The sequence below is a fragment of the Hyperolius riggenbachi genome, chromosome 5 (genome assembly GCF_040937935.1).
Source record: "Hyperolius riggenbachi isolate aHypRig1 chromosome 5, aHypRig1.pri, whole genome shotgun sequence".
Lineage (NCBI taxonomy): Eukaryota > Metazoa > Chordata > Amphibia > Anura > Hyperoliidae > Hyperolius > Hyperolius riggenbachi.
Window position 1 is genome coordinate 196,772,383 of NC_090650.1, and position 576,716 is coordinate 197,349,098.

General features: G+C 43.3%; 1 protein-coding gene across 1 annotated transcript; it reads left to right on the forward strand.

Moving 5' to 3' along the window:
• Positions 1–122,628: 122,628 nt before the first annotated feature.
• On the forward strand, positions 122,629–464,115 carry STAC (SH3 and cysteine rich domain). The gene is made up of 11 exons (XM_068236530.1): positions 122,629–123,064; positions 256,098–256,374; positions 376,328–376,428; positions 378,064–378,145; positions 384,761–384,876; positions 419,268–419,346; positions 421,634–421,704; positions 435,098–435,180; positions 450,406–450,457; positions 461,671–461,808; positions 463,424–464,115. Exons 1-11 carry the CDS (start codon positions 122,957–122,959, stop codon positions 463,520–463,522), a joined length of 1,206 nt encoding a protein of 401 aa, XP_068092631.1. The 5' UTR covers positions 122,629–122,956; the 3' UTR covers positions 463,523–464,115.
• Positions 464,116–576,716: the final 112,601 nt, after the last annotated feature.

Below are 576,716 nucleotides of genomic sequence, written 5' to 3' on the forward strand. Positions count from 1 at the left end.
CCGGAGAGCCTCTTTGGATCTTATAGGTAATGCCAGGGGAGAGGCTAGGATGGTCTCAGCCAGCGATGAGGGTAGCGTATTGTGGGGATTCCTTGAATTCGAACCACCAGAACCAGGTTTTCCAGAATTGCTCTGACCTTTCGTATATAGAGGCTGTCAGTTCTTCCAGCCGACAAATTCTGTCCACCTCCCTCAACCATTCTCTGATGTCAGGAGGGTCTTGAGACTTCCAACGTCTAGCAATCAGTGCTTTGGCAGCATTGACAAGATGCCTGGTGAGAGATTTTTTATATTTTTTGATAGACCATGAGTTGTGGTGGAGAAGGAAGAATGCTGGGGAGTCTGGAGGTAGGAAGTCTGTCAGGGCATGTATCTGTGTGCGTATGGTATGCCAGTAACTGGTAAGACGGGAACAGGACCAGAAAGTATGCAACAGTGTACCAGGCTCTTGTCCACACCTCCAGCAACTTGGAGAAATAGATGGGTACATTGCATGAAGTCTCGTTGGTGTGAGGTACCATCGTGTGAAGATTTTATATCCCGCTTCCTGGCTACTTGACGATATCGATGATTTGTGAGCAAAGAGTAATATCTTTCCCCATTGTTTTGTTGAGAAGGAGATGTCCAGGTCAGCTTCCCATCTCGATCTCAATTCTGCGGATGGTTCATCCGTATCGTTAAGTAGCGAATACATAAGAGAGACAGTCCCCCTGATTGACCCTGTGCCCCTACATGTTTGCTCGAATGGAGTAAATGATCTTCCCAACTCAGCCCTGGTACCCTGTTGCAATAGAAAGTGTTTAAACTGAGTCCAGCTCCAATGGTCCAGGGCCTGGGATGACAATGCATTCTGTATACTGGCCAGGGGAGTCCATTCCCCCTCATGAATGAAATGGTGAGCACATAGCGGATGGGTAGTGCGCCAGGTAGGGTAGCTCCGTGGGTGCATACCCAGAGGAAAAGCTGGGTTGTTAAGGATGGTCAGAAGAGGCGACGGCCAGGGGGATATTAATTTCCTACCTCTATATTTAGCTAGAAGCTTAAGGGTATGATTAATTAGTGCAGCGGCGGGATTTGGTATTTGCTTAAATTTAGTTTGCCAGGGGATCCGGCTAAGGTTATTTTCCGCTAACTCTTCTTCTAACTCTACCCACCTTTTCTGGGAAGAGTGTCTATGCCAGTCGATAATTCTTATTAGGACTGCTGAGGCATAGTACAGCGAGGGATTCGGGATTGCCATGCCCCCTGATTCTTTAGGTGCAGTTTGCAGCGCATATCTCAGTCTAGATTTTTGACCTTTCCAGATAAATTTAGAGAGCTCCCGGGTTAGTTGCTTAAGATATGTAGGCGGAATGTGTATGGGGAGGGCCTGAAATAGGTAAAGCAAACGAGGCATGATTGTCATCTTGATTATGCACGTCCTCCCGAACCAAGAAAAATGGGGCCTATCCCACTTTTGTAGATCTAGCTTAATTCTTTCTAAAGCAGGCATAAAGTTACAAGCCACCAAGTCTCTTGGGTGGGGGGTGATATGTGTTCCCAGATATTTAAGGGCTTTAGGCGGCCACCTAAATGGAAAATTGGCCCGTAGGGTATCTTTTAGCGTATCCGGTAGGAGAACCCCCAGTGCTTCACTTTTGTCATAATTAATTGAGAGATTGGAGAGTCGGCCATACTTCCGAAATTCTCGTAGCAAATTGGGTAAAGAGATATGCGGGTTTGTGAGAAAAAACAGCATATCGTCCGCATATGCTGCGACTTTATGAGAGGATGCCTTGAGGGTGACCCCTTGTATATCCGGGTTAGACCTGACTGTGCATAAGAAGGGTTCAAGCGAGAGAGCAAATATCAACGGGGATAAGGGGCAACCCTGCCTCGTTCCGTTGCGTATATCAAACTTTTCAGATAATACTCCATTTGCTTTTACTTTGGCGTTAGGTGAGGAGTAAAGAGACATTATTCGTCTGCACATCTTAGTTGATAGACCGATGTGTTTCAGGACGCCCTCTATGAAGTCCCAGTCCACCCTATCAAAAGCTTTTTCCGCATCAGTGGAGAGAAGGAGAGTAGGGGTGGACTGGGACCTCACCCAGTGTATGATGTCCAAAGTGCGGATGGTGTTGTCCCGCGCCTCTCGGCCCGGAACAAATCCAACCTGATCTGGGTAAATTAGGTTAGGAAGAATGGGCGACAGCCTATTCGCGAGCATTTTTGAATAAATTTTTAAATCTACATTAAGCAACGAGATAGGTCGATAGCTCTGGCATAGTGAAGGGTCTTTCCCCTCCTTGTGTAGTACTGAGACATGCGCTGCAAGCATTGTGGAAGGGAAGTCTAAGTTTTCCTCCTGATTCTCCGAGATGGCATTAAATGCTTGAAGCATATACGGGGTTAAAATGCTTTTAAACTTCTTGTAATACTCAGGGGTGAACCCGTCGGGGCCCGGGGCTTTTCCTACTGGAAGCTGAGACATTGCTATAAGCAGTTCATCCTCTGTGAATGGTTCTTCTAAGGCTTCGGCATCCTCTGTAGAGAGTGAGGGCATGCCTGATTTTGTCAAGTAGTCAGTTATTTTGGTCTGTTTAATTTCAGAAGGGAGCGAGCCACAGGAAGAGGGAAGGTTATAGAGATCAGCATAGTAATTTTTAAATGCTCGTGAGATGTCGTCATATTTGTGCGCCATATGAGAGTTTTTATCCTTGATACATGGTATATAGTTAGAGGTTTGTTGATCTTTCAGAGCTCTCGCTAACATTGAGCCACATTTGTTACCGTATTCATAGAACGAGCGACGGCATCTAAATGCCGCGTATTTAACCTTATGAAATAGCAACCCGCGGAGTGATTCTCTTTTTCTCGTCAATTCTGACAAAAGCGTTGGAGATTTACTCTGCTTATGTCTAGTTTCCAATTCTGCTATGGAGGATAAAATATCCTCGATCTCTTTCTCTCGTTCCCTCTTCCTTCTAGCTCCCTCCCTGATCAGCAGGCCTCTAACATAGCATTTGTGTGTTTCCCACAAGAGTAATGGGGAAGTGTCCTCCCGGGCATTGATATGGAAAAATTCCTCCATTTCCGCCTTGAGTTTCTCAGTTATCTGTTTATCCTCTATCAGGGATCCATTCAACCTCCAGGAGGCAGGGCCACGTCTGCACTCTCCTAGCGAGACCTCCACTGTGACAGGGGCATGGTCCGAAAGGGTCATGCTACCTATCCCAGGGGCGGCCGATACCGAGAGGAGATTATGTGAGAGGAAGATGTAGTCAATCCTCGAGTATGTGTTATGTGGATGGGAGAAAAACGTGTAATCTTTTACAGTAGGGTTATGCAGTCGCCAAACATCGACTAGTTGCATGGAGTGGAGGAGAGAGTGGCATTTTTGCAGTAGCCTCTGAGACGCTGGGCCTTTCCCTGAGGAGGAATCGATCGCCGGGTTCAAGGAGAGATTGAGATCTCCGCCCAGGAGGACACTGCCCTCCGCGAACGTGCGGAGGCGAGACAAGAAGGACTGAAGAAAGGAGACCTGATTCGTATTAGGGGCATAATATGAGCCTATCGTGATCTTTTGATTATATATGGTGCCTTTGATCAGGTTGAATCTACCCTGTGGGTCTCCATATTCCTCAATCAGAGTAAATGGGGTGTCCCTGGAGAGGAGTATCGCCGTTCCTTTAACCTTGGACTCTTGGAGAGGGCTATAATATAATGCACTGTAATATTTATTGTACAATTTGGGTACTTTAGGCTGTTTAAAGTGTGTCTCTTGTAGGCATACAATATTGGCATGCTCCTTATGGCATAAATTAAGTATCGCCGACCTTTTTTCTGGAACATTCAGTCCCCTGGCATTTAGAGATAGCAGTTTAAGTGACCGCTGGAATGTTGGTCACTATCAGAGGCTCCCCAGGATCCACGCCCACAACCGACCCACTTATTAACCGGTAGACAGAAAGGCAAGACAAAGAGGGACATAACAGAAAAGAGAGAAACAAAAACAAAGTACACATAGGAATGTGTATTGAGCATATGAGGAGCAGTAAAGGTGGAAAAGTGCTCACCCATATAGCTCGCCAGAATACCAGATCCTGACATTGGATAGCATTGCCTAGGGGCCTTTTAGGCACCATTTTGTGACCGGCAAATCCTACTGGGGTAGAGGATTTTGATGAAAGAATTACAGTCACGAGTCCCGGCTCCGGCCAGGCACACACTACCGATAACATGTTGAAATATTAACCTTTTATCCCTTCAAAACAGAAAACGAAATCCTCAAACTAGTATGCATAGTAATTTTTAACAAACTCTATTTCTAGTTTTAGAAAGATAAGCAAGTAGTATAAGAAATGGAGGATAAGACAATGAGAGCCCATCACCCTCTGCCACCCTCCGCTTTAAACCTCTTTAAGTATAACATTTATATCTTAGGGTGAGAGCCCGTGGCACTACCCCCTCCCACCACTCAGTGAGTTTACGTTGCTCCTTTCCCCATAGAAGTGGCCAGTTTCCCATACTGTAAACAGTCCCAGTACCCCCACCCCCACCCCCCACTGCATTCAATATCACAACGTACAACGTACCGGTTTCCCAAATCTCCTTCAAGGATAACTAGCTCCAAAACGGAGGGCCCTTACATGCATTATACATTTATTACATTTAGAAAGGAGTCAGCACTCCAAGGTGCTCAGAGTCTCCCGATGTGCGGGAGAAAGGGCGCCGGATCCCATCGTTGCATAGTCAAAAAGGGGGGGGGGGGCAGGCAACAAGGCCCATCCCCCCCTGCCCCCCATGCTAGGGCCCATTGGCGCCCCCCCAAAGCCACACACCAGGTTCAAGCGTACCGTGGGTATGATGCCCATGTCCTGATACATTATCCCAAAGCAAAGCGATCAGCTGTAGGCCGCAAAATCTCTTATCACGGCCCCCTCGGGTCAGGGAAGTTAATGTCCCGCTCATGTTGCAGACCGATGTAGGCCTCAGCGCCCGTCAGCAAAACACAGATACACAAGGCGGGCATGAGGGGACAGTTCAGCGCATTCCAGGCGTATGATCACTGGAGGCCACAGTTCAACAAACACCATGCGGGCAGAGGGGGCCGCCAAGGGAGGAGTGAGAGGGGGACCCGGCGGTCAATAGAGGCCACAGTTCATGAGGCAACGTGTGGGTAGGTGTCTATAAGGTGAAGGGGGGCACAGTACTTACGGGCCCGCTCTCCGCTCAGCGTTGTTTGCGCGGTTTCTGTGGTCCAGCAAAGTCCATAGTGTCCGGATTCCATTCAGGGACAGCCACCGTGGGTATGTCCATTACTCGGAAGAACTCAGGTAGATCTTTGGGATGCCGGATCGCATAGGACTGGGTTCCCTTCTTCACAATGAGCTGAAATGGAAAGCCCCATTTGTATGTAACTTCCTCCGCAGAAAAAGATTGCAGTAGAGGCTTCAGCGCTCGCCGTTGTGCCAGTGTGGATGGCGCCAGATCCTGAAAGAGGGAAACCGTCGCCCCCTTCCACTGCAGGTTGTTCTCTCTTCTTGCTGCAATCATGATCTGCTCCTTCTCCTGATAGTTATGCAGCCTGCAGATAATGTCACGAGGCTGCTCCTCTCTTCCTGGGGCCGCTCTAAGGGCTCTGTGGGCTCTGTCGAATTTAAGCTTTTGATCCGCAGGCCTATTGAGGAGACCATTGAAAAGAGTGCGCAACGTGGGGATGATATTGTCCGCATTTACTTGCTCTGGTATACCTCTTACGCGAACGTTGTTCCTGCGTCCCCTATTTTGCATGTCTTCCATTTGGGTGCGCATAGAGCGTGTGAAGGCAGACTGCCTCTCGCTTTCTTCTCGCAGCTTTGCCACTTCTACTCTCAGCGAGGCCACATCATTCTCCACCGTCGTGACCTGCTCTGCCAGGCCGCTGACGTCTGCATGGATGGCGGCAATCTCCGACCTCGTGGAGGACACTATGCGTTCGGTCTGTTCCTCCATGTCCTGCTTGGTGGGGAGCCCCTTTAGAAATCTCCATATGTCCTCCAGGTTAGTGAGGGCAGATGGGCCCGATTTCATAGTGCTTGGGCCTGTGGCAGCTGGTGGCAGAGATGTCGGGTCCGCCATATTGGGGATCGTCGGCGTCTCACTCAGGGCCTGGAAGTACCTGGTCAGAGGTCTCTGCAGAGAGGAGTTAGGACACTGCTGGGCCGCGTCACCCTTCTTGGACCTTTTCATGCCACTTGGGGGAGAAAGTGAAGGGATGTTGGGTCGAATTCAGCTAGAATAGTGTGCACATGGCCAGGAGCTGCACAGGAGCACGTCTTCACCCTTCCATCGCAGGCTCCGCCCCCCAGCTTGTAATGGCTTTTAAAGGCTTTTAATGGCTTTCAGGAGAGCGTTGCATGTTCTGGGCTTTTGGAGGCTTTTGCCGGAAGTATAGGAAAAGGCTGGGCTTTTAAGGGCTTTCAGTGGCGTTTGCTGGCTTTCAAACACCGTCCAGAAGCTGCATGTTGCTTTTGAGACAAGACGAGACACCGGGATCAACTGTCAGGCTTTCATGAAAGCCTTCAAAAGCTTGTACTAAACACTCCCATTCACTTGTATGGGTTGGCAAGGCAGTATATCACTAAAACCGCTACTTTTAAAACTCTGCGTTTAGTGCCAGCAAAACATCCATGTGTTCCAACACTAAGGTGTAGTGATATGTTTTGACAGTGAGGCCCTTATTCAATTCACTTTTTCTCCTAAGTTTTCTCCTAGGAGATAATTTTTCATCTTTAATTTATAATTACTTTTTAGCACTTTTCATTGGAAAAAGTACAAAAAAGTAGGTGAAAAAGTACTATCAAAATTATTATTTGTTTGCTTGCTGGTGGTTTAAAAAGCACTCTATTGACAAGTTTGAAAATTTCACCTAGGAGAAAACTTAGGTGAAAAAATGAATTGCATATGGCCCTGAGAGTGTTATCTTATCACTCCAGTCCTTAAAGAGACCCAGAGACGAGATGATACTAAATTTATACATACCTGGGGCTTCCTCCAGCCCCATAAGCCTGGATCGCTCCCACGGTGCCGTCCTCCGCTGCCTCTGTCCGCCGGTACTGGGTCCCGTAATTTCGCCAAGTCGAGCCAGTCGACGCAAGCGCAGTGTGCTCCCTCCGTACTGCGCAGGCGCATGCATACAAAGCCGGAGGGAGCCCTGTGCATGCATACAACTGGTCTGGTCCGGCGGAAGTGACGGGACCCGGTACCAGCGATAGAGGCAGCAGAGGATGGCGGCGTGGGAGCGATCCAGGCTTATGGGGCTGAAGGAAGCCCCAGGTATGTATAACATCTTTTTCATTTTTCAACTAGCCATAGTCTCTGGTTCCCTTTTACCACTTGAGGACCCAGCCTTTACCCCCCCTTAAGGACCAGCGCTGATTTTGCTGATCTGTGCTGGGTGGGCTCTACAGCCCCCAGCACAGATCAAACAACAGGCAGAGCGACCAGATCGCCCCCCTTTTTTCCCCACTAGGGGGATGATGTGCTGGGGGGGTCTGATCGCTCCTGCCTGCGTGTGGCTGGCGGGGGGGCACCTCAAAGCCCCCTCCACCCCAGGATTCCCCCTCTCCCTCTCCTCCCTCCCTGCCCCAGAGATCTGAGGCTGCACAGGAACGGATCTGTCCTGTGCAGCCTCTAACAGGCTCCTGCCTGTCATGTGACAGCGATCCCCGGCCGCTGATTGGCCGGGGATCGCTGATCTAGTACTGTACTGTTAGCAGCGTTGTACAAATGTAAACAAAGCGGATTATTTCCGCTTGTGATTACATTTAGCCTGCGAGCCGCGATCGGCGGCCCGCAGGCTATTCACGGAGCCCCCCGCCGTGAATTGACAGGAAGCAGCTGCTCGCGCAAGCAGCTGTTTCCTGATTAATTAGCCTGCAGCCGGCGACGCAGATGTGCGTCGCTGGTACTGCAGCTGCCACTTTGCCGACGCGCGTTATGAGTGCGCGGTCGGCAAGTGGTTAAGTTATCACCTCTGTAGTTATTCTTACATACAGAAAATAGGGAGGGGAGGAGCACTTGCAGGAAGGCAATAATGGCCTCAATTCACTAAGCTCATCTCCTGTCTTTAATAACTCTTCTGGGCTGTTTCTACAGTTATCACTATGGTGATAAGTGTAGAAACAGCTCAGAATAGTTATTAAAGACAGGAGATACGCTTAGTGAATTGAGACCAATCTCTGCCAGCATGATTGCTGTTACCATGCAGGTGGATCCTGTGTATGACAGCCAGGGTAGAAAGGAGAGAGAAATAGTAGCTTTGTTTGTGTGTATGGGCACAGATTGTATTGAAGCAGGATCAGGGTGCTTTAATCTGGTAAGGGAAAATAGTTATTATAAGGCCAATGCCGTCGCTGACTAGGAATGTGCTCGGATTAGACACAGAACATTGGCTATCATAAAGTTGATGCTGTTGGTTGACTCTAGTGCAGCAGCAGTGAGGGTTATTTTGTTTGTCACAGGGACTCCTTAATCCTATTAACACCCCATCATTTTGTTAAATGTAGCCCTAGTTTGGTCACTGGGATCAGGTATATGCCCAAAATAAGGATTTGCTTTTTTGATTAACACGCTGCAAAGAGACCTTAAAGGCTATCATTCATAAAGCATTTCCGCATGCGGAAATGCTTAAAACAGCTGTCTTTACCGCACATGTAGCAAAATCTGCATTCATAAAGGCTCCTTCCGCATCAAAAGCTGACATTACCGGGCACAGCGATAAATCACCGCCTTGCGCGGTGATTATTGTAAAAAATGTAGCAAAATGTTAATTCATAAAGAACACCGCAAGCGGTGTGAGGTCGGGAAGTACCATTCCCTCTGATGTGATGATAACAATGTAAGTGAATGGAGACACACAGACCTCCCAGGCAGCTGCAGTAGAGCGGAACACGGAGAAATGTATCAACTCAGCTGCTTCCGTGTCTCCGCAAGCCTACCGCCTGCCTACCGACAGCCTAGTTCGGGGAAACTCCGCACTGCTATCGCAACTGGATACATTTTTATGAATGCCCACCCAGAAGTCTAAAATCCCGACAGCAGTGTTTTCCCGCACAGATTCTCTTTACCGACAACCTTTTTATGAATGATAGCTTTTATGTTCACTGCATGTAATGGGTGAACAGTGTGCATTTTTTAAATGTGCATGTTCATAACCCCTTACCGATTTCCACAAAGGGTTATATACCTATACTTGGAAAACACCTGAAAAAAGATTGACTCTTGGGTGCATGCTGTGATTCTAGAAAATGACTTTTATCATATCAAAAATACAGACAAAGAATGATACAAACAACAATGAACTAAGTACCCCAAATATCCCTCTAAAAACAATCAACAATGTAAACTAGGTGGCTCTAGCACTGCATTAACTGATCGAAAGTTCCAGGATTTGTAACAGTTCAACTTGCAATTATAATCGTTTGCTCAAGAGCACTTGACCAGATATAGAACAGCACAATTGTTTATCTAATAGATACAGTGCTGCCAATAATTATTCACACCCCTGGCAAATTTCGACTTAAAGCTACTTTTATTCAACCAGCAAATAGTTTTTTACGGGAAATGACATAAGTGTCTCCCAAAAGATAATAAGACTATGTACAAGAGGTATTATTGTGGAGAAAAAAACATTTCTCAGCTTTTATTTACATCAGCCATCACCCTGATCTTTAGCTCCCTCCACAGATTCTAAATTGGATTAAAGTCAGGACTCTGGCTGGGCCACTCCAAAACGGTAATGTTGTTGTCTGCTAACCATTTCTTGTTTTTGGTCATTGGCATGCTGAAATATCCACTGGTGTCCAAGGCCAATTTTCTCTGCAGACTGCCTGATGTTGTCAGTGAGAATCCTCATGTATTGCTCTTTTTTTATAGTGCCGTTTACCGTGCCACGGACCCGTCACCACCATGGCGTCTGCGCTGCAGTGGCGTGAAATTACGCCTGAGGCAAAACTCATCAAGAGGGTGTGTACTAGTGGATCACCGTTTCCATGGTAAAAGGCCAGGCCATGGTAGGGGTAAAGGAGAGGACCAGAGCCCACCCACAACATATGAAAGGGCAGCATGATCACCCATAAATACGTGCATATCGCAGTAGACTGAATACATACAGTCAACAGCCCATAAATTAACAGCATGTAAATTGCAAGGGGGCGATTCCTATGGACGGGCTACTTAAATTCACCCAGTCATCATTTTTTTTTCACTTTTAAACATATACCTATACTTTTTTCAGCTGGAGGATTGTAAAAATCTATGGTTCTCCTCAATAGTAAAGACAGCTTCCAAATTTTAACATTAACCTTCAGAGACTCCTACTACATGCGTGGTGATTGATACCCTCACCTCCCTAAGCCTAAAGTAGGGATGTGCTATTTGCCTATAACATAGACAGGTTCTCTGAAATGTGGGAAGGCTTGGTTACTTAATCAATCAGCAGCCAGAGCCCCAACCATACAGCCTACTATTAACTGCCAGGACCTCTCATCTACATTATGCATCACAATTTTTAGGACTTTATTGATGCCTACATTTAATTTGTGCTTAAAAACTACAAAAAACAGACTAACAACAAGAACTGACAACCAACTCATATATACTGCACAGGAGGCTTTCATAAATTTTAATTGGGAAAAAAAAAGGATTTACATTTGCACTTCGGGCCTTTTCTTGAGTAATTATCTGTCAAATTAATTTTGATGTATTAAAGCCAGTCTGAAGGAAGTGATTCCTTTTTATATTGTACAAAACATAGATAGATACACCTCCATAAGTAAATTGCTTTGCATAACAAGTGCTTCTAGATCCCCAGAGAGCAGACAATGGTATGCATTCTAAAAATAAGAACAATGCAGAATGGTTCCAGTTCATTCAGTAATGTATAATTGAGAAGACTGCATTCAGTTGAAATGAAATGCTTAAATGAGCTCCTGGTTTATAAATAGCATTTGACTGCATTTATGTAAAGATCCTCCCTTGCAATTAATATGTGTCAAAGGACTGCATGCGCTTTAAAAAAATCTTCTATACAATTACCTTGGTACATTACAGTATTTTGAAATGTATAATTAGCGTCAGGGTTTCAGTTTCTGGAATAGAATTAAATAGAAATTTCGGGATAATGATATTTAAACAAACTCATTGCAAAAAGTAGTTCTTGATTTGTGTAGTTTGTAAATACTAAGGTGATATTTCCATTATTAGAGGAAGGTTAAAAGAGATCAACAGAAACATTTGTTTTTGTAGTGTGCTTTCCATTTATAAACAAGGCCTGCTGGTATCTGTAGTTTCAGGCATGTATGACCACTGTAAATCATTTAATCTGCTTCATGTAGGTGGTGCAGTCTTTGCTTTGTCCTGAAATTAGCAAAGTACCATAGCGGCTTAAAATGTGCCCACCTAAAAGACAATAAATTATATATATGTAAAGAACAGAAGGTTCTTTTTAAAGCAATACTTAAAAAAAACACGAATATTTTAAGTGAAATAAACTTTGTTTTCTGGAAAAGATCTGCAAACATTCAAAATTAACCTGTCAAACTAAACAGTAGTACTGACTAACCACCAAGCTCATGGTGAACCAGAACTCATTGGAGTGTGTAAGGGGCTACAATGGTCCTAAAAGCCACCTTACTAAAATGCTATGGAAAACAAAAGTTTGCTTTCCTAAAACAGAAATAATTTGCGATAATTCAGGTTGGAGTGAGCTCCAAGATGTCTCCCAGGCCATCACTGCTGAATATATGCAAATTAACCATTGTTGTTGTAGAAGCTAAACACACCTCCAGATCCCCTGGAGTGCAATGATATGTCACCTTGTTTATTTGTACAGAGCCATAATAATCCAACATGCATACACACTGTTTCGGATTGGTTGATCCTCCACAGTACATGGCATGGATTAATTTGGCTCTATGGAGTAGGGCTTGAAACACCCAGTGGTACAGACTAACCAGCAAGCTCATGGTGAACCGAACTCATTGGAGTGTGTAAATTAATCCATGTCATGCACTGATGAGGATCAACCAATCCAAAACAGTCTGTATGCATGTTGGATTATTATAGCTCTGTACAAATTAACAAGGTGACACATCATTGCATTTCAGCGGATCTGGAGGTGTGTTTAGCTTCTAAGGGCAACAATGGTTAATTTGCATATATTCAGCAGTGATGCACTGGGAGACATCTCAGAGCTCACTCCAACCTGAATTATCGCACATTCTTTCTGTTTTAAGAAAGCAAACTTTTGTTTTTTAAACTAAACACAAAGGGAGTTTTGGCAGGAGTCTCTGTTTTTAGTACTACCTAGTACTGTAATCCAGTCACAGTACTGAACGTACGGTAGCTACACATTTCACCCTCTAGCCCATGCATGTCAAACAGGCCAAGTCTGGCCCACAAAGCAATCAAATGTGGCCCCCAAATGGTTTTGCCACTTTGCATTGTGTTTGGCTCGCTCTAGACCACCAGGTGTAAAGCCCTAGATCACCAGCGAAGCCAAATGAGGGAGGTAGGGTGAAAGCACCAGACAACAGGGAACTGTACATGAGGTGAGCGGGGAGGCAATAGACTCCAGGGAACTGTATAGAAGAGGGCAACCACTAGACACCAGTGAACTATATGGGGGAAGGAGGAGGCATTAAAGACCAGGAACTGAATAGGAGAGAGATGAGGGCAACTAGTCATTAGGGAACTGTATAGGGGAGGCGGGCAACTGCTACACCAGGGAGCCATATAGAGGAGGGAGGGGAGGCCATTAGACACCAGGACACTTTATAAGGGAGTGGATGGCCACTAGAGATTGAGGTTGGCCCGCAACGTGGTCCCAGTGTTCAATTTCATCCCGCTTTGTTATTGAACACTCTGCTCTAGCCTGAAAAGAGAGTATATCAGATCTGGAGCAGAGGCTATGGTCATGTAGGGTGAAATGGAACATAGCCACACCCCATGGAGTTTAATACCTTCTGCCCATCTGACTCTAAGGCTGGGCTCACACTAGACCGTAATCACAATATGGAACATCACAGCAAATCTGATGTATGATATACTATGTTTGTCCACTTCTGTTCTCCATTGGCGCCCATTATAAAAGAGACCACAATATGGTCTGGGACTGATTCTGGAGAAATGAAGCCTGGCGGGGGGAAATGGAGGCAGTGATCATGGTGTGGGCTACCTTAAATGAGATATGCATAGACTAATTTTTTGAATACATTTTCAACTTCGATATCTTTAAAGGGAACCTAAATGGAATTGGAAAAAAAACGACACTTACCTGGGGCTTCAACCAGCCCTCTGCAGCTGTCCTGTTCCTGTGGCATCACAGATGGAGTCTCCAGTCCCCTGCTGCTTATGATTCTTATTTGGGTCTAGTGCACTCCAGTGGTCCATTCTAGATGATCCTGTGCACTGTTTCTCTCTACAAGTACTCCAGTCTCCCGCTGCCACTAAGTTTCGTTCTTGCTGCTTCAGCCATGAGGATGGCCACTGCGCCTGCACAGCCCTGGCTGTGCGCATCCTTGATCACACTCCCAGTGGCAGCATGATCGAGGACGCGCGTGGCCAGGGTTGCACAGGCACAATGGGTATCGACTGGCCAGTCGGCAAGAATGAAAGTAAGTGGCAGTGGGGGACCGGAGGATCGGTGAGTAGCAGCGTGGGCACAGGGTGGCTGCAAGGGGCTGGTAGAAGTTCCATGTAAGTGAAACTGTTTTTTTCCGATTCGGTTTAAGTTCCACTTAAAGGGAACCTGAAGCAAGTAACATTATTTAAAATAAACACATGACGTAGCTGCAAATGAATATTACATACTAACCTCACCGTCAGTTCCTCTCAGAAGCTCACCATTTTTTTCTTCTTACAGTGATCCCTTCCAGTTCTGACAAGATTTTGTCAGAACTGAAATATACCAGTTGCTGTCAGTTATATATCAACAGTTGTCAGTTACACGGCACCTGAATGTGCAAGGTAATGTCCATGTTATCCTATGGTTCAAGTGGGTGATATTACAGTTTAACAGTGTGCTGACCAGGAAGCTGTTATGGGGTTATGGCCATTTTTAAAATGGAGGACGGAGAATTCCGTTGATTACAGTGGACAAATGGGATGCAGGAGGGGAGAAAGAGATTGAGGAGTAGACTACACAGGAGGTAAGTATGACCTGTGTATGGTTATTTTGACTTTTTATTTTCAGTTCAGGTTCTCTTTAAGGACTTTATTGTAAGACTTAATTTTAAACAGCAGCCATGACAAATCTGCCTTGCTGAGCTGTGGCATGTACACAGTGATTTGTATCCTTATAGGCTGTAATAATTGTTTCCTTAAAGGGGCACTATGACGAAAAAAAATTACATTTTAAATAAGTGCAAACATAGACAAATAAGAAGTACATTTTTTCCAGAGTAAAATGAGCCATACATTACTTTTCTCCTATATTGCTGTCACTTACAGTAGGTAGTAGAAATCTGACAGAAGCGACAGGTTTTGGACTAGTCCATCTCTTCATAGGGGATTCTCAGCAAGGCTTTTATTCTTTATAAAGATATTCCCTAAAAGGATTTAAACAATTATGCTGGCCAGCTTCCCTGCTCGGTACACATTTTTTGGGCAGTTGGACAGAGCAACTGCCATTCACTAAGTGCTTTTGAAAATAAATAAATACCTGAGAATCCCGCATGCAGAGATGGAGTAGTCCAAAACCTCGTAGCTGTGTGGCGTAAAGAGTTATGCAAATCTTACGATGGGTTTCTTTGAATAACTACAAATAGAACACAGTAATCCCTTCAGTACCAAAATTGTCTACTACCGCAGATACATAGACGATCTTATTTTCATCTGAAATGGAGACACAGCATCAATATCCGATTTTGTCCACTACATGAACAACAACAACTGGGGCCTGTCTTTTACCTCAAAACAGGACGAAAAAGAAATAGAATACCTGGATGTCGTTTTATACAACAAGGGAGAAGAAATCAAATCCAAAAATCACTTTAAACCAGTGGATTCCAACGCTTATATAGATTATAAGAGTAGTCATTATAGACCTTGGAGGAACAACATTCCGTACGGTCAATTCCTGAGGATACGGAAAAACTGCTCGGACATCAGCTCATTTGACACACGAGCTAAAATTCTGACCAAGAAATTCAAAGAAAAGAATTTCCCTACCAAACTCATCACAGCGGCCCGGAAGAGGGCTAGAAAAATTGACAGATCCACGATATTGACCACAAAAACGGAACCTGTGGAACCAGCAAGATGCTCAAATCAGACCAATTTTATCACCCGATTCTCAAGTAACCATATGTCTATAAGAAAAATACTATCCAAACACTGGTCCATACTCCAGAGTGACCCGTATCTGAAAAACGAGATCCAGGAAAAACCGCACTGCACTTTCAGAAGAGCAAAAACACTAAAAAACGAACTCGCCCTAAGCAAACTAAAAAAACTCAAAACAGGGACACGATCAAAACAACCGGAAGTAGGAGGAGCCAAGAGGTGTAAACAGAAGAAGTGCCTTTGCTGCGAAAAGATCACAAACAGCCAAAACACTTTTAGATCTGCCACCACGGGAGACTCCTTTAATATATCCCAGTACATGAATTGCTCTACCACCTTCGTCATTTACCTATTGACCTGTGGATGTGGTCTCCAATATGTGGGCCGTACCACACAACAACTTAGAGAGAGATGGGGACAACACAGACGGAACATCATCAAAGGCTATAGCAAACATGGCCTATCAAGACATTGTTCAGAAAAACACAACCAAGAACACACCGCAATAAAAATCTGACCCATAGAACATATATCCATTGATGTACAGAATAGGAAGGATAAACTTAAAGCCAGTGAAATGTATTGGGTCTTTAAATTAAGGACCATCCAACCAGAAGGTCTGAATATTTGTTTGGAACACAACCTGTGAGGGGGCTCTTCGGAGCCCTGTCCCGCACAATTCCAAACTGTTCCTATATATCGCCAGCACACCATCCTCAAGATACCAATCGGTTCCTAACAATATCATTATTTCAGCTCTTATAAAGATTTATGTGGTCTTTTGTAATGTACCCCATATATGGATAATTATACATACATAGGCCACGAGACTATGAAACCTTTGTTTCATCCATTTAATCTGTATACCAAACCGAGGCCGTACTCTGCTCTATATATCTTCATCTGAGCTATTACCCACTTTCAGCATCACATTAGAAAGTTCTGTTCTAGAATTAAACTGATTGTACTTATTCAGGGAATAGAAGTAGTCATCTATACTATACATGTATGCATACCACGAGATTGTAATGTTACGTGGTTTTTATTTAATAACATGATCTATGTTATATTTGCAACCAAACTGTACTGATATTATACAGCCTTGTACTTCAGCTTATACCTGGCCCTCCTCACTCCATCTTGCTACCACTGATTATAGGTACAAGGGGGGACTGACACATGAGTGTTACACACATACACACCCACATCCAGGGCAGGAACTTGCACCTACATATGCACCTCCCACCCAGTCTCCACTCTGCCGAGTTGCTGTCAGCACATCGCTGACTCTACCCACAGCGTCCAGTCTCCATAGCTACGAGTCCTGTGAGCCACACTATAAGGCGCACATCGTTCCACACTAGCCACTTAGGCATTGACTCCCTCCTCTTCCCAGCCTCCCGCCCCTCGCCTGTACACGGCGCTGCGACGCTACCATAGTAACGCCGCATATGCCCACAGAAGCCACGAGTCCATCTTCTACAACGGAGCTCTCGGGTGTGCTTCGGCGCAACAACTCCACCCCTTGGCTCCACCTCCACCCCGGCAACCTATTCACATTACTATCAGGAAGTCCCCGCCCCCGGCCGTGCCGGTCTCCGCCCTCTGTACGCTTGCTGTGTATGGAAGAGTACTTCAGCGCGTCCACACCACACTGCTCCTAATTGGCGCCCAGAAACGTTGCCTGTCTGAGAAAGGTAAGCGACCGGATTACCTCCACCTTTCCCCGCTTATTGTATCTCCCAGTCTGACTACACTCGCCACATGCCGGCACCTCTCTTGCTGATCCTGCAGCCAGCCGTATCACCCTTACTCTCACCTGCAACCCAGGGGCCCCCTCCTAGAGCGCATATCTGGAGCCATAGGTCCACACAGGGACGCTCTCCAGCCACATATCTCTGCATAATCACCACACAGGGACGCCCTCCAGCCACATGTCTCTGCATACTCACCACCCACACCCCTCGTTCTCCTATCTGTACTGACACATCACACTTTGGCAGCATAGATGTCCCACACCGGGCACCACTTTTGCCTCAATCATATCTTCTCTCATGAACCCTTGGTATTGGTCCAAATGTCTTCAGATAAAATATATACAGCAAATTGAATTTTAGATACCAAGGTTGTTTTATTTTTCTAGGCATATTGAACTTTTTATGGTTATAATTATCTCTATGCATTTTTTTTTTATTATATTTGTTGATCCATTTTTAAGAATATTTTTATCTAACCAAACCATGCTAACTATTTTATGTTATTCTGTATTATGTTATGTTACGAGTGTGAGATTCTGAAAGCCAATGCTTGTTTATTTTTCAAGCACCCCATTTGACCTGAGGAAGTGGTGTGAGCCGCAAAACGCGTTGTCTACAGTGCTTGTTACTACTAAAATAAATATACCCTTACAAAAGTGGAAGTCTCCTTAACTAAGGTAGGCGAATAACATGAATTATATGTACATGTACCCAATTACAAAACAAATTAAAATATAAAGGTCGCCTCCTACTGTTACCACAATCTAGTCCAAAACCTGTTGCTTCTGTCAGATTTCTACTACTACTTCTTATTTGTATATGTTTGCACATATTTTAAAGGTTACAATTTTTCGCCATAGTGCCCCTTTAAATAAAAAGTCCTCACGGCCCAGAGCTTTTTATTTTCAGTTATCAGTTGTGATCACTGTGGCTGGCTCACCATGATCACAAGGTCAGGAGCCAATGAAATTGGCTCCCGACTGGTGCACAAACCTCAGCTATCATTAGACAACTGAGTTTAGCAGCGAGGGAGTGGCAATAGCGGTGGAAGAGTGTGGCAATGGGAGATGGAAATCTGCACCCTGGCAGGGATAAGAGGCTTCAAACAGGGCATAGATTTCAACTGTGTGTGTCTGAAAGAGGTTAAACTAGAGTTTGGAATATTTTGAGTCTGTAAAATGTTAGCTTCTTACCTGAGAGTAATTTTTCCTTTAAAAGGCAAATGAGCTGGTATAATATAAAGTTAAAGTCCCACCCTCTGAGTATAGTGGAGGCTCAGTAATGGTTTTGGTATGTGTTTGTTTCTCCTCTGATACAGTTTTGTGATCCAATAGAGCAGGATAAACCTGCATTTGTAGTTGAAAGGATAGAACTACTCTTAATAAATATGTTTGCGAAGTCCCACCCCCTAAAAACGATCAACCAAGTTAAAACTTAGTTTTTATTAGAATCATTATTTTATTTAACTAATTAATTGTCATTGTTAAGTTACATGAACCTATATCATACATATTACAATATGTGCAAATAATTTGCACAGTTACACTGTATAATAATGTACAGTTGTAACTAGAATCCCAGCGCAAGTGTGCAGGTTCCAATGAATCATTACGCTAGCAGACCTTCACACACTGGCCTAGTTTATTTTACATTCATGGTGACACAAATACCGATATAGAACCATCAATGTTTTGTAGTCACAGTTCATACAGAAAAAAAGGTTTACTAGTAATAAGGTGTAATCTGTAGCCTGGCATGCATTTTGCAGCCAAAAATGTGCTTTTTCAGAAAAGAATAGCAATATAGTGCTGCCAGGGCTGTAACTAGAAATCGCTGAGACACCCAGTGAATCTTTGGATGTGCCTCCAAAGAAAAAAACTATATAAGACATATTAAAATATTGTATGTACTGTTGTCCCTAACAACCACTTCAAATTTAGACAATAATTAAGCCGGCTTATACCCCAAATAATGATTAGGCAGCATAATAGCCCCAAACAACAAATTTAGGCAGCATATCCCCCACAAATGACATATTTAGACATAGCCTTCCTAAACGTTATTAGGCATGTAAACCACCCAGACAACATGGTTAGGCAGCATGTCCCCGAATACAACAACGAGGAAGCATATCCACAAATTACATAATGAGGTAGCATATTTCTCCAAACTAGCTATGCACGCAAGTCACCCAAAATAACATGATTAGGCATGCAGATAGGGGGAACTCTGCACAGGGGTGAGACACTGGAATGTAAAGAGGGGAAACTCTGCTTAGGGTTCAGACTCTGGATGCCTCTGCCACTAGGGTTGGCACTCATGATGATATGTGGAACTGGCAGGGCAATGGCCCCTGTGTATTCCAGCCCCCTTTTGGTCATAGGGGCTACTGTTAAGCCCCAAGTTCTGATATGTATTACTCATGTTACTTGAACCATAATAATATTGTCAAAATGACAGACAACTATTTGATTTCTCTATGGTTTCTCTTTGAGGAGAAATTTCTGTATTTTAATCATCCCTTACACATAATAATGGGCTACAAGAGTAATTGAAATGGGTAGGGCAGATGTTTGCTAAAGATAGGGTCTAGGGAGCTCCGTTGACAACTTGATGTACAGTATATGTCTTTTTTTCAATTAATCTATCTAACATTGCGCTATTATAGCAGAAGGCTCACACGCACACACACACACACACCCTATGGAGTTTGACTTGAGTGTGCTGATTAAACATAATTAGATTATTTAACAGTCCTTCATCAGCTGTTGACATTTTCTTTCCTCACAGGCACAGTGGTCTTGATTGCCTGAAAGGAGAGAGAATGTCAGTGTGGTTGAGGTAGTATCATTAGGGTAAGCAATTAGGTTTAACCATAATGTTCCTATACTAAACTCTGTGGGGACTCTGGGGAGTGAAAAACATGTTAATGCCACTCAGTCACCCCCAACCTTAGTGTGGAATACAGTGCTGCTGCAGAATACATCTGGTTGTTGTAGCATTAAATACGCCAATTGATTTATTACCATAACTATCATCCTTGTATATTTGCTGTCTAAGACTCTGTGAATACCTCTATTACGTTCCCTAATGAGTTTGCAGACACCAATAACAAATGATGGAGGCTCTGACCCACCCCTTTTCAGGGTTTAGGCTTTAAAATATTAGATTTTACTAAATAAGCATAGTGTAAAGAATTATTTCCCAGACACTGACTGACATCAGCATTTACAATATTTGGTACTTATCCGTTAGCCGGGCGCATCCTCTAGGTGGCGATAATTACTATTCCCCCTCCAGGCCGCCATGGATAGTAGGGAAAGATGTAACTCTGCTGGAGTTCTATCGCCACCTAGAGGATGCGCCTGGCTAACGGAAAAAAAAACAATATTTACTCATGTCTGTGTACTCGAGGAACTGCTACTATGTAGTCCTGTGAAGAGCATGTTGCTTAGAAACTGCAGCTTGGTACAGGGATTTAGGTTAGCAGCAGCGTGCCAGGAAAGAGGGCATTCTATCATGACCGTTTTATTTTAATTTTACCTTATGTTAGAAGAAATTTACAGTCCATATTTGTCTGAAAGAAAATGCTATTGTCTGCAAGCTGCATACTAGTTCCAAGGCAGCCCCTTCACTTACAGTCATGCTAAACAGGTGCTTTCAGTAGCCTGCAGCTTGTGAGTCAGACATTGACAGCTTCCATCAGACAGGTATTTAGTTTAATGGCAGATTCCCTCTAAGTATTGCACGCCGAAGTAAAACATTCTGCAGCCGTGTCCTAATTTTCTCCCTATGACACATCATTAATGTGTTCCACTTTTAAAATGAATGGTACCTAAGGAAAGCAATTACTTATTATGCTCAATAGAATGTACTGCAGTGTAGGCTTTTTAGCCCACAGGTTATGAAAACGAATACAGTCCTAAATAAAGTTCACGTCTCAGGAACTGCTGTGCAGAAATAGACTAATCCTGTGGGAGCAATGAGCAGTGTTTTATATCTTCTTAGTTTTTCTGTTGATGGATGAAATCTGGGGCAGGTTGGAAGGTTTAAATGAAGCCTTTGCCCTTCTTTAAATGTGTCATTCCTGTCTGTGCCAAAGGGAATGCTAACTTTGCTGAACAATATAGTTAGGAATACCTGTTTTAAAGAAAACCTGAAACTAAAATAAACGTACAAGACGATTAATTGTACTGTATGTGTAGTATGGATAATAATAAATACACAGTAGTAGCAAGCCGGTTTTACACCTGGATGGTGCATTTGCCCCACCCTCGTCGCATCGCACCGCAATGCACAAAATGTTGCGGCTGAGTGCCCTGACTGGGTCATATGCATAGTGCTGCCCCCCCCCCCCCCCACACACACACACGCCCCTCAACCAGTGACGTACACAATGCTGGACTGGGTTTATCCCCCGTTTCCCCATCATTCCTTTCATGCGGCAACTTGGAGGCCTACCAGGCACTTCAGACAGGGTAAGTGTGATAGGCCCAATTGCCTTGCATTGCTGTTGCATTACCCTGCGGTAAAACAGGGTAACACAACACAGATTTCAAATGCAAGTGTAAAAGGGGCCACAAAGAAACAAGTTGTTAGCTATGCAAAAGAGCTTATCTGACCTAGTCAACAATTTTGGTTGAACTCCTGTTGAGTCCTGTTTTATGAAAAGATTAAACAGCCTAGAAACAGTTAAAAAAAGGAGGGGGAAAAGGCTGCGCGTCCCTAGACACATGTTGCAATTGAATGGTTAATCGCACAGGCATACACCGCCTCTGTCAGATTGAAAAATGCATGCCCTGCATCCTAGACAAGTACTAACATTTATTAAACTAGGAGGAACTTCAGCTTCCAGTATGGTTTGCATGCAAAGTATATTATACTAGACACTTGCGCCACGGTGAGGCAAAGCTCCAGGCAAGTGACCTAACCTAAATTTAAAACCTTAGGAGCAGCTAAGCAAAAAAAATGTCTAACTTACATTTTGTTGAACAGCGAGGAGAACGCCACCGCATACCACTAAGGCTGCATCTGAAATGACCACCAGCTCAGTGTGCAGCACCTAAATAGATTTTATGCACACTTTGCATTCAATTCAGATGCAAATCATATGCAAATCTGCTACTGCTTATTATGCAAACAGGAAACTCAGGAGGAGGGGCTGGGAGCAGCTAACCTGACAGTTACATAGTTACAAAGTTAAAAAAAAGGTGGGGGGGGGGGAAGACAAGTGCTAACATTTATTAAACTCCCAGCCCCTCCTCCTGAGTTTCCTGTTTGCATAATAAGTAGTAGCAGATTTGCATATGATTTGCATCTGAATTGAATGCAAAGTGTGCATAAAATCTATTTAGGTGCTGCACACTGAGCTGGTGGTCATTTCAGATGCAGCCTTAGTGGTATGCGCTGGCGTTCTCCTCGCTGTTCAACAAAATGTAAGTTACACATTTTTTTTTTGCTTAGCTGCTCCCAAGGTTTTAAATTTAGGTTAGGTCACTTGCCCGGAGGTTTGCCTCACCGTGGCGCAAGTGTCTAGTATAATATACTTTGCATGCAAACCACATTGGAAGCTAAAGTTCCTCCTAGTTTAATAAATGTTAGCACTTGTCTAGGATGCAGGGCATGCATTTTTCTGTCTGACAGAGGCGGTGTATGCCTGTGCAATTAACCATTCAATTGCAACATGTGTCTAGGGGCGCGCAGCCTTTCCCCCCAACTTTTTTTAACTTTGGAACTATGTCACTGTCAGGTTAGCTGCTCCCAGACCCTCCTCCTGAGTTTCCTGTTTGCATAATAAGTAGTAGCAGATTTGCATACGATTTGCATCTGAATTGAATGCAAAGTGTGCATAAAATCTATTTAGGTGCTGCACACTGAGCTGGTGGTCATTTCAAGTGCAGCCTTAGTAGCCTAGAAACAGTGACTGAGAGAACAGCTTGAGATAAGGTTTCGCTGCAGGAAAGTTGAAAGGGTCATTAGTTAAAAGACAGTGTGGATTCTAAACTGCAACTGTAACAATATCATACAATGATATAAATAATACTTTGTACCGGTAACTGAAAATATAAATATGAGACTCTTTTCTTTGCTACTAATGTTCAATTTATCCTCTGTACTACACATAGAGTTCATTATCTCATAAGTTTATTTTCGCTTCAGGTTTGCATTAAACAGAGCATTTTCATTGGTTTTATTTAAAGAGACTGTTTGAATTATTGCACTTTTCTTGTATCCTTTCTCATATTATCTGTAGATAGTAATTTAGACTTTTTAGCATCTAGCAAGCCAAAAAAAAAAAGAAAAAGTTCCTAAAAAATTCAAATTCGATACTACTTTTTCAGCTTATTTTAGCTTTTTTGTAAAAAATGTGTTTAAAGGCAGTTGAGAAGCAGGGGCGGACTGGCCAGGGGGGAAGGGGGGCCATCTCCCCCCAGGCCGCCTTTCATTCAGTGATTTAGGGCTGGTCCAGTGTCTGGTGTATTCAGGTTTGTTGTTGTAAGGCAATGTGAAAAACTGGGCTAGCTGATAAAAGTGCAATTAGAGGGCAGGCAAGCTTGATGCAGAGCTTGCCTGGAGGGTCCCTGGGCAAACATCTGTCTTGTCTCTCCCCATTGTTATAATGACTGCATGTGTGGATAAGGTGTTAAACAAGTTGAAAAGCTTTTGACAGTCCCTAGACTCCAGGAGGGCTGCTTTCTGACTTGTGTGAGAGACTGGCAGGGACAGGAGTCCTATTACAGGCAAGTAGCCTCTGTGTGATGTGGGACTGCAATACAGATAAGCTCTCTGCTCCATCTCAGGCTATTCTCAAATTCTCTCCACTCCTCCTCTCTCTGGGCTAGTGCATGCCAAAATCACAATAGCAAACTCTAGCAATTTGCGAGTGTGATTTAGTGAAACGATTTTCAGAGCTATTTTTGAATGAATCGCTCCAAAAAATGCTACATGCAGCGTGTTTGCAATTTTGAAAAAAATCACAATACTGCTTTGAGAGCACTGTCATAGGGTAACATTAGCCAAGCGCTTTTCTAATTAACTTATCTGTATGTTTTGGGATGTGGGAGGAAACCAGAGGGTCCGGAGGAAACCCGTACAGATACAGGGAGACCATACAACCTCCTTTCAGATGTTGACCGGGCTGGAATTCGAACCCGGGACCCAGCACTACAAGGCTAGAGCACTAACCAATATGCCACCATGCTGCCCATCTAGCTACCTACAGTATACTATAAATGGGTGGCTCATCTGACTACCTGTACTATAAATGGGGGTTCATCTGGTTACCTATACTAAAGGGGGGGGGGAATTTGGCTACCTATGATAAAGGGGTGGGCTACCTGGCTACCTAATTGCTGCCACAATGTGTGTATTTTGTGGGCAAACGCTGTGCTAGTGCATGCGCAATAGCAGTAGCAGGCAGCTTGCTGAAAGAGACCTTTCGTGGAATCCCCCCCTTGAAAATCCTGGGTTTGCCCATTGCATGGAAAGCTGAAATTAATGAGCAGTGAGGTAAATTACCTACTTGTGCGGTAAATACTTCAACACATCAGTAAATGTCAGTAAATGGTAATTCATAAAGACTAGAACATGCGGTAAAGCCCAGAAACATCACCCGCAGCTCTGGGGTGTCGAAAACAGCATGGAGACTGTGCGGAGCCATGACTCACAGAAGCAGAGAGGTATAACCTATGACTGACAGGAGAAGAGAGCCAATAGAAACAGCCCCTGTCTCCTGTAAGTCTTGCTGATCAGATACTGATAGGATGCAATGTCTTCTTGGGAGGACCAAGCTTTTCTACCCCCCAGGCAGCGGAAGTGAGTAGAACAAAAGAGGTTTCCCCTGTAGCCCTTCAGACATTGTACCATTTAGGTTCCTGTTTGAAGATGCAGAGGAGCTAGTGGGACAAATCACCTAAGCATGGCATGTTTAATGTTTCTCGAAGTTCATGTAAGCTGTGGCAATAAAATAAAATATTAAGAAAAATTAATGAACAGATTCAGAGGGAGCAGAGGCAGTATAACAAACATGTACATTTCAAAGGGATGTGAGGGATGCCTCTTACTATTGTATTTCTTTCACTGCACAACTGCGTCAACTGAAGCCTATTTTTTGGTGTAAATTATCAAACTTCTACTGCACCTGTGAACATTTTTATGAATTAGCAAACAAAAGTGTCAAATACCAAATGCGGTATTTTAACGCCCTGATTTTTTTTTATCGCACAGCCCTTTATGAATCGAGGCCATTGCATTGCCACTGCTTGAATAAGACAACGAGTGGCACCAATATTTTACTATACATTTTACCAATAATTTGCTATACAGTTTACTATAGACTAAACCAGTGCCTATTCTCACATTAATCCCCCACTCCCCCTTTACTGATGCCTAACACTAGCCCCAACCTCCCCATGCTAGTGCCTAACAATATTATCCCCTCATATTTCCTAACTCCGGGCACCCAAATGACCGAATCTAAGGTAGTCAATTAGGGGCTTACCAACTTGTAAACAATTGTCTACAAATAGACTATCAGCTACTAAAAGAGCTCCTCATGTAATCTGCATTATTATTACCAATTGACTCCTAATAGCCTATCAGCTATATAGTATATCACCAACTCTATGAGATGCCTGCAGCAGCAGGCGCTAAAATGAGCTGTTCTGATTTTTTATGCACTTTTTTTGCTCATACTAGAAGTACTGGCAGGTTTGCAATATTTCTGCTAAACTTCCAGTTGGATTCTTCTTAACCTCCTTAGCGGTAACCCCGAGTCAGGCTCGGGGCGGAAATCCACAGCACAGAGCGGTAACCCCGAGCTGGATCCGTGGGAGGTGTGTAATGTGAAGGGTTGGCGCAGATCTATCTAGCAGTATGATTTTTAGGGTCAAAAAATTGCACCGCCTTTAACTGCTTGCCGACCATGTCACGCCGATGGGTGTTGCCGCATGGCAGCCCCAGGAATGCCTAAACGATCAGCATAAAGTCCTGGGCTTTGTTTTGCAGGAAGTCGCATGCACGCTGCACGCGCATCTCCTGCTTGGTAGGCGAAGCTCCGCTCTGCCTTCAGTCTCCCAGCGGCGATCGCCGCTTGGAGACTATTAGATGGTGAAACCGCTGTCTATTTACCGAGTACAGCGCAGCGATCTACAACAGCACTGTACTGGGGACAGCTACTGGGGACAGCCGTGTGACATGGCTGTCCCCTCCAGAGTCTCGGCAGTGATCCGCTGTCATAGGCTGAAGTCTATGATAGCCGATCACAGTGATTGGCTGCGGGAGGAGGGAGGGCGGGATGGGATAAAATAATAAAAAAAAAAAAAGTAAAAATATTACAGAATAAAACAAATAAATATTTATGAAAAAAATAGAGATAAACACTGGGAGGGCGATCAGACCCCACCAACACAGAGCTCTGTTGGTGGGGAGAAAGGGGGGGGGGGATCACTTGTGTGCTGTGTTGTGCTGCCCTGCAGCTTGGCCTTAAAGCTGCAGTGGCCTATTTTACAAAAAATGGCCTGGTCTTTGGGGGGGGGGGGGGGTCGAGCCTGTGGTCTTGAAGTAGTTACAGAAATAATCATACCGCCAGGGAGGTTAAACAGTTCCAACCAGCCAGGGCCGGCACTCCCATAGAGGCAAAGGGGGCATTTACCCCGGGGCCCCCGAACTCTGCAGAGGCCCCATGCCACCGACACTGCTAAATATTGCCTGCTCTCCCGCTCGCTCTGCTCCTCGGGGCCTTTGCTAACAAGCTGCAGGAGCAATTACTAACCTCTTCCAGTGGACGGCACAGTTCGGGCACTCTTGCCATGTTGTCCTTCACCTCCTCTATGACCCAACGTGTGTTTACAAATAACGCGTGCCAGATCATAGAGTAGGTAAAGGACAACATGACGACTACCCAGACTGTGCTGTATGCCAGAAGAGGTGAGTAATTGCTCCTGCAGCTTGTTAGCAAGGGCCCCGGGGAGCAGAGGTGATCGCCGGAGGGGGGGGGGGATATTCCGGCAGGGGTCCCCCCATTCAATTTGCCCCAGGGCCCCGGAGCCCCTTAAGCCGGCCCTGCAACCAGCAGAGGTAACTGTGCTGTATGATAATAACAAAATTCTTCAAACCTACTTAACCTCCTTGGCGGTAATGACGAGCTCAGCTCATCCATTACCGCCAGAGGGCGCCGCTCAGGCCCTGGTGGGCCGATTTTCTTCATTTTTTTTTAAAAACACCTGCGTGTTTAGGACGACCGCTGCCGCTATTCGCCGATGCGCCGCTACCCGCCGTGTTACAGGGCCATCCCGAGACCCTGTGCACAGCCTGGCCAATCAGTGCCAGACAGCACTGAGGGGTGGATCGGGACTCCCGATGATGTCACGACGTCGATGACGTCATCACGATCATCGCCATGGCGATGGGGGAAGCCCTAGAGGAAATCCCATTCAGAGCGGGATTTCCTTATGGGCATACGTGCCGGCGACGATCGGAGGGGTGGGAGGGACGCCGCAGGGAATCATGTAGCTAGCGCTAGGCTAGCTACATGATTTAAAAAAAAAAAAATACTGCTGCGCTGCCACCCTGGCACATTTAATAGAACGCCAGGGTGGTTAATAGCGACAGTTTAGCGTGAATTTTTAGGACTGTACAACAGTTAAGAAAAATGCAAATCCATTCCTAAACTGCAGCAGATTAAGAAGTGCTTAGCACTTCTACAGCTTGTGCAGTGCAGACTAGACATGATTTGTGAAGTGCTCCTCCCCCCTGCTGAATCCTGTGAAGCTGTTCTGTTCTTACCCCTTCCAGTGCTAGGCATTGATTCCTAGATTTTTTTTTCCAGCTCTAATACATTTAAATTATATATATATATATATATATATACATTACATCATGTCAGTTAACCTAAAATAATCTACCGTAAATAATATATTTATGCTATCATAACTTCTCTTTTCTGTACCAATACAGCAGATGTATTAGTTACCTCAGCAACAGCAATTTCTCTCACACACTGCACTGTCTGAGAAACCTCCCTAACAACTCCTATTTAAAGTGAACCTACGGACTAAAAATATACTCAGCAGAACTGAAAAGGCTTGGTGTTTCTTTAACAGTTTCACAGCATCAGAACTTTGTTTTTCTTACCAAAGCATCCTTTTTAGCTGCATTTTTAGCTAAGCTCCACCCATCAAAGAAAACTGCCCGGGCTCTTTTTTCCCTGATGCTGTGCAAAGCATGATGGGATTTCCTATGTTGTTATTCACGTTGCCTAGCAACTGGGAGGGGTGATCAGCACACAGGACAGTTGGAACTGTGTCTCATGCTCCCTGTCACCTCCTTTCAACCAACAAGATGGCTGCCCTCATGAAATCAAACATTTGCCTGTTCTTTTAAAACAGAGTGGGTAAGAGATTATATTACTTATCTATTTTAATTAACATAACTAATGTAACTTAATGACAGTATGTTTGTTTAGGCTGAAGTTTCTCTTTAAGAACAATTTAAGAAGCAAACTGGACTATCTAGTGATTTCTTAAGATGTCTGAGACATTTCTGCACAGATTTCTAAAATCCTTCCAATATTTGTTCTCAGACACTCTTGATAAATGTCCCCCTGAGAATCTTGTGAATCAGCTTAGCGAAACTGGCATTATAATGGCACCAATGTTGCTCCAATAGTATGAGTACATAGTGCTGTATATGTCATAATCAGGGCCGGATTTACTATAAGGCACTGTAGGCACATGCCTACAGGTGCCTGATGATAGAAAGGCGGCTCACTCTGCTCCTCAAGTGCCTTTCACCCTCCTTCCCTATGCAACTTTATACTAAGGGTACCTCTGTCTACCTAATACTAAGGGGCACCTGTAGCTACCTATGACGGACAAGGGAAGTAAGGGAGCAGTGACAGCTAGGCCAGCCAGCACACTTGTGGTGCGGTTCAGCTGAGGTTTGCAGGCTTATGGAGTGTGAAGTCTAAAGGGAAACAGGAAAAAAGGGTGCATATGCTAATACAATGCAAAATATCAGCTATTGGGTGCCAGAGAAGAAATTAGGGTGCCTGATAAATAGCGGTTACCGGGACCGTGGCAAATATCGTTTACAAATTCGTTTTGACTTTCGGTTTAACTTATTTTATCGTTTTTAAAATTAGTTTTCAGAAGTATAATGAGTACATTTTAATTTTCACTTATTTTATCGTTTTACAATTCATTTTCAGATTTATAATGCGTAAATTATAGTTTTCAAGCTTATTGTATTACAAATATAGCGCTATTTGTATTAACCATGTTTTTAGAATTATTATGCGTAAATTATAGTTTTCAGATTTATTAACTTACAAATGTTTTGCTTTTAATATTAATGTTATTTTAAGATTTTTTTAATGCGTAAGTGATTGTAAAGCTATTTATTCTATTGTAAATATATAACTTTCTATTCATAACATTTTTAATGCGTACATGATTGTAATGATATTTATTCTATAACAAATATATAACTTTTTTCGATTCATCATGTTATTTGTAGTGAAGTATTTTACATTATCAATATTATTGTGGTTAGGTTTAGGCAACACCAGGGGGGTGTTTAGGGTTTGGCACCACCAGGGTGATGGTTTGGCACCACCAGGGTGATGGTTAGGGTTAGGCACCACAATGGGGTGTTTAGGGTTAGGCACCACCAGGGAGGGTGGTTAGGGTCAGGCACCACCGGGGGGTGGTTAGTGTTAGGCACCACCTGGGGTGGTGGTTAGGGTTAGGCACCACCAGGGGGTTTTAAGGTTAGGCACCACCAGGAGGGTTTTAGGGTAAGGCACCACCTGGGGGATCTAGGGGTTAGGGATGGGTACAGGGAGTTCTGTGTGAAAGTACGGTTTGGTATAGTTGCAGTAAAATATCTGTAATATCTACAATTGTATTACTCCACTTAATACCACCAGGGGGTTCTTAGGGTTAGGCATCACCATGGGGTTTTTAGGGTTCGACACCATCAGGGTGGGTCTACAGGCTAGGGATAGGTACAGGGAGGGTTCTGTGTGAGAGTTGGGTTAGGTATAGTTGCAGTAAAATATATGTAGTATCTACCATTTTTTTTTACTATGCCTAATACTACTGGGGGGGGGGGGGGGGGGGGGGGCTAGTGGTTAGGGATAGGTACAGGGAGAGTTGTGTGTGAGGGTACAGTTAGGTATAGTTACAGTAAAATATTTGTAATACCTACAATTTTATAACTGTGCTTAAAGCAAGTGTAAATATCATTTTTTTATTATAGACTGTATTTTGCCTCATCCACAGCAGGAGTCTCCCATGCTGCCAGGGCTGCCCTGTCTGTGAATTGTTTGGCCGCTGCTGCCGCCCCATCACTCACACACAGACTTAAGATCATCAACAACGAGAACAGAAGGGAGAGCGGCACAGTAACCATGGAGTACAGTTCAAATGTGGAAGTGATATTGTTTATTTCCTGCATTTAAAATGTGCTGCATGGTTACTGTGTGCTAATTTCCTCTCTTTTGGTTGCCGCTGATCTGCATGTCTGTGAATGTTGGGAATGTGAAGGCAGCAGCCACAGACACCAATGTCCTATCTGGGAGGACCTTTTGCTACCTATACTGGGGGTAGCTATCTATACTGGGGGGGACACTTTGGCAAACTATACTGGGGGTGGCTACCTATACTAGGGGAACACCTTGCTTTCCTATACTGGGGGTGGCGACCTATAATGGGGGAACACCTTGGTACCTATACTGGGGTGGCTACTTATACTGGGGGGTGCAAATCCATTGCCATGCATTGGTTACAGTGCAGCCACGGTACAATGCAGCTTTGTAGCCACATCGCGTACAGTGGAAACGGACCCTAAAAAGAGTTGTCCAAGACCCAAGGTACACTCAAAGAGATTCAGAAAAACCTGGAATTTGCAGGTATGGGTTTTTTAACTAGTTGCCGATGGGCGTGGCTGCGGCGGCAGCCCCAGGACCGCCTAACGCCGATCGGCGTAAAGTCCTGGGGCTTTGTTTTTCAGGAGATTGCGCGCAGGTTGCACGCCCATCTCCTGCTTGGTAGGCGGAGCAGTTCCTTTCCTTCTCCATACTCTTCTTTTCCCACCACTCTGGTACAAGTTGATCTTAGTCTCATCTCTCCATAGGATGTTGTTCCAGAACTGTGAAGGTTTTTTTAGGTGTCGTTTGGAAAACTCTAATCTGGCCTTCCTGTTTTTGAGGCTCACCAATGGTTTATATCTTGTCTGTATTCACTCTGGTGAAGTCTTCTCTTGATTGTTGACTTTGACGCACATACACCTACCTCCCGGAGAGTATTCTTGATCTGGCCAACTGTTGTGAAGGGTGTTTTCTTCATCAGGGAAATAATTCTTCGGTTGTTTTCTGTGGTCTTCTGAGTCTTTTGGTGTTGCTGAGCTCACCGGTGCGTTCCTTCTTTTTAAGAATGTTCTAAACAGTTGTTTTGACCATGCCTAATGTTTTTGCTATCTCTGTGATGGGTTTGTTTTGTTTTTTCATCTGTATGATGGCTTGATTCACTGATAGTGACAGTTCTTTTGATCTTATCCGGAGAGATGACAGCAACAGATTCCAATTGCAAATAGCACACTTGAAATGAACTGTGGACGTTTTATCTCTCATTGTAATTGTGATAATGAGGGGAAAACACACACCTGGCCATGGAACAGCTGAGAAGCAAATTGACCCATTACTTTTGCCCTCATAACAAGTGGCAGGTACATATGCAAACTTTACAATCAAAAATGTTAGCATTGTGTCAATGTCCCAATATTTATGGACCTGATTGTAAGTAGGAACAACTTTGCTGAGAAGTTTCTTACTCAGCTGAGTCCTCCTCTTCCACTGAGCCCTCCTTCTCAAGTTGTGCTCCCCAAGTTCCACATAATCTATTTCACCATGGAAGTACAACATTCTTTTCTGTGTTGCAGATTTTGTGCCTGGAAGTAAAAAGCCACACCGGGCCTGCACTGCTTTCCACTCAGCAGACACAGATCGTTGAGTGGCTAATCCCACACAAGCTCACTGTTGGAAAAGATGTCTGGAACAATGGTACCAATCTGGTGTCTTCAGGGCTAGATTTTTATTTTTTACTGCCCAAGGCCCACTATCTCCAGCCACCCCATGACAACAGCAGGGTAAGCATAGGGGTATCAGACATGGGGAAGGGGGTGGTTAGGCATACTGATAGATCAGGAGACCAGGGTTAGGCATTTTTGGTAAAAGGAATTAAAGACAAAAGTAACATAGGGTTACTGATCACAGTTGCTGACATAATTATAAAGCTCTGGGGAAGGCATCAATGCTACATACAGTAGATTAAAGGAAACCTAAACTGAGAGGTATATGGATGTTTCTTTTTAAACAATACCAGTTGCCTGGCAGTCCTGTTGAGCTCTTTGGATGCAGTAGTGGCTGAATCACACACCTGAAACAAGCATGCAGCTAATCCAGTCTGACTTCAGTCAGAGCACCTGATCCGCATGCTTGTTGAGGGGCTGTGGCTGAAAGTATTAGAGACACATGATCAGCAGGAGAGTCAGGCAACTGGTATTATTTTAAAAGGAAAAATGTATATCCTTCTCAGTTTAGGTTCCCTTTAATAATATGTTTTTTCCCTTTCTTTTTATTTTGGGATAACTAATCGAAATAAATGGTTGGGGGGCTTGGGAGCGAAGCAGAAAGGGGGAGGTTAAGAGTGAGAAGTATGGGAAACATAAGAGGGGACAAGAAAATAGAGAAAGAGGGGGGGGGGGGGAGTATAGGAAAGAGGGGGAAAGGGTGAAGTAAAGTCGTAGAGGAAGGGAGACAGGCAGGAGGGAAATGGAGCAAGAGGAAATAACTTACCCATCCTATTTGGCAGGGACATGTTGAGTCTGAGAAAGCTTGCTGCCACCCTCTACTGCCTGAAGATGCAGAGCCGTCAGAGAGAGGAGACCACATGGCGCTAGGGGAAATTGTGCAGCTAGCAAGTAATCTCCTGATTTAAATTGTTTGTGGGGGGGAGGGGGGGGGGTCTCACACAGTGCCTGTTTCTGCTTGTGATCACTACAGACATCGGCTACCAGCATGTTATGAGCATCACTGACCTCTGTAACACTGAACTGCCTGCACTATTGATTAATCATGGAAATCATCATATACGCTGATCAGAATAGTTAATTAATACAAGGCATTGGGTGTCACAGGAGTCAGTGCATATACATGCATGCTTCAAAGCCGACGCATATATTTCCGGGAGAGTGAAGTACTGTGCAGCTGTTCAACTTACTTATCCACAGCTTCATCATGCCAATAGCTAAAACAGGAAGGAGAGGGGTGAGGTGAGTGAGGATGGCAGGGCTGCAAACTCCATGGTTACACTTTATAGAGATAAGAAACAGTGGGGGAAAGGCTGCGCATCCCTATACACATGCTGCAATTGAATGGTTAATCGCACAGGCATACACCGCCTCTGCTAGACTGAAAAATGCATGCCCTGCATCCAAAACAAGTGCTAACATTTATTACGCTAGGAGGAACTTTAGCTTCCAATATGGTTTGCATGCAAAGTATAATGTACTAGACACTTGCGCCACGGTGAGGCAAACCTCCGGGCAAGTGACCTAAGCTAAATTTAAAACCTTGGGAGCAGCTAAGCAAAAAAAATGTGTAACTTACATTTTGTTGAACAGCGAGGAGAACGCCAGCGCATACCACTAAGGCTGTATCTGAAATGACCACCAGCTCATGTGTGCAGCACTTAAATAGACTCTCTGCACACTTTGCATTCAATTCAGATGCAAATCATATACAAATCTACTACTACTTATCATGCAAACAGGTCAGCTAACCTGATAGTTACATTTTAATGGATAGCGGAGATACGGCCGCAACAGCAAGCGGCATGGTGGCTATCTCCGCGTCGCAGCCGGCGGTCTCCACTGTGCGGTTACACACTGGTGCTTTGCCTGGTCCTTCTATTGCTCATAGACTAAGGGCTACACGCGCGTGCGCCAGGCGACAGGGCCTTTATGCAACTAGAAGGGGAGTCAGCTGATCAGGCGATCAGCTGACTCCAGCTATGCTCCGGATTGGCTGAGTGGCTGGGGCGGCCCTGTGGAGCGCTTGCAGTATATATAGGACAGGTCATTCAGTTGCTCCGCGTCTGCTGTTGCAAATGCTACGTGTTAGCACTCAGACCTAGTCAGATCTCAAAGTGTACTAGAACCAGCAGGAGCTGGGGATCCACACTTAGCCAGATTCTGTTGATAGCTTAAAGTACTAATTGAATTGTATTATTTGTTATGACCTTCTGCTAGATTGACTACTCTTCTGTTTTCTGATCCTGTACCTTTGCCTATCTGATATAGTTGCCGACTCTGCCTGAAACACTACTCTGATCTAGCTTTCTGTCTATGTACCGTACCTGTCGCTCGTTGCCAAATCTGCTTGTCTGACTCTCCTGTCCTCACCAGTGAGCCTAGTCACTGGTGGGGGATCCTCTGCTAGCATCACCTGCTTCACAGGTGAATACTAGCTGCAGTACTATCTGAATCACCTGTTCCTCAGGTGGTCAGTAGCTGCAGTACAGTCTGAATCACCTGCTCCTCAGGTGCTCAGTTGCTGCAGTACAGTCTTTATCACCTGCTCCTCAGGTGAATAGTCACTACGGTACTATCCTTTCTACCTGCCCCTCAGGTGATAGTGGCTACAATACAGTCTGAATCACCCGCTCCTCGGGTGATCAGTACGCTTGTTTAAACATAATTCTACCCGTTCCTCGGGTGAACTATCTCACTACTGTATGTATCTCCAGCTTGCTGGAGTTTGCATTCCTGTGTTATATAGAGATATTCCTATCTCCCAGCTCCTCTGGGAAAGCGAGTATCTCTATCATTACTGTTGCACCAAACACCTACCTTACATTGGTTGTTCTGTTTCTGGCTATACCAGTATTATTGGTGATTCTGCAGATCACACATAATCAGGTATAGCATCTGTATTATTGGTGATGCTGCACATCACCAAGGATCAGAGATATCTGTTCTCGCTGACACCAATTGTTACAGAACAGCAGACCAAAACATTATGGACGCACTGCGTGACCAAGTTGAAGTCCTGACCACCGCGGTAAACAATCTTACCGGGGTGATTAATACTCAACAGTCTCAGATTACACAACTGTCTGGGACTGTACAGGTACTTCAAACAGCCGTTGATGCAGTGCGATCCCCTCCAGTCACGGACCTTCGTATGTCCGTACCTGAAAAGTTTTCTGGACATAGATCTGACTTTCAGAATTTCAGGAATCGTGTGTTGTCTTATTTTGAGTTGAGGCCCAATCTGTCAGGATCTGTGAACCAGAGGGTACCATTTATAAAGACCCTTCTGTCAGGAGATTCACAAACATGGGCATATAGTCTGCAGGCTGAGCATAAGGCCTTATCTTCAGTTCAGGAGTTTTTTAAGGCCATGGCCGTTATATACGATGATCCGGATATTGCTATCACCGCTGAGAGGAAACTAAAGACTCTCAGGCAGGGTCGTAATCCGGTGGAGGTTTATGCAGCAGAGTTTAGGAGGTGGGCTGTATCAGCTAGATGGGGAACGTATGCATTGTTAGACTGTTTCCTGTCAGGATTATCTGATGCAGTTTCTGATTTGATGTTAGGGCATCCGGAACCTAAATCCCTAGACGAAGCGATTTCGTTGGAGGTACGGGTTGATCGCCGCCTTCGTTATCAGAGACAGACCCGTGGGAGAAACGCTGTAAGATCTTTTTTGCTACGCCTCTTCTCCACCCTCGTCACCTCAAGACGAACCGATGCAGATCGGTCACTCTTGGTTAATGCAAGTGGAAAAGAATCGCAGAGGGTCAGAAAGACTCTGTCTATACTGTGCTGAGGAGGGTCATATTGTTCAGAATTCAGGAAACGCTGCCGCTTAGGTGTAGTCAGAGGTAATACCCTAGGCGAGCCGTTTCTACCTCTAAACAATAACCGTTTGCTCCTCCCTTGCTCCATTACCTGGAAGGGTCGGGCCACGGCCACAGAGGCATTCGTGGACTCAGGTTCTGCAGCAAATTTTATAGACTATGACTTTGTGAAAAAATTGGGTATCCCTTTACTCCCTAATATACAAATAGAGGCTAGGGTTCATGATACATTTTTGTCAGATAGTAGAAAATGTATTATCAAAAACACCAATGACACAACATATAGCTTGATTGCATGCTAAAATACCAGTAAAAACTCGCTGAAAGTCCAAATGTCATAAATTCATGCTCAATGCTTTAATCATATTCCTATCTGATCTAAGCCGGCATCATTCGTCCAGCCACGCATACACACAATAGCGCCCATGCACTCCAAAGCGTTGCCTTAATCCTCTGGATACAGTGATACTTGAAGGTACACTCCCCATAGGGGGCAATGAGTCCACCTGCACAGCAGCGATGTGAATGCGCTAAAAAATCACCTCAGGAATAGAAAAAATATTCTCAGCAGAGGAGAGTCACTCTTACCACCTCCGTTGCAACGTATTGAGTGGGTACCCACTTTGATGCCTGTGCCAGGCGGAATCCCGATATGGGGGAAAGCAGTCCAGCTTCCGGAATGAAACTCAGGTTGTGCTCACCAGATCTCTCTCAGCTCACTGTTACAGCAATATTGGCTGCACCCTGCCGGATCAGCATCTCAGCGCTGCGCTGCGCACAACACCCGGTTCCTGCTGGCCTCGTAGTTCAAACTGTTCAACCAGTAATGGTGGCACAACGCCGGAGCAGCAATTCTAGAGCTCCAAAGGCTGTTTCATTGGTTAGCGCGGGTATGACGTGGCCATGACACTTGTACTCCGCCCATCGACGCGTTTCCCACCCCCCACAGGTGATTCGTCAGGATGTGAAACTGGGCGTGTTTACTCTCCCTTATGTACAGTGCCCCTGTTTCTGCTCCGCCTCCCGCTTAGCAACTGTTGCCACTATAGACAAAGTTCCGAGGAGTTACAGCGAGAAGAACACAGCCACGTAATATTATTGTTATTATTAGCTCACACATGAGGATGATCATGAGGGTGGGATTTCTTACAGCTCTTTCCTGATCAGTCCATCTATATTCTTATGTATCATGTTGATAATTATTTCTCAAAGGATGCATCACCGTGCAGAACACAGGAAACAAGCGGGCATCCATTCAAAGGTAACGTAAAAGTCATAGTAAACACATTGGATTCCTCTCCTTATTTGCAATGTTGAATATGCTTATTATCCACCATACACTCAATTACATCCATTCAGGAGTGAACAGATTCATTCTCCTATTACTAGCTGGAAATTCCCAGTATCTTCAATACATCTTTTTCCTTCTGGTGTAAATCTGTTAACCAATGTCGTATCCATATTTCCATTCACGATATTGCACATATGCTCAAGAATACGGACTTTCAAGGCTCTCTCAGTCATCCCTATGTACATAAGGCCGCATGGGCAAGATATCATATATACAACACCTTCAGTATCACAGTTAATGAAAGATCTTATTTGAAATTCATTAGCACCTCCACTATCCCAAAATGTTTTGGCCTTATGTACATAGGGGCATGCCTTGCATTTCCCGCATCTATACATCCCCTGAATTGGGGTTTTATTTAACCATGTTGTTGGGGGTGGGCTTTTCCTATACTCACTGCTGACTAGAATGTCTTTCAAATTATTGGCCCTCCGAGCAACAATTTTTGGAAATGGATCTATCATCTCTGCGATCTCTGCTGAGCCTGTAAGTATATGCCAATGTCGACTTAATAATTGGTGTAATTTATCCCAATGGGCTCCATAGGTGGTGATCAACCTAACCCTGCTCTCAGACAATTTATCACTTCCTCCATCTGGTACGGTATCCCCACACTGAATCTCTCCCCTTCCATTGGACAGCAAATCTCCTCTATTCCTATCCCAAGCCTTTTTTAATGCTCTTCTAAGAATTTTGTGTGGGTATCCTCGCTTGCGAAACCTCTCATACATCTCTCTAGACTCACTTCGGAAACTTGCATCAGTAGAGCAGTTCTCTCCTGACTAAAGTTATAAGTGAGTTTTATATTGCGCTCGTCATTGTTAATACGTCTCACAAATTGATCAAGTTCCTCAACGCCTTTCCTCCATACCACCAGCACATCATCTATATACCTTATCCACAGTGCCACTCCATCAAGGAATGCTGGATCAAGGTATACCACTTGTCGTTCCCAGAGACCAAGATGGAGGCAGGCATACATTGGAGCGCATGCCGCCCCCATCGAGGTCCCGCGTATTTGTCTGTAGTATTGCCCAGAGAAGTAAAAACAATTATTACCCAAAATGAGGTGCCTAGCCTCCACCACAAATGCATTGTGAGTATATGCTTGGGGATAGTGTTGATATGTATAGAACTCAAGTGCCCTTAGTCCCTCCCGGTGAGGAATAGACGTATACAACAATTCAATATCAATACTCACCAGGAGGGACCCATCTGGAACCCTAAAGCTCGACAATGTGCGGAGAAAGTCTCCAGTGTCCAGTACAAAGGAGGGGATTGACATAACGATTGGTTTTAATCTAATATCGATGTATTGTCCCAATCGCTCAGTTGGACCACTGTTCCCAGAAACAATTAGGCGACCTGGGGGACTTTTTCTTTGTTTGTGGACTTTTGGTATAAAATAAATGGTTGGTTCATTATATTCCACCACCCTCAAATACTCCCACTCTTTATGATCGATTACTCCTGTATAAAGAGCTTAATCGAGTAGATCATTCACTTTATGTTTTATCCGTGGGAAAGGGTCCCCTTCTATTTTCTGACATGTCTCCAGATCGTCCAACTGTCTATGGGCTTCTTTAACATAGTCCTCTTCATTTAGTAGAACTATGTTCCCGCCCTTATCACTGGGTTTTATGATAATCCCAGGGATGTTCTTTAATTCTTCCAGGGCTTTAAATTCATTGGGTTTCAAATTACCTTGAAACTTGGAGGTGGACCAATTTCCCTCACGTAACTCCCTCTCCACTGATTCCAGGAAGACTGACAGATATTTATTGTGGGGATGTAGGTGGATTTGACTTTTAAGTTTGTATTAGGGGGTGGTTGTCTTTGACATTATCAGGGGCTTGGGGCAATAGATCTTCTGGAATATTACCGGCTCCATCCCATAGTGACTCCAGTGCCGCTAGGGCCTCTCTCTCACTTAGCGTGAGTCCAGTGTAGACTGGTGCGGCTCGCGTTTCCTCCTTCCCATCTCCATATGTCAGTTTCAACATAATTTTCCTCACAAACATACAGATGTCCTTATAAATATCGAACGCGTCACCCCTAGACACGGGTGCGAAGGAGAGGCCTCTCTCCAACACTTGCACATGGGAGTCACTTAGGTTGAAGCTCGACAGGTTGATCACCACCCTTGATCCATTTGCCTGCACTGTTACTTCTGTCTCTGTGCTTGCCCCCTGCAAGTTACTACTCCCACCTCCTCCTCCTCCTCCTCCCCCTCCGAACTGTCTAATCTCTCCTCCTTTTTTGAATTTTTAGATTTACCCGATTTTTCTGTTGATGTTTTTTAATCCTTTTACTTTTATTTTGATTCTTCCGTCGGTGCGTGTCTTCAATAATAATATCACTTCCCGAGAAAGTAACTGACCTTTTACTGGACGCAGACTCAACTGACGTATCTGAAAAGTCATTTCCACCACTCTCCCCTGTGTTTCTCCTTCTCCTCCTGCGCCTTTGTTTGTTTTTCATGCGCTTTCTTGGGTCTAATGCTTCATCAGAGTCCCAGGCCTGGAGATCCTTTTGAAATGTTTTACTTTTTTGTCGTTTTATAACTACCTGTTTTCTTTCAATCGATGTCCTGAGAGAGTCATTAAGACCACTAAATGCCTCATGGTTACTAAATTCATCAAGTGTGGCTGCACTCTCACTTATTTCTTCTGATACTTCCTCTAATTGTAATTTATCTTCCTCCACAATCATTTTAAGTACCTCCAGGCCTCTGGCAAGTGACCTTTCCTTCCATTTGGTTACAAACCGATCTGTTAGTAAGTTTTCTGCTGGCATAATCCGGTCTAATAGACCATCCGGGACTACGCCAGCTTTGTAATATGATTCCAACAGTGACACATTCCATTTTCGTTTCAGCTGTCTGTGACGTAGAGCACCATGTTTTTTGAAAAGATTTTTCAAATCAAATACATCATTGCTTTCCGAGATCTGTGAATTACGGGAGAATGTTGCCTCAATCTCCTCATCCACTTCTCTAGAAATCATATACGCCATGGTGCTACAATTCACACGCAGCAGTTTTAGAATATGTTTTGGAAGGGGGTTACATCCAGTATACCTGGGCTCAAATGGGAGGGTACAGAAAGCACAATGGAAGCTAACAAGGACAATGCACCTATAGAGAGTAAAAACCTTTTAAAAATTCAGATGTAAGCGATCTATGCTACATGCATATTCCAGTCGTTAGATTCTGTTCACAGCGGTAGATGATTCTCCGTTACAGTGTAGACAGCCTCTTTCCCAGACTCCCTCATTGTTATGTACTATAGGGGTGCCACATAAGGAAAAACTACAGTTCTTTGTCCTGCAAATGGCAACTTCTACCATTATCCTCGGTATGCCCTGGTTGCAACTACACTCCCCTCAGATTGACTGGGCTTCCGGTCAGCTACAGAGCTGGTCAACCCATTGTCATCATCATTGTTTGGAGAGAGTTGCTGTTTGTGCCACCAAAGTTCAGGTGAAAGGGGTGCCAGTGCAGTGCGCAGAGTTTTCTGACGTGTTTTGTCCCAAATCAGCAGACAAACTCCCACCTCATTGAAGTTTCGATTGTCCCATTGAGTTAAGATCAGGTTGTATGCCTCCTAGAGGTCATCTCTATAATTTGTCTGGGCCTGAGAAGCTGGCTATGCAGGAATACATTAAGGAAAATGTGGCCAAGGGTTTCATCCGTCCTTCGAGATCCCCAGCGTGGGCTGGGTTCTTTTTTGTGCAGAAGAAGGACGGTGGGCTCAGACCTTGTATTGACTATCGGGGGTTAAATAAGATCACAGTGAAAAATCGCTATCCACTGCCTTTGATAGATGATCTGTTTGCTCAGGTGACCAATCCCAGTATTTTCTCTAAACTGGACCTTCGAGGGACATACAACCTGGTACGCATTAGGGATGGTGATGAATGGAAGACGGCGTTCAACACGCCCGACGGGCACTACGAGTATCTGGTCATGCCCTTCGGGTTGTGTAATGCGCCTGCCGTCTTCCAAGAATTGATTAATGAAGTTAGAGAAGTGTCTCTTCGAGGTCACTCAAGTCCCTTTTCTGGGATATATTATTTCCACTTCAGGCCTTTCCATGGATCCTGAAAAAGTATCTGCTGTGTTGGAGTGGTCGCAACCTGTAGGTTTGAAGACACTCCAGAGATTTCTTGGCTTCACCAATTACTACAGGAAGTTCATCAAAGGGTTTTCCTCTGTAGTATCACCCCTAACCAACCTTACCAAAAAAGGGGCTGACACTTACCATTGGTCGGCAGAGGCACAGGCTGCCTTTGCTACGCTTAAAAAGCTATTTTGTTCTGCTCCCATTCTGAGAAACGTGGATGTCACTTTCCCCTTCATCGTTGAGGTGGATGCATCAGAGATTGGGGTTGGGGCTGTACTGTTTCAGCGCTCTGGCTTACAAGGCAAACTCCATCCCTGTGCCTTCTTTTCTCTTAGGTTCTCTCCAGCTGAGAGGAACTACGATATTGGCAATCGGGAGCTTCTGGCCATTAAGTTAGCCTTTGAAGAGTGGCGCCATTGGCTTGAAGGGGCAGAACATACAATTACAGTTTATACTGATCATAAAAACTTGGAGTACATTGAAGGGGACAAAAGACTCAGTCCCCGACAGGCCCGCTGGTCCCTGTTCTTTTCAAGGTTCAGATTCGTGATAACGTACACCCCAGGAAGTAAGAATGTCAAAGCAGATGCATTGTCTAGGTGCTTTGAGCCTGAGACAGTTCAGCCTGCAACCCCTGAGACCATCTTACCTCAGAAACTTGTGGTAGCAGCCACGGAAACCTGGGAGGATTGGGCGGTTACCTTAGGGCCTTACCAACAGGATATCCCAGAAGGGAAGCCCGAGGGGGTTCTCTTTGTGCCACTTCCCTTTCGCTTACAACTCTTGCAACTATTCCATACCCATAAGAATGCAGGGCATCCCGGAGCTGCTCGAACTCAAGACCTATTGGCTAGATGTGTATGGTGGCCATCATTGGCACTTGATTGCAAGGAGTTTGTAAGGGAATGCTCTGTGTGTGCCAGAAGTAAGCCACTTCGTCAGGCACCGGTGGGTACACTTCAGTCTCTACCAGTGCCAAATGAACCCTGGACTCACTTGTCTATGGACTTTGTGGGAAAACTCCCCAGCTCTGAGGGCAAGACGGTCATCTGGGTGGTAGTTGATAGGTTCAGTAAAATGTCTCATTTCGTACCTCTGATAGGACTCCCCTCGGCCCAGGAATTGGCTGATCTCTTCATCCGGCACATTTTTCGGCTGCATGGCATTCCGGAGAATGTAGTGTCAGATAGGGGAGTCCAGTTTGTGTCAAAATTCTGGAGAGCCTTTTGCCATCAGCTCAATATGAACCTTTCATTTTCATCAGGCTACCACCCACAGACTAATGGACAGACCGAAAGGGTTAACCAGTCACTGGAACAATTTCTTAGATGTTATGTGGCAGATGCGCAATCAGATTGGGTAAAGTTTCTGCCATTTGCGGAGTTTGCACATAATAATCTGAAGAGTTCTTCAGGATTTTCTCCATTTCAAGTGGTCTCGGGGAGATCTCCTAAGTTTTCTCCTTTGCCAGTGGCATCTTCTCCCTTTCTGGCCCTAGAAGATTGGCAAAGGGCTTTAACCACTTCCCGACCGCCTAACGCACAGCGGCGGCCGGGAAGTGGAGCCCTGAAGGACCGGCTCACCCACAGAGGCGGCGGTCCTTCTAAGGGCATGGGCGGAGCGATCGCGTCATCCGTGACGCGATCCTCCGCCGGCGCCTGTCACCGCTCGCCCGCCGCAACATCCCGCCGGCTATACGGAAGCGCCGGCGGGATGTTAACCCCGCGATCGCCGCATACAAAGTGTATAATACACTTTGTAATGTTTACAAAGTGTATTATACAGGCTGCCTCCTGCCCTGGTGGTCCCAGTGTCCGAGGGACCACCAGGGCAGGCTGCAGCCACCCTAGTCTGCACCCAAGCACACTGATTTCTCCCCCCCTGCCCCAGATCGCCCACAGCACCCATCAGACCCCCCCCCCCCTGCCCACCCCCCAGACCCCTGTTTGCACCCAATCACCCCCCTAATCACCCATCAATCACTCCCTGTCACTATCTGTCAACGCTATTTTTTTTTATCCCCCCCCCTGCTCCCTGCCCCCTCCTGATCACCCCCACCCCTCAGATTCTCCCCAGACCCCCCCCCCCCCAGACCACCCCCCCTGTTTACTGTATGCATCTATTCCCCTGATCACCTGTCAATCACCTGTCAATCACCCGTCAATCACCCCCTGTCACTGCCACCCATCAATCAGCCCCTAACCTGCCCCTTGCGGGCAATCTGATCACCCCCCACACCAATAGATCGCCCACAGATCCGACATCAGATCACCTCCCAAATCCATTGTTTACATCTATTCTCTCCTCTAAACATCCACTAATTACCCATCAATCACCCCCTATCACCACCATTGCCCTCTGACCCCCCCCTTATCAATTCACCAGTGCATTAATTACATCTGTTCTTCCCTGTAATAACCCACTGATCACCTGTCAATCACCTGCCAATCACCTATCACCCATCAATCACCCCCTGTCACCCCCTGTCACTGCCACCCATCAATCAGCCCCTAACCTGCCCCTTGCGGGCAATCTGATCACCCACCCACACCATTAGATCGCCCGCAAACCCGCCGTCAGATTACCTCCCAAATGTATCGTTTACATCTGTTATCTTCTCTAAACACCCACTAATTACCCATCAATCACCCATCAATCACCCCCTATCACCACCTGTCACTGTTACCTATCAGATCAGACCCTAATCTGCCCCTTGCGGGCACCCAATCACCCGCCCACACGCTCAGATTGCCCTCAGACCCCCCCCCCCCCGCCTTATCAATTCGCCAGTGCATTAATTACATCTGTCCTTCCCTGTAATAACCCACTGATCACCTGTCAATCACCTGCCAATCACCTATCACCCATCAATCACCCCCTGTCACTGCCACCCAACAATCAGCCCCTAACCTGCCCCTTGCGGGCAATCTGATCACCAATAGATCGCCCGCAGATCCGACATCAGATCACCACCCAAGCGCAGCGTTTACATCTATTCTCTCCTCTAAACACCCACTAATTACCCATCAATCACCCCCTATCACCACCTGTCACTGTTACCCATCAGATCAGACCCTAATCTGCCCCTTGCGGGCACCCAATCACCCGCCTACACGCTCAGATTGCCCTCAGACCCCCCCCTTATCAATTCGCCAGTGCAATATTTACATCTGTCCTTCCCTGTAATAACCCACTGATCACCTGTCAATCACCTGCCAATCACCTATCACCCATCAATCACCCCCTGTCACTGCCACCCATCAATCACCCCCTGTCACTGCCACCCATCAATCACCCGCTGTCACTGCCACCCATCAATCAGCCCCTAACCTGCCCCTTGCGGGCAAACTGATCACCCACCCACACCAATAGATCGCCCGCAGATCCGACATCAGATCACCACCCAAGCGCAGTGTTTCCATCTATTCTCTACCCTAAACACCCACTAATTACCCATCAATCACCCCCTGTCACTGCTACCTATCAGATTAGACCCCTATCTGCCCCTAGGGCACTCAATCACCCGCCCACACCCTCAGAATGCCCTCAGACCCCAGCCCTGATCACCTCGCCAGTACATTGCTTGCATCTATTCCCCCCTCTAATCACACCTTGAGACACCCATCAATCACCTCCTGTCACCCCCTAGCACACCTACCCATCAGATCAGGCCCCAATTTGCCCCGTGTGGGCTCCTGATCACTCGGCCAAACCCTCAGATCCCCCTCAGACCCCCTTCCGATCACCTCCCCAGTGCATTGATTGCATCTATTTTCCCCTCTAACCACCCCCTGAGACACCCATCAATCACCTCCTGTCACCCCCCTAGCACTCCTATCCATCAGATCAGGCCCAATACAACCTGTCATCTAAAAGGCCACCCTGCTTATGACCGGTTCCACAAAATTCGCCCCCTCATAGACCACCTGTCATCAAAATTTGCAGATGCTTATACCCCTGAACAGTCATTTTGAGACATTTGGTTTCCAGACTACTCACGGTTTTGGGCCTGTAAAATGCCAGGGCGGTATAGGAACCCCACAAGTGACCCCATTTTAGAAAAAAAGACACCCCAAGGTATTCTGTTAGGTGTATGACGAGTTCATAGAAGATTTTATTTTTCGTCAAACGTTAGCGGAAATTAATTTTTATTGTTTTTTTTTCACAAAGTGTCATTTTTCACTAACTTGTGACAAAAAATAAAATCTTCTATGAACTCGCCCTACACCTAACGGAATACCTTGGGGTGTCTTCTTTCTAAAATGGGGTCACTTGTGGGGTTCCTATACTGCCCTGGCATTTTAGGGGCCCTAAACCGCGAAGAGTAGTCTAGAAAACAAATGCTTCAAAATGATCTGTGAATAGGACGTTGGGCCCCTTAGCGCACCTAGGCTGCAAAAAAGTGTCACACATGTGGTACCGCCGTACTCAGGAAAAGTAGTATAATGTGTTTTGGGGTGTATTTTTTACACATACCCATGCTGGGTGGGAGAAATTTCTATGTAAATGGACAATTGTGTGTAAAAAAATCAAACAATTGTCATTTACAGAGATATTTCTCCCACTTAGCATGGGTATGTGTAAAAATACACCCCAAAACGCATTATACTACTTCTCCTGAGTACGGCGGTACCACATGTGTGGCACTTTTTTACACCCTAAGTACGCTAAGGGGCCCAAAGTCCAATGAGTACCTTTAGGATTTCACAGGTCATTTTGCGACATTTGGTTTCAAGACTACTCCTCACGGTTTAGGGCCCCTAAAATGCCAGGGCAGTATAGGAACCCCACAAATGACCCCATTCTAGAAAGAAGACACCCAAAGGTATTCCGTACGGAGTATGGTGAGTTCATAGAAGATTTTATTTTTTGTCACAAGTTAGCGGAAAATGACACTTTGTGAAAAAAAACTATTAAAATCAATTTCCGCTAACTTGTGACAAAAAAATAAAAACTTCTATGAACTCACCATACTCCTAACGGAATACCTTGGGGTGTCTTCTTTCTAAAATGGGGTCATTAGTGGGGTTCCTATACTGCCCTGACATTTTAGGGGCCCTAAACCGCGAGGAGTAGTCTTGAAACAAAAATGACCTGTGAAATCCTAAAGGTACTCATTGGACTTTGGGCCCCTTAGTGCAGTTAGGGTGCAAAAAAGTGCCACACATGTGGTATCGCCGTACTCGGGAGAAGTAGTATAATGTGTTTTGGGGTGTATTTTTACACATACCCATGCTGGGTGGGAGAAATACCTCTGTAAATGACAATCTTTTGATTTTTTTACACACAATTGTCCATTTACAGAGGTATTTCTCCCACCCAGCATGGGTATGTGTAAAAATACACCCCAAAACACATTGTACTACTTCTCCCGAGTATGGCGATACCACATGTGTGGCACTTTTTTGCACCCTAACTGCGCTAAAGGGCCCAAAGTCCAATGAGTACCTTTAGGATTTCACAGGTCATTTTGAGAAATTTCGTTTCAAGACTACTCCTCACGGTTTAGGGGCCCTAAAATGCCAGGGCAGTATAGGAACCCCACAAATGACCCCATTTTAGAAAGAAGACACCCCAAGGTATTCCGTTAGTAGTATGGCGAGTTCATAGAAGATTTTATTTTTTGTCACAAGTTAGCGGAAATTGATTTTAATTGTGTTTTTTCACAAAGTGTCATTTTCCGCTAACTTTTGACAAAAAATAAAATCTTCTATGAACTCACCATACTCCTAACGGAATACCTTGGGGTGTCTTCTTTCTAAAATGGGGTCATTTGTGGGGTTCCTATACTGCCCTGGCATTTTAGGGGCCCTAAACCGTGAGGAGTAGTCTTGAAACAAAATTTCTCAAAATGACCTGTGAAATCCTAAAGGTACTCATTGGACTTTGGGCTCTTTAGCGCAGTTAGGATGCAAAAAAAGTGCCACACATGTGATATCGCCGTACTCAGGAGAAGTAGTATAATGTGTTTTGTGGTGTATTTTTACACATACCCATGCTGAGTGGGAGAAAGATCTCTGTAAATGGACAATTGTGTGTAAAAAAAATTAACAAATTGTCATTTACAGAGATATTTCTCCCACCCAGCATGGGTATGTGTAAAAATACACCCCAAAACACATTATACTACTTCTCCTGAGTACGGCAATACCACATGTGTGGCACTTTTTTGCAGCCTAACTGCGTTAAGGGGTCCAAAGTCCAATGAGCACCTTTAGGCTTTACAGGGGTGCTTACAATTTAGCACCCCCCAAAATGTCAGGACAGTAAACACACCCCACAAATGACCCCATTTTGGAAAGTAGACCCTTCAAGGTATTCAGAGAGGGGCATGGTGAGTCCGTGGCAGATTTCATTTTTTTTTGTCGCAAGTTAGAAGAAATGGAAACTTTTTTTTTTTTTTTTTTTCCTCACAAAGTGTCATTTTCCGCTTACTTGTGACAAAAAATAATATCTTCTATGAACTCACTATGCCTCTCAGTGAATACTTTGGGATGTCTTCTTTCCAAAATGGGGTCATTTGGGGGGTATTTATACTATCCTGGAATTCTAGCCCCTCATGAAACATGACAGGGGGTCAGAAAAGTCATAGATGCTTGAAAATGGGAAAATTCACTTTTTGCACCATAGTTTGTAAACGCTATAACTTTTACCCAAACCAATAAATATACACTGAATGGGTTTTTTTTAATCAAAAACATGTTTGTCCACATTTTTCGCGCTGCATGTATACAGAAATTTTACTTTATTTGAAAAATAATTTTTTGCCAAAATTCATGTCTTTTTTGATGAATATAATAAAAAGTAAAAATCGCAGGAGCAATCAAATAGCACCAAAAGAAAGCTTTATTAGTGACAAGAAAAGGAGCCAAAATTAATTTAGGTGGTAGGTTGTATGAGCGAGCAATAAACCGTGAAAGCTGCAGTGGTCTGAATGGAAAAAAAGTGGCCGGTTCTTAAGGGGTAGAAAGCCCTAGGTCCTCAAGTGGTTAAGGGAGATTTGGGTCTTAGTAAAGAGAAATCTGGGGAAAGCCTTCCAGACTCAGAAAAAAAAGGCAGATAAGAGACGGTCTGAAGAGTTGAAGTTTTCCCCAGGAGATAAAGTGTGGGTGTCTACTCGACATCTAGCGTTGAAACAACCATCAGCCAAGTTAGGGCCCAGATTCATAGGCCCATACCCTATGTCCAAAAAAATTAATGATGTGACATATGCGATTGATCTCCCAGCCAGCATGAGAGGTGTGAGATCATTCCATGTTTCCTTGCTTAAGCCTGCTGTGCATGTGGATTCCACACCCCCCCCCCCCCCTGTGATGATTGACGACCAACCTGAGTATGAGATCGAGAAGATTTTGGATTCTCGATTGGTGCAGAATTCTGTACAGTACCTGGTCCATTGGAAGGGGTATGGCCTAGAGGAGAGAACTTGGGTGCCGGATTGTCACATGCATGCGGAGGAGTTAAAGAAAGAGTTTCATGAGTTACACCCGGAGAAACCGGGTAGGAAGTGTCTGGGGTCCACTCCTCGGGGAGGAGGGGGTACTGTAATGGATAGCGGAGAAACGGCCGCAACAGCAAGCGGCATGGCGGCTATCTCCGCGTCGCAGCCGGTGGTCTCTGCCGCACGGTTACACGCAGGTGCTTTGCCTGGTCCTTCTATTGCTCATAGACTAAGGGCTACGCGCACCAGGCGACAGGATGCAACTAAAAGGGGAGTCAGCTGATCAGGCGATCAGCTGACTCCAGCTATGCTCCGGATTAGCTGAGTGACTGGGGCGGCGCTGTGGAGCGCTTGCAGTATATATAGGACAGGTCATTCAGTTGCTCCGAGTCTGCTGTTGCAAATGCTACGTGTTAGCACTCAGACCTAGTCAGATCTTAAAGTGTGCTAGAACCAGCAGGAGCTGGGGATCCATGCTTAGCCAGATTCTGTTGATAGCTTAACCTCCTTAGCGGTAGACCCATGCTGGACACTGGGTAAGCCGCCGCGGAGAATTCCTCAGGCACTGCTGGGCCGATTTGCATATTTTTTTTTTCAAACACACAGCTTGCACTTTGCTAGCTGCGTGTTTGTTGCGATCGCCGCCACCGCCCGCCGCCAATGCGCCGCTACCCGCCGTGATACAGGGCCCCCCCCCGCATACCCCTTGCGCAGCCTGGTCAATCGGCGCCAGGCTGCGCTATGGGGTGGATCGGGATTCCCTGTGACGTCACAACGTCGCCATGGCGACGGGGGAAGCCCTCAAGGAAATCCCATTCAGAACGGGATTTCCATATGGGCAAGCGGCGCCGGCGGTGATCTAACGATACGTGGGGACGCCGCAGGGAGGGGGGAAGCATGTAGCTAGCGCTAGGCTAGCTACATGCTAAAAAAAAAAAAAAAAAGGTGAGAAAAACCCTCCCGAGGCCACGCAGCTGCAATATTCATACCGCCAGGGAGGTTAAAGTAATAATTTAATTGTATTATTTGTTATGACCTTCTGCTAGCTTGACTACTCTTCTGTTTTCTGATCCTGTACCTTTGCCTATATAATATAGTTGCCGACTCTGCCTGAAACACTACTCTGATCTAGCTTTCTGTCTCTGTACCGTATCTGTCCGCTCATTGCCAAATCTGCTTGTCTGACTCTCCTGTCCTCACCAGTGAGCCTAGTCACTGGTGGGGGATCCTCTGCTTGCATCACCTGCTTCACAGGTGAATACTAGCTGCAGTACTATCTGAATCACCTGTTCCTCAGGTGGTCAGTAGCTGCAGTACAGCCTGAATCACCTGCTCCTCAGGAGATTACTAGCTGCAGTACTATCTGAATCACCTGCTCCTCAGGTGGTCAGTAGCTGCAGTACAGTCTGAATCACCTGCTCCTCAGGTGGTCAGTAGCTGCAGTACAGTCTGAATCACCTGCTCCTCAGGTGGTCAGTTGCTGCAGTACAGTCTTTATCACCTGCTCCTCAGGTGAATAGTCACTACAGTACTATCCTTTCTACCTGCCCCTCAGGTGATAGTGGCTACAATACAGTCTGAATCACCAGCTCCTCGGGTGATCAGTATGCTTGTTTAAACATAATTCTACCCGCTCCTTGGGTGAACTATCTCACTACTGTCTGTATCTCTAGCTTGCTGGAGTTTGCATTCCTATGTTATATAGAGATATTCCTATCTCCCAGCTCCTCTGGGAAAGTGAGTATCTCTATCATTACTGTTGCACCAAACACCTACCTTACATTGGTTGTCCTGTTTCTGGCTATACCAGTATTATTGGTGATTCTGCAGATCACACATAATCAGGTATAGTATCTGTATTATTGGTAATACTGCAGATCACCAATGATCAGAGATATCTGTTCTCGCTGACACCAATCGTTACATACACACTTACAGAGTTAAGAAACAGCGGGGGAAAGGCTGCGCATCCCTAAACACATGCTGCAATGGAATGGTTAATCGCACAGGCATACACCGCCTCTGCTAGACTGAAAAATGCATGCCCTGCATCCAAAACAAGTGCTAACATTTATTACGCTAGGAGGAACTTTAGCTTCCAATATGGTTTGCATGCAAAGTATAATGTACTAGACAATTGCGCCACGGTGAGGCAAACCTCCGGGCAAGTGTTCTAACCTAAATTTAATAGATGCAGCCTTAGTGGTATGCGCTGGCGTTCTCCTCGCTGTTCAACAAAATGTAAGTTACACATTTTTTTTGCTTAGCTGCTTTTAAATGTAGGTTAGGTCACTTGCCCGGAGGTTTGCCTCACCGTGGCGCAAGTGTCTAGTACATTATACTTTGCATGCAAACGTTATTGGAAGCTAAAGTTCCTCCTAGCGTAATAAATGTTAGCACTTGTTTTGGATGCAGGGCATGCATTTTTCAGTCTAGCAGAGGCGGTGTATGCCTGTGCGATTAACCATTCAATTGCAGCATGTGTTTAGGTATGCGCAGCCTTTCCCCCACTGTTTCTTAACTCTGTAAGTATGTAACTATCAGGTTAGCTGCTCCCAGCCCCTCCTCCTGAGTTTCCTGTTTGCATAATAAGTAGTAGTAGATTTGCATATGATTTGCATCTGAATTGAATGTGAAGTGTGCAGAGAGTCTATTTAGGTGCTGCACGCATGAGCTGGTGGTCATTTCAGATGCAGCCTTAGTGGTATGCGCTGGCATTCTCCTCGCTGTTCAACAAAATGTAAGTTACACATTTTTTTTTGCTTAGCTACTCCCAAGGTTTTAAATTTAGGTTATGTCACTTGCCCGGAGGTTTACCTCACCGTGGCGCAAGTGTCTAGTTCTAGTACATTATACTTTGCATGCAAACCATATTTGAAGCTAAAGTTCTTCCTAGCGTAATAAATGTTAGCACTTGTTTTGGAAGCAGGGCATGCATTTTTCAGTCTAGCAGAGGCAGTGTATGCCTGTGCGATTAACCATTCAATTGCAGCATGTGTTTAGGGATGCGCAGCCTTTCCCCCACTGTTTCTTAACTCTGTAATGTAAGTATGTAACTATCAGGTTAGCTGCTCCCAGCCCCTCCTCCTGAGTTTCCTGTTTGCATAATAAGTGGTAGTAGATTTACATATGATTTGCATCTGAATTGAATGCGATTTGTGCAGAGAGTCTTTTTAGGTGCTGCACACATGAGCTGGTGGTCATTTCAGATGCAGCCTTAGTGGTATGCGCTGGCGTTCTCCTCGTTGTTCAACAAAATGTAAGTTACACATTTTTTTTGCTTAGCTGCTCCCAAGGTTTTAAATTTAGGTTTGGTCACTTGCCCGGAGGTTTACCTCACCGTGGCACAAGTGTCTAGTTCTAGTACATTATACTTTTCATGCAAACCATATTGGAAGCTAAAGTTCCTCCTAGCGTAATAAATGTTAGCACTTGTTTCGGAAGCAGGGCATGCATTTTTCAGTCTAGCAGAGGCGGTGTATGCCTGTGCGATTAACCATTTATTTGCAGCATTTGTTTAGGAATGCGCAGCCTTTCGCCCACTGTTTCTTAACTCTGTAAGTATGTAACTATCAGGTTAGCTGCTCCCAGCCCCTCCTCCTGAGTTTCCTGTTTGAATAATAAGTAGTAGTAGATTTGCATATGATTTGCATCTGAATTGAATGCGAAGTGTGCAGAGAGTCTATTTAGGTGCTGCACACATGAGCTGGTGGTCATTTCAGATGCAGCCTTAGTGGTATGCGCTGGCCTTCTCCTCACACTTTATAGAGAATGTATGTGTGCATTAAACCAAGTAACACCTGACAAATCTGGCTTTGCAAATCTGGCCTAATTGGCTACTCATGACACATGTCTCATGCAAATATGCATTTGCTTTCGCATGCTAAAGTTTGCAGGGTTAAAACCAATACCGCAAAGCGGTTGCTCTGTGGGAATTAGTTCATGCTACATTAGCACTATCCAGGAGCGCCACAGGGAGACTTCCAAAGGGGGCATTGGGAAGCCTCCCCGTGGCGCTTCTGGATAGTGCTAATGTAGCATGAACTAATTCCCGCAGGGCAACCGCTTTGTGGTATTGGTTTTAACCCTGCAATCTTTGGCATGCCAAAGCAAATGCATATTTGCATGAGCCATGTCTCGTGAGTAGCCAATTAGGCCAAATTTGCAAAGTCAGATTTGTCAGGTGTTACTTGGTTTGATGCACACATAAATTCTCTATAAAGTGTAGTGTTTCATTTCTATCCCCCTTTGGAGGCAGGTGATGGATGGCTTGTTCTAGGAGGTGAGAGCCCTGGAGCAAGCTGTCTGCGCCTGCCCTCCCCCCCCTGGAGTGTTGTGTGAAAGCTAGCTCTGAGCTCCAAAGCTTGGTGTGGCCCATGCTTCACTCCTTTCTCATGTGTTCGCTCCCAAGTCGTGCTCATGTAGCAAAACTCAATGGACATTAAGTTAAGTGCCTGTTTTTAAATTTTGGGAGGTAGGTGCGGGCGGCTCTTCCCAGTGCTGGCCACGCTTGGGGGCGGGGGGGGTCACCTGCACCTTCCAGTCTTCCCCTCTGGGATGCCTCTGTGGTTTCCAGGCAGTGAGAGAGCTTGGGGCCCCGCGGCACCCCGGGTTGTATGGGGGCATTGGGAAGCCTCCCTGTGGCGCTACTGGATAGTGCTAATGTAGCATGAATTAATTCCCGCAGAACAACCGCTTTGCGGTATTTGTTTTAACCCTGCAAACTTTGGCATGCGAAAGCAAATGCATATTTGCATGAGCCATGTCTTGTGAGTAGCCAATTAGGCCAAATTTGCAAAGTCAGATTTGTCAGGTGTTACTTGGTTTGATGCACACATAAATTCTCTATAAAGTGTAAACTCCATGGTTATGTTGTGTCTGCAAGAGACTGAGAGACGAGCAGCTCTACCTCTTCTTCAGTGCACGGCGGCAGTTTGCAGATCATATGCAAAGCTGTGCGTGTGGCAGCCATGGGTGTTACATGGGGATTGTTAAGTTGGGAGCCAGGTAAGCTGTCCGTGGCGGGCTCCATGGACTTAAATGGCAGGCGAATGGCCACCGATTCAATGCCTGTAGACTGATTTTTTTTAGGAGATCATCAGTGACATCATGGGGTATATCTTTTTTCTTTATTAATCATTAATAATTTTAAAATAATATTATACCTAATTCATACAAATATAGTGCATTCACACAATGTATGCGCTCACCAACACCATACTCATCACTTCATGCATAAAAACAGGCATTTTCTACCCTTCTTCTATATTGATCTAAACCCTCTGGTTGTCAAAGTCCAATAAGAGAAGCAGTTCCTCATGAAATCCTAGCCAGAGGCTACATATACAAAAGCATGTATGATTCAGCAACATAATCCAGTGTTACCAGTTGGCATGTATATGCAATCCACTATTGTAAATTGTGTTTTGCTACACAGAGTTTGGTACAAAACAAATAGCACTATTGGTGGTCCTACAGGTGGGCTTTCACAATGCCCAGTAGCAGAGACCCCAGCTCGCTGTCCTCACTGTTGAGAATTCTAAGACCTAATTGCAGCCTTGTCCACTGTAGTTAAAGAACTATCAAATGTGCTATAGTTCCAGATCAAACATCTGCATATGCATTGCATGTAAAAATTAAACAAAACAAACCAGGAGGTTCAAAGGATAGGGTCCTATTCTTATCTGTGTTGTCCCACACAGCTGATTTGACGAGGTACAGAAAACTCCCTATAACTGTAAAATTCATAATTGTTTTCATATTTAATGGTTTTTCTAAGCATTACGAAATACTAGGCAACCCATCTTTACAGAAGTTGTTAAACTCAATCTAAGACACGAAATTGCCAGGCAGATCGGACCTCCAACAGCTGAGCAATATAAGCTTTCAACCGAACAATACAGTTCAATACTGATGTTTGATATATGTGAATTTGTAATGCCTTACTGAATGCAAATATGCAGTTCATTTCTTGCAAGGACTTGGAGAAATTGTTAACCTCTAAGGGCTAGTCCACAGTGCTCAGTTGTGTTGCAGAATAATTCTGCATGCCACTTTGCCGTCCATGACATTTTATGGGCCTGTTCACAGTACTGCATTGTAACTAATTGCTTTATTCTAATGCTGCAAGCATGATTTGTATTTAAGTCTATGTCCAGGCTCTATTGCAGTTCACATTCAATATAACGCATGTGTTATGCAATGGACCACTGTGAATCCAGTATTTCAGGGCCGTTCATATAATAAACTATGCTCCCATACTGCTTATGGATGAGTGAAGCAAACCAGACATCACAGCCAAGTGTAACACACACATACATTATTGCAGGAATAACCTAAAAAAATGTAGGCCTGGGACTTACTAGCAGCACTTTTCTGAGCTTTTGTGATTGGAAAAGCTCTTGCTAATGTAGTGCTATGTGTGTGATCCCACTTCAGGGATGTCATTTTCTAAAAATCACCAATAGCATTACATTAGCAAGAGTTTTAAAAATTACAAACGCTTAGAAAAGCGCTGCTAGTGGCTTCCAGGCTTTCTTCTGTGTGCTGTGTCACTTTTAAAATATCACTACTGAAACAGCTAATGAAACTTATTTATTCTGATAAGTTAGCTGAAAGTGAAGGTAAGGCACAACAGGCATATAGAAATCTAAGGAATGGGGATACAGAACAGCTTCTTAAACTGTAAACTCAGGTAGATTTCCCATTAGCTATGCCATTTACTGATGGCAATGACATCTGGCACTGCCTTATGTTAATATCAGAATATTGCTATAACTCGGGGCAAAACATTAACTTACAAGCACACTGAACCTTAAAACCAGATGCCATATGTAAGGCAGTTTCTTAATATGTCACGACATTCTGATTACAGGATATATTGTCATTGGAAGAGTCAAAATTAATTTCTGTGTATAAGAAAAAGCTAGAAATAATTTTACCCTGACATTCAGCTATCAGGCTTAATTAAGAGTATCTGTAGTCAGACAAGAAAGTAATAACATGGTTTAAACCTTATTTACCTTCTCAGTTGTGTTGCTTTTTTTAGCTGAAACAAATAAGTTGTGTTGCTTTATTTAAAGTGGAATTAAAGTCTGACATGACATACCCTCATCTGCATTTGTTTCATGGTAATGACATCTATGTTCAAAAATTATAAGTCCTCCCAACTTAGAGTTCAGCATGGCTAGGAGTTTTCATTACATGGATATTGTCTTCAGGGCCAGTCTTAGGTTTAATAGCGCCCTGAGCGTAACCAGATTTTGGTGCCCTCCCCCCTATTCATTCTCTTCGTGCGCACACACACACGTCCATGTGCAAGATCCCCTATAGTGTATAATTGCAGATCCCCCCCCCCTTTGGTGTATATAGGCAGATTCCCCCTTTAGTGTATATAGGCAGATCCCCCTCCCCTTTTAGTGTATATAGGCATATCCCCTGTAATGAATAGTGACATGCCAGCTGCGGTGGATAGCAGTACCACTGCAGCTGCTTCTGGTTCTCTGCCTGCCAGTCTCCCTGCACCTCGGGCGTCTAGCACGCCGAGGACGGGTGTGGGGAGTAATCGCATGTCGGCTGCGGAGGACGGTGGATCCACCGCGGTCATTGCTGGGTCCCTGCCTGCTGATTTTTCCGCGTCCTAGGCGTCTAGTGCGCCGAGGACGCGTGTCTCTGCTGGACTCGGGGGTACATTGGCGTGTGCGCGCGCTCACCGTCAGGATCTTTATGCCAGGAGGAGGCGCGTCAGCTGACCGGCTGGTCAGCTGATGTCAGAGGGCACGCTCGCCGCTCCTGATTGGCCGTGGCTGGTGGACATGCCTTGGGGGTCTCCTCCGCTTCTTAAGCCTCTCGGCTTCACTTGCAAGTTGTCAGCTGTCGTGAATACTTCGTGTTAGCGCTCAGACCTTAGATAGTTCCGGTGTGCTTTGATCTGGGAGGAAACCAGGGATTTTACACAAGACTAGGAATTATTATTACTACTGTTATTATTGCTTGATTATCTGTGTATGACTCTGGCTAGTTCTGACCAATCTTACTCTCAGCGATTCTGTACCTGATCCTGTTGCCAAACCTAGCCTGATTACCGTTCTGTCTCTCTCCTGATGTTGTACCTCTGCCCATCTGATCCTGTTGCCAAACCTTGCCTGATACTCGTTCTGTCTCTGTCTGTCGATTCTGTATCTGACCTGTCTGTCTGTTTCCGATCTGATCTGTCTGACCATTCTACTCTCACCAGGTACCCCCGTCTCTGGTGAGAGGTTCAGTACGGGTAGTGCCCACCAGCTCCTGTTATGATTACTTTTGCAACATGTACTGCTGGCTGCAGTTTTACTGAAGACAAGCAGTTTTTGATTTCTTTGCGTGCATTTGCTCGCATAGTTTTGCATGCGCTTACACTGAGCATTGATTCCATCTGCAGTCGCTCTGAAGTTAATGACAGGTTAATATGCTTTTGTGAAAACAAATATTGTCTGTTGCAATGAAGCTGCAATCCCTTTCTTGCAGGCTGCATATCATTGTCTGCTCTTTCCTGCTGTCAGCCTGTGATTGATTACCATTCACCTGTGTGGGAATCTGCATATCTGCTTCCATTGGATGACCTCAGTATAAAGGACTGCTTCCTGCAGTGCTCCATGGGCTATCATAGTCTCAGATTCAGTCTGTTACTCTGTCCGAGGCCCCCCGTTCCTAGATCTCGTGTGGACTGCACTGACTCCTGCGAAGGGGTCAGTGAGTCCTTCCAGTTCAGCTCTTGTTATCCGTATTTGCTTCTTTGCTAGTCTTGCATCATATATCGGTTCATCGCCAATATATACGCATACTAGCGCGTTTGTTATTTTCCTTGTATTCATGTTACGTTAATACATCAGTGTCGCTGATATATACGTACACAAACTGTTTATATCCTGTGTTCAGTCAGTCAGCTTCCAGCATGTTTCGGTAGGTTGCGCGTATCGTGATCACCCGTGCTTAGTTAGATCCGTTCTGCTCCTGTTACCTAGTGTGGATTGCGCTCACTTCTGCGTAGAAGTAGCGAATCCCTCCTAGTCCTGTTCCTGTTGCCTTGTGTGGATTGCGCTCACTTCTGCGTAGAGGTAGCGAATCCCTCCTAGTCCTGTTCCTGTTACATTGTGGGGATTGCGCTCACTTCTGCGTAGAAGTAGCGAATCCTTCTGAGTCCTGTTTCTTGTATTATTTCCAGTTCCTAGCTAGCGTTCCTTGCTTATGTTATATATCTGTTCATCGCCGATATATACATATGTTAGTCAGCCATTTGTAGCTTCATTGATAGCTGTAATTGTAAATATGGTAGAAATATCCTATCCATTGTATTTAAGTATTGTTTGTGGTTGCTCGGATCTACGCCTGCCCTGTGTGCCACATCTCCTATGGGAGTCAGTCCTCTCCTCCACTAAACTGGGGATACCCTGGTCCCTTGTGCTAGCGTGTGTACCTCCTTCACGTCAGAATCCGCATTGTGTGCTGACTGTGAAAAATATACCACCAAGCGTAACAGCTCCTCTGGTGAGGTAGGGCAAATACTGCCAGTACTACTGTTACGCAGTGTCTTCGCAGTGGGAGGGACAAGTACTTAATAGGTTGCATGCAAGCTGTTAATGGAAACCAACATCACATATACATAGGTTAGGATTTAGTTAGTGTTAGGCCCCTCCCATGGAGGATTGACTTCTTCGCAGTGGGAGGGACAAGTACTTAATAGGTTGCATGCAAGCTGTTAATGGAAACCAACATCACATATACATAGGTTAGGATTTAGTTAGTGTTAGGCCCCTCCCATGGAGGATTGACTTCTTCGCAGTGGGAGGGACAAGTACTTAATAGGTTGCATGCAAGCTGTTAATGGAAACCAACATCCTCCTCTAGTGGTAGACAGGTCATGTGTATGCTCGGTGTGTATTCGACCCTACAAGTGGGGCTTGCACTCTTTTGCAGGTAGGCACTAGTCTGTTTTTAAGTAGCGCTGCTCATTTCCTTGCTATGTACTACTGTTACACCAATCACTACACTTAGTGCATTAAAGTATGATTAGGTTACGTCACTTCTTAGTGGCATGTTAACATTGCTCAGCTAACACATCTGTATCTATATATCTGTATTATTGGTGATTCTGCAGATCATCGTATAATCAGGTATATATCTGTATTATAGGTGATACTGCAGATCACCTGATAATCAGAAACTTTGTTCTTGCTAACACCAATCGTTACTGAACAGCAGACCAAAATGTCTATGGATGCACTGTGCAACCAGGATAAACTGTTAACCACGGCCGTTAACGGCTTAACCAACACGGTTAACGCTCAACAGACACAGATCAATCAGTTATCTGAAGTGGTACTGACCCTTCAGGCAGCTAATGCACCAGTGCCATCCCCTGTGGTTATGGAACCAAGAATACCTCTCCCTGAAAGATTTTCAGGGCATAGGTCGGATTTTCAGAATTTTAGGAACCGCTGCCTGTCCTATTTTGAGTTACGACCTACATCTTTAGGGTCAGAAAGCCAGAGAGTGACATTTATCAAAACTCTGTTATCTGGGGATTCGCAGACATGGGCTTACAGTCTTCCCACTGGTCATGAGGCCCTGACCTCCGTACAACAATTCCCGATCCCGATATAGCGGTGACCGCAGAAAGGAAACTTAAAACCCTCCGACAGGGGCATAACACTGTCGAGGCATACGCTGCTGAGTTTAGAAGATGGGCTGTGTCGGCTAGGTGGGGACAGTTTGCTTTACTAGACTGTTTTTTGACAGGGTGCTTTACTAGACTGTTTTTTGACAGACTGATGCAGTGGCGGACCTTATGTTAAGTCATCCTGAGGCCAAAACCATTGAGGACGCGATCTCATTGGCGGTTAAGATAGATCGCCAGGTCCGTTATCAGAGACAAACCCGAGGTAGACTCTCGGGGAGATTAATACCTGTTGCCAGGTCCTCACCGTCTCCTTCTCTTCCCCGGGATGAGCCGATGCAGATCGGACATTCGAAATTGTCGGTGGTAGAGCGGAGGCGGAGATTAACTGAGGGACTTTGTCTGTGCAGAGAAGGGCCATGTGGTACAGAATTGTCACAAGAAGGCGGAAAACTCTGCCGCCTAGGTGTAGCTAGAGGTACTACCCTAGGCGAGCCTGTCTTACCTCTAAAAGAAAATCGTCTGCTGCTCCCGTGTTCTATTACCTTGGAGAATCGAGTCTTATCTACACAGGCATTCATAGACTCGGGCTCCGCAGCTAATTTCATAGACTCTGATTTTGCTATGAAATTGGGAGTTCCCATCGTTTCCCTAGACAGACAGATTTTTGTAACTGCAGTGGATGACTCTCCACTTCAGGGGAAACAACCTCTGTCACAGACTCCTGTATTATTATGCCAAGTGGGGGTACTTCATTAAGAACATATACAGTTCTTTGTGCTCAAAATGGCTACTTCTACAGTGATTCTTGGTATGCCATGGCTACAACAACATTCCCCTCAGATTGACTTGAGTTCTGGTCAGCTATTAAGCTGGTCATCTCACGGTCATCATCATTGTCTGGAGAAAGTTGCTGTTTGTGCCACTAAGGTTCAGATGAAAGGGTCGCCCGCACATTATAATGATTTCCTTGACGTCTTTTGTCCCAAAGCTGCAGATAAACTTCCGCCACATAGAAGTTTTGACTGTGCTATTGAGTTGAGGTCAGGTTGTATGCCCCCTAGAGGCCATTTGTATAACCTGTCTGGCCCTGAGAAACTTGCTATGCAGGAGTATATTAACCCTCCTGGCGGTAACCCCGACCTGAGCTCGGGGTAGGAAAAATCAGCTGTTATAGGTAAGCCCGAGCTCAGGTTGGGGCAGAGAAAAAACTGCTGCGCCTGCGTACTGGAGTCCCGCGCGCCGATCGGTGCTGCTCAGCGGGACTCCTACACCTCTCCCCCAAAGTTTGCTACAATTATCTGGCCGCCGGGATCCCCATATCCCCGGTAATCTTGCGGGGACCCGGCGGCCATGTGACCAGAGCAGCAGCGGCGGTGGCGGCGGCACATATACCCTTGGAGCAGTAGTCCCTGTGCGATCGGCGCTCTCCAGGGACTCCTGCCTCTCTCCCCCAGCAGCAGCGTTGTTTGTCCGGCCGCCGGGATCCCCATATCCCCGGTAATCTTGCGGGGACCCGGCGGCCATATGATCAGAGCGGCGGCACATTTACCTTTGGAGCAGGAGTCCCTGTGCGATCGGTGCTCTCCAGGGACTCCTGCCTCTCTCCCCCAGCAGCAGCGATGTTTGTCCGGCCGCCGGGACCCCCATATCTTGTTATTCTCTTGGGGACCTGGCGGCCAATCAGAGGAGCGGAGGGTGGCGTGACGTCATGGGGGTGGGGCGGGAAATTTGAAAAATTGTGTTCATTGGCTGCAAAGTGCATTGTATTGGATACACATGAATCAAATTCATGTGTATCCAATACACTGTTGCCATTTGGTTGTGAGCTGTGCTGTGAGCTGTGAGCTGTGCTGTGAGCTGTGAGCTGTGCTGTGATCTGTGCTGTGATCTGATCTTCCTACCGATTTGTGTACCGACCTCTGCCTGGATTTTGACCTACGTTTTCCGCCTGCTGATTCTGCCTGTTATTGGATTTCTGTGTACCGACCTCTGCCTGGATTTTGACCTACGTTTTCCGCCTGCTGATTCTGCCTGTTATTGGATTTCTGTGTACCGACCTCTGCCTGGATTTTTACTACGCTCTTTTCCTGTCACCTGCTATGGCGTCATCCTCGAAGCGTCTCACAGCGGAAGCGCTGATGCAGTTCGAGGACAGCGATCCGGATTTGCAGTCACTGGAGGACTCCAGTGACAGTGATGCGCCTGGCAACCTGTCGTCTGATTCTGACAGCGACTCCATCACCAGCGACACGGAGGAGGTTAGTGACGCACGTGTTTGGTGCCCAGTCAACACCACTCAGGCCCCACCACCGCCCCCCGTTTCCCTTTTACTGGAGAGCCCGGCTTGAAGGTTGAATGTGATCACTGCCCCCTGGCCTACCTGCAGCTGTTCTTCAGTGACGCTGTTATTGATAAAATCGTGGTGGAGACGAACCGCTACGCCGCGCAAGAAATTGCTGCTCCACGAGGTCCCTTTTCCAGGAGCAGGATGTGGGAGCCTATCACCAAGGAAGACTTGTGGCTGTTCCTTGGACTAATTATTCTGCAGGGGGTGGTGGGGAAGCCCCTGCAGAAATGGTACTGGTCGACGAACAAAATAATCGCTACCCCCTTCTTTGGCACGGTAATGTCGGAGTACCGTTTTGGACTCATCATGAAGTTTCTACACTTCGCAGACAACTCCGGCTTCGATGAGTCAACCCACCCAGCGCCAAAGTTGAAAAAGATCTGGGAAGTTTTTCAGCTGGTGATGGAAAACTTCCGCAACACTTATGTGCCCCAGAGGGACATAAGTGTGGATGAAAGCTTGATGGCGTACAAAGGCCGACTGTCCTGGATACAATACATCGCGTCCAAGAGGGCCCGGTTTGGAGTGAAGTCCTACATGTTATGCGAGGCATCAACGGGCTACATCTGGAACAGCATACTGTACACCGGGAAAGGGACACAATTTAACCCTGCTTTCAGCAGCTACGGGGTGGCGACTTCATCCGTGCTATCTTTGGTGGAGCCCTTGTTGAATAAGGGGTACTGTGTCATCACAGATAATTTTTACAGTTCAAAAAGGAAAAACGGAGCGCTCCGATGGTGCGTTACCACTTTTAATGAATTAACACGCTTAAAATCAATGCACTTACAGTGTATGTGCAAGAGTTGCACATTTAAGAGGCCACCAGCGAGTCCCCTCTGCGTCCTGTGCCTGGCCAGGGCTAACAGGGTCCGTGCGGATGGTAGGCAGGTGTGGAGGAGGACAAACGCCGGCTCACGATCCTCTCGGCAAACCGTCTGACGTCACTACGCGTTTCGGCGCTTAACCACGCCTTCTTCGGGTGACGCAGAGGGGACTCGCTGGTGGCCTCTTAAATGTGCAACTCTTGCACATACACTGTAAGTGCATTGATTTTAAGCGTGTTAATTCATTAAAAGTGGTAACGCACCATCGGAGCGCTCCGTTTTTCCTTTTTGTGTTTCCCATATTAGCATACTGGCACCACCCAGTTCAAAGAGCAGCGCCGAGGTGAAAACCACTTAAAGGGCCATACCCATCTCTAGCTAGCGCCGGTACTAACACTTTGCAATTTTTACAGTTCACCTGAACTTTTTGAAATACTCATCAGGAACAAAACTGATGCCTACGGCACCGTTCGTCCTAACCGGCGAGAAATGCCTACTGCCTTCGCCAAGCAAAAGCTAAAATCTGGGGACATTGTGGCTTGGCAGAAGGGAAAAATGTTGGCACTCCTCTGGCGTGACAAGAAGGACGTGTGTACGCTCAGCACTGTCCATGATGCTTCATCTGCCACCACCACAACGCGAGGAGGGAAAGTCCTGGACAAGCCGCAAGTCATCCTGGACTACAACCATACAATGGGTGGGGTGGACCGAGCTGACCAGGCGATGACATACTACCCCGCAGTCCGCAAACAACAAAAAAAATACTACAAAATTTGTTTTCGCCATCTGCTGGAACAATCTCTGTGGAATGCGTTCATTTTGTATAAGCAACGCAGTGACAGGCCAGGAACACATTCCGACTTTATATGGAAAATGTGCGAAAGCATATGTCTGAAGTACCAGACTTCATCAGCAGATGTGCGAATTGGGCGCCGTGCATCATATGTTGTCAACCCTGAGCGCCTCACTGGCCGCCACTTTTCAGACTATATTCCACCCACTCCAAAAAAAGCTGCTCCAACTAGGATGTGCGTTGTTTGCTGCAGCAAGACGGATAGCAAGGGTAAGAAAGTCCGCAAAGAAACCCGTCTCTACTGCCCGGACTGTAATGTCGCCCTGTGTGCTGTTCCATGTTTTAAAATCTACCACACACGGGAGGTGTATTAGTTATACACTGTACTGCATGTACATACTGTATATATAATCTGCTGCTTCTTTGTACAGTTTTGCTATTTCAGTTTATTGATAAATTTAATTTTTTCAGCAAATTTGTGTTACAGTCTTTTATTTATATGCAGGATATCTTACAGGCCTTTATTCTGATATATTTTGGTGAGTTAAGACTTAATAATTGGATGCCTAAAATCTTGAAAAAAATGAAACAGAAATGAACCGCCAGGAGGGTTAAAGAAAATTTGGCTAAAGGGTTCATCCGTCCTTCACAGTCTCTGGCCGGAGAGGGGTTCTTTTTTGTGCAAAAGAAGGACGGTGGCCTTCGGCCATGTATTGATTACAGGCGATTAAACAAAATTACTGTAAATAATCGTTATCCACTCCCTCTGATAGATTATTTGTTTTCCCAGGTTACTAATGCCAGTATCTTCTCCAAACTTGATCTCAGAGGGGCATACAACCTGGTCCGCATAAGGGAGGGTGACAAATGGAAGACGGCGTTCAACGCGCCCGACGGGCACTACAAATATTTGGTCATGCCCTTCGGGTTATGTAACGCCCCAGCCGTCTTCCAAGAATTGATCAATGAGGTGTTCTGGGAGGTTTTACGGTGGTTTGTCCTCGTTTACTTGGACGGCATACTCATTTTTTCACCCAGTTTAGCTGAACACAGGGAACACGTGAAGTATGTGTTAAGAAAACTGAGACAGAACTCTCTATATGCAAAACTAGAGAAATGACTCTTCGAAGTCTCTGAAGTCCCTTTTTTTGGGTTATGTCATTTCTACTGCTGGTCTCACCATGGACCCCAGTAAAGTATCTGCTGTACTGGAGTGGCCACAACCTTTGGGGTTGAAGGCACTCCAGAGGTTCCTTGGATTCGCCAACTATTATAGGAAGTTTATTAAAGGATTTTCCTTTGTGGTGTCACCCCTCACAGAACTTACCAAAAAGGGGGCAGACACTTACAATTGGTCGGTGGAAGCACATGCTGCTTTCACAACATTGAAGGAATTGTTCTGTTCCGCTCCCATTTTGCTGCATGTTAATATCAGTCTTACCTTTATCGTGGAGGTGGATGCATCTGAAGTTGGGGTAGGGGCTGTGCTGTCTCAACACTCAGATCTTCAAGGCAGATTGCATCCGTGTGCTTTTTTTTCTCGGAAATTCTCTCTAGCCGAGAGAAATTACGATATTGGGAACCGCGAGCTCTTGGCGGTCAAACTCGCGTTTGAGGAATGGTGCCATTGGCTCAAAGGAGCAGAGCATACGATCACGGTCTATACAGACCATAAGAATTTAGAATATATCGAGGGGGCCAAGAGACTTAGTCCCCGACAAGCCCGTTGGTCCTTATTCTTCTCGAGGTTCAGGTTTGTCATTACCTACAAACCAAGAAGTAAAAACATCAAGGCAGACACTCTGTCGAGATGTTTTGAACCTGAGACAGTACAGCCACCAGCCCGGAAGAATATCCTGCCCGAAAAAGTTGTCATAGCAGCCACCGACACATGGGAGGATTGGTTGTCTGCTTTGCGTCCGTATCAAAGAGATATTCCAGAAGGGAAACCAGATGGGGCACTGTTCGCCCCTATGCCGGTTGCAGTTGTTTCATGCACATAAGAATGCAGGACATCCTGGAGTGGCTGGAACGCAGGACTTGCTCACTAGGTGTGTGTGGTGGCCGTCCCTGGTAACAGATTGTAAGGAGTTCGTCAGAGATCGTTCAGTTTGTGCCAGGAGCAAGCCATTCAGACAGGCGCCGGTGGGCACACTTCAGTCTTTGCCAATGCCTGAGCAACCGTGGACCCATTTGTCCATGGATTTCGTGGGTGAGCTTCCTAGATCAGAGGGTAAGACTGTCATCTGGGTGGTAGTTGACATATTCAGCAAAATGGCCCAGTTTATTCCATTGGATGGACTCTGGCGGATCTCTTCATCCATCACATTTTTAGGTTACATGGGATACCGGAAATTGTGGTGTCTGATAGGGGAGTCCAATTCATGTCCAAGTTTTGGAAGGCAATTTGTCATCATCTAGGAATGAATTTGTCATTTTCCTCAGGCTACCACCCACAGACCAACGGGCAAACCGAGAGAGTCAATCAGTCACTTGAGCAGTTCCTCAGATGCTATGTGGCTGATGCTCAGCTGGAATGGGCGAAATTCTTGCCATATACGGAATTCACACATAATAATCTGAAGAGTGCCTCTTCCGGTTTTTCCCCTTTCAGGTGGTCTCAGGGAGATCGCCTAAGTTCTCTCCGTTACCTGTGGTATCCTCTTCTCTCCCTGCTATGGAAGATTGGCAGAGGTCTTTGAAGGACATCTGGGCTATGGTGAAAAGAAATTTGGAGAAGGCTTTTGTGACCCAGAAAAGACATGCTGAAAAGAAGCGGTCTGCAGAATGGGAATTTGTTCCTGGGGATATGGTGTGGGTTTCTACACGGCACTTGGCCTTGAAACAACTCTCAGCCAAGGTAGGTCCTAGGTTAATAGGCCCATATCCAGTATCCAAGAAAGTTAACAATGTGACATATGTGATCGCTTTGCCTTCCAGTATGAGATGTGGGAAGTCTTTTCATGTGTCTCTTTTGAAGCCTGCAGTGCATGTGGATTCCTTCCCCCCCCCCCCCGTGGTGATAGATGGAGAACCCGAGTATGAGGTTGAGCAGATATTAGATTCTCGTAGGGTGCGCAACTTTATTCAGTATCTGGTGCACGGGAAGGGGTATGGGCCTGAGGAGAGATCTTGGGTGCCAGCTCTTCGCATGCATGCTGAGGAATTAAGGCAACGTTTTCTTTAACTACATCCTGAGAAACCGTGTGGTACGTGTCCGGAGTCCACGCCTCAAGGGGGGGGGGGGGGGGGGTACTGTAATGAATAGTGACATGCCAGCTGCGGTGGATAGCAGTACCACCACAGCTGCTTCTGGTTCTCTGCCTGCCAGTCTCCCTGTGCCTCGGGCGTCTAGCACACCAAGGACGGGTGTGGGGAGTAATCGCATGTCGGCTGCGGTGGACAGTGGATCCACCGCGGTCATTGCTGGGTCCCTGCCTGCTGATTTTTCCATGGCCCAGGCGTCTAGTGCGCCGAGGACTCGTGTCTCTGCTGCACTCGGGGGTACATTGGCGCGTGCGCGCGCTCACCGTCAGGATCTTTATGCTAGGAGGAGGCGCGTCAGCTGACCGGCTGGTCGGCTGATGTCAGAGGGCACGCTCGCCGCTCCTGATTGGCCGTGGCTGGTGGGCGTGCCTTGGGGGTCTCCTCCGCTTCTTAAGCCTCTCGGCTTCACTTGCAAGTTGTCTGCTGTCGTGAATACTTCGTGTCAGCGCTCAGACCTTAGATAGTTCCGGTGTGCTTTGATCTGGGAGGAAACCAGGGATTTCACACAAGACTAGGAATTATTATTACTACTGTTATTATTGATTATCTGTGTATGACTCTGGCTAGTTCTGACCAATCTTACTCTCAGTGATTCTGTACCTCTGCCCATCTGATCCTGTTGCCAAACCTTGTCTGATACTCGTTCTGTCTCTGTCTGTCGATTCTGTACTTGAACTGGCTGTCTGTTTCCGATCTGATCTGTCTGACCATTCTACTCTCACCAAGGTCTCTGGTCAGAGGTTCAGTACGGGTAGTGCCCACCAGCTCCTCTGGTGAGATAGTGCAAATACTGCCAGTACTACTGTTACACCAATCACTACACTTAGTGCATTAAAGTATGATTAGGTTACGTCACTTCTTAGTGGCATATTAACATTGCTCAGCTAACACATCTGTATCTATATATCTGTATTATTGGTGATTCTGCAGATAATCATGTAATCAGGTATATATCTGTATTATAGGTGATACTGCAGATCACCTGATAATCAGAAACTTTATTCTTGCTAACAACAATTGTTACATCCCCCATTTAGTGTATATAGGCAGATAGGCAGATCCCCCTTTAGTGTATATAGGCAGATCTCCCTCCCCCTTTAGTGTATATAGGCAGATCCCCCTTTAGTATATATGAACAGATCCCTTTTAGTGTACATAGCTAGGCAGATAAATAGTGTATAGTATACAAGCAGATCCCCCTTTAGCGTATATAGGCATCCCCCCACATACTTCCTCAGCCGGGAGGCAGTTGAGGAATCTTACTTTTCTGCTTGTAGCTGGGGTCAGAAGATGTCCAGGAGTCAGGAGAGACAAGCAGGTATCTCTGATTAGTGTGCAGCGCAGACATCGCCTGTGAGCTAGGGGTGGCGCTATTGGCTCGCATGCAAGAGGCAGCAGTAGGTTCCTGGAGTCTTCGCCCCATCACCCCCCCCCCCCCCCCCTCGGCACCAGGGGGCAGAACTACCACTCACAGCAGCCACAGATGGACCCGGAACCTGTAGCCAGCAGGTAGAAATGCGGCCAGGGCCAGTTGAATGCACATCATGTGCGCCTCCCTGGAAGCCGGCGCCCTGAGCGACCGCTCCGTTCGCTCAGGCCAAAGGCAGGCCATATGTCTTTTTGGTGTTGAGTCTGTCTATCATGCTTACAAAGCTACTTACAGTAATCGAATCATGCAAAAAAAACTAAAAACCTCTGTATTGTGTTTTCTCTGTTTTCATCAACTGTAATTAGTGTTTGAACAACAATCTGGGGAGCTAAAATAGCAGAGATAAACCTTCAGAACATGACATTCAGTTGACATTCAGAGTTATGACATGTCATTGATAATCTTCCCAGAAAAGTAAAGCAGTCTATTACCCTTTGAGTAACTTTATAATGTTATTGTTTGTCCTTTTAGGTCTAGTTGTGTTAAAGAATAACTCTGAATGTCAACTCACTGCCCAAACAATTCTATGGGCTTGTTCACAGTACTGCATTGTTACTGATTAGGTTATTCTAACTCCCTGCATGCAGGCTTTGTATTAAAGTCTATGTCCAGTCTCCATTGCAGTTCACACTCATTATAACGTGTGCATTATACAACTGACAACTGTGAACCTAGCCACAGGTTAGGGGTAATTAGTTTACTACACCTGTGCATAGGTGAGGTTGCCTTCAAAACATGCACCGTTGGAGAGTCACAAAGACAGATTTGAGAAACACTGTCCTAGGAGATAATAGTTTATCTTCTGTTTAAAATAACTTTTCAGCACTCTGCAATTGAAAATGTGCAAAAAAGTTGTTGAAAAACTGTTTTCGGTTGCCACGGGGGCAGAATAACTAAAAAGAGATTTAATTACCAAATTCACCAACTATCTACAAGTTTTCTCCCTGGACATAATTTTTCATCCTTACTAAAAATAACTATTCAGCACTTAGCAATAGAAAAAGTACCAACAATGATGTACAAAAACTAATATTAAACTTATTTTGAATATTTTATTGCATGCTAGGATCTTTAAATGTATTTTATAAGTAAGGTTTGGAGAAATCTCAGGAAAAAAGTTAATAGGACATGGCCCACAGTGTCTTCTCCGCATGTCTCTAACCAAGACAGGAACCAACAACCCACAACAGTATATATTATATTATGCAGTAAACAACTAGAACAGCAACATCTAGAGGCCAGATATAAGAACATCACAAAATGTACTTTGAAAATTAATTTTGCTTGCAGGTTGCTTAAAAGGCTTTTTATTAATATGGAGTGAAAGTAACACCTAGGAACAAACTCAAAAGGAAAAGTGAATTGAAAAAGGGTGAATTACTCTGTTAGTGAAGAGTACAATGATTTCCTATGGGGATCAGAGGGCAACTTTCAGTAAAACACAAAAACAGACAAGTCAATTTGGATTTTATTATTAATAATAATAATAATAATAATAATAATAATAGTAATGTGAACATAACGAAAACTCTGAGGATTCCCCATGAGGAGATGAAGAGAATTGTCAGATTTTTACTACTTACTATAAGAGACAATAACACAGGAGAAAAATAATTTATAATTTTACTCTGGGATGCGCCAATGTACATCTTTGATGTACATATTTTAAAATTGTTATGATACTGCTTCTTTAAGGTTCATTTTTCTGTCTTGTCTGATTTATGGAGAATCTTACAGTGAAAAGCTGCAGTTATATTATAAGCATTGACAGGGCCGGTCCTGCACTTTCTGCAGCCTGAGGCAAAGATCGTGAAGGCGCCCTCCCCCGGTCGACAACCCCCCCTCCCCCTGCAGAGGCGTAGCTAGGGTTTTCAGCGCCTGGGGACAAAGGCTATTAATGCACCCCCTAAGGTGAAGGGGCGTGGCCAAATGTGGGTGTGGTTATGGGTGGAGCCAAATGTACATGGAGGTTAGCAGGCTCACGCTCACCCACCCTCCCTCAGTATGTACCTTCCAGCATGTTCCAAGACAAATTCAGCAATCATGAGCCCCCCCATCAAGACAAATTCCGCAATCATGAGCAAACATGAGGCCCCCAACATGACCAACTCAGCAATCATGAGGCCCCCAACAAGACAAATTCAGCAATCATGAGGCCCCCAACAAGACAAATTCAGCAATCATGAGGCCCCTAACAAGACAAATTCAGCGATCTTGAGGCCCCCAACAAATCATGAGGCCCCCAACAAGACAAATTCAGTAACCATGAGGCCCCCAACAAGACAAATTCAGCAGTCATGAGGCACATAAATAGACAGCATTTCACATAAATAGGCAGAATGCCCTCTTAATATGGTAGACACCTCTCACCTGGCAGCAGTTCCCCAAAATACACTCAATCTGACAGCAGTGGTTCACCAAAAATAGGTAGCCCCAGGTCTATAGGTGTCCCCAGAATAGGTGGCCAGCAGTATAGATGTCCCCAGAACAGGTAGCCAGGGGTAGAGATGTCCACAGAACAGGTAGCCAGGGGTATATGTGCCCAGTATATGTAGGCAGGGTTATATGTCCCCAGTATATGTAGCCAGGGGTATATGTGCCCAGTATATGTAGCCAGAGGTATATGTGCCCAGTATATGTAGCCAGAGGTATATGTGCCCAGTATATGTAGCCAGGGGTATATGTGCCCAGTATATGTAGCCAGGGGTATATGTGCCCAGTATATGTAGCCAGGGGTATATGTGCCCAGTATATGTAGCCAGGGGTATATGTGCCCAGTATATGTAGCCAGGGGTATATGTGCCCAGTATATGTAGCCAGGGGTATATGTGCCCAGTATATGTAGCCAGGGGTATATGTGCCCAGTATATGTAGCCAGGGGTATATGTGCCCAGTATATGTAGCCAGGGGTATATGTGCCCAGTATATGTAGCCAGGGGTATATGTGCCCAGTATATGTAGCCAGGGGTATATGTGCCCAGTATATGTAGGCAGGGGTATATGTTCTCAGTGTATATAGCCAGGGGTATATGTCCCCAGTATATATAGCCAGGGGCATATGTCCCCAGTATATATAGCCAGGGGTATATGTCCCCAGTACATGTAGTCAGGGGTATATGTCCCCAGTATATGTAGTCGGGGGTATATGTGCCCAGTATATGTAGCCAGGGGTATATGTGCCGAGTATATGTAACCAGGGGTATAATATGTGCCCAGTATATATAGTCAGGGGATATATGTGCCCAGTATATGTAGCCAGGGGTATATGTGCCTAGTATATGTAGCCAGGGGTATATGTGCCCAGTATATGTAGTCAAGGGATATATGTGCCCAGTATATGTAGCCAGGGGTATTTGTGCCCAGTATATGTAGCCCAGGGGTATGTGTGCCCAGTATATGTAGTCAAGGGATATATGTGCCCAGTATATGTAGCCAGGGGTATATGTGCCCAGTATATGTAGGCAGAGGTATATGTGCCCAGTATATGTAGCCAGGGGTATATGTGCCCAGTATATGTAGCCAGAGGTATATGTGCCCAGTATATGTAGCCAGGAGTATATGTGCCCAGTATATGTAGGCAGGGGTATATGTTCTCAGTGTATATAGCCAGGGGTATATGTCCCCAGTATATATAGCCAGGGGCATATGTCCCCAGTATATATAGCCAGGGGTATATGTCCCCAGTATATGTAGTCAGGGGTATATGTCCCCAGTATATGTAGTCGGGGGTATATGTGCCCAGTATATGTAGCCAGGGTATATGTGCCGAGTATATGTAACCAGGGGTATAATATGTGCCCAGTATATATAGTCAGGGGTATATGTGCCCAGTATATGTAGTCAAGGGATATATGTGCCCAGTATATGTAGCCAGGGGTATTTGTGCCCAGTATATGTAGCCAGGGGTATGTGTGCCCAGTATATGTAGTCAAGGGATATATGTGCCCAGTATATGTAGCCAGGGGTATATGTGCCCAGTATATGTAGCCAGAGGTATATGTGCCCAGTATATGTAGCCAGGGGTATATGTGCCCAGTATATGTAGTCAGGAGTATATGTCCCCAGTATATGTAGGCAGGGGTATATGTGCTCAGTATATGTAGCCAGGGGTATGTGTGCCCAGTATATGTAGTCAAGGGATATATGTGCCCAGTATATGTAGTCAGGGGTATTTGTGCCCAGTATATGTAGCCAGGGGTATGTGTGCCCAGTAGTCAAGGGATATATGTGCCCAGTATATGTAGCCAGGGGTATATGTGCCCAGTATATGTAGCTAGGGGTATATGTGCCCAGTATATGTAGTCAGGGGTATATGTGCCCAGTATATGTAGGCAGGGGTATATGTGCCCAGTATATATAGTGAGGGGTATATGTGCCCAGTATATGTAGCCAGGGGTATATATGCCCAGTATATGTAGTCAGGGGTATATGTGCCCAGTATATGTAGGCAGGGGTATATGTGCCCAGTATATATAGTCAGGGGTATATATGCCCAGTATATGTAGGCAGGGGTATATGTCCCCAGAGTAGGTAGCTAGGTGTCCCCCCCAGCAGGAGGGGAACAGCGCAGAGATGAGGGAGAGCTGTGCGGACGGCGGGGAAGGGGGCAATCTCCCCCCTCCTTCCCTCACCTTAGGTGCTCTCCCTCCCTCGCTGTCCCCTCCATTACTGTCCGGGTGGCTGGCAGCGGCGGGCGGAACTTACCTCCGTCTCGTCGCAGCGCCGGATGGATCTGCCGCTACTCCGGTCTGGTCCAGACCAGAGCAGCGGCTGCGCACCCGAACTTCCGGCGCTGGAGCAAGTCGGAGGTCTCCCTCATCTCCGCGCTGTTCCCCTTCTGCTGGGACCGTCCGTGTCCGTGACAATCAGGCAGGGCCAGGGCAGCAGAGCGGGCGGCAGCCGCCGCCATCAGCAGGCTTAGGCAGCGCTGCGTCACAGCTTTGGAGGAGACAGGAGAGGCCGCAGAGCTCGGAGTCGTCGGACTCGGAGGCCGGGCCCGGCGGCATCATGGGTGGCACGTGGCAGCAGAACTGGCAGCCTAATGGGTGGCGGCCGCGGGTCCCAGAACACAGTCCGGGCAGACTCGGTCTCAGCGGAGGGCCACTCACCGTCTGTGCAGTGCAGGCACGGGTCGGAGGCGGGGTCGGGCACCACAGGAGCAGCCGGACTTCACTGCAGAGTCTGCACTGCAGCCTGCACTCTCTCTCCTCTCCACAGTCACACTTCCTTTTTATGTCTGGTGCCGCCCCTCCACTTCCTGCCGCCTGAGGTACCCGCCTCACCCCGCCTCATGGGCGGGCCGGCCCTGAGCATTGATCTCTGCTGTAAATTCCAAGTGAAAATGAATGGCACTTACTATGACTGTTCCCCCTCTTTTTTACCCAATGCAGCAGGATTTTATCTTTACACTGGAGGTTCACTTTCAGGCATGCACCCTTCCCATCAACTTATGCTGCAGAGGAACCTTTTGTGTCAAACATCTCTAGATACATTACCACCTTTTGTAATAGTTTACCTTCTATGTATCATATATGTAACATGGATTACACCAAACAGTATGGTAAGAGCAAACAAGAAATTATGTTGCCGATTTGGCTGACACAGAGATTCACAGTTAGGACATTGGACCATCACTCAGGTTGGAGAAGTGTGGTTGGATGACAGGAAAAAGATGGAAGGTACAAAAGACTGATGAAGTGGAGCTGGGAGCAGGGAACATAGCATTCATACAGACCAGCTATATTGTGGTAGTGCACAAGTAACCAAAAGACTTCAATTGTGATAGATGCAGCAATGCCCAGGGATAGAAATGTAAGAAAGAAGTCTCAAAAGCTGGAGAAAGTACCAGGGCCAGAAAGTGAGGCAAGAGTTATGATTTCCAAAGACTAGAGGGTAAATCAGAACAGGAGTCTCCTTTTTTCTAGACCGTATAACAATATCACAGCTAAAATAAATGAATTCTTGCTCCATTTGTTATATGTCACTCCTTTTATTAGGCTAAATATTTTCTGTAAAATCCAAATATATGAAATTAGACTGCATCCTGTGTTTGCTTTTTTACAGTGTGTGTATGTCACAGTACGTGCTGCAATGCAGCTTCAAACTCTGATGTTTTAATATAAGAAAACTGAGTTCACATTTAAAATGTGTGACTTTAAATCTACTACAGTGATAATTACTCTCAAGGAGACAGATAAGAAAATCTCACTAATTGTTGCAGTTATGAACTGTGAATTGTGCTTCAGGGGTTTGGAAAATGAGCGAGGCATTTGTCCTGGTTTCCTCTAGCTAGACACAGTGTTCAGTCTCCAGAGAGTAATCATTTATAATCTTATAAGGAGACTATTTTCCACAGAATTGTACTAGGGCATAAGGTCATACAATTTAGAATTCCTACCCTGTGTTCCTACTTACTTCTTATATTTTTTCATTTATTATTTCTTAGCCATTAGGCTGCCAAGGTAACCCGGCCAACCCCTGGTAGTGTTTTCCCACAAAATTTTATAATGGACAAGTGTAAACAAAAATCATGTTTTCTTGTATTGCTGAATCTTGCTTATGTGGCAGTGTTGAAACACTTAATAATAAGTGTTTATTATTTATTGACCTTTTAGTGATCACAAACTAAAATGTACATTGCCTGCCTGTCCTGTGGATCCTCTTCTTCTAAAATGTTAAGCCATAGACCCTGAACAATCATGCAGATCAGATTTTCTGACTGATGTCTGGATTAGCTGCATGCTTTTTTTTTCAGGTGATTGATTCAGGCAAAACTGATGCCAGAAAGATCAGCAGGGCTGACAGGCAACTTGTATTGTTCAAAATGAAATAAATCCACCTTATCCCTCACACTGAGCACTTTGACCTTAGGCAGATTTATCACTTCTTATGCTCCCTCCCTAAACCACCTGAGGCCCTAAAATCCACTCAGAGTCCACCTGTGCTTTTGACCCTCTTCAGAAAGGTGTGCTTTCTCAACTCACCTAAGTGTATCTATATACACTTAAGTGGGTTAGTGATAAAGAATCAGGTAGGGGGAGGATAGAGTTAATGCTGGGCATATACGGCTCAGTTTTGCAGATCGATTTTGCACCCAATCGTTTTCCGCACTTGATTCTTCAGGAGATTCTCTTATCTTCCGCTCGTTTTTCTTATCTTTTCCCATTGTCCTCCATGCAGAATCGAGCACGGAAACGATCGGGCGAGAGATCAGACACGTCGGAAATTATCTATCAAGCCATCTAAATGGCTCAAAATCGAGCCATATATTCCCAGCATAAGATCTGTCAGACTTATGCTACCTACTGTAAAGGTGGACACACACGATACAATAAAATGATCCAATTTTACGGTGATTCGGTAGAAACAGTTGTAAACAAAGCAGAGGGAAGAGGCACCCAGGAAGAATAAAATACATTAAAATCCTAAAATCTACATTAGTAGGTGGCTAACCTCAAGGATGACACAGGTATAGTACGAACTGAAATCTATTTGCACTACAGCAATGCATTTCATGAGCATACACCACTTACTTCATTAGGCCAAGTACCAGTGCCTAGAAAATTAACACGAGAGGTACTCAATACCAGAAATGTAAGACCAAATTTATATTTATATTTCCACCAATTGTTTTATACACGATGCATATGAATATTATATGTACCGTATGTAAAATACAGAATACATAAATAAACAAACAAACCAACAATATAGCTTTGTAATACAGCAGCGTCTAACATGTGCCTGCTGATATCTGATAAATAGATGTAGTAATAATAATCTGACCTAATTTATAATAATCTTATTAAAACACTTACATATATAAGGAGTTCCACATCACAAAGAAGTACCAGAATCCAGTAAAAAATTATATATAAGGGTAAAAATGTACAATTAAAATGTATTGGTGTATGATTGTAGAAAAACCTAAAAAAAACATAGTCTAGCTCCACAGATAAATACTGACCTTCATAGACTACTATTCAAGTGATGATAAGCTACAGGACTACATAACAAGATCAAGAAACAAGTTCCAAAGAAAACCTCTTGTGCTCAGAAGTGTCAATGAAGGTGAATTTACTGAAACAGAGTACAGAGTTACCTGAAACAGCTCAGCATAGAACTTTGAATAAAAGTACTCTACACACTAGAACAGAATAGGGTAGCTGAAAGGAAAAATAGAACACTGACAGAAATGATCAGATGAATGCTGACCGACTCCAGACTTTCTGAAAAATATTGGGGTGAAGCAGCAATGACAGCAAATTATCTACAAAACAGATTGTTCTCTAAGACAGTTACAAGAACGCCATATGAAATGTGGAATGGGGAAAAATCAGGTATGAAACACAGAGTATTCGGATGTAAATCCTTTGTCTACATTTCAGGAGAGAAACACAGTAAGCCCCAAAACGAGGAGACATCCTTGTTGGTTATGCAGAGAACTCCAAGGGATACAGAATCCTGGATCCAAAGACTGAGAAGGTGACAGTCAACAAGAGTGTAACCTTTGTTGAAGACATTAGAAACAGTGTGATGATTTCTCCCGAACCCAATAGAAACAAACAATGGCACAAGTGGTTAACCAGTACACCGACAGAACAGGGAATTGAAGTTGTAGAAGCACACATAATTCCAGACACTGAACCAAGGTGTTTAATGAAAGAAAATAGAGGCAAACCACCCAAATCAGGTTATTTTGGCGTGCAAAGCCGAACCTGGGTGCCATCATAGCAACAATGCTATGCTGTGCGCCCCGCTAATTCGGGGCTCTGACGGCTGTCAGACCCTGAATTAAATATTCCTCCGAGTTGTGACAACTCGGAGGGGGAATAGTATTTAACGCTGCCTCGGAGTTTAGCGGCAGCAGGGAGAGCCGTCATTAGGCTCTCCCTGTGCCGAACTGCCTAGCGCTGAGTCGCCATGCACTCAAACCACTTGTCAGACATTCATACAAGGCAAATATAACCCACAAGCATGAACCAATATCCTGGGATGCCATATCTCATCTCCCAGAAAAGGAAACCAACAAGTGGATAAAGGCAGCTGAAAAAGAAATGACTTCTCTGGTTAATAACCAAGCCTTGAAACTAACAGAGTTACCAGCAAACAAAAGAGTCAATCCAAGAATGAAACATATAGATGTGAAGCAACATTTCGTTATAGACTTAGAAGAACAAGGGCAAGTTGAATTGGAGTATTGTCCAACTGAAGACATGATAGCTGGCATGTATACCTATGAAATGACATGCAACATCTTTCTTTATCAGAACTGATAAAATAAATGCATTATTATAAGAGGGAAAATAAATGCATTATTATAAGAGGGAAAATAAATGCATTATTATAAATTCATTTTGTAATGTAATTAAATTCATAGTCTAGCCCTCTAGTTTTTCAATCCATATGATAAATTTGATACATTTTCATTATGTTTAAAATACACAAAGCTTTGTGGATTGCATATCTACATTTTCTGCAGTAAATGAATTTACTGGAAGGAAAAAAAAAAAAGAAATAGTTCCTACCTGGCAGAATTTAGCAGCTCCTTTTAACCAATACAGTGTGAATTCCTTCAACAGCACAAAGCAGTTCACCTGGCCCCACCCACCTCCTCAAACGGCTGATAGACGGTGGCATAACAATGGGAAATAAAGAGGTTGTGAGAAATAGTGACCAACTATGGGCCCTGCTTCAACTGCTATAGTAGCTCTTCATTGGTCCTATGCTGGAAATGATCATGTCTATATATGCTTTGAATAATGGTAAACCTTAAAGCAGACCCAAACTTGCACAGCATACAATGAAAGCATATATAGTTGGTTAGAAATTTACTCTGTGTGTGTTTAGAGTGAGCAGCCTGTTTAATTAGCCGTTATCAGGAAGTGTGAATCAGGACAGTGAGCTGTGTCCGAGCTGTGCCACTGTGTACTGAGGTTCTGTGATACTGTAATATGTAAACACTGAATTTTTACCATTTCTGTGTTTCCAGGAATGTCCAGGAAGTTAACACTGCAGGTTTTTCTTTAGGATTTCAATAAGTTGTAATGAAGAAATATATTTCTTTGAAGGTTATTGTGCTGTGGTTTATCTTTTAGAGCAGAGAAAGTTCTAAGTTTAGGTCCATGTTAAGTATCTCTTCCCAGAGCTGGATTTCTGGCAAGGCCACCTAGGCCATGGTCTAGGGCACCAGAAATCTAGCATTGTTTTGGGGCGGCTGAGGTCCGGTAAAGTGTGTGCTGGCATGCACTGCAGTACAGAGGCAAACATAGTCAAAGCATCCGACCTCGCTATGTTTACATAGTTACATAGTTATTTGGGTTGAAAAAAGACATACTTCCATCGAGTTCAACCAGAAAATAAAGTACAACACCAGCCTGCTCCCTCACATATCCCTGTTGATCCAGAGGAAGGTGAAAAACTCTTACAACGCATGGTCCAATTAGCCCCAAAAGGGAAAAAAATCCTTCCCGACTCCAGATGGCAATCAGATACAATCCCTGGATCAACACCACTGGGCATTACCCACTAATTATAGCCATTGATGTCTTTCAATGCAAGGAAAGCATCTAAGCCCCGTTTAAATGCAGATATAGAATTTGCCATAACTGCTTCCTGTGGCAATGCATTCCACATCTTAATCACTCTTACTGTAAAGAACCTTTTCCTAAATAAATGTCTAAAATGTTTTTCCTCCATGCGCAGATCATGTCCTGTAGTCCTATGTGAAAGCCTATGGACAAAAAGCTCATCCACCAAGCTTTTATATTGCCCACTGACGTATTTATACATGTTAATTAGATCCCCTCTAAGGCGTCTTTTCTCCAGACTAAATAAACCCAGTTTATCTAATCTTTCTTGGTAAGTGAGACCTTCCATCCCTCGTATCAATTTTTCCAAATGTGGCCTTACTAGAGAGTTAAACAGGGGCAATATTATGCTAGCATCTCGAGTTTTTATTTCCCTTTTAATGCAACCCAAAATATTATTAGCTTTAGCTGCAGCGGCTTGGCATTGTATACGATTATTTAACTTGTTGTCGAGTAAGTCCTTTTCCAAGTTTGATGTCCCCATCTGTATCCCGTTTATTTTTTATGGTGCTAGACCATTGGTACCACCAAAATGCTTGACTTTACATTTTTCAACATTGCATTTCATCTGCCATTTATATGCCCACATAGCCATCCTATCCAGATCCTGTTGCAACATGTCACTATCTTCCTGAGAGTTGATGATTCTGCACAATTTTGTATCATCTGCAAAAATAGCAACATTGCTTTCTACTGCATCTACTAGATCATTAATAAATAAATTGAAGAGTACTGGACCCAGTACTGACCCCTGTGGGACCCCACTGCTAACAGTCACCAATTTTGAATAAGATCCATTGACCACAACTCTTTGTTTTCTGTCCACTAGCCAGTTCCCTATCCATGCACACCTTCTGCACCAAACTTTTGTGGGGAACAGTGTGGAGGGCCTATGCAAAGTCCAAGTATATCACATCTACAGTGCAGGCAGCCTGCACTCTCCTCCGATACGAATCCTCTACACACAGCACATGACTGAGCCGTCCACGGCCACCCTGTATTACAGTATGCAGATAGCAGTGTGCGGCCGTGAGCAGGCTGGATGGCCAAGTTTGCTGGCATGTGACTCACAGTGTCCCACAGTGGTGGGGGATAGAGATGGCTCGCACCTCCAATTTTCGGTTCGCGAATCTCGAACTCGAAGTTTCGAAAAAGTTTGTGAACCTGCAAACTTTTCGAACCACAATAGACTTCAATGGGTAGGCAAACTTGAAAAACTACAAACACTGTTTCTGGCCACAAAAGTGATGGAAAAGATGTTTCAAGGGGTCCAACACCTGGAGGGGGGCATGGCGGAGTGGGATACACACCAAAAGTCCAGGGGAAAATTACAGATTTGCCGCACAGCAGGGTTATAATCCCTAAACGGCAGAAATCACATTGCATTGCTAAATTGGAGGTCTATAGTGCTTGAAAACATCTTGCGTGTGTATACATGGATCAGCAGTTAGTGTAAGTAGTGTACTGCTTCACACTGATCGACCAAACTCACTGTGTAATGCACCGCAAACAGCTGTTTGTGTAGTGATGGCCGTGCTGGACTGCAACCGGCGAGAGTGCAGGCGATGGCGGTTTTCAAGCCCATATGGTCAGGCTGAGGTAGCTCAATGACAGAAAAACTGTCCACAATGAAGCAACAACCTTATTATCTTGGGTCAGGTGTGCCCCCCAACACACTCATATAGCCGGTCATTGCTTTATTGTGATAAGCAAGCCCCTTCACCGCGGCAAGGTAACGATCACGAAGGGGAATTGACACATGTACATGCCTTTTGTTTTGTTGTTGCAGCTGCAGTGCAGCCAGAAAAATTAGGCAGGCATGTAAACACAACAGAAAAAATTATTATTGTTTTTGTAAGCAAAATTCAGGAATCCACCTGGAGTTCTGGTCTGGACCCTGTTGGTGGTGGAGGAGAAGGCAGTCAAGTGGCCGGCAGGCAGAGATGCTGTGTGGGGACTGACTTAGTTTTGGGGCAGGCAGTCTCATCGTATGCAGGCAAAGATGCTGTGTGTGGGGACTGACTTCGGGCAGGCATTAGCCCTCCAGGATCCATACCTCATTCATTTTGATAAAGGTGAGGTACTGAACACTTTTTTGACCTGACTGCTGGTGGTATAATACAAAGTGCAGTCGAACAGAGGCAGTGAAAGGCATGCACTGAATGTGCTGGGCCTGGCACAATACAGCAATTAGCAAGGGCCAGCTGCGAAAGACAGGGCTGTATATGCAGTGTCAGTGGCACAAACACAAAAAAAAACACATCAGAAGAACATTAGCTCTCAAAAGAGCAGTTTTGGGGTGCTTTTCATCAACAAATTTCAGCAAGAAGCAACCTAACAGACCTCCTAACTATCGCTTTTTCTATCTCTCCAATGTCTCTCCCTTCTCTCACTAATACAGCAGCACACAGAGTGAGAACATTGCCGACGCTGCTGCCTTTTATAAGGGGGAGGTGGGCTCCAGGAGGGAGTGCAGCCTGATTGGCTGCCATGTGTCTGCTGACTGTAAAGTAGAGGGTCAAAGTTTAGTCCAATGATGTAGTATAGGGGGCGGGTCGAACTCATTTAGTGTTCGCGGTTAACCGCGAACTCGAACCAGTTAAGTTCGCGCGAACAAGTTTTCTGGTGAACCGTTCGGGCCATCTCTAGTGGGGGATGATCCCGATAAACTGTAGTGTGGAAAGAATCAATAGAGGTTTTATAATTAATTGTGTGTATACCGTTTATATTCTTTGCTGCTTTAAGAATAGCGCTGATATAATCAAACTAGTGTGCTAGGGTGATACTTTAAGAATATGATTATAGTATTGTTTTAAGAATTATCATAATGTAACCAAATGAATATGAATATGGAGCTCAGTTATTGTGCCTAGTTTTCTTATATCCTTACAGGGACATTCCACTTTCCAGAGGACAAAAGGAGAATCCAGTAAGGAGGCAGTCTGAACCAGATTCCAGGGCTGGCTTTCTCTCAGGTCATACTGAGGAATAGAAAGTTATCCAAAGTCAGCCATAGCCTGAGGGTGAAACGAAACTTATTCTACAAGGAATCAAACTCAGGTCATCTTGAAAGACATAGTGGACACACCCAATCAGGAGGTGCAAGCTGCCACTTGCTAGTGATGATTGGACTGGCAGAAAAAGACTGTCTAAAAGGAGGAATATATTAACCGGAGTATAAAAGGCGACTGTAGGGAAAGGACTTTCGCTTTACTGCGCTGGTGAGGTTGAGTTCAGAACTCTCCCTTGGTAAGCTAGCACGGGGACGCCCTTGATCAAGTATAATAAAAGATTCCACTGTTTCATTGGAACAAAGAAGAGAGCCTCGGAGTGAGTTTATTTTTCCTTTTACAAGATGGTCCTCCGAGCCGGAAACCTATAGCCAAAGGACCTTGCCCTGGATGAGCGTGTGAGACCGGCAACATCCACCAGGCCCAGTAAAAGACCTCCAGAGCAAAGTTCTCTTCAAACAGGGGGCCAGACGCAGAACCAGGCCTTGTTTCCTTGGCATATGGTTTTCCTTCGAACCACGGGACTCTCTTCAGCCCAAGGTGCGGTGGAGTCGACTGGCTAGGGTTCCTAAAGCTCCAGGTGTCCTGAAAACTACTTAATTGTAAGTACTTATTTTTATTTCTGCAACTTCTCATGCACAGGGCTGTGCAAAAATAGAGCATAAGTTTTGATGTGTTGTTGTGTTGTTTTGCATGTAACAATCTGTGGTCTAGTTCCTAAGCTACCGTGTGCCTCAGCGGAGTTGTAAGTCCCTAGTGACAGAATACAGCCGCATAACAGGCAGTAACATCAGAGTGGAACTAAATCAGGGATTGTGTCTGTACTTTAGAAAGAAGTACCCTAATGCAGAGGTTCATCACACTGAGTATTGTTAGGTCTCAGCTGCAGCCCCCGACGGGTAGATACGTAGTTCTACCGGGTAGAGACGTAGTTCTACAATTCCATATTTCCGGGAGGGGACCGGGTGACATTGTAGATCTTAAAAAAATGTGTGAACGGGGGAGGTTGAGAATGGGTCAAGGTACAGACAAGATTAAAGCTACTGATGATGAGTATGATTAAACAAAAACTGGGTAAAGTATCGCAGCCTGTGGAGAAGTAAGTATGGGTTTTCAGGTCATCTGCATCCCGAGAGTTGTAAGAAACTTGTATTACAAATTAAGTGTGATGCTCAGGGTGATGAGACGTTAGAAAGTCAATATGGTTTAAAAGAAGCTCAAAGATGGCTACTAGAGGCACATACAAGGCAGAACCAAGTCAAAACATATTGGTTAGGAAAGGAGAACAAAGACTTGGAGGTGGTAACATGCACCCCATGTCAGAATCCTCAGAACCCTCCCCAAGTCCAAGACCAGGCCGTGCCCCTCCCACAAAAGGTTGATGGGGCCTCCCAAACAGATGAAATGAAAGATGAGGCAAAAAGAATGGATATAGATGAGTTAGTAGCTAGAATGGTGGAGGTTTTCAATAAACATAGTGGTATGACTCCCCCTGCTAACAGAACAGCAGATTCCCCATATGAACGACAACTTAAAATTGCCATACATAGGGTCTTGACAAAAGAAACAGGCAAGTGTGTGACAATGCATATGGTTAATCCTAGAACTTACAGCCTGGCTGACTTTCCAGAGTATGCCCGACATGCTGAATGTGTGATCAAAGAGAAGCGAAAGAAGGGGGAAAAAGGGAAGAAAGTTGTCATGTATGTTTATGATTGCAGTGATGATGAAAATGATTGTTATGTGAATAGCGGTGGGTGCCACACACGCCCACAAAAGCGCAGATTCAAGGAATATGAAGGTCACAAAGAACGTGGAGAATGTTTTGTATGTGGCTTGGAAGGTGATCTGGTCCGACAGTGTCCTAACAAACACCAAGGTGCTGAGTGACGAGGTTTGGGTAAGGGTACCGAAATTGTGGAGAACGGTTATGTGGATCACTGCAAGCCTGAGGTCACCCTGGTTGTGGGCAATGTAAGTGAGATTTTTGGTGGACACAGGAATGTGAAAATACAAGGGAGGGAAGGGTTCTCACAGGAGGGTTCCCTTACCAGTAAGAATTGTAATTTGCTGTTTGTTTGTTGTATGGTAAAAAAATGTTTTGCCTCAGGTGGCAAAAAGTCTAGGGCCGGCCCTGGCCACACTTGCTGCTGCTACAGTTCCCTCTACTGACTTACAGTCTAAGGCCTAGGTTCTCAACATGTGGTACGCGTACCCCAGGGTACTTCTGATGGTCCCAGGGGGTACTCGGACTAGACATACTTGCCTAAGAACAACAAATTTAGAGTTTTAGAAGTTGATAAATGTTATTTAAATAGCACCACATTAGCATTTTAGTTAATTAAAAGCAATAGTAAATGCTTGAAATTGTTTAAAACCAATTATCATGTACTATGATTAAATATATATTTGTCGAGGGGTACTTGCGATAATGTTTACTACACTAGGGGGTACTTGGTGAGTACAGGGTTTTAAAAGGGGTACATACCAATGAAATGTTGAGAAACACTGGTCTAAGGCACAGCTTAAACAACACTTTACATTCCACTGACCTACTAACTTCCCAAGACCAACTTCCCCAACAAAAGATCGATAAATGGGTGGGGGGAAGGAACTCTACAGACAAAGCCTGATTTGTGGGTGGTGGGCACAAGACTCTGTATATTCTGTATTTTGTTCAGATTACTTGTAATTATGACACATGGGTTTTTACATGTGTCAACAGGAGGGATGGTAGCTAAATTAGACAGAGGAATAACACCAGATGAAAAGAAACTGTTATCTTGTAAGATATTGATTGTTAAACAATCAATATCTTCCTGATTTTGATACACAGGAACAGCCCCCAGGGGGCAGGAACTGGCAGATTACCTGAGGCACACCCACAAGCACCAAACACGTTACCCAGGCCCAATACCCACAGCAAAGGCAGTACGAGGGGAATGAACTAGCCCTTGGAGATTGGATTTGGATCAAGGTAATCAAGAGGAAGCAGTGGTTTTCCCCAGGGTGGGAGGGTCCCTACCAAGTACTTGTCAGTACCTCTACTGCTGTCAGAATAGCTGAAAGATCAACCTGGATTTACATAAGTTATTATAAGAGGGCACATCCTGTCACGGGCACCTATATAAAGCTTCAGTTAGCCAGGGCGGAGACAGGAACGACTGGTGGAATACTAAGGCTCAGGGCGACAGGAACATTTGCTTGAGCCCTGGTCAAGAAAGTGCTTAGCGTTGGAGGTAAAAGTCAGTCATTTCCCTCCAACAACAGTAGCCGGATCAATCCTGCTCTGGTAGGTAGGGACAAGCAATGACAGACAGGGAAATAGGGGAGCCCCGAGGGACAGGCACCTGAAAGGCTGAAACCGCCACCTAGGAGAATCCACTTTCTTGAACCAGGTTGGTCTAACACCATAGAAGGACGAGTATTTTGGATAGTAATGACAGCAGCCATGTTTGCATTGGTTTGTTTCTGGTGTATAACAGTGGGGATGAACTACATGAAAATTCAGTCGCAATCCAATGTACAGGAACAGGCCCTAACAGAACACTCATCAAACACAGAAAGTCCAGATATACTAACCACGGGTATGGGACAGGGGTGATTGACCTAAATGCAACCATCTCACCAGGGGCGCCGCAAGGCACCAAGCAGACCAAGCGGCCGCTCGAGGCCTCAAGGTCTTAGGGGCCTTGGCGGCTCTGTGATGTCAGTTACTGTTTTCCCGCAGCCCCGCGGGGCTCGCAGAGCAGGGCTACGGGAAGATGGCCGCCGCCGAAGCCCTGCTCTGGAGACTATTTATGTCTCCAGTACAGGGCTTCGGGTGGCCATCTTCCCGTAGCCCTGCATTCAATCAGTGCGGGACATTGGAGGAGGGAGGGAGCTCCGTGGGAACTGCGCGCCTGAGCAGCTGGCCGGGAGACGGGGAGAGAAGACTTCTGTCAGTGCCAGGTGAGTAAATTCTTTTCTTTTTGCAGCCCTAATTGCGCTTGATATCTGCTGAAAATGTGCCCTAATTGCGTTTGATATCTGCTGAAAATGTGCCCTAATTGCGTTTGATTTCTGCTGAAAATGTGCCCTAATTGCGTTTGATTTCTGCTGGAAATGTGCCCTAATTGCGTTTGATTTCTGCTGAACTGTGCCCTAATTGCATTTGATTTCTGCTGAAAATGTGCCCTAATTGCTTTTGATTTCTGCTGAAAATGTGCCCTAATTGCTTTTGATTTCTGCTAAAAATGTGCCCTAATTGCATTTGATTTCTACTGAAATGTGGCCCAAATTGCGTTTGATTTCTGCTGAAATGTGGGCCAAATTGCATTTAATTTCTGCTGAAATGTGGCACAAATTGCATTTGTTTTCTGCTGAAATGTTGCACAAATTGCGTTTTTATTTTCTGGTGTCTGGGGTAACTGTTGCTGCATTTATTATTTAATGGTCATAGTTGGCTATATTTGCTGTGCTACGGTTAAGCTCCGCCCATACAATGTCATGGCCATGCCCATCTTTCGGCTCGTGCGCCGCAATCACTCCCACATCCATTTTTCCCCGCAAACAGCCCCGCCCCAATCTGCCCTCCAGCTCCACCCACATGTCATCACCTCGCCCACTTATACTGAATAGCCACACCCATTTCTTGCCGCGGCGCAGGATAGGGCCACCTCCTACACTCCGCTTGGGGCCACAAAAACCTTAGCTGCACCCCTGCATCTCACCTGGAATAGATAAAGTAGTTTTTAGGTTAAAACCCACTGAGATATTTATAGATGGGTATAGAGTGGATTATAATTTTTATTTGGGAGCAAGAGGCAAAGTACCTATACTGGGTTGGAAAGATGTGTGGAATACTACTGATCCATCTGGGTGGGAGGCATTTAGTACACAGTTAGATCCCAAAGACATAAAGCTATATGACAGAATAAGAATCCAAAAAGTTAGAAATGAAATCTGGATAATAATACAAAAACCTGAGGTGACAGACTCTGGCATATATGTACTCAGGGTCACGGTTCCAGGAACAGATCCCTATGTTATCATGATAATGACAATAACTGCCCTACCCAGACCACTGAGCAACCCCCATTGAACAGAAATGACAAGACAGACAAACAGACCACTGATCCATCCCCATTGAACAGTAATAATAAGATGGATATGACTAGTAATAAGGTCTCAGTAAGAGGAGAACAGCTACCCCCTAGATTACTTCATTTATTAAAGGAGGTAGAATACAGGGGGAAACTTTGGACCACTTTGGCAACCTTTACTGCAACCCAAATCAATGTGTCTGATTGTATTGTATGTGCAGCAGCTAGACCGCAGATTGCTCTGGTACCGATAGTAGCAAGTGGGATTAGAGTGTATGATACAGAGTATGACTAGTGTGAACCTACCATGAAATTGCACCACAAAGAGAACCCGTGTGAAAGTGTCGGGTGCACCACATGCATTTGCTACAGCCAGCAATCTTACGTGCTATAATAAGTCTGCCCCCAGTGACCATCCAATAAGTATTGTGGCGAGATATTGGAGGTAACAAGTGATGAAAGGTTGAGTTTAGGAACTAAGTGGCAGTTAGAAGATACTTGGTGGACTTGTGAACCTAACAAAGCAGAATCATTATTACCATCTGAATGGAAGGGGTTGTATGCCCCTGTCTGGATGATAGAACATGTAACTATACTGTCCTATGAATCTTTTAAAACTTTAGTGGGTAAAAAGGCATACTGGAATAAAAGCGATGCACCAAAAGGGTGTTTGGACCCACATGTGTATATTGATGCGATAGGGGTCCCAAGAGGTGTGCCAGATGAGTTCAAGGCCAGGAACCAAATTGCTGCAGGGTTTGAATCCATTTTTCTTTGGCCGTCAATTAACAAAAATGTGGATTGGATTAATTATATTTACTATAATCAGCAAAGATTTGTTAATTATACTAGAGATGCTATTGAAGGTTTAGCAGAACAACTGAAAGCAACATCACTCACAGCTTTGCAGAATATAATTGCATTAGATATGTTATTAGCAGAAAAAGGTGGTGTGTGTAATTGTTTTGGGGGAACAGTGTTGTACCTATATTCCAGATAACACATCCCCTGATGGGAAGGTGACAGTAGCTCTTCAGCAGTTAAAAGATCTATCTGGAGAACTGAAACGAAACTCAGGTGTCTCAAACCCAATAACAGATTGGTCGCAGAACTGGTTTGGGAGCTGGGCCTCATTTTTCCAGGGTTCTGGTATCTCATTCCTAACTGTCCTCATAGTTTTGTTTTTATTAGCCTGCTGTATTTTTCCAATGTTGAGAAATTTTTTTGCACGATTAATGGATAAGCATTTGAGTACTGCTATGTATACAGCCTTGACGCAGCATGATGAAGGATCATAAGGTGATCATGGAGGAGATTGTGATAGCATGGTTGAAAGGGTTGACCAGGCCAACGTGTGAGGCAATTGCTTCAGCTCACAGCCATTTTATAAAAATGTTCTTTTGTTTTTATATATATACTCAAGCTATGACCCACAGTATTAATTATAAACAGGAGGGAAATGTGGAAAGAATCAATAGAGGTTTTATAATTAATTGTGTGTATACCTTTTATATTCTTTGCTGCTTTGAGAATAGCGCTGATATAATCACTCAAACTAGTGTGCTAGGGTGATACTTTAACCACTTGCCGACCGCCCACTGCACAGGGGCGGCCGGAAAGTGGATCCCGCAAGGACCGCCGCATGCACAGAGGCGGCGGTCCTTGTACGAGCATGGGCGGCGCGATTGCGTCATTCATGACGCGATCGGCCGCCGGGAACTGGCTCCGCCCACCTTGCACTGTAACCCGCCGGCCGTTCGGAGGCGCCGGCGGGTTACTAGCACCCGGATCGCCGCATACAAAGTGTATAATACACTTTGTAATGTATACAAAGTGTATTATACAGGCTGCCTCCTGCCCTGGTGGTCCCAGTGTCCGAGGGACCACCAGGGCAGGCTGCAGCCACCCTAGTCTGCACCCAAGCACACTGATTTCCCCCCCCTGCCCCCTGATCGCCTACAGCACCCCTCAGACCCCCCCCTGCCCACCCCCTAGACCACTGTTTGCACCCAATCACCCCCCTAATCACCCATCAATCACTCCCTGTCACTATCTGTCAACGCTATTTTTTTATGCCCTAAACTGCCCCCTGCTCCCTCCTGATCACCCCCCACCCCTCAGATTCTCCCCAGACCCCCCTCCCCTGTGTACTGTATGCATCTATCCCCCTGATCACCTGTCAATCACCTATCAATCACCTGTCAATCACCCATCAATCATCCATCAATTACCCCCTGTCACTGCCACCCATCAATCAGCCCCTAACCTGCCCCTTGCGGGCAATCTGATCACCCACCCACACCAATAGATCGCCTGTAGATCGTCAGATCACCTCCCAAGTGTGGTGTTTACATCTGTTCTCTACCCTAAACACCCACTAATTACCCATTAGTCACCCATCAATCACCCCCTATCACCACCTGTCACTGTTACCCATCAGATCAGACCCTAATCTGCCCCTTGCGGGCACCCAATCACCCGCCTACACGCTCAGATTTCCCTCAGACCCCCCCCCCCCCTTATCAATTCGCCAGTGCAATATTTACATCTGTTCTTCCCTGTAATAACCCACTGATCACCTGTCAATCACCCATCAATCACCCCCTGTCACTGCCACCCATCAATCACCCCCTGTCACTGCCACCCATTAATCAGCCCCTAACCTGCCCCTTGCGGGCAATCTGATCACCCACCCACACCAATAGATCGCCCGCAGATCCGACGTCAGATCACCTCCCAAGTGCAGTGTTTACTTCTGTTCTCTGCCCTAAACACCCACTAATTACCCATCAATCACCCATCAATCACCTCCTATCACCACCTGTCACTGTTACCCATCAGATTAGACCCCTATCTGCCCCTAGGGCACTCAATCACCCGCCCACACCCTCAGAACGCCCTCAGACCCCAGCCCTGATCACCTCGCCAGTGCATTGCTTGCATCTATTCCCCCCTCTAATCACACCTTGAGACACCCATCAATCACCTCCTGTCACCCCCTAGCACACCTACCCATCAGATCAGGCCCTAATTTGCCCCGTGTGGGCTCCTGATCACTCGGCCAAACCCTCAGATCCCCCTCAGACCCCCTTCCAATCACCTCCCCAGTGCATTGATTGCATGTATTTTCCCCTCTAACCACCCCCTGAGACACCCATCAATCACCTCCTGTCACCCCCCTAGCACTCCTATCCATCAGATCAGGCCCAATACAACCTGTCATCTAAAAGGCCACCCTGCTTATGACCGGTTCCACAAAATTCGCCCCCTCATAGACCACCTGTCATCAAAATTTGCAGATGCTTATACCCCTGAACAGTCATTTTGAGACATTTGGTTTCCAGACTACTCACGGTTTTGGGCCCGTAAAATGCCAGGGCGGTATAGGAACCCCACAAGTGACCCCATTTTAGAAAAAAAGGTATTCTGTTAGGTGTATGACAAGTTCATAGAAGATTTTATTTTTTGTCAAAAGTTAGCGGAAATTGATTTTTATTGTTTTTTTTTTTCACAAAGTGTCATTTTTCACTAACTTGTGACAAAAAATAAAATCTTCTATGAACTCGCCATACACCTAACGGAATACCTTGGGGTGTCTTCTTTCTAAAATGGGGTCACTTGTGGGGTTCCTATACTGCCCTGGCATTTTAGGGGCCCTAAACCGTGAGGAGTAGTCTAGAAAACAAATGCCTCAAAATGACCTGTGAATAGGACGTTGGGCCCCTTAGCGCACCTACGCTGCAAAAAAGTGTCACACATGTGGTACCGCCGTACTCAGGAAAAGTAGTATAATGTGTTTTGGGGTGTATTTTTACACATACCCATGCTGGGTGGGAGAAATGGACAATTGTGTGTAAAAAAAATCAAACAAGTGTCATTTACAGAGAAATTTCTCCCAACCAGCATGGGTATGTGTAAAAATACACCCCAAAACACATTATATTACTTCTCCTGAGTACGGCGGTACCACATGTGTGGCACTTTTTTACACCCTAAGTACGCTAAGGGGCCCAAAGTCCAATGAGTACCTTTAGGATTTCACAGGTCATTTTGCGACATTTGGTTTCAAGACTACTCCTCACAGTTTAGGGCCCCTAAAATGCCAGGGCAGTATAGGAACCCCACAAATGACCCCATTCTAAATAGAAGACACCCAAAGGTATTCCGTTAGGAGTATGGTGAGTTCATAGAAGATTTTATTTTTTGTCACAAGTTAGCGGAAAATGACACTTTGTGAAAAAAACAATTAAAATCAATTTTCGCTAACTTGTGACAAAAAAATAAAATCTTCTATGAACTCGCCATACTCCTAACGGAATACCTTGGGGTGTCTTATTTCTAAAATGGGGTAATTAGTGGGGTTCCTATACTGCCCTGGCATTTTAGGGGCCCTAAACCGTGAGGAGTAGTCTTGAAACAAAAATGACCTGTGAAATCCTAAAGGTCACTGCACAGAGAATTAAATGTGTGCATTAAACACCAAGTGAACACCTGACATAACTGGCTGAGCAAATTTGGCCTGATTGGCTATTCACGAGGCAATGCTCATGCAAATATGCATTTGCTTTCGCATGCCAACTAATGCAGGGTCCATTGAACCAATGCCGCAAAGCGGTTGCCCTGCGGGAATTAGTTCATGCTTCAATAGCACTATCCAGGAGCGCCACGAGGGGGCTTCCCAATGCCCCCATACAGCCGAGGGACCACGGGGTCCCGGGCGCTCTCACCGCCTGGGAACCACAGCAGCACCCAGGAGGGGGAGGCCGGGCGGCGCAGGCGACCCCCCCAAGCGTGGCCAGCGCCGGGGAGAGCCATCCGCACCTTTCACCTCCCAATATTTAAAAACAGGCACTTACCTTAACGCCATTGCGTTCTGCTGCTGAGCATGGCTTGGGTGCAACACATTTGAAAAGGAAAGGAATGAGGCATGGGTCGCACAGAGCTTTGGAGCTCAGGGCTGGCTCACACACTGCACTCCAAGGGGGGTGGAGGACAGGCACTGACAGCCCACTCCAGGGCTCACACTACCTAGAATGAGCCATCCGCCACCCGCCTCCAAGGGAAAGACATTCACAAATGACTGCACAGAGAATTAAATGTGTGCAACACCTGACATAACTGGCTGAGCAAATTTGGCCTGATTGGCTATTCATGAGGCAATGCTCATGCAAATATGCATTTGCAGGCCAAATTTGCTCAGCCAGTTATGTCAGGTGTTCACTTGGTGTTTAATGCACACATTTAATTCTCTGTGCAGTGATTTGGAAATCCTAAAGGTACTCATTGGACTTTGGGCCCCTTAGCGCAGTTAGGGTGCAAAAAAGTGCCACACATGTGGTATCACTGTACTCAGGAGAAGTAGTATAATGTGTTTTGGGGTGTATTTTTACACATACCCATGCTGAGCGGGAGAAATCTCTCTGTAAATGGACAATTGTGTGTAAAAAAAAATCAAACAATTGTCATTTATAGAGATATTTCTCCCACCCAGCATGGGTATGTGTAAAAATACACACCAAAACACATTATACTACTTCTCTTGAGTACGGCGGTACCACATGTGTGGCATTTTTTTACACCCCAAGTGCACTAAGGGGCCCAAAGTCCAATGAGTACCTTTAGGATTTCACAGGTCATTTTGCGACATTTGGTTTCAAAACTACTCCTCATGGTTTAGGGCCCCTAAAATGCCAGGGCAGTACAGGAACCCCACAAATGACCCCATTCTAGAAAGAAGACACCCAAAGGTATTCCGTTAGGAGTATAGTGAGTTCATAGAAGATTTTATTTTTTGTCACAAATTAGCGGAAAATGACACTTTGTGGAAAAAAAACAATTAAAATCAATTTCCGCTAACTTGCGACAAAAAATAAAATCTTCTATGAACTCGCCATACTCCTAACGGAATACCTTGGGGTGTCTTCTTTCTAAAATGGGGTCATTAGTGGGGTTCCTATACTGCCCTGGCATTTTAGGGGCCCTAAACCGTGAGGAGTAGTCTTGAAACAAAAATGACCTGTGAAATCCTAAAGGTACTCATTGGACTTTGGGGCCCTTAGCGCAGTTAGGGTGCAAAAAAGTGCCACACATGTGGTATCGCCGTACTCAGGAGAAGTAGTATAATGTGTTTTGGGGTTTATTTTTACACATACCCATGCTGAGTGGGAGAAATATCTCTGTAAATGGACAATTGTGTGTAAAAAAAAATCAAACAATTGTCAAAAAAATCATGTTTGACAAAATTCATGTCTTTTTTGATGAATATAATAAAAACTAAAAATCGCAGCAGCAATCAAATAGCACCAAAAGAAAGCTGTATTAGTGACAAGAAAAGGAGGTAAAATTCATTTAGATGGTAGGTTGTATGACCGAGCAATAAACCGTTAAAGCTGCATTGGTCTGAATGGAAAAAAAGGCTCTGGTCCTTAAGGGGTTTTATGACTGCAGTCCTTAAGTGGTTAAGCCACCAGCTAGAAAGAAAATTGTGAACTGAATAATGGTGAGGCAACCTTCATCCTGTAGTATAATTCGATACATGGCAATAATGGCAAACCTTATTGCACTCGCAATATATGCATGTTAAACAGGTGTATGTAAAATACACTTATTACTATAGGTTTCTTACAGAATCTGTAATATGGGAGTGTCTAATTTTCTCCCAGCCAATTGATTACTCCAGATGTGAGAAAAAAGTAATGTGCAACTATTTACTCACACGTTAACATGGGACGTTTCTAGTCAGTCACAAGTACATACTCCACAATGAGAGTGCACATTTCAGGTTTAATTATATATAGTGCTGCCCATAATTATTAATACCCCTGCACATTTTGATTAAAGTTACTTTTATTCAACCAGCAAGTAATTTTTTGAGGAGAAATGACTCTTAGCTTTTATTTACATTTGAGCAAAAAGTGTCCAGTACAAAATTATTCATACCCTTCACAAACTGTCATAGTCTGTAGGAAAACCCAAAATTCTATACCATTCCAAATAGTCTAAGCTGTTCTAACGTATCCTAATTACCCTGATAAATTGGGAACAGTTGTTTTAATCAACTTAACAGGTGAAAAACAGCAGCTCAATGCAGTTGGTTTGTGGACACTCATGGCTAAGACAAAGGAGCTTAGTGATGACCTGCTCCTGCGCATTGTGGCTGCTCACAAGTCAGGAAACGGGCTACAAGATCATTTCTAAATGTTTTAAAGTTCCAGTGGCTACAGTGCAAAGTATTATTAAAAAACACAAGATGTTCCACACTGTGGAAAATCTCAGAGGTCGTGGTCGAAAGTCAAAAGTGACACCTGTGCTGGCCAGGAGGATAGTGAGAGAGGTGAAAAAGAATCCAAAGATCACCACCAAGGTCATCCTGTTGAATCTGGGCTCTGCTGGTGGCAATGTCTCAAGGCAGACAATTCATTGGACACTGTACACTGCTGGGCTCCACGGATGCAGACCAAGGAGGATAAGGCACACAAAAGCTCGCTTGGCCTTTGCAAATGCTCATCAGGACAAAGAGGACTTCTGGTCTTCTGTGTTATGGTCAGATGAAACAACAATTGAATTGTTTGGTCACAATGGTGTTTCCTTCATTTGGCGTAAAGAAGGAGAAGCCTTCAACCCAAAGAACACCATCCCCATTCTCAAACATGGTGGTGGGAACCTAATGCTTTGGGGTTGTTTTTCAGCCAATGTACCAGGGAACCTAGTCACAGTAAACGGCACCATAAAAAAAGAGTAAAACATGAGGATTCTCAACGACAACATCAGGCAGTGTACAAACTTGGCCTTGGCCACCAGTGGACATTTCAGCATGACAATGACCCAAAACACACAGCAAAAGTGGTGAAGAAATGGTTAACAGACAACAACAATAATGTTTTGGAGTGGCCCAGCCAGAGTCCTGACTTAAATACAATTGAGAATTTGTGGATGGAGCTAAAGATCAGGGTGATGGCAAGAAGACTCTCCAACCTGAAAGATTTGGAGCTCGTTGCTGAGGATGAATGGGCAAAAATACTTGTGGAGACATGCAAAAAGCTGGTCTGCAATTATAGGAAGCATTTGATTGCTGTAATAGCCAATAAAGGTTTTCTATTGATTATTGAGAAGGGTATAAATAATTTTGGACTAGGTACTTTTTGCTCAAATGTAATTCAAAGCTGAGAAATGTTTTTCCCCCCCACAATAATGCCTCTTGTACATTGTCTTATTATCTTTTGGGGGACACCTATGCCATTTTCCATCAAAAAAAATCACTTGCTGGTTGAATAAAAATAACTTTAAGTCAAAATTTGCCAGAGGTATGAATAATTATGAGCAGCACTGTATGTTAGAAGGGAGCAATCAGAGACCCGGATTATCCACCAGGCAGCAGGCAACACAGGCAGTTGCTTTGATCTAGTGAAAGGCAAAAAAGATGCAATTTGCAGAGTGTGAGTAGAGATGAGCAAAGTATCTATTACAGGGGGAAAGGGGGGAGATTTCCCCCAGACCTTTCATTCAGTGATTTAGGGCTGGTCCGGTGTCTGGTGTATTCAGAATCGTTGTTGTAAGGCAATGTTAAACACTAGGCTAGCTGATAAAAGTGCAATTAGAGGGCAGGTAAATATACACAGCATGATGCAGAGCTTGCCTGGAGGGTCCTTGGGCAAAAATCTCTCTGGCCTCTCCCCATTGTTATAATGACTGCATGTGCTGAGAAGGTGTTAAACAAGTTGAAAAGTTTTGACAGTCCCTAGACTCCAGGAGGGCTGCTTTCTGACTTGTGTGAGAGATTGGGACAGGGACAGGGACAGGAGTCCTATTACAGGCAAGTAGCCTCTGTGTGATGTGGGACTGCAATACAGATAAGCTCTCTGCTCCATCTCAGGCTATTCTCAATTTCTCTCCACTCCTCCTCTCTCTTGGGCTAGTGCACACCAAAATCGCAATAGCAATCGCTAGCAAGTGTTTTTTTTTCTGCGCAATTTTTGAATGAATTGCTCCAAAAAATGCTACATTTAGCATGCTTGCGATTTTGAAAAATTCACAATGCTGCTGTGGGAACACCCTCATAGGGTAACAATAGCCAAGCGCTTTTCAAATCGCTCTTGGTGTGCACCAGCCCTCCCTCATTCACCTTTGTTTCCCTCTTCCCCTTGTGCTGGGTGTTTGTGTCTTCTTGTCATCCAGGAACGCTAAATAAAAGTGAAATCCTGGTGAGGTAAATATCATCTTCCCTCTCTTTCAGCTTTTCTCTCCTCACCGTTTCTCCCCTTCTCTGCATAAGGCCTCAGACACACTAAAAGCACTTTTCTGAGCGATTTTACCACAATCGTGATTTTACCATGATTGTAATGTAAGTCAATTTGAGCGTTTTTTTTAAAAGCTCTCAGAAAGCTCTGATGGCTAAAGGCGCTCAGAAAATCGCTTATAGTGTGTCTGAGCGGGGAGCGCCAAATGCCGGCTCTTCCTGCTGCCACTAAACTCCCCATCGCCGTTAAATACTATTCCCCCTCCAAGTTGTCACAACTCTGAGGGAGGTGTAATTTGGGGTACGGCGATCACCGGAGCCCCGAATTTCACTTACGCGCCCTACGCAGCATATTATTGCTGCTATGGGGCTCCTGGTTTCAGTAACCGGTGCTGAGCTCCTCGCACCAAAACCACCTGCTTTGCCGTCTTCCTCCTCTCTCCAATCTTGTTATTAGAAGCCATAATCTAAAGCAGGCCACACATGCATCAATTGTTACAGGCATATTGTTTCACTATGATCAAATCATAATGGCTTTTCCACCTGTCAGTACTGAGTATGGATGTGGCCTATAGGGTTTCATACTATAGTAAAGTGCGTTGTGTGCAGGCAGTGATGCACTGCCACTGACCACCAAAAAGGCATGGATGTTAAGGGGGTGGGGGGGATTGGAGTGAAAACATTGATGGAAGGAGAGGTACTGAAACTTCAGAAATTAGCATTAGCGAGGCAGGGATCATGATGCCAGGAGGGAGGTCAGTAAAGATGTTACCTGACTGAGGGAGATGGTGGTCTGGTAAAGAGGGAGGGGATATCCGAGAGGAAGAGGGGCATATTTGAGGGATTAGTAGAGATGGTGGCGAAGGGAAGGACATAAGTGCGGGAGGGGGGGGGGGGGAGGAATCAGCCTTGGGGAATTAAAGTGGCCATACATCTGTTGACATCTGGCTACCTTTATTGGGGGGTTGTCTTGCTATCTATTCTGAGGGGACATCTGGCTACTACCTATAGTAGGGGGGCATCCAACTACCTATACTGCAGGGACATCCGGTCACCTATACTGGGGGGGGGGGGCATCCTTTCAACAGGGTGGCTGAGGAGGGGAGCCCCAAATTTATTGCTCTGCTTGGGGCCCTGTGTGGTCTTAATCCGGCTCTGGGAGCAATACAGCACCTGCGGGTCTGGATGCTGAGTCTGGATGCGTAAGTGAGAGCTAGAGACACGAGGGAGTGGAGACAGTGTGGAGTACAGTGGTTAAGAGCAGTGTAGTCCAGAGAGGTGGGTTGAAAGTGGGCCGACCAACCAGTGTATTACCAGCAGTGCCAGCCAGTGCCCAGCATATGGGGGAGAGTCCATCCAAAAATCTCTATGCAAGCTTTTAAACTGTGAAATTGCAAGTGAACAACTGTTTTATATTAAATACATTTTGTGTGGTTTTACACTTTTGGAGGCTTTGTGATTTGATGTTTACTGCCATGTGGATATTTGATTGAATATATGAAGAGGATATCTAATATTTGAAGATTACTGAGCTGCAAGGCATTATTTAATTTTAAAAATTCAAGGCTAGCTAAAAATTAAAATGGACAGATACTTTTTAAAAACAAAAAATTACAAAAATTATTGTAGATAACTGATTTGTCTTTGTAGAAATGTTCAGTCTCCCTATCACAAAATGTAACCCCAACATTTTCACTAACCAATTTAATTATTATGCTTATTATTAAGCAATATTATTGTTAAGACTTCATAGCAGAGAATAATCTAATTTCTCAGCATCAACATGGGTTTAATAAGGACAGGTCTTGCAGGTGATACAAAATTATGCAGGATTATCAACATACAGGAATATAGTAACACATTGCAGAATGATCTGGATAGGATGGCTATATGGGCAAGTTAATGGAAGATGAAATTCAATGTTGAAAAAAGTAATGCATTTTGGTTGTATCACTATATACAATAAACAGGATACAAATGCTGATATCAAACTTGGAGAGGGACTTGGGAGTACTGGATGATAACAACTTGAAGGACAACTGAAGTGAGAGCGATATGGAGGCTGCCATATTTATTCCCATTTAAACAATACCAAAAGACCCCTCATCATCATCCCTCATAGCTTAAGTCAAAGCTGAAAACGCCAGGTAAGGCATATGTTTAAATACCTGATGGGACAGGAAATAGGTGGCAACCTGGGGGCAGGGACCCAGCCCCGCCTCCTTTCAGATAGATGCTGACTGTGCCGTTAATATGCTACGACATATTCATCCATAAGCCACACTGTGCGCCCACAGATGTCCCCAACAGTGTCCCTTTAATGAGCATACCGATCCCCTCAGAGATGCCGAGATTGGCATCCTGCAGCGGCTGGGAGTAAGATCGAGCGGGCGGGTGCATCATTTTCGCCTATGTCATAAATTGCAGGGGCACTTGGCTCCATATACTACTCCACGTGTTTCACAATTGATAAAGGACTTAATCTCAAAGGTTCTGCCGTTGTTTGGGGCTGTGAACTGCTTAACAGTAGGCATATACCTGCACAACGTACATCTACCACCCCTAAATAATCCCACTGGCATTGGTGGTAGCCACGTTTGTATTGGTGTGGAGGTGTTGGAATAGGTACTCTGAACAAGCATATCCCTAAGGTTGGCTGACCTTCTATAAGTAATTGCAGGGGTGGGGGGTGGGGGGGCAGATGTTTTATGAGATCCTTGTCTTTCTGTAGAATGGGCCAATAGTGTTTAATAATGTCGAATACAGCGTGCGAATGTTCTGTAAAAGTGCCTATCAATCTGGGTATATCGGTTTGTTGCACATTGCTCGTGGTACCATGTACTCCACGTTGGGGCTGTCGTTTCTTATCAACTATGGTTTCTGCCCTTGATGTCTCTCTTGCCCTTCTGTACGCACTGTCAACACTGTCGTACAGAAGGGCAAGAGAGACATCAAGAAACGACACTATTGGCCCATTCTACAGAAAGACAAGGCTCTCATAAAACATCTGCCCCCCACCCCTGCAATTACTTATAGAAGGTCAGCCAACCTTAGGGATATGCTTGTTCAGAGTACCTATTCCAACACCTCCACCAAAGCCAGTGGGATCATTTAGGTGTGGTAGATGTAAGGCGTGCAAGTTTATGCCTACTGATAAGCAGTTCACAGCCCCAAACAACGGCAGAACCTTTGAGATTAAGTCCTTTATCAATTGTGAAACATGTGGAATAGTATATGGAGCCAAGTGCCCCTGCAATTTATGGTATGTTGGTAAGACCACCAGGCAACTCAAGGAAAGGGTATTCCAACATGTCGGTAACATCAAGCATAAAAGTAATACTCCAATTGCAAGGCACATGAACGAGTGTCATAGCAGCCACCGTTTTGACATTTCCTTTTGAGGATACAGTGCTGGTAGAAGGATAGGAGGGGTAGTAACTTTGACCGTAAATTGACACAAATCGGGTCTGATTGGATATTCCGCCTGGAGACCATTGCCCCTAAAGGTCTCAATGAAGATTTTAATTTGGCATGTTTCCTTTAAATTTCCTCTAAACGTAATTTCATGTTTATGACCTGCTGTGAATCAGTCTGTTGTGGCCAGCTGTGCCCAATATGAGCTACTCTATATGTGCTTTTGTTACCCCTATATCTCCCTGTTTATACTATATATACTGGTGGGACTTTATTTGGTGGCCATCTACCTTTTGACCAGCCATCCATTATAATGGTGGGATTTGGAAGTTTTGATACCATACACTTGCCCACTCTATTGGTTACATGGAGGCAGTGGCGGCGCCAGGGGGGTGCTTTGGGTGCTGAAGCACCCCCTAAAATCCTCTAAGCACCCCCATAGCACCCCCCAGCGTGAACTGACTTTAAACGTCTAATAGACGCCGTGTCAGTTCACCGCAGCAGCCAGCAGCGGCAGAGCAGGGCTACGGTAAAATGGAGTCCAAAACCCTGCTCTGGAGACTTTGAGTCTGCAGTGCAGGGCTTTGGGTGCCATTTTCCCGTAGCCCTGCTCTCAGCGCGGGAGTTTCAGTTGCTGGCTGCAGAGGATCGTGGGAGCTGCGCGCCGGACAGAGGCCAGGACAGGAGGCCTGCTGTGCTGTAGGTGAGTACATGTTTTTTTTTAAATTTATATTAGCATGTGTTTGTTCTGGCCAGGTATGCTACATGATTGAAGTGTTTTATGGCAAGGTCTGCCACATGATTGCACGTATTTTCTGGTCAAATCTTCCACATGATTGCATGTATTTTCTGGTCAAATCTTCCACATGATTGCATGCATTTTCTGGTCAAATTTTTTACATGATTGCAAGTATTTTCTGGTCAAATCTGCTACATGATTGCATGTATTTTCTGGTCAAATCTGCTACATGATTGCATGTGTTTTCTGGACAAATCTGCCAACATGATTGCATGTATTTTCTGGTCAAATTTGCCACATGATTGCATGTATTTTCTGGGCAAATCTGCCGACATGATTGCATGTATTTTCTAGTCAAATCTGCTGACATGATTGCATGTATTTTGTGGGCAAATCTGCTGACATGATTGAACTATTTTCTGGTCAAATCTGCCATATGATTGCATGTATTTTCTGGTCAAATCTGCCATATGATTGCATGTATTTTCTGGTCAAATCTGCCACATGATTCCACATATTTTCTAGGCAATGCTGCCGACATGATTGCATGTATTTTCTGGGCAAATCTGCCGACATGATTGCATGTATTTTCTGGGCAAATCTGCTGACATGATTGAACTATTTTCTGGTCAAATCTTCCACATGATTGCACGTATTTTTTGTGTAACGATCGGTGAAGCACAGAGAGGATCTGATTACCGGTGATCTGCAGTATCACTGGGAATACAGATGTATACCAGATTATACGTGATCTGCAGTATCACCGATAATCCGATATACTAGCTAACGTCTGTTCACCTGAGTAGAGTGTAGTGTTTGGTGTAACAGTAACACTTAGAGGACTAGGCCTCAGTGCAGCAAGGAGTACTGCACAGATTCCTTCCGCAGACCTGAGCTCTCCAAGACGGGAGGAGTCAGACTGACAGTAGGAAGGATTGTCTGAAAGTGACACTCAGGAGGAGATGTCACTGACAGGACGGGGAACCGCCTCCAAGGGTAAGGTCGGTTCTCGAGGTCGGACAAGCCAGGTCGTACACACACGGACAGACAAAGTACAAGATCATAAAGCAGAGGCGGAGTCTAGGTACAGGCAGAGTTCGGCAACAGGGTATCAGAATATCGAGGTACAAGATCAGGAGGCAGAAACAGAGTCTAAGGACGAGCCGGGGTTCGGCAACAGAGTATCAGAAATATCGAGGTACAAGGTCAGAGTTCAGGAGGATAGTCAGGCAGGCAGGCAAAAAGTCATAACAGATAATCACAATCAAACTAGTACTTTAGCTATCAACAGAATCTAGCTAAGTGTAGGATTACAGCTCCAGCTGGTCCCGGCACACTTGTGGATCTGACTACGGATCTGGGTGCTCCCACATATGTGATCGCAACGCCAGACAACCAGCAACTGAATAAGCAGCAGAATATATAGTTGCTGGACTCTGCTGCCCCGCCCGAACCATTCAGCCAATCATGAGTCCTGCAGGAATCAGCTGACCTTCCTGATCAGCTGACACTTCCTCTGCAGGTATAAAGGTCCTGAATTCAGGCCCGCCGAGCATAGCTCTCCATCTGCCTAGGTGCACTAACAGACCCAGCCACACCAAGCACATGCTGCTGCATGCAAACAGCCGCTTTGCTGTCAGGACATGCGGCGGCTTTTCCGCGTTCCACCACACAACCAGATGCGTGCAAACCGCCGCGTAGGACGCGGAGTCAGCCGCCTAGCTCTTGGCACACGCGGCGGCTTTTCCGCGTCTCCTCACAGTACCCCCCCCCCCGAGGAGTGGACTCCGGACAACTCCTACCAGGTTTCTCGGGATGTAAAGCGTGAAACTCCCTCCTTAATTTGTCCGCATGCATGCGACTCCCCGGTACCCATTGTCTCTCCGCAATGCCGTACCCTTTCCAATGTACGAAATATTGTACCGAGTTTTGTACAAAGCGTGAATCTAAAATCTTTTCTACCTCGTACTCAGGCTGGTCATCCACCAACACAGGAGGAGGAGGAGTGGGACCCACATGGACTGCTGGCTTAAGCAGGGATACGTGGAAGGATCTTACCCCACGCATGCTAGCGGGAAGATCAATGGCGTAAGTCTCGTTATTGATTCTTTTGGTCACTGGGAATGGACCCACAAACCTGGGACCCAGTTTGGCAGAAGGCTGCTTCAGGGTCAAGTGACGTGTGGACACCCAGACTAAATCCCCTGGCTAAAACTTCCATTCGACGGATCGTCTCTTGTCTGCTTGACCCTTCTGACTCTGGAACGCCTTCTGCAAATTCCCCTTAACAATTCCCCAATTGTCCCTGAGTGACCTCTGCCAATCCTCCAGTGCTGGAAATGGAGACGAGACAACTGGAAAAGGGGAGAATTTGGGTGACCTCCCTGTCACAATCTGAAATGGAGAGAACCCAGATGAGGAATTCTTCAAATTATTTTGTGCGAATTCCGCGAAGGGCAAAAATTTTACCCAGTTACTCTGTGCCTCCGCAACGTAACATCTTAGGAATTGCTCCAAAGACTGGTTGATACGTTCCGTCTGCCCATTAGTCTGTGGGTGGTAGCCTGACGAAAAAGACAATTTCATGCCCATTTGGTGGCAAAATGCCCTCCAGAATCCAGACACAAATTGGACTCCCCTATCCGACACAATGTCTTCCGGAATGCCATGCAGCCGGAAGACGTGAATGATGAACAACTCGGCCAGTTCCTGAGCCGAGGGGAGTCCTTTCAGGGGCACAAAGTGGGCCATTTTGCTAAAACGGTCAACTACCACCCAAATGACCGACATTCCTTCAGACCTGGGCAATTCTCCCACAAAATCCATGGACAAGTGGGTCCATGGCTCTCTCGGGGTGGGCAAAGGCTGCAGCTTACCTACAGATGCCAGCCGGGAGGGTTTACTCTTGGCACAGACCGCACACTCCCTGACATACTCCTTGCAATCTGTTGCCAAAGAAGGCCACCAAGCACACCTGGCAATCAGATCCTGAGTTCTGGCAGCTCCAGGATGACCAGCATTCTTATGGGCGTGAAAGAGATGCAGGACTTGTAAACGAAAAGGCAGAGGGATAAACATAACCCCTTCGGGTTTTCCCTCAGGAACATCCTGCTGAAAGGGGCCCAAAACCTCTGTCCAATCCTCCCAAGTCTCCGTTGCGGCTAACACTAGTTCCCGCAGGATGATGGACTCAGGAGCGGGTGGCTGTGCCGTTTCTGGTTCAAAACACCTGGAGAGGGCATCTGCCTTGACGTTTTTGCTGCCTGGGGTGTACGTGATTATAAACCTAAACCTTGTAAAAAATAAAGACCATCGAGCCTGACGGGGACTCAGTGTAACGATCCGCTCAGCTGCCTGCGCAAGCAGGCAGCCTTTTGATCATTATTCAGGTCTGCATGCTGCAGGACTCTGGAAAGAAGACCTTCTGTCAGTTTTGCAGCTTGTGCTTGCTGAGGAATTTGCATACGTTGTCATGCAAATTGCCTGGCCACATTCATTGGAGGCGTGTACTATAAGTACTATGTGTGTCCCACAATGCTTCGCTGCTCATAGAGGTTTGTTCCTGCTGGACTCACCTGGAGTGTCAGCCACTGCTATCTTAGTATAGTTAATTCTTGGGGAGTGCTCCTTGCATTCCTAGTTAGTGCAGTCAGTTTGTGTATAATTTGTACTGCCTATTCTGTCCTGTCTTGTCTGTCGCGATTGCGCTGTCACCAGCGGCGGTTGATAGCGAATCGCTGTGTCTTGTTTGGATCGCACTAGCCTCTAGCGGTAGCGGCTGTGGATCCTTCTGATCTAGTTCCTGGAGTGTAAGCTGGAGCAGCGGTTGCTACCAGCTACCTCATCTGATCTGTCTTGTTTAGATCGCACTAGCCGCTAGCGTTAGCGGCTGTGGATCTTTCTGATCTGTGTCCCTGCTTGGATCACACTTGCTCTGGCGGAAGAGCGGTGGATCCTTTCTGCCTAGTTCCTGTTTCTCGTTTGTCTGTCTTGTCTGATACGGGCGCTTGCTGTAGGCTCGATGAGGTAACCGTTAAGCAAGCGTTCACGTTCTTTGTTTCGTGTTTGTCTGTTGATGGTTAGTTAGGCGTGCTTGTCTCTATTGTGCTTATCACGTGGAGACCGCACATAACCGCGTGCACTGTTGCGAATGAGTGCGGTGTTCGCGGTTAGCTAGCGTTTATTATTTTCCGTATCTTCTCATTGTATGATTTGCTGTGCCTTTGCTATCCTCGTATTCTGTTCTGATCTGCCTTGTGTCACTTCTGGCAATCGCCGTTCTTGGCGGTTGCGTTTCTGTTTCGCACCTGCTGTTGTGTGTGCGCGGTCGCGGGGTGGCGACTAGATTGGCGCACACACATTCAACCTGTCCCTTTGCTCGTTCTCATTCGCAATCGCTTCTCTTGCGATTGCGTTCTGCGCTTCGTACAATTCCTGTCTGGCATTTGTGGAGGTACAGAGGATTGGTTCCTCTGCACTCCCCAGCGCCACCTGCCGACAGGAATTTCCCTCTACTGGTGCTTACACCAAAAGCTGGGTTCTAGTATCTTGACACGCTTGTGGAGGACCTCCGCAGTGTCAGCGCACATCTTTGTGCGCTGAACACGGAGATATCCCACAATCGTTACACTCAGCCTCTTCGCCCCCTCGATGTATTCCCAGTTCTTGTGGTCGGTGTAAACTGTGATCGTGTGTTCTGCCCCCTCTAACCAGTGGCGCCATTCCTCAAACGCCAATTTAATGGCCAGAAGTTCCCGGTTGCCTATATCGTAATTTCTTTCTGCAGGTGAGAACCTACGGGAAAAGTAAGTGCACGGGTGTAATCTGCCCTGCAAGCCTGATCATTGAGACAACACCGCCCCCACCCCAACTTCTGAGGCATCAACCTCCACGATAAAGGGAAAAGACGTGTCCACATGCCTCAAAATTGGTGCTGAGCAAAATAATTTCTTAAGAAGAGAAAATGCTGCCATGGCTTCAGAGGACCAGTGGTTGGTATCCGCCCCTTTTTTCGTCAGACTGGTAAGGGGGGCAACTAACGTGGTGTACCCCTTAATGAACCTCCTGTAATAGTTCGCAAAACCTAAAAATCTTTGTAGGGCTTTTAACCCCACCGGCTGTGGCCACTCCAACACAGCTGTGACCTTGGCAGGATCCATTGAAAGGCCCGAGGTGGAAATTACGTACCCTAGGAACGTGACAGTGGTCACCTCGAAAATACACTTTTCCACCTCAGCATAGAGCCTATTTTGTCTTAATTTGTTCAAAACAAACTTCACGTGGACCCTGTGCTCGGAGAGGTTATTGGAATAGGTTAGTATATCATCAAGGTATACCAGCACAAATCTACCCAATACCTCCCGGAATACCTCATTGATTAATTCTTGGAAGACGGCTGGCGCATTGCACAACCCGAAGGGCATCACTAGGTACTCGTAATGCCCGTCGGGTGTGTTGAAGGCCGTCTTCCACTCTTCGCCCTCTCTAATGAAGATTAGATTGTATGCCCCCCTCAGATCCAACTTAGAGAAGATTTTTGCGGCTGTGACCTGCGTAAATAAATCGTCTATCAAGGGTAACGGATAGCGTTTTTTTACCGTGATTTTATTGAGGCCCCGATAATCAATACAAGGTCGGAGACCCCCGTCTTTCTTCTTAACGAAAAAGAGACCGGCCCCAGCAGGCGACCGGGAGGGCCGGATGAACCCCTTGGCCAAGTTATCACGAATGTATTCCTGCATAGCCATCTTCTCTGGACCGGACAAGTTATACAGGTGACCCCTAGGAGGCATACAACCAGCACAGAGATCAATGGGGCAATCGAACGGGCGATGAGGAGGTAATTGATCAGCAGATTTAGGACAAAATACATCGGAGAACTCAGACTACTCTTTAGGAACCCCCTCCACACAAATCTTGGTCCGACCCAATGTCACCTTCCCTAAACACTGTTGGTGACAATGATTGGACCATCTGGTTACCTGACCCGTAGCCCAGTCTATGTGTGGAGAATGGACTTGTAACCACGGCATGCCTAGGATGATAGTGGAGGTTGACATACACAATACAAAAAACTGTAGTTGTTCCCCATGCAGTACCCCTAACGTGACTTTCACCTGCGGAGTCTGTGACAGGGGACAATCCCTTTGCAGAGGGGAATCGTCTCAACTCGAAATATGACAACACTCTACTCTTAAAATTCCGGAAGTCAGACTTGTGGCCGGAAAATTTGTCTGGTACGGGTATACGTATGTCATCACTAGGAGGGGATCGCACCAAATCAACTGACGTCTGAAGGGTTTGCACAGAGCCTGTTAGGGCATCAATTAAAGCTTTGTGCTGGCCCAGTGCTTGATGGATGGTATCCACCGAAGTGGCAAGCACAGTCAGAGGGTCAGCGCGTGCGTCCATCTGTTAATTGGTCTGGCGTTCTGTAACGATCGGTGAAGCACAGAGAGGATCTGATTACCGGTGATCTGCAGTATCACTGGGAATACAGATGTATACCAGATTATACGTGATCTGCAGTATCACCGATAATCCGATATACTAGCTAACCTCTGTTCACCTGAGTAGAGTGTAGTGTTTGGTGTAACAGTAACACTTAGAGGACTAGGCCTCAGTGCAGCAAGGAGTACTGCACAGATTCCTTCCGCAGACCTGAGCTCTCCAAGACGGGAGGAGTCAGACTGACAGTAGGAAGGATTGTCTGAAAGTGACACTCAGGAGGAGATGTCACTGACAGGACGGGGAACCGCCTCCAAGGGTAAGGTCGGTTCTCGAGGTCGGACAAGCCAGGTCGTACACACACGGACAGACAAAGTACAAGATCATAAAGCAGAGGCGGAGTCTAGGTACAGGCAGAGTTCGGCAACAGGGTATCAGAATATCGAGGTACAAGATCAGGAGGCAGAAACAGAGTCTAAGGACGAGCCGGGGTTCGGCAACAGAGTATCAGAAATATCGAGGTACAAGGTCAGAGTTCAGGAGGATAGTCAGGCAGGCAGGCAAAAAGTCATAACAGATAATCACAATCAAACTAGTACTTTAGCTATCAACAGAATCTAGCTAAGTGTAGGATTACAGCTCCAGCTGGTCCCGGCACACTTGCGGATCTGACTACGGATCTGGGTGCTCCCACATATGTGATCGCAACGCCAGACAACCAGCAACTGAATAAGCAGCAGAATATATAGTTGCTGGACTCTGCTGCCCCGCCCGAACCATTCAGCCAATCATGAGTCCTGCAGGAATCAGCTGACCTTCCTGATCAGCTGACACTTCCTCTGCAGGTATAAAGGTCCTGAATTCAGGCCCGCGCGAGCATAGCTCTCCATCTGCCTAGGTGCACTAACAGACCCAGCCACACCAAGCACATGCTGCTGCATGCAAACAGCCGCTTTGCTGTCAGGACATGCGGCGGCTTTTCCGCGTTCCACCACACAACCAGATGCGTGCAAACCGCCGCGTAGGACGCGGAGTCAGCCGCCTAGCTCTTGGCACACGCGGCGGCTTTTCCGCGTCTCCTCACATTTTCTGGTCAAATCTGCCACATGATTCCACTTATTTTCTGGGCAATGCTGCCGACATGATTGCATGTATTTTCTGGGCAAATCTGCCGACATGATTGCATGTATTTTCCGGGCAAATCTGCTGACATGATTGAACTATCTTCTGGTCAAATCTTCCACATGATTGCACGTATTTTCTGGTCAAATCTTCCACATGATTGCATGTATTTTCTGGTCAAATCTTCCACATGATTGCATGTATTTTCTGGTCAAATCTGCCACATGATTCCACATATTTTCTGGTCAAATCTGGAACTTGATTGAACTTATTTTCTGGTCAAATCTGCCGACATGATTGAACATGTTTTCTGGTCAAATTTGCCGACATGATTGAACGTATTTTCTGGGCAAATCTGCTCACATTACGTGTATTTTCTTGAGAAAACCTGCACAATTATGTGAATTTTTCTGGGGAAAGGGTGACCAAAACTTGGGCCCACTGTCTTTGCGTTGCACTTTTAATTGGAACCAAGAGGTGAGAATAATATTGAGGCTGCCATATTTATCTCCTTTTAAGCAATACCAGTTGTCTGGCTGCCGTGCTGGTCCTCTGCCTCTAATTCTTTCAACCATTGACCCTGAACAAGCATTCAGCAGCTCAGGGGTTTCTGACAATATTGTCAGAACTGACAAGATTAGTTGCATGCTTGTTTCTGGTGTAATTCAGTTTACTACTGCAGCCAAATAGATCAGCAGGGCTGCCAGGCAACTAGTATTGTTTAAAAGGAAATAAATATGGCAGCCTCCATATCACTCTCACCCTGGGTTCACTTTAAATTATAGTTAGCTCCCCCCTCATCCGGTCATGGCCATGTCCATATTTTTTTGCCGCGGCTGTAACCACACCCTTTTTTTGCCGCGGTGCGCGAAATTGGTCCAGCACCTGCATAGCACTCCCCCCCCCAAAAAATCCTGGACCCACCACTGCATGGAGGCATGTTTATATAGGCCATATGTGCCACCTACCACACCTTTGTATATGATGGTTGCATGTGGCATCCACTACTCCACCCACCGGCACTTACACTCTATGTACAGATGTCTGACTACAATAATTCTCCTGTCCCCCGCTTTGTCAATACACAGCGTAAGCCCCAGACACGCCCCTCGTACCAGCTAGTCATATGCGAATGCTGGCGTTGTGTCACTATGACTACGCGCACTCGGGCGGAACAGACGCAATCATTGGGCCAGGCTCGTCACTATGGCAACGCCCGAATCCCATACACATGACGTAGGCAGAAATGATGCACCCGCCCGCTCAATCTTACTCCCAGCCACTGCAGGATGCTGATCTTGGCATCTCTGAGGGGATCGGTATGCTCATTAAAGGGACACTGTTGGGGACATCTGTGGGCGCACAGTGTGGCTTATGGATGAATATGTCATAGCATATTAACGGCACGGTCAGCATCTATCTGAAAGGAGGTGGGGCTGGGTCCCCACCCCCAGGTTGCCACCTATTTCCTGCCCCATCAAGTATTTAAACACATGCCTTACCTGGCGTTTTCAGCTTTGACTTAAGCTGTGAGGGATGATGATGGGGGTCTTTTGTAGATATTTATTTATGTGTGTATAGCATTGTAATATATTGTACAGCACCTTCTGAGGAAGCCTGTGAGGGTGAAATATGTTCATATTAAGGTTTTAGCTTGTATAGCACGATGCACATCTGTTGACACTTCTCTCCATTGCTCGTCCCTGCATATTGGGGTCTAGCGACGTGAGGTAGTACTCTGGGCTCTACCCTGGCTGTCAGTCTCACTGGCATACTAGCTTTTCAGAGGTAGTTGTTTCTTAGCCCTGTAACCCTCCCCCACTGCCCGGTGAACTTTTGTCTACCCCCTGCGGGATAGCTACACCCCACTATTACATTTTAGTGTGGGAGATCAGCCAGGACCCTCACAGTGATATATACTGGGTAGTGTTTCCCCATGGAACGCATCGTGGGAGGCGCCGAGGGACGAGCGAAGAAGATGTAAGATAGGTAAGCTTGAACCCCCCCCCCCTCCCAGCCCGCACAGCATTACTGGGTGAAATCCGGATAGTAACTATCCAGATCACCTGAAGCCGAATTTCAGCCCATGCCTGTAAACTACAATTCTCTTCTCTGGAAAAGTCCAGTCAATATTTGATCAATACTTCAATTGTATTGTAGATTGCTTTAATAGATTTGTTTTTCCAAACTTTATATTGGTTTTTAATTGAAATAAAAAGAAACAAACAATGAAACTTTTCAAACATTCTCAAAGTTAAAGGTTTGAGAAAACCAACCAGCTTCACCAAGTTGTCTAATCACGCATAAAAGCAGTTTCTAAATGCCCCTGCCACCTCCCTTTACCAATCCAGCTTGCTCACCCCCTTCCATTTCATTGTGTTAATGGCCTTAATAGGATGCAGCCTTAGTTGTTTTCAAAAAATGTCCAGAGTTTCTGTAAGTTGTTCCATGTTATACCACTTGGTATATTTAAAGAGTAATTGTCAGGCATAAAATCAAAAATCAATTCTTATCTGGTAAACAAGTAATAAGGATGCTAACCAGGCAACCCTAAAGTTAAAAATCACTCTTATTTTTTTCCTCCATAAAACATAATTCCCCAGTTTCCCTGGCTCTTATCTGGTACATCTGCCACACAAAGGAAGTTGCAGGGCATGCTGGGTTTTCTTTTTTCTTCTTTACTTTCCCCTCAGACTTAAAGAGAGACTGAAGCTATACAAAATACCTCTTTTTATGCTGCAGGCTTCTTCATCAATATAACCCAAGCCTATTCGCTGTGGAGAGGCAGCAGAATGAGGGCTTTATACCCCCAAATCCCGGAGCAAAATTCCACAACTTTCCGGGTTGTGGATTTTGCTGCCCGGGGGAGGGGGAGACAGAGCTTTGCGCTGTAGCTCTGCCTCTAGTACAGTCAATCTGCGCTGATCGCCGCCTCTCCCCGCCCCTCTCAGTGTAAGGAGACTGAGAAGGGTGGGAAGAGGCGGTGAGCAGAGCAGATTGACGCGAGCAGAGGCAGAGCTACTGCCCAAAGCTCTGCCTCTACCCGGAAGGATCCCCAAATCTTCCCCTGGGGATTTTGGGGGGATTAAGACCTCGTTCTGCCGCGTCCCCAAGTAAATATCATAATGAAGAAGCCTGCAGGATAAAAATAAGTATTTTGAAAGTCTTCAGACTCTCTTTAACTAATGCAGCCTGATTGGCTGAAGCCTTTTTCCCTTCTGTTTTCCCCTCCCACAAATCTGTTCCTCTCTGATTGGTCTATATTTCTTAATGCACTTTCTACTGCAGACCTGGGTGGGGGTGTCTGAAGACTGGGAGGGGGGTGGGCAATGATAAACTGACAGAGTAAGGGAGGAAATGATGTCAGGATTAGAAATATTTATCTACTTATATATGTGTTTTTTTCTGAGATAGTATGGCTGACAGCTCCACTTTAAATGTATCTATAAATGTAGTCAATGCTTGTTCTGAATATATACAGTGTATTAATAGATTTCTGTTTGATTCAATGCTTGAATCTAATATCCAATCTATTAAAAAAATATTGTATGCAATACAGATAATATGGTGTAGTGTATGACTGCCTTTTTAGATGCCTTCTTTGAGACAGAGATGAAGTACACTGCAACTTAGACACATGTATCAGACTCTAATGACGACATCAATTATTTATAGCAATAGATGAAAGAGTAGCATCCTGGCAAAGGCTGCACAAAATTGTGGTAGTGAAGCATACACTTATTAAGAACGATATCATCTGGTCACTAACAGTGCCAGACATAAACATGATTGTGTAGTAGTCTCATGTTACTGTACATCCTTTCAGAAGAAGATCGTGTGCTGAGTAATCTATAATAGCTGCAGTCATTTCTCAGGTAATAGTGCAGTCTGATACACAATGTAAGGAATACAGTCTTGTGCAATTGTTTTATCTGTCTAACATTTTCAGCTAGGAAAACTAATATCCTGACTGGAAGAAGCATTACAAGAAAACATTTAATAGCATACATTTTCTTTCCTGTATCACGACTGGCTTTGCAGAAACCTCTGTAATTTTGATGACAGGCATCATGATAATAATATTTTAGAATTCTTTAATACTAACAGGCTTGGCAACATTAGAGGGCAATTACATAACTCTACTTATTTTATTAAAGAAAAATGATGGTCTCGACATTGTAGAAAGCATATCTTATCATACTACCCTGCACAGTGCTAACATCATATCTATTACTTATGGACACAAAACAGTAATAATCCAAGGATGGAGATGGATGAGTGGATCAGGAGAGCAGCAAGTTTTACACAACAGAGGAGAGTGTTACTGTACTAGGTTGGATTATGCTGAGGGCATGCTCTAACATTTTAACTGTGTCTTGTGTCAAGAAGCAACAGATGTAAGTGATGTTATTTAGATAGAGATGGCGATAGATGGTTAATGTGATGTTTAAATGAGAGAGCTACATCAAATGTTACCGCTAAGCAATGAGTTTGAGGAGTTTGAGTTATTGGTGTGGTAGTAATGTTGTTAGCATGGAGAGAAGCAGATTTGTAAAGCGGAAAAAAGTCAACATGACTGTAGTCTGAAGTAAGAGAACTATGCATTTTCATCTTAACGATCTGTTGCACATCTGTATCCATTCTTCCTGTAATATTAAGGGTTTTATATTATTAACCATATTATTAAGTGGTACATTTCTCAAAATAATCTCCGGAAATATCATACCACTTAGGGTTTGATTCACTAAGACAAATAGCATGCCTTATCCGAGTTAACATGCCCTATCTGAGATAACACAGATAACACGCCTTATCAAAGTTAACACGCCTCAACAGAGTAGCATAGCAAGCACTACGAACCCGCAGGGGCTCAGGGCAGGACGAGTGGAGCTCTCGTCATTGCCAAGTAACAGGCATAAGTTGGTAGCGATCATTATGCTACTTTAATAAGGCGTGTTAACTATGATAAGGTGTGTTATCTCTGATAAGGCGTGCTAACTAGGATAAGGCATGCTGTGTATTTAGATTGTGCAGATATTCACTGTATATATAAAGGCCTGAAGAAGGGTCGTGGATCCGAAACAAATCGATGTTGTTGCCTTTTCTACCAATTATATACATTTTTCTACGTATTTGAAGATATTGTATACAAATTTATGCAATTTTTAAAAATATTAAAAGAAAAAGTACTTTTTGCAAGTTTTTGGTTTCCTGAGTTTTCACTATATCCCTGAGTATATAATAGATCGCTGGAGCCGGGCTGGGTAATGTATAAACGGGGGGATCGGGGGCAATCACAGGCGATCGGGGGGTGCCGGACACCTGTACTAGCTAGCCTAGTGCTAGCTAAAGGTTTTGCAGCCATTTGATCAAATTAATTAAGCATGGGGGACTCCTGAGGCCAGCGAGCGGTATGCCCGACACAATGTCAGGCATACCGCTAAGGAGGTTAAATGCCTAACTTGACCCATGCCACTAATGTAAAATCCCCTGATGCATACAACTAAATTTCCCAATGCTAAAGCTTCCTCAAGCCATAGCCCTGACTTCCTACCCCAATGTTAACCCCTTACTGATATCTAACCCAAATGCCCCATCCAAAGTTAACCCTTTTGTGATATTTAACCCAAAACTCTTAATTCCAGCATAAACTCTTTTCAGGAATGTAATCCTGACCCCCACCCCCACCCCCAATGTTAGGTCCATCTTGGCACTTAATAAACTGATGAATAAACAATTATATTCATTTTCCTACTCCTAAAAATGACTTTTAAGTATCCCTGGATTTTTTTCATATTTAAACATTCACAAAGTAGGTTGAATGTTTTACTGTGACTAATCAGTAGCAGCCTATTAAGTGTCCCAGAGTTAGAAAAGGTCAATAGTTCATGTATTGTATCTCTCCCTGCCCTCAGAAGTTGTATTCTGCCAGGTAGCAAAAAGTTTCTGTAACGTGTTAGCCAAACAAATATTTTCTACCTACTTAATCTGCCAGGAAAACTTTTATGCTTGTAATATGATTATCAGTGATGTTTACTATATTCCCGACAAGCTGCCGACAAGACAGAAGCTGTCACTTCCATGCCTAAAAATTAACTTGTTCAACCAAAATAAAACAATTAAAACAGCCTGGTTATTAATATGTTTTGTACTGTACATACATATGTTTATCTCATCTAGTCACATATCACCTTGGGTACACTTTAAAGGATACCTTAGCTCCTTTAAAAATTCAAAAACAGGGGGAACAGGCATGTGTAGGATTCTCTCCTCATGCCCACCGCTCCCCTTGTTCTCCACCATCCACCTCCGTTAAGGCCTAATGTCCCCCAGAAGATACTTCTGGGTCGGGAGCTACTTCTGTCGGGAAGCTACTTCCAGATCGCCAGGCACTGCCGAGCAACGTGCATCCTTGATCATTTGCCCACGGCCAGGAGCGCTCTGTGCATGTACACTACGTAGATGTGACATAGTATGCATGCACAGAGTGCTCCCGGGCCACGGGCATGCGATTAAGGATGTGCGTCGCTGGCCAGTGCCTGCGCAGTGTGCACCAACCATCCCAACCCGGAAGTAGCTTCAGGGTACATTACACCATAACGGAGGGAGACGGAGAAGAAAGGCGGGAGTGGTGGGCATGAGGAGAGCATCCTACACATGCCTGCTCCCCCTGTTTTTGAATTTTTAAAAGCACTAAGGTATCCTTTAACTGTAACCAACCAATACTAACTTCCATAAAGGTCCGTACACACGACGGACTGCAGGCAACGACGGGTCCGTCGTCACCTCCCGCTGGGTGGGCGTTCCAGTGACAGTCCGGCGTGTGTACAGTCTGTCTGCAGACTGATACGACTGTTTCTGCTCAGAAACAGCCGTATCAGTCTGCAGACAGACTGTACACACGCCGGACTGTCTGCTGAAAACCCGCCCAGCGGGAGGTGACGACGGACCCGTCGTTGCCTGCAGTTCGGCGTGTGTACAGACCTTTACCCTATCTTTAACATTAAACTCTCCTAGTCTTGGGACTTAACCCTAACCAAATTCACTAATTGATTTTAACCTTCCATTGTTCTCTTTAGCATTAGTGTCCTGACATCCAGGATAACACAAAACTAGTTTCTGTGCCGCAGGCACCTGTTGATAACTTAGTTACTGGATGCCCAAACCGAGTAACTATATACCAACCAATTTGATCACACGGCACCCAAAAGCAGTGCAGTGAATGACTTCCTGTTCCTGGTATCCCCAGAACTTTAATATAAAGTAAGGTTGATGGCCTAAAATAAAGGACAGCAATAAAAACTTGATGGAGGTGCTAACTTTTTCCTCATGATACAAGAAAATTACTAAACAATCTCAGATCCTGTTGGAAAGAACTATTCTCCATCTAGTCAAGAAGAGAGGTACTTTTTCTAAATGGAGGCACAGAGATTAGAGCCCCTAAATGTTTTTAACAATGTCCACAGCTAAAATAAAAATATTAATAAACACCTTGCAGTTGGCTCTAAGACTCTTACATATACTCCTCTCCTGCTTTTTGATTATTACAGATGTATATGTATATATTTTACACATACCGTATGTACTGTAATAATTAGCAGAAAAATCCCAGTATTCCCAGAAAAAATTACACTTCTGCTTACAGACCTTAACACATTTATAGTGATAAAAAGCACAGGAACTATTCCCACAACTTTCAGCCTCATTATCAGTTTCTCTCTAGGAAATAATTGTAGTTTTCTGCAAGTCTTCAGGCTGCTGCTGTAAGCCAGCAGTATAAAAACAGAAACTGAAACCTGCTGGAGGTTAGTATTTTACATGGGCCACATTACACCCATTATTCACATTTTTATCAGTATTCTTTTTGAGTCAGTTTTGCCTAATAGGCGGGAAAAGATTTAGCATATTGCATAGTAAGCCTATGCCTACATGAAACATGATGGACAATAATAATATTAAATACATTTTGAAAGAAATTTAAGAAGCAGCATTTTCACTAAAATGAATCATAAAAAAATTGAGGTCTTAAGAAGAATCATTGTATAATAAAAAATAAATAAAGAAATAAATGGTCTAGAAGTGGCCAGAAATACACAACCACTTTCAATTGGAGAAGAGGAGCTTTGTAGGGAAAATATTAATCATGTATATATTCCATAAAAAACTTTAAAATCAGAAAACCACTGTTTTCTTTCTGCAAAAAATGATCATATACAAGCAATGCTGACAAGGGCATCTTGTAATTAAAGTGTCTCAGATAGTATGTTATTGTAGAGACATTTACAATATGAGAAACAGTACAAATAAATAAATAGTGCGGCTCCTTAATGTAAAATACATAAATGCCCCCTGTTATATAATAAACATTTACATGTAGAATAGTACAAAATTGCAAGTAATATAACTCCTTCACAACAAATCCATATATTTTGCCTGATATGTGTCATGGTCTATAAAGCTGCTTCCGCAGAGGCTAGAGTGTGAAAACATCCAAACAAAAGCAAATTCTGCATCTACTTGTGAACACTTGTAAACAATTTTTTTGTTTAACTTACAAGTTCAGCTCATTCGCGAAAAGGAGAAAAAATATATAGTGTAGCCAATGTGCCAGCTGTTAATTCAGGACTGGAGAAGAGATTGAAGTTCAGGCTATCCCAGTCAAAATTGGCAATTCAATGCCAAGTTTCAAAGGTGGACAGGGCCGGAGCTACCATAGGAAAGAATGGGCAATTGCCCCAGGGCCCCAGAGCCTATAGGGGCCCCCAAGGTGTCCCTCCCCCATCTTAACTGTTGCTCCCCAGGGACTCTGCAGAGTCTGTTAAGTTGGGAGGTGATTGGGGGAGGGTCAGCAGCCAGCTCAGGGGCCCAGGAGGGAGAATTGGCTGCAACAAAGGGCCTCTAATGACGCTTTTTGGTCGGGGTGCCTGTTGGGGGGCCCCCAGGCTAATCTTGCCCTAGGGCCCAATTGTTACTTGAACCGGCCCTGAAGGTGGAGTTCAGGTGACGTGTCTGCTTCCATGAAAGCAGGAAGTAGAAACACTACAGATTTAGTGCACAATTTGTATCAGCTGTAACACATATATTTTTCTTTAACCCTTTTGGGACCGGCCGCCTAACCCCCCTTCAGGACCAGGCATTTTTTGCAGAAGGGGGGGCGCGTTTGGGGGGTCAGGGAGACTGATCCCTGCAGGGTCTGGCTGGGCTGTCTCTCCCCTGTGTGGCCAGGTGTCCCCCCTTGTCAGCAGCAATCACTCACCTTCCAGGCTGCAGCAACGAGCCGCAGCGGATCCCTCCGCTCCGGCCGGCATCTCAGCTCCTACTGCCGCTCAGTTCCGGGTCACGGCTTGATGACGTCATCAAGCCGGGACCCGGTGCTGACGTCAGAAGGAGCAGAAATGCCGGCAAGAGCGGTGGGGGGCGCCGATCGTCACGGGAACGGCAGGGAGGTGAGTGGATCCTCTTCTTTCCCCCCTGCCGCCACAGCTGTCAAATTGATCACTGCAAACCGATGGCGATTATAGTGATCACGTGATCAGCAGCCATACGCGATGGCTGCTGATCACTGAGGGGAGATGCCAGCTGTCATATGACAGCTTAATCTCCCCTCACCGGTGCGCATGATCGCGTTGTGACGGTTCGTTAGCGCGGATGTTGAATCAACGTCCAGTCAGAACAGTAGCACCACCTGCTGGACGTTGATTCAAGGTACTTGGTCCCCAAAAGGTTAAAGGTTATTATGCTGTTCCTTATTGTATAGAGCAGAGAGGAAGATCTGAGTTCAGGTCCACATAGCTGCACCCTCTTCTAAACAACTATCTGAAGTTTTAACAAAAACAAACTGAAAACATTATTATACAGCAAAATGATTAATATGTAAACAAAAAAAAGCAAACATGTTGCTAGCCTCAACATTTTCAATAAGTCATCATCACTATGACAACAGAGTTTCTTATTACCATAGAAAAAAACCCATCCTGAAACAAGCATCTGTTGCCAAGATCCAGTGTAGCATGTTTGTAGTACAGAAAAGCCAAATAAATAAAGTTCTGTGGAAATCACCAAACACTATATGTTTGTTGACATAAAACCAATAATTCTTTGAATATTAGATTATATGTAGATGTAGTTTATTGGGTACGCCATCATAATGGAAGGGTAGAGATCAACCACATGTATTGAGAAAATAGGGATCAGTCAGTATCTATAGGAAACTCATGATGTTCGAATTTTTAGTTATTAATATTCAGAAATGCAAATCCACCTGTCATCACACTTCAGGCAAACTTGAAGCTAAATTTAAATTAAAACACAGATACTTGCCTGTGCAGAGGGAAGACTCTGGGTTCCATAGAGCGTTCCCGTTGCTTTCCTGGTCCCTTCTACCCTTGAGGTGGTGCAGTTGTTTCAGACACAATTAATCAAAACATAATACATTTTATTACCTCACATTAAAAGACAAAGACACATGAGTGGACTCTCGGACCGCTACATAACACAAATTTAAAAGCACAGAAACATGCATCCTCTGTTCAGTATGTGCAACAATGTAAGTGCGTCAATGATTGCATTCAAAAATTGCATATTTGGAAATTTTCAGATGTTGAACAGATACACTATTATTATCATTTTTCAGCCATTCAAAATTCTGTACAATCAGGATATCCAGCAATACAAATACACATACACATACATACAAAACACATACATATATAATTGATGTGTGGTTTTAGACATCACCAACACTGGTACATGCTCATACGATAAATTACATCAGGATAAGAAACACTAGAAGGAGGTCCCTGTTCTTGGGTGCTTACAATCTAGAGGATAGTGAGTTGGAGGCATTATGGAGGAAACACTGGGGTTAGCGGATGAGGAAGTGCGCCTTCAATGCTACCTATAGCAATTATAGGTATGTGTGAACAGGTGTGTTTAGAGAGTAAGTTTTCAAGGCTCGAAGCATGACAGACAGACTGGGAAGGCGCAGGAACGTCTAAGGGTCCTAGAAGGGAAAACAATTCAGTAGGAAGAGCCCTGAGCTGGTGGGTTGCCATGGGCAATCATTTGCTGACATAAAGGTTCTGAGTGGGATGGTATTCGGCGATTAATGTAAGGAGATGACAGCTTATGTTAGAGAGTTTTGTATAACAGAGTGAAGTGTTTAAGAGTTATTGGGGTAACAGGTAGCCAATGGAGAGATTGTCAGAGAGGTCTACCTCTGAGGAGAGAAATGAGAGGTGTATGAGGTGGGCAGCAGAGTTCAGGAGGGACTGGAGAGGTGCCAATATGGGTTTTGGTAGGGTGTTACAGTAGTCAGCACGGGATATGATTAGAGCATGTACAAGCATTTTAGTAGCCTGATATGATAGGAAGTTACAAATTCTGAAAAATGTTTTTGAGGTGGAAGTATTAGGAGGTAGTTAATATGTAGTCTAAATGAGAGTGCAGGGTTCAGAATTACCCCCAGACAGCAAGCTTTAGGAGTTGAGGTTCTTGGGGTATTTTCTACATTCATGGTCACAATGGGTAGGGGAGCAAATAAAGAAGGTGAAAATATCACAATCTCTTTTTTGTTCAAAAAAGATGATATGAATATAGAGATAGCAGACAGACAGTCAGGGCTCAAGATAATAGTGGTCAGGGACCGATAAATATATTTGGGTGTTATTAGCGTAGAGGTGATATTGAAAACCAAGAGAGCTTATTAATTGTCCCAGGCCATGAGCGTAAATGGAGAAGAGGTCCAAGGTTGGATGCTTGTGGTACATCAACAGACAACGGACATGGAGAGGAATTAGTACTGGAGTAGGAGACAGAGAAAGAACATCCATACATGTAAGAATGGATCCAGGAATGGGACTACGCTAGGCCATTGACCCCCAGTGGCAAAAGGGCATAGAGAAGCAGAGAATGACCAACAGTGTGAGAGGCAGAGGAAAGAATATAGAGTTATAGTACAGCAGAGTCCCTGATATCGGGCATCGGCGAGGATACATGTGCTTGCTGCTTCCTTGAGCAACCAGACAAAAAAGTACAAACCTTTCGGGTGTCTTCCTTGCACATAAGCCGACATATTACCTGACCCGCATTGGGCCAGGTGACATGCTTGCTTCCGTGGATGGCGATGGAAAGCCGCTAGGAGCTGTAGGGAGACTACAAGACAGCGCTGGAGGCTCGGTTAGTATTTTAAACAACTCCACACCCATAAAAAAAAGGGTCCCCGTTATCCATCAGGTATGCCGATTAGTTCAGACTTTTGGTTGCCTGAATTCCAGATAACGAGGACTCTGCTGTACAGAGAATTGGCCCTTGGATTTTATTTTGCCCTTGGAGTTATCAGAGATAAAGTCAGACAGTTCTGAATAAATGGGGCATTCCAGCAGTTTGGGAACAAAGGGAAAGAGTGTCACTGGACGATAATTACAGAGCAGGGGCATAACTAGACTTAACAGGGCCCACCTGCAAAATGATAGAGGCCCCCTTGGTCCTCCAACCCCATGCAGGTCATGTGATTGGGAATCGGCAAATGGCAGCAGAGAGTATTCTGCTGTTAAAGCGGATCCGAGATGAAAAACTAACTATAACAAGTAACTTGTCTATATATCTTATCTAAAGTTTAGATAGTTTACACAGCATATCTAGCTGCAAACAGCTTCAAAAGTTTATGATTATTTATTCCTGTGATACAATGAGGGCATCCATTTTCTGTTTGTCACATTGTCACAGGCTGAGGGCTGGAGATGCTATAGCTTGCCTGTGTGTAAATTCATTCCCCTTTCCTCCTCACTCCTCCCCTCTGCCTCTGAAATAAATGGCTAGCAACGTCCTCCTCCTCCTGCCCAGACTGAGCTCCCATAAGCCCTTGCTACAGTGCCAAGGCACAAAAGGAGCTGTGGGCGAGGCTTATTTCGTTTATAGGGAATTAGAGTATTAAAACAAAACAAACAAAGTATTTGGCTTGAGGAATGCCCTACAAACTATATGAAAGGAACACAATTATGCAATGAGTAAAAGTTTATCTCGGATCCACTTTAAGCAGTGTATGGAAGTAGAAAAAAATTACACATGCTCCTGCACATGTTTTTTGTGAGCGAACTGGAAGGTCTTTTTGATAAATGGCTGCACTTGTGGTTGGGAAGATGGAGGAGCAGGGCCCCCCAAAGCCTCTTGCCCCCCCCCCCCCCGTGATTGTTACACCCGTATTAGAGAGGGCTGTAGGGTCCAAGAAGGGTTTTTCGATTAGTGGTGTTATGATTGCTTGTTTAAATGAGGAAAATGCCAGTAGAGATGGAGAAGTTGAAAAAGAGAGTTGGGGAATGAGATAAAAGATATCCAGATATCAAAACAATAATATTAATAAGGGAGGATACAAAAATATGAACCAATGTACACTGTCTCTGAAATGTTTGTGTGCATTAATTAAGACGCTATCCATCTTCAACTCAATGCGTTTCATGAAATGATGTTCACTTCTTCAGTAGTGGAGGACTGCTGCAAACAACCAGAGAGTATTGCTGTCAGTTAGGTGGTCAATCAATAAGATTATTCACAACATAATGGTATAAAAAGCAGATGTCCCAGACTGAAGAAATGAACAATAGTAATCGGTATGTATGAGAGCTGAAGACTTAGAGGCGACAAAGGGTTTCAATTGAGATGGTCATGCATCCTGATGTAATGATTTAACATAAACGCATGATGTACCTGCAAACGAATATTGCATAATTACCTCGTCATCAGTTCCGCTCAGAGGCTCAGCATTTTCTTATATCAACGATTCCTTCCAATTCTGACAAGATTTTGTCAGAACTAAATTATATAAGTTGCTGTCAGTGTTATATCAGCTGCTGTCAGTTATATATCAGATTCTGCCAATTATAGCTGAAAGGACAACTGATGTGCAAGGTAATGACATACTAAGCCAGAAGTTTGCAAATTGCAATCCTTTGCTTAGTTAATGAGACCCATTGTATGCATATCAAAAATACAGCAGTTTATACACTTTTGGGTTTGCCAAGCTATATCTGTCTTAAGGTGGCCACACACGATACAATAAAATGATCCGATTTTACAGCAATTCGATAAAAACGATCGAATTTCTCCAAAAAAATCGAAAGCTTTTTTTCATTCGACTGAAAAATCCGATCGGATTTCCCGCTTTCTTCGATTTTTATCGATCCGGAATGCCAGATATTTTTCTTCAATCCTCCTAAAGATTGTATGGTGTGTGTTCGTCAATTTATTAATATACACACCCTAGCAATTTTGTCAGAGTTTCCAATCATTTTTATCATAACTGGGGAAAAATTGAACCTACGTGTGTGGTACATTGGTCATATTGTTTAAATGTTACAATCCGTCAGGAAAATTGATTGCAATTCTTAAATTGAACAGATATTTAAAAAAATTGGTGTGCGGCCACCTTTATGTTAGTGATCAGCTGTTTTCATAAGCCTCAAATGGACAGGGCTTCTCTGTTGTGAATAGCACTGTCATTGTCAGTTTGTTTCTATTGTATATATCTTTTCTTAGTTTGTTATGTATAATTAACGAAGAGCTTTCACCGTTTAGCCAATGAAATCAAAGCTTTAAGCCTTTTGCTAGACCAGCAACCAGGCTTTCCTTGTGTAGGAGAGAGTGCAAGGCAGCAGCAGCAGCAGCAGCACATGCCTATACAAGCTACCCTAAAGTGTAGACTGGAAAGGAGCTCCTCCCTGTCATGCCTCATGTGTAAGCAGCCCAGGCTTTCTGCTTCAGCTCACTTCTGTGCTGATCACCAGGTCTGACAGCCACAGTTCCATGTCCCATACCTCCAGGCTTTTTACTATAAAGGGAGAACACAGCTCACCCGCCTGCTGCTCAGCCCTGCAAATACAAATCTAGTCAAAACTCAACTTGCCTGCGAGAAGAAACACACAGAACCCACTGAGAAGAAATCTGAAGTCTGCAGGAAATACTAAGCCAGGTATTTCAATACAAACAACCATGAGGACCTGTCTGCACAAACGGGACTTGCAAGTAGTGGCACATTCTCAGTGAAATGCTACTTTTTTTTTATTTGACTGACCGTACAACAGCAGGCAGAGAATGATCCCTCCAAGCAGCACTATGGGAGACAATGTAGAAAAGGAGGATGAACTTGGGAGCACTGAACAGCCCCACTCACCAGCTTCCACCAGTAGCCAAGAATCAAAGGTATTTGTCTTTGCACTTGTCTTACTACAGGTTGTTGTATGCTGCCTAGCAGCACCATCATATGTGGAAGCTGTATTTTATCCTTATCACAACCCAGTCTGTGCACAGAGAGAAGGCTACAGTATTGGCTTACAGTAGTAGTTAGAATAGCCAGCTACAAAGTAACAGACTATTGTGGAGAGGGAAGTTGTAGTTCCAGTAATTCATTATTTCATACACATGACACGGTAAAATGGTCATGTGACAATACTAAAACCTGGGACATAGAAAATAAGAAACTGCAGCATATTTACAGGCATCTTTTAAGTGACATATTTTTTAAATAAATCTGCAGTGCCATTAAATTAAAACATGTCAGGTTCATGTTCCTGAAAAGCATACCTTACCTATTTTGGAGATTCAGTCCAGATCTTCAGGTTATTCTGGCACACAATATATGGCTTTTGGATGTTAATATATATAATAAATAAGCACATCTTGGCTAAGGGGGCTGGCATGGAATGTTCTGTATGTCAGTGATGTCTGCAACTTAGGTTAGGTCAGCTTCTGTGTACATTGATGTAGTAGTGTTATTATCACAGACGGCTAGACCCAATAGGAAGTCCTCTCCTCTGTGTTGATCTGAACCAGGCAGGTGCACATAGCTACCATGATTTCTGTGAATAAAAATGTTTATAGTTTTGCAGCTTAAACTGGCAATTAGCATGGTTCAGTTCATTGCACTAATGAAGTGGAAACATGCTGGAACAATATCAAATGCTTTGAGAAATGTGTAAACATAGCCTGCCGAATTTAATTCAACTGTTCAAGACAGTGTTCACTAAGCATGGAACAAAACAGTGCCCTTCACTATTGCAGACTATAGACTAGATGATTTTTGACTGCTTTGGAAGTCATACAGGAAAATATAAATGTAAAGGTGACCATACACGATACTATAAAAACATTTGATTTTCCTGTTTATTTGATCTAAATGATCAAATCGAATGAAAGTCAAAATATTTTTTTTTTTTATCAAGAAATTCGAACATTTATCCAGTTTTTTCGAGAAAAATCTGATTGGACATGGTGGAAAAATCTTTATATTCGATGTAATGGAATAATCGAACTAAATTATCTAATTTAAAAAAAATTAAAAATTGTACCATGTATGGGCACCTTAAAAGGGATACTGTAGGGGGTCGGGGGAAAATGAGTTGAACTTACCTATGGCTTCTAATGGTCCCCCACAGACATGTAGTACCCACGCAGCCACTCACCGATGTTCCGGCCCCGCCTCCGGGTCACTTCTGGAATTTCAGACTTTAAAGTCTGAAATTCCAGCTGTGCCTGCGTTGCCGTGTCCTCGCTCCCGCTGATGTCACCAGGAGCGTACTGCGCAGGCACAGACCATACTGGGCCTGTGCAGTACGCTCCTGGTGGCATCAGCGGGAGCTAGGACACGGCAATGCAGGCACAGTGGTTTTCAGACTTTAAAGTCTGAAATTCCAGAAGTGAACTGGAGGCGGGGCCGGAGCATCGGTGAGTGGCTACGCGGGCACAGGATGTCTGCGGGGGACCATTAGAAGCCCCGGGTAACTTCAACTCATTTTCCCCTGACCCCCCTACAGTATAGGGCTCTTTCACATTAGGGCAGATTTTCTGCGTTTCAACGCAACGGGTAAAGTTTGCGTTACCCAAGGTAAAATGAAAGTCCATAGACTTTCATTTTAGCTTTCACATATAACGCTGCGTTTTTGTGCGTTGCGTTACACTGCACCCAGGCGCAGTTTTTCGGCTGACGCTAGCTTTATGCGTTACAATGTTAGTCAATGTAAAACACACACTATGCGCGTTTTTAAACCGTTAACGCAGGCAATCAGTCCCAGAATGCAACAGAGGAAAAATTTTGAAAGTTGAAAACTAAAAACAAAAAAAAATTACCTGCGTTTTCCTATGTGCTGTAACGCATAACAAAACGCATTAAAACGCATACAACAAAACGTATGCTTTGAGCGTTCTCCAACGCAAGCTCTGATGTGAAAGAGCCCTTAGAAATCATCTGTCTTTTTGATGATTCTAAACCAAAGTTTGCCATTGTTTTCTCTATTGTGAGACTAATTCCTTGAGGATTTTACAGGTCGTCATTTGTTAGTCAGAGATCCTTAATACACTTAGGCCCCTTCCCCACGTCCACGCTGCGTGCAATGCAGGTGGTTGTCGCATTTTTTGGGGGGCGTAAATTTGACAGCAACCATGTGTTGCGATTCTGTGGTGAATCGCAACGCATGGATGTAAAAATCAGACAGTGCAGTCTATGCACGTGTAATGTCCATTCAGTTCGCAAAACTGTGCATTGCTGAAAACGTTATCAACAATGCACAAAGGGGAATGGGGCCTTAAAGAGACTCTGAAGTCTCAAAAAAAAGTCTTTTTATTTAACTTATATGTTTAACATCTTTGCCCTAACTAAACTGCCGCATTCCCGCCGCTCTAATCTAACTAAATGCCCGTAAACTCCCCGGGGCGGGGGGGGGGGGGGGGCAATCCGGGCAGCGCTTCCGTGTGAGGCAAGGCTATGAGCTGCAGCCCTGCCTCACACGCGTCTGTCAGCCCGGATCGCCACCTCACCCCCGCCCCTTTCAGTCTTCCTTCACTGAGAGGGGCAAGGGAGAGGCGGAGATCCACCACTGACAGACGTGTGTGAGGCATGGCTGCAGCTCATAGCCCAGCCTCCCATGGAAGCGCTTAGGGCAGCAAAATCCACGACCAAGAAAGTCATGGATTTTGCAGGAGAGAGGAAGGGAAAGTTTGGGGGGATTTAGATTATTTTTAGCTTATAGCGGCGGGAATGCGGCTGTTTAGTTAGGGCTATCATGTTAAACAAATTTATTAAATAAAAAGATTGTTTTTTGGAGGCTTCAGTGACTCTATAAAGCACACCTCCAGTGCATATTACACATTTATTGGCTCCTCTTCTAATAGCAAGTTATAATTATCTGCTGTGTCTTTACCCCCCAAATCCCTCCCTGAGCCCGAGGTCAATGGCCTCTGGCACATAGCTCCCCGCCAACCCCCCCCCCCCCCCCCCCCCGTGAAAAAGACACCATGGTGATTTCTTTATTTTGAATAGAGAAAACACCATCACGGTTTTTCAGGGGGCGGGGCTACAGGAGGTATTGGGGGAAAATATGATTTCTAACATTGATTGCTGCACATTGTAGCTCTTGCTGCTCTTAACATATGTCTTACAACATAAATCTACTAGTCATTAAAGGTGAGGGACCAAAAGCTGCCTACAAAGAGCCAATTGTCAGCTACCACTGTAGTGCAAAGGTGGCTGCAATGCCTGTAAGGTCCATTTAAAGTGAGCCAGAAGCAGGCAAAAACAAGGATCTCAAATAGCATAGCACCTTCCAGGTTCTCGCTGCCTCCCATTGTTCCAGCTCTGACCCTCAGTGAAGTTTTTCAACTTGTACGGTTGAATAACTCTTAGGCCCTCCATGGATAGCCTTCAAAAGTACTTGAGTTGAGTCTAGGCTCACCCAATCGCAGTGCGGGGTTGCCCACCTTTGACGGCACTCGAAAATGCAAATACTTCCGATGGCTTCTTAGGAGGGCCGAAAGATTTATTTGATTGCAGAACATCCCTGGACTGCACAGGAATGAGGGGACAGATTGAGACCCGGGAAGGCTCTATGCTATCCAGAGCCTTCACTTTACTTAGGTAAACATCTAACCTGAAGTGAGCTTCCTCTCTTCAGGTTTGCCTTAAAAGGAACCTGAGGTGTGAGGCCTATGGAAGCTGCCATATTTATTTTATTGTAAACAATGCAAGTTAGTAGCAGCTAATATCGGCAGATTTGTCATAGACATCTGATCTGTATGCTTATTCAGGACCTATTCTTAAAGAGGAACTCCAGTGAACATTTTAGTTTTGGCAGGTTTTTGGTAGTTGGAAACAGCTGTTAGGCCTGGTGCACACCAGAGGAGTTTTTCTGAGCGTTTTGAGTTTTTAAATCTGCTGCTAATGTTATCCTATGTGTCTGTGCACACTGGAGCAATGAGGTTTTGTAAAAAACCCCATAGCATTACATTGGGAAGAGCTTTTGAAACCTCTAAAAGCTCTTCCCAATGTAATGCTATGGTTTTTTTTTTACAAAACCTCATTGCTCCAGTGTGCACAGACACATAGGATAACATTAGCAGCAGATTTAAAAACTCAAAACGCTCAAAAAAACTCCTCTGGTGTGCACCAGGCCTAACAGCTGTTTTCCACAATGCAACAAGGTTCACAGACTGGAAACTGCCAAAAAAAGTTTGAACTTTTCTTGTGGGAGGGGTTTCTTGTGGGAGAAGTTTCACCACAATATCAGTCATACAGCGCCCCCTGATGGTCTGCTTGTGAAAAGGAATAGATTTCTCATGTAAAAGGGGTATCAGCTACTGATTGGGATAAAGTTCAATTTTTGGTCGGAGTTTCTCTTTAACCACTTAAGGACCACAGGCTTACACCTCCCTAGTGACCAGGCTATTTTTTACTAATTGGTGCTCTGCAGCTTTAATGGCTCGCTGCAAAGCCATACAATTAAGCACAAAGCACACAAATGAACCTTGTCCCCTTTTCTGATTGCTGCTGTAGGCATTTGTGTTTTTTTTTATCAACTTAACCAGCCAATAACAGCGATTGGCTGTCATAGGCATCAGCCTATAAGAGCCAATTGCTCCTGAGCCTCTCTAGGGGACAGCCGAGTGACATGCTGTCCCCAGTACAGCACTGCCGTAGATCGCAGCTCTATACAATGTAAATAGATGGCTGTTTCGCCATCTAACAGTCTCCTAGCGGCGATCGCTGCTGGGAGACTGATAACAGAGCGGAGCTCCGTCATTCAAGAGGAGAAGCGCGTGCATTGGCGAGCGCAATCTCTTGCACAACTTTGTCCCAGGACTTGACGCCTTTCGGCGTTAGGCGGTCCTGGGGCTGCCACCCTCCGACGCCGATCGGCGTTAGGCGGTCAGAAGAGCGTTAAAGGATTAGAGGCAGAGATCAGCAGGGCAGCCAGGCAATGAGCATTATTTAAAAGGAAATAAACATGTCAGCCTCCCAAAGGTTCCCTTTGAAGAACAACACTGATTAACTTGATCTGTTATGATGTACATCAATTTTCGTTGTATAGTATTGCATTGTAGCCACCTAGTTGATATCAAAGTGCACACCACCACGCACTGTGCATGTTGGAATCTGTGTTCACAAAAACTGTTTGAGCAAACCCTGAACGCTCTCTTACACTTTATGCAATTGCAATGCAATTCCAATTTTGATGCGATTTTAAAAAGTCCTGCATGCTGCGTCTTTTTGGCATTTCTCTTCTTGTGTTGCTAGCATCCAGTGAAAATTGCATCAAAATTGGAACTGGATCATAATCTCATTGGAATCTGAATCACATTGCAATCTGCAGTGTAGAAGAAGCCAGTGCTGTCAATAAGCAATTATTTAGCTGTAAAGAACTTATTTTAGCACCCTCAGCAATGACTCATGTTAGTTGCAGAGCCGTCAAGACCAGACGTAGGCAAGATTTTACTGTTGCCTCTCCAGAAAATAAGATTGATAACATTTCAGAACATGGAATTCTGCCTTTATGATCTATAAGCATTCTGTATCTGTTGCAGTGATAGCCAGTGCTTGAATAATGAAAAGTGAAGTGTTGTACATCATACATATGGTACATATGTATATAACTAAACATAAGACTAAAATACCTTTAACTTGACACATACTTCACTGCTGCACAAGAAGTTTTTTTTAAGTTCTAATAGATGTAGAAAAAATGTTTCCTCTTGGTGTGAATACCCTCACACATATATTTCTTAGTCATACTAAGTTAGCTTTTATAATAATTTCTAAGCTGGCTGATGTGTGTCTGTATGTTCTTCCTTCCTGCACATGCCCATCCTGCCCTGCCCTGATTGGCCATGGCGCTGTGTCCGACCACCCCACATACGCCCCTCCTGCCCCACCCCTCTCTGATTGGCCACAGCGCTGTGTCCGACCACCCCGCACACGCCTCATTAGTTACCTTTATACAGACTGAAGTCTTACAACTGCTTGCCAGTGAACTGCCAGTCCTGACTCCTTGTGTAGACATGTTATTTATTCAGATTTTCAAAAACGAATGTTCTTGATCTTTAGCTGGTAGAAAAAGAAGTGATATACAATAAAGTACATCTTCTGTTATTGAGACTCCTGTCAGCAATGGTGCAGTGTATCCCCAGCATAGCTCTCATAGCTCTTTTGGAGGGACAGTCCCTCTTTGGGAATCCAGTCCCTTTGTCCCACTTTCTTCCTCATATGTCCCTCTTTCAGGAATGATGTACAGATTTATGTAAATATATGTATTTTATCTCCTGAAAACTGTGTTTAATTGACCCAAAAATGTATTCCCATACTTTAAATGTATATATTTTTTATTTTCAAATGTTAATTTGACGGAAAATGAACTAGGATAGAAAAGACCGGTGTGGTTTGAATCATAAAAACACATATTTTTCTTATGAAATCTTTATGGTATGCATGCCTAGGGGTATGCCGGGGCTTGGTTAGGGTTGTGGCAGGGGCGTGACTTATGTGTCCCTCTTTCTTATCTCAAAAAGTTGTGAGGTATGCTCCAGTCCTCCACAGATGTTCATCTGCCTTAACTGCTATTACTGAGGTTTACCATCTGATGTTTCCCAGCACATTTACCACTGACATTTGTGCTTGACCACCTACCAATACTCAGAACATGCACAACTACTGTTGCTTGCTGGGATATGGACTCTATCTCTTGGATAACAGTTCAGGATCGAGTGATGCACAGATTGCTGCTTCCGTCGCTAGCCCACAGGCTAATGATGCATTCTGTTGCTATGGGGCATGGAGCAGTGATGATGGCACAGCACGCAATGTAGTGACTTCTTTGCAGAAGCCATCCTGACTGCATGAGCCAAGAAACCTCTAACATCTGTACAAGGATTTAGAGGCACGCACTTTGCTCCTGTAGCTTTTTGCCTCCCAAGGTAAACCTTTGAACCATAATGTAAATAGTATAATGTAATGTAATAATGTAAATAGGTGAGGCCTCATCATCAGGTCACATTACATCTTCTCCTGAGCTGAAATGCAGGTTTGGGGATTCTTAATGTACTGTCTTTAGCTGACAAGCAGCTTTATGAAGCTTATGACATGCAGTTCTGGATGAGAGTGGGGCAGAGCGGAACTAATACAATACTGTGTCCATTATTAAGCCTTTTCCTTATGACATTCAGCAACTAAACAGTGTGGAGCTGTTCCTATCAGAGTGTGACAGCCTGCTTCATTGCCATTGCAGGTCATCAATGTTTAATACTGTATATGCTATCATCATTATTACTGAGAATGTTCCTCTTGACACATAAAACATCAAAATGCTATATGGCACATGATTTCTTATATATCTCTGTCTGGAAGTTGGCACTGTATGATGATACACTTTGCTTGTGAGAAGAGTCAAAACTGAGCACACTTTGTGGTAACTAAAATGCAGCTTTTAATGATAAATGTCGAATAAAAATTGTCTTAAAATTGGAAGCAATACATCAGACACTGAAAATGACTGCAGTACCCACTACCCTAGTGAGATGGTATTGAGGAGGCGAATGGTCGACTCACGTTTCACACACCATTGGATGTCTCATAAAGTGCATGATAAGCAAGCTTTAATTATCACAAATGATGTTCAACTTCCACCCCTTCCACAAGCAACATTGATCTCATGCAACTAATGGAAATAGCTGCAAAAACAACCTAACACCCTGGACTGACTTCAAAAGTATAGTGAGGAAGAGATCTCAGACATCCTCTGTCGTCTCCGCCAGACAACCTGCGACCTGGACCCTGGACCAACTAAACATATGCTGAAATGCCCTGACCTGCTTGGTCCAGCATTTCACAAAATAGTAAATTGCTCTCTGCAAGCAGGGAGGTTTCCTACCTCTCTAAAAGAAGGAATCATCAAGCCCCTTCTTAAAAAACCTTCCATGGATCCAGATGCTATGAGCAGCTACAGACCTGTCTCCAACCTCCCCTTCTTAGGTAAAGTTATTGAAAAGGCTGTCTATCTGCAACTTGAAACCAGGCTGTCAGTAAACAACATCCTGGACCCTCTACAATCTGGCTTTAAGAAACACCACAGCTGTGAAACAGCCCTCATCCAAGTCTGCAACGATCTGCTCATGGCAAGGGACAGAGGGGAATGCTCCATCCTAATCCTGTTGGATCTCTCAGCGGCTTTTGATACAGTTGACCATGAAATCCTGCTTAACAGACTGCAGGAGTACTGTGGCATCAGTGGATCAGTCCTCCAATGGTTCAGATCATTCCTGACTGACAGAACACAGAGAGTATCCCTAGGACCTATAATGTCCAAACCTGCACCTCTACAATTCGGAGTGCCACAAGGATCAATCCTATCCCCTCTGCTGTTTGCAATCTACATGTTGCCACTCGGTACACTTATCCAACGACATGGCCTGACGTACCACTGCTACGCCGATGACACACAGCTATACCTGTCCTTCAAACCTGGTGGAACAGACCCTACCCCAAAAATAAACTCTTGCTTAGCTGAGCTTCAGGCATGGATGAATGATAACTGGTTGAAACTGAATGCTGACAAAACTGAGGTCCTGTTTGTCCAAAGCCAGTGCTCGCCATCAAAACAGCTCTATCCTAAAGCAACACCAATCAGAATTGGGGATTCAGACATAAACAGCTCCAACCTTGTGCGCAGCCTTGGCGTACTAATCGATGGGGAATTGAGTTTCAGAAACCAAATTTCATCTGTAGTTAAATCTTCCTTCTTTCATCTGAAGAACATTGCAAAGATTAAACATCTGATTCCCCCAGAGGATCTTCCAACCCTAGTCCACGCCTTCATCACATCACGGCTGGACTACTGCAATGCCCTTTATGCTGGCCTCCCCAAAAAGGACCTGCGTCGCCTGCAATTAGTGCAGAATGCTGCTGCCAGATTGCTAACAAACCAGCCTCGCCACTGTCACATTACACCGATCCTTCGCTCACTGCACTAGCTACCAGTAGAATGGAGAATACTCTTCAAGATTGGACTGCTGACATTCAAATCCCTGCACAATCTGGGCCCTGGATACATGAAGGACTTGCTGAAGCTGCACCACACCTCTCACAACCTCAGATCAGCTAGTTCTATAAACTTGGTCACTCCCAGAGTGCACCTCAAAAAATCTGGAGACAGAGCCTTCTGTCATGCTGCCCCTACTCTTTGGAACTCCCTACCACACCCAGTAAAGACAGCACCATCCCTGGAGCTATTCAAATCCAGACTGAAAAGCCACCTGTTTAGCCTGGCATTTCCAGATTTATAAAATTCTTCCTCTGTACCACGATGGTTGGAGCCATGCTTATGTGCTTTGAGTCCCACGGGAGAAAAGCGCTTTACAAATGTTATTTGTTGTTGTTGTTGATCTGGGCCATTATCTTATAAGCGCCTAGTGGATGTGGAGGAATCTATGCTATGCTCCATCAACAGATCAACAGAGTGAGTGGTGAGCTATACACACATACTAGTTAATTTTAAGAATATATATTTTTTTAATTTACAAATGTTTTACTCTGACCTAACTTAACCTTACCTCCACATGATCCCCCCCCTCTCAATTCCTATCTCTAATTGATTCCCCCTGGCAAAACCTAACCTGAACTCCTCTGCCTAACTCTAAGAGCCCCCTGGAGATGCCTAACCCTAAAGATCCCCCTGCTAATGCCTAAGCTTAAACTTAAATCCTCCCTGTGGATGCCTAACCATCGACATCTCCCGCACAATGCATAACAATAAGGCGACCCTGGACACCGACTAAGACTAAAGACCCCCCCGATGCCTAACCCTACCCACCGATATTTTGGCTGTCACCAAGGCAATGACAACTGGCTGAAACTAAATGCAGACAAAACTGAAGTCCTTCTGATTGGAGGGCAGAGCATGATAACAAAACAACTTAACTTGCAGTCTTCACCACTGGGAATAGGAGGCACGGATCTACGCAGCTCTGATCATGTGCGTAGCCTGGGAGTTCTAATTGATGGGGATTTAAACTTCAGAACTCAAATCTCTGCTGTGGTGAAATCATCCTATTTTCACCTGAAGAACATTGCAAAAATCAAGCACCTCATACCCCCAGAAGATCTGCCAACCTTAGTCCACGCCTTCATCACATCTCGACTGGACTACTGCAATGCTCTCTACACTGGCCTTGCAAAAAAGGTCTTGTACCGCCTACAGCTGATACAGAATACTGCTGCCAGACTGCTAACCAACCAACCCCGTCACTGCCACATAATGCCAGTCCTGCATTCCCTTCACTGGCTACCTATAGAATGGAGGGTCCTATTCAAGATCGGCCTACTGACATTTAAATCCCTGAATAATCTAGGCCCTGGATACTTGAAAGATATGTTACAGCTGCGTAGCAATCCCCGCATTCTCAGATCCACAGGTTCTAATAATCTAGTCATACCCAGAGTCCACTTGGAAACTTTTGGTCCCAGAGCCTTCTGTCATGCTGCCCCTATGTTTTGGAACTCCTTACCTCAACAGATCAGGACAGCCCCATCCCTGGATGTGTTTAAATCCAGACTGAAAACCCACCTGTTCAGTCTGGCATTTGCAGAAATATAACTTTTGTTGTGTGAATACTTCATCCTACTAACTACTGAATCTGAGAGAGCCTAAGCGCTTTGAGTCCTATGGGAGAAAAGCGCTATAGAAATGTTATTGTATTGTATTATATTGTACCAAGGGTGCCTATGTTAATAGCCATTACTAGTTGCTACTAGTGCTGTTTTGGCAGCCAGAGGTGCCCAATAAAATAGCGGTCGGCCCTGAAATAGCACTGATCTCTGCTGCTGTCAGCTACTGTATTCATATAGGCGGCACCCATTTTACAAGAAATGAAAAGTCAAGGTTTGCATTACGATTTTTTTAATTTACTAAACTGTCTGAACATTGTTTTAATGGACACCACAGTAAATACAATATTTCACCCATCAGGATTTTATTGCTCTCCATCATTTTCTTCCCCTGTAACACCAAGGCTTATACTAAAGACTTGGAAGCAACAGCAAATGAAGTGGCATAGTTAGCAGTTACACAAAAAGTTCCGAAATCAACCTTAGAGTACAATCACAATCTATACAGTCTGGCATGACATATAATAAACCTTGCTTTTCTACTCTGTATTGCCAAAACAGTTATCCTATGTGTACTTGTTCCATGGTTATGTCATCTGTATAAAATCACAAGTCTGCCCAGCTCCACTTGAGCTTCAGATTTTAGCAACGCAATGCATTATGCAGATCGCAAGGTCATCAGAAAGTGCATAGAAATCACTTTCTGATGTCTCCACTGAAGCACTGCGGTTTGGTGCGTTTTAGAAATGCCCAGTAGGATGCTATTTGTTAAAATGACTTGTAATGTAAGTCTCACTGATGACCTTCCCAACAAAGTAAAACAGTTTAATAACCCCTACTGTAACTTTTTGAAATTACTGTAAATTACTGTAAATTGTCCTTACAAATGTATTTATTTATTTATTTATTTTTTTGGTGCGGCTAGTCTTTTAGAGTTTAGGGGAAAATTCTGTCTATACTTTAATTTTAACCTGTTGCCGACTGATCCACGCCGATTAGGGTGAATGCGGCGGGAGCCCCAGGACCACTCCATGCCAAATAGCGTGAAATCCGGAAATTGCAGAGGATCACGAATCCCTGCTTGAATGACGGAGCTCCACTGCGTCTTCAGGCTCCTGCTAAGAAACTGCTAGAGGGTGAAACTGCCATCTATTTACACAATACAGCGCTGCGCTCTATGGCAGTGCTGTACTGGGGACAGCGAGTGACACAGCTGTCCCCCTGGGGGAGGCAGGAGCGATCCGCTGTCATAGGCTGGTGGCGGGGAAGAGGGAGGGTTTAAAAAATTATAATGAAAAAGTAATATCTATTAAAAAAAATATATTTATACAAAAAATAAATAAATAAACATCCTGGGAGCAATCATAGCCCACTAGCAGAATGCTCTGTTGGTGGGCAGAAAAGGTGGGGGGGGGGGAATCACTTGTGTGCTAGGTTGTTCGGCCCTGCAGCGAGTCCTTAAAGCTGCAATGGCCTAATTAGTAAAAAATGGCCTGGTCACTAGGGGGGGTTTAAGACTGTGGTCCTTAAGTGGTTAAGGTTCAAATAAAGGATCAAATGAGGATTATCTTGGGGTCTCCTATAGTAAAAGTGTTAAGTGAACCGAGAGAAGCAGGGGCTGTCATGTTTATTTTCTTTTTAAAACAAATTTCCTTTTTATATTATTTTCCCAAACATTCTAAATATTCAGGATGTTTCCTGTTGCACATGGTTAATGCAGGTCTATTTAGGTATTATTTTAAGAAATATTTTCTGGCACAGAGCTAAATATAGATTGTATGGATACACCAGTTGATCTTAGAGTCTGATGAATGCAATTTCACTTGAAATTCTGCTCATCAAGGAAGATAAATGTTAAGGACAAAATGCTGCTCATATGACAGTGTCTTTGATAGGCCACAGTCAGCACATTGCTATTTCTGTACAGTGACACGGTGACAGGTTCAGGTTAGTGGGACATGAGCTTGATTTAGATGAGTTTTTGATTACATGATTATTGTAAAGGCTAAAAATAGCAAAGGGTTTTCTCCTGCGAATCTTGTTCTTGTGTGTGTAGCTTGAGCTGATTATTTCCATTTTCAGTATAAATGTTTTAATAAAGTCTTGCTGCTAGCAGTATAAAGCTGTTGAGTGAAAAATCTAAACCTATTTAATACCTCAATACCTTTTATCATAGAAGTAAAATGTTTCCACGTTGCATATTGATGAATTAAAGTATCATATATAATGCAGGTGCTGCTGAATCCCTTCTCCATGGGAACTATAGGGTAGTTAAGTATCTGGAATCGCACGTCTGAAAATGACAGATTTCATTAGTGTTGGGATGGAGATGATTTCGTTACTTGTGACTCATTGTTGGGATTCATTGAACACAGCTGCCCTTCTGTAATAATTCTAGTAATTGAATTGTTCCACTCATCAGCTGACTATTGGATGTCTCTGTTCCATTGTGTTTGTCATGTAAATGTTGTGTCGTGTGCTTGTAGCAGCTTCTTATAAACAAAAAAAAAAAGACATTAGCTGTCAGCCTACCATGTCCAGGTCTGCTAGGCCAAATAAAGGGACATTTTAATTTCCTGGCTATTTTAGAAAACCTAAACCATTTAATTAGAGATAGAGATAGAGACTTACGTTTTGACAAATTAGTGATGGAGCTGTCATTGCAGTGCAGTGTATTTCAGCCAAAGCCCACCCATAATACCCCCTAACACAAAACGCAATCCTCACTCCATTTCCCAGCAATCCCACCAACATACACCCTTCTAACATAAAATGTTTTTCCACCAGCTGCCAGTCCATTGCAGAAATTACCGGCCTCCCAGCTATCCTGCAGCCAATGTGCCCAGGACAGTCCACAGACTAGGCCAGGCAACCAAGCCACTAGCCAGCCAGGTCACCGCCGCAACTCCAGGAGAACTTTCCAGCTCTCTCTTCCTCTATCTATCCTCTTTCCTCTTTTTCTGTTCTCTCTCTCTTTCTCTTATCTCTTTTTTGTCCCAAGGACACTTAGCGGGCATCTGAAATTGCTGCAGAGCAGGTGAACGCAGTAGCTTAATGAGGTAGCTCTGCTCACACAGCACTCAGACTACCATTCTGGTCCTTCTTGCACAATGGTTTAAGTACTGTGGATATACTCTCTTTATGTATATTGTACTGTACCTGTAACTGAAATGCTTACTGTAATTGTAATGCTTACTGTACCATCTCCGACCCTGGGTGTGCCAAAAACAATGCCGGGTACAACTGAGAAATAAAGTTATAAAGGTATTCTGATATAATGTTAAAAAATATTTCCTGTCCACGTTCTAGAACGCTCCTCCAAAATGTAGCCCCATCCTCAAAATATAACCTTTCTGTGACACATTAAAAGTATTTCCCATCCATATCATAGCAATCTCCTCTTCAACAACCCCCACCAGCTATCTCCCCCCTTCCCATCCCTCCACTAACATGTCCTACCAATTAATTCTGCCAGTGCTTCCCTCAATCCTAAAAGTAAAGAAACAAAGATGATGAAGCGCTGATGTTCCTGGTGCTAAGAATTCCTGAAGGGCTCTTTCACACTAGATAATGCATGCATGAACGAGATTTTGTGACGCATGGCATAGGTCCATTTCATTGCGAACATTGGTGGCTCCAACATAATTATCCAATGGGAAACTCTGTGCGTTGTGTGATGAAGTGATCCTGGATGCATTACATCACAACGTATGGGAACACTTTTTGTAATGGGAACTGTAACATGAAAGTCAATTGACCTACACGTTACCATACGTGTCTCACACAATGGCCTCAATTCACTAAGCATTACTGTATTCGGTAATGCTGAAAACAGCTAATTTTACTGATTACCTTCCCAAATTCCAATTCACTAGACCTGTTACCGCACAGAAATTACAATTCACAAAGATTAACGCATTCAGTAAATTAGGTGAAAATGTTCAATATTCGTCTCCATCTTGTAGCAGCCGATAACTCACTCTCTTCGTGCTCTTTCCGTGCGGTATATTTGACATACAGCCAATAGGGAAAGCAAGGAAGCCAATAGGGAGAGCCACCGAGCTTGCCTTTCAAGCTGATTTGATCCAACATGGTGGGAGGCAGGTCTTCACTCTCACAGAGCAGAGAGAGTTGACATTTTATGAGGCTTTTCTGCATCCCTTTAGATGTGAAAATCTGTATTCTGTTATACAGAAGAGCTCCCCTGATGGCTGCAGCACATCTAAAGGGATGTCGAGGATGCGCTGGACAGAAAACTCAGACTCATACACACAGCTTCCTGCCTGACTGCTGATCGGCTCCACAGCTAGTAAGGGACATGACCAAGCAGGGCTTAGTGAATTGAGGCATGTTTGTTCGGTAAATTACCGAACTTCAGCCTCATGCGGGAAAACTTTAGTGAATTAGGAAAAAAAAGTGTAAAAAACAGAATGCGATATTTTACTGACCAAAATGATTTCACCGACCTGCCCTTAGTGAACTGAGGCCATTGTGTGGTGTGTCATAACTGACTGCACTGCACATACGTGTGAAAGGGCCCTAAGGCTTTACCACTCAATGCTGGAAGTAATAGGGTTCAGATTACCTGACTTAGGGCTGGTTCACATGGGTGACTGCCGGGCGTCCTGTGGCATCTCACCATTTTGGCGCCTTACTGCGGCGATCAGCGTTTTTCATCCCCGCAGGGGGACATGGAGACGTGCCAGCTACACCTGGAAGCTGCATGTTGCTCTTATGGTCAGCTGAAACAATGGGAATCAGGATCAGAACGCGCCATTTGCGCAAAACAGAGGTAAAATTACGTAACAGTTGAATGGGCAGCTCTTAACCCATAAGCATCGCGGCCAGTGGAAAACAACCCGCAAACGCCCGTGTGAACCAGCCCTAACCTGGAAAGTGAAAAAATGAATTATGCACCAATGGGGTAGGGCTAAAAGTATCCTGCCAGACCATATAAGAGAGGATGGCACTAATCTTAATCTAGAGATCAGGGGCGTAGCAATAGGGGGTGCAGAGGTAACGACTGCATCGGGGGCCAGAGGGGCCCCGAAGGGCCCTCCCTCAACTACAGTATTGGCTCTCTATAGGTCCTGTGCTCATAATAATCACTTCTATAGATACTTTGAGTAGTGGATATCATTAACAAACTGTTCCTCATCCCCTTCTTACACCTCTGACACTGTAATTGCCATTGGCAGGTTTTGGTGCACCGTATTTTTATACATATTGCTATGTATAGAGTGCTTGGAGGGCCCCATTGTAAAACTTGCATCGGGGCCCAGAGCTTCTTAGCTACGCCACTGCTAGAGATCAACCATTATGCAGGTTATGATCTGCACAGTACAGATAATCAAATGAAGTTTTTTTTATGTCAACATAGTAATGCAAAGATTTGGATTAAAAAGGTACCCTTCACCAAGGCAGAGATCAGAATTCCAAATCTAAATGAAGAAGGCACTCACAGCAATGCACTGTGCTCTTTGGCAAAACAAGGTGTTTACAGTTCAAGATATGGATAAAGGATACTTTTTTTTTAATAACCCTGGAATTCCTTAAATTACAAAATAGCTTGTATGGTAGCTATAGGGTGTACATAAATTGTTAAACAAATGCGGCATCCAGCCTGGAACATTTAAAGGAACTCTTCTTGAACGTGTCAGTTTTGGTTTGTTTGCACTGTATGTTTTAGAGGGAAATGCTACTGGAGTGATGCAGAAGACAGTCTCAGGAATATTAAATTTGTTATATCATACTGAGATAAGTGACACTTAAACTGTTTGAACACACAATCTTTACTAATAGGAGCATACTAAGTGTTGTGTACCCCACTGGGCATAAGGGAGATGTGACCCATAAATGTGCTCACATTATGTTATCAATATGTGCACAAAATTGAATATGGAATTAGACCTTGGATGTCTTTGTGTATGTGCTTTGTAGAAAGCAATTAAGATAAATTAGAAAATAAGGTGTATCCTTTTAACCTTTGTTTTAATGAATTGAGAGACACAAAGATATTAAGTCCTCAAAAGATGCATAATAATTCAAGGCAAAAGTATTACTCACATACAGTATGTACACTCCCATCAAACATTCGCCCGCACCACAAAGTAAAGTAGAGGCAATGAGCTAGGCATCCGATAGTCTCTGCTTGGCTATTAATAGCCAGTCGGCTACAGTACTTTATGTCCCGATCATAGCAAATACTGGTCAAATACTGGTCGATCGGCTATCAGTAGACGAACAGCTAGTATTTGGGCACCAAGGAGTTCATGTTAGATTTTAGGCAAGAGGGTTAGTGTTAGGTGCTAGGAGCATAGGGTTGCGTTTAGCCATTAACCTCCCTAGCGTTCAATTTCCCCAGGATTTCTATGCAAAAAGTGATAAAATTTATTTTTAAAACTTTTTTTTTCCTGTAACTTGCCAAAATGTGTCAAGCAAGGGTCTAGTATACAATGCAGGAGAGTATTGATGTGTATGCACGTTTATACTGTTCACAGCATGTTTTTATGGATTGATATATCTGTCAATACCGCTGGGGAGGTTTTTAAGAGGGAGAGTTAGTGTTAGGCATTAGATGGCAGAGTTAGTGTTAGGAATTAGGAGAGAGGGTTAGTGTGATAATGGGCGCTGTGTAATTCAATAGGAAAATATTGGTAAGAAAAGATTACTGATATTGCCACTAATGGCATCACCCAGCGCCAAACTCCCCAGGCAGTACCGCTATAAATGCTGACCTCACCAGCCCCGGGTATCTAATATTGATTAATGCATGAGATGACAATCACTTGCATTTTAGCAATATTTGCTGTAGCCTGCTATGACCTGAATCAAGGGATGAAAACATTTGCAACCAAACAGCATAAAATAAAAACACAACAAAACAAATATCTTAAGTCTTGGACACCCTGAACAAATAAACCCTTTTGTACAATAAGGTGATTTTGATACATGCATTTAGACAGTAAAGCTGTATTTCCAGATTTTATTCTTCTTACCTCAATGTAGAATTATTCTTTCATTCAAACACGGGCCTTCATTCATTGACAAAACGTTATGCATATCTACTGTACCCGTATGTAAAAGTTTGCTTTAGTCAACGCCCAAAGTTTTGCACATGATTGCCAAAATTTACAGTCACATATTCTGCCATAGGTTAAGCTGTACATTTTTCATGCATTACCATTAACAAATGCAATTTAAATTTGGTCATGTAAATGCATTATTTTTACATTTAAGACAACTGCATTAACATTAGCTTATGTTTGACTTGCATAAAAGGTGTTGTAACATTGAGGCAGTAGTTTAAGGTAAGCTAGGTAATTCATTGTGAGAAGGAGAGAGGCAGGGAGTTTGAGGGCAAAGGTTTTAAGAGCCTTTTTGAACATCCTGAAGTTGGAGGAAATAGGGTCCTGCGTTAGGGACGGATTTGTACTCTTTACCGCCCAAGGCCACTGTCACCAGCCGCCCACCTTCAGTGTAGGTAGCCAGATGACCCCTTCCATCCAGTGTAGGTAACCAGATGACCCCTCCACCCTTCCCTCTAGTACAGGTAACCTGATACCCCCCCGTATAGGTAGCAAGATGACCCCTCCCCCTTTCCCTCTAGTATAGGTAGCCAGATGACTCCCTTAATAATTCCTTTTCCCACCCTCCTTTCAGTATAGGTAGCCAGCTCGCCTTCACACTGCAGAAGCCATCTGTGTCACTAATTTCTCAGCTCGTCTCCAGTGCTGAAGCCTCTTCTTCCCCTCTGTCTCCAATGCTGCCCAAGTCCATAGCCGCCTGCCACAATGCAAACGAGCACAGAGAGCAAGGTGGTCATTGCACAGGCTATTGGCAGCAGAGTACCGCAGATCGCCTGATCTCCCTGCATTGCAGCATTTTCAAGTTTGCAAATGCTGCATAAGTTCAGCCTGCTGCTTTGGTGCCCTTGCTCCTGTGGTGACCCACTGCAGGAGTCACGTGGGTAGCTCCAGCTGATGACCTATGTGACTGAGTCACCGATCACAGAGTATGCACAGGGCATCCAGGGAGCAAGAGTGCACTAATCAGCCTGCCAGAGAGTGTTAACTACGTCCAGGCAGCAAAGGAGGAGAGCCAGAGGTGCTACAGGAGCCAGAGTTATGTGGGCCGCTCCAGCTGATGACCCACGTGACTTCGGATCGCTGATCACAGTAGTGCACAGGGTGTATGGGGAGGAAGAGTGCCACTCATCAGCCTACCGGAGTGTTAACAGGCTGCACAGGAGGAGAGCCAGAGGCAGGAGAGCCAGTGCACACTGGAGGAAGCAGGATACAGGACTCAGAGACAACGGCTGGATAGGTAAGTGCTTCCAGTATTTCCTGCACCTGCTTGTGAGGGATATCTGCTCACACATTCGGACTATAAGATGCATTGACTTATAGTTCTTGTTGGGCCTTGTTCACATCAGGGCAGTTTCTGTGCACTTTTCACAGCGTATTGAGCTGTGTATTTTGCAAGGTATTAATTTTCCCATGTAAATGAATGTGCCTGGTTCACATCTATGCGCCGCGCTGAGCTGCGTTACAAAAATGTGGTGTTGCATGCATTTCTGTGTGTTGAGCTGTAAAGCGCACATCAATGCAAGTGAATGGTTGCACTTTTTTAGAGCATAGAAGCACATGCGTTTTTTACCCCTAATTAAAAAAAAACATTTTCAAATGAAAACAAATCTTTATTGACAACTGCTACTGCTACAATAAGCAAAACATGCTGAAAAAAAGAAACCGTGTTTAAGCGCATGTAAACACATGGGTCTACTTTAAAAAAAGCACACCGCAACGCACACTGAAACGCGCACTAAAACGTGCACCAACGCATGCTTTTTTTTATCCTGCGCTTTTTTAATGCACCCAATGTGAACAAGGCCTTATAGTCCCAAAAATATGGTATATAAAACATGTTAATGTATGGATTTAGAATAAGTCCTTAAACTTAAACTGAGTTTACAATAGCCAGATGGTTCCTATATCAGAGATTCTACTGTACTTGATAAATATAAGGTTTTCTATAAATTTGCCTTATTACACCTGCAGATAAAAAAATGGTAAATATGTGTATGTATATATTTATACAGTAAAACCTTGAATTGAGAATAACTTGGTTTAAGAGTGCTTTGCAATACAAGCAAACATTTGTGTGAAATGTTGACTTGATATACATGCAAAAAAGTTTACGTGCACCACATCATCACAACTGAGCCAATAGTTCTTCTCCCTTTGGCACTGCAGGATTGTACTTAATTGTACTTAATCTGAGTGTAGAGACTATGCAAATTCACATTTCCATAAATTCCTCAAAAGTAACTGTGGTTGGATAAGTTCCTTATTAACCACTTTCCCCTCCACTACAGTATATCTACGTCAGCTGTGGCACCCTCCAAGCCACAGCGACGTAGATATACTGACCTGCTTGCAGCGCTTTTGTGCAGGAACAGGTGCGCTTCAGAGCGCACCCCCCGTCACTGTCAGCTGCCTTACTAATTGGCAAAAGGGAACATGTTCCCTTGTAGCCAATTAGTGACCCTCCCGCGGATGAATGATCACCGCTGTAGCAAACAGCGTGATCATTCATCTCTCCCCCTCCGTGGTCGGAATGTAAAAAAAAAAGCCCCTGCAAGATGAATATCTCACCTGAACTGGTTCCTGCAATTATCCTGCAGCTCCAGCCTCCATGCACCGCTATTCACTCAGCCCTGTGACGCTGAATATCCGGGTCCCGGCTTGATGACGTCATCAAGCCGGGACCCGGTGTTCGGTATCACAGGGCTGAGTTGAAGCGCGGTGAATGGAGGCTGGAGCTGCAGGATGATCGCAGGAACCAGTTCAGTTGAGATATTCATCTTGCAGGGGCTTTTTTTTTAACGATCTGGCTGGCGGGGGCATAGTGGTAAGGGGGGGGGGCACATCTGGCTGCCCATAAGAGGGTGAGGGTTCCAAATCTGAAGTGGGGGGGGGGGGTTGAAATTATTATTGGGGCCCATCAGGGTAATGGGGTGGGGGATTTCATAATGGGGGGCACATCTGATGGTCCTGAGGGACATAACTTAATGCTGGGGGGCACATATGCAATAATGGGGCGGGGGCGCTAATCCTGGGGGAACATCTGGCTATGATGGGGAGCACTGATCCTGGGGACACATCTGGCTATAATGAGGGGGGCTTTATTGGGATACGCAGCTGTATATATAAATGTGGGGGGTCGCAAATGCGGGGACATATCTGGCTATAATAGAGGCTGATATTGGGGGGCACATCTGGCTATACTGGGGGGGTCTGATACTGGGCACACATCTGGCTATCTATCCTTGGGGGACTTAATACTGATGGCATGTATTTTACCTACTGTAGCACTTTGTATTTTTTACTAGAATTGAAGAAAACCTGAGAAGTAATGCAATTTTAACGGTTTTCCCTTTTTTTTACCGCTAAAATGCGCAGAGAAAAAAAAATTTCTCGGGACAAAATATCCCCCAATGAAAGTCTAGTTTATCCTGAAAAAAACGATATATAGATAATTTAAGTGGCACAAGTGCAGATGAAGTTATTGCTGATTAAAAAGGGACACCGCTAAAGTGTCAAAACTGCTCTGGTCAGTAAGGGGAAAACAAGGTCTGGATGCGAAGTGGCTAAAGCCACGCAGAAAAAAAAAAGATTGGGGGCGAGCCAACAGATGGCAATGATTTTGTTAGTTATAGTGAAAGTGTTGTTTACATTTTTAATTTATACTATTTTACTATGGGGAAATTTGCTTTGATATGAGTGCTTTGTATTACAAGCATGTTTACGGAACTAATTATGCTCGCAAACCAGGGTTCCACTGTAAATATGTGTGTGTATATATATATCACGGGGCAATCTGTGCATTGGATTGTCTATTTCGAATGCTAATTACCATTTTCTTTTGCATCACAAATGTGTTTTTCCTCTTCTGTGATGCACATCAAGTGTCTTTGTCATCTGTTAAGTGGATGACACGCATTCTTTATGTGCATCAGAGAATGATTTCCTCTTCGTTTTATCATGGTTGGTAAATACTTACTGCTTTATTAAATTGACAGGGATGATACAGGCTTATTTCCATAGAAGGCTTCACACCTGAAGGCTGGAGAAATCCTCTTTCTTTGATGTTGTCTTTGATTGCTATGGCAACTCATATGATGTCAAAGATAGAGGGGAGGATCCGCGTCATAAGTGGATAAGCAATAGAACAGATGGATTCCAAGGGATTCCGCCTATTCACTGAGATACAAAGCATACGTTATCAAATACAAGCGTAGCAGGCTGCCAGCTTTATGTTGAGCATGATTATATTAACGTTTATCTCTGATGTGTATTTGTCACAAGAGGCCCTGTTTAACTTCATGTAATACAACCACTTTCAGCAGATTGATTCACGTAAACTTGTATTGCAAACATGTAAGCTAAACTCTTAATAATGTTTTATTTATTTTGCAATTACTATTATATACAGTAGCTTTTAAGTTTAACTGATCTTGTAAATGTTCATCTACTAAAGCCTAGCTTAACTTAATATTACAGTCCTGGACGAATTCTCTTTGCTACTGCAGTAGCTGTTCCCCTGGAACTTAGGACCACTCACATCCCAGCGGTTTCTATCAGTCCTTAGGAGTCTTAATGGCTTTCAGGGGCGCCGCTAGAGTGCACACTGTCACTCACTGTTGTCCCCCTGCTCTGCTTAGCTATCACCTCCAGCCTTCCATTCTTCTTCATCCTTGTCCCGCCCTACATTATTTCTAACGCCGCTGGCCAGATAGTGTACTGCTTAAAGCGGACCCAAATCAAACTTTTTTTTAATTCAAAATATTTGGTTGCACCTCTCTGACACATACAAAGATAAATAAACACTGCTTCAAGCCTATGATCATTTCAGTGTATGCTTTTCACCCTTCTCGTTTCATAACTAGGGTTATACAGGTGGCAGCCATTACATCTGAGCTTAATAGGAGGTTTTACATCATGAGTGTGTTTGTCATCAGCTACCCTCCCTCACAGGGGCATTATCTATGTGAAATCTCACACAAGCTGAGATCACCTCCCCTGCGACATCATCAGTAGCAGCCTGAGTTTTGTTTTTTATCTCCTCCACCAGTCTGCTGGATTCTGTCCCAGCAATATGAAAGGAAGGGAGGGGTTCCTCCAATAAATGTAAAATATTTTATATTTGTCATCATGCAGCTGAAAAAGGTTGCTATTTATTATTATACGTTATAAAATAGATTTTATTTCTGAAATCTTGTATTTTTAATTTGGGTCCACTTTAAGGGCTCTGCCTCTGACACAGGAGACGTGGGTTCGAATTTCAGCTCTTCCTGTTCAGTAAGCCAGCATCTATTCAGTAAGGAGACCTTGGCTAAGACTCCCTAACACTGCTACTGCCTGAAGAGTGTGCTCTAGGGGCTGCAGCTCTGGTTCTTTAAGTCCACCTGGAGAAAAGCATGATATAAATGTTTTGTGTCTTGTCCCCCAGCAGGGCCAATAGAGACCAAGTCAATAGTGTTCTGCCTTGCCTCTAAGACCACTCCCATCTCCCACACAGGGCCAATATGAAACTAATACTGATCTGCTTCTAACTCCACCCCCAGCACCGTGATATCCGCCAACATCTACAATGTTAGAAAAAAAAACCCTGTTTGAGGGAGTGCAAGCACCAAACTGGGTTGGGGCAGGCAGAGGCAGCAGCATCATAGCAGCGGGTGGCATGCCCAACAGCAGTGACTTCAGAGTCCTCCAGGATAATGTAAAAGCCAGTGGGGAGGCAGGACTAAGAAGCTTAAACAGCATGGGCACATCATTAAGTGCACAGTGTGTGACTAACTGTGTACTGTGTAGTGCTGTCCAGCTGCTGCAGTAAACTGAGGTCTGATCTGATCTAACAATGCTGATGGTGGCTATGGAAAAAAATATTTTATCCATTTTGTCAATACAACATTTTTTTGTCAATATAAAACTGTCAAGATGTTTTTTGAAGTGCAGTAAGTGCCTCATGCCCCCCCCCCCCCCCACTCTAGCAGTTTTCATGTTAACTCCCTTCTTTGCTAATGTGTATACTGCGGGGTCCTAATACTTTAAGGTCCCTATTTGGATGGACTCTTCTACATTGCGCCACTCTGCTCCATGTTTGTATCTCCAATTTGGGGCAGTCAAACAGCCATGCATACTTCAGAAGTGGCACAGAAAGCTCCTGGCAGCGGCTGTTGTGCACAGCCTGCGTGGGAGTGCTGACATACAGGGAGCGTGGAGTGGACAGATCATACAATGCTTCTTTGGTTTTTCATTCGACTGCCTCCAGTCAGAGCCACAAACGGAGCAGAGCAATGCAACAGAGGGAAGCCCATCCAAACAGAAAAAGGAAGCCATACTACATACCAGCGGCATACCTTATTTATATACAATAACACAGCGCTAGCATATATAAAAAATATTCAAATTGAGGGCTCAATACCCGGTGGTGCGCTTTCTAAAACTCAAATGCATGCAAATTAAAATTCTCACAGACTGCGCTACACCTTTATATTAGATCCTGCAGCACAAGATCACAAAGTCCTTCACAAAAAAATACATAAAGTTCATATGCAGTTCCTTAGTAAATCTTCAAGCTTCAAAGTGAAACAACAATCTGTGTGAGCTTCTGTGTGTGTATACACCTTCACCACACCCGCAAGACTGGGCACTCACCCTTTCCCTATGACCCTCAGTTGGATGGTCTTAAGCGCTTGTGGGACACTCTCAGGCGATCCCCAGCCTATAACGATCCACTCTTCACTTTATGCTGCAAGTTTCTCATAAAGTATTCACCTCAAATAAAGCACATAGCCCTCCATAATGTAACACCGTAACAAAACTTAATAAAAAGTTAAAAGTGCACATTCACATGCTGAGAACATAACATCAAGTGTAAAGTTTTAGTGGGCTCTCCCCCATGCGGTGGCCACCGGCTGGGCTTATTAGACACATCTCGGGACCTCTAAAGTCTCGTCACCCGCCGCTCCACGCGACCACTTCCTCATCTGTAACCCTGCCCGACCAAGGTTTCGTCATTGATTACGACTCAATAGGATCTATACAGATGAGTGTAGTGAGGAAGCTTAATACGCGCGTTTTCCCCTCCCAGTGTCACCTCCCCCTGCCCCGCGCTCCAATCACAAGCTCTGTGACCGAGAAGCCGCGGCGGGCGGAAGCCGCCCGTAACCTACAGGCGCGCCGCATCCCTTCAGCAGCCCATCACCCGCCTCGGCGTGAGACTCCACCCCCCGTCCTACGTCAAGCAGCTAACCTATCACGTCTCAGCTATTGCATCCAGCCCGTGACGTGACCACATTGGGTTTTGCCCACCGACCAGGAGCAAATACAATCATTATGCTGTCTTACATGCTAAAACCTACAGAACCCAAAATCACTATATAAATACATTATGTATAGACTGACCACTTGATTTAACACTGCATGTGGTGGATGGGAGATTAGCATCTAAAAACCATTTTAACCACTTCAGCCTTCAGTCGTTTTCACTTTATGCATCCGAGCAATGTTCACCTCCCATTCATTAGCCTATAACTTTATCACTACTTATCAGAATGAACTGATCTATAATATGTTTTTTTTTCACCACCAATTAGGCTTTCTTTGGGTGGTACATTTTGCTAAGAGCCACTTTACTGTAAATGCATTTTAACAAGAAGAATAAGAGAAAAACGGAAAAAATTCATTATTTCTCAGTTTTCAGCCATTATAGTTTTAAAATAATACATGCCTCCATAATTAAAACTCACGTATTGTATTTGCCCATATGTCCCGGTTATTACACCGTTAAAATGATGTCCCGATAACAATGTATGGCGACAATATTTTATTTGGAAATAAAGGTGCATTTTTTCTGTTTTGCATCGATCACTATTTACAAGTTTAAAATAAAAAAAGTATAGAAATATTTCATTTTTACATTGATATTTAAAAAGTTTAGACCCTTAGGTAAATATTTACATGGTTTTGTTTTTTTTTATTATTTACATGTTTTTTTTGTTTTATATTAAACATTTTATTTGGGTATTTTTTGGGAGGGTGCGGACGCGCACATGGCCTCCTGGGCGTAGCTAGTATGTCCAGGAGGCCAAAGTAGTTAAAGACACTGATAGGAACGGATATATTTCAGTAAAAAGTGGGCACCATCACAATTGGATAAAGAATGTCCCAAGGGGACAATTCACGCGCATAAGGCACAACTGCACTGATATAGTTGATTTCGAAACACAATCTCTCACACTGATAGAGAGGTTCAAGGAAAAGGGATATAATATTGATTTCTTAGAGGGGGAATTAGAAAAAGTGAGGAATATGGATCGTACAACACTGATTAGGGGGGCACGTAGTGGGGATGGGGATATACAATGTGAGTTTGCCTTTGTATCTGACTATAATAGCCAGTATGGATCTCTCCAGAATATCATTGACAAATATTGGCATGTACTTATGGCAGACACAGACCTAAAAAAGTGATTCCACCAAAACCTAAGTTTATATATCGAAAGAGCCCCAACTTGAGGAATTATCTGTCCCCTAGCTGTGTTGATCCGGGGGGGAGAGAGGGTGGCAGTAGCCGGGATTTTTTCCATGTAGGTGCTGCAAAGGCTGCAGGGAGGCTGGGACCTTGAGAAGAAAGGAAGTTGTAAGTCATGCCAATGGGAAAACAACTAAAATCAGACAATTTATTACGTGCAATGATAAAAATGTAGTGTACCTCATATGGTGTCCATGCGGCCAGACCACTAGAACATTGAAGGAATGTATTGGGGAGCATCTGCGGAATGTGGCAAAGGGGCTTATGGGGCATACCCTGTCAGACCACTTCAAGGAAGCCCATCAATCAGACCCCGCTCAGGTATCATTCTGTGGGTTAGAAAAAGTACAGAAGCATTGGAGGGGGGGAAACATGGTGAGGGAGGTCTCAAAAAGGGAGACGTGTTGGATACACCACATGGGGTCACTAAAACCAGGTGGATTGAATACCGATATCGATCTGGTTTGCTTTTTGAGTAATGATTAGTATGCATGGCACTTTGGGAGTGGGAGGGCAGGTAGATCTCGCTAATGGATACATACATGTCACTATGCAATGGGATAGGTAGAATTTGAGCTTTCAAAGAAATGGGATGCATCATATGATTCTAAGGAAAATAATGTACCATATGATTTAATGTATCAGGATTATGTAAGGCCAGGGTCATCTGTGACATTTGGGAACCGATAATCCTGCCAGATGATAGATGTGGTGTGTTTTGTTTTTGTTTTCGTTTCAGCATTTATAACGTGATTTTGGGTGTAACAAGGAAGGCACAATTTGGGTGCATAAGGGGATGTGCTGGCAGGTGCCCCCGGAGGGGGTCTTTGTTATCATTACGTGGTGAGTTCCCAAGATGAAATGGATGGCCAGTGGTTGGTTTATACATAATGTATTTACATAGTGATTTTGGGTTCTGTAGGTTTTAGCATGTAAGACAGCATAATGGTCGGTGGGCAAAACCCAATGCTGTCACGTCACAGGCTGGATGCTGATAGGTTAGCCGCTTGACATAGGACGGGGGTGGAGTCTCACGCCGTGACAGGCTGGTGATGGGCCGCTGAAGGGATGCGGCGCTCCTGTAGGTTACAGGCGGCTTCCGCCCACCACGGCTTCGCGGTCACGCCGGTTGTTGATTGGAGCGCGGGGCAGGGGGAGATGACTGGGAGGGGAAAATGCGAGTATTAAGCTTCCTCACTACACTCATCTGTGTAGCTCCTGATGATTCATAATCAATGACAAAACCTTGGTCGGGCAGGGTTACAGATGAGGAAGTGGTGGTCAGTCAGCGTGGAGCGGCCGGTAACGAGACTTTAGAGGTCCCGAGACGTATCTAATAAGCCCAGCCGGTGGCCACCGCATGGGGGAGAGCCCACTAAAACTCTACGCTTGATGTTATGTTCTCAGCATGTGAATGTGCACTTTTAACTTTTTATTAAGTTTTGTTACGGTGTTACACTATGGAGGGCTATGTGCTTTATTTGAGGTGAATATTTTATGAGAAACTTGCAGCATAAAGTGAAGAGTGGATCGTTATAGGCTGGGGATCGCCTGAGAGTGTCCCACAAGCGCTTATGACCCATCTAACTGAGGGTCATAGGGAAAGGGTGAGTGCCCAGTCTTGCGGGTGTGGTGAAGGTGTATACACACACAGAAGCTCACACAGATTATTGTTTCACTTTGAAGCTTGAAGATTTACTAAGGAACTGCATATGAACTTTATGTTTTTTTTGTGAAGGACTTTGTGATCTTGTGCTGCAGGATCTAATATAAAGGTGTAGTGCGGTCTGTGAGAATTTTAATTGGCATACCTTATATACAGACACCCCATTCATCAACTTTTTTTAATAGGGGGTGTGCTAAGTGCATGCCCCCGACACAAGAAAGGAAGGTTTCTCCTATGATGTGGTGGAATAGAAGATTTGTATTGTGGTTGTCTCTGATCATTTACACTTCCGAGCTGCAGCTGCTCAACCTGCACTAATACAAATATAAAGGTGGCCATACATTTAGTGATGATAGGCAAATTCGACCAAGAGACGAACTGCTCTCTGATTGAATCTGATTAGAGAAAGAAGTATCAGCTGCCAATACACCGCAAGCCAATTTCCAATCGATTTCAGCATGAAATCTCTTGGGAATTGGGGGAGCCTGCTGCCTCGCCATTGCCCCCCCTAGTGTATAAATGTACTCCCCATGTGAGCATTTATATATTACATGTCCTGTGTCACCCACCGTGCGGTGCCCATCCGTCTTCGGAATTCCCCACAGGTTATTGTATTCAATTAATAATAAAAAAAAAAATTAAATGGATTGATTTGCCGCAAGATGTTGTTGATGCTGTGTGACCCTGGCATCATAAACACCGATCGCCGGGGAACATGACTCTATCGGAGGTACAAGACAAGGGTTCAGCACGCCTATGGCAAGTATAAGCCGACTCATTTATAAGACCCCCCCATGTCTCCCCCATGTGCATAACCCATTCGCGTTCCGTTGTTTTCACTTGAGAAATGTTCACCTCCCATTCATTAGCCTATAACTTTATCACTACTTATCACAATGAACTGATCTATATCTTGTTTTTTCGCCACCAATTAGGCTTTCTTTGGGGGGTACATTTTGCTAAGAGCCACTTTACTGTAAATGCATTTTAACAGGAAGAATAAGAAAAAAACTGAAAAAATTGATTATTTCTCAGTTTTCAGCCATTATAAATTTAAAATAATACATGCCTCCATTATTAAAACTCACGTATTGTATTTGCCCATATGTCCCGGTTATTACACCGTTAGAATTATGTCCCTATCACAATGTATGGCGACAATATTTTGTTTGGAAATAAAGGTGCATTTTTTCCGTTTTGCATCTATCACTATTTACAAGTTTAAAATAAAAAAAATATAGAAATATTTCATGTTTACATTGACATTTAAAAAGTTTAGACCCTTAGGTAAATATTTACATGTTTTTTTTTTTATTGTAATGTTGTTTTTTTTTTATATTAAACATTTTATTTGGGTAGTTTTGGGAGGGTGGGAGGTGAACAATAGGTTTATAATGTAAATGTGTGTTGATTTTCATTTTTTTTAACTTTTAGTTGTAGTATTACTTTTTGGCCATGAGTTTGTTTACATGACGTCACTCTAAGCGTAACACACACTTAGAGCGACGCATGGGGGAGGTAACAGCCAGAAAAGGCACAGCTTCCGAGAGAAGCACCATAGCCCGATTCACTGATTGCCTGGCTAACGAACTGCGGGCCGGGAGCACGCGTGAACGCGCGCGATCGGCCGTGGTAGCGCGCATGGTTCCTGGACGTAGTTTCTACGTCCAGGAACCAAAATAGGATAATGTAGCTTCAGCTTCCAATCAGGGCAGTTTCTAAGCTAAATTGCACCCAGGGTGAGGGTGTAAATATTGCACTCAAGAACATTATTTTTGATGGTGTACAGTTGCCCCAGTATAGGTAGCCAGGTATATGTGCCACCAATGTAGGTAGCCAGGTACAGGTTTCCCCAGTACAGGTAGCCAGGTTTAGGTGTTCCCAGTACCTAACCTAACACCCTGGACTGTGGTGGCTGGATAGTGTAATGGTTAAGGGCTCTGCCTCTGACATGGGAGACCAGGGTTCGAATCTTGTCTCTGCCTGTTCAGTAAGCCAGCACCTATTCAGTAGAAGACATTAGGCAAGTCTCCCTAACACTGCTCCTGCCTATAGAGCGCGTCCTTGTGGCTGCAGCTCTGGCGCTTTGAGTCCGCCAGGAGAAAAGCGCGATATAAATGTTATTTGTCTTGTCTTGTCTTGTCAGTATAGGAAGCCAGATACTGGTGTGCCCAGTATAGGTAGCCAGTTTTAGATGTCCCCCAGTATAGGTAAGCAAGGTATAGGTACCTCTGTAGCAGTTAGCCAGCAATGGGTACCTTAGTATATGATTCCTTCACCTCCTGATCCCCCCTTCCCCCCGATCCTCAGCGCTATTACTTACCTTGCCTCTCTCCAGCGATCACAGCAACACGCTGCAAAGCTTGAGTCTTCTCTGTGTGGAGGATCAGCATCCGGTGTCATAACGTTGATGATGTAATGACGTTGGTGAGGTCATGACGCGGGTCCCAATCCTTCACATGCAGTCCAAATGATCAGCAGACTGTGAAAGACTTTTAGGAAAATTTTGAGGACAGGCCCAGTGTTTACTTACACGCTTGGATATTAGATTACACTTTTGGTCCACAATGGACGTTTGGGCACTGAGTAACTATTCATGGCTGGTAGAAGTTTATGTAACAATTTGCAATGCCCAAGATGGTTTCATGTCCACATATCAGAACAGGGATAAGTGCAGCACAGAAGTGAACAGATGCTATTTAGGCTTTGTTATGCTCAAGTATTAATTTGGCAGGATTTGTTTATATGATTGTCAGTACTTCCCTATATGGTGAAAGGATTTAATGTTGTCAAAGGTAGAGTGTTTTTGGTATGCTAAAGGTAATTATAGGTGGTTGCCACTAATGTACAATTGGCTTGGACAGAGTACTGTCAAGGGATTAAATGTATGTCATCTCTGTTCTTTGTAATACTGCTGTCTGCTGTGCGCAATATCATGATTGTATTACCTACTGGATTACCTGGAATTTCAAGGGAACCTGAAGTGAGATTACAGTCATCTGCTTCTCATGATGCAAAGTTTACCGTATTTGGTTTGAAGGGTGCAACATCTTTTGTTAATTTATTCCAATCCCAGAATCTCCGCAACTCGCTGTGAGCTTTTGGTTGTCTTTGTCTTAAAGCGGTGAGCGAGCATCATTGCTCAGAGAAAACAAAAAAACGAAAATACTAATGATAAAGATGAGCCAACGAGGAGAGAGCTCCTTTAGGAAAAGACAGTAAACAAGCTAATAAAAGTAGGAAAGAGAGAGATGTGACATTGAAAGAAAGAGAAAAAGTCCAAGGAGGAAAAAAGAGGAATGAAAATGAAAAATAATAGATGGACAGTTTAGGTATTTTGGTCAAGGAGTCAATCTTATCTCTCCAAGTGCTTCAACAAGGGAAAGAATTTGATCCTTAGGGCCCTTTTCCACTAGCAATCGCTAGAGATTGCGATTCAGCAAAGTCCTTTTTTTTCCCGGCGATTGTGATAGTGATTTTGCTATGCATTGCATAGCATAGCAAAATCACTGCAATAATCGCTCTGCGGCAGGTTCGCGCTTTTGTAAAAATTGAATCGCGGTTGTGGAGATTACCTACCACGATTCCTATGTTATTTAGCAAACCCTAGCGATTTTAAAATCGCTAGCAATTTGCAATTTTGCAATTCAACAATCACAATCACCTCTAGTGGAAAAAGGCCCTCAATCTTGTTTTAATTGATTTGGAGTAGTGACAAATGTTTAGAGCTTCTAAGAAGCAAATATGTTGTAGTGATTGGATTACCTCTTTAATCACTTCAGCCTATCTGGACGAGTATTCTCGTCCAGATAGGCGCCGCTAAAGTCTAACTGGACGAGTTTTCCGTTTCTGCAATTGGGGAAGAGAAGCAAAGCTTCCCGGAACCAATTGCAGTGCCTGTAATGAATGATCAGGGGCCATGTCCATTGATAATAAAGTACATGAATAAACTACAGAGAAAAGGAAATACAAACACTTCCTAGTAAAATAGGGAGTGTTTCTAGCGCCATCTAGTGGTGAAAAGTAAAAATTACATTCCAGAGATTTTATTTAATTAAAAGAAATATGATTATCCCCTTCCAAAGTCCCCCCTCAACCCCACCCTAGTTTCTATACTAGTAAATGAAGGGGGAAAAACAATAATTAAAAAAAGCATATATAGTTGCCTTAGGGACTCAGCTTTTTTTTTTTTTAATATGTATGTCATGAGGGTATATTACTGTTATTTTAGGACATAAAGGTTAACAATTGATGGGACACAAAGCCAGAAAAGATACACATTTATTTCCACATAATATATTGACGCCATACGCCATGTACTAGGAACATAATTTAAATGTTGTGATAGCTGGGACTAATGGGCAAATAGAATGGGTAGGTTTTATTTATAGTAGCATTGCTTATTTTAAAACTATAGGGGATGGAATTTGAGAAATAGTGTATTTTTTTTATTTTTGTTGTATCCTACCTAATAAAAGCTAACTGTTGCTGCGTCCAGCAGTTTTGTCCCTGTGTCCCAGGATTTTTGTTACTGCGCATGTGCGCAGTAACGGACAGCTGGGACCAGGGAGCTGGATGGGCGAGCGAGGTGGGCGGGTGCGGGTGCGCACTGGCAGCGGCGGCCGTAGACCTAGAGCCCGTTTTTAAATGGGCGGGGTCTACTAGTTTGCCTATAAAATGCATAGAAAATAAAGTAATTATTGAAAACAAGTATTGCGCACAAAAATCTTAATTTGTGGCGAAAAAAAAAACCCAAGATGTAGATCATTTACATGTGATGTGTAGTGATAAAGTTATTGGCAAATGTATGGGAGGAGCGCTGACAGGAGAAAATTACTTCCGTCCTGAAGGTGAAAACACCTGTAGGCTGAAGTGGTTAAAGTTAGGTGGGATTTTGTTGACCCAGTTCTTTAAAATGCTACTTTTAGCTGCCTTGAGGATTATATTATCTTTTGACATAAATAGGGTGTGCCTACCTTTACAGACTACCATTGATGGTCAACTAGGAATTTATTATTGTTTACTGCTATTATGGGTTTCATTGTGTCTGTCACAAAAAGTGACAGGGTTATTTTAACCTCCAAGTTGTTTAGAGGAAGTGACTAATCTAGGCTTATACAAAATAAAGGATGAGTTTGGAACAGAGCATGCAAATCCTGGAATGTCACTCATAATAAATGCAAACACCCTATGAATTCCAGCTTTACTTTTCATTCTTATGTAGCTAGAGTCTGTTGAGTATTCTACTGTACTGTGATTATTTGCAGCTTCAGTGAGATATTTTACATGTCTGAGTGAAATGAGAGAAAATGCTTATCTTACTAAATTATTATCCACATAGTAGAAACATGTTACAGTGACTTGTAGACTGTTAGTGCCTGTCTCTCTATACTATAAAAAAAGAGTAATTAAGGGCTACTCATTGATGTCCCCAGACTGATAATTTTATACTGGGACTGTAACTTAGCATGTTATGGATTAATAGTGCTTGATCTGTGTTGTAACCACCGTGCTGTCATTCTATAGCCTTTGCACCCAAACAATATATCTTAATAACTGTGCCACAAGCAAGAGTTATTTCAAAACCAGGCTTGGTGAGGTGGTACATAGAGACGATGGACACCCCAAGTGTCTGTGAGTTCAAGGGTGACATTATTTTAATATTCAAATACAGTATAATCTTGTTATAGTAAACTCCAAGGGACCAGGAAAAGTGGTTTACTATATCAGAAGTGTTCTATATCAGAAATTGATCTAGAAATGACCGAGCCACCCCTGGTACATTCTCTGCTGCAAAGCCCCCTCCCAGTGGAGGTGCAGTACAAACACTTTCACATTTGGTGGACTACAAGGTTAAGTATTCCTTAGGGCTTAATAGCATCTCTTCAAAATGCAACAAATCATATTAAGCCACTTGCATCTACCTCCGCGAGCTGGACTTAGCACTCTACTCTCCACTCTCCTTAGTTTTGCAGCGAGTAGGCCCGCTCTGATCTGCACTACAAGTAAAAGTAGCCTGTGCTGTGTTCCACACGCTACCAGGAGCATCATTGCTAATAAGGGAAGAGATACTTTTATCAGTGATTGCAAAGTGAAAGTGGTAACACTGCATCCTCTTTTGTTTATGTTCACATTATTCACACTTACATATGACGCATCCACCGGCCTCTGTTTACTATATCCAGAGTCAGCATCTCGTAGGGGCCATAAACATGTTTACTGTAACAGAAGTTTTATTATATCAGAGTTTACTATACCAGGCTTTGCTCTCATAGACTTATAATGGAGATTGGTCTGGACCTAGAGAGGTAGTTTACTATACCCAAATGTTTACTATATCAGAGTTTATTATAACGAGATTATACTGTATAGCAAAAACTGCATGTAGATTGTTGATGACAAGGTCAATTTAGTCTGTGTCAGAGAGTTCAATCTAGATACAGATTATTTTAAAATGTATGATAAAGTCCATGGTTGTAGCAGTGTTCTCCCCAGGCTATTTTTGGTGAGCACCCGGCTGTCATCGGCTCGCCTCCTCATCCTCTTCCTATGTTGTAAGCAGAGTTGCACAGAGAAGCACCAACCCTGCATTCCATGGTCATTCCCCACCCGACCACTTTTTCATGCCAACCGGCTGGAAAAAAATTCTGGGGAGAACACTGGTTGTAGAAATCTTGGACATAATTTACAAAGGCATCTCTAAAAATGTCCAAGTATCTACAGTGGTAATATAATAAGTGATCAAGCAAACCTTGCCAAGATTTCACCCATTCACATCGATGGGAACAGTTCATTTGTTTTGATAATGTATTAGTAACAGATTGGATATATTACTTAAGTCTCATACACACCTACCAACAATCTGTTCAACTATCTTATTTATTTATTGTATTTATAAAGCGCCAACATATTACGCAGCGCTGGACATTGGTTAAGGTTACAATATTTAGGGGTGACATACAGCAATAAGACAATATTGCAATACATGCAAACCAGATCATGGAACACAGTATGAGTACAAGGTAATGCTTAGTCACTGGATGGACGCATGAAGATTCGGCAAGTCAAGTTCACTCAAGAGATCACTCAGATCCATGGAATGGGTTTATGGTAATGGAGGTGCATGAACAGGTAGGAGACATAAGGAGGAGGACCCTGCCCAAAGGCTTCCAACCTAGAGGGAGAGGTAGGGACATGAAAGGTAGGGGATCAGAGTTCAGATGCAGGTTTAGAGCACTAGTGGTGGGGGGGGGGCGGGGGGTAGGCCAGAGTGAAAAGGTGAGTTTTGAGGGCCTTCTTAAAGATGTTGAAGGAGGGGGAAACCCTAATTGTGGGGAGGGAGGGGGGAGTTCCATAGTGTTGGAGCAGGTCTTGAGAAGTCCTGGAGGCGTGCATGGGTTTGGGTGATGTGGGGGGCAGTCAGGTGAAGTTCACTGGAGGAGCGGAGTGAGGTGTGCTAGGTGTTCAACTCTGAGTAAGATTGGAAATGTAGGTTGGGCAGGTTTTGTGGACAGATGTGTAGGCCAGAAACAGTATCTTGAATCTGATTCTGAACTGGATAGGAAGCCAGTGGAGTGATTCACAGAGGGGAGCCACTATGGTGGGGCAATGGGAGGAGTGGATAATTCTGGCTGCCGCATTCATGATGGACTGCAGCGGGGCAATTCGGGTCATAAGGAGATCAGACAAAAGGGAATTGCAGTAGTCAAGGCGGGAAAGTATGAGGGCATGGATGAGGAGTTTGGTGGTGATAGAGGTCAGGAAAGGGCGGATCTTGCAGATGTTACGGAGGTGGAAGTTGCAGGACTTTGTGAGGTTTTGGATGTGTGTGGGGGGGGGGGTGATGGAAAGTGCGGAACTATCTTCCAGACTTGTCTGTTGGAAAATAAGTTGGGTGAGTGTAGAGCTGACAAACAACCAGATGGCCAACTGATAACAGGTTGTTTGTCAGCTCCAACTGGTGGATCAGTCTGACCAACTATCAGGCAGGTTGGAATGTGTGTACAAGTATTTTGAAAAGGTATTAAAAGGTATTACTTTTACAAGACTCTGTCTTTTTCTGCCTACATAACACGTCTTATGAACAAATGTATTGTTTTTGAATGCTGACATGTTGTGAAGTTTGTCATTTAGCTTGCATGCGTAGTGTTTAAGTGAATTGTAATAATAGTGGTATATGCGCTCCTCACATTGCTGTACTAAGTATGGTCTTGGTTCACACTGATCAGATGGATCGCTGCACAATGGGGGGTATCACCACTCTAACTGGATCAAATTGTAAGGTATAGCACAGCACTCACACCTTACAGCAGATAATGATTCAGCATCAACAAAACAGAAAACAAAAATGTAAAAATCCTAAGATAAAAATTATATTATAATAAAACACTAATAAAAAAGTCCAAGTAAGTCCACCTCAAAAGTCCCAGTATCCACTCATAGACCATATGATAGTATAGAATACGCTCACTGACTGTATTGGCTGATTGAATTACAGATCAGCAAACAGGCTCAGTCACACAAGGTCCCTCCAAAAATGTGCACTTTATCCTAAGTATAGCTCAATGAAAAGGGAAATAAACATAGCGTGATCCTGCTTAAAGAGAACCCGAGGTGGGTTTTAAGAATATTATCTGCATACGGAGGCTGGATCTGCCTATACAGCCCAGCCTCTGTTGCTATCCCAAACCCCCCTAAGGTCTCCCTGCACTCTGCAATACCTCATAAGTCCCAGCCACGCTGCTGACAAACAGCTTGTCAGAGCTGGCTGTGTTTATCTCTATAGTGTCAGTCTGCTGCTCTCCCCGCCTCCTGCAGAACGCCAGTCCCCGCCTGCATCCCTTCCCTCCCTGCTGATTGGAGGGAAGGGATGGGGGCAGGGACCGGAGCTATGCAGGAGGCGGGGGAGCAGCCGAGACTGACACTACAGATGTAAACACAGCCTCACAGCGTGGCTGTGATTTATGAGGGATTGCAGAGTGCAGGGGGACCTTAGTGGGGTTTGGGATAGCAACAGAGGCTGGGCTGTATAGGCAGATCCAGCCTCTGTATGCAGATAACATTCTTTAAACACACCTCGGGTTCTCTTTAAGATAATATATACGTTTCTCCTCCACCAGTTCAACACACACCGTGCAGCACTTCCCTGTAGTGCTTCCTCCCCAGTGTGAAATGAGCTAAATGGAGGCTCACCAGATATTATGGCTGACCCTGTGAAGACCAGCTTACAGCGCTTAGTGTTTATATCCAAAGCTTCTCCACTTCCTCACAGATATTCCAAGGTTTTGCCTTAAAAACTCAGAACATAGGCCACCATAGCATAATTCTGTTTTATTATCACAATAAAATAAAGTTATCTGGACAGGAAGTGGTTAATTTTCAGGAAAGAGAGTGGAGCCTACAATAGCTACAAAGTTGACCTATTGATTTTCAAGAGGAATATTTAAACTGCTGCCATTCTTACACTGTTAATGGCAGAGGCCTCAAACCTGCTACAGTTGGTCATTGGGTAATTGGAGTTCATAAAAGTATGCGGAGCCACAAACAGCCAAAAAGCCAATCACATTAGTTTGATTGATAAACTGCTTCCATTCACACATTATTGATGCCAAGGACTTCAAAGCTCACAAACTTCATCATTGAGTGACTATGTGTGTGTCATGGTTATAAAAAGTGGGCAGAGCCAACAACAACCTCATTTTTACATGGGAAAATTTAAATTGCAGAAATTCTTACACTCTCAATGGCAGGGTTCTCAAACTTGGCACAGTTGGTCACTGGGTGACTGAGATTAATATTCAGTAAAATGGGTGGAGCCTAAAGCAGACAATCAAAATTCACTTATGGATTTTCAAGAGGAATATTTAAATTGCTGCCATTCTTACACTGTTAATAGCTGGGGTCCCAAACCCGCTACAGTCAGTCATTGGGTGACTGGGGTTCAAATCAAGAAAAGGGGGCGGGGCCACAAACAGCCAACCAGATTTATTTGATTGATTTCATTGGGAAAATTTAAATTTAATTTGTTTCCATTCACATGATTGATGCTAAAGACCCCAAAGCTCACAAACTTGGTCATTGACTGACTGTGTGTAAAGTTTCAAAAAGTGGCCGAACCCAACAACAACCAAAAACATACCCGAGCAATGCCAGGTCTTCAGGTAGTACACTATAGAATAACAGCACAGCATTTGCAGGAAGGGCAGAGGCCCCAAATGCCAGTAAAGTACAAAGCTATGTGTCCCTCATTACTGTTGTTTACAAATTCTACACCTCAGCAATAAGAAAATAGAAAAAACACCTTCCCAATTAACTTTTTATCAATAATTACAATGAAGTTTACCAAATGATGTCCTGATTTTTAATCTATACTTCAATCTATACCTATTTTATTTGGTGTTTTTACTGAATCAAACAACTCAACATATGATCAAAACATTTATGTGGATTTTACAGGGGCTATACACAAAATGTTATGATTAATTAAATAGTATGCAAAATATAAGTTATTGCACAAAAATAGTTCTCAATATTAATCATTTTGAATGAATAGAAAAATCACAGATTGTTAACAAACTCAGGTTCTTCATGTGTTATTGAAGTCTCATTTTTCTTGTGCATGTCAAGATTGGTTCAGTTATTGTATACAGGGCTATGTTTTATGAACTTTGCATTTTTGTATGTGGGGAGGGCTTTTACGATTTGAATGGCTTATCAATTAGTCTCAATAAACCAGGGTTCTGTTGCCAGTACAAGGATACTTTATGTAGACTATAGTAGTAGCAATGGTGGAAAACAATAAATGAAAGTGCACATGGGTTTTAATGATTTAATATACTTTCCTTTTAAATTTACCTCTTCTAAAAGTGGCCTGGTTAGTGTCAACATATGAGCTGTGCAGTGTTCACTAACTTTGGTATGCACTGTCTGAGGCACTATTATGACAATTATGCAGTCCAACCTTTTCAGTTAAACAAATTATCCTCTCTAGTTGTTTCCGATACTGACTTCATACTTTTTGTTTTTAAATCCACCTGCAGAATATCTTTAAGAGGTCTTTTAGTAATCCAAACTAGTATCTTATCTGTCATATTTGCAACTTGTGTGGTGGAAGAATTTAAATCCTAGTTTGTAACTAATTTCATTTAAAGGTATGCTTTGCTAAGTAGTTAGAGAAGCCCCATGTGGTTAGAAGAGAAGAAGAGAATCATTCCCTTCAAAATATTCTCATTTTATTGCTTTGCGGCCTAAAATAATACAAATACAAAACAAAAAAGTATGCCCCCTCCTCCCCCCCCACCCAAAGGGAGAAACAATTTCCAGTTGCATTTCTGCAGCGCAACTCATAACAACTAAATCAATGATATAATAGAAATACCTCAGGAAAAAAACTGAATCACTGATAAGGATGAAGTCCATCATATGCTATCTAATCACCTTCTCATTTTCCATTGCACTCCTAAGTAATTGGGTTCCATACCTGATCAAATATAATCCTTACGTTTAAGAGGAAAACAGCTATTTCCTGAGAATTCCAGTGCTTGGAAGTGCAACTGAAAGCAACCAACCAACTATGGGTGGCAATGCACTGTCAAAAGAGTTGCGGACAGGAATAAAACAAGAGATAGATACAAAACAGTTTTGTAACGCTGGCTGATGCAGGCTATGAAGTGTACACTGAATATACGATAATCGAGGTCAGATCGTCAACTGAGGTCATACACGTGAAGTCAGAGATATGCGGTACACAGGGACTGAGGCAGAGAAAGGTCAATAACAGGCTAGGATCATACACTGGTAATCAGATGGCTAAGGTACAGTAGGCTAAGACAGGTGTGAAAACGTTATACAGGCTGAAGTCATACACATAGGTCAAATGACTGAGGTACAGTTAAGGATTAGGCAGAGACAGGGTCATTAGGCTAGCCAAGGTCAATATCGAGTATCAGATGACAGTAGTACAGATGAATGAGACTTTAATCAAAGTGGAGGGCTTGCCGGGTCATACACAGAGAACAATCACAATAATACAATATACAATACTAAGGATAGATATATATCACAAACACTGCATATATATCTATCTCAGCAGGACTTTAACTAGACTGAGTAGCAAAGCAAGGTCCAGCGCTCAATGACCTGATAGCTATAATGAACAGCGAGTAACTGAATGCCCAGGGCTTATATAGCAGGAGTAGAGCACAGACCAAGCCACCAGGAAAATCAGACCAATCAGCAACATCCCTGCAGCAAGTGTCAGCTGACTGCAGGAATCAGCTGACACACCTTAGACATGCTTCCTTAACCTATAAAGGCAGCTCTGAGCTGTGCGCATCCTTCTAGAGAGACTACGCTGACCCACATCTACAGGGGAGCTGTGGATGCAAACATGCTGATTCACGTCTACAGGGGAGCCGGGGATGCGACTGACCATAGAGGAAGAGGAAGCATCCTCCAGCTGCTTCACGCTATCAGAACAGCCTCCAGAGACCACATCAGATGAGTTTGTTACATTACACCCCCCCCCTTTCGAGGGGTGGACTCCGAAACACTCTCCACCTGGCTTATCAGGATGTTGACAATGAAATTCATCGGCATGGATTTGCTGTGCAGGAACCCAACTTCTCTCCTCTGAGCCATAACCTTTCCAATCCACCAAGTATTGTAGAGAATTACCGAACTTCCGAGAATCCAAAATTCTTTCTATCTCGTACTCAGGTTCCCCATCTACCTCAATACGTGGAGGAGGATCAGAAGACGAAACATTGGCTGCTGGTTTCAATAAAGATACATGGAAAGATCTTACTTCCCTCATAGACTGAGGCAGATTCACCCGATATACCAATTTTTTCAGCAATTGGATAAGGTCCAATGTATTTTGGACCCAACTTGGCGGATGGTTGATGAAGAGGAAGAGTGGACACCCAAACAAGATCCCCTGGGGAAAACTCATATTCAGGAGATCGATGCATGTCAGCATGACGTTTTTGCTGTGAAACTGCTTTCTCTAAATTCTCCCTGACCTGACCCCAGACTGTCTGCATATGACCTATCCAAGATGAGATGAGTGAGGAGTGGAGAATGAGGTAAACTTAGGATTTTGGCCCGTAACCACTTGAAAAGGTGATAATTTGGTGGATGAACTCGGAAGATTATTAAATGCAAATTCTGAAAATGGCAAGAACTGAAGCCAAGTTTCCTAATGATCAAATACAAAACACCTGAGATATTGTTCTAGCAACTGATTGGTCCTTTCAGTCTGACCATTAGTTTCAGGATGAAAACCGGACGAAAATGATAATGTAATTCCCAACCGAGAGCGAAACGATCGCCAAAATTGAGAAATAAACTGAACCCCCCTATCAGACACGATGTTCTCAGGGATAGCATGTAACCGGAAGATATGTTCAATAAATTATTCTGCCAACTCCTTTGTAGAAGGTAATTTACATAAAGGGACAAAATGAGCCATTTTACTAAATCTGTCCACAACTACCCAAAGGACACTTTTTCCCCCACAAGGAGGTAAATCTACCATAAAATCAATGGCAATATGGGTCCAGGGAATGTGAGGAATAGGTAAAGGCATAAGGTTTCCCCTAGGCACGTTCCTAGAAACCTTACTTCTGGCACAAATATTGCAAGCGCCAACAAAGGCCTTACAATCTTGTCTCATACTTGGCCACCAAACATGACGTGTCAGTAAATCTAGAGACTTAGTTTCACCCGGATGTCCTGCTAATTTGGTGTCATGAAATTGCTGTAATACCTGTAAACGCAAATGAATAGGTACATAAAAAACGCCCGGGGTTTCCCTGGTGGACAATCTGTTTTGAAAGAAGACAATAATTCAGGTAACTCCAATGAATTTTGAGTGTCAGTAGAAGCAACCACACATTGTTGGGGAATAATAGAAACAGGGACTTCAGTTTGTAAAACTTTAGTATCAAAACTTCTAGACAGAGCGTCAGCCTTAACGTTTTTACTTCCCGGTTTATATGTTATTGTGAAATGAAAACGTGAAAAAAACAATGCCCATCTAGCTCGTCTGGGGTTGAGTCTTTTTGCTTTTTCTACGTATTCCAAATTTTTATGGTTAGTGTACACAGTAATGGGATGTTCCGCACCCTCCAGCCAATGTCTCCATTCCTCAAAAGCCATCTTGACTGCCAATGATTCTCTGTTTTCTATATCATAGTTACGTTCTGCTGGTAAAAACTTTCTAGAAAAGAAAGCACACGGATGCAAACGCTCAGGCCGACTTGAATACTGAGAAAGAACTGCCCCCACTCCTACCTCAGAGGCATCAACCTCCACACAGAATGGCAAAGAAACATTGGGGTGTGTCAAAATAGGGGGAATTGGCCAGTTGGAAGGATCAGCCCCCTTCTTAGTGAGATCTGTTAATGGGGCCACCAGAGTGTAGAAATTCTTAATGAATTTACAATAATAATTGGCAAATCCCAAAAATCGCTGTAACTCTTTAAGATCCCCGGGTTGTGGCCACTCTAGAACTGCCAAAACTTTCTTTTTATCCATAGATAAACCAGAATCTGAAATTATGTAACCCAAAAAGGGTACCTACGTAACTTGAAAAAGACATTTTTCTAACTTAGCATACAAAGAATTCTCTCTCAATTTCTGAAGAACCATTTTTACATGCCCTCTGTGCTCTGACAGTGATTTAGAATAGATTAGGATGTCATCCAAATAAACCACTACAAGTTTACACAGAACATCCTGGAATACATCGTTAACAAAATCTTGGAAGACGGCTGGGGCATTACATAGGCCAAATGGCATTACGAGGTATTCGTAATGTCCATCTTGAGTGTTAAAAGCCGTCTTCCACTTATCGCCTTGACGAATTCTGATTAAATTGTATGCTCCACTCAGTTCCAATTTACTGAAAATCCTAGCGCCAGATACCTGCGAGAACAAATCGTAAATGAGGGGGAGAGGGTATCAGTTTTTCACAGTAATCTTGTTCAAGCTACGGTAGTCAATGCACGGGCATAATCCGCCATCTTTTTTTTCACAAAGAAAAACCCTGCCCCTGCTGGAGAAGTAATTGAGCGAATGAAACCTTTTTCAAGGTTTTCTTTAATATAATCTTTCATAGCCTGTTTCTCAGGACTGGAAAGAGGGAGGTCATGGTACCTGGCAATAAATCAATTGGACAATCGTTAGGTCTGTGAGGAGGCAATTTGTCGGCAGACTGGGGAGAAAACTCATCAACATATGCAGAATAATGTTGAGGTAATTTCTCGGTCAAGATCTCAACATTAAATAATGGAATTTTTTAGACACTTCTCTGAGCATAGATTCGACCAGTTAGTCAATTGACCAGAGCACCAATCAATACGTGGATTGTGTGCCTGTAACCACGGGAGACCTAGGAACAAAAAGCTGGAGGGCATTCTGAGAATGAAAAATTGTAATTTCTCAAAATGTAACACTCCGATCTGCAAAGACACTTTTGGAGTAATGGCAATAGACTGACCACTTTGAAGAGGTAAATCATCAATTGCCATGACATATAATTCTGTAAAGGCAGAGCTGGAATTCCCAAACTATCAGAAAACTCAGAATCAATAAAGTTTCCTGCTGCCCCAGATTCAATAAAGGCCTGCGCAGGACTAGACTGATTATTCCAAATAATATTAACTGGCAACAGTATTTTCTTTACTTTTAGGGGAAAAATCTGCTCGCGCAGGTGAGATTCCCCAAATACACCTAGCCGCGGGAGTTTTCCGCCTGTTTTTTTTGCAGAACAATTTTGAACAAATTGTCCCTTCTCTCCACAATACATACATACATCCTCATGTCGTCTCCTAAGTTTTTCGGAAGGTGATAACTTCGAATACCCCAGTTGCATGGGTTCACCCGAGTTAGTAACTGAACTCACAGAACGAGAACCAGACATAACAGGAGAATGCAGCCTACCCTGCCGACGATATCTAATCCGTCTATCAACACGGATTGCCAGAGAAATGGCCTCTTCCAGATTTTTGGGATCAGGATGGCTTACTAGAGCATCATTGACTGAATCTGCCAAGCTGAGCAGAAATTGGTCAAGGAGTGCTGCTTCCCCCCACTTGGAATAAACTGATCAGCGTCTAAATTCAGCGGCATATTCCTCCGCAATATGGCGACCCTGCCGCAAGTCGCGAAGTTTACGGGTTTTGGTAGAAGAAATATCAGGATCGGCATAAATCCCTGACATAGCCTCAAAGAATTTGTCAACGGAAGACAAAGCTTCATGGTCAGGATTCAATCCGTAAGCCCAAGTCTGAGAATCACCTTGTAAAAGTGTCTTGATTAAAGCAATTATTTGTGACTCTGAGCCTGAGGACCTCAGTCTGTTCTCAAAATATGACAAAAAACGATTTCTAAAATTGCTGAAATCTGCTCTGGAACCAGAAAATTTCTCAGGTAGCGGTATTTTAGGTTCTTTAGGAAAAAACAGTTACAGATTGCCCTGAAAGACCTATAGGTTGCACAGGTTGAGGAGGGTGTAACAACTGAGTTAATTGCTCATGTTGAGCAGTGACTGTAGTATTAAGCTAACGGCAGTCGCAAGTATCTGCGCCAGGCGTTTTAATTCCTCCATAATATTGGTATGGTCCGTTATAATGCAACGCTGGCTGATGCAGACTATGAAGTGTACACTGAATATACGATAATCGAGGTCAGATCGTCAACTGAGGTCATACACGTGAAGGCAGAAATATGCGGTACACAGGGACTGAGGCAGAGCAAGGCCAATAACAGGCTAGGATCATACACTGGTAATCAGATGGCTAAAGTACAGTAGGCTAAGACAGGTTCAAAAACATTATACAGGCCAAAGTCATATGCATAGGTCAAATGGCTGAGGTACAGTTAAGGATTAGGCAGAGACCGGGTCATTAGGCTAGCCAAGGTCAATATCGAGTGTCAGATGACAGTAGTACAGAAGAATGAGACTTTAATCAAAGTGGAGGTCATACACAGAGAACAATCACAATAATACAATATACAATACTAACTAAGAATATATATATATCACGAACACTGCATATATATCTATCTCAGCAGAACTTTAACTAGACTGAGTAGCAAAGCAAGGTCCAGAGCTCAATGACCTGATAGCTGTACTGGACAGGGAGTAACTGAATGTCCAGGGCTTATATAGCAGGAATAGTGCACAGACCAACCCCCAGGAAAATCAGACCAATCAGCAACATCCCTGCAGCAAGTGTCAGCTGACTGCAGGAATCAGCTGACACACCTCAGACATGCCTCCTTAACCTATAAAGGCAGCTCTGGGCTGTGCGCGTCCTTCTAGAGAGACTACACTGACCCACATCTACAGGGGAGTTGGGGATGTGAACATGCTGATTCACGTCTACAGGGGAGCCGGGGATGCGACTGACCATAGAGGAAGAGGAAGCTTCCTCCAGCTGCTTCACGCTATCAGAACAGCCTCCAGAGACCACACCAGATAAGTTTGTTACAAGTTCAAAGGCTTTAGCAATCTGTAAGAGCACAGTAAAGTCTATTATTCAGAAATGTATGAGATTTGGTACAACTAGGCAGGGCTGCAAAGTTGGAGTCAAGGAGTCGGAATCAGAGCAATTTTGGGTACCTGGAGTCATAGTCGTAGTCAGATGATTTTTATACCATCTCCATAGCCCTGGTAAGAATTAGACTAAGGTGTCAGAATTGGAGCAATTTTGGATACCTTGACTCAGAGTCAGTGGTTTCGTAAACTGAGGAGTTGGATGATTTTTGTACTTCACAGCCCTGCAACTAGGACATGTCCCAGATAAGGCTGTACCTTTAAACTGGATGGAAGAGCAAGCAGGAAACTGGTCAGGAAGGCTGCCAAGAGGCCCATGGCAACTTTAAAGCAGTTTTTGAAATTAATGACAAAGAGTTGTCATTGTGTTCATGTAACAACAATCACAAGTGCTCCAGAAATGTGACTTATACTGGAATGATGCAAGAAACAAGGCCACATTAAATATCAATTAAGCTTTTCCAAAACATCTTGAAAATTTTGAGGCTGAATGGAAAAGGGTATTATGGTCAGATGAAACCAAAATCCAACTTTTTATCCTCAATACCAAACAGTATATCTGGAAAATAGCCAAAATAGCAGGAAATTAGGCAATTTCCAGGATAGATATAATAATCAATAGTGCAGAATATCCTAAAGTTCTTGATGAAAACCCTCTGCCAGATATTTGTTAGTGGGAAGGAGGTTCACTTCTAAAATGAAAATTGTTCAAAACACACAGCAAAAATGACCATACAGTGGCTGAAGAGGAAAACGGATAATTGTTCTTGTCAGGCCTAGTCATAGCCTATTAACAATCTGTGGAATGACTTGAAGATTGCAGTCTACCAATGGTCACCATCCATATTGGATGAGCTTGCACAGATCTGTAAAGAAGAGCTAGCAAATATATAACAGTGTAAGATTGGTAGTGTTGTTGTCATTTGCATTGCCTAGAATTGGAATGCTCCAGGAATAATTGTTTTCATGCTAAGCTAATCAAAAATGATTACAGCATGGGTAAACTCTTTTTTTATTTTCTGAAAAGTGTTGATATACTGTATCTTATTATTATTATTTTGCATTTATATAGCTCCAACATGTTCCACAGCGCTGTACAGAGTATAGTCTGTCCCTCAGAGGGGCTATATAACTGTCCCTCAGAGGGGCTCACAATCTAATCCCTACCATAGTCATGTACAGTGGCTTGCAAAAGTATTCGGCCCCCTTGAAGTTTTCCACATTTTGTCACATTACTGCCACAAATATGAATTAATTTTATTGGAATTCCACGTTAAAGACCAATACAAAGTGGTGTATACGTGAGAAGTGGAATGAAAATCATACATGATTCCAAACATTTTTTACAAATCAATAACTGCAAAGTGGAGTTTGCGTAATTATTCATCCCCCTGAGTCAATACTTTGTAGAACCACCTTTTGCTGCAATTACAGCTGCCAGTCTTTTAGGGTATGTCTCTACCAGCTTTGCACCTCTAGAGACTGAAATCCTTGCCCATTCTTCTTTTCAAAACAGCTCCAGCTCAGTCAGATTAGATGGGCAGGGTTTGTGAACAGCAGTTTTCAGATCTTGCCACAGATTCTCGATTGGATTTAGATCTGGACTTTGACTGGGCCATTCTAACACATGGGTATGTTTTGTTTTAAACCATTCCATTGTTGCCCTGGCTTTATGTTTAGGGTCGTTGTCCTGCTGGAAGGTAAACCTCCGCCCCAGTCTCAAGTCTTTTGCAGACTCCCAGAGGGTTTCTTCCAAGATTGCCCTGTATTTGGCTCCATCCATCTTCCCATCAACTTTGACCAGCTTCCCTGTCCCTGCTGAAGAGAAGCACCCCCAGAGCATGATGCTGCTACCACCATATTTGACAGTGGGGATGGTGTGTTCAGAGTGATGTGCAGTGTTAGTTTTCCGCCACACATAGCGTTTTCATTTTGGCCAAAAAGTTCCATTTTGGTCCCATCTGAGCAGAGCACCTTCTTCCACATGTTTGCCGTGTTTCCCGCATGGCTTGTGGCAAACTGCAAATGGGACTTCTTATGCTTTTCTTCAAACAATGCCTTTCTCCTTGCCACTCTTCCATAAAGTCCAACTTTGTGCAGTTCAAAACTAATAGTTGTCCTATGGACAGATTCCCCCACCTGAACTGTAGATCTCTGCAGCTTGTCCAGAGTCACCATGGGCCTCTTGACTGCATTTCTGATCAGCGCTCTCCTTGTTCGGCCTGTGAGTTTAGGTGGACGGCCTTGTCTTGATAGGTTTACAGTTGTGACATATGCCTTCCATTTCTGAATGATCGCTTGAACAGTGCTCCGTGGGATGTTCAAGGCTTTGGAAATCTTTTTGTAGCTTAAGTATGCTTTCAATGTCTCAATAACTTTATCCCTGACCTTTCTGGTGTGTTCTTTGGACTTCATGGTGTTGTTGCTCCCAATATTCTCTTAGACAACCTCTGAGGCCGCCACAGAGCAGCTATATTTGTAGTGACATTAGATTACACACATGTGCACTCTATTTAGTCATTAGCACTCATCAGGCAATGTCTATGGGCAACTGACAGCACTCAGACCAAAGGGGGTTGAATAATTATGCACACCCCACTTTGCAGTTATTGATTTGTAAAAAAAATGTTTGGAATCATGTATGATTTTTGTTGCACTTCTCACGTGTACACCAGTTTGTATTGGTCTTTCACATGGAATTCCAATAAAATTGATTCATGTTTGTGGCAGTATTGTGACAAAATGTGGAAAAATGTAAGGGGGCCGAATACTTTTGCAAGCCCCTGTATATCATAGTATATCATAGAGTGTATGTAGTCTTGGGCCAATTTAAGGGGGAAGCCAATTAACTTATTTGTATTTTTGGGGGATTGTGGGAGGAAACCTGAGCACCTGGAGGAAACCCACACATACAAACTCCATGCAGATGGTGCCCTGGATGGGACCCAGTGCTGCAAGGTGATGGTGTTAACCACTATACCACCGTGCTGTCCAGTGGCGTAGCTAAGGAGCTGTGGGCCCTGATGCAAGTCTTACAATGGGGCCCCCCAAGCACTCTATACATAACAATTGATACAGCGCACCAAAACCTGCCAATAGCAACTACAGTGTCAGAGGTGCAAGAAGGGGATGGGAAACAGCCTGCTAATGATTACCACTATTCAAAGTGATTATTATTATGAGCACAGGACTAATAGAGAGCTAATACTGTAGTTGAGGGAGGGCCCTTTGGGGCCCCTCTGGCCCAAGGGCCCCGATGCGGTCGCTACCGCTGCACCCCCTATTGCTACGCCCCTGGTGCTGTCCATAAGTTGTGTGTTTTTGTGTGTGTGATTCTGGCTGCACAGTGTGATTCTTGCTACACAGTAATACGCTGTGGGGTTATTCTTTTCTATACCTATTAAGGGATTAGGATTCACTACATATAAATGTTGTTTTGCTAGATATCTTCCAAATCAGTATCCCATAGTATGGCTTGCATTAGTTGAGAGAAGTTGTGTGGGATTGTGCATTAGCCTGACCGTTTCCAAGGTACTGTATGCTACGCAAGTAGTATAGTGTGGTACCTTGGCAAAATATGAAACACCTATGTAACCTAAAGAATTACATCAAAAGTGACAGCTTGTATTAATTACTGGGCTGTAACAAAAATTATCATGGGAAATTCCATGAGTAACACAACTCAAATACTTTCCATCACCTTGAACTGCTAATACAAGGCAGGGTGGGTCCATGAACTCATGCCAACACCATCTGTGAAACTCAAAATAAATGAATCCCACCTCTGGTAACAGGATACTGGTTCTTATCCCAATTCGCCCCAAAACGTCTTCACAGGAGCTCTAAATCTGTACATACATGTATTCAAAAGCAAAAAAAAAGATGGCACACCACAGGATGCAGCAACATGCTGTATTGGAGATAAGAGTCACATAACATGTTTTTGGCTCCACCAGAAACATTTTGTGTTATTTTTTTTGCCCCAATACAGATTATTGCAGCATCTTGTAGTGTGCTGTCTCTTCATGTGCTTTGAAATTAAGATGAAACAGACCAGGGTATGTTTTTAGAGCCTTCAGCTCTCCAGTTTTGCTAAGCTTGTAATCAGCTCAGCCTCAGCTTTCTATTCTTGACTGACAGGAGTGGAGCCAGATGTGGTTGAATATATTGTGCTTTTAAAGCTGACCACAGTTGTAAAGTGTTTATCTGAGTTACTGAAGCCTTTTTTTCAGATTGAACTAGTGTTTTATTCTTTTAAAACCTCTCTTGCAACAATGTTTTGCCACTTGTAATGATCCGCTCAGCTGTCTGCACAGGCAGACAGCTGTTTGTCCATTATTTGGGTCTGAGTGTTGCAGGTCTCTGGAAAAGAGACCTGTCTTCACTTTGCAAGTTTCAGAGTTGCTCTGCTGGTCAGGAATTTGCATACACTTGTCATGCAAATTGCCTGGCTGCTTCCTTTGATGGCTTGCAGTATAAATATCTTGTGCTCCCAGAATTCCTTGCTGGTCATGATGGTTTGTTCCTGCTAACACCTGGAGTGTCAGCCTTTGCTATCGTTGGCTAAAACATTATCTTAGAGTAATTCCTCAGGACTGCACTAGGCATCCCTTCTAGTGCAGTAAGGTTGTATTATCTGTGTTGCCTTGTTCTGTTTCTCTGCCTCGATTGTCTTGTCGCCAGCGGCGGCCGACAGGAAATCATTCCGTCTGTCTGGGAGTGTAGGCCAGAGCTGTGGTTGCTGCTGGCTGCTCCATCTGTCTGGATTGCATTTGCCCTAGTGGTAGTGGCAGTGCTTCTTTCTGTATTCTGCCTTAGGGGTGCTAACCAGAGCTGGTAGCCCCATCTGTTTGTCTGTCTGGATCACATCCGCTCTAGCGGTAGCAGCGGTGGTTCCTTCTATATTCTGCCTTAGGGGTGCTAGCCAGAGCAGCGGCTGCTACTGGTAGCCCCATCTGTCTGTCTGTCTTGTCTGGTACGAACGCTTGCTGTAGGCTCAGTGAGGTAACCGTTTAGCAAGCATTCGCGTTCTTTATTTCGTGTTTGTGTTCATTTGTTAGTTAGGGTGGCACGCTTATCACTGGGCGCCTAACGCGCGGTGATCGTGTCTTAAACGCATTCGCTGTTGCGAATGAGTGCGGTGTTCGCGTTTAGCTAGCGTTTGTTATTTTTCTTGACATTCTGATCATTGTTATTTGTTATGTCTTTCCTGCTACACTTGTGCTCTGTCTAATCCGGTCTTGTGTCTCTATTGGCAATCGCCACTCTTGCGATTGCGTTCTCACTTCGTTTCCATTGTTGTGTGTTCACCGTCGCTGGGTGGCAACTAGATTGGTGGACACACATACATTCTATCTCTGTGCTTATTCAGTCTTGTGTCACTGTTAGCAATCGCCATCTCTTGCGATTGCTTTCCCACTTGGTCTTCACTGTTGTGTGTTCATCGTCGCTGGGTGGCGAATAGATTGGTGGACATACATACATTCCTTCTCTGTGCTTATTCAGTCTTGTGTCGCTGTTAGCAATCGCCATCTCTTGCGATTGCTTTCCCACTTGGTCTTCACTGTTGTGTGTTCATCGTCGCTGGGTGGCGACTAGATTGGTGGACACACATACATCCTTTCTCTGTGCTATCTCTCTTTAAGGACTATCTTGAACCCTGCATTGCTTCCCCTCGTACAATTCCTATCTGGCATCTGTGGCAGTACAGAGGGGTTGTTCCTCTGTTCTCCACAGCTTTATCTGCCGGCAGGAATTCCCCTCTACAGGTGCATAGCACCATTGCTGGGTTCTCTCAGATTATACACTTGTGGAGGATTTCCGCAGTGTCAGCGTGCGTCCTGTGCGCTGACCACGGAAATAAATCCCACAATCGTTACACCACTCACCTAAGGTTTTTCACCATTAGGAATAAATGTTGGTGACTGTTGCTTTAAGAATCCCAGGAGATTAGCAGTTAGATAATTATTCAGACCAGTATGGCTCCAACAATTATGCCACCATCAAAACATAGAGAGTACATTTTCCCACATTTTTATGTTTAATGTAAACATATACTGACACTCTTGGCTGTAAATACATAACATTCCAATGCTGCCACTTAACCATCTGATTAGATAATTGGATGAATAAAGAAATGTTACTAATAAAGTTAATGTGTGTCCAAGTCCCGTACTGTAATGCAAGCCTATAAAACATATATGTTCCCTTCTTATGGTAACTCCATGTCTGACTTGACTTATTTTCTTTGAAATTGTTTTAAAAAAATCTTTTTATATAGTAAGACTCAGGCCTGATTTTTAATTTGTGCCCATCGCTTGCACCCTCACTAAGCAGCTTCCATTGGCCAACTTTCACTATGCCTAGTCATGTAACCTCAGTGACAGGTTAGTAAGTGCCAGTATTAATACGCCCAGCATAGCTCTTAAGAGGTAAAAAGAGCTGCAGAGCAGGGTTGTGTGGGGAAAATACTTGTGTTTGTTGCCCTTAGCAGAAAGTCACAATTCTTGTTTCATTTGCAAGCCAACCCTGAAAAGTGACAGATGGAATGAGTGCTAACAGTTCAGGGAAACAAGAGGTTATTCTTACATAAAAAAAAGAAGGGCCAAAGCATGGGTCAGACTTGCTATGCTAATCAAAAATAAAGCATTAATTATGAACCCTACAGGCCACATACATTAAAACAAGCATGAGCAACTTCTACCACCAATCTACTAGTGAATGCCTAGCTTTACGGTATTATTTTAGATTCTTGAGATTCTCTGTGCATTCACTCTTAGATTGAACTTGGAATAAATGCTGTGTTGGAAAGACTTTGGTCTACATGACACTTTAGCAAATTGTTGTGGTTTGGTTTAAATTGGTCCCAAATTGTTTTTGTTCTAAAGCTGTTGTAGTAGAACGCCAGAGTAAATTAAAATTGTTTTGTGGAAAGAAGCTCCTCTGTGATAGTCATGCATTGACTGGCATCTTGATGCTTCATCTGACAGTGCTCTTCTGATGGATGCTGACTAAAGCACTGTAGTGAATGGCCAGATGGAGTATTCAAAGGCCAGCCTCAACAATGGATCACACTGATAGAAATCCAGTGCCCATTAACCTCTTCAGGGCCACAGGCTTTACCTCCCCTAAAGACCAGGCCATTTTGTGTGAAATAGGCCACTGCAGCTTTAAGGCCAAGCTGCAGGGCTGCACGACACAGTACACAAGTGATCCCCCCCACTTTTCCCCCCACCAACACAACAGTGCTCTCTGTTGGTGTGGTCTGATCATTCCCAGGTTTTTGTTTTTTTTAAATAAATATTTACTGTGTGTTTTTGTTAATGACATTTTTTTCTTATGTAAATTACCCTCCCTCCCCCTGTCTGCCTATCACAGCAGATCGCTTCTGAGTCCCCCAGGGGGACAGCCGTGTCAAACGGCTGTTCTCTGTACAGCGCTGCTGTAGATCACAAGTCAAGATAACCGCTGTCGCTGTGCAGTGGCAGACAGTGCAGGACCACAGGCAGCCAGGCCCAACCAAAATGCAAAGTGAGAGAAGGATCCGCAACGATGTTTCCACGAAAATCTTTTATTCAGGGCGTATCCTCAGTGCGGCCAAAGCCTAACAGCTGACATGTTTCAGACCGAAGTCCTTAATCATAGCTGCTTAAAGAGAACCCGAGGTGTGTTTAAAGAATGTTATCTGCATACAGAGGCTGGATCTGCCTATACAGCCCAGCCTCTGTTGCTATCCCAAACCCCACTAAGGTCCCCCTGCACTCTGCAATCCCTCATAAATCACAGGCATGCTGTGAGGCTGTGTTTACATCTGTAGTGTCAGTCTCAGCTGCTCCCCCGCCTCCTGCATAGCTCCGGTCCCTGCCCCTGTCCCTTTCCTCCAATCAGCAGGGAGGGAAGGGATGCAGGCGGGGACTGGAGTTCTGCAGGAGGCGGGGAGAGCAGCAGACTGACACTATAGAGATAAACACAGCCAGCTCTGACAAGCTGTTTGTCAGGAGCATGGCTGTGATTTATGAGGGATTGCAGAGTGCATGGGGACCTTAGGGTGGTTTGGGATAGCAACAGAGGCTGGGCTGTACAGGCAGATCCAGCCTCTGTATGCAGATAATATTCTTCAAACCCACCTCGGGTTCTATTTAACAAAGATTAGTGTCGGACTTAAAAGGAGGAAGGGGCAATTGGAGGCGGGACAGGAATTACACACTCAAGGGGAGGGGATCCAGTCCCTGGCTCCGCCCCATATGACATCCCTCTGTACATAGTAACATATACAAAGTGTAAAATGTAAAATCAGACATCAAAATTTAAAAACACATAAGGAGCAAAATATTGTACCAGAAAAATACAAGAGTAGAGTCCAACAACATCACTTTTGAACATCTACACATTAATAAATGGACATGAGAATAGACACACTAGCCGGTACATGCTAGCAAAAAATGAGCAGTATCCAAAAGGTAAAGGAAAAGGTTATGGCATACTACAGCAATTATTGTATATGCATAACCTGTAACCAGAGCTACATCCCATCTGGCATTTAGTCCTTGGGGGGCCCTAGTTCCTAAACGAAAAATCCAAAGGGCCTCTCACTTGCGGATCATCGCCTGTATATCCCCTTCTCTTTTTGGCAAAAAGATTCTTTCAATGCCCTGAAAAGAAAAAACAGACATATCACCCTGATGAACTGTGCGATAATGTCTGGCTACATTAGATATATTTGAAGTAGCCCATCCTGCACCCAAATAGTGCTTAGAAATGCGGGCCTTCAAAGGTCTAGTGGTACAGCCTACATATTGCAAGGCGCAAAGGTCACAGGTCACCAAATAGATCACATTTTTGGTATTGCAATTAATAAAATGCCTCATTGGGGACCTGTAACCATTTACGAGAGACTCTATACTTTCTGTCCTCCTATGCAAAATACAATAGTTGCAAGAAGGGAGAGCACACTTGTAAGAGCCCTTTGTAGACAACCATGTAGTAGGGCTAGTCACGCAAGGATCTGCGGCCTTTTGTACAGAAGGGCATAAATTTCGCAAGCCGACGGGCTCCAACATTGGGTAGCATTCTTTCCCCCAGCCTCTTCAGTTCTCAGACTAGCTCTACTATGTGGTTGTCTACAAAGGGCTCTTACAAGTGTGCTTTCCCTTCTTGCAACTATTGTATTTTGCATAGGAGGACACAAAGTATAGAGTCTCTCATAAAAGGTTACAGGTCCCCAATGAGGCATTTTATTAATTGCAATACCAAAAATGTGATCTATTTGCTGACCTGTGACCTTTGCGCCTTGCAATATGTAGGCTGTACCACTAGACCTTTGAAGGCCTGCATTTCTGAGCACTATTTAAGTGCAGGGTGGGATACTGCAAATATAACTAATGTAGCCAGACATTATCGCACAGTTCATCAGGGTGATATGTCTAGTTTTTCTTTTCAGGGCATTGAAAGAATATTTTTGCCAAAAAGAGGAGGGAATATACAGGCGATGATCCGCAAGTGAGAGGCCCTTTGGATTTTTCGTTTAGGAACTAGGGCCCCCCAAGGACTCAATGCCAGATGGGATGTAGTTCTGGTTACAGGTTAGGCATATACAATAATTGCCGTAGTATCCCATAACCTTTTCCTTTACCTTTTGGATACTGCTCATGTTTTGCTAGCATGTACCAGCTAGTGTGTCTATTCTCATGTCCATTTATTAATGTGTGGATGTTCAAAAGTGATGTTGTTGGACTGTACTATTGTATTTTTCTGGTACACTCTTTTGCTCCTTATGTGTTTTTAAATTTTGATGTCTGATTTTACATTTTACACTTTGTATATGTTACTATGTACAGAGGGATGTGACATGGGGTGAAGCCAGGGACTGGATCCCCTCCCCTTGAGTGGGTAGTTCCTGTCCCGCCTCCAATTGCCCCTTCCTCCTTTTAAGTCTGACACTAATCTTTGTTAAGCAGCTATGATTAAGGACTTCGGTCCGAAACATGTCAGCTGTTAGGCTTTGGCCGCACTAAGGATATGTCCTGAATAAAAGATTTTCGTGGAGACATCGTTGCGGATCCTTCTCTCGCTGTACATGTTAATTAGACAACGGTTTCGTCGTCTAACAGTCTCCTGAGCGGCAATCGCCGCTCGGAGACTGAAAAGATGCGTGCGCACGCTGCGCGCGATCATCTACAAAACAGAGCTCCAGGACTTTACACCGATCGGCGTTAGGCGGTATTGGGGCTGCCGCCGTGGCCGCTCCCATCGACGTTACGTGGTCGCCGAGGGAGAAAGCACTGTATGTTCAAACTCTTATGGGTCTATCATTGCCAAAACAATCACTATGAATCTGTGCAAGGATGGTCAGTGAGATGCAAGTAATTCCGAGTAGATGCAGAATGAGGCAAGTTTGTTGTAGACAAAAACACAATTCCACTTTTGCTTTATTCAACCTTTTTTTCTGCATAATGCTGCATCACAATTCTGAATCATCTTGCATCTCATTAACCATCCCTAAAGGTTAGTTGTGACTATGGAGGCTTATGTTCACTTCAGGATTTTAAATTTTACACTTTAAAGCCACTTTATTTTTTCCCCATGTACCCCTGTTCTTATTTCCATGTAGTACATGCAGAGGTGAATAAGTATATTTTTTTCAATGAAGTTATCATCCTATAAAATTGAAGCCTTTGTCGCACTTTGCACATCAGAAAATATCAGTGGCTAAGTGGCATACCCTGGAATCTTCTGCACTATTTTACTTCCAACATGCTTGTGAAATAGATCTCTTCTGGACAATATCAATTGCAATCCTTTGTGAGTCATACAGCTTGTGTTTGTGTTATGAAAGAGGAGCTAGCAAGGTACATAACAGCGCATTCAAGAGATGCCATTTAATATGAAACTGTATGTGTGAGACAGTTCCTAACAAACAGCTGATAATTTGGAAAGTTCAGGGTTCAGTAAGAGTGCACCTTATTCTTCTTCCCGTGAAAAAGAGAAAGCCAATGAATAGCTGACAAAGAAACTTTGCTGCCATAATGAAACAGGATCATAGCACATTAGTTCAAATGACCTGGCTGTGCAATAGGGACAGTTTCAGTTTAGAAAGGAGCTTTCTGTCTAAGCGATTAAAACAAGCCAGCATAGATGCATTGTTCATAGCATGCTCCCAACAAAAAGGGAGTCATTTTTTTCTGTCTCAGTACAGGTTTAAAATTGCCTTTTGTGGCAGCTTAGAGCTTTATCATCACATGGGAGAAAATTGCTGCAAACTTAAAAGCAGGACATGATTATTACAACCTAATGAGCTGTATGATCTATCTTGCTGTATTTATGATGTGTGAAATACTTTTGCAACATTGAAAATATAACTGCTGAGCAGAGGCTATAAATAGAATGAAGCTGCTTCAACTGTCTTAGAGGATTTTTGTAGAAGATTTTTTTTCTATTATACTGCAGGTTTCCATTATATTATTTGTAGCAATTCCAAGTTGTGCTGGGAAATATCATGTTTTCCTCTCTTTGCAATGTATGCTATATTAGGGGAAAATGACAAATGAATGGCATTTTTTTATCAAATTGAAATGATAATTCGTTTTCTGCTTATAGTAGGGTGAATGTAACACATTATCCACCCTTCATTTACTGTACCGGTACCATCCAAAAATTCCCCCAGTTTTTTAAGCTTTTTCTCTTTCATTTGTAACAAATCCCCAAAAAAGAAATTTCAAAGAAAATAAGTCAAGTCAGACATGGGGAAACTGTTCTGCATGATAATAAGATACTTCTTACATCCTACTTAATAGTGTCAGCTTAGTGTGAATTTCTAGAACTGCACTACAGTTAAGAAAAGTGCAAATCCATTCCTAAACTACAGCAGATTTAGAAGTGCTTAAAGGAAACTAGAGACGGCAAGTAACAAAGATTTTGTACTTACCTGGGGCTTCCTCCAGCCCCATAAGCATGTCTGAGTCCCTCGCCATCGTACGTCCATTCAGCAACTATCAGCCCCGGTAACTGGCTCAGTTGCGTCAGTCAGGGTCTTCTGCACATGGAGGAAGCCCTGGTTAAGTAAAAAATCTTTGTTACTTGCCGTCTTTGGTACACTTTAATAGCACTTCTACACAGATTGTGCAGTGCAGGCTAGACATGATCTAGTGATTTCTTAACCATTTCTGCCGCCCGGACGTGAAGCTCATGTCCGGGCGGCTGCTCTGCTGCGGTGCCGCGCTTCGGTGCGCTCCTGCGCACGATCACGGGTGCCCCAGTGGTGTCCCCGGTAGCCCTGGGATCAGTGAACGGGAATTCCCAATCACCAATCCGTGTCCTCCGCAGAAAAACCGAAGCGCTCTTACAAGAGGCTTCAGTCTTTCTGCGCGTCAAAATTTCCGCATCCCCCTTGTGCTTCCGCTTAGCGAGAAGCACAAGGAGGGGAAAAAAATGAAGGTTGCCATCTTGTGGCCAAATAGTAAAACTACATCTACATATTTTTTACATTGCAATTTACCCATATAACAACATTAAAAATTAACTGTTTATTTCCCACACCAACATATTACCCAAATAAATTTTTTAATGGAAAAAAAAAGTTACAATAAAAAAACACATAAATAGTTACCTAAGGGTCTGAACTTTTTAAATATGCATTTGAAGGGGGTATACTACGAACATTTTTTACATTATAAGCTTGTAAATAGTTATGGACGCAAAACAGAAACAATGCACCTTTATTTCCAAATAAAATATTGGCACCATACATTGTGATAGGGACAAAATTTAAATGGTATAATAACCGAGACAAATGGGCAAATAAAATACATAGGTTTTAATTATGGTAGTGTGGATTATTTCAAAGCTATAATGGCCGCAAACTGAGAAATAATGCATTTTTTCCATTTTTTTCTTATTAATCCTGTTAAAATGCATTTATAAAAAAAATAATTCTTAGCAAAGTTTACCACCCAAAGAAAGCCTAATTAGTGGTGGAAAAAACAAGATATAGATCAATAAATTGTGATAAGTAGTGATAAAGTTCTTAGCGAATAAATGGGAGGTGAAAATTACTCTGATGCATAAGGTGAAAAATCCCAGTGGGCTGAAATGGTTAATATATAAGGAGGGGGAACACCGAGAGCCCAATATAGTGTAGTATGCACTGTAACTTATGGGTAGAGAAGGAGAAGTATAATGTTATACTCATAAATGTGGGTTACCGTATCAGGCAACCACTTTGAAGGCAGGTGGGGAGTATTAGACCTGTCCCCACTCAGGATTAAGAAGTCGCTCTCTGTAGATCGGAAAGAAGAGAACCAAGTCCCCTCCACCAGGGGTGGACACACTTATTGTACAGTTGTACAGAGGTGCCAAAAGTATAAAAGTAGGATAAAATGTTTTAAAAAAGAACAATGGGGGGTTAGTGGTGGACTTACCTCCCCAAAATAGACACAGAAAAATGTTGCTTAATTCAACAAAAGTGATTTATTTACATACTCCGGATAGATGCAACACGACAGACAGAAGCGCCAATGCTTGTACTGAGAACGTATAAGTTGATTGCACTCCAATTTTATTGCCTGATGAAGTGGGATGTGCCCACGAAACGCGTTGAATCTATCCGGAGTATGTAAATAAATCACTTTTGTTGAATTAAGCAACATTTTTCTGTGTCTATTTTGGGGAGGTAAGTCCACCACTAACCCCCCATTGTTCTTTTTTAAAAGATTTTATCCTACTTTTATAATTTTGGCGCCTCTGTACAACTGTACGATTTCTTAATATGTTTGAAACAGTTCTGCACGGATTTCTAAAGCCTATTTTGTCTCAGACACTCTTGATAAATGTTCCTCTAGGGCTCTCAAGTTGGAGCTCTCACTGGGCCAAATTTATCAATAGTGTCTAAGAGGAAAACCTTAGAAGGTTTCTAGAAATCATGCAGAACTGTCTCAGACATTTTAAGAAGGTGCAATTTCCTTCTAAAACTGTTCTAAAACAGGAGGATATAAGAAGGATTCTCAGAATTGTTGCTGTCTGTGAGAGAATCCTCTGAGCAGCTTTAACACAGAACAGGATGACTCACAATAGTAGTTTAATGGAAAACCGCATCAGTCAGAGCCCCTCTTAGGGTAAGATGAACTGAGTGTCAATCAGTCCAGATACGCCTGCTACATAAAAAAAAATATCTTAGTATAGCTGCTGTCTGTGGTTTACAAGGAGGAGATATGACTGACAACTGTGAAAGAAAACTTTACTTCAATCGTGTGGGGAATAAAACAACACATACAGCACAAGTTGACAGTAAAACCCCTTAGTGTGGAAGCTTTGCATGAGTTTTAGAAGTCGTATCAACTGCTTCTTCTTTCTACTACAAATTAGCATTGATTTTGCACTGTTCTAACTGTAAGACATTTCTAGAAATTCATGCAAAACGCATGCAAAAGTTTTCTTATTTTGAAAAAAGAGAATTTTCTGTCAGAACACATGCAGGTTTTTTTCCCCCAAATTTTCTAGTTAGCATGCTGTTTTAGCAGTTTCTAGTTAGCATGTTCTGGTTCATAGCTACCAGCCTGCATCATCCAGTCTAGGTTTTCTCTGAGCAGGTGGACAAAACTTGTATTCCTAGAAACATCATTAGTCTCTCCCTCCCCATTGACTTAAAGAAAAAAATACTTACTAAATTTCAGCCTCGGCATCAGGCTTCCTCTTCCATCCAAAGTAAACTAAGTTTGATAAAAATAGAAATTATTTCATATTTAGATTCAGCCTTTTAAAATATGCTTAGAACACTTCACCAAAATCATTGTAACAAAATTATTGTTCGCCAGTATTGTTTTTTTTTTTTTCTGACTTGTAAAATCGGAATGGTATGCTTTGATATGGGCATGGACAGAAGGAACAAATGATTCATAAATGTAGGCTTGAAATGCTTTCTTAGAATTCAATGCCAAAAGAATCTACCATTTAGCCCTCAGGCATGTGCAGGTTCCACTCCTCAGCAGGTGTAACACTACTGTCCAGGGTATTAAATCAATACTACTTCATAAAGAAGGCAATCCGTAGGCTCAGATTTTCATTTGTTTAGTTACAGTGCATTGCAAACGTATTTTCCTCCTCAGCTTCAGATTACAAATTCAACCACATCCAATTATAACTGTAAACAAAATATATTATATAATAAATATAATTACGGTATAAAGTAAAAAATATGCAATAAATAATAATAAAAAAAAGTTGTAGCAACATTGTATTCTTTTTTTTTAATCAATGCAAATCCTAAAAAATCATCCCAATATAATACAATAAAGAGTGAAAACATATTTATTCCTGCATGTGTCCACTCATCTACAGCAGAAAAAGTCTGTGCACCTGTTGGCACTGTTGTAATAATACTTGTCTTTGAAGGACTCACAAGTACCATGGGCTAAATATATGTAACAAAGAATTAAAGGTGGTAGTGGTAAAAAACTGTTTGATCTGATGTTCAAAGGGTTTGTTATTACAACCCACAGAGTGAAAATCATGCTGGCATGTGATGTAAAACAGTGGTCCAGAATTATGAGAAAATGTAATAGGACTGTAAAGAAGTGCGCTACTTCATTTATAAAGATGTTTTATTAAGCAGTCTTGAAGATGTCAAATATTGGCAGTTTCAGAAAACATCTGCCGGAGGTTTTCAACTAAGAATATATACAGTTGTTAAAACTGCATTACGGTGAAGTGGTAATTGGTATGTAAAAGAAATGCTATGCAGAATTTAAATACATTCTAGGCTATAATTGGAAATAGTTACAAGTATGGACTAATTAGTATAGTCTAGCCACAATGTCAGCAATGTGAATACAGACTGCAGAAGTACACTCCAGTCTCATAGATATTGCTTGCATAATCTTGGACTTTTGTCACTTATTTGTGGCAGATGGACTCATTTGTTTCCTTTTTCCCTGCTCTTATCCCGGAAAAGCCAAGAACCGCCTGCTTTTACATGCTTCCCAAAGTCCACAAAGAGGGGAACCCAGGCAGGCCCATAATCTCAGGGAATGGAACTCTCACAGAGAATATCTCAGGGTGGTTGGAAAACATTTTGAAGCCTCTAGTCTGTAAAAGACCCAGCTACATACAGGATACTACACACCTCCTGAACCAACTGGCAGCCATTGGCCCAGTGCCTGGAGGCACCATTCTTGCCACTATGGATGTAGAATCTCTGTACACCAACATTCCCCACAATGATGGTATTGCGGCCTGTCGCAAATATCTTCGAGGTTTGGGCACACCTATAAACTCAATTGCTGGACTAATGAGATTCGTTCTCACCCACAATTATTTCACTTTTGGGGAGGACCTCTCTTTACAGCAAATGGGAGTGGCAATGGGCTCACGGTTTGCACCGCAGTACGCAAATCTCTTCATGGCAAAGATTGAAGAAGAATACCTGAATACTTGTCATATAAAACCCATGGCCTACTTCCGTTTTATCGATGACATCTTGATCATCTGGTCTGCAAGTGAGGAGGATCTTATCCAATTTCACAGGAACTTCAATGCCTTCCATCCTACAATCAAACTGAAATTGAGCTACTCTCACAGGGAGATTAACTTTCTTGACACCACCATATACATCAGAGAGAACAGCTTACAAACGTCCATGTACCGCAAACCGACGGATCGTCCCACATACCTCAGGTATGACAGTTTCCACCCCAAACATATAAAGAATTCCATAATTTACAGCCAGGCAATAAGATGCAATCGGATCTGTTCTGACAAGGATGACAAAGACAAACACCTGGATTACCTGAAGAAGAATTTCATAAAACAGGGATACAATCCTCTAATGGCTGAGACCCAAATCAAGAAAGCTAACAACATCCCTAGGACTCAGCTCCTGGAGTACAAGCAGAACCAGGAAGAGAGCCGTGTCCCACTGGTAGTAACCTACAACCCACGCCTGGAAATCTTAAGAAAGATTGCAAAAGAACTTCATCCTGTTCTACACAAGGATCAGAGACTGAAAAAGATATTCCCTGAACCTCCTCTCCTAGCGTTCCGACAGCCACCCAATCTTAAGCAGATGATAGTGAGGAGTGCCTTAAATAGGCAAGAACAGAATGGAACATTCCTCTGCTGAGGGAAAAAGTGCGGGACCTGTAAACACATCCATTCCACTGACAGGATACTAATACCAGGTACACAACAGGAATACAAAGTACAAGGCACTTTTTCCTGCGACTCATCTAATGTGGTATACGTGATCATGTGTGCAAAATGCCCCAAAGGAATTTATGTGGGAGAAACAAGTCAACCACTGCGTGATCGCATGACACACCACAGATCCACTATTAACAGCAGGAAAAAGGATATTACAAAATATACTGATCTCCCAATACCAACACACTTTTGTTTACCTGGACACAGTTTAAGCGATTTTCGCGTCACCGTATTAATGGGTGGCTTCAAATCGGGAAACATGAGACTAACACAAGAAACTAAGTGTATACATTGGTTCAAAACTGTAGAAGATGGTTTGAACAAGGACTCTAACTTCTTGTGCTGGTACGATGGGTTTTAAATGCCACAATTCTTTTAATTTTAATTTTTTCTATCTTTTCATTCATTTTTGTGCCATATGCTGTGTAAGATGGAATTCACTGTCACTATTCATTTTATTTGCTTTCAGGTGCTGGCTTTAAATGCCACAATTCTCTTAAGCTTAGAATTAATGGTGCGTGTAACCAGGCCTGTTACCATTTGAATTCGGAATTTACGATGTCTCTTCATCACTAGAGTCTGCTTTATGTCATGTTGAGGATTCTATTGATCTTATCAATTTAGATAGGATGCCTTGGAAAGCCTCCTCAGTAACAGTTAAGGCATCTAATTACATTTATGTTTGCTAAAGAATGTTTCTCCTCTGTATGTCAGTGTATATAAGCTGTGTTTTTCAGTTTTGGTCAGGAACCAGTCCGACGAAGGCTTTTTATAAGTCGAAAGCTCACTGTTTATCCATCTCTAAGTTAGCCAATAAATGGTATCATCCTGATTCAAAACTTCTTGCTTTTGTCCCTGCTTCTGTGGGAGGCATGTTGATTTCCATTGGATAATATCAGGTGTTTTCCCCATTTACCCTCTCAGTGTTTGTAATGTGTGGTTTGTAAGCCATGTAACTAAATGTAGTCACCAAGTGCCTTCTATTGCATGACTTATCATTTAGCACACCTTACAGTTAGTGTAATTATCCATTAGAAAAAAAAACATACCATCCTCAAGTGGGATTACAATCTTGCTTAGCATACTCTGCAATGAAAACCTGTATTCTAACTTCGTAATGCCCATATACCCTTGTCCCAAAGTAATGTAGTGTGTAAAATTCACAGTTCTCCCATGTCACTGCACTGGAAGCAGCCATATTAATTTCAGTTCAGAGAAAGCTGGGCACTTGAGAAAAGCAGCAGTCTGCTGCTCTGGACCAGTGCTGCTGTCCTGTAGATAAGTTCCATGCTCTGTTTGCTTATCATGTCTTATGGCTTGCTTTCTGTTCATGAAAGTACAGTCTTGTGGCAGTGGGGAGAGCTGACTACAATAACAACAACACAGCTTTCTATTGGCACCTCACATAACGGTAGAGTCCCCGTTATCGGGAACTAAAACTCAAATAAAACGCATGCATGTGATCCAAAAAATGGATCAAGTGCATGTAGTGGAAAACAGCCCTAATTCCACTTTAAAAGTGTTGGGGTATTTTCACAAATTACCTAAATCCTACTGTATATTTAAGACTTTTTCTGTGCATTACATCGGCAGTTCTGGATACATGAATTGACCCAATGGGTATGAATGATTTGGATGACTCTACCCACTTCAGATGAAATTCAAAGATTTTTTTTTAATGGTATATATTACAGAGACAAAACAAATGTACTCCAGCTCCTCAGAGTCCACCATTAGTACACTGAACATTCCAAATGAATTTACTTGCAAATTTATCACATCCAACTAAGTAAAAAAAATATCTAAATTAAAAGTTAATGTCAATGGCAAATCCCTAGAAATATTTGAAATTTCATCTAGGTTCAGATAAAATTCAGACAACACGTTAGGGTTCACTGCTTCACTTTTTATTCCCTTTGAGGGAACCACTTTATGTTTCATCCCTTGTCTAACTTGTTGAAGGGTGTTGTGTGATTCTCCCTCTTGAATCTCCCGATACATATATTATGGTTGTCATTGGTATATGGCTGTAGGTGTTCTTTTTACTTGGAAATCCCCAAAAACTCCACTTAACAGATGTGATTAAAAAAATGTGTGCAAATGACACTTACTTTTTTTAAATTATTTAAGTGTAATATTAGCTTACATTGATTTAAATAAGTATATGTATAACTAATCAAACTTAATTAGTGATTTATAGGCGGCATTACATTTTAAAAAGATAGGGCATACCATTTGTTCAAAGAATAACAATCACAGAATACATAGGTCCTTATTACATTTATTTATTCTCCTAAATTTTCTCACCTTATCCCTAAATACCCTTTAAGCCACCAGCAAGTAAGAAAATACTCAGGATAATTTTGACAGAACTTTTTCACCTTTTTTAATGTCGCTTAAATTGCAGAGGGCTTGAGCATTTTTTTAATCAGAAGATGAAAAATGATCTCCTATGAGAAAACTTAGGAAAAATAGTTAATTAAATAAAGACCTGAGAAAAGGCCTGTCTTGTTCCATTGGGGCAATATAAAAATATCATGGAATTTCTACATCCACTAAACAGAAACATACTACACAATCAGGCATATTCATTGAACTTTGCTCTTTAGTTTTGTTCCAGGAGATCTGGTATTTTAATGTAAGCTGTAAAGCTAGTTTTTCCATGTGAGTAAATAATAGTTGATTTTTGAATTTATGTGAGTTGTGTTAAAGAAATGAATTTCCATTTTTACATAAAGGGAGGGGGGACACCAAGAGCCCAATAGTGTGATATTGTATAGATGATAATTAATAATGAGTAATATAACAATTTAATACTCACAAACCAGGGTTACCATTAGGCAACCACTGTGAAGGCAGGTGGGGAGATTAACCTGACCCCACTCAGGATTAAAAGTCGCTCTCTGTAGATGGAAAGAAGATGGGTACAACCCTCCACCAAGGGTGGACTTAGCAATATGTAGAAGCTTTCCAGAGGCGCCAATAGAATAAAAGTCACTTAAACGAGCTTAAAACCGATGGGGCAGTGGTGGGCCTATCCCATCCATGCGGACAAAGCAAACAAAGGAAGGACTGTGGCATCAACAGTCAAACAACAATTTATTTATACTCCACAGTAAAAATAGGCAACGCGTTTCACGGGCTCAATCCCGCTTCATCAGGCCAATGAAAAAGGAGCATACAGCTGAAAACAAAGTGTCAGAGGACATAGTGTAAGGCAGGTTTTGTGAGTATCGCTCATGTTCACAAACAATTCAATGTCAAAACATAACTATATGAACATCAAAACATATTCAGAGGTACTTATTATGCAACACTCTTAAATCATGCAATTCTATGCAAAGTGATTTTATGCAGAACATTTTCATGTAGAAAACTCAGGATTTAGCCTATTAGCTCTACTGGCCACTGTATTCCTTTTGCTTTTCATGCAACACTTATAAATAGAGGTACATTTGATCAGGTGAATAAATGCATGTAAATTAATATGTTCCTTAATGGGATCAAGTGGTATATAATAATAAATGGGAGCTACCTGTTGATTCAGTATTGTATCTAAATTTAAAGAAAGACGGGGGAGGGCAAACGTGTCACCAAGAGAGGTAAAAACGTATTTACAGCTAAAAGGACAAAGAGTAAAAATATATAGAGTAAAAATATGGAGTAAAAATACAGAACAAAAATATAAAGTAAAAAATATATATATATACATATTATTATCTATAGAATATAGGGTAAACATATGTATTATTACCAGGATGAGGACGAGGTCAATCAAAGTATAATAGTACTAGAAATGGTAGTGATAATGATCTCTGTTAAACAATAAAACAATAGAACAATAAGACAATCAAACAACAGACCAGCGTTGCCTGAACACTGGCTTACCTTAACAGCATCAAAACCACACTGAGCGCCTCTGTAATCACATAGAATGCTCCAGTGTCTTAAGAAGGGGGAGTGTAAGCTTTTCCACCAATCAGCAACTGCCATGTGGAACGTATGATGTCATTGCTGTGGGGCGGAGTAGAGATGGAAAAGTACCAAGTGTGAAAACTTACACACTGGCGTGATGGCTGCTGCCTATAGTGGCTAAATAGTGTAATGGTCAAGGGCTCTGCCTCCAACACAGGCGACCCAGGTTCAAATCCCGGCACAGCAAGCCAGCACCCAATTTAGTTTTTGGACATCAGTAATAATGAGGTGAACAAACATTTTGGAGTGTGAGGGAGATAACGTGGTAATAAAAAGTTTATAAAAAATATGTGTAAATAATAATAATAATAATAATAATAATAAAAATGTATATATATATATATAAAAATAATAATAATAAATAATAAAAATAAATAAATAAATAAATTTAAAATTAATAATACTAATAATAATAATAATAAAAAGAGAGCGACATTTAAAAACTATAGCGGCTATATGTGGATGACAACACTTGCCTATCAAAATATATCATTTACGTCATAACCTGTGCCTGTCGTCTCCAGTATGTGGGCAGGACAACACAAATGGCACGTAACAGGATAGGACAGCACAAGAGAAACATCTTAAATAAATTTCCCTTCCACAGTGTCTCCAGGCATTTTCATTCACACCACCACAGTAACCCAGACTCCTTCTCCATAACCTTGATTGACTCTATTGGTGAGACTACACCCAACGCCCATGAAAATCTCAAAAAAAGAGAAATGTATTGGATCCAAGTACTCAAAACCCTTATTCCAGAAGGACTGAATGAAGTACTGGAAAAGGTTTACTGAATGTTGGATCCACATATAGCCGCTATAGTTTTTAAATGTCGCTCTCTTTTTATTATTATTATTATTAGTATTATTAATTTTAAATTTATTTATTTATTTATTTTTATTATTTATTATTATTATTATTTTTATATATATATATATATATATATATACATTTTTATTATTATTATTATTATTATTATTATTATTTACACATATTTTTTATAAACTTTTTATTACCACGTTATCTCCCTCACACTCCAAAATGTTTGTTTACCTCATTATTACTGATGTCCAAAAACTAAATTGGGTGCTGGCTTGCTGTGCCGGGATTTGAACCTGGGTCGCCTGTGTTGGAGGCAGAGCCCTTGACCATTACACTATGTAGCCACTATAGGCAGCAGCCATCACGCCAGTGTGTAAGTTTTCACACTTGGTACTTTTCCATCTCTACTCCGCCCCACAGCAATGACATCATACGTTCCACATGGCAGTTGCTGATTGGTGGAAAAGTTTACACTCCCCCTTCTTAAGACACTGGAGCATTCTATGTGATTACAGAGGCGCTCAGTGTGGTTTTGATGCTGTTAAGGTAAGCCAGTGTTCAGGCAACGCTGGTCTGTTGTTTGATTGTCTTATTGTTCTATTGTTTTATTGTTTAACAGAGATCATTATCACTACCATTTCTAGTACTATTATACTTTGATTGACCTCGTCCTCATCCTGGTAATAATACATATGTTTACCCTATATTCTATAGATAATAATATGTATATATATATATTTTTTACTTTATATTTTTGTTCTGTATTTTTACTCCATATTTTTACTCTATATATTTTTACTCTTTGTCCTTTTAGCTGTAAATACGTTTTTACCTCTCTTGGTGACACGTTTGCCCTCCCCGTCTTTCTTTAAATTTAGATACAATACTGAATCAACAGGTAGCTCCCATTTATTATTATATACCACTTGATCCCATTAAGGAACATATTAATTTACATGCATTTATTCACCTGATCAAATGTACCTCTATTTATAACTGTTGCATGAAAAGCAAAAGGAATACAGTGGCCAGTAGAGCTAATAGGCTAAATCCTGAGTTTTCTACATGAAAATGTTCTGCATAAAATCACTTTGCATAGAATTGCATGATTTAAGAGTGTTGCATAATAAGTACCTCTGAATATGTTTTGATGTTCATATAGTTATGTTTTGACATTGAATTGTTTGTGAACATGAGCGATACTCACAAAACCTGCCTTACACTATGTCCTCTGACACTTTGTTTTCAGCTGTATGCTCCTTTTTCATTGGCCTGATGAAGCGGGATTGAGCCCGTGAAACGCATTGCCTATTTTTACTGTGGAGTATAAATAAATTGTTGTTTGACTGTTGATGCCACAGTCCTTCCTTTGTTTGCTTTGTCCGCATGGATGGGATAGGCCCACCACTGCCCCATCGGTTTTAAGCTCGTTTAAGTGACTTTTATTCTATTGGCGCCTCTGGAAAGCTTCTACATATTCCATTTTTACATGATGATAAACAAAAATGATAGATGCTGGCTGTGTATTTGAGTCAGAGAGTACCTTCATAGGCTTCATGTTTAACACCTAGTTTGTTAACCACTTCAGGACCTGCCGCCAAACCCCCCCTTAAGGACCAGGGCAATTTGCATGGAAGGGGGGGGGCGCGTTTGGGGGGGTCGGGCGGCCGGATCCTGTCTGTGGCTGGCTGGGCATAGTGTCCCCCATGGAGGCAGGTGTCCCCCCTGTAGCTGGCAGCCATCACTCACCTTCCAGGCTCCAGCGATGAGCCGCAGTAGCCACCTCTTCTTCAGCTGGCATCTCCGCTCAAAATGATGCTCAGGTCTGGGTCGCGGCTTGATGACGTCATCAAGCCGGGACCCGGTGCTAACGTCAGACGGAGCAGAGATGCCGGCCAGAGCAGAGGGGGTCGCCGATCATCGCTGGATTGGCACAGAGGTGAGTGGATCCTCTTCTTTTCCCCCCTACCACCGCAGCTGTCAAATTGATCACTACGATCTGACGGCGATCGTAGTGATCACGTGATCAGCAGCCATACGCGATGGCTGCTGATCACTTGGGGGAGATGCCAGCTGTCATATGACAGCTTAATCTCCCCTCTCTGGTGCGCACGATCGCGTCAGGATGGTTTGTCAGCGCGGACATTGAATCAACGTCCGGTCATAACCGTAGCACCACCTGCTGGATGTTGATTCAACGTCCGTGGTCCCCAAAAGGTTAATAGATTACAGAGCCTCTACGGAGTCCATGTTGTTATGCCAGGTAGGCTCCTAATAATGTGGATAGATAGCTTGTCATTATTCTAGAGTTTACAATTCTTCATCTTCAGTGCATTATTGTTTTATTGGGCTATCTTCACTATAGAACAATTTTATTGTAATAGTACATTTGTAATTTGTAAGTTATTTGGTGACTTTGTGTCAAGTCTAGCATGTAGGCAGTACTATATGCAGCCTCAGATGATGAGTAGCGGAACGCTTTTGAATTTTAGAAATCCATCTAATTCATCTGCTGTTAACTCTTCATATGTGATGAGGAGAGGATACATTCCTATAGGAAGGGTATTGATTTACTAGTCTGAAACCTGCAGATACAAAAATGTTTTCTTTCCAGGAGGACACAGATTAGCATAAGGCCTAAACTGTGTGTTTTATTTTGTCTGAGGTTTAGTGTATTATCCCATGTTCTTCGTGTTTGACTAATTCTTGTTCCCACTTTCTGTGAATTCCCATACTGTTTAGGCTTTGTTCACAGTGGTGTGGCATAACAGAAGATTTGTAGTGGGGCTTGCCACACTGAAATGCATCACTTATCCAATGCATACAGTGCGGCAGCTTCATTGCCATGCATAACGCACTGCATGTAGGCTTCAGTTCGTTGCCACAACATGCACCTATTAACAGTTACAATGAAGCATACTTGTCATTGTATGCTTCACTGTATGCCAAACAACATGCATATGACACTGACACGCATCACTGCTTTCCCGATACATTGCGTTTTTTCGTTTACATGGAACCAAAAGCCCACTGTGAATCTAGCCCTAATGTATACAACTTCTGTATTATTTTGTAGGTGTGTACTATTCCATTCCATGTTTCATCTATTGCTCCTTTTGAGGGTTGATTTTGTGATTTAGCTGTCTGTTAATTTATGTGTTTTTTTTTACGCTATGTATATTTAGCAATGGCAGCTTTGTCATGAATAAGGTCACCATGAAGACTGAAACATGTTGGGCCTGATGCAATTCCAGGTGATAAGTAGCTTGCACATGTGAGCTGCTTATCATCTTGCCACCGCATGAAAATTACTGACAAATCCTATTGCAGGTTTCACTCATGCAATTGCCAGTTGTTAGGGAGCATTACTCAGGCGGAAGCCTGAGTGATGCTCCCATATCCCTGGTGATGGGAAGTGAGGTTTTGCATTGTGGGGCTGCCTTTCTTCACCACGGCACTACTACCTCGCTTTCCCAGGATATACACGTGCACCCATCGCAAAAGCCTGTACCTATCGCCAAACTTTCGCTGCCCCTCCTCGCAACTCCGGATGCTGTAATTGACTTTGAGCATCGGCAGAGCATCTTTGAAAATCCTCATTGGTCAAGACCGTGGCTGTAGCTTCTAAGATGCTTTGCCGGGGCTCAAAGTCAATTACAGTGACGTGAGTTGGGGTGAGTGGTGGCAGATGTTCGGTGGTGCTTCGTGGTGAGTTACTTGGGGGTGTCCAGCTCAGCTCTGGGGGGGAGATTGGTAGTTCAGCACTGGACCGACGGAAAGCTCTGTGGATCTCAGTATTAAAGGAGATTCCCATACACTTCCCATACGCAGCAGCGGAAGACAGGCGTTAAACCTGCTTTATGCAGATCTAAGCTAATGCTCATGTCTGACAGCACCCTGCCTAGGGCTAAGTGCAGTTAAATCAGACAACGTTATTATCGCTTGATTATTGGACTAACCAGCGTTTTAACACTGGCGAGTCTGACATTTGCATTAGGCCTGTTGTCTCTTGTTCTGTACTACATTTGAATGGGATGCCATTACCACAGTAAATTGTCGTTCAGAGAAATTTTTACTTTTGAGGGTCTTAAGTGGAAATGGTATAGTTCTGTATGATTTTCTAAACATTGTGTGTTATTTCAGCATAAAGCAGAAGGTTGTAAGTCAGACTTTTTCAGTCTTTGAAAATCTGTTTGAAGCTTAAACCCCAAGTTAAAGCAGAAACAGATCTTAACCACTTTAGCACTGACATATAAAACCCAGTTTAGAACCACAGCAGTTTTTATATTTTAGCTTTGTCCCTATGCAATCAGTAATAACTTTACCACTACTTAAAGCACAACTGTAGTGAGATGAATATGGAGGCTGCCATATTTATTTCCTTTTATACAATAACAGTTGCCTGGCAGCCCTTCTGATCTATTTGGCTGCAGTAGTGTCTGAATAACACCAGAAACAAGAATGCAGATAATTGTGTCAGATCTGAAAGTAATTTCAGAAACACCTGATCTGCTGCATGCTTGTTCAGGGTCTATGGCTAAAAGTATTAGAGGCAGAGGATCAGCAGGATAGCCAGGCAACTGGTATTGCTTAAAATGAAATAAATATAGCAGCTTCCATATACCTCTCACTTCAGTTGTCCTTTAACACTACTAAGTGATATACAGGGTGGGCCTTTTATATGGATGCACCTTAATAAAATGGGAATGGTTGGTTATATTAACTTCCTGTTTGTGGCACATTAGTATATGTGAGGGTGAAACTTTTCAGGATGGGTGGTGACCATGTGGCGATTTTGAAGTCGGCCATTTTAAATCCATTTTTTGTTTTTTTCAATAGGAAGAGGGTCATGTGACACATCAAACTTATTGGGAATTTCACAAGAAAAACAATGGTGTGCTTGGTTTTAACATAACTTTATTCTTTCATGAGTTATTTACAAGTTTCTGACCACTTATAAAATGTGTTCAATGTGCTGCCCATTGTGTTGGATTGTCAATGCAACCCTCTTCTCCCACTCTTCACACACTGATAGCAACACTGCAAGAGAAATGCTAGCACAGGCTTCCAGTACCCTTAGTTTCAGGTGCTGCACATCTCGTATCTTCACAGCATAGACAATTGCCTTCAGATGACCCCAAAGATAAAAGTCTAAGGGGGTCAGATCGGGAGACCTTGGGGGCCATTCAACTGGCCCACGATGGCCAATCCGCTTTCCAGGAAACTGTTCATCTAGGAATGCTCGGACCTGACACCCATAATGTGGTGGTGCACCATCTTGCTGGAAAAACTCAAGGAACATGCCAGCTTCAGTGCATAAAGAGGGAAACACATCATCATGAGGCAATTTTCGCATATCCAGTGACCTTGAGGTTTCCATTGATGAAGAATGGCCCCACTATCTTTGTACCTCATATACCACACCATACCATCATTTTTTTTGTTACAACAGTCTTGGAGGGAGCTATCCAATGTGGGTTAGTGTCAGACCAATAGCAGTGGTTTTGTTTGTTAACTTCACCATTCACATAAAAGTTTGCCTCATCACTGAACAAAATCTTCTGCGTAAACTGAGGGTCCTGTTCCAATTTTTGTTTTGCCCATTCTGCAAATTCAGTGCGCCGATACAGGTCATCCTCGTTAAGATGCTGCAGTAGCTGGAGTTTGTAAGGGTGCCATTTGTGAGTAGCTAATATCCGCCGAAGGGATGTTCAACTAATGCCACTCTACAGTGACATGCGGCGAGTGCTACGCTGTGGGCTCTTGCTGAATGAAGCTAGGACAGCCACTGATGTTTCTTCATTAGTGACAGATTTCATGCGTCCACATTTTGGCAAATCCAACATTGAACCAGTTTCACAAAACTTAGCAAGCATTTTGCTAACTGTAGCATGGGAGATGGGTGGTCTTGTATGGTGTCTTGCATTGAAATCTGCTGCAATTACCCAGTTACTGCGTTCACCAGACATCAACACAATTTCTATCCACTCCTCATGTGTTAATCTCGGTGACATGTCAATGGCTGTAAACAAAGAGAAATTTGTAAATAATGCATGAAAGAATAAAGTTACGTTAAAACCAGGCACACCATTGTTTTTCTTGTGAAATTCCCAAAAAGTTTGATGTGTCACTTGACCCTCTTTCTTTTCAAAAAACAAAAGTTGGATTCAAAATGGCTGACTTTAAAATGGCCGCCATGGTCACCACCCATCTGGAAAAGTTTCCCCCCTCATATATACTAATGTGCCACAGACAGGAAGTTAATATCACCAACCATTCCCATTTTATTAAGGTATATCCATATAAATGGCCCAGCCTGTATATTGTTTTTTCCGAACAAACTAGTCTTTCTTTGGGAAGTTTTTTTTCTCAAGAATAATTTTATTTTTTATGCTTTTTAAAGCAAAAAAAAAGTTACAAACTGAAAAAATACATTATTCCTTAGTTTTAACCTTTTATAGTTTAAAGATAAAAAGTGCTACTGTACATAAAAAACAGAAAATGTTTTGGGCTATAGTTCTCCCTTTATCATAAAACTTTTGTTCCTGTGCCAATTTATGCTATTTGATTTCAAATAAAAGTGGGTTTTTGTACAGGCTTATTTGTTTTTTGCCTTGAACTGAAAAAATAATACAAGTATTTTTAATAATAAACATAAGAGGGAAAGGGTGAACGGGAAAGGTTAATTAACTATTTTATTATGTAATGGGCATGGTTTTAAAAGTAGGTGGGGTTATGAGCGCAATGGGTTTACGTGCGGCCATGATGCACATGGGCAGTACAGAACGCCTTGGGACAACTAGAGAGAGAGACTGTGCCAGCCAGAGGAGGATACGAACATCCCAGGAAGACTTCAAGGGAGCCCATGGGGCTGGAGGATGACCCAGGTAAGTATAAATGCTTTTATGTGAGCACACTTGATTTCCTTGGTGGTCCAGTGGGTCCCTTTAACTCTCTAGTGGTCTAGTGGGTGGTTCCATGCAGGGGTGCAAAAAGAAATCACTGCCCCCCCCTGCTGAACTTAGAATGGGTGGAACCCCCTCCTACCCCCCCCCCCCCCCACCACCACCACCACCAAAAAAGAGAAATTGGAAAGGCAGGCCAGGTAGCCAAATGTAGACCCTCCAGCATAGGTGCCCCCAGTATAGGTAGCCAGCTATAGGTGCCCCTAGTATGGGTAGCCAGGCGTAGGTGTCCCCAGTATAGGTAGCCAGGCATGGGTGCCCCCAGTATAGGTAGCCAGTTATAGCTGCCTCAAGTATAGGTAGCCAGGAATAGATACCCCCTGTATAGGTAGCCAACTATATGTGCCACCTGTATAGATAGCCAGGCATAGGTGCCCCCTGTATAGGTAGCCAAGCATAGGTAGCCAGCGCTGCGTAATATGTTGGCGCTTTATAAATACAATAAATAAATAAATAGGTGCTCCCTGTATAGGTAGCCAGGCATGGGTCCCCTGTATAGGTAGTCAGGCATTCTTATTACTCACCTCCCCTAGGTCCAGCGATGAGCAGCTCTGCCCGCACTACCGCTAAGTACCGTGTCCCGGCTTCATGACGTCATCAAGCCAGGACCTGACACTAGGGGCAGTGTGATGCTGAAAGCCATGTGGAGCAGAGAGGAACGATGATTGCCGGGGGAACCGAGGAGAGGTGAGAGCCAGTCTTCTCTTGCACGCTGCAGCTACTTCAGTGATCACTACGATCAGCGGCAATCAAAGTGTTTAGGAGCATCGCCATGGCTCCTGATCAGCAAGGGGAGATGGCAGCTGTCATATGACACCTTAATCTCCCCGTTTGGGTGCATGTGATCATGGCGAGAGCGTGCAGGTGGCAGGTAATGAAATCTACACCCTGGCAGCGATAACAGCACCAAAACAGGTCAAAGATTTCATTCACTGATGTCTGCAATTGGTTAACTTGGTAAGGATAGATAAGGCAACTATTCTAGACAACATCCATATCTGAGTATTAAAGGAGTGTGGGCCAATTATTGATAGGCCATGTTGTCTTATTGTCTGTAATTTACTTTTGAGCCGGCCAATGTCAATACAGCTGATGTTTTCCCATTTTTCAACGGGAGAATCCAATTTCAATCAATCAACATAAGTACAGAGTTGTAAGGTGAAAACATAAATGTAGCTTTACATACCTGGGGCTTCTTCCAGCCCCTAGAAGTCTCTGTGGTCCCTCGTTGTAGCTCCGGTCTTCTCCTGGGTCACGCAGGAGCCTTTGAAGAGTCACTGACCCATCGGTGCCGTATGCTCCTAGCTAGGTAGGCGTGTTCTTGCACTGAAGATGTGCATAAGTCAGCAATTCGTTCAGAGGCTCCTGTGGACCAAGGAGAAGACCGGGGCAGCAGCAAGGGACCAGAGAGACTTGTAGGGGCTGGAAGAAGCCCCAGGTAAGTAAAGGTACATTTATGTTTTCACCTCACAACTCCTTTAAAATATAGTGCATCCAAAAAGTATTCACAGCGCATCACTTTTTCCACATTTTGTTATGTTACTACCTTATTCCAAAATGGATTAAATTCATTTTCTCCTCAGAATTCCACACTCAAAACCTCAGCTCGATCACGCAATCACGCTCCTGTGAGTCTTTCAAGAACCGTTCATGATGCTTACGGCAACGGGCACATGATTAAGCCGGATGCATGGACAGACTGCGCATGTGCAGTTGTGCACTACTTTGCCCGAAGTTGCTGGGCTTATGGGGCCACCAGCAGGTCCATGGAGGGGACTCAGAGGACGCCGAGGGACTATGCAGGCTACGGGGGGGGGGGCTGGCTGGAGGAAGCCTCAGGTAAGTGCAGATTTTCATTTTAACGGTCTGCTTACGGTCCCTTTAAATATGTATACAACCTTATACGGCGGCACTCCTTGATAAGTGCACAGTGCCATCAAGGTAAATACCCTGGGTGTTCAGCCACCTTGACTAAACTTGCACAAACTTCTTGATTGCACCACAATTTTCATAGACCTCTTTAACCACTTGCCGACCGCCCACAGCCGTTGGGCGGCGGCAAGGGCTGGGCCCAAACTACCACATTACGCCCATTGGTGGGCGTGGTGATGCAGCGATCACGTCATGCGTGAAGCGATCAGCTGCCGGTGACAGGCTCCGCCCCCCTTGTGCAGTAACCCGCCGGCCGTTCGGAAGCGCCGGCGGGTGGCTGCCTGAACACCGCTATAGAAGCGTATAATACGCTTTGTAATGTATACAAAGTATTATACAGGCTGCCTCCTGCCCTGGTGGTCCCAGTGATCGAGGGACCACCAGGGCAGGCTGCAGCCACCCAGGTAAGCACCCAAGCACACTGATCTAGCCCCCTTCCCTCTGATCGCCCACAGCACCCTTCAGACCCCCCCTTGCCCACCCCCCGGATCCCTGTTTGTACCCAATCACCCCCCTAATCACCCATCAATCACTCCCTGTCACTATCTGTTAACGCTATTTTTTTGTATATGTCCTAAACTACCCCCTGGGGGCTTCTGATCACCCCCCCCCACACTCTCAACTCCTCCTCAGACCCCCCCCCCCCCGTGTACTGTACCGTCAATCACCCGTCAATCATCGCCTGTCACTGCCACCTATCAGATCAGACCCTAACCTGCCTCTTATGGGCATCTGATCACCCACCCACACCATCAGATTGCCCACAGACCAACCCTCAGATCACCTCCAAAGTGCATTGTTTACATCTGTTCTGCCATCTAATCACCCACTGATCACCCATCAATCACCCCCTGTATCTGCTACCCATCAAATCAGACCCTAATCTGCCCCTTGGGCACCCAATCACCCGCCCACACCCTCAGAACGCCCTCAGACCCCAGCCCTGATCACCTCGTCAGTGCATTGCTTGCATCTATTCTTCCCCTCTAATCACACCTTAAGACACCCATCAATCACCTCCTGTCACCACCTGTCACCCCCTAGCACACCTACCCATCAGAGCAGGCCCTAATTTGCCCCGTGTGGGCTCCTGATCACTCGGCCAAAACCTCAGATCCCCCTCAGACCCCCTTCCGATCACCTCCCCAGTGCATCGATTGCATCTATTTTCCCCTCTAATCACCCCCTGAGACACCCATCAATCACCTCCTGTCACCCCCCTAGCATTCCTATCCATCAGATCAGGCCCTAATCTGCCCCCTTCGGGCTTCTGATCACCCAGCCAAACCCTCACCTGTCCCACCGCAGTGACCGAATTTTTTTTTCTGATCACTGCTGGTCTCTACGACTTAATTGTGGCTGAGACCAACCGTTATGCCACACAATACGCAACCGCCAATCCGTCTTCTTTCTAAAATGGGGTCACTTGTGGGGTTCCTATACTGCCCTTGCATTTTAGGGGCCCTAAACCGTGAGGAGTAGTCTAGAAACCAAATGCCTCAAAATGACCTGTGAATAGGACGTTGGGCCCCTTAGCGCACCTAGGCTGCAAAAAAGTGTCACACATGTGGTATCGCCGTACTCAGGAGAAGTAGTATAATGTGTTTTGGGGCATCTACTTATCATTTACATTGGTTTTAGAAGGAAGGGTTTGGGCTGATTCATTTATCAATTGTTATATATTTATTCTTATATTTGTGTATCACCTGGAACCTTTGTTTTTAATTGTTTTTATAGTCTTGTACAATCATATACATTAATAAAAGCTCAAGAAGATATATTTTTGGGACGTTTGGTGTGGTGCAGTCTTTTGGGATTTCTTTTGCAGTATGCTTTATGAGCCAATCAGAGTGCCTCTAATGGAAAAATCATGCCTTCAATGAGAAACCAATGATCTTTCCTGTAACAACGCTGCTTGTGTATTTTGAATTCTGTTCAGAGCACACAGAATAGTGTGTGTGTGTGGGGAGATCTAGTTGCAAAAAAAATACACATTTTACACTATCTAAATTAAAATAAATTGGAACCTCCTTCCCCCCTCCGCTGCCCCCCATAGTTACCAAAATAAAAACCTTGGAAAAAAGGGACAGTATTTTAAAAAAATACATAAATAGCTGAGATAAATAGTTAGGGAATCAGCTTTTTTACTGTGTATGTCATGAGGGTATGTTACTGTTATTTTGGCAAACAAGGGCTTGTAGTTATTGAAATATTACAAAACAGAAAAATTACACCTTTATTTCAAAATTTAAAAAATGTTCCCATACATTGTAGTAGCAACATAATTTTAATGTTATAATAACTAGGACAAATGGGCAAATACAATGTGTTGGCTTTATTTACAGTAGCATTGTTTATTTTAAAAATATAAGGGTGGAATTGGAGAAATAGTTTATTTTTTTCCCTTTTTTCCCTTGTTTTCCTCTTTAAAATGAATAGAAAGTAAAGTAATTACTGAAAACAAAAACAACCCCAAAAAGCCTAATTTGTTGTGAAAGAGACAAGTTATAGATCATGTCGTTGTGATAAGTAGCGATAAAGTTATTGGCGAATGTAAGTGAGGAGCGCTGACAGGTGAAAATTACTCTGGTCTGTTAGGGTAAAAACCCCTTAGTGGTGAAGTGGTTAAATGTGATGACAAAAGTGTTTACTCAGCAATGTAAAAATGTGGGAAAATATAAAGTTTCTTTTCTCCTGGAAATAATGGAAATAAACTTATAGGTTGCTAACTAACGACATGGTAAAGGACATGTGTGTTTGTGTGTGTGTGGTGTGTGTGTGTGTGTGTGTGTGTATATATATATATATATATATATATATATATATATATATATATATATATATATATATATATATATATATATATATATATATATTATATATATATTTCTGTTTGTGTTTTTTATAGATTAGGTTTACAATAAGCTATTTTTAGATCAATGGTGTACCGTAATTTAGGGGGAAAAACATGTTAGTAGCTTTGCTGGCAATGTAGACAACAAATTAGCGCAAGTGTTTAGTGTTTCTATATAAAGAGGCACTCAGCTGTAAAGTGTTGTATGTGTTTTCTATAGTGCACAAGATTGAAGCATGTATTAAGTACTGTTTTACAAGTGCAGATATAATAGAGATACCATGAATGGCATTGATGAGAATAAAACTAGGCTCTCTTACATTAGAATTCTAATTATTATTTTAGCACTAAAGCATATAATTCCTCTATGGAATTTGTTTTTGTCTGTAAGTTTTTTTGATACTGTCTGTTTACAGTGTAAGTGATATTATAAGTGTTCCCATGGTGTGAACTAACCACACTAAATTGTATTTAATAATTTACAACAGTAATTGTCTTGGAACAGCAGATACAGCTAATCGGAAATTACAGGAAATTTTAGTTATTTACATGTTAGGATAGTAATAATTTTCAGGCACTGGATTACATTTTCACAGTTTCTGTGTGAGTAGCTGCGTATGAGGCAAACAGCTGATTTTACTGTAGAGACTCACATATGACATTTTCCCTGTTCTGGGACTTCACTGGTCTATCATTTTATAAAGCTTAGATCATTTATAGACTATAAATGAATAAACTGAACATGACTTAATTATTCAGTACCTGGCACAAATTGGGTTGACTTTTAGGCACTAGCATACATGCAGTTAATCCCACATTGGCCTCAATTCCCTTAAGTGCAGTTCGGTAAACTAATTTAGGTCTTTTTTTTTCTTCCAAATTCACTAATATTTCCCGCATTAGGTAGACGCTTGGTAATATACTGAAAAAACATGCTTCAGTTTACTAATCCCTGTTCGGTAGTCTTACCAGCTGTGGAGCAGGTCAGGCAGCAAGCTATCAGTCTTCTCTTACAAGTCGGTGGATTAGCCATTCTATTTTCTGTCCATTGCATCCCTGACATCCCTTTAGATGTTCATCTTTGCTAACTAGAGGGAGCTCTTTTGTGTATCAGTATACATGTATGTACATCTAAAGGCATACAAAAAAGCCTTTTTAACCACTTGAGCCTATCTGGACAAATATGTTAGTCTAGATAGGCTGTGCTGCTGCGGCTGCCTGAGGCGCACAATCGCGAGCGCTTCCACGTGCGTTCTCGCCACCTGCCATTAGCCCACAGATCAATGAATGGGAATATAATTCCCATTCATCAATTTAAGTCCCCCGCAGAAAAGCCGACGGTTCTCATCAGTGGCCGTGGTCTTTCTGCATAAAAAAAGTTTGCCATCTTCATTCTAGTTCCTGGAAGCGTGATCAATCGCTTCCAGGTCTTTTTGACTGTGGCCATTTTGTGGCCAAATAGTAAAACTACACCCACATCCATTTTTTATTAAATAAATACATTATTTTAGATTTAAAATTAGCTGTTTACCTCCTACACCAAAAATTACCCAAATAAAACTTTTAATGAAAAAACAAAACAAAACAAACATAGTAGTTACCTAAGGGTCTGAACTTTTTAAATATGCATGTCAAAGGAGTATATTAATTTAATTTTTTAAATTATAGGCTTGTAAATAATGATGGATGCAAATTGAAAAAATGCACCTTCATTTCCAAATAAAATATCGGCACCATACATTGTGATAGGGACATAATTTAAATGGTGTACTAAGCGGGACAAATGGGCAAATAAAATTCATGGGTTTTAATTACGGTAACATGTATTAATTTCAAACTATAATGGCTAAAAACTTAGAAATAATGATTTTTTTTCCATTTCTTTCTTAATCTTACTGTTAAAATGGATTTAGAAAAAAATAATTCTTAGCAAAATCTACCACTTCAAGAAAGCCTAATTAGTGGCGGAAAAAACAAGATATAGATCAATTAATTGTTACAAGTAGTGATAAAGTTATTGGCAAATGAATGGGAGGTGAAAGTTGCTCGGATGCATAAAGTTAACAACACTGTAGGCTGAAGTGGTTAAACGTCTCCTTCTCCTGCTCTGCCATTTTGAAGCCCACCAGAGTATCAAATCAAATGGGATGAGAAGCAGGGCTGTGTGGCTACTTATAGGCTGTCTGGCTCTCCCTATTGCCTGTCTGCCTGTCTGCTACATCTGTCAACTTTTACCATTTGGAGTTACCAGCTGGTCACAGATAAATACCAAACACTTTTCACTTGATTTATTGAATGCTTTACTCTTGTGAATTTCAATTTCTTGACATTTTTTGAGGCGTTTACTGCTCAAGTTGGTAATTAACCTCACTAGTCGGTAATTTACCTCAATAGTCAGTATTTTATATATATATATATATATATATATATATATATATATATATATATATATATATATATATATATATATATATATATATATATATATCAAAAAGATAATTTATACTTTTTTCCTGGGAGCTAACTACCATCCTTGCAACGGGGCCCCCGCGGAAACATCCTCCCACGGACACCTCACCCCGGATGCAAAGAGCACGAAGTAGAAGGAAAAAAGAGAGAAAAGCGAGAAATAAGAAAAAGAAGGAACAGAAGAATGAGAAAAACCGAAAGAGTGAATGAGAAAAAGAAAAAGGATTCCTGCCCCTCTGAGCCCTCTTTTAATGATTGGCAACCATCTCCTCTAATGCCCTCATCTTCCTATTTCCACTGTCTAACCTATTATTCCCTGCCCATGGCCAGCGAGCCAATTAATTCTTCCAATTTTCTCACTCCGAGTCCCTTATATTCCAGTGAGCTCTTAAATTCAATCCATCTGTCCCATCTCCCCTTCTCCCTTCCATACATTATACTAGATAGATCTTTCATTTTTTGGATATATTCTATTTCGTTTAGCCACTCCAACGTAGAGGGAACTGACTGTGTCTTCCAGTTTTCAAGTGCATCCCTAGGGAACCTCTATACTTTTTCAGGTCTTTACCATTAAGATTTCACAGATGTATGCTTGCGTCCTCAGAAACTGGAATATCTGCTATCTTCCATATATAGTGTTTAACTACCTTCCAAAAGGGATGGAGTTTCCTACAATTCCATAGTATATGTAAAAGTTCTCCTCTTTCTTCGCCGCATCTCCAGCAGAGGGGGTCAGCACCACATATCCTATTTAATCTTTCCGGGGTATAGTACCATCGCATTGTAATCTTATAACCTGATTCTTGTATCCTTGTTGATACAGAAGCCCCATGGGTCATTTTAATTATCCTATCCCATTGGACAGGAGTCAATTCTCTGCCCAGGTCCCTCTCCCAGCTGTTTCTATATGTCTGTGTCAAATCTATTCCCTCCCCAGGTAAGAGTATATTCTTGCCAGAGTGCCCTTTGTTTGACCTTTGTCTAAGCAGAGTTTCTCAAATTGGGTTAAGTCCCTTGAGAGTTGCTCTTTGGTGCCTAGTGTAAGGAGGAAGTGTCTGAACTGGTTCAAGCTCCATGTATTTGCTTCTCAATATGCAATAGTTTTGCTACCTCATTCTCATTTTTCAATATTTTATTTGAAATCAGGGTATCAATTTGCAGTCTCTCTCCTTTCCTCCATTGTCTGTAATTTCCTCTTTGACATCCCAGCATGAATTTCTGATTCCCTAGGATCGGCATCAAAGGGGAAGGGCATGGTGATATGTCACTTTTTTTAATTCAACATTTTGAGAACTTTAAGTGTATGTTCAACCAGTACCCCAGCTAGGGAATGACATTTAGGAATATACGGCAACCAGGATATGTTCTCTATGGGATCCTTAATAAATTCTTGTTCCAGGGATACCCACTACTTAGCTTTTCTATTCCTATTCCAGTCTAATATTCGAGTGAGGACTGCAGCTTAATAATACCTTTGGGGGTCCGGGACCGCCAACCCGCCTTTATCTTTCGGTTGGGTCAAAAGAGTGTGTTTTATTCTTGCTTTTCTTGACTGCCACACAAAGCTCATGAAAGCTCTACATGCTTCATCCAAGTATCCTTTGGGGGGTGTGACAGGGATAGTCTGGAAGAGATACAGCAGCCTCGGCATAATATTCTTCAGGGCATTAATCCTTCCAAACCACGAGAGTTTCAGCTTACTCCACTTTTCTAGATCCTTGTTAAGAGTGCTCATTAATGGTATATAGTTGAATGTAACTATTTCTGAGATGCTAACAGCCAGTCTTATACCCAGATATTTTAACCTCCCTGGCGGTATGATATGTGCGGCTGTGCGGCTGCGGGAGGGTTTTTTCCACCTTTTTTTTTTTTTTTAGCAAGTAGCTAGCCGAGCGCTAGCTACATGCTTCCCCCTCCCTGCGGCATCCCCCGTACTCACCGATCGCCGCCGGCGCCGCTTGCCCATAAGGAAATTCCGTTCTGAATGGGATTTCCTTGAGGGCTTCCCCGGTCACCATGGTGTCGTGACGTCACAGGGAATCTCAATCCACCCCATAGCGCAGCCTGGTGGCGATTGGCCAGGCTGCGCAAGGGGTATGCGGGGGGGCCCTGTATCGCGGCGGGTAGCGGCGCATCGGCGGCGGGCAGCGGCAATCACACCAAACACACAGCTAGCAAAGTGCTAGCTGCGTGTTTAAAAAAAAAAATTATTCAAATCGGCCCAGCAGGGCCTGAGAAATCCTCCGCGGCGGCTTACCCCGTGTCCAGCACGGGGTTACCGCTAAGGAGGTTAATGAATTCTTGGCCCACCTGAATGGAAAACTTTCCTTCAGGCCCTCTATATCTTAATTTTTCAGCCCAATTGGCATTGCCTCGCATTTATCCCAGTTTATTTTTAAGTTAGAAATCCTCCCATACTCGTCAAAAGCCTTGAGGAGATTAGGCAATGTCAATCTTGGCTTTGTTATGTAGAACAGGAGATCATCCACATATGCGGCCACCTTGTGCGATAGCGCAAGGCTTTTTAACCGGTGGTACACGTACCACCGGTGGTACTTTGCTGTTGGCCAGGTGGTACACACCAGGTTTGACCGGTCACTTTATTGCCCACATGCCACTTGTACTGGTCCTGTCCTGCCTCCACAAAGTTTGGCTCCTCCTCCCTCACTCCTTGCTGTGCTGCTCTGCAGCATACTTCAGACCTCAGATCAGTGGGGAAGAGACAGCCAGGCAAATAGTGTACAGTAATAGCGCAGATACAGAAAGGGACATCACTGCTCACTTCCTGTATTTTAAGTATACGCGCCGTCACCATGCACCATTTGCCTGACTGTCACTTCTCTGCGACTGGCTTACCGATGATCTGAGGTGTGAACTATTCCGCAGGGCAGCACAGCAAGGAGTGAGCAAGATGGGAGCCGAACTTTGTGGTGAGTCACTGCCTAGCTCTCAGCTCTCTGATGGTGGGACTAGGCTACCTATAATTATGCAGGGGAAGGGGGGCCAGCACTGTAATAACAGTGCAGGAGATTTGGGCGCAGCCGGCACCATCATAGGCCGAAATAGGAATTACGTCTATAGCGGCGCACCGTCAGTAACTTCTGCGCCATCAGAAGACAGTGCTGAAGTTGCTTTTAAAACACTGCAATTCGGCTTCCAGCAATCGCCGTATACCAGCTTTATCATGCGCCCAAGTCTCCCAGCGGCCAGTTCAGATGTATGCGTGGGGGGGGAGGGGAGAGAGGAACTTGCAAGGCTACCTATATTGGCAATCTACCTACAGATTGCCAATACTGACAATATGTAGGCTTGCAATCTAATTGTAGTCGTTTTCCCCACCAATGCCCCTTACTTTTTTCCTCCCATATACCCTTTTCTTTTCTTAAAGTGTACCTGTAAGAAAAAAGTGCCCGGGGGGTACTTACCTCAGGGAAGGGGAGGCCTTTGTATCCTAAAGAGGTTTTCCCCTTCCTCCACAGTAGAAGGGATCCAGCTCTGGGAGCCCCAAAGTTCTCCTTGTCGGTGTGTGCGCATACGCAGTAGTATTTGTTTTCCTTGACTGCAGTGCTTGAGTTTAGGTCTTCTTTAAAGAGGTTCTGTGGGATTCTAAAAATCAATCAAACAAGCTGACACTTGTCTGGGGCTTCTATCGGCCCCCTGTAGCTGTAATGTCCCGTGACGACCTCCTACGATGCTCCGTTTCCCGCCGCCGGTCCTGGTTTAATATTCATCTAAACAGACGAATAATGTTTGCTCCTGCCTGCGTCATCGGGAGCTTACTGCACAGCCGCAGTGTAATAACTCGTGTGATTACACTGGGAACGGAACATTGGAAGAGGACGCCTTGGGACATTACCATGGCAGGGGGTCGATAGAATCCCCAGGTAAGTGTCAGCTTGTTTGATTCTTAGGATGTAAAAGAACTCCTTTTAAGTGAGAAGAATACGGTGGCTGCTATATTCATTTCCTTTTAGGCTGCTTTCACAGTGGGACGTTACAGGCGCACGTTAGAGCAGCCTGTAACGCAGCCCAACTCACAGTAATGAAAAATCAATGGGCTGTTCACAGTGCCCACGTTGCGTTACAGTGTAACGCTGGACGTTCAAAGAAAGTGCAGCATGCTGTGCGTTATATGTGGTTTTAGCTGCGTTAGACTGTTTGCACATGATCAGTAAGGTGAGAGTCCTCTATTGTTCCTAGCCACATGGCTAATTAATATTCACTGCACTGTTGTCCAGATCATGAACGATTCGGATCTTTGATCCGGCTCTTTTTTGTGAGTCAAATCATCCGGATCATCACAATGAAGGATTCGGTTCACAGTGGATGTCTGGAAGAAACAGGAACTTCTGTGCACAAGCACAATCTTCCTGCTGCATCTCTCACTTCCCCATTAGCACCCTCAATGTGCCTTCATTCTTCTGCACCTCTCACTCTGCTGCACCATCCTGCTTCCCTAGTAAAATGATTCAAAGATTCGGTTCAAAGATCCGGATCTTTTCAATCATCCGATTCGAATCATCCGAATCATTGAAAAGATCGGGACTTCCTAGGATAGCGTCAAGAGCCTCATAACGCCCCTCAATCTGATGTCCAACTTCAACACCACCATGCTTTGCGTTAGGGGCACGTTATGCGATCTTGGTGTGAAAGAGGCCTTAAACTATATGAGTTGACTGGCAGCCCTGCTGATCTATGTCTCTGCAGAAGTGTCTGAATCACACCAGAAACAAGCATGCAGCTAACCTTGTGAGATCTGACAATAAAGTCAGACACCTGATCTGCATGTGCTTGTTCATGAGCTGTGGCTAAAAGTATTAGAGGCAGAGGATGAGCATGACAGCTAGGTAACTGGCATTGCTTAAAAGGAAATAAATGTGACAGCCTCAATATGCCTCTCACTTAATTTCTCCTTCAACTGCTCACTTTTTTCACTGTAGTGGTCCTTTAAACAGTTGAAATTTGACAGTTGGAAAATGACAGTTTAAATAAGACAGTTAGAAAAGGGCAGTTGAAAATGTCAGTTGAAAAATGACAGTTGGAAAATAGCAGTTAAAATTTGACAGTTAGAAAAGGGCAGTTAGAAAACGCCAGTTGGAAAATAGCAGTTGGAAAATAGCAGTTGAAAAATGACAGTTGGAAAATGGCAGTTAAAAGTTCATTTTTCAACTGTCATTTTTCAACTGTCATTTTCCAACTGTCATTTTTCAACTGCCATTTTTCAACTGCCATTTTCCAACTGTCAAATTTTAACTGCCATTTTCCAACTGTCATTTTTCAACTGTCCTTTTCCAACTGTCAAATTTCAACTGTCATTTTCCAACTGCTATTTTCTAACTGCCATTTTTCAACTGTCAAATTTTAACTGCCATTTTCCAACTGTCAAATTTGAACTGCCATTTTCCAACTGTCATTTTCCACTGCCATTTTGTAACTGTCATTTTCCAACTGTCAAATTTTAACTGCCATTCTCCAACTGCCATTTTCCAACTGCCATTTTCTAACTGTCATTTTTCAACTGTCACATTTTAACTGCCATTTTCCAACTGTCATTTTTCAACTGACATTTTTCAACTGCTTTTTTACAACTGTTATTTTCCAACTGCCATTTTCTAACTGTCATTTTTCAACTGTCACATTTTAACTGCCATTTTTCAACTGTCATTTTCCAACTGTTGTTTTTCAACTGTCATTTTTAAACTGCCATTTCTTAACTGTCATTTTCCACAGCCAAATTTCAACTGTTTTTCGACTGCCATTATTTTCCAACTGTCATTTTTCGACTATCCTTTTCCAATTGTTTCCTTCTTCCTTTCCTATTTTATTTATTTTGCAAACACAAGCCTTGAGATCCTCAGTGTTGAATGTTGATTTGCCACCTCATTTTGTGTTTTGGGGGCTAGATTTGCATCACGATTTGCACAATTTAAAACTGGCTATCTCTAACAGTGACAGGTGTCAGATATGGTAGCTGGATAGTGCAATGGTTAAGGGCTCTGCCTCTGACAAAGGAGACCTGGGTTCAAATCTTGGCTCTTGCTATTCAGTAAGCCAGCACCTATTCCATAAGGAGTTCTTTGGGCAAGACACTCTAACACTGCTACTGCCTACTGAGTACGCTGTAGTGGCTGCCTCGCAAGCGTTTTGAGTCCGACAGGAGAAAAGCAGGAGAAAAGCGCTATACAAAAAAGTTATTATATGGATAACTGTAGAGAGGGAGTGGAGGAAAAAGCCTATGTTGGTGTTTTATCTTCCTATCTTGCTCCCAGTCTAATGACCCATTTATTGGCTTCAACTTTCGCAGTGGTTCTCTTTCCTGGCTTGCACTTTTAGCCACCTTTGAAACTTGTCCACACATTCTGTACCTTAGTGTTTGGTACTTGTGTTCTTCCATGATGGTGACCCTCTTTTTCTTGGGCTACTTCAAATGTATTTGTTTATTGTACATTGTGGTGATTTATTGTTGCAGAGTTGTTTTTCTGATGAACTTGCACTGTTTTTTCTTGATAAAGAGGTACTTTGTTGCTTTGAAACGTTGGATTATATTAATTGCAGCATGAATTTACAGATCTTTCTGTACCAATTTTTTGGAGTGCCAACCATTTACTTCTCTTTACAAAAATGTATGGCACGTGTGTTGCTCTGCGTTGCAGTATTAATTGAAATGAGACAGCAGTGTGTTGGCACAGAAATGCACGCAGCAGTTTATTGTCAGAACACACTGCTGCACAGCACATGAGAGTCTGAGATATGACTGAAATAAGCTCAGCAATGCAGCAGTACATCCTGACCTTCCCGGTTGTTATCAAATTACCATTTTAAAGGACCACTATAGTGAAAAAGTAAGCAGTTAAAATCTTTCAGAACCAATATGTTTTGGACTAGTCGAGTTCCTCATTGGGGATACAAAGGGTTTTCTGTGTTTCTTAAAATAATTTCCAAAATGGCAGTTGCTAAGTCTACCTGCCAAAATAGGACCAGCCAGCGTCCCTACTCGCACACTATTTTAGCAGTCAGACTTAACAATGGCCGTTCAGCAAATGCTTTTGAAAACAAAGGGAAACCCTGAGACTCCATCGTGAGGAGATGGACTAATCCAAAACCTGTTGGTTCTGTCAGCTTTTGAAGCGGACCTAAACTGAGAGCTTCCTCTCTGCTCTAAGGAGATAAGCAACAGCATCATAACTTTAAAGAAAAACATTTCTTTGTTACAACTTACAGAAATTTTACAAAAACCCTGCAGTGTTTACTTTCTGGTATCTTAGGAACACAAAAGGGTTAACCTCCTGTGTTTACATATTAGCCCAAACTATGGCATAGAGTGGCACACCTGACAGCCCTAATTACACTTGCTGTTTACTTGTTGATAAGGCCTAATTAGACAGGCTAATCTCTCTACACCAGGGCTTGCACCTGTGGTACCCTTGCCACCGGTGGTACTTTGCTGTTGGCTAGGTGGTACACACCAGATTTGCCTGACACTTTTTTGGCCACCTGCCACTTGTCCTGGTCCTGTCATGCCTCCATAAAGTTTGGCTCCCTCTCCCTCGCTCCTTGCTGTGCTGCTCTGCAGCATACTTCAGACCTCAGATTAGTGTGGAGGGGACAGCCAGGCCAATGGTGCACAGTGATGGCGCAGATACAGAAAGTGACATCACTGCTCATTTGAAGTATACACGCCATCACTGTGCATTGCTTGCCTGGCTGTCTCTTCACTGCGGCTGGGTTACCAATGTTCTGAGGTGTCAGGTTTGTTACACTCACGTACCTGAGTCTTCGGATACCGAGACATGGAGGACAGCGTCCCTTGCAGGTCACTGCCAATTGCCCCTGAGGTTGGAACAGGAAGCGCAAGGCAGCGAAGGGCAGGAGAGCCGGAGATGCAGATAATGATCCGTGTACTTCAGTGGCTGATGAAGTATATCTCTGATGCAGGAACGGTAGGCAGACTGAACCAGCACCAGGAAGTCTTAATGACTGAACGGAAGGTCTCCGGGACAGCTCTTGGTCGGTGGGCGTAGCTGAGGTCGGCAACAGATCAGGAACTTGGACACAGCAAAGGTTAACAGCAAAGCGAATCCTCAGACAAGCCAGAGTCGGTACCGGAGCGGGAAGTCGGACGGAGCAGAGGTCGGCAACAGATCAGGTTCTCAGACGAGGCGGGGTCAACACCAGAGCGGGAAGTCGGACAAGGCAGAGGTCGGCAACAGAGCGGATAGTCATACAAGCCAGGGTCATCAACAGGATTCAGGAATCAGGGCAGAGAATGATCTGGTCACGAAACAACACAAGCTGCAATACTACAGCAAGTTGTGAGTGCTGCTTCCTGGTTTATATAGGCCTCTAGGCGCCAAATGGTGTACGCATGCGCGTACGTGCTTACGCATCACGCCAGCGCACGCGCACAAAGAATCCGCGTCCAACGCGGACCCCCATATGCATGCGCCAGCAGACGCGACGTGCTTTCGCGTCACGCCAGCGCACGCGCACAAAGAATCCGCGTCCAACCCGGACCTCCACACGCATGCGCCAGCAGACGCGATGTGCATCCACACACCGCCCGGAAGGAGAGCATGTCAACCCACTCACACACACGCACGCACTGGACCCCCGTGTGTACCTGCCGCCAAACCAGGTTAGTGACTGTGACAGTGCCCCCCCTTAAGGGCAGCCTCCGGATGCCCCTTGGGGCTGGTTTACCTGGGTACCGCAGATGAAAGTTCTGGAAACTGGTTATTCAGTGCTGGTTTCAATAAGGATACATGGAATACAGGATGAATCCTATATTTCTTAGGTAGCGACAGTTCAAAAGTTACAGGATTAATATTTCTCTTCACAGGGAAAGGACCAATGAATCTTGGTCCTAGCTTCTTGGATGGACAAGATAGTTTCAGGTTTTTGGTTGCCAGCCAGACTAGATCTCCCACCTTTAATTTAAGATCTTCTCTTCTGTGGATGTCTGCATAATGCTTAAACCTCTCCTGGGCCAAGGCCATAGTATCTTGCAACAGTCTATTATTTTCTTCCCAAAACCTCCTCTTATCTTCAACTGCGGGTACTGTGGCTTCAATAATCATGTCTGGTAGAAAGGTTGGATGAAACCCATAATTGGAGAAGAACGGTGCTTGGTTGGTAGAAGAGTGAACTGAATTGTTATAAGCAAATTCTGCAAGCGGAAGGAGAGAAGCCCAATTGTCCTGTGTAAATGATGAAAAGCAACGGAGATATTGTTCCAGAAATTGGTTAGTGCATTCTGTTTGACCATTGGTTTGTGGATGATAGGCTGAAGAATACTGAAGTTTAATATTTAAGGCTTTGCATAATTCCTTCCAAAATCTTGAAGTGAATTGTACTCCCCTGTCTGAGATAATATCACCGGGAACTCCATGTAGCCTAACAATGTCTTTAATAAACATATTAGCTGTGGACAAAGCAGATGGAGTGCCCTTCATAGGAATGAAATGGGCCATCTTGGATAGTCGATCAACCACCACGAAGATGGTTGTGAACCCTTCAGATGGTGGTAACTCAACAATAAAGTCCATAGATATAGAGCTCCAGGGTCTCTCCGGAATAGGTAACGGATTCAACAACCCCCAAGGCTTATTTTGTGAGTTTTAACTTCGGTTACAAGTAACACAAGTATCTACATAATTCTTGCAGTCAGGAATCATTCCAGGCCATCAGAATGATCTTTTGACTAACTCCATAGTCTTCCTTACCCCAAAATGTCCTGCTAATGGATGATCATGCAAGATCTGAAGTACTTCTACATGACATTTCTTAGGAACAAATATTTTGTTCTGGAAAAAATATAATCCATCTCTAAATAGAAATCTTTCCGCCTCTTCTGGCGGAGATGCTGATTCAGCCTTAAGTCTCCCAATCAAATCTGCTTGTATTAACAAAAAGTTGTTCTCTTTGAGGATTGTATCAGATTTCTGAGGTTGAGATTCTTCCGAAAACATGCGAGATAAGGCATCGGCCTTCACGTTCTTTGAGCCAGGACGGAAAGTGATGTGGAAATTGAACTTGGAAAAAAAAAGTGCCCATCTTGCCTGCCGAGGATTCAGTCTTTTAGCGGTCTTTAAATACTCCAGGTTCTTATGATCCGTATATATCAATATTGGTTGGCTTGCTCCCTCCAACAAATACCTCCATTCTTCTAAGGCTTCCTTGATGGCCAGTAGTTCTCGATCCCCAACGTCATAATTCCTTTCAGACTCACTTAATTTCTTGGAAAAGAATGCAACAGGATGTAATAATGATTTCCCTCCCTGCCTTTGTGAGAGAAGTGCTCCCACTGCTGATTCAGATGCATCAACTTCCAGGATATATGGTAGTAACGGATCTGGATGTTTAAGGATGGGTGCCGTTGTGAAAGCCACTTTTAATTTTTCGAATGCTTGTTGTGCCTCTACAGACCATACAAACTTTATTTGTTGACGGGTACGCTGTGTGATAGGAAGGATAATAGCCGAGAATCCTTTAATACATTTCCTGTAGATATTTGCAAACCCTACAAATCTTTGCACACCTTTCTTATCACTTGGAGGAGGCCAGTCCAGAACTGCCTTGACTTTCTGTGGATCCATTGCGATACCCTGAGAAGAAATGACAAGGCCTAGAAACTGAATACTATGCTTCTCAAATTCACATTTTTCTGCCTTGACGTACAACTTGTGCAGCCGTAATCGTTCCAAAACCTGTACTACTTGATTTCGATGATTCTCCAAATTATTAGAAAAGATCAGAATATCATCTAAGTAAACAATAACGAAATAATCGATAAAGTCTTTGAGGACATCATTCATAAAATGCTGAAAGGTGGCAGGAGCGTTACAAAGGCCGAACGGCATGACCAGATATTCAAAGTGTCCAAAATTCGACCTGAAGGCTGTTTTCCACTCATCTCCTGCCCGGATCCGTATGAGATTATTTGCTACCCGTAGATCGTTTTGAAAATTTTTTGGCTCCCCGTAATTTCTGAAAAAGATCTGACATCAAAGGTAACGGGTAGCGGTTCTTGACTGTGATTTTATTCAAGTCTATGTAATCTATACATGGTCTGAGAGTCTTGTCTTTCCTCTCAACAAAAAAAATCCCAGCACCTACCGGAGATGAAGAAGGCTGGATGAATCCTTTGGCTAGATTCTCAGTAATATAATTCTTTAATGCTTTTTCCTCAGGTTCAGAAAGAGAAAAGGTACGACCATACGGAATTGGAGATCCCGGAAGTAAGTCAATTGGACAATCGTATGGACGATGAGGAGGCAGCTGTTCAGCTTTCTGTTTGTCGAATACATCCAGATATTCGTGATAACTGATCGGAACCAGAGCTGAGATATCCGAAACATTTACCAAAATGTTGACTGGATTTGAACTGTTAGATTGGATGCAGTGTCTATGACAATAGTCTGAAGAGAAGGTAACTTGTTTGGTGGACCAGTTGATAACGGGGTTGTGTGCTTTAAACCAAGGCAGTCCCAGAATAACAGGATATATTGGTGAGGAGACGACATCAAATTTTAGAAATTCTGAATGCTGTGTTTGTAGGGTAGAGAGGATTGGAATGGTTTCGGATGTGACTGGTCCAGAGCTAATTGATAAACCATCTGCAAGATGGATATGTAATGGAGCGGAGCGGTGCTGAAGAGGAATCTGATGAGAGGCGGCAAAAGTGGAGTCAAAAAAACAACTGCAGGCGCCAGAGTCCAAGATGGCAGATGTCTTAACGATCCCTCCTGGGAACTGTAAGGTAATAGGAAGAGTAAAGTTATTATCACTGCTAGGGACCGGAACAAAGAGTTCACTTGATGAGGTTGTTTTCTTACCTGATGTTTTTACAGGGCATGTTCTCACATAATGCCCAGGATTTCCACAGTACATGCAGAGATTTTCCCTTCTGCGACGGTTTCTTTCATCCGGAGAGAGGGATGGACGCATCATTCCTAACTGCATTGGTTCACTGGAATCAGCAGAAGCACCTTGATGGGTCTGGGTGGGAGAACTAGCTGAGTTGGTACTGGCAGCAGAGAACCAGGGTGGACGGGAAAACCCCGCCTTTTCAAGTTGGCGTTCACGGAACCTCCGGTCTATCTGAACTGATAACTGAATCAGGCCTTCCAATGTCTCTGGTATTCCAACCCGAGCTATCTCATCCTTTAAACTCTCAGATAGTCCCATACGATACTGATAGCGAAGGGCAGAGTCATTCCATGTAGTGTCAATAGCCCAATTCTGCCGTGTATTCCTCAACCAGCCTACGGCCCTGGCGAAGATGTCTTAATGTACTCTCTGCTGTGATTTCTTTCTGGGGATCATCATACAAGGTGGACATAGCTTTGAAAAACTCGGCTACTGAGATCAGAGCAGGATCTTTTCATTCCATGAGATTGTGAGCCCAAGCCTGAGGTTCCTCTAATAATAATGAGATAATAAATCCTACTCGAGTTTCTTCAGATGCAAATGTTCTGGGTTGTAAGGAGAAGAACAACTGGCAAGCATTCTTAAAAGCTCTGTACTTGGCACGATCCCCAGAAAAACGTTCAGGTAACGGAACACGTGGCTCAGGTGCAGGAAGTAGTAACGGAGTTGCAGCAGGTGGGGCTGGAACTACTGGTGCAGGAGGAGGATTCGCTGGAGGAACTGAAGCGGTGGAAGCAAGAGAGTCCAGACGACCTTCTAGATGAGTATATCCCGTTTGTAATTGCTTAATGGAGTCTGTGAGGGCTGTAACTTGAGTGCACAAAGTTGACAGGATGGAAACTGCCTCCGCGGTATCCATTTTACGGCTGTAGTATTCTGTCAGGTTTGTTACACTCACGTACCTGAGTCTTCAGATACCGAGACGTGGAGGACAGCGTCCCTTGCAGGTCACTGCCAATTGCCCCTGAGGTTGGAACAGGAAGCGCAAGGCAGCGAAGGGCAGGAGAGCCGGAGATGCAGATAATGATCCGTGTACTTCAGTGGCTGATGAAGTATATCTTTGATGCAGGAATGGTAGGCAGACTGAACCAGCACCAGGAAGTCTTAATGACTGAACGGAAGGTCTCCGGGACAGCTCTTGGTCGGTGGGCGTAGCTGAGGTCGGCAACAGATCAGGAACTTGGACACAGCAAAGGTTAACAGCAAAGCGAATCCTCAGACAAGCCAGAGTCGGTACCGGAGCGGGAAGTCGGACGGAGCAGAGGTCGGCAACAGATCGGGTTCTCAGACGAGGTGGGGTCAACACCAAAGCGGGAAGTCGGACAAGGCAGAGATCGGCAACAGAGCGGATAGTCATACAAGCCAGGGTCATCAACAGGATTCAGGAATCAGGGCAGAGAATGATCAGGTCACGAAACAACACAAGCTGCAATACTACAGCAAGTTGTGAGTGCTGCTTCCTGGTTTATATAGGCCTCTAGGCACCAAATGGTGTACGCATGCACGTACGTGCTTACGCATCATGCCAGCGCACGCGCACAAAGAATCCGCGTCCAACGCGGACCCCCATACGCATGCGCCAGCAGACGCGACGTGCTTTCACATCACGCCAGCGCACGCGCACAAAGAATCCGCGTCCAACGCGGACCTCCACACGCATGCGCCAGCAGACGCGATGTGCATCCACACCCCCCCCCCCTGGAAGGAGAGCATGTCAACACACTCACACACATGCACGCGCTGGACCCCCGTGTGTACCTGCCGCCAAACCAGGTTAGTGACTGTGACATGAGGTGTGAACTATTCCGCAGGCTAGCTCAGCAAGAAGTGAGCAAGGGGGGATCCGAACTTTGTGGTGAGTCACTACCTAGCTCTCAGGTGGTGGGGCCAGGCTACCTATAATTAAGCGCGTGGGGGGTGGAACTTGTATGGCTACCTATTTTGGCAATCTACCTCTAGATTGGCAATACTGACAATATGTAGGCTAGCAATCTAATTGTAGTTTTTTCCCCACCAATGCCTCCTACTTTTCCCCTCCCAAATGCCTTTTTTTCTTAAAGTGTACCTTGTAAGAAAAAAGTGCCCCGGGGGGTACTTACCTCAGGGAAGGGGAGGCCTTTGTATCCTAAAGAGGTTTCCCCCTTTCTCTTCAGTAGACGGGATCCAGTGCTGGGAGCCCCATAGTTCTCCTCATTGGTGTGCGCATGCACAGTAGTTCTCCATTCAGGCTCCAGCAGAAACAGCCAAGCCCGATCGCATCCAATCTACTGTGCAGGCACACTGGTGGTACTTGAAAGTTTTCAAGCAATAAAAGTGGTACAATTAGTGGAAAGGTTGAAAAGCCCTGCTCTAGCGGTCCTATCTTCACCCCTGCAATATCTATATTTTTCCGGATCGTTCTCAAGAATGGTTCCTGAGTAAGGGCAAACAAAAGAGGGGACAAGGGGCATCCCTGTCGGGTGCCATTTTTTATTTTGATGGATTGTGATAGCATCCCGTTCACTTTAATCCTGGCCGTCAGATCTCTAAACAGGGCCAGAATCCATGAGCACATGTTCTCCCCAAGGCCTATATGTCTTAATACCACTCCAATGAATCCCCACCTGACCCTGTCAAATGCCTTCTCAGGATCTGTTGACAATAATACCACAGGGCCAGGTGAGGATCCCGCTCACTGAATTATGTCCACCGATCTAATCGTATTGTCCTGAGCTTCTCTCCCTTGTATGAACCCCACCTGGTCGTAATGCACTAGTTTTCTCATGCTCCAAGCCATCCTGTTAGCCAGTATTTTTGCAAACACCTTTAGGTCTATATTTAATAGGGATATAGGTCTATATCCCGTACAGGAGGCAGGATCCTTCCCTTCTTTTAGTACTCTGGAGATATGGGACACCAAAGATTCTTGTCCCAATCCCCTGCTACCCATAATTTTACCATTTAACGAATTCAGAGCATCTCACCAATAGGGGTCTAGAATATCTTTATATTTTCTATAGTACTCAAGTGAAAAACCATCGGGCACCGATGCTTTTCCCCCCAACATTTGTCCCACTGCCCCTGTTAGTTCCTCCTTCTTTATAATTTTCTCCATACTAGTTGTTTCTAAAGGGTCCAGTCTACCCATGCCCGAGGCTGCTACACACTCCTCCATTCTCTCCTCGTCCCCCCGAGGGTCTTCCTCTATCTTATACAACTTTCCATGGAAAGTACTAAACATCCGGGACAGGGACTCATTTCTATAATGCTTCCGACCTTGGGAGTCACACAGGAATGTGACATAATTAGCCCTCTGTTGTTGCTTTAATGTTCTAGCTAATAGTCTACCTCCCTTATTTCCAAACTCGTAGAAGTTCCTTTTACATCTAGTGGCAGCATATTTTGCCTTTGCAAAGAGGATACTTTTAAGCCTCTCCCTATTCAGAGTTTGTTCTTCCAGTATATCCCTGGACAGTGTATTTTTATGTTGGAGCTCTAGTCTTTCAATATCTACTATACAGTTCTTAATCTCCTTGTCCCGTTCCTTTTTTAACCTACTACCTTCCCTTATCAGGGACCCTCTTATCACTGATTTATGTGCCTGGCATACCACTACTTGTGAAGTTCCATTCTTAGCATTTTCTTCAAAATAAGTCTTTAAGTCCCTTAACTACCTTAAGACTGCTCCACGCCCATGGGCGTGGCCACGGCGTCAGCCCCAGGACCGCCTAACGCCGATTGGCGTCAAGTCCTCTGGCTGCAGTTTGCATGAGATCACGCACAGGATGCGTGCGCATCTCCTGCTTGGGGGGCGGATCTCCGCCCCCCCCTTCAGTCTTCTGTTAGACGCCATAGTCGCCGTCTATTTACATGTACAGTGCTGCGATCGGCAGCAGCGCTATACTGGGGACAGTGTGACACGGCTGTCCCCTCCATAGGCTGGGCAGTGATCGGATGTCATAGGCTGAAGCCGAAGCCTATGACAACTGATCACCCTGATTGGCTGGCGGGGGGAGGGAGGGAGCAGGGGAAAATAAATAAAAAAAAAAGCAAAATTTATAAAAAAAAAAAAGAATAAAATAAATATTTATGTAAAAAAAAAATTAACAACTGTGGAGCGATCAGACCCCACCAACAGAGAGCTCTGTTGGTGGGGGGAAAAGGGGGAGGGTCACTCGTGTGCTGTGTTGTGTGGCCCTGCAGCTTGGCCTTAATGCTGCAGTGGCCAATTAATAAAAAAACAGCCTGGTCTAGGGGGGTTTAGCACTGTGGTCCTGAAGTGGTTAATATTCTTTCTGCTATCTCATCATTTCTTAATAGGGAATCGTTCAATTTCCAATTCCACGGGCCATGCTTTTCTACTTTGTACCCAATGTGTAGCTTAATGGGTGAATGGTCAGATATCAAAGATGGTTCTATTTTAGTATTAATTTCTTCCGACAGAAGATGATGCGATATTAAGAAGTAGTCTATGCGTGTGTAGGAGTTATGGGAGTGTGAGTAGAACGTATAGTACCTTGTTGACGAGTGCTGGATATGCCATATATCGGTTTACTGCCGTTTCATCAGGGCTCGTTTAATCCTCTGAATAACTCTCCCGGGAAGGGAAGAGCTCCCCGTGGAGGAATCCAGGGAAGGATCCATCACTAAATTTAAGTCTCCTGCCACTGCCACTGCCCCCTCTGAGAATTTGTCTAGTCTATTCAGGAATTGTTCCAGGAACCCTACTTGTCCCGTATTTGGTGCCTATATAATTTCCAAGGTCATCCTACGTGAATTAAAAAGCCCCTTGACCATTGGGAATCTTTCCTGTACATCCTTACTTACCTCTATTTCTTCCATCTTGACGCTGCCAGCAAACTGTAACGATCGGTGTAACACAGAGAGGATCTGATTACCGGTGATCTGCAGTATCACTGGAAATACAGATATATACCTGATTATTGATGATCTGCAGTATCACCGATAATCAGATATACAAGCTAACCTCTGGACACCTGAGTAGAGTGTTTGGTGCAAACAGTAATAATGAGAGGACTGGGCCTCAGAGCAGTAAGGAGTACTGCACAATTCCTTCTGGACTCTCCCGGAGGGAGGAGTCAGGCTGAGAGAAGGAGTGACAGAACGAGAGTGACACTCTAGAGGAAGTGTCACTATCAGGACTGGGAACCGCCTCTAACAGTAAGGTCGGTTCTCGAGGTCGGACAGATCAGGTCGTAACCACACGGACAGACAAGGTACAGATTCAGAAGGCAAAAGAGGAGACTAAAGTACAGGCAGGGTTCAGCAACAGGGTATCAGAAATATCGAGGTACAAAATCAGAAGGCAGATGCAGAGTCTATGGACGAGCTGGGGTTCGGCAATAGAGGATCAGAATGACAAAGTACAGGATCAGAGTTCAGGAGAATGGTCAGGCAGGCAGAAGGTCATAATAGATAATCACAATCAAACTAGTACTTTAAACTATCAACAGAATCTAGCTAAGTGTAGGATTACAGCTCCAGCTGGTCCCGGCACACTTTCGGATCTGACTCAGGTCTGCGTGCTACCACGTAGTGATTGCAATGCCAGACAACCAGAAACTGAACAGCCAGCAGTATATATACCAGAACACTCTCCAGGCCCCTCCCTAAAGTGCTGGACCAATGAGAGGTGTAACAACTGTCAGCTGACCGGCCTGGTCAGCTGACTCACTTCTGGCTGTTATATAAGCTCTGCCTCTGTGCGCGCGCGCGTGTCACTCTGAATCTTGGTGGACTATCAGTCCCAGCCACACCAGTACTGTCTTGCAATGTATCCATTGGACCGGGCGTGGGAGCCGCCGCACCGCTCACTACACCAGCGGCGGCTTCCCCACGCTCAGCCCCCTTGTCAGGGACACTGCCATGCGGCAAGTCCGCCGTCTCCAATGCGGATTCCGCCGCTGCCAATGCGGATTCCGCCGCTCCCAATGCGGATTCCGCCGCTCTGCCTACGCGGCATGTGGCGGTTTTTCCGCGTTGTGACGCCATGCTGGACGCGGAAACAGCCGCCTCACCCTGAGAAGCGGCGGCTTTTCCGCGTTTCTTCACACAAACACTATTGCTACTCCTTTACTTTTAGAATCTGGGTTATTACTATACAATGCTACCGGAAATCTCCTATTTGTGATCTTTGGGTGCTGATCCTCCCTGAAGTGTGTTTCTTGTAAGAAAGCTATCTGAGCTTGTGATTTATGTAGATGATGTAACAATATCGATCTCTTTTCCGGGACGTTTAGCCCATGGACGTTAAGGGAAAATAAATTAAATTGGGACATCATGTACTATACTTACCTTGCACCTTTACTGCCATCCATAGCCTTCTTCCCCTGCCCCCCTACCAGGGGCACGAGGGACAATCAAAGGGGAAGGAGAGAAGAGGAAAGAAGAGAAACTCAGTGGAAAGTCAAGATAAAGAATAAAAAAAAGTCATAAGGACCTGCCTTTTGTATTGTAGTGGTTGTCGTCCACTCATCCCCTCTTGGGGATTTTTGAGAATTCTTCTCAATTGGTGAGGTTTTCTACCCCCCTCTTTGTGAGCATCTTGCCCAACCTGAGGTCAGAGTCAAGTCATCACAACCAGATTCTAGTCACCTATCCCACATCCCGGGTCTGCTCTTTCCTTCTAGCCCCTAGCCATTACCCTGTTCTTCATTATCTCACCCAGGGTCTTGATAATACATTCAGGTCCAGGGAGGAGAGTCATGCTTCACCATTTATAGTAATCCCCTTGTCATAAATATTGATCGACTTCTACTGTATGACTTAACCCTCCTGGCAGTCTATTAAAAACCGCCAGGGGGCAGAGCAGCAGCTTTTTTTCAATTTTTTTTAAACCATGTAGCGAGCCCAGGGCTCGCTACATGATAGCCGCTGTGCAGCGGCATCCCCCCGCCCACTTCGATCGCCTCCGGCGATCTCCGATCAGGAGGGCTTCCCCCGTCGCCACGGCGACGGGCGGGATGACGTCACCGACGTCATCGACGTCGTGACGTCATTGGGAGTCCCGATCCACCCCTCAGTGTTGCCTGGCACTGATTGGCCAGGCAGCACACGTCGTCGGGGGGGGCGCGTCAAGCGCCAGCGATCAGAGTGCAAGGTGCTAGCTGCGTGTTGCAAAAAAATAAAAAATTTGCAAATCGGCCCAGCAGGGCCTGAGAAAGCCTCCTGCACGGCTTACCCCAAACACTGCCAGGAAGGTTAAGCTCCTTCACTAGCGTTGAGTCTCATTCGTGATACATCATTAAACCATGCAAATAAGAGCTTCCCCATATATCAAAACTCGTACAATAGCCCCACATGCACATACATTGAATCTGCTTATATAGTTTTTTTTTTTACCTCAAACCCCATTCCCCTCCCCCCTCCCCCTCAGGGTGTGGGTCGAGGGGGCACCGAAGTGTGCCCCCAATCCACACCCCTTCCCTCCCTCTCCCCACCTCTCCCGACACCCCTCCATCAAATCACCATACATCAAGCCTCCAATAGTAACCCCTCGTGCACTTGAATTAAACCTTCTGATATACGTTTTTACCCTCAACCCCCATACCCCCCATCCCCTCGGGGAGGGGATCGGGAAGCACCAAGGCGCACCCTCAATCCACTCCCCTTCCCTCCCACTCTCCACCCCCACCTGTGCCTCATCCCTTCCCGCCGATCCACCTCCCTACTTCCATTCAAGAAATCAGAACTACGCAAAAATGTGCATCATAACCCACTGCAACCATATCCACTTCATGGGGCGCGGGGTGGAGGGCACCTAGATGTGTCCCCGCCCCCATCCCATAAACACCCATCTCCCCACCCATCAAATAGTCTGTAGTTTTACTTTTGAGTGCAGTAATAGGTTTTGTGAATTGGCATTTAGCAAGGTGAGCGGTAAAATCAGCTGTTTTCTGCATTAATGAATGTGGTAATGCTTACTGAATTGAGGCCATAGTGTCTAATCTACTTTACATTTATTATTTTGTCCTATACAATATTTGTCTCTGAGCTAGTAAAAATGTAACCACTAGAACTAATATAAACAGTACTTACACATATTCTGGTGTTTCTACTACTAAGAAAGGTAATCAGGTATTTATTGATTGTGTTTTGTTTTGTGGAGTAATATGGTGTGATTCTCCAACTCATAATCAGTTTAGCAAGTAAAAATAATAGCAATCAATTCATTTAAGGTATTATAGCATGGGTTTACTGAACACTGGGGTTGTCTGTCCAGCATATTCAGCTAATCAAACTTTATAAAGTGGTGAACAGATCAGTGGTGATCTTTAGTGGTGGTGAACAGATCATACTTACAATGGAAAACTGATACCAGTGGGTTCCATAAGGGTTAGTACTAGGTTCAACTCTTTTAAATTATTTATTAATGGCCTAGGTGATGGAAAACAGAGTACTGTTGCCATCTTCACAGATGATACAAAATTATGTAGAATCAATGATACAAAATTATGAAGAATTACCAACACTAAGGCTAACATTCATAAAGCGTTACCGCATGCGGTAATGCTGAAAACAGCTGACTTTACCGAGCACTTAGCAAAATGTCAATTCGTAAAAGCAGTTACCGCATGAAAAACTGAAATTCACGAGCAGTGAGGTACTTTACCGACTTATGCAGTAATTACCTCAACACATGTCAGTAAATGCCAATTCATAAAGATTAGAGCAGGCAGTAATGGCATGCAAATAATACCGCCTGCTTGGAAGAGGTGATAAAAGAGCAAAGTTAATGGAGAAGCAGTGAGATCTCCCCCAGGCAGAAGCAGCGAGAGTGGAACAAACAAGGCTTCCCCTAAATACCTTAGGCTGTGTGTTTAACCTCTTGGGTTCCTGCTTCTAAGATGTGTATTTCACATCAGAAAGCCTGCCATGTGTAAAGTTTCTTGAAATTCTTCTACACTGTGGCAATTAAATAGATTGTTAAAGCTGGCCATACACTGGCCCGATTTGCCGCCGTTTCGACAGCAGATTCGATCACTGGGATCGAATCTGGTGCCAATCGTTCACGTTACACGCCGAATTTCGATCCATTTCGTCCGATCCCGTCGATCGCTCCGTGCGGAAAATAACCGTCGATCGCCCACGGGTAGGGAGCGCGTCGCTAGCGGCGTTCGAGTACCCGACGCAATAGAGCCGCATACATTACCTGCTCCGCCGGCACAACTACCCCCGGTTACCGCTGCTCCGTGTCCGCGCTGGTCTCCGGCATGCTTCAGTTCCTCCTGCCCGGCAGGAAGTTTAAACAGTAGAGGGCAGTAGAGGGCGCTCTACTGTTTAAACTTCCTGCTGGGCAGGAAGAAGTAAAGCATGCCGTGGCCGGAGACCAGAGCGGAGACGAAGCAGCGGTGACCGGGGGCAGTCACGCCGGCGGAGCAGGTAATGTATGCGGCGGGGGAGGGGAGCGGCGGTAGCAGCACCACCACCACAACAGATTGTGAACGGTTTCAGGCTGAAATCGGTTCACAATCTGTTTGCAGTAAAGGTAGCCATACGATCCCTCTCTGATCAGATTCGATCAGAGAGGGATCTATCTGTTGGTCGAATCTGATGGCAAATCGACCAGTGTATGGCTACCTTAAGAAAGACTAATAGACAGATACAGAGCAGATTCAGGGCAAGCAGGGGCAGTATAACAAAAGATGCACATTTAAAGGGAAGTTGGGAATGCCTCTTTTATTGTAATGATGTCTCTGCACGGTGAACAGGAATGTAGCAATGTGAATATAGCAATGTTGTAACAATGTTACTGACAGTTGGGCTTCGGTAAAACGCCGCATTTCTATTGCAGCTGTAGAAAATGTATATGAATTAGCACACCAAAGTTTAAATACCGAATGCGGTATTTTCCTGACCAGATTTTTGCACAGCCTTTTATGAATGATAGCCTAAGCAGGATAGCAATATATTACAAGATCTTGACAGCATGACTATATAGGTAGGCCTAATTCAGATTAAATCTAATATTGATAAATGTCTTGGACGTGCCAATGGTAAAGCACCATAAAAGATAAATGGCAATCTGGATCCAATAGCCATGCCAATGCATGGCTATGGGGATGCAGATGCGATGTTCAAAAAACTCCAGCACACACTCCGTTTTGTTTTTCCCCGCACACAAATTTGGAAGCAGTTTATTGATTTCAGTGGGCTTTAATTCCGCATCCAAATGTGTGTGTGTGGGAAACCTTAGTCCTAGAGTGGTTAAAACATGGAATATCTTACCATGGAGAGAAATAATTTGGATGGACACATGTCCTTCTTCAACCTAGATAACTATGTAACTATGGCAAAGAAACATTCACTATGCACACTACTAAAGACACAGGCTAAATTGAATTTATATACAAAAAAACCCCTCTTTTAGTTTGCTGTAAACACTGCAGCCAAAATATCGATAGGGAATGTAAGTGATATGTGATCTTGCAGTAGCTTTGAGATTTTGCTATCTTTAAAGCTATTGCCAGCGACTGTGTATAGGGTTTTTGCCATGTGAATATTGTTCTTTGAATGATGTACTGGAAGCAGCTGAACAAGTGTTGAACATATTAAGAGATAAATGACCAAGAAAGTTCTTCATAAAAGTGAACAAAAAATCCTTGAAATGGAAACCTCACTAGTACATTATCTGCCAGTTAATTGTTCAGCAAATGGTAGCTCTCATTTGCTAGCTAGCATTTATTTATTTATTGTGTTTATAAAGCGCCAATATATTACACAGCGCTGGTCATTAGTTTAGGTTACAAGCAATATTTAGGGTGACATACAGCAATACGACAATACAGGAATACAAGAAAAACCAGATCACGCAGCACAGTAGGAGTACAAGGTAATGCTTAGTCAGTCACTGGATGGGAGCATGGAGATTAGGCAAGTTGATTTCCCTCAAATGCATAGCATGGGTGCACAGTAATGGAGGTGCATGATCAGGTAGGACACAAAAGGAGGAAGACCCTGTCCGAAGGCTTACAATCTAGAGGGATTGCATATCTAGCATATGAAAGCATTGCTTCCTTATGCTAGATCAGTGTAAATTTAGTCCTTAAAAGAGTCGGAAATGAGTCAAAGGCATCTTCTCGGCTGATTTTCCTACCTGGCTGCCTCATATTGAAATCACAAAAGGTTTCTGATATATCTGGAAAACTGCATATCCTGGACAGACTGTAGTGAACCTCTTTTGGTAAAATATTCATAGCCTGTATATGTATATATATATATATATATATATATATATATATATATATATATATATATATAAATGTACAGTAGATCTACCAGTTTAAATACAAACAGCCATTAAAGCTGATTTTGTATTTTGTTCTTTTCATAGAATATGTTTCTAAGCTTCATTGTTATAAAACCACACATTTTTGTCCTGGGATTGTTTGATATGTGTATTAACCTAACTTACATTGAGAAAATTAGGAAAAAAAATAGCGCAGGATGTAATTAGTGCTGCAAATTCCAATTCACATTCTGAGAAGCAGAATACAAACGATCATTAAATCTTTCTGCACAACATTATACAGTGAGTTGTATGAGAAATCCCACAGCCTAAATACTGCACATCACATTGATTTATCTCACTCTCTCTCATGAAGTCTTTTGTGAAAAAAGGGACTCGGAATGCTTTCCATAGTTATTATCTCAATACCTTTGAGGTAAATATAATATGTTGATTATGAAGAATGATTAAAAATATTTTTTTCTCTAGTTGGTGTCTAGGTAAAATGAGATAAAAGATGTAATTGGCTTGGTGCAAACCTTATAAATTACATGTCAAATCAATAATGAATGTCGTTCTAGACACCTCATGATTCTATAATTTTCTCTCTTTAGATGTACTAATGAGGTTTGATTGCTACATCCCCTGCTAAGCCATTAGGAAACCCATTTTAGTAGCAAAGAAAAGGTGACTCACAGCTGTCAACTCTGGGCAATAGTTGTATTATTTATTAAGGATGATGTTCATGAGGAAATATGCTGTTTCTGTTTCATTCTGTTCTTTTGCTTCTTACTTCATTGTTCAAATAAAGGCTTGTAATGGTACATGTATAAGACATAAAGGGAATAATGCATTAAAATAGATTGGGAAACAAACGTTCCCATGGAAGTTTGCAAACTGAACGTTTGCAGCAGACCCCATTGACTTTAATAGCAGGTGAACTTTGAAAACCTTCAGGGCACCTTTGCAGCCACAATTTCTTTGAAAAAGGTACCAAAGCTGTCCAAAAACATGGGCAGTGACATGTCGGAGAGAGATCAGTGGCAAACCGCCCCCCAAATATGCATTCTACGCAGAGGCTTCTTTTAATGTGGAAATGTGGAAAATCACTGGTTGCGTAGTGTGAGCCTAACACTGCACTACAAACTTAGCAGTGGTGTGAAACACTTGTATAACAATTGATAAACCATATGCCTTGACAAAGGGGGACCCTGTGGCCCCCAAAACAATTTTTTGTGGGTACTTGCACAATATAAAGTGTGCTATAAATCGCAAAGTTGGTGTGCTGATGATACTTGCTGTTCACATTTGACAGGTGGTTCTGCCTATACCACTTTATGAAGACTGTTGATGGTGTGCCAACTCTACCTTCGGACTTTTTCTTTGTGTAAAAATGTCTGGAGAGGTGATACAATATTTCTAAAGTACAATGCATTCCCAAAATATGCTGTTTGCACAGTGTGGGGCTGGGCCTAACACTGCTCTACAAAGACAGTGATGTTACGTAAATGCTTTGTGTGACAAATTTTTACAATGCGGTCATTCAATAACTTTATTGTAGTGGAGCGACGGGCTGTAACAGTGATGCAGCCGTACAATACACTATACTACATGGGTGGGGTACTATAAGTTAGCTACACACCACAAAAAAACAGAAGGAGCAGAACACCTATGGAAGCAGCTATATAGCAATGGATACCACAGAACTGCTGTCTATCTGTCCCTCAACCAGCAGCACAGATCTCCCTACTCTGACTCCAATCAGTCTGGCTGCCAGGTTTGTTTCCTTTGGGGGAAGGAGGGGGGGGGGCATGTGGTAAAAATGCTAAATTGGCTGTCCTGTACCACCTGACTAAAGGGTGGAGTGTCAAAAAATGTATAGGGCGAAAGTATAGGGCAAAAGCAAATTTCGCATAAAGTTTGCGTTAAATGCGAACATCGAATGGTCATTATTTGCTGCAAACTGGCTGCCAGCGAACATGTTCATCCATCATTAGTAATCAGGTTAAGGATGATTGCTTTTCTAGTTTTCATGTGTTATCATTCACCTGTTAGTACAGTTTCTTATTGCATGCAAATGATGGTTGCTGACCAAAATGGCTAATATCTTAAAACATTATAGTGAGTTTTTAAGCTGATAAATCTTAAAGGTGGCATTATTTTATCTCTTTAGGCTTTAATCTCTGTCTTTTTATTTTTTTGTAAAAAAATTGCATTTTCAGCCCAACGCATCTAGCATGTTGACTGATGGCATGTGAACATGGTGCCTTGTTTACATCATGTGATATGTGTCAGTAAATCTCCATCTTGTAATTAGAAAAAAGACTGCCCCTTATTTAGGTTTCCAAGCTAATTAGCCGCACTGGTGAATTAGGAGGCTGAAAAAAAGATTTGTAGCTTTCTCAATAGACAAACGCAGCTGTTGGTATAAAAATAATAGTTTTGTACAATTATACTATGTTATTAAGAAACTAAGGTTAATTCACAGTTATCTTAAATAAACTATTTATTTTCACTTGTATCTATATACCATACAAAACCTTCTAACATCTAGCGTTTAACAAGCAAAAAATAAAATATAAACTATTTGCAAAAGTATCATCAAAGCTTATTTAATTTCTTTTTTCTTTATCCTTGCTAAAAAGTTCCCGGAATTTTATAGATAATGGGAAAAAATAAAAAAAAAAGAAAATTCATGACATTTGTTTTTGGCATTAACTCCAAAGTTAAAGTATTAGATTTGGATGCCATTCTTAAAGAGCCATATCTGATAACTATGTAAGAATAGATAATGTAAAAACCGAGAGTCGAGTGTAGTACCTTCGATATTCAGAAATTATTATTAAGAATGTGAAATTATACTCACAAACACGGGTTACCACATAGGCAACCATTGTAATCGCAGGTGGGGAGAATTGTTACCTGACCCACTCAGGTTTAACCACTTGAGGACCGCGGGCTTTACCCCCCTTAAGGACCAGGCACTTTTTTTCCATTCAGACCACTGCAGCTTTCACGGTTTATTGCTCGCTCATACAACCTACCACCTAAATGAATTTTGGCTTCTTTTCTTGTCATTAATAAAGCTTTCTTTTGGTGCTATTTGATTGCTGCTGCGATTTTTACTTTTTATTATATTAATCAAAAAAGACATGAATTTTGGCAAAAAAATGATTTTTTTTAACTTTCTGTGCTGGCACTTTTCAAATAAAGTAAAATTTCTTTATACATGTAGCGCGAAAAATGTGGACAAACATGTTTTTGATAAAAAAAAACAACCCATTCAGCCTATATTTATTGGTTTGGGTAAAAGTTATAGTGTTTACAAACTATGGTGCCCATTTTCCAGCATCTCTGCCTTTTCTGACCACCTGACATGTTTCATGAGGGGCTAGAATTCCAGGATAGTATAAATACCCCCCAAATGACCCCATTTTGAAAAGAAGACATCCCAAAGTATTCACTGAGAGGCATAGTGAGTTCATAGAAGATATTATTTTTTTGTCACAAGTAAGTGGAAAATGACACTTTGTGACAAAAAAAAAAAAGTTTCCATTTCTTCTAACTTGCGACAAAAAAAAATGAAATTTGCAACGGACTCACTATGCTCCTCTCTGAATACCTTGAAGTGTCTACTTTCCAAAATGGGGTCATTTGTGGGGTGTGTTTACTGTCCTGACATTTTGGGGGTGCTAAATTGTAAGCACCCCTGTAAAGCCTAAAGTTGCTCATTGGACTTTGGGCCCCTTAGCGCAGTTAGGCTGCAAAAAAGTGCCACACATGTGGTATTGCCATACTCAGGAGAAGTAGTATAATGTGTTTTGGGGTGTATTTTTACACATACCCTGGGTGGGAGAAATATCTCTGTAAATGACAATTGTTTGATTTTTTTTTACACACAATTGTCCATTTACAGAGAGATTTCTCCCACTCAGCATGGGTATGTGTAAAAATACACCCCAAAACACATTATACTACTTCTCCTGAGTATGGCAATACCACATGTGTGGCACTTTTTTGCACCCTAACTGCGCTAAGGGGCCCAAAGTCCAATGAGTACCTTTAGGATTTCACAGGTCATTTTTGTTTCAAGACTACTCCTCACGGTTGAGGGCCCCTAAAATTCCAGGGCAGTATAGGAACCCCACTAATGACCCCATTTTAGAAAGAAGACACCCCAAGGTATTCCGTTAGGAGTATGGTGAGTTCATAGAAGATTTTATTTTTTTGTCACAAGTTAGCGGAAATTGATTTTAATTGTTTTTTTTTCACAAAGTGTCATTTTCCGCTAACTTGTGACAAACAATAAAATCTTCTATGAACTCACCATACTCCTAACGGAATACCTTTGGGTGTCTTCTTTCTAGAATGGGGTCATTTGTGGGGTTCCTATACTGCCCTGGCATTTTAGGGGCCCTAAACCGTGAGGAGTAGTCTTGAAACCAAATGTCGCAAAATGACCTGTGAAATCCTAAAGGTACTCATTGGACTTTGGGCCCCTTAGCATACTTAGGGTGTAAAAAAAGTGCCACACATGTGGTACTGCCGTACTCAGGAGAAGTAGTATAATGTGTTTTGGGGTGTATTTTTACACATACCCATGCTGGGTGGGAGAAATATCTCTGTAAATGACAATTGTTTGAATTTTTTTACACACAATTCTCCATTTACAGAGAGATTTCTCCCACCCAGCATGGGTATGTGTAAAAATACACTCCAAAACACATTATACTACTTTACCTGAGTACGGCGGTACCACATGTGTGACACTTTTTTGCAGGGCCGGTTCAAGTAACAATGGGGCCCTAGGGCAAGATTAGCCTGGGGGCCCCCCAACAGACACCCCCCGACCAAAAAGCGTCATTAGAGGCGCTTTGTTGCAGCTAAATTTCCCTCCTGGGCCCCTGAGCTGGCTGCTGACCCTCCCCCAATCACCTCCCAACTTAACAGACTCTGCAGAGTCCCTGGGGAGCAACAGTTAAGATGGGGAGGGACAACTTGGGGGCCCCTACAGGCTCTGGGGCCCTGGGGCAGCTGCCTATTTTTTTCTATGGTAGCTCCGGCCCTGCTTTTTTGCAGCCTAGGTGCGCTAAGGGGCCCAACGTCCTATTCACAGGTCATTTTGAGGCATTTGTTTTCTAGACTACTCCTCACGGTTTAGGGCCCCTAAAATGCCAGGGCAGTATAGGAACCCCACAAGTGACCCCATTTTAGAAAGAAGACACCCCAAGGTATTCCGTTAGGTGTATGGCGAGTTCATAGAAGATTTTATTCTTTGTCACAAGTTAGTGAAAAATGACACTTTGTGAAAACAAAAACAATAAAAATCAATTTCCGCTAACTTTTGACAAAATATAAAATCTTCTATGAACTTGTCATACACCTAACAGAATACCTTGGGATCTTTTTTTCTAAAATGAGGTCACTTGTGGGGTTCCTATACCGCCCTGGCATATAGGGGCCCAAAACAGTGAGTAGTCTGGAAACCAAATGTCTCAAAATGACTGTTAAGGGGTATAAGCATCTGCAAATTTTGATGACAGGTGGTCTATGAGGGGGCGAATTTTGTGGAACCGGTCATGAGCAGGGTGGCCTTTTAGAGGACAGGTTGTATTGGGCCTGATCTGATGGATAGGAGTGCTAGGGGGGTGTCAGGAGGTGATTGATGGGTGTCTCAGGGGGTGGTTAGAGGGGAAAATAGATGCAATCAATGCACTGGGGAGGTGATTGGAAGGGGGTCTGAGGGGGATCTGAGGGTTTGGCCGAGTGATCAGGAGCCCACACGGGGCAAATTAGGGCCTGATCTGATGGGTAGGTGTGCTAGGGGGTGACGGGAGGTGATTGATGGGTGTCTCAAGGTGTGATTAGAGGGGGGAATAGATGCAAGCAATGCACTGGCGAGGTGATCAGGGCTGGGGTCTGAGGGCGTTCTGAGGGTGTGGGCGGGTGATTGAGTGCCCTAGGGACAGATAGGGGTCTAATCTGATAGGTAGCAGTGACAGGGGGTGATTGATGGGTAATTAGTGGGTGTTTAGGGTAGAGAACAGATATAAACACTGCACTTGGGAGGTGATCGGACGTCGGATCTGCGGGTGATCTATTGGTGTGGGTGGGTGATCAGATTGCCCGCAAGGGGCAGGTTAGGGGCTGATTGATGGGTGGCAGTGACAGGGGGTGATTAATGGGTGGCAGTGACAGGGGGTGATTGATGTGTGATTGACAGGTGATTGACAGGTGATCAGTGGGTTATTACAGGGAAGAACAGATGTAAATATTGCGCTGGCGAATTGATAAGGGGGGGTCTGAGGGCAATCTGAGCGTGTAGGCGGGTGATTGGGTGCCCGCAAGGGGCAGATTAGGGTCTGATCTGATGGGTAACAGTGACAAGTGGTGATAGGGGGTGATTGATGGGTGATTGATGGGTAATTAGTGGGTGTTTAGGGTAGAGAACAGATGTAAACACCACACTTGGGAGGTGATCTGACGTCGGATCTGTGGGCGATCTATTGGTGTGGGTGGGTAATCAGATTGCCCGCAAGGGGCAGGTTAGGGTCTGATTGATGGGTGGCAGTAACAGGGGGTGATTGATGGGTGGCAGTGACAGGGGGGGATTGATGTGTGATTGACAGGTGATTGACAGGTGATCAGTGGGTTATTACAGGGAAGAACAGATGTAAATATTGCGCTGGCGAATTGATAAGGGGGGGTCTGAGGGCAATCTGAGCGTGTAGGCGGGTGATTGGGTGCCCGCAAGGGGCAGATTAGGGTCCGATCTGATGGGTAACAGTGACAAGTGGTGATAGGGGGTGATTGATGGGTGATTGATGGGTAATTAGTGGGTGTTTAGGGTAGAGAACAGATGTAAACACCACACTTGGGAGGTGATCTGACGTCGGATCTGCGGGCGATCTATTGGTGTGGGTGGGTAATCAGATTGCCCGCAAGGGGCAGGTTAGGGTCTGATTGATGGGTGGCAGTGACAGGGGGTGATTGATGGGTGGCAGTGACAGGGGGTGATTGATGGGTGATTGACAGGTGATTGACAGGTGATCAGTGGGTTATTACAGGGAAGAACAGATGTAAATATTGCACTGGCGAATTGATAAGGGGGGTCTGAGGGCAATCTGAGCGTGTAGGCGGGTGATTGGGTGCCCGCAAGGGGCAGATTAGGGTCTGATCTGATGGGTAACAGTGACAGGTGGTGATAGGGGGTGATTGATGGGTAATTAGTGGGTGTTTAGGGTAGAGAACAGATGTAAACACTGCACTTGGGAGGTGATCTGACGTCGGATCTGCGGGCGATCTATTGGTGTGGGTGGGTGATCAGATTGCCCGCAAGGGGCAGGTTAGGGGCTGATTGATGGGTGGCAGTGACAGGCGGTGATTGATGGGTGATTGACAGGTGATTGATAGGTGATTGACAGGTAATTGACAGGTGATCAGGAGGATAGATGCATACAGTACACGGGGGGGGGTGTCTGGGGGGGGGTCTGGGGAGAATCTGAGGGGTGGGGGGTGATCAGGAGGGAGCAGGGGGCAGTTTAGGGAATTAAAAAAAATAGCGTTGACAGAGAGTGATTGATGGGTGATTAGGGGGGGTGATTGGGTGCAAACAGTGTTCTGGGGAGTGGGCAGGGGGGGGGTCTGAGGGGTGCTGTGGGAGATCAGGGGGCAGGGGGGGGGGGAAATCAGTGTGCTTGGGTGCAGACTAGGGTGGCTGCAGCCTGCCCTGGTGGTCACTCGGACACTGGGACCACCAGGGCAGGAGACAGCCTATATAATACACTTTGTATACATTACAAAGTGTATTATACACTTTGTATGCGGCGATCCGGGTGCTAGTAACCCGCCGGCGCCTCCGAACGACCGGCGGGTTATAGTGCGAGGTGGGTGGAGCCAGTCCCCGGCGGCCGATCGCTTCACGAATGACGCGCTCGCGCCGCCCTTGCACCTACAAGGACCGCCGCCTTTGGGCATGAGCTGGTCCTTGCGGGGTCCACTTTCCGGCCGCCTCTGTGCGTTAGGCGGTCGGGAAGTGGTTAAGAAGTCGCTCTCTGTAGATAGGAAGAATGGCGGGGTAACACCCCTCCACCCGGGGTGGCCTAGACAATGTTGAAAATTTTGAACAGAGGCGCCAAGATAGGATAAAAACGTCTAAAAACAGTTTAAAAGGGGGAAGTGGAGGACTTACCTCCCTCAAGGAAATACAGATAGGGATTCGTTATTTTTTATGAAAAATAACATTTATTCTAAAAACTCCACTTTGCAACGTGTTTCGCAGGCACAATCCCACTTCATCAGGCAATAATTGGAGAACCTCCAGAAAGTCTGTAGCGTGGCCGAGCGCCTCTGATAACCAGTCTGTGACCCATAAGCTATCTCAACCAACAGCAGAGCATTTAAGGCTGTGATCCATAGGATCTGTTTCAGCCATGCTTTTGGAATCACCAGCGATTCCAGGACCCAGAGCCTTCTCTCTCCATAGGTGAGTATTTGTTTTTTTTTAATCCATTCAGATTTGTTTTAAATGGAAAGAGGCTTGGCTACAGAGGCATGACCTGCAGCTTCCATAGCTAGGATGTTTCCCAGCTTGTTTACTTTCACCAGAGCTTCATGTAAGGATAAACACTTTTACTGCAACAGGAATAGAAATCCTTTAACATTCTTAAAGGATTTTTAACTATGCGCCTGATATACTAGCACCTTAAAACTTGCATTTTAAGTCTCCTAACACGGTTAGGATACAAAAAGAAAAACATTTATGTTACTCGCAAGCCCTGTAGTTGTCTAGGTCTTGAACCTAAGCGGTTATGTGAACCCCTACACCTAGTGTTGCATCCCACCCCATGAACCCTACTCCACTTTTAGACTACCTCCTTCTTGTGTCTAATTGGGACTGGGCTTAATTTACTAAGGTTCTCTTGGGCTGAACATTATTGGAGAAAATAAACATGAACTTGTTTTATTAAAAATTTGGTAATAAAAGACAAGACACAGAACATTGTGTATTGCACATTTCTCCTGGCGGACTCAAAGCGCCAGAGCTGCAGCCACTATGGTGCACTTTATTGGCAGTAGCAGTAGCAGGGATGCACATTGCCTGGGTCATACCAAAATATAACAAGGGTTGCTGAAAGGTTAAGAAACTATCAGTTGTGTAGCTGCTATTAAAGCGGACCCAAACCAAACATTTTTTTAATTAAAAATATTTCGTTTCACCACTCTGACACATACAAAGATAAATGAACACTCCTTCAAACCTATGAGCATTTCAGTGCATGCTTTTCGCCCTTTTCTTTTCATAGCTAGGGTTATACTGGGGGCAGCCATTAGCAATTCCTCCATTGCCAGACACCATCTACTCCACCAGTTTGCCGGAAAAATCCCGGCAATTTGAAAGGAAGGGAGGGGTTCCTCCAATAAATGTAAAATATTTTATATTTGTCATCATGCAGCTGAAAAAAGGCTGCCATTTATTATTATAATTTAGAAAATAGATTTTATTTCTGAAATCTTGTATTTTTAATTTGGGTCCACTATAACCGGTTCAGCGCCGCAGTGCCGAAAATCTCATGCATCCGAGCAACGTTCACCTCCCATTCATTCGCCTATAACTTTATTGCTACTTATCACAATGAATTGATCTATATCTTGTTTTTTCCGCCACTAATTAGGCTTTCTTTGGGTAGTACATTTTGCTAAGAATTATTTTTTTCTAAATCCATTTTAACAGGAAGATTAAGAAAGAAATGAAAAAAAATCATTATTTCTCAGTTTTTGGCCATTATAGTTTGAAATTAATATACGCTACCGTAATTAAAACTCATTTATTTTGTTTGCCTATCTGTCGCGGTTATTTCACCGTTTAAACGATGTCCCTATCACAATTTATAGTGCCGATATTTCATTTAGAAATAAAGGTGCATTTTTTCAATTTGCGTCCATCGCTATTTATAGGCTTATAATTTTAAATAATATAATAACATACTCTCTTGACATGCATATTTAAAAAGTTCAGACCCTTGGGTAACTATTTATGTTGTTTTTGTTTTTTTTTATTGTATTTTTTTTTTTGTTTTTTTTAAATAAAAAAATGTATGTGGGTAATTTTTGGGTGGGAGGGAAACTGCTATTTTCTAATGTAAAATAATGTAATTGTTTTATTAAAAATGTATGTGGGTGCAGTTTACTATTTGGCCACAAGATGGCCACAGTGAGCAAAGTCCTGGATGCGAACTATGTCGCATCCAGGAACTAAAATTCAGAGGAGTTGTTTCCTGGGGGGCAGAAATACCACGCTCTCTGGAGAGAAAGCGTCGGTATTTCTGCGGGGAAGTCAGATCGGTGAATGGGAATTATATTCCCATTCACTGATCGGGGGGCTAGCGGCGGGCGGTGGGTGCGCGCGCGGGCGCGCCCGATCGCGCGCACCACGCAGGGAACACAGCAGTGCCTTTCTGGACGAGAAAGCTCGTCCAGAAAGGCCGAACTGGTTAAGTTAATGCACCTATTGTTGTTTTCTAAAGTAAACTCAGGGAAGCCTAGAAAGTTCTCAGTATGGTTGTGTACACACATCTGCAAATGTGTTGTTGCTTTTTCTACTAGTAGCTGCCTGTTTTAATGATATGCCAGGCGTGCAAGATAATTTACAAATGATCTGTATTCCTAGAGCACCGTAGGCTAGGCTCGCTGGCTTAAAGTTATATACAGTGGGATGCGAAAGTTTGGACAACCTTGTTAATCGTCATGATTTCCCTGTATAAATCGTTGGTTGTTACGATAAAATAATATCAGTTAAAGATATCCTACAGGAGACACACATAATGATATTTGAGAAGTGGAATAAAGTTTATTAGATTTACAGAAAGTGTACAATAATTGTTTAAACAAAATTAGGCAGGTGCATAAATTTGGGCACCACAAAAAAAGAAATGAAATCAATATTTAGTAAATCCTCCCTTTGCAGAAATTACAGCCTCTAAACACTTCCTGTAGGTTCCAATGAGAGTCTGGATTCTGGTTGAAGGTATTTTGGACCATTACTCTTTACAAAACATCTGTTGTTCATTTAGGTTTGATGGCTACCGAGCATGGACAGCTCTCTTTAACTCACACTACAGATGGCCATTCCAGAACGTTGTACTTGTTCCTCTGCATGAATGCCTTAGTGGATTTTGAGCAGTGTTTAGGGTCGTTGTCTTGTTGAAAGATCCAGCCCTGGCGCAGCTTCAGCTTTGTCACTGATTCCTGAACATTGGTCTCCAGAATCAGCTGATACTGAGTGGAATCCATGCTTCCCTCAACTTTGACACAATTCTCAGTCTTTGCACTTAGATTTCAGTTCAATTCAGAGACAGTTTCAGGCTCTTTATCTTTGTAATCCTCTTACAGTTAAAGCAGACTTTTACAAAGTTATTCCGTATTCTCTCCGAGTTTCTCCTGCAGATTTCCTCGAAAAACCTGCTATTGTATGTATGCAAGGTGGGATTCTGTATCCTTAGTCCTTGAGGTATAAGTTTTTCCTTTTTGCATGTAGTCAAGAAAAAAGATGTTGCTGTCTAGTTGTGCAAGATGAAAGATAAAGGGGAAAGAGGCGCCCAGAGAAGATAAAATGCATTAAAAACAAATAAAATCGAAAAAGTGAGGTGGCTTACCTCAATGAAGACAAATTCACGTATAAATAGAATTTGATTGCACTGGCAACGTGTTTCGTGGGTGCATACCCACTTCCTCAGGCCAAATAGCAGTGCCTACAATTATCAGACAAGGCGCTTAAAGGGAACCAGAGACAATCTTAAAGAAAAGATTTTATACATACCTGGGACTTCCTCCAGCCCCATATGCACGGATCGCTCCCAGGCCGCCATCCACCGCTGCCTGCAACTACGAGAACCGACTCCCGTCACTGACGTCATCGGAGCCAGGCTAGGCAGGAGAGGTGCACCCTATACGTATCTCTCCAGCTGCTGCTGGAGAGATACGCAAAGAGTGCACTGCTCCTATGCTAGACTGGCTCCAACTGACGGAAGAGCGGGGGGCAGGTTCTCGATGTTGCGGGCAGCGGGGGATGGTGGCGTGGGAGCGATCCATGCGTATGGGACTGGACGAAGCCCCAGGTATGTATAAAATATTTTTCTTTTCATTGTCTCTCTGGTTCTCTTTAATGCCACAGCACTAACAGCATATCAAAACATAATTCTACCTTTAACAAATACTACAGACAACATTGTATAATGAGAATCAAAAAATAAATAATTAACAGCATTCAAACAAATGTATGCATATAGAAATTGATTTCAACTATCAGAGGCAACTATCAGTGCCAGAGCAGTTACATGTAGTTGTGCAAGTTTCTTCAGGTCTTTCTTTAGTTCCAGGAAAGTTCGGTACATTGCGGTAACTTCAAGCATAGTAGTAGCAAACGTATGAATGGACACAGGCACACTATTAACGATACCAAATCTGAACTCCCATTTGCTACACACTTTCGTCCCAACGGACACAGCATGCATGATCTTCGTGTCACTGCCCTGAAGGGTGGCTTCAAAACGTCAAATGATCGATTAATAGCAGAAACAAAATCTATAAATTGGTTCAAAGCGGTGGACAAAGGCTTTAATAAGGACAAAAACTTTTTATATTGGTATGAGGCTGTTGATATTTAATGCCAAAACTCTTTCTCAGCCTATATAGCTAAACTTGTGAACTCAGAATTTACGATGCCTCTGTGATAGTCCAACTCCCAGGTCTGTGAGCATGGTGTAAACAAGGATTCTTATCTCATCTAACAACCTCCCACCCCATTTAGATGTTCTGTTTCACTTAAGGCATCTTAATGACATGTATTTATGCTTGAAAAAAATCTATGTATCCCCTTTTGATGTTGCATGTATAAAGCTGTCTGTACCATCAGCCTGCAAGCAAACAGGATTTAAGCCCGACGAAGGCTGCAAAGAAGAAAGCTTGCTTATTTTTATTATTTTTAGTTAGCCAATAAATATTATTTTTAGTTAGCCAATAAATGGTATCATCCTGATTTAAAACTTCTTGCTTTTACTGATGGCTAACACGGTACAATACCCTACTGCTACTACTTATTAGACAGTTAACAGCTTTTGTTGACATGGTTTAATTCACAAAGGATTATGCTGAAATGCATGGATTTACACACATTGTTTTATGAAAGTAAAAGCTTACGTGCGTTAAGTCTTACCACTTAAAACATTATGTATGTATGTGAACTATATAACAATGGACAAATGAGCAGAACCGATGCAAGATGCAGGGCTGTTGAGTTGGTACAAAAAAAAGCATAAAGTAAATTAAAAAGTAAATTTCTACCTGAGTGAAACAACATGCGTAAATCCATATGAAACAACATACCACTACTTTGTGAATCAATTCCTAAGTTACTTGTACATGGTTGGAACACCTTGGTGATTAGGCTTTGATAAAGACTTTCCCAACTTCAATGTCACATACTAGTTTTATGCTACTGCGGTTCACCTTATTCAGAAAGAGGAATTTGAGAATGGCTTCTTTGAAGAGAGTTTAATCAGTCACACAGGTGTTTTGCTTTGTAACAGGGACCCTGTAATAAATTACATAGTCAAGACAGTTTAAAGGAGCTAAAGCCAAAGGATTATGTCTGCAGGGATTTAAGAAGCTTAACACAATTGAACAAGTTTATACTGGGAAAATAATCCTAAATCTGGGCCAGTTAATTGAAAAATATAAAGTAGTAACAGAATAAAAAGGCAGGTACTATTATAATTTCATACCATAAATAACTTACAAAGTTACACAAAAGGGAGGTGCCTGTTTTTTAAAATTTTGATTACATTTACATAAATGCAGACATCAATTCATGCTTTAGACATTGTAGAAAAATGTGGAAGATGAACTTTACTGAATACAACTTAATACAACATTGTTATTTTTACAATATTAATTTGTACATATTTTAGTCAATGCGTGCCTATTTATACATAATTTTGTTAATGCTGGCCTATCTTACCTCACCCGGATTAACATTATGAAATATATCAGTGATGCTGGCATCTTTACTGCTGGCAAGGTGAATCAATGTGGGAAGTTTTTTACTTTCCTTCTGTGAAGTGAGAATAATCATCAGTTGATCTCCCATTAATTTCTATGTGGAAATTCACTTTGAAGTAAGAGTACTTTGGATTACAAGCATGTTTCCGGAACGAATTATACAGGTTTCACTGTACTTTTATTTTGGCAGTCAAGCTTTTGTAAAATACTTGGACCTGTCTGATGAAGTTCAGACCAAAGTCAAATTTGGCCTGCACCAGTAGACATTCTTTAGAGTCAAATGCTTTTTGCCCAAGTTGTCATGTGGGTATTGTATATAGACTTTGTGGATTGATTTATGATGATCCCAGCCTAGTCAAGATATCAGAAATAGTATAAATATATTTTGTCTTAGGTACACTTGAGAAGAAAAAAGTCACTTGGCACTCTGCTGAATGAACAGGGGGTAGAGCGAGTTCCTATAAATCTGCAAAAGCTTCACCCCATATGTTTGCACCTGCACTCCTGGAGTAATGGTCCCAGCAAAGAGAAGTGCAGCAAGCTATAGTTAGTGCAGGGCACAAACTGAAGCACATTGGTACATGGAAGAATTGCTGTGCACCTTGCTCTTGTATTGCTTTTATTGGAATCTTCTACCAACAGCCAGCGTACATGACATAGAAAACAAAGATTGTCAAACCTGGGTCCACGGAGGTGCGGAGGTGAGTAGGGGAGAGGTGACCAGGGGATGTATGGACGGCACTACAGCCGTTTCACGCCGTCTGGCGCTTGCTCACGTGCATACGTCCTGAACGGAGCAGCGCTGAACGGCTTCCTTCATAGGATCTTTAAGCCGCGCCCCCAGCGCTGCCCCATTGGTGTAGAGTGTTGGGAGTGGAGGTCGGGGGTGAAGGGGCGGAGACTCGCCGCGCAGCGGAGACTCGCCGCGCATCGGCGAGAAACAAGCGCCTGGCTTGCATTGTGATGCTTGGGTGAGCTATATAGTCAATTGTGTGTAAATAGTGCATTCAAATTTAGTTGTGCATCCATCATCAAGTGTGACATTTAGCCACGTGAAACATCTATTTGTGTAACATACAAAAATGCAAAAAATTGTGTTACATTTTTCAAAAGTGCTACAGTGCATAAAACGTGTCTACTAAACGCTGACATTATGGCATAGCCCAACCACATCCTGTCGCCCTATGTTAAAAAATATACATATTTAATTGATAACATATTCCATAAAAGGGATCACCCCACTAGACCTAACCTGGAGGGGCTCCCATTAAAAAAGACTAGGAGGTAAAATTATGAGAAACGAGACTTAATGGGGCGTATTCGCCTCCAGAATTGCATATGCCCATTCCCCTGATTTATTCGCATTAAATCCGCAAACTGCGGAATCAGGGAAAGGGGGGTTCAAGGCGATCCACACCATGAACAGGAGCCCAACTGTTGGGTCGTGCAATAGAGGAAGGAGAAGGGGGAGGAAAACAGGAACAGGGAGCACCCGTGGTCCTGCCTATCAAGAAGGACCAGTTAAACCCAGAGCAGCTGAAAAATGGAAAAAGCCAGGTAAGCAGAAAAGACCCAGAGTCCCCCGATGGGGGTGGCCCCTGCAGACCCAAGAAAAGCTTCCGAAAGGGACCCATATAACCTTAATCAGGTGGTAGGAAAAGGCCCGGTCCACCATTGGGAGCCCGGCTGTGCATATTGCATCTGATAATCCCTACCTGGGGTCAGTTTCTTGGAAGCCAGTCCATACGGGGTACAGGGACAGAGACACGCCCCGCCGTGCCTAAAAGTGGAGGAAAAAGGATGGTGACATTAAGTCCAAAGCGGTGGAGTTGGGGGTTCACATGACAATGTGGGAGAGAGGGGGGGCAGACAAAAGGGCCACATTGGCCTGCCCAGTTATCAGGGGTCCAAGAAGCACGCTAACTCTAGTCTGTCATTTAGACCCAGTGGCCCCATAGCCTCCGCCCGTAATATAACTCCTGATTCCTGTCTAGTGAGTTCTCGATCACGGTCCCCACCCCTGCGTGATGGAGCAACATGTAAAAGGCCTGCAAATCTCAAACACCTGGCTCTACCTCCATGTGCCTCCCTTACATGTTCTATCAATCTTGGGCAACCGTTGCCCGACTTGATTGATTTGAAATGTTCCCCCACCCTTTCTCTCAAGGGGCGGGTGGTTTTGCCCACGTAGTAGAAGAGGCAAGGACAATAAATCACATAGGAAACGAACTTAGTTTGACACGTGATGAAGGCTCTCACCTCCCACTGTAAACCACCCAATCTGTAACTGGTACCTTCCCACATGTTCCCACAGTAATTACAATTGCCACATCTGTAGTTCCCTTTGGGACGTCTACTTGACATCAGTTGTGAACAGGGGGGGAGCGGAATTCACTCCGTATTAAAGTGTCACCCAATGTTGGGGCTCTCCTAAAAGCTACTCTGGGGGGGTTGGGGAAAACCCTCTGGAGGGTGGGGTCCCTCATTACTATCCCCCAGTTTTTCTTAATGATTTTGGTCAGATCCCTGGACATTGGAGTGTAGTCGAAGGTAAAGGTGAAAGTATTTCTCTCTCGGCTATCAGAGCTTCTGGTAAGGAGTGAATTCCTATCTGCTCTTCTCGCCCTGTCATGGGCCATAGCAAGGGAGCGTTTGTCATACTTTCTGGCCTCCAAACGTGCGGTCAGGTCCTGTGCCTGTAGTTCAAAGGTATCAAGGCTGGAGTTGTTCCGTCTTAGATGTAAATACTGGCCGTATGGCAGGGAGGCTTTAACATGCTTAGGGTGGAAACTATTCCTGTGTAACAGGGAATTCACAGCTGTGGCTTTCCTAAATCCCTCACACACCAGGTTCTCTCCATCTGGCCTTATCCTGAGGTCTAGGAAACTGATAGACTCCTCACCCACCTCAGAGGTGAAGCGCATATTGACTCGATTGTCATTAAGGTAGCTCATGAAGGCTTCAAACCTCTCCGTGTTTCCCTGCCACACGACCAGCACATCGTCCACATATCGAACCCAGACCTTGATATTGCATTTGTATGGGTTCCCGGGGTTCGCCACATAGTCTTCCTCCCATGCTCCTAGAAAGAGGCCCGCATAGGTACATGCCACAGAGGTCCCCATGGCCGTCCCGGAGGTCTGATGGTACCACCTTCCATCGAACAAGAACGCATTATGTGTTAGAATGAACCTCAAACATTCACAGATTAAGTCTTTGTAGCCTTCATCCTTATTGGTCCTGTCCAAGAACCTCCGGACCGCCCTTAGTCCCTCCTCGTGGGGTATCCTGCTATACAGGCTCTCCACATCAACTGTGGCCAGTCTATAGCCCGGTTTCCACGCCACGCTCTCGACCAAATTGATCGTATCGAGCGTGTCGGCCAAATAGTCAAGTAGACGTCCCAAAGGGAACTACAGATGTGGTAATTGTAATTACTGTGGGAACATGTGGGAAGGTACCAGTTACAGATTGGGTGGTTTACAGTGGGAGGTGAGAGCCTTCATCACGTGTCAAACTAAGTTCGTTTCCTATGTGATTTATTGTCCTTGCCTCTTCTACTACGTGGGCAAAACCACCCGCCCCTTGAGGGAAAGGTTGGGGGAACATTTCAAATCAATCAAGTCGGGCAAAGGTTGCCCAAGATTGATAGAACATGTAAGGGAGGCACATGGAGGTAGAGCCAGGTGTTTGAGATTTGCAGGCCTTTTACATGTTGCTCCATCACGCAGGGGTGGGGACCGTGATCGAGAACTCACTAGACGGGAATCACGAGTTATATTACGGGCGGAGGCTATGGGGCCACTGGGTCTAAATGACAGACTAGAGTTGGCGTGCTTCTTGGACCCCTGATAACTGGGCAGGCCAATGTGGCCCTTTTGTCTGCCCCCCCTCTCTCCCACATTGTCATGTGAACCCCCAACTCCACCGCTTTGGACTTAATGTCACCATCCTTTTTCCTCCACTTTTGGGCACGGCGGGGCGTGTCTCTGTCCCTGTACCCCGTATGGACTGGCTTCCAAGAAACTGACCCCAGGTAGGGATTATCAGATGCAATATGCACAGCCGGGCTCCCAATGGTGGACCGGGCCTTTTCCTACCACCTGATTAAGGTTATATGGGTCCCTTTCGGAAGCTTTTCTTGGGTCTGCAGGGGCCACCCCCATCGGGGGACTCTGGGTCTTTTCTGCTTACCTGGCTTTTTCCATTTTTCAGCTGCTCTGGGTTTAACTGGTCCTTCTTGATAGGCAGGACCACGGGTGCTCCCTGTTCCTGTTTTCCTCCCCCTTCTCCTTCCTCTATTGCACGGCCCAACAGTTGGGCTCCTGTTCATGGTGTGGATCGCCTTGAACCCCCCTTTCCCTGATTCCGCAGTTTGCGGATTTAATGCGAATAAATCAGGGGAATGGGCATATGCAATTCTGGAGGCGAATACGCCCCATTAAGTCTCGTTTCTCATAATTTTACCTCCTAGTCTTTTTTAATGGGAGCCCCTCCAAGTTAGGTCTAGTGGGGTGATCCCTTTTATGGAATATGTTATCAATTAAATATGTATATTTTTTAACATAGGGCGAAAGGGTGTGGTTGGGCTATGCCATAATGTCAGCGTTTAGTAGACACGTTTTATGCACTGTAGCACTTTTGAAAAATGTAACACAATTTTTTGCATTTTTGTATGTTACACAAATAGATGTTTCACGTGACTAAATGTCACACTTGATGATGGATGCACAACTAAATTTGAATGCACTATTTACACACAATTGACTATATAGCTCACCCAAGCATCACAATGCAAGCCAGGCGCTTGTTTCTCGCCGCTGCGCGGCGAGTCTCCGCCCCTTCACCCCCGACCTCCACTCCCAACACTCTACACCAATGGGGCAGCGCTGGGGGCGCGGCTTAAAGAACCTATGAAGGAAGCCGTTCAGCGCTGCTCCATTCAGGACGTATGCACGTGAGCAAGCGCCAGACGGCGTGAAACGGCTGTAGTGCCGTTCATACATCCCCTGGTCACCTCTCCCCTACTCACCTCCGCACCTCCGTGGACCCAGGTTTGACAATCTTTGTTTTCTATGTCATGTACGCTGGCTGTTGGTAGAAGATTCCAATAAAAGCAATACAAGAGCAAGGTGCACAGCAATTCTTCCATGTACCAATGTGCTTCAGTTTGTGCCCTGCACTAACTATAGCTCGCTGCACTTCTCTTTGCTGGGACCATTACTCCAGGAGCGCAGGTGCACTGCAATTCTTCCATGTACCAATATTTTGTCTTAGGCCTAGTACTTTGGCCAATATTTTGCCATGAGAATTAATTATAAATATTTGCCTCAAATCTCAATGAACTGAATTAATTATGTAAAGATGAATGGGCCAAATATCCTCTAAACAATGTGAGAGACTGAGAATGTTAAACAGAAAATGATAACTTTAATTATTGCTGCTAAAGAAACATCTACACACTAGTAAATTATGTGGTATACTTAGTTTTTCACATATAGCTTTTCCATGATGGCTTTAATTTTGTCAAATAAATAATGTCATGGTGGAATTTTGTTGTATGTTGTTTTACAGCTGAGTTTAGAGTTCAACAACAAAGAATAGATACATTTTTATAATGTCCTGACATGTACAATTTTATAACTGAAACACAGTTTACTTCTTTTTCTCATGACTGTTAGGTCATTAACCCTTTGCAAGTACTTCTATAAGTGAGCTACTTTGGGCAATATGGCCAAATCCACATGAGTGATGGCTGTAATTTACACTGCAGTTACTACAGGTTTACATAAATTCAAGTTGTATAGATGAATAAAATCTCAACACATACCATGTATGTGGATAACCACAAAAATATACTGAGCTTTATAAAGATACGTTCTCCATTTGGATTAGTGTGGAATATGTGGTGTTACACTCCATAGATTACTGGTGGAAGAAATATGAAAAGTGTTGGTTGTTGGGAGATGCATAGTTACATATGGGGTTCAGAAGCTTTGATCATATGTATAGCATAAATAGAATTAATGTATTTCCTCAGGTTTAGCTGCATCACAGTATACAGGATTCAAGCCACCCTTTATTGTCAGCTATTGATAGGATGGTAAATTCAAACACTGTACTGCACTTAAATAACAAGTATGACAACAATCAAAAAATTGAAAATACATGTGTGTACTCCCATGTACCCCACAGTAAAATGCCCTGCAAAGCCCTTTTTGCATCATGTGCTTTTAGAATTTAGAATTGCACTTCAGAGCTTCAGACTTGAATGTGCGCATTTCTACATATTGCAGTGCATTTTTGAAAGTGCAGCATGCAGCAATTTGTGTGCACACATGAATTTTAATGTTATCAGAAATGGACAAAAATACAAACATGATCAAACACACCTCCAAGATATTGGAGTAGATAAGGAGAACCTTAAAGGAAAAAACACAGACACCTGGAGCCCAGATGGTGTAGTATGTTCCGAGGGTGTAGAGATCAAATCAATAGGAAATGGGGTACTCACAGAGAAGGGTTGCAAGATAAGCAACCATTAACTCTAACTCTAACTAACGGACCCAAACGGGTACAGGTCACTGCCTGTACAGGTTTCTTTCTGCAGAAAAAGACCTGGAGCCAGGGGCCCGAGGAGGACACCTCTCTGGAGGGGGGGGTTGTATATATGGAAAGACACACAGTGAAGAGGTGCCCAAAAGTATAAAATAATGAAAAAAATTAAAAACAAAAAATGAGGTAGCATACCTCATTCACAACACCACATATGGTACAGCGTATGATCATGCAAATAGTATGGGTGTTGCAATTGAGTGTATCTGTTAATTTATAGGCACAATTATTGGATTGATTATGTTAGTTGGATCTCACGAAACGCGATGCCTTGTGCTAAATAAACTATTTTTTACTGTAACATAAGCGGTGTCGTGAATGAGGGAAGCTACCTAATTTTTTGTTTTACATGTTTTAATTATTTTATACTCCTGGGTGCCTCTCCACTGTGTGTCTTTACACTTGCAAGATATACACAAAAACGCACATCAATACACTGAGACAAAAATTTGCGTTAATGTGAACACAGACTGTAATGTGAAAAGGCCCAAAATGACTTTTTCAGACTCAGAACTCAGAATCAGAAATTTTTTATTCGCCGAGTACTGTGGTTGTCATACCTGGGATTGGTTGCGGTATACATGGCATTGGCAACAGAACAAGCAATACAAAAAGGCAAAAACAGAGACAAGACATCAACACAATAGAGACAGGACACTAATGCAATAGCATTAGGAGTAAGCAACTAGTACATGCAAGTAGTCATTCACAGCTTCTGCAGGGACTGCAGTTGGGATAGCAGTAAAAAAAATCCCTAGGCGTTATCTGACGAAGGGGCACTCAGGATCTGCATCCACCTGATCCGCTCAACACCGATGGCCATGGCAGTTTGAGGCTGCACCCACCTGGGAAAGATTGAAGGGCTATACGCCCAGCTACATGCTCATTTTTATGATTGTCCAGTAAGTGTATCTTTTATCGCACACTTTGTTTTAATAAACGTTATCACACCACGGAGCACTCCTCCTCTTCCGTTTTTGTTTGTTTTTGCCTAAGCCTCCCAACAGCCGGGTTATGCAGGAGCTGCTAGAAGTGTGATCACCTCAAACCACCTTCCAACCACTGGCGCCGCCTCCGCAGAGCAAGTTTTACCATCATTGTAAAAAAAATCCCAACAGGAGAAATTCGGAGAGTGTTGAAGAAGAGTGCTGCACCCGAACGGCACTTGGAGGGTCAGGGTGAGCTCAGGGGAGACTTTGTTATTCTGTTGATGGGGTTCTGTGTAAGGGAGGGAGGGCTGGAGTTCAGCCTGAGTCCAGCCGGAGGAGTGTGCACCTGGTGGTTCTACAGGGGATGATCCTGAGCAGTGGCCCAATGGGTTGAGCTCAAAGAACCGGATGCTTAGGTGAGAGGGGTCTTGTGGCTCTTGTCTCCATCCTAGTCGAGTGGAGGAGGATGAGGGGTGGCAGGGTCGATTCAAGACTTTTTCCGCAGTGCCAGTCACTCTTGGAGCTTGTACCTGTCACTGGCGGTGGCGCCTGTATACCACACTATGATGGACGAGCAGAGGATTGACTCTAGGGTAGCGGTGTAGAAGCTGGTGAGCAGCTCATGTGGCATCCCGCATTTCTTCAGCTGTCGCAGGAAGAATAGCCTTTGCGGTGCCCTCTTCTGTATCTTAGTGGTGTTATGCCACCATTTTAAATTAGCAGAAATGGTTTGCTGAGGAAACGTACGTCTGATACTCTTAACACTTCTGTCCCATCGATTATTATTATTATTATTTATTATTATTTAGTATTTATATAGCGCCGACATATTACGCAGCGCTGTATAGTGTATATATATATATATATATATATATATATATATATATATATATATCTTGTCACTAACTGTCCCTCAAAGGAGCTGACAATCTAATCCCTACCATTGTCATATGTCTATATTATGTAGTGTAAGTACTGTAGTCTAGGGCCAATTTTTTTTTGTGGGAGCCAATTAACTTATCTGTATGTTTTTGAAATGTGGGAGGAAACCGGAGTGCCCAGAGGAAACCCACGCAGACACGGAGAGAACATACAAACTCTTTGCAGATAGTGCCCTGGCTGGAATTCGAACCAGGGACCCAGCGCTGCAAGGCAAGAGTGCTAACCACTACACCACCGTGCTGCCCATTGATGAGAATGGGGTGGAGTGTGGAGGGTTGTCTCCGGAAGTCTATGATTAGCTTGACTGTTTTTGACGCGTTAAGGACGAGCTTGTTGTCCCTGCACCAGCTGCTTATTCTGCCAATCTCGCAGCAATAGGCGCTCTCCCTGTTGTCATCAATGAGGTCGATGATGGTTGTGTCATCTGCAAACTTTATAACCTTGACAGAGTCCTTGGATGAGTTACACAGGTTTGTATACAGGGAGAACAGGAGTGGGGACAGAACACACCCTTGCGGAGCTCCTATGTTGGTGGTTCTCACATCAGATGAGCAGCTTCTGAGCTTAACTCTCTGCGTCGTGCCTGTTAGGAAGCCTCTGATCCATGCGCACAAAGTGGCATCTATCCCGAGTGTCCCAAGGTTGTCGAGTAGGATGGCTGGGCAGATGGTGTTGAAGGGCAAGCTGAAATCCAGAACCAGGATTCTGACGTAGGAGTCGGGTCTGTCCAGGTGTTCTGTGATGTACGCTTGGCTGACATTAATGGCATTGTCCACGGACTTGTTAGCCCTGTAGGCAAATTGGTGTGGGTCAAGGAGGGTGTTGGTGGAATGCTTCAAATGATCAAGGACCAGTTGCTCAAAGGTCTTCATGGTTGGAGTGAGGTCTACAGGTCTGAAGTTGTTAAGTACCGTGATGCCAGGCTTTTTGGGAACCGTGATGATCGTAGATCTTTTGAGGCACGATGGGACTTTGCCTTCCGCTAGGGACCTGTTATATATGGAGGAGAGGACATGGGCTAACTGGTGCGCACATGTTTTCAAGCATACTTGCTGACACTCCGTCTGGGCCTGAGCTTCAGTAGGTGATGGGTCTTAACTTCTTACTTATGGCTTTTTACATCCCCTCATGGAGGGTTCTCAGTTTCCTTTTATTCTTTTCAAATGTACTACCCATATAAAGATGCCAGTCAACCCGCCGATCCATGTGCACTTTAACCGAACAGTTGGACTGTGCCACTTCTGTTCAGTGAATTTTTTTTTTAATAAAACTGTTCCAAGTATATGTTGCAAGATAGTGCTAAACATGTACCAGTTACCGTTTTATTGGAAAAACAAACTAGAGTAGTAAATGTATATTTACATCTTTGATGACACTTCATAAATTGGTTCCTTTGCCTCTCTTCCTCGGCTAAGAGTTGTGCCTATCAAATGTAACCTTTACAAATTTTCACCTCTCTGATTTTCTGCAGCAACAGGCAGACAAGTTTCCCAATTAACCTATATAAGAAACAGGAATTAATTTTATGTACTTGGATGCGCTTTCCTACCTTCTATGATTTGTAACATCTTACTCACATAAATCAACTAAGATTTCAATGGTATGAAATTCCACAGTATGATACACATCTAAAGAAATACCACGGTATGACAGTATTACGGTATATGGTATTATACAATTATTTTGACCCGGCCCCCCTTACATTAAATAATGTGCCCCCCCCACCCCCAGTGTGGGTGCCCCACTCCCTCAGCATACATATGATTAAGCCACCAGAAGATTTGGGTAAAACTGTAAAAAGTCTCACCCTGATCCTGCAAAAGACCTGGTGGTGTTAGAGATAGGTGTAGCCAGTACTAGGTGGCCGCAGCATAGGTAGCCAGGGATAGGTGTAGCCAACAATAGGTGGCCGCAGCATAGGTAGCCAGGGATAGGTGTAGCAAATAATAGGTGGCCACAGCATAGGTAGCCAGAGATAGGTGTAGCCAGTAATAGGTGGCCGCTGCATAGTTAGACAGGGATAGGTGTAGCCAGTATTAGGTGGCCGCAGCATAGGTAGCCAGGGATAGGTGTAGCCAGTATTAGGTGAACACAGCATAGGTAGCCAGGGATAGGTATAGCCAGTATTAGGTGACCAAAGCATAGGTAGCCAGGGATAGGTATAGCCAGTATTAGGTGACCACAGCATAGGAATCCAGGATAGGTGTAGCCAGTATTAGGTGGCCGCAGCATAGGTAGACAGGGATAGTTGTAGCCAGTATTAGGTGACCACAGCATAGGTAGCCAGAGATAGGTGTAGCCAGTAATAGGTGGCCGCTGCATAGTTAGACAGGGATAGTTGTAGCCAGTATTAGGTGGCCACAGCATAGGTAGTCAGGGATAGGTGTAGCCAGTAATAGGTGACCACAGCATAGGTAGCCAGGGATAGGTGTAGCCAAGATAGGTGCCCGCAGTATAGAGTGCCGGGGGGAGGAGGGAGGTACAGATACTCACTTGCCAGCAGGACATGTATGCGTGTACTGGCTTCTTCTTCCTGTTCCAGCGGGCGCTGTTTCAGGGAAAAGGAACGCAAGAACCAGAAGGAGGTGGAAGTAAGTAATTCGCACGCGCAGGGCCCGCCGGCAAGTGAGTATTTATTTATCCCCGCCGTTGTTCATTGTTCATGTGCTCGCCGCTACGTTGCATCCCTGCCGCTGCGTCGCATTGAACTGTGGTATACCGTCATACCGGCATACTGTGGCAACCCTATAATCAACTGTTAAAAACACCTCTGTGTTCTCACAATTTCTATGTAAAAAATCGAATAAGGAATGAATATTAAACAATTGAATTATATAAAAATTCAATATTACATTTCACTTAGTCACGTAGAAGAAGACACCGTCTCCATCCAATCAGTTTGTGCCAACAAAGAGTTATGAACTTCAGTGTAAATATCAGCATATTCTGTGTTCAATAACTACACATGTCAAAGGCCCTAATTACTGCACACTGATGTGAAGTGCAAAACAGAAGTGTGCCTTCTTAAAACAGAAGGTATTTGCAATTATTCAGGTTAAGGTGAGCTCTAAGGTGTCCCACAGTGCATCACTGCTGAATATGCAAATCATCTCTTTGTTGTCCCTACACCTCCAAGCCACTGGGATGATATGATGTGTCAGCTTGTTAATATTACAGGGCCAAACTAATCCAACATGCAAACAGACTGTTTCAGATTGGTTGATCCTCATCGGTGCATGGCATAGATTAATATGGTTCTAGGGGGTAGGACTTAAAACACCCAGAGTTACCGATTGCTAGCTAGCTTATGGTGAACCAGAACTCCTGGGAGTGTGTAAGGGGCTGAAAGAGACCAAAAATGCCTCCCTACTAAAATGCTATGCAAAACAGAAGTTTGCCTTCTTAAAACAGAGGTATTTGCGATTATTCAGGTTGGAGTGAGCTCTGAACTGTCCCACAGTGCATCACTGCATTTTAGTAAAAAGGCTTTTTGGTCTTTTTTAGCCCTTTACACAACCAATCCAAAACAGTCTGCATGCATGTTGGATTAGTTTGGCTCTGTAATATTAACAAGCTGACACATCAGTGCATTCCAGCAGTTCTAGAGGTGTGTTTAGCTATCCGGACAATAAAGAGATGATTTGCATATTGCAGTGTGGGACAACTCAGAGCTCACTCCAACCTGAATAATCGCAAATAAAATATATAAATTGTTAAAAAAAAGTTGTACTTACAGGACCCACATAAGAAAAGTGCATTATAATAATGGTTTCAGGCATCCTAAGTCATGCTAGCACCACAATTTCACTGCTTAACTCTTTAAAGGGAACCCGAGGTGAGAGGTATATGGAGGCTGTCATATTGGTTTACTTTGAAACAATGCCAGTTGTCTGTAGTTAGTTTGGCACTTTGTCTGCAGTAGTGACTGAAGTACATCAAAAGCAAGCATGCAGCTAATCCTGTCAGTTCTGACAATATTGTTAGAAACACCTGATCTGCTGCATGCTTGTTCAGGGTCTATGGCTTAAAGTATTAGAGGCAAAGGATCAGCAGGACTGCCAGGCAACTGGTATTGCTTAAAAGAAAAGAAATATGGCAGCCTCCATATAACTCTCACCTCGGGTTCACTTTAAGCAAAGTCAAATTAATATTTAGTGTAGCTTTTTTTTTTTCAAACAATGCTGTTAGGTTTTTTTAGTCCCTTACAAGATTCTAGTGGCTTTACTTTGCCATGGCTTAACTGGTTGCTCTATAAAGTGGATTTGCAAAATAATTAACACTATACAGGGAGTTAAGAAACATAAGCCCGAAAGTGCTACCTGACCAAACCTGCAGTGGCCAGGAGATGAGTTAAGTAGATATGGGTGTGTACTGGTGAGGGGTTTCACTATCTGAAGTCATCAGAACACAGACTATGCATATATTTTCCTCAGAGTGCATAAGCCATTGTTGGGATAAACAGCTGAAGAACTTAGGTAGGAAACCAGTGCTTCCATTCCCTGGACAGTGCTTTTACAGCACTGCTAAATTACAGATGTGAGTAAAATCTCATATTCATTGTATAATTAATGTCATGTTAATGTCTTAGTCACCATTCATGACATATGTGAGTTGTTCATTTTTTCCACAGTTGGCTGGGAGCACAAGGTTCATTTGATCAAGGTAAATCTCCATCCAGCTACTTGCATAGAATTAAATATAGATAGATGAAGTTGGCAAACAGTATGTCTGAGTCTCTTTTTACTATAACTAAGTCAACTCAAGTTATGAAAACAGGACAGTTAAAGAGGAACTTCAGCCTAAACAAACATACTGTCATTAAGTTACATTAGTTATGTTAATTAAAATAGATAGGTAATATAATCTCTTACCCACCCTGTTTTAAAAGAACAGGCAAATGTTTGATTTCATGAGGGCAGCCATCTTTTTGGTTGAAAGGAGGTGACAGGGAGCATGAGCCAGGGAGCACTTTCTAACTGTCCTGTGCGCTGATCACCCCTCCCTGTTGCTAGGCAACGTAAATAACAACATAGGAAATTCCATCATGCTTTGCACAGCATCAGCGGAAAAAAAGCCCGGGCAGTTTTCTTTGATGGGTGGAGCTTAGCTAAAAATGCAGCTAAAATTGATGCTTTGGTAAGAAAAACAAAGTTCTGATGCTGTGAAACTGTTAAAGAAACACCAAGCCTTTTCAGTTCTGCTGAGTAGATTTTTAGTCCGGAAGTTCACTTTAAATGAGGCAGCTGTAAGCATTTTTAAAAGCCCCATACACATTGTACATTGCCATTAACATTTCCTTTAGTAAATCACTCTTATGTATTTTTCTTTCTCTAGTATACAGTATGTCCATATGGTTGTAAACCTGAGGCAAGAATGCTGAATGTCAGAAATAAATAAACAATTCTGGAACTGTGCTCCCTTACAGTCTGTATGTACAGTAGCTCAGGATAGACTTCATGAATTTTAGTGCTTTTTGTTATTCCTGTTTTTAATACACTTTGAAAATTATCCAATTGGTTAAAAATTGTTGCTGCGAAATAGGATTTTTACAGCAAAATTCTTTATTTTTTTATAGCTCCAGAAACTTAAGAAATCTCTTTCCTTCAAGACGAAGAGCATACGAAGTAAAAGTGCTGACAATTTCTTCCAAAGAACTAACAGTGACCTGAAATTCCAAGTAGATTTTGAGCCAGAAGACAGCCCAACTCACATCAGACAGACTAAAAGCTCTGAAACTCAGTCATCAACTCCTACCAAAGTTATACAGCCGCTGGACAGTAGGGCACATATTTTCCAGGAGCACGTCTTTAAAAAGCCCACTTTTTGTGATGTATGCAACCACATGATTGTAGGTAAGATATTAAAATGTGCCTTACTGTTATTTTCAAATAATGAAGGTAAATCCCATTTTCTAAAATTGCCATAAACATAAGTTGGTGCAGAACAAGGTTTTTTTTTTTTTAATCAAAACTATCTTTCCATTTAAGTCTGGCAGCTGGTTTAAAATTTTCAAAATTGACTGTAAGTGAAAATTATGCAACCTTGACTACAGTACATTGTTTGCAGCATGTCTCCTGCAGGAGTGAATAGTTGCCCAGGAAAAAAGCCTTGTTTCTCTTGCTTCTCAATTTCAGAACCTAGACAAATCCATTGACTAGCAGCAAAATTTGACAGGTTCTTTCTGCCAGTTTTTGTTTGAAGCATAATGGAGTAACTGTCACCTATACACATATGAATCAAATGATGAAACTAAAATAACATTTGCTCTCAGTCCTTGCAAAGTACAGAGCCAAAATGAAAGAGCAGAGTTTTTCTCAATAAAAGTTGAATTCACTTTAACCCTCCTGGCGGTTAATTGTTTTTGCCAAAAAGGCAAAAATCCTTTTTTTTTTTATTTCTTTTTTTTTGTTTCATGTAAAGCTACCAGAGTGGTAGCTACATGAAACACCACTAGAGGGCGCATGTGTCCCTCTAGTGCGATCGTCGCCGGCATCAATAGCAAACAGGGGAATGCGTAATTAACGCGTTCCCCTGTTTGGCTTCTCCTGTCGCCATGGCGACGATCGGAATGACGTCATGGACGTCAGCCGACGTCCTGACGTCAGACACCTCCGATCCAGCCCATAGCGCTGCCCGGAACTCATTGGTCCGGGCAGCGCAGGGCTCTGGCGGGGGGGGGGCCCTCTTGCGCCGCTGCGTGCGGGCGATCGCTGGCAAAGTGCTAGCTGCGCGTACAGCATTTTAAATGAAGAAAATCGCCCCACCAGGGGCTGAGATATCTTCCTGCATGGCATAGCCCGAGCTCGGCTCGGGCTTACCGCCAGGAAGGTTAAAGACAGATCTTAGTTTCAAGGATAACTGTACTTGAAGAAATATTGCTATTGTTATTGCTAATCTCAATATCTGGAAATACTAATTGCCTGGCTGTCATGTTTATCCACTGGTCTTAATGCTTTCTGAGTTACTGACCCAGAACACACTACAGATCTGAAAGAAGTCTGACATCACTCAGCAAATGCTTCTTCTGGTCTGACTATTGAAGCCAATCGATTAATATAGCAAAATGTTTCAGAAGGAAATCAGAAGTGGTCACCTACATATTTACTCAGATTTTCTTTAAATCACAATGACATTGTATTTCTGCTCCTCTACTGTCACATGTTAGACATACAGTGGGATGCAAAAGTTTGGGCAACCTTGTTAATTGTCATGATTTTCCTGTATATATCGTTGGTTGTTACGATAAAAAATGTTGGTTTAATATATCATATAGGAGACACACAGTGATATTTGAGAAGTGAAATTAAGTTTATTGGATTTACAGAACGTGTGCAATAATTGTTTAAACAAAATTAGGCAGGTGCATAAATTTGGACCCCACAAAAAAGAAATGAAATCATTTAATAGATCCTCCTTTTGCGGAAATTACAGCCTCTAAACCCTTCCTGTAGGTTCCAATGAGAGTCTGAATTCTGGTTGAAGGTATTTTGGACAATTCTTCTTTACAACACATCTCTAGTTCATTCAGGTTTGATGGCTTCTGAGCATGGACAGCTCTCTTTAACTCTCACCACAGATTTTCAATTATATTCAGGTCTGGGGACTGTGATGGCCATTCCAGAATGTTGTACTTGTTCCTCTGCATGAATGCCTTACTGGATTTTGAGCAGTATTTAGGGTTGTTGTCTTATTGAAAGATCCAGTCCCGGCGCAGCTTCAGCTTTGGTACTGATTCCTGGATATTGCTCTCCAGAATCTTCTGATACTGAGTGAAATCCATGCATCCCTCAACTTTGACAAGATTCCCAGTCCCTACACTGGCCACACAGCCCCACAGCATGATGGAACCACCACCATATTTTACTGTAGGTAGCAGGTGTTTTTCTTGGAATGCTGTGTTCTTTTTCCTCCATGCATAACGCCCCTTGTTATGCCCAAATAACTCAATTTCAGTTTCATCAGTCCACGGCACCTTATTCCAAAATGAAGCTGGCTTGTCCAAATGTGCTTTAGCATACCTCGAGCGGCTCTGTTTGTGTTGTGGGTGGAGAAAAGGCTTCCTCTTGCATGTCCTTGTGTAAAGTGTGCCGAATAGTTGAACGATGCACAGTGACTCCATCTGCAGCAAGATGATGTTGAACTGAGCCTGTGGTCTTCCATTTCCTCAATATGTTCCTAACTGTGGAAACAGACAGCTGAAATCTCTGAGACAGCTTTCTGTATCCTTCCTCTAAACCATGATGGTGAACAATCTTTGTCTTCAAGTCATTTGATAGTTGTTTTGAGACCCCCATGTTGCTACTCTTCAGAGGAAATTAAAAGAGGAGGGAAACGTACAATTGACCCCCTTAAATAGTCTTTTTCATAATTGGATTCACCTGTGTATGTAGGTCAGGGGTCACTGAGCTTACCAAGCCAATTTGAGTTCCAATAATTAGTTCTAAATCTTTTGGAATCAATAAAATGGCAACAGTGCCCACATTTATGCACCTGCCTATTTGTATTTAAACAATTATTGCGCACTTTCTGTAAATCCAATAAACTTTATTTCACTTCTCAAATATCACTGTGTGTGTCTCCTATATGATATATTTAACTGACATTTTTTAATGTGACAACCAACGATTTATACAGGAAAATCATGCCGATTAACAAGGTTGCCCAAACTTTTGCTTCCCACTGTAAATAATAAAATCAGCTCTAAATGGCATATTTTCCTGAAGCAACTGGTCTATCCGCCACATGGCCATCACCTTACTCTGTAGAATAAAAGTGAGCAGCTAGTTGCGACCTATATCCAAGTGTTGGGAAGAATTGGAAGGTTAGTGGTTGTAATTGAACTCTGATCCTCCCATTATATTCACGTTAATAAGGCACTACTAACACCAACAATAAATTTAAAGCAGCAGTAACTTTTAGCACAGTAATATTTTACTGTAGCTACACTTTACTGGAAACATGTCAGGGCATAATTAACTTTTGATGGTTTCACCCCACTGATGCCTTCAACTCACTTTGTGTTTCTGCTCCTTAGATATACTCTGATATATACTCTGATGTGTGATATTGGTATAAAGGCCATATATGAAGTCTGGATTAAACTGTGGCATGTACCAAATGCTGACTAGAAAATGACAGTGTTTTTGTCACTTCTGAAAACGAGCATTTATTTTCTACCTCTTTTATAGGTTTGCTAAGTTGAGTTACAAGTACTGATCGTATAGCATTTGCTAAAATGATAAGGCCATATTGGGCAATGTTATGTAATTCTGAGAACAATGTTTTAAATTCCACATCATTATTACATAACTATTGATTAGAAAAAGTTTTAAGAATCGAATATGTAAATGTAAATTAATTTAACCATTTGGAAAGATGACAACAAGTTAATAAACAGAACTCAAAGTGAAGCAGGACAAATACAAGTAACATGCAGCATATTTAAACTTTGTTCTTTAGAAAAACATTATAAAGGCCTGTGTACACGAGCACTAAGGCACTTGGTCACTTCACAGTTGGTAACAGGTAAACATGTGCATTTTCTGATACAATGCATATTCCTGTATGTTAAATTGTACCCAATCTAAGACAAAGCTGCCTAAGGTAAGTAAAGAGGTATGTTCATGCTAGATCCACATACCTCTGTGCGATGTCTATTCCTTTCTTAGTTTATCCCTGTCTGTGTAATCACCCCTTGAACAATTTGACCTTTGGCTTAAGTCACAGTTTCAGACAGGTAGAAACAGTCTTGCTGCACAGTTCCCTCCAGTAAGGGGAGTTAATGGGATGGTGAAGATGAGGCAATGGGAGTGTGATAGGAAGGAACAGGCAAGCCTGACTCTTTTTTTTTTTGGTACTTAAAATTTTTATTGAGGAAATTGCGATACAGAAGAATACAGTAAGAGCGTACATATATTCAAGACAAACAGAAGTCCAAAGTAGTAATATCCTCAACAGAGTTTTTTCTTTTTTTTGAAGAATAAAATCAGATGGTAAGCAATAGTATACATATGCACATAAGTACCATTAACATGTTGTAACATAAACCTTAACACTACACTAATTCTGTTGGATAAGTAGCTATTTCGCACAGGCATTATCAGGCGTTTCCCCTCCTCTCTCCTCCCCTCAACCCCAAGAAAAATTCTCCCCCTATCCCATCTAAACCCATCCAACCAACCAGATCTATCCAAAAAGAAGTAAGGTCAACTCAAGTGATTGCTTCTGCCATAACAATATTGATATCCCAGAAATCCCACACCTTCTCAAAAGCGGGCATTGTGTTATTTTTAGTAGCTGTTAGGTAGTCCATGTTCCTAAGAAACTCAATCTTAGATCGAACTCTGTCTAATGTTGGAGAGGCTGTAGACCTCCAGAGAGCTGCAATAGATAACCTTGCCGCAACCAAAATAATGTTAGCCATTTTCTGCGTGGATGTCCGAGTGTTTAATATAGGGAGGCCTAACAGTAAAGTCCAGGGATCATATGGGATCTCTTGGCGTATGGTTTGGCACACTAGTTTATGGACTGAAAGCCAAAAGTTCTCAATTTTAGGACAGAACCAAAATATATGCTCTATTGAGCCTTTGTGACCACAGCCTCTCCAGCATCTATCTGATACAGTTGGGAAAATACCATGGAGAAGCTCATATAGTAGGGAAATCATGCCCTTCTGCCTCTCCGTAGCTCTGGATAAGTGTTCAAAAAACGTTGGGGGAGGAAATGTCAAGGTGCGAGAAAGACTAAGGGCATAATGCCTAAGTTGTAGATAGTCAAACAATTTATCCCCTGGGATCTTGTAGCGATCTTGGAGGGAAGGACCAGAGCGTGAGTGACACCAATAGAAGGATGCCACTGACTGATCTGTGAACTATCTCTTAACTGTGGAGATAGCTCTCAAGGTCGGACAAGCCGGTCAGCTGACGATCCAACCACTTCTCATTGGTCCAGCACTTAGGGGAGGCGCTGGAGAGCGCTTTGCTATATATACTTGGTGCTGGTCATTCTCTGGTTGTCTGCCGTTGCGATCACTACGTGGAAGCACTCAGACCTTATTGTCAGAATCTGTGTTATCATTCTTTTATACTTCAGACTAGTCCCAGGGTGTTGATGATCAAGGACCTCACACCCAGGGCCGGGCCGAGGCAGAGGCTGGAGAGGCTCCAGCCTCAGGGCGCAGTGTAGGAGGGGGCGCACAAGTCATTCAGCTATCATTCCCAATTGTGTTTGAAGCAGAAAGAAATAAGAAAAGGGGATACATGACAGTGACTGCAAGCCAGATAACTAGAGATTAAGGTGTTGGGGAGGTTGGGGGCCTTGGGGCACCTATTAGTCTAATAGCAATCAGTGTGTGACGGCTGGGGTGGGAGGGATGGGGGGGTGCACTTTGGTGTCTCAGCCTTGGGTGCTGAAGGACCTTGTCCCGCCTCTGCTCACACCCAAAGATTAGGAATCTGTGTTATCATTCTGTTATACTTCAGACTAGTCCCAGGGTGTTGATGATCAAGGACCTCACACCCAAAGATTAGGAATCTGTGTTATCATTCTGTTATACTTCAGACTAGTCCCAGGGTGTTGATGATCAAGGACCTCACACCCAAACATTAGGAATCTGTGTTATCATTCTGTTATACTTCAGACTAGTTCCAGGGTGTTGATGATCAAGGACCTCACACCCAAAGATTAGGGACTTGTGTTACCATTCTGTTATACTTCAGACTAGTTCCAGGGTGTTGATGATCACGGAACTCACACCCAAGACTAGGCATTGTCTATTATCTGTTATGACTTTCTGCTTTCCTGACCACTCTTCTGTTCACTGATTTGGTACTTCGCTATATCTGATACTCTGTTGCCAAACCCTGCTTGCCTTAGGATTACCAAATTAGCCTCCTGTCTTTGTACCTTGTATGTAAGTATGTTGCCGACCTGGCTTGTCCGACCTTGAGAGCTATCTCCCCAGTTAAGAGATAGTTCACAGATCAGTCAGTGGCATCCTTCTATTGGTGTCACTCACGCTCTGTTTCTTCCCTCTCCCAGTCTGACTCCTCCCCACGGGAGAGTCACAGGCTGTGGAAAGATACTACTCCAGCAGTATTCCTTACTGCCTTGTACCTGTCCTCCTGGTATTGTTCTCAAAGTATTACTGTTGCACCAAACACTCATATCTCTCAGGTGTCCAGAGGTTACTAATATATCTGATTATCGGTGATACTGCAGATCATCAATAATCGGGTATATATCTGTATTCTTGGTGATACTGCAGATCACCAATAATCAGACCTGTGTTACACCGATCGTTACAAGAACCCATCACTGGGGTTAGTAAAGAAGGCCTTGATGACCAATTTACGTCTGGCATATACAGCTGCCATAGTTTAATTTTACAGATGATAAAAAGGTACGAGAAGAAGGGTTTATCTGATGTGGGTGTCTCCATATAAAAGCTAAGGGGGAGTAAGGGTGTATAGCTGCTTTTTCTAGGGAAACCCATCTCGCATGCGAAGGACGTTTAGTCCATTCTACAATTTGTCTGAGGTGGGACGCTAAGTAATATGCCTTCAGATCGGGTACCCCTAATCCCCCCCTTTCTCTGTCTGCCATCATTACCTTACGGGATACTCTAGGCTTTTTATTCCTCCAAATAAAGCGAAAAAAATCTGTTTGTAAGAGTCGAAGGAGCGTTAAAGGGACCTGTACTGGTAAGGTCTGGAATAGATATAGAAGTTTTGGTAAGGAATTCATTTTTAGGGCATATATACGTCCTATCCATGATATAGGATATTGCATCCATTTTTGATATAGGATAGGATAGGAGTGGTTAGGTTAGCCTAACCACTCCCACTTTTTAATTCAAAAATGTTATAACATTTTTGAATTAAAAAGTGGGAGTGGTTAGGTTAGCCTAACCACTCCCACTTTTTAATTCAAAAATGTTATAAAGTTGGTGCTGGCCGCCTGGTCGCCTTTCTCCCCTGATGACGCAAGATTGCGAAACCGGTCGGGAAGGCGACAGGCGGCACCATTTTATTTGAGGTCTTCTATTGACCATTTTATGCGCGCTACTTTTTCGGGGTTCCCAGTGCACGGGCCCCGTATGTGAGTTTTCCTTTATCCTTGTTTTTAATTGTTTTACTTGTTATGTAATAAAGACGGTTTACACTTAGATGTGCCGTACATCTCTTTCATGTCACTACCCTACTGGACTCCCCTTTGGTGAGTCTCTGCGATCTCAGGATATCTACTATATTCCGGAGGAATCTGTAGTGTGCAACATCGCTGGTGAAACGACACCATTTGAAAGTTCTGCGGACCACCTATCAAACTCGTTTACAACCTTATAATGTGGGTTGTTGGAATCTGGTAAGCCTTGCTTCTTTACCCTTTTGTTCGAAGATCCTGTATACCAAAAAATGATGAAAGCTGTATTACTATAGACCTGCGCTGACTTTATATATTCATTTCTTTGCACAGGTAACATGCTTTTTGTTGCCATGCAGTCATAAATGTAATACAGATAAGAGGTTCCAGGAAAAGGGACCGGTAATGCTAACCCAGCAGCACACGTGATGGAACAGGAGGAGGGCGGCGCAGGGAATCGCTGCCAGGCTCCACAAGGTTTACCCAGTGCGCGGTAAGGGAGATGTATCGACCCTGGCCGAACGCACTCGTCCAGGTGTCAGTGGTGAGGTGAACCTTGCAGGCAACGGCATTCTTCAAGCTTCGGGTTATTTTGCTGACCACGTGCTCATGCAACTCAGGCACTGCAGAGCGCGCAAAGTGGTAGCGGCTGGGAACCACGTAACGTGGGATGGCCACTGACATCATGCCCTTGAAGCTGTTTGTCTCCACCACTCGATATGGCAGCATTTCGCAGGCCAGAAGCTTGGCTATGCTGGCTGTTAGTGCCACGGCCCGGGGGTCAGTTGCTGGCAATTTCCTCTTGCGCTCAAACATCTCCGAGACAGACAACTGAACCGTAGGGCTGCACACTGAAGGGCTGTTGGTTGTTGTGTTTGATGAAGACTGGGAGACCTCAAGAGCACTATTCCGGAAAGTGACAGTGTCAGCGTCGTCTGATGTTTGTGAATGTTGTTGTGAACCACGCAATGGCTGGGCTACTGCTGCTGCTGAGGAGGGTCTGGTGGTGAGTCTGGTGACCCCAAGGGAGGCAGTGTTGCTGGTACCCTGTCCTGTCGCGTTTGCCCACAGAGTGGGATGTTTGGATACCATGTGGCGGGTCATGCTGGTGGTGGAGAGGTTGTTAATATTTTTCCCCCTGCTCAGGCGGGTCTTGCACACCTTGCAAATCACCATGGTACCATCCTCACTGCAGTCTTCAAAGAAAGGCCAGACTTTGGAGCACCTGCCTTGCTGGCGATTTCTGTTTGCGCCTCTTTTGCGTCTCACTTGAACTTCCATGCTTGTGGTGCCTGAAATTTCGCGCCGCCTACCTTGTGGCACAAGGCGAACTCGTGCAGCAGTGGGTTCTTCAACAGACTCATCTGTGCTGCTACGACGGCGATGTTCTCCTTCACATACAAAATCTGGGTCTGTGTCCACATTGTCCAAACCCTCCTCTTCCATCTCCTCAAACTCGTCATATGTGGTTGTGGGCCGCCGCCATGGAGTAGAGCTCCCCAGAACAACCTCTGCGCAGCTCACTCCAACGTCGTCTTCCAGGTCTTCTCGGCCGACCTCCTGCAATTGAAACCCCTCCTGCCCAACTTGCTCTGGGATTTGGGTTTCAAAGTCCTCGGACTCGCCTTGCATTTCAGTGCGCGGTGCATTTCCCACAGTAAATGGTTGTGAATCCGGGCACAACTTTTCTGGCTGTTCCATTGACCTTTGAAAGGTGGAAGTTTGTTGGGCTGGGAATAGCTCCTGCGAATACCCCATTGTGTCCTGAGGAAATTCTTCGGACTGGTTATTTGGCAGTTGTGTGCGTGGTGTCGCTGCCGGTTGTGTCAGCTTTGTGCCCACTGGCTCCTTGTAACTGGCTGAGGACTCGGACCTCGTGCATGATGTGCTGGTGCTGCTTAACCCACTGCTGGACGCTTAAGAGGTCATCCAATTAATTATCTGGTCCTGTTCTTTTGGATTTGTGAGGGTTGATTTCCTGGACAACATGGGCGGTATTGAGTGGGTTTTCTTCGGTGCTCCACTGTGGCCTGTACGTGAACCGTCAGGGGAAACACCTCTTCCCTTGCCCCTCCCTCTTTCACAGGATTTCTTCTTCATTTCACTTATCCTTAAAGTACACGCTGACTGGCAGCAGTACAGTGGCAGTACAGAAATGCTATATAGTGGTGGGTGAGCGGTGTACTACTATTCCCAGCAGCGACACAGAGCACAATGCTATACAGTGGTGGGTGAGCGGTGTACTACTATTCCCAGCAGCGACACAGAGCACAATGCTATACAGTGGTGGGTGAGCGGTGTACTACTATTCCCAGCAGCGACACAGAGCACAATGCTATACAGTGGTGGGTGAGCGGTGTACTACTATTCCCAGCAGCGACACAGAGCACAATGCTATACAGTGGTGGGTGAGCGGTGTACTACTGTTCCCAGCAGCGACACAGAGCACAATGCTATACAGTGGTGGGTGAGCGGTGTACTACAATTCCTAGCAGCGACACAGAGCACAATGCTATACAGTGGTGGGTGAGCGGTGTACGACTATTCCCAGCAGTGACAGAGAGCACAATGCTATACAGTGGTGGGTGAGCGGTGTACTACTATTCCCAGCAGCGACACAGAGCACAATGCTATACAGTGGTGGGTGAGCGGTGTACTACTGTTCCCAGCAGCGACACAGAGCACAATGCTATACAGTGGTGGGTGAGCGCTGTACTACTATTCCCAGCAGCAACACAGAGCACAATGCTATACAGTGGTGGGTGAGCGGTGTACTACTGTTCCCAGCAGCGACACAGAGCACAATGCTATACAGTGGTGGGTGAGCGGTGTACTATTATTCCCAGCAGCGACACAGAGCACAATGCTATACAGTGGTGGGTGAGCGGTGTACTACTATTCCCAGCAGAGACACAGAGCACAATGCTATACAGTGGTGGGTGAGCGGTGTACTACTATTCCCAGCAGCGACACAGAGCACAATGCTATACAGTGGCGGGTGAGCGGTGTACTACTGTTCCCAGCAGAGACACAGAGTGGCAGTAAACACAATGCTATACAGTGGTGGGTGAGCGGTGTACACAGAGTGGCAGTAAACACAATGCTATATGGTGTGGGTGAGCGGTGTACTACTGTTCCCAGCAGCGACACAATGACTGGGGGGACCCTGGCTAGCCTGGCAGGAGAGAGAACTACCCTGCCTGCCTACCCAAAGCTAAACCCACAGACAAATGGTGGAGAAATGACGTGGATCGGGTATTTATTTACCCGAACCACGTGACCCGTTCGGCCAATCAGAGCGCGTTCGGGTCCGAACAACGTGACCCGTTCGGCCAATCACAGCGCTAGCTGAATGTTCGGGGAACGTTCGGCCATGCGCTCTTAGTTCGGCCATATGGCCGAACGGTTTGGCCGAACACCATTAGGTGTTCGGTCGAACTCGAACATCACCCGAACAGGGTGATGTTCTGCAGAACCCGAACAGTGGCGAACACTGTTCACCCAACACTAATCTACTACCCAAAAAATTGTCTATTCTTGTATATACTGAATGTGGGGATGAATAGAAAGTGTAACCTCGCCCAGTGAAATGTGTCGAAAGAGGCGAGATAGGGAGTTTATTTTACGTTGAGATATGTCTGCCGCCGGTGCGGATCTATCTACACAAGGAGACATTACCATGTTGTAATCACCTCCCAACAACCAGGGCAGGCTAGACATAGATTCCGCCTTAGTAAGAACCCTGCGGAAAAAAAATATTTGATCGGTATTAGGGGCATACACATTTCCCAATATAAGTTCCATCCCCTGAATCCGAACATGTAATAAAATATAGTGTCCCCGAGGGTCAATAACTGAGGTGAGGATTTGTACTGGGGCGTTATGATGGATCAATATAGCCACATCCGCCCTCTTGGTCGGAGCTGATGCATAAAACACCTGTGGATAAGTCTGAGATGACAAGGACGGATGATCTGAAGCTTTGAAATGTGTCTCTTGCACCAGAATCACATCTGCGTTTAATCGTTTGGCCTCTCGTTGCAATAAGTGCCGTTTACGGGGGGTATTGAGGCCCTTAACATTCACTTATACTATACAGACCATTTAGAGATTGGGGGTGGGGTCCTGCTATAGAATATTATATCTAAGGGGTTAGGGGGGACAGAATGTCCCAAGCCAAGCCTGTGAAAATAAAAGTTAGTAACACCCAAACGGTAGAACAATAAACCAAAACAGGAACAAGAACCAGAAACCCCTTTCTGGGGTAACCATCTGGAAACCAGTAGGCCATGACTGGGGTTTATCACCATCATACCAAGTCATGGAGAGACCAAGAAAATTATCGCACAAAGAAACAACAAAAATAAAAAAAAGATAGTCCCGCCCAGAGTCTCAGCTGGGCAGCGGGGTGGTCTCCATAAGAGGGGTACCATGCCGTAGACCAAGGTCCAAAAGTCCAAGGGGAACAGTCCCGCCCGGACCATTTACATTCTCATTGCGAAGATCAGAGAGGATCAGGAAGGCCTATCCTCCCGGGGAGAGCTGCTCCATAGAGGGGAGGAGTTTTGGCTTCTAGGGTGTGAAGGCGGTTTTTGGGGCACCGTTTCCCATTCAGTTGTATGCCTATTACGTGGGGCTTGGGTGATGCAGCTAACTCAGATACAGTTGCGTCTCCCCGAGGAGATGGGAGAGCAGCTGCTTGAAGACCTAGAGATTTTAAAAAGGCGTCTGCCTCGTCAATATCTTGTAGTACAAAAGTACGGCCAGCTTTAGTCACAATAAGTTTAAAGTGGAAGCCCCATTTATACATAAGTCCCGCTTCTCTGAGGGCCTGAGTAACCTGCCGCAGATTTCTCCTCTTTGCTAACGTGATTGGAGATAGATCATTGTAAATTGAAAGCGAGTCTCCTTGGAAAGATATTAAATGTTGATTCCGTGTGGCAGTGGTGATCAACTCTTTAGACTCAAAGTAATGCATACGGAGAACTATATCCTTTGGTGCTTGTGAGTTTCGAAGTGCGGAACCTAAGGCTCTGTGAGCCCTGTCCATTCGCCACGTTTCAGGTTCTTGATCAGGTACTAAAAAGTTAAACAGGTCCACCAAATATGGTCGGATGTCAGCTGCTTGAACTGTATTAGGAACCCCCCTAATCCTAAGGTTTTGCCTCCTGTCCCTGTTCTCGTGATCTTCCTGAGCCAGGCGGAGGGATTTAATATCAGTTTGTGTTTGTTCGTGCTCATCAGCCATTAAGTTATAGTTTTGAACCAACTCATCAACTTTCTTCTCCAAGGCATCTGTGCGTTCTCCAATGCCTGTCAGTTCATTTTTAAGCTCTGAAACTGCTGCATTCAGCATGGTGTTAATAGTAGTGAGGAGAGATGATCTGTGTTTTTCCAGGGCCTGCTCAAGCATGTCTGCAGTGAGCTGGGACTGCTGGGGCTATTGTGAGGAGGTCTGGCTCGGAGAGGGTGAAGGAGGAGAGGGTGAAGGAGGCACAGAGCCTGTCCCCCCTGAGGTGCTTTCCCCCTTGCTAGGCTTGGGCGACCTGCTACTCACTGTGGCACTGCGTAGGTCTTGCTGTGCTGCCACTTTCTGTGTCCCCTGGCGTCCGGCGCCATCTTGGCTCTTGCGCACGTCGCCAAAGAAGCGCTCTATGCACGCTGGTTTTGCCTTCTGGGCGTCCGTTTTCGCTGCTTGCCCCCTCTTCATCATCTCCGCACGCTGTAGCTATAAGTCCCCGGCCAAAATGAGCGCTTGTTGTAGCGGATTGCAGGGATTAGATCCGGGCGTGAGCGGAGCTCCCTTAGCTAGCGGCCATCTTGGTCAGAGCTGCGGCCCCAAAGCCTGACTCTTTTTGTCTGAAAATTGGACTTTAAAATTTGAAAATTGGACTGCAAGTGCAATCTGGACAGCAGGGCAAGAAATAAGCAGCATTTCCCTGTGCAGTTCACATGCAGGGAAACACTGCAGATTCTGCCTGGATTCATGCATAGTGGAAATAAGCCCTTAAGCATCCCACTGCAGAAGAAAGTGTTTAACTATTTGAATGCTGTGCTGCTACCATTTTTTTCTGGTAGTAGCTTTTATGCTGTAAAGAATCTTTTTGAGCAAAGAAGAAATACTGAGTTTCATACCACTGTAAGGAGACCGGGGGGAATGAAAAGAGGAACTGAAAACGCACAGAGGTGTTTGAATCTAGCATGAACATACCTCTGTGCTTGACAGTCCTGATGAAGCATCAATGCACAAAACAGCTGTCGTCCTCCGTATTTTTCCCCATCACCCATATGTGAGTGTTTGCGCTAGTTTTGGGTAACATAGAAATTGTACTGACTTTTATTGAATGGTTTTCAAATAAAAGTTAAAGGAATACATAAGTAAAAAAATGATTTTAGCTTACCTGAGGATTCTTGCAGCCTAGAGTTGACCTGTGCCCACGAGGTCCTCCTGATTCCCTCTGGCCAGCAACGGCAACTCCTGCAAAGCTGGCCCGTCGCTGGCTACTGCGCATGTCCTGAGTTGTGCGCACCCTGATTGCACTTCCACTGCCAGGAGTGCTCTGCACATGTGCAGTAGTGATTTTTGCATACTGCTCATGCGCAGAACGCTTCCGGCCATGGGAGCGCAATCAGGGTGCACACAGGTTGGGGTGTGCATGCGCAGTAGCCGGCAACTGGTTGCACGGGCCAGCTTTGTGGGGGTCGCCGCTAGTGGCCCGTTCCTCCGATTTTCGGTTTGCGGGCCGCACACACGAATTTCCGCAAAAGTTCGGTTCGCGCTAACTTTTGCGAACCGCAATAGACTTCAATGGGGAGGCGAACTTTGAGAACTAGAAACACTTATGCTGGCCACAAAGGTGATGGAAAAGATGTTTCAAGGGGTCTAACATCTGAGTTTTTGCATGAATGAGTGGGATGGATGCCAAAAGTCCCGGGGAAAAATCTGGATTTGACGCAAAGCAGCGTTTTAAGGGCAGAAATCACATTGAATGCTAAATTGCTGACCTAAAGTGCTTTAAAACATCTTACATGTGTATACATCAATCAGGGAGTGTGTATAGAGTACTGCTTCACACTGACACACCAATCTCACTGTGTAACGCATCGCAAACAGCTGTTTGTGTAGTGACGACCATGCTGGATTGGTGCGCACCATGGCGAGCGTGCAGGCCGTGGCGGTTTTTAAGCCCATATGGTCGCCGGGCTGTGGTAGCTCAATGATAGAACAGTGACTGTCCAGCTGATCAAATTTGGTCTGTCCAGCCAGAAAAATTAGGCCTTCAAAATTCAGAAATCCACCTAGAGTCCTTGACCCTGTTAATGGTGGCGGAGAAGGCAGTCAAGCGGCCTGCGGGCAGAGGTGCTGTGTGAGAAGTGACTTAGTCTTGGGGCAGGCAGTCACATGGCATGCAGGCAGAGATGCTGTGTGTGGGGACTGACTTAGTCTTCGGGCGGGCAGTAGCCCTCCGGGATCCATGCATTATTCATTTTGATAAAGGTGAGGTACTGAACACTTTTGGGACTTAGGCGAATTCTCTTCTCAGTGACAAAGCCTCCAGCTGCGCTGAAGGTCCTTTCTGACAGGACGCTTGAGGCAGAGCAAGACAGAAGTTGGATGGCAAATTTGGAAAGCTCTGGCCACAGGACAAGCCTGCGCACCTAGTAGTCCAAGGGTTCATCGCTGCTCACAGTGTCTACATCCACACTTAAGGCCAGGTAGTCGGCTACCTGCCGGTCCAGGCGTTGGTGGAGGGTGGATCCGGAAGAACGAAGGCGAGGCGTTGGACTAAAGAATGTCCGAATGTCCGACATCACCATTAGATCGCTGGATCGTCCTGTCCTTGCCTGCGTGGACATGGGAGAAGGATTACTGGCAGTGGTACCTTTATTGTGTTGTGCTGTGACATCACCCTTAAACGCATTGTAAAGCATAGTTGCCAGCTTGTTCTGCAAGTGCTGCATCCTTTCTGCCTTCTGGTGATTTGGAAACATCCCTGCGACTTTGTACAGCTCATTCCCCTTGAGTTTTTTTATACGGGGGTCCCTCAACAGGCTGGACAGCATGAAAGACGCCATCTGCACAAAGTTGGATCCAGATGTACTATCCATCTCCTCTTGCTCGTCCTCAGTGACGTCAGGTAAGTCCTCCTCCTCCCCCCAGCCACGAACAATACCACGGGAACGTTGAGCAGCACAAAGCCCCTGCAACGCCTGCTGCAGTTGTTCTTCTGCCACCGCCTTCTCCTCCTCCTCCAAAGAAACACCTTCCTCATCATCCGAGTCTGACTCCTCTTCCCCACACGACTCTTCCCCCTCCTCCTCCCCCCTCTGTGCTGCCGCAGGTGTTGAGGAAACATCTGGCTCTGATGAGAATTGATCCCACAATGCTTTCTCCTGTAACTGTTCCTGCTTACGCTCCTCCACAGCTTGATCCACCACTCTATGCACAGCACGCTCCAGGAAGTAAGAGTACGGGATCAAGTCGCTGATGACTTCACTGCGACTCACCAGGTTGGTCCCCTCCTCAAATGGATGCATGAGTCTGCATGCATTTCGCATGAGTGTCCAGTTGTTGGGCCAGAACATCCCCATCTCCCCAAAGTGTGTCCTTCTACTGTAGTTGTAGAGGTACTGGGTGACGGCTTTGTCCTGTTCCAGCAGGTGAGAGAACATAAGGAGGGTCAAATTTCAGCCAGTCGGGCCATCGCAAATCAGGCATCTCACCGGCAACTTGTTTCTCCGCTGAATATCGCCAAAGTGTGCCATGGCCGTGTAAGACTGCCTGAAATGCCCACACACCTTCCTGGCCTGCTTCAGGACGTCCTCTAAGCCTGGGTACTTTGACACAAATCTTTGAATAACTAGATTCAGCACATGTGCCATGCAGGGTACATGTGTCAGCTTCCCCATATTCAAAGCTGAAATGAGATTGCTGCCGTTGTCACACACCACGTTGCCGATCTCCAGCTGGTGCGGGGTCAGCCACTGATCCACCTGTTTGTTAAGAGCAGCCAGGAGAGCTGCTCCAGTGTGACTCTCCGCTTTGAGGCAAGACATGTCTAAGATGACATAACACCGTCGTACCTGGCATGCAGCATAGGCCCTGGGGAGCTGGGGCTGTGTAGCTGGAGAGGAGATCACAGCACCAGTAGAGTTGAACTGCCACTCTGCCGAGGAGGAGGATGACAACAGCGAAGAGGATGTAGCAGGAGGAGAGGAGGTGGCAGGAGGCCTGCCTGCAAGCCATAGAGGTGTCACAAGTTGGTCCGCTGCACAGCCACATACTCCCTGCTTGTCACCAGGTTGACCCAATGGGCTGTGTAAGTAATGTACCTGCCCTGACCGTGCTTGGCAGACCAGGCATCCGTGGTCAGGTGGACCCTTAACCCAATGCTCTGTGCCAGAGATGACACCACTTGCCTCTCAACTTCACGCTACAGTTTGGGTATCCCCTTTTTAGAGAAATAATTGCCGCCTGGTATCTTCCATTGCGGTGTCCCAATGGCCACACATTTACGGAAGGTCTCACAGTCCACCAGCTGGTGAGCTAACAGTTCCGCCAAGCTAGCTGTCAGATGCTGGGCAAGGGGGTGACTGGCAAAAATTGGCTTCTTCCACTCAAAGATTTCCTTCACAGACACCTGGCTGCTGTGGGCAGAGGAGCAGGAACCGCTCAAGGGCAGAGGTGGAGTGGAGGAGGCTGGCTGTGAAGGTGCAAGGGAGAAAGCGGCTGAAGATGCTGCACCTGACGGAGGAAGAGGAGAAGGAGGGTGGCTTTTCTTTTATGTGCTGCTTTCACTCAGGTGCTCTTCCCATTGCAGTTTGTGCCTTTTCTGCATGTGCCTTCGTGAGGCAGTTGTCCCTACGTGGGTGTTGGCCTTTCCATGGCTCAATTTTTGGAGGCAGAGAGAACAGATGGCATTGCTCTGATCTGAGACAGACACATTAAAAAATTTCCAAACCGCTGAGCCCCCCTGGGGTGATGGCACTATGATGGCATCAGCAGCTACCGTTGAAGGGCATGTTGGCTGGCTGTCTATAGGTAGCGATACATGGCGCCGGACACTGCCACCAGCTGTTTCTGATGACGAGCTACCTCTGCTTCTTTCAGGAACTCATCTCCTCCTACTCCTCTCTGACTTCCCCTCTGAACTGTCCCCCTGTTCATCTCCTCTATTGGGAACCCACGTGGCATCCGTATCATCGTCATCATCCTAATCATCCTGCCCAGCTTTGCTTGCCTCACACACCTCATAAACTGTACCAACAGCAGGTACTTCATCCTCCTCCTTTTCACACGTTACGTCCATAGTGTCGCCTAACTCAGACATATGAGGTGGTGTAACTTGCTTATCACCCTCATCTTGTTGTAACAATAATGGCTGTGCATCAGTGTTTTCCCCACCAAATAACTCCTGTGAAGTGTCAAATGCAGCGGATGGGGTGCTTGTAGTAGCGCTGGTGGCTGTGGAAGATAAGGTGTTCTGTGTTAGTTAACCACGTCCTGACAATCTTGGGAGTTAATGGGTCGTGCCTTCTTCTGAGCACTGTACTTTGGTCCAGGGCCACACGTAATCACATCAGCATGACCTCGCACAGACCTGCCGGGTGGCCTTCCTCTGGGTCTGCCTCTACCTCTACCTGTTTTGTCCGTTTTGTCCATATCGGGGGGATGAAGTGAAAGGTATGCACTGACTTGACTAATACAATGTGCAGTCACACAGGTGCAGTTAACAGGTATGCACGGAGTGGTATATCACACTGCGTGCACTCACGTAGGTAGGTGGGTGCACTGAACACAACAGGTAGGTATATGCAGTGATGGGTATTACAAATGTGCACCTGTCACACACACGTACCATTAACAGGTACAGTGGCTGGTGGTATTAAATATCACACTGCATGCGCTCACGTAGGTAGGTGGGTGCACTGAACACAACAGGTAGGTATATGCAGTGATGGGTATTACAAATGTGCACCTGTCACACACACGTACCATCAACAGGTACAGTGGCTGGTGGTATTAAATATCACACTGCATGCGCTCACGTAGGTAGGTGGGTGCACTGAACACAACAGGTAGGTATATGCAGTGATGGGTATTACAAATGTGCACCTGTCTCACACACACGTACAGTGAGCAGGTGCCGTGACTGGTGGTATTAAATATCACACTGCGTGCGCTCACGTAGCTAGGTGGGTGCACTGAATACAACAGGTAGGTATATGCAGTGATGGGTATTACAAATGTGCACCTGTCTCACACACGTACTGTGAACAGGTACAGTGACTGGTGGTATTAAATATCACACTGCGTGCGCTCACGTAGGTAGGTGGGTGCACTGAACACAACAGGATGTTATATGCAGTGATGGGTATTACAAATGTGCACCTGTCACACACACACACACACACACACACACACACACACACACACACAGGTACCGCCGTGAACAGGTGCAATGACTAGTGGTATTAACAATGCATGCACTTACGTAGGTAGGTAGGTGCACTGAACAGTGAACAGGTGCAGTGATTGGGATGGGATTACAAATCTGCAGCTGCCTATCACACACACAGGTAGTCACTGAATGTGCTGTGCCTGGCAGTGGCACAGTAGGAATTAAGGTGCCAAAGGCCAGCTGCGACTTACTGACAGGGCTGTATATAATGGCTGTATATAATGCAAGTGGGCCACACACACAAAAAAAAATAGATCACAAGAACAAGATTAGCTCTCAAAAGAGCTGTTGAGGGGTGTATTTTTAGCAATAAGAATCAGCAAGGAGCAAGCTAACAAGCCTACAAGAGCCTAACTAAGCTTTCCCTATGAGAGTATGCAGCAGCTCTCCCTTCTCTAATTACTGCAGGGACACGAGTGAGTGAAAAGCCTGACACTGCCTGCCTTTTATAAGGGGGGGGGGGTGGGGTTTCAGGAGGGAGTGTAGCCTGATTGGGTACAATGTGCCTGCGGACTGTGATGTAGAGGGTCAGAAGTTGACCCTAATGATGCACTATGGGAACAGATCGAACTTCCGGAAAAGTTCATGGTTCTCCGCGAACGCAAGCCACGGAAGTTCGCCGGGAACCGTTCGGGCCATCTCTGCTGGCCGGTGGAAATCAGAAGGATGTTGTGGGCACAGGACAAATCCAGGGGGCTGCAAGATGCGCCAGGTAAGTTGAAATTAAGTATTCCTTTAAAGTTTTAGGATGTGCTCCCCATAGCTAGTTTTTTGCTTAGCCTCACCTTAGGTAGCTTTGTCTCAGGTGAGGTATACTTTAAGGGCTAGTTCACAGTGCTGTTGCGCTGCAGAAGAGTTCTTCATGTCAACTCACTGCCCATTACATTTCATTTGCATTAAAGTCTGTTTCCAGTCTCCATTGCAGTTCACACACATTTTAATGTGTGTTATGCAACTGATCACTGTGAATCTCATGTAAAAACTTAAATGGCGTAAGGTACAATGCAACATGCTTACAGTCTTTTTAAATGTGCACTCAAAAATGAATTATATGTAAAATAGTCTATTGCTTGACATGGGCTGACAGTTCTAAGCAGCATTTCCGTATTACATAAAAATACAGAAAACTCATATAGTGGGCATGTGCCCTACAGGTCTAAGAGAGATACAGTTCAAACATTAGTTCAAATAGTTCCTGTAAATTACGATTACTATCTACTATGATAGGTCTTTTATTAGGCTTTTAAAAAGTCTATGGACATCAATAAATGTCTGGAGGACAATTATTTTCTCCAAAATACATTACATTTCATTTACTCATGTGTGACCACCATATACAGTAGTTACATTTATATTGTTTTCATAAACCATTATAGTCTCTTCAACTGAATGACAAAAACAAAGATTATTGGTCATACACAGAAAATAAACAAAATGTCCCTAAAAATGTAATTTTCTCATAGACACATTCAAAAGCAGTAAACACATTTCTAACTAATCATCATGCTTTTCGTATTATTTCTTTTATGTGGTCTGTAGATTTTCTACTCTGTGCTTGAAATTTCTAACCTGTTTTTTTGCGGTGAGAGGGAGAGTCATACTGTTTTCTTCCTAAGTGAATGATGGAACAGCTTTTTAATTTCAGTGACTCTTTGCAAAGCTGCAAGATGTGCATTTTCTCATTTTATAATTTATATGGTGTTAGAAAAGAGATAAAAATACTATGGTATAGTCACCATTTTACTTTCCAGAGCTTAAAAGCTTAAATACAGCACAAAGCACAAAAAAATAACAGGTTATAATTGCTTATCCATTCACAAACTTATAATGGGTCTGATCTATCAAGGCAAGCACAGTAAACTGGACCGAAAAGTGGAGCAGTTTCCCAGAGCTATTAAAAAGATTTCTTGTTACATTTAATATTTAATATATGTTCTTGCTTTTTTTTTCCTTTGCACTGGTAACACTGCCTCAATGTGCCAGTAACAGCTTGAGATTGTAAATGAGATGCAAATAATTCTGAGTTGTTGCAAACATTATGGTAATTGTATGCAAATATGTGCAGCTTCAAAATGGACATTTTTAAGATACCAGTTGTCATGATCGCTTCTGCAGCATGTACTGCTGGCTGCAGAGTTGCTGCAGCCAAGTAGTTCTGATTCCTTCACATGCATTTGCTAGCATAGCATTGCTTGTAATAGTCTGTCAGCTAGGGAATGGTGGTCAAGCCAGCCTGCTTGTGACTGACTACCATTCACCTGTGAGGAGATTTGCATCTCTGTTTTCATTGGATGACTTCAGTATAAAGGTTTGCTTCCTGCAGGCGTGCCCTGCCCATCATAGTTTGTCAGTCTAGGCTGATACTGGGTCTCTGAACACTGTGAAATATAGTTCCTTGTACTGTTACTTTCTAGTTTAGTTCTTGTGGAGTTACGTTATATATTTCCCACGGGGACATATATACGTACTCCTTCTAGTATAGAGTTGTAGTATTGTATTGCCTAGCTTAGTTGCTGCATTGCTTCAGATCTAGCTAGTCATCCTGATTTATGTTATATATTGGTTCATTGCCAATATATACATATTCTAGTCAGCGTTTGTTATTTTTGCTAGTCTTGCGTCATATATTGGTTCATTGCCAATATACAGTGGTGTGAAAAACTATTTGCCCCCTTCCTGATTTCTTATTCTTTTGCATGTTTGTCACATTTAAATGTTTCTGCTCATCAAAAACCGTTAACTATTAGTCAAAGATAACATAATTGAACACAAAATGCAGTTTTAAATGATGGTTTTTATTATTTAGTGAGAAAAAAACCTCAAAACCTACATGGCCCTGTGTGAAAAAGAAATTGCCCCCTGAACCTAATAACTGGTTGGGACACCCTTAGCAGCAATAACTGTAATCAAGCGTTTGCGATAACTTGCAACAAGTCTTTTACAGTGCTCTGGAGGAATTTTGACCCACTCATCTTTGCATAATTGTTGTAATTCAGCTCTATTTGAGGGTTCTCTAGCATGAACTGCCTTTTTAAGGTCATGCCACAACATCCCAATAGGATTCAGGTCAGGACTTTGACTAGGCCACTCGAAAGTCTTCATTTTGTTTTTCTTCAGCCATTCAGAGGTGGATTTACTGGTGTGTTTTGGGTCATTGTCCTGCTGCAGCACCCAAGATCGCTTCAGCTTGAGTTGACAAACAAATGGCCGTACATTCTCCTCCAGGATTTTTTGGTAGACAGTAGAATTCATGGTTCCTTCTATCACAGCAAGCCTTCCAGGTCCTGAAGCAGCAAAACAACCCCAGACCATCACACTACCACCACCATATTTTACTGTTGGTATGATGTTCTTTTGCTGAAATCCTGTTTTACTTCTACGCCAGATGTAACGGGACACACACCTTCCAAAGAGTTCAACTTTTGTCTCGCCGGTCCACAAGATATTTTCCCAAAAGTCTTGGCAATCATTGAGATGTTTTTTTAGCAAAATTGAGACGAGCCTTAATGTTCTTTTTGCTTAAAAGTGGTTTGCGCCTGGGATATCTGCCATGCAGGCCGTTTTTGCCCAGTCTCTTTCTTATGGTGGAGTCGTGAACACTGACCTTAATTGAGGCAAGTGAGGCCTGCAGTTCTTTAGATGTTGTCCTGGGGTCTTTTGTGTCCTCTCGGATGAGTTTTCTCTGCACTCTTGGGGTAATTTTGGTCAGCCGGCCATTCCTGGGAAGGTTCATCACTGTTTCATGTTTTTGCCATTTGTGGATAATGGCTCTCACTGTGGTTCGCTGGAGTCCCAAAGCTTTAGAAATGGCTTTATAAACTTTACAAGACTGATAGATCTCAATTACAGTACTTTTGTTCTCATTTGTTCCTGAATTTCTTTGGATCTTGGCATGATGTCTAGCTTTTGAGGTGCTTTTGGTCTACTTCTGTGTCAGATAGCTCCTATCTAAGTGATTTCTTGATTGAAACAGGTGTGGCAGTAATCAGGCCTGGGGGTGACTACAGAAATTGAACTCAGGTGTGATAAACCACAGTTAAGTTATTTTTTAACAAGGGGGCAATCACTTTTTCACACAAGGCCATGTAGATTTGGAGTTTTTTTCTCTCACTAAATAATGAAAACCATCATTTAAAACTGCATTTTGTGTTCAATTATGTTATCTTTGACTAATAGTTAATGGTTTTTGATGAATAGAAACATTTAAGTGTGACAAACATGCAAAAGAATAAGAAATCAGGAAGGGGGCAAATAGTTTTTCACACCACTGTATACGCATACTAGCGTGTTTGTTGTTTTCCATATTGCGTTCGCGGATTACTGTATCACATTGATAGCTGTAATTATAATTCTTGTGATACTCTTGTGTGATTTATCTGTGCTCTTGTACTCTGCCTTGTGGGTTGCGCCAATCTCCTGCGCAGGAGGGGCGAATCCTCCCAGTCCTGTCCTTGTGAAGTAAGCCATTGCTGCGGTCGCGATTGGCTGCTTCATTCCAGTCCTGTCCTTGCGAGGTAGCCATTGCTGTGGTTGCTGTTGGCTACCTCACTCCAGTCTGTCTTGTATTCGCCTGAATGTTTGCTATCGCAAAAGTCGCGCAACATCGCACTGCGCTGCCATTGCGTATTATTAGAAGCCCAGAGCTGCAGTCGCTCTGGGCAGCCTGTGTAGCCTCTTCCATTATCCTGCTCTTAGCCTTATTGTGCTGGGTGGTCAGACAGTATGCCCCCCCAGCATTACACCAGTAAATACATTTGCAAAAAAAAAAATTACTGTACAATTTTCAACTTGGAATTATTTGGATCTTATTAACCATCCCTTATAGCAACCATGTAAATAAAATGACAGTTTCAAGAAATTAGATGTTGTTTTATGTTTTACATTGTTTTATGTACCTGATGAAGTGAGGGGAGAGAAACCCTCATGAAACACGTTGTAACCATTCAGTATCCCTTTTTCAATGTATATCTACAGTGCCTGCACTTTTTATTCTGTTTTGCACATAATAAGCTTTTTATTATTCAAATGAAGTTCACAATGGCTGACGCTGTGCTCTCCTAGCCATCCACAGGGAGGGTACCAACCAATCCAGTCTGCTCTGCTACTGCAACTGCACTGAGTCCTGGCTTGTACATGGAGAACCTGTGCACCTTTGGGACTTATAGCCTGGGTCCTCGGCTTGAAAGAGTGCTGAATTGTGCCGCCTGTCAGATCATCTGCAAATCCAGATCTGAGTGGTCCACTCAGCACTGAGTGGTATTTCCTGTGTGTATAGTGATCCCTGCCCATGATCATTTTACAAAGTGGTTCCTGCAGTATCCACAAAGCAGATGAAAGTGTGACACTTATCACTCTCACATAGTACAGTTGGGTCTTGGTTATCCAGCACAGGCTGGGATTGCCCCAAGAGTAAATGCAGAGCAGCATGCAGTGGACACCACTTACCAGAGCAAGAGGCAATGGTTCTTTTCACTTCTTACAGCTTTCAGATGCTTTTGTGCATCCTATGTTCGGCTCCTGGTGCATTCATGTGAATTGATGCGGGAGCCATACAGAGGATGCAGCAGAGCAGCAGGCAGCTGTAGAAGTGAAGGGGACTACCGCCCAGAGCGTAAGTAGTAATGGTAAGTGGTTTCTGCTGTGCGCTGATCTGCAAAATGAGAGACGGAGAGGCATGCCCCCATGGCACCCTCTATTTACTGGTGGTTGGATGAGACTGCCAGTTGGTAGAGTACCAATTAAACAGGACTCTACTGTATGAGTAAATATGTACTCTTTTTGAACCATTTAAATAAACGCCAGTCTATGTTTTGTGTTTTAGGTTACAGGAAAACCAGCTACAATGATGAAATATTTGTTTTTCTTTAGATTTATCTGGTGGTTTATCTAGTGTAGTGTTAAGGGAGGCCTAATTAAGCTGTGCTAAATATGCTTTAGGGCTAGTTGGCCAAGCGTAAACAATACAGCCATATATAGCTTTTAATGCAATAAATACTCATAAATGTAACTTTAAAACATTTCTATGGAAACTCAACTATCAATTTACTGTATTTATTTTTGTAAGGTACAGACTAACCAGCAAGCTCATGGTGAACCAGAACTCATTGGAGTGTATGAGGGGCTACAATGGTCCTAAAAGCCCCCTTACTAAAATGCTAAGAAAAACAAAAGTTTGCTTTCTTAAAACAGAAAGAATTTGCCATAATTCAGGTTGGAGTGAGCTTGAGATGTCTCCCAGTGCATCACTGCTGAATATATACAAATTAACCAAGTGATATGAATGAGATGGGAATTATGTGAGATGTTTAAATTACAATTTAAAACATATCAACTCTTTAGGTTTTTGGCAACTTCAGCAGAACTTTCCTTTTATATGGAAGGTACATTTTTTTTATGTTTCAACCAGAGTACATATTGCTTAGTCAAAACAATTTGTTTTAAAAATATAAGGCTAAACTGATATTGCAACAGTACTGAATATACAGTCAAATACTGGATCTAGAGGCCAAGGATGTGATGAGCCATCTGGTATTTCAGCACAAACAACTGAAACTATGAAACAGAAGCCGTTATTTCTATTTAAGAAATGTGCCATGATTTAGCTGTCACACAGAAGAAATTTACAAGATCAGGACAATATGCTCAGCAATTGCATGAGCCATCAACCTCTCAGACGAAAATCAGATCTATCTTAGGTGGATTTATTTCTTGTCTACTGTATACTGGACAGATGGAGAATGACGTCTTCTTGACAGGGCTTTCAATTCACTGTGTTATTAGCATTTCCCCACCGTGCCTATTCAAATCTACTTCTGTGTATACTCTTGGGTGATTGTGATATTCAAGTCACTGAAAAGGTTAAAAAAATGAGTCCCGTGGTGATAATGAAGATATGAAAAGTTGCAGATAACCTGCAAGTCTTTATAAAGGTCAAAGAAAGCATGATGTGAGTTAAATTGTATGTGCATGTCTACATTTCTTTTATGCTCTTGCTCAACAAATTCTGCATCTAATATTTAACATTTTAACACAAGTGGAATATTTGTAGTTAGTACTGAATAATTAAGCATGAAATATGCTGTGCTTTAAAGGGTCAGCTGCAAAAGACAGATTTACGGTAGTATATAACTATATGTTGAATTAATTTTCTAACTGTAATGTTGACCTTTGTGTGTTTGATGCAAGGCATCATTTTAATTTGGTGATATAAATGTTTTAACCCTGAAAATACTATCCAAAACAAACACATTTTACAGACAATGCTGGCATTGCACCCACAGCATTCCATTGATTCCATCCATCCATCCATCCATTCCATTCTTTTCAAAAATTAGACATTTTTTCTTGCAGTTTGTCTGGAGAAATGCCCTCCAAGACTTGCTCACAGCATATTGATTGGAACTAGCACAAATGGCGGCCTTGGCCTTCCAGATGTGAAATTGTACCATAAAACAATAGCCTTGAATAGGATCTTAGACTGGGTGTGTAGCCTAAAGACCAAGGGCTGGGTGATCCTAGAGAAAACATTGTCGGGCAGAGATTTAGCTAAAGCCCAATGGGTTCCAACAACATATCAGAGTCTTTCTGGTTGTTACCCCATATGGACCACTCATGCCCTTAGAATAATAGATCTACTTAATAAAAGTTTTAAATAGTATGCTTCTATTTCTTTGACTCCACTAGAGGGATTCCCTCTCTTCAAACCAGGCTGGGAAAGGGGTTTCTTCGGGTCTTGGAGAGGAAACCAACTAACCTGTCTAGGACACTTATGGTTTGGGACTCGGCTCAAAACATTGTGGCAGCTCAGAGAGGACTATGAGCAATTCCCCTTCGACTTTTTGAGGATAAGGCAAGTTGAGGCATGGTGCAAAATGCTCAAACTCCTTTTTGATGATACAGAGAATGCAGGGGATTTGGTAGCTTTATGTATTAAAAAGGATAAAATAAAACACACAGTTTCTGATACTTACCAATTGCTGCTGGCTGCTGAGAACCAATCTCCACTCGTATATGTAAGGACTTGGGAGAGAGAGATAGGCACCCCTCTGGAGGATAGTCAAAGGGATAACATTTTGCTAAATACATACAAATCCTCAAAAAGCACTAGAACCCAAGAGAGCAATTCTAAAATGTTGTCACACTGGTACATGACGCCAGATAGAATAGCATACTTTTTCAAGACAGGGGATGATAGATGTTGGAGGAATCGGGGAGAGAAAGGCACCCTACTTATCCTATGGGCCTGTGCTTTGATTAGGGGGTATTGGTCTCAACAGAAATCTGTAGGAAAGTCTTGACTCAGAAATTAGAGGACTCTCCATGGTGTGCCCTCATGCGTCACAACAAAATTAAACATTACAAAAAATTGGATGGTTCCACTTATGCTTAATTCTGGCAAAAGTCTGATTCCACTGAGATGGAAAACCAGTGTTGTTCCAACGGTAAGGGAATGGTTTGAGAAAGCTAAATGCAATTCAAACTGTTGAAGAGCTATCTAGTAAAGACCAGTATGATAAATACTATGCAATAAGGGCAGTCTGGATGGACTACAAGGGGTCTGATGAATATTTAAGAGAAATGTCATAATGCCGCACAAGATGGGGTTTAGGGTTGGTTTACAGAAGCTTCCAGTGTATGTTTGTTTGTTAGTTAGTTATGTTTTGGTTGACTGACTAGTTATCAGTAGGGTTCCTGTTGGAACTTACATTATTGATATGAAACTAAATATAAAGGGTCAGTGTTTGACCTGCAAGCAACACAAGCTTGATGTCACTGTTTCTGGTGAAGCCAAATGTGTACGCTTGCCTGTTTTGTGGAGATAGAAAGGTATTATGGTAATTTGTGTAATGTGGTTTAATAACACTGTTTATTCACAATTTCGCTCCTGAGTAGGCTTCATTGAAACACTTTTCTGAAATGTAATGGATAATTTACCTTTCTGCTAACAAAACATTATGCTAAAAAAAATTATCATAAAGCCGTCTCTCTGATTAGATTTATAAAGTTCCATCATTTTATGTGGTGTACAATTAAAATGACACACACACTTTATTTTAATACAACCAAGTCAGCATTTTACTTTAACCTTTGTTATTGGCTGGCCTAAATAACAGAGATTTAGGTTTTTCATCTCATAAGGATGACATCATACAGAGACAAGCTCTTTAGCCAATCATTAGGGTCTGTTTCCATTGCACACAGATTGGATGCAGAATGGACGCAGAGAAACTGACTCCAATGGATGTCTATGGGCCTGTTTCCACTGAACGTGATTTTTCTGATGCAGATTTTCCAATAGGCATTCATTGGAGTCATTTATTCTGCATCTATTCTGTATCCGATCTGCGTGTAGTGGAAATAGGCCCTTACTTAGCTATCCTCCTCCCTATTTAAGATCCATGAATGTTGGTCTGAGATCAGTCTGTGTTCATTTGGTGAGAGGAGATGCTAGGGATTGTGACCAATAAAGACAGTTGTCATGGCTAAGGAGAGCAGCAGTTTTATCTAGCCCATTTCACATTAGACAAGAGGCACAAAAAAAGATTTTGAGTAAGAACAGATGGAGAAAGATGTTTTTGTGTTTTTGTTTTGTGTTAGTGTTTTGATTGTTAGAGCCATTTATGACAGCTTTTCTACATATTGGAAGAGCATTGCTATGAAGGTTTTTACCCTCAGTAGTGCAGTTATCTGCAATTGTTAAAGGAATCATCAGGCATAACTATACCTAATCTGATTTGCTTACCTGGGGCTTTCTCCAGCCCCTCACAGCTGTCTGTCCCACGCAAACAGCTCGATCCGCAGAACTACTGCTCCTGCGCAGTATGCCGCAGACAATGTGGGCTTGATTGACAATGGCGCTTCATGCAGGCGCAGTAAGGACAACCTCGAGGTCATCCTCTGCACCGTGCGGGAACCCCGTGCCGGCGGCTGCGAACCGAGCTGTCTGCATGGGACAGACAGCTGTGAGGGGCTGGAGAAAGCTCCAGGTAAGTAAATCAGATTTGGTATAATTCTGCCTGATTCCTTTATAGAAAACCTGAGATGAAGATAAAAGCTATATTTATACTTACCTGGGGATTCCTCCAGTCCATGAGGTGCATGGGCTCCCTCGCTGTCCTTTCCATTGTCTTTTAATCAGCCCTGGTAATGTGGCTAGCAGTGCTCTTCTGCACATGCACGGTTGGGCTGCGCATGTACCCTCCTCGCGCTCTTGCAGCTGGGAGCATTCTGCACTTGCAGGAGAGCGAGGGGGGTGCATGTGCTAAGTACTAACTCAAGGATCAAGCTGAAATCTCCTATTCTGCCTTAAAATGTAGAATTCGCCTGATACTCAAAGGAATATGTCACAGCACAGTTTTAGAGGGTACTGCAGAGCAAATATTCAAAAGTTAATACTTAGATATAATTTCATAAGGCAGATACATTAACATAATTACATAGGAAAGCATTTAAGTATCTTACGTGTGCTGGTATGATTCTCAATTGGCACATATTCCTAATTATGATCCCAGTGGATTTTGTGCATGTAGTGAAGTGAACACATGAACATGGTAACACGTTTGAAAGCTGTGAACTCACTATCAAAGTTTACCGAACCATGTGACTGAGAACACATTATTAGGCCAAGTAATTTTTTTTTCTAATTACACCATAATATATAATCACACTGTCATAAATATTGCTCCTTTGCTTTTATTCAAACACAATCACATGGGCTTCAAAATCTTTTAAAGAGTCAAAAAACACTGTGAAGGCTGCCTAGAAATTGTGACGGATGGTATACAGTATGTCCTTTTTCTGTCAGAAAAAAATCTGTAAACAAATCTGACAAACACACTCTTTTCTTTGTGCAAGACAGACTGTCGTTTCTTATTACTGAGGTGGGCTTTTTGAGCTTTGCTTGATGCTAAATTACAATATACAGTATGTTACTATTCTTTACCCAGTGTGGGAGCTTACATAGTACCTTTCATTTAAAATGAGTATCTAAATTGACAGATTTTTAAAAGACATCAGAGTTTGGAATGCTGTGGTTTATAACTATCTAAATTAAACTGAACTTGGTCTCCACTAGATGCAGTTCTAACATCAACATGTAGTACCCGTTCACCATCCTTCCCTTCAGATTTCACCATGATTGCCATCTGCAGGTGTACTTCAGCATTGTGGCATAAATAGTGAGATACACTTAAAAAGAACCTGTACTGAGTAAAAATATTTAAAATAAACACATGAGGTAACTTCAAATGAACATTACATAGTTACCTTGCCACCAGTTCCTCTCCGAAGCTCACCATTTTCTTCTGACAATAATCCCTTCCAGTTCTGACAATATTTTGTCAGATCTGAAATATATCAGTTGCTGTCAATAAAATATTAGTTGCTGTCAGTTATAGCTGAGAGGAAAACTGATGTACCAGGTAATGGCCATGTTTCCCTATGGCTTAAGTGGACGATGTTGCAGTTTAACAGTGTGCTGACCAGAAAGCTGTTATGGGTAATGGACATTTTCAAAATGGAGGACGGAAAATTCCCTTGATCACAGTGGACAAACAGGACGCGGGACAGGAAAACGACACTGAGGAGTAGACTACATGGAAGGTAAGTATGACTTATGTATGCTTTTTTTTTACTTTTAATTTTCAGTTCAGGTTTTCTTTAAGCTCTGGAGGTAATGTAGTACCTCAAAGTTCATGGCTTCTCTTACACGAAATTGCCTAACAGCCTAAAACGTGGAATAGCTCAATAGTATATAGTCCAACTACAATCTTCCACCTGTTTTCAATCCAGCCATAACCATACTAATCATTGGTCGAGGGATCTTTCCACTCGTATGTCCCGCACAGCGGGACATCGCGAATTTCCCATTGCACTCGTATGTCCCGCTATGCAGAACATAATTTCAGCAGCGGTTTGCAGGCACATCTGCGGGGGGCAAAGTCAGATCTCTCTCCCCTTGTATAGTGGGCATGTAAGAGTACATGCCCACACAGGTCATGCCCCCCTGCCCCAAACCGGAAGTGCGTGATCAGCGCTAACAGGAAGTGACAGATGCATTGAAATTTCCTTGCATTTTCCTTGCAGTTTATTTGCAGATTCCTTGCAGATTTCTTTTTGCAGATTCCTTTTTGCAGATTCCATTGCAGATTTCTTACAGATTGCTTGCAAAGTTGCATAGAGGAGCAATGGCAACCTATGCAATGGACGTGGAGGAGCTTCTAAATAATAGCCAGCATTTAATTGCTCTAATTCCCAATCAAAATACCAAAGATTGCATCGTGTGTAGTGACATGAAGACACCGGGTGGCAGGCAAAAAACCCACCTATTATTGCAAAACTTGCTCACGCAAGCCAGGATTACACCCAGGAAATTGCTGTAAAATGTACCATACCTTGGCTTTCTTTTCTGCTACCAGCCAATAGAAGATGCCAAACTGTCCAAATAAGGTATTAAATTAAACGTTATAATGTGTTCTTTAAAATAAGATATACCATGTTACTATGTTATGTTCCATGTTAAAATGGGAGAGAAAGTAAGAGGGTGAGTGCATTTCTGTAAAAAAAAACTCAGAGCAGAAACTTTAGGAAAAAACTACGAGTGGAAAGGGTTAAAAACACCGGATGTTGTCAAAGCTATAGGCAACATAAGAAAATCCTCTCATGATTGCACTACTCACTTAGAAACTTTGCTCAAAATTCTCTATAACTGGTATCTAACAACTCGCAAACTAGCCACTTTAATCAAGCACCAATCCCCCCTCTGTTGGAGAAACTGTAGAGAAATTGGCACTCTCTCCATTATTCTGGTTTTGCCCTCATATTAAAACATTATGGACCCAGGTTTTCTACTTCATTTGTACTACCAATGAACAATCAATCCCTCCTGACTCAACACTTCTTTTTTTTTTTTTAAAGATTCTTTATTTTTCAAATATATAAAGCAAAGAAATTGTTCAAACATTTCAGGAGTGAAGTATGCATAATAACAGTAGGCGAATATAACATCAGGAATGTCAGCAAGTATCTAACACATAATGTGGGCCAAGGAGCAATGCAGGTACGGTAGCCAGCCAGTGACTCCGTAGGTAATACGTTCACATAATAAGTAGTATATTATTAGAGTGATGTGAAGGGGGCCCCCCCAAAAGAGTTGGAAGGAGGATATTTATATAGGGCTAGATCATCGCAGACTCATGTCTCCACAAGCATTGGAAAAAAGGGGGGTGAGAGAATGTGAAAAAAACATGGTCCCCAGAGCCCAAAGGGGTCATACTGCCAGGGACCATGTAAGGTTGGTGCATACGCCTATGGAAAGAGAGTCATGCGTAATCTAACGGGGAGCCCCTTCCCATCCTCCAGCTCCCGAGTCCAGTGTGCAGAGTGTATATAAAACAGGTTAATCACACTGATTTCTGAGATCTGCAGCTCCAGGATCTAGGGGGAGAAAAATAGTAAAAGAGAGAGAGAGTAAGAAGAAAGATAAGAAACAAAGTGTATAGTAAAAAGAAGGAAAAGATAGAAGGTTTTGGGGGCATCCCATCAGTACCAGAACTCCATCAGAGTCCAGATAATATGTGGCTATCTGAGCTATGGTGGAGAAGAACAACCCGGGGGGTGAATGTCAGGTACTAGATATTGCGTCTCTGTATTCTTGGGTTTCTACAAATATGTGCCAGTGCACCCATGTCTTATTGTGGGCCTCTTCCCTGCCATGTAGAGCATGCGTCATGGACTCCATTTGGCTAATTAATTGGACTTCGCTAAGCCATTCTGGGATTGTGGGCGGGGTGACGGATTTCCAATGCCTGGCAATGAGTATGCGGGCCGCTTGGATAAGGTGTTTAACGAGGGATTTTTTAAATTTTTTAAATGGTTTAGGGGTGTGGTGTAGAAGATAGTAGGAAGGGTCTGGGTTAGGATCGCCATCTGTGAGTGTCTTAATATATTTTTGTATAGCTTCCCAAAAGGGGGTTATGAGTGGGCATTTCCAAAAAATATGAAGAAGTGTACCCTGTTCCAGACCACATCTCCAGCACAGCTGATCAGCTGTTGGGTATCTCACATGGAGTTTTGCTGGGGTCAAGTACCATCTACTCAAACGTTTATAATTTGACTCTTGAATCCTTGCAGAAATGGAGGATTTTTGGTTTAGTAATAGTATCTTTCGCCATTGTTCAGCAGTAAAATTGTAACCCAGGGCAGCCTCCCATTTGCTCTTAAGTTGTAGGGCCCAACTCATCTGAACCCAATAGTTGGTAGATTTGTGAGAGGGACCTTTTCACTTTGCCTTTTCCTAGGCACATTGATTCAAAAGGTGTGAGCTCGCGAGACAGCTGATCCCTTGTGCCTAATTAGCACAGAAAGTGCTGGAATTGCGATAGACTCCATGAATCTAGGGACAGAACTCCCCTCGCTGAACGCAGGTTAGCCAGAGGTGTCCAGTTTGAGTGTGTTATAAGATCCTTAGCCCGCAAGGGTGGATCCGCTCTCCAGTGCTGATAACCTCTAAGGTTGCAGCCTGGAGGAAACAAAGGGTTGTTTAAAAGAGGGACTAGTGGGGTCGGCCAAGGCGAAATATCCGGATCTTTACATGATTTAGAGAGTGCTAAAAGCGTGGATTGCATAGAGATAAAGCCTGTGGAGACTTTAGGGGAGGACCAAGGAAGATTGAGTAGGTCAGATCCCACCATTTCCGACTCTAGCTGCACCCATCGTTTATGTTCAGAGTGCCTGTGCCAGTCCACCAGTCTGACCAGGGAGGCTGCAGTGTGGTATTTTTTAAGGTCAGGGACAGCTAAGCCCCCTTGGGGTTTAGATAGGGTTAGTGCACTATACCTTATCCGAGGAGGTTTTTTTGTACCAAATGAATTGTGTGAGGAGCTTTTTAAGCTCTTTAAAGTGCTCGGTGGGCGGTGTGATGGGTAAGGCTTGGTACAAGTATAGCAATCTAGGTAGTATATTCATTTTAATAATGTTGATTCGGCCTATCCAGGAGAAGTGTGGTTGGTCCCATCTTTGAAGATCTTGTTTAATGATATGGACCAGAGGGGGAAGGTTTAGTTTATAAATAGATGCAGTAGAGGAAGGGAGCTGAGTCCCCAGGTATGTGATAGATCGGGGCACCCATTTAAAGGGGAAATTAGATTGAATAGTGGCAACGAGGGATGCTGGCAGTGCTATGCTCATGGCTTGGCATTTGTCAGGATTAATTTTATAGTTAGCTAAAGATTGGTAGATCCCTAATTCTCTCATTAAGTTCGGGAGAGAAATATGGGGATTTGTGAGAAAGAAGAGTAAATCATCGGCGTAGGCTGCCACCTTGTGTTCCGAGGACCTGACTTGTAGTCCTTTAATATCTTGGTTGTTGCGGATGGTGCTCAAACAGGGTTCCAGAGTCAGGGCGAAAATGAGTGGATACAGGGGACATCCCTGCCTGGTACCATTACCAATAGACAGGGGATCTGAGATCAACCCATTGACCCTGACACAGGCTGTAGGCCTGGAGTATAAAGATAATATCCACTGCAGCATATGAGGTCCTAGGCCAATATGCTTCAGGGTGTGTGTGAGGAACCCCCAGTCTACTCTGTCGAAAGCTTTTTCAGCGTCTGTTGACAAGAGCAGAGTGGGGGTATGAGCTGTGTGAGCCCAATCCATTAGATCGACTGCTCATATGACATTATCTCGGGCCTCTCTTCCCGGTATAAAACCAGCCTGGTCAGGGTCAACTAGATGACACATGAAAGGGGATAACCTTTTGGCAAGTATTTTAGCAAAAAGCTTTAAATCCGTGTTTAATAAGGAAATGGGCCTATAGTTGGAGCACAAGGTGGCATCCTTCCCTGCCTTAGGGATAACAGTTATCTGTGCCCTTAACATATCTACTGGTAGCTGTGCAGGTTCTGTGTTCTCTAGGGCTAAGCTATTAAGGGCTTTGGTTAGAAAAGGCAGGAGTTCGTTTTTGAATGTTCTAGAATATTCTAGGGGGAGGCCATCAGGGCCAGGTGCTTTGCCTGTCGGGGATGTTTTAATTGCTAGTCTAATCTCATCTTCTAAAATGGGTTTCTCGAGGTCTTCTAATGCTTCAGCTGAGAGTGTGGGCAGACCTGAGTTAGAAAGATATTGATTGATTGCATGGGCTTTCTCTGAGTCGGATGTGCTCGTGGTCGGAGGAGGCAGGTTATAGAGGGAATGGTAATAGTCTCGGAAGACTCTGGCAATTGATTCATGTCTTTACCACTAATGTCTTGGATGCAGGTGACATGCGTGAGAGCCTGCTGGTCTCGTAAAGCTCTCGCTAGGAGTCTGCTGCATTTATTACTGTATTCATAGAAACTTCTCCTACATTTGATTGCTATGTGTTTCTCTTTTTGAAAGAGGAGTTTCCTCAGCTTGTCTCTCTCCTGAGTTAGGGTATTTAGGTCAGCTTGAACTAGAGTGCTCTAATGTTTGGATTCAAGCTTTCTTATTAGGGAGAGGGAATCTGCCATTTCTTTCATCTTTTGTTTATGGATTATGCTAGCTTCCTGAATTAAGGTACCTCTAACTACACATTTGTGTGCCGCCCATGAGGTGAGAGGAGTTACTTCTTCCGTTGCATTCTCTCTAAAGTAATGTGTGATAGATCTTAGGATCTTATCTTTAAATTCTGGGTTTTGTAATAGCGAGCTATTCAATCTCCACTGCCTGGGAAGACACTGTTTAGGGCGGATGCCAATTTCCAATGTCACAGGGGAATGGTCCGAAAGGCATGTCACTCCAATGTCTGTGAGGATTTGTTCTGAGAGTAGATTTTGCGATATAAATATAAAATCAATCCGCGTGTACGAATTATGCAGAGGAGAGAAATAGGTGTAGTCCCCGGCAGTGGGAGTTTGAATCCTGCCATATGTCTAATAGCGGTCTTTTGGTGAGTGCGGTGCGGCAGGTCTTTATTGCCTTGCTGGTCAGGGAGCTCTTACCAGTAGGAAGGGTCCAAGACCGCATTTAAGTCACCTCCTAGGATCAGGCTTCCCTCAGCGAAAGAATCAAGGGCTTCGAGGGCCCTGACCAGAAAGGCAGGTTGCCCACCATTGGGGGCATAAGAGGTGCCCAATGTGAGCATTCTAGAGAGGTATTTACCTTTTATAAAAAGGAAGCGACTAGTAGAGTCTTTACATTCCTGCAGGAGAGTAAGCAAAACATCTTTTGACAGAAGGATAGCTACTCCTTTAGATTTGGAATCAGGATTATTGCTATAGAACACCTGTGGAAAATGCTTATTGGATAACTTAGGATATATATTTTCCTTAAAGTGTGTCTCCTGCAGGAATGCTATTTGTACTCTGTCTTTGTGGAGCTGTCTGAGTAAGGCTCTGTGTTTCTCAGGGATGTTGAGACCCCTGGTGTTCAGTGATTGTACCTTAAGGAATGTGGTCTAGGTAGCTCCAGCAAATGTTAAGATGGAGGGAGACTGACAGGAATACCCCAGGAAAGGATAGGAAAAGAGAAAAGTAAAGAGAGGAAGAAGTGGGAGATGTTCAGTCGTTGCCTATTCAGTGGGAGAAGTTCAGTCGTTGCCTATTCCGAGGCAACCAAAATCTGGTGAGTATAAGTATCGAGCGGATAAAGTGTAAATTTAAGAAACTGTTTATAGCCCTGAGGGCCATAATGGTTGGGGAACGATGTAGAATTGGCATTGCATGCAGAGCTCACGAGCCTAGAGAATTTCAGCTAATTGTGTAAAGCACAAAATGGGATTACATAATGTAGGTCGAATAATCTGCTATGGTCAGGTTACAATAGAGAACAGTCTAGGCTCGCATAACACTGAGGCAAGGTTAGCAGTTATATAATATCACACATACTAAAAAGGGGAACAATTAACCAAACATCATAACATATGTGAAGATAGCATTGAATTAGTCATAACAAACTGTACTCTTAGCACCCAAAACATCTATGCATATATACAGATGAGGATAATGGGTTAGCACCCTGGTAGAGTGAAGAAGGGCTAGCTGTAGAGTTTGTCTCCCGCAATAGTCTTTAATGGTGCAATGGATGAGACTGTCCATCTCCTCAAACTAGGTGGCTCAAAAAATATAGATGGTCAGTTGCAAAGTATAAGGGCAGTTAATGTGTGTATAAGAGCCCAACAACATAAAGAATGTGTAAGAGTAAAAAGTAAAAGTGAACAGTTCCCCAGTTGGAGGAGGTTTTTCATGGCTTCTCAATATCTATCAGATCTCCATGGGTATGTGTATACTCACGCACAGGGGCGTAGCAATAGCCATAGCAGCCATAGCAGCTGCTATGGGGCCCTGGAGCAGAGGGTGCCCAGGTGGTACTTGATGTATTCACTAATTACATTCTTGTGTTCTTTCACCCTCTAACTTTGTCTCATGCCCATGGACTATATACAGTGTAGATTGCATGAGAATGTACAATTATCAATCAACCCATATCTATAGTGTAGGGGCAGGTGGCATTGCTCAAGAGTGCCCCCATGAACGTTTTGCTATGGGGCCCCATAATCTCTAGCTACGCCACTGCTCACGCATCCGATGTCTGGGGTAAGTCCTCTCGGCGTGGACGTTGTGGGCCCTTAATAAGCATTAGGTCCGGATCCCACTCAGGGAGATCGACTGTTGAGATATCCATTTCTCACCCCTTTCCGCATAAAATAAATTTACCTCTACACTCAAATTGCCTTGTGGACTCCCCCCTCCCCCCAGATCCTCACAATCATACCAGGGTGATTCAAGTTTCACCACTTGTCCAAGAGTGTTATACAAACCAGCTCCATCTCGCCTGTTCTTCTGGATTGCTCTTCCCCTTCCACCTGCCTTCGGTCAGGGAAGTAGCAATAAAGATCCACAGGTCTCTCACCACTGGTTAAAGTTAGAATTGATATCAATATTGAATTATGTTTCATACTTCTGAACTCAAGCTGTTTCAGCTGTTTCACATATTGTAAATATATCATGTCTTTTCTCTGTCACTGACAGAACAAATTTACTATGATCTCTGTCTAGAAATTATGCTATTGAGACGGTGTCTACCTCATACCCTATTTTCATTGTGTTATAGGTCATATGTTATTACCTGTTAACTTACCCTCTATTTCTACTGTTATATTCTCTGTGCTGAGCCCAGTTTCTTATTGATGTTCTTTTTCCTACTGCTATGCAAACCAGTTTACCTGATCATTCAGGTCATTATAAAAACAATTAAAATCTAAAGTTCATGGCTTCTGACAAATGAAGACAATAATGGTGTGATAGTTACATTTGGGGTATGAGCATCTTATTATGACATGGTATTACAACAGTGGGATTCACCACAGCCATGATAATTTCCAGGGCCCCTTTCACCTGCTGACACAGCTCTACTTGCTGTTACTCTTTTTTATTCACTAACAACCTCAAAACAGAAAAAGCTCTGAATTTTGCAGTGTGGTGTATGTAGTCTGCATGAGTCATCATTATGCCCAAACGTTGTTCATTTAGTATTGTCATGCTGAAATAATACTTACTTCAATGAAATAATATATGTGCAACACCATGCACAATTTTCTGTCCCAAATATCCTAGGACCATAGTCCATAGAACATAAGGCCTTCTATAAACAATTATTTGCTAGCTACTGAGAAGGTTAATAGACTATTTCACTTTGTTCCGAAGCTTATCAGTTACATGCACTGCTGCATATTTTCCCCAGTTGTCTTGAGATCACTAATTGCAGTTAATAAAGGTAAGCAAACCTAGCAGGAAGATATTTTTTGTAGGATTCAGTATGACTGTAAGCAGAGACCATAATGTTGTTTCCATTGCTGTAAGAGTTTTCTGAATAAATTTAATTTAATGCATCCATTGCAATGGCAGCCCCCACCCCTGCTCTATTCTATGGTGGGAGGTCCTCTCAATTTTACACAGATGACATTACATTGTGGAATGTATGGGCAGTAAACAGCAGAGAATTTAATGGCAGGCTGCAGCTAAATAATTGCTGTGTGCTGCAGTGCATCATGTTTAGGTTTAGGGTGATAGCATTTATTGACTAATTTTATAGACTATTTGTATATATTTTATGATCGCTGTTAGGGTAGTTGAAGCAGTAATTTTATTTTTTAATGAACAGGCAAATAAAGGGGAATGCTGTAGGATAATACACATTTTCTATGAATACCTGTTCTGTTGCAATTGTTATGGATATTAAAAATGAGACTTTACTTTTATTTTTTTTTCCTCTGTTCTTGACTCAAATACTTTTATTATTTCTGTAAAGCAGAAAATTATATTTACCAAGCCATGTATATTGGAGGGGAACTCTTTATGCTTTGGAAAGAACAGTTGACTTTGCATGCAGATACACACTATATAACCATGTAAGTTAAATCACAGCAGACAAACAGCAGTCTACAGGTATGCCGCACTATGCTGTCAGGTTTAGTGGAATACTAATAACTTAAGAAAAGAGTTAAAGTGGATCTGAGATGAAAAACTAACTATAACAAGTAACTTGTCTATATCTTATCTAAAGTTTAGATAGTTTACACAGCAAATCTAGCTGCAAACAGCTTCAACAGTTTATGATTATTTATTCCTGCAATACGAGAGCGGCCATGTTCTGTTTGTCACATCACACACAGGCAAGCTGATCTGTATCTCCAGCCCTCAGCCTGTGAAAACGTCACTCCCTTCTTCTCCTCCCTCCTCCCCTCTGCCTCTGAAATCTCTGGCTAGTAACCTCCTCCTCCCCTTGCCCAGACTGAGCACCCATATGCCCTTGCTACTAAGACTGAGAGTGCCAAGGCTCTCTGGAGAAGCTGTGGGCAAGGCTTGTTTACTTTATAGGGAATTACAGTATTAAAACAGAAAACAAGTATTTGGTTTGAGGAATGCCCTATAAACTATATGAAAGGAACACAATTATGCAATGAGTAAAAGTTTATCTTGGATCCACTTTAAACCATGCAGCTCTTTTTTACAGCTTTACATCTGCTGTATGCACACACAGATATATCTATATTACCATGCCAGCACTGTGACTTCTATAACTCCTAACAAATGTGGGATTTCTTTTTAAGACTATGATATGATCTTGCATACCTGATAAATTGTTAGCAGAAAATTGCATACCTGATAATTTGTTAACAAAAAATGTTATGTCTGTGGAGCAGTTGCTGAGTTGTAAAGCATTATGGGGTTGATTCACTAAACTGCGTTTTTTTTTTTTACGGACGTAACTTTTCTGCCTGCGTATTGCGTTGCGCTACACGGCGAGTATTGCGTTGCGCTACACGTAGGCAGAAAAGTTACGTCCATAAAAAAAACAACACAAGGCGCATGCAATAGGAGCACATATGTTACTTAGTGTGTGCTAATATGGCGTAACTGATGGTTATAGCCCATGATTGCGTGCATAATTCGTTACGGGCCGTGTGTAATTAAATTTGACGTCTTCCAGGGTGAATACATATATTCGTCAGCACTTGGAGGGACAAATAAATAAATAATAAATAACTGAAATATATAAATGAATGCCAACTAACACAATTACGCGCGTAAAAAGTTACGCGCACACACTTGCGTCCGTAAAGTCAATGCCGAGCACTACAGACCACAAGCCAGCTTTAGCACGCGTAGCAATTGCGCACATACTTATCGCGCATAAAGTGTATAGTGTGTGCGTAAAGTGTATAGCGCTCAAGCACTACGCACTAATGCAGTTTAGTGAATCAACCCCTATGTGGTCTGATAACTACATAGTGTAGTATATGCCCCACTAATGCAGTGTGCTGTGAAATAGTTATGCTTCTACAGAGCAGAAAATTAGATTTTTGTGAAATCAAAATACATTGCAGTCCATGTGAAAGTGAAAATTGTATAAAGGACTAAAGATAATCCCTTTAGCATTCTCTAAATACTGCCATTAGGGATGAACTCAAATTGTCTCCAGTTGTTTTCATACCAAAATTAGCATTTTTACCAGACTCAAAATCTTTAAACAAATATTATAGAAGGTTTGCAAGATACACTCTTTCACAGAAATGAGAATGTTCTTGAAAATGTGTTTTCTCAAGCCCATTGACTTTAATGCATTTGAAAAAATGTATTTTCTTGTGCCTACTTACTTTTATGAATATTTTAATCTTAGCCAAATTGTAACAATTTCATGAAAATTATAGCAAAACTTAAACTGACAATTAGCCGTATTTGCTCATCACCAATGGGATTGCATTAGCCGTGGAAATTAGTAAATTCTGTTATTTCTCATTCTTGTAATTATTTAACAATAGCCGACAGCTACAAAAGAGAAAAAAAGGTGTGTTTCATATTTTATTTTTATTTATATAGCACCAACATATTATGCAGTGCTGTACAGAGTATATTGTCTTGTCACTAACTGTCCCTCAAAGGGGCTCACAATCTAGTCCCCACCATAGTCATGTGTCTCTGTATGTATCGTGTAGTGCATGTATCATAGTCTAGGGACAATTTTAGGGGGAATCCAATTAACTTATCTGTATGTTTTTGGGATGTGGGATGAAACTGGAGTGCCCAAAGGAAACCCACACAGACACAACATACAAACTCTTTGCAGATGTTGACCTGGCTGAGATTCAAACCAGGGACCCAGCACTGCAAGGCGAGAGAGCTAACCACTACGCCACCGTGCTGATCTAGTGTTATATTGTATTATTCATTAAGTCCCTGAGACCCCTATAGTGAAACAGTATTCTAGCTGCTGTCAATTGACATCACAAACCCCTCTAAAATAAGAAAAAAACAAAGAAAGCATTTTCCCAGAATAGTGTTAGGCTACGTTTCCACTATAGCGTGACATTTTCGCCCGCAAAAAAATCGTATAAGATTTTTCTGATTGGTGAAAATTTGCATGTAAATTTGTACACATTTTTATGTGAATTTTCGTACGCAAAAATTTGCATTAGTTAAATATAACAATCTGCCTAGTAACAGCTTAGTCATCACTGTTGACAGCTTCCTGTAACCATGGATGTAATGCAGATTTTCAAGCAAATAACGTGAAAATTCACATTGCCTATACACAGCATTGTGCGCAAATCATATGTGATGTCCCAAAAAATGATCTAGGATCTCGAATTTTTTCACACGTACAAACGCGTACGAAAATTTGCATTGCATGGAAACAGCCCAATTCACTACCAATAGTTGCAAAATCAATGCAAATTTGCGGAGAGAAAAATCTGACACAAAACGCACAAGTGGAAACCAGGCCTTACAACATTTGTTTTAAAACATATTCTTTCAATTTTGCAAATAAACACATATAATAAGTAAAGTTTTCTGACTTATAGCTAAGACATAGTCATATGGCAAACTAAGGCTTTGTGTTTCCTTTTAGTATTTTGTTTAGTTATTTTTTCATAAAAGGCATTAGTTCAGCATGATATACTTGGAAATAAATGTACTGTAAGCATTTCTTTGATTACAGTGATTTGAGCTGTAGCATTCTCAAGTGCAGATTTCCCTCCAGGGTAGTGTGATTGCAGTAATTTTTGCAATACAGTGTAAAGCAGTTGAACTGATGTTGATTTAGGGATTACACAGTTGCACAATCTTGTGTCAGAGGACTCTGCAACAATTATGTTAAATACTCATTTTATCTGCAGCTATTAAAGTTTAACTGTGGCATGTTTATTTCCCCACTATGGCTATACATGTATCTACCGGTACTGAGACAACTGCGGGGAAACTGTTCACTGTTCAGTTTGCTATAAAGAGATACATTGAAAAACTGAGCTCTGATAATACAGTACATTGAATATAATAAGAAAATAATGCAATGTTGTTCGCATGTTTTCTTTTTGTATTCCAGAAATGTTTCAACAATAACAAATTACCCAGAAATATATAATGTGTGGATGGAATTTACATGAAGCACTTAGTCTACCTTAAAGAGTAACTGTTAGCCAAAAAAAAAATCAAATTTAAATCTCTATTGTAATGTGTTAAATAGTTTGCAAGGGAGCCAAAAAGGCAATGCTGAAGTTAAAAAGCAATCTAATTTTGTTGTTTTCTGAATATCATTCAGCCTTTTCCCCAAGCTCCTAAGGAGGCCGCAAGGCCGCATAACAGATACTGCAGAGCATGCCCATGTCTGCCCTCCCCCTCTCCCCCCCCAGGACCAGGTGCCGATGTCTGTCTGCCCCCCCCCCCCCAAGGACCAGGTGCCGATGTCTGCCCGACTCCCTCTCCCCCCCAGGACCAGGTGCCGATGTCTGTCTGCCTCCCCCCCAGGACCAGGTGCCGATGTCTGCCCAACTCCCTCTCCCCCCCCCCCAGGACCAGGTGCCGATGTCTGCCCCCCCCCTCCCCCCCAGGACCAGGTGCCGATATGTTGAATTAAGAAAGATAATTATTTATTTGAGGGAATGGATGATCTAACAATCCAGAGGACAATGAGGTCGGAACCCTAGGTACTGTTATGAGAAAACTGGTGCGTAGGTGGCAGCAGGTTCCATAGCACTAGGTATTAATGACCAGGTGAGGGATATATCTTGGAGAGGGAATGTTGCATTTGTCAAGATGGGATGTGATAAAGGGTGTAAAAGCATTTTAGTAGCACCTTGTATAAGGATTTATTTGTAAAAGAAAGTGGTTCTTTCAGTTAGACACTACAGAAAGCAAAAGGGAAATAGAAGTGCTATAATCCAGAGTAGTCAGCCACATTTACCGTATGTTATTACCAGTAAGCAGCATCAAAATATTATAATAAACTTTATGTATAAAGCAGTAACATATTATGCATCACTGTACAATAGATAGGGGAGACATTACAGCATCAAGCAATGTTATGCTGAGTACACACGATGCGTTTTTTTCGGTTGATTTTCCGTCCGATCAATTTCCGATTCGATTTTCTTATCGATTTCCAATTCGATTCTGTTATCTTTTCTTATCTATTTCCAATCACTCCTATGAGAAATCAACCAGAAAAACGATCGAAAATAAGGTTGGACATGTCGGAAATTATCTATCGAACCATTTATCTAACACAAAATTCTATGGTGTGTACCTAACATTACACAGGGACTTTATAGCATTCAACAATGGTGTTGCTTTACTCTGCCACCATATAGACCCAGTGACTCATCTGCTATACTTATCCTTACATTGTTAGGCCTGGAACCCACTAGCTGCATGTTACTAAGCCATTTCTAAGCACTTGTAATATGTAATGCTTTTGCTAATGTAATGCTGTGTTTGATCCCACTTGAGCAATGAGATTTTATTAAAATCACCTACAGCATTGCATTAGCAAGAGCTTTTCAAATTACTAGCACTTAAAGCGGACCCAAACCAAACATTTTTTTAATTCAAAACATTTAGTTGCACCACTCTGACACATACAAAGATAAACACTGCTTCAAGCCTGTGAACATTTCAGTGCCTGCCTTTCACCCTCCTCTTTTCGTAACCAGGGTTATACAGGTGGCAGCCATTAGCAATTCCTCCTTTGCTGGACACCATCTATTCCACCAGTTTGCTGGATTATTTGCCGGAAATATGAAAGGAAGGGGAGGGGTTCCTCCAATACATGTACAATATTTTATATTTGTCATCATGCAGCTGAAAAAAGGCTGCTATTTATTATTATCTTTTAGAAAATAGATTTTATTTCTGAAATCTTGTATTTTTAGTTTGGGTCCACTTTAAAAAGGCTGCTAGTGGGTTTGAGCCCTTACATCACTTTTTATGTACCATTGTTGAACACTATAATGTCCCTGTGTAACATTGTTTAATGCTGTAATGTGTCCCCTATCTATTGTACAGGTCTGCATAATAGGTTAGCGCTTTATAAATTAAGTTTATTATTAATAATAATAATAATAATAATCTGAACTACAGTAGGATCATTTTATAAGGCACAGAGGAATTAAGTCTTCTTTACGTGTAGTGTTACTTTTTAGGTCAAAGTAAAATGTGTCCCGAATATCAGTCATTCAGTTTGAATTGATTAGAACCAAGTAACATTAATTAGTGAATCAGAACTCTATGTGGGATTTCCCATAATACCCTGGTCCTTCTATCAGCAACTGGGAATGAACAAGGCAAGGATGTCTGGGAACCTCTGGCAACCATCTTAGTTGTGGCAGACATCCTGCTGAATTATTGATGACCTGCTATTTTGCCACACTGTAAAAGGGGCAGACATGGAACCCAGTTTGATCCAGCAGTAACATCTGAAACATCCAGAAAGTGACATCCGAAACAGCCTGACACCATCAACTGTTGCACCTGTGTAACCAAACCATCCACCCCAAACCATTATGCCACATAGGGGCTAGTGTGATGCTGGGTGATAGGGGCTGGCGTTCCCTGGGATGCAGCCACACAAGTCCACAGCTGTCATTTCTCCACTGGCTAAAGTGACTTTCATTCATAAACAATAGCTAATGCCATTCATTGGTCCAGTTGCAATGACCACATCAGTCATGTAGTCCTGTGTCTAATGGCACCTCAGTGGCTCCCGACCGTGCATGCAGCTGTACTTCATACATCCTGTTTCACATGGTTTGGTCGCCTACAGGTGCAACTGTTGATAGTTGCTGTCTGTTTCAGATGTCACTTGCTGCTGCAACCAGTCCCCATGAGCCATTTCGTGAATGTGCACTTTGTCATGCACCTGTTCGATCCCCTCCCTCGTCCACATGTTCTCAGATGTTCCTGCATCCTCTTAACCTCCCTGGCGGTAAGCCCGTGCTGAGCACAGGCTATGCCGCCGGGAGGCACCGCTCATGCCCCGCTGGGCCGATTTCCATAATTTTTTTTTTGCTGCACGCAGCTAGCACTTTGCTAGCTGCGTGCAGTGCCCGATCGCCGCCACTACCCGCCGATCCGCCGCTATACGCGTCGCCGCAGCCGCCCTCCCCCCCCAGACCCCGTGCGCTGCCTGGCCAATCAGTGCCAGGCAGCGCTGTGGGGTGGATCGGAGTCCCCTTTGACGTCACGACGTCGATGACGTCGGTGACGTCATCCCGCCCAGTCGCCATGGCGACGGGGGAAGCCCTCCAGGAGATCCCGTTCTTCGAACGGGATCTCCTGATCTCCGATCGCCGGCGGCTATCATGTAGTGAGACCTCGTCTCGCTACATGAAAAAAAAAATTAAAAAAAACGTATTTGCTGCCCCCTGGCGGATTTTGACAAACCGCCAGGAGGGTTAAATGGTACACACATCATGACCAACACACGCGGCATGTACATGCATTGACAGATTTGGGTTACTCAGCTCCAGGATATGGCCCCACCCAAAAAATGGGTGTCACGTGATCTGATACATACAAATAGCATAATGATTTGCAAATCACTATCTCTTCTACATGGACTGTGATTTGCATATGGCTATATTTCTTCATGAAGTTGCAATTTCACTTGTGAGGGGTATAAAACAGCCTTATATGGAGATTACAGTCTGTAAAATTAATATTTTCCATAAATCCTTGGAATATTTAGAGGTCTACAGAAGGGACTGTTTATTTCATAACAAAAGTAGAATTGAGTTAAACATGGTAGCTGGATGTGTCCACAGATAATCTGCTCAGACTGGGGTGCAACAGGAATCTTAGATGTGCCATTCACCAGAGTGCGGTTGTGGTTGCTGGTAGGCATATTTTGACTCATCTGCCCTGTCTATAAAATCACATCTTGCTATCTTGCTTCAGAGTGAAATGTCAAAAGAATTTTAATAACATTAACCACTTGAGGACCACAGTCTTTTCGCCCCTTAAGGACCAGAGCCTTTTTTTCCATTCAGACCACTGCAGCTTTCACGGTTTATTGCTCGGTCATACAACCTACCACCTAAATGAATTTTACCTCCTTTTCTTGTCACTAATACAGCTTTCTTTTGGTGCTATTTGATTGCTGCTGCGAGTTTTACTTTTCATTATATTCATCAAAAAAGACATGAATTTTGTCAAAAAAATGACTTTTTTGAACTTTCTGTGCTGACATTTTTCAAATAAAGTTAAATTTCCTATACATTTGAGCGCGAAAGTTATTCTGCTGCATGTCTTTGATAAAAAAAAAACATTCAGTGTATATTTATTGGATTGGGTAAAAGTTATAGGGTTTACAAACTATGGTGCCAAAAGTGAATTTTCCCATTTTTAAGCATCTCTGACTTTTCTGACCACCTGTCATGTTTCATGAGGTGCTAAAATTCCAGGATAGTATAAATACCCCCCAAATGACCCCATTTTGGAAAGAAGACATCCCAAAGTATTCAGTGAGAGGCATGGTGAGTTCATAGAATTTATTTTTTGTCACAAGTTAGCGGAAAATGACACTTTGTGACAAAAAAAAAACAACATTTCCATTTCTTCTAACTTGCGACAAAAAAAAATGAAAACTGCCACGGACTCACTATGCTCCTCTCTGAATAACTTGAAGTGTCTACTTTCCAAAATGGGGTCATTTGTGGGGTGTGTTCACTGTCCTGGCATTTTGGGGGGTGCCTAATTGTAAGCACCCCTGTAAAGCCTAAAGATGCTCATTGGACTTTGGGCCCGTTAGCGCAGTTAGGCTGCAAAAAAGTGCCACACATGTGGTATTGCCGTACTCAGGAGAAGTAGTATAATGTGTTTTGGGGTGTATTTTTACATATACCCATGCTGGGTGGGAGAAATATCTCCGTAAATGACAATTTTTTATTTTTTTTTACACACAATTGTCTATTTACAGAGATTTCTCCCACTCAGCATGGGTATGTGTAAAAATACACCACAAAACACATTATACTCCTGAGTACGGCGATACCACATGTGTGGCACTTTTTTGCACCCTAACTGCGCTAAGGGGCCCAAAGTCCAATGAGTACCTTTAGGATTTCACAGGTCATTTTGCGACATTTGGTTTCAAGACTACTCCTCACGGTTTAGGGCCCCTAAAATGCCAGGGCAGTATAGGAACCCCACAAATGACCCCATTTTAGAAAGAAGACACCCCAAGGTATTCCGTTAGGAGTATGGTGAGTTCATAGAAGATTTTTTTTTTTGTCAGAAGTTAGCGGAAAATGACACTTTGTGAAAAAACACAATTAAAATCAATTTCCGCTAACTTGTGACAAAAAATAAAATCTTCTATGAACTCATCATACACCTAACAGAATACCTTGGGGTGTCTTTTTTCTAAAATGAGGTCACTTGTGGGGTTCCTATACTGCCCTGGCATTTTAGGGGCCCTAAACCGTGAGGAGTAGTCTGGAAACCAAATGCTGCAAAATGACCCTTGAAATCCTAAAGGTACTCATTGGACTTTGGGCCCCTTAGCACAGTTAGGGTGCAAAAAAGTGTCACACATGTGGTATCGCCGTACTCAGGAGAAGTAGTATAATGTGTTTTGTGGTGTATTTTTACATATAACCATGCTGGGTGGGAGAAATATCTCTGTAAATGACAGATGTTTGATTTTTTTTTACACACAATTTTCCATTTACAGAGAGATTTCTCCCAACCAGCATGGGTATGTGTAAAAATACACCACAAAACACATTATACTACTTCTCCTGAGTACGGCGATACCACATGTGTGACACTTTTTTGCAGCCTAGGTGCGCTAAGGGGCCCAACGTCCTATTCACAGGTCATTTTGAGGCATTTGTTTTCTAGACTACTCCTCACGGTTTAGGGCCCCTAAAATGCCAGGGCAGTATAGGAACCCCACAAGTGACCCCATACCCCAAGGTATTCCGTTGTGTATGGTGAGTTCATAGAAGATTTTATTTTTTGTCACAAGTTAGTGAAAAATGACACTTTGTGAAAAAAACAATAAAAATCAATTTCCGCTAACTGTTTTTTCTAAAATGGGGTCACTCGTGGGTTTCCTATACTGCCTTGGCATTTTACGGGCCCAAAACCGTGAGTAGTCTGGAAACCAAATTTCTCAAAATGACTGTTCAGGGGTATTAGCATCTGCAAATTTTGATGACAGGCGGTCTATGAGGGGGCAAATTTTGTGGAACCGGTCATAAGCAGGGTGGCCTCTTAGATGACAGGTTGTATTGGGCCTGATCTGATGGATAGGAGTGCTAGGGGGGTGACAGGAGGTGATTGATGGGTGTCTCAGGGGGTGGTTAGAGGGGAAAATAGATGCAATCAATGCACTGGGGAGGTGATCGGAAGGGGGTCTGAGGGGGGTCTGAGGGTTTGGCCGAGTGATCAAGAGCCCACACGGGGCAAATTAGGGCCTTAGGTGTGCTAGGGGGTGACAGGTGGTGACAGGAGGTGATTGATGGGTGTCTCAAGGTGTGATTAGAGGGGGGAAATAGATGCAAGCAATGCACTGGCGAGGTGATCAGGACTGGGGTCTGAGGGCGTTCTGAGGGTGTGGGCGGGTGATTGGGTGCCCTAGGGGCAGATAGGGGTCTAATATGATGGGTAGCAATGACAGGGGCTGATTGATGGTTGATCAGTGGGTGATTAGATGGCAGAACAGATGTAAACAATGCACTTTGGAGGTGATCTGAGGGTAGGTCTGGGGCAATCTGATGGTGTGGGTGGGTGATCAGATTGCCCGCAAGGGGCTGATTGATGGGTGGCAGTGACAGGGGGTGATTGATGGGTGGCAGTGACAGGGGGTGATTGATGGATGGCAGTGACAGGGGGTGATTGATGGGTGATTGACAGGTGATTGACAGGTGATCAGTGGGTTATTACAGGGAAGAACAGATGTAAATTGTGCACTGGCGAATTGATAAAGGGGGGTCTGAGGGCAATCTGAGCGTGTGGGGTGGGTGATTGGGTGCCCGCAAGGGGCAGATTAGGGTCTATTCTGATGGGTAACAGTGACAGGTGGTGATAGGGGGTGATTGATGGGTAATTAGTGGGTGTTTAGGGTAGAGAACAGATGTAAACACTGCACTTGGAAGGTGATCTGATGTCGGATCTGTGGGCGATCTATTGGTGTGGGTGGGTGATCAGATTGCCCGCAAGGGGCAGGTTAGAAGCTGATTGTGGGTGGCAGTGACAGGGGCTGATTGTGGCAGTGACAGGGGGTGATTGATGGGTGGCAGTGACAGGGGGTGATTGATGGGTGATTGATAGGTGATTGACAGGTGATTGACAGGTGATCAGTGGGTTATTACAGGGAAGAACAGATGTAAATAATGCACTGGCGAATTGATAAGGGGGGGTCTGAGGGCAATCTGAGCGTGTGGGTGATTGGGTGCCCACAAGGGGCAGATTAGGGTCTAATCTGATGGGTAACAGTGACAGGTGGTGATAGGGGGTGATTGATGGGTAATTAGTGGGTGTTTAGGGTAGAGAACAGATGTAAACACTGCACTTGGAAGGTGATCTGACGTCGGATCTGCTGGCGATCTATTGGTGTGGGTGGGTGATCAGATTGCCCGCAAGGGGCAGGTTAGGGGCTGATTGTGGGTGGCAGTGACAGGGGGTGATTGATGGGTGGCAGTGACAGGGGGTGATTGACAGGTGATTGACAGGTGATCAGTTGGTTATTACAGGGAAGAACAGTTGTAAATAATGCACTGGCGAATTGATAAGGGGGGGTCTGAGGGCAATCTGAGCATGTGGGCAGGTGATTGGGTGCCCGCAAGGGGCAGATTAGGGTCTAATCTGATGGGTAACAGTGACAGGTGGTAATAGGGGTTGATTGATGGGTGATCAGTGGGTGATTAGATGGCAGAACAGATGCACTTTGGAGGTGATCTGAGGGTAGGTCTGGGGAAATCTGATGGTGTGGGTGGGTGATCAGATTGCCCGCAAGGGGCAGGTTAGGGGCTGATTGATGGGTGGCAGTGACAGGGGGTGATTGATGGGTGATTGACAGGTGATTGGCAGGTGATCAGGGGGGATAGATGCATACAGTACACAGGGGGGGGGGTCTGGGGAGAATCTGAGGGGTGGGGGGGTGATCAGGAGGGAGCAGGGGGCAGTTTAGGGTTAAAAAAAAATAGCAGTGACAGGGAGCGATTGATGGGTGATTAGGGGGTTGATTGGGTGCAAACAGTGGTCTGGGGGGTGGGCAGGGGTGGGTCTGAGGGGTGCTGTGGGCGATCAGGGGGCAGAGGAGGGGGAAATCAGTGTGCTTGGTGCAGACTAGGGTGGCTGCAGCCTGCCCTGGTGGTCCCTCGGACACTGGGACCACCAGGGCAGGAGGCAGTCAGTATAATAGGCTTTGTATACATTACAAAGCCTATCATACTTCTTCCATGCGGCGATCCGGGTGCTAGTAACCCGCCGGCGCTACCGAACGGCCAGCGGGTTACAGCGCGAGGGGGCGGAGCCAGTCGCCGGTGGCTGATCGCGTCATGAAAGACGCGATCGCTGCATAACCACGCCCGCTGCCGCCACCGCCGTTTGGGCCCAGCCCTTGCCGCCGCCCATCGGCTTAAAGGGAAGGTTCAGGGAGGGTGGGTAAAAAATAAAAATCAAATTCCACTTACCCGGGGCTTCCTCCAGCCCGTGGCAGGCAGGAGGTGCCCTCGCTGCCGCTCCGCAGGCTCCCGGTGGTCTCCGGTGGCCGACCCGACCTGGCCAGGCCGGCTGCCAGGTCGGGCTCTTCTGCGCTCCAAGGCCCGGAACTTCTGCGTCCCACGCCGGCGCTCTGACGTCATCGGACGTCCTCCGGGCTCTACTGCGCAGGCGCAGAAGTACTGCGCATGCGCAGTAGAGCCCGGAGGACGTCCGATGACGTCAGTGCGCCGGCGTGGGACGCAGAAGTTCCGGGCCGTGGAGCGCAGAAGAGCCCGACCTGGCAGCCGGCCTGGCCAGGTCGGGTCGGCCACCGGAGACCACCGGGAGCCTGCGGAGCGGCGGCGAGGGCACCTCCTGCCTGCCACGGGCTGGAGGAAGCCCCGGGTAAGTGGAATTTGATTTTTATTTTTTACCCACCCTCCCTGAACCTTTCCTTTAAGGCGGTCGGCAAGTGGTTAAATTACAAAATAGCTTGTATATCCCTTATGTACAATATATTATATTCCATTTCTTAATAATTTAAGAATTATATTCCCTTTTTATAAATGTAATAATTGGGCATCATGGTGGTGTAGTGGTTAGCGCTCTCGCCTTGCAGCGCTGGGTCCCTGGTTTGAATCCCAGCCAGATCAACATGTGCAAGGAGTTTGCATGTTCTCCCCTTGCCTGTGTGGGTTTCCTTCGGGCACTCTGGTTTCCTCCCACATCCCAAAAACATACAGATAAGTTAATTGGCTTCCCCCTAAATTGACGCTAGACTATGATACATGCACTACAGGATACATACATAGACGTTATTATTTATTGCATTTATAAAGCGCCAACATATTACGCAGAGCTGGACATTAGTTTCGGTTATAGACAATATGTAGGGGTGACATACAGCAATATGGCAATACAGGAATACAAGAAAAACCAGATCATGCAGCACAGTATGAGTACAAGGTAATGCTTAGTCAGTCACTGGATGGGAGCATGGAGATCAGGCAAGTTAGGTACACTCAAATGCATAGCATGGGTTCACAGTAATGGAGGTGAATGATCAGGTAGGACACAAAAGGAGGAGGACCCGGCCCAAAGGCTTCCAATCTAGAGCAGGGCTTTTCAACCTGTGGTACGCGTACCACCAGTGGTACTTAGCTGTTGGCCAGGTGGTACACACAAGGTTTGCCTGCCACTTGTTCTGGTTCTATCTTGCCTCCACAAAGTTCACTTTCTGATCTGAGGCCTGACTCTGAACTATTCCGCAGGGCAGCACAGCGGGGACCTGGGGGTGGGGGGGCGGAGGCCCTGAATGCTAAAGAGTCTTCCCCCTTCTTTTGAGGGGATCCAGCGATAGGATCCCCCGAAGATTTCCTTGTCAGTATGCCTACTGCACAGGCGCATGGGTGGTACTTGAAAATTTTCAGGTGATAAAAGTGGTACAATTAGTGAAAAGATTGAAAACCCCTGATCTAGAGGACATACAGTATGACTATAGTAGGGACTGGATTGAAAGCCCCTCTGAGGGACAGTTAGTGACAAAACAATTTACTCTGTACTGCGCTGTGTAATACGTTGGCGCTATATAAATACTTAAATAAAAAAATAAAATAAATTCATTACTTTCTGGGAGTGTTCTCAGATGAAAGCATCCAGGCAGAACCCAAAACATTTATGTCTGAAACTACATTACTGTTCTCCATGTACCAACGTTACCTGACTTACCATTGTATGTCTATTGGAGTTGTCTGTTATCCTTATTAAAGAGCTACAATAAACTTCTTATTTTGTTTAAAAAAATTATTCATTACTTTCCCTTGACGACTAAGTTAATATTTGAAGAGCTATTTTTTCAGTTGTAGTATCCTGCAAAAAGCAGATTTATTAACTTAAAGTGGATCCAAAATGAACTTTTACACATTGCATAATTGTGTTCCTTTCCTATTGTTTATAGGGCATTCCTCAAGCCAAATACTTTTTTGTTTTTGTTTTAATACTCTAATTCCCTATAAACTAAACAAGCGACGCCCACAGGTTTTCAGAGAGCCAAGGCACTTTCAGACAGTAGCAAAGGCTCATGGGAGCTCAGTCTGGGCAGGAGGAGGGGGAGGTATTGCTAGCCAGATATTTCAGAGGCGGAGGAGGAGGGGGGATTAGGTTTTTTTTTCACAAGATGCAGATAAGCCTGCCTCTGTGTAATGTTTACAAACAACATGGCTGCTGTCATTGTATCACAGGAAGAAATAATCATATTCTATTAAAGCTGTTTGCAATTAGATTTGCTGTGTAAACTATCTACACTTTATATAAGATATATAGACAAGTTACTTGTTATACTTAGTTTTTCATCTCAGATCCGCTTTAATAAAATTAAAAATAGACCTTTCCTGCAAAAGTTCAGTGATTTTGGTTTTCAAAAATGTTTTGTTAACATGAATATGTTAAACATTTGACAGGTGTTCTTCAATAAGTACTATATCAGTAAAGTAATCTGACATTCATAAATATGCACCTATAATTAAAATGTTCTAGAGTTTTTTTCTTCCTCTTGCTTTACAAATGTTGACACAGCTACTTTTTTAAGTCATGTAGGCTGTGCAGATATTTCTGGAAGTCTATGCTAATTTGCCTTTTCTCAAGGCACCTAGGGACAAGCATATATAGACTAGGCAAGTTAGATTGTAATTCTGATTTTCTACCATTGGTTATTTTAAGAAGGATATATTTAATCAAAGGAAAATATTTTTTTATCCTATTTGTGTCATAGGATATCTAGGGAGTTGTAAATATATATACCACAAAAGCCCAATTAAATTACCTAAAAACACATGCAACATAGAAAATGTAAAACAATAATTCCAGCGTATACAAGTGGTGGTGCGCTTTTCAAGTAAACTCTGTGAAATGTAAACTCTGTAAAAAGTATGCATGGGCTTTTAGGCTAGGTATTCTTGTCTTATATTTTTGGTGGTATACAGTTTTTTCCCTGAATGTATTGTTTGTACAGTAGGTACTTAGTAAAGAAAAAAGAAACCCTTTAGGAATAGCACCACTGCGTAACTTTATACGTGTAGTACCTTGCGTTTTTACGTGTACTGATGCGCATTATTTTATTACGTAAGTTCATATGCATTACCTTATGCGTTCCAGCGTGGTTACGAGAATCTCCGGCCAGTTTCCCCTCATACCGGAAGTCACTTCCGGCGGACATGAGGGCGGTGTGGCCCAGCCCAGCCCTCTCCACTTATTTAAACGCTGAATACACAGCGTTTTATACGGTTGCCTTTCCTCTCCTTGAAAAAGCGGGGTAACGCCCGTGATACTAGTGGGGTCGTTTTGAGAGGGCTTCTCATTACTCAAAATTATCCTGATGCTGATGCCACCATTATCGTACCTGGGCTAAGTATCCTCTATATTTATGTTACACTATGCACTTTATCTATTGGTCCCTTCCACCATTTGTCGTTATTTGTTTTATAGATATTGTTATACACTACTTCTAGATCTGGAGACACCCAAATTTGAATTTTTGTCGGTATTGCACTTGAATTCTTGATGTTTGATTGTTCACTGTAAAGATACTTATGTGTATGTATCCATAGGCACAGTCACTGTTCTTACTGAACCTGGGTTCAATAGTTGCACAGGGAGCTTGCTTGAACCCATGTGCAACTTCATCTTTATATAACTAAGTGGCATAATTTACTATTATATTTATTGCATCTGGTAAACATGGTTATGGAGTACTTTTATGGGTGTTTTTATTCTATATTTTGTTACTGGTGATTGTACACTGTGAGATTTTGTAATAAAGAAGTTGTGCCTTTTTCCTACTATATGTCTGATCCTTGAGTGGTGCTATTCCTAAAGGGTTTCTTTTTTCTTTACTAAGTACAAAATGTCCTTTTCAACCCTAGCACACTCCATCTCTGCAAGGTGTGCGGTACAAACCCTGTTTGTGGGTACAAAGATTTCAGTCCAGCGATTATGTAGTATGTTGCTACATGGGTATAGATGTTAGAAAAAGGAAAGAAAGGTTTCTTCAACTATCAGTTTTTAATGATGAGGCTATTTATAGAATAAAGTACACACAAAAAAACAACAATTCTACGCATAGATGAAAGCATAGCTTTTTAATGCAGATTCAAACCAGGGACCCAGTGCTGCAAGGTACGAATGCTAACCACTACACCACCATGCTGCCCACTTACACATACAGTGGTGTGAAAAACTATTTGCCCCCTTCCTGATTTCTTATTCTTTTGCATGTTTGTCACACTTAAATGTTTCTGCTCATCAAAAAACGTTAACTATTAGTCAAAGATAACATAATTGAACACAAAATGCAGTTTTAAATGATGTTTTTTATTATTTAGTGAGAAAAAAAACTCCAAATCTACATGGCCCTGTGTGAAAAAGTGATTGCCCCCCCCCCCCCCTTGTTAAAAAATAACTTAACTGTGGTTTATCACACCTGAGTTCAATTTCTGTAGTCACCCCCAGGCCTGATTACTGCCACACCTGTTTCAATCAAGAAATCACTTAAATAGGAGCTATCTGACACAGAGAAGTAGACCAAAAGCACCTCAAAAGCTAGACATCATGCCAAGATCCAAAGAAATTCAGGAACAAATGAGAACAAAAGTACTGTAATTGAGATCTATCAGTCTGGTAAAGGTCATAAAGCCATTTCTAAAGCTTTGGGACTCCAGCGAACCACAGTGAGAGCCATTATCCACAAATGGCAAAAACATGGAACAGTGATGAACCTTCCCAGGAGTTCCCACGACTCCACCATAAGAAAGAGACTGGGCAAAAACAGCCTGCATGGCAGATATCCAAGGCCAATCAAGAAATCACTTAAATAGGAGCTATCTGACACAGAGAAGTAGACCAAAAGCACCTCAAAAGCTAGACATCATGCCAAGATCCAAAGAAATTCAGGAACAAATGAGAACAAAAGTACTGTAATTGAGATCTATCAGTCTGGTAAAGGTCATAAAGCCATTTCTAAAGCTTTGGGACTCCAGCAAACCACAGTGAGAGCCATTATCCACAAATGGCAAAAACATGGAACAGTGATGAACCTTCCCAGGAGTTCCCACGACTCCACCATAAGAAAGAGACTGGGCAAAAACGGCCTGCATGGCAGATATCCAAGGCGCAAACCACTTTTAAGCAAAAAGAACATTAAGGCTTGTCTCAATTTTGCTAAAAAAAACATCTCAATGATTGCCAAGACTTGTGAGAAAATACCTTGTGGATCGACGAGACAAAAGTTGAACTTTTTGGAAGGTGCGTGTCCCGTTACATCTGGCGTAGAAGTAACACAGCATTTCAGCAAAAGAACATCATACCAATAGTAAAATATGGTGGTGGTAGTGTGATGGTCTGGGGTTGTTTTGCTGCTTCAGGATCTGGAAGGCTTGCTGTGATAGATGGAACCATGAATTCTACTGTCTACCAAAAAATCCTGAAGGAGAATGTCCGGCCATCTGTTCGTCAACTCAAGCTGAAGCGATCTTGGGTGCTGCAGCAGGACAATGACCCAAAACACACCATCAAATCCACCTCTGAATGGCTGAAGAAAAACAAAATGAAGTTTTTGGAGTGGCCTAGTCAAAGTCCTGACCTGAATCCTATTGAGATGTTGTGGCATGACCTTAAAAAGGTGGTTAATGGTAGAAAACCCTCAAATAAAGCTGAATTACAACAATCCTGCGAAGATGAGTGGGCCAAAATTCCTCCAGAGCGCTGTAAAAGACTTGTTGCAAGTAATCGCAAACGCTTGATTGCAGTTATTGCTGCTAAGGGTGGCCCAACCAGTTATTAGGTTCAGGGGGCAATTTCTTTTTCACACAGGGCCATGCAGGTTTTGAGGTTTTTTTCTCACTAAATAATAAAAAACATCACTTAAAACTGCATTTTGTGTTCAATTATGTTATAATGGACTAATAGTTAACGGTTTTTGATGAGCAGGAACATTTAAGTGTGACAGACATGCAAAATAATAAGAAATCAGGAAGGGGGCAAATAGTTTTTCACACCACTGTACATGGTGCTCAGAATGCCCACATACCCTTCCACTTTTTTTCATATTGAGGGCTCTTAGTCTGTTTTACAATAAGTACAGAAACTCATTACTAGTATTAGTGTTTCATTCCTACCAGGGTCAATGAGTTGAAAATAATTCCGGGTTGATTATGCAAATGTTCTACACAAATGTTTGCAGCTTGAACATGGACCAATTGAATCCTGGCCATGTTGGAATTTGATTGATCCATTTTGGAAGTTGATTCATTTTCAGCTGGATAAGTTTGAATTATCCTGCATCTGCTCGGGATTATTTGCAACTCTTTGACCACCCCTAGTGATTACACACATATTGGATTATACAGGGCAGATCAGGAGACATGCAGGAATTTAAAGGGTAGTATGAGTTCTCTTGAGATGATTCTGGAGGAATCAGTGGTTATATTCTGGTTTTATCAGCAACACTGGGCCTCTTCAAGTCAGCAACACCAAGGTACAGTGAGATTCTACATATGTTGTAGCTTCTTTCCTACTATATTACCTTACTGCACTTATTCTGTTTGGGTATTGTTGCGCCTAGCTCCCTAAACTGCCCTTGTTCTCTGTTTTGCTGTTTCCTCATGAGTCTTTGTGTTCAGATTTTCTTGGGTTTCAGATTTTCCTGGGATTTGGGTGTTTATACTACTGCTTACTTTCCTGGGATTTAAGATCATCATTTTTATCATTGATTTTTTTCAGCATAGGGTAGTGACTGGTAGACTTTTGAGTAAGTAGTAGGTTCTGTATGTGTACAGCTGGCTTCATTCATACTATATTTAGACACTTGTGTGTATCCTCCAACACGTTATCATTTATATATTTGCGGATTTTAGAATCTATGACCTTTATCTAGTATAATGGGCAGCACAGTGGCTAAGTGGTTCACACTCTCACCCAATAATGCTAGGGTCACAAATTTGATTCTCAGCCAGAACATTTGTCTGCATGTTTGTATGTTTTCTGTATGAGTTTGTATGTTTTCTGACAATTTCCTGGTCCAGCCTCTCTGACTTCTTCCACATTCCAAAATCCTACTGGTAAGGACATTTTCCACCAAAAAATTGACCGTAGGCCAAAGTATGGATATCAGAGTATAAGTATGGATTGAGGTTCTCTGCGGGACAGTTAGCAGAATGAATTGTTCAATGTACTCTACCAAGCACTGTGGAAAATGTTAACGGCATATAATACATTTCTTTTTCAGCCCCCAGAGTGAAAAGGGTAGTCAGTTACTGTAGTCCATGTATTCATTTTGCTACAAACATTTTCTCAGTTTGGTGATGTTAGGGTGTATTCACTATACAGTGTTGAAGCTGGCACGTGTAAAATTTTACACGGCGTGCAGACTATGTATTGCACACTACTTAGTTTGCATAACTTCCATTATAAACACACTTGTGTAACGCGAGTTACGCAAATCAAATATCACACATTATACAAGCAACTTGATTGTGTGTATAATGCAAGTTAAACAAACATTATATTGTTTCCACAAGACCTGGTGATATTTGACAACATGTAGCTTTTGTTGAATATACAGTGGGATGCGAAAATTTGGGCAACCTTGTCAATTGTCATGATTTTCCTGTATAAATCGTTGGTTGTTACGTTAAAAATGTCAGTTAAATATATCATATAGGAGACACACACAGTGATATTTGAGAAGTGAAATTAAGTTTATTGGATTTACAGAAAGTGTGCAATAATTGTAAAAATAAAATTAGGCAGGTGCAGAAATTTGGGCACTGTTGTCATATTATTGATTCCAAAACCTTTAGAACTAATTACTGAAACTCAAATTGGCTTGGTAAGCTCAGTGACCCCTGACCTACATACATAGGTAATTCCAATTATGAGAAAGAGTATCTAAGGGGGTCAATTGTAAGTTTTCCTCCGCATTAAATTTTCTCTGAAGAGTGGCAACATGAGGGTCTCAAAACAACTATCAAATGACCTGAAGACAAAGATTGTTCACCATCATGGTTTAGGGGAAGGATACAGAAAGCTGTCTCAGAGATTTCAGCTGTCTGTTTCCACAGCTTGTAATCCTGGGCTGCAGGACCTCTGCATCTAGCAGAGGTCCTGCAGCTCGGGCTTACAAGCTGGGCTGAGTCGCATAGACTGCTTCTCTATTTAAGGCGTAACGCGCCGTGGCTCCGTAGCCCCTGAGGAGTTGCCGTAGCAATGAAACGTTGGGCGGAGTCGCAGCGTGATGTCAGCGCGAATGTCTGGTTGGACGCGACCGGCAGTATTCGCATAGGAGCTGTTTTTATTCCTTGCAGTGAGCAGTATTAGCACTGATGCTAGGTGGTCCCTGGGTGCTCTAACCACCCCAGCTAAGTGCATTACTTTGCTTTAAGTGTTCCCTAATTGCTCATATTGAGTTGTTACTATCCCATGTTGGGAACACTTATTACTGGAACTTTTTTACGTTTTTGCTGATCATTCTTGCATATATATGTCAGTCCCCACCTGACCGGGGGGGGGGGGGGGTGTTGTATTACCCGTTGATTGTTTTATACCGGAAGAAACACAAGCACAAACAGAAGCGCAGCTATTATCTTTTATTTATGTCTGTGAGTGGTACACACACTGAATAGCAGCGCTCCACACCTGCTACATGATATAAGTCTCTGTAGTGTGTATGTGGTGCTTGTACATGGACTTTTGCATGAAATCTTAACTGACTCACAGTACAATTTCCTTGAGGATTGAGGAATCCTCTATATGAGAGCAGTTTTCCAAGTGTGATTTTATTCTATATTGTGTATATTGAATACAGCAGCACACTATTGGTTATTTGGTGCTTGTACATGGACTTTTGCATGAAATTTTAAATTGATTCACAGCATAAATTCCTTGAGGATTGAGTAGTCCCTTATATGAGCGCAGTGTTCCAAGTGTGATTCCATCATCTTGCTGCAAATGGAGTCACTGTGCATTGTTCAACCATTCGGCACACTTTACACAAGGAGATGCTGTATGCGAGAGTGATGCAGAGGAAGCCTTTTCTCCGCCCACAGCACAAATAGAGCCGCTTGAAGTATGCTAAAGCACATTTGGACAAGCCAGCTTAATTTTAGAATAAGTTGCTGTGGACTGATGAAACTAAAAATTAGTTATTTGGGCATAACAAGGGGCGTTATGCATGGAAGAAAAAGAACACAGCATTCCAAGAAAAACACCTGCTACCTACAGTAAAATAGGGTGGTGGTTCCATCATGCTGTGGGGATGTGTGGCCAGTGCAGGGACTGGGAATTTTGTCAAAGTTGAGGGATGCATGGATTCCAGTCAGTATCAGCAGATTTTGGAAACCAATGTCACGGAATCAGTAACAAAGCTGAAGCTGCGCCGGGGCTGGATCTTTCAACAAGATGACCCTAAACACTGCTTAAAATACACATACTCACTGAGGCGCTACACTGGCTATTGCTGAAATTCTGTCTTGTTCCCATGTTTATTGCCTGATGAAGCGGGCTGGGCCTGCTAAACGCGTTGCACTGTTTTGGGGTACTAATTAAGAAATGTGACTATTCAGACAGTCTTTCGTGTCTGCTTTATGGAGGTAAGTCCACCGCTTCCTCCCAGCAAATTTTAAAGTTTTTATCCACTTTTATCCTGCTGGCGCCTCTGTTCTCCTACTGCTATACCGTGTCCACCCATGGTGGAGGGGTGATCTACCCCCTTTCGCATCTACAGAGAGCGACTTCTTATCCCTGAGTGAGGACAGGTCTAATCTCCTCACCTGCCTATACAGTGGTTGCCTCTGTGGTAACCCATGTTTGTGAATATAATTTTCTCACGATAACCTTTACTTCATTTATGCTTAACATACTACACTATATTGGGCTCTCGGTTTCTCTACACTTTAAAATACACTAAGGCATTCCTGCAGAGGAACAAGTACAACGTTCTGGAATGGCCATCTCAGTCCCCAGACCTCAATATATATTTGAAAATCTGTGGTGTGAGATAAAGAGAGCTGTCCATGCTCGGAAGCCATCAAACCTGAATGAACTAGAGATGTTTTGTAAAGAGGAATGGTCCAAAATACCTTTAACCAGAATCCAGACTCTCATTGGAATCTACAGGAAGCATTTAGAGGCTGTAATTTCTGCAAAAGGAGGATCTACTAAATATTGATTTCATTTCTTTTTTGTGGTGTCTAAATTTATGCACCTGCTTAATTTTGTTTAAACAATTATTGCACACTTTCTGTTAATTCAATAAACTTCATTTCACTTCTCAAATATCACTGTGTGTGTCTCCTATATGATATATTTAACTGACATTTTTTATCGTAACAACCAACGATTTATACAGGAAAATCATGACGATTAACAAGGTTGCCCAAGTTCAAAACATTGTACAATCATGACATCCAGCAATGCAAGTACAAATACATAGATAGTTGATGTGCGGTTTGAGATATTACTAAAATTATTTTACCTTCATATGATACATTACAGCAAAATAAGAAGTAGTAGCAGGAGGTCCCTGCCCTAGGGATATGATGATGATGCAAAAGAGTTAAATTTGTTAGTGCATTGTGCATTTTACTTTATAATCCTTCCCAGCACTCTAGGTTATGATAAAAATGCCTGGTTTTAGACCTTTCTTATTTATTCATAAACATTTTCACCTGCTATTCTATTGAAATGGTGGTTTATTTATAGACTGAGTAGCTCAGCAGCACAGAAATTAGTATGTTTTGTGATGACTAACAGGTATACAAAACTCTGAGTAATTCCTATATTTTCTAATGGGAAGAAAAGCAACTATCTATAAATAGATGTTGTTTCATTTCCAAAGGTACTGTAAATCCCACTTTAAAGTTTCCTGGGTAATACATTTGAACACTTATAACATAAATTGCATATTCTCATCAGTACTGCTCATCTGTTGGTATGGGTTTTATTATTCTCTTAGTGTGCTTTGATAAACTCAAAACAGTAGAGATTGTTAATGGAAAAATGCTTTTTCCTATCTGTAATAGTACTTACTTTACAAACGTGTGGAATTCTATATGGACAATAGCGGGCACATCATTAAGGCTTTGAATGAAATAGGCACAGATATTGCTGTGAAGCGAAAGCAGATTTCAATCATTCCCAGTGCAGGGTGTGAGATGGGAGACTTACAGACTGTTTTTTGTTGTTGTTGTTGTTGTTTTTACTTTGTTTTAGTTTTTTTTGCTGTTTTTACAGGACAACTGAAGTAGGAAGAATATGGAGGTTGCCATATCTATTTCCTTTTAAACAATACCAGTTGCCTGACAGCCCTGATGGTCTATTTGGCTGCAGCAGTGTCTGAATAACACCAGAAACAAGCATGCCGCTAATCTTATCAGATCTGGCAATGCCAGAAAAAACCTGATCTGCTGCATGCTTGTTCAGGGTCTATGGCTAAAAGTATTACAGGCAAAGCATCAGCAAGACAACCAGGCAACTGGTATTGCTTCTAAGGAAATAAATATGACAGCCTCCAAATACCTCTCACTACAGTTGTCCTTTAGAGAGTACAATATTCCTCAGCAGGTGGTTACCTTATCTTGCTGCTGGTCCTGGCAATGCCTCCTAATACATTGCTGTAAAAGACCGCCCACAAACAATGTCTGAGGTACATCTTGCCATTCATTGTCATTTGACCACTAAACGATGATGCTCTTCAGAAAAGCACTTTCTGTAGCCTAATGTCATGTATGAGCTGATGTTCTGATGGCTGCTACAGCATTAATAATTATTTTCCTGACTCTAAAAATGTCAGGGCTTGTGTTTTATTTTCATTAAGTGACCTTCTGGTGCATGTGCATTTTAAAAGCACTACCTCAGTGTGGAGAGTGTAATGACTTATGTACAGGTTTGTTAGAGTTGGAAATCAAATTATGTGGGCACCAAGGAATGAGCTATGTTAATTCTGCTCTTGTGCGCAATAGACTTACTGCTGTGGTTTATACAAATCGTTATATTTCAGCTGCAACAACATTGATTATTGGGCAATAACATTAAGGGCCCTTTTCCACTAGCGGCATTTGCGATGCTGAATCGCAAAATCGCAAACCGCTAGTGATTTTGAAATCGCTACGGTTTGCTTTTTAACATAGGAATCGCGGTAGGTAATTTCCACTACCGCGATTCGTTTTTGACTCAAACGCGATCGCACCGCGGAGCGATCTTTGCCGCGATTTTGCTATGCAGTGCATTGCATAGCAAAATCGTGAACGCAATCGCCGGGAAGTTTCCTGCACTTGCGATTCAGCAATCGCTAGCGTTTAGCGCGAATGCTAGCGATTGCTAGTGGAAAAGGGCCCTTACTGAATGTGTATTTGTATTTATTTTACTAAAGAGCATGACGATATGTTTAGAACCAAAATGGTTAGCTTTCAGTTATTCAGAAATAAATTGCACTTTACCATGACAAAAAATACTATAGAACAGTATTAGCTTGTTAATTAGATTTTACAATGTGCTTCATTGTTAAAAGCAGAGTATTCATTAAATGCTTCATTAATTGTTCATCAGTAAACGTTTTATTACATTTTATAATGTTATTTATTTATAATTACTAGGTGTTTTAAGGCGTTCATTAAATAGAGACATGGTAAAAATTAGGTGCCTGGTTAAGCTGAAATGCATAATTTTTGGCAATTCATATGTAGTTATCGGTTATTGTATTTATGATAATTGTAAAATATTGATTTTTAATCTAGCTATATTATAACCACTGTTTAACCACTTGAGGACCACAGTCTTTCTACCCCTTAAAGGGATACTGTAGGGGGGTCGGGGGAAAATGAGCTTAACTTACCCGGGGCTTCTAATGGTCCCCCGCAGACATCCTGTGCCCGCGCAGCCGCTCAACGATGCTCCGGCCCCGCCTCCGGTTCACTTCTGGAATTTCTGACTTTAAAGTCAGAAAACCACTGCGCCTGCGTTGCCGTGTCCTTGATCCCGCTGATGTCATCAAGAGCGCACAGCGCAGGCCCAGTATGGTCTGTGTCTGCGCAGTACACTCCTGGTGACATCAGCGGGAGCGAGGACACGGCAACGCAGGCGCAGTGGTTTTCTGACTTTAAAGTCAGAAATTCCAGAAGTGAATCGGAGGCGGGGCCGGAGCATTGTGGAGTGGCTGCGCCAACACAGGATGTCTGCGGGGGACCATTAGAAGCCCCAGGTAAGTTCAGCTCATTTTCCGCCGACCCCCCTACAGTATCCCTTTAAGGACCAGAGCCTTTTTCTCCATTCAGACCACTGCAGCTTTCACGGTTTATTGCTCGCTCATACAACCTACCACCTAAATGAATTTTACCTCCTTTTCTTGTCACTAATACAGCTTTCTTTTGGTGCTATTTGATTGCTGCTGCGAGTTTTAGTTTTTTTTATATTCATCAAAAAAGACATAAATTGACAAAAAAATGACTTTTTTAACTTTCTGTGCTGACATTTTTCAAATAAAGTAAAATTTCCGATACATTTGAGCGCTAAAGTTATTCTGCTACATGTCTTTGGACTTTCATGTTGCCATGTAGATCGTACAGTATGTGCATTGCGTCAGAACTGACAGCGCAGCACATAATGTGAATGAGCCCTTATTCCCATTAAAATGCAGTTATAGTACAATAATGCTTAGCAAAAAGTACCACCCAAAGAAACTTTGTGGCGGAAAAAAAAAGTATAAATTATTTAAGTGTGATAAGTACTGATAAAGTTATTGGCAGATGAATGGACGCAGAGCTGAAATGTGAAAATTGCACTGGTGTTTAACCACTTCAGCCTTAAGTCGTTTTCACTTTATGCATCCGAGCAATTTTCACCTCCCATTCATTAGCCTATAACTTTATCACTACTTATCACAATTAACTGATCTATATCTTGTTTTTTCACCACCAATTAGGCTTTCTTTGGGGGGTACATTTTGCTAAGAGCCACTTTACTGTAAATGCATTTTAACAGGAAGAATAAGAAAAAAATGGAAAAAAATCATTATTTCTCAGTTTTCAGCCATTATAGTTTTAAAATAATACATGCCTCCATAATTAAAACTCACGTATTGTATTTGCCCATATGTCCCGGTTATTACACCATTAAAATTATGTCCCTATCACAATGTATGGCGAAAATATTTTATTTGGAAATAAAGGTGCATTTTTTTCCGTTTTGCATCTATCACTATTTACAAGTTTACAATAAAAAAAAAATTAGAAATATTTCATCTTTACATTGATATTTAAAAAGTTTAGACTCTTAGGTAAATGTTTACTTTTTTTTTATTGTAATGTTTTTTGTTTTTTTTTGTATTAAACATTTTATTTGGGTATTTTTGGGAGGGTAGGATGTAAACCATAGTTTTATAATGTAAATGTGTCTTGAGTTTTATTTTTTTCACTTTTAGTTGTAGCTTTACTTTTTGGCCACAAGATGGCGGCCATGAGTTTGTTTACATGACATACGCTTAGAGCGACGCAGGGGGGACGTTACAGCCAGAAAAAGCGAAGCTTCCGAGAGAAGCTGTCGCTTTTTCAGCGGGGGAGAGGAATCAGTGATCGAGCACCATAGCCCGATTCACTGATTGCCACGCTAACGAACTGCGACCGGGAACGCGCGTGCACGCGCTCGATCGGCTGCGGGAGCGCGTGGATGCGCACATGGCCTCCTGGGCGTAGCTAGTATGTCCAGGAGGCCAAAGTAGTTAAAGAGGAACTCCAGTGAAGATAATGTAATGAAAAAAGTGCTTCATTTTTACAATAATTATGTATAAATGATTTAGTCAGTGTTTGCCCATTGTAAAATCTTTCCTCTCCCTGATTTACGTTCTGACATTTATCACATGGTGACATTTTTACTGCTGGCAGGTGATGTCAGTGGAAGGAGATGCTGCTTGCTTTTTTGGTAGTTGGAAACAGCTGTTATTTCCCACAATGCAACAAGGCTCCCACCGTGTGATGTCAGAACCATGGTCCTGACATCACACTGTGGGAGGGGTTTCACCACAATATCAGCCATACAGAGCCTCCAATGATCCGTTTATGAAAAGGAAACGATTTCTCGTGGGGAAGAGGGTATCAGCTACTGATTGGGATGAAGTTCAATTCTTGGTTACGGTTTCTTTTTAAGAGGAAAAACCCTTAGAGGTGAAGTGGTTAAGATATTGATTTATTGCTTGCTCACCCTATGTTAACCACTTAAGCCCAACTTGACGAACATTCTCGTCCAGTTGGGCTGCGCGCACTCCCGTGGGCCGCGTGTGCTCCCGCTGCTGGCCGTTAGCCCAGCTATTAATGAAAGGGATTATTGATCCCTTTCATTGATCGAAGCCCCCCGCAGAAAAGCCGACAGCGTCATTCTTCTTCCTGGAAGCGTGCGATCACAAAAAAATTACAATTGAAAAAAAAAACAAAACAAAAATAGTTACCTAAGGGTCTCAACTTTTTAAATATGCATGTCAATGGAGTATATTAATATAATTTTTTAAATTATAGGCTTGTAAATAGTGATGGACGCAAATTGAAGAAATGCACCTTTATCTCCAAATCAAATATAGGCACCATACATTGTGATAGGGACATAATTTAAATGGTGTAATAAGCGGGACAAATGGGCAAATAAAATACATGGGTTTTACCGTATTTTTCACTGTATAAGACACACTTTTTCTCCCCCAAAAAAAGGGAGAAAAAGTCCCTGCATCTTATACGACAAAGGCGGGGAATCCCTGACTTACGAACGCCCGCTGATACACGACCGCTGACCCGCCTTGTCGGGGATTCCCTGCCTTTCTGTGCCTGCTCCCCCGTGCCTGCCTTCCTCCCTGCCTCCCGCTTGAGTCTCCTGCCCCCCCCCCCCCCGGGTGAAGTGTCAATAGCGGCAACCTACCTTTGGCATGCTCCAACGCTGATCCCAGATCATTGCGCTGCCCCCCGCTAGCTTCCTCTGACTCCCCCTTGCGTCTCCACTTCTCGCTCTAGTGACCAGCTTGAACTGATGACGCACAGTTCAAGCCGGTCACTAGAGCGAGAAGTGATGGGGAGACGGATGTCTGCAGTCATCGCGGGCACATTGCAGAGGTAAGCTGCTGCTACTTACTTCAACACCCGGAGGGGGGGGGGGCGGCGACGCAAGGGGAAAGCAGAGGAGGCTAGCAGAGGACAGCGCAATGATCTGGGATCAGCACGGGAGCATGCCAAAGGTAAGTTGCTGCTATTGACACTTCACCCGGGGGGGGGGGGCCCAAGAGACTCAAGCGGGAGACAGGGAAGAAGGCACACGGGGAAGGCAGGGGGCAGGGGGGCACACGAGCACACGAGGATACATGGGGGGCACAGAAGGACACATGGGGGGCAAATGAGGACACACATGGGGGGCACAGGAGGTCATATGGGGGGCCCAGTAGAACTCAAGAACACATGGGGGGCACAGAAAGACACATGGGGACAATGAGGACACACAGAAGGACACATGGGGGGCACAGGAGGACATATGGGGGGCACAGGAGCACACATGAGGACACACAGGAGGACACATGGGGGGCACATGAGGACACACAGGAGGACACATGGGGGCACGGAAGGACACATGGGGGCACAGGAGGACACATGGGGCACATGAGGACACACAGAAGGACACATGGGGATATGGGGGGCACAGGATCACACATGAGGACACACAGAAGGACATGTACAAGACGCTCCTGGAATATGGACGCACCAAGTTTAGTATTTTTTTCCCTGGTTTTTGCCTTCCAAACTTGGGTGCGTCTTACATTCCGGAGGGTCTTATATGGCGGTAAATACGGTAGCATGTATTAATTTCAAACTATAATGGCCAAAAACTGAGAAATAATGATTTTTTTCAATTTCTTTTTTAATATTCCTGTAAAAGTGGATTTAGAATACAATAATTCTTAGCAAAATGTATCACCCAAAGAAAGCTTAATTGGTGGCGGAAAATATATAGACCAATTCATTGTGATGAGTAGTGATAATGTTATTGGAAAATGAATGGGAGGTGAAAGTTGCTCAGATGCAAAAAATAAACAACCCTTCGGGCTTAAGTGGTTAATATTAAATTTTAAAATAACGTAAAATTTGTTAAAGTATGATTGAAATGTGCTTCCGTCCAACTTGTAGCTGTTAATGTTTTTGATCAAATGTGTACTAAATGAAAAATGAGTGCCCGTATCATTTTACTGATTTTCACCTGCATACGCAAATACAGTATATGCTAATCAATGTGCATTCACAGCAAAATGGGCGCAGTTTAGATTTTAACTGTCTTTATCTGCAAAAGTTAACATGCCCAATTTTAAAATTGGTAATTTCCAGAAATTCACATGTAGTCTGGTTATTGAATTTGCGATATTTGTAAAATATTGATTTGTTATCTTGCTCCCACCAACACCAGCCTGCTCCCTCACATATCCCTGTTGATCCAGAGGAAGGCAAAAAACCCTTACAAGGCATGTTCCAATTAAAGGGAAAAAATTCCTTCCTGACTCCAGATGGCAATCACATAAAACCCCTGGATCAACACCACCAGGGATTACCTAGTAATTATAGCCATGGATAACTTTCAATGCAAGCAAAGCATCTAATCCCCTGTTAAATGCAGATATATTCCACATTTCAATCACTCTTACTGTAAAGAATCCCTTCCTAAATAAATGGCTAAAGCATTTTTCCTCCATGCACAGATTATGTCCCCTAGTCCTCTGTAAAAGCCTTGGGACAAAAAGCTCATACACCAAGCTTTTTTATTGCTCTGTGATGTGTTTATACATTTTAATTAGATCTCCTCTAGGGCGTCTTTTTTCCAGACTAAATAAGGGCCAATGCCTGCAAAGCTCAGCTAATGATATAAGCAGCCCCAGCTCGTGTCATAGGGAAGTCAGTAAATGAACCGCATCCCCCTCCCATCATATGTTAAATGGGTGAGGCAGCCACCTGCATCACAGGAAGTGGAGGGGATGCTCTCTTCATTAGGTGAGTGTTCTCTGCAGGCATTAGACAGCAATGGCGTCTGGATAAGTGTCCTCTGAACAAGCAGATAGCTAAATGTAAGGTAATATAATTTATTTTTCTTTGCTTTAATTGTTTGTAGGATTAGAAAGTGGTTTTAGATCTGGGTGGAATGTTATTCACTTTGGACTGGGATCACTTTTTGGGGTGATCTTGTGGCCTACAGCGTTTTTATGGGGTAAAGCATATTATCATTGGATATAGTATAAACGTATTATACTCATTTCTGCGCAGGTCCTGATAACACATATACTGTCTAAATTAGTAGGGCGGGACTAACGCAGATTTATAAGGTTGAGGAAGTATGGAGGATTAGAAGAACTATCCTAAGTTGGCCAGGCGACCAACACTAAGGGGGATAGCCCTTTAAACTCTATGCTTGAGTGTACATTATTAATATTTAATAAAACAGTGAATGGTTTTACGCTGGGGGGATGTGTTTTTTATCTTTGAGGTTTTATATGCTGAACCAAGTGTGAAGGAGATTGATTTATCAGAAGATCGTGGTAGGTGGAGGGTTGCCTTTAATGACCCTGCAGGCTCATATAGACCCAATTTCGCAGAGATTCAGATAAAAAAGGGTAAGTGTCCCCTTTTAGGGGTTTGGTGGTAGTGCTCACTCAAATTAGTTTAAAGTTAAAAGTTTAAAGACTGTCTTGAATGGACTTCACTTTGTCCTTCTGGTTACATTGAGCGCTATATCCATTGTGCTAATTTAAATTTTCCCATGTAAAAATGTGGATGTTGTTGGCTCCACCCACTTTTTTATAACCTTGACACACACGGTCACTCAATGATGACGTTTGTGAGCTTTTAAGTCCTTGGCATCAATAATGTGAGAATGGGAGCAGTTTATCCCCAGGGACCATCTGTGCCAAATTTGAAAACCCTGGGATGAGCGGTCTAAGAATGGCTGCAGTTTACATTTTACTATGTAAAAGGAATAGCTGAAATGTGATTGGCTGTTTTATGCTCCGCCCACTTCCCCATAATTTTTAACCTTGGTCACCAAGTGACCAACTATGCCAAGTTTGGGTCCTCTGTTATTTACTGTTTATTACTGTGAGAATTATGTCAATGGGTGAAATCTGATTGGCTGTTTGTGGTTCCGCCCAGGTGGGCCAGGGTCTGGGGGGGCCTGAGGTCAGTAGAACATATCTTCCCAGGTAGTATGGGATCTGGTTACCAAGTTTCGTTGAAATCGGTCAAGGCATTTTGGAGTGATCGCAGCACATACATACAAACACGTCTGATTTTATATATACAGGTAGTCCCTGACTTACAAATGGCCCGATCCTGTTGTGATGACATAATTTCCGAGTGTGGGGAAGTTTGAATAAGCGGCTTCAAACTTCCCCAGAGTGCCGTCACGTGTCACTGCAGCAGCATCATCGTTGGACTCGCCTTCAAACCAAGTCCAATGCTGTCCGTCCTCCTCTCTCCACCGCCTTCCAGCTCTTGTGCACGGCATGCTTCCAATGTGTCCCATGACATACAAAAAGCAGTGCAGTACAATAGAGGGAGCAGGAGGTGGAGTGGCTAGAATCTCTCTTTGGCAGAGAGAGCCATAAACGCCACATATTTTAAAATGTATTTCCGTGAGAGCCATACAATATATTTCAAACTGGGACAGTGCGCATGCGCAGCAGTTGCCATGTTTATGTGTATACAGTTGAACCGCTGGGCAGCAGAAGTGTCAGACACGTCTTCAGCTTCGTTTGGGTTTTAGCAACATCAGCATTTTCCCAGACAGCCAGACAGCTAGTACAATTAATAGCTTGTACAATTAGCTAGCTGACTTGGGGGTTGATTCACTTTGTAGGATGAGATCCCCGCACTTCGGGACAATAGGCTGCCTGTCAAGTGACACCCAGCCTATTGGGCCAATCAAAGTGCAGGGTTCTCGTCCTACAAAGTCACTGGACCTGATAGGGTCCAGAGTGGGACAATTGGAGCAGCTGTTAGTTTTGGGGTAGCGCAAGTAAGTTAGTAATGCATGCTACAGCAGTAGCGTGCCTACTTTGAAAATGTTACTTGTGCTGCCACACTGAGCTGCGCTGCTTGAGCAGTGTAGCTTTGTGAATCAACCCCTACTGATTTGTATGTGAGCCAGATGCAGCCATCAAAAGAGCCACATCTGGCTCCCGAGCCATAGGTTCCCTACCCCTGGGCTAGATGGACATCGATGGACTAGGGATGAAAGGTGAGTCCATCACAGCTGCTTGCAGGAGGAGGGGGGGGACAAAGTGAGGGACAGGGGGGACAAAACAAGGGATAGGGGGCAAACAGAGGAACAAGGGGGACAAAGAGAGGCAAAGGGTAACAAACAGGCACGGGGGGGGGGGGGGGGGGCAAGCAGGCATGGAGCATATGGAAAATGGCCATGCACTAATAATGCAACCATCTGCACCAGGGCGTGGTTTGATAAGGGGGAACAGGATTTTAGAAGTCATTAATATGGCCACCCCTCTAGAGTATGAGGTGTATGTGGAATGGAATGTATGGGCCTGTGGGCCAACCACTGTCTATCAAGAATGTGGGTGTTGAGGTGTAAGGTAGGTTTAGAAAGTCCCTTCACATTTAAGCTTACATATTACAAGCTATCCAACATCTAAGACATTTGGAGCAATAAGCTTATATTGAAAAAATATCTTAACAGATACAGTATAATATGTCTATTATCAATACCAGACACCAGGCACACTGTAATAATCAGCATAAACAGAACACTGAGTAGACAACAACACGCAACAGAAAAGTGTTGCATAGAACAGTAAACTAGGTGCCCACAACATGTGGAGCATTACCAATCAGTCAGAGGTTTAAGACTTGTAGGCACAGCCAAAACTGCACCATTAATGCAACCAAACCACAGTGTTATTATGCAATTGTAACAGATTTCTGGATAGTAGAGATGCACTATACTTCAGCAGAAGACAAAGTTCGTTTTCTCGGTGGTCTCTAGTGTCTCCATTAAAGCATAACTTGCAGAAATGTATTCTTCGAGCTTGCCAGGAACCCCATCCTAGCTAAAAAGCGAAGCATATACCAAAGGAGAACTGCTCATCTAGAGGTTATTAAATCCCCAGTAATCACAAGCAGGAGAATTTTAGTGTCTAGTACTATGGGTCGCTTAAAGATCTTCTGAAGGAGTTTGTTAATTTGGTCCCAATACTTCTGTATGTGAGGGCAAACCCATACCATGCGTATAAAATCTCCAGGTGCTTGGCCACATCGAGGACAATCATCAGTTTTATCCGGGTACATTCCTGCCATTCAGGAGGGAGTATCAACTTGGCTGGATTAATCATAGCATATTGCAAACACAATTTCTAGAGACAACTATTCACATCCAAGATTGTTGCCCTTTTTGTTTCTGAACTCCCGCTGAGAAATCAGGATAGAAAGAGATTTTGTTGCCTTCATATGTAATTTCACTTTTCAATTTCCCTTTGAGCAGTCTTGGAGGGGTGCCCGGTTGAAGAGGACAAGTGGGCATGCAATGGGTGCGTTCAACAGCATACATTTTAGAGTCCAATACAAAAGGGAAAAAAGGTTCCAGCTGGCACTCGATGTCGGCTAAACTCCAGCAATCTGCCCCCTGGAACTGTAGTGTGCACCAGCCAGACAACTTGCAAACAAAGATATAGTAGAACAAACAGCGCTGGGCACCAGCTACATCGGCTTCCAGTGAATTTTATTGACAGATATACATACAGAGATCAAGCCAAGGGGGGTAGTAGGTCTGACAGCCGTTTCACGGTAAACCCGCTTCCTCGGAGACCAAAGGACCCAGTACAATGCTCAGTTCCCCTTAAATACATAAATCTATAAAATAAACACTCACCCACCGTATATCTGTCAATAAAATTCACTAGAAGCAGATGTAGCTGGTGCCCAGCGCTGTTTGTTCTACTATATCCTGACCACATTTTAGAGTCCTGCTCAAATATTTCAAGTAGCCAGGATTTAATAAAACTTGTTGCGTCAGCTTTTTCAGGGAGACCCATTATTTTAACATTGTTTATTTTTAGTATCATCAGATGTGTCAGTATTTGCTATTGCATGAGAAATAACACATTTTAGATCTTTGATTGCAAGATCAACTTTATCTTCTATGTTGCTGATGCTGCTCTCAAGTACGGCAGTTAGTTCACAAATATTCAACATATATTTCATAAGCAGGCCTATATCTTTCTTAATTCCCCCTATCTGCTGAGATAATGTAGCAATGAACTCATTACAAGCTTGCACAACTGCTAGGATATCACTAAAGGCAGCCGTACACTGGTCGATTGCCACCAGATCGACCAGCAGATAGATCCCTATGTGATCAAATCTCATCAAAGAGGGATCTATTGGCTGCCTACACTGCAAACAGATTTTGAATCGATTTCACTATGAAATTGATTCACAATCTGTGGAGCTTCCACTGCCACCGCCCCCTGCATACATTACCTGATCCGGCCGACGTGAGTTTCCCGGTCTCCGCTGTCTCTTCTCCGCTCTGGGCTTCAGCTTCACTTTACTTCCTGTTGGGGGAAGTTTAAACAGTAGAGGGCGCTCTACTGTTTAAACTTCCCCCGACAGGAAATAAGTGAAGCCAGCCAGAGCCCAGTGCGGAGGGGGGACTGCAGGGTCAGCGGGGACACGCGCCGGCGGAACAGGTAATCTATTGCCGCTAGCGTCGGTCGTCGGACATTCGAACTTAGCTATCGACGCACTCCCGACCTGCTGGCGATCAAGCAAAATTTTCCACGTACACAGATCGACGGAATCGATTGATTTCGGACGGAAAACAGTACATCAGGCAGCATTTACGCATCGATTGTAAGCTTAACATCAGTTGTATGCAAACTATTTGAGGGGTTACTAAGAGATACTATACATGACTTCATAGTAGAAAATAATCTTATTTCTCAGCATCAACATGGGTTTACTAAAGACAGGTCCTGTTTGACTAACATGCTCAGCTTTTATGAGGTAGTGAATGCTAATATGGATATTGGGAATGCTGTCGATGTGATATACTTGGACTTTGCAAAGGCCTTCGACACTGTTCCACACAAAAGTCTGGTGCAAAAGTTGTGGATGCAAGGACTGGGGAAGAGTCTGTGTGCATGGATCGGGAACTGGCTAATGGACAGAAAACAAAGAGTTGTGGTCAATGGATCGTACTCAAAATGGGAGACTGTTAGCAGTGGGGTACCACAGGGGTCTGTTCTGGGTCCAGTGCTCTTCAATTTATTTATTAATGACCTAGTAGTTGCAGCAGTGAGCAATGTTGCTATTTTTGCAGATGATACAAAATTGTGCAGAATCATCAACTCTCAGGAAGATAGTGTCATATTGCAACAGGATCTGGATAGGATGGCTATATGGGCACATACATGGCAGATTAAATTCAATGTTGAAAAATGTAAAGTCCTGCATTTTGGTCGTACCAATGGTCTAGCACCATACAAAATAAATGGGATACAGTTGGGGACATCAAACTTGGAGAAGGACTTAGGAGTACTCATCGACAAGCAGTTAAATAATCGTACTCAATGCCAAGCCGCTGCAGCTAAAGCTAACAAAATTTTGGGATGCATTAATAGGGAAATAAAAACTCGAGATGCTAGCATAATATTGCCCCTGTTTAACTCTCTAGTAAGGCCACATCTGGAATATGGAATTCAGTTCTGGGCACCATATTACAAAAAAGATATTGCAGTTTTAGAGCAGGTACAGAGACGAGCTACAAAATTGATACGTGGGATGGAAGGTCTCGCTTACCAAGAAAGGTTAGATAAACTGGGTTTATTTAGTCTAGAGAAAAGACGCCTTAGAGGGGATCTAATTAACATGTATAAATACATCAAAGGGCAATATAATAGCTTGGCGGATACGCTTTTTGTCCCTAGGCCTTCTCAAAGGACTAGAGGACATGATCTGCGCATGCAGGAAAAACGTTTTAGCCATTTATTTAGGAAAGGGTTCTTTACAGTAAGAGTGATTAAGATGTGGAATGCATTGCCACAGGAAGTCGTTATGGCAAACTCTATACCTGCATTTAACAGGGGGCTTAGATGCTTTCCTTGCGTTGAAAGACATCCATGGCTACAATTACTAGGTAATGCCTAATGATGTTAATCCAGGGATTTTATCTGATTGCCATCTGGAGTCGGGAAGGAAATTTTCCCTTTTGGGGCTAATTGGACCATGCCTTGGAAGGGTTTCTTCGCCTTCCTCTGGATCAACAGGGATATGTGAGGGAGCAGGCTGGTATTGTACTTTGTTCTCTGGTTGAACTCGATGGACGTACAGTGTTGTGAAAAACTATTTGCCCCCTTCCTGATTTCTTATTCTTTTGCATGTTTGTCCCACTTAAATGTTTCTGCTCATCAAAAACCGTTAACTATTAGTCAAATATAACATAATTGAACACAAAATGCAATTTTAAATGATGGTTTTTATTATTTAGTGAGAAAAAAAACTCCAAATCTACATGGCCCTGTGTGAAAAAGTGATTGTCCCCCTTGTTTAAAAATAACTTAACTGTGGTTTATCACACCTGAGTTCAATTTCTGTAGTCACCCCAAGGCCTGATTACTGCCACACCTGTTTCAATCAAGAAATCACTTAACCTCCTTGGCGGTAATCCCGAGCTGAGCTCGGGGTATGCCGCCGGAGGTCGCCGCTCAGGCCCTGCTGGGCCGATTTCGTTTCTGAAAAAAGCAGCACACGCAGCTGGCACTTTGCCAGCCGCGTGTGCTGCCCGATTGCCGCCGATCCGCGGCGATCCGCCGCGTGCAGCGGTGAAAGAGGGTCCCCCCAGCCGCCCGAGCCCAGCGCAGCCGGAACAAACAGTTCCGGCCGGCGCTAGGGGCTGGATCGGGCGGCTCTGACGTCAGGACGTCGACTGACGTCCATGACGTCACTCCGCTCGTCGCCATGGCGACGAGGAAAGCGAAACAAGATAGGCCGCTCATTGCGGCCTGTCTTGTTACTTTCGATTGCCGGAGGCGATCGAAAGTACGCTTCCGGAGCGCCCTCTAGTGGGCTTTCATGCAGCCAACTTTCAGTTGGCTGCATGAAATTTTTTTTTTTTAATTTAAAAAAAAACACATTGCAGCCTCCCTGGCTAAATAAATAAACCGCCAGGGAGGTTAAATAGGAGCTATCTGACACAGAGAAGTAGACCAAAAGCACCTCAAAAGCTAGACATCATGCCAAGATCCAAAGAAATTCAGGAACAAATGAGAACAAAAGTACTGTAATTGAGATCTATCAGTAAGGTAAAGGATATAAATCCATTTCTAAAGCTTTGGGACTCCAGCAAACCACAGTGAGAGCCATTATCAACAAATGGCAAAAACATGGAACAGTGATGAACCTTCCCAGGAGTGGCCGGCCGACCAAAATTACCCCAAGAGCACAGAGAAAACTCATCCGAGAGGCCACAAAAGACCCCAGGACAACATCTAAAGAACTGCAGGCCTCACTTGCCTCAATTAAGGTCAGTGTTCACGACTCCACCATAAGAAAGAGACTGGGCAAAAACAGCCTGCATGGCAGATATCCAAGGCGCAAACCACTTTTAAGCAAAAAAAACATTAAGGCTCGTTTCAATTTTGCTAAAAAACATCTCAATGATAGCCAAGACTTTTGGGAAAATACCTTGTGGACCGACGAGACAAAAGTTGAACTTTTTGGAAGGTGCGTGTCCCGTTACATCTGGTGTAGAAGTAACACAGCATTTCAGCAAAAGAACATCATACCAACAGTAAAATATGGTGGTGGTAGTGTGATGGTCTGGGGTTGTTTTGCTGCTTCAGGACCTGGAAGGCTTGCTGTGATGGATAGAACCATGAATTCTACTGTCTACCAAAAAATCCTGAAGGAGAATGTCCGGCCATCTGTTCGTCAACTCAAGCTGAAGCGATCTTGGGTGCTGCAGCAGGACAATGACCCAAAACACACCAGCAAATCCACCTCTGAATGGCTGAAGAAAAACAAAATGAAGACTTTGGAGTGGCCTAGTCAAAGTCCTGACTTGAATCCTATTGAGATGTTGTAGCATGACCTTAAAAATGCGGTTCATGCTAGAAAACCCTCAAATAAAGCTGAATTACAACAATTCTGCAAAGATGAGTGGGCCAAAATTCCTCCAGAGCACTTTAAAAGACTCCTTGCAAGTTATCGCAAACGCTTGATTGCAGTCATTGCTGCTAAGGGTGGCCCAACCAGTTATTAGGTTCAGGGGGCAATTTCTTTTTCACACAGGGCCATGTAGGTTTTGAGTTTTGTTTTCTCACTAAATAATAAAAACCATCATTTAAAACTGCATTTTGTGTTCAATTATGTTATCTTTGACTAATAGTTAACGGTTTTTGATGAGCAGAAACATTTAAGTGTGACAAACATGCAAAAAAATAAGAAATCAGGAAGGGGGCAAATAGTTTTTCACACCACTGTATGTCTTTTTTCAACCAAAATAACTATGTAACTATGATTTCACAGCGGATTCGATCACAGTGAACGAATCTGCTGTCTATCGGCAGGAATTCGAGTAAGTGTATGGGCACCTTAAGAGAGGGTTCAGACTCTTGTCAGACTTCAGCAATTTGCTTGCAGACATGCTTTTAATAGACAAGACAAAATAACAAGACAAATAACATTTATATAGCGCTTTTCTCCTAGTGGACTTGAGCTGCAGCCACTAGAGTATGCTCAGTAGGCAGTAGGTGGCTGGATAGTGTAATGGTTAAGGGCTTTGCCTCGGACACAGGAGATCTTGGTTAGAATCTTGGCTCTGCCTGTTCAGCAAGCCAGCACCTATTCAGTAGGAGACCTTAGGCAAGTCTCCCTAACACTGCTACTGCCTATAGAGCACGTCCTAGTGGCTGCAGCTCTGTCCCTTTGAGTCTGCCAGGAGAAAAGTGCAATATAAATATTCTGTGTTTGTTTTGTTAGGGAGTCTTACCCAAGGACTCCTTACTGAAGAAGTGATTGCTTATTGAACAGGAAGAGCCGAGACTTGAAGCCTGGTTTCTGTGTCAGAGGCAGAGCCCTTAAAGTGAACCTGAACCGAGTAAAATTATTTAAAATAAACACATGATGTACCTGTAAATGAATATTACATGCTTTACTCGCGGCCAGTTCCTCTCTGAAGCTCACCATTTTTTTCTTACAACGATTCCTTCCAGTTCTGACAAGATTTTGTCAGAACTGAAATATATCAGTTGCTGTCAGTTATAACTGATGAGCAAGGTAATGTCCATGTCCATGTTTACCTATGGCTCATGTGGGCGATATTACAGTTTAACAGTGTGCTGTCAGGAAGCTGTTATGGGGTAATGAGGATGCAGGAGAGGAGAAAAAGATTGAGAAGTAGACTACATGGAAGTTAAGTATGACCTGTGTATGTTTATTTTGACTTTTAATTTTCAGTTCAGGTTTGCTTTAACCATTACACTATCCACAGTAATCTACACCATCTACACTCTCTACTCTAATAGCCTCAGCAGGTACCTCTGACTTCCAGTCAGTTTCCCACTCAGTATTTGTGGTCTGGCCTGGCCCTTCCTCCATCCAATCTGTCACTGCACACCAGTCTGCAGAGACACCTACTGACATCTTTTTGTCCCCTCTCATACATCCTGGCTACGTGGGCATACTTTTCCAGCCTTGCTGCCGCCTTGCTGGATTTTGTGCCTTGTCTCTGCGGCCATGCTGACTGCTGACCGCAGTCGCCATCTTATTTGCTCGGTGTCTCCATCGGGCCTCCATCCTTCTGATTTCTTGTGGTTATTACAGCCTTTTTTGGCATTAAAAGTGGTGTAAGAAACTCACCTTCTGAACACTCTTGCGGTTTGTCCGGTCCCTCTGAGAACCGGCTTCTGCTGCGAGTAAGAGCGGCGTCTGCAGGGGCCATGTGCATGTGCCAGCGTGCGTGGATAGGACTTCCTATAGATAAGGGCATGCAGCTTGCCACTCGTCTTATTCTTTCAAATTTCCTAGAGGTGGAAAGTGGGTTCTGCAGGCTTACCTGCAGTATCATAGGAATAGCCAATGGGATTTCAGGATTTAGGTTCCATCATGCTCTGCTCCTATTTAAGCCTGCTATGACCATTGTACCCTTGTCCGTAATAGCAAAAGCTGCCTTGTGTTACTGCACTGGGTGTGATTAATATTGTAGATTTCCTTGTATGACCTTGCTTTGCCTCTTGACCCTGTTATTGGTTTGCTGCCTGGACCGACCTTTGTAACTGTTCTTGACCTGAAATTACCTTATCCCTTGGTGCTGTTATATTCTGATCTGTATGACCCCTGGGTTGTTATTGTTTTGAGATTCTGTACCATGCTATACTGATCACCTGTTGCTGACCTGAACTGTCTGATTTTCCTGCCTGTACCCGTCTAGTGCGGTTCTGCTGGTACCCCTGTCTTGCTTGCTTTATTTCCCTTACCTTGCACATATCAAGCCTGGGTGCAACTGCGTGTTGCGATGATGCACTTTTCATACCTTGGCTGACCGTGGATGCGCCACAAATGGTGAAAACTGCGGACAAGATTGGAGCATAGGTACTGAAATAAGACATCCAGCAGGCCTCACAAGTGGGCAAAACACTCTTGCCACCTTCCTTCAAATGAGAGCTAGCAGGGAAACAGGATCTGGGGGTCCGTTTAGTTTCGGGAATCACCACTGGCAGGACCAGAACGGTAACTGTATTTGACACATTCGGCTACATTACCTTCTGGCCACACTCCTCCTACAAATCTTTTTTGCAGGTTTATAACATTGATAAGGATAAGGATTTTACAATATGCTTTTATAAGTACAGTAGCAATGTCAGATATTCTTGAAGTGCCATTTCAGAATTATGAACATTGTAATATGTTCAGTCTTAAACGGATCTGAGATGAAAAACTAACTATAACAAGTAACGTGTCTTATCTTATCTTGCTGTCTTATCTAAAGTTTAGACAGCAAATCTAGCTGCAAACAGCTTTAATAGAATATGATTATTTCTTCCAGTGATACGACAGCAGCCATGTTGTTTGTAAACATTACACAGAGGCAGGCTTATCTGTATCTTGAGCAAAAAAAAAAAGAATCCCCCTCGTCCTCCCTTCTCCCCTCTGCCCCTGAAATCTCTGGCTAGTAATACCTCCCCCTCCTCCTGCCCAGACTGAGCTCCCATGAGCCCTTGCTACTGTCTGAAAGTGCCTTGGCTCTCTGAAAACCTGTGGGCGTGGCTTGTTTAGTTTATAGGGAATTAGAGTATTAGAAAAAAAACAAAAAAGTATTTGGCTTGAGGAATGCCCTATAAACAATAGGAAAGTAACACAATTATGCAATGAGTAAAAGTTCATCTCGGATCCACTTTAAGTAGTGTTGAGCGGCTACTGGACTCTGTATCAACTCATAAATATGTCCTGTCAATATCATGCTGATTGAACTGGCAAAGGAGAGCCTGTCTATCTTACCTCTCTCAAAAGTGGCCTAGCTTTAAGACACAAAGGTTTTAATGGTGTTACTGAACTAAGCAATCACACAAAGGATAGTAAATAATGCTCTCTCTCTGTGCATTACCACAATTTATTTTCAATACAAGAAGGCAGTAAGAAATACCCAGGTGTTCAAGACCTAGTAATAATGTAGCATGCGCATAGACCTGGAAGCTATCTGGCATGTGAAGAGGAGGCTTTCAACTGTATCTGGTCTACATAATTTATACTGGGTATGTGTCTTCTGTAATTTTAACTTCATGGATTAATAAACTTTGCATTTATAGCTGATAAATATAAGCACTGATCAGTTCTGCATCTTAGTTAAAAAAATTTTTAAAAACTAAACAAAACAAGTGGTTAGCTTTTCAAATTCACTCGAGAGAAATACAGTGGATGTAATGTGCTGATGTGAAGTGACATTTTGCTCCCTTTCATTGCTCAGACAAAATACATGAAAATGCTGTTTGCCCACAAGGCTCCCTGTTTTTACAACCTTTTGTTCATAGCCAGTATATTATTGTTTTGCAAAACATCTGTCACTATTAATTCTCACTCAATGCATCAATGTAAAACATGGCATAAAATCACAGTACAGTACACAGAATTTTGCAAGGTTATCAAGTTGTCACTGGTTTAGTAATATTATCTTCCATCTGGATTCTCACTCTTAAAATATCACAGTGCATAACTGTCATAGAGCTACTTTTGCATGAAGATGTATTATTTTTCCATTTTTTTAGTTTTTCAAATTTGGCAAAATGTTCTTTTACTTAAATAAATTCCTCAATATACATTTTTAGAAATACTAAGATAGTAGCAGAAGAGTATACAGCATGCTAATGTACAAAAATAGGGACAATGGATGCCTATTTATACACAAAACTATAAGTAGGCAACTTCTGCTAAGGTCTAAACAAAAACCTGTTTTTAGCATTATTCTGAAATGACTAATAGTATTATTTGTTGATTTTGAAGATACAGTACAGACCAAAAGTTTGGACACAACTTCTCATTCAAAGAGTTTTCTTTATTTTCATGACTATGAACATTGTAGATTCACACTGAAGGCATCCAAACTATGAATTAACACATGCGGAAGTATAGTACATAACCAAAAAGTGTGAAACAACTGAAAATAAGTCATATTCTAGGTTCTTCAAAGTAGCCACCTTTTGCTTTGATTACTGCTTTGCACACTCTTGGTATTCTTTTGATGAGCTTCAAGAGGTAGTCACCTGAAATGGTTTTCACTTTACAGGTGTGCACTGTCAGGTTTAACAAGTGGGATTTCTTGCCTTATAAATGGGGTTGGGACCATCAGTTGCGTTGTGGAGAAGTCAGGTGGATACACAGCTGATAGTCCTACTAAATAGACTGTTAGAATTTGTATTATGGCAGGAAAAAAGCAGCTAAGAAAAGAAAAACGAGTGGCCATCTGTCAGGGCTGCAGGTCTCACCAGTGCCGCAGTGGCCAGCAGTGGGTCGGAGTCTTCCGGGCCGGTGCAGCGTGACGTCACCTGTGCTCCGGCTGGGCTTCCTAGTTCGGGAGTGAAAGAGGGCGGACGCACACGCTGTTAGCGTCGCTCCTCTTATTTGCTCAGGAAGCGTGTCAGCTGACAGCCGGTCAGCGGACACGCAGGTATCTACCCCTCCACTCTGATTGCGGGGCGTGCCTAATCTGTCGCCCTGGGCTTCTTAAGCTCTCCGCTGCCAGTATCACATTGTCTGTTCTAGCTAACACTTCACAGTGAAGGCTTCAGACCTTAGTCAAATCCGTGTGTGCTTGAACCGGCAGGACCCCGGAGATTCGCACTTAGTTCAGGAAAAACATATTTTTGTGATTGTATTTATTGACCTCTGCCTTGTCTCTTACTACTCTCTTGTCTAACGATTCTGTACCTTTGCCAATCTGATCTGTTGCCGACCTCAGCCTGATTACTCACTACTCTCTTGCCTCACGTTTCTGTACCTTTGCCTATCTGATCTGTTGCCGACCTCTGCCTGAATAAACACTCTGATTTTGCCTTACGATTTTTTTACCTTATCTGTCTGATCTGTTAACGACCCTGCCTGCTGACCATTCTCTTAGCTGTATCAGTGACAGTACTGCCTTCTGCTGTCACTGACTGTTAGACATTTCCCCTATCAGGGAACGTCTATTTTCTGTCTGTCTGCTAGTGCCCTCATACACTAGCAGAATCGTTACACCATCATTACTTTAAGAAATGAAGGTCAGTCAGTCCGGAAAATTGGGAAAACTTTGAAAGTGTCCCCGAGTGCAGTCTCAAAAACCATCAAACGCTACAAAGAAACTGGCTCACATGCGGACCGCCCCAGGAAAGGAAGACCAAGAGTCACCTCTGCTGCGGAGGATAAGTTCATCTGAGTCACCAGCCTCAGATATCGCAGGTTAACAGCAGCTCAGATTAGAGACCAGGTCAATGCCACACAGAGTTCTAGTAGCAAACACATCTCTAGAACAACTGTTAAGAGGAGACTGTGCGAATCAGGCCTTCATGGTAGAATATTTGCTAGGAAACCACTGCTAAGGACAGGCAACAAGCAGAAGAGACTTGTTTGGGCTAAAGAACACAAGGAATGGACATTAGACCAATGGAAATCTGTGCTTTGGTCTGATGAGTCCAAATTTGAGATTTCCAAACACTGTGTCTTTGTGCGCAATAAAGGTGAACGGATGGTCTCTACGTGCCTGGTTCCCACCGTGAAGCATGGAGGAGGAGGTGTGATGGTGTGGGGGTACTTTGCTGGTGACAATGTTGGGGATTTATTCAAAATTGAAGGCATACTGTACCAGCATGGCTACCACAGCACCTGTGCAGTCCGCTCTGGCCCATGTGGCGATGATTGACAGCGCCGCTCGTGCAGGCGCAGTACAGAGCGACCTGGAGGTCGCACTGACGTCATCGCCGGGGACCGGGACGGACCCGCGGTGAACGGCTGCGGGCAGAGCTGCGGCGAGGGACGACCTGGGAGCTTGGAGCTGGAGGAAGCCCCCGGTAAGTACCACTTATTTTAGCATATTTCCACTGATGACTCCTTTAAAGAAGATTCAAAAAATTGCACTCAATGTCCAAAGGGAGATGTGGGAAGATTGGGTGTCCTCCACTCCCAGCCAAATGGTACACTTGTTAATAGATGATCTCAGAGTTGTTATACAACCATAACAAAGTTTCCAGCAATGTCAATTGCTATAATTATTTTGACGTGGAAGTTGCAACAAAATCGATCAACCACCGCCTAGCAGGCGTACTCAGCAACTGCCACTTGTCAGTCCATTCACACATAACGGTTAAACAGCAAAAAGGTGACCACCAGCTTCTGTGCCTAGAGACTCATCTTCATTGCATATAGCAGAGGTAAACAACATAAGCAAAGTTGTAGCAAAGTCCGTGCAGTCAACAGTCAGGCAAAAGCAGAGAGCATGAGCATAGGCTAAGTTCACTGTAAGCACCGTAAGCCAAGCTGTAGGCAGATCATGCAGCTGTATAGAAAAGTTACAGAGAGGAAAAATATGCTGGCGCTGTCATGAAGCGTCCAGGTTGCTTATAAAGAATAGAGTGTATTTACTATGGGCTTGATTCACAAAGCAGTGCTAACTGTTAGCACGCTTTTGAGTTTAGGCGTGATAAAATCAGATCGCGCACAAAGTCCCGCACACAAAACTTTACACGCGCACAGGGCAGGGCGCGCAAAACATCGCACTGCGATGCGATGATAAAGGCGCAAGCAATGCGCCTATAAGGTCGCATGGGGTGAGACTTGCACCTAGTTAGCACCCTACTTTACACGCCCAAAGTCTTTAGGTGGGCTAACTAGGTTAGCACCGCTCTGTAAATCAAGCTCCATGTCTTTATAGCTGGTGGCTGGGAGGAGGAGATGGATCCAGAGGTTCAGAGGAGGCTGGGTAGCAGGCAAGACGCCGCCATGAGAGAGGACGGCATCCTCAATCGATTTCGCTGGCTACTGCCGGCTTCTTAAGGAGGCATGTCTCTACCTCCATGACATGCCACCTATGTGCCTATTGCCACCCAATCCGGCCACTCCCGCACCCAACCATGGGCCGCAGCGAGCAGGGGGGCAGGGAGGGCAGACACGATGGGCGAGCCAGCCAATAGAGCACCCGGCGCGTATGCCAAGCCCCGCCCCCATGCACCAACCCGAGGGAAGGGGCGAGAGAGACCAATCAAAGCGCAGAGCGGCCGGTCAGACGGCAGGGACACACAGGAACCGCGACCGGCAACTCAAATGAAAACATCAATTCAATTATATGTAAGCCAATATAAACATCACAAAGCTTTATCATAAAAGCAGCGGCACATTAGTTAATGAAACAAATGCAGATAATATGCCGCAAAGCAACGGAATGGCAAAACATAAATATGTATAATACCAATCCCATGGAGCAAATCCCTAATGGAGGTACATATTGCAGCTTAATCAGCTGTGAATCAAATATAGTAATAGTGGCCAAACAGGGTATATGGGATGCCTCGATGGGGGAAAAGGGACCCCCAGCGAGGAGTAGAGCAAGATGCAGCAGCACAACAAAATGCAAGAACGACCAGAGTTAAAGGGGCAGGAAGGGAGCATAACTTATATTCTCATTGAGGCCAGGATATTTTGTTGCATCCAAATCAAATATCCATCTGGCCTCCTTCTGTAACAATAAGCGATCCATGTTACCTCCTCTTAAAGAATCGTTCATCCTTTCCAAACCAACAAACGTAAAGACTGATATTTGCCACCATGGAATGTTTTAAAATGTTTGCCCACCGGTGTGAGATTGGTCACATTCAAACTCTTTATACTAGTAATATGCTGTGAGATTCTTGTACGAAATTCGTTTTTGGTCTCACCCACATAGAATGCCCCACAATGGCATATCAGTAGATAAACCACAAGAATTGTACTACAATTAATGAAATGTGAAAGGAACCCATCTCTCCCATCAGGTGGCAAAACTGAACTGCCTACTTGAATGTAGCGGCACATGGAGCAGCCGCCACAGGTATAGGTAACCGTGATCTTGCAATGTTTAGTGTTCACTTGAGGGTCCACAAAATGGCTGTTAACCAAAAGATCAAGGAGTAAGGGTGCCCTCCAAAAAGAGAAAAGGGGAACATCTGAAACAATGGTGCTCAATGTGGCATCATTAGTGAGGCTATGCCAATGCTTTTCTAAAATTTGGGAAACCTCACGTTGTTGTGCTGAAAATTTAGTACAAAATCTAGATGTCTGTTCATCCCTCCAGACTGGATGTCTCTTACTAGCAAGGAGTGAAGTCTTTACAGTAGTATCTGCTGTTTTGTAAGGTTTGATCAAATTCTTATCACTATAATCTCTCTCTCGGAATCTCGATCTCAGACGAGCCGCCTCCTCACGAAATGCCTCACCATTTGAGCAACTGCGTCGAACGTGTAAATACTGCAGTCGGAATACCTTTGATGGTATGTGTTGGATGGAAACCTTCTGCCCTCAATAAAGAATTAGTGGCTGTGTCCTTCCTATATAAGCGTGTTGAGATAAGGCCTTTGCCAGAGATCGAGATCAACAGATTCAAGAAAGGAACATTTGAAAAACTTGCCTGTATAGTGAACTTGAGATTACGGGTGTTATTGTTGATGATCTTTACAAAATCAGACAGGAGGGCACGGTCGCCTGTCCAGAAGACGAGGATGTCATCGGTGTACCTGTGCCAGGCCAGAACATGGCACAGGCACATCGAGAGACCATCGTCAGAAAACAATTCTCTTTCCCACGCCCCCAGGTACAGGTTGGCATACGACGGAGCACACATTGTGCATATCGCAGCCCCCTGCACCTGGAGGTAGTGGGTACCCTCAAAAAGAAATATATTATTGGTCAGAATGAAATCCAATAAAGTCAGCAAAAACATGTTATGGGCCGTATACTGGATTCCCAAAACACTCAAAAAAATACTTACTACTTCTACTCCCAAGTGATGTGGTATGCTGGAATATAGGGCCTCCACATCCAGAGCCACTAACAGGGTACCCGGAGGGAGTTGTAATCCGCCCAGGGCATGTAAAAGGTGGAATGAATCATGCACATATGACGGCAACGATTGTACGTGTGGTTGGAGGTATCTATCAACGTATATACTCGCGTTCAGTGAGTGAGTCCCGGCCTGTTACTATTGGGCGTCCTGGGGGTTTGGTTAGATTTTTGTGAACCTTTGATAACTCATAAAACGTCGGAAGAATAGGACTCAAAACCTTAAAAAAAGTAGCTGTGTCCAAATCAATCACAGTGCGAGACAAAGCATCATCAATAATGTCAAATAACGCCTTTTGACATTGTGTGGCTCTGGATGGGGAGAAAATTTCTAAGCACATCTCTCTATATAATTCAGCCTTCATGAGCACCACGTTTCCCACCTTATCTGATGGCTTAATAACCCATTTCTTATTCGCAATCAGGTCAGCAAGTATATCACGTTCGGTGACACTGAGATTATCCGAATCAGATTTACATCCCTTTAATTTAGATATGCCCCTCTCCACCACCTCAACAAAGGTCTTCAAATTTGGACACAAAGAGAGCGGTGGAAATTTTTTAGATTTTATTATGCAAACCAACCTCATCCAGATGCGGAACAAAGTAGGATGCACATGTCCCCAACTGGTCCACATCTGTATGGTCAGTAGTAGTATTTTGTAATTTAGTTAAAACTTGGAGAGCAGCAATATCCTCATCTGACCACGCCTTCTCGAAATTACATGTGGACATTTTATTGGGTTTATCACCGTAAAGGGCTTGTAACAAAATCCTTCTCCCAAATAAATGCAAATCCACAATAGTATCAAAGACATTGATGTTATATGTAGGGCAGAAACCTAGACCTTTTGACAGCAAGGTAGGGTATGCATTGGGAATGGGTTCTCCCGTCAAATTAATGATCTCAAGATTTGCATTAGGGAGGGAAATCCCTGCACAGCTGGCACTTTTCACCTTCCCACCCCCTGCCCACTGATTAATATAAATTAATCAGTGTACAGCTAGTATAAAAGTGTAAGTTTGCTGTCCCATCAAAATAACTCAATACACAGCCATTAATGTCTAAACTGTTGGCAACAAAAGTGAGTACACCCCTAAGTGAAGAATATTAAAATGTTGCCCAAATATTGTCAATATTTTGTGGATCTACCATTATTTTCTACTGCCTGAACTCTTGAACTCTCTGGAGTTTACTAGATTTTTACAGGTTGCCGCTGGGATCCTGCTCCACTCCTTCATCTTGACATCACAAAGCTGGTGGATGTTAGAGATCTTGCACTCTTCCACCATCTGTTTGAGGATGCTCTGCAGATGGTCAATATGGTTAAGGTCTGGGGATATGCTTGGCCAATCCATCACATTTATCCTTTTTCCTTAGTAAGGCAGTGTTTGCCTGGTGGGGGTGGGGGGCGGGGAGATGTTTGGGTTCATTATCATGTTCGAATACTGCCCTGTGGCCCAATTTCCTGAAAGTAATGGCAGTACTCCATGCAACTTCAAACCATAACACTCCCACCACCATGCTTGACTGTATGCATGACGTATTTGTCTTTAGCAAACTGCAAACTGCAGAATTTCCTGTGCATCATCTTTAGAAGAGGCTTCCTTCTGGGATGACAGCCATGCAGACTAATTTGATGCAGTGTGCGGCGTATGGTCTGAGCACTGACAGGCTGACCCTCCCTGCCCCGTCACCATCTGTAGCAATACTGCCAGCACTCATACATCTTAGACAACCTCTAAATTTGACGCTGAGCTCATGCACTCAACTTCTTTGGTCGACCATGGTGAGGCCTGTTGTGAGTGGAACATGTTCTGTTTAACCACCGTATGGTCTTGGCCACTGTGCTGCAGCTCAATTTCAGGGTATTGGCAATCAACTTACAGTTTAGGCCATCGTAATGTATAGCAACAATTCTTTTTTTTATGCTTAATACACACAATGCAATGTCCCATCCGATTGATGAGATCAGACAATTATTTCCTACTAGGTTGATCTGCTCCCAATCAATAACGGATCAATTTTTTAAAGTTAGCAGTTTGGAGATATACGCATGATACAACTTCCCATCAGATTACCCATCGATCGAATAGGAAAATGAATCGTGTACCCAGCATAGGATCCTCAGAGAGTTCTCTGCCATGAGTTGCTGTGTTGAGTTTGAGAGAATGTGATAGCAATAACACCAGATAAAACACATCAGCCCCCCATTCACACGTGAGACCTTGTAACAATAATGAGTTACATGAACTAAGGAAGGAAAAATGTCTAATCAGGCAGAATTTAGACATTCTTCGTGTAGGGGTGTACTAATTTTGTTGCCAGCAGTTAAGACAGTAGTGGCTATATGTTGAGTTATTTTAATGGGACAGCAAATTTACACTATTATACAAGCTGCACACTGACTACTTTACATTGTATGAAAGCATCATATCTTCAGTGTGTCATGAAAAGATATAATAAAATATTTACAAAAAATGTGAGAGATGTACTCACTTTTGTGAGATACTGTACACAGTATATGCATGGGTGTTTACCAGTGCTGGTCGTAATGGAAGAATCTACGCTTACGGATCATTATGCGTAATTTTACGCTATTACGCATTACGCAATTACGGTTACGGCATAGGAAATTATCTACGGTTCATCACTGTAATTACGCGTTAACTTACGCAGTTACGCGTAAGGATACCGTAATGTAGGCGCTTACACTGCGATGTTACGCGTAGTGCCGTAATACCCATTAATGCGTATTTTTTTACGCATACAGACGATGTGTATGCAATAGCCATCAATGTGACAGCTATTGCGTACACATCATTCGTATGCGTCAAAACGTACGCTTATATACTGAAGGGCGGGAGAAGATACTATTGGTTGCTTAGGATGTTGACTGATTGGCTACTCTTAGAAAAGGGGAGTTTTTACATTAGTAATTACACGTAAAATTACGCGTAAGTCTTCGTAAAATTACGCATACCTAGCAATTACGGTAGACAGTGTAATTACGATACCACTTAACTCCTTGCGCGTAAATAATTACGCGTAAGACCGTAAGTTACGCGTAGCGCTTACGCGTAAATTTACATTGAATTACGATGCGTAATTACGCTCATGCGTAATTTTGGCCCAGCACTTTTGTGTACACTTCGTGTAAGGGAGGGGTTGTTTTATTTTTATTGGGAAATATATATATCTATATATATATATATATATATATATATATATATATGTATGTATATATATATATATATATATATATATATATATATATCCTATACAATAAAATGCAAGTGTCCCTGCATCATCAACTGAATGGTTGTGTGTCCCTGGCCTTTTTGTACTGAGCATGTGCGCAGCCAGGGCAGTTAGGACACAAGGCCGGATCTGACAGTTTGCTGTGTGTGGTTCACAGAGGTTCTCATTGCATTGTGGGAAACAACAGCTTTTTCCAACTGCCAAGCAAGCAGCTCCCTGTGTGCATATACTTCAGACAGTGGTGGGGAACAAGCAAACGGGACACATATGTGCGTGCATTGCGGGAGGTAGCAGCTGCGACCTAGCACCCGTTTTTCAATGGGCAGGCCTTTTTACTAGTATATATTTATTTGTTTGTTTGTTTGTGGCAGTAGAGACACCAAGGGATAGATTAGGCCCCTGGTCATTCTCCTTTCAGTGATGAAGATTGGTAGCAAAAAACTCCTCAAAGCTATCACACCACAAGAACAGCACACTGCCAAGAACCTGGAAGTCCTTTGGAGAACACTTCCAGGCTGTGTGGCTGCAGATCACAGAGATGATTGTTCTCATTATCACTTACCTCCCCCAGCTGCAGCCATCCTATCGCTACTGCTATCATGGCTCCATAAACCAATGGCAATACAGAGAGGAGTTGTTCAACGATAATCATAATTGCAGGTTCAGCATCTGCAAGAGTTCATAAAAATTAGCAATTTTCTGGAGAGTTTCCACACCACCCCGTGAGGAAAGACAGCACATTATTTTGAATACTAGGTTGCAGCAGATTATGCCACCATATTCTGATTTTGACTCCCATAAAATGATGCATTTTGGCAATGAAGGGATACAGTCCTGCTGAGAGGCATTTTTTCAGTTGGGCACTAGGAAGGAGTTTATCAGGAAATATTTTTTTTAAAGGGGAAGTTAACAGTGGGTGTCATTAATAGAGTTTTTGTCAGGAAGGACTGGGACCTGCAGAGAGTGGGGAAAAACACAGGAGAGTACCAGGTGCCCCTTACAGTGTAGTAAGTCAGATATCGATAATTAAACGTAAATTAAATTAAAAGCAAATAGGAAACTCACAAACCCAAGTTGCGAAATGGCAACCGCGGTAAAAGACTTGGGTGCGGTTAGGTCGCCTTCCAGGAAAATGTATAGTTGGAAACAAAAAGGGTTTGGGAAAAACATGCAACTGTCTGCACTAAGAGCAACCCCTGTAAGGGTTATAGTAGTGAATGTCCTGCAGCAGGGAACATGCCCCTGGGTCCCATCTGCCGCCTAACTGTGTTTCACTCCTTGAGATAATTCTTCCTTACCCTTTAAACTGTTTTTAGTTATTTTATGTTTTTGGGACACCTCCCTCCCTTCCAAAGTGTTGGACAAAGTCTGACACTTCGATCTACGATGTTACACATGCTTGAAGGGGGCGTAGCTGCAGTGCAGGACCTGGTGCTGGCCCCTCCCCCTGTTGCTGGGTCTGCGACTTTACAATTCCAATTCGGTACTCTTTGTACCCTTCATATATGCAGAGCAACACAGGATTCAGTATATCGTATATGTTTCTAGAGCTAAGAAGAGAGGAGAACCAATTTGATGCAGTGCTGCTCTGGGTAAGAAATACTGCTCCATGTGCTGCCGTGCATATTGGGCATTATTAAGAGAAGTAGGCGCCAGCACACTGATCGCCGCCGCCCCGCGCCCGATCGCCGCTATACGTTGCGGCGTGCGGGCCCCCCCCAGACCCCGTACGCTGCCTGGCCAATTAGTGCCAGGAAGCGCCGAGGGGTGGATCGGGACTCCCAATGATGTCACGACGTCGCTGACGTCATCCCGCCCCATCGCCATGGCGACGGGGGAAGCCCTCCAGGAAATCCCGTTCTTTGAACGGGATTTCCTGATCGGAGATCGCCCTGGGCTCGCTACATGATTTAAAAAAAACAAAAACAAAAAAAAACTGCCGCGCTGCCTCCTGGCGGAATTTTTCATACCACCAGGAGGGTTAAAGAGGAACCATAACCAGGGATTGAACTTGACACCAAATAGTAGCTGATACCCCCTTTCCTATGAGAAATCTTTTCCTTTTTTCAAACGGATCATCAGGGGGCTCTTTATGGCTGATATTGTGATGAAACCCCTCCCACAGTGTGATGTCAGCACCAGGGTACTGATTTCACACTGTGGGAGTCTTCTTACATTGTGGAACATAACAGTTTCCAACTGCCAAAAAAGCAGCATCTCCTTCCACAGAGATCACCTTCCAGCAGTAAAAATGTCGCTATGTGATAAATGTCAGAATGTAAATCAGGAAGAGAAAAGATTTGGGCAAAGACTGACTAAAACATTTATAAATAATTATTGTAAAAATTAAGCACTTTTTTTCTTTGTTATTTTCACTGTAGTTCCTCTTTAGGTCTACTTCTAAACTCAACATAGTCACAGACTACAGAAAGAAGGAAGACAGTAATTCAAGATAAATGTCTTTCCAGGACCGAAAAAAATTACTTCACAACAGTGGTTCTCAACCTCATCAGCACATGTATTATTTGTGAGGAATGACTCACAAATACCGCAATTATTATTTGTGAGTCATTCCTCAGCAAATGTACCTGTAATGCTGGGGGGGGTCATACTTTCTGACCACCCAGCACAACAAGGCTAAGAGCTGGATAATGGAAGAGGCTACACAGGCTGCCCAGAGAAACTGCAGCTCTGGACTTCTGATAAGACGCAATGGCAGCGCAGTGCGATGTTGCGCTGCTCCTGCGATAGCAAACATTTATACAGGTACAAGAGTGAGGTGGCCAATAGCAACCGCAGCAATGGCTACCTCGCAAGGACAGGACTAGGAGGACAGAGGCTGACAGAATAAATACTTGCTAATCTAGTCACTGCCTCAGTGACAGCAAGCATTCACAAAGACAAGAGTGAGGTAACCAATAGCAACCGCAGCAATGGCTAACTCGCAAGGACAGGACTATGCTAGCTAAGCACGGGTGATCACGCTAAGCGCAACCTACCGAAATGTGCTAAAAACTGACTAGCTGAATACAGGATATCAACAGTTCAAGTACGTATATATCAGCGGCACTGATATATCGCCGTAACACGAATACAAGGAAAATAACAAACGCTGACTAGAATATGTATATATTGGCGATGAACCAATATATAACATAAGCAAGGACTAGATCTGGACTAGGTCTGGACTGAAGCAATACAGCGAACTAACTAGGCAATACAAACAATACAAATTCTCTGCAGTAGAAGGAGTACGTATATATGTCCCCATGGGAAATATATAATCGTAGCTCCACAAGATAACTCAACTCGAAAGTAACGAGACAAGGAATATATTTCACAGTATCAAAGGACCCAGTAACAGCTTAGACAGAGCTGAAACTATGACGGGCGAGGTCTAAAAGGGGAGGCAGACTTTTTGCTGGCATCAGCCAATGGATGCAAGCATGCAAATCTCCACACAGCTGAATGGTAATCATTCAATCCTGAGCTGGCTTGATTACCATTTGCTAGCTGAAAGACTATAATAACAAATGCATGCAGTGCTATGCAAGAACATGCATGCAGGAAATCCAGGGCTATCTGGCTGCAGCTCAGCTGTAGTAAGCCATTGGTGGAATCATCATTCTGAGCTGCCCTGTGATGGTGGAATCATCACAGCATTCTGAGCTGCCCAGAACTGCAGAGCAATTGCAAATGACAATGTGACTCATTGCGAATGCACAACTGAATGCAGGCTGACAAGCCAGAACTGTCCGTTTGCGGCTCCACCGCAATGGACAGAACACGCCACAGGAGGAATCCTTACAATACCCCTACTGAAGAAAGCAGTGTGAAAAAAAGTGGGTGTGGCCATGACATGATGTGGTTGGAGCCAAATACTAGCAAAATTCAGGTTGCCCCTGGTTAACAAATGAGCCTACCTATCCACTTCACTACTAACACCTAACACAATAGCTTTTCTAAAAGCTTTTTTTTTTTACAATTGGTAAGTTTTTGACACATAAATGTGAGAGCTTCCTCTCACACGTCCAGCTACTTGCACCAATAATCTGCAAATGGCGCTGGACGGAAGAGCCTCTTCCACCTCTGTCTTGCCTTCCCCTCCTCTTCCCGTGGCCTGCCCCTCTAGTCCTGCCCACAGGCTGCTACAGGAAAATGGTGGTGAAGAATATACTGGCTCTGGTGATTTAAGTTGCTGTTAGCAGCGAAGCTTCACTGCTTAAGCAGAAAAGCTAAATGCGCAGGGCAAAAATATAGTAGCATCGACGATTGAGAGTGCAGTAGTAGGGCTATTGAAAAATTGCTTCTGAAGCCTTGCACTGGAGATTGTGTCTCCAGTGCAGGGCTTTGGACGCCATATTTCGATAGCCCTACTACTGCACTCTCAATCTCAGTCGGTGCTGCTATATTCTTGCCCTGCGCATTTAGCTTTTCTGCTTAAGCAGCGAAGCTTCGCTACTAATTGCAACTTAAAGAGAACCCCTAACCAAGTATTGAACTTCATCCCAATCAGTAGCTGATACCCCCTTTCCCACGAGAAATCTTCTCAAACGGATCATCAGGGGGCTCTGTATGGCTGATATTGTGGTGAAACTCCCGAAGTGTAATGTCAGCGCCTCACAGCACTGAGGTGCTGACATCACACTGTGGGAGCCTTGTTGCATTGTGGGAAATCACAGCTGCCAACAAAGCAAGCAGCAGCTACTTCCACTGACATAACCTGCCAGCAGTAAAAATGTCACCAAATGATACATTACAGGATGTAAATCTGGGAGAGGAAAGATTTTACAATGGGCAAACACTGACTAAATCATTTATGCATAATTATTGTAAAAATTAAGCACTTTTTTCATTACGTTATTTTCACTGGAGTTCCTCTTTAAATAGTTTTGTAAGCATTTAAGGAAAGCAAGTTACCTTCACACTCAGGTAGCCAGGAAATGACAGGCCATTCTCAATCTCTCAGTGCTGTGCAGCTACCATGGCACGGTGATGTATAATGTCATCCATTGATTTGTATGCAAGATTACAAGACGCCATTGGAAAGTAAATATTTGGCAATGGTACTGGTGCCCACGTTGTTGCTTCATTTCACATTAAATCAAATAGTTAGTAGCTCCCCCGGTGTGCACGCTATCCCCTTTCAAACTACCAGGCGCTCCCAAGGTGTGAAGTAGCCCTCTGATTGGTCCCAAATGCTGCCTGTCACAGCAGCACCTACTACGTGTGCCTTCAGTGTACATCCACCTGAACCACCATTGCGGCCAATAGGAGCGCAGTACAAGCATACTGGCGCTTCTGGATTGGGCAGTGGTTCTGTGTGACACTTCACATTTCCTGCTGGAGCGGCTGGTAGTTTGAAAGGGGATAACATGCTCACCAGGTGTTTTTAACTGAGGAGCAACTAACTACTGCTGACATTGTATATAGATATAGGTTCTCTGGGGGTGAGGTCCGCCATTTTGTCTGTGGCCCCTGGGTGACCCCCTGACAACAGCTGATGTACCCCGGGTTGAGAAACACTGCTTTACAAGATTGGGGATTCAGTACCTGACCACAGATCATTTGCAAAATAGTTTCTTAAAGTCAATCCATTGCTAAGCAAATGATGCACTGTGAAAGCCAGACCGCAGTATGATTAATGTGGCTGGATGGTGTACTTGTTTAAAACAACACTTTTCACATAGAAGACCAAGGCTCCAATCTTGGCTTGAATTAGTACCTATTTAGTAAGGGGTTCTTGGGCAAGACTCTAATGCTCCAACGTGGCCCACGGAGCACACCCTTAGAGGCTGCAGATGTCAAGTGCTTTGAGTTATACACTTAAAACACTATTCAAGTGTAAGCATTTCACATACTTTTTTTTTCACAATAGAATACCACTTTTCTGACAGAGCAGTTCATCAGATGTTTTCCTTATCACATGACACAAGGGAATCATATAACGGTTTACACTTATTAATTGATATCCCAGAATAAAGGATTTCTAGATATTACAATCTATTAATAGAAACAGTACTTTCCATCATATGTTGTCATTGGTGTACAGTATGAGTGCTTCTCTGCCACAATCAATTCCTTTACATTTGTTGACAGTTTTGAACAAATGAATCAATATGTAATTCAATTAGAGCTGCATGCATGAATTACACTATTAACTTGGCATTGATTAAATGGACATATAATTTATTAAAAGATCCTACTGCTTGGTTGTTAGAAAAGATAACAGAACCTGTAGGAGAAACTGCTGAACTACTGCAAGCTGAAACTTTGATGGAAGCTTAGCTGGGTTCTGGCACAAGTTGATCTTAACATCTACTCTTAATAATGAGTGTTAAGTTTAGTTCTACCATCCCCATACAACAATCTCATTTGGAATAGCCAGAGCACTCATTAGCACTAGTATGGCCTTGGGCATTGCCTTTCAAACAGTACTGGTAGGATTTCAAAAGGTGAATGAAGCCTCTAACTGGTGCCCTTTAGCCAGAAACATGAATTTGATTATTTACTTACTTATTAATTATCGGTGAAGTCCCACACCTAGTGGTAAGGATGCTCCAGAACCATTTTAACTGTAAATGTGCCTGCTTCTGCCATCATTGGTTGTAAAGTTGGGCCAGTGTGCTACATTTAGCAAAATGTGGTGTTATAAATGAATGGGGGCTAGCGTTACTTTATATCTACAATCACTAACAGCATTCAGTGTTTGTCACGTGAGCCGTGACCAAATGGATTGGGGGACATTTGGGCGTCCCCAAAATATACAGCGTTCCTCTGATGCACCGGCCAGCCCATGCGTTTGAGAAGCATGCATGGGTTGGAAAGAAGCAGGCTTCTACATTGCAGACTGTATTATAGACTGTGTCCTCACTTAAACACTGGCTTCAGGCTATCTCGGACTTAGCCCTGTGAAGTCACAGGCCCTTGGAAGGTGCCCACATAGCTGGAGACATTTAACACCTTTAGAGACAGTGTGTCTTCAAAAGACCATAGGTCCAACACATAGGTCTTAGCTTTTATAGCTTAATTTTTGCACTTATTTTATTTCTTTTCACTCAGCGTTCTGTATATGATCTGATCATATACGCATGAACACTTCTGTTATATCTGTTAGCATATTTGTGTATGTAAAGCACAACAGTACTACAAATGCATACATTAAACGCTGTATTTTATGTAATGTTGAAAACTTTCAATAAAAATTTAAAGTTTAAAAAAAAAAAAGACTATAGGTCCAGGAATATCATCACCTGATTTAATTACCTCTGTGGGGAGCCATTGTGATGTGTACAGTAGTGTATTCCAGGTGCTGGACCTTAGGGGCGCCTCTGGCCATTTTGTCACTCCAGGCAAGGAAACCTGTGCCCCTCCCCCTCCATGAAAATATTGGCAATGCGGCAGCTACTAGACCACTGTGTCCAATTGTAAAAATGTACTGCTTGATTGTATTTTTGGTACATTTTTGCCATGGATTGATGATTGATCGATGTGGTGGTTGATAATCGCCATATTCGATCATTTTGAAAGAATCTGTCTGTAAAAATGAATGCATGTATTGACAGCTATAGGCTAGGGTTACTAATAACAAGATTGGGTGATTCAGTTTGTAAGGGTAAGATTGGGGGGGGGGGCAAAGTAGAGCGTAACAAGGAATATTTATAATTACTTTTCTCCTGGCAGACTCAGTGCTGACTCGCTCAGTAGGCAGTAGCAGTGTTAGGGAGTCTTGCCCAAGGTCTCCTACTGAATATGAGGAAGCAGAGATTTGAACCCAGGTTGCCTGTGCTAGATGCAGAGCCCTTAACAATTACACTATCCAGAGAGAGGAGGAAAAGACAGCCAGCACTAGGGGAAGGGGGGGGGGGGGGGGACAAAGGTGAATGAGGGAGAGAGGAGGAGTGGAGAGAGACTGAGAATAACCTGACATGGAGCAGAGAGCTTATCTGTATTGTAGCCACATAACACAGAGGCGACTTACCTGTAATGTGACTCCTGTCCTGCCAATCTCTCACACACGTGAGAAAGCAACCCTCCCGGAGTCTAGGCACAGTCTAAATCTTTTCAACCTGTGTGATACCTTATCTAGCTGACCTCATGCAGTCTTTACAATGATGAGAAAGCAGACAGAGTTTTTTTCTAAGGACACTGAGGCAAGCCTCTCTTCTGCATCAAGCTGTGTACATTTACCAGCTTGCCATCAAATTGTACATTTATTTCCCTCAACCAGCCTAGTGCTTCACACTGCCTTATACACTGTACCAGCAGCCTGGGGGAAAATCTCCATCCTTCCTCCTGGCTAGTCCATTCTGGAATGCACACAAAGACACCATCCTCCCAGTGGCGTTGCTAAGGTTTGTGACACCTGGTGCGGTAACTCATGGTGTCACCCCCCCCTTACTAAAAAAGACTGCATCACATGGTACCTGTGTGCTGGCATACAAATGGTTTCTGCTTCCTAAAAATGACCTTAGACTACATAAGAGATATTAGATAAACTATGGTCAATAAGTGACATGACTATGTACTCTGTAATGTGCTGCAAAAGATGGCAGTGCTGTATAAATACATAATAATAATATGGTAAGACATTAGACTAGGGCTATGGTAGGATTAGATTGTGAGCTCCTCTGAGGACATTCAGTGATATGACTATGTACTATCTAAAGTGCTGCAGGTCATGAAGGAGGAAGGAGACCATATCTCCACTCCGAATATGGACCCGATACAACAATAACAGTAACATTTCTATAGCCTTTCTCTCCCATAGGACTCAAAGCGCAATACAAGAGGGGCAGGACACGCTGCCCATCTCACCTATGGTTTTGCAGTTCAGATTGCACTGTGGTGTGAATCTGGATGGCATGCTGCAGCTTTATGCAGCACGCAGCCGAATTCCTATAGCCGTTTTTAGTGATTCAGGCTGCGGCTGCACAGCAGAACAGAAACCACATCAGAAAGAAAGCGGATGAGAAATAGAAAAGAAGGGAGAATGTAAGCAAGGAAGAGAGGGATGGAGAAAGGCCGGTACACATCATGCAATGCATGAATAGTTGATAGTAGATCAATTGGAAGGGGGAAAGCTGTACATAGATTGCCTGCCATTGAACAAGGGAGCAGGAAGAGTGACAATGGAAACACAAGAGAGAAGGAGGGGCAGGGGACAAGTAGAAAGTGAGACAAGATACAGGAAAGCATGCATTTTTGTTGTAAATGCTGTGCAGAGAATAGTCACTCCATTACAAGAGCACTTCCTCCAGCCTGTAAAAGCTTCCAGCCAGCCTGATATGGGAGGAGGGGGTAGGCTGGTATATGTGCAGTGTGTGTGTGTGTGCTGAGAGAGAGGCTGTGACAGCATGGCAAGGGGACTGGATGCTTACACAGGCTTCATATCCAATCCATATATCCTGCTCTCTCCTTTCTCCATCCCCTCCAGTGGTGCACGGCTCACTCAGATCTCAGATCTCCACTCCAGCTTCCCCCTCGCTCCATCAATCAGGGTTTTGACAGGAGCAGAGATAACTCAAGCACAGGCTAGGTTCAACGCAGACGCTCCATTGCCCACGGTCACATGCTCTGGCAGCACAGCCCAATACAGCCCAGTCTACAGGGAGGTGTGTAAACAAAGATCGGCTCCATGAGCCAGCAGCTGCAGATCCAGCTAAAGAGGGGAGGCTGTTCCTCTCCCAGCCTCAGTGAATTAATGTTTAAAGCTAAAATAGCACGTTTTTGGGGTGTTAAAATTTAGCTCTGTTGAAGTGGCATCTGTTGTCGCCCCCTCTAAAGGCCACATGGGAACACCCTGGTGGGGGTCGCACTCCACGCACCCTGGTTACAACGCTAGTGCATCCTCCTCTTCTTTTCAAGTCATAAGGAGGGCAGGACAGGAGTCATACAGACACACTCTAGATCCCGAGATAACACATTAGGGAATGCCATACAAAGTGTTGTAGACAAAAGGTTTGTAGATTCCTTATTTGAGGCTGAGCAGTAGAGGCTTTCATTAGAACTTTTTATCTCCGTTCCCTAAGTTTTCAGTCTCTAAGGACAGGAAAAATAGACTTTTTTTCCCCTCAAAGCGCCTGCCATAAATCTTGCGCTCTAGGCAATTAGCTTATCAGCTGGTCTCTAGAGGCGCCTCTGCTGGACCTTATTGTGTACAGATAGATAAGATAAACTATTTAACCTTGTATAGTGAGTACCACATGGTTGGGATGGGCAATCCTTCCCAAAGGTGGGGGCTCTGGTGTTGTTAAAGGCCCATACACATGTCCGTTTTTTGCGAACGACGGGTCGTTTGAACAACCCGTCGTTCAGTCGTTCGCCCGCTAAATCGGGCGTGTGTACAGACTGTCGTTCGCGTGATAAGAGTGAGTTTGAGCAATCCGCCGGGCGGATCGCTCAAACTCACTCTTATCACGCGAACGACAGTCTGTACACATGCCCGATTTAGCGGGCGAACGACTGAACGACGGGTTGTTCAAACGACCCGTCGTTCGCAAAAAACGGACATGTGTATGGGCCTTAAGTGTATAAATTGTCTTGTTTGACTAAATAAAGGAGTGTCTGTTTGGAATCACAGAAGTTCAGAGTGCTGTCTCTTGCTGCTGTGCGGGCTTGCTTAATGGCATTGATTCTGCCCAATGCATAGGTTTATCCCAGTACCGTCCTGCAGCTGAGTTGGTTCCTGAGGGGCTGGAAGCGTTGACTTGACGGAGCGGCCCAATTCGGGGTCTAGCAAGCGGTTCCGTCACAAGTGGTGGCAAGTGGTGGGATGTGCTTTCTGACCTAGGACTACAGGAATCAGCAAACAGATGACCTGACGGTGGAGTCATGGGATCTGAGTTTCGAGATAACCTGCGAGAGTTACTGGTAAATCTCAACTGACCAGTTACTGAGGAGGAAAGGCTGGATCTGAGAGATGAGATCCGTAAACTGCTCTGGGTGAAAGCTCTGATGCTGGATCACTTTATAAGGGGAAGATGTATCCCAACTACAGAGGAAAGAGTCGCAGTCCAGTTGGAGCTGAGGATACCGTTATTGGGGAAGAAGCCCCAGGAGAAATGGATTTCGAATTTGAAGAGGTTGGTCCAGGCTGAGGTGGAGCTGGATGACAAGTACCGCTCCTTGCAGTGGCAGGTTTACGAGGACTATTTCTCTGGGGAAAACAACTGTCCACCGGAGGGATACGAGTTTGTTGGTCCATAATTGTTATGGGAGCGATTGGAGGATTTATTGAGGATGAAGAACTTACCCGGTGTGACATTCAGGAGGAAAGGGAAGATCTGTTGGAGCTGGTATCTGATGTTCAGCTTGATTTGGAGTTCCTGACTGCTAAGGAATGAAAGAAAAAAAAAAAAGAAAAAAAAAAAAAAAAGAAACAAATGTGCCTGATTCTGCCATCATTGGTTGTAAAGTTGGGCCAGTGTGCTACATTTAGCAAAATGTGGTGTTATAAATGAATGGGGGCTAGCGTTACTTTATATCTACAATCACTAACAGCATGCAGTGTTTGTCACGTGAGCCGTGACCAAATGGATTGGGGGACATTTGGGCGTCCCCAAAATATACAGCGTTCCTCTGATACACCGGCCAGCCAATGCGTTTGAGAAGCATGCATGGGTTAGAAAGAAGCAAGCTTCTACATTGCAGACTGTATTATAGACTGTGTCCTCACTTAAACACTGGCTCCAGGCTATCTCGGACTTACTTAGCCCTGTGAAGTCACAGGCCCTTGGAAGGTGCCCACATGGCTGGAGACATTTAACACCTTTAAGGTAGCCATACACTGGTCGATTTGCCATTAGATCGACCAACTGACAGATCCCTATCTGATCGAATCTGATCAGAGAGGGATTGTATGGCTGCCTTTACTGCAAACAGATTGTGAATCGATTTCAGCCTGAAACCAATCACAATCTGTTGAGCTGCTCCTGCCGCCTGTCCCCCCCCCCCCCCCGTATACATTACCTGAAGCTGGCTCCGGGCCCTCTTCTCCGCGCTGCATGCATCCCAGCATCCTGCACCGCATCCCAGCATACACTGTGTCACTCCGTAGCGCCCTCTATCTGAACTTCCTGGTCACTGGAGTGACACAGGAAGTTAATGTACGCTGGGATGGAAGCAGGAACAGAGCGGTGCAGCGCGGAGAAGATGCCCGGGAGCCAGCACAGGTAATGTATAACCGTATCGTATCGGCCACCGCTAGCGACGCGCTCCCTACCCGCGGGCAATCGACGGTAATTTCCCGCACGGCGCGATCGACGGACCGATCCGATTTCGGGAGGAAATCGGATCGGCGGGTGCATTTAGGGTGAATGATTGGCAGCAGATTCGATCCCAGTGATCGAATCTGCTGTCGAAACGGCGGCAAATCGGGCCAGTGTATGGCCAGCTTTAGAGACAGTGGGCCTGATTCACAAAGCGGTGCTAACAGTTAGCACGCTAGTGAAAAGCCCTTTATCACGCCTAAACTCTGTTTAGGCATGATAAGTTTAGGTGTGATAAGTTTAGGTGTGATAAGTTTAGGCATGATAAGTTTAGGTGTGATAAGTTTTTAGGCGTGATAAGTTTAAGCACCAACTGGGTTAGCACTGCAGTGCACAGCTGATCAAAAGTTTTGCGCTAGCATAGTTTGGTGCACTTTGCATAGAGTTTAATGGTGCTGCTTTGCGTGCGGGACTTTGCGCGCGATCTAAACTTGCCTAAACTTATCATGCCTAAACTGAGTTTAGGCATGATAAAAATGGTTATCACGCCTTAAGGGCCTGATTCACAAAGCGGTGCTAACAGTTAGCACCCTGGTGAAAAGGCCTGTATCACACCTAGGGCTCGATTCACAAAGCGGTGCAAAGTGTTAGCACCATGGTGAAAAGGCCCTTATCACGCCTAAAGTCACTTTAGGCATGATAAGAAGAAACTCGCGCGAAGTTGCCGCGCGTACGCGCGTACGCGCGTACGCGCGTAAGTGCGCGCGCAACACCCGCCGCTTCGCGCGAAGCTCCCATTAAGCCCTATGGGACTTTGCGCGCGCTCTTACGCGCGTACGCGCGAACGCGCTTACGCGCGGTAACTTCGCGCGAAGAGCAGGAAAAATCGGTGATAACTCAGTGGTGAAAAGGTCATCACGCCTAAAGTCTTTTAGGCGTGATAACTGGGTTATCACCGCTTTGTGAATCGAGGCCCTAGGGCCTGATTCACAAAACGGTGCTAACAGTTAGCACGCTGGTGAAAAGCCCTTTATCATGCCTAAACTCAGTTTAGGCATGATAAGTTTAGGTGTGATAAGTTTAGGTGTGATAAGTTTAGGCATGATAAGTTTAGGTGTGATAAGTTTAGGCATGATAAGTTTAAGCGCCAACTGCGTTAGCACCGCAGTGCACAGCTGATCAAAAGTTTTACGCTAGCAAAGACTGGTGCACTTCGTATAAAGTTTAATGGCGCTGCTTTGCGTGCGGGACTTTGCAAGCGATCTAAACTTATCTAAACTTAGCATGCCTAAACTTATCACACCTAAACTTATCACGCCTAAACTTATCACGCCTAAACTGGCTTTTCACCAGCATGGTGCAATGGTTATCATGCCTAAAGTCTTTTAGGCGTGCTAACTGGGTTAGCACCACTTTGTGAATCGAGCCCCTAAACTCAGTTTAGGCACGATAAGTTTAGGTGTGATAAGTTTAGGTGTGATAAGTTTAGGCATGATAAGTTTAGGTGTGATAAGTTTAGGCATGATAAGTTTAAGCACCAACTGCGTTAGCACCGCAATGCACAGCTGATCAAAAGTTTTGCGCTAGCAAAGTCTGGTGCACTTCTCATTGAGTTTAATGGCGCTGCTTTGCGTGCGGGACTTTGCACGCTATCTACACTTATCTAAACTTAGCATGCCTAAACTTATCACACCTAAACTTATCACACCTAAACTTATCACGCCTAAACTGGCTTTTCACCAGCGTGGTGCAATGCTTATCACGCCTAAAGTCTCTAACTGGGTTAGCACCGCTTTGTGAATCGAGCCCTAAGTCTTTAACTTGGTTATCACCGCTTTGTGAATCGAGCCCAGTGTGTCTTCAAAAGACTATAGGTCCAGGAATACCATCACCTGATTTAATTACCTCTGTGGGGAGCCATTGTGATGTGTACAGTAGTGTATTCCAGGTGCTGGACCTTATTGTGTACAGATAGATAAGATAAACTATTTAACCTTGTATAGTGAGTACCACTTGGTTAGGATGGGCAATCCTACCCAAAGGTGGGAGCTCTGGTGTTGTTAAGTGTATAAATTGCCTTGTTTGACTAAATAAAGGAGTGTCTGTTTGGAATCACAGAAGTTCAGAGTGCTGTCTCTTGCTTCTGTGTGGGCTTGCTTAATGACATTGGTTCTGCCCAATGCATAGGTTTATTCCAGTACCATCCTGCAGCTGAGTTGGTTCCTGAGGTTCTGGAAGCATTGTCTTGACGGAGTGGCCCGGGTCGGGGTCTAGCAACCGGTTCCTTCACAGTGTTCAAAGAAATGTGCACAGCAGTGCCTTAAAATTATTCTGGTATAATGCTTGGGGGGCATACTTTTTTAGTCAGCATGTGTGCTCAAGACTATGTAGCTGGGTAATGGAAGAGGCTACGCAGGTGGCCACAGGAGTAGTGAACAAGGGAGCAAGATTGCCTGCATTGTAGCTACATATACAGGATCTTCTCAAAAAATTAGCATATTGTGATAAAGTTCATTATTTTCTGTAATGTACTGATAAACATTAGACTTTCATATATTTTAGATTGAAATACATACAACTGAAGTAGTTCAAGCCTTTTATTATTTTAATATTGATGATTTTGGCATACAGCTCATGAAAACCCAAATTTCCTATCTCAAAAAATTTGCATATTTCATCCGACCAATAAAAGAAAAGTTTTTTTAAAACAAAAAAAGTCAACCTTCAAATAATTATGTTCAGTTATGCACTCAATACTTGGTCGGGAATCCTTTTGCAGAAATGACTGCTTCAATGCGGCGTGGCATGGAGGCAATCAGCCTGTGGCACTGCACAGGTGTTATGGAGGCCCAGGATGCTTCGATAGCGGCCTTAAGCTCATCCAGAGTGTTGGGTCTTGCGTCTCTCAACTCTCTCTTCACAATATCCCACAGATTCTTTATGGGGTTCAGGTCAGGAGAGTTGGCAGGCCAATTAAGCACAGTAATACCATGGTCAGTAAACCATTTACCAGTGGTTTTGGCACTGTGAGCAGATGGCAGGTCGTGCTGAAAAATGAAATCATCTTCACAAAGCTTTTCAGCAGATGGAAGCATGAAGTGCTCCAAAATCTCCTGATAGCTAGCTGCATTGACCCTGCCCTTGATAAAACACAGTGGACCAACACCAGCAGCTGACATGGCACCCCAGACCATCACTGACTGTGGGTACTTGACACTGGACTTCAGGCGTTTTGGCATTTCCCTCTCCCCAGTCTTCCTCCAGACTCTGGCACCTTGATTTCCGAATGACATGTAAAAGTTGCTTTCATCCAAAAAAAATACTTTGGACCACTGAGCAACAGTCCAGTGCTGCTTCTTTGTAGCTCAGGTCAGGCACTTCTGCCGCTGTTTCTGGTTCAAAAGTGTGTTCATGCTTCCATCTGCTGAAAAGCTTTATGGATATGAAGATTTCATTTTTCAGCATGACCTGCCACCTGCTCACAGTGCCAAAACCACTGGTAAATGGTTTACTGACCATGGTATTACTGTGCTCAATTGGCCTGCCAACTCTCCTGACCTGAACCCCATAGAGAATCTGTGGGATATTGTGAAGAGAAAGGTGAGAGACGCAAGATCCAACACTCTGGATGAGCTTAAGGCCGCTATCGAAGCATCCTGGGCCTCCATAACACCTGAGCAGTGCAACAGGCTGATTGCCTCCATGCCACGCCGCATTGAAGCAGTCATTTCTGCAAAAGGATTCCCGACCAAGTATTGAGTGCATAACTGAACATAATTATTTGAAGGTTGACTTTTTTTGTTTTAAAAACACTTTTCTTTTATTGGTCGGATGAAATATGCTAATTTTTTGAGATATGAAATTTGGGATTTCATGAGCTGCTTGCCAAAATCATCAATTTTAAAACAATAAAAGGCTTGAACTACTTCAGTTGTGTGTATTTAAATCTAAACTATATGAAGGTCTAATGTTTATCAGTACAATACAGAAAATAATGAACTTTATCACAATATGCTAATTTTTTGAGAAGATCCTGTAGATGTATTGGAGCGGTACACCATACCCTCATGTAGATGTAGTTTTTGTTGAACAGGTGCCCTGTTGGCACTTGGGTTATATATATGATCCGTTATAATATTATACTTCTTCTTCTTTTTCTCCTGTATGATATATTTTCATGACAACTCGTAACTGGAGTCGATATTCTTATGATTACTATGTAAAATAATGGAATATTCTTGTTATGAGTAAGTCATGTTGTATTTTATCTATATTTTGTGTTTAATAAAAAGAATTAAAACAAAAACAACAACAAAAAACAGCAGTTTTACAAATGTTGATGTACACTTAAATTTTATTTAACCTATTTTGGTTCCTGGACGTAGAAACTACGTCCAGGAGCCATGCGCGCTACCGCGCACTCCTGCGGCCGATCGCGCGCGTGCACGCGCACTCCCGGCCACGGATTCGGTAGCCACGGAATCAATGTATCGGACTATGGTGCCCGATCAATGATTCCTCTCCCCCGCTGAAAAAGCGACAGCTTCTCTCGGAAGCTGTGTTTTTTCTGGCCGTTGCCTCCCCTCTGCGTCACTTAGAGTGACGTCATGTAAACAAATTCATGGCCGCCATCTTGTGGCCAAAAAGTAAAACTACAACTAAAAGTAAAAAAAAATAAAAACAACACACAATTACATTATAAAACTATAGTTTACATCCCACCCTCCCAAAAATACCCAAATAAAATGTTTAATATAAAAAAAAATAAAACCATTACAATAAAAAAAAAGAACATGTAAATATTTACCTTAGGTTCTAAACTTTTTAAATATCAATGTAAAGATGAGATATTTCTATATTTTTTTTATTTTAAACTTGTAAATAGTGATAGATACAAAACGGAAAAAATGCACCTTTATTTCCAAATAAAATATTGTCGCCATACATTGTGATAGGGACATAATTTTAACGGTGTAATAACCGGGACATATGGGCAAATACAATACGTGAGTTTTAATTATGGAGGCATGTATTATTTTAGAACTATAATGGCTGAAAACTGAGAAATAATGATTTTTTCCGTTTTTTTCTTCTTCTTCCTGTTAAAATGCATTTACAGTAAAGTGGCTCTTAGCAAAATGTACCCCCCAAAGAAAGCCTAATTGGTGGTGGAAAAAACAAGATATAGATCAGTTCATTGTGATAAGTAGTGATAAAGTTATAGGCTAATGAATGGGAGGTGAACATTTCTCTAGTGAAAACGACGGAACGCGAATGGGTTAAAGTAGTCTGGAGTCTCAGCAAGCATTTCTTTTTTGCTCTAAAAAAAATATCTACAGCCTTAAACCTGCTATCCCCCCCCCTGAAATAAATTGTAGCAGAACAGCATTCAAACAGTTAAACACAGCACTTTATTCTGCAGTAGAAAGCTCCTTCAGTTTATAATCCGCACCTGAAGAGGTAATAACTTTATCTTTTGTTTACATTCCTCAGTTGCTACAATTAGTAACAGTTAGCCATGTGCTGAAACAAAACTATACTGTGCTCACAAGCAGAGACAGATGATACATTTTCACTAGATAGCTACTGTATTTATATATTCAAATCTATGAATAAAATGCAATGGCATATTTCAAAGCAGACAAACTGTACTTTGGGATCTTGTTATTTGTAAACAGGCAATATTACATGTGCACAAAAGCAAGTATGATAACTGTATGGGTAATAAAAAGCAGGAAAACACATTTTTATTGAATGTTATGTCAGAGTTTTATTCCACTTTAATGAATTTGAAACACAGGAACAAAATGAACTAGTGATTGCGGAATGTGTGGTTTGAATACTGTAGGAAACCATTATTTAGTAACACCTTCTTTAGCACCTATCGCATCTTGTGAATGCCTTTTGAATCAAGCTACCACTTTTTCAGTTCTTGTTGTAGCTAATTTTGCCTGCTGTGTAGATCAATTCTAATTCTGAGTTAGTCATGACCACTCTTTCATGCACAGCATTTTTAAGTGCTACCCAAAGACACTCGTAGATTAGATTGTCAGCGTGTTGGTGTTTCTTTAACGGACATGTACCCTTAAAATACTGTAAACTATTGAGGATTTAGGTAGTAGTAAGGAAATCCCTCAATTTAATAGACATTTTACAATGTCCTGATTTATTTCAAATTCAGCAATTAGTAAGTGCAGCTTCCATTTTTTTTATATCAAGATTAATGGGGAGTAATCATCTGAAAATCTGCAGGGTAATTATCTTCTGATCTATCCATTTGGGATAACACTGCTGGTAGAACAAATTTAAAATATTTACGTGCAAAAAATTGATTCAAATAAAGATTAACCATATACTGTAAATGCCATGGGGTCACTTGAACTAACAAATTCTGCAGCCAATCATCCAGATGGAAACTAATGCTAGGTACACATGTTACGTTTTTCCATTTGATAGATGCGTTCGATTGATAAATTTCATCATGTTCGATATTCTTCATTTTACTGCTCGATTTCTCATAGAAGTGAATGGAAAAGATAAGAAAAACTAGCATACGATAAGAGAAGCGAGTGGAGAATCAAGCGTAAAAAACAATCGAGCGGAGAATCGAATGGGAAAAACGGATCGTGTGTTCCCAGCAATACTCTGTGCAGCGCTATGGTATTTGTGGGCACTTTATAAAACAACAATAATCATAAATTAACAAAATCATACTATGGTACAGTATTGTAATCATACAAAACCTGAGTGTAACGCAATCTGTACAGCCAACACACTGATAAAATTAAGTTACAAAGAGGAGAGAGAGAGAGAAGATGCTTCCAAACTATACAAAAAATAATTTTATAGACTTGTTTAATTGCTTTCAGTCATTCTGTCTCTTCATATGTGTCGTAAAAAATGCCCCTAATTACACTTTGTGTGTGTGCAACTCAAATGTTTATTCATCACCAGACATAGGGGAGTAAAACTGAATGGTTATCAGTTACATCTGATAACCATTCAGTTAACCAAGTTACATCAGAGACATCTCAAGCTCACTCCAACCTGAATTATCGCAAATTCTTTCTGTTTTACGAAAGCAAACTTTTGTTTTTTTTATATACCATAAATGCAGTAAGTGAATAAACCAGTTCCAGGAATGACTTATGAACTGTTCCATTTACTGCTACAAAGTACTTTTAGTATATTATGTTTATTTAGGTTTTCATCTGGATGATTGAATGTTTTGTTAATTAAGAGTACACACAATGTTACTTAAATGTTTAAGTTGTTGATAAGTTATAGCTTAGAAAATAAACCCTCTTACACATGGACATCACGCAAGCTTTTTCTATAATCCATAGTCCCACTTCTTAGCAATAATGGTGATCTTTTTGCTTCTGTGTGTGTTCTTTACTTGTACTCTTTCAGTCAAGTGAGTCTGTGATACAAAGGGCTGACAGAATGGCCTTTTCTTCTCCTGGGCTAAAGAAAAGAGACGTTTACCAAAACAATATATGGTATATTGTGTCCTGCACTGCACTGAACCTAAATACAGGATCAGGGTTTCGGTCTTGATAAAGTGGGGTGGCAAATGTGGAACCGGTGGACTCATCCACCCTGGCCTATTGCTGGTACCCCCCTTTGCTCCTGATCTGCTTCTGGTCCTTATCCTATACCTGGGTGAATTATATATACACTTTTATTGTACATTTATGTTGCCTGCCAGCATCATATTTATAGCAATAGCACTTTTCCATTAGCACTTTATACAACAGTTTTCTACATTTACACTATGTGATTTTTTTTTTCTACGTATGATTGAATTAAAGTGGAATATAACCCAGCATTTCATCTTTGCTCTAAAACATTATTTACAGCATATTATATGCAACCAGCATTCGAAGGGTTACACACAGAGCTTGAAAGTTCAGTGCAGTGAAATGTGGACGCATTCGAAGTTGTAGATTATGTTATCTTGTGTTTACTTAAATGTATCAAATGAGGAATGTGACACATTCTCTGACTGTGGAGAAGCAGCTCAACACAGACAGAGAGTCAAAGCATGTCTGCCTTCAATACATAATGAATAAAACCAGTTATTAATAAAATGCAAAGTCAGCTCACAAAGCAAAAAACTGTACTTTTGGGAACCTATAATTTATAAATTAATAATAATACTTATGCACAAATGCAAATATGATAACCGTATGGCATATAAAAAGTAGGAAAATGTTTTTATTGAATATTATGTGAGGCTAGGTTCACAGTGGGATGTTGCGTTTAGGGGACGTTATAGGGCACATAAGGTGCCCCTAACGCAATGCCTGGTGCTCACTGATGTGGACGTCAGAATGAGCCGCGTTGTGCAGCTCACTCTGGCGTCCGTGATGCCGTGATGCGTACTCTTGGACGCATGCGACATCACGTGGTCCCGCCCGGCCCATCGCCGCACAGAGCGGCCGCTCCAGGAAGTAAACACTGCACGTCACACCGTGCAGTGAATATTAATTAGCCATGTGCCCGGCCGCTCTCCCCTCCTCCCCAACATGACTGAGCATGTGCAAACAGTCTAACACGGCTTAGCCGCGTAGAACGCACAGCATGCAGCACTTTGCTGCGTTACAATGTAACGCAACGTGGGCACTGTGAACAGCCCATTGATTTTTCATTACTGTGCGGTGGGGCTGCGTTACAGGCTGCACTAACGTGCGCCTGTAACGTCCCACTGTGAACCTAGCCTCAGGGTTTTAAACCGCTTTAACACAGTCTTGCTTGTATTGATGGGTTTTTATTGCACGTTCCGCACTTTCTTGCACACTGTTTTATGCACCAGTTTAAACCAGGGTTCATGCACCGCTAAACAGTCTAATTAGACTGTGTGCAGGTTACGGGTATATTTTGATATACCAGGTTTAGCCATACAATTATAATTAATGTATTGATATATTGCTATTTATGGGCTTTAACTTGGATTATTGATTGAGGTTGCTTTTAATTGCTCTTAATTGTCTTGTATTCATATGGAATGCAATTTAGATATAATAAAGGTGTGTTAATTACCCTTTGAATACAGAGTGGTGCTATTATTATACATAGCACACTCTACTGTTTGAGTGCGGTGTATTTTCTAGTTTGAACCTAAACACAGCACACATTTTCAATAATGGTTCTCTGAAGCAGTGTTGATCTTAATGAGTAATTTTGATTTCATGACATTTTGCACACTTTTCGCGGTTACAATACAATTCTGATCCTAATTACGATTTTATGGGTAATACTGTTTTGCATAATTCTGCATAATTTCACATATTTTTGCACAAATACATTGAAGTCTATATTAGACATAAGGAAACACATTTTTTTTCCTCATAGGAAAATACAAAGCTTTGCATAAATTCATTAAAGTCTTTGGGCATGAGAAAGTTATATTTTTGTGAAATGATGTGTAATTGCAAAATTATAAAACAATTGCATAAAAATGCGAGGCAACAAAAGCATTTTTTTACACAATGCCTTCAATTCATGGGTTCAAATGTAATTGGTAAAATTAAATACCTGAAAATAATTTGTTCATTTCTAATACTTTGTTGAAAATCCTTTGCTGGCAGTGACAGCATTAAGTCTTGAACGTATGAACATCATCAAATGCTGGGTTTCCTCCTTTTTAATGCTCTGTCAGCCCTTTACTGCAGTGGCTTTCAGTTGCTGTCGAAGTGCATGCACAGTTAGGTTAAGATCAGGTGACTGACTTGACTTTTCCACTTCTTTGCTATAATTATTATTTATTGTATTTATAAAGAGCCAATGCAACTCTGGACAGTAAATAGGGATACATATAATGTAAAGAAGGGGTGACAGACAGAAAAGTAGCAAACGCTTATACAGCATAGCACAAGGTTATACATGCAAATGGTATAAGATGCATGATCATGTTATTTTTACAGAGACCCAGCAATTCAAGTCTGAGTTAGTCCATGGCAAGGGTTTCATAGCTGGGGTTCCAAGATCAAGAAGGACACATTAAGGAAGGGGGGGGAGGTGTAAAGACAAAGGCTTACAATCTTAAGGGTGGGAGAGGGACACATATGGTAGGGCTGTGGAAAAGTTTCTCAGCTGAGAGAGTTAAAGTGTGGTAGATGGGTGGTAGGCCATTTTAAAGAAGTGTGTCTTGAGGGCTTGCATGAAGGTGTTTAAGGAAGGGGTTAGTCTGAGGGGGGTAGGAGGGATTTCCATAGGGAGGGACGGCTCTTGAGAAATCCTGTAGGCGTGCATGGGAATGAGAAATGCTTGGGGTGGTCAGGCGCAGATCATTGGAGGATCGGAGGGAGTGGGCAGATATATATCTGTGCATGAGCTCAGAGATGTAGGTTGGGCAGGTCTTCTGCACAGATTTATAGGCCAGGAACAGAATCTTAAAACTAATCCTGAAGCAGATAGAGAACCAGTGTAGGGCTTTGTTGAGGGGAGAAATGGAAGCAGAGCCGTAGGAAGAATGGATGAGTCTAGCTGCTGCATGCATGACTGACTGAAGGGGTGCAATGCGTTTCAGACAGTAGGGCATTTCAGTAGTCAAGGCGGGAGATGATGAGGGCATTGATGAGAATTTTGGTAGTGTCTGAGGTCAGAAAGGTAGCGGATTTTGGAGATGATGTGAAGGGAAATTGCAGGCTCTGCTAACATTTTGGATGTGAGGGCTGACGGAGAGATCAGAGTCTTGGGTAACACTCAGGCAGTGGGCCTGGGAGATAGTGCAGGTGGAATTGCTGTTGATCGTGACGTGAATATGTGGGAGGGGTGGTGTAGCACGGGGAGGGAAAATAAGGAGCTCAGTTTTATCCAAGTTAAGCTTTAGGAACCTAGCTGACATCCAGGAGGAGATAGTCAAGAGGCAGGAGGAGACCTTGTCCATGGTGGAGGGGGAGCGATCTGGGGTGTGGAGATAGATTTTAATATCATTGGCATATATTGAAGCCCAGGGAGGAGATGACTTTGCCAATAGAAGAGATGTAAATTGAGAACAGTACGGGGCCCAGAACAGAGCCCTGGAGGACTCCAACTGAGAGGGGCGTGGAAGTTGAGGAGGACCTATTGAAAGAGGTTGTGAAGAGGTGATCAGAGAGGTATGAGGAGGAGACCCAGGCCAAGGCAATGTCACAAAATCTCTAAGGACTATATGGATTAAAGGAGGAGGGGACAGTTAACTGAGGAAAGGTCAAGGAGCAGCAGGATGGAGAAGTTGACTTCCGCTTTGGCAAGGGTAAGTTCATTTACTACCTAGACAAGAGTTGATTCTGTTGAGTGGGCAAGATGGAATCCAGATTGTAGGGTGTTGAGTGGGGAGTTGGTGCTGAAGCAGTGCGTGATGTGTCTGTGGACCAGGCATTCGGGTGTCTTTGAGGCAAAAGGAAAGCGGGAGATTGGGCGGAAGTTGGAGGATAGGGAGGGGTTGAGTGAGGTTTTTTTTTCAGCAGGAGAATTACAGAGGCCTCTTTAAAAGCTGAGAGGAAGGTGCTGGTAGAGAGGGAGAGGTTGAACAAGGAGGTGAGGACTGGGGCAGGTTAGGGAAGAAGGGGCAGAGGGTGTCAGAGGGAGTGGGGTTGAGGGAGGAGGAGGTGGCAGGGGAAGTGGCAAGCAATAGATTCATTTCATCAATTGTGGCAGGAGTGAAGGAGGTGAGGGGGGGGGGTGCATTGGAACAGTTTGGATGGAGGAGGTGGAGGGGCGGGGAGGTCTGGGAGGAGATAGGGGGTTAGGGGACGGTGCATGGCAGTGGCCTGGGGGGAGGTGGAAGAAATGGTAGAATGTAGGAGGGAGATTTCACTTTGGATAGCTGCAATAATAAATTCCTGTGTTGGTTTGACTGTATGTTTTGGGTCATTGTCCATCTGTATCATGAATTGCCGCCCAATCAGTTTGACTGCATTTAGTTGGATCGGAGCAAACAGTATGTCTCTGAACACCTTTGAAATCAGTTGGCTGGTTGTATCCTGTGTCACATCATTAGTTAACACTTGTGTCCCAGTGCCACTGGCATCCATGTACACCCAAGCCATAACACTGCCTTTACCGTGTTTTACAGTTGATGTGGTATGCTTTGGATAATGAGCTGTTTAATGCCTTCTCCATACTTTTTCTAACCAACATTCTGGTAGAGGTTGATCTTGGTTTCCTCTGTCCAAAGAAAGTATTTTCAGAACTGTGCTGGCTTTTTTAGATGTTCTTTAGCAAAGTTCAATGTAGCCTATCCTTTCTTGTGGCTTATGAGTGGTTTGCACCATGCAGTGCACTGCCTGTATTTACTTTCATGCAGTAATTTCTTTATGGTAGACTTGGATATTGATACGGCTACCCCCTGGGGAGTGTTGTTCATTTGGTTGGCTGTTATGAAGGGATTTCTCTTCACCATGGAAATGATTCATCCACCATTGTTGTCTTCCGTGGATGTCCAGGTCTTTTTGCATTGATACGTTCACCAGTGCTTGCTTTCTTTATCAGGCTGTACCAAACTGTAGATTTTGCCAACTGTAATATTGTAGCAATTATCTTGGATTTTTTTTCTGTTTTCGCAGCTTAAGGATGGCTTATTTCACCTGCATGGAGAACTCCTTTGACTTCATGGTGTTTTTTCACTGCAAAATCTTCCACATGCAAGCATCACCACCTCAAATCAACTCCAAGCTTTTATCTGCTTAAGAGTTCAACTTACCTGGGGCTTCTACCAGCACCATGCAGCCACCCTGTGCCCGTGCATGATCCTCCGGTCCCCCGCAGCCTCTCAGTTTTGGGCCATTCGATGGCCACTGTGCTTGCGCGGCCTGGCCACGCGTCCTCAATCAAACTGCTGCCAACGGGAGCGTCCTGCTCATGCCCAGTACGAAAAAATCTTGTACTGTGCATGCACAGGACACTCTGGGGGGCAGGGGGCTGGTAGAAGCCCCAGGTACAGTAAGTTAAACTCTTTTTTTCACCATCGGTTTAGGTTCCCTTTAACCTCCTTGCCGGTCTAAAAAATCCGGCAAGGAGGCAGCGCCGCACTTTTTTTTTTTTTTTTTTTTAAATCATGTAGCGAGCCAAGGGCTCGCTACATGATAGCCGCTGAGCGGCGGCATCCCCCTACCTACTCCGATCGCCTTCGGCGATCAGAGTATGCAAGAAATCCCTTTGAGAATGGGATTTCTTGCAGGGCTTCCCCGGTCGCCATGGCGACCGGGCGGGATGACGTCACCGACGTCATGGACGTCGTGACGTCAGAGGGAACCCCGATCCGCCCCTTAGCGCTGCCTGGCACTGATTGGCCAGGCTGCGCAGGGGTCTGGGGCGGGGGGGGGCGGCTCGGCGCGGCGGGTAGCGGCGAATCGGCGGCGAGCGGCGGCGATCGCAAGTTACAAGCAGCTAGCAAAGTGCTAGCTGCTTGTAACAAAAAAAAATTATGCAAATCGGCCCAGCGGGGCCTGAGAAATCAACTGTGTTCGGGATAACCGGCAAGGAGGTTAATTGATAATGACGTAACAGCGGACTTACCCATACCTGCTCATGAAATAGCCTTTCAGTCATTTGTCCAATTCATTTTAACTGTCCGAGGTAACATGAGCAATGTAAATATAGTAAGTGCTTGCATTTAAACTTACATTTTCCAATGGTATTGCACTTTTGTCTGTAGAGCTAAGATGCGCAAGTTGGAAATGCTGAAGTTAGAAGATCAGCATGACTGTAATGTTTTTGTTTATTTTAAATGGCAGCCAGTCAACAAAATTCACTCACTTCAGGGGTTTGCAGTAAATAGGCAAAGTCTAGTGATAGTTAAAGCCAACACGTCAAATCCAGTGCAGGAGACTTGGGCGCAGCCAGCGCCACCATAGGCCATAATAGGAATTACAGCTGTAGCGGCGCACAGGGAGTAACTTCGGCGCCGTCAGAAGACAGAGCTGAAGTTAATTTTAATACACTATAATTCGGCCACCAGCAATTGCTGGAAACCGAATTATTTCATTCTTCACTACCCATGGTGGCCTGGAGGGGGAATAGTATTTAACGCAGCCGGGAACTTGTGCAGCAGCAGCTTCAGCCATACCAACTGTATCCTGCGCCCAAGTCTCCCGCGCCGATTCCTCTCCTGCACCCAAGTCTCCTGCGCCTATTCTTCTCATACACAGTTAAGGAGTGATAGGTAGATACTAGCGATCCGGGGTCTTCAACTTCTGAAGCCCTGTTAGGGCTGGTTCACACTTGTTTAAAAAATGTATCCATGGCTCCGTTTTTTGGCCCGGACCAAAACCGGAGCCACGGATACCAATGGTAAAAATAGCAGCCATCTTCGCTCACTTACAAAACAGGTCCGCAGGATCCGTGAAGAAAAACTGAACGCAGAGTCCGGACTTGTCGGATACATGGACCTTGGATACACGGAAGGGTAGCGAAAAGCAATACAAAAACGGATCTCCCTCTACACTGGTTATTTTGCACACAGAAAACAGAGGGAGATCCGGATTGCCTTCTGCCTGCTCCTGCCCTTAACGTCATCCACATAGGTGTCCTCAGGTAGCCTGAAAGGGTAGCAGCCAGGAAGGGGGCAGCGGGCACAGTGGTGGGGAGGCCTCTAGTGGGCAGCATTGCAGGAAGTCACGCGGCGAGCAGAGGAAGGATTATGATTACTTTTGCTGATTACTATAGCGCACATAGCTGGAGGGGGAGGACCCACGTGAGGGAGGGGGTCCAACTACCCTCCCCACTGCTGTGCACGCTTCTCCCCTTCATGGCTGCTACCCCCTGCAGCATGGCGCCCCCCCACACACACACACCACCACCACCACGGCTATTAAGGGACACGGACACATTTTTTAAACGTAAACGGACTGGAAACGTGCTCCAAAAGGGCAGCAGGGATCTGTTTTTGATCCATTTACGTTCCGGTTTAGAAAAACGGAGCCTAGACCGCGGATTGTGTTCTGCAACAGCACCTAGTGTGGGCCAAGCCTAACTGCACTTTCCCCCTTCACATGATTCACATGATTACACTTCCAAATGCCACCTCACTTTAGCTTGGAGTATAACTGGCCACGCTCCCTCCACAGACTTGCACTGGAGGTTGCCCAGCTTAAAAGACCATTATCTCGGAAAAGTGTAGAATTTTAAATAAATGTAAACACATACAAATAAAGAGTGTGTTTCTTCCAGAGTAAAATGAGCCATAAATTACTTTTCTCCTATGTTGCTGTCACTTATAGCTAGTAGAAATAGGACAGAACCGATAGGTTTTGGTTCAGCTTATTTCCTCATGGGGGATTCGCAGCATTGCCTTTATTCTTTATAAAGACACTTCCTAAAAATGATTTATACATATATGCTAGCCAGGCTCTCTGCTCACTGCACACCTTTTTGGAAGTTGGATTGAGCAACTGCCATCTGTACGTCACAGCAGCATAGCAGAAAAGTAATTTCTAGCACATTCTCTAGCACATTTTCTAGCACATTCTTATTTGTAAATGTTTACATGTACTTTAAATGTAGAGATTTTCACGATAGTGGTCCTTTAACCTCCTTAGCGGTATGCCCAACACTGTGTCGGGCATACCGCTATCTGTCCTCCTGAGTGCCCCCCACTGACTAAATGTGCTGTAATACCTGCAAAATCTGCTAGCACTAGGCTAGCTAGTAAATGTGTCCTGCACCCTGTGATCCCCCGCGATCCCCCCGTTTATACATTACCCCCCCCCCCCTGGATCCAGCGATCGCGCAGCCTCCCAGCACAGCTCCGGTCTCTCTAGGGTGAGGATCGGGTTTGCGCATGATGTCAGCGTCGTCATGACGTCATGTGCGATTCTCCTCATAGTGAAGACCGGAGCTGTCAGGGGAGGCTGCGCCCAGAGGCGGACATAGGCCCGTGCAGGCCGTGCAGCCGCACAGGGGCCCCATGTCCTCTAGGGCCCATGCAATTGCACCAGTTAGGGCCTGATTATCCTCTAGCCTTTTCACCATGCATTTCTCTCTGAACCTCAAGAGAAACAGTGTTAATAACTCGTGCCCCATTCATATACAAGTTTAAAATGTGTGCCTAGAGAATGTGACCTAGGTTCATGTACTTTTATCTTATCGGCCCATCGCTGGTTTTTGTTCACCACATATCCACTGATCGCTGGATCCAGGTGGGGTAATGTATAAACGGGGGATCAGCGGGGATCGGAGGGTGCAGGACTAGCTAGCCTACTGCTAGCAGATGGTTTTGCAGGTATTACAGCAGATTAATTCAGCGGGGGCGGGGGGCACAAAGTTGCATCACCTCCTGAGCAGCGTAACGCTCAGGAGGTTAAAGCCTTTTTTCCATGGGCAGTTGATAGGCAGTGAAATGCCCCTCAAACTCTCACAACTGCTTGCTGCTACCTGGTAACTGATTACTGCTGCCTGGTAACTGCTCACTGACACCTGGTAACTGCTTGCTGAGCACACAGTTTAACTGCTTGTAGAAAAGAGGAAAGTGGATATTGCTAACAAAAGGGGAAAAGGTGATGTTTTTCCTTCTTTATGACATATAAAACTAGAGAGGCGCTCTACTGTTTACAAATGGCTACAGGTAAGCTTTGTCTGATACGAATAGCAGCTTATTAGTTATTGGTAAAATAGCTGCTTCATCTGTCTTATTTTTCAGATTATCCCTTTAGATCAGGGGTGTCAAACTCAAATACAAAGTGGGCCTAAATTGTACACTGGGACTAAGTTGCGGGCCAACCTCAATGTCTACTGGCCACCATCTTCCATTATAAAGTTCCCAGGTGTCCAATGGTCCCCCTCCAACCCCTATACAGTTCCCTGGTGTCTAGAGGCCCCCACTCTTCCCTATATAGTTCCTAGTGTTTAGTGCATTCCTCCTACCTCCCCCATTCCTCCTACCTCCCCCTGGTGATCTAGGGCTTCACCCCCAATATAGCTTCCCTGGTGGTAGAGAGTGGGCCAAACATAATGCAAAGTAGGGAAATCACTTGAGGGCCAAATTTAATGTCTCTGAGGGCCAGATTTGGCCCGTGGGTCAGAGTCTGACATGTATGCTTTAGATCCTTTCTTCAGTAACACAGCAGCCAATGCTGAATTCCTCGTTTAGATCCAAGATTGCAAACAGCAGCATACCTACTAGACTACTCCCCTTCCCCTTTACTGATTAATTAACTTACCTAATGGTACTATTGTCATTTATATTAGTGTAACATTAGTTATCAGAGCAATGGGCTCGAGGTACATGCAATGCATTGCAAGTGAATAGAACAGACACAGCTTCATACTTTAGTTGGTGGAACTATGCTTCAGAATTGCAATGTAACAAATTACTGAATATTCCGTTTTTTTAACAGTTTGTCATTTTTTAAAGTGAACATCTCTTGGTGATTTAAAAATACAAAACTACCTTACAAAATACAGTGCACACAGAACAGCATTAAATAGGACTGTGATTGATGAGATTATATTTAAACATAGCATTGAAATTGTTAGCATTTTCAGTGATAGCATGTAGCATAAACTGGCATGGTATATGGACACCTTTAATAGCTAAAGCTCCTGAACAACACAGACAAATTGCTGGATTCCTCATAAATCTAATATTCTATAGGGAGTGAAGCTTTCAACCAGACTTGTCAGCTGCATGACAACTATTGATTGGGGTTAATTAAAATCTGTGTTTATTGACAGGGACTAATACAAAGCATGGTCTGCGATGCAAAGCTTGTAAGATGAGTATTCATCACAAATGTATGGAAACCATTGCTTCCCAACGCTGTATGGGAAAACTGGTGAGTAAATACATGAATCTGTCAAATTACAAATATGCTTGTGTTTATATAATTCTTATATTTGGTGAAACATTCTAAAAACACAATTATATTCAGCTTTGCTAGGAATATAGGAATAGTCAGATTTGCTAGGAATATACCAATACTGACAGTTTGAGTATAGAAAGTTGTATGATGTCTGACAGCAAAGATGAACCTCGGAAAAAATAGGCAAATAGACAGAATTACTAATAGCCTTAGTATCTGCTGCATACTCTGTGACTGCTAAAATGCACCCTCGTCAAGTCTGAGCAGTTACTATTATTGCCCACACTTTCAAGTAGTATCATACTTTATACCAGTGCAGAGGTTGGAATGTGGTCACATGATTAAGGGAGGTAGACCAAAAATCACCAGACTCTCCAACTCCCTTCTTTTGTGGGCTCAGTGGGGCAGCATTTCAGCAAATGAGCAGTGGACAGAGGTAAGTAAAGTCGCAAGTAATTGAGCAATACTGTTTTGATTTTTCTTTTTTGGCCAAATTTGAAAGCTGCTTTAAAATCCAAAATGCCAAAAAGAGTCAAACAATTAAAAATACACGGACCAGATGGTCCACACCACAGATATAGAAGGTTTACACATGTATAGGCAGAGCTAATGTCCCCCAATAAGGGCTAACAAAAGCCCTCAATGGGCTATGACCCGGGTCATGGCTAATTCAATTACAGTACAGTGATAAAAAAAGTGAAAAAGCAGTAAGGAATGTAATCAATGAAAACACAAACCATGATTCCATATGGTGCTAGTGCTAATGCATAGTGCAATGTAATGAGTGTGTGTTTATAAACCTTTGAATTTTCCTAAGAGCAATCAGTTGCAATAGCAGTGCAAAAATTGGAGGGGTAGTGTTACCTTTGGTTACAAGGTAACAAACCAATAGTCAGTCTGGTGGGGGAGAGCTCAACCGCTCAAGAGAACATCCTTAATGCATAGCATGGTTAAATGACCACTTCATCAGAAGGACTCGCTGTCTGACTGTTTCTTTTATGAGTTTAATACAGGTTTAGATTTATTATCCCTGTACAGATAATAGACAATCAGTCATTTGTGATTGTTGCAGCCATCAGTCTGTCTGTAGACTGTCAGCAGAGCAGCATGGAATATCTCATGGATAGGGGAAAAAAGGAAAAGCAGGAGGCCGTCAAATTCTGCTTCAGCCAGGTGCTTGTCTCCCATGGTTTGACAGACACAGAAGATAGAGAATGCTTGTAGCAATATCAGACTGTTTGAATATATTTACTTATTTATTTCACTGCTCCTCAGTCCAGCTTCAAGATGGTGCTTTATTGTTGACAGTAGGTAGCTTCTCCATTCATTTTAGTGTACAGTATAGTCTATCTGCCATCTTCAGTTCAGAACTACACAGAGCATTTTAAGGGAGCAGCAATGGCTACTGTTTTCAACCACCAACTACCTGCATGTTTGGACATTTGAAAACAGTTAAGGGGCTCATACAAGGTATTATTTTGTATTGTGTACTATGTTGGTATACTTATGTTTTGTCCATATTGCAGGGGTTTATACTTTGTTGTACCAATATTCATAATAAAGTAACTAAGCTTTTTTTCTTTCCACATCTTTCTTTTCATTACTTAGCCAAAAGGTTTTCGACGCTACTACAGTTCTCCTTTGCTTATCCATGAACAGTTTGGATGCATTAAAGAAGTAATGCCTATTGGTGAGTATTTATAAATCTTACATTGCAATGGTAACATTTTACATCAGGGGTAGGGAACCTATGGCTCGGGAGCCAGATGTGGCTCATTGGATGGCTACATCTGGCTCACATACAAATCAGTAGGGGTTGATTCACTAAGTTACACTGCTCAAGCAGCGCACCTTAGTGCGGCAGTGCAAGTAACAGGCTGTAGCATGCACTACTAACTTACTTGCGCTACCCCAAAACGAACAACGGCTGCTCCAATTGTCCTACTCTGGATGCTGTCAGGTCCAGTGACTTTGTAGGACAAGATTGGGCCAATAGGCTGCCTGTCACTTGACAAGCAGCCAATTGGGCCAAAGTGCGGGGATCTCATCCTACAAAGTGAATCAACCCCAAAGTCAGCTGGCTAATTGTACAAGCCAGTATTTCTCCTCTCTGACTCTCAGGGAAATTGCTGATGTTGCTGAAACCCAAGAGAAGCTGAAGACGTGTCTGACACTGCCACTGCCTGGCAGATCAACTGTACAAATCACCATGGCAACAGGAACATGAGCCCTACTGTCCCAGTTTGAAGCATATGGTATGGCTCTCAAGGAATTACATTTTAAAATATGTGGCGTTTATGGCTCTCTCAGCCAACAAGGTTCCTGACCCCTGTTTTACATGAATGTATCTATTAAAAGTATAGCTATATCTAGCCAAAGCAAAATTGGGTTTCCATAGCTAGAGAGCAGTGCAAGTCAGGGTGCTGCAGTCTTGCATCTTTTAAGGTAGTACCTTGCACTCTTTAGAACTACAAGCCATTGTGGGGCTGATTGTTATGCCCTTGTTCCCATCGGTCTAGACTAGTGAGGATCTTCAATGGAAATTACCAGGGCTTCTGTCCTTGTCTGTAATATGGCACTTGCAAATAGCAGATTGATTGTTCATCAACCACTGCTGCACAAATGTTGTAATTTTATGTTATCAAAATGCTCCCCCATTTAGTTTGCACACAACTGTAACTTAAAACTGACTGACAAAACAAAAAATTGTTCTTGTTTTCAATGCAGTACATATTTTATATTTATTTATTAGATACGTTTTACTTCCTGCATAATTAATTAGCTTAATTAACATTTGGTTAGATTTTACAATCAGCATTGTATTGGTAGTGGGCACCTTAAAGGGGCAGTATGGCGAATTGACTTATTATACAATCATTCAATATAACCTTTTACTAAGTGGAGCAATGTATTGCGCTTGTATGGTTATAGAATAAAAATCAATTACAATAGTTCATTAGCCACAATCAGTGAAGGAGTCACGTCGGGAGAGAAACCTTACTGACGCACAGTTAGCATATACCATTGTGGAGTAGAAGGCAGCCCTGTCAGCTGTTTGTATTTTCGTTATTCTTCCCCCCCCCCTTTGATCATCCCGGAGAGGATTGCTCCTAGCTATTTGTAACGGCACACTCCTGCAGCTTTACAGCTCATCAGAGCCACTGTATGTCCCAGGGCAGTGATTTACGGCTCTGATGAAAAAAATGCTGCCCGCTGAAACCCCCGTCAGAGAAGCTGGCAAAACCATAGACAACTGTTGTTGTCTGTTGCTGTGGAGACCAGCTTTCTGCTATTGCGCAGATTCCCAGTGGCTAGTTTTAGCAGGCACAAGTGCTATAACTGTGTCCTGCATTCACTACATTCCTTTTAAAACGGAGGCACACAGTTTTTTTTTCTTTGTGGATTATTTATTTTCGGAGGAAGGTGGTAAGAGCCGTAAATCGCTGTCCTTAGGCTGCTCTGATGAGCCATAAAGCTGTACGAGTGTGCCGTTACAAATAGGAGGAATCCTCTCTGGGATCATCAAAGGGGGGAAGAAAAACAAAAATACAAACAGCTGACAGGGCTGCCTCCTACTCCACAATGGTATATGCTAACTGTGCGTCAGTAAGGTTTCTCTCCCGACGTGACTCCTTCACTGATTGTGGCTAATGCACTATTGTAATTGACTTTTAGTCTACAACAATACAAGCTCAATACATTGCTCCACTTAGTAAAATGTTATATTGAATGATTGTATAATAAGTCAATTCGCCATACTGCCCCTTTAACAAGATTAGTGAGCAGTGGTTTTCAATTAACCAGGTGTAGCTGTTCTTGAGATAGAGAGATTATTATTATAATTGATTTATAAAGCACCAACATATTTCGTGGCGCTGTGCAAAGTAAGAAAAACAAACATTGGGTACATAATAATACAGACAATGGTATACATCAAATATGGACATAGGTACAAAATACAGAATTGATAAGTTCAATGACAAGTGTAACACGATGAATAAAATGTATAACAGATTGCAAGCTACAAAATTAATAACACATTCCAAGACACAAAAGGGTGAGAGCACTGCCCTTGCAAGCTTACAATATAAAGGAATTGGGGGAGGGGAAAAGAAGGGGTAGTATGCAGTATTCATGCAGGCATTGTGTTTTTAGGTTATCTAGCAAGGAGTTAGAACTTGGCCAGAGGTCGAAGAGGGAATGGCCTAAGTTAGAGCATATGCTTGTCAGAAAAGTAAGTTTTGAGGTAGTGTTTAAAGATTTCAAAGCTTGGAGAGTGACAGATGTGCTGTGGAAAGACATTCCAGAGGAGGGTTGAAGAACGTGAGACGTCTTGTATATGTGAATGTGAGGAGGTTATTCTAGAGTAGGACAAAAGAAGTTAATGTGCAGATCTGAGATTGCGGTTGGGTTGGTATTTCGTAGCAAGTGAGGAAATGTATAGGGGAGAGAGATTGTGGAGAGCTTTGTAGGTTAGTGTTAAGAGTTTAAAATAAATCCTCTTGTTAAATGGCCACTATTGAAGAGCTTGGCAGAGAGGAGCAGCAAAGGAAAAACGAGAAGAGAGATGAATGAGACGAGCAGACAAGGTCAGTACAAATTGGAGGGGTGCCAGTCAGTTAGTTGTTTGTCCACAAAGCAGTGTATTGCAATAATCCAAAGGAGATATTATAAGAGCATGTACTAACATTTTAGAAGTGTCCTGAGTAAGAAAAGGTCAGATGTTTTTTTAGTTCGAAGTGACAGGAGCTGTTGGGGAGTGAATGTGAGGAATAAATGAAAGAGAGGAATCAAATATTACTCATAAGTGACATGCTTTGGCAACTGAACTTATAGGAGTGTTATTAACATTTATTGTTAATAGAGGTGGACAGAGATGGTGGGAAGATGATTAGTTCTGTTTTACTCATGTTTAGTTTTAAGAAGCGAGAGGTCATACAAAAGAGGATATAGCAAACAGGAGCATGTGTGTTTCTTGTGAAATTCCCAATATGTTTGATGTGTCACATGATCCTCTTCCTATTGAAAAAACAAAAGTTGGATTCAAAATGGCCGAAATTCAAAATGGCCGCCATGGTCACCACCCATCTTGAAAAGTTGTCCCCCTCACATATACTAATGTGCCACAAACAGGAAGGTAATATCACCAACCATTTACATTTTATTAAGGTGTATCCATATAAATAGACCACCCTGTAGACTACAATATCTGTAGGAGTCAAGTGTGGTCAACAGTATCAAATGCTGATGACAGATCAAGAAAGATGAGTATGGAATAATGGCCTTTGAATGTAGCTGTAAGAAGATCATTGGCCACTTTAGTAAGAGCTGTTTCTGTGATGCCAGACTGGAGATGATCAAGCAGGGAGTTAGCAGATAAATAATGGCTTAGTTCAGCATGTTCAAGTAATTTAGATGTAAACGGGAGACGTGACGCAGGGCTGTGCTGGAGAGTGCGGTGGGATCTAGAGATCTTTTTTTAAGTAGTAGTGTCACCAGATTTTTTACATGAGGATGTAAAAATACCAGTCGAGAGGGATATGTTAAATAGCAAAGTGAGTACAGGGATCAAGGATGAGGCTAGCTGCGGAATAAGATGGGAGGGAATAGGATGCAAAGAACAGGTGGTAAAATGAGATTTGGGAAATAGAGAGAAAAGAGAATATTCAGAGAGCGGAGAGAAGGCAGATAGAGACCAAACGCTGAGAGTGGCGGAGATGGAATTTGAGGTCTTCATGGAAAAACCACTTCGGAATGTCTCAATTTTAAGTATGTTGCAAATTCTTTAGCTGATAAGCATGAAAAAAGAGGAGGAGGGGTGAACAGAGAAGCTAGTTAACCACTTCGCATCCAGACCTTGTTTCCCCCTTATGGACCAGAGCCATTTTGACATTTTAGCCATGACCCTAGTTAATCAGCAATAACTTTATCCCTACTCATGACACTTAAAGTGGACCTAAATTAAAAATACAAGATTTCAGAAATAAGATCTATTTTCTAAATTATAATAATAAATAGCAGCCTTTTTTCAGCTGCATGATGACAAATATAAAATATTTTACATTTATTGGAGGAACCCCTCCCTTCCTTTCATATTGCCGGGATTTTTCTGGCAAACTGGTGGAGGAGATAAAAAAACAAAAACAAAACACAGGCTGCTACTGATGATGTCACGGGGAGGTGATCTCAGCTTGTGTGAGATTTCACATAGACGATGCCCCTGTGAGGGAGGGTAGCTGAAGACAAACACACCCATGATCTAAAACCTCCTACTAATCTCAGAAGTAATGGCTGTCACCTGTATAACCCTAGTTATGAAAAGAGAAGGGTGAAAAGCATGCACTGAAATGCTCATAGGCATAAAGGAGTGTTTATTTATCTTTGTATGTGTCAGAGTGGTGCAACTAAATATTTTGAATTAAAAAAAATATTTGGTTTGGGTCCGCTTTAAATGATCTATATACCGTTTTTTTCAAGAAAAACTAGGCTTTCATTGGGGGGTATTTTGTACTAAGAAAATAGTTGTTTTCTATTCATTTTAATGGGAAAAAAGGAAAAAAATTAAAAATGCATGATTTCTCCGTTTTTACCGGTTCCAGCTTAAAAATAAAAAGTGCTACTGTCATAAAAACCATGCCACTAGTATTATGTCCCACAGAATAGATAGCCAGATGTGTCCCCAGTATCAGCCCTTTCCCAGGATAGTCAGATATGTCCCCAATATAAGCTCCCCCCATAATAGTCATATGTGTCCCCTGCATTTGCCACCCCCAGCATAGATCGTTAGATGCACCCCTAAGAATAGTGCCCCTAATTATAGCCAGATGTGCCCCTGGGATCAGCATTCCCCCATTTTAGCCAGATATGCCCCCAGAATAAGCACCAGCCCCCATCATAGCCAAATGGGCCCCCGGTATTAGAGTATCCCCCCTCCCCCCCAGGGTAGCCAGATGTGCCTGACTAATAGACACTCCCCCCCAGTTAGCCAGATGTCCCTCAGTGATCTGACATCCCCCCTTTTAAATACCCCCTCCTCCCAGGATCAATAGCCAGATACCCCCCCCCATCAGACACCCCCCTCGGTGCATAAATAGTTAAAAAAAATCCACCAGCAAGCAGCCTCACTCACCTTACCTCGTTCCTGCGACTATCCTGAAGCCCGAGCCTCCGATCCCCGCTCTGCAGTCAGCCGCATATTGCCGGTAACCCGGGTCCCGGCTTGATGGCGTCATCAAGCCGGGACCAAGGTTACCGGCAATACGCGGCTGAATGCAGAGTGGGGATCGACGGCTTGGGCTTCAGGATAGTCGCAGGAACGAGGTAAGGTGAGTGAGACTGCTTGCTGGTGGATTTTTTGAACTATTTATGCACGGAGGGGGACAGATGAAGGATCGCTGCAGTTGACTACTGCAGCGATCGTTTATGGGAGGGGGGTGGACTAATTGGCCAAAAGGCAATAACGACCACCTCTGCCGATACTCCAGCATGTGTACGGCAGCCACCAGCTTCTCTCAAATGTTCAGCTAGTGATCCATCCTGGCGGATTTCTTCGGACAAACGATGGCCAAGAGCATTGTTCTCCCCACTCAGCCCACCCACCATGTGATGTAACTATCACACTGTTCCATTCTCCCCCTCCCCCAACATACAAATGAACATGTTGCTGGGGTGACATTGACTGAGCATGTGTACGGGCCTTATGTGGTGCAAGAAAAACAGCTGTACCAACTGAGATAATGTAATGTAGGTCCATCATTGATAACAAACTATTGCAAACAGACTATTTAACTATTTAACAGACTAAGGGTGGCCACTAACGGTCCAATTTCTAGCGAAAAATCGTTTGCGCGATCAGAAATTCTGATCGGATTGGTTGAAAATAATCTCAGTTGATGGGCACAATTGATTATGAATGATTATAGAAAATCTGTCCAATTAGATTTTTGTCAAACCAAAATTTTGATTTTCTTGATTGGTTGTGATAGATAGGAAACAAAGATTGGTTCGTTGATGGTGTAGTGAACGATTTTTCTTCCAATCAGAATTTCTGATCGCTAGAACGATTTTCCGCTAGAAATTGGACCATTAGTGGCCACCTTTAGAAAGAACAGACTCTAAAGATGTTGTCTTGAAAAGTTGTCTGTAGCAGCCAATCTGTAGCAACCTGTAGCAACCTTTTAGATGTGTGAGCACTGGTTACAAAATGAAAGGTTACACATGACTTTTCCAAAACCTCATAGTATATAATTGTTGGATCAGTTTTCCATGTAAACATATTAACCACAGGAAAACGTTTATTTTCCAGCATGTGGTAACAAAGTGGATCCTGTTTATGAAACTCTGCGGTTTGGGACTTCTTTGGCACAGAAAACCAAGAAGAGCAGTTCTGGAAGTGGGTCCGACTCCCCCAATAGGAGCTCTGTAATACATTGCTTAAATTAATGTTATTTCCTATATGTACCTTGCCATCTATTCTATTATTACCAAGTGTGCTTTTTTGGAACACAAAGTTTACATACCACCTGCTTTTGTAGAACTTAATCGTTTCATAATATACTCTATATTTGTTAATATACTGAAGCAACTGATTTTTTTTAATAGGAGCAAAATATTGTAGAGAAAAAGTATGATGCTATGTTTGTGTAAATTGATGTCCTCAGCTTTAAATTTAGCATGGTCAAGAATTATGGAAGGGATGTGTTTTCATTGGTATTTGTACTGTGGTCACTTGTGTGTTTCACTTTCAGTTGTATTGTGTTTTGCTATGGGCATACAGAATTTACTATTGCCTTGGAGTGTACACTACAAGTTGTTGGCAGGGTAAAACAGGGCCATATTTACAATTAGGTAGGCACTTTAGCACCAGTGGCATAGGTGGCGCATCAAGGTGGAGGCAGTGCCTAACATACATTTATTGACTTATTTCAGATTAATGTTAACATCTCTGCCCTGACACATCACACACATTACAGCTTTGCCATGCAGCCAAAAACATTTGGTGAGGGTTACAGAACGTGCTGTTGTGCATGCAGAGCACACAGCTGGAAGAGTGATGTGAGGTTATAAAGTGTCCTATACCATCCAGTACAAATGTAAACTCAAATGATAAACTCCTTTGAGAAAGTGACATCACAGGTCACAGGACTTTGTGGATGCAGTGGTGTAAAGAATACCGCCACTGGACTCTTAAAAGGGAATCTGAAGTGAAAATAAACGTATGAAATAATGAATTGTATGTGTACTAAAGCTAAGAAATAGAACATGAATAGCAAAGAAACAAGTCAAATATTGTTTGCAGTACAGGAAGGGTTAAGAAACTTCAATTGGTATCCATGCAAAAGAGCTTCCCTGAGCTCCACAACGAATTCGGTCGCTGATTTCTGGAGCACTGTACATCAAAGAAATAGTGACAGCTTCAGATAAGGTTCAGTGAGAAGAGAGGTTCAAAGGGTCATTAGCTCTGCACACCACACTCTTTATTTTAAATTATAAGAGCAAACTGCAAATATGACAATATGATGCAATGCTATAAAAATGCTATATAACTAAAAATAAAAATATGAGACTAATTTCTTTGCTACTAATGTTCTATCTCTTATCCTGTACTACACATACAATTCATTACCTCATACGTTTTTTTTGGGGGGGGGGAGGGTTCGCTTCAATGTCACTTTAGCAGATGTTTTTTGGTGGTTCAAATCATACATCATACTTTCTTATTTGGCAATCTCATCAATGAGTCTGGGTCCAGCCCCTTAGTTTCAGTGAAAGGAACTCTGAACGTTTCAGGATAACAAGACATTTTGGACAATTTCATGTTAAAACCTTGGGGGAAAAATTCCAAAATGGCCCCTTCTTGTTTTAATGTGACTGCATGCCAGTGCACAAAGCAAGTTCCATAAAAACATTAATGAGTGAGTTTGGTGTGGAGAAACTTGACTGGCTTGCATAGAGCATATTTAGGATGAATTAACTGACTATGAGCTTGCTAGTGTTTATAATGTATTCAGTTGTCCTCGAAGGACTTGCTTTTTTATTTTATTTTTTTACTACAAAATAAGTTTTTTAATTTATCAAAAAGAAATCTGTTAAGGGGAACCTTAAGTGGAAAAAAAACTTGATTTTTTACTTACGTGAGACTTCTTCCAGCCCCCACAATCTATCTGGTACCTTGCTGTCTTCCCAATGAGCACTGTTGTGCTGCTGTCAGCACATGTAAAATCCCTGACTGAGCCAGTTGAGGCCTACTGTGCATGTACAGCCCTGGCCGAGTGCTTCCTTGATCGTGTTTCTGTGGCCGGGAGCATTCTGCACCTGTGCAGTTTCCAGCTTTATAAACTGTGCAAGGGCATAATGCTCGCAACCACAAAAGCGCGATCCAGGAGGAGACACACAACCAGGGCCATACAGGAGCAGTAGTTCTAACTGGCTCAGTGAGGGACTTTACTGGCAGCGGCAGAATGGTGCAAATCAGAAGGATAGCTAGGGACCAGAGAAACTGCAAGGTTCTGTTAGTAAAATCAAGTTTGCTTGTTTTTTTTTTTGTTTGTTTTTTTTATTTATTAAGGTTCCCTTTAAAGCAAACCTGGAGCAAAAAAAAAAACACACACACACATATGATATAATGAATTGTATGTCTAGTACGAATAATGAATAGAACATTAGTAACAAGGAAAACAGCCTCATATTTATATTTTCAGTTATATAACTACACATTGCATCATTCTGTGACATTTTCAGTTTTAAAACCACACTTTGTCTTTTAAGCTATAAACAAAACATAAATGACGACCCTTTGAACTGTCCTGCAGTAAAAGCCTGTCCCAAGCTGTCTCACTGTTTCTTGACTGGTTAAAGCTACTGGGAATTTTAAAAAAAATGAACCAGACACTTACCTCAGGAGAGGAAAGGCTCTGGGTCCTATAAAGCCTTCCCGATCCTCTCACAGTGCCCTCCTTGCAGCGCTGGCTCCCCCGTTAGAATTTACTGCTGGAGGAGGCTTTGAAAGTCTTTGGGAGCCGAGAGCTCCCACATACACTTACTGGCTTATCTCTAGTCACACCATCAGCTGCTTTTACTGTTGTTGGCCATCTAATAACGCACAGCCCCTAGTTTCAACAGCCCCAGTCCTGCACTGAAGGCCTTATCTAATTTTCCTTCAGTGTGAACATATGCACCTCATTGTATTCCCCCATACACTCTCTCAGAAGAATAGCCATACACAGCTCTTTTTATCGCCAAAAAGAGCGCAGTATATCAATACAATTTACTTTTTACAAATGTATTGAGAGTACCAGGGACATATTTTGCTGTTAGTGTTTTCTATTACTTACATAATATTCATAAAGGGGCACTATGATGGAAATTGTAAACTTTAAAATAGATATACAACAATATCAAATGGGTTGGCACCGCTGTAAAGTAATTAAAGCTGTTTATTGCATAAATAAAAAAAGGTAGCAGTGACAGACCGCTGTTTCTTCAGTGCTCTTTCCCAAAAGCAGGAGCTAGGCATGCTCTCTTTACAATAACCTCCTTTGGGTGCTCCTTTCATTACAGTTTTTAAAATAGATTCACCTACATACATAGAAGGTGTACATTTGCTCTACAGAAAAATACACTGTAAATAAATGTATTTCTATGTAGTTGTCACTTACAGTAAGGGCTTGCTCACACTAAGAGCGCTTTTGGCTTTTTTAAAATTTTTGAAATTGCCCTAAAAGCGCTTGTGCAATGATTCCCTGTGAGAGTGTTCACATATGAGCGGTTCAATTCCTTCACATATGAGCAGTTCAATTCCTTCACATATGAGCAGTTCAATTCCTTCACATATGAGCAGTTCAATTCCTTCACATATGAGCAGTTCAATTCCTTCACATATGAGCAGTTCAATTCCTTCACATATGAGCAGTTCAATTCCGATCCACTAACCAAAGTGCTGCCTTTAACATTTTTGGGGCAATTTGCTTCAGTGGAAGGAATCGCAAAGCGCTTTCTATTGTAATTTCCCCAATTTTTCATGAAAAAACTGAATCGCTTTGCAAAAGCGCTTAGGAAAGCGCTTTGTAAAAAATTGCAACGCGCAGGTAAGCTAGATGAAATTACACACAAAATCACAAAACGCTGGCGATTGTGATTTATGGCTGAACAAATGTTCTCAATTGTTTTTAATCTGATGGTTCATACCTCTTACTGACAGGACTAGTTGTACTCCTCATGGGGGACCTTAAAGGTTTCGAAACCTCTATTGTTTTACAGGTAGTCCCTGGCATCTGGCTCCTCAGATGTCTGGAGGGCTTTTTGTTTTTTATACCTATGTATACAATTCCTGCTCAGCTATGCAACATTCTTCCTTAAAAAAAAAGTTTAAAAAGAAATGAAATTCCTGGCAAGAATCTCTAGAAAGATGTCAGACGGCCAGTCTACTTGCACACTATTCTGGCAGTTGGACTGAGTAACTGCCATTCAGTAACTGACTTTGAAGGTAAAGAAACCCATGAGAAGCCCTTTTTGTTTCTCGCTGATCGTGTAAAAATATTTTCAGATTTTTTTTTCTTTACAAATATTTTTCTTTAAAAAAAAAGTCATATTTTAATATGATTTTTTTTTAAATTATGTTTTGTTTTTTTTCCTTCCTGTGGTCTTTTTTGACAGTTTGAATGCACATTTAGAATAAGGTAGAAAATATTCCTAGCAGTAGTATTTTCTAAATCTTGTTTCCTAACAATTGTGTTTTTCACAGTACATTATCAAACTTGAAATATACGGTTATAGCTGAAATTGTTGGCACGCCAGAATTTTTTCCAGAAAATCAAGTACTTCTTACAGGAAAGTATTGCAGTAACACATGTTTTGCTATACACATGTTTATTCCCTTTGTGTGTATTGGAACAAAAGAAAAAAAAGGAGGAAAAAAAAGTAAATTGGATGTATTGTCCCACAAAACACCGAAAATTTGCTGGACAAAATTATTGACACCTTTAACTTAATATTTGGTTGCTCACTCTTTGGAAAAAATAACTGGAAATCAGTCATTTCCTATAAACATCAACAAGCTAAGATCTCTCCACAGGTGTTCAATGGGATTTAGATCTGAACTCATTGCTGGCCATTTCAGAACTCTTCAGCGCTTTGTTGCCATCTTTTGGGTGCTTTTTGACATATGTTTGGGGTCATTGTCCTGCTGGAAGACCCAAGATCTCGGACTCAAACACATGTTTTTGGCATTGGGCTCTACAGTGCGACTTAAAACCCTTTGGTAATTCTCAGATTTCATGATGCCTTGCACACATTCAAGGCACCCAGTGCCAGAGGCAGCAAGACAACTCCAAAACATCATTGAATCTCCACCATATTCCACTGTAGGTAGTGCGTCCTTTACTTTGTAGGCCTTATTTTCAGTAAACAGTAGAATGATGTGCTTTACTAAAAAGCTCTATCTTGGTCTCATCTGTGCACAAGATATTTTCCGAGAAGGGTTTACTGAAGTACATTTTGGCAAACTGTAGTCTTGCTTTTTTATGTCTCTGTGTCAGCATTGGGGTCCTCCTGGGTCTCCTGCCATAGTGTTTCATTTCATTTAAATGTTGATGGATAGTTTGCGCTGACACTGATGCTCCCTGAGTCTGCAGAACAGCTTGAATTTCTTTGGAACTTGTTTGGGACTGCTTATACACCATTCAGACTATCTTGCGTTGCAACCTTTCATCAATGTTTCTCTTCTGTCCACCAGGGAGATTATCTACAGTGCCATGGGTTACAAATTTCTTGATAATGTTGCTCACTGTGGACAAAGGCAAATCTAGATCTCTGGATATAGACTTGTAACCTTGAGATTGTTGATATTTTTCCACAATTTTGGTTCTCAAGTTCTCTTCTCCTTTTTCTGTTGTCCATGCTTAGTGTGGCACACACAGGCACACAATGCAAAGACTAAGTAAAATGTTCTCCTTTTTTATCTGCTTTCAGGTGGGATTTTTAAATTGCCCACACCTGTTACTTGTCCCAGGGGATTTTAAAGGAGCATCACCTGCTTGAAACAATCTTATCTATGCACAATTTTGAAAGGGTGTCAATAAATTTTGTCCAGCCATTTTTGGAGTTTTGTGAGACGTTATGTCCAATTTGCTTTTTTTTCAACCCTTTTTGTTCCAATACAAACAAAGGGAATAAACATGTGTATCGCCAAACATGTGTTACTGCAATACTTTTCTGTGAGAAATACTTGATTTTCTGGGGAAAAAATCTGGGGGGTCAACGATTTTGGCCATGACTGTAATATTTACAAAATAATATGCTGTTAGTGTTAGGATGAGCATAGATTTAAACAGTTAACATAATGTACATTATATTTGTAACCTAACTGTATGTTATTAAATAAAGTTGAATTTTTAAATGAAAGATAGATCAGTGTTTGTTCCTAACAATAAAACAGTTTACTATCTACCTATTTTGGAGAAAGCCAAAACTGTATTCACTTTACTTATAAGCAAAATATAATTATTATTCCTTATAGACATAAAACAAACATTTAATACTACTTCATAAAATATATTTTTCGAATTTTCTAATAAACATTGCACTATAATGAATCTAACTTAAAGGGCAAATGAAACAAGAGGAATATGGAGGCTGACATATTTATTTCCTTTTTAACAATGCATGTTGCCTGACTGTCTTGCTGATCCCCTGCCTCTAATACTTTTAGCTACAGCCCCTGAACAAGCATGCAGCAGATCTGGCGTTTCTGATATTATTGTCAGATCTGACAAGATTAGCTGCATGCTTGTTTCTGGTGTGATTCAGACACGTCAGCAGCCAAACAGATCAGCAGGGCAGCTAGGCAACTGGTATTGTTTAAAAGGAAATACAGTGGTGTGAAAAACTATTTGCCCCCTTCCTGATTTCTTATTCTTTTGCATGTTTGTCACACTTAAATGTTTCTGCTCATCAAAAACCGTTAACCATTAGTTAAAGATAACATAATTGAACACAAAATGCATTTTTAAATGATGGTTTTTATTATTTAGTGAGAAAAAAACCTCAAAACCTACATGGCCCTGTGTGAAAAAGAAATTGCCCCCTGAACCTAATAACTGGTTGGGCCACCCTTAGCAGCAATAACTGCAATCAAGCTTTTGCGATAACTTGCAACAAGTCTTTTACAGCGCTCTGGAGGAATTTTGGCCCACTCATCTTTGCAGAAGTGTTGTAATTCAGCTTTATTTGAGGGTTTTCTAGCATGAACTGCCTTTTTAAGGTCATGCCACAACATCTCAATAGGATTCAGGTCAGGGCTTTGACTAGGCCACTCCAAAGTCTTCATTTTGTTTTTCTTCAGCCATTCAGAGGTGGATTTGCTGGTGTCTTTTGGGTCATTGTCCTGCTGCAGCACCCAAGATCGCTTCAGCTTGAGTTGACGAACAGATGGCCGGACATTCTCCTTCAGGATTTTTTGGTAGACAGTATAATTCATGTTTCCATCTATCACAGCAAGCTTTCCAGGTCCTGAAGCAGCAAAACAACCCCAGACCATCACACTACCACCACCATATTTTACTGTTGGTATGATGTTCTTTTGCTGAAATGCTGTGTTACTTCTACAACAGATTTAACAGGACACGCACCTTCCAAAAAGTTCAACTTTTGTCTCGGCGGTCCACAAGGTATTTTCCCACAAGTCTTGGCAATCATTGAGATTTTTTTTTAGCAAAATTGAGACGAGCCTTAATGTTCTTTTTGCTTAAAAGTGGTTTGCGCCTTGGATATCTGCCATGCAGGCCGTTTTCGCCCAGTCTCTTTCTTATGGTAGAGTTGTGAACACTGACCTTAATTGAGGCAAGTGAGGCCTGCAGTTCTTTAGATGTTGTCCTGGGGCCTTTTGTGGCCTCTCGGATGAGTTTTCTATGCGCTCTTGGGGTAATTTTGGTCGGCCAGCCACTCCTGGGAAGGTTCATCACTGTTCCATGTTTTTGCCATTTGTGGATAATGGCTCTCACTGTGGTTCGCTGGAGTCCCAAAGCTTTAGAAATGGCTTTATAACCTTTACCAGACTGATAGATCTCAGTTACAGTACTTTTGTTCTCATTTGTTCCTGAATTTCTTTGGATCTTGGCATGATGTCTAGCTTTTGAGGTGCTTTTGGTCTACTTCTCTGTGTCAGATAGCTCCTATTTAAGTGATTTCTTGATTGAAACAGGTGTGGCAGTAATCAGGCCTGGGGGTGACTACAGAAATTGAACTCAGGTGTGATAAACCACAGTTAAGTTATTTTTTTAACAAGGGGGGGCAATCGAAAATTTTTCACACAGGGCCATGTAGGTTTTGAGGTTTTTTTCCTCACTAAATAATAAAAACCATCATTTAAAACTGCATTTTGTGTTCAATTATGTTATCTTTGACTAATAGTTAACGGTTTTTGATGAGCAGAAACATTTTGTGACAAACATGCAAAAGAAATCAGGATGGGGGCAAATAGTTTTTCACACCACTGTAAATACGGCAGCCTGCATATTCTTCTCACTTCAGTTCCCCTTTAAGTTGATTCATTAGATGATATTATTTCCTAAATGCCACATTTTAATTGGTATAAAAAAACAGCTTGATTATAATGAAACTGGTGTTAAATGTGTTTGACATTATATATCATGAAGATTATATTTGAGTCATGGCATTAAAATCGTAGCAACATAACACCATTGAATTGTACAGAATGTTGTACTTCCTCAGTGGGGCTCGCAATGTAATCTCTATCACAGCCATATACCCATTGTAATCTAGGGCCTATTTCAGGGTGAAGATAGTTAATTTATCTGTATATTTCCAGGATATAGATAGAAACCAGATACAGTGCTGCCCATAATTATTCATACCCCTGGCAAATTTTGGCTTAAAGTTACTTTTATTTAAACAGCAAGTCATTTTTTGACGGGAAATGACATAGGCGTCTCCCAAAAGATAATAAGACTATGTACACGAAGCATTATTGTGGAAAAAAAACATTTCTCAGCTTTTATTTACATTTGAGCAAAAAGTGTCCAGTCAAAACTATTCATACCCTTCTTAATAATCAATAGAAAAGCCTTTATTGGCTATTACAATAATCAAGCACTTCCTATAATTGCAGACCAGCTATTTGCATGTCGCCACAGGTATTTTTGCCGAGTCATCTTTAGCAGTGAGCTTCATGTCTTTTAGGTTGGAGGGCCTTCTTGCCATCACCCTGATCTTTAGATCCCCTCCACAGATTCTCAATTGGATTCAAGTCAGGACTCTGGCTGGGCCACTCCAAAATGTTAATGTTGTTGTCTGCTAACTATTTCTTCACCACTTTTGCTGTGTTGTGGGTCATTGTCATGCTGAAATGTCCACTGGTGCCCAAGGCCAAGTTTCTCTGCAGACTTCCTGATGTTGTCGTTAAGAATCCTCATGTATTGCTCTTTTTTCATGGTGCCGTTTACTGCGATTAGGTTCCCTGGTCCATTGGCTGAAAAACGCCCCCAAATTTTTAGGTTCCCACCTCCATGTTTGACAGTGGGGATGGTGTTCTTTGGGTTGAAGGCTTCAACTTTTTTTTTTTTTTACGCCAAATAAAGAAAACATCATTGTGACCAAACAATTCAATTTTTTTTCATCTGCCATAACACAGAAGACCAGAAGTCTTCTTCTTTGTCCAGATGAGCATTTGAAAAGGCCAAGCAAGCTTTTGTGTGCCTTATCTGGAGAAGTGGTGTCCTCCCTGGTCTGCATATGTGGAACCCAGCAGTTTGCAGTGTCTGTTGGATTGTCTGCCTTGAGACATTGCCACCAGCAGAACCCAGATTCACCAGGATGGCCTAGGTGGTGATCCTTGGATCTTTTTCACCTCTCTCACTTTCCTCCTGGCCAGCACAGGTGTCACTTTTGACCATGTCCTCTGAGATTTTCCACAGTGCGGAACTGTAGCCACTGGAACTTGAAAACATGTAGAAATAGCCCTGTAGCTCTTTCCTGACTTGTAAGCCACCACAATGTGCAGACACAGGTCCTCACTGAGCTCCTTTTTCTTAGCCATGACTGTCCACAAACCAACTGCAGAGAGCTGCTGTTTTTCACCTGTCAAGTTGATTAAAACAGCTGTTCCCAATTCCCAATCAGAGTAATTAGGATGCTTTAGAACAGCTTGGACTATTTGTAATAGTATAGAATTTTGGATTTTCCCACCGACTGTGACAGTTTGTGAAGGGTATGAATAATTTTGGACTGGATACTTTTTGCTCAAATGTACATAAAAGCTGAGAAAAGTTTTTTTTTTTCCCACTATACAGTAATGCCTCTTGTACATCGTCTTATTGTCTTTTGGGAGACACCTATGTCATTTCCCATCAAAAAATTACTTGCTGGTTGAATAAAAGTAAATTTAAGTCACAATTTGCCAGGGGCATGACAGTGGGCAGCACTGTCTATTAAAGTTTAAAGAAATTTCCCAATTTATTTTAAAAAGTGGACCCTTTCTTTTTTTGACTTGGGCAGTTAGCAAGGCAGAAAGTTCCCATCTCTCCAAATCACATTTTTTTTTAGAACAATAGGTACACATTTAAATTATTTTAAATCACAATTATTAAAGTGAATACACATTCACAGAGACTTCCAGGAAGAGATCACTATAAAGGTGGAGTATAGCCAGAAGTCACAAGATACATTGGGAAATTGTTGTAGAGTGCCATGGGAATCATTTTTTTTTCAGCCCTGCTTGTGTTCACTGAATATACAAAATCAGGTTTAGAAATATATATATTTTTTGGAGAATCATTACTCCCTATTGTTGCGAAAACTGACAAGGCTAATAATACCTTCTTTCAGCAAATCAGGATGTACTTGTATAACGATAAATATTTTGGTATTTATCAAATAATTAGTTATACTTAGTAATGCTTAGTTATTATATATTGCAATTAATGCTATGCTAGCAAAAACACTTAATTCAAAGTATAAACCTAAATACAAAGGCATTATACAGACATAACTATTTGGAACTATTGATGTTTCTGTACAATTGTCTATACGATATTATATGCAGAGAATATTTTCAGATCATCTTGACTGTAATTATGCTAAATTTCGAAAAACCAAGATAGAAGATGCAATCTTGCATCCTTCTATGCTTTTACTTGTACCTCATTTAATGGCATAGCATTATTCTTATTCTTGATTTAAGCAGACTATACAAAAACTGATTTTAAAGCAGTTAGGATTTTTTTAAGGATAATTTTCTAATCTATGAGCAGTCACTCTGACAGCAATACAACAGTTCTGCTAATCATATGTAATGAAATTCTATTGTTCCCATCATCAGTTACCGTGATACATGTGCTGGATGCATCCACAAAAATTATTCAAGTTTGCTTCTTGAAAGAAAACCATTAGTTCTTTAAATGTTTGGGTTGAGGGGATGTGCTAGAGAATAGATAATAGGGGCAGCCATTACTTAAATAGTGATGACATGAACTAGATATAAAAGAAGGTCAGGCAGTCAGTAAAATTTACAGTTTTGCACACTGCAGTAGAGGATTGACTTTAGCATGGGCCAGATTGAGGAATAGAAAAACACTGCTTACAATTTCAAAAACCTTAAATTCTCTGTAAGTTTATAAAAGTAAGATCGTTCTTTCTAGAGACCAAACTGGTGTTATGCTTGTATATGTTAAATGTGTAAATATTAATGATGGTGCCTATAAGTTTACATGCTGTGGACTAAAGCAAATCTGTCATGTGACACCACAGATCAGATTGAATTAATATGGAGACAGATTTTATATTTTATGAGTTCTGCTTATATAGAGAGAACAGCACTGGAAGAAGCTGTGTTTTAAAAATTAACTCACCACACTGTTTTAGCCAGGATACTAATGCAAATATTCAGAATGTCGGTATGCAGAGTGATTTTTGCACATGCCTTAAATTGCAACATTAATCTAGATAGCTTTGCTGAAGAAACATCAATGCTATGTGGTATATCTCAACTTTTCCTCTTACTAGAAAGCTAAACATTTAAAAACAGTTACTGGAAAGCATTCTGGAAAGGACAAGAAGAAAAGAGCACACTCACAGAGATTGATTTTTCCATGTGGGCAAACCGCTTCTGGAAAGGTCTCACCTTATGTCATGGCTGGTGAACCTGTTTAGGAGCAACCAGCATGCAGGCGTATGTCCCACTAGCCAGGAATCGGGCTTGATGGTCTCGCTTTAATTCTTCAAGCTTTCCGGCAGTGTATGACCCGTGCCGTGTGCTGTCCATGCACTCTGCAGGCGCACAACAGGCGGGTGAGCGTAGTTGCCCAGGTCAGCTTGTTGGGGTGGTGGTAGCGTGCAGTGTGCCAAGGTCCCCTTCTGAGCTGCATTACCGCACTATGCAGCTTGCTGTTAGTCAGGTACTGCCAGGGGTGGGGGTTGGAGACTTTGTAACATTTGTAATTTTTTCTATTTTGTTTAAGGGTGTTACATATTAATTTCCTGTACTTAAAATGACAGAATTGTTGAGAGAATGAATGAAATGGTTCCTTGTAAAGTTTTGAGGCATAGTTGGTGCTTTGATGACAGTTTTTTATTCGGTCACCAAAACAGTGCTCTTTATACCAACAATCATAATGAATACAGGGAATGCCTGAGATTACTGTTATTTATCAAGTTGTGAATCGTATACAAACTGCTTTATGGCGTAAAGAACTGTTGCACTATTGAACTTTTTCCTTCAGAAAAAGTCTGGATCTCTTTCTAATATGATCTTCATATTCCCAAAATAAGGTAATTTGGAACAACAGTTCTATATTCAGTGTCTTTATTGTCCCCATAAATCAGACTATAGTAAGTAAGAAAAAGCATAGATGTTAGTGGCTGTCTGCCAGCCTTGTATATCACTGTACATAGAAAGATGATGACAATGATATACAATATGGACACTGGTACAAAATACAGAACTGGTGATTACAATAACAGATTTAACATGATGACTGTAATGTATAACAGAGTACAAGCTATTAAATGAATAACATTCCAAGAGACAAAGGGGTGAGAACCCTGCCTTTGCGAGCTTAAAATCTAAAGGAATGGGATGGAAACCAGAGGTGGGGGAAGCACACAGTATATATACAGGCAGTGCGTGATTAGGATATTTAGTAAGAAGTAAAACTAGATGCGAGGTTGAAGGGTGTATGGCCTAAGATAGAGCATATGCTTGTCAGAAAAGGTGGGATTTGAGGGCGCATTTAAAGATGTCAAAGGTGGGAGAGTGGCGGATGTGCTGTGGAAGGGCATTACAGAGGAGGGGTGAGGCACATGAGAAGTCTTGTACACTTGAATGTAAGGGAGTAATTGTAACAGAGGATAAAATAAGCTTGTGTGCAGATCTGAGATTGCTGTTGGGTTGGTATCTGGAAACTAGTGAGGAGATGTACAGAGGAGAGAGATTGTGGAGAGCTTTGTAGTTTAGGGTTAAGAGTTTGAACTGGATCCTCTGGTTAATTGGTAGCTAGTGAAGAGCTTGACAGAGAGGAGCAGCAGAGAAAGAGCGAGAAAATAGATGAATGAGATGAGCAGCAGCATTCAGTACAGATTGGAGGGGTGCTAGTTGGTTAGTTGGAAGTCCACCAAGCAATATATTGTAGTAGTCCGGACGAGATATAATAAGAGCATGTACTAACATTTTGGTTGTGTCCTGAGAGAGAAAAGGTCGGATACGTGCTATGTTTTTGGGTTGGAGATGACAGGAGTTGGTTAGGGAGTTTATGTGAGGAATAAATGAGAGGGAAGAATCGAATATTACCCCTAAGCACCGTGCTTTGGGAACTAGACATCACTAGTATAACCTTTTGGGCTGATTTTCTAATGTTAGAGAACAGAGGAGAATACTGGACTGAATTTTTATTACAACCCACACATAAGTCAAATGTACCTGCACATAGTTGGGGCAACTGTGCAGACATCTGCATTAAAAACTTAAAAAACAATAATACATCCAGGCTGTCCTTCTTTCTCTTTAAATGCAACTTCAATAGCACAAGCTCTATTTTACTAAACTCTTGTTACACTCTGATATGACCCAGATAAAAGTTGTATACTTTGGTCAGCTAATGTCAGACAATTATAGGGACCATTTGGAATGCTCAGTAGCAAATGTAAATATTACATTTCCGGTTGGAAAGTTTACTTAAATATTTTCACAGATTTCCTATTGTCACAGTATGAGTTAATAGGAAGTGCCAAGGCAAATCCAAATGTTCACTGACATGACAGAACTCTGATAATTTTAGAAGCAGGTAGTGGTAGGACTGGCTTGTGCAAGGCAGCTCCAGATGAGATATTGGAAGATTGGAAGGCAGAACACTAGCAGAAAAAAAAGTCTAGAAGAACAGAAGATCAAAGAAGAAGACATAAATGTACAGATGAAAATGACACAAGAAGATAGAATTATATACTGTAGTTGACAACAGCATTCCTACCTGAAGCATACAGGAGAAGAAAGAAGGGTACTTAGGAACATTGAAGGCTACATATTTTAAAAAAAGGGCTCACGCCGAGAAACACAGACCTAGAGCCTGTTTTTAAACGGGCTTAGGTCTACTAGTTTCATAATAAGCCCTGACCCCAGGGCCTGCCTCCAACTACATGGAGGTTGTTACCCACCCTCTCCTAGCATGAGGTGAGGATGAGCCCCTTGTCTGTAAGGTTGGGCAAGCATAATTTACAATTTACATTGGGCAGGCTTTCCTAATTCCTTTCTCATATTGCACCCCAGTCTTATGGAAGCATGTTGCACGTAAATGGCCCCCTGACACTCTCTGTCCCTGGCACCTGCCGGCTAAATGCATAATTGTTTGGTGTAAAGCCACATGCTACTGTATTGGAATTAAGGTGTCTTTGTGGGTTTCCTCTAGAATAAAAGTTAGTCTTACTAGAAAGTAATGTTGACATGTTCAGGTTCCTCAAATTTAGAACTTCATTCTAAATTCTCCTGATCAGAAACTGCATGCGGGCAGCAGCAGGGGGTGTTAACATGCTTGGATGAAATAGAGGTGCGAGGAAAAATGGGCAAAGGATGAAGCCGATATACAGGGTTTCCATCATTCCCTCCATCCCCACTTGCCCTCCATCTCCCTTTTTCTTTTGTATCTCTCCCCTCCCTCCCGCTGTCTTTCTGTCCTTCTTTTCCCTACCCCCTTTTTGTCTCCTTTCCTCCCCCTCTCTGCCCCCCTTTCCTTTCTTTACTTATTACAGGTCAGTTTAGCAGGGTCTACCACTGTTTGCCATTGTTTTGACATCAGTGTTTTTGGAGATACACATATTGTAAGCCCAACAAGCGTCACTTGATCCTGTGGATGCATTTTGTGTCTGTCTGCTTCAAATAAAGCAGAGACTTCGGATCTTCTCCTTTTTCAGTGTACTGGCCTGCCTGGCAAACTGGATCCTGCACCAATGAGTATCTAGCAGAGGAGCGTTTTGGACTTTTTTGTGGTGTGTCAATTCAATGGAGCTGTGCACAGAGGCAGTAGCAGCCACCCACAGCTCTAAAAGTTTAGTAATAGTTTACAGTTTTGCCTCTCTGCTACTACTCACCTATTGCTTAGGTGATTCTGACAGCACTAAGGCAAGATTTGTAATGTGCAATTCCTCACTTTAGTAAATTACCTTATAAATATGCACTTACGTTCACAGGGATTCCTCCCTCAGTTCATTCATGCATTTTATCTGACATATATTTAGTTTCATACATTCACTTTAATGATTACTAATAAAGCCCAGACATTCAGCAATGTAACTTTAATAAGCATACCACAACTAGTGCCATAAATGGAAATGAATCATTTATGTGCTGTGCTGAAGCTACATTTGCTTTTATCAAAACAAGAATATCAGTCAGGAGCTGGAAGTATTGATCCCAGTAACATTCATCAACTGTACCATCTGCCATACATCTCCAGAAACACGTAAAAATGACTAAGTCACTCGTCCTTAGTAAGATGTGTCAGGAAATAATTATTTTTCAAATATAAAGGTCTATGTATAAATATAATTGTAGATATTGCTTTACATATTATTTTTAAGATTTGTACTGTAGTTGTTAAACAAGATTACCTGGCAAGTCAGAATATTAGTATTCAATAGAGCACATAAACTTTGTATAAAAACTGAATGCATTGTGTGTAAAGTTTTGTTTTGTCTCTATTGTTTTCCAGTGTATATCAACCCAACAGTTTGTAAGGCATTATGTACATGTACAAGGACTGTCGTCCATAGGGATCTGGACTACATCTCTCAGGTGACAGTGGTTGAGTGCTGTGCAGGCACGTCACCACCAGCCTATAGGCTAGCAACAAGTTCTGTTGCTATGGAAGGAGTAGGAGGGCTGACGGGAAAGGTAAAAAGGAAAACAATGCTCTCAGCCTACACTGGGCCAAGATGGTCTGGCACTCCAGATCTATTGGTGATGCACTGAGGCTGCTGTACACACACTAGATTCTAGGAAGAGGTGACCCCAACCAGCTACCTCTGCTGGGAACCATCTAGCACGAGTACAAAACCTAAGCTTTCTTTCTAGTTATTGAAAAAAAAATCCAGACAGTTTAGAAAAACAGGTTAGGTCAGAATTTCTCAGCCTACTGTATGCAAAAACAATGGGTATATCTTGACATCAGTTGGAGTACCCTCTAGGGTTGCAAACAATGTGGCAGATCACAACCTAGGGTTTAATACTGTGAACTGGTGAGGTAACCTTTGGACTGTTGGTTGCTGTCTGCATAACTGAAGTTTCTAAATAAAATCCAGTTCCACAATTAATCTTCCATTCCAGGATTTACAACTGCTTCATGCTTGTGAGTGTTATTAATTTAGACATATTTCATAAAAATGTTTTTGCATGCACCGTTACCCTTATAGGAAATCTAAACTTTAATGAAACACAAAACAACATATGGCACATAAATGCTATACAAGCTTTTTAGTTTTTGAATATTTATTAAAAAATGACACTACCGTTTTATGCAGCACCGAATTTTTGATTCAATTTATACCTTTTCTCAACAATGGCAGCAGCATACCAAAGCGTATTAAGCTCCCAAGTTCCCAAGGCAGTGTTTTTAGAGAGTTCAAAACATATTTTTCAAAGAGTGCCCAATTTCTACAAAGTCTAACTTGGAATCCGTCTCATTATAGCTTTCTTTTTCACACCTCTCTTTCTCTTCCCTTTCTTCTCTACCCTTTTCTGAGAAAAACATTAGTATATAACATTAGAAGGTGTGATGGTTTGCATGCTTATTAGACTGAAATATAACAATATCATAAAATATGACCTATTGTTCGACTGCTTCTATGTGACTATTAGATCAAATTAAAGCAAACAAATGGGCATACTTATAGTTTGTGATTGGCCTGAGGAATCTAGCAAGTTTAAAGTTTTTGATCATTGCCTTTGCCTGTTGTTATTGTCAAATGTTAGCTCATGTGTGAAAAGTCTGTCAATGTCATATAACTAAATCACCCTCCCACAATTTCTACTGATGGTTTGTCAATGACAGACCAACAGTTGAACAGGGTTGATCTAAATGGCTGGTGGGGTGATCGTTCATTCTACATCTGATTTTTTTTGAACACTGATGTCTTACTATTAGTTGTTCTACTGTGGTCATTAGAAGTAAGTGTAGGTTTATATTATTGCCACATTTGCTGTGAGTACATTTGAAATCGGCACAGGTAGACTTGGGCGCAGGATACAGCGGTATATGGCTGATCCTGCTTCTGCACAAGTCCGGGCCGATTTAATTACTATTCCCCCTCCAGGCCGCCATGGATAGTGGGAGAATGAATAAATTCGGCTTCCAGCGATTGCTGGAGGCCGAATTATTATGTTTTTAAGCAACCTCGGCTCCGTCTTCTGACGGAGCTGACGTTACTCACTGAGCGCTTCAATAGGAGTGATTCCTATTGAAGTCTATGGTGGCGCAGGCTGCACCCAAATCTAGCAGCGCTGAAAAGCACTGCTCCGTTTGCTGTCCACATGTAATACATGTAATGTTTAAACCAAGATTATAGGAGAATCTACCTTAAAATGTTAGTATATTCCAGTATACTTAGTATATTCCAGTTCACTTCGAAATGAAAGCAAGTCAGCTCATCTTATATTAAATATAGTATCAGAGTATTTATGCACCAATTCCTTAACCTGTAGGGAGGCATTAACCCTATTTTATATTTATTTTGTATCTATATAGCTCTGATATCTTATGCAGTGCTTTTCAGACTATGCAGTCTTGTCACTAACTGTCCCTTAATCTAATTCCTACCCTAGTGTGTATGCCCATCATAGTATAAGGCAACTTTCTCGGGGGAAGCCAATTAACCTATTTTTATGTCTTTGGGATTTAATGAACTGGTTGACCTTGGTTCCAAACAGAAAAGAGGTATCGCACATTTAATTGTGTTTAAAAGCCAATTAACTTTACAAAAATAATCAGTAGGACTAGTGCTGAATAATTTTGAATTGTTTTCCAAGTAAAATCTCCCCGCTGCTATTTTTTAGAGGTAATGGTAGGTGCAGCCTACCTACTTCGCCAGTTGTCCATATTCCTTGACAATACATTATAAATGCTCTGTCCTGGACATTTGACAGTCAAGTGTTCATTTTAGAATTAAAATAAAATAAAACAATACATTGATAGAACAAAAGAATATACAAGACAGAAAACATCCTCAACTGCAGAAGAATTTAAGCAAAATAATATCAGTAATGCAGTCTAAGACTCAGACTGTCTTTTGAAGATAAGTTGGAAAGGTGAATATGCACTTTCACTGTAAAGGAAGCTATTGATTGGGACGATTTTTCATGTTAACGGTCTACTTTCTAAGATGGTCTATGGTCTAATGGTTAACCACTTCAGCCTTCAGTGTTTTTTCACCTTATGCATCATTTCAGCGCTCCTCCCATTCATTCGCCAATAATACCACTAATTATCCCAATAAAATGATCTATATCTTGTGTTTTCTGCCACCAATTAGGCTTTCTTTGAATGGTACATTTTGCTAAGAATTTTTTTTTCCTAAATGCATTTTAATGGGAATACAGTATTAAGAAAAAAAAGGAAAAATCCATAATTTCTCAGTTTTTGGTCATTATAGTTTTAAAGTAATACATGCTACCATGATTAAAACCCAGGTATTTTATTTCCCCATTTGTCCCGGTCATTACACCATTTAAATTATGTCCCTATCACAATGTATGGTGCCAATATTTTATTTGGAAATAAAGGTGCATTTTTTCAGTTTTGCATCAATTACTATTTACAAGCCCATAATTTTTTAAAATAACAGCAATATACCCTCTTGAAATACATATTAAAAAAGTACAGTCCCTAAGGTGACTATTTATGTATTTTTTATTGTCATTTTTTTTATTATGCTAACATTTTTTGGGGGGCACTAAGCGAGAGTGTAGGAGGTAGGAAATTATTTTAAATTTTATGGTGGTTCTTTTTTTTTTTTTAATACATGTATGTAATTGTAATTTTACTATTTGGCCATAAGATGTCCTCAGTAATTTTTTTTTATTTTTTAGCATCCTGTAAGCTACGCTTAAAGATAATCTGTACTCTATAATTCTTGCAATAAAAAGCATACCATTCTATTCATTATGTTCTCCTGGGCCCCTCTGTGCTGTTTCTGCCACTCCCTGCTGCAATCCTGGCTTGTAATTGCCAGTGTTTACAAACAAAAGACATGGCTGCTAACCAGCTTGTGATAGGCTCAGAGAAGCTCAGTCTGTGACTCATACAGAGCCTGCAGGGGGCATGGAGAGGGTGTGTATAGCTGCTCCCTATAACAAGCAGAGCAGCACATTCTTGCCTGAGATATTGCAGCGACTGTGCAACTAGGAAAGGCTGAAGTAAGACAGACCACATTAGAACAGGTATAGGAACTTATAGGATAGAAGAAATAAGGCTGAAAATTTTGTTACCGAGTCTCTTTAAAGGAAGTGAAGAGAGGAGGTGTAACTTTTTTTTCTCTGAATGATCACAGCTCATTAAAGCCGCCGATCATTACAACGGGGACTTAGATCAATGGATGGGAACTGTGTTCCCATTCATTGATCTCCGGGCTAACGAGCTTGACGAGTGCCCCGTGCGTAAACGCGCAATCGGCTGTGCCAACAGGTTTTTTCATGGACGTAGCTCCTATGTCCAGCATGCATTTTTGGACGTAGGAGCTTCATCCACAAAGCTTAACCAGTCAAGAGTATAAAAGACTCTCCACTTTTATTATTTGCCTAATATTCACAAATAAATGCAAAAACAATTGGGCAGGTTCTTTGCCTTTCTCACTTTCAATTTGTTCTAGTTAGCAGACACAGGTTCAGAAGTATGAACAGGAAATTCATTCTTACCTAAGGATAACATTGATCTTAGAGCACAAGCCTCTTATTTGGGGAGAGATGCAGCTGTGCCGAAATGGACATTTTGTACTAAAGTGGCTAAAATAAATTGGCTATGTTTACTTTCATGGAAGTCATTCTTGTAAAAGCGAATTTTACCTAAATCTAAGTTAGCTGTCTGATTAAATCCAGGCATTTTCTGAAAGTAGATGTGAGGTCTGGATGTCTTCCATTTAGTTCTGGCCTGTCTAGTGCTCATTGATCTCAAGGCCTAAGCTAGTGTATCAGTTTTGTTTATTTCCATTTGAGGGACACAGTAAAGGTAAAGATGAACAATCTCTGATTTCTACATAGTTACTGTGTGCCACTAAATCAACAGCCTTTAGGGCTCTTTTCCACTATGAAATGCGATTGTGATTGCGATCGCAATTCCGAACGCAATCGCGTTTCAATTTCCACCATGCGATTGCGATTAAGCTACTATACTCATTATAGTACAGCTCAATTGCATACAAAATGCGGCAGGACGACGATTGCGCTTTGACCAAAATCGCATCACAATCGGATCGCACTAATGAAAATTGCTACTGCAGTTTCCATTAGTTTAAAGTACCTTGCGATTTGTGATCAGAATCAAATCGCAAAACGCAGGGTAGTGGAAAAAGGCCCTTAGTCTATCCCAGCTTCTTTCTTTTGAAACAAAGCAATCATATGTAAAGCAACACTAAATAGTAATCTTCCAGAAGCAACTATGAAGTTGTCTCATTCAGTCAAATTTCCAACTCAGCTGCTCAAATGGCGTTAGAATTAGGATCTGTACACTTTGTTTAGTCCTCTCTCTCTCTAATTCAGAATGACTGTACCATGGACAGAAGTGGGCCACTCATTACGCTAAGTGATGCAGCTTCCTCAGGCGACGTCATATATCAGGGCGGTATGATTGCCCCAGGCCTTGCACGGAAGGGGGTATCCCATCCCCGACACAAGCAGGAGGGAGATTTGCAGCACAAGAAGGAGGGGCAGCAGGCACAGTAGCAGGGAGGGGGGACCTGTCCCCCTCTCACTCGCGACCACTTCTTGCGCTCCAGATATTTAGCAGCAGGCGCAGCGGACAGGGAATGACTCATCTGACTTCCATGTTCCAGATGCCATTTTACATTCCACAGGTCTCTGCCTTCAATGCTACTCACTGTGCTTCCTGATTAATGGAAGCACAGTGAGCGGCATTGAAAGCGGAGAAGACCTGTGGAGTGCAGTACTCGGACATCTGGAATGAGAAAGTGGTGAGTCATTCCCCGTCAGCTGCTCCTGCCGCTGATTTCATATCTGGAGGGGGGAGAGCGTGGAAGGAGCCCCCCTCCCCACTACTGTGCCCACTGCCCCTCCTTCCAAGCTACCTATATTGGGAGCAACTATACTACCTATGCTGGGGGCAACTATACTACCTATACTGGGGCAACTATACTCCCTATACTGCAGGCAACTATACTAGCTACCTATACTAGGGCAACTATACTACCTATACCGGGAGCAACTATACAAGCTACCTTTACTGGGGGCAGCTATACTAGCTACTTATACTGGGGGCAACTATACTGGCTACCTATACTGGGGGCAACTATACTGGCTACCTATACTGGTGGCAACTACTGGCTACCATATACAGGGGATACTTATACCTGGTTACCTACCTACCTATACTGAGGGCAAAAATGTTTGGGTGCTGTGCGATCAAATCAGGTGGGGGGTGCATCCTCACAAGTTTGCCTCAGGCCGCAAAAAGTCTAGAACCAGCCCTGACCGGGAATTTAGTGTCACATTACTGTATAACTTGAATTTGAACACTCCAGAATAGACTGAAATTATTACTTTTACTTTATTCATCTGCAGCATGTCAGCTGAACTTTTCTTAGGTACACTTAAGTGCCTATAAATTATCCTGCAGAGCCGTTTAGGTAACAGCTACTGTTGATCTGGATTAATTCCAGAAGCAAAAGCGAAAAAAACTCTTGGAAAATTAGCACAGCTGATTAATTGAAATCAAAGATTTATAGCAGTATGCACTGTCTATTTTCCATAATTTGAAGCATTTTGATATATCACTATCAAACTACTAAGTAAAGAAGACGTCAGTGAGTCAGTCGGAAGAGGGTTCATTAAGTATCTGTGTTGTATATATTACTATTATATTATAGAAAGCACCATAATAAAGTATGTCTTTGCCACAAAAGAATTATATTCCCAGTAGCATAAAGTATGCTCAAGTTCTTCCCTCCTGCTCTCTGCTGAGATCATTCCAGTGAATGCAAAAAAGGGCTTAAAAGTCAGTGCTAAAGCTAGGTGACATACTGTATGGCACAGTGGCATAATGGATAGCACTGTCACTTTGCAGTGCTGGGGTCTATAGTTCACATCTGGGCCAGGATAGTCAGAAATTTATATGTGATCCATGTTTTTGTGTGAGTTTCCACCAGGCACTCTGGTTTTATTGCATAACCATGGTGGTACGTTAATTGCTGACCCCCCCCTCCCCTTTCCTTTTATTTGGCATTATTACACTGTGACCATGGTAGAAGGGATTACATTTTGAGCTTCTCTGAGTGACAGTTAGTGAAATGAATATGTGCTCTGTAAGGCACTGTGAAGCATATTACTGCAAAATAAGCTCATCCCCTGTCTAACGTTTCTGAGCTGTTTCTAGTGTTATCACCATGGTGATAAGGCATGTAGTATTCACTGAACAATTTACCTCAGGCAACCCTTGAGTTAACTATTTTGTCTTAATGTTAAGGAGAGATCTCTAAAGTTAACGTTTCAATCCTTAAAATTACTACAGAATTCTAAAGGCTGTTAATTCACAGAGAGATGCAAGTGTAACATGTGTGAAAAGTTATTATCTGGTCCGAGCTGTTGCTAAGTGGAGTATTACTACAGACTGCAATGTAAAGTCGAGCATTCTGAGCTGTCTGCTTTAATTTTTACTAGATTATATAGAAGGGGATTCTGTATAGATATAAATATAAACAGCAGGCACACAGAGAGGGGGAGAGAGAGAGAAACACCAAGTATATATATATATATATATATATATATATATATATATATATAGGCATGCACACACACACACACATAGGAACACACATACCCAGCCACAGCCTCTCTCTCCTATCCTGGCTGTCTACATGGTCTAGTTGAAATCATCCTGGCAGCAGGAGGGGTGGAGCTACATCCTTCCTGCCTGTGCTCCTCCCCTCCCTGTCTACTTCATGGGGAAATAACTACAGAGGTGATAATACAACACTCTCTCTATTATTATTATTTATTGTATTTATAAAGCGCCAACATATTACGCAGCGCTCTCTATGAAAAGTTATCACTGCACCTTAACCCTCCTGGCGGTATAAAAAAATCCGCCAGGAGGGAGCGCAGCAGTTTTTTGTTAATTTTTTTTTCCTATATCATGTAGCGAGCCCAGGGCTCGCTACATGATAGCCGCTGCTCAGCGGCATCCCCCCGCCCTCTTCGATCACCTTCGGCGATCTCCGATCAGGAAATCCCGTTCAAAGAACGGGATTTCCTGGAGGGCTTCCCCATGGCGACGGGGCGGGATGACGTCACCGACGTCACTGACGTCGGGATGTCATTGGGAGTCCCGGGCCACCCCTCGGCGCTGCCTGGCACTGATTGGCCAGGCAGCGTACGGGGTCGGGGGGGGCGTGCGGCGCGATGGATAGCGGCGATCGTGCGCGGGGCAGCGGCGATTAGTGTGCTAGCGCAGCTAGCAAAGTGCTAGCTGCGTCCAGCAAAAAAAAATTTAAACAAATCGGCCCAGCAGGGCCTGAGCGGCACCCTCCGGCGGCTTAACCGTCAAGGAGGTTAATAAGGCAAGCTTCTTTAGTGAATTAACACTGAAAATACAGATCGATGTGTGGTGGGTGGTAAGTTTTCACTTGCCTTATTATCACCAGCATGATCTTAGTGAATTTAGGCCTATTTCTGTAGAGGCTATGCTGTGTATTTGAAAGAAAGCGCTTAAGTTTTCCCATTTACTTTACCCCACAGAACTAATTACAATTTCGGTCAGCATTTAGGCTGGAGCTTATTGTCTTGGTGGTGTTTGAGCTGCACATGGGCTGAACAAAGTGTACCTATTTCTGTTTTCAAAATGTTAGTCGGCATGCTACACCCATTTTGGCACTTGTCTATGGTCTGCTCTCCCTTAGTCGATCTCTGGCCATATCCAAGTCACATTAATACTTTTTTACCCCGTAGGCCAACTTTCTTGTGGATCCCCTACCACCTGCAGCAGCCCCCTCCCATTACATGCACTGCCCCTTCTTCCCTGGTGGTAGCATCCATATACAGCAGCCCCTCTCTGGCATGTAAAGCTCCCTTAGATAGCAGCTCCCTTCTTCCATGTGTTGTTTATTATTTGCAGCCTTTTCTTCCATATGCAGCACCTCCTTCTATGTCCAGCTGACTCCTTGGACAGCAGCCGCCCAAGGCCCAGAACATCTGTGGCCTTTCCAGAAATCTGGCCCTGGTCATATGCATGGGCTCCAACTTCCCAATCTGCTTTTCAATCATAGCCAACAGGAGGATTCAGCAACATGGGTTCATGGTTCTTTCTTTGTAAGCAGTGTACAGTCTTCTATTTTTTCCATGGCTGTCTCTTCTGTAATAAAAAAAAATTCTGGGTGGGAGCAAATAATTCTTAATCTTGGCTCTTGCATAAGCCTTATTCAGACATTAGATAACACTTTCTTTACTGTATCATTTTTAGTATGACTGGGTAAAAGGACCACTATTGTGAAAAAAGTAGGCAGTTAAAATCTGACAGAACCCACAGGTGTTTGACTAGTCCATCCCGTCATGGAGAAATCTCAGAGTTTGCTTTGTTTTCATCAGCACCTCCTGAACAGCAGTTTAATTGCCAAAATAGAAACATACCAGCCAGCCTCCCTACTCACTTGCACACTATTTTGTCAGTTAGACTTTGCAACTGCTGTTCAGGAAATGCTGTTGAAAACAAAGAAAACCCTGAGAATCCCCCATGAGTAGATGAACTGGGCCAAAACCTGTCGGTTCTGACAGATTTTAACTGCCTACTTTTTTTGCGATAGTGGTCCTTTAAGATCTGTACAAGTATTGTTAGTCTTATACAGCTGACCCAGTTCAGCAGAGATGTGTTCAGGTGCATATTTCTGTCATATTCCCCCACAGTGAAAGATCTCTTGATCCTTTCCCAAATCCCCTCTCTATAGGAAATACTTGCATACCTGGTGAAGAAAGGGTGTATGTCTGTATAAAGATTGCTGGACTAAAAATTATGCCTTGCACAGTCAAGTATTATATTATATTGTTACTCAGCTATAGTAAGGAGAAATTATTAGATGATCATTATGGCAAGTTCTTGTATAGACCAATGGCTTTAGCATTAGGATACGAGTATCAATATTGGCAAGTGCATCTTAAGAAATAGAACATATTTTAATTTTAAGTAATGCTTGATTTGGCAGGCTCAATACAAATAATAATAATGAACATTGTCTTTATTAATTTGTGATATTGTGCTAATCCAGGCTTGCAAAATGTATGAAGCCAAATGCCAGGTAGACCAATCTCAATATATGGAATGAGAAAAAAAGAGCATAAGAAATACATTGTTATATTTTGTCTGCTGCAGGTGTTGAGGTATTTCACCATTTTCTTTCTAAAAATGTAAAATCCCATTTATTGCTAATGACAGTATACAGTGCATGCCTACATCCAAATGATTAAATAAATATAGCTGTTTTTTCTAGATGTATTGAAAGCTTTGCTTATTTTAGTGAGCGTGTGATTAAATTGACTGCTTGTGGGTTAACGTTCAGTGAGAAATGGAAAATAGTGCAGATGCGCTAGCCCCATTTACAAAATAACTTAATACAATTTTGAGCAATGTATTAAGTAAAACAACAGCAAATGTTTGCGCCAGATAAAAGGAAGGCATTTTGCTCCTGAATGAAAGCATTTGTGATTCTAACACGGTTTTATTTCTATTAAAATAACACTGAGATTGTGAACCAATGAACAAGAAAGTAGCAGAGTCTAAAGTGAACGCTCAGTGAAGCTAATTATTCATGATGCATGTGCATAATAGTATTGCATAGGAAGCTGTTATGCTGTCTTATCTACCCTTCAGGGGGCAGGATAAATTAAGCTGTTCTGTCAAATCATGGTACTCATACTTTTTCCTTATCTCCTTTATACATAAAATTAGGATATACTGTATATAGAATATACATATATTAGGAATGTGTCATTTTAAGCATATTTGTTTATTTTAGTACTATTTAGCTCTGAAATAAGCATATTTTGTAAGTTAGACAGATGCAACTTAGTCTCCAGCATGCATTGTTTTGTACATGGAATAATAATCCATTGTTTTATGCAGTAAAGCAAAATCTCCAGTCTTAATAACTGAAAACGAGCCCCTCTTCTTCTCTGTGAAGCCATTATATCTCTACTTCACTGCAGCTAAAGAGGCCTTAACCCAAGTCCAGGGAGAGACAAAGGCCCATATGTAATTAACTGTTCCTCCATAGCTTTCGTATAGGTGATGTGTTCACACCTTGGCAATAACACACTTTTTAAACCACCAGTAAAGTACATCAAATATTTTTGAGAATACTTTTTTCCTACTTTTTGGAATTTTTTCATTTGCAAGTTGCTGAAAAGTTACTTTAAAGACATGTTTAAAAAGAATCTCCTAGGTGGAAACTCAGGAGAAAAAGTTAATTACTCAAGGGCCAAAATGTAAAATGTGAACTATACTTCTACAGGTGTCTGCGTTAAGGTACTTTTTTGGGCTTTTAGTATTTTAAATATTATTTTGATCAAAGTTCCCTTGATGTATCGGTCTTCTAACACCAGTAATTAACAAATGCTGATGATTTTCTACAGTGGAGTTAGACTTGCTGGTCTTGCTTTGCAAAGCATTTGGTGATCAGAATATTTAGAGACCTATGGGTGGTTTGTTATGAGCCACAGCTTAACAATATCACTAAGAGGCCAATGCTGTGATTCTCAGTATAGGGTAAATTCCACTCCATTCCCAGCCTGAAGCAGATGCTGGTGCTGCCTGTTGTGAGCACATTCTGTGCCTTCTCCAAGATGGCATCAACTGAATGAAAATCAGGTGAACCATATTCATGGGACTAGATCAGTAAACCATTCACTATAGGTATGTCTGAGGCAGAGGCGCTGAGTGTCGTTTGTTTTGCTAGATGCTGTAACTCCTTTTTCTTTTGCCTGAGGAAGCGGGCCGGGCCCGTGAAACGCGTTGCTTTGTTTTATCTGGCGTTCGTTAATAAATAGACTGAATGTACAGTTGTGTTGTGTCTGCTTGGAGGGGGTAAGTCCACCACTGCCTCCTCTAATTACCAAGTTTTGGCTTTTAACCACTTGAGGACCTAGGGCTTTCTACCCCTTAAGGACCGGCCACTTTTTTTCCATTCAGACCACTGCAGCTTTCACGGTTTATTGCTCGCTCATACAACCTACCACGTAAATGAATTTTGGCTCCTTTTCTTGTCACTAATAAAGCTTTCTTTTGATGCTATTTGATTGCTCCTGCGATTTTTACTTTTTATTATATTCATCAAAAAAGACATGAATTTTGGCAAAAAAATGATTTTTTTAACTTTCTGTGCTGACATTTTTCAAATAAAGTAAAATTTCTGTATACATGCAGCGCGAAAAATGTGGACAAACATGTTTTTGATAAAAAAAACCCCATTCAGTGTATATTTATTGGTTTGGGTAAAAGTTATAGCGTTTACAATCTATGGTGCAAAAAAAGAGCATCTCTGACTTTTCTGACCCCCTGTCATGTTTCATGAGGGGCTAGAATTCCAGGATAGTATAAATACCCCCCAAATGACCCCATTTTGGAAAGAAGACATCCCAAAGTATTCACTGAGAGGCATAGTGAGTTCATAGAAGATATTATTTTTTGTCACAAGTAAGCGGAAAATGACACTTTGTGAGAAAAAAAAAAAAAAAAAAAAAAGTTTCCATTTCTTCTAACTTGCGACAAAAAAAAATGAAATCTGCCACGGACTCACCATGCCCCTCTCTGAATACCTTGAAGGGTCTACTTTCCAAAATGGGATCATTTGTGGGGTGTGTTTACTGTCCTGACATTTTGGGGGGTGCTAAATTGTAAGCACCCCTGTAAAGCCTAAAGGTGCTCATTGGACTTTGGACCCCTTAGCGCAGTTAGGCTGCAAAAAAGTGCCACACATGTGGTATTGCCGTACTCAGGAGAAGTAGTATAATGTGTTTTGGGGTGTATTTTTACACATACCCATGCTGGGTGGGAGAAATATCTCTGTAAATGACAATTTGTTAATTTTTTTTACACACAATTGTCCATTTACAGAGATCTTTCTCCCACTCAGCATGGGTATGTGTAAAAATACACCACAAAACACATTATACTACTTCTCCTGAGTACGGCGATACCACATGTGTGGCACTTTTTTGCACCCTAACTGCGCTAAAGGGTCCAAAGTTCAATGAGTACCTTTAGGATTTCACAGGTCATTTTGAGAAATTTCGTTTCAAGACTACTCCTCACGGTTTAGGGCCCCTAAAATGCCAGGGCAGTATAGGAACCCCACAAATGACCCTATTTTAGAAAGAAGACACCCCAAGGTATTCCGTTAGGAGTATGGTGAGTTCATAGAAGATTTTATTTTTTGTCAAAAGTTAGCGGAAAATGACACTTTGTGAAAAAACACAATTAAAATCAATTTCCGCTAACTTGTGACAAAAAATAAAATCTTCTATGAACTCGCCATACTACTAACGGAATACCTTGGGGTGTCTTCTTTCTAAAATGGGGTCATTTGTGGGGTTCCTATACTGCCCTGGCATTTTAGGGGCCCTAAACCGTGAGGAGTAGTCTTGAAACGAAATTTCTCAAAATGACCTGTAAAATCCTAAAGGTACTCATTGGACTTTGGGCCCTTTAGCGCAGTTAGGGTGCAAAAAAGTGCCACACATGTGGTATCGCCATACTCAGGAGAAGTAGTACAATGTGTTTTGGGGTGTATTTTTACACATACCCATGCTGGGTGGGAGAAATACCTCTGTAAATGGACAATTGTGTGTAAAAAAATCATAAGATTGTCATTTACAGAGGTATTTCTCCCACCCAGCATGGGTATGTGTAAAAATACACCCCAAAACACATTATACTACTTCTCCCGAGTACGGCGATACCACATGTGTGGCACTTTTTTGCACCCTAACTGCACTAAGGGGCCCAAAGTCCAATGAGTACCTTTAGGATTTCACAGGTCATTTTTGTTTCAAGACTACTCCTCGCGGTTTAGGGCCCCTAAAATGCCAGGGCAGTATAGGAACCCCACTAATGACCCCATTTTAGAAAGAAGACACCCCAAGGTATTCCGTTAGGAGTATGGTGAGTTCATAGAAGTTTTTATTTTTTTGTCACAAGTTAGCGGAAATTGATTTTAATAGTTTTTTTTCACAAAGTGTCATTTTCTGCTAACTTGTGACAAAAAATAAAATCTTCTATGAACTCACCATACTCCGTACGGAATACCTTGGGGTGTCTTCTTTCTAGAATGGGGTCATTTGTGGGGTTCCTATACTGCCCTGGCATTTTAGGGGCCCTAAACCGTGAGGAGTAGTCTTAAAACCAAATGTCGCAAAATGACCTGTGAAATCCTAAAGGTACTCATTGGACTTTGGGCCCCTTAGCGTACTTAGGGTGTAAAAAAGTGCCACACATGTGGTACCGCCGTACTCAGGAGAAGTAGTATAATGCGTTTTGGGGTGTATTTTTACACATACCCATGCTAAGTGGGAGAAATATCTCTGTAAATGACAATTGTTTGATTTTTTTACACACAATTGTCCATTTACATAGAAATTTCTCCCACCCAGCATGGGTATGTGTAAAAATACACCCCAAAACACATTATACTACTTTTCCTGAGTACGGCGGTATAACATGTGTGACACTTTTTTGCAGCCTAGGTGCGCTAAGGGGCCCAACGTCCTATTCACAGGTCATTTTGAGGCATTTGTTTTCTAGACTACTCCTCGCGGTTTAGGGCCCCTAAAATGCCAGGGCAGTATAGGAACCCCACAAGTGACCCCATTTTAGAAAGAAGACACCCCAAGGTATTCTGTTAGGAGTATGGTGAGTTCATAGAAGATTTTATTTTTTGTCAAAAGTTAGCGGAAAGTGACACTTTGTGGAAAAAAACCAATAAAAATCAATTTCCGCTAACTTTTGACAAAAAATAAAATCTTCTATGAACTCGTCATACACCTAACAGAATACCTTGGGGTGTCTTTTTTTCTAAAATGGGGACACTTGTGGGGTTCCTATACCGCCCTGGCATTTTACGGGCCCAAAACCGTGAGTAGTCTGGAAACCAAATGTCTCAAAATGACTGTTCAGGGGTATAAGCATCTGCAAATTTTGATGACAGGTGGTCTATGAGGGGGCGAATTTTGTGGAACCGGTCATAAGCAGGGTGGCCTTTTAGATGACAGGTTGTATTGGGCCTGATCTGATGGATAGGAGTGCTAGGGGGGTGACAGGAGGTGATTGATGGGTGTCTCAGGGGGTGGTTAGAGGGGAAAATAGATGCAATCAATGCACTGGGGAGGTGATCGGAAGGGGGTCTGAGGGGGATCTGAGGGTTTGGCCGAGTGATCAGGAGCCCAAACGGGGCAAATTAGGGCCTGATCTGATGGGTAGGTGTGCTAGGGGGTGACAGGAGGTGATTGATGGGTGTCTCAAGGTGTGATTAGAGGGGGGAATAGATGCAAGCAATGCACTGGCGAGGTGATCAGGGCTGGGGTCTGAGGGCATTCTGAGGGTGTGGGCGGGTGATTGAGTGCCCTAGGGGCAGATAGGGGTCTAATCTGATAGGTAGCAGTGACAGGGGGTGATTGATGGGTAATTAGTGGGTGTTTAGGGTAGAGAACAGATGTAAACACTGCACTTGGGAGGTGATCGGACGTCGGATCTGCGAGCGATCTATTGGTGTGGGTGGGTGATCAGATTGCCCGCAAGGGGCAGGTTAGGGGCTGATTGATGGGTGGCAGTGACAGCGGGTGATTGATGGGTGGCAGTGACAGGGGGTGATTGATGGGTGGCAGTGACAGGGGGTGATTGATGGGTGATTGATAGGTGATTGACAGGTGATTGACAGGTAATCAGTGGGTTATTACAGGGGAGAACAGATGTAAATATTGCACTGGTGAATTGATAAGGGGGGGTCTGAGGGTAATCTGAGCGAGTAGGCGGGTGATTGGGTGCCCGCAAGGGGCAGATTAGGGTCTGATCTGATGGGTAACAGTGACAGGTGGTGATAGGGGGTGATTTATGGGTGATTGATGGGTAATTAGTGGGTGTTTAGAGGAGAGTAAACGCTGCGCTTGGGTGGTGATCTGATGTCGGATCTGCGGGCGATCTATTGGTGTGGGTGGGTAATCAGATTGCCCGCAAGGGGCAGGTTAGGGGCTGATTGTTGGGTGGCAGTGACAAGGGGTGACAGGGGGTGATTGATGGGTGATAGGTGATTGGCAGGTGATTGACAGGTGATCAGTGGGTTATTACAGGGAAGGATAGATGTAAATAATGCCCTGGCGAATTGATAAGGGGGGGTCTGAGGGTAATCTGAGCGTGTAGGCGGGTGATTGGGTGCCCGCAAGGGGCAGATTAGGGTCTGATCTGATAGGTAACAGTGATAAGGGGTGATTGATGGGTGATTGATGGGTAATTAGTGGGTGTTTAGAGAAGATAACAGATGTAAACAATACATTTGGGAGGTAATCTGACGGCGGGTTTGCGGGCGATCTAATGGTGTGGGTGGGTGATCAGATTGCCCGCAAGGGGCAGGTTAGGGGCTGATTGATGGGTGGCAGTGACAGGGGGTGACAGGGGGTGATTGATGGGTGATAGGTGATTGGCAGGTGATTGACAGGTGATCAGTGGGTTATTACAGGGAAGAACAGATGTAATGAATGCACTGGTGAATTGATAAGGGGGGGTCTGAGGGCAATCTGAGCGTGTGGGCGGGTGATTGGGTGCCTGCAAGGGGCAGATTAGGGTCTGATCTGATAGGTAAAAGTGACAGGTGGTGATAGGGGGTGATTGATGGGTGATTGATGGGTAATTAGTGTGTGTTTAGAGGAGAGAATAGATGTAAACAATGGATTTGGGAGGTGATCTGATGTCGGATCTGCGGGCGATCTATTGGTGTGGGGGGGTGATCAGATTGCCCGCAAGGGGCAGGTTAGGGGCTGATTGATGGGTGGCAGTGACAGGGGGTGATTGATGGGTGATTGACGGGTGATTGACGGGTGATTGACAGGTGATTGACAGGTGATTGACAGGTGATCAGGGGGGATAGATGCATACAGTACATTGGGGGGGGGGGTGGTCTGGGGGGGGTCTGGGGAGAATCTGGGGGGTTGGGGGTGATCAGGAGGGAGCAGGGGGCAGGGGGGGGGGGGGTATTAAAAAAAAATAGCGTTGACAGATAGTGACAGGGAGTGATTGATGGGTGATTAGGGGGGTGATTGGGTGCAAACAGGGGTCTGGGGGGTGGGCAGGGGGGGGTCTGATGGGTGCTGTGGGCGATCTGGGGCGGGGGGGGGGAGAAAATCAGTGTGCTTGGTGCAGACTAGGGTGGCTGCAGCCTGCCCTGGTGGTCCCTCGGACACTGGGACCACCAGGGCAGGAGGCAGCCTGTATAATACACTTTGTAAACATTACAAAGTGTATTATACACTTTGTATGCGGCGATCGTCGGGTTAACATCCCGCCGGCGCTTCCGTATGGCCGGCGGGATGTTGCGGCGAGTGAGCGGCGACAGGCGGAGGCGGAGGATCGCGTCACGGATGACGCGATCGCTCCGCCCATGCCCAAACAAGGACCGCCGCATTTTGTCAATACGGCGGTCCTTGCGGCGTCTGCTTCCCGGCCGCCATTTGTCTATACGGCGGTCGGGAAGTAGTTAAGCTCCTTTAAAACCCCTTTTATCCTTTTGGCGCCTCTGTTCTCTCTTATATAATATTGTATCCACCCTTAGTGGAGGGTTGCGACCCTTTCTACTATCTACAGAGAGTGACTTCTTATTCCTGAGTGGGGTCAGGATAATCTCCCCACCTGCCTTTACAGTGGTTGCCTATTGGTGACCCATGTTTGTGAGTATAACAACTATTACTCTTTGCATTACCCCCTTTGTCAATACATACTACACTATTGGGGCTCTTGGTGTTCCTCTGTTTATCTCGTATACATTGTGATAGGGACAACATTTAAATGGTAAATAAATAAATTAGATATATAGACAAGTAACTTGTTATAGTTATTTTTTCATCTCGGATCTGCTTTAAGGGAAAAAACCCTTGGAGGTGAAGTAGTTAACTGCTGTTTGACTGCCTAATTTGCATAGATTAAAGAAATAGTTTTAAAACCTTGTAAAGCAAACAAAATTATTAGTAGTACACGATGCACCATGTATATCTTCCCATGTCACATGTAAGTTCAAGTACACTTTAACCACTTCACCTCAAAGGGTTTTTCCCCTTAAAAACCAGAGCAATTTTCACCTGTCAGCACTCCTTCCATTCATTCACCTATAACTTTAATACTACTTATCCCAACAAAACCATCTCTATCTTGTTTTTTTCACCACTGATTAGGCTTTCTTTGGGGGGGGGGGGTACGTTTTACTAAGAATTATTTTATTCTAACTCGGTTTTAACGGAAATAATAAGAAAAAAATTGAAAATTCATTATTTCTCAGTTTTCGGCCATTATAGTTTTAAAATAAAACATGCTACTGTAATTACGCCCCTGCACAGAGTTGTGGCATTTTGCAGGGGCGTAGTTACTCGTCCCGGGAGAGGGGAAGTGGTTAATGTTGCTCGAAATGGATCAATTAACAATTAAATGCATTTTCTGCCATTTTTTATTGACCAAATTTCAAGTTGCACATACTTTGAATTAAATTTGCATGCAAGCTAGAATTCTTTGAATTTTTTGCTAACCAGTGAGGAAGAACTTGAATTTTGATGTGACTGGAAAGTTTTTTTTATATAACTTTACATAAAATTGAAAAGGTATAAACTGTTTTCAACATGATTCAAAAGGAAAATAATATTTTGACTATTTTAATTTGCAGTTTAACTGTGTGTATTTTTTTTTCCTCCATATGCAATACTTTTATTGTTGTCCTTTATTATTTATACATAATTTGACAAAATAACCTAATAGACTAAAAGATTAGACATGCTTGTGTTTGTATTCATTGAACTAGTTCACTTGAAGACTACATTGACCTATTCTTGTATTTTGTTTTTCTTGATTATATTGCAGAGTGCAGATCTGGTTGAAGTACCTGAAGAAGGAGATAGTTCGTATTTACTGGATGGAAGTAGACAACGAAGTGATAGTGGTGAGTTTCAATTAAAGAACAATGTATGTCATTATTTTCCTTGCACAACATAACATATACAGTAGACAACAAGGAGATATAGGAGGCATATTCATGACGGTTGTGTGTAGCCTGATCACCAGAAATGTGCCAGTATTACTCTGTATGAAGGTACCCTGATTAAGTTTAAATCAATTTTGCATAATATTGCTATAATGCAAGAAGTTCTGAATCAGGATGATACCATTTATTGGCTAACTTAGAGATAAATAAAAAGTAAGCTTTCGACTAATAAGCCTTCATCAGACTTGGTTCCTGCATAATAATGAAAACTGGGAAAAAGGCTGTCTACAATGTAACCTAATCACTTATTCAGTGCTGCCTGCTGTCAATAACAGGGCTCTCCTAGCAGGTTCTCAAATGTACATGAACTTGCTGCTTTAGAAACCCAGCCACTTGCACTCCTGGCCTTTGGGCCCATCATAGAAAAATATCTGTATTAATGGAATGGCTGGGCAGACGTCAGGTATTATTTATTCCAGCAATATTTTTATCCAAACATGGATACTCTCCAGGACTCACATGAGCTCTGTTAGTGACACTGGTGGGTGATACTGTACTAAGCTGGTAAAACTGTAAAGTATGAAGCCTTACCACCAGTTTTTTTCATGGAAATCATCTACAGGATGGCCTAAAGTTAGTACTGTATTCAATATAATTTGGGCAGACATTGCATGTATATTAAAGATGTACCTACAAATCAGAGGTCACCATTGCAAAATTGTTGTGGGGCCTATAGATCTAGGCTTGCTCCCCTCTTCCACTACGAACGTATAGACACAGTGACCTAAAATACAAGCAAGACAATATATTTGCAGAGTTTTTCAACTGCAAGCCCTGAATGCTGGTGAGTTCAAGTAAGGAATCTGCCTGCAATTTATTATCTGGTCCTCTAGTCAGTTTTACTATATATGCAGCCAGTTTTACTATACATACTATATATGTTAAGCCCAATAAATTACTAAATGACCTGGATAATCCTTAGCAAAACTTTCTTTCACTTAACCTGCCTGGCGTTCTGATTACCCCGCGGGAATGTTTTTTGCACATTTTTTTTTAATTTATCATGTTAGCCTAGCGCTAGCTACATGATTCCCCCCTCCCTGCGGCGTCCCTCCCTGTTGTCCGATCGCCGCCGGCCCAATCACCCGTCCGGAAATCCCGTTCTGAACGGGATTTCCAGGAGGGCTTCCCCCGTCGCCATGGCGATGAACGTTGTGACGTCATGGACGTCATGACGTCACAGAGAGTCCCGATCCACCCCTCAGCACTGCCTGGCACTGATTGGCCAGGCAGCGCATGGGGTCTGGGGGGGGAGGCTGTATCACGGCGGGTAGCGGCAGATCAGTGGCGGCAATCAGGTACAACACGCAGCAAGCAAAGTGCTTGCTGCGTGTTTTACAAAAAAAAATTATTTAAATTGGCCCAGCGGGGCCTGAGCGGTGACCTCCGGCTTCTCTGGACGAGCCTAGCTCGTCCAGAACGCCAGGGAGGTTAAAGCAAACCTGTGTCCAAATCCTGTGACGTAAAACCAATCTATGAAAACACTGCCCATGTTGCTATTACTTAATTATAGTCTAGTTTCAATGTAATTGTGTTGTGTAGACCCATAGATAAGCTGACCTGAAGATAAATCCGTAAGTTACTTTTCAGTATAAAGTTAAGGTTTCAATCCTTAAAACAATGACATAATTCTAATTGTAAAGACAGGATGTTAATTTACAGAGAGGAATGCAAGTGTTACGTGTGTGAGGAGTTACACCTGGCCTGAGCTGTCGTTAAGTGGAGTGTTACTGCAGACTGCAATGTAAAGTGAAGCATTCTAAGCTGTCTGCTTTATATTTTACTAGTTTATGCAGAAGGGGACTCTGTATAGAGAGAAAAATACACAGCATGCACACAGAAAGTGAGGGAGGGAGGCCAAGCATATATAAATACAAAGCCAGCATATATAAATACAAAGCATACATAAATACAAAGCCACAGAGCTCCGCTGTGTAACTGAGCAGGGCCAGGGATGTGTGATCCCTGCTAACCTCCGCACCTAGGACTTGACGCCGATCCGTGTTAGGCTTTCCTGGGGGAGCCACGTTCCCGACGACTATTGGTGTTAGGCGGTCGGGAAGGAGTTAACTCAGTGGATATCCAGCATATAACACATATTCAACCTGTCGGGCATTCTTCTTGTGAATCTCTCCCGTAGTCATCTTTAACATATTCACAATACTGTTTTTCTTTTTTATTGTAGTTTTTAGCTACTTAGAAAATGGCACAGAATCCTTCAGCGAAGAACCTCAGCAGAGGGGCATGCATTTAACAGTATGTATATTTTGACATTGTTATGACTTCACATTGTTATATTTAGAGCAATATATTTTCTTCTTTTTTTCTTGTAAATGTGACAGAATTTAACACTATTTACTGTGAAAACTATGACTCACTTAACCACCCTGGCGTTCTATTAAGATCGCCAGGGTGGCTGCGCAGCAGTATTTTTTGATTTTTTTTTTTTTAAATCAAGTAGCTAGCTTAGCGCTAGCCCTCCCTGCCGAATCCCTCCCACCCTTCCGATCGCCACAACAGACAAAGAGCAAATGACAAGCAGGTCCTAATATACTAAGGACCATTCAAACGGCGCCGCCAAGAAGCCCAGCCAATCAGTGAGCAGGCAGCTGTCAGCTGACCAGCAGGTCAGCTGACACGTTTTCTAGGAGCATAAGTGCTGCGGCGATAGCGCTAGCTACATGATTCCCCCCTCCCTGCCGAATTCCTCCCACCCTTCTGATCACCGCTGGCGATCAAACTCATCAGGAAATCCCGTTCTGAACGGGATTTCCTTTAGGGCTTCCCCCGTTGCCATGGCGACGAACGGAATGACGTCATTGACGTTATCGACATCGTGACGTCAGAGGGAGTGCCGATCCACCCCATAGCGCAGCCTGGCGGTGATTGGCCAGGCTGCGCAAGGGGTCTGCGGGGGAGCCCCTCTTTCGTGGTGGGTAGCAGCGCATCAGCGGCGAGCGGCAGCGATCGCGTAAGACACGCAGCTAGCACTTTGCTAGCTGCGTGTCTTACGCGATCGCTGCCGCTCACGTATAAAAAAAAAATGGTGAAAATTGGGCCACCAGGGCCTGAGCAGTCAATCGCGGCGGTAATGGACGAGCTGAGCTCGTCATTACCGACAAGGTGGTAAAGCACTGATACAAACACGAAAAAAGAAAACAAAAATAACATATCTCAGTGAATGTGCCACAAAACTGTATTGTCAGAATGGAGTAATGCTCATTAGGGTTTAGTGCAGTTTTTGTCTGTCTTTATGCTGCATTGCACTGAATAAAGCACTGACAGTGCCCATGCCTGCAGCCATTTTACCACTTTAACAACTCTACTGAGTAGGTTCTGTGCTAAAACAAGCATCTTGTAATTCAGCGCTCATGTAAACACCCACCCTTTGAAACAGATTTAGCCATCCATCTAGTATGTGTTTGAAATATGTCTAGTGGTTAGAATAATGTTTTCAGTGGGCATTAAACAACCAAACTGGGACTGTGAAATAATATATTTAAAGTGTAACTCTAGTCTCAGAAATAGGACAGTACAGTTTTATAGGTGGACACACTAATGTCCAACAGCTGAATGGTATTATTATTATTTTATTATAATTTGTATTATCCATTATGTTCTGACGTATTGATCTATAAATGGATGTCTGTCTGACCCTGATTCTTGCTGGTATAGCCTTTGAATGAATGGAAGAACGACAGAGCACTGTTAGACTCATTACATGTGTCTTGTCTTGTGAAGGCAATTTTCCCCATTTCTTATCTATTTGTGTAGATAAGGTTTGTAGGCTTGTGCACACACTAGACCGTTCTCAATCCCTGACCCGTCGCCATCCATCCGAAATGACAGATTTTCTATATTGAGTGTCGGCTGAGAACATTGTTCAACTCCTTACCCCATTTGCGTCATATTGATCCATTACCACAAAATCATCCCTCGGTACCTCTCTATAGCAACAGAACGCACTGCCAGCCTCTAGTCTAGCGACACATCTATGCAGAACTCGGCCTGAACTGTCACCTGAGGAATCAAATCCCAATCCATGCAGACAACACATAATGTGCAGATGTATGTACATTTAGGAGTCTGTGTCTTTTTCTAGTGACTAAGGCCAAAGATAAAAACCAAACATGAATGACCTCACCAGCCCCCAGACCTACTTATAATAAGTGATACTGAAGTACTGGAAAATATTTAGGACAATCTCAATAGAACAGAAGTTTTTAATTTTGCTGAGGCTATGAAATGGCAATCCTGGGATAAAAAACTTCATTTTTTTATCAGGAATATGATCTTTTTACCTTATGTTAAATCGTAACTGTCGGGTTTAAAATCAAAAATGGCAAACAATTAACAAGGATGCTAACCAGGAAAAACAAAAATTAAAAATCTCTCTTATTTTTCTTCTCCATAAAATATCATTCCCCAGTTTCCCTGGCTCTTATTTGGTACATCTGCTGCACAGAGCAAGTTGCAAGGAAGGTTGCAAGTTGCTGGTTTTTTTTTTTCTTCTTCTTTACTTTCCCCTCAGTCTTAATTAATGCAGCCTGATTGGCTGGAGCCTCTTTCCCTCCTGTTTTCCCCTCCCACACCTCTGTTCCTCTCTGATTGGCCAATACTTCTCAATGCACATTCTACTGCAGACCTGGGTGGGAGTGTCTGAAGACTGGGAGGGGGACAGGCAATGTTCCACAGTCAGAATAAGGGAGGAAATTATTTCAGGATTGGCTTCAAGATAGACACAGACAAAATGGAAAATACTAAGAAGGATTTTCTTTTTTTAACTATGGACAAATCACTAAAATCAAAATGTGGACAGTGCAATACATATCTTATGTAAGTAGAGCAAGTACTTATATATGTGTTTTTTGTGATATAGTATGGCCGACAGCTCCACTTTAACCTCCTTAGCGGTAACCCCGTGCTGGACACGGGGTAAGCCGCCGGAGGGTGCCGCTCAGGCCCTGCTGGGCCGATTTTCATAATTTTTTTTTTGCTGGACGCGGCTAGTACTTTGCTAGCTGCGCCAGCACTCTGATCGCCACCGGCCCCCGCCCGATCGCCGCTATGTGATGCGGCGCGCCCCCCCCCCCCCAGACCCCGTGCGCTGCCTGGCCAATCAGTGCCAGGCAGCGCCGAGGGGTTGTTCGGGACTCCCAATGACGTCCCGACGTCGCTGACGTCGGTGACGTCATCCCGCCCCGTCGCCATGGTGACGGGGGAAGCCCTCCATTTGAACGGGATTTCCTGATCGCCTATCGCCGGAGGCGATCGGCGGGGCTGGGGGGATGCCGCTGAGCAGCGGCTATCATGTAGCGAGCCCTGGGCTCGCTACATGATTTTAAAAAAAAATAAAATAAAAAAAACTGCTGCGCTGCCCCCTGGCGGAATTTTTCATACCGCCAGGGGGGTTAAGGGGAGGGGAAGCTGAAGCAGCAAACTGTGGGAAACTGTCCATACACTTTAAATGTTGCAACTAAGCCTTCAAGATTATCTTGCCTACAAAGCTTTTACAGTTAACTCCTTTTAAAACCTATTCATAAAGTGTTAGGTTGACAATGTCAAAAAAGGCTAAAGTGGTTATGCAAGTTGACAGACATGTCACATTAAAGTACTGTCAAGTGCAGTGCAGTCACTTTGTTAGGGGGAATAACAGGATGATTAATTCTGACATCCGATCAAGGACTTAGACGTGAAAAACATGGAATTTAGTCACTCTTTATTAAGTGGAGTTGTGATGAGCTTGCATGTGACAACTCTGGAACCCAAGAAATCAAGAAATCAAAAGGATGACAAATTATATTTACACTGAATAATTTATTACTAGTAGCTAATACTTAAGAATACACTAAAAATTAAATATGCATTCATGAGAGGACGGCAAAATGACACAGGCACAGATATTGCAGTTTGGTTAAAGAGGTGACTAAAGGATGGTGTCTACCATATAAAAAGCTTGCAAATATGAGAAATATGCCTATGAGTCAGTACACATTAGACTAAAGCAATTCACATTAACAAGATAACTTTGCCAGAGGTTTTGTAGTGAAGTTGTCATGTTTTGACTACTGATTATCATTGAAAAGTCATGCTTAACTGCTGAATATGTGAATGCTTTTAGCTAAAAGAGAAAAGTGCCCATAACAAAGATACATAGCTATACCAGTCCTCCATATTTGGCACTTCTGCTGGTATTGATGTTCCAATAAACAGAATGAGTAAGATGAAGGACTCTGCCCAGTTGTATAGTTTCAGACAACCTAAAGTGGAAGTGTGTAAGGGGGCTTGTGAAGAAGAAAGGCACAACTATCAGCACCACTAACACAAAAGTCATGGTTATCAGTGGAAGAACCTGGCATAACATTGTGTTGGATGGTAAACAACTAAAACTAATGGAAAGCTTTAGATAGCTATCTCCAATAACCTTTGAAAATTGTAACGTTGATGCCAAAATAGGTGGAAATTGGCATACATCAGCCAGCTTTTCTTGTTTTTTTGTTTTTCTTGTTTTTCTCGTAGTCTCAGTGAATGGATCCTTCTATTTTTTATTTTTAGCTTTAGCAGTTGTGGTTGTCAGCTCAGCATAGCTACCCACCTCCATCTCAGTCGGAGCTGCTAGACCACTCGCTGCAGCCCCCCTTGGTTTCAGGCTACCATCGGGGATCAGCAGTCAGGCTCCAGCAACCACCATTGTACCTCCTGCAGCGGCAGCCGATACCACTGGCAGATGTCTCCAGAGGGGCCTAGATCCACTTACAGCTGCCGCCTCAGGCCTGCTGAGCCATCCACGTTGCCACCGACTAGGGAACAGTTTGTAGCCACTGACGGCTGCTGCGGCGGCTTCCCCGCTGACAAGTCCGCCACTGCCCTTGAGAGGCTTCCTGGCCCGTTCCCCCCAGCCGCAGCCCAGCAAGCCGCTCTAGCCAGGGATGGCCGCGTCCCACGTGCTCCCCACGTGATTACTCCTCCAGTGTGGTGCACTCCAAGGCAGTCCTCGCTGAGAGCTAGCCACTACCGGCACTTCCTCCACTGCAAATCGGAAGCACCGAGGATCTCTGCTTGCTCGGAGACCAGCCACCCACAGCGCTGCAAACCAATGCTGGACTACCATTACCGCCAGCTCCTCTGCAAACATTATGCCGCTGCAGATGAAAGCACCACTACTGGGCCCCTTGTGCAACCCACAGGTAGGAACTGGCCACCTTTGCACCCTCACCTATGCACCATACACTGCTACTGCCTCTCTGCCTGGGCATCCGCCTGCCTGCTACTCTGCTTTCCTGCTCCTGTCTGCACCAGATCTGAAGGGGTGCTTGTTTGCTTCTGGACCTCAGCCCATATATACTGTGCAGCTGTTTATGCCCTCTGTAGCCCCTATGCCCTCTTGAGATAGACTGTATTGCACTGCTCAGGGGATGGACTGTACCGCACTGCTCATGCGGTGGACTGTATTGCACTGCTCACGTGATGGACTGTATTTTACTGCCAATGTGATGGACTGTATTGCACTGCGCAGTTGTCGGTCTGCTTGCACTGCCCATGTGATGGACTGCATTGCACTGCTCCTATGATGGACTGGATTGCACTGCGCATGTGATGGTCTGTTTCTGCACTGCCCATGGGATGGTCTGTATTGTACTGCTCATGTGATGTACTGTTTTGCACTGCTCATGTGATGTACTGTTTTGCACTGCTCATGCGATGTACTGTTTTGCAATGCTCATGGGATGGACTGTATTGCATTGATTATGTGATGGACTGTTTTGCATAGGTTCTACACTGCACTGTCACTGTAAAAAGACCAGATGATGGGCTGCTTCCTGTTCCAGCTTCACAATGCCCCTGGTGATGGGGAGCTGGCACTTACATCCATGCCCCCAGCACCATCCCTCCCCCCTCCTACCACCTTCACCAGATCGCAGCTACTCAAATGGGAGCAAAATGCGACCTGCTCCCAGAGGGCAGGCTCCTGTACAACTCTGTCTGGAGCCATGTCCAGTAAATCACCGCCCCTGCGCATAGACCCAGCAAGAGCCAGCGGAGAAGAGGATGTTGAGCTGGTGCCAGGGTGAGGCTAAGGAGGAAAAGTCTGCGGTCAGCCATCCCTGCAGTCGTCCTGGCAAATGTCTGCTCCCTCCCCAACAAGTTGGATGAACTACAGCTCCTCGGTGACTAGAGTGATCTTGGCAACAACACACCAGTCACACCACAGAAACGTGGCTTCATAAAGACATTCCAGATAGTGCCCTTCATCTCCCAGGATTCAGCCTCATCAGAGCAGACCGTGACAGCACCCTCTCGGGAAAAATGAAAGGCGGCAGCATCTGTTTTTATGTCAGCTTCACCTGGTGCTCAAATACCTCCATACTTGCCAGAATATGCTCCCCAGAACTTAAGCTTCTACTTATAAATTGCAGGCCACAATACTCTCCCAGGGAGTTCTCCTCTTATGTCCTCGCTGGAGTGTATATTCCTCCAGTTGCCGAGGTCAAAAATTCCCTGCGCGCTCACAGCGACACTGTCACACAGTGGGAGACGTCCCTCCCAGACTCACTGTTCATTATAATGGGAGACTTCAATAGAGCCAACCTCCACCAAGAGCTACCAAGTTTCCATCAGCATGTCACCTGCTCCACTAGAAACGCTAACACCCTTGACCACTGCTACACTGTCCTGAAAGATGCATACAAGGTCAGCCCTCGGGCAGCTCTAGGCGCATCTGATCACTGCCTCATCCACCGGATACCCACCTACAAGAGGCGCCTGGAAAAAACAGTCCTCAAGTCCACCAAAGTATGGTCAAGCGAGGCTAAGCTATAACTTCAGGCCTGCTTCAACTGTACAGACTGGGAGGCCCTGAAAGCACCAAACCTGGATGAGTGGGCGGATAACATATCATCATACATCAGCTACTGTGAGGACCAATGTATACCAACGAAAACTTTTAAACTTTATCCAAACAACAAACCATGGTTCACCAAAAAACTACGACATCTGCGGAGATGCAAAGAAGCTGCACACAAAGCTGGCAACCAGGAGGACTATAGAAGGGCAAAAAACAACCTGAACAGTAAACTGAGAGTTGCCAAAAAGAGCTATGCTGAAAAGCTGAAACATAACCATTCCTAAAATGACCCACAAGCTGTATGGAAGGGGCTTAAAGAGACACTGAAGCGGAAAAAAAATTATGATATTATGATTTGTATGTGTAGTACAGCTAAGAAATAAAACATTACGAACAGATACATCAGTCTAATTGTTTCCAGTACAGGAAGAGTTGAGAAACTCCAGTTGTTATCTCTATGCAAACAAGCCATTAAGCTCTCCGACTAAGTTAGTCGTGGAGAGGGCTGTTATCTGACTTTTATTATCTCAACTGTAAGTAAACTGTTTACTTTTTCTCTGCTACAGGAGAGGTCATTACTTCACAGACTGCTCTGAAAGACTCATTTTGAATGCTGAGTGTTGTGTAATCTGCACATATTATAGAATGATGCAATGTTAGAAAAAACACTATATACCTGAAAATAAAAGTATGAGAATATTTTCTTTGCTGCTAATCTTCTAGTAATTATTCATAGTACACAACCAATTCACTATATCATATTTTTTTTCGCTTCAGTGTCTCTTTAAGGTCGCCACCAACTATAAGGCCCCCCCCCCCCTCAACATGATACTCCCAGTACTGAGCTTGTCAAGAACCTCAGCGACTTTGTAACGATTGGTGTTAGCAAGAACACATTTCTGATTATCAGGTGATCTGCAGTATCACCTATAATACAGATATATACCTGATTATATGATGATCTGCAGAATCACCAATAATACAGATATATAGTTACTGATGTGTTAGCTAGCAATGCTAATATGCCACTAAGAAGTGACGTAATCTAAACACACTTTAATGCACTAAGTGTAGTGATTGGTGTAACAGTAGTACTGGCAGTATTAGCACTAACTCACCAGAGGAGCTGGTGGGCACTACCCGTACTGAACCTCTCACCAGAGACAGGGGGTCCCTGGTGAGAGTAGAATGGTCAGACAGATCAGATCGGCAACAGACAGACTGGTCAGGTACAGAATCGACAGACAGAGACAGAACGAGTATCAGGCAAGGTTGGCAACAGGATCAGATAAATAGAGGTACAAAATCAGGAGACAGAGGCAGAATGAGTATCAGGCTAGGTTTGGCAACAGGATCAGATAGGCAGAGATACAGAATCACTGAGAGTAAGATTGGTCAGAACTAGCTAGAGTCATACACAGATAATCAAGCAATAATAACAGTAGTAATAATGATTCCTAGTCTTGTGTGAAATCCCTGGTTTCCTCTCAGATCAAAGCACACAGGAACTATCTAAGGTCTGAGCGCTAACACGAAGTATTCATGACAGCAGACAATTTGCAAGTGAAGCCGAGAGGCTTATGAAGCGGAGGAGACCCCCAAGGCACGCCCACCAGCCTCGGCCAATCAGGACGGCGAGCGTGCTCTCTGACTTCAGCCGACCAGCTGGTCAGCTGACGCGCCTCCTCTTGGCATAAAGATCCTGACGGTGAGCGCGCACACGCTAATGTACCCCTGAGCCCAGCAGAGACATGCGTCCTCGGCGTAATAGACGCCTGGGACGCAGAAAAATCAGCAGGCAGGGACCCAGCAATGACCGCAGTGGACCCACCATCCACCGCAGCCAACATACGATTACTCCCCACACCCGTCCTCGGCATGCTAGACGCCCGAAGCGCAGGGAGCCTGGCAGGCAGCGAACCAGGAGCAGCTGCGGTGGTACTGCTATACACCGCAGCTGACATGTCACTATTCATTACAGACTTCTACTGCAGATTTGAGGACCAAGCTGCACCTGCAGGGCTCCTGCAGCCGCCTGTTCCATCCTCTACCCTATCTGTTCCATGTTCAAACTCACCCTCTCTGGCTGTGAACGAGGGCAACATTCTGCAACACCTGTCAAGGCTAAACGCTAGAAAAGCCTAAGGCCCAGACAGAGTGTCACCAGCATGCCTGAAAACCTGTGCTCAACAGCTAGCTTCTATTCTCTCCATCTTTACCAAATCCCTTCAGGAAGGCAAAGTCCCTGCATGCTTCAAGAGATCGACCAGCATCCCTGTCCCCAAAAAGCAGGGAGTCACCGTCCTCAACAACTTCAGACCCGTGGCCCTCACATCCGTCATTATGAAAACTTTTGAAAGCATGGTTATGCCCTTCCTAAAAGCCCTTGATGGACTTGCACCAGTTTGCGTACAGAGCGAACAAGTCCACCAATGACGCCATTAACATCTGCCTGGAGTCAGTTTACGAGCACCTGGACAGACCGAACTCATATGCCAGGATCCTTCCCCTAGACTTTAGCTCAGCGTTTAACACTATCAGCCCCCAAATACTTCAGGAGAACCTGGCTGCACTGGAAGTCCACCCCACCCTGCGCCTGTGGATCACTGACTTCCTCACAAACAGATCCCAGGTCGTCAAGCTAGGCGATATCCTCTCTCAACCAAGGACCACTAACACAGGGGCCCCACAAGGCTGCGTACTGTCACCGATCCTGTACTCCCTGTATAGAAACAACTGCCCGTCCACAGAAAGCTCTGTCAAAGTTATCATATTCGCCGAGGACACCACCATTGTTGGCCTTATTACCAATAATGACGAGCAGGCATACCGTCATCAGGTTGAAAGAATCTGCAACTGGTGTAGAGAAAACGAATTGGTCCTTAGCACCACAAAAACCGTTGAGATGATCATCAACTTTAGGAAGCGTGCCCCCACTCCACCCCCAATCCACATAGACGGCGCGGAAGTCGCTAGAGTTCCCTGTGCTCGTCTCCTGGGTACAACCATCTCCAACGACCTGAAATGGAAGGTCAACACCACCTCCACCCAGAGGAAAGCCCAGCAGAGGCTATTCTTCCTCCCCCAACTGAGGAAGTTCGGTATAGACCAGAAACTTCTGACAAGCTTTTACCCAGACACAAACTACAAAGGGTCATCAGTTCAGTGGAGAGAATCATCGGAAAACCACTTCCCCCTCTGGACCTACTCTACAACACCAGACTGCGCTCCAAAGCTTTGAGGATTGCGAATGATCCCTCACACACAGGCTCCCACTTTTTCAGGCGGCTCCGTTCAGGCCAGAGGTATCGGTCCATCTACACCAGGACTTCAAGGCACAAGAACAGCTTCTTTCCGTCAGTGGTCAATCACTGAACTCTCTCGATCAACTCCCGTCTCCCACTACCATCACCTCCTCCCCGGACTCTCCTTAGACCAATCTCCCACTACTAGTTGTTGGAATCGGACTTTAAGCATGCCTTCACTGCTAAAACCCCACATTTCCCTGTGGGAATGTTTTTCTGTGTGTAATTACTGCATTGCTTTTGCTTGATGTATGCTACCATGTTATCTTTACTATCTCTATTGTGTGTCCTTTCCTGTCTTCAAGCGCTGTTTTGTGCCATGACCAAGTCCTGCTTGGCAAAAATAAAATGATTCTGATTCTGTAGATGAGAACCAGAAAAAGAGAAGAATATTATTTGATTATTTTCATGGGAACATTAAATGTGAACATTTCTAGTGATCGTGGTTTTTATTTCGCATTTTATGCATTTTCATGTTTGTATATTTTGTAGATTATTGTTCATATCTAAATAGTTACAGAGAAACCAAATCTCTCATACTAGTTTTAGAATGTGTATCTTGCTCTTGAGGTTATATTTTAATACTATATTATATGCTTAACTGTATATTTGAGTTTTTATGATCCCTGAAGCTGTGTAATGTATCTCTCAACTTTCATTAGGGGGTGGGTGTCACCTCCTCCAGACTTTACAGTATTATCTCATCATGCTTCTAAACCCACTCATCTACATGACAGTGATTCAGACTTATTTGTGACAGAGCTTATGCTGTAAAGTAATACATGATTTATGGATACGCTTAATTAAAGTGAACCTGTAAAGATGTCCAAAATAATAATAATGCTATAATGCAGTCTTAGGCCAATATTGGTGGACCTAGATCCTTCACGCTATTTCAGGTTCATGCTTTCCAAGAATCTTTCAAAAGACCAATGCGAGTACCAGTAGATTGTAAGAGTTTGCACATTTGACTTCTGAATGGTTGAGGTGAAAGAAGCTAAGCTTAGCTGCAAGTTGGGAAGAATTCGAGGTCCTCTTGAACTGTATGTGTCCATCATCTAGAAACAATGCTGCACAGTATTTGGGATATATAACCCATTAAAACATGAACTTGATGGCACCATAAGCTGGGTCATGTATTAGTGCCTAGAAAAAGTTTAGGCTTGAGGTGCTCTAAACACACATTAATTCATTAAAAAATATGAGTCTAATAAAGACTGTCAGTTCCACCTTAGACCCCTATCTGGCTATGAACATTCAGTTATTAGAGTTTTGAATAATGTGTGTCTCTTAACCCCTTAATTTAATTTGATTGACTAGAACAAAGTATTACATTTTCACAAACAGTGTAATGTGCAATGCAAGCAATGTACATTACATAGTGTGACGCCAATTAAAATTTATGTTGGCTGTATGTGCGTGTACATTTTGCCGATATTTAGTGAATATATTCCGAGGTACTGTACTAGCTACCGTCTACACTGTTCAAATTCTAAAGTGAGCATGTCCAGGAGATGGCCTTAACCATCTGATCTTTACTTTTCACATAGTTCAGAGGTTGCTACATGTATTTAGTCTTCAAGCAAATACAACAATATGTAATGTACTGTATGTACTTGTTACCTTTTATTAATGTGGTATTTTGCTTCTTAATATATAACTTGTGCAATTTTATTACTTTCATAATTTTATTATTTTCACTGAAGCTCAACTCCAGACAAACGAGGAGAGTGCTATGCTAGTGATGTAATCAGTGAATGATTAAAGGATACCTGAACTGCATGGTCCCTCTTTGTTTGTGTTGGTGTCCCCTACATGTTATAGCTGTGCACCCCATACAAATCTCCGACTAGAACCAGTGGGACGCATGCTCTGTCTGTTCTGTGCACCCTCTTCTATTGCACTCCCGACTGCCTGTGACTCCGGCACACAGCTGTGGAGATGCACCCAAACTGCAGCTGAGGAGTCATACAGCTCGTGTAAACACTAAAGAAACCCCAGGTCTCGTAAATTTTGACTGAGTTCAGCTGTGCTTTAATGGAAACCTAAAGTGAGGTGCAGATGGAGTTGTCTTCTTCTTCTTCTTTTTTTTTTTAATGCCAGTTCTTTGCCCTATTCTTAGTCAATCACTGATCCAGAATGAATATGCAGCTCAGCTGTGTGGCCTTATGTCTGACTGCATTGGCTGCATGCTTGTTTCAGGTATCTGACACTATTAAAAACCACAATATCAATATGATGGCCATGTCACTGACACTTTTAAAAATGGATTAAAGACTGCAGCTTCCATATTCCCCTCACTATGCATTTTCTTTAAGTACATGTTAAGTTTATTTATTTCCTTTCATGCCTTGCACCCACACTGGAAAAGGAGACAACCTGCAAGCCAATAACACCCTCTTTTGTGTGAAGAGCTTTCAGTTTGTTATATTGTAATATTGATAAAAAAAAAACCATCAACAATCAAAAAAATCATCAAAACCTCACGCGTATCGGAGCTCATGGCCCCTTAATCATAGCTATGATTAAGGGGCCATGACTCCGATTACGCGTGAGCTTTTTTTAACTTTTTGTACCCACTGATGTGATAATAAATGGAGAACTTTTTTCACCCAGCCATTGGTGTAGCGGAATTTTCCTTTTCTACTGGTTGCTGAGCTCTACAAGTTCCTGGCTCCCTCTGACCTTCCTGTGTGTGGATGTTGCGTGTCCTCTCCTGTCTTGTTTTCCTGCATATAGAGTACCCAGCAAGCTCATGGTGAACCAGAACTACTAGGAGTGTGTAAGGGGCTACAATGGACCAAAAGGCCCTCCGAGGGCCCGTTTCCACTATCGCGAATCTGCATGCGTTTCCTGCATGCAGATTCGCACAGCCAATACAAGTGGATGGGCCTGTTTCCACTTGTCAGTTTTCCTGAGCGTTTTTCTGTGCAGGATTTTTCTGCACGGCAGAGCCCTCAGAATTCGCCTGCGTGTGGAATGCATGCGAATCGCCGCTAATGTATTTAATAGGGAAATCGCCTGCGGCTTTGGTATGCGAATTTTCACACGAATTTGCATGCGAATTCGCATGGAAATCAATGGAAATGCACACCGGCAATGCCATGGTTAAATTCGCATACAGCGTCATTCATGCGATTTTTCATGCGAATTCGCACGAAAATTCGCATACACCCGCATGCAAAATTCGCATCCGCATGCGAATTTTTACCGCGGCGATTCGCACCGCACCAGTGGAAACGGGCCCTTACTAAAATGCTATGGAAAACAAATGTTTGCTTTGTGGAAAGCAAACTTTTGTTTTCCAAAGTGTACACACACACACATACACACACACACATACACACACACACATACACACACACACATACACACACACACACATACACACACACACATACACACACACACACACACACACAAACACACAAAAAGATAAACAATGTTTTCCTATGAATAAATGAATAGGAATAAATTAGACATTTTTATTTCACTACAGGTGCCTGTATTTAAAGATTCAGTAGACGCTTTTGTTGCCTTGTACAAATTTGTACCACAAGAAAATGAAGACTTAGCTATGAGGTAATTTTTTTCATGTAGTGCGTCAATCAAAAGCATATTTAAGGTATATTTAATATACGTAAAAGTATTTTTCAAGTTACTGCTTATGGTTCATGTTTGTGGCTCTTATGTAACCCTTTCTTCTGTTATCACAACAGATTTCAAATAAAGGTGCATGCATTATAAATCAATGGCTTCCTATTCAATTGACTTTTTTCCTGAGTTTTCTCCCAAGAAACCTCTGGGAGAAAATTGTGAATGTTTACATGGCGTGTTCAATAAAAACATGGAAAGCTTTAATTATTTGTGTGGTATTAATTTAAGCAGACTGTGATTGTCTCTTGTTGTGACTTAGATGAAGATCAGATCACATTTTATAACCAATTTGTGCAGAAATCCATACATTTCCAAATGGTTCACATACTTTTTATTGCTACTGTATATATTCTTTTGAGAGCTGTAAAATATGTAAGTGCTATATAAATATATTACTGGTTGTGTGATTGTAGTTGCATGCAGGGGAGGACTGGCCAGGGGGGAGGGGGGGATTTTCCCTCAGGCTGCCTCTCATTTATTGATTAGGCTGGTACAGTGCCTAGTTCACAAAAGCGTGATAACTGCTATTACGGCAGTTATCATGCGATCTGCCGCATGCGAAGGTTTGCTCGTGTAAAGGATTACTCTGCGATAACGCACAGAAATGTTTGTTTATCAAGAGGAGTAATCCTTTACGCGCGCAAACCTTCACACAGCAGATCGCATGATAACTGCCGTGATAGCAGTTATCACGCTTTTGTGAATCAGTGCGCTTCTGTCCGCTTTTTATCAGCACATCGATGTTACAGACTGATACGTGTTGCTGAAAAGCGGACAGAAGAGCACTAGTGTGAATGAGGCACAGAGCAATTAGAGGGTGAGCAAGCTGGTAATTATACACAGCCTGATGCAGAGCAGAGGGTTGCATGCAGGGTCTGTGGGGAAAAAAACTGTCTGGTCTCCCACCATTGTTAAAATGACTGCATGTGCACAGCAACATAAGGTGTTGTCTAGGTTGAAAGGTTTTTTGATAGTCCCTAGACTCCAGAAGGGCTGCTTGCAGACAGTATTTAGAACTCTTAGGGCTGCTGGCAGACAGTCCCTAGACTCCAGAAGTTGCCTCTGTGGGATGTGGGGCTGCAACACAGATAAGCTCTTTGCTCCATCTCAGGCTATTCTCCGTCTCTTCCCCTCATTCACCTTTGTTTCCCTCTTCCCCTAGTGCTATCTGGCTGTGTCTTCTTGTGTTATAAAACGACAATGTACAAATAATGTCTAATTAGTATTTCCCACTTTTCATGTTAAAAATTAGAGCTAAAAGTTCTGTGTTACTTTGTGTAAATTTTAGCTGCATTTGGAATGATTCATTAGCAGAGGCAAGTCTGTGTTTATGTAAAATTCGACATCAACCAGTACTGGTCTCTGCCCTTCTCAGAAAGGTACAGTGAAAGATGTTTAGACTGGCTTGGTGTCAGGTTTCACACACAATGGCTTCAATTCATCAAGCATTACCGCATTCGGTAATGCTGAAAACAGCTGACTTAACGGAGCACTTAAGAAAATGTTAATTCATCAAAGCTGTTACCGAATGAGAAGCTGAAATGACAGAGCAATGAGATAAATTACCGACATGTGCTCAACACATGTCAGCAAATGTCAGTAAATGTTAATTCATCAAGGTTACAGCATTAGCTCACACATTCGGTGATTATCTCCAGCTCTCCCCTGTCATTACAGGCTTTGAAAGCCTTCTGTGTGAATGTTTTCATGATTAGCAGGAGCAGGCAGCCAATAGAAACAGCCCCTGTTCTTCTGCAAGTGCCGCTGATAGGTGCTGATAGGTCACAGGCTTCTCCACACAAGCTTCCAGACCCCCCAGGCAGTGAGCAGAGAGAACAGTGGTGTAACCCTTTGAGTCCCTGTTTGAATATGCAAAGATGCAAGTGGTGAAATCACCAAGCATGGCATTTGTAATGTCTCCAGGAAGTTTATCTAGGTTGTGGCAAATAAGTAATGTTAAGAAACACTGATGGACAGATTCAGAGCAGCAGAGGCAGTATAAGTAACAGTAAATATAACACGTTTACATGTAAAGGGATGTCTGGATGCCTTCTATTGTTATCAGCTTGTAACAACACATAGACATTCCAAGCTGCTCTGCACCACTCTGCTGTTATCTAACAGCCTTTGATGAACTGAAGCCGTAGTACTTCGGTAACTTAACGAACCTCTACCACACATGTGAAAATATTGATGAATTAGCACAGTGAAGTGTAAAATACCGAATGCGGTATTTTAAAGACTGGGATTTTGTTATCGAACACCCTTTGATGAATTGAAGCCAATGTTTACTCATATAGCAGATAAGAGATACACAACTTTTCTTTCTGCTAAGCATGGCACAAGGGTTTCAATGCATTCTCCTCAAACACTTCAGCCATCCCTGGGAGCCCAGAATCTTATCTGGAGTGCTCATTCATAGAAAAAATACCAGCAGTTGCTGAAGTTCTGAACTTTTTATTTAGTTCCCAGGACCTTCCAATGGAGAAAAAGAACGAGACAGGGACACCAGGGGCCCCTGATAGTGTAGCACGTCGAGGGTATGGGACACTCAACAACACTATGTGCTGAATACTCACAAGAATAGGTTGCAAGACCAGCAACCACAGTGTAACGGCTGGTGAGGAAAGCCCATCCTCACTCGAGTTCTTAAGTCTTTGACAATGTAGGTCGCTCTCCAGGAAAATAAAAAGGGTTGTAAGGGTTCAAAGGAACATACATGGCCAACACCCCGAGCTGAGGGGGTTGGTGTGGGATATTACTGGGAGGGAGGGGGCGCCCCAAAATGTGATGTGTGGAAGGGATAGTGTCAGCTGGATAAAACATAAATGAATAGGCTTACATCCATGGACAGTTCTAGCTACAATGGGACCCTGGAGCAAAAGTAACGTGGGGGCCCCCCCGACACCTACCCCGGCAACAAATCCCCCCCCCCCGCCCCGCTCAAGACCCCGAGACAAGTCAGGAGGAGACCTAGCAGGGCCCAGAAGCACTTACAGGCTCTGGAGCATTTGCTCAAGCACTGCCCCCCTCCCCTAAGTATTATAGCCAAATGCACCCCTAATTACCCCCTCCTAATATTATAGCTATATGTGCCCCTAATAACCACCCCTCCCCACAGTATTTTAGCCATATGTACCCCTAATTACCCCCTCCCAATATTATAGCCTTATGTGACCCTAATGATCACCCCTTCCCCCAGTATCATAGTCATATGTGTCCCTAACAAACTATGATAGTTATATATGCCACTATTGTCCCCCCCCTTCCCCCAATATGATAGCCATATGTGCTCTTAATGCCCTCCTCCCCACAATATGATAGCCGTATGTGCCCTTAAAGGGATACTGTAGGGGGCCGGGGGAAAATGAGCTGAACTTACCCGGGGCTTCTAATGGTCCCCCGCAGACATCCTGTGTTGGCGCAGCCACTCCCCAATACTCTTCTAATCTAAGACATCCTGTGTTGGCGCAGCCACTCACCGATGCTCTGGCCCCGCCTCCGGTTCACTTCTGGAATTTCTGACTTTAAAGTCAGAAAACCACTGCGCCTGCGTTGCCGTGTCCTCGCTCCCGCTGATGTCACCAGGAGTTTACTGCGCAGACACAGACCATACTGGGCCTGCGCTGTGCGCTCTTGATGACATCAGCGGGATCGAGGACACGGCAATGCAGGCGCAGTGGTTTTCTGACTTTAAAGTCAGAAATTCCAGAAGTGAATCGGAGGCGGGGCCGGAGCATCGGTGAGTGGCTGCGCCAACACAGGATGTCTTAGATTAGAAGCCCCGGGTAAGTTCAGCTCATTTTCCCCCGACCCCCCTACAGTATCCCTTTAATGCCCCCCTCCCCACAATATGATAGCCGTATGTGCTCCTAATGTCCCTCCTCCCCCCAATATGATAGCCATATGTGCTCCCAATGTCCCCCCTCCCCCCAGTATGATTGCCATACGCTCCTAATGCCCCCTCCCCCAACTATGATAGCCATACAGTATGTGCCCCCTAATACCCCTCCCCCCACTATGATTGCCATATGTGTCCCCAATGCCCCCCTACTATGATAGCCATACAGTATGTGCCCCCTAATGCTTCCCCACTATGATAGCCATATGTGCCCCCTAATGCCCCCCTCCCCCCACTAGCCAGCTAGTCTCTCATCCTCCCAGTACAAGTATATGTGCCCCCTAACGTCCACCTCTCACCTACAGCGTTATTAAGCCGATGGGAGATATACAGCAGTGACGGCGGCGGCACACTCTAACCTGCTCTGAATAAAAGGCGATACAGGTCTGTCCGTCTCCTCTGTAGTGCTGCTGCCGTGCACTTCCTGCCTCTGACATCGGCCACTAGAGCCCAAACACAGAGGCAGGAAGTGCACAGTAGCAGCACTATAGAGGAGACCGACAGATCTGTATCGCCTTTCATTCAGAGCAGCTTACAATGTGCCGCCACCGCTGCTGCTGTATATCTCCCATCAGCTCCATAATGCTGCGGGTGAGAGGGGGACGGAGCGCACACGAAGGGGGGCTGGAGCAGCTGCTGCCTCGGAGGCAATATCATTTAGAGGGGGATGATGGGAACATGTTGGGGCCCCTCTTGGCGCTGGGGCCCTGGGGCAAATGCCCCTTTTGCCCATATGGAAGCGCCGGCCCTGCTTACATCTAAAAGAAGGGGGTAGCTCAAATAAATTAATACATTTTTAATAGAAACTAGAAACTTGAATGATAACGTGTTTTGTGGATCGCAGTCCGCTTCCTCAGATCAAATAACATAAAGGCCCATATGCAATTAACTTTTTCTCCTCAGTTTTCTGCCAGGTGATATTTTCTCACCTTATCAATAAAATGTGTTCTAAGCCACCAGTAAGCAAGAAAATATTTTTGACAGTACTTCTTTGCCTACTTTTGGTATTTTTTTCAATTAAAGAATGCTGAAAAGTATTTTAAACAGAACATGAAAAATTATCTCCTAGGAGAAAACTTAGGAAAAAGTGAATTGCATATCGCCCAACGTGTCTTAATACTAGCATTTTGCAAGCAGGCAGCACCTTTATATCTATATAGAGTTCCTCCTTGCTTGCAAAACGCTAGTATTAAGACCCTTGTTGTTATTTGATCTGAGGAAGTGAATTGCGATCTGCGAAGCGCGTTATCATTCAAGTGTCAGGTTTCTATTAAAAATGTATTAATTTATTTGGGCTATCCCCTTCTTTTAGATGTAAGCCTATTCATTTATGTTTTATCCAGCTGACATTATCCCTTCCACACATCACATTTTGGGTTGCCTCCTCTCTCCCAGTAATATCCCACACCAAGCCCCCTTTATAATTCTCAAATTTTGCCAAATTATGTTTTATTACACTATTTGTAACGCCTCTTTTGTTAACGTTAATTTTCAAAAAAACAAAAACTACTGTAACAACTTATTACCTATTAGGTTAATTGCAAACAGGTCAGTAACATAATTGGGTGAAAAAAAATTCCTAGAGAGGCTGAATCTTTTTCAAGTGGATGTGGAGAGGGGAGCACCGCACTGTATGCATTGCAAGGCCAAAAATGTCTGCTTTAGCTTGGTCCTCCACAATCAAGTTTTTAGCATGATCTTGTAAAACGTCCTATATTCTCTACCTTCTTTCTTCTAGAGTTTATATATTTGTAAAACTTTTTGGGATTTAACTTTATATCACTAGCCACTTTTTTTCCGCTTCCTGTTTTGCATGTATGATTTTTTTTTTCAGTTTTTGTTACATTCCCTATAACTCTTTAGTGCAGATGCAGTCCCCTCATTCTTTAACCTCCCTGGCAGTACGCAGATAAGGTGGCTGCGTCCGCGGGAGGGATTTTTTTAATTCGAAGTGTTTTTTTTTATGTTAGCTAGCACTAGGCTAGCTAACTGTGGCCCCCAAGTCCCCTGGCACTGGTCTGACCCCCCCGATCGCCTCCAGCAACACTCACCCGTCCGAGATCCCACATGAGCCGCAACTTCCAGATTCGCTTCACTCGTCGCTATGGCGACGATTGGACATGACGTCATGATGTCATTGGCGTCATGATGTCATTGTCGTCATGGCGTCATGCGCAGTTCCGATCCTCCCCATAGCGCAGCCGGGTGCTGATTGGGAGGCTGCGCCATCGCGGGATCCCTGGGGGGTACGTATACCGGCAATCGGCGGCGATCAGAGGCACTTGGGGGACATGGTTAGCTAGCCAAGTGCTAGCTTGACCAAGTGAAGCCATTTTTATTTTTTAAAAAATCCTCCCGGGGCGATCCCCTGCGGCGGCTAGCCCGACACTGTGTCAGGCTTACCGCCAGGGAGGTTAAGGCACTATAAGCATTCCTTTTACACTTAATCATGTCTAAAACAATATTATTTATCCATACTGGCCTTTTTTAAGATCTAGAATTTTTATTTCCATAAGGTATGTACATTCTACAATAGTCATTAAGAATCTGCTTGAAAGTTTGCTATTGACTTTCAGTGTCCTTGCCCTGTAATTGACTCTCCCAGTCTACCAGTCTTAGCGCATCCCTGAGCTTGTTAAAGTTAGCCTTTTTAAAATTCATAGTTTTAGTTGTCCCCTTGTTCATGTTCACAACCCTGTTGAGTAGTAGGTCAAATGTTACCATATTATGGTCATTATTTCCCAAATGTTCTCAAACTTGCACATTAGATATAACATCTGATCTATTTGAAATTACCAAATCCGGCAGAGCATCTCCCGTGGTTGGTTCTGTTACCATCTGAGACAAGTAATTGTCTTGCAGTGTTGATATAAATCTGCCACTTCTACTAGAGCGAGTGGCCTCAATATCTCAGTTAATGTCTGGATAATTGAAATCACCCATAATTAGGACCCCCCTTTTGCTAGCAGCTTTTTTAACCTGCTGCAATAATTGCACTTCCTCCATTTCATTTATTTGTAGAGGTTTATAACAGACCCCAAAAAGCAATTGACAACTCTTATTGCCGGCATGAACACTTACCCATAAAGATTCCACACTTTCACAGTCCTCCTCAGCCATGTCATCCATCAAAACTGGAGACAAGGAAATCTTAACAAACATACATACCGTCCGCCTCCTCCTTTTTTACACTGAAAACATTTTGCATGTTGACATACAGAAACTATGATGAACTGTTGAGTAGGGGATTAGTGCTATATAAATGCATAATAATAATAACCACTACCCACTGATGATGCCCAATAATGATGTATTTATTTTACAAAATGCATGCTTGCTTGATATTGTAAAAAAAAAAAAAAAAAGTTTGCAGCGTAGTATACATACAGTACATAGAATACTATATAGCATAAATGAAGTAAATCTACAGAATCCTCCACGAGGGGATTCACTAGTCCAAAACCTGTCATTAAAAACCGTGGAATACAAACCAGTTAAGAGGATCAGAGTCATCAGAATAATATGGTAATACCTAGTGTAAGTGACAGCTACATAGAAAAGAAGTAATTTACAGTGCAATTTACTCTGGGAGAAGTGACTAGATAAATGTAAAAGCTTGAGAATCAGAGTAATTATAAGCACAAGCTCGCAGTGAAAGGCAGCAGCAGATCATTAGAGCAAGCCTGCAGACAAACACAAAGCTAATGATGAGTATTTCAGCATGCTTAATGTTGTGAAGCAATTTGATGATCCAAAGAGATGTAAACTGTCAAAGTTAATAAAAATGTGTATATCAGTAGATAAAATGATATTCTGCCCAGAGAATGTGCTAGCAGCTGGGAATGATAATACTGTAGGAGCTTGTGTGCCATAGCAGTGAATCAGTCATCAGGCGGTTAATATGGCAGATCTGTTAATACACATAAAGCTGAAGCTGCTGGGTTTCGATTCTACAGCAGATAGAAACTTGCAGCCTACAGTATACATACAGTACGTAGAATAATATATAGCAAAGTAAACCTATAGAATCCTGCATGAGGAGATGCACTAGTCCAAAATCTGTCAGTAAGAGGTTCAGAGCCATCAGAATAATAATAATATAGGGTAAATAACAGCAACATAAGAAATAAGTCATTTACAATGCAAGTAGTTAGGGAGAAATGCAAATGTTATGTATGTGTACACAGCTATGTCGTGTATGTTTTACAGCTTTTCATAATAGCGGCCCTCCTAGCAGAGTCTGTGTGGATGAGGAATCCAGGCTGCCTAGGGGGGCAAAAGTACACCAACAGCTAGAGTGATTTATCTACTAAACTCAGGCTGAAGCAAGCAATGCAGAGCAGATCTAGGCTGCCATCATGTGTATTTCCCAGGTGGAAATACATCATCAATGCCCAGCTCAGTGGGCAGGGAAGGAGATGCTCTATTGCCCTGTGTGGCCCTCAAAATCATCTCCACAGTCAAGTCAGCACCATCCAAAACTGTTCAAGCTCTTTTATTGATAAAAAGGTAGCATAACAAGCATGCTACCTTTTTATCAATACAAGAGCTTGAACAGTTTTGGATGGTGCTGACTTGACTGTGGATAAGACGTTGAGGTGCCGGAGTGTGCAGAGGCACTACAAGTCACAGCACATCAACCTCCCACCGTGGGTGCTTGCTACACACTGACCTACTACTGGCCCTCAAAATCACACCTTGCAACATTCAAAGGATTTTCTGCTGAGAGTGGGCATAGATATAGATTGGGGTGCCAGGGGGGGGGGGGGGGGCAAAGGCAGATATCACAACAGGAGCCAGATGGTGCTTGTTAGCATGCAGAATAACTTCCAAGTTCTTTTTGACCCACAGCAGCACCCCGTACCTTGGAGCAGAGATACACCAAGTTGATTTATGTGAAAATAACCTTACAGTCTGACAATTAATAACAATTATAGTATAATAGAGGGTGGAAGGGTAGCCACTCAAAACCCATAACTCCGTGGGAGTGCCCTAAAATTGTTCCCACTTGGACCAGAGTAAGAGAATTCATAACCAGAGTTACGAAAATAACCATCCCTAACGATCCACTAATATGTATATTGGGAATAGTATCCGGTATAGCACGCCTAAGGGCGCAGCAGGCACTGGCTGGAATATTACTCTACTACTACAGGAAATCCATTGTCCTTAACTGGAAAAATGAGGACCCTCCTTCCCTGTCATTCTGGAAAAAACTGGTCAACGACTCTGTTCACCTATACAAGGCCGCATATATTGCTAGGGGTTGCCCCCAAAAATTTGAGAAAGTATGGAAGCCATGGACGAGCAACAAATTAACGGCATAAGTGACACATGAGTAAACAGTTTAACACATTGTCATATAGCTAGTTAATACTGTAAAATACTGTGATAAGCCTATGGTAGTACATATGTAATTCCCTATATCCTGCATTTCGGTGATGTGCTGGGGGGGAGGGGGGTGAAATGCTTTATAGGGCTAGAGTCTTGTAAGTCTGGTAAATGTGTATGGAGTATGTACCCCACCTGCGAGTGGGAACCTTCTATGTTCGTTGTTTAATTTTAAAACAAATAAAAAGAATGTTTAAAAAAAAAAAAACCCATAACTCCTTTGTGTGCAGGACTATGAGGTTTAATGTATTGCAGCTTCAGGACAGGTAGTTGTCTAAATGTGTAAACTTTATTGCAGAATCAGAGAATAAGAGGGTTACATTTATCTAGTTTATTTTATTCCCAGATGCTTCAAAAATGCATACATATTTTAGCCAACTACCTGTGCCCAACTGTTGCCAATTGTAGTAGAATGATAAAAATGTATTGAAAAGTAATAGAATAGAATAATATTATGAATATAACCAGGATTTCCACAGTATACCAAGCAAGTACATATAAATAAGTGGCAGTAGGAGCCACACTATGCCACAGGGGGACACATTTACTGTATAGAAAACAAGCAAAGTGTACATTATTTAAACCAGGATATTCAGTAGGGTTCATATTGAAGATCCATCAGCATGCCTTCTGTAGCAGGAACTTATCACAGCCCCCCATATACTGTATATCTCATTAAACACAATAACAGAAAATGGACAGTGACACCTCATCACTTGACTTCATGAACCTGAAGTTGGGGTTTGAAAATATCAACCATATGTTCATTAATGAGTCTTCTCTACATTCCTTTAGTTCTCTCCTATATAATAGGCGCCATGTTTACCCAGTAAAGTGGAACAGATATATCACCCCCTCAGTTTCACAAGTTTTACATAATGTCATACCCGAATCATTTAATTCTTCTTTAGGCTCTCATTTACTTTTAAAAATGTATGTTGTGCTTGTATTACAGATTGCTATCATAAAGCCATTCATTTAGGCTTTCATTAGAGTTAAAGTGTAACTCCAAAACAGTTGTATGGTTAGTTAGAAAATATGCTGTATATGCTATTAAAGCGCAATCCTTTTGATATGTATTATTATTAAAATATTTTTTTTCAATTCAGTCTAGCCAGCTGTGATTTTCTAGATAAATGGAGTTATGCTTCATTGAAGCCATACCAACACTTCACTGTTTGATGGATGCAACAGCTCCAAGTTTTCTCTTTCTCCACTTCTTCTGTAGTGTGTTTAATTTATTCAGGTTGGAATATTGGGATTGGGAGTGTCATATACAGGCACACCCAGCATGGTTCACTTTCAGTACACCTATAGATGAGCAACATTCCAAATGGAATATTTGCAATTTATATAGATGTCTTGGAAGAAATTTTCATTTATGTCACAAAAGTGAAGTAATACTTGCACTTGGTTAGGCAAATACTTTTAGCAAGGGGAAAAATCCACAAGACAGACTTTTCAACCAATACATACCACCAGTACATACCAGTTTGCTAAGGTCTGAAGCTACCTTAGGAATCTTTGGCAGGTTCAGGTGGCGATAGTTTATTGGTTGTAGGTGTCTTTTTACTTATACTTTTTTTCCAAAGATGACCACATCTTACACTGACAATGCTGAACAAATTGACTGTTTTCCTTGCTCCTTAAAGTGTTTTTACTTTTACTGTTTTTTAAAGACATATCTGTAATTATTTGGGAAGAGTTCAGTGTTCCCTGTAGTAGCCTCATACTCAGGACCGAGCACTGTTAATTCAGCGCAGGAGATTTGGGCGCAGCCGGCGTCACAATAGGTTTTAATAATCATTACGGCTATAACTGTGCTCAGTGAGTAATTTGGATGATCTCAAAAGACGGTGCTCAATTTACTTTTAGAACACTGTAATTCGGCAGCCAGCAATAGCAGGAAGCCGAATTACATCATTCCCCACTATCCTTGGCGGCCTGGAGGGGGAATAGTAATTAACGCCGCTGAGACTTGCGCAGGAGCAGGGAAAGCTATTTATTGCTTTATCCTGCTTCCAAATCTCCTGGCGGCTACTTCATAGTTATGCCTCAGGAATGCTTAGGTGATAAGCAGAGAGAGATCAGGAGCCCAATGATTAATGGATTTGGTAATTGTATGTATATATTGGGTTGCAGGTCATTGCAATCACCGTATAAGCCTGCGGGAAATTAACCGTCCCAGCTCTGTTTTCCAGGCCCTGCCAGATACTAAATGGTCACTCTCCTAGGTTTATAGTTTAGAGGGGAAAAAACTATAACCTCCAAAGGAGGTCTGACTGGATACTCGTAGGGTTGGAGGCGCATGATGTATGAAAAAATAATATTTTATAGACTTCTAATGTTGGTAAATGAGTGGTACTCTTTGACCTCTCTAGAAGATAGGATACCAGTAAAACTGGAAAAATATGTATCCAGAACACAAAATAGACTATGCATGTCACAGGTGCTAGCCCGCTTCCTCAGTTTAATACACAGTACCTTGCAGCAAAGTGGACAAGGTACTATACCCTGTCCACTTTTCTGCAAGGCACTGTATATTGACCTGAGGAAGCGAGCTAGCCCTCATGAAACGCATCGTCTATTTTGTGTTCTGGATACATATGTTTCCAGCATTACTGGTATCCTATCTTCTGGTAAGGTAAAAAAGTGTCTTTCATTACAATATAAGAAGTCTACAGAATACTATTTTTAAATACCTTGGGGGTCTCCATCCCTACGAGTATCTGTAATTACACTTGTGTTTTCTAATGCCTGCTCCTTGACTCTGCATGTTTCATTGTGAAATATGTCTTCCTTTGCCAGCTGATGTGAGTGATTACTCTAAATACCGAATATGCAGAACCATTATTCCTATGGGTGTGCTGGATCCCTGCTTCTTATGAAATGAATCTTACTGAAGTAAAGCAGGTGGGGTGTAAAAAAATTAAACATGTTTTACCTGCTTTGTGCAGACCTATGAACCAATGAAACAGAAGAGAATTATGGGTAACCAAGACATATATTGTAACTAAGCTGGCCAGCAACTTTCATAAACAAGTTATAGCAGTGGTAGACTAAAGTTAACATTGACTTTGATATTTTCTTCCAATTGAACGGTTCTGAAAAAAAAAACATGCTAATGTCTTGGCATCTGCCACCTGTGTGTGACTTCCACAGCAGTTCAGTGATGTATATAGTGCTGTGACTTTCTTCTCCCTGAGCCAGGAACTAGGACACGCAGAAGAGAGGTCTGCTGCTCAGCACCAAATCTAATCTGCCACCTGCGATATTCCTACATTTTATTCATGGCCCAAGTAAAATAACAGTGACAGCTAAGCTGATGCTAAAATAATTATTACCGAAAGTCCATTGACCGTATGCCAGCTGAGACTTCACTGCTGTGTGCTGAACATTTAGAAGGAAAAACACTACATTTTGTTATATTGCATTCATATAATAGGGGCCATCAAGAAAGACAATCAAAAATTAGAAATGTAGAATTAGAATATGTAGAATTCGAAATGTCGAATTAGAAGAATTATTCTTACATTTTTCTTGCAATTTATTAAATCGTAATTTTTTTTGCAGTTCTATGTAATACTAGTAAAAAGGCCCGCCCTAGGTCACAGCCGCTACCCATTGTCCAACCCGACCCCCCCCCCCCCCCCCGCAATGCGCGCTTGTAGGCGCCCCGCTTGCTTGTTCCCCACCACTGTCTGAAGTATATTCCCACAGGGAGCTGCTTGCTTGGCAGTTGGACAAAGCTGTTATTTCCCACAATGCAATGAAAACCTCTGTGCACCAAAGAAAGCAAACTGTCAGGTCCGGCCCTGTGTCCTAACTGCCCTGGCTGCACACATGCTCAGTGCAAACAAGCCAGGGACACACAACCATTCAGTTGATGATGCAGGGACACTTGCATTTTATTGTATAGGATGTCCCATGAATGAAAAATAAATTACAATAGAGGGTTTATTTACTAAATGATGGTAAAATGCCATGCGCAGATAGTGCATAGCAATTGTATTAATAGTTACACAAGCATGCATAATGCATGTAGTGCAACTCATATTATGCTTATACTGCAAACGTTACTTCTATAGGGGTCTTTATGCTAGTATATGTTATAACAGTAACATACACATAATGCACTATGTGCAAGTTACTTTGGTTCCATAAACATCAGTAAAACTGCAGTCTGTGCATGTAATTTTACTGTCACTTAGTGGATCAACCATGTAGAAACTAACTAAAATATAGTCTAGCTGTGTACAAACTTGTAGTAGGTATAAGATTAACTACACATGATCATAAGCAATCTTAATTGATATACACATAATATCAATAGCAGAACCGCAAGTAATCTAAAAACACACACCAATTTGAATAAAATGTGTTGCAGAAAAGCAATACTAATGCTAACACTACAAGGATAGAGTAAAATCCTGTGTGGCCAATGAAACTTGTTCCTCACAAATGACTCAGTAAAAACGTAAATTTTTCCACTGGACCCCACAACAGGAGACGACAAGATCAACGCACAAGGCCGTGAGAACATGCCAATATCTCAGCCTTTAGGGCCCGTTTCCACTTTTCCAATTAGCCAGGCTGTTAACCATGATGGGTGGGTTGAAGGACGCCAAAGCATCATGGCTAACAGACTGGCTGGTCAAGTAAACAGCCGCAGTGGAGAAAAGTAAATGGTGGTTACATGCCGCGGCTACAAGCTTGAATAGTCCGATTGCCGACGGGGCGGTGAAGAGGTGGTGAGTGCTGCTATGCACCTTGGGATAATGTGGAACGCGTTTGACAGAATAAGTTATTGACCAACTAAAGGCAGAGCAGTGCAAGCAGCCATTGGTTTAAAGTAAGAAGGGATAACAGCCAGCTCTCTTTACCGTGGAAGGTGCATATGTCTTATGTAAGTTATGTAATAAGGGGTTATCCCTAATAAGGACTTATACAGAAGATATAAGCTGCCATTTAAAGGATACCCGAACTGACATGTGACATAATGAGATAGACATGTGTATGTACAGTGCCTAGTACCCAAATTACTATGCTGTGTTCCTTTTTTTTCCCCTCTGCCTGAAAGAGTTAAATATCAGGTATGCAAGTGGCTGACTCAGTCCTGACAGGAAGTGACTACAGTGTCACCCTCACTGATAAGAAATTCCAACTATGAAACACTTTCCTAGCAGAAAATGGGTTCTGAGAGCAAGAAAGTGGTAACAAAGGGGAATTTCTTATCAGTGAGGGTCACACTGTAGTCACGTCCTCAGTCAGGACTGAGTCAGCCACTTACATACCTAATATTTAACTCTTTCAGGCAGAGAAAGAAAAAAAGGAACACAGCATAGTTATTTGTGTGCTAGGCACTGTACATACACATGTCTATCTCAGCATGTCACATGTCACTTCGGGTATCCTTTAAGGACTTGTGTTCCCCGGAGTATCCTGAAATACATATTGGAAAGAGCACATTACCCTATAACCTGGCCAAGGACTGTATGATGTATGTGTGAGGTTGCATGGATGTGAGGAGCGCTCTAATATTCCAAGCAGGCAGTTTTTTTAGGGGGGAGGGAGTTGTATTGAGGGGTTTTATATGTGTTTGATACTACAATAAAATTGTTATGCATTGTGAGAAATTGGAACATTGGTTTTTGGTCAGTGTGATACTAGCCAAAATTAGCTTGGCTGGTAGAGGTGCAATTTTGGAGTGAGAGTTTGGCAGTGAATGGTTTAAAATGATGGTTTCATCCAATTTAAATATGACTTTCTAAAGAAGCTTATAATACTTTACAATATACCATTATTTTATGTCTCCTGAAAGACATATGCAAAACATTGATATATTTTTCTATTTACAGGCCAGGTGATAAAATTAGTATACTGGATGATTCAAATGAAGATTGGTGGAAGGTAATATGAAACTGATGACTGTACAGTATGTATATGAATGTGTTACTGTGACAGTAGCAATTATCTCTGTGTTGACTAAGTGAATGCTGGTGGTGATTGAACAATCATCCAAACAGCTGCTAGTTGTTTTACTATTCTCAACTTCTGCTTTCTGGTTGGGACTAGTTAGCATGATGGGAAAATAGTTTCTCAGCACTAGAGAACAATGCATAAGAGAGCATGCAAGCTGAGGCCTAAACAGGCATTACTATTATTATTATTTATTTATTTTTCTGTTTTAAGGATTGGAAGCGATCATTTTTAGCAAATTTAGTTTAAAGGACAACCGAGGTGACATGTGACATGATAAGTTAGACATGTGTATGCCAAGCACACAAATAACTAGGCTGTGTTCCTTTTTTTTCTCTGCCTGAAAAAGTTAAACATCAGATATGCAAGTGACAATTTCTGTCTGTTTATATATTAAACAAACTTTTGAGGCAATAAGGAATGGTGCATAGTGCATAATGCATAATGCATAATGAGAGCAGCTTAGTATAAAAGTGCAACATAATAAAGCAGAAACAAAAATAAAAACAAAACAGAATTAACCAAAAGACAATTAGTTCGAATAACACAGCAAGCAGTTGGGTCGTTGAATGCAATACAAATATGCAGACTGTCGTCCGGGAGCTAAGAACATCAACTAGGGTTGATTTGAAAATCAATAGGGGAGAGACATCAAGGTTAAATGGACCCTGAGCTGTGTCCTAAAATTGGACTTACCTGAAGCGTCCTTCAGCCCACCGTAGCGAGGTCCCTGGAAACCTCCTGGCCCCCTCCGTGGTCCTGCGCATGTGCAGTTCTGTCTTTAGAGGATGCCAGGGACCTCGCAGGCTACAGTGAGCGGCTGGAGGAAGCCCCGGGTAAGTCCTGTTTTCTGTTTTAGGACACAGCTCAGGGCCCTTTTAAAAACCTCTTTAGGCAAGCCGCTGATGTCTAGACCAAGTGCTCTCTATTTAAAGTGTATACACCAGTGAACAGATAGAAACATATATTTATACATAACAGCTAAAGTACCTGGGGACAAGTTGTTAGGGAGAGACAGCAGAGCCTGAGAGGCAGTCATAGAAATAGGAGCCTTAAGGACCTCCTCAAATAAGGCTCGCCATGTGCCTCAGAAATTAGTCACAAATGGGCATTCCCAAAATGTTTGTATCGGGATCCCACATTTCTGTATCCCCTAAAGCAGAGTGGCGAAACTTTGTAACCTAACAGGAGTATAGTACCAACAGAACATTAATTGACAGGGGAGTCTTTGATATTTGATCAGATTTCACTATTTTGGCCACAGAAAGCAGGGATTTCCACTATGACTGTGTTAATTGAAGGCCCAATTCCCACTCCCAAGCTCTCATATGGGGTAATTTAACCTCATCCCTGACATTAATTAATAGGCTTGGTTTCAGAACTCGTAAGGTCTTGGGAGGGAGGAGAGGGAAGTCATGAGATGCCTGATTTGGCATTAATAAAATGCCTAAACCTTAACTGGTGGAAAGAGATATATCTGCCCCCCTGCCAAAACTTGGCTGGGGAAGTCAGGCCCTGGTCTCTGCACCAAGAAAAAGTCCTGCAGCCTGGAAAAAGTGAGGGAGAAGCTAGGGTTGCCTAAGAAGGACATCTGGGAGAGAGAGCAGAAGCCAATTTAAATCAAGTGGCAATAGTAAGCCACGACCTAGCTGAACAATCAACCACCTCATTTAGCCTAGATGAGTGACCACGCGACTAGTCACCACGGTGATAAGTGAGGGTAAATGGTAAGGGTGAATGGCTCTGGCCTCAAATTGCCACCATGTAGGTGGAGCCTCCAGTCCAAATTCTGTCCTAGCTTTTCAGGAGGGTTAGTAGTGCCATAGGCTGGGGAGGCCAATGCCGCCCAACAATAGGCTTCTAAAAAGAATCTGAGCTCAGACAACAGCCGGTCTATTATTCCAAATCTAATGACTGATTTGGGCCTTTCAAAGGGGTGAGGACTTGTTTGGGGAAGGTAATTGGCAAATCTAGAATAAGTACAGCAACTTGGACAAAATAATCATCTAATGCTGTGCATACACGAGTCGACCCGGCGGCTCGATTAGCCGCCGGATCGACTCCCGCCGCGTCCTCGACCTGTCCCTGCTTGCCGGCGGCCGGATCCACTCCCGCTCGTCCCCACGGGCACTCCTTATCTTCCACTCGATTCCCCGCTATTGTCCGCCCGTGGAGATCGAGCGGGGCATCGGTCCGGCGAGTCATCAGACCTGTCGGAAATTATCAATGGAGCCATCAGCGGCTCGATTGATAAGGGCGCATCGGCCTGTGTATGCCCAGCATTACAGACAGAGCCAAGCACCGCAGCCAAGAAACCTTATACTGCAGCCAACTTTTAAGCATAGTAGTAAAGGGATGAAAACAAGGGGATAAGAGTAGAGGCTAGCAGAGCTGGGGGTTTTAAAGGTGGACATCCTAATCAGTTGATTAAAAGAGTTATGTGTCGCATCAGAAATTAACAGCTTAACAATCATATGATGGAAAGTACAACCTTTAATGCCCAAGTCTTTTTTTTCATCACTTCTGCTCAGATTTTGATTTATGCATGAATCCCACGTTGTAGATGGGTTATACATAGTTAATCATGTATAAATGATTTACTTTTGGACAACTCTGCATTTGGATATATAGTATAGAAAGGGACGGTTCTTAGATGAGGTAAGGGGAAGGGCATGCCTCAGGGCTGCAGCAAATATGGGACAACACTATGACAAACAGGGAAGTACACCAGGAAGTGCACCCATTGTGAGAAACGGCTCACTGGCCACTCAAAGTCCCCCTTTCTCTATCCCTCCCTCCATTCTACAACAGCTAGTGGCATGCTCACTCACCAGCTCCATGTATTCCAGCGCTGACGTCACTCTTCAGTGCTGCCCCAGCATCCTCTTCATGGGTACAGTGCTCACACGCAGAGTGAAGCACTGTAACCATGGAGAGGAGGCTGGGGGCACCGCTGAAGAGTGTCGTCAGCACACTCAGCACACACAGCCTCTCATAGGTCCTGCTTGCCGCTGCTGAGGAAGGGAGCCAACACCACTATGAATGGAGGAAGAGAAGTACACAATGTGTATATAGACATACATATAAAGTAGCAAGAAAAAGTATGTGAACCCTTTGGAATTATGTGTATTTCTGCACAAATTGGTCAAAAAATGTGATCTGATCTTCAAGTCACAATAATAGACAATCACAGTCTGATTAAACTAACACCACACCAATAATTAAATATCTCCATGTTTTTATTGAGCACACCATGTAAACATTCACAGTGCAGGTGAAAAAAGTATGTTGACTCCTAGACTAATGACATCTCCAAGAGAGAATTGGAGTTAGGTGTCAGCCAGCTGAAGTTCAATCTGTGCAGAAATCCAAATAGTTTATACAAAAGTGTAACATAAACCAACAAAAATATATAATAACAAAAACAGTACTGTATATTTTCTACATGGAGACAACTTTTTATGAATGAAATGTTGTAACTCGAGTCGTTTGTAAGTACTGTTAGGGATTCTATAGGGAAGAGCAAACTGAGGGCTCAAGAAACATAATTGGCATGTGTTTGACCAACTCTAAAGCCCCATAGACACACTAGATGAAACTCAGCTGAGGTGGCCTATGATGATTGCCAAGAATCCAGTGTTTGTACAGCAACTCCCCACCCTCCTTGGCCACTCGGCAATCGATCCATCTGGCAGATCGCTTTAGCCAAGCAATGGCTGAGAGCATTGCTCTCCCCACTTACCCCGCCTGCCATGTGACACCACTCCCATGCTGTTCCATCAACCCTTCAACCCCACCTTATAGCAACATACTGCGTCACTAGCCTGCAGTCTCTACTGCCATGCAATGTTGTCTGAGGGATTCCCAATTCCTGCCGGGTGATATGCCTCCTACTACCACTACTACTACCTCTCCTAGTACTCCTTCTCCTCCCCCTGTATGAGGCTATATGGCTTTGCAGCCATTAGCAAAGCAGAGGCATATTGTTCTATTTCCCATGCATATCCCCCAGTTGGTTGGGCAGGTAATACAGGGAAGTTTTTTACTGTAGGTATAATTGAGCTGACATCGTTTTGTATACATGCTTGCACAAGGTGTCAGTCAAATTTGTTTTTTAAAAAAAGGAGTAAAGCCATAAAATCCCCCCCCCCCCCCCAAGAATTATGAATCTCTTATATCCCATGCATGCTGTTATTAGTAAAATTGTGGGGAATAAAGGCAGAAGAACACTGCCCTTCTCCTTCTTGTAAAACAGCCATGTACAATGTAAAAATGTAAAGGATGAGGGTCTCATCTTAACCTCAGCTGCACACGAGGAATTTAGGTAAGAGATTAAGGGGGCTTATGTGGAATCTGGAAGTCCTCTTTTAAATAAGGGGCTCTCAGATATCTGATATCTATATCTCCAAATAAATAGGCGAAATAGTCAATTTTGACTGTCTACACTAAGTTATCAAAAAGTTAGAATATACTCACTGTTTAAAAAGTGTTTAATGAAATTAACTTTATCTGTTATTCTTCAGTTTTTCATCTGTATTTCTCCTATTTTTGTTCACTATTTCGTTAGAGATGTAGCGAACGGTTCGCCGGCGAACGGTTCCAGGAGAACTTTGGTGGTTCGCGTTCGCCTGCACCAGGCAAACTTTTGCGGAAGTTCGATTCGCCCCATAATGCACTATGAGGGTCAACTTTGACCCTCTGCATCACAGTCAGCAGGCACATTGTAGCCATTCAGGCTACACTAAGCCCTGGAGCCCCCCCCCCCCTTATATAAGGCAGCCTCCGGCGGCCATTACAGTCACTTGTCTGCCTGCTATTAGACAGACTAGGGCGAGCTGCTGCAGATTGTTCTCCTAGAGACAGATTAGTTAGGTTCTTGGCTGCTTAGCTTGCTCCTGGCTGATTATTATTGCTTTTATAGCACCCCTCAACAGCTCTTTTCAGAGCTAATCCTGTACTTTTTTTTTTTCTGTGTGTGAAACTGACACTTTTGTTGCAGGCACAGCCTTGCTAATTCATAGTGTGTGTGCCACTGCCAGCAGCCCAGCACATTCAGTGACTACCTGTGTGTGTGACAGGGAGCTGCACATTGTACTACCCAGTACTGCATATACCCAGTACCTGTTGTGTTTACTTAACCCACCTCATCACTGCATATACCTACCTGTTGTGTTGAGTGAACCCAGCTCACTGCATCTAACTACCTGTTGTGTTGAGTGAACCCAGCTCACTGCATCTAACTACCTGTTGTGTTGAGTGAACCCAGCTCACTGCATCTAACTACCTGTTGTGTTGAGTGAACCCACCTCACTGCATCTAACTACCTGTTGTGTTGAGTGAACCCAGCTCACTGCATCTAACTACCTTTATTGTTCAGTTAACCCAGCTCACTGCATCTAACTATCTGCTGTGTTGAGTGAACCCACCTCACTGCATATAACTACCTGGTGTGACGAGTGAACCCAGCTCACTGCATATACCTAGCATCACCCAGAGATGGACAAAATGGACAAACCAGGTAGAGGAAGAGGTAGAGGCAGACCCAGAGGAAGGCCACCAGGCACCGGCAGGTCTGTGCGAGGTGGTGTTGCTGTGATTTCGTGCGGACCTGGCCCACAATACAGTGCTCAGAAGAAGGCACGTGCCATCACTTCCCAAGATCAGGACGTGTTTGACTATTTAACACAGAACACCTCATCTCCCGCAGCCAGTGCCATCAGCGCTAGTACAAGCACCACATCCGCTGTATTTGACACTTCGCAGGAGTTATTTGGTGGTGGTGGTGGTGGTGAAATCACTGATTCACAGCCACTACTGCAACAACAAGAACAAGGCGCAGGTACAGCACCTCATACGTCTGAGTTAGGTGGCGATAGTATGGACGTAACGTGTGAGGAGGGGGATGATGAACCACCTGAAGTTGGTGCAGTTGAGGAGGTGTCTGAGGAAAGCGAAGCTGGCCAGGAGGATTATGATGACAATTATACGGATGCCACGTATGTTCCCAGTAGAGGAGATGACCAGGGGGACAGTTCAGAGGGGGAGTCAGAGAGGAGTAGGAGGAGACAACTCCATGATAGAAGCAGAGGGAGCCCATCCTCAGAAACAGCTGGGGGCAGTGTCCGGCCCAATGTATCACCAGCTATGGGCAGCCAGCCAACATGCCCTTCAGCGTCAGCTGCTGATGCCACCGTAGCGCCATCACCCCAGGGGGGCTCAGCGGTTTGGAAATGTTTTAACATGTGTGTCTCAGATCGGAGCAAAGCCATCTGTTCTCTCTGCCAGCAAAAATTGAGCCATGGAAAGGCCGACTCTCACATAGGGACAAGTGCCTTACGAAGGCACCTGGAGAAAAAGGCACACACAGCTATGGCAAGAACACCTGAGGAAAAGCAGCACCCAAAAGACAAGCCACCCTCCTTCTCCTCTTGCTCCTTCAGGTGCATCGTCTTCATCCGCTTTCTCCCTTGCACCTTCACAGCAACTCTCCTCCACACCGCCTCTTCCCTTGAGCGGTTCCTTCTCCTCTGCCCACAGCAGTACCCAGCTGTCCGTAAAGGAAGTATTTGAGCGTAAGAAGCAAATGTCTGCCAGTCACCCTGTTGCCCAGCATCTGACAGCTGGCGTGGCGGAACTATTAGCTCGCCAGCTATTACCATACAAGCTGGTGGAGTCAGAGGCTTTCCGTGGGTTTGTGGCCATTGGTACACCGAAGTGGAAGATACCAGGCCGCAATTATTTTTCACAAAAGGCCATACCCAAACTGTACCGTGCAGTTGAGAGGCAAGTGGTGTCATCTATTGCGAAGAGCATTGGGTCAAGGGTCCACCTGACCATGCATGCCCGGTCTGCCAAGCACGGGCAGGGCCGCTACATTACATACACAGCCCATTGGGTGAACCTGGTGACCGATGGCAGCAAGCAGGGAGTACGTGGCTGCGCAGCGGACCGACTTGTCACACCTCCACGGCTTGCAGGCAGGCCTCCAGCCACCTCCTCTCCGTCTGCTACATCCTCTTCGCTGTCGTCATCCTCCTCCTCCTCCTTGGCTGGTGCAGCGATCTCCTCTCCAGCTACACACCCCAGGGCCTATGCTGCATGCCAGGTACGACGGTGTCACGCAGTGTTAGACATGTCTTGCCTCAAAGCGGAGAGTCACACTGGAGCAGCTCTCCTGGCTGCTCTTAACAAACAGGTGGGGCAATGGCTGACCCCGCACAAGCTTGAGATCGGCAACGTGGTGTGTGACAACGGCAGCAATCTAATTTCCGCATTGAATTTGGGAAGCTGACACATGTACCCTGCATGGCACATGTGCTGAATCTGGTCATGCAAAGATTTGTGTGCAAGTACCCAGGCTTAGAGGACGTCCTGAAGCAGGCCAGGAAGTTGTGTGGGCATTTCAGGCGGTCTTACACGGCCATGGCACGCTTTGCGAACATTCAGCGTAGAAACAACTTGCCGGTGAGACGCCTGATTTGCGATAGCCCGACTCGCTGGAATTCCACACTGCTGATGTTCTCTCGCCTGCTAGACCAGGAGAAAGCCGTAACCCAGTACCTGTATCATTACAGTACAAGGACACAATCTGGTAAGATGGGGATGTTGTGGCCCAACAACTGGACACTGATGCGAAATGCATGCAGGGTCATGGAGCCCTTTGAGGAGGTGACCAAACTGGTGAGTCGCGATGAGGATGCCATCAGCAACTTGATCCCCTACGCTTACTTCCTAGAGCGTGCCGTGCGTAGAGTGGTGGATACAGCTGTGGAGGAACGTGAACGAGAACAGTTACGGCAGCAGGAGTCGTGGGAGCGATTTACATCCGAACCAGATGTTTCCACAACACCTGTGGCAGCACAGAGGGGGGAGGAGGAGGAGGAAGAAAAGGAGTCGTGTGGGGAAGGAGAGGAGTCAGACTCTGATGATGATGATGAGGAAGGTGTTTCTGTGGAGGAGGAAGAGGCGGCGGAAGAAGAACAACCGCGGCAACCGTCACAGGGGGCTTCTGCTGCTCCACATTCCCGTGGTATTGTTCATGGCTGGGGGGAGGAAGAGGAGTTGCGTCCCGTCACTGAGGAAGAGCAAGAGGAGATGGAGAGTACGTCTGCATCCAGCTTTGTGCAGATGGCCTCTTTCATGTTGTCCAGCCTGTTGAGGGACCCCCGTATCAAAAAACTCAAGGCGAATGACCTGTACTGGGTGGCCACGCTACTAGACCCTCGGTACAGGCACAAAGTGGAGGACCTGTTACCAACTCAACACAAGGCGGAAAGGATGCAGCACTTGCAGAACAAGCTGTCGATGATGCTTTACAATGCGTTTAAGGGTGATGTGGCTGCACAACGCAATCAAGGTACCACTGGCAGTAACCCTCCTCCTCCCAAGTCCACTCAGGCAAGGACAGGACGCTCCAGCGATCTCAGGGTGATGTGGGACATGAGGACATTCTTTAGTCCAACTCCTTGCCATAGTCCTTCCGGATCCACCCTCCACCAACGCTTGGACCGGCAGGTAGCCGACTACCTGGCCTTGAGTGTGGATGTAGACACTGCGAATAGCGACGATGAACCCTTGGACTACTGATTGCGCAGGCTTGACCTGTGACCAGAGCTGTCCCAATTTGCCATACAACTTCTCTCTTGCCCTGCCGCAAGCGTCCTGTCAGAAAGGACCTTCAGTGCAGCTGGAGGCATTGTCACTGAGAAGAGAAGTCGCCTAAGTCACGACAGTGTTCATTACCTGACCTTTATCAAAATGAATGAGGCATGGATCACGGAGGGCTACTGCACGACCGAAGACTAAGTCAGTCCCCACACACAGCATCTCTGCCTGCAGGCCAATTGCCTTCTCCGCCACCACCAACAGGGTCCAGGACTCTAGACGGATTCCTGAATTTTTAAGGCCGCTGCTAGCAGCGGCCGCTACACTAATTTTTCTGGTGCGTGTACATGCCTGCCTAATTTTTCTGGCTGCACTGCGGGCGGCTGCAACAAAAAAACAAAAGGCATGTACATGTGCCCATCCCCCTTCGTGCTCATTACCTTGCTGCGGTGAAGGGGCTTGCGTATCACAATGAAGCAATGACCGCCGGCTATTTGAGTGTCTCGGGTGGGGGTGGGACACAAAAGATAATAAGGTCGTTGCTTCATTGTGGTCAGACCAAATTTGATCAGCTGGACAGTCACTGTTGTTCTATCATTTAGCTACCACTGCCCGGAGACCATATGGGCTTGAAAACCGCCACGGCTTACACTCTCGCCACGGTGCGCACCAGTCCAGCACGGCCGTCACTACGCAAACAGCTGTTTGCGGTGCGTTACACAGTGAGTTTGGTGTGTCAGTGTGAAGCAGAACTCTAATTACACTCCCTGATTGATGTATACACATGCAAGATGTTTTAAAGCACTTTAGGCCTGCAATTTAGCATTCAATGTGATTTCTACCCTTAAAACGCTGCTTTGCGTCACAACCAGATTTTTCCCCGGGACTTTGGGCATGTATCCCACTCCGCCATGCCCCCCTCCAGGTGTTAGACCCCTTGAAACATCTTTTCCATCACTTTTGTGGCCAGCGTAATTTTTTCTATTTTTCAAAGTTCGCCTCCCCATTGAAGTCTATTGTGGTTCGCAAACTTCTCCGCAAACCAAACCTTCCGCGAAGGTTCGCGAAGGTTCGTGACATCACTATATTTCGTCTGTTCTTTATCTGGAATTTCCCTGTGTTGTTTAAAGAATGGTGCTTCCACTGTGTGTTCACCTCAATTCCAGTTCCTGACCCCTCAGTGAGTGGGGGCACTGGCATATTTGAATTTGAATTACAAATATCGGAATTACAGTTGAACAACAGAAGAATAAAGGCTGAAAAAACATAACAATTGCAAAAGTGTATTTCATTAAAGGACACCTGAATTGAGGAATATGGAGGCATCCATATTTATTTCATTATGAACAATATCAGTTGACTTGCATCCTATTAATTTTTCATGCATCGGTAATGTCTAAATCACCCACCTGAAGCAAGCATGAGTCAAAAGCTTGAGTCAAACATCTGATCTGCATGCTTGTTCAGGATCTATGGCTATAAGTATTAGAGGCAGAGGATCAGCAGGATAGCCAGGCAATGTGCATTATTTATAACAATATAAATATGACACACAATTTTTTTTAACTTTTAACCTCTTAAGGTTATAAAGCAGAAATAGTAATGATTTATGCTTCCTGCATTAATACTACTACCATCGCTACCTATAAGCTTGCCTTAATTCCTTTAGGTTAACACCCATCTCTTTGTACCAGATGTTTATAGCCTCCTCATTCACTAATGTAATTGTGAAACCACTTCCTTATCGTATTCTTTATTACCTTAAATTTGATTTAGGATCATTCTTAGGATCAAACTCTTATTTTTCTAGTAGCTTAATATACTGTGTACTGTACAGAACCAATATTAATTCTTTCTTCTCTGAAATACACAGACACAGCAGGCTCAAACAGGCAAAAGAAACCCACTAACATTGTTAAAATGGGCAGCACAGTCCCACATGGGATAGCATGGGGGCATAGCAGTTAGTTGGTTAGTCCTATTGCTTTTCAGTTATTAAGTCCTATGCTCAATCCCTGGCCCAGACATTATCTTCATGGAGCTGTATGTTCTCCCTGTGTTTATGTGGGTTTTGACCAGACACCGTTTCTTTCATATATCCTCAAAACAAATTAAGTTAAATGATTCCTCCCTATATTGGCTTTGATAGAGTCTAGATTGTGAGCTCTTCTGACAGACAGAGACATGAAAGTGCTGTGGAAGGTGTTAGCAATATATAAGTAGTAATTATAATTCAACTGTAGGATGTTAGTTATCAAACGACTACATCAATCGCAATCATTGTATTGAATGCTGTGGTTACATGCTTGTATTAAACAATAGTATACTAGAAAATTCTATTTAAATATACAGTATGGTGTATGAATATAAATAGGTAAAAATCAGAGCCAACTAGCCAGCCAGCAGAGATTCAGTATCCCTAGAGAAGGTGTCAATATGGGCCTTTTCATGTTTGAATTGAGGATTCCAAAACCTGTATTGCATTTCACAGTTTTGTAATGCACAGACAGTTGACATATAACTTATTTTTTTCTTTGCAGGGTAGAATAGAAGACAGAATTGGGTATTTTCCTGCTAATTTTGTACAGAAAGTACAAACCACTGAGAGACTTTATCGATGTACAAGAACATTCATTGGATGCAAAGAACAAGGGCAGATAACACTTAAAGAAAATCAGGTACATTACTCAGGCATTGTAACGATCGGTGTAACACAGAGAGGGTCTGATTACCGGTGATCTGCAGTATCACCGAGAATGCAGAATATACCCGATTATTGATGATCTGCAGTATCACCGATAATCCAATATATATTCTAACCTCTGGACACCTGAGAGATAAGACTGTTTTGGTGTAACAGTAATACTTTGAGTATTGCACCTTAGGAGAAGGTACAGAAGCAGTAAGGAGTACTGCACAGAAGTAAGTTCCTTCCGTATGCCTAGACTCTCCCGGGGGAGGAGCTAGGCTGATGGTAGGAAGGACAGAACGTGAGTGACACCAGAGAGAGGGTGTCACTAACAGGTCTGGGAACTGCCTCTAACAGTAAGGCCAGTTCTCGAGGTCGGGCAATCCAGGTCGTTAACACACAGACAGATATTGTACAGATTCAGGAGACAGATACGGAATCCAATAAACAGGCAGGGTTTGGCAACGGAGTATCAGAATAGCGGGGTACAGAATCAGGAGGCAAATACAGAGTCCAGGAACGAGCAGAGTTTGGCAACAGGATATCAGAGATAGCAAGGTACAGAATCAGAGTTCAGCAGGATAGTCAGGCAGGCAGAAGGTCATAACAAATAATACAGTTCAATATTCCTAACGCTAAGGTGTGAGGTCCGTGATCGTCAACACCTTTGGAAACTATGCTAGAACACAGATACAGACAAGGCCTGAGTGCTACCACGTAGTGATCGCAACGCCAGACACCAGAGGAATGACCAGCACCCAGTATATATACACCAGTGCTCTCCAGCACCTCCCTTAAGTGCTGGACCAATGAAAGTTGCTGCAATTGTCAGCTGACCGGCCTAGTCAGCTGACCCTCCTCTGACTGCCATAAAGGCCCTGCCTCTCTGCGCGCGCACGCGTCCTCCTAAACCAGTGTGGACTATCAGTCCCAGCCACACCAGTCATGTGTTGTAATATTGTTGCTGTATGGGATGCGGAATCCGCCGCCACACTGTCTGAGCGTGCGGCGTTTCCTCCGCATCCCGCCCCACTGAGAGAAGCAGGCCTATGCGTACAAACCGCCGCGTCAGACGCGGTGGTTTCTCCGCATTCTGCTATGCCAGACGCAGAAACAGCCGCCTCATCCTGCGTCCATGCGGCGGCTTTTCCGCGTTTCCTCACAGGCATGTAGTTGCATGCTTAGAGCACAGCTGTCACAAATGGGGGTCAGGTGGGCATTATTGATAATTTGAATCACTATTAGGCCTAGTGCACACCATTCAGCATTCACTCCCAACTGAGGAGCAATCAGAACAAAATTATGTTGTTGTCTGCTAATTTGACCCAGAGCCTGGGGAAATGCTGCTGGCAGAGGATGGCATGGGTATGCCACTGTCATAGACAGGCTAGGCACACACAAACTTGGCAACTGTGGACAAAGGACTGGACAGGAGAGCAATCATGCATGTGTTAGTTGGTTTGGCATTCCTGTATAATTTTTTTTCCCCACCAATAAATAATATCTGTGAAAAATGTGATACACAATGATTCTGTATATACTACATCGACATAATTGTTCACTTTGTTTACTGTTTTTTCTTTCTTGGATAATTTTAAAACTAGATTTGCACAAGTACAGAAAAGGAGCACAACGGTTTTCTCAAAGTGAACAGTGGGAAGAAAAAAGGCTTTGTACCTGTGGACGTTTTGGAAAATATCTGAATATTATCATCCAGCATTGTTTCTGGTGAAGTTGGTCTGCATTGGGTGGCATCTCATGCGCAAGATGCAATAGGAGTCACACTGTGGCCACAATGGGGTGGATACACAGAAGAGAGATAAGAAATAGATGACTTTGTAGGACTGTTAAAATACTGAAAATAGATAATAATAGACTATGTAGTAGGACATTAAATAATAGGAGCTCTCCTAGTGTGTACAAAAATGCTGCAGTGGTGATAATCACATTAAATGAAGGAATAGCCTCTTTTTGTCTTAAAAATCCTGCTCTGCTCCGTGTCTTCATTAAAAAGGTCAGGTTTCAAAGAGTACTATCACAACTATGTTATTGCCTTTCTGGGACGAACTGTGCCTGCGATCATTTCTTAGTGTGACATAACTTCATTCCATTTTATACTTTATAAGGCGGTTTAGAAGATACCAGTGTTAATATACAGTATTTGAGTCAGGTGTATTATGTTTTCTTATCTGTGCTTGAGGCATAGATTATGGTCACACGTATTTACATGCTGGGATTTTTTGTGTGTACTACTATTATTTATTCAACAGCATACACAAACATACGTCACCCCTTTTAGGCCTTCATTGCATATTTAATTTAAATGTGAAAGAATTTTGATGATCCTTTCTATGTAATTTTTTTTCCATTTCAAAAGGTAAAACCAATGTTTGTTCTTCTATTTTGCTGGTATGGTTAGCTTATCCTATGAAAGAGACATTTTTAGCCCATTCTTTTGCCACTTTATAAAACCCTGATTGTTTATTCAGCCATTACCATTTTATTAAAGCTCAGGTCTATTTGAAAATGTTATTTTAGTTATTAACAGTGTGGAAACATTTTAAATATGTAGAACAGATACATGTTGCTGTCGTTTTCTTCCTGCTCCTGATACTACCAGAGACCTCCAGACTTCACAGTAGTGTCAGAAGATGTCCCAGAGATTAAAGTGGGAGGAAGTCTCCTTAGTGGGGACACAGAGAGCAGATGATCTAATAGATGTTTCTAATACTTACTCATATTATACAAGCCAACAAAAACCTTCCAGCTGAATTTCAGTTTTTAGGGCACAAAAAAAGCCAATTATCACTGTTATAGTCATAAGACGGTGGTTAGATGTGCAGGCACAATAAAGCCACCCTCCCTCAGGCGAGTGTTAGCAGTCAATGTTGGAAATCACAAGTTGAGCTTCCAAACTAAAGTTACAGTTTTGATATATATATATATATATATATATATATATATATATATATATATATATATATGCCTGTTTTGCATACTTAACTTATTTTATTCAGGTGTTTTATTCAGGTATGTTCAAAAAGACAGGTCAGTTCTAGGATTAATCTTTAGAGAAGCATTGGGACTGATTCACAAACATGATCACAGGAATTATCTTGCCTTACCTGTTTTTCACCGTATCTATACAGGAATGTAAATAGAAATTATGGTGCCCTCAAGGAAACGTGATGGAGCCCCACCTAATTTTAAATGACCTTCCTCCTATCCCGTAGTGACCCCCATAACTCCCCTCAACCATTCTGGTCACAACAAACTCTGCTCTGAAGGGTATACAAACAATCATTGACCCTCTGCATCAAAACACACTCATACCAAGCTGGAACTAGCAATTAAACAACTACTGTAGGTTGCAAAATAATACTTGGTTGCTAAAATGGAGGATATTACCTCCCAAAATTGATTGCATCCAACAACATTGTGTACTGGACCATTTCACCAGCATTGAGGTTCCATCCATAGAATTTATAGGCAGTTAACGGGAGTAACTGAAACAAGCACTCAGCTGACAAGGCGCCTCAGCGGAGGGGGTCCTGTGTTATTGAAGGCAAGGTAGGAGGTTGGAGTCCCCCTGGCCCTGATCCCGCCTGCAAATGTGGGGGCTGCTCCCCCATTATTAACACCACTGTGCCACTATATCTATATAAAAGTTTTTAAGTGCCCAACAAAAAAAAGTACTAAAAATGGAATGGAAAAAAATGGAAAGTGCTGAAAAGTTATTTTCTAGGTAGGTTGGGACATGGATAATGATAGCTAATTTATGAAATGAGTTGTGTCAATCTGCCCCATTATATCTTTTTTTTAAAAAAATCTGATCAAGAGTAAAGCAAATTATAGAACAAACCTTTTAAAAATCAGTTGTAATGTTGAGTAAAACCTGCTTGTGAAAATGATCAGTTTTCCAACTATTTCTATGGCAGCTCAGTATTGACCATTCTACCCCTGCCAAGTCTATCTACTACTCTATTTTTGTGATGAACAATTTGTGCACAAACACATATACAGGATCTTCTCAAAAAATTAGCATGTTGTGATAAAGTTCATTATTTTTTGTAATGTACTGATAAACATTAGACTTTCATATATTTTAGATTCATTACACACAACTGAAGTAGTTCAAGCCTTTTATTGTTTTAATATTGATGATTTTGGCATACAGCTCATAAAAACCCAAAATTCCTATCTCAAAAAATTAGCATATTTCATCCGACCAATAAAAGAAAAGTGTTTTTAAAACAAAAAAAGTCAACCTTCAAATAATTATGTTCAGTTATGCACTCAATACTTGGTCGGGAATCCTTTTGCAGAAATGACTGCTTCAATGCGGCGCGGCGTGGCATGGAGGCAATCAGCCTGTGGCACTGATCAGGTGTTATGGAGGCCCAGGATGCTTCGATAGCGGCCTTAAAGCCCCGTCTACACCATAAGAGATTGCAGCGATCCGGCGGCTCGATTAGCCGCCGGATCGCCTCTTCCGCGTGCCTGCCGCATCCCCGCTCGCCGTGCGTGCGCCGCATTCGATTCCCCGCTCGTCCCCGCCGGCGCCACTTATCTTCCGCTCGATTCCCTGCCATTGTCCCCTCACGGGGAGCGAGCAGGGAATCGGCGGTGCGGAGATCCGTCCTGTCGGATCTTATCAATCGAGCCACATCAGCGGCTCGATTGATAAGGAGCATCGCGGCCGCATCTACTCATGTAGATGCGGCTTAAGCTCACCCAGAGTGTTGGGTCTTGCTTCTCTCAACTTTATCTTCACAATATCCCACAGATTCTCTATGGGGTTCAGGTCAGTTAAGTTGGCAGGCCAATTGAGCACAGTAATACCATGGTCAGTAAACCATTTACCAGTGGTTTTGGCACTGTGAGCAGGTGCCAGGTCGTGCTGAAAAATGAAATCTTCATCTCCATAAAGCTTTTCAGCAGATGGAAGCATGAAGTGCTCCAAAATCTCCTGATAGCTAGCTGCATTGACCCTGCCCTTGATAAAACACAGTGGACCAACACCAGCAGCTGACATGGCACCTCAGACCATCACTGCCTGTGGGTACTTGACACTGGACTTCAGGCATTTTGGCATTTCCCTCTCCCCAGTCTTCCTCCAGACTCTGGCACCTTGATTTCCGAATGACATGTCAAAGTTGCTTTCATCCGAAAAAAGTACTTTGGACCACTGAGCAACAGTCCAGTGCTGCTTCTCTGTAGCCCAGGTCAGGCGCTTCTGCCGCTGTTTCTGGTTCAAAAGTGGGTTCATGCTTCCATCTGCTGCAAAGCTTTATGGAGATGAAGATTTCATTTTTCAGCACGACCTGGCACCTGCTCACAGTGCCAAAACCACTGGTAAATGGTTTACTGACCATGGTATTACTGTGCTCAATTGGCCTGCCAACTCTCCTGACCTGAACCCCATAGAGAATCTGTGGGATATTGTGAAGAGAAAGTTGAGAGACGCAAGACCCAACACTCTGGATGAGCTTAAGGCCGCTATCGAAGCATCCTGGGCCTCCATAACACCTGATCAGTGCCACAGGCTGATTGCCTCCATGCCACGCTGCATTGAAGCAGTCATTTCTGCAAAAGGATTCCCGACCAAGTATTGAGTGCATAACTGAACATAATTATTTGAAGGTTGACTTTTTTTGTTTTAAAAACACTTTTCTTTTATTGGTCGGATGAAATATGCTATTTTTTTGAGATAGGAATTTTGGGTTTTTATGAGCTGTATGCCAAAATAATCAATATTAAAATAATAAAAGGCTTGAACTACTTCAGTTGTGTGTATTTGAATCTAAAATATATGAAAGTCTAATGTTTATCAGTACATTACAAAAAAGAATGAACTTTATTACAATATGCTAATTTTTTGAGAAGATCCTGTATAGATATATATTCAGTGATCCCGTTCACATGCATGCGTTGCATTTTGGGCAAGCTGCGTTACGTTCTTAAAAGTGTAGCATGTTGCATTTTTGGCTGAAAATGTGTGTATTTTATTCATAGCGTTAAACAATACGGAAAATAACGATAAATAATTAGGGCTGTTTCACACCAAAAAAGGGCTAGCAGTTAGCAATTTTGGTTCATTTTTATAGAGATTTTTAGAAAGCAATTTCAATCTCATTTTACAGCACTTTTGCTTTCCTATTCTTTTTACAGAATCACAATCACTGCAAAAATGTTACATGCAGCATTTTTGCATTACATTACAAAAAAAAGCTCTTAAAAGTGCTGGTGTGAAACAACCCAAAATAAAAATGCACACAAAAATGTACACCTGCATGACAAACATTTTTGCAAGTGCATTTGCAGTGCTATAGTTTTAAAGGGCCCTTACTTACCAATGCGGAAACTCAGGAACTGAACTGATATAATTCTCACACTCATTTTGACTTTAGCAACCTGCATGTTTGGCAACTCTGGTTGTTTTGGCATACAGTTTCAGTTAAAGCAATCTGTGATTCTGACTTGTTTTGTCACATGCTCAGTTTCTATGCCTAGGATTTCCTTGATAAGTGAAAACCCTGCCTTACCCTTAACTTGACTATGTAGAAATAGGGATATGCGGGCTGCCATATACATTTCTTTTTTAACAGTGCCAGTTGCCTGGCTGTCTTGCTGATCTTTTTGGCTTAATTAGTATCTGAATGACACACCTGAAACAAGGAAGTGTGGTCAGACTGATGTCAGAGCACCTGATCTGCGTATTTGTTCTGGTACTGTGGATGGAAGTAATACAATCAGAGGAATTAGCAGGACAGCTAGGCAAATTACATTGTTTAAAAGGAAATAAATATGGCAGGCTCTCACTTAAGGGTCACTATAAGCCAATGTGGAGTGTGTAGATAGCCAGACTGACATGGTGGTCATATGCTTCTTTTCACTTCATGGGCACTCCATGCCCTTTATCCATTTAGTTGTCTTTTTCTCCACTTTTTCCATTTCAAAGATGTCCGTTGTAATACGTCTAATCTGAAATTAGATATAAAGAACATCACTTTACTATTGTGTTTTTCTAAAAATGAATGAGTCGATTATAATTATTGCTACAGATTTTACATTATTTGTAATGAAGACAAGTCTCAACCAACACTTCTCACTGCTGTTGTGTAACATCACTCACGGCTCAGGATTGTACAAAACATGCTTGGGTGCTACCAGCTTTCAGATTCAAAGGAGTGCATCTCTCCTACCGTGCATCATAGAGAGAGGTGGTGTAGTGAGTGCTGGGCACAGAATGCGGGGCCTTACAGTCGTTTCACATTTAATGTGTTTCCTCTGAGGCCAAACCACTTTACATCAGATTTTCCACAGCAGTGTGCAGAGCACATTGAGGAATTCATATCGCCAACCATTATTCAGCAGACATCCCAATCTTGATTTTATATTCAGCGTAAACATGGCCAATGTGACCACACCAATGGCATGATATTTGGTTATCAGTCAGCCCACCATCTGCTTCCGTTTATATATTTTATTTTTTTTACATTTTTTGGAAAAAGAAACACATCCTTCTTTTCATGGATACTAACCCAGCCAGGCAGCAGTTGGATAGTGGCCATAGGACTACAGCACAAATGGATGATTCAGAATGATACCATTTATTAACTAACAACTGACAGATTAAAAGTGTAAGCTTTCCAAATAGTAATATCTTGTTCAGACTCTACATCCTGTGTATTGAACATAATCTTAGAAAGCAAAGTTTATATACATTTTGATATCAAGGGGCAAAGAGATTTTTTTTTTATTATAATATAAATTAATAGACATCAAAGTGTATTAAATACAACTTAACATCAAAATTGTTCATGAAGCATGTTTGCCAATCACTAAAATATTATAAATGATTAATGGTTAATTTACCTCTAGATATTAGAGGACATGTGCGGAACCTCATAATTTCAGGATAACTGGAAAACATCTTAAAACCAACTCTGGTCTGTAAAAGACCGAATTACATACAGGATACCACTCAGCTCTTGTACCAACCAGAGACATCAACCCAGTGCCTAGGGAACTATTTTTGCCATTATGGATGTTGAATCTCTGTACATCTACATCATCCTCCATGATTATGGTATTGTGGCCTGTCTAAAATATCTTCGGGCCGGGGATTTGGACATGCCTACAAGGCCAGTGGCAGGACTGATAAGATGAATTTGCATCCCCAATTATTTTGGTTTTGAACAAGACCTATAAATAAACTACATGGGATTGGTAATGGAATCATGTAGTGCACTACCATGGTATGAAAATCATTTTACGTCAGTAATAAAAAAATATGTGTGTGTGTATATATTGTATGTATATATATATATATATATATATATATATATATATATATATATATATATACATACTGTACATGTCACACAAATTGCCCACTATTCCTTTCCTTTATAGGTGACATTTTGATAATTTGTTCTGCAAGTGAGGAGATCTTTCACCATTTCTACACAAAATGAATGTAATTCCATGCTATATCAAGTAAGCCAATCTCATACTGGAGACCCCAATATGTATAAGAGGAATAACCACTAATAAACCACTATACTGTTTACACACAAACTGACCCACATATGTCAGGAATGAAAGTTACCTTTATAAGCAAGGCAATATACTCTACAGCGCTACGGAAGATGTTGGCGCTATATAAATGCTGAATAATCATAATAATAAACACATAAAGAATTCTATACTTTAGAGTTCAGTTACAACTCACATGTCAGATCTATTTAGACATGACAAACAGAAACAGGCACCTAGAATACCTAGGGGACTTTCATTAAACACTAATATGACTCTCTATTGGTTGATGCCAAAGTCAAGAAAGCAATGGTCATTCGCAGAACTGGCCTCCTTCAATAGAAGCAGACTGTGAAGGTGGACTGGGGCACAATGGTTGTCACCTACAACACTCATCTTACATAAAATATCAGTCACAGAGAGGAAGGAGATGGGCACAGCTGCTAAAATACCATTTATTGTGGCTGAGTTGACACAAAAAAGCTTACAGCAGTGGGGGGAAAGACAAGTCTGACAGCTGTTTCGCAGGGACTAGCCCTGCTTCATCAGAGATGTGCCAGTGGTTTTCTCCCTTCTTAATTGCAATAAAATAAGATATATCAGCAGCCAGCCAGTCTAAGGCCTCTTGCAGACTACATGCGATTCCAATTCCAATTTGCATTTTTTAATGGATTTTAACATGCGATTCCGATTTGCGATTTTTAATCGTTACTGCATGCAGCGTTTTTTCTGCGTTTTTTTTTTTGATAGCATGCAGGGAAAATCGGAATCGCAAATCGGATTTGCAGTGTGCAGGGGGCCTAAAACAGATGATTGTACCAAGCTCCTTGAATAGGCCAGGACAGGATGAACATCTGCCAGCCTATAAAGGTAAGAAACCTGCACACATCTATTCCACTGACGTATTAATATAGCCTGATGTCAATACCAGGCTGGCCACAGGTGTACAGAATACCTCTTCCTGTAGTCAGCCTGCTATAACTGATCATGTGTAGAAAATGCCCTAAAGGACTATATGTGGGGAAATAAGTAAACTCTACATCAAAGGTTCTCAACATGTGGTACGCATACCCCAGGGAGTACTTCAGACTGTTTAGGAACAATTGTCATGAATATATCTGTATTAGGCACAGGCTTTCAAAGGGACTAAATACCAATAAAATGTTGAGAAACACTGCTCTTCCTCAGTCAATAAAAATGTACAGGTTTGCTATTAGAAACAACTGACCTAATCCTCCAGTAGCAGCACATTTTTATTTCAAAGACGCTGTTGGAGTGACCTACTTTTTAAATAGCTTTACAACATTGTAGTGTCTAGCAGTCACGCTCCCTGCATCATTTTGATATTCAGTTTTATTAAAACATTGATTTGTATTATCTACTAGATTTCTATGCCTCCTTCTGATGCCTAAATAGACATAAAGTTTGCTTTCTGAGATAGTGTTCAGTACACAGTATGAGGAGTCTGAAAAATATATTGAAAGTTTTTTTTTAAGTTAACCAGTAAATGGTATCATCCTCATCCAAAATGTTCTGCCTGGGCTTAGCCATGTAATGACTGCAATGATCTTGTGACACTTCCTTTTCCATCTTATCCAGCACAATTTTGCTTGTAGCAGAAAATTATCATCTGAATAACTCAATTGAATGCCTTTGGGAAATGTCTCAAAGGGGTTCATGTTCTACGCAGCTGTAATAACCTACAGCACAAACAACCTCTGACCTCAAATCCACTCCAGTTGGCTTTGGTGGAGGTTATGGGATAATACATACCTCGTCAGTCCTCAACCATTGTTTAGAACGTGGTGAAATTCTCTTTCATTATTGCTCAATAAAGTATGGGAAATGCATTGTTTTAAGGAGACTCAACGATGTAGAAACAGCAATGTCAATGTTTGTAGTTGATTATTCACAATGTACAATTCTTAATACAAAAGACTTTAATTTAAAAAATGCATTGGCATCGTTCCTATCACTGAACCCCAGGTTACCCAAGGCATCAGTATGTAATATTATAGTAGCCTCCCTTTTTTTAAAGTTTTACCCCCGTTGAGGCCCCTCTATTATAACTTCTAAACCTGCAAAGAAGTGACATGCTGCACTGCACCCATGCATCTCTTTAACATGCTCAATCATGGGGCTGGCCCCCAGCCCCCCACACCACTTTTGCTGGACATTTTGTGCTCACATAGACAAGATAAAAATGATGCGGTTCCACCCCTAAAAATTATAGCACGTTACAAATAGACAAAAAGGCGGGGTTTTCTAAGAACCATATATTCTCTTATTTATTCTTCATTCATAGATTCTTCATATTGCGGACAAGATGTGTGGATACAAAACCAGACTTCCAATTCACATAAAAAGACTACCTGACACGTGTTTCACGGTCAAAAAGGCCATTCCAAAAAAATGAATATTTATCTTACCCATGGGCCATTGGCCCATGGGTAAGATAAATATTAATTATTCATTTTTTTGGATTGGCCTTTTATCCCGATATGCACATGGGTCTCTAATGGTATGTATTTTTTGATCTATAGGTTTTAAACATGGTTGCATATGGTGTGCCTCTGAGGAAGCGTTTTTTGACCGTGAAACACGTGTCAGGCAGTCTTTTTATGTGAATTGGAAGTCTGGTTTTGTATCCACACATCTTGTCCGCAATATGAAGAATCTATGAATGAAGAATAAATAAGAGAATATATGGCTCTTAGAAAACCCCGCTTTTTGTCTATTTGTAACTTGTTAGGACATCATTTTGTGCTGTAGGAATCTTTCCTTCAGAAGCTGGACTGTTTTTTCAATATAGTAACAGCTGCAAGGGCCCCACACACAGTACGCTACAAATTTTGTACAACAATGAATGCACATATTTCCCAGGTGGTCACACCTATCTGTACACTGCTATTCTTTCTCATGGAGCGACAAGCATTACAACGTCCTGCTCAGCTAGTTCCTGAACATACCCCATCTTTTTTAGAAATGGCGCTGTTTACCAAAATCTTTCTGAGAGTTTTACCCCTTCTAAAACCTACTCTGGAGGGGTGATGGCTGTCTAAAGGCAGGAGGCACCACTTCCCCCGTATTACCCGACAGATTCTCTCAGCTGGGGAGGGGGGGGTGGAACTCAAGCAAGAAGTTGAATCTGTGTTCCCTGGACTGCTTTTTATCTTTTCTTACTAATAGCTGCCCTGTCAGAACCTGATGGGCCCTATCCAGGGTTAAAGTTACTGACCTTGGCTCGTAACCTCCTTTTCCAGCACTCCCACAGTTTCTCTACCTGTTTCTCACGAAAAAACCCCTCAAACTTTGTTATTCCTTTTTAGTATAAGAATTTGCTTGTACAGGTCGGTGTCCTTTACATGCCTGGGGTGGTAGCTAGTAGAGTGCAGCAAACCCTTTTCTAAAACCTTTGGTCACAACCTGATTGCCCTCAATCATCACCTTGAGGTTCAGGTACTCTACTTCCCTTTCCCCAAAGTGGGCATGAAATCCATGTTAACTTGGTTGGAATTGATCCACTACATAAATAATAGAAATTCCTCTCTGCCACCATCCCAGACTACAAGGACTTCATTCACGTACCCTTTCCAGAGCTTGTGGTGACTATGAAATGTTTAAAAAAAGACTCAAGGATGTAGAGACAGCAGTGTCATGTTTTTAGTTAATTATTCACTTTAGTGACTAACAACTGCGAAGCGGCAGAAGAGGAGGAGGAACAGTATTCAGCATGTAATGCGTATCTCAGCATGCCTACTTGAGTGCCACTCTACTAGCTTCCAAAAAGTTACACGCAGTGGTGAATGAAAGCCCTGCATAGTGACACTTGCACTGACAACCACTTAGGCAGCATCCACAACAGTGTTTCATCCCACTTTTATACCTCTGTGCTGAATGAGGAGCAGTAATGTTAAGTGATGGAGGTGAGAGATGAGATTCTGTAGTCAGGAGTGATGTAAATATGAGACATGAGGCAAAGTAGGGATGCAAGAATACAGCAATCAGTTTCACTGCATAGGCAGGATTTACTGTAGGTGTGTATGTTGGGGTATCATTAAAAGACTGTTGACTTTTCATTTTGCAACTTTTGCCTAGATTTAAAATGAAACTAAATTGCAATAAGGAAATCTTAATTTTTACGTATTTATAGCAAAAACAGCTGTAAAATGCATACTTTCCTACAAAAATAGACATATAACTACAGCCCATTTTATAAATATGTTATGCACTCAGCCATTTGAAGCCCAACTAAATCCAAAGTTGAACAAGGTGGGCCTAGCATACTTGCAACTGCAATTCAGCCTGCTTTCTCTCCTCTGTGGAATTGGTTGGTGGGTAAGTCAATTAGTTATGATCCTGGAACAACCAAAATAGGAATAAGAATAGATGATTAGAATGTTCCTCAGCATCCTTGCAAGACTTGAGAAACCATGATCCCTATTCAGTTAAAGAAAACCTGAACTGAAAATTAAAAGTCAAAATAAACCTACATCTACTTACCTCCCGCATAGTCTAGTCATCAATCGCTTTCTCCTCTCCTGCGTCCCATTTATCCACTGTGATCAATGGAATTCTTCATCCTCCATTTTGAAAATGGCCATTACCCCATAACAGCTTTCTGGTCAGCACACTGTTGAACTCTAACATCACCCACTTGAGCCATAGGGAAACATGGACATTACTGGCACATCCGTTGATCTCTCAGCAATAACTGACAGCAACTGATATATAACTGACAGCAACTGATATATTTCAGTTGTGACAAAATGTTGTCAGAATTGGAAGGGATTATTGCCAGAAGGAAATGGTGAGCTTCTGAGAGGAACTGATGGCAAGGTAACTATGTAATGTCCGTTTGAAGTTGCCTCATGTGTTTATTTCAAATAATTTTACTCAGTACAGGTTCCCATTAACTTTTCTGAGTTTTCTCACTGGAAATAGTTTTACACCTTATCAATAAAACATCTTTTAAGCAAGCTTTTGTTAGGTGCTGAATAAGCATTTTTCGGCCAAGTTAAAAATTATCTCCTTCAAGCAATCTCAGAGGAAATGTAAGTTAAACAGGAGTCCATACAGTATGTCTACCCCCAAGAGCCAGGTCTTGTACTTTGTGGTGAACACTTTTAAGACCTCATTCTGCTAAGCATTAATATGTACAGGCAAAGCTGCACACCTTCCAGATAGTGTGGGTGCTTAGATAAGGGATATTGGCACATACCCCAATCATAAGATATGAAAGTCAAAATATAACCAGCACACCATAAGCTCATATGTGGTTTATTAAAACAACCAGATAATACATAGTCTCTTACAACAATTGTTTTGCAGCCACACAGGGCAAGAAGGCAAACAAACAGCAGAGTGATGAGTATACCAATTATCAAGGTTAAATGTGTTATCGCCACCAATCAAAAATCATCATCATGACTTTATAATGACATCAAGTTCCCATCAAATTCTGTATTGCATTGTAAAATAAATGCAGAAATCTAGCAAGACAAAAATGTCCAACTGTATTGCATTGTTTACATAAACTGTCTTGTACCTTTAATTCTACAAATGCTGCCCCTAATGTAAGATGTGTACCACCAATTGGTGAAGTATCACATTTAACCACTTGATGACCCACCCTTTACCCCCCTTAAGGACCAGCGCTGTTTTGAGTGATCTGTGCTGGGTGGGCTCTGCAGCCCCCAGCACAGATCAGGTTGCAGGCAGAGAGATCAGATTGCCCCCCTTTTTTCCCCCCTATGGGGATGATGTGCAGGGGGGTCTGATCTCTCCTGCCTGCCTGGGTGTTGCGGGGGGGGGCACCTCAAAGCCCCCCTCCGCAGCGAAATCCTCCCCCTCCCTCTCCTACCTGGCCCCCCCCCGGCGATCGAGGCTGCACAGGACGCTATTCGTCCTGTGCAGCCAGTGACGGGACGTCCCCTGTCACATGGCGGCGATCCCCGGCAGCTGATTGGCCGGGGATCGCCGATCTGCCTTATGGCGCTGCTGCGCTGCAGCGCCGTACAATGTAAACAAAGCGGATTATTTCCGCTTGTGTTTACATTTAGCCTGCGAGCCGCCATCGGCGGCCCGCAGGCTATTCACGGAGCCCCCCGCCGTGATTTGACAGGAAGCAGCCGCTCGCGCGAGCGGCTGCTTCCTAATTAATCAGCCTGCAGCTGGCGACGCAGTACTGCGTCGCTGGTCCTGCAGCTGCCACTTTGCCGACGCACAGTATAAGCGTGCGGTCGGCAAGTGGTTAACATATAACTATTAACAGGAATTTCCAGTTAATTGTACACCCTGATAAGGGGTACCTTTTGTGATTGTTTCACTGAATATGGCTTATTTGGTTATTTGAAAAAAAACATAATTTAACCTGTTAGATCACGGAGCGTGTCTCCGTGAATAGCCTGCGAGCCGCTGATCGCGGCTCGCAGACTAAATGTAAACACAGGAGACGTATGTCTCCTTTGTTTACATTGTACGGCGCTGCTGTAGCAGCAGCGCCGTAAGGCAGATCGGCGATCCCCGGCCAATCAGCGGCCAGGGATTGCCGCCATGTGACAGGGGACAGCCTGTCACTGGCTGCACAGGACGGATAGCGTCCTGTGCAGCCCACATCACCAGGGGGGACAGGGAGGAGAGGGAGGGGGGAATTTCGCCGCGGAAGGGGGCTTTGAGGTGCCCCCCCCCGCAACACCCAGGCAGGCAGGAGAGATCAGACCCCCCCTGCACATCATCCCCATAGGGGGGAAAAAGGGGGGGCGATCTGATCCCTCTGCCTGCAACCTGATCTGTGCTGGGGGCTGCAGAGCCCACCCAGCACAGATCATAAAAAACAGTGCTGGTCCTTAAGGGGGGGGGGGTAAAGGCTGGGTCATCAAGTGGTTAAAGAAGTATGTTGGCTATATTTTCACTTAAATGTCATTCTGCTGATAGGAAATTAGCTGAACAGTATAAGTCTTAAGCTTGTATGGATAGGTGCATATACAGTATGTAGGTATGCAGAGCTACACAATTTATGATTTATTTTATTCCAACATTATTTCTTTGAGAAAACACTATGTTCAATTTTGGGTTTACTTGGACTTAAAAATGCAGTATGTTGTCCTATGATGATTATGCAGTGTAACCCCTTGCCCATGATTACTGCACTGATTTGAAAATTATTTTCTTCATTATTTATTTATTTTACAGTTTTTGTTTTATTACGTGCAATGCTGCTTTGTTGTCTTTCTGTCCCTTCTCCTTTTCCTCATTTTATGTATTTTTTGTGTGTTACAGTACATCAAATTTGAGTGCAAACTGTTATTTTTTTATCTCTGGTCTGAAAATGGTACATATCTATTCAATAGACATGGATATTTTTACAGCATCAATAAAAAGCTTGTATTTCACTAGTATATTTTTAAAGTGTGATTCTTTATAGAGTAAAAACCTGTTTGAGAACCAGATTGACATTCAGGTTGTAAGAACACTGAATTAAAAGTCCTAAGGCCTTGTTCAAACTATGAGGTTGATTCCCAAAATTCAAACTTATCTCATGAATTATCTATCCTTATTTTTTGCTCACCTTACCAATAATATAACTTTGCAGCTCTTTCCATACTGAAAATTAACTTTTAAATTATTTTTTTCACAAAATTTGTAATTTGAATAAATACAATAAATAAGGATTATGATTCGATGCATGTGTTAATGTAACAGAATAGTTAAAATTAGTCTTAAAGGGAACCAGTCACTGTGACTTATGGTTCTGGAAAACTAGGAAAAGGATTAAAAGACGCACACCCACAATCACACACACACAAAAGCTGATGTTCATCCTGAGGCTATATTTGTTCTCATAGATTAAGTATTCATCATCAAACATCAGTGAGCTGTGAATGGAGTAATGTGGTCACATGTAAGTATATACACAATTAGCAACACAAATATTTAAGAAAAAAATGAACACTCAAGATTAGGGTACAAACTACTGTAGCCAAAAATCTAACAATATTACTCATATATCACTGTCTCACTCCAATATCTTTAGGTGCCACAACAATTGCTAATATGTGCAGGAGATCCTATGTGTCTGGAAAAGAAGTGTAAGAATATTTTCAATGTTCATATGAGGTTAATCTATTACAAAATGGTTTTAAAAGCCACATTTCTTTTAAAATCTGAGATGCTTATTTACTACTACTGATGTATTGTGAGCCTGAAAGGCAAATTTCAACTTCAGAAGCAGAGTGCTCACTTTATTTTTATTATTATTAACCAATTCAGCCTTCAGTGTTTTTTCACCTTACATCATCAGAGGCTTCTGGAGACAAAAATTTAAATAAGAAAAACAAATCATTTGTCACATGACTTGAAGCAGTTTAACCAAAGACCTTAAGTGTGATCCTGAGGTAAGATACAATTAAAAGTTATGCCTACTTGCATAATCTGTAAGTTCCCGAGACACTGTGTGGTCCTATATTTTTCACGGCTTCCACTCCATGCTGACACTGTAAGCCCTTTTTGCATCTCCAACTGGTTCCAAGTTGGAGCAGGGCACAAGTGCTGTCCACTTTTGCACGCCTTGGGCATGCACTGTTCAGAAACATTCACAGTGACACGTGCACACAAAGAGGGCATGCAGAGTAGATAGAGAATGTGCCCTTCAACCCCCACTGAAGTAGAGTATGGGACTATAGTGGCAGGGCACAATAATGCTGGAAATACACAGTTCGTTTTTTAGGTGATCAGATGGTTCAAGAGATAATTTCTCACATGTCCGATCTACCTTTCGATTCTTTCGCCGCTCGATTTCACATAGAATTGAATAGAAAAAGCTAAGAAAAACGAGCGGGAAGATAAGATAATCGACAACAGAATTGAGCGGTAAAAATGATCGAGAGGAGAAACGCACGGCAGAAATGAACCGTGTATTCCCAGCATAAGAGGCAATGCAGTATCTAGAGTCCTTTCAAATTATGCAGGTTTGCAAAACCTTTAAAATTGCCTCTCACTTCATTTACAATCACTTCATTTTAAAAGAAACCTGAACATGAGTGTACACATATATCAATCAAAAATGGAAGCGCATGCACTATTGTCTGGCAGTTCTAAATGGATAGTATCTATAACCTACAAAAGGATAATAGACAAAGACAAACTTAATCAATTCAGTCAAAAGGCAATGAGCAAATATGCATATGAACCCTAGGGAAGATCCAAACTATTCCTGTTGGCAGCAAGATTACAGAGACCTCATACATATGATTCAGCTTTGTCCCAAGTTACATAGATATTGACCATCCATTTTATATACTGCGGACGGTTCCTGGCGCATCCATGCCAAGGACTTTGCAGGTCTGTATTCTGGGTCTGTTGATGGGACTGGACATGCCACAGCCTATATGAATTATGATCAATGCCTTTTGTTCCTAGCCCATAAACTCAGTTGTAAGTGCTGGAAAGACCCAGCACCAACAACAATTGAAATGTGGATGACGGAAATAAATACTCACTTGAAATTAGAAAAATTGATTTACGCTCATAGAGGATGCCTACATAAGTTTGAGAAGATTTGGGGACACTGGTTGGATGTGCCGGGTCTGGCTGATTTTGAGCTGGTGAGACAGACTCAGGGCCAGATGTGTACTCTTTAGCCCCCAAGGCCACTGTCACCAGCCTCCCCCTTCAGTATAGGTAGCCAGATGACCCCTCCCCCTTTCCCTCTAGTATAGGTAGCCTGATGACCACTCCCTCTCAAGTATAAGTAGCTAGATGACTCCCTTAATCCCTTCCTTTCTCACCCCCACCTTTTAGTATAGGTAGCCAGCTCGCCTCCACACCGCAGTAGCCATCAGGGTCACCTCTCAGCTCGTCTCCAGCGCAGAAGCTTCCTCTTCTCCTCTGTCTCCATCAGCCGCTGCTGTACATCTGTCCCTCCAACCAGCATCTCTCACTTGTGACTTGCCGGCATGTAACCAGTGAGTCAGACGGGAGATGATCGGAGATGTGAGCAACTGGTGGCTGCTATTCCACATAATCTGTTTGTGACTCTGCAATGTTGCCCAAGTCTATAGCCACCAGCCACAATGCCAACGTGCAGAGAGAGCAGGGCGGCTGCTGCACAGACGACTGGCAGCAGAGTACCTTGGTCAGGTGCTCGCCTAATATTCCTGCACTGCAGCACTTGCAAGCTTGCAAATGCTTCACCAGTTTAGCCTGCTGCTTTGATGCCCTTGCTCCTGTGGTGCCCTAGCTAGGTCATGGCCTGGGTGGCCTTGGCTTAAATCCAGCTCTGCATAGACTGCTTGGCCCTACCTAACTTGAATGATTAATATTGCATTGTTTCTATGTAATCTTTATTTTTTTTCTCCTTTTTTGGAAATACTGTGTCAAAATCTGAAGGGACTGCATTACTGTCTGAAAATGAATACTATTTTTCTTTTATTATGCTGTAAAAGGTATTTAGTTTGATAAAAAATGATTAAAAAAAGCAATGAGCAAATGGGTCACAAAGCTGACTGAAAATACAAAATGTATTCAACAGTTATTAGCTACAACAACAACAAATAACATTTGTAAAGCGCTTTTCTCCCGTAGGACTCAAAGCGCATAAGCACGGCTCAGATCATCGTGGTACAGAGGAAGAATTTTATAAGTCCGGAAATGCCAGGCTAAACAGGTGGCTTTTCAGTCTGGATTTGAATAGCTCCAGGGATGGTGCTGTCTTTAATGGGTGTGGCAGGTAGTTCCAAAGAGTAGGGGCAGCATGACAGAAGGCTCTGTCTCCAGATGTTTTGAGGTGCACTCTGGGAATGACCAAGTTTATAGAACTTGCTGATCTGAGGTTGTGAGAGGTGTGGTGCAGCTTCAGCAAGTCCTTCATGTATCCAGGGCCCAGATTGTGCAGGGATTTGAATGTCAGCAGTCCAATCTTGAAGAGTATTCTCCATTCTACTGGTAGCCAGTACAGTAAGCAAAGGATCGGTGTAATGTGACAGTGGCGAGGCTGGTTTGTTAGCAATCTGGCAGCAGCATTCTGCACTAATTGCAGGCGACGCAGGTCCTTTTTGGGGAGGCCAGCATAAAGGGCATTGCAGTAGTCCAGCCGTGATGTGATGAAGGCGTGAACTAGGGTTGGAAGATCCTCTGGGGGAATCAGATGTTTAATCTTCGCAATGTTCTTCAGATGAAAGTAGGAAGATTTAACTACAGATGAAATTTGATTTCTGAAACTCAATTCCCCGTGGATAAGTAAGCCAAGGCTACGCACAAGGTTGAAGCTGTTTATGTCTGAATTCCCAATCCTGATTGGTGTTGCTTTAGGATAGAGCTGTTTTGATGGTGAGCGCTGGCTTTGGACAAAAAGGACCTCAGTTTTGTCAGCATTCAGTTTCAACCAGTTATCATTCATCCATGCCTGTAGCTCAGCTAAGCAAGAATTTATTTTTGGAGTAGGGTCTGTTCCACCAGGTTTGAAGGACAGGTATAGCTGTGTGTCATCTGCGTAGCAGTGGTACGTCAGGCCATGTCCTTGGATAAGTGTACCGAGTGGCAACATGTAGATTGCAAACAGCTAGACAAGCATCACACTAATGCAAGATAACTAAGCCAGGTGGCTAACTTATTTCTGTGTTATTCAGCCTGGCACGTGGGACTGGTGTATAAAAGCGCAGGTGCATATGCATTGTATTATACCCTCTGGCCAGAGAACCTATGCTGCATAAGATGTGCATTTAAACCTTATTGTGTACAGACTCATTTTGCATTCGGCAGGTTATGTGCATTATCCGCCATTGCAGTGTTATTATTAGATGGGAATAAGCTAGCCACCTAGGTTAGTTATCCTACATTAATATAATGCTTGTCTAGCTAATAACTGTTGAATAACGTTTTGTATTTTCAGTCAGCCTTATGATCAACTTGCTCATTGCTTTTTTTTTTTATCAGATTTTTATTAAACTAAACACCTTTTACAGCATACATTACATTACATTTGAATGAGTGTACACATACCATGTGCAGTACAGGACAGGTCAGTACCTTCCTCACTGTCATGGCTTTGCGTACGCCATACGTGCAATGACATGAAAATGTGCACGAAGGTGTGATTCAGTGTCCCTTGAGTCCTGGCCAGCAATATATATAAATACCATCAAAGATTTGGCTATTTATACATCTTGGACTAATTACACCCAGAACTTCATATCTTCTGTTTGGACTTACAACCCCAAAGGACATATAGTAACTTGACAAACTGCTCAAGACATTATTTATACCCAGTTATTTTCACTGTTATTCCCTTTATTATTTTTACTATAACAATCTGTTTCAATTGCTGTACTTTAGTTTATGCATTATTTTATTATACAATAAACTATTAAAATCGTTTGTCTAAGTGCTTGTTCTGAAAGCTCTGCAAATATTTTCCACATCTCCTGAGGGAAACGTTACCATAACTGGTTTATTAATATTGCTATATGTTGCTATCTCTAGAAAGGTTGTTGGATTAACCCTTTTTCCTACATGATTTAGCTAGAGTTAAATTTGCATATCTGCACGCTTATTGCAGATTGGTGGCAGTGACCTGGTCTCTATATGAGATCACAGATTGTATTGATTGCACATACAATCGAAATTGGGCTGTGCATGGACTCACCAACCAATCCAAAAGGTTACTTTGCCTGCAGTGCTGAATGCCTTCAGGATTCCCTCAGGGTCTGAGGCTAAATGGTAATCTGTGGCAAAGGGAACAGGAATTGGAGGGTGAATGTGCATTCCGTAACACTCATGTACATGTAATAAGTGTGCCACCTTAATAACTGCTAGTAGAATATCTGTAAACATTTTGATATTCTATTACTGTATGTAATTACAAGAGTAAAATATACATCATTTTTACCGATATTTTACCATCCCATAATTTGACCTCATTCTCACTGGAATCTTCTTCTATGGGTGGCTAACCCTAAACCGATGCCTAACCCTAACCCCCCCATGTCTGACCTTGAAGGACCCCTTAACCTATACCTAACCCTAAATGACCCCTAACCTGTGCCTAACCCTAACTGACCCCCCAAACTGATACTTAACCCTAATAAAACTGCGGCTACAAACAGGTAGCTTGGGCACCATAGGCCCCATTGTGAATAGCTACGATTAGCAGTTATAAGTGGAAATATTTGGCACTGTAGGCACTTAATAAAATAGGAGGTGTCAGGGCTGCCCGCTATTCCAACAGTGTCTATGGTGCATCACAATTACCTTGGCGTCTCCAGCACCCAAATTAACTGCTTCACCTTGGTCATTTGGAGCAGGCAGTGAACAGGTGATCTCTTCAGATTTCTGTGTATTGATCTGATTCATATAACACAAAATACTACAGCCATCTGCAGATCAACTGAATCAATGGACATTAAAAGATATGTAAATATTAAAATGTACCATTGAACAAGTGCATTATTTTGCTGCCTGAAAGAGTTAATTTTTAGACATGGAAGTGGCAGCTTCTGTCTTGTCTGTATTGTCAGGAATATAATAGACATCACTGATGAGTTAAATTACAGCCATAACGTTTTCCTGGCAGAATACAACTTCTGAGAGCAGAGGGAGATAACATATATGAACTGTTGACCTTTTTCCAACTCTGGGACACTTATTAGGCTGGCACAGAGCAGAGGCAATAAAACATTCAATCTAGTTTGTAATGTTTAACCACTTGAGGACCTAGCCTTTACCCCCCCCCCCCCCCTTAAGGACCAGCGCTGTATTTTCAGATCTGTGCTGGGTGGGCTCTACAGCCCCCAGCACAGATCAGCTGGCATGCAGAGTGATCAGATCGCCCCCCTTTTTCCCCCCTAGGGGGATGATGTGCTGGGGGGGGGGTCTGATCGCTTCTGCATGCTGTGGGTGTTGCGGGGGGGGGGCACCTCAAAGCCCCCCTCCGCGGAGAAATTCCCCCCTCCCTCTCCTACCTGCTACCCCTCCGGTGATCGGGGCTGCACAGGACGCTATCCGTCCTGTGCAGCCAGTGACAGGCTGTCCCATGTCACATGGCGGCGATCCCCGGCCGCTGATTGGCCGGGGATCGCCGATCTGCCTTACGGCACTGCTGCGCAGCAGCGCCGTACAATGTAAACAAAGCGGATTATTTCCGCTTGTGTTTACATTTAGCCTGTGAGCCGCGATCGGCGGCCCGCAGGCTATTCACGGAGCCCCCCGCCGTGAATTGACAGGAAGCAGCCGCTCACGCGAGCGGCTGCTTCCTGATTAATTAGCCTGCAGCCGGCGACGCAATACTGCGTCGCTGGTCCTGCAGCTGCCACTTTGCCGACGCGCGTTATGAGTGCGCGGTCGGCAAGTGGTTAAATAAGAAGTAAAACCATGGAATACCTAAAAAGGGCATTTTTAGGAGTAGGAGCATAAATACAATTGCTTATCTTATCAGCTTATTTTTACCTTGGGTTCACTTCAAAATTACTGATCTGCAGTTAGTGGGAGAGTAAAATGATTTCCAAAGAACAATCATGTTTACGTAATACAAGAGTCATGTAATTCCATTAGAAGTGAAATAACTGTGCTGCAGCTGATACATAATATTAGTCAGTGATGAATAGCGGCCAACCCCATCAAGTCTGCCATTCAATTGCTCTGAATAACACCTAATTAATTAAAACAAAATGTGTTGTAAACCGTGTTTTTTTCTAAACGTCAAAATGTGGGGAAAAATATAAAAAGTATAATCTGTATAAATATAAGTTATAGTGCTAATTACAGTACACAATCTACATTCTATAGAAAATATATTTTTCAAATGATAAGATGAGCTAGAATACAGTTAACCACTTCCCGACCGCCCACTACACAGGGGCGGCGGGGAAGTGGAGCCCTGCAGGACGGCCTCACCCACAGAGGCGGCGGTCCATTTAAGGGCATGGGCGGAGCGATCGCGTCATCCGTGACGCGATCCTCCGCCGGCGCCTGTCACCGCTCGCTCGCCGCAACATCCCGCCGGCTATACGGAAGCGCCGGCGGGATTTTAACCCCGCGATCGCCGCATACAAAGTGTATAATACACTTTGTAATGTTTACAAAGTGTATTATACAGGCTGCCTCCTGCCCTGGTGGTCCCAGTGTCCGAGGGACCACCAGGGCAGGCTGCAGCCACCCTAGTCTGCACCCAAGCACACTGATTTCTCCCCCCCCCTGCCCCAGATCGCCCACAGCACCCATCAGACCCCCCCCCTGCCCACCCCCCAGACCCCTGTTTGCACCCAATCACCCCCCTAATCACCCATCAATCACTCCCTGTCACTATCTGTCAACGCTATTTTTTTTTTTATCCCCCCCCCTGCTCCCTGCCCCCTCCTGATCACCCCCCACCCCTCAGATTCTCCCCAGACCCCCCCCCCAGACCACCCCCCCCTGTTTACTGTATGCATCTATCCCCCTGATCACCTGTCAATCACCTGTCAATCACCTGTCAATCACCCGTCAATCACCCGTCAATCACCCCCTGTCACTGCCACCCATCAATCAGCCCCTAACCTGCCCCTTGCGGGCAATCTGATCACCCCCCCACACCAATAGATCGCCCACAGATCCGACATCAGATCACCTCCCAAATCCATTGTTTACATCTATTCTCTCCTCTAAACACCCACTAATTACCCATCAATCACCCATCAATCACCCCCTATCACCACTTGTCACTTTTACCTATCAGATCAGACCCTAATCTGCCCCTTGCGGGCACCCAATCACCCGCCCACACGCTCAGATTGCCCTCTGACCCCCCCTTATCAATTCACCAGTGCATTAATTACATCTGTTCTTCCCTGTAATAACCCACTGATCACCTGTCAATCACCTGCCAATCACCTATCACCCATCAATCACCCCCTGTCACCCCCTGTCACTGCCACCCATCAATCAGCCCCTAACCTGCCCCTTGCGGGCAATCTGATCACCCACCCACACCATTAGATCGCCCGCAAACCCGCCGTCAGATTACCTCCCAAATGTATCGTTTACATCTGTTATCTTCTCTAAACACCCACTAATTACCCATCAATCACCCCCTATCACCACCTGTCACTGTTACCTATCAGATCAGACCCTAATCTGCCCCTTGCGGGCACCCAATCACCCGCCCACACGCTCAGATTGCCCTCAGACCCCCCCCCCCCTTATCAATTCGCCAGTGCATTAATTACATCTGTCCTTCCCTGTAATAACCCACTGATCACCTGTCAATCACCTGCCAATCACCTATCACCCATCAATCACCCCCTGTCACTGCCACCCAACAATCAGCCCCTAACCTGCCCCTTGCGGGCAATCTGATCACCCACCCACACCAATAGATCGCCCGCAGATCCGACATCAGATCACCACCCAAGCGCAGTGTTTCCATCTATTCTCTCCTCTAAACACCCACTAATTACCCATCAATCACCCATCAATCACTCCCTATCACCACCTGTCACTGTTACCTATCAGATCAGACCCTAATCTGCCCCTTGCGGGCACCCAATCGACCGCCTACACGCTCAGATTGCCCTCAGACCCCCCCTTATCAATTCGCCAGTGCAATATTTACATCTGTTCTCCCCTGTAATAACCCACTGATTACCTGTCAATCACCTATCAATCACCCATCAATCACCCCCTGTCACTGCCACCCATCAATCACCCCCTGTCACTGCCACCCATCAATCACCCGCTGTCACTGCCACCCATCAATCAGCCCCTAACCTGCCCCTTGCGGGCAAACTGATCACCCACCCACACCAATAGATCGCCCGCAGATCCGACATCAGATCACCACCCAAGCGCAGTGTTTCCATCTATTCTCTACCCTAAACACCCACTAATTACCCATCAATCACCCCCTGTCACTGCTACCTATCAGATTAGACCCCTATCTGCCCCTAGGGCACTCAATCACCCGCCCACACCCTCAGAATGCCCTCAGACCCCAGCCCTGATCACCTCGCCAGTGCATTGCTTGCATCCATTCCCCCCTCTAATCACACCTTGAGACACCCATCAATCACCTCCTGTCACCCCCTAGCACACCTACCCATCAGATCAGGCCCCAATTTGCCCCGTGTGGGCTCCTGATCACTCGGCCAAACCCTCAGACCCCCTTCCGATCACCTCCCCAGTGCATGGATTGCATCTATTTTCCCCTCTAACCACCCCCTGAGACACCCATCAATCACCTCCTGTCACCCCCCTAGCACTCCTATCCATCAGATCAGGCCCAATACAACCTGTCATCTAAAAGGCCACCCTGCTTATGACCGGTTCCACAAAATTCGCCCCCTCATAGACCACCTGTCATCAAAATTTGCAGATGCTTATACCCCTGAACAGTCATTTTGAGACATTTGGTTTCCAGACTACTCACGGTTTTGGGCCTGTAAAATGCCAGGGCGGTATAGGAACCCCACAAGTGACCCCATTTTAGAAAAAAAAGACACCCCAAGGTATTATGTTAGGTGTATGACGAGTTCATAGAAGATTTAATTTTTTGTCAAAAGTTAGCGGAAATTAATTTTTATTGTTTTTTTTTCACAAAGTGTCATTTTTCACTAACTTGTGACAAAAAATAAAATCTTCTATGAACTCGCCATACACCTAACGGAATACCTTGGGGTGTCTTCTTTCTAAAATGGGGTCACTTGTGGGGTTCCTATACTGCCCTGGCATTTTAGGGGCCCTAAACCGCGAGGAGTAGTCTAGAAAACAAATGCTTCAAAATGACCTGTGAATAGGACGTTGGGCCCCTTAGCGCACCTAGGCTGCAAAAAAGTGTCACACATGTGGTACCGCCGTACTCAGGAAAAGTAGTATAATGTGTTTTGGGGTGTATTTTTACACATACCCATGCTGGGTGGGAGAAATTTCTATGTAAATGGACAATTGTGTGTAAAAAAATCAAACAATTGTCATTTACAGAGATATTTCTCCCACTTAGCATGGGTATGTGTAAAAATACACCCCAAAACACATTGTACTACTTCTCCCGAGTATGGCGATACCACATGTGTGGCACTTTTTTGCACCCTAACTGCGCTAAAGGGCCCAAAGTCCAATGAGTACCTTTAGGATTTCACAGGTCATTTTGAGAAATTTCGTTTCAAGACTACTCCTCACGGTTTAGGGCCCCTAAAATGCCAGGGCAGTATAGGAACCCCACAAATGACCCCATTCTAGAAAGAAGACACCCAAAGGTATTCCGTACGGAGTATGGTGAGTTCATAGAAGATTTTATTTTTTGTCACAAGTTAGCGGAAAATGACACTTTGTGAAAAAAAACTATTAAAATCAATTTCCGCTAACTTGTGACAAAAAAATAAAAACTTCTATGAACTCACCATACTCCTAACGGAATACCTTGGGGTGTCTTCTTTCTAAAATGGGGTCATTAGTGGGGTTCCTATACTGCCCTGGCATTTTAGGGGCCCTAAACCGTGAGGAGTAGTCTTGAAACAAAAATGACCTGTGAAATCCTAAAGGTACTCATTGGACTTTGGGCCCCTTAGTGCAGTTAGGGTGCAAAAAAGTGCCACACATGTGGTATCGCCGTACTCGGGAGAAGTAGTACAATGTGTTTTGGGGTGTATTTTTACACATACCCATGCTGGGTGGGAGAAATACCTCTGTAAATGACAATCTTTTGATTTTTTTACACACAATTGTCCATTTACAGAGGTATTTCTCCCACCCAGCATGGGTATGTGTAAAAATACACCCCAAAACACATTGTACTACTTCTCCCGAGTATGGCGATACCACATGTGTGGCACTTTTTTGCACCCTAACTGCGCTAAAGGGCCCAAAGTCCAATGAGTACCTTTAGGATTTCACAGGTCATTTTGAGAAATTTCGTTTCAAGACTACTCCTCACGGTTTAGGGCCCCTAAAATGCCAGGGCAGTATAGGAACCCCACAAATGACCCCATTTTAGAAAGAAGACACCCCAAGGTATTCCGTTAGGAGTATGGTGAGTTCATAGAAGATTTTATTTTTTGTCAAAAGTTAGCGGAAATTGATTTTAATTGTGTTTTTTCACAAAGTGTCATTTTCCGCTAACTTGTGACAAAAAATAAAATCTTCTATGAACTCGCCATACTACTAACGGAATACCTTGGGGTGTCTTCTTTCTAAAATGGGGTCATTTGTGGGGTTCCTATACTGCCCTGGCATTTTAGGGGCCCTAAACCGTGAGGAGTAGTCTTGAAACGAAATTTCTCAAAATGACCTGTGAAATCCTAAAGGTACTCATTGGACTTTGGGCCCTTTAGCGCAGTTAGGGTGCAAAAAAGTGCCACACATGTGGTATCGCCGTACTCAGGAGAAGTAGTATAATGTGTTTTGTGGTGTATTTTTACACATACCCATGCTGAGTGGGAGAAATATCTCTGTAAATGGACAATTGTGTGTAAAAAAAATTAACAAATTGTCATTTACAGAGATATTTCTCCCACCCAGCATGGGTATGTGTAAAAATACACCCCAAAACACATTATACTACTTCTCCTGAGTACGGCAATACCACATGTGTGGCACTTTTTTGCAGCCTAACTGCGCTAAGGGGTCCAAAGTCCAATGAGCACCTTTAGGCTTTACAGGGGTGCTTACAATTTAGAACCCCCCAAAATGTCAGGACAGTAAACACACCCCACAAATGATCCCATTTTGGAAAGTAGACCCTTCAAGGTATTCAGAGAGGGGCATGGTGAGTCCGTGGCAGATTTCATTTTTTTTTGTCGCAAGTTAGAAGAAATGGAAACTTTTTTTTTTTTTTTTTTTCCTCACAAAGTGTCATTTTCCGCTTACTTGTGACAAAAAAATAATATCTTCTATGAACTCACTATGCCTCTCAGTGAATACTTTGGGATGTCTTCTTTCCAAAATGGGGTCATTTGGGGGGTATTTATACTATCCTGGAATTCTAGCCCCTCATGAAACATGACAGGGGGTCAGAAAAGTCAGAGATGCTTGAAAATGGGAAAATTCACTTTTGGCACCATAGTTTGTAAACGCTATAACTTTTACCCAAACCAATAAATATACACTGAATGGGTTTTTTTTTATCAAAAACATGTTTGTCCACATTTTTCGCGCTGCATGTATACAGAAATTTTACTTTATTTGAAAAATGTCAGCACAGAAAGTTAAAAAAATCATTTTTTTGCCAAAATTCATGTCTTTTTTGATGAATATAATAAAAAGTAAAAATCGCAGGAGCAATCAAATAGCATCAAAAGAAAGCTTTATTAGTGACAAGAAAAGGAGCCAAAATTCATTTAGGTGGTAGGTTGTATGAGCGAGCAATAAACCGTGAAAGCTGCAGTGGTCTGAATGGAAAAAAAGTGGCCGGTCCTTAAGGGGTAGAAAGCCCTAGGTCCTCAAGTGGTTAATCAGACATACTGCACATCTTTACTGAGCAGAAGATAACACAGAGCATGAAAAACTACTTGAGTGCTATTGGCAGACACTGCAATGAGTGTTATCATGAGACATGGTGAGCACCATCATACTGTAAGCAAAACAGTAGCTGACTCAGCTTATATGTTTTAATAATTTTCTATCAAATGTCTGACAAGTGCAGTCAGCATTTTGGCATACAATCTGCTGAATTTGCACATTAGCCCTGATTCAACAAACCTTTGTCCTGATTTTCTCCCATGAGATATTTTCACACCTAATCAATACAATGTAATTTAAACTAAACTAAACTAAAAAGCAAGAAAATACTCGAAATAAGTGTGATATTTCTTTTTAGCTACTTTTTGGTACTTTTTCAATTGCAAAGTTCTAAAAAGTCACTTTGTGAAGAAGATGAAAACTGACGTCCTTGAAGAAAACTCAGAAGTGCCAGCTGAATGTGATCGCTGAGCTATGAGCGACTCTGGTGATTACATTCAGCTGGCTATGCACCATGGAGAAAGAAAGGCAATCTCTTTAGACCCTCACTGCTTACCACTGTATGGCCTGAGACTTACTGCAGAGTGCTTTTTGATCCGTTGGCTTTTTAACTGCATAAAAAATCACAGCAAAATTGCAGTGATTGTGATTTTTAAAAAATCCTGATTGTGGTGATTTTAAAGCAATTTTACCATGATTTTTATGCAAGTCAATGAGTATGTTTTTTTTTAAAAAGGCGAACGAAAGGCAGCGTTGATGGATCAAAAAGTGCTCTATAGTGTGTCTGAGGCCTATTTGTACCCCACTGACAATAAAGGTACATTTTAAAGGAATGTTGCCTTACTTTTCTCCTTGCTGCATATTCAGATGTTATTCTGAGTACATGCAGTGGCGTCACTAGAGGGGTGCGGTAGGTGCAGACCGCACCAGGTGTCATCCGCAGAGGGGGTGACACCAAGCTGCAGGCTAAGGGAGAGTGGAGTAGGCTATGGAAATACAGACCCGGCTAGTGCCTGATGTACTTCTCCCTCCTGCTCTTCTCCCTTCTGGCTGCTCAGTATTGAACCATAAAACCAGAGTTCAAAGGCCACCAGGCCCACACGGTAATCATCTTTACATTACAAGCAATGTTACTACCTGGTGAGGTTGGAGGTTAATGAGGTAAGCGGGGGTGAAGCCACAAGTTTCCGCACCGGGTGACACCAACCCTAGTGACGCCTCTGAGTACATGTATCCTTTTTGCACACAATCTGTGGCTCTGGATTCCTCTAAGAGCATCTACTACTAGGTTTTGTTTTGTTTTTTTGCTCTACTTGAAGAACATTCAGCTGGCTCTGTATATTTTCAGGAAGACATGGGTACAATTCCCCATAAAAATGCATTTCCAATGTGCAAATAAACTGTTCTTCCTTTTTGTCCAATGTTTGTGCCATCGTTTGAGGCAAGCCAACTTAAATGTTTCCATTTATTATGACATCCCTCCCCACTCCCCCCAGACAGCCTTCAGATGCCCTCTATAATGAGCTTCTTCCTGTAAGAACAATTGAAGGCTAGGTGAGTGAATATTCAAAATAGGTTCCTAGGAATTCTCTTCAGACATAAAATGCTTACATTTCATTACAGGTCCTTCTAAAAAAATTAGCATATTGTGATAAAGTTCATTATTTTCTGTAATGTACTGATAAACATTAGACTTTTATATATTTTAGATTCATTACACACAACTGAAGTAGTTCAAGCCTTTTATTGTTTTAATATTGATGATTTTGGCATACAGCTCATGAAAACCCAAAATTCCGATCTCAAAAAATTAGCATATTTTATCCGACCAATAAAAGAAAAGTTTTTTTAAAACAAAAAAAGTCAACCTTCAAATAATTATGTTTAATTATGCACTCAATATTTGGTCGGGAATCCTTTTGCAGAAATGACTGCTTCAATGCAGCGTGGCATGGAGGCAATCAGCCTGTTGCACTGCTCAGGTGTTATGGAGGCCTAGGATGCTTCGATAGCGGCCTTAAGCTCATCCAGAGTGTTGGGTCTCTCAACTTTCTCTTCACAATATCCCACAGATTCTCTATGGGGTTCAGGTCAGAAGAGTTGGCAGGCCAATTGAGCACAGTAATACCATGGTCAGTAAACCATTTAGAAAATAATGAACTTTATCACAATATGCTAATTTTTTGAGAAGGACCTGTAAATATTGAAGACTTCTCCCCTCCTCCTGCAGTCAAGACTCTTATCTATCTGAAATTCTTCAGTCCACCAAGATAGGAGGAGATGCAATGAACTAACCAGGAAAAGGATTTTGGATGAATTTTTTGAGGCATGAGACATGAAACACCAGGTGAATCAGGAGAGTCGGGCAGAGTGAGTTTGAAGGCCAAGTGATTGGTCTTTCTCTTGATGGGAGACAAGCCAATATATCTTGGGCCAAGCTTTTTGGATGGACAGCAGAGAAAGAGATTGTTAGTGGAAAGCTGAACCAAATAGCCAATGTTAAAATCAGAGTTTTCTCTTCACTTTTTGTCAGATTTCATCAGTTTTCATGTTAAAGTGGACCTGAACATATGCATAGGTGAGACATTAAACACATAAAAACTCTTTGTATTCAGAGATAACAGCCTTTCTAATTCTCCCTTATCTACTTATCTACTGGTAGTAAATCACTATAATTTTAGCTCTGTGCCCCAGCCTGTGCCATTCAGAGGTTGAGGGCCCGTTTCCAGTTGTGCGTTGTGATCCCGTCGCGGAAAACGCGTCAACGAATCCGCATGCGTTTCCATTCAGATTTTCACGCAAAATTGCTTGCGGTTTGCGCTATGCGATTATAACCATGTCAATGCCAGCAAGTGGGTTTTCACGTGGAAACACGCGGAAACGCCGGGAAAACCGCAAGACTAACATGCTTGTGGTTTTCCTATTACATTACATTAGCGGCGATTCGTGTCCGGGTGTGCTTTCAGCAAACAAGGAAGTAAAAGTATGTGCTTTCAGCAAACAAGGAAGTAAAAGTTTTGCAGCATCTCTGAGGAGATCTGTAAACAGACACAAGGAAATGTTTTTCTGTAAAGGTTATTATGCTATTGCTTCTCTTTTAGAGCAGAGAGGAAGTCCCGGGTTTAGGTCGGTTTTAACTGTAATGCTGGGTACACACAGTACGTTCCCGCACTCGATGCCCCACTCGATTCCCGTCGATTCCCGGACGCTCAATTATTTCCGACATATCCGATTTGTGTTTCGATGGATCGTTAGGTCGATTTGGCATACTTTACATGAGAATCAACCTAACAATCATCGAAACGTGATTGGAAATGCTCGGAAATAATCGAGCGGCCGGGAATCAAGCGGGGCATCGAGTGCGGGAACGCACCGTGTGTACCCAGCATAAGTTTGGTGAGTTTCTGTAAGACAGGTAATTCCCTCTTGCACGTCAGTAGTGGATGATTTCGTTTTCAGACTGGGCAAAACTGTGGATTGGTAACCCTAGTCGGAAAATAAAAGAGTCTGCTAAATTTGGATATAATAATGAAGTCCATGTATACACCAAGCAGAGTGTAGCAGAGATGCACAGTTATATGAAAAGCAAATGTAAACCAGCAGATGTACTGCTCCAATGTCTGTTTGGTTCATACAGTCTGTCCATTTGACTGGAGATAATAATGACAATTGAACCTCAACATCTGGGGTCTAATAGGAAGATATGTACTGTATTTTCGCACTATAAGACACACTTTTTCTCCCCCAAAAGTAGGGGGGAAATGTCAGTGTGCCTTATAGCCAGATTGTCCCCCTGTTTCCTCTGTCCTCATGTTTCTTCCTCTGTCCAGTTGTCTCCCCCCTCTGTACGGCTGTCACATGGAACTCTGCGCAGTAACTACGGTGCATGCTGCTTCAGATTAGCTGCACATAGAGAGACTTAAACAGGCTGAGTGAAGAATTCTACCAATCAGCTGGGGAGCACTGCCCCAGTCCTGCCAATTATGGCTGCCCACTGCTCCCTTTCTTAACTGGAGCTGTGACAGGGGGACAGAGGAGAAAACAGGGGACACAGGAGGAAACAGGGGGGCACAGAAGGAAACCGGGACACAGAAGGAAAAGCGGGGGATGGAGGAGTGCACAGGGGAAGGGAGGAGGACACAGGGAGATGGTGGAGAACACAGGAGGGCACAGGGGGACAGAGTAGGACACAGTGAGACACAGGAGGACACATGGTGGCAAGAGGGACACAGGACAGAAGGAGACACAAGAGGACACGGGGGATGGAGGAGAAGCAGGGGGATGAAGGAGGACACGGGGACAGAAGATGACACAAGAGGTACACAGAAGGCACAAGGAGGACATAATAATTGGGGGGGAAAAGGTCCAGGTTTAGTATATTTTCCCCTATGTTTTTTCCTCTAAAACTAGGTGTGTCGTATAGTCTGAAAAATATGGCACTTTTGATATTCAAATATATGTTTTTTTAAGGACACAGCTTCTCTCAATAAGTTTTGTTGATCCTAGCTAAGCATATCAGCAGTAATTTTTTGCAGCTATGCCAGGGTCAGCGTCACAGGGGAAGATACAAGAAAAAGCTTAACATTCTCCAGACCTTTGCAGCTTAATAGACACTTGATACAAGAAATATCGTAATACAGTACCTGGAAATAAACCGTATGCTAATTCACTGATACTTAGTCAATTTGGTACTTTAATATGTCAATTTATTACTACGCAGGTTCACATTGTTGGATTTATTTATTTGATTTTTCTGCATACCTATTGTATGCAATTAGCACCTTGATCTCATTTGTTTTGCATTGACACTTTTATAACCTGTATGTTTAGATTAGCACTTTAAACAGAACCCGGGTTCTATTCAAAATGAGGTTCATCTGCTGAACCTCTATTGACTCAGTACATGAATATTAGTCCAGGGCTGTATCGATTGGTGATATTGATTGCAGTAATGCATTTTATGGGGCTTCTTTAAAGGGTTATTCACGTGTATTCTAAAGCAGGAGTCCGCAACCAACGGTCCGTGGCCCACTGCCGGTCCGTGGGCTGTTTGCAGCTGGTCCGTGGGTCTGGCCACTCCCCCCTCCCCCGTGGTGGTCAACGCTTGTGATACCTTAGCTGGAGGTTGCTTCCTCTTTTATATTCCCCGGTCGGCCTCCATTCTCCGTCATCTTCTTTCACAGCAGTGCATCCCATGGCTGCTGTGAAGAAGCAGAAGCAGGAGAGTAGCTTCCTGTATGGGCGATGTATATTACCGTTACCAGGGGAACCGCTATCCTACTTCCTGCCTCTTCACAGCAGCTGTGGAACGCGCTGCTGTGAAAGAAGATGACCGAGAATGTAGGAGAAGGGCAACTATACTACCTATACTGGGGTAACTATACTACCTATACTGGGGCAACTATACTCCCTATACTGGGGCAACTATACTCCCTATAGTGGGGCAACTATACTACCTATACTGGGGCAACTATACTCCCTATACTTGGGCAACTATACTAGATATACTGGGGTAACTATACTCCCTATACTGGGGCAACTAGGATTTCTTAAAAGCACTAACTGGAGGGTGCTGACAGCGCAGATGTGCACTGCGCAAACAAAGACCCTAGCTGACACTGACTGACGGTGTCAGACTACAGTACAATTCAGCTAAGACACAATAGAAGTAGTATATATATAAACAATAGGAGGACGGGTGTAGCACTAACTGGAGGGTGCTGACAGCGCAGATGTGCACTGCGCACATAAAGACCCTAGCTGACGCTGACTGACGGTGTCAGACTACAGTACAATTCAGCTAAGACACAATAGAAGTAGTGATATATAAACAATAGGAGGACGGGTGTAGCACTAACTGGAGGGTGCTGACAGCGCAGATGTGCACTGCGCACACAAAGACCCTAGCTGACGCTGACTGACGGTGTCAGACTACAGTACAATTCAGCTAAGACACAATAGAAGTAGTATATATATATATAAACAATAGGAGGACGGGTGTAGCACTAACTGGAGGGTGCGTGCGCACGCACGCACACTAAGACCCTAGCTGACGCTAACTGACGGTCCCTAAACACAGACTAGAGTACAGTGAGTGAGTACACACAGTACTACTAGTACTAACTAAACAATAGAAGAATCGAGCTAAATAGTACAACAGGTGTGACTAGATTACTGAGAGGCAGATACAGCTGGACAGGTATAGCAGTAAAGCTGGGCCTTGCTAACTACAAAATAGTACAATATTCTATCTAACACAGAAGTAGTAGTACAGGAGTAGAGTAGGACAGGTGAGAGCACAGGTAACTAGAGACTAGAGCACAGAGCAGGGCAGGCACAGGGCCTAGCTGCTGGCTGCAGGCCTGCAGCAGCAGCACCAGTGACAGTCTCCCTCCCTAGTCCCTAATCACACTAACTAAACTGCCTAAAATACAATCTATCTACAATACAAAGCAATACAGTTGAAGATCAAGTGTTGGAGTGTAAAAACGCTAGGTTTAGAGCAATGGAAATGCACTTGCATACAGACAAAAAGCACTGGAGCAGTTCTCTCAGTACTATCAGTCAGTAAGTCGCAAGCAGAACGAGTGAGGCAACATGGCGCCCGCTATTTATAGAGGGGGGCTTGGCCAGGCTCTCCCTCTGTGATTGGCTGCAGTCAGAGGGCTGGGAGCCCTCTGATTCGCTTGTGAGGACTCGAGATGACGTCTATCGTGACGCTATCTGAGCTCGTGACGCTATCCGAGCTCGGATAGCTAGGATATCTCCGGATAGCTGCTTGCTATCCGAGTGCGCTCGGATAGCACAGCCCGGATAGCTAATACTATTCGAGTTCGGTATTCGAGCTCGAATAGTGAAAAAGAGCTAGGATTATACGAGTACTTCAGATATCCTAGCTCTGATGAGCACCACTGCATTAGATTACTAGCTGATCTTTCTGATAGATGTAGTTGTTATGGCAAATGATTTTGTAAAGACCACAGACTATACATTCATAAATAACAGAATGGTAGCTATCCTGGAATTCCGATAGTTATTGCAGTTGTGGCCTAATAATCTCTGCTTAGTTGAAAGATTTATTTTCACAATGCCACACAATGTATGTTTGCCTTGTTCATACTGCCAACCCAATGACACATCTATCAATGGGGAACCCTTTCACAAAGAATGCTTTCATTCTTTTCTTATTGACTCAATAATATCGTACTATTTGAGTTTATTTATGGTGACAGTTGCATAATCCTGATACAAGAGGGGCAACAATACAGGAAGCAACCATACAAACTGTAAAATCTTATGGCTCCTAAAGCTATAGTTAAAGGACTGATGTGGAAGATTTAACCGAAGCATGAAATTCCAGTTCGACAAGAGAATTCCAATAGTTTGACAGCATAAATTATTAAAGAGACTCTGTAACAAAATGTTCAGCCTTAGTTCTTCTATCCTATATGTTCCTTTGCCTGTTCTAATGTGCTCTGGCTTACTGCAGCTTTTCCTAATTGCACAGTGGCTGTGTTATCTCTGTTATATGATCCAATCTGTTTCCTTCTGTCGGCACAGTCGGGCTAAGGCTGGAATGTGTGGAATGTGCAGGGCTGCTTGTGATTGGTAGAAGCTATACACACCCCCTCCAGGCCCCCTGCAGGCTCTGTATGACTCACACACTCTGCTTATGTGAGCCTATCACAAGCTGGTTAGTTTGTTTGTAAACACTGCCTAAAACTGGCAATTACAAGCCAGGTTTGCAGCAGAGAGTGCAGAAACAGCACAAATGGGCCCAGGAGAACATAATGAATAGAATGGTATGCTTTTTGCTGTAAAAAAATTTAGAGTACAGATTCTCTTTAATATTGTATTATGTGAGAAGAGTGAAGGTTATGGAAGATCCAGATTGTCTTCCACCTCTTCTGCAGGAGAAGATTAGAAATATATAACTTGAAAATAACAATTGTATTTGTCTTCTTTGTCTTTCTTTTCTTTGTCTTATTTTGTCTTTGTCTTTCTTGTGCAGCTACAGGACAAAAAGTAAACAAAATAGTGCATGTCATGTTTATGCTTGTATCGTAGCAGGTTATGAAATACATAACAGGTTATACAGTACATAAGACTGTAGGTCACATGGTCTCAGTATGGGATTTTGCTAATGGTTTCAGTTGATACATCTGCTCATAGCTGGATGTATGATTTGGGCTGGTAGGCATGGACATAACCACATCAGAGCTTCAAAGGTAAATGAAACAAACTCCCTCCCACCCTTCCACTCTCTACTGTGTGCTGCTTTCTTGGCTGCTCTCCTTCTACCACTTTGTCAAGGAAGAGCCATGGATGTTGAAGCAATTCTGTTTTACATATCTGATCATCTTTTAAGGACTTTGTCATGTGACAAGAAAAGATGTTCATTATATGATGGAGGCCTGGGAACTGGGAAGAGAGTAGATGGGTGAATAGAACCAATGAGAAAGACGTGCAGCAGCTGGTAACTGTAAAATTCAGTGTGTGTCCCTGAGCAGGGCCTGAAAGAGAGGCTGGAAAGGCACCAGCTTCTGGGCACCAAACTACTAGGGCACATTTCTCTCCCCCTCCCCATCCTCTCCTCTTGAGCCCTGATTACCAATAACCTGGCGCCTGTTCGTGCATGCCCTGTGCTACTGCCTAAGTCATATTGTCAGCAGGAAAGCCAGGTTCTGCTCCAGTGGCAATGATTGCTTCTTCCAGTGTTGCCTGAGGCCAGCCAGATGTTGATGCACTTGTGACTGTGATGGGAGCCCTGGCTCAGGCAGCACTAAGTGCCAAGCTGAAAGCAGGGCAAAGAAACTTTTGCCACATCCATCCAGCAGTAACAGAGCAGTGAAGAGAGTGCTTTGTGTCTGTGACTGAAGAGGATACACACTGCAGCTCTTTTTTTCCTTCCTTCCTTCCTTCCTGCACACACTATGGCCAAAAAAAGCTGCCTGTCTGGGCATAAGCCAAAGTACGCTGTCCCGCTTCCTGGGTGGAGACTACAGTTCAGTAAGTGCCTTCAGTAGTATGTAAGGCTTCCTTCAAATTATTGGTGCAGATGGTTCACATTATCAGAGTAGACCATTCACATTACTAGTGCAAACAGTTCACATTACCAGTGCAGACAGTTCACATTACCAGTGCAGACGGCTGTACACTGTTGTACCATGTCATATGGTCACTGCACTGGACTCAGCACTGCACTGAGGTGTGCAATATAATGTATCCCTCTGTTCACAACAGTAAATGTTGCTGTACACTATATCATAGGCCTGCCTTGTGTTTCAGTGACTCACTGTATGATGTAATCGGAGCCATTTCAAAATGCACTGTATGCTCCAGCTTCTGTTTTGCTTTGTTAAATGTGATACCCAGCAACATGTATCATATGTATGAGGATGGGATCACACCTGCAATAAGCAGACAGCCAGAGAGGTTAGAGATGAGTGAGATTAAGGCCCTGTTCACAGTGCTCAGTTGTGTTGCAGAATAATTCTATGGGCCTGTTCACAGTAACAGAATGCATTATTCTAACTCACTGCATGCAGGCCTTGTATTAAAGAGACTCTGAAGCGAGTGAGATAGCATTTGATTAGTGTAAAGTGCTAAAGCTGAGCTCATCCATACCGCCAAGGAGGTTAAAGGATAATTAAAATGAGAAGAATATGGAGGCTGCCATACCAGTTGCCTTGCAGCCCTGCTGATCTATTTGGCTGAAGTATTGTCTGAATAACACAAGAAACAAGCATGCAGATAATCTAGTCAGAACTGACAATGTCAGACACACCTGATCTGCTGCATGCTTGTTCCGGGGCTATGGCTAAAAGTATTAGAGGCAGAGGATCGGCAGGATAGCCAGGCAACTGGTATAATTTAAAAGGAAATAAATATGGCAGCCTCCATATTTTTCTCACTTCAGTTGTCCGTTAAAGCTGAATTGTAGGAAGTGCTGCAGATCACATGGTTTCTCTCTGAGCTGTGCAATCCAGAGGCAGTTGTGTATGGCAAACAGCATAAAATGCATTGTGATTTTATTTGTCACAAAATTAATAATGCAACATGCATAAGATTAAATGTTATGAGGTCTGGTAAAAAACAAAAACAAAAAAACAAACCTATTTTGTAATAAAGCGGGATCATCATCCACAAGCTCCTGGAAGAAAACACACTAAGTGCAAGCCTAACCTTAATTTACTTATTAGCATATTATGTATAGCAGGTTAACCACTTCAGGACCACAGGCTTTATCCCCCTTAACCACCCTGGCGTTCTGATTAAATCGCCAGGGTGGCTGCGGGAGGGTTTTTTTTAAATAAAAAAAAAACTATTTCATGCAGCCAACTGAAAGTTGGCTGCATGAAAGCCCACTAGAGGGCGCTCCGGAGGCGATCTTCCGATCGCCTCCGGCGCCCATAATAAACAAGGAAGGCCGCAATGAGCGGCCTTCCTTGTTTTGCTTATATCGTCGCCATAGCGACGAGCGGAGTGACGTCATCGACGTCAGCCGACGTCCTGACGTCAGCCGCCTCCGATCCAGCCCTTAGCGCTGGCCGGAACTTTTTGTTCCGGCTGCGCAGGGCTCAGGCGGCTAGGGGGGCCCTCTTTCGCCGCTGCTCGCGGCGAATCGCCGCAGAGCGGCGGCGATCAGGCAGCACACGCGGCTGGCAAAGTGCCGGCTGCGTGTGCTGCACTTTATTTGATAAAAATCGGCCCAGCAGGGCCTGAGCGGCGACCTCCGGCGGTGTTGGACGAGCTGAGCTCGTCCAGACCGCTCAGGTGGTTAAAGACCAGGCAATTTTTTTTGTCAAATAGGCCACTGCAGCTTTAAGGCCAAGCTGCAGGGCTGCACAACTCAGCACACAAGTGACACCCCCTCCCTTTTCTCTCCACCAACAGAGCTCTCTGTTGGTGGAGTCTGATTGCTCCCCCAATGTTTGTTTGTTTTTTGTAAATAAATGTCCTTATTTTTTTTTCTTTTACACTAAACCCTCCCTCCCCCCTGCCAGCCAATCAGCATGATCAGCTGTCATAGGCTTTAGATCGCAGCGCTGTACGAGTAATAAGACAGCGGTTTCGCCGTCTAACAGTCTCTGAGTGCGTTTGTCACTGGGAGACTGAAGGCTCCGTCTACCAAGCAGGAGATGTGTGCACAGCAAAGGCAAGCACCAGACTGTACGTGGTGTTAGGCGGTACTAGGGCTGCCACTGTGGCCTTGCCCATCGGTGTGACACGGTCCTTAGGTAGTTAAGTTATAGAACATTTGGTGGACATGAGTCAGGTACAATAATATATTTTCTATTTAAATGTATTTAAATAGAAGAAAGTACAATGTACAGTGCTGCCCATTATTATTCATACCCTTGGCAAATGTTGACTTAAAGTTACTTCTATTCAAACAGCAAGTAATTTTTTGATGGGAAATGACATAGATGTCTCCCAAAAAATAATGAGACGATGTACAAAAGGCATTATTGTGGGAAAAAAAATCTTATCTTTTATTTACATCTGAGCAAAAAATGTCCAGTCCAAAATTATTCATACCCTTCTTAATAATAAACAGAAAAGACTATTACAGCAATCAAACTACAGATCAGCTTTTTGCATGTCTCCACAGGTATTTTTGCCCATTCATCTTTAGCAATGAGCTCAGGTTCAGGTTGGAGGGTCTTCTTGCCATCACCCTGATCTTTAGCTTCCTCCACAGATTCTCAATTGGATTCAAGTTAGGACTCTGACTGGGCCACTCCAAAACATTAATGTTGTTGTCTGCTAACCATTTCTTCACCACTTTTTGTAACGATTGTGGAACTTTCTCCGTGATCAGCGCACAACGCGTGCGCTGATACGGCGGAAATCCTCCACAAGCGTATAATTGCAGGAACCCAGCAAAAGGTGCTACGCACCCGTAGAGGGAAATTCCTGTCGGCAGATGGCGCTGAGGAGTGCAGAGGAACCAATCCTCTGTACCTCCACAAATGCCAGACAGGAATTGTACGAAGCGCAGAACATAATCGCAAGAGAAGCGATTGCGAATGAGAACGAGCAAAGGGACAGGTTGTATGTGTGTGCGCCTATCTAGTCGCCACCCCGCGACAGCGCACACACAACAGCAGATAAGAAACAGAAACGCAACCGCAAGAAAGGCGATTGCCAAAAGTGACACAAGGCAGAACAGAACAGAATACGAGGATAGCAAAGGCACAGCAAATCATACAATGAGAAGATACGGAAAATAACAAACGCTAACTCAACGCGAACACCGCACTCATTCGCAACAGTGCACGCGTTCATGCGCGGTCTTCACGTGATAAGCACAATAGAGACAAGCACGCCTAACTAACCATCGACAGACAAACATGTAACAGAGGACGCGAGCGCTTGCTTAACGGTTACCTCACCGAGCCTCCAGCAAGCGTTCGTAGCAGACAAGACAGACACACGAAAACAGGGACAAGTGAGAGATAGGATCCACAGCACTAGCGAAAGTGGCTAGCGCGATCCAAGAAGACAGAACAGAAGGATCCACAGTACTGGCGCAGGATGCTAGTGCGATCCAGGTACAGAGTAGCAGAACAGAAGGATCCACAGCACTAGCGCTAGGCGAGTGTGATCCAGGCAGACAGAGTAGCAGAACAGAAGGATCCACAGCACTAGCGCAGGATGCTAGTGCGATCCAGGAAGGCAGAACAGAAGGATCCACAGCACTAGCGGAAAGTGGCTAGCGCGATCCAAGGAGACAGAACGGAAGGATCCACAGCGCTAGCGCAAGATGCTAGTGCGATCCAAGTGAGACAGATCAGAAGAGATAGCTGGTAGCAACCGCTGCACCAGCTATACTCCAAGAACAGAGATCAGAACGATTTCCTGTCGACCACCGCTGGGACAGGACAATCGCAACAGAACAAACAAAACAGATAAGCAATCCTAACTGCACTAGGGGAACCTGCCTAGCGCAGTTTCAGAAATTACTCTAAGCTGATCTTCAAACAGAGAGTAAGGCTGACACTCCTCCAGGAGTGTTTCACAGGAAGGAATCCTTATGACCAGCCAAGCATTGTGGGAAACACATAGTACTTATAGTACACGCCTCCAATGAATGTGGCCAGGCAATTTGCATGACAACATATGCAAATTCCTCAGCAAGCACAAGCTGCAAAACTGACAGAAGCTCTTCTTTCCAGAGTCCTGCAGCATGCAAACCTAAACAATGGTCAAAAAGCTGCCTGCCTGCACAGGCAGCTGAGCAGATCATTACACTTTTGCTGTGTGTTCTAGGTAATTGTCATGCTGAAGTGTCCACTGGTGCCCAAGGCCAAGTTTCTTTGCAGACTTCCTGATGTTGTCATTGAGAATCCTTATGAATTGCACTTTTTTCATGGTGCTATTAACTGTGATTAGGTTCCCTGGTCCATTTGCTGAAAAATACCCCCAAAGCATTAGGTTCCCACCACCATGTTTGACCGTGGGGATGGTGTTTTTTGGGTTGAAGGTGTCTCCTTTTTTACGCCACATGAAGGAAACATCATTGTGACCAAACAATTAAATTTTTGTTTCATCTGACAATAACACAGAAGACCAGAAGACTTCTTCTTTGTCCAGATGAGCATTTGCAAAGGCCAAGTAATATTTTGTATGCCTTATCTTGGTCTGCATCCGTGGAACCCAGCAGTGTGCAGTGTCCGTTGGATTGTCTGCCTTGAGACATTGCCACCAGCAGAGCCCAGATTCACCAGGATGGCCTTGGTGGTGATCCTTTTTCACCTACCACATCCTCTGCGATTTTCCACAGTGTGGAACATCTTGTACTTTTTAATAATACTTTGCACTGTAACCACTGGAACTTGAAAACATTTAGAAGTGGTCTTTTCGTGACGTGTGAGCAGCCACAATGCACAGCCGCAGGTCCTCACTGAGCTCCTTTGTCTTAGCAATGACAGTCCACAAACCAACTGCAGAGAGCTTCTGTTTTTCACCTGTTGAGTTAAAACAGCTATTCCAAATTAATCAGGATAATTAGGATGCTTTGGAAGGGTCATGCAGGGTAATTGGACTATTTAGAATGGTATAAAACTTTGGATTTTCCCACAGACTGTGACAGTTTGTGAAGGATATGAATAATTTTGGACTGGACACTTTTGGCTCAAATGTAAATAAAAGCTGATAAATGTTTAGTTTTTTTCCACAATAATGCCTCTTGTACAACATCTATGTAATTTCCTGTCAAAAAAATTACATGCTGGTTGAATAAAAGTAACTAACACTTAATTATTGGCAGCACTGTATATATATATATATATATATATATATATATATATATATATATATATATATATATTTAGAGAGAGAGATACAGTATACAGTATATAGGCTTCCTTAGTTCTTCTATCCATAAATGTAAAAATAAAATGACCTGATTCTTGTCTTTATCATCCTATTTTCTTGCAAATCCACCAAGACAATTCATCGTTTGTCATTTGTCTACTGACAGTTCTGAACATCGTGACAATTAAGTGATGAGTTTGTCAGCATCTGACATTTCTAAAACATAATTTTAAAGCATTTCAAATGTTGTAAATCATATGTTTTATTTTAAAAAAGATGTTAGAACAGTTTCTAAAATGTTAAACCTTAAAACTGAGCATTATTTTCTGCCCAGCTGTCTGCGTGGATATTTTAAAAAATATGTCAATTCATTGAATCATTTTGGTGAGTTGCACATTCAGTAATCCAATTTTTCCCTTTTCAGTAATTTAACCACTTGCCGACCGCCCACTACCTATGGGCGGCGGCAAAGTGGTGTGCAGAACGACCGCAATACGCCTATCGGCGGCGGCTCGTTCTGCACTAAGTTGCTAGGGATTGTGCGTCCAGTGCCGGCAATAGGCTCTGCCCACCCGCGACGTCAACCCGCCGGCCGTTCGGAAGCGCCGGCGGGTTGTTAACCCCTCGATCTCCGCAAGTAAAGCGTATAATATGCTTTGTAATGTATACAAAGTGTATTATACAGGCTGCCTCCTGCCCTGGTGGTCCCAGTGATCGAGGGTCCACCAGGGCAGGTTGCAGCCACACTAGTCTGCACATCACCACACTGATCCTGCCCCCCCTGCCCTCTGATCGCCCACAGCACCCCTTTAGACACCCCCTGCCCACCCACCAGACCCCTGTTTGCACACAATCACCCCCCTAATCACCCATCAATCACTCCCTCTCACTATCTGTCAACGCTATTTTTTAGATTAGGTCCTAAACTGCCCCCTGGGGGCTCCTGATCACCCCCCCACCCTTAGATCCTCCCCAGACCCCCCCCCCCCTGTGTACTGTATACAGCTATTCTCCCCTGTAATCACCCACTGATCACCTGTCACTCACCCATCAATCACCCCCTGTCACTGCCCCCCATCAGATCAGACCCTAACCTGCCCCTTGTGGGCACCTGATCACCCGCCCACACCCTCAGATTGCCTGCAGACCCACCCTCAGATCACCTCCGAAAGTGCATTGTTTACATCTGCTCTCCACTCTAACCACCCACTGATCGCCCATCAATCACCCCCTGCCACTTCTACCCATCAGATCAGACCCTAATCTGCCCCTTGCAAGCACCCAATCACCCACCCACACCCTCAAATAGCCCCCCAGATCCCCTCTGATCAACTCACCAGTGCATTGTTTGCATATATTCACCCTGTAATCACCTACTGATCACCTATCAATCACCCCGTCACCCCCTGTCACTGCTACCCATCAGATCTGACCCTAATCTGCCCCTTGCGGGCCCCCAATCATCCGCCCACACTCTCAGATTGCCCTCAGACCACCCCTTATCACCTCCCCAGTGCAATATTTACATCTGTTCTCCCCTCTAATCACTCACTGATCACTCATCAATCACCCCCTGTCACCACCTGTCACTGCTACCCATCAGATCAGACCCTAATCTGCCCCTTGGGCACCCAATCACCCGCCCACATCCTCAGAATGCCCTCAGACCCCAGCCCTGATCACCTCGCCAGTGCATTGCTTGCATCTATTCTCCCCTCTAATCACACCCTGATCACCTATTAATTACCCCGTCACCCCCTTTCACCACCTGTCACTGCTACCCATCAGATCAGACCCTAAACTGCCCCCTGCAGGCACCCAAACACCCGCCTACACCCTCAGATCATACTCAGACCCCGCCTGAACACCTCTCCAGTGAATTATTTACATCTGTTCTCCCCTCTAATCTCCCACTGATCACCCATCAATCACCTCCTGTCACCACCTGTCACCCCCTAGCACACCTACCCATCAGATTAGGCCCTAATTTGCCCCGTGTGGGCTCCTGATCACTCAGCCAAACCCTCAGATCCCCCTCAGACCCCCTTCCGATCACCTCCTCAGTGCATTGATTGCATCTATTCTCCCCTCTAATCACCCCCTGAGACACCCATCAATCACCTCCTGTCACCCCCTAGCACACCTACCCATCAGATCAGGCCCTAATCTGCCCCCTGCGGGCTTCTGATCACCCAGCCAAACCCTCACACGCCCTACCGCAGTGACATAATTTTTTCCCCTGATCACTGCTGGTCTCTATGACTTAATTGTAGCTGAGACCAACCGTTATGCCACACAATACGCAACCGCCAATCCAAGAAGCTACCATGCCCAGCCTTTTCGGTGGAAACCACTCCAAGTTTCCGTACGTAACATTTTTTGGGGCGTTCTCCTTAACATGGGTCATGTCAAAAAGAATGTATTGCGGTCTTATTGGTCTACGCTCCCAATACATCACATGCCCATGTTCTCTGCTGCCATGTCCAGGTCACGATTTGAGAACATCATGTGCTTCCTGCACTTCAGTGCTAATACAACCTGTCATCTAAGAGGCCACCCTGCTTATGACCAGTTCCACAAAATTCAGCCCCTCATAGACCACCTGTCATCAAAATTTGCTGATGCTTATACCCCTGAACAGTCATATTGAGGCATTTGGTTTCCAGACTACTCCTCACGGTTTTGGGTCCCTAAAATGCCAGGGCAGTATAGGAACCCCACCAAGTGACCTAATTTTAGAAAGAAGACACCCCAAGGTATTCCGTTAGGTGTATGATGAGTTCATAGAAGATTTTATTTTTTGTCACAAGTTAGTGGAAAATGACACTTTGTGAAAAAAAACAAAACATAAAAATCAATTTCCGCTAACTTGTGACAAAAAATAAAATCTTCTATGAACTCACCATACTACTAACGGAATACCATGGGGTGTTTTATTTCTAAAAGGGGGTCACTTGTGGGGTTCCTATACTGCCCTGGCATTTTAGGGGCCCTGAAGCGTGAGGAGTAGTCTAGAAACCAAATGCCTAAAAATGACCTGTGAATAGGACGTTGGGCCCCTTAGCGCACCTAGGCTGCAAAAAAGTGTCACACGTGGTATCGCTGTACTCAGGAGAAGTAGTATAATGTGTTTTGGGGTGTATTTTTACACATACCCATGCTGGGTGGGAGAAATATCTCTGTAAATGACAATTTTTTTTTTTTATTTTTTTTTTACACACAATTGTCCATTTACAGAGACATTTCTCCCACCCAGCATGGATATGTGTAAAAATACACCCCAAAACACATTACACTACTTTTCCTGAGTACGGCGACACCACGTGTGACACTTTTTTGCAGCCTAGGTGCGTTAAGGGGCCCAACCTCCTCCACCCAGCATCGGTATGTGTAAAAATACACCCCAAAACACATTATACTATTTCTCTAGAGTACGGCGATACCACATGTGTGACCCCTTTTTGCAGCCTAGGTGCGCTAAGGGGCCCAAAGTCCTATGAGCACCTTTAGGCTTTACAGGGGTGCTTACAATTTAGCACCCCCAAAATGCCAGGACAGTAAACACACCCCACAAATGACCCCATTTTGGAAAGTAGACACTTCAAGGTATTCAGAGAGGGGCATGGTGAGTCCGTGGCAGATTTCATTTTTTTTTTTTTGTCACAAGTTAGCAGAAATGGAAACTTTTTTTTTTTTTGTCACAAAGTGTCATTTTCCGCTAACTTGTGAAAAAAAAAAAAAATCTTCTATGAACTCACCATGCCTCTCAGTGAATATTTTGGAATGTCTTCTTTACAAAATGGGGTCATTTGGGGGGTATTTATACTATCCTGGAATTCTAGCATCTCATGAAACATGACAGGTGGTCAGAAAAGTCAGAGATGCTTCAAAATGGGAAAATTCACTTTTTGCACCATAGTTTGTAAACGCTATAACTTTATCAAAGACATGTAGCACAATCAATTTGGACAAAAATGTATACAGAAATTTTACTTTATTTGACAAATGTTATCACAGAAAGTTAAAAAAAAAATCATTTTTTTGACAAAATGCATGTCTTTTTTGATGAATATAATAAAAACTAAAAATCGCCGCAGCAATCAAACAGCACCAAAAAGCTGTATTAGGGACAAGAAAAGGACGTAAAATTCATTTAGATGGTAGGTTGTATGACCGAAGAATAAACCATTAAAGCTGCAGTGGTCTGAATGGAAAAAAAGGCTCTGGTCCTTTAGGGTGAAAATACTGCGGTCCTCAAGTGGTTAAAAAAGACACTGCAAGAAAGGACCACTGACTACAAGGATCAAAGTAGTTCTACCTCTTCACCATCTAACTGGTGCTGTTGTGTCGATTAACATACTTGCTGTCTCTAGGTAATCAAAAACATTTTATGTATCATGAATACAGAGGTATACATTGATTAGCATAAATTTTACAGCCTGTAGGGTAGTGGTAGGAGGGTGGTGTTGCATCATATTACTACCTCTCCTACCAATTAGAGATGTCGCGAACCTCCGATTTTCGGTTCGCGAACCGGGTTCGCGAACTTCCGCAGAAGGTTCGGTTCGCGGAAAAATTCGCGAACCGCAATAGACTTCAATGGGGAGGCGAACTTTGAAAAATAGAAAAAATTATGCTGGCCACAAAAGTGATGGAAAAGATGTTTTAAGGGGTCTAACACCTGGAGGGGGGCATGGCGGAGTGGGATACATGCCAAAAGTCCCGGTGAAAAATCTGGATGTGACACAAAGCAGCGTTTTAAGGCCAGAAATCACATTGAATGCTAAATTGCAGGCCTAACGTGCTTTCAAACATCTTGCATGTGTATACATCAAACAGGGAGTGTAATTAGAGTACTGCTTCACACTGACACACCAAACTCAATGTGTAACGCACCGCAAACAGCTGTTTGTGTAGTGACGGCCATGCTGGACTACTGCGCAACATGGCGTGATTGCTCTTCCTCACTCAGTGATGTCAGGTAATGTGTGACTTCCTTCTCAACTTTCCATGGCATTGTTAAAAAGCTTACGTTTTGTTTTTAATTTACATTTTCTACTTGCTGTGTACTTGTTCAGTACCGCTACAATGAGAATCCTGTGGAGGCGGGCAAGTCTGCCATTGTGACCCCGGGTAATGGCCGGGGAATGAGAGGTTTGAATCCGGTGTGGAGCCTGAGCAATGGCTACCACTACACATCCAAGGAGGGCAGTGGGCAGGCATGCACGCCCGCCCGCCCCGAGGTAGTGACCAAAAATAACAATACAGGAGGAGGACTTTCGAGGCCCTGCTGTGTATTTGAAATGAATGTACTTTAAATCCTTTAACGAGAACCAGTTATGGCGGGCAAAGATGACACCACATTCCTTTCACGAGAATCATATGGAGGCGGGCAAGTCTGTCATTTGTGACCCCGGGTAATGGCCGGGAAATGAGGGATGGAATCCGGTGTGGAGCCTGAGAAACAGCTACCACTACACATCCAAGGAGGGCAGCAGGTAGGCATGCACGCCCGCCCCGAGGTAGTGACCAAAAATAACAATACAGGAGGCGGACTTTCGAGGCCCTGCTGTGTATTTGAAATGAACTAACTTTAAATCCTTTAACGGGAATCCGTTATGGAGGGCAAGTCTGCCATTGTCACCGCGGGGAATGAAGGTTGGATTGCGGTCCGAAGAGGGAGCCTGCTGAGACCCATGCTGTAGCTGCCCTGACCATGCTTTGCAGACCAGGCATCTGTGGTCAGATGGACCCTTGAGCCAGCGGAAGACAAACCAAGTCGAAAGCATTTGCCAAGAATGTTTTACGGAGGGCAAATTTTTTTGCCCTTTTTTAAAATTTTTTGAAAATGATAGATGGTTGTATTTTTAAATTGTTTGAAAGTTTAGATGGTTGTATTTTTAAATTGTTTGAAAGTTTAGATGGTTGTATTTTTAAATTGTTTAAAAGTGTATCCATTCTTCCTCCCCCCAGCCACGAACAATACCATGGGAATGTGGAGCAGCAGAAGCCCCCTGTGACGGCTGCCACGGTTGTTCTCCGCTGCTTGTCTTTTGAGGGGTGCTTCTTTTCCTCAGGTGTTCTTGCCATAGCTGTTTGTGCCTTCTCTCCAGGTGCCTTCGTAAAGCACTTGTCCCTACGTGACAGTTGGCCTTTCCACGGCTCAATTTTTGCTGGCAGAGACAACAGATGGCTTTGCTCCGATCTGAGACACACACGTGAAAAAATTTCCAAACCGCTGAGCCCCCCTGGGGTGATGGCGCTACGGTGGCATCAGCAGCAGCTGACGTTGAAGGGCATGTGTGCTCCCTGGCCATAGCTGGTGATACATGGCACCGGACACTGCCCCCAGCTGTTTCTGAGGACGAGCTCCCTCTGCTTCTATCATGGAGTCGTCTCCTCCTACTCCTCTCTGACTCCTCCTCTGAACTGTCCCCCTGGTCATCTCCTCTACCGGGAACATATGTGGTATCCGTATAATCGTCATCATAATCCTCCTGGCCAGCTGCTCTTTCCTCAGACACCTCCTCAAGTGCACCAACTTCAGGTGGTCCACCATCATCCCCATCCACACACGTTACGTCCATACTATCGCCACCTAACTCAGACGTATGAGGTGGTGTACCTGCGCCTTCTTGTTGTTGTTGCAGTAGTGGCTGGGAATCAGTGATTTCACCACCACCACCAAATAACTCCTGCGAAGTGTCAAATGCAGCGGATGTGGTGCTTGTTGTAGCGCTGGTGGCTGCAGGAGATGAGGTGTTCTGTGTTAAATACTCAATCACCTCCTCACGATTTTGGGAAGTGATGGCACGTGCCTTCTTCTGAGCACTGTATTTTGGGGCAGGTCCGCATGAAATCACAGCAACACCACCTCGCACAGCCACAGACCTGCCGGTGCCTGGTGGCCTTCCTCTGGGTCTGCCTCTACCTCTTCCTCTACCTGGTTTGTCCATTTTGTCCATCTCGGGGGTATGCTAGCTATATGCAGTGAGGTGGGTTCTCACTCAACACAACAGGTAGTTAGATGCAGTGAGGTGGCCAGGTGGGTTCACACTCAACACAACAGGTAGTTAGATGCAGTGAGCTGGGTTCACTCAACAGTAAAGGTACTTAAGATGCAGTGAGGTGGGTTCTCACTCAACACAACAGGTAGTTAGATGCAATGAGGTGGCCAGGTGGATTCACACTCAACACAACAGGTAGTTAGATGCAGTGAGCTGGGTTCACTCAACAGTAAAGGTACTTAAGATGCAGTGAGGTGGGTTCTCACTCAACACAACAGGTAGTTAGATGCAGTGAGGTGGCCAGGTGGGTTCACACTCAACACAACAGGTAATTAGATGCAGTGAGCTGGGTTCACTCAACACAAGGCTAGGTATATGCAGTGATGAGGTGGGTTAAGTAAACACAACAGGTACTGGGTAGTTAGATGCAGTGAGCTGGGTTCACTCAACAGTAAAGGTACTTAAGATGCAGTGAGGTGGGTTCTCACTCAACACAACAGGTAGTTAGATGCAGTGAGGTGGCCAGGTGGGTTCACACTCAACACAACAGGTAGTTAGATGCAGTGAGCTGGGTTCACTCAACAGTAAAGGTACTTAAGATGCAGTGAGGTGGGTTCTCACTCAACACAACAGGTAGTTAGATGCAGTGAGGTGGCCAGGTGGGTTCACACTCAACACAACAGGTAGTTAGATGCAGTGAGCTGGGTTCACTCAACAGTAAAGGTACTTAAGATGCAGTGAGGTGGGTTCTCACTCAACCCAACAGGTAGTTAGATGCAGTGAGGTGGCCAGGTGGGTTCACACTCAACACAACAGGTAATTAGATGCAGTGAGCTGGGTTCACTCAACACAAGGCTAGGTATATGCAGTGATGATGTGGGTTAAGTAAACACAACAGGTACTGGGTAGTTAGATGCAGTGAGCTGGGTTCACTCAACAGTAAAGGTACTTAAGATGCAGTGAGGTGGGTTCTCACTCAACACAACAGGTAGTTAGATGCAGTGAGGTGGCCAGGTGGGTTCACACTCAACACAACAGGTAGTTAGATGCAGTGAGCTGTGTTCACTCAACAGTAAAGGTACTTAAGATGCAGTGAGGTGGGTTCTCACTCAACACAACAGGTAGTTAGATGCAGTGAGGTGGCCAGGTGGGTTCACACTCAACACAACAGGTAGTTAGATGCAGTGAGCTGGGTTCACTCAACACAAGGCTAGGTATATGCAGTGATGAGGTGGGTTAAGTAAACACAACAGGTACTGGGTAGTTAGATGCAGTGAGCTGGGTTCACTCAACAGTAAAGGTACTTAAGATGCAGTGAGGTGAGTTCTCACTCAACACAACAGGTAGTTAGATGCAGTGAGGTGGCCAGGTGGGTTCACACTCAACACAACAGGTAATTAGATGCAGTGAGCTGGGTTCACTCAACACAAGGCTAGGTATATGCAGTGATGAGGTGGGTTAAGTAAACACAACAGGTACTGGGTAGTTAGATGCAGTGAGCTGGGTTCACTCAACAGTAAAGGTACTTGTGTTGAGTGAGAACCCACCTCACTGCATCTTAACAGGTAGTTAGATGCAGTGAGGTGGCCAGGTGGGTTCACACTCAACACAACAGGTAGTTAGATGCAGTGAGCTGGGTTCACTCAACAGTAAAGGTACTTAAGATGCAGTGAGGTGGGTTCTCACTCAACACAACAGGTAGTTAGATGCAGTGAGGTGGCCAGGTGGGTTCACACTCAACACAACAGGTAGTTAGATGCAGTGAGCTGGGTTCACTCAACAGTAAAGGTACTTAAGATGCAGTGAGGTGGGTTCTCACTCAACCCAACAGGTAGTTAGATGCAGTGAGGTGGCCAGGTGGGTTCACACTCAACACAACAGGTAGTTAGATGCAGTGAGCTGGGTTCACTCAACAGTAAAGGTACTTAAGATGCAGTGAGGTGGGTTCTCACTCAACACAACAGGTAGTTAGATGCAGTGAGGTGGCCAGGTGGGTTCACACTCAACACAACAGGTAGTTAGATGCAGTGAGCTGGGTTCACTCAACACAACGCTAGGTATATGCAGTGATGATGTGGGTTAAGTAAACACAACAGGTACTGGGTAGTTAGATGCAGTGAGCTGGGTTCACTGAACAGTATACAGTAAAGGTACTTAAGATGCAGTGAGGTGGGTTCTCACTTAACACAACAGGTAGTTAGACTTAGATGCAGTGAGCTGGGTTCACTCAACACAACGCTAGGTATATGCAGTGATGAGGTGGGTTAAGTAAACACAACAGGTACTGGGTAGTTAGATGCAGTGAGCTGGGTTCACTCAACACAAAGCTAGGTATCTGCAGTGATGAGGTGGGTTAAGTAAACACAACAGGTACTGGGGTATATGCAGTACTGGGTAGTACAATGTGCAGCTCCCTGTCACACACACAGGCAGTCAGTCACTGAATGTGCTGGGCTGCTGGCAGTGGCACACACACTATCAATTAGCAAGGCTGTGCATGCAACAAAAGTGTCAGGAAAAAAAAATGTACAGGTTGAGCTCTGAAAAGAGCTGTTGCTGGGTGCTTTAAAAGCAATATTAATCAGTCAGGAACAAGCAAAGCAGCCTAGAACCTAACTAATCTGTCCCTAAGAGAAAAAGTCTGCAGCAGCTGTCCCTTTCCTCTCTCTAGCAGGCACACGAGTGACTGTAATGGCCGCCGGAGGCTGCCTTATATAAGGGGGGGGTGGGGCTCCAGGGCTTACTGTAGCCTGAATGGCTACAATGTGCCTGCTGACTGTGATGCAGAGGGTCAAAGTTGACCCTCATAGTGCATTATGGGGCGAATCGAACTTCTGGAAAAGTTCGCCTGGCGCAGGCGAACGCGAACCCCCAATGTTCGCCTGGAACCGTTCGCCGGCGAACCGTTCGGTACACCTCTACTACCAATATATGGAGAACATGCAAGATTTTTCCAGTTGATGGTACCAGGAGAAAATGGGGGTCATATAACTGAAAACATGTCAAAATGTAAAATCACTGGAGTTTGTATTTGATTTCTTTAACCATTACAGCCCACGATTATTTTTCACCTTATGGTTGAGAGGAATTTTCCCATTTCAACGCTCCTCCCTTTCATTCCCCAATAACTTTATCACTACTTATCACAAAGAAATGAGCTATACCTTTTTTTTCCACCACCAATTAGGCTTTCTTTGGGTGGTACATTATGCTAAGAATTATTTTGTTCTAAATGCATTTTAACGAGAATAATTAAGAAAAAAAAATCATTATTTCTCAGTTTTTGGCCATTATAGTTTTAAAATACCACATGCTACCGTAATTAAAATCCACACATTTTATTTGCCCATTTGTCCCTGTTATTGCAACGTTAAAATTATATCCCTAGTATAATGTATGGTGACAATATTTTATTTGGAAATAAAGGTATATTTTTTCAGTTTTACATCCATTGCTAATTTTTAGCCCATACATTTATAATAATATGCCCTAAAGTCTGTAGATGTAATTTTACTATTTGGCCACAAGATGTCCCCGCTGAGCAAAATCCTATGTAGCGTACAAGTACGCTACATAAGAAACAATTTGTTGCTACATTGTTATTAGAGAAGTGACACAGGCTTCAATGGAAGCCTGCATCACAGGTGTCCTGTGGGGAGATTAAATAAATCTAACAATCGGGTGGCGGAAAGTAGCGGAAATCGTCGGCGGGAGGAAGCGCGTGGCGGCTCTATTTAAGAATGAACACTGTTTTATTAACAAAAACAGTGTTTATTCTCGGAGGACAAGAACAGATTGGCACAGGGGACTTTTGTCCCCTGCAGCCAATCCCCCCTGTTGCCGGCAATTTCACGATCACGGACATACCCCCCAAACTGCAGGGACGTGACTAGCGCATCCCTGCGGCTGTAGCAGCTGCTGCTGCGGATGTGAAGCTCACGTCCGCTCGGCCTAAATGGTTAAGCTAGCCTGAATTATGCGAGCCATTAAATAATGGTCATCTGCAGCCTTGCTTTGACCAGTAAAAAGGATTCCAGATTCCTCTTAATTCCTAAACCAGTCTAAGCAACAAATCAAATTCTGAAGAAAATTAAGTTTGTTAGTGTAACTATATTACCTTTGGAACTTACATTTCATGTGCTTTGCTGTAGCTCTGCACCCAGACTTAAAAGGAACCTAAAGTGACAATGTTATGGTGACTGACATTTATTTCCTTTTCAACAATAGCAGTTGCCTGCCTGTCCAGCTAATCTTTTTGCCTGTAGTAGTGTCTGAAGCACACATCTGAACAAACATGCAACTAATCTAGTTAGGGCACTGGACCTGTATGCTTGTTCAGTGTCTGTGACTTACCATGCCTCATTCATACAACTGACTATAGATAAAGTGGGTAGGCAGGTGACAGGTTAGTTGTCCTAAAGCCTTCCCTTTTATTCTTTTGCTACATATCATTATCAATTATGCTTTAATCCTATACAGTTTATTGGAAAGTCAGCTAGGGAAACCTTAGACATAGAACAGTGGTACACTATGTAAAGAACTACTATCAAAGAAACTGTTCTTCTGTAAACCCCACATACCTTTACAGCTTTTAGCCAGCAACACTAGAAAGCTTTCCAGAGGTCTATCAGCACGGCCTGTGTGAAAAAAAAATGTCAAAGTCAATGCTAGAAGCTAGAGCCATAACATGTTGCTAGGTTACACTTCTCTATCATTATTCACAGAGGAATGATTTACTGTTTGTTTCTGCCCTGCTTACACACACACACTGTTTTCTCACATATCATATGAGAACAGCTGAGGGATTTTAGATACAGTCAGTATCACAGCAAGTGAAGATTGTTTCTGTATGCTGGATGTTCTGGACACAGCTCTCCATAGTAATGCGCACAGTGAAAATTGTTTTATGTAAATGTCATATTTTCTTCACATAAAACATGAAAAGATGAAAAAAATGCATGTGTATTCTATCTGCTAGTAATTCATGGAAATATATGTGGCATTTAGAATTTCAGTTAACTTTGATAGTTGTCCTTTAAAGTAAGCTTGGCTTAAAGGGGTTCTTTCGCGAAAAAAGTAGGCAGTTAAAAAATGTGACAGATGACAGGTTTTGAGCCAGTCCATCTTTTTAAGGGGGATTCTCAGGGCTTTCTTTCTTTTCAACATCATTTCCTGAACAGCAGTTTAACTGCCAAAATAGCAAGATACTAGCCAGCCTCCCTAATCACTTGCACACTATTATGTCAGTTAGATTTTGCTGTTCAGGAAATGCTGTTGAAAACAAAGAAAGCCCTGAGAATCCCCCTTAAAAAGATGGACTGGCCCAAAACCTGTCATCTGTCATATTTTTTAACTGCCTACTTTTTTCGCGAAAGAACACCTTTAAGTTGGGAAGTCTGTTCCTGCAAGCACTGGATACCACTACCTATGTAATACCAGCCCACATGGTTCTTACCACCACTAATAGTATGGGCAGGACTTTCAGTGTAATATGAAAGCCCTCTTTTATAATGATAAGGCTCCTAGATATCCTCTCCTTTTTAGTGAAATAAATAAAAGGGTAATAAGCACATTAACAAATTAATAAAACAATATATATATTTGTGGCTTGTCTAATTTTTGAAAAAATATATTTTTTAATGTCTTGCTACCTACTTCAATCAATATAACACTCCCAATTTTTCTGATTCAATCAAAGGTGGTGTAATCTATTAATTAGGGATTAGTAACTTAGTTGCTGATATGCTTGCAAAATTTTCATCAAACTTCTGACTAGACTATGCTGAGAAAATTTGCCTAATCAGTTTTGTGAAACTGACATTATAATGGCTTCAATATGTTTGTATTGCTCCAGTAGTATGAACACAGGGTTCTGTGGGTTTACAATATCAATGCTCATTATGTGTGTAAAGTCTTACCGCACATTGGGCTTGATTCATTAGCTTTAGCAGCACAGCGGGTAAATGCCCGCAAATGCGATGTTGCCGCAAACAGGGGGGATTGGCTGCAGGGGACAAAAAATAATGGCCGAAATCTGAGAAATAATGATTTTTTTTCCATTTTTTGTATTAACCACTTGCCGACCAGTGGATTTCGGTCTGATCTGTGCTGCGTAGGCTCTCCAGCCCGCAGCACAGATCCGGTTTTAGCCAGGGCGATCAGACTTACCCCCTTTTTTACCCACTAGGGGGATGTCCTGCTGGGGGGGTCTGATCACCGCCGGCTCTCTGCGCTTTGCGGAGGGGGCTCTTCAAAGCCCCCGTCCGCAGCGTTTTCAGCGCTCCGTCCCCCTCCCTCCCTCTCCCTCCCTCTCTGAGCTGCGCAGGACGGATATTCGTCCTGCGCATTGTAGGATAGGCTTCAGCCTATCAAATGACGGCGATCCCCGGCCAATCAGAGGCCGGGGATCGCCAATCTGCCTTACGGCGCTGCTGCGCAGCAGCGCCGTATGATGTAAACAGCGGGGATTTCTTCCCCGCGTGTTTACATTTTGCCGGCGAGCTGCGATCGGCGGCTCTCTGGCTGTTCACGGAGACAGCCTCCGTGAACGGACATGGAAAGGCCGCTCGAAAGAGCGGCCGTTTCCATGGAAACCCACAGACGACCAGTTTACGCCAATCGGCGTTAGCTGGTCGTCAAGAGGTTAATTATTCCTGTTAAAATGCATTTAGAATAAAATAATTCTTACCATAATGTACCACCCAAAAAAGCCTAATTGGTGTATAAGGTATAGCTAATTTCTTTGTGATAAGTAGTGATAAAGTTTTTGGGGAATGAAAGGAAGGAGCGCTGAAATGGGAAAATGATTCTCGTCTAGAAGGTGAAAAATACCCGAAATGGTTAATGTGAAGCCATAGCGTGTAACTTTAAATGCGGGCGGTCTTGTGAAGTACAGGACCACCCGCATTTGAAGTTAAGCGCATTGCTATGTAAGCAAGGCATGTAACTAAGGAAGGCACGCTCCTTACATAGCAGCAAGCACTGCTACGTAAAATGTGCATTAGCGGCTGCTCCTTTACATTAAAGCTGCGCTGCTTTAGCAGCGCAGCTTAACCACCTCAGCTGCACAGACGTGAGTTTCATGTCCACGGCTGGTGTTGCTGTAGCCGCAGGGGCATGAGGTTCACAATCGTGCAGTCTGTGCATGCAGTCTGTTCAAAAACAGTGATCATTCTCAAATGGTGCCGCCGCGCTCCCTCCCACTTGCTCAATCCCACCAGTCCCACTGTTAATCATTAGATACATGAATGGGAACAAAGTTCCCATTCAATAATCTTCCCTCTAGGTTCACGTGATCACTGATATCAATGAAATGCCTGCGTCACTTCCGAAGTAACACAGGCACGCATTACTTCCTATTTAGCGGACTTATTGCACGCAATAGGAAATAATGCGTGAAGACATCTTGTGGCCAAATAGTAAAATTATACTTACAGAATTTACAGACTACATTTTTTTAATATGTATGTCAAGAGGGTATATTATTATTAAATTAAAGGCTTCTAATTAGTGATGGATGTAAAACTGAAAAAATGCACCTTTATTTCCAAATAAAATATTGTCACCATGCAGTATACAAGAGATATAATTTAAATGTTGCAATGCCCGGTAATAAATGGGCAAATAAAATGTGTGGCTTTTATCCACATTTTTAAGTTTTATTTTTAAACTATAACGGCCAAAAACGGAGAAATAATGTATTATTTTCATTTTTTCTTATTTTTTCCATAAAAATTCATTTAGAATAAAATTATACTTAGCATAATGTACCACCCAAAGAAAGCCTAATTGGTGGCAAAAAAGACAAGGTATAGATCATTTTGTTGTGGTAAATAGTGATAAAGTTATTGGGGAATGAATGGGAGAAGCGCTGAAATGTGAAGATTCCTTTCATCCATAAGGTGAAAAGAGCCCACGGGCTGAAATGGTTAATGAATCAAGCCCAATGAGTGGCGCAGGAAGCAATATATTACATGCAATACCTTACGCTCTGCTCGTTGTGCGTAAGATGTTATGCATGTAATTCTGCTTAAAGAGAGTCTGAAGCAGTGAAAAAAAAAACAACTCTTTACTGTCCAGTCCTCTTCAACAATAAGACCATAGCAGAAATGTTGCATCCCCACGGCATAATGATCTATTTATTCCCCCAAAATTCCGAGGCAAAATTCCACGACTTTCCAGGTCGTGGATTTTGCTGACCGGCGGAGGCAGAGCTTTGCGCTGTAGTTCTGCCTTCACTTCCAGTCAATCTTCACCAATCTTTGCCTCTCCCCACCCCTCTCAGTGAAAGAAGAGCAGAGGTAGAGCTACTGTACAAAGCTCTGCCTCTACCCGGAAGGAACACCGAATTTCACCCCGGGGATTTCGGGGGTATAAATAGATCGTTCTACTGCGGGAATGCAGTGTTTCAGCTCTGATCATATTGCTGAAGAGGACTGAACAGTAAAAAATAGTTTTTTATCGCTTCAGACTCTCTTTAAAGTGAACCTAAAGTCAAAAAAAAAAAAATGAGATGAACTCACCTGGGGCTTCCCTCAACCCCCTGCAGACGATCGGGAAGCCCCAGGTGAGTTCATCTCATTTTTTTTTTTACTTTAGGTTATCTTTAATGCAGTTTAGTGCATACAACCCATAGTAACAGAATATGTTGCTAGCCTGGAGGCCAGTGACATCTGTACAACCAATAAAACTCATCTAATTTTGTGCCTAACACATTTTACACATAAACTAAATAATGACACTCGAGAGTAGGTAAATTGGAAATTAACTATTACATACAATTACATACAATATGAATCCATCCTACTTCCCAAATATTGCACCAGTCCCTTAGCCTTGGCAATCCCTTTCCGTAACTCCAGATCAATAAAGTCCAACTGAACACTCAAATGTCCAAGTGCATGGGGCCCAAAAACCAACAAACCAAAATTTCAACCTTTGGCTTATGTATCGCACAAAAAGAAACTGCAGAATTCCAGATATTATATAGTTCATACTGCAGTATGTGCTCTAATTGTATACCATGGCATGTTACTCACGCTGCCCGGGACTTGTGTTTCAAGGAGTCACTTCAGATTGCCACTGCCGGAAATGTAGCTCTATTCCCCTTACAGGCACCAGATTTCTCATCACCCATCTGGTGGTTTGGCGCTGAAACTGCCGCTATTCTGTTGTATTTCCGTCTGCGTTGCGGGGGATACACCGCTCGTGCTCTGGTTTACCTTTGCGGCTCGCAGGCGTCCCCGCTTTGCCTGACGTTCTTTGGATTGCACGTGTTCCCCTCATGCATAGCTTGCATAGCATACACGGATCCGCGGCTAGTTCACGCTGGGTAGCGGCTCCAAACTTCGAGCCGCCTCCCTCCGGCTACGGTAGCCTGGCTGGGACAAAAAGGTCAACGCGTTTCGTCAGGTCTCCCTGACTTTCTCAAGACCAATAACCATCTAACAGCTCCCTCTAGTGGTCCTTTTTATAATGGCAGTTCTCGTTCAATTTTTCAGGCAATCATTCAACTTGATGCACTGTGTCTCTCCCTCTTGTGGATTTTCTCACAGCTGCATATGGAAATATATCCTCTTCACAAGTGAATTCCTCTGCCTACATATAGGCTTATCTATTATTGTTGTTACTTTTACCCCTACAATGTTAAATTGAATTTCCTATTATTATCCGCCCTTTCAACACCATAGAAGGGATTGCATGTTGATTCTAATTGTCCCTAAAAAATATTCTACATAATTTTATCAGAGAGAGGAGGGACCTAGTTAGAGGAACCCAAACAGTGCAGCCCCACCCCCCAAACATATCTCAGTCAGTTTTTGCTGCCCATATTAATATCACTAGTACATAATTACTTTGTCCAGACCTGGGAAAGCGCCTATAGGAACACCCCCAAATTGAAATCAGCATTTAGCCCTTTGGGTGCTAAGGATTTGCATTTCTATATCCACATACATTCTTTCTGTAGGAGTATCCTATCAAAATCCCCCCTTCTGGGGCTAACTTTCAATTGGTATATTCCTCTAAACCTTAAATTCTTAGGGTCACTGTCATGAAATTCTTTAAAAATGTTGTTCTACTGCACTTTCCTCTTTATTGTTCTTAATATTGTTAATGTGTTCCCCTGTACGCGTTCCCAGGTCCCTTCCTGTTTTGCCTATATAAACCTTTTTACAAGGGCATATCAATTGGTAAATCACCCTGGTAGTTGCACAGTCTATATAATCTCGTATTTTATACTCTACTTTCCCCTCACTATCCGTGAAGGTGTCACCTTCCAATACATGCCCACAATGACAGCAATTCAGGCACTTAAACATGCCTTTTCTTCTTCTCCTCACTTGACCATGCCTTTGAAATTCACTTCTGACCAATAGATCACTTAAACTACTACTTCTCTGAGCCGTCACATGGGGTGTCTGTCCAACTATCTCAGCGATGTCCTTGTCCAGGGTCAAGATACCCCAATTTTTCCTCAGGACATCCACCAATTGATCCCAATGACTTCCATATCTTGTTATAAACCTAACTAAATCCCCATCTCCCTGCTGACTACTCTCTGTTCTTCTTTCCGTTTTCACTAACAATGTCTGTCTATCTACATAAAAAGGAGTTAGCGCTCCTGCTGTGTCAGCAGTCCAAAAAGATCAATTTGTAAAGTCCTGTATATCCAGTTCTGTGCCAAACTTTATCTCCAGAGAGCAAATGGAATGACCTCCACCACCTCACCCTCAGAAGTGGGCACTCACCCTTAGAAGATGACCCTCAGCTAGATGGGTCTCAAGCGCCTCTGGGATATTTTCAGGCAATCCCCCGCCTATATTGGCTCCTTATACAGTGCTTTATCCGACAGCAAGTCCACAGCATTCACCTCAAATAAAACACATATTCCTTCCCATAGCGTAAAACCATACGAAAAGTTAAATTTATATTAAAAATGCACACTCACATTCCAGTAGTATTTTTCAGAGCATGGAGTTTTATAGGGCTCTACCCCTTTACGTTGACCACCTGGCTGGCTCTCTGTGTCCGCATGGATGACCGTGCTTTGGTCTCCCCGCACGCCACGCCGGCTAACTTCCGCTTCTGCAGGCCACGCCCTACTAGTTTCGTCCTATTGGACTCATCAGGAGCATGCGCAGAAGTTTCCATAAAGCGTATTTATAGCCGCATACCCGCCCCGTTCCTCCCCCAAGATCCAATTGGCTTTACCGCCGCTTCCGCGTTCTAGCCACCTTGGAGCGCAGGCTGCCAATTAGATGTATTATACCTCCCTCCCACTGAGGGGACGTATGTTCAGATTCCTCGCTCGTAATAAAAATGGAAATTCATTTTCTCAAAAGAACGCATGAAACGCTTAAAAAACGCTTTAAAAACACCTTAAAAAGACGCATAAGACGCCTGAAAAACGCTCATGAATCTTAAAAAAGTTTGCAGAATTAGATCAAAACTATAGCAAATACTGGAGCCAGCCATCTGGCCCTCAGGACATGCATCAAGGTTACAATGTGCTTATACATTTCACATAATTTCCCATCTTTAGCCCACCCACCTCTAGAAATGCCTACACAATCCAGATCTACCGATATCTAAAATTACATAAACATACGATCCAAAGATATTAGCGATGCCCAGTAATTCTAGTATGCAAAATTATAGTGGAAAGAGAAAATCATAATCAAAAAACCCCCAACGTTGAAAAACTCATAAACTTATCACCTTAAAAAATATATATTATACCCCTCCAATTAGTGTTTGTGTTATGGGGTTCACGACCCTCCGTATCTAAATTAGTGTTCAAATAAATCAAAGTATCAGAATATATGCTCATCCACTCTATTCTGCACTCCATTATCACCTGGCAAAGATGTGTTTATACGGTCCCCATCAATCATTACTGAGATAGCATATGAGGTCAATCTCTGCATTTAGCCCTTTTGGCTTAAGAGAATTCATGTGATGTATCCACCATGTTTCCCTTCTAGAGATCTCTCTAGTCATGTCCCCCCCCCCTCCAATGTGCATTCACCTTCTCCAAACCACAGAAAGACATTACTGATGAATCACAATTATGTACTTCCCTAAAATGTGATGACAATGTGTGCCCCCTTAAGCCTTTATTAGCATTGCGTATATGTTCTCCTATGCGTTCTCTCAAAGGTCTAGTAGTCCTTCCTATATACTGAAGGCCACACGGGCACCATATCATATATACAACATTTTTGTCATTACATGAGATAAACTGACGTATTTTTGTTCTTTTATTATTAGCATATCCCACCACTTCCTGCATACGACTTGTATTTATCTCCCTACACCCCTTGCACTTTCTACAGGGGAAAAAACCTGGTTGCTGCTACCCCTGTAGTCTCTCTCCTCTACTTTTAGAAAAACAAAAATTTGCTTTCCTAAAACAGAAAGAATTTGCGATAATTCAGGTTGGAGTGAGCTCGAGATGTCTCCCAGAGCACCACTGCTGAATATATGCAAATTAACCATTGTACCCTTAGAAGCTAAACACACCTCCAGAACCGCTGGATTGCAATGATGTGTCAGCTTGTTAAATTGTACAGAGCCATAATAATCCAACATGCATACAGACTGTTTCGGATTGTTTGATCCTCATCAGTGCATGGCATGGATTAATTTGGCTCTACTTTTAGGTTCCACACAGCTTGGCGCTAAATAATTTCTCAAATTGCGGCCTTTTCTATATATAAAATTCGGTTTAGGAGGTAGAATCTGTCTAAGCTCTGTAAGAATGTCCCAATACTTGCCTATTATCCCCTGCACCGTCCTATATTGTTCATTATAATCAGAGATAAATGCTACTTCATATTTCTTATAAACTCCTCCCCTTTCTTTGTCCTGCAGTAATTCTCTTCTATCTTTATTTCTAACATCTGTTAGTTGTGTTTGTAAAAACTGCTCTTTATACCCTTTTTCTATAAATCTATCTACCAGCACTTGTGCTTGTGAATCAAAATCATCTAATCCAGTGCAGTTACGTTTCACCCTCATCAATTGACCCTTTGGGACATTCTTTATCCAATTTGGATGATGTCCACTATGTACTGAAATATACCCATTCCGGTCTGTCTCTTTAAAGTAATTTTTTGAAACCACTACCCCCTCCACTATAGATAGTGATAAATCCAAAAAGTGAATAGTTTCACTGTGAACCTCATATGACAGTGTAATATTAACTTCATTATTATTAAGTGTTTCAACATATTGTGCCAAACCCTCTTTAGTGCCCCCCCATATTATAAACAAGTCGTCAATATACCTTTTTTAGGTTAGGACCTGGTTAGACCCCTCCTGTGCCAACACCTCTTGTTCCCATTTTCCCATAAAGAGGTTTGCCAAACTAGGGGCAAACCCCGCCCCCATGGCACAACCCCTATGTTGCTTATAGTAGTCACCTCCGTGCCAAAAATAATTTTTTTCCATAGCAAATTTCAAAATTTTCATAAGAAACTTAATTTGATCCTCGGGTATTTCCCTTTTGTGCTTCATGAAATATTCTACTGCTTGGATCCCCTTATCTTGAGGTATATTCGTGTACAACTAGGATACGTCGGCAGTAACCAGCAAAGCCCCGTGCCTGACCGACATACCCTCAATGCACTGTAATGTGTGTTTAGTGTCCCTTAACACATGTGGCAATGATTCCACCAATGGTTGCAAGAAATTATCTAGATATTGTCCCAACCGATGTGTTAATGAATCGATTCCGCAGACAATGGGCCTTCCTGGGGGATTCTGCATGTCCTTATGTATCTTTGGTATTTGATATATGACCGGGATGCGTGGTGCCGAAGGGAGCAAGTACCTAAACTCACTATCCCCTAGGAACCCAGCATCCAGCCCCTCCCGTAAGAGCAATCTAAGCTCACCATAATACTTCTGCGTTGGATCCCCTTTAAGTTTAGTATAAGTGCTCTGGTCCCACACCAATCTATTTAATTCATTGTTATATTGATCTTTATTTAGGACTACCACCCCTCCCCCCTTGTCAGCGGGACGTATCACCAAGTTTTTTTCTTCTAGTAAGGACCTAGCCACATTTTGTACCCCTGGGTATCTCCTTTCCGGAATAGCATCTATCTCGTCCATCACCAATTTTTTAAAAACACCTATCGCATGAAAACCAGTTTCTTGTGGGTTAAAGGTTTAATTATTCTTAAGTGCTGTATGTTTATACTGTCCTGCCCCTCCCAAAGGCTGGACTGGTGGGTTGAACCTTCCTGTAGGTCCTTCTTTTTTTAAAAAATATTTCTTTAAATTTAGTTTACGTGTGAATTTTTCCAAGTCTATATACATATTGAACTTGTTTATACCTCTTTTGGGGGCAAATTTAAGACCTTCATTTAGGGTTTCAATCTCAGGTTTGGACAATCCCACACCACTGAGATTAAAAATACCCTGGGCTTCTACTCTTTTCTTTTTTTCGAATTGCTTTCGCCCTCCCCTTGTTCCCCTTCTGGTCCTCTTTTTCTGGGGATGGGCCTGTTGTATCCTTCTATTCCCCAGTCCGTTTGGTTGTACCCCCTGCCCGTCCCCAAAGAGGACCAGAAGGGGAACAAGGGGAGGGCGAAAGCAATTCGAAAAAAAGAAAAGAGTAGAAGCCCAGGGTATTTTTAATCTCAGTGGTGTGGGATTGTCCAAACCTGAGATTGAAACCCTAAATGAACGTCTTAAATTTGCCCCCAAAAGAGGTATAAACAAGTTCAATACGTATATAGACTTGGAAAAATTCACACGTAAACTAAATTTAAAGAAATATTTTTTAAAAAAAGAAGGACCTACAGGAAGGTTCAACTCACCAGTCCAGCCTTTGGGAGGGGCAGGACAGTATAAACATACAACACTTAAGAATAATTAAACCTTTAACCCACAAGAAACTGGTTTTCATGCAGTGCTGCTCGTAATGGAAAAATCTACGCTTACGGATCATTACGCGTAATTTTACGCTATTACGCATTACGCAATTACGGTTACGGCGTAGGAAATTATCTACGGTACATCACTGTAATTACGCGTAAACTTACGCAATTACGCGTAAGGATACCGTAATGAAGGCGCTTACACTACGATGTTACGCGTAGTGCCGTAATACCCATTAATGCGTATTTTTTGACGCATGCGGACGATATACACGCAATAGCCGTCAATGTGACAGTTATTGCGTACATATCATTCGTATGCGTCAAAACGTACGCTTATACTGAAGGGCGGGAGAAGATACTATTGGTTGCTTAGGATGTTGACTGATTGGCTACTCTTAGAAAATGGGAGATTTTACGTTAGTAATTACGCGTAAATGTTCGTAAAATTACGCATGCCTAGCAATTACGGTAGACAGTGTAATTACGATACCACTTACGGTCTTACGCGTAAATAATTACGCGTAAGACCGTAAGTTACGCATAACGCTTACGCGTAAATTTACATTGAATTACGATGCGTAATTACGCTCATGCGTAATTTCGGCCCAGCACTGTTTTCATGCGATAGGTGTTTTTAAAAAATTGGTGATGGACGAGATACATGCCATTCCGGAAAGGAGATACCCAGGGGTACAAAATGTGGCTAGGTCCTTACTAGAAGAAAAAAACTTGGTGATATATCCCGCTGACAAGGGGGGAGGGGTGGTAGTCCTAAATAAAGATCAATATAACAATGAATTAAATAGATTGGTGTGGGACCAGAGCACTTATACTAAACTTAAAGGGGATCCAACGCAGAAGTATTATGGTGAGCTTAGATTGCTCTTACGGGAGGGGCTGGATGCTGGGTTCCTAGGGGATAGTGAGTTTAGGTACTTGCTCCCTTCGGCACCACGCATCCCGGTCATATATCAAATACCAAAGATACATAAGGACATGCAGAATCCCCCAGGAAGGCCCATTGTCTGCGGAATCGATTCATTAACACATCGGTTGGGACAATATCTAGATAATTTCTTGCAACCATTGGTGGAATCATTGCCACATGTGTTAAGGGACACTAAACACACATTGCAGTGCATTGAGGGTACGTCGGTCAGGCACGGGGCTTTGCTGGTTACTGCCGACGTATCCTCGTTGTACACGAATATACCTCAAGATAAGGGGATCCAAGCAGTAGAATATTTCATGAAGCAAAAAAGGGAAATACCCGAGGATCAAATTAAGTTTCTTATGAAAATTTTGAAATTTGCTATGGAAAAAAATTATTTTTGGCACGGAGGTGACTACTATAAGCAACATAGGGGTTGTGCCATGGGGGCGGGGTTTGCCCCTAGTTTGGCAAACCTCTTTATGGGAAAATGGGAACAAGAGGTGTTGGCACAGGAGGGGTCTAACCAGGTCCTAACCTAAAAAAGGTATATTGACGACTTGTTTATAATATGGGGGGGCACTAAAGAGGGTTTGGCACAATATGTTGAAACACTTAATAATAATGAAGTTAATATTACACTGTCATATGAGGTTCACAGTGAAACTATTCACTTTTTGGATTTATCACTATCTATAGTGGAGGGGGTAGTGGTTTCAAAAAATTACTTTAACCACTTGAGGACCTAGGGCTTTCTACCCCTTAAGGACCGGCCACTTTTTTTCCATTCAGACCACTGCAGCTTTCACGGTTTATTGCTCGCTCATACAACCTACCACCTAAATGAATTTTGGCTCCTTTTCTTGTCACTAATAAAGCTTTCTTTTGGTGCGATTTGATTGCTCCTGCGATTTTTACTTTTTATTATATTCAGCAAAAAAGACATGAATTGTGGCAAAAAAATGATTTTTTTAACTTTCTGTGCTGACAGTTTTCAAATAAAGTAAAATTTCTGTATACATGCAGCGCGAAAAATGTGGACAAACATGTTTTTGATAAAAAAAAACCCATTCAGCGTATATTTATTGGTTTGGGTAAAAGTTATAGCGTTTACAAACTATGGTGCAAAAAGTGAATTTTCCCATTTTCAAGCATCTATGACTTTTCTGACCCCCTGTCATGTTTCATGAGGGGCTAGAATTCCAGGATAGTATAAATACCCCCCAAATGACCCCATTTTGGAAAGAAGACATCCCAAAGTATTCACTGAGAGGCATAGTGAGTTCATAGAAGATATTAATTTTTGTCACAAGTAAGCGGAAAATGACACTTTGTGACAAAAAAAAAAAAAGTTTCCATTTCTTCTAACTTGCGACAAAAAAAAATGAAATCTGCCACGGACTCACCATGCCCCTCTCTGAATACCTTGAAGGGTCTACTTTCCAAAATGGGGTCATTTGTGGGGTGTGTTTACTGTCCTGACATTTTGGGGGGTGCTAAATTGTAAGCACCCCTGTAAAGCCTAAAGGTGCTCATTGGACTTTGGGCCCCTTAGCGCAGTTAGGCTGCAAAAAAGTGCCACACATGTGGTATTGCCGTACTCAGGAGAAGTAGTATAATGTGTTTTGGGGTGTATTTTTACACATACCCTGGGTGGGAGAAATATCTCTGTAAATGACAATGTTTTGATTTTTTTTACACACAATTGTCCATTTACAGAGTTATTTCTCCCACCCAGCATGGGTATGTGTAAAAATACACCCCAAAACACATTATACTACTTCTCCCGAATACGGCGGTACCACATGTGTGGCACTTTTTTGCACCCCAAGTACGCTAAGGGGCCCAAAGTCCAATGAGTACCTTTAGGATTTCACAGGTCATTTTGCGGAATTTGATTTCCAGACTACTCCTCACGGTTTAGGGCCCCTAAAATGCCAGGGCAGTATAGGAACCCCACAAATGACCCCATTTTAGAAAGAAGACACCCCAAGGTATTCCGTTAGGAGTATGGTGAGTTCATAGAAGATTTTATTTTTTGTCAAAAGTTAGCGGAAAATAGATTTTTATTGTTTTTTTCACAAAGTGTCATTTTCCACTAACTTGTGACAAAAAATAAAATCTTCTATGAACTCACCATACTCCTAACGGAATACCTTGGGGTGTCTTCTTTCTAAAATGGGGTCATTTGTGGGGTTCCTATACTGCCCTGGCATTTTAGGGGCCCTAAACCGTGAGGAGTAGTCTGGAAATCAAATTCCGCAAAATGACCTGTGAAAGCCTAAAGGTGCTCATTGGACTTTGGGCCCTTTAGCGCAGTTAGGGTGCAAAAAAGTGCCACACATGTGGTATCGCCGTACTCGGGAGAAGTAGTACAATGTGTTTTGGGGTGTATTTTTACACATACCCATGCTGGGTGGGAGAAATACCTCTGTAAATGACAATCTTTTGATTTTTTTACACACAATTGTCCATTTACAGAGATATTTCTCCCACCCAGCATGGGTATGTGTAAAAATTCACCCCAAAACACATTGTACTACTTCTCCCGAGTACGGCGATACCACATGTGTGGCACTTTTTTGCACCCTAACTGCGCTAAAGGGCCCAAAGTCCAATGAGCACCTTTAGGCTTTCACAGGTCATTTTGCGGAATTTGATTTCCAGACTACTCCTCACGGTTTAGGGCCCCTAAAATGCCAGGGCAGTATAGGAACCCCACAAATTACCCCATTTTAGAAAGAAGACACCCCAAGGTATTCCGTTAGGAGTATGGTGAGTTCATAGAAGATTTTATTTTTTGTCACAAGTTAGTGGAAAATGACACTTTGTGAAAAAAACAATAAAAATCTATTTTCCGCTAACTTTCGACAAAAAATAAAATCTTCTATGAACTCACCATACTCCTAACGGAATACCTTGGGGTGTCTTCTTTCTAAAATGGGGTCATTTGTGGGGTTCCTATACTGCCCTGGCATTTTAGGGGCCCTAAGCCGTGAGGAGGAGTCTGGAAATCAAACTCCGCAAAATGACCTGTGAAATCCTAAAGGTGCTCATTGGACTTTGGGCCCTTTAGCGCAGTTAGGGTGCAAAAAAGTGCCACACATGTGGTATTGCCGTACTCGGGAGAAGTAGTACAATGTGTTTTGGGGTGTATTTTTACACATACCCATGCTGGGTGGGAGAAATACCTCTGTAAATGACAATCTTTTGATTTTTTTACACACAATTGTCCATTTACAGAATTATTTCTCCCACCCAGCATGGGTATGTGTAAAAATACACCCCAAAACACATTGTACTACTTCTCCCGAGTACGGCGATACCACATGTGTGGCACTTTTTTGCACCCTAACTGCGCTAAAGGGCCCAAAGTCCAATGAGCACCTTTAGGATTTCACAGGTCATTTTGCGGAGTTTGATTTCCAGACTCCTCCTCACGGCTTAGGGCCCCTAAAATGCCAGGGCAGTATAGGAACCCCACAAATGACCCCATTTTAGAAAGAAGACACCCCAAGGTATTCCGTTAGGAGTATGGTGAGTTCATAGAAGATTTTATTTTTTGTCGAAAGTTAGCGGAAAATAGATTTTTATTGTTTTTTTCACAAAGTGTCATTTTCCACTAACTTGTGACAAAAAATAAAATCTTCTATGAACTCACCATACTCCTAACGGAATACCTTGGGGTGTCTTCTTTCTAAAATGGGGTCATTTGTGGGGTTCCTATACTGCCCTGGCATTTTAGGGGCCCTAAGCCGTGAGGAGGAGTCTGGAAATCAAATTCCGCAAAATGACCTGTGAAATCCTAAAGGTGCTCATTGGACTTTGGGCCCTTTAGCGCAGTTAGGGTGCAAAAAAGTGCCACACATGTGGTATCGCCGTACTCGGGAGAAGTAGTACAATGTGTTTTGGGGTGTATTTTTACACATACCCATGCTGGGTGGGAGAAATAACTCTGTAAATGGACAATTGTGCGTAAAAAAATCAAAAGATTGTCATTTACAGAGGTATTTCTCCCACCCAGCATGGGTATGTGTAAAAATACACCCCAAAACACATTGTACTACTTCTCCCGAGTACGGCAATACCACATGTGTGGCACTTTTTTGCACCCTAACTGCTCTAAGGGGCCCAGAGTCCAATGAGTACCTTTAGGCTTTACAGGGGTGCTCACAATTTAGCACCCCGCCCACTTGCCAGGACAGTTAACAAACCCCACAAATGACCCCATTTTGGAAAGAATACACAACAAGGTATTCCATGAGGGTAATGGTGAGGTCATTGAAAATTTTATTTTTTGTCACAAGTTAACGGAAAATGACACTTTGTTAAAAAAAAAATAAAAAAAAAATTCTGCTAACTTGTGACAAAAACTAAAATCTTTTATGAACTCACCGTGCACCTCACATAATACTTTAGGGTGTCCTCTTTCCAAAATGGGGTCATTTGTGGAGTCTGTCCTGGCATTTTAGGGTCTCTGCAATCATTACATGTATGGCCAGTATTAGGAGTTTCTGCTATACTCCTTATATTGGGTATACAAGTAATGCACTCTGGGCTGAAAGGAAAAATGAACGGCAAACATACCTTGCTCCCCATCAATGGCAGATCTTCCTCCACATCAATGGCAGTGATAACCTCAGGAGAGAGACACCCCGTGCCACCCTGCACTCAGGGTGAGCCACCAACTTATGTGACTGGGCCTCAGAACTTTAGTATACAGCATTATGCCTGTAGGATACAGCAATATGCCTGCCAATAGAGATGACTCTGTGTGGCATTAAAGCATCATCATCGGCCCAAATCACATATAAACCGGGGGTGTCCACACTCAAGGGAAATTCAAACATGCCGTCTTATATCGCCAATCCAGGACAGATCAGCAATATCAAGCATGGAAACCGATCCTTCTTCCCACTTTTATGCTTACCCGTTTGGTCTTCAAGCTTACCTCTCCTCTCCCTGCGACAATGTGCAAAAGACCACTGAGTGTGTGCCTACTCCTGTGTCTGGAGTTCCCTAGGTTCTAATAGTGTACCTGCTCGTGGTACCTCTCAAAACACGGCCCTACGCATAGGCCAGGCTGGTCAGGACAGCGGGGACAATAAAAACTGGTGTCATTCCTTCTTCCAGTCCTGCTGCAGACACGACAACGTTTTCTTCGGATGCGTTGACCTGGGGCACACGGAATCTGATAGGCGTAATGCCTACCATGCAGTCGGCTAGTTGCATCTGGGGGGGGGGCCTGGCACCTCCTGGATACAGGATGTCCAGAATGATCTGTTCCTGAAATTGGAGGAAAGATCCAGTTCTCCCAGCCTTACTGTAGAGAACAAAGCTGTTGTAAACTGCCAATTGAATCAGATAAAAAGACACTTTCTTATACCAGCGTCTTGTTTTCCGGGTCATTAAATAGGGCGCTAACCTCTGGTCATTGAAGTCCACCCCTCCCATGTTGACATTATATTCGTGGACGACAAGGGGCTTTTCAATGACCTTAGTTGCCCGTGTAATTTGGACTGTCGTGTCTGTGTGAATGGTGGACAGAAAGTAAACGTCCCTCTTGTCCCTCCATTTCACCGCGAGCAGGTCTTCAGTACGCAAGGCGGCCCTCTGCCCCCGTTGAAGTCTGGTGTTAATGAGCCGTTGGGGGAAGCCCTGGCGACTAGGCCGCGCAGTGCCACAGCATCGGATTCCTTCTAACTTTAAGTGCTGAAAGAGGGCCACACTTGTGTAATAATTGTCCACAAAAAGATGGTACCCCTTCTGGAACAAGGGTGACACCAAGTCCCACACAACCTTTCCACTGCTCCCCAGGTAGTCAGGGCATCCGACCGGCTCCAATTTTGAGTCTTTTCCCTCATAGACCCTAAAACGACATGTATAGCCTGTGGCCCTTTCACAGAGCTTATACAGTTTCACCCCATACCGGGCGCGCTTGCTTGGGATGTACTGTTTGATGCCAAGGCGCCCGGTAAAGCGTAAGAGGGACTCGTCTACGCAGATGTTCTGTTCAGGGATATAAGCATCTGCAAATGTTGAGGACAGGTGGTCTATGAGGGGCCGAATTTTGTGGAGCCGGTCATAAGCAGGGTCTCCCCTTTCAAGACAGGTTTCGTCGTCGTTGAAGTGCAGGAAGCGCAGGATGGACTCAAATCGTGTCCTGGACATGGCAGCAGGGTACAAGGGAACATGATGTACTGGGTTCGTAGACCAATACGACCGCAATACATTTTGTTTCATTAGTCCCAAGTGAAGGATAAGGGCAAAAAAGATTTTAATGGCGGAAACTTGGACTGGTTTCCACCCGAAAGGCTGGGCATACATGCTCTCCGGGTGCTCGGTGATGAATTGTGTGGCTTTACGGTTGGTCTCAACCACAATTAGGTCCAAGAGAACCTGGGTGATGAACAGCTGCAAAAAGTCTAGGGCCGTTCCTAGATGAGCTGTCGCCACCTGGACTCCAGACTGGGCGGTGAAAGGGGGCACTACGGGTGCGGCGGAATCAGGGGATTGCCAATCTGGTTGTGCCAGCACCTCTGGGAGTCTATGGGTACTACGGGCCCGTCTTCTTCTTGGTGGCTGCGACGGGGGTACTACTGCACTTGCCACCGTACCAGTTTCAACTTCCATACTGACGCTCACCACTTCGCCAGGGTCTACGGAAGCACTGGCACTAAGTCCAGGAGATGCTGCGCTGCTGGTGCCTGCCTCACCAAGAAAACTATCAACAGCGCTAGCACCACCCTGCTGCCCTTGAGGCGGATCCTGCGCCACCTGCGGTCTAACAACTTGGGGTCTGGTACGCCTGGCTCTAGCCGGGACCATAGCCTCGTCATCACTATCGGTCAGGGAACCACTGCTTTCTACAGGTTCAAATTCGGACCCGGAAGATTCGACGGATGATTCTTCCCAAAAGAACTCATCCGACTGGTCCATGTACCTGTATACCTCGTCATCGGAAAGCCCCCTTCTTGCCATTTTGGATTGCTAAATTTATGGGGTTTTCCTCCGAGACTACCCAGAAAAAAAGAGCACCTACCTAGCAAAAAGGGAGTATTTGAGAGGTATTGGGGTTGGTGGGAAGTGGGGTCTCAGAGGCAATCAAACAATCACGGGACAATCAAATACAATTACAGCACAATCGACTCCAATCACAGCACAATCAAATCTGATGCACTCGGAAAGGTGATGGGGGGAGGGTGGGAAGTGGGGTCTCAGGCAATCAAACAATCACGGGGCAATCGAAGCCGATCACGGGACAATCAAATACAATTACAGCACAATCGAATCCAATCACAGCCCAATCAAATCTGATGCACTCGGAAGGTGATGGGGGGAGGGTGGGATTGGGTGTGGCGGGAAGTGGGGTCTCAGGCAATCAAACAATCACGGGGCAATCGAAGTCGATCACGGGACAATCAAATACAATCGACTCCAATCACAGCACAAGCAAATCTGATGCACTCGGAAGGTGGTGGGGGGGGGGGGGGGGAGGGGGGGGTTGGGTGTGGTGGGGGGGAGGGGGGGTTGGGTGTGGTGGGAAGTGGGGTCTCAGGCAATCAAACAATCACGGGACAATCGAAGCAGATCACGGGACAATCAAATACAATCGCAGCACAATCAAATACAAGCGCAGCACAATCAAATACAAGCGCAGCACAGTCAAATACAATGCACTTGGACGGTGATTAGGGGGGGGGGTCTGAGGGCGATTTGAGGGGGTGGGGGGTTGATCAGGAGCCTGCACGGGGCAGACTGAGTCCTGATCTGATGAGAGGCAGACACAGGGGGTTACTGATCAAAGATCAGTTAGTGATTGCTGGGGAGGACAGATGTAAACAAAGAGCAGGGGATGTAATCAGAAGGGGGGTATGAGGGCAATCGAGGGCCTGGGCAGGTGATCGGTTACCCCCGCGGGGCAGTTAGGGTCTGCTCTGATGGGTGGGGGTGCTGAGGGGTGATGGACAGGTGATAGACAGGTGATCAGAGGGGGATCAGAGGGGGATCAGAGGGTAAGGTAGCTGTATACAGATGTATACAGTATACAGGGGGGTAGTCTGGGATGGGGTCTGGGGGTGATCTAAAGGTAGGGGGGGGGATCAGGGGTGACTAGGAGGCAGTTAGGGACCTAAACTAAGAAACTGTGTCGCTAGTTAGTGGCAGGTGGGGGGGGGTGGGGGTTTTATAGGGGTGCAAGGGTGCTGGGCAGGGGTCTGCTGGGGTGATCAGGGGGGGTATGAGGCCTGGGGTGGGTGATCAGGGGGCTGCTGTGGCAAAAAACGCTGTTTGGCAAGTACTTACTAAATGCTTCCTCCTCGCTAGTGGTCTCTGCAACAATGAGACCACGAGGCGAGGAGGAAGCATGTATAAGGCACTTTGTTTACTTAACAAAGTGCCTTATACTTTTTGATTGGTGGATCCCAGAGATCCCTCCGCTCGCCGGGGCTGCTAAGTGCCCGGCGAGCAGAGGCACAATGCCGGGCTTCCGACTCCCGGCGGAGGATCGCGTCACTGATGACGCGATCGCTCCGCCCATGCCCCTACAAGGACCGCCGCCATTTGTCAATGCGGCGGTCCTTGCGGGGTGCACTTCCCGGCCGCCATTTGTGCATACGGCGGTCGGGAAGTAGTTAAAGAGACAGACCGGAATGGGTATATTTCAGTACATAGTGGACATCATCCAAATTGGATAAAGAATGTCCCAAAGGGTCAATTGATGAGGGTGAAACGTAACTGCACTGGGTTAGATGATTTTGATTCACAGGCACAAGTGCTGGTAGATAGATTTATAGAAAAAGGGTATAAAGAGGAGTTTTTACAAACACAACTAACAGATGTTAGAAATAAAGATAGAAGAGAATTACTGCAGGACAAAGAAAGGGGAGGAGTTAATAAGAAATATGAAGTAGCATTTATCTCTGATTATAATGAACAATATAGGACGGTGCAGGGGATAATAGGCAGGTATTGGGACATTCTTACGTCCGATACAGAGCTTAGACAGATTCTACCTCCTAAACCGAATTTTATATATAGAAAAGGCCGCAATTTGAGAAATTATTTAGCGCCAAGCTGTGTGGAACCTAAAAGTAGAGGAGAGAGACTACAGGGGTGGCAGCAACCAGGTTTTTTCCCCTGTAGAAAGTGCAAGGGGTGTAGGGAGATAAATACAAGTCGTATGCAGGAAGTGGTGGGATATGCTAATAATAAAAGAACAAAAATACGTCAGTTTATCTCATGTAATGACAAAAATGTTGTATATATGATATGGTGCCCGTGTGGCCTTCAGTATATAGGAAGGACTACTAGACCTTTGAGAGAACGCATAGGAGAACATATGCGCAATGCTAATAAAGGCTTAAGGGGGCACACATTGTCATCACATTTTAGGGAAGTACATAATTGTGATTCATCAGTAATGTCTTTCTGTGGTTTGGAGAAGGTGAATGCACATTGGAGGGGGGGAACATGACTAGAGAGATCTCTAGAAGGGAAACATGGTGGATACATCACATGAATTCTCTTAAGCCAAAAGGGCTAAATGCAGAGATTGACCTCATATGCTATCTCAGTAATGATTGATGGGGACCGTATAAACACATCTTTGCCAGGTGATAATGGAGTGCAGAATAGAGTGGATGAGCATATATTCTGATACTTTGATTTATTTGAACACTAATTTAGATACGGAGGGTCGTGAACCCCATAACACAAACACTAATTGGAGGGGTATAATATATATTTTTTAAGGTGATAAGTTTATGAGTTTTTCAACGTTGGGGGTTTTTTGATTATGATTTTCTCTTTCCACTATAATTTTGCATACTAGAATTACTGGGCATCGCTAATATCTTTGGATCGTATGTTTATGTAATTTTAGATATCGGTAGATCTGGATTGTGTAGGCATTTCTAGAGGTGGGTGGGCTAAAGATGGGAAATTATGTGAAATGTATAAGCACATTGTAACCTTGATGCATGTCCTGAGGGCCAGATGGCTGGCTCCAGTATTTGCTATAGTTTTGATCTAATTCTGCAAACTTTTTTAAGATTCATGAGCGTTTTTCAGGCATCTTATGCGTCTTTTTAAGGCGTTTTTTAAAGCGTTTTTTAAGCGTTTCATGCGTTTTCGAGAAAATGAATTTCCATTTTTATTACGAGTGAGGAACCTGAACATACGTCCCCTCAGTGGGAGGGACGTATAATACATCTAATTGGCAGCCTGCGCTCCAAGGTGGCTAGAACGCGGAAGCGGCGGTAAAGCCAATTGGATCTTGGGGGAGGAACGGGGCGGGTATGCGGCTATAAATACGCTTTATGGAAACTTCTGCGCATGCTCCTGATGAGTCCAATAGGACGAAACTAGTAGGGCGTGGCCTGCAGAAGCGGAAGTTAGCCGGCGTGGCGTGCGGGGAGACCAAAGCACGGTCATCCATGCGGACACAGAGAGCCAGCCAGGTGGTCAACGTAAAGGGGTAGAGCCCTATTAAACTCCATGCTCTGAAAAATACTACTGGAATGTGAGTGTGCATTTTTAATATAAATTAAACTTTTCGTATGGTTTTACGCTATGGGAAGGAATATGTGTTTTATTTGAGGTGAATGCTGTGGACTTGCTGTCGGATAAAGCACTGTATAAGGAGCCAATATAGGCGGGGGATTGCCTGAAAATATCCCAGAGGCGCTTGAGACCCATCTAGCTGAGGGTCATCTTCTAAGGGTGAGTGCCCACTTCTGAGGGTGAGGTGGTGGTGGTCATTCCATTTGCTCTCTGGAGATAAAGTTTGGCACAGAACTGGATACACAGGACTTTACAAATTGATCTTTTTGGACTGCTGACACAGCAGGAGCGCTAACTCCTTTTTATGTGTATTAATTTTTTAATTGTTTAAGGAGCGCACCACCATATACTAAAAAGCGGACTCTCATATTGGTCAGCGCAGTGTGTTGAAATTGAATGTCTGTCTATCTGTTTGTAGGCCTCTCACATAGGCCTTTTGATCGTTCTGTTCGGATAACCTCTTTCTCTTAAACGCTGGAAGGAATTGTTCTACAATTGAAGCTTATAAACAGGAAGCAGGTATTTTGAGACAGACCTTTTTGTCCCTGCCAGGCTACCGTAGCCAGAGGGAGGCGGCTGGAAAAAAGTTTGGAGCTGCTACCCAGCGCGAACTAGCCGTGGATCCGTGTATGCTATGCATGAGGGAAACACGTGCAATCCAAAGAACGAAAGCGGGGACGCCCGCGAGCCGCAAAGGTAAACCAGAGCACGAGCGGTGTATCCCCCGCAACACAGACGGAAATACAACAGAATAGCGGCAGTTTCAGCGCCAAACCACCAGATGGGTGATGAGAAATCTGGTGCCTGGAAGGGGAATAGAGCTACATTTCCGGCAGTGGCAATCTGAAGTGACTCCTTGAAACACAAGTCCCGGGCAGCGTGAGTAACATGCCATGGTATACAATTAGAGCACATACTGCAGTATGAACTATATAATATCTGGAATTCAGCAGTTTCTTTTTGTGCGATACATAAGCCAAAAGGTTGAAATTTTGGTTTGTTGGTTTTTGGGCCCCACACACTTGGACATTTGAGTGTTCAGTAGGACTTTATTAATCTGGAGTTACGGAAAGGGATTGCCAAGGCTAAGGGACTGGTGCAATATTTGGGAAGTAGGATGGATTCATATTATATGTAATAGGTGTTTTGTACCAATACAGCAGTTAATTTCCAATTTACCTACTCTCGAGTGTCATTATTTAGTTTACATCTGTACAGCCTTCCGACAGTTCTCATATGTGTGTATGGACATTAACCTCTACCAAAGTCATTGTCAATAGTCATTGTCTTTCTTATGTAGCTATTGTATTCTAAGGCCCTTTTTTGTGAAGGGGGATATTAACCTGTGTGTGTGCGTAAAGCAAAGCAAACCTATTTGCTTTAGTGTCTATAAAGCAAAACATATAAAGAAAGCCTATGTCTATAACGAAAACCTATTCTATTATACCGATTAAACCTATTATACCTTTCTCACATGTCTAAAAACTGAACATAGGTATGTGATTGACACTAACTAGCAGAAAAATCTCATACAGCATGGATTGTAAATGTGTTGGAAACATTCCAACATGTTAACAGAGCTCTATGTAATACATTGCTAAATAAAAATTCACTTTAACTTTGCATTTAAAATATACAGATTGCTGGTTTGCTGCATGACCATGACATGAAAACCACCCCAAATTTCTAAACTAGTAGTTCAGACATTTAGCTTAGTACTTATATACCAACAGTAACATAATTACTACTCATGACACACACACACACACACTATATTGATTATTGGTGATCTGCAGTATCACCAATAATACAGATGCTATACCTGATTATGTGGTGATCTGCAGAATCACCAATAATACTAGTATAGCTAGACACTGGACAACCAATGATAGAACGTGTAGGAGTAATTCAGAGGCGAGGACCGACCCGAGGAGCGGGTGACCCCAACTGGACTGTAGCCGGTGTTCACTTTATGGATGAGTGAGACAGACCGTACAGCAGCCGAGAGGTGTGATGTGTATGACCACAAAAGAGGGAACACAATAGTGCAGTATTGCTGATCACCAGTGGAGCAAGTGATTCAGACTGTACTGCAGTCAGGTAGTGTTTGGTGCACAGTACAAGGAGAGGTAACCACCGTTAGGCTAACCACTGATCCGGGAAGGGGGGGGGAGGAGTGGTACTGACTGTTTTGCAGCCTAGGTGTAGTTGATACAATTGGTGCTGCAGCCTAGTGGCACTAACAGTACTGCAGTTTAGGCGCAAGTGACATAGGTAGTACTGCAGCCTAGGAGTGAGTGACACAGATAGTACTGCAGCCTAGAAGCAAGTGACACAAATAGTACTGCAGCCTAGAAGCGAGTGACACAAATAGTACTGCAGCCTAGGATACCCAATCAGCTGGTATCACAAAGTATATAATAGTATCCTACACCTGAGATGATGGTGTATAAACTATAATCCCTCACCAGTGGCAGAGCCCACAGGTGCGGGTAGCGTGGTCAGACAGGCAGAGTTTGGCAACAAGTGGACAAATACAGTACAGGAGCGGAAGGCTGATTCAACGTCAGAGACAGGCAGGGTTGGCAACGTGAATCAGATAGGCAAAGGTACAGAAATCGATAATCAGAAGAATAGTCAGATGAAGCAGAAGGTCATAACAGATAATACAATTCAAATTAGTACTTTAAGCTATCAACAGATCTGACTAAGTGTGGATCCCCAGCTCCTGCTGGTTCTAGCACACTTTGGGAACTGTCTAGGGGCTGAGCGCTAACACGTCCAAGCATTCGCAACAGCAGATGCTGAGCCACTGACAGGCCTGCTCTATATATACCCAGCCACGCTCCACAGCGCCGCCCCAGTCCCTTAGCCAATTCGGAAGCTAGTTGGAGTCAGCTGACCGCAGGATCAGCTGACTCCCCTCTTAGCTGCACAAAGGTCCTGTCGCTCTGCTCGCGCGCGCGTAGCCCTTAGCCTGTGAGCAATGGAAGGTCCAGGCATAACTTGAGCATGTAACCGCGCGGCAGAGGCCGCAGGCTGATCCGCGGAGATAGCCGCCATGTCGCTTGTCTCAGCGGCGGCATCTCCGCTATTCCTTACACCTTTGTAATTATATGGATTTCTGCACAAATTGTGATCTGATCTTCATCTAAGTCACAACAATAGACAATCTCAGTCTGCTTAAACTAATATCACACAAATAATTAATGTTTCCATGTCTTTATTGAACACACACCATGTAAACATTCACAGTGCAGGTGGAAAAGCTATGTGAACCCACGGATTTAATAACTGGTTGAACCTCTTTTGGCAGCAATAACTTCAACCAAACGTTTCCTGTAGTTGCAGATCAGACATACACAGGAGTAATTTTGACCATTTCTCTTTATAGAACGGTTTCAGTTTAGCAATATTCTTGGGATGTCTGGTGTAAATCGCTTTCTTGAGGTCATGCCACAGCATCTCAATCGGGTTGAGGTCAGAACTCTGGCTGGGCCACTCAAAAAGGCATATTTTCTTCTGTTTAGGCCAATCTTTTGTTGATTTACTTCTATACTTTGGGTTTTTGTCCTGCTGCAACACCCATCTTCTGCTGAGCTTCAGCTGGTGGACAGATGGTCTTAAGTTCTCCAGAAAAATGTCTTGATAAACTTGGGAATTCATTTTTCCTTTGATGATAGCAATCTGTCTAGGCCCTGACTCAGCACAGCAGCCCCAAACCATGATGCCCCCACCACCATACTTCTTAGTTGGGATGAGAGTTTGATGTTGGTGTGCTGTGCCTCATTTTCTCCACACATAGGGCTTGATTCACTAAAACAAATAGCATGCCTTATCAAAGTTAGCATGCCTGATCAGTGTAGCATAGCGAGCACAAAAACGTATGCCTGCTAATTGGCAGTGATGAGAGCTCCACATGCCCTGCCCTGAGACCCTGCGGGTTCATAGGCTACTCTGATAAGGTGTGTTAACTTTCAAACGGCATGCTATTTGTCTTAGTGAATCAAGCCCATAGTGTTGTGTGTTTCTTCCAAACAACTCAACTTTAATCTGTCCACAGAATATTTTGCCAGTACTGCTGTGGAACATCCAGGTGCTCTTTTGCAAACTTTAAATGTGAAGCAATGTTTTTTTGGGACAGCAGTGGCTTCCTCTGTGGTCCTCCTATGAATTCCATTATTGTTTAGTGTTTTACATATCATAGATTCGCTAACAGGGATGTTAGCATATGCCAAAGACTTTTGTAAGTCTTTAGCTGACACTCTAGGATTCTTCAACTCATTGAGCATTCTCTGCACTGTGCTCTTGCAGTCATCTTTACAGGACGGTCACTCCTAGGGAGAGTAGACATCTCTAATCACCAGATACAACCACGGTATTCCATTAAAACCTTACAAAACCTTACAAAAACTCATATGGGGAGATCTTTACAATACATTAAGTTGCATGAAGGGAACAGAACTCCATAACTTTGTTATTCCAGTGTACAAAGTATATATTTGTGCAGTGACCTTACATTTTTTTTTAACTAGAAACAATTGTAATTTGTGACTAAAGCAGAGGCTGGAATTATAACTTGGTCCAATCATGCCCCTATATAAGTAGAGATCAAGGGGAAAATACTAGGGATCCTCATTTGGATTCTGCAGAATTGAAATTTCCACATTTCACATCTGAAATCGGCATTTTTGATCTGAAAACGGAAATTGGAAATCAGATTTCATGGAAATAGGATTTACCAAACTTGGTAATTTTAGCCAAATCACAAAACTCGGAAGCACTGGACCAATCGGAGAATGTAGAATTTTTCAGCTAAAATCGGATTGCTACGGTGATTTTAGACTAAATACAAGACTCAGATACTACCAAGTATTCATGAGTATTGTGTATGGCCTACAATTTGAGGTATTCGGATTACCGCGGTACAATTCTGTATTCTCTGATTGGTCAAATACTTCCGAGTCAACGCAGAAGCATTTGGCCTATCAGGGAATGCCCAAAAAAAAAAAAAAGACTCATCGGAAATCTGAAAATCGCGCATCTGCAGAATCAGTAATCGGCACTGGTGGGAATCGGAATTTTCGCGGAATTGGAAATTGGCATTTCCAACCATACCTAGAAAATACTAACTTTAAGCCTCTTTAAAAATGAAGTAAATTACTGTCTGATGAACTAAACCCGGCTCACCAAATTAAAATGAGAAAAAAAAAAGAAAAAGAATATGTTTCAATTACCTTTTAAATTTATAAATGCACCCATTGGAATAACTAGTACAGTTAATATTAGGGAAATGTTAATTTCCTTAAAGGGAAGGTTCAGGAAAAAAATGTAAATGCTAATCCACTTACCTGGGGCTTCCTCCAGCCCGTGGCAGGCAGGACGTGCCCTCGGCGCCGCTCCGCAGGCTCCCAGTCTCCTCCGGTGGCCGACCCGACCTGGCCAGGCCGGCTGCCAGGTCGGGCTCTTCTGTGCTCCAAAATGCGCCTCACGGGGGCGCGCTGACGTAGTCGGACGTCCTCCGGGCTGTACTGCGCAGGCACCGAGGGCACAACCTGCCTGCCACGGGCTGGAGGGAGCCCCAGGTAAGTGGACTAGCATTTTTATTTTTTTTTATCCACCCTGAACCTCCCCTTTAACATTTAGTAAGAAATGTAAGTATGGAGAAACCAATGAGATACAGATGCTCAAATTCAACCTCCACCACACAAAAAAGGCTTTTCAACCCAAACTACTTCTGGGTTGAAAAGGTTACCTTTTAGAAAAAAAATGTTTTTCAATATTGACGCCTCCTGAAGAAGCCGACAGTTGCTGGTGAAATCGATCGAGGACGCCGTCCTCACACATGGTGGCATCCTGCTGAACACTGGGCCACCACTAGACCACCGTGACACCTTCCTCCTTCCAGCCAACAGACGTTTGGGAACAGTAAGAGCCCGATGGGCATATATCATGCCATACAAGTGATATCTATGCCAACACCTGTGTTGCAGCTTTACAAGCCTACATTGCCTGCCACAGTTGCATCACTTGAACTCACATACTGTGTTTTCTGCTGACAAGAGAATCTACTAATCTGCTACAGATGATTTATGTGCTGAATGCTTGCCTTGATTGATAATATTGTCTGCTGCAACTGCATGATCTGCTAAACTAACAATGGATATACACAGGCTTGTGTTTCTTGCTAAGTGATTTGGCCATGTGTGCATGGACTTTTGCTAAAACCTTTTCTCTCTGAGTATGTGCTATCCAAAGATGACTTTCTGAGCAACTCTGTGACTGTCATTTCAAGACACTCTGAAGCAGCTGAGTACGCCATCTTAGACGGTGCAACAAAATTAATTTACATTTACATCGCAGCTTCCAAGTCACAGCAGACACGCAATTCACTGTTGCTTATGAACTGTGTTGGGGTCACATACTAACCTGCATAATACCAAGAGTTCTCTGGCTGGGAGTTGAGGTTGTCTGGTCCTTCTTCCTCTTTGATTCCTCCCCTTATCCTATCTATTGTTGCAGATATCACAACAATCAACAACGATTTTTTCTGCAACCTGCACATGGCAAGTGGACTTTAAAACTTAATTTTTGAGCTGCGCAGCTTTCTTTTTAGCCCTGTACACAGGTATCTTTTTCTGTCCAAGCAGAGTAAGTGGGGTGGTTTAATGAGGGAGGTGGGCCTAGGGTCGCGGGGTGGGATGTAGGCAGTTACCGCTATGGATGTTATTATGTATAAATTTGCAAGTGTTAAAGTTTTGTATTTTTTCAAATTTATTTCTATTCAATCAGGCCACACCCCTCCCATATATGATCTCTGAGCTGTAAATAGAAATGAAATCTGGACTTACATGGGACTTGCATCCCCCCCCCCCCCCCCGCAAGGTTCCCTGGCATCCCCTTAGTCCCTTCCGTGGTCCAGGTCCTGCCGCCGGTAATCTGGTGACTTCCGCTAAAATAGTCCATGTGAGCCCCGCAGCGCACATTGCATGTCATCATGCCGGCGTCAGAGTCCTGCGCATGCGAGGCTCAGTCTTTGAGAACTGCGCACTCTTATGCTGGCTGGCATCATGATGTGCCGCATGTGCGGTGGGGGTGCGTATGGGTGACTTCAGCCGAAGTTGCATAATTACTGGAGGCGGGACCAGGATCACAGAAGGAACCAGGAGGATGCTGGGGGACCTCGCGGGCTATAGGGGGCTGGAAGAAGCCACAGGTAAGTCCAAATTTCATTTGTATTCACAGCTCAGGGACACTTTAATTCTTGGGACAATAGGATTGGGAGCTTTGTAATCTACTCAAAGAGGGTGACCAGGATGTCTGCCATAGAATTCAATGCAAAAAAAATGTATTTCAATTGTATGTGAATTTGTGTCAACATTTGGGGTTATTGCAATGAAATTAGTGTAACTGTACTGTGGGCAACTGGAACCATCACTAGTAATTACTTATCTTTAAGAATTCTGAATGAATACAGTACAGTACATTTAATATATAACTGCCAAAAAAATAGACATTGATAAATTGTTCTGATATTTAAAAAAAAAAAAGTACAGAGCAATAAATAACTGGAATTAACTAACGCTGTATTCTTTCAAGTATTCCAAAATGTACATTCTAGTATCTGATTACTTTTGCATGTGAGTCCTAATAATTAAATATGTAGAAGATGAGTAGTCATCAAAAAATATATAGAAAATTCTTATTAGCAGCATGAATTTCCTTTGGTACCTAATTAGACATTAATGTATTGCAAGAGTTTTTAATTAAATAATCACGTTTAAACCTAATTAGTAATGTGGTTCAAAATCTCTTGGGTGCATAATTTGTATTTAAATAAAACCAATGCTTTAAGACCTCTAGCTTCAGGGGAATTATAGTAGTTTATGTATAAACCCATAGGGAGACTTTTAACTCACAGTCATATATGGAAATAAACAAAATGTATCAACATCATAGAAATGAAGGAGACATATGATATCAAAGTATACAATGGGGTGCGAAACTTTGAGCAACCTTGTTAATCGTCATGATTTTCCTGTATAAATCGTTGGTTGTTACGATAAAAAATGTCAGTTAAATATATCATATAGGAGACACACACAGTGATATTTGAGAAGTGAAATTAAGTTTATTGGATTTACAGAAAGTGTGCAATAATTGTTTAAATAAAATTAGGCAGGTGTATATATGTGGGCACTATTGTCATTTCATTGATTCCAAAACCTTTAGCACTAATTATTGGAACTCAAATTGGCTTTTTAAGCTCAGTGACCCCTCACCTACATACACAGGTGAATCCAATTATGAGAAAGAGTATTTAAGGGGGGTTCATTGTAAGTTTCCCTCCTCTTAATTTTCTCTGAAGAGTAGCAACATGGGGGTCTCAAACAACTCTTAAATGACCTGAAGACAAAGATTGTTCACCATCATGGTTTAGGGTAAGAAACAGAAAGAGGTCTCAGAGATTTCAGCTGTCTGTTTCCACATTTAGGAACATATTGAGGAAATGGAAGACCACAGGCTCAGTTCAAGTTAAGGCTCGAAGTGACAGACCAAGAAAAATTTTGGATAAACAGAAGCGACGAATGTTGAGAACAGTCAGAGTCAACCCACAGACCAGCACCAAAGACCTACAACATCATCTTGCAGAAGATGGAGTCACTGTGCATCGTTCAACCATTCTACACACTTTAAACAAGGAGATGCTGTATGCGAGACTGATGCAGAGGAAGCCTTTTCTCCACCCACAGCACAAACAGAGTCACTTGAGGTACGCTAAAGCACATTTGGACATGCCAGCTGAATTTTGGAATATGGTGCTGTGGACTGATGAAACTAAAATTGAGCTATGTGGGCATAACAAGGGGCGTTATGCATGGTGGAAAAAGAAAACAGCATTCCAAGAAAAGCACCTGCTACTTACAGTAAAATATGGTGGTGGTTCCATCATGCTGTGGGGCTCTGTGGCCAGTGCAGGGACTGGGAATCTTGTAAAAGTTGAAGAACGCATGGATTCCACTCAGTATCGGCAGATTCTGGAGACCAATGTCCAGGAATCAGTGACAAAGCTGAAGCTGCACCGGAGCTGGATCTTTCAACAAGACAACGACCCTAAAAACTGCTGAAAATCCACTAAGGCATTCATGCAGAGGAACAAGTACAACGTTTTGGAATGGCCATCTCAGTCCCCATACCTAAATATAACTGAAAATCTGTGGTGTGAGTTAAAGAGAGCTGCCCATGCTCAGAAGCCATCAAACCTGAATGAACTAAAGATGTTTTGTAAAGAGGAATGGTCCAAAATACCGTCAAGCAGATCCACACTCTCATTGGAAAGTACAGGAAGCATTTAGGGCCTGTAATTTCTGCAAAAGGAGGATCTACTAAATACAGATTTAATATCTTTTTTGTGGTGCCTAAATTTATGCACCTGCCTAATTGTGTTTAAACAAATATTGTGCATTTTCTCTAAACGTAATATACTTCATTTCACTTCTCAAATATCACTGTGTGTGTCTCCTATATGATATATTTAACTGACATTTTTTATCGTAACAACCAATGATTTATACAGGAAAATCATGAAGATTAATAATGTTACTCAAACTTTCGAATCCCACTCTATACAGTATATTATATATATATATATATATATATATATATATATATATATATATATATATATATATATATATATATATATATATATATATTAATATATATATTATACAGTGGGATGCGAAAGTTTGGGCAACGTTGTTAATCGTCATGATTTTCCTGTATAAATCGTTGGCTGTTACGATAAAAAATGTTAGTTAAATATATCATATGGGGGACGTACACAGTGATATTTGATAAGTGAAAAGACGTTTATTGGATTTCCAGAAAGTGCACAATAATTGTTTAAACACAATTAGGCAGGTACATACATTTGGGCACCACAAAAAAGAAATGAAATCAATATTTAGTAGATCCTCCTTTTGCAGAAATTACAGCCTCTAAAAGCTTCCTGTAGGTTACAATAAGAGTCTGGATTCTGCTTGAAGGTATTTTGGACCATTCCTCTTTACAAAACATCTCTAGTTAATTCAGTTCGCTAAAATCTTTAAAAATGTTCGGGAGGCGGTGGTGGACCAGCACACCCAAAGCAGACACGATGCTGTCGGTTAATGTAATAACAAATTTATTCACATACTCCTATGAACAACTGGCAACGCGTTTCGCAGGCAATTCCCCGCTTCATCAGGCAATAAACAACAGGAGTATCACACTGGAAATGACAGAGACAAAAGCATAATCAGATGGCAGTGTGTGTCGTAGTTGTATTATACATATGTGATTGTGTCTTTAAAAGTTTGTATGGAGATATATTAAGGGTCACAACTGTTTGTAGAAGTAAATGTTATCTAATAAAGTGCCTACAGAGGTGAATTTCAATGAAAGAGTATATATAATTGTACGGTGCAAAGGCTTTATCAACCATTAGTCAAATATGTTATATACATATCTGTACATATATATGTGCATACTGTACATGCACAAACAACTACACATGTACAATTGGAGTAGTGTTGATTGCAATCAAGTAGTGATTGTAAGGGGAGAAAGGGGCTGGAAAAGATCAAAGTGAGGATAATATGTAAATTATACACTGCGAGTGCCAGGAGGGGCCCGGGGAAGTTCGGGAGTGGGTGTGGGATGCAAACATGTGGACAGCCAATGAGGGAGCAGTGGGCAGGGATCGCCCTGTTTTACTATGCCGGAATGCGACGATAAGGTCGCATCCTTTAGATGGGGCTTGAGCGGTAGGTGGTGCGACGCCCTTTGGAAGAATGCGCATGTGTGGGGGACTATGATCTCGCGCGTGTTTATGTAATTCTTAGGTAGATACTTCAGGGCCAGTGTTGGCCGGCACGTGAATCCAAACATCCGGTTTCACGTTCGCCATTTTTGTTAAGGGAAAATAATAAAGGGGTTTTATACTGATACAGTAATGTGTATATATTAAAAAATATGTTAAAAGGATCGTAGTGTTATGCAATCATTTGGAATAAAAACGATGTAGGGTGTCAGTGTGAGATATTGTGGAATAATACTGACACCTAGTGGTATGAAAACAAAAGTGCATGTTAGTGTACAATTCTGAATCTAGCTGGTGTTGTGGTGAATAGACTTTGGAAAGGATTAGACACAATATACAATATAACCCATAATGAGTATGACATATATGGAATAAGTACATAAATATTAAAACCTGAAGTTAAAAACCATAATGTAAGACTAGTGATGTGCCCAATTAAGAGGGCACCACGTGGACTGTTTGTAAGTAGAAAACGTTTAATGTTTTCAACGTATAAATACAGGGAGGGGAGGGTAAAGAACATAAAAAACATAAAACCACGCATAAAAACAAGATCAAAAGGAAATAAACAGACCATATGTAATAAAAGTTTTTTTAGATTGACATACATAATAATCATAAAAAAACGAGGACAGATTAAAAAGTGAAAAATATTGACTGTGGGTATGGTAGATTAATGTTTTTTCTCCAGCAGTTCGTTTAGACCGTCCGGAGTTAGGCTTTGAGTATCTGTATCCAATACATTTCTCGTTTGTTTAAATGGTCAAAAGAATCTGAACGGCTATGAGGAATTGATTCAATGAGTGTGATCCAAAAGAATTCTGGATTACTGTTGTGATGGGTAGTGAAGTGACGTGACACACTGTGGAGGGGATATTTATTGAGTATGTTTCTTTTATGTTGTCCAATTCTGATTCTGGCCAGTTGGGTGGTCCTAATCACATACTGAAGCTGACACGGGCATGAGATGACGTAAATAATGTATCTAGATTTGCAAGTGATGCTTTCTCTAATAGGATATTCTGAGTTGGTGACCTGAGATATAAATGACGTCGTGTGATTTATAAATTTACAGGCTAGACATCTCTTGTGGTTGCAAGTAGTGCAGCCAGGTGACCGGGTAGTTGGGCTATGGGTGGTGTCTGTGGGTAATTGACATAATCTGCGGGGGGCTAGGATACTGCAGAAATTCGGGGCACGTCTATGTGTACAGCGGGCTTGGGGGTATGATGGATTGGAGGTGGGGGTCCTGTAAAAGGATTTCCCATCATTTGCTCAGAATATTGCGAATGGATGAATGTTGGGAGCTATATTTAGTGATAAAACGGGGTGAGTCTATAATTTGGGTATTTGGTTTTTGTTGTGGGGGGTTTGCAGTTTTGGCTTTCTGATGTGCATCCTGTAATAGTTTCTTAGGGGAACTTACGGTCTGTGAACTTTGTCAAAATTTTGGACTGGGTGTTATACTGTTGTATGTCTATGGAATTGCGGTATATTCTCTTATATTGGCTGTAGGGGGTGTTTTTGGTCCAGGGGCAGTGGTGAAAACGATGGTAGTGAATATAATTATTGGCGTCTACAGGTTTGAAGAAGGTTTTTGTTTTGATACGGAGAGGGTCAGTATATAGAATGAGATCTAGAAATTCAATTGAAACCGGGTCATGATGGGAAGTGAACTGTAGGCCGGCTGGGTTGGTGTTAAGGAATTCAATAAAGGCGGGTATTAAATTGGTAGTACCTTTCCATATGAAGATTAAATCATCTATATGACGTTTGTAGAAGATAATATTTTTGGAAAATGGATTATTGCTGTTCAGTTTAATGTGTTCTAAATAGCCCATGGCTAGATTTGCATATGATGGGGAGAACGAGCTGCCCATGGAAACGCCGCTAACTTGATGGTAAATGTTTTCTTGAAATGTGAAGACATTATTGTGAAGGATAAATTCCATGCATTGTATCAGAAATGACTGTTGCGTTTGTGGCATAAGTGTGTTGGATTGAAGGTAGTGTTGTAAAACAGTCAGTCCAAAAGAATGTGGTATGTTAGTATATAAGGAGGTGATGTCACAGGTTAACCAAATATAATCGTCTTGCTAGGCTATGGGTTGTAGGAAGTTGATGAGGCGTTGTGAATCTTTGAGAAAAGAAGGTAGGGACTGTACATGAGTTTGTAGGTGTGTATCTATGAACTGGGATAGATTGCTGGTAGCTGATTCTATTCCAGAGATGATAGGTCTGCCTGGTAGTCGATTGATTTTGTGGATCTTGGGCAGATAGTAGAAAAAAAGGAGTTCTGGGGTGATGATTAATAATAAAATTTATCTCATTTTTGGTGATGATATTGTTGAGTAGAGCATTATTGATGAAACTTTTAAGGGTTTTATTCAGTTTGGGGGTGGGGTCAGTGTCTAATTGTGTGTAATGTTTAGGATCACTCAGTAAGCATATGGATTCCTCTAGATAGTCAGCTTTGTCAAGGATGACAATCACTCCCCCCTTATCAGCAGGTTAAATGACAATGTCGGGATTTCTTCGTAGAGCTTTTAAGGCTGTTTTTTCTGGTGGTGTGAGGTTGGAGGTAGAGCTGGTGTCCGGGATTATACGTTTTTGTAGATCGTTTAGAACTAGGGAATAGAATGTGTCAATAAAATTGCCCTTGGAGGCTGTGGGGTAGAATCGACAACAGCCTTTTAAGTTGGTATTAATACATTTCTTCGTTTCAATTTCAGCTGTGGATATGGAAATAATGGGGAGTGAATCATTATTGGTGATGACGCGATTGATAGGGTCTGAGTGGAGGGTAAAAAAGTTCACACAGATGTTGCGCTCCACCTTTGATTAATGTTCCTACACCTCTAATTTATACCAGTTTGCCACACCGCAACAGTCACAGATAAGTAAGTCTAATCATGTTAGCGCTCCTACGGTATCCCGGGGTGACGTTTCACACAGCTCTTGTTCCTTACTCTCTCTGCATGGTTCCAATATGTGCGAGCAGCCCTCAGGTTAAGTATGCATAAAGAAAAAACAAAACACACTATATAGGGTAATAACGTCAGGTTTAGTTTGTAACCTCCACCTCCCTACTTCAGACTGGTGCAGCACACTACAAGACAAATATAATGCGCTCACCAGATGGTGTAGCTGTTCAATCACAAACAGCAATAAGGGCCTGCTTAGTATAGCCAATCGATCATAGCACTCTTTATTCCGGCTGCGGTCGTCTCCAATCCTGAGGACACCTCCAATCTTACATGTATCAAGAAAAAAGACACAACATAGTGCAGTATCTTAACACTTTCTGGCACCTCCACCTCAACCCAGTGCAGCACCCTGTGCAAAAAATGCAATGCGCTCACCAGATGGGGTGACTGCTCAATGACAAAAAGCAATAAAGGCCTTATGTATAAAGCCCCTGGCTCATCAATCCTCTTTCTCGGCTGCAGTAGCTTCTGATCATAAGGACACTTCCAGCTTCACACTCATAAAGAGATTAAAAAATTGCAACACATAGTGTAGTATCTTTGCAAAAGTGCACCTCCACCTCCTCCTTAGGTGAACACAGCACTCGTGCAACCCACCATAAGTGTAAATAACAGGTAAACCCAAGCGCTCACCAGATCCACTTGCTGTCCATTCACAAACAGCTAAAAACATTTTTGCATGGGCTTGCTTTCAATCTTCTATGTATAGCTCCCTTAAAAACTAAGCAAAAACTTCCATTGCGCAGTAATACTTTAATACTTGATAAAAAAAATTTAAGAAATGCACTCACATTTTCCAAACACATAAAAGCATTTTCAAGATAAAATCCAGTGTCCTGGAATCAAACAGCATGCTCCCTTAGTGTGCCGACCTCTAGCCCCGCCCAACGTGTTTTGTCCGAAGACTCATCAGGAACTAATGATTGGTTGGCGCACTAAAGGTTTTAAATATCCTTAATCCCTCCCTCCTTACCCTTTACGAGTGCAGCGCAGCAGCCAGCCTGCCCCGTTCAGGAACCTCCTCTCCTATGCCTATGGGTCCGCTTCTCCACAACTACAATATCCATAACCCTCAGCGTGCACTTCCTGTTCGCCGCTCTGGAGGACTACATTACCCACAGTACTTGCGCCTCACTTCCAGTTCGCCGCCGGAGGGTTCCTATTACTAGAATGAATGAAAGTTAGGGGGCCACCTCTCCTATCCCCGCGCAAGCCAATAGGTCTGCTGCCCAGCTCCCACATAACCCCGCCCACCCTTAGCTACACATAGCGACTTATATTTACAAAGCAGTCCGTTTTCCATCATTGTTGCATAAACAGCCCACAAATTACATATTCTCAAATATCATTTTATTGACAACACATAAAAATTACATGCTATTCCCCACATACTATTCAAACTAATTCTGCTCAGGATTTACATATTAATGCCAGTGCATACGAGCGCCCAAATAGTGTTATAACCCATTGCACATTACCCCTACATATCCCTCTACTAACATTCTCAAATGTCCTGTAATTAAAAGCACATAGAAATTACATGCTGGTACCCACTTACTATTACAACTATTTGTGCTCAGAATTTGCATATTAATGCCAAAGCATTCAAATGCTCCAATAGTATTATAACCCATTAGACATTAGCTCCTATTTGTCCCTCTGCTGACATTCTTGGGGAATAATTGTGTTCCAACTTCCTCCCCCTTACTGGCATATTTCTGTGCATATAAATGACAATTAACCACCAACATAGATATACCATTATACTCCAGTGTACTACAGTTTTAAAAAACCAATTGCACCCTCATAAAGGCCACTCTATATTCCCTATATACACATTTTCAGTACTAGCACCAGAACCTATCCCCCTCCCATACAGTTGGTCACATGCCCCCAGTCAGGTTATGCTTTTCCAAGAGCTAGTCATCTGCCAAAAAGCAGTTGAGGTCTATTTCTACATTCATTCCTCCCGGGGTCATGGTCTCATCTCATATATCCATCTTGTCTCAAGTTTCGATATCTCTCTGATCTTATTACATCCCTGCCATTTCTCTGTCAGTCTCTGTACCCCGCAAAAAAAATAATTCCTCAGGGGCCTTTCTGTGATGTTCTGCAAAATGTCTGGAGACACTATGATTCAGATATCCTTTCCTAACATTTTTGATGTGTTCATTTATCCTCGCCTTCAGTTCCCTCTTAGTGCGTCCGATGTACTGCAACCCGCATGTACACCAAATCATGTACACAACATGAGTACTGGCACGTTATGAACGCTCTTATTTGCTGTTTACGGCCTGTGACCTTTGATACCACCTCATTACACCTCTGAGCTTTCGCGGACCTACATGTGGAGGTGGAGGTTGCAAACTAAACCTGACGTTATTACCCTATATAGTGTGTTTTGTTTTTTTCTTTATACATACTTAACCTGAGGGCTGCTCGCACATATTGGAACCTAGCAGAGAGAGTAAGGAACAAGAGCTGTGTGAAACGTCACCCCGGGATACCGTAGGAGCGCTAACATCATTGGACTTACTTAACTGAGTGGAGGGAAGCTTTGTGTTTTTTGATTGCGAAATGTCGTCTGAGGGTAAGTTTGCGGATGTAGGTGTTGAGATCACTGAAAAGATCAAACATATCGGATTGATTAGTGGGGCAAAAGGATAGGCCCTTGTCTAGTAAATTGGTTTCATGTTTTGTTAGCACATGGCTGGAAAGGTTGAAAATACTTATTTTGGTGTCAGTTGGGGTAGTGGTGTTATATATGGGGTTGGGAGGGATTATCGTTTGTTTCTTTTGCCTCAGCATCCTCGCTTTCTGAGTCTGAAAGTGGGCGTTTCATTTTGTTGGGTGGTTGCAGGATGGTACGAGCTGATATAGGGCTGGGTAGTTGGGTGGACAGGATGTTTTTTGATAGGGAGGCAGGGATTTTAAAAAAGAAGAGGACATTGTTTGATTCAGTGGTTCCTTATTAGTGCTGTGATGACAAAGTGTGGGTACAAAGAATTTGCAGATGGAGGTTTGTTGAGGATTTGTGGACGAAGGGTTATTGATTATGGAACTGGGTGGCGATGTGGGTGGTACCGGTGAGGTGGGGAAATTGAGGTCTGATGTGTATGTACTAATTTGGGATTAGTACACTGTCTGGTAAGGTATCGTTTTGCACTGGGTTGGGGGAGGGACTGTCATCCTTGGGGGGTCATTGTGTGTTTGGTTTCCGTGCTGTAATGTCAGGAGGATGAGTTGCTGAAATTAAAAGTGGAAGCATTATGGTTAGTATTTGTCATACTCTGGTCTGCTCCAGTATGTGGGCCTCCAGTGAGCGGGTTCTTGGGGGCTGTTTTAGACGGGGTGCTGGGAAAGTGGCTGGGTTTCGAAAGTGTGGGATGTGGTGCATTAGGTGTGTTTTTTCCTTTTGTGGGTTTGTTGTAATTGAAACTGTTAGGTGGTGGTGCCAATTTAGAGAATTGGATGGTGTTAGTGTTGGTGGGTACCTTGGCGATGATGTGTGGTGGTGGTGGGTGGTTGTTGGGGGTCGCGAAGGTGAGGGGAGGAGGTGGGTAAGGTGGATAAATATGTGGTGTGGGTCTTGGGAAGGGGAGGCTCATGAGTAATGGTGGGGGGGGGGGGGGGGGCTGGGAACGTAGTGGGTGCTGGTGGAATAGGTGTGGGTCATGGCTTACGTTCTCTTTCTCTATGTTCTGCATAGGCCAGCCTGTCCCGGTTAAGTTTTATTTTGGTCTCAGTAGTATCTTGTTCAAATCTCTTGACCCTTGTGGTGAGGTTGGATAATAAGGGATGATATTGGGGGGTTTTGTATGTGTTGGGCTAAGAAATCTTTACATTCAATGATTATGGGCTGTAATTCGCTGCGTAATATGTTGGCGCTTTATAAATACAATACATAAATAATAAATAAATAATTCGACTATCAAGGATTTTCTCTTTTTAATAATTCTTTCCATAATGCCTTGACTGCAAACCTCTCAGTAATTGTAAAATTCTGAGATAAATATAATGTCTTTCGGAAAAGCTGATAAAGTTTTAATTCTTATGCCATCAGGAGATATTTTCTCGTTAATGTATGTCTCCTGCATGGCGATGTCCGCTAGGTTGAAGAACTCATCTTTAAGAGCTGTCTCAAGTTTCTGAAAGGTGGGTTTAAGATCAATGTTATTCGCAATGTTGGTAGCTGCAGAATAGGTTGTGGGTTCTGATGCAACTTGCGGGGTTTTCTTAAATTGCGCCAGGAGGTTATTCCTGTGCGCAGTGTGCTCTTCTATAAGATCCATGTGTAGCGGGCTGCAATCAGGTTAGGGTTGCCGCGTTGTCGAACGAAGTGGCCAAGCAAGCTTGTACAAGATACAAAACAGAAAACCGAGAGCCCAATATAGTGTAGTATGTATTGGAAAAAGGAGAAAATATGAATCTAAATGAAGTTTAGGCCTGTCCCCACTCAGGACTAAGATGTCGCTCTTTGTGGATAGGAGAAAAAGAGGGTGCGACACCCCTCCACCAGGAGTGGACTTCTGATATTGTTAAAATGTACAGAGGCACCAAAAGGATAACATTCGCTAAAATCTTTAAAAAAGTTCGGGAGGCGGTGGTGCACCAGCACACCCAAAGCAGACACGATGCTGTCGATTAATGTAATAACAAATGTATTCACATACTCCTATGAACAACTGGCAACGTGTTTCACAGGCAATTCCCCGCTTCATCAGGCAATAAACAACAGGAGTATCACACTGTAGGCACATTATTATATAACATTTACTTCTACAGTTTTAGCCTGATGAAAGAGAGTTGAGCTCTCGGAAACACGTCTCTGTTTATTAGAATAAATACTTTTAACTGCAAGGCAGCCGCCTTTTATCGTTTCTACTACGCACTTGCTTGTCAGCTCACAAACCTACCTCCAGCTGCCTGCTGCTTGCTTGCGCGAGACACGCAGAGCAGAGTGGAGTTTCTCCCAGCCATTACCCCTCACACAAATTGAGCCAGCTCCTGGCTCCAAGAGCTCCTGCACCCTGTGGAATTACAAGTGTAAAGCATACAGAGCTGTGTGGAGTAATCTAGGCACAAACTTGGTTCCTCCTGCACATCCAAGAAACCTCTGTGCAGACACTCCTATGCATAAATGCGGCCGCCTATAGTGGTAGGTAGCATTTGCGAGGAGTGGAAATACATCTGATCCAGGACTGAAGTTTAGTGGATGGAGGAGCATATGTGCCAGTACATCTTGTGGAGGAAGATCGCTGGAAAGACCTGGTCCCCGGTTCTGAGTGAGACAAAAGCTCTTCAGCCGACCAACCCATATGGGCTAATCGGCAAGAATCTCAGGTGAGATTATTCCACGGTTGGCTAACCAGTTTTCTCAAATTGTCTATTGAGTGCGCTCTCCCCCTCCCCTTCCTTTTTCCCCCTTGTCCTTTACAGATTTACTTCTACAAACCGTTGTGTCCCTTAATACACCTCCATACTAACTTTTAAAGACACAATCACATATGTATAATACAACTATGCCACACACTGCCATCTGATTATGTTTTTGTCTCTGTCATTTCCAGTGTGATACTCCTGTTGTTTATTGCCTGATGAAGCGGGGAATTGCCTTTGAAACGCATTGCCAGTTGTTCATAGGAGTATGATCCCTATCTTATTCTTAATAGATTAAATCGTAAATACAAAGCTAGTAAAATAAACATAATTAGCTTTCAAATAAATTTCAGTTCTTCTTGCTCTGTTCTTTGTGTTATTTAGTTCTTTGTCTCGCACACTACCCACATTCCTGCAACTAAATAATAAAATAATAATAATAATGGGTGTGGTTTTCAGATGTGGGATAATTGGGTATGGTTTATGGATGAAAGATGACTTTCATTTGAAAACAGTTCTCAATGTCATTCATTGGCCAAGTAGTGATGTTGGCAACACCATGCCAGATGTGCATTCCTATTTTAAGGGCTTAATGGCACCTCCGTGGCTGGCCACCATGTGAGTATGTGTACTTTATGCACACTGTTGTACATGGTTTGGTTGCACATGTTTTAACTGTTGATGGTTAGGTTGAAAGGATCCACACCGTGTAAAAAAACCAACTTTTTTTTAGACGGTGCGGATCTTTTCAACCTACAGGATATTCTCAAAAAATTAGCATATTGTGATAAAGTTCATTATTTTCTGTAATGTACTGATACACATTAGACTTTCATATACTTTAGATTCAAATACACACAACTGAAGTAGTTCAAGTCTTTTATTGTTTTAATATTGATGATTCTGGCATACAGCTCATGAAAACCAAATTTCCTATCTCAAAAAATTAGCATATTTCATCCAACAAATAAAAGAAAAGTGTTTTTAAAACAAAAAAAGTCAACCTTCAAATAATTATGTTCAGTTATGCACTCAGTACTTCTTCTGGAATCCTTTTGCAGAAATGACTGCTTCAATGCGGCGTGGCATGGAGGCAATCAGCCTGTGCCACTGCTCAGGTGTTATGGAGGCCCAGGATGCTTCGATAGCGGCCTTAAGCTCATCCAGAGTGTTGGGTCTTGCGTCTCTCAACTTTCTCTTCACAATATCCCACAGATTCTCTATGGGGTTCAGGTCAGGAGAGTTGGCAGGCCAATTGAGCACAGTAATACCATGGTCAGTAAACTATTTACCAGTGGTTTTGGCACTGTGAGCAGGTGCCAGTTCGTGCTGAAAAATGAAATCTTCATCTCCATAAAGCTTTTCAGCAGATGGAAGCATGAAGTGCTCCAAAATCTCCTGATAGCTAGCTGCATTGACCCTGCCCTTGATAAAACACAGTGGACCAACACCAGCAGCTGACATGGCACCCCAGACCATCACTGACTGTGGGTACTTGACACTGGACTTCAGGCATTTTGGCATTTCCCTCTCCCCAGTCTTCCTCCAGACTCTGGCACCTTGATTTCCGAATGACATGTAAAAGTTGCTTTCATCCGAAAAAAGTACTTTGGTCCACTGAGCAACAGTCCAGTGCTGCTTCTCTGTAGCCCAGGTCAGGCGCTTCTGCCGCTGTTTCTGGTTCAAAAGTGGGTTCATGCTTCCATCTGCTGAAAAGCTTTATGGAGATGAAGATTTCATTTTTCAGCATGACCTGGCACCTGCTCACAGTGCCAAAACCACTGGTAAATGGTTTACTGATCATGGTATTACTGTGCTCAATTGGCCTGCCCACTCTCCTGACCTGAACCCCATAGAGAATCTGTGGGATATTGTGAAGAGAAAGTTGAGAGACGCAAGACCCAACACTCTGGATGAGCTTAAGGCTGCTATCGAAGCATCCTGGGCCTCCATAACACCTGAGCAGTGCCACGGGCCGATTGCCTCCATGCTACGCCGCATTGAAGCAGTCATTTCTGCAAAAGGATTCCCGACCAAGTATTGAGTGTATAACTGAACATAATTATTTGAAAGTTGACTTTTTTTTTGTTTTAAAAACACTTTTCTTTTATTGGTCGGATGAAATATGCTAATTTTTTGAGATAGGAATTTTGGGTTTTCATGAGCTGTATGCCAAAATCGTCAATATTAAAACAATAAAAGGCTTGAACTACTTCAGCTGTGTGTATTTGAATCTAAAATATATGAAAGTCTAATGTGTATCAGTACATTACAGAAAATAATGAACTTTAGCACAATATGCTAATTTTTTGAGAAGATCCTGTATACATTGATTCCCTGTGACTCCAGGGGTGATCACGGCATGTCAGCATGCATAGGTGCGGTTGTAGCTGGAGAAATTAACTGTTGATGGTGGCAGGCTGTTTTAGAGCTCACTTTGCCACTGCAAATGGGTCTTGATGAGCCATTCAGTGATACATAAGCAAATGAGCACAAATGAACCAACAAAAATCATGCCCATAGAGATGGAACACCATTGAATCAACCAGACATCCATGGCTACCAAAATGAACACAAAAAAAAACAGCACCACTATGCAAAGAAAATCCTTGTATAATGCAACCATTCTTTATTTAGAGACGTATGTCATATTAAAGACAATTAAAAATAGGGGTTACAGTAAGCACGCAAGTGTGACAAGTAGCAAATACACATGAGTCAATAATACTGGCTGGTAGCCTGATAGCAAGTGAAACCACAAACACTGTAGTCTAAGTATAAATAACCTTCCCTTTAGACAGCCAACAAAGTGCTGCAGTGCAACTGAAAAACAGGGGTGTGTAATAATAGAAGCAAATATTGCAGTGGATCTCAATGGTCACTTACCCAGGAATCAGCCAAGTCACACTCCGCGCACCGACTGCCGCGCCTGCTTAACCACTTCAGCCTACAGGGTTGAGATTTTTTTTACATCTGAGCAACTTTCACCTCCCATTCATTTGCCAATAACTTTAGCACTACTCATCACAATGAATTGATCTATATCTTGTTTTTTCCGCCACCAATTAGGCTTTCTGTGGGAGATAAATTTTGCTGAGAATTAATTTATTGTAAATCCATTTTAACAAGAATATTAAGAAAGAAATGGAAAGAAATCATTATTCCTCAGCTTTAGGCCATTATAGTTTGAAATTAATACATGCTACCATAATTAAAAACCTATGTACTTGATTTACCAATTTGTTCCGCTTATTACACCATTTAAATTATGTCCCTATCACAATGTATGGCGCCGATATTTAATTTGGAAATAAAGGTGCATTTTTTTTTAATTTGCGTCCATCACTATTTAGAAGCCCATAATTTAATAAATCACATTGATATACTCCTTTGACATGAATATTTAAAAAGTTCAGACCCTTAGGTAACTATTTATGTTTTTTGTTTTTTTTTTATTATTGTAATTTTTTATTTTATTTTTTATTAAAACTTGTATGTGGGTATTTTTGGTGTGGGAGGTAAACAGGGGATTTTTAATGTTTAAAAATGTATTTAATACAAAATGTGTTTTTGGTGTAGTTTGCTATTTGGCCACAAGATGGCCACAGTCAAAAAGTCCTGGGAGCGATCGATCTCGCTCCCAGGAAGAAGTATGAAGACGGGGAACTTCTTAAACTCAGAAAAGCCGCAGCGTCTGAAGAGACGCTGTCGGCTTTTCTCCGGGGGGGGGGGGGGGGGGCGGGGGTCCGATCAGTGAAAGGGATTTATAATCCCTTTCATTGATCGCTGGGCTAACGGCCGGCAGCGGGAGCGTGCACGGGGGGCCTGTGGGAGCGCACGCGACCCGCGGGAGTGCGCGCAGCCTAACCGGCCGAAAATTTTCGGCCAGTTAGGCTGAAGTGGTTAAGCATATCGCAACTATGTGCTTCTGGGGAGATCAACATCCATTCAATGAATCTGCTGGTCTGTGCACTCTGTTGTGCCTCTTGTTCAATCCAGTCCCTCTTCAGCATGTTCTCTCATGTCCCAGCGTCCATCGCGTCACATATCCCTGCATGGTCCTTGTGTCATTTCCAACACACATGGCAATTGCACACATTGACAAATTTAGGTCCCACAGCTTAAGGATACAGTCTCATTCCCCATCCATTACCTGCTGATATACAGGTAACATACTGGTATACAGCATGCTGTCTTCTTCAAGGCATTGCTTCTACACGTTTTCAAAAATGTGGCTGCTTCAATTTGTGGCTAATAGCATTTACTGAACAAACTGTCTTCTGGTCTATATCACCCAATATTGGGTGTCACATGATCCAATATGCATGAAAACGTAATCATTCGTACATGACCCTCTGTATCCGATACTGGGATTTGCATATGGCTACATGCATTTCTTTATCGTGTTGCAATTTCAGTTGTGAAAAGTTTATTTTGGATTTATGTACAATATACATTCACCTTAGCAGGTGTTTGGTTGCTGATCCATAACTTGTAGAATGAGTTGTGCATGGCACTACTAGAAGCTAAAAATACACAAAATGTATCTGTACAAGGATGCATGTAAACTAAGTAAACTAATGTTCTAACTGGTTAATAATGCCCCCTCCCCATTGCAAGTCAGAATGTATTGGATACATATGAAGCTTTGTGCATAAAGCACTCAGTTTATGAAAAAATAAATCACAGCAGTAAGATGACAAGTAAATGGCACTAGCAGGGGAGAAAATAGTATGCAAAAAGACAAAACAGTGAGGACAGACAATAAGGAAAGTGAAGCAGTGTGAAAACCTCTAAGTAGACCATAAAAAAGCAAGAAAACACCATGCATAAACAATCTTACAAACAAATAAACCAAGGAATGCATCCAGAAACATTCTAAAAACCAGTGAGGAAGCACGTGAACCACCAAAAATGTCAAGAATACCCCCAATATTTCTGAACATCAGAAACAGGGAAGTTCCTTGTCCTCACCATTTGGACAAGTTAACTTACACAGTGGATACCCATCTTCGTGAGCTAACCCCTCCCTGTTAAAGGCTTGTATCCCAGTTTGGTATAAAATAGGGGAACATATGCACTCTGGCCTCATATAATGCCATTTTCACTGTTTTTATCCATCTTTATCTTCTTACATTCCCTCCACACATGGACTTAGGAGCCCTCTTCCATCTCGCTCCACCGGCATAGCTTAAGATCAGACTGGGCCCTTTTCCTGTTTCTCGAGGGACAGAAGTGCCCAGGAACTTTAAACTAGATGCCAGACAAATACTTTTCATCATCCAGGCTATAGCGTATATGTACAATTAGTGAAAATCCCTTAGAAGTAAAATCTTGCAGGGTGTGCTTGTTAACTGACGCGCAGGGAGAGAAAAGATAAAACAGCATTTGCATCAGAGAAATGTTCTACTTTAAAGAAAACCTGAACTGAAAATTAAAAGTCAAAATAAGCATACACAAGTCATACTTACCTTCCATGTAGTCTACTCCTCATCTTTCTCCTGTCCCGCGTCCTGTTTGTTCACTGTGATCAAGGGAATTTTCTGTCCTCCATTTTGAAAATGGCCATTACCCATAACAGCTTTCTGGTCAGCACACAGTTAAACTGTAACATCGCCCACTTGAGCCATAGGGAAACACGTACATTACCTGGTACATCAGTTTTCCTCTCAGCTATAACTGACAGCAACTGATATTTTACTGACAGCAACTGATATATTTCAGATCTGACAAAATATTGTCAGAACTGGAAGGGATTATTGTCAGAAGAAAATGATAAGCTTCTGAGAGGAACTGATGGCAAGGTAACTATGTAATGTTCATTTGAAGTTACCTCATGTGTTTATTTTAAATATTTTTACTCAGTACGGGTTCTCTTTAAAAAGCAGTATATAAAGTGAATGTACACAAGATATAAGCAGCAGTTTTTACTGAGAATTACAGTAGTAAGGAGTGCACAGCGCCGTTAGCCAGTGTTATTATTACCACTCTTTTTATCTAGCCATATGTCTGTCTATCTCTGGGGGGAGAAAATTAGAAAAACAGCTGACTATCTGAGTGTTATATATAATTGTATAATTGAGCATAATATATAATTGTAGCCATATGGAGTGAATCAGGTGACAAAGACAGAAATTAGGATTTATTTCACTGCGCTGAAAAGTATGTGCATTTCAATTATTTTATGTATGGTTTCTTTGTAGCCTGCATGGCATTTTCTCAGTACAAATGTATTATTGTAATCCAGAGTTTACTGTTATTATTATATTCTTTGCATGGTGATTGTTATTCTTAGTGTGAACGCAGCATTTTCTAAATGAATGTTTCTTGCGGCCAACAATTGTTCCGTTCTGCTGGTAGATTTAGCCAATGCAAGATACCACTTGCCGACCGCCCACTACCTATGGGCATCGGCAAGGTGGCTCCCCCAGGACCGCGTAATGCCGATCCATGGCGGCACCTGGGGGACTGATCAACCGGGGATCGCACGCATAGATCCGCGTGCATCCGCTGGCATTAGGCTCCACCCACCTGCGACGTCAACCCGCCGGCCAATTAGCAGCGCCGGCGGGTTGTAAATACCCCGATCTCGCCAATCTAAGTGTATAATACACTTTGTTAAGATAACAAAGTGTATTATACAGGCTGCCTCCTCCCCTGGCGGTCCCAGTGATCGAGCGACCACCAGGGGAGGAGGCAGCCTTTGTAGTAATGACACAAGCACACTCATCCTGTCCCCCGCCCCCTGATCGCCCACAGCACACCCCCCTGATAACCCCCTCAGACCACTGTTTGCACCCAATCACCCCCTTGATTACTCATAAATCACCCCCGTCACTATCTGTCAACGCTATATTTTAGATTAGGTCCTAAACTGCCCCCTGGGGGCTCCTGATCACCCCCACACCCTCAGATCCTCCCCCCTCCCCCCGTGTACTGTATACATCTATTCTCCCCTGTAATCACCCACTGATCACCTGTCAATCACCCATCAATCACCCCCTGTCACTGCCACCCATCAGATCAGACCCTAACCTGCTCCTTGTGGGCACCTGATCACCCGCCAACACCCTCAGATCGCCCGCAGACCTGCCCTCAGATTACCTCCCAAGTGCATTGTTTACATCTGTTCTTCCCTCTAATCACCCACTGATCACCCATCAATCACCCCCTGTCACTGCTACCCATCAAATCAGACCCTAGTCTTCCCCTTGCGGGCACCCAATTACCCGCCCACACCCTCAGATCGCCCTCAGACCCCCCTTGATCACCTCGCCAGTGCATTGCATGCATCTATTGTCCTCTCTAATCACACCCTGATCACCTATCAATCATCCCATCACCACCTGTCACTGCTACCCATCACATCAGACCCCAATCTGCCCCTTGTGGGCACCTAATCACTTGCCCACACCCTCAGATCACCCTCAGTCCCCCCTGATCACCTCCCCAGTGCATTGATTGCATCTATTCTCCCCTCTAATCACCCACTGATCACCCATCAATCACCCCCTGTCACTGCTACCCATCAGATCAGACCCTCATCTGCCCCTTGCGGGCACCCAATCACCCACCCACACCCTCAGATTGCCCTCAGACGCCCCCTAATCACCTCCCCAGTGCATTGATTGCATCTATTCCCCCCTCTAATCACACCCTGAGACACCCATCAATCACCTCCTGTCACCCCCTAGCACACCTACCCATCAGATCAGGCCCTAATTTGCCCCGTGTGGGCTCCTTATCACTCGGCCAAACCCTCAGATCCCCTTCCGATCACCTCCCCAGTGTATTGATTGCATCTATTCTCCCCTCTAATCACCCCCTGAGACACCCATCAATCACCTCCTGTCACCCCCTAGCACTCCTACCCAACAGATCAGGCCCTAATCTGCCCCCTGCGCGCTTCTGATCACCTGGCCAAACACTCACCCGCCCCACTGCAGTGACAGGATTTTTTTTTCTAATCACTGCAAAAAACACTGTACAGTAACTGTGGTGCTGTAAAGATCAGTTTTGATTTTTTTTTTTAAATCAAAACTCAGTGACCACAGCTTTCTGCTTCACAAGTACTCCCTTTTGCTAGGTAGGTGCTCTTTTTCCTGGGTAGTCTCAGAGGAATACCCCGTAAATTTAGCAGTCCACCATGGCAAAAAAGGGGTATTCCGCTGAAGAGGCCGCCGAGATTCTGGCCCAGTGGGGTGAGTGCGATTGGGAAGCTTCATCCGACTAATCATCTGGGTCAGAATATGAACCGGTGAACAGCAGTGTCTCTCTGACCGATAGCAATGACGAGGTTGAGATCCCGGCTAGAGCCAGGCGTACCACACCCCATGTCACTGGACCGTAGGATTAGACTCAAGGGCAGCAGAGTGGTGCCAGCGTTGATCCGAGTTTTCTTGATGATGCATGCACTAGCAGCGTAGCATCTCCTAGACCTAGCACCAGTACTACCGTAGACCCTGGTGAAGTGGCGAGCACCAGCATGGTAGTAGAAACTGGTTCGGTGGCACGTACATTAAGAGTCGCAGCCACCAGCAAAACGGGCCCGTACTACCCATAGTCTCCCAGAGGTGCTGGCAAATCCCAATTGGCAATCCCCTGGTTCCGCCGCACTCGTAATGCCCCCTTTCACCGCCCAGTCTGGAGTCCAGGTGGAGACAGATAATCTAGGATTGGCCCTAGACTTTTCTCATCTGTTTTGCACCGTGGATCTCTACGACTTAATTGTGGCTGAGACCAACCGTTATGCCACACAATACGCAACCGCCAATCCAAGAAGCTACCATGCCCAGCCTTTTCAGGGGAAACCACTCCAAGTTTCCAAACTTAAAGAGAAACTTCAACCAAGAATTGAACTTTATCCCAATCAGTAGCTGATACCCCCTTTTACATGAGAAATCTATTCCTTTTCACAAACAGACCATCAGGGGGCACTGTATGACTGATATTGTGGTGAAACCCCTCCCACAAGAAGCTCTGAGTACCGAGGTACTTCTGGCAGTTTCCTGTCTGTGAACCCTGTTACATTGTGGGAAATAGCTGTTTACAGCTGTTTCCAACTGCCAAAATAGCAAGCAGCAGCTACATCACTTGCCAGCAGTAAAAATGTCACCATGTAATAAATGTCAGAATATCAGGGATTTAAAATATTTTACAATGGGCAAACACTGACTAAATAATTGATACATAATTATTGTAAATTTAAAGCACTTTTTTTAAATTACATTATTTTCACTGAAATTCCTCTTTAACATCCTGCGCTTCCTGCACTTCAGTGCCAATACAACCTTTCATAATTACATAATTACATAGTTATTTTGGTTGAAAAAAGACATACGTCCATCGAGTTCAACCAGTACAAAGTACAACTCCAGCCTGCTCCCTCACATATCCCTGTTGATCCAGAGGAAGGCAAAAAACCCTTACAAGGAATGGTCCAATTAGCCTCAAAAGGGAAAAATTCCTTCCCGACTCCAGATGGTAATCAGATAAAATCCCTGGATCAACATCATTAGGCATTACCTAGTAATTGTAGCCATGGATGTCTTTCAACGCAAGGAAAGCATCTAAGCCCCCTTTAAATGCAGGTATAGAGTTTGCCATAACGACTTCCTGTGGCAATGCATTCCACATCTTAATCACTCTTACTGTAAAGAATCCATTCCTAAATAAATGGCTAAAACATTTTTCCTCCATGCACAGATCATGTCCTCTAGTCCTTTGAGAAGGCCTAGGGACAAAAAGCTCATCCGCCAAGCTATTATATTGCCCTCTGATGTATTTATACATGTTAATTAGATCTCCTCTAAGGCGTCTTTTCTCTAGACTAAATAAACCCAGTTTATCTAACCTTTCTTGGTAAGCGAGACCTTCCATCCCACGTATCAATTTTGTTGCTCGTCTCTGCACCTGCTCTAAAACTGCAATATCTTTTTTGTAATGTGGTGCCCAGAACTGAATTCCATATTCCAGATGTGGCCTTACTAGAGAGTTAAACAGGGGCAATATTATGCTAGCATCTCGAGTTTGTATTTCCCTTTTAATGCATCCCAAAATTTTGTTAGCTTTAGCTGCAGCGGCTTGGCATTGAGTACGATTATTTAACTTGTTGTCGATGAGTACTCCTAAGTCCTTCTCCAAGTTTGATGTCCCCAACTGTATCCCATTTATTTTGTATGGTGCTAGACCATTGGTACAACCAAAATGCATGACTTTACATTTTTCAACATTGAATTTCATCTGCCATTTATGTGCTCATATAGTCATCCTATCCAGATCCTGTTGCAATATGACACTATCTTCCTGAGAGTTGATGATTCTGAACAATTTTGTATCATCTGCAAAAATAGCAACATTGCTCACTACTGCATCTACTAGGTCATTAATAAATAAATTGAAGAGCACTGGACCCAGTACAGACCCCTGTGGGACCCCACTGCTAACAGTCTCCCATTTTGAGTATGATCCATTGACCACAACTCTTTGTTTTCTGTCCATTAGCCAGTTCCCTATCCATGCACACAGACTCTTCCCCAGTCCTTGCATCCTCAACTTTTGCACCAGACTTTTGTGGAGAACAGTGTCGAAGGCCTTTGCAAAGTCCAAGTATATCACATCTACAGCATTCCCAATATCCATATTAGCATTCACTACCTCATAAAAGCTGAGCATGTTAGTCAAACAGGACCTGTCTTTAGTAAACCCATGTTGATGCTGAGAAATAAGATTATTTTCTACTATGAAGTCATGTATAGTATCTCTTAGTAACCCCTCAAATAGTTTGCATACAACTGATGTTAAGCTTACAGGTCTATAATTTCCTAGATCTGATTTTTTGCCCTTCTCAAATAATGGGAAAACGTAGGCTGTACCCCAATTTTTTTGGTTCTGGAAGAATTGTTGACATGTTTCTTTGCTTAAAGGCCAACAAGAAAAGATAAACATTTCCCAGCTAGAGAAGTCAAAATAGGAAAGAGATCAAATATAAAACAAGGGGTTTTCCCAATTAGTTAAAGATGATTCAATGATGCCACCTGGCGGTTTCATAGTCTAATAAAATCAACATTATTAATACTGTTTGTTATTTGTTATGAAAGGCTGACCTCTACCGGTTGAAGTTATTATATTTATATGGAAAATGATTTTATATTATTAAGATTTAATATGCAATTATTTCTTATATGATTAATTGGTTTAAGAAGAATTATATAATAAGCTTTATATTTAAATAAGTATATTAGAAGCCCTGTATGTTTTAATAAGCCTTAAATTGCTGAAGACTCTTACAGGTCTGGTTACAGTGTCAACCTGACCAATCTCATGTCTGGGGAAGTACCAAGACATTCCAACCTAATTAGCAGAGAACATTTTATCATAAATGCGTCATGAATGACATTGTTTAGTCTCAATGTCTGGGTCAAAAAAGTCAACCAGCAGATAAGATGGCTGTTGACGTCTATTTTTAATTAAGTGCGTCAGTAATGACCTAAACAAAATGTCAAACACTCCAGATGACGTTAATTCCCACAAGATAAGGTAATTAAGAATTTATAAATAATAATATTATGATTTAGGTATTCAAAACATAGATAGCATTTGACGCACAAAAGCTTTAGCCAATCAGAGTCTGGGATTCAGGGAAACTCCAGATTAGGCAGCCACATTGCATCCAACCCCTATAAAAGTAGAAGCTGAAAGCTCATAGTTTGCAGAAGCCCAACAATCTCCTGAGAAGACACATGAGGCAGAAGCTACCTTCCCACAAGTAGTTCTAGATGCTGAAGAGATGACAGAGAAGGGGTAATATGCTTAATATTCTGGTGATTTACTTTATTAATTTTTCAGCATTATGTTCTGTTAAGATGTTAGCAAGAAGTTTTTTTAGAAGCTATTTTTTATGCTATTTCTTTAAGAAGATCACTACAAGTTTTACACAGCTACTAGATACACAGCTATTGACACAGATGAGACTACTGATCTTATTCTACATAACACAACTGTTATATTCTTTTCTGAATTAACTTAGAAAATTGACAATTGCTTGGCTCTAAAGCCTTGATAAGATGGAATACTGTTATAAGGAAACACTACTTGGAACTGTTCATATTTTGTATATATGCTGTATGATAAGCAAATACAATGTTTTATATAAAATCACATACTGAGTGCTCTGATTAATTTCAAGGTATACCGTCAATCTATAATTACTGTTATAGAGGGTTCAGACCCCACTATGCCGGATTTATATGATAGCAACGCTTTAAGGGCTGGTCCTTTACTGAGTTAGCAATCATGAAAAAGGCAAAAACCGCTCAGGTTTTTGAAAGGTCCCCTCCTGTTTTAGGACCTTATAGGCAATATTTTTCCTCTTCATTTTATCCCTAACCTTTCTATTCATCCATAGAGGCCTTTTTTTATTCCTAGACATTTTGTTTCCATATGGGATATACATACTACAATATTGATTGAGAATAAGTTTAAAAGCTTGCCATTTCCGTTCAGTGTCCTCCCCTTGTAGTACATTATCCCAGTTCACCAAACTTAGTGCCTGCCTAATTTGATTGAACTTTGCTTTTCTAAAATTCATAGTTTTAGTGGTCCCGCTGCCCCGTGGCCTATCAGTCACCAGATCAAACGTTATCATGTTGTGATCACTATTTCCCAAATGTTCTTGAACCTGCACATTTGATACATTATTTGGTCTATTAGAAATGATCAGATCCAGTAACGCATTCCCCCTAGTTGGTTCCGTTACCATTTGAGTCAAGTAATTGTCCTGTAGTGCTGCCAGAAATCTGCTGCTTTTACCAGAATGGGTAGCTTCAATACCCCAGTCAATGTCTGGAAAGTTGAAGTCGCCCATAACTATAACCTCATTTTTACTTGCAGCTTTTTTAATTTGCTGTACTAATCAGGTGTAGGTGTATGATGAGTTCATAGAAGATTTTATTTTTTGTCACAAGTTAGTGGAAAATGACACTTTGTGAAAAAAAAACAAAAATTATTTTCCGCTAACTTGTGACAAAAAATAAAATCTTCTATGAACTCACCATACTCCTAACAGAATACCTTGGGGTGTTGTCTTTCTCAAATGGGGTCACTTGTGGGGTTCCTAAACTGCCCTGGCATTTTAGGGGCCCTAAACCGTAAGGAGTCGTCTGGAAACCAAATGCCTCAAAATGACCTTTAAAATCCTAAAGGTACTCATAGGACTTTGGGCCCCTTAGCGCACCTAGGCTGCAAAAAAGTGCCACACTTGTGGTATCGCCGTACTCAGGAGAAGTAGTATAATGTGTTTTGGGGTGTATTTTTACACATACCCATGCTGGGTGGGAGAAATATCTCTGTAAATAGACAATTGTGTGTAAAAAAAAAATTCAAAAAAATTCTCATTTACAGAGATTTTTCTTCCACCTAGCATGGGTATGTGTAAAAATACAACCCAAAACACATTATACTATTTCTCCTGAGTACGGCGATAACACGTGTGACACTTTTTTGCACCCTAACTGCGCTAAGGGGCTCAAAGTCCTATGAGCACCTTTAGGCTTTACAGGTGTGCTTACAATTTAGCACCCCCCAAAATGCCAGGACAGTAAACACACCCCACAAATGACCCCATTTTGGAAAGTAGACACCCCAAAGTATTCAGAGAGGGGCATGGTGAGTCCATGGCAGATTTCTTTTTTTTTTTTTTTGCCTCAAAGTGTAATTTTACGCTAACTTGTGACAAAAAATAAAATCTTCTATGAACTCACCATGCCTCTTAGTGAATACTTTGGGATGTCTTCTTTCCAAAATGGGGTCATTTGGGGGGTATTTATACTATCCTGGAATTCTAGCACCTCATGAAACATGACAGGTGCTCAGAAAAGTCAGAGATGCTTCAAACTGGGGAAATTCACTTTTTGCACCATAGTTTGTAATAAGTGTCTCTTTATTGATCAAAGACATGTAGCACAATACATTTAGACAAAAATGTATATAGAAATGTTACTTTATTTGAAAAGTGTCAGCATAGAAAGTTAAACAAATCATTTTTTTTTACAAAATTCATGTCTTTTTTGATGAATATAATAAAAAATAAAAATCACAGCAGCAATCAAATAGCACCAAAAGAAAGCTGTATTAGTGACAAGAAAAGGAGGTAAAATTCATTTAGAAAGTAGGTTGTATGACCGAGCAATAAACCGTTAAAGCTGCAGTGGTCTGAATGGAAAAAAGTGTCTGGTCCTTAAGGGGTTTAAGGCTGCAGTCCTTAAGTGGCTAAACATAAACCTCAAACATGAAAAATGTCCATCAGTCAAATGCAGAAAAAAATAAAAGTCAATAAAGAGTCGAAACCTTTATTAGGGTTTTGTCACAGCTATAATGGTATCTAAAAAGTTTTTTGGGGAGACCTTATCACTCAGTGATTCAAATACTTTATTTGTGGAGTAGCCCTACAAAATAAGTGCTGTCACTGATATTTGCAATACCCTTTATTTCAGGCATGCACATATTTAGGACTCCAACATCTGGGCACCTTATGAACAAGGTCGGATTTTTACTTTTTCCACCCCTAGGTCTTGTGACTAGGGTTGCAACGGTATGAAATTCCATGTTATGATAACCGTCTAAAAAAAATACCACGGTATGACGGTATACAGTATTTATACAATTATTTGGTCCCAGCCCCCCCTTTTAAATTAAATAATGTCCCGCCCCACCCCAGTGTGGGGTGTCCCACTCCCTCGGTATACATATGATTAAGCCGCCGGGAGATTTGGAGCACCAGGTAAAACTGTAAAAAAGCTCACCCTGCTCCTGCAATTTAATGAGCTTAGCTAGTTGACACGGGAGAGATCAAACTACAAAGTTTGCTGTTGTGCTGCTCAGTCACAGAAAGGGCATTAGACAGACAATGCCTCTAAATACATGCAGGGCAGCAGAGAACATTTCTGTTTTTTTTTTATTCTGTCCTCACTTAGTCAGGTCACAGTTGGTGACACAGTAAGGAGATCAAATTTCAAATTTCAACAGTTGCTGCTGTGCCAGCTGTGTGAGGGAGAATATTAGATAGGATAAACTCTCTATACACATAAAGGTAGGGTGAAGGTCTCTGGTTTCCTTCAATCTATCCTGTGCAAGAGTTCAGGTGGTCCACTTTAAAATTGCTGGTGGCTGGTGCAGTGGTGTGGCCCCCTCAGCTGTGCCTCAGGCAGACAGGCCCTCAGTGTAACTGTGACAGACTCCTCAGTGGGGGAACTTGGAGGCAGCTAGAGTGACTGGGCATGTGGTGGGAGTTCAGGTGGTGCACATTAAAATTGCTGGTGGCTGGTGCAGTGGTGTGCCTCAGGCAGACAGGCCCTCAGTTTAATTGTGTGTCACTGTCCTGTTTTCAGTGGGGGAATTATGAGGTCGCTGGAGTGATTGGGCGTGTGGGATGAGATAAGTGGGTGCTGGATATACTAACCTTATGTCATGGCGATGGTGCTTGCTTTTTGCCTCCTAATCTGCAGCATATATTGGCATCCCTGCCTCTGCTTTCCCCTTGTACTCCTTTCGGTCCCCCTCTGCGTCCGTTATTGTTAACATGACAGCAGCGCCCATGCTTCTTCTTGGTCTGGCTCGGAGGATTGTAATGTGCGCACTTGCCGCCGGAAACCAGCGTCCCTGATGACATCACACGCCACGTTTGCACTCCAGCCGCGGCCAGGAGCAATCTGCGTATGCGCTCCAGCCGCAGCTTCTCAGGATGTGCATCACCTCCTGGCGCCTGCTCAGACTGTCGGCAAGCCACCGCGGCTTGCATCCGTAATACAGGGAGACAGAGAGGGAGCAAAGCGGGGGGGGGGGGGGGGGGAACGGAAAACCGGTATTTGTCCCACTATTACCTCATCAAATAATGCTTCATGCAAAAAAATGCTACATGCTTGCTCAATTGCTCATGATAAACTGTGGCTTCAAGGACGGTCACAGTGAGTCTGCAGTAAACTAGCTTTCCACTGGACAAGGGAAAGATGATGTTTGCTTCTCTGACTGGAGTAAGTCTATAAACTCTGAATGCCAACCTTTTCCAGGTTGTGACACATCACTCCAAACATTGAGATATCCGTGACACGTCACATCACGACAAAAATTCATATATCCGTGACACGTCACATCACGACAAACATTCATATATCCGTGACACATCACGTATGATAGAAAAATAAGCATAAGAAATCACTAGAAAATGAGGCTTAGAGCTTTTCAGGGCTGCAGTGACAATGTGACTGCTGCTGGCACAATTGGGGGGGGGGGGGGGGCGCAGGGACAATATGCTGATGCTGCTGGCACAATGGTGGGCTGAAAAGAAAAGGTGCTGCTACCACCACAATGGGGGAGAGGGGGTAGAGGGACACAATGCTGCTACACAATGAGCGGGGGGCTGCAGGGATAATATGCTGCTGCTGCTGGAACAGTAAGGTTGCTGCAGGGGCAATATGTAAAAAGTTATTATGCTGTTGTGTATATTTTAGAGAAGAGAGACCATTCTGAGTTCAGGTCGGCTTTATTATAGGTCATTATGCTGTTGTGCATCTTTTAGAGCAGAAAGGACATTCTGAGTTCAGATCTGCTATCTTAAAAGTTATTATGAAGAGGCACATGCGTGGCGCCAGAGAGGATGCATGTGATTCCTCGCTGCTCCGCTCTCAGACTGCTCACCACTGCTAAAAAACAGCGACTTTCAGCTATCCAACACTTGCCTAATTCCTAGAATAGGCATCGCAACATGTCCAAAACCAAAAAAGGCAAGTCCGGAGACAATTCGAGCATTTTACACCCTCTTGAGCAGCCTCCTCCTCCGACACCAGGCCAAAACAACCGTTCCAAGATGTCCGATAACACGCTGCAGCCATCTCAGAGCAGCTCTCTCACGCCTGAAGATGAAAATCAAGACATCTTTGCTTGTCCCGAGGAAGGTGACCGAGTCCCCCTACAAGCCGCATCCCAAGAAGATCTGATTGCCAGCATCAGAAGGTCTTTCGACTAGCACTAAAAGAAGCAATAAGAGACATTACTTTACAAATCCGAGAACTCAGTGGCCAAGTCCATGACTTGGAGAAGCAAACAGGCGACATCACGGATACCCTTGCTGCTGACAAAGCCCTTATAGACATGCAGGCGGAAAAAAAATCGAAACCCTTGAACTTAAACTAGAAGATGTCAAGAAAAAAAGCAGACGGGCCAATATCCGTATCAGAGGCTTGCCCGAGGCCATCATAGATCTCAAACCGATGGTGCTCATCCTATTCTGTGCACTGCTACCACAGATGGACCAATCCTCATTCCGTATTGTCCGGATACACCTGGCCCTATCCAAGCCATGCAACACAGATCTACCAAGCAATATTGTGCTGAAGCTGCAGTATGAGGAAGTCCGAGACCTCCTACAAGAGGCCTCTAGTAGAAGACCTCACCTCTCTACCAGGAGTCCCCAACATGGTCCAGCTGTTTGCGGATCTGACCGCAACAACCATACAACGCAGATGAGCCCTCTGCCCTATAACTCTCTCGCTTCAAAAGGCCTCAGTTAAGTATCGGTGGGGCTTCCCCTTTTCCCTAAACTTTACGCATGAAGGCCGCAACTACACATGCCGTACACTGGAAGAGGGTAGGAAGCTCCATGGAAACAACATCCATCCCGGCTGAACCCATGCCTTTAGCACCTTTACCTCAATGACCTTCATGTCCTGCAAAAATTTGGTCCACAAAAAGGGCTCTCTTGCGATCCTCGCAGGACCCTGTCTGAGACGGCATTCATCCTTCCTGCTGCCCCTGACGCTAAGTCCCCCTGTGACGGCGTCTGCACTATTATCTCTTTTTGCAACTAGCCTTCGTCCCATACCTCAGTCATGTCATGTTGACTTACTATCATGCTAAGTCATCGTCATGACTCTAATAACTTTCACCTATGGATCCCCTATGCGGGTCAATTATATCTACTCTAATGTCACTTTATATTAAGAAGATCGAAAGGCTCTCCTCTATCTGCACTGGTATACCACCATAATGAGCTCGGGACAGTGTTTCTGACATTCCAGTCAGCCATCTTTCCCATCCAAAAACAATGGTCAGAGGCCCATAGCCTGACCCTTCACTATCTCCTTGTTATCATATGATGCTTAACTACTTAAGATTCCAGGACTTGAATTTCACTCCTAATTGGCCCCCCTGTACATTCCAGGATGTGAAATTCCTGCCCTGCAGTTAAAAGGCTGCCGCGCGTGCACGTGCGTGCTCCTGCGCGTGCAGGTGCACGTCCCCACTAGTCCCGCTCATGCACATGCGCGTGCATGAGCATGCATTAATTTAACTGTGAATGAGTGCTGCTTATAGCAGCATTCATTCATAAAACCCAAAAAAAAACAACCTCCCCAAGTAAAATATGAACTCCTACCTAACTAATTAACCCCTTGTGTCACCTATACTTGGCCCTAATATTAGTGGACACCTGTAATGGCTGCCGCCAGTAGTTAGGTCGACAGCTCCGGGACCCAACACTGTACATATGCATTGTTGTACTGTTGCCTAGCAATGTATCTGTACAGCACTGAGGTCCCCAAACTGTGCGCCATAGCGATTGGGCCCAATTGCTACAAACGCACAAGCTGGCATTAAGGGTACGCAACATTAAATATGTCATGATTAAATATGTCATGTAGGGTATCAATTTAACCGGAAGAAGACAAGTAACCTATTTTGAATCAAATAAACATAAAACCTGGCGCTCCTCACTACCTCCTTGCTTTCCTCTCTCCTATATCAATCTGGTTCGCTTACTGCATAAAAAGTGTGTGTAACACTCACAAAAATATTAAAAACATAAAAGCAGAGCGATCAACAGTAACAAGAACTGCAACACTAATGTTGCTAAGTAATCAATGTCCTCTTTGGCGTAAGCCTAATGCTGTCCAAACAAAGTTCATCCACATTTGATAAGTATAGGCTCTTCACTGTA

Excerpts from the sequence above, each read along its gene's own strand:
- STAC (XM_068236530.1), top strand. The coding sequence starts at position 122,957 with ATGATCCCTCCAAGCAGCACTATGGGAGACAATGTAGAAAAGGAGGAT. Across the intron at positions 419,347-421,633 it reads TAGACAACGAAGTGATAGTG|TTTTTAGCTACTTAGAAAAT; the intron begins GTGAGTTTCAAT and ends TTTTTATTGTAG. Across the intron at positions 450,458-461,670 it reads CAAATGAAGATTGGTGGAAG|GGTAGAATAGAAGACAGAAT; the intron begins GTAATATGAAAC and ends TTTTCTTTGCAG.